Source organism: Lynx rufus, unplaced genomic scaffold (genome assembly GCF_022079265.1).
Source record: "Lynx rufus isolate CCGP_SWC_20201006 ecotype Redwood Valley unplaced genomic scaffold, mLynRuf1.p SCAF_11, whole genome shotgun sequence".
NCBI lineage: Eukaryota > Metazoa > Chordata > Mammalia > Carnivora > Felidae > Lynx > Lynx rufus.
Window position 1 is genome coordinate 61,325,629 of NW_025814825.1, and position 512,175 is coordinate 61,837,803.

The window sequence follows — 512,175 nt, forward strand, 5'->3', positions numbered from 1 at the left end:
AATAAAAAAAAAAAAAAAAAAAAAGAAGCCAGGACCAACCGTCCCTGTCCCCCTGGGCAGCCGTGTGGCATCCCAGAGTACAGACCCAGAAAGGAGAAAGTGGAGGAAAGGGTTGGTAGCGTGTCGGAAGGTTCCATCCGGGCTGAGCGTGGCTAGCTGCGACTCTAAGGGCTTGCCTTCTCTTGCCCGTGGAATGTGGGTAAAGGTAATTCACGCGGCTTATCCGCCTCACTAAGTACTTCGGGTGCAGTGAGATAGAAATGTGCCCTCACTCTGCAGACTCTGGCGTGCTGGGCAGGAGCTAGTGATCATTACCGGCCCTGCCTCTGATTCTGGGGGACCCCCCAGGCAGAGGAGGCTAAACTTCAGTCTGGGCTCCTGGGAGCAGTAACTCAGAGCAACTCTCTGAAAATGTGAAATTTCTGCAGTGTCTCTTGTTTGATCTTCAGGGTTCCTGCAGACTTGATGTTTAATTCATAATATCTTAGTTTGTTTTAATAAAATGCTGTTTTAAAATTAGTTACCAGCTGGTAGATTGATGCATCTGGTAAATCGGTGCTCCAGAAAGTTGACTGGAGAGTCAGCCCCTCGGTGCCACCAGCAAAGGCCACTCCTGGCCACAAGAGGTGAAAATCCCAACGTGCCTCCCAAGCAGCGGCTGCGTTTTGGCGAAACTCTCCAAATGGCTTCTCACCCGGATGAATGGGAAAACTGGCCTCTCAGCCTGGCCTGTGGAAAACGGCTTTGTTGAGAGTCATCTGGACACGGAGTCAGGGCACAATCTAGTCCAGCTGCCATTCTCCGAAAAAAAGAAACTGAGGTCAGCTAGAACTGTGTCATTTCTGCCCCCCCAGCCTGTGGGGTGTCTGTGTCCCAGCCTGGCTGGGAGCCCAAGGGGGGCTGGTCTTGTATGAGGTTCACAGGAGAGGGGGGCTGGCCTCAGCTTGTGAGGAGGGCTCCCCTGTCCTTATCCCAGGCCCAAAGGCACCATAAGGCAGATCTGGCCCACCATGATGGTGGCAAGAGCCCCCTTCTGGGCTTTCAGAAGAAATCCCAGAGGGCATGGGTTCCCAGAATATCCCCCTGCATGCACCCTGCCTCCTGTCTTTCAAGAGCTTAGATCCGGCGGCCAGATGAGCCTGGGTCCAGATCCAGCATGTGGTCATTGGCTTGGCCATCAAAGTCTCTGGAGGAGTTCTGGAAATGACAAGCCATCTAGACTGGAACTCATAGCCACCATCAGGTAAGCACCTCAGAGAGCCGCATGCAGCCCACTTGTTACCAAAGGGCGGGGGAGGAGGCGTCTTCTCTGGGACAACTTGTCCCTCTAAGAACTGCTACCAGATCTCCTTCCCCACTTGTGGAATCCTAACAAGACAGCCATATACATCCTCATGAGCTTCGGGGCCAGCCCACCTCCCACGGGGGTAAGGTCTTAGGCAGAGAGCCACGTATGGGGCCATGAGAAGGAGTAACCTTTGGCTTCCCAACGCAAGAGCTGATCCCAGTGGTGGCCTTGCCAAGAAGCCAGAGTTGGCAGCGACCTCAGGATCATTCAGCCCAATGCTACTATTTCCCTTGGATGTTAAGATGTCACATTTGTTAACTTGTCCTAAATCAACACAAACCTGTCTTGGAACCCTCACTCGACAGGACGGTCAAGCGATCCAATGCTATCGTGTTGGGTGGTCATACAAGAGCTCCCGGAAATTTACACAGGGGGTCTTGGGTCTTCAGGCCACAGCAGTCCTCTCTGGGGGGTGGGCATCCGGCCCCTAGGGCTGTGTGAGGGTGGTCAAGTCTGCTGTCTTTGTGCCAAGACTGAGCATGGTGACCCTGAACATCTGTGATCCAACTCTATGAAGACCCCAGACAGCCATGCCCTCCTGAGATCCTTCCTTCACCACTGCTGCCCTGGGAGATAGATGGGAAGGGGACTCAGCGTTCTGCTATTTATAAACCCTGATGCAGGCTGGGCCCAAGTCCGTGCCTTTCCTTCTCGCTGGTCCACATCTACCTTTTAGAAGCCCACCTCTGGGGGACAGCGAGCCCCACAGCTCCTGGCTTCCTGGCTTTCTAAACAAATGCCTGGATTCTGTGTTCTCTGCGTCCAGCATCTTCTATTCTGGGCCCTGAGCCCCAAAAGCTGTCAGCAAACCCCTGCTTGGCCACCTTATAGATCTGGAGGCAGGAACACACAGGACTGAGAAGAAAGTGCCATCTTGATCATTACCCTGGCACACACATGCAGAAAGAAAGTTCTAGAAAGATATACACTGAACAGGAGCCAAGGAGCGACTACTGGGAGGCTTTCTCTATCAGTACTTTGAAAACACTTTTGTACAGTTTGAACAGTTTATTCGTCATCGGGTATTACTATCATCCAGGTTTTATAGAGAAATAAAACGAATGGCCCCGTTTCTTTACCAAGAAGAGCCTGAGGTCATCAGACAGAGGCAAAAGGATCAGGTGTGCTTCATCCCCCCTGCCCCCCTCACCCCCCGGCAGGCAGGGGAACGGAGATGTTGGTGACCGATGTCTGACGGCCCAGGGTTTCTGGCTGTGCCACTTGCCAGCTAGGGTTTCAAAGGTTTCTTCCTCTGCAGAGTGTTAAGTAAGTGCACCCCCCAGATTGCCATGGACGTGAATGGGCCACTGCATCGTCGTGCCGGGCACAATAATGGGGGTTTATCACCACCATTTTCATCATCATCATGGTGGATCCTGCCCCCCAGACTCCATCAGAGACCGGCATCTGCTCCCGGCCCCCCCCCCCCCCGCCGAACACCTCTGGGACCTCAGTGGGCCTCCTCTCCTCTCTGTCTCCATCCCCCACACGACTGTCTTCACAACTGCAAGCCCCCTTGTTCACCGTGAAAATGCGGGGGGTTTGTGCGAAAACCAGGAAGAAAGTGCCACCAAAATTACTAAAATACCAAACTTGCTTTTTTCCTTCCATGATACGCTTCATCTCCACTTGTCACGCTGTTTTTATTTGCTATTTAATGCCATTCTGACTGCACCATCCATCATGATATTGCGCAATGACAGTTTTAAATGCAAATATAAGACCATTTAACTCGAATGTGGAATCATCGAAATCACACACTTTATATCTTGCAGTGTGCACGCAAAAGTATTTTCGTCCTTTCCAGAACGGTAGAACCCTGCAGAAACTCAACAGTTTTTATGTCACTCCTTGACTTTCCGCCCACACGCTGTGCCCTTGCCCTCCTGCTGAGTGAGGACAGAGGGAAGGAAAGGGAATTATAAGGGTCCCCGTCCCCCTTTCCTTCTGTGCCCACATTTTTGCTCTAAGCAGTTGGCTAATACCCACCTAAAGAAACAGGGAAGAAACCTGGGTAAGAACAAGACAGCGTTCCTTGATCACTCATGTTCCCTAAACGGTCACTGCCTTCTCCCTGCATTCAAAGCAAGTTCTGGTTTGACTGGCAAGTGCCCTTTCCGGGGGGGTCAGTGAGCTCACTCACCCCGTCTTGGCCATAACTCGCCCGGCTTGTACTCCCTTGGGTCTCGCAGAGCTCCCGTGCATGAAGTTCTGTGCTCACGGGGCTTCGAGACCGCTGTAGACCGGTGGGGGCGGCCGGGAGCAACTGACCCTTGCGCTGACTGGGCCTCCCCCGCCTGGCAGGCTCCCTGACCCCGTCACATTTCACTCGCAAAACACAAGTTCAAAGATGGGGTCCTTGAAATTTCAAGAAGGCAGCAGGAGAGCCTGAGGTCAAGCCGGGGCCCTTCTTTTTTCTTTTTTTTTAATTTTTTTTTCCTTAATGTTTTTATTTATTTTTGAGACAGAGACAGAGCATGAGCAGGGAAGGGGCAGAGAGAGAGGGAGACACAGAATCGGAAGCAGGCTCCAGGCTCTGAGCCATCAGCACAGAGCCCGATGCGGGGCTCGAACTCACAGACTGTGAGATCATGACCTGAGCCAAAGTCGGACGCTCAACTGACTGAGCCACCCAGGTGCCCCAAGCCGGGGCCCTTCTGAGCCCTGCCTCTGCTGTGAAATGGGCACGATGTGCTCCCGGCTTGCCTACCGAGGGGCCCGGGCAAGTGCTGGAAATGCTGGAGGAGCCGCGGCTCCCGGGGGAGAGAGCAGGGGGCGCCCTGGGTGCAGTGAGCGCAGGACAGAGCGGCAGGAGCAGGGCTGGGCCAGCGGGGCGCTGCTCTGACGCCAGACGAGTATGAGTAACACAAAATCCATTTCTTTTCGGGGTCGGAGCTACGCTCACTCGCGCCGGCCTGCTCGGTGCCGTGTGTTCCTCCGCGAAGCCGTCAGGCTGTCAAATGGACACCTCTGTCCGCGGTCCGGCTCAGAGGGCCGGGAGGTCAAAGCCAGCTGGGCTGCTCAGAGCTCCTGCCCGTGGATGGTGAGTTTTGCCAAGGGCGCCGGGACCACCAGCCGTCCCGTGTCTGCAGATCTTGGACCTGGCAGTGAACAATGGATGTCTCGGGTGACAGCTTTTTAACTGTCAATGTACTTAGACAGCAAAAAAAAGAAAAAAAAAGGTTTATTAGAGAATTGCAATCGGCGGCTTTTCTGCTCAGCTGTTCTTTCCTCGGTCACCCATCTGCACAAGCCTGTCCCCACCCATCAGAGCAGAGCCGAGCTGTGAGGACGCAGCAGAAAGCCTTTCCCTGTGTCCGCTGAAGGTGCTGGCTACCATCACGCTCCTGCCCCGGAAGGTGATTTCATGCTCTCTTCTCTTCTCACCAGGAAACAGGCGGGCCCTGTGGGCGCAGGAACAGGGAGGGACTCGGGTCACACAGCTCAGGGAGTCTGAGCTGCTTCATGGCTCTGTCCAGCTCACCCAGCAAGACCAAAGGAGCACCCGACGGAGGTCCAGGGGGTCCCAGTTTCTCCGCCCACAGCCGTGGGACCTGGCTCCATCAGCGACAGGGAGAGAAGCCACCTAATCCTTGGTGAACTTCCTCAACTGTAAACTGGGAGTGACAGGTGGCCACAGCTTGGTGAGAGGGGGTGTCTGATCCTATTTAATGTGGATGCACCTGAGGCTTTAGAAACGATAGGTAACAAAAATTGTTATTGTCCCAGCTTTATACATGACACAATTGAGGCTTGGAGAAGTTAAGCAACTTGCTTGAGGTCGCTCAGCAGAGCTGAGGTCACACCCACTTCTGGGCAATGCCTAAGTTCACGCTCCAACTCAGACACAAGTGCCAGGAAGAAATGAGCTCACACATGCGACAGGGCACCGCTACCTTAACCTCGGGACAAGGTGGGCGACTGTCGTTCTCTTTAAACACAGAGGGCGGGCTCCTGGGTGGCTCAGTGGTTAGGCGTCAGACTCTTGATCTCGGCTCAGGTCATGATACCCAAGTTCGTGAGATCAAAGCCCAGAATCAGGTTCTGCACTGACAGCATGGAGCCTGCTTGGGATTCTCTTTTCTCCCTCTCTCTTTCTCTCTCTCTCTCTCCGCCCCTCCCTGGCTTACATGGGCATTCTCTCTCTCTCATAAATAAATAAAAATAAACTTAAACACACACACACGCACACACACACACGGCACCTGGGTGGCTCAGCTGTTAAGCATCTGACTTCAGCTCAGGTCATGATCTCACAGTTGGTGAATTCGAGTCCCACATCTGGTGAGCTGGAGCACAGCTTCAGAGAGCATGAGCCCCATGTGAGCCCCACTTCTCTCTCTCTCTCTCTCTCTCTCTCTCTCCTTTCTCTCTCACTCCCTCTCTCTGGCCCTTGGGGGATTCTCTCTCTCTGCCCCTCATTCACTTGTGCCTTCTCTCTCTCTAAACACACACACACGGAGGGCATCTCGTGGACCACTGTTACAAAGAAAGGGGCAGCACTGAGTGAGAGTCCAGCCTCTCCACCTCCAGTGCCCCTCAGAGCCCGACCCAGACTGAGACATCAGACATTCAGTCAGCATGATGAATGAATGAATGAATGAATGAATGAATGAACAAGCAGAGACCCACACCCCTGTGCTCTCCCTCTTCCTTCCCAGCTCCTAAGGGGGCAGTGCTCAGACTCTGCTCCTCTCTCCCACCTTCTTTCTGGAAGCTGGTTGTGCCCTGTACCCCCGCGACGCCTCACCTCAACCTCCACGTGTGCCCAAGGCATCCCCCACACCCAGCCCAGCTCTCCCCAGCCCCAGCACACACATCTCAATTTCTGTGATGACCCTTCTGCCCACTGTATGCCTCCTTCTCTGTCCAGCTCATGAGTCTTGTCCTTCCTCCTGTCCTCACATTCCCAAGGGTCCTGATTCCAGCTCAGGCCTTATGCCCCAGCCCCTCGTCTGATGATGGTGTGCTCTCCTTACATCAGGGGGGCTGCAGGGTGTGTGTGTGAGTGCTTGGCATGTTGGGACCCTCTGGCCTGACCACCCCTAGCCTATTCACACTCATGTAAAAGCAACCAGTCAACATGCCAGGAGCTCTCAGGAACACTCCCACGCTGAGAAGGCTCTGGGGAAAATGCTAGCATTTGCTGGGACTTCTAGGAGGAGGAAAAAAAAATTATATATATATATATATACCTTTAGCACTTGGGAATGTTAAACTATTATTCATATAATTTCTTCATATATATATGGAAAATATGTAGATAGTATGTGAATAATAGATTAACATTCCCAAGTGCTAAAGGAATATATAAACATTCAGGTTGATGGACTCACCGTCTAAGCATACATTCCAGTGAAATGAACCTGCCCTTAGGAATCTCACTAGATACACATGTGCATCACCTTCACCTTCCTTCCAAAGCACAGACAACCAAATAAGACACCGGAGAATACCAACAGCACAAAAGGTAAGAACCAGGTTGAACAGACCAACAAGATTCAAAGAACAGAAAGGAATTCTCAAAAAATTAGTGCCTTAGTGGAATTCAAGAAGATATGTGTCCGGAAAACAGAATGGGCCATGTTGAAAATGGAGCAATTAGAGAACAAGAATGAGTTCTCAGACATGTAATTGCTAAAATAAAAATTCCATAGGAAAAAAAGTTTAAAGCTCAGGGAAGCTCTCCAAATGTATATCAAAAAGACAGAGGAAAATATAAGGGAAAATATGAGACATATATGATTAATCTAAGAAGCCCTGTATCCATTTGCTAAGAACTCTAGAAACAAGTAAAATATAGAAAGGAATGATAGAATAACATCCCCAAGTACTGAAGGAACATATAAATGTTCAGGTTGATAGGACCCATGATGTACAAAAAAGAATGAGTGAAAAAAAGACACAACCCTAGACACATTCTCCTGAAGACTGGAATTCTAAGTGTAAGGAGATGATTCTAAAAGCTTCCAGATAGGAAAAACAGATTTTCTGCAAAGGAATTATAATCACATTGACATGTGACTTCTCACCAGCAACACTGAACACTAGAAAACAATAGAGTAATGCTCCAAAGTTTTCATTAAAGACATACAATTCTGAACTTACAATTCTGTATTTTCTTTTGAAAAACGATTACATTGGTGTCGGGACAAAATAAGCAATTTCAGGTGTAAAAATACTTAGAAAATCTACATCTCAAATATTTGTCTAAAAAAACATTCTCTTGGGATATTTTCCAGTAAAATGAAAAAGAAATCCAGGCAAGGAAAAAGACATGGCAACTCTAAAATAAGAGTAAGTATCCCTGGAGTCTAAGGAAAAAGTCCAGGGTCCCATCTGGGCAGCAAAACTGAAAATAATCTGTCTAAATTATAAGTGGAGATTAGAGAACTCTGAGAAGAAAAAAATCTTCAAGAAGAAAACATGTTCTTTAACAAAGAGTAAGGTTGAGTGACAGATAGCCTTAAAGATATAATAGAGGTATATAGTTCTTTTGTTAAAAAGAAAAACCAAGGCAATTAGAAACTCCAGGAAAGAAAAAGTAACAAGTCATGGTCAGTTATAAAGAAACTAAAATGTAGCAAAGTTAGAGCAATCAGTGGAATAAAACAAAAGAAAACTCTTTTCAGTCAGGCTCTTAAAATATTCTCCTGACATTTATCCTTTTTCTTCTTTAATAACTAATCTATAGATAAAGCACCACTGAATTATATTTAAGAATGGAATATACATGTTATAAACATTAACAATGTGGACATTATGGTGTGGTTGGCAGAAACTTGAAAAGGGGTGGGATAAAGAGAGAAGATGTAAAGAAACTATAAGAACACTAATACTATCCTTTATATAGGTGACAGTTGAAAAATCTGCATAAAAACAGAAGAGACTCATAAATATGGAGAACAAACTGAGGGTTACGGGAGGGATTGTGGGAGGGGGGATGGGCTAAATGGGTAAGGGGCACTAAGGAATCTACTTCTGAAATCATTGTTGAACTATATGCTAACTAATTTGGATGTAAATTTTAAAAAATAAAAAAAAATAAATTTAAAAAAAAGAAAGAAAAATCTGTATAAAGGTGGTGGGAAAAAACAGAGATACATGGATAGTACTTAAAGTTAAAGGAGGGGGGGTGCCTTGGTGGCTCAGTTGGTTAAGCATCTGACTCTTGATTTCAGCTCAGGTCATGATCTCACATTCATGAGATCATCATGCCCCATCCTGAACCTACTTGGGATCCTCTCTCTCCCTCTCTCTCTCTGCCCCTCCCCTGCTTGCTCTCTCTCTCTTTCTCTCAAAATGAATAAACTTAAAAAAAATAAAGTTACAAAGGTAACCAATAGAACTGAAGTATTAATGTAATGAACAAAATTTTTTGAATGAACAGAGGTATAGGGAGGTAGGATAACATATTTTTGTCCTCTCAACCTCTCTCTCTAAAATAAATATAAACTCTGAACAGTGTGCTAGGTGATATGTAGACGCAAGGTGAACTAGGGAGTCACCTTGCCCTCAGAGAGCTTATATTTTAATAAAAGAGATTAGTCAACACAGAAATGTCCAGAAGACAAAGTAGAATAATGGTCAGTATCATAAGGAAAGTACAGATAAAGGTACGGAAAAAAAGAAAGGTTACTCCTTTCAGCGCAGGGTATTATGGGCTAAACAGTCCCCTCAAAATTCATATGCGGAAGTCCTAAACCTCAGTACCTCCCAATATGATGTATTTGGAGACAGGGCCTTGAACGGGGTAATTAAGTTAAAGTGAGATCATTAGAGTGGGCCCTAATCCAATATAACTGGTCTCCTGATAAGAAGAGGAAATTTGGACATAGACACATAAGAGGGAAGACCACGTGAAGACACAGGGAGAAGATGCCCTACACTCCTGGGAGACAGGCCTCAGAAGAAACCAATCAGTCAGTGTCTTGATCTTTAAACAGCCTCCAGAACTGTGAGAAAATAGATTTCTGTTGTTTAAGTCACCCAGCCATCATTGTCATTGTAGCCCTAGCATACTATTACACATTGGGAATCAGAAAGAGTTTCTGGAGGCTATGGGTCAAGGCCCATCAATAGGTGACCATATCTCCCAGTCACTAATGCCTTCTTTTCAACAATAGGGCCTTTGCTCATAAAACAAAGTCCACAGAAACATGAGCAGCTAGGAAGTGCCTGCCAATCTCAGGTGGCGGAAGAAGTTTGTAATTTGCTGCTCTTTCTGGCCATTCAGAATACCAACCAAGTGGGCTGTGACCTGTGCCACAGCCAGTGAGAGACACAAAGCTGCCAGGCAGGCCACCCAGTCAGTGCAGTTGGCAGATTACATGCAAGACGATAGATAAAGTATATATGAAATATGTGCACCAAATAACATAGCTCCTAAAACTCTGTTCTCTTTTGTTTATTCTTTTTACTCTCTGCACTTTAATTAGAATAATTTCTACTGACTGTCCTTGAGCACATTAATTCTTTATTCTGCTCTGTCCAGTCTATTAACTGAAACCAATTAATTCATTTCACACATTGGGTTGTTTTTTGTTTTTGTTTTGTTTTGTTTTTTTCAGTTCTAAAATCTCCATTTGATTTTATTTAGAGTTTCCATTTCCCTGCTAAAAGTCTCCGTCTTTCTGGGGCACCTGGGAGGCTCAGCTGGTTAAGTATCCGACTTCAGCTTCAGGTCATGATCTCATGGTTAGTGAGTTCTAGCCTCACACCTGGCTCCACACTGACAGTGCAGAGCCTGCTTGGGATTCTTCTTCTCTCTCCGTCTCTCTCTCTCTCTCTGCCCCTTCCCCACTTGTGCTCTCTCTCTCCTCTCTCTCAAAATAAATAAACTTTAAAAATAAATAAATAAATTGGAATGAAAACAGGTGTTCTTACTGCATAGAAGTTCGTTGGGAGATAGTTTTGAGTTTGGAGCTGGGCAGATATTCGTGTGCCTCCTTAAACCAGATTTTGTGACATTATTGTTTGTGAATTAATTAGAATAAAGTGACTTTCTCCCAGAAAAAATAAATAAATAAATAAAAATTAAAAATCAAATAAAATTCTCCGTATTTGCAACCGTATTGCCCATTTTTGTCTAATTTTTAAAACAAATTTATATTATATAATATATGATATGATATTTTTTTAGTTTATTTTTATTTATTTTGAGAGAGAGGAAGTGGGGAAAGGGGTAGAGAGGGAGAGGGAGAGAGAGAATCCCAAGCAGCCTCCCCGCTGCCAGAACAGAGTCCACCTGGGGCTCAATCCCAGGACCCCAAGATCATGACCTGGGCCGAAGTCTGATGCTTAACCGACTGAGCCACCCAGGCGCCCCAGGCCCTATCGTTTTTTAATGGAAATCTGGACATTGCATATTAAAGAAGAGATGAGAGTACATACCTCATGTACTTTCCTCTATCAACCAGCCAGGCTAAAGAGTTGATCACTTTGACCCAATTAGGAATTGAGACTGGTTGGAACTGGACTGCAACTTGGATTCATTTCAGTTTACCTCCGGCTTCAGAATGTTTGTGCCTGAAATCAGGCCTCCTCTTCCCGCACAGCTTGGGGACCAGGCATCATGATGCTGTGAGTCTCTCTGCTTTCTAGCCGCACCCTGAGCCACAGAGCTCGCTCAGCTTATTAGCAGACAAAAATTAGTTTTGCATTTGGGGGCTCTTCAAAATTCCAATCCCTCGTGCCAGCCCACACAGTAATTAAGAGTTTGGCTTATTTCGGGGCAGCTGGGTGGCTCAGCCGGTTGAGCGGCCGACTTCGGCTCGAGTCGTGATCTCGCAGTTAACGAGTTCGAGCCCCGTGTCGGGCTCTGTGCCAACAGCTCGGAGCCTGGAGCCTGCTTCGGATTCTGCGTCTCCCTCTCTCTCTGCCTCTCCCTCGCTCATGCTCTGCCTCTCTCTGTCTCAAAAATAAAGGTAAACATTTTTTTTTAATTTTTTTAAGTTTGGCTTATTTTATTCAAGCAAAATATCTTTGTCTGTGGCAAACTCACTCCTCTGCCCACCGGTACGCTGGCCAGCTGACATCTCCCGGGTGTAAAATCAGCCATCAATCAGTGCTTAGCTAGAAAAAACTGGTCTCTCTCCCTGGCATATAAACTTCTTTGCACCTGTAGCTCTTCAATAGCTTTTTAAAAAGATATAATTTTTTATCCGGTGTTTTATTTTTTTATATATCCGGTGTTTTCTTAGAGTTTTCTCAGAAGTGACAGTCTTTTACCATTTTCTACATCCTAATTAAAAGTGAAACTCTTGGGGCGCCTGGGTGGCGCAGTCGGTTGAGCGTCCGACTTCAGCCAGTTCACGATCTCGCGGTCCGTGAGTTCGAGCCCCGCGTCAGGCTCTGGGCTGACGGCTCAGAGCCTGGAGCCTGTTTCCGATTCTGTGTCTCCCTCTCTCTCTGCCCCTCCCCCGTTCATGCTCTGTCTCTCTCTGTCCCAAAAATAAATAAACGTTGAAAAAAAAAAATTAAAAAAAAAAAAAGTGAAACTCATTCACGTTCATGTACCAAAAGTGAAGTAATCACTATTTATATGTTGTGTCCATTAAAAATATATACATATATACATGTACATATGTATAATATAATATATATATTATATATTATATATATGTATGCAGGGGCACCTGGCTGGCTCCGTCAGAAGAGCATGCGAGTCTTGAACTTGTGGTCGTGTGTTCGAGCCCCATGTTGGGTGTAGAGATTACTCAAAAAATAAGTAAATAAGAACTTTAAAAAAAAAAAAAAAGGAAAACTGCACAAATAGTAAAACAATGCAGGTTTTATTTTGGTGTCATCAGATTCTTCAAACAGAAAATCAGTTAATTACAATAATGTTTCCTTTTTTTTTCACCGAAGTCACAGACTCAGAATAAAGCTTTTGGAAGTTTTCTTGATTAATTGTGCATCATCCGAGACTATTATGGACACTATTGTGATGTTGACATTGAAGCGAAATAGTGCTCGTCTTTACAATGATAATACAAATATTGTATTTTTTGGTGGAGCACAGTGTCATGGTGAAAACAACATCCTTACTAAATTAAGAAACCTATGAAGCAGAAATTTACTTGGAATTGGTAATGATGCGTACATAACTCATAATTGGAACCAAATAAGGTGTGATATTCTACCAATCTGACAAGACGCCGTAGTTGTCAACGATTTGTGACGAGGCTGATAAAAATGAAAAACAAAGAAGATGCTTCAGCCTGGCTTAATGTGCTTTCTCTCTTTGCTGCCTGCCACCTCTCAGATTTTAGAATACTTGGACCTTTGGAAGTCAATCGAAGTGCCCTACAATGATATTGACCTTTTTGTAAACGAGCCCTCTTAATTTTGGATGCATGTTGTTCAAAAATTGGAGCACCTTGATCAAATTATTCACCACATCGACTTTCAGTTGTTGAGGCTTTGAAAGAACCTCACTAATTGAAAACAAGGTTTGCGAGTGAAAACACACTGGAATTTATCCCCCCAAAATAAGGGAGAAATGGGACACATTAACTAATGAGAGCTCAGTATTGAAATTCTGTAAGGGCACTTCAGAATATCTCGACTTATAAAAAGAATCTTTTGATGGAGCCCCTACTTTTAATTAGAAAAAATTAAACCGTATCCTCGAAGAGCATGAAACTGAAAAGGCCCATAATTTTGTAGCATCTAAGTTAAGTGAAGCATTCAGGAGAATCATAAAGACAATTTATTCGATGACTTTAGTTTAATGTAAATATTTGTTGACTAAAGGTACCCGGAAAGGAGGTAAAAAGACAGTCCCTGGTAAAAGGTGGGAGCTGAACGATTTTCGCATTTTAATGCCCAAAAATTAGCATTGAGAGTATCCCTTATTTGTCCTGAAAACCTCAAAACACCTGCAAAACACCTTCAGACAGAATATTTTCCCAATTAAAAATAGCACAGTGTACAATGAAGAGTCAATTGAACGTGTCAATAATTTCAAATGTACTAACCAAAAAATGTCACTTTGAAGATTATAGGGACTTTTGTGAAAAAAATAATAAAAATTCTGAGACCATATTGAGGGAAAAAATGCCCTCGACATCATATTAAAGACAGATATGGCTTACAATAGCCAGATTTGGGAAGCAGCCCAAGTGTCCATCTACTGATGAATGGATAAAGAAAATGTGGTATATACGTATACAGTGGAATATTACCCATCCATAAAAAAGAATGAAATCTTGCCATTTGCAAAAACACGGGTGAGGCTAGAGAGTATAATGCTAAGTGAAAGAAGTCAGAGAAAAACAAATACGTTGCGATTTCACTCATGTGGAATTTAAGAAAGAAAACAAAGGAGCAAAGAGAAACAAAAGAGACAAACCAAAAAACAGACTCTTAACTATAGAGAACAAACAGGGGGTTACCAGAGGGGAGGTGGGTGGGGGGATGCGTGAAAAAGGTGAAGGAGATTAAGAGTACAGGTACCATGATGAGCACTGAGTAATGTATAGAATTGTTGAATCGCTATATTGTACACCTGATACTAATGTAATGCTGTATGTTAACCATACTGGAATTAAAATTAAAAACTTAATTAAAAAAAAAAAGACGGACATGGGGGTGCCTGGGCGGCTCAGTCAATTAAGCTGAATCTCGATTTCGGCTCAGGTCATGATCTCACAGTTCATACTTGAGCCCTGGGGCCAGTTCCACGCTGAAAGATCGGAGCCTGCTTGGGATTCTCTCTCTCCCTCTCCCTCTGCCCTTCCCCTGCTCACGCACACTCTCTTTCTCTCTCTCTCAAAATAAATAAACATAAACAAAAAAGACAGACATGGCTTAAGAAACTGATTCAAGTACACTATTCTGTTTTTGTTGTTATATTCAGATAATCAATAGAAGAGTGTTCTTAAATTTTACTTTATGGCACATGAATATGTTAATTGTTTTAGAAAGAATATTATTACAAATTGTTTTTAATAGAACCATTTATAGCACCGATATAATAAAACCAATCTGTCAGTCAATAAATAAATATTGTTTTGAAGTTTATTCATTTATTTTAAGAGAGAGAGAGAGAGAGCATGCATGGGAAGGGCAGAGAGAGAGAGAGAGGGAGAGAGAGAAAAAATGCTAAGCAGGCTGTCAGCATAGAACTTGGCACCAAAGCTCGAGATCATGACCTGAGCTGAAATCAAGAGTCAACCGCCTAACCAACCAACTGAGCCACCCAGGCACCCCAAGAAATAAATATTCTCAAAATATACAACATTTTAATTGTTTTAGAATCTTCTTTCACTCTCAAAAGCAACTTGGGGTCCTCAGTAAAATCTATGGTCGTTCTAGCCATGAAGGATAAGGAGGCATATTAATCTCTATTGCTGTATAACCCATTACCCCCAAACTTAACTTAAAACAGCCCACAGTTACCGTCTCGCAGTATAGATGAGACACCACGTAGCTCAAGAATCCAGATGTGGCTTAGCTGCATGCCTCTGGGTCAGGGTCTCCCCTGAGGCAGTTGTAAAGCTATCAGCCAAGGCTACGGTTTAATCTCAGGCTCAACTGGGGCTGAGAAATCCACTTCTAAGCCCACTCATGTGGCTGTCAGCAACCTTCAGAAAATGTGCCTCCAGGCTCACTGACATGGTTACAGGTCTGTATTAGTCAGCTCGGCCGCCATAACAAGTCCCACAGACTGAGGGCTTCAACGACGGGCATTTATTTCCTGATGATTCTGGAGGCAGGAAGTCTGAGACGGAGCTGTCCACAGGATTGTTTCTCCTCAGGCCTCTCTGCTTGACCTGTAAATGGCTGGTTTTCCCCCCGTGTCCTCACATGGTCCTCTGTGTATGTCTGTGTCCTAATGTCTTCTCTTTTTGTAATGTTTATTTATTTATTTTGAGAGAGAAAGAGAGCAAGTGAGCAGGGGAGGGGCAGAGAGAGAGAGAGAGAAAGAGAAAATTCCAAGGAGGCTCCATGTGCAGCACAGAGCTTGATGTGGGGCTCGATCCCATGAACCATGAGACCACCACCTGAGCCAAGATCAAGAGTCAGACACTTGACCGACTGAGCCACCCAGGCGCCCCCTAATCTCCTCTTATAAGGATACCAGCCATATTGGATTAGGGCCCATCCTAATGGCCTTATTTTAATTTAATTACCCCTTTAAAAACTCTATCTCCAAATACAGTCACATTCTGAGATCCTGAGGATTGGGACTTCAACATATGAATTTCAGGAAGATGCAGTTCAGCCTATAACATGGTCTCTCCATCTGAGCATCTTTACAATATGGCAGCTTGTAATTCAAGATTAGGGAGTGTGTGTGTGTGTGTGTGTGTGTGTGACAGAGAGAGAGAGAGAGAGAGAGAGAGAGAGAAGAGATCCAAAACACCAAGGCAGAAGCTACAGTCTTATATAATTTAATCTAGGAAGTCACATTTCATTTTTTCTGCTAGAAGAGAATCATTAAGTCCAGAAACAGAGAGAACTGCATGGAGCATGAACATCAGAAGGCGGCCATCTTGGATGCTGCCCTCCACACTCTATAACCATTTTGCTCCAAAACAGGAGGGAAGGACCCAGACTGAGAATGGAAATACTGGCTTTGGAAAGGCCGCTTCTCCTCCCTCATCTCTAAGGAGACAGCAGTGAGGCCAGAGAACACATTAGCCTGTGTGTCAAGCTGCCCAGCATGACTAAAAGATCAAGGACCCCACAAACAGTAGGTTTACCCATGCAGCTCTCTGGGTTCCTCAGAAGATGAGCAGATGGCTGGGTGTCTCCTTGCCAAATTCCGAAGTAGAAGCTGTCCAGTGGGCTGATTCATCTCACGGTGGCGAACTTGAGGCTTTCCTCCCCCAGGTGCATGCAGTCTCGTGTGTGAAGCCATAACCAGGAGCCTGACCAAGGTCACCAGCTATGCAAACCATCCCCAGGTGTGGGGTCCCGCCTCCCCGTAGGGTGTTCTCACCCATCTTCCATACTCTGGACCCCCACCCAGCAGATGATTTTTATCCGTTCTCTAGATTCATTTTTCCTTCACTACCTGATTTGCTTCTGATTTATGCATAACAATTTCAGAAAACATACCTCTCCATCATCTTAGACACTGGCATACGACAGGCTTCTCCTTAATAATGTCCACACAACGCACTCACAGCAACCTGGCTGCCTACCAGGTGCGATCATTTCAAAGTCGTTGTGAAGTGACAGGTGGTAGATAACACGGAGCCTGCAACGATTTCAGGACTGTTGCCTCCCACCCGCCCCATGATGGGCAGGGCTGAGATGTACGAACTGGATGAGAAGGTATTCTGGACAAAGGGCCCGGCAAAGCAAAAACATTGTGGATGGGGAGCTGGGAGCCCATGTGAGGAACCCAGCAATCCTGGGTGGCAGGAGTTGAAGGCAGTAGAGGAGGGGAGAGGGAGGGAGGGAGCTGAAGGGGGGGTTTGACAGCCAGGGAAAAGGATGCTGTATGCAGGGCTTGTAATCTCTCCCTGGCAAGGCCACGGGCTCGGGTGGCAGGACAGTGTCCTGTTCACTCTGTGTGCCCTCCTCTGCCTCCACATGCACATACACACACACACACACACACACTCCACGCAGCCCCCCCCCCCAGCACCCTCCCAGGGCCTGGCATGCAGCTCATGCTCTATCAAGGTTGACAGCGTTGACGAAACGTAAATCAGGGGAAACTGCATTTGGGGATGTTTTTTTCCATTTAATCTTTCCAGTTGTTCGACATCAGCTCCTGAGCATTTGCTGTGGGCACGCAGAGCCCTAAATTCATGCCGTTCAGAGTTAGAGAAAGATCGTTTCTCTTTCCCACAGTTGCGTCTGAACTGACCGTGCTTTAGGGGATTTTTCATGAAACATGACCTTTTCAATCAGGCCGTATCTAAGTCCTATACTTTACTCAAGCATTTAAGTAAGGTGGGGAGTATAAAAGATTCTCTCCAAGGAAACCACCTCCCTCATGTTTGGGGGGTCCTTTTAAGGAAGAGGGAAACTTTTGGGAAAATTGTCCATGCCCTACCACCCACCAGTCTAGGGACTGCAGATTCCAAAGCCCCCTGGATGGAGTAAAAACTCTTCCAGGAGTGAAAACATGGCGGAATTTGGTGAACTGTCTTTTCTAAAGTATATCCAAAAACCATGCATTATTTTGTAATAAGTTAAAGGTTATTTTTTAAAAGAAGAAAGAAACAGGGGGGCGCCTGGGGGGGCTCAGTTGGTTGAGCATCTGACTGTTGATTTCAGCTCAGGTCATGACCTTAGGGTTGTGGGATCAAGCCCCATGTCAGGCTCTGCACTAAACATGGAGCCTGCTTAGGATTCTCTCCTCCTCCTCCTCCTCCTCCTCCTCCTCCTCCTCCTCCTCCTCTTCCTCTCCTCTGCTCATGCTCTCTCTCTTAAAAAAAAATAAGAGGAAAGAAACAATCCTGTTGACACAATGAACATAAACAATTTAGCACGGTGCCTGGCAAAAAGAAAGGGCTCATAAATGTTATTTTTTGGCTGTTTAGTTGTAAAGAAATCGGCATCCTCGATCATCGGCTGCCCCTTCCTGGAAACCCTTAGATTCCTGCTTCGGAGACGAGGACTGTGGGCAGAAGGCCCCAGTCTCAAGATCGCCCCGTGATGCTCACTGAAGAAGGAGGCTTTCCGCGTACGCCATTCTGAAAGCACTGACTCAGGACATGAAAAATCCCAATGAAAACTCAGCAACATTGGACTGGAAACACTCCCACAGTCCTGACCTTAATATCCGCCTCCCGACAACTCCCGCGTGTGCTCTCTTTTATGACAGGGCCCCGCTGAGCCTGCTGTTTCTTATTAGAGTGTTATTCTTTATTTGATTTCAAAATTATTTTTCATGTGTCACCTTTTTCCTGGGGCCATTTTCTCCTTCCAATGAAAGCTTGGCACCCACAACAGCCCTCAGAACTAAATTAATTATAAGAGCATATTAATGTCATCGGTATAGCAATGAAATTAATTTATTCAATACATTCAAGAGGAAGTCATCAATTATGACCGGTGACTATAGCATTTTGGGTTACAGCATTTACAATTCTTACAAATTTTAATATTTCCTCTAGCAAGAATTGCCATAAATATCTGCTGTGCAGCCTTGATTTATGAATTAAGTGCACCTTTCAGATGCCACTAGTGTTCAAATACTCCGTATTTTCTTCTTCTCAAGTGTGTGTTCCGGAGGAGGGTTTTTCCCTCTGTGACAAATAATAATCCCCATTCTCTTAGGGATGGCCTCTCCCCTCAGGGGGTGGAAACAGGCACCAGAGTTCATGCCAAGGGCATATACGAATTTCTTGGAAGTGTTTCCAACCTTCCTAGATTAAATGTCCCAAGACACACTATCAGCTCAATACAATGGAAATCTTTCTTTGCCCTCATGTCAAGATCTGAATATTGCTCAGGGCCCCATGTGGCCCAGTCTCAGAATGAGTGAGGCGCTCAAAGAAACAGTCTGTTCTTCACCTGTGCCCTTGAAAGGCCATTGGAGAAGAGCCATTATCCACGGGAATTCTCGTTAAACTCCTCTTCCTTCTTGACTCTTCCAAGTCAACTGCACGACCCACAACAAGCCAGAAATCCTCTCTCACCCATTCCCCAAAACTCCCCAGGAGAAGATAGTTGACGTACTTCTGAAAAATAACTAGTATGCCAACCATATAAGAAACGCCTACAGAGCAATAGGGAAAAGGCAGACGTCTCAGCAGAACAAAGGGCAACATGCTAGAACAGGTGATTCATGAAGGAGGAAACCCACAGGGGCACGAGGCCTGCGAAAAAGTGCCCGGCTTCGTGATCCACAGGGATATGCAAATTAAAACCACAATGAGATCAAACCAGATCAAACCCACTAGAATGACTGCAAAGAAAAGGGCAGAAAATGCCAAGTATTGGCGAGGATATAGAGCCACTGGAACTTTCACACGCTGCTGGTTAGAGTGTAAAATGGTACCATTTGGAACGCCTCTTGACAGGATGCACTGCACCGAACATACACATTCCCTACGACCAGAAATTCCACTTCTAGGTAAACACCCAAAGGAAATGAGTCCATATGTTCACCAAAAGAAGCTATTGGGATATTCCCGGCAGCTCTGCTGCTCAGAGCCCCAAACAGAAGACCACAAAGTGTCCATTTAACAGAAGAACACAATGGGGTTGCCGCGTAAATTACAAGACACCCAGTTCAATGTGAATTTCAGAGAAACAACAAATAATTGTTCAGTGCAAGCGTGGCTCATACAGTAATTATTACCTCAAATGAACTGCTGCCATGCATGACACGGATAGATCTCTCAGACGTGATGATCCGGGAAAGAAACAAGACACAAGAGAATACAGACAGAGTCATTTATATGACATTCAAAATCAGCCAGAACTCATTTATGTTGTTAAAGGCCGGGATAGTCCTGTTTCCGATGCTGTGTCTCCCTCTCTCTCTGCCCCTCCCCCGTTCATGCTCTGTCTCTCTCTGTCCCAAAAATAAATAAACGTTGAAAAAAAAATTAAAAAAAAAAACAAACAAAAAAAAAGGGGCGCCTGGGTGGCGCAGTCGGTTAAGCGTCCGACTTCAGCCAGGTCACGATCTCGCGGTCCGGGAGTTCGAGCCCCGCGTCGGGCTCTGGGCTGATGGCTCAGAGCCTGGAGCCTGTTTCCGATGCTGTGTCTCCCTCTCTCTCTGCCCCTCCCCCGTTCATGCTCTGTCTCTCTCTGTCCCAAAAATAAATAAACGTTGAAAAAAAAAATTAAAAAAAAAAAAGGCCGGGATAGTGAGGAGATGGGTCGTTCCTGTGGGAACGCGAGGGACATTTTGGGAGCCTGGAAAGTTCTGTTTCTTGATATGGCTGCTGGTGACACAGGACGAGTTCCTCTGTGAAAATTCATCAAACTGTACATTGACCATATGTGCTCTTTTATAAGTGGGAGACCTGCTTCTAGCCACAGGGCTTATTGTTTTGCAGAAATTCAAGTTTCATAGAAAATCCTGCATTTGACCTGACAGCCCTATCCCATTCTCCCATTAATGGACATTTTGTCCATCCACACATATCCTAAATATATTTTATACATCAATAAATGTTATTAAAAAAAAGCCCACAGGGCATTGCTATCCATACGGGTCCTCCCATCTGCCCTTAAGAAGGGAGCAGAATGTCGGGATGCCTGGGTGGCTCCGTTGGTTGAGCATCCGACTTCAGCTCAGGTTGTGATCTCACAGTCCATGAGTTCGAGCCCCGTATTGGCTCGCTGCTGTCAACATGGAGCTGGCTTCAGACCCTCTGTCCCCCTCTCTCCCTGCCCCTCCCCCACTCACACTCTATCTTTCTCAAAAAAATAAACAAATATTAAAAAAAAAAAAAGAAGTAAGGAGGGGAATGTCAGTAGGCAAAGCTGGAGATTTGCGTGGGCTGGCGGGAGGGTCTGGGTAGGAAACAGGACCGCAAATACTCAGTAGTGGTAGTTTTTGTAACACAAAAAATGAATCTTCCAAAGTCCAGAGACGTAACCCCAGTTTCCATCCTCTTAGGGTTTAAATTCAAGTTGCCTCCTGGGGACCTCCAAACTGTATCTATTTTGAAGAAGGAGGGAGAGTGGTGATCGGTCAAGCATGTTTATTACAGTTCCTCCCTCCGCCCACCACAACCACGCCCCTGGCCTCTAGGGATGGGACTGGGGAGCCTGCGGGGACCCCCAACACGGTCAAGAGAGACACTGACAAATGCAGCTGCTTATTAGAAGGCATCCCACCCAAGACAGAGACAAAGCATGAAGCTCAAAGGGTAGAAGGAGAAGGGACACCAAGACACGGATCCAAGGACCAACAGGCAGCCCAGGAAAGGTGGCGAGGTTAGTCTCAGGTCCGACAGCTACTGACCCCGGGCCCTGAGCACGTGACCCTCCGTCTGAGCCTCTGCTTCTCATAAGAAGTGGGGAGAACAATGGTGCCTCCCTTTCTCTCTGGGTTATTGCAGGAACTGGGTGAGATAATGGGCGGCAGACTGTATTTTCCAAAAGTGACTGCAATATATTTCCCGCCCCGAATGCTCGTCTGGAACCTTGCTGCTCCCCAATCAAGGAGGAGCCGAATTCCCTTCCCCTGATTAGGAGGCAGTGGGGGTGCAGAGACCTGACGACTGGCCTGCGTCCAACGGGAGGCAGCAGAAGTGATGCCGTGTGACATCTTTTTTTTTGTTATTATTTAAAAAGTTATTTTTAAATTTTAATTTTAATTTTTTTTTTTTAGTGTGAAATTTATTGTCAAATTGGTTTCCATACAACACCCAGGGCTCATCCCAACAGGTGCCCTCCTCAATGCCCATCACCCACCCCCCCATCAACCCTCAGTTTATTCTCAGTTTTTTTTTTTTTTAATTTTTTTTTTCAACGTTTATTTATTTTTGGGACAGAGAGAGACAGAGCATGAACGGGGGAGGGGCAGAGAGAGAGGGAGACACAGAATCGGAAACAGGCTCCAGGCTCCGAGCCGTCAGCCCAGAGCCTGACGCGGGGCTCGAACTCCCGGACCGCGAGATCGTGACCTGGCCGAAGTCGGACGCTTAACCGACTGCGCCACCCAGGCGCCCCTATTCTCAGTTTTTAAGAGTCTCTTATGGTTTGGCTCCCTCCCTCTCTAACCTTTTTTTTTTTTCCTTCCCCTCCCCCATGGGTTTCTGTTAAGTTTCTCAGGATCCGCATAAGAGCGAAAACATATGGTATCTGTCTTTCTCTGTATAACTTATTTCACTTAGCATAACACTCTCCAGTTCCGTCCACGTTGCTACAAAAGGCCACATTTCATTCTTTCTCATTGCCCAGTAGTATTCCATGGCAAGGTCATGAATGGCGCTGAGCCTCCTCCTTATTAGCAGGTGGCCTTGCCTTTGGAGCTCTGGGCCTCCGTTAAAGTCCGGCTCCCTGGAAACCAGCCATGGCTTTCGGAAACTCAGGCCACATGGAGAAGCCACGTGTAGCTGCTCCCACAGACAGCTCCTACTGAGATGCCAGCTACCAATCTCAACTCCCAGGAGTGAGCAAAGACACCTCCAGATTATTCCAGCCCCCAGCCGTCAATACCCCAAGTCATCAGCCCTTGAGTCGTCCCAGCTGAGGCTCCCGACAGCACAGAGCCAAGACGTGATTCACACTGTACCCTTTCCAAATCTCTGACTCATATCATGAGCATGATACAATGGTCGTTTCAGGCAATTAAGTTTGGGGGTCTAAGTTAAGTTTGTTACACAACAATAATAACTAAAATACAATGTCTTACATCAGTTAGCTTTTGCTGCATAACAAACCACCCTAAGGTGTAGTGGTTAAAACAACACGTGTTTACTTAGCTCACGATTTGGTGGGTCAGCTGGGCAGTTCTCGTGTTTGAGCTGATTCCGCTGATCGTGCCTGGGCTCTGTCCTGTGTCCGTGGTCAGCTGGTGGGCGGCCGGTGGCTGGATGGTCCGGGATGCCTCATTTGTATGTCTGGCAGTTGGCAAGCTGTCAAATGAGGAACAGGTGTAATTGGGCCATGGGTCTCTCGTGTTCCAGAAGGCTGGCCCGGGCTTCTTCGCAAGGGAGCAGAGTTCCAAGAGCAGCAAGAGAGGACCAGTCCCACTGTGCATGCTTCTCAAGTCTCCACTTATGACACGTTTGCTAACATCCCATCCGCCAAAGCAAGTCATATGGCCACGCCCAGAGGTAGGATGAGAGGGCTCCCCAAGTGACAGGTCAAGGAGGTGTGAATGGGGGAGGGGAAGCATCCGTGGCCACTTTCGTCGTCTACCCCACTCGGGCACAGAGGAAGCCTCTAGCACGTGTTGGCTGCCCACATGGCATAAGGGCCTCCGAGGAGCAGCTGGGGAAAAGGCAGGAGAGACTGGCATCTGTGACTCCCCAGGGACACAAAGTGTAACAAAAGGGGACACAGTCTGAGAGTCAGATGCCCAAGTTTAGTTCCGGCCGCGAACCCCTGTGAGGCGCCTTGCTAACCCTCGGTGTCCCGATCTTTCACGGGGTGGAAGCATCCACGTCTCTGAGCTGCGGTGGCGCTGGCTCACGTGACTAGATGTCCTGCAGTGGGGCCCAGCCGGGGCACGGGCCCAGCTGGCGGTATTAGACAGGGTGCACTTGCCTCGGGCTGCAGCCCGGAGGAGGCTGGAAGGGCAGAGGCGCACACATCACGCACACGTACACACCCGCCAGGCCCCGCACCGAAGGGCGTGCCGCGGTGTCACTTCCGTGCAGATCTGCCCTCGACTCCGGGTTGGCGACCCCACCCATCGCCCGGCCTCGTTGACGAAGGGGGTTGGGGGGGAGACGGAGGCATTCCACCCGGAGGAGAGAGCGATTCGTGGAAATAGCCCGAGCTGCGCGTGGGCCCGGGGGACCACAGAGGGGCAAAGTTTTGTGAATAACGTGGGAACAGGAGGATCCAGACGCCCTCCCCCTGAACACGGAAATTCATCTTGTGCACATTAAGGGGTCAGTGAAGTTATCTAAGCACCAGTGAGACAGCCAGGCATGCAGACGGGTTTTCCGAGCATCCCCCTGGGGACAGCGTGGAGGAAGGAGAGAATGACCCGGCTGACCAGTTCAGGGGTTTGCACAGCCCGGCGGGGAGCTGCTGCGGGCGAGGGCGGACGGAACGGAGAACCTTCCAGGTTGGCATCAGCATCCTGATGGAGTGTGGGTGTGGGGACGATGGAGGGGCTGGGGCAACGCCGGGTTTCGGTGCACAGACGGGTTACCCCAGTCAGAGGGCACGGGTCTGGGGAAGGAGCCGGGCTCAGTTTGAGACAGTTCGTGCGGTCTGAGGGGTTGTTTAGCATCCAGGGGCTCATCATCGTTCCTTCCCTGTGTCGCAGCCACTTAGGACCTTTCTTCTCCCCACAAAGGACGGACAGCCTCCACTCCCTGTCCCCACAGCTAAGGCCCTGGGGAATGGTCAGTGAGAAAGGAGAAAAGAAGCCAAGGCCTGGGCGAGCGGGTCAGGTGACCACGTCGGAGCCCTGGCAGGGAGAGGGTCTGCCTCTGAGGGCTCACTCTGCCTGAGGGAGCCCTAAGTTCTCATGGAACCCCCGTGCACACGCCATTTCCTCCGTCCCCTGGCATTTGACCCTCCAGGCCTACGCCCCTGGTACCAGGGGCCGTGACACGCCATCTCTCACAGCGACCGGGAGGACCCTCCAAGTCCTGCCTCGTCCCTCCCCCGCTGACCTAAGCCTGTCCCGGGCTTGGACCCTCAGGCCGTGCGTACACATCCACACCCTAGCTCCGCAGATGGTGAGCGCAGTGCGGAGCTGTGAGAGAGGTTATTTTGGAAACTTATTTGCAAGGTAGATTTCTCGTAAATGCTGAAAAGCCAAGCAAATTCTGCAGATTTTTTTAAAGGCAATAAACAAACCATGGATGCTCTCTGAGGGCATGTTTGCAGCGTCAGTTTCTTGACCGCGTGGCCATACATGTTGAGGCTCTGCAGTCACTCCAGCCAGGAAGCTTCCACCGGGCGCCCGTGGGGCAGGAGGCGTGCGGGGCTCCAGGGGCCAACCCACGGGCGGTGACAGGCTCCTAGGCCTTGCCAAAGAGAAGCGCAGAGCCCGGGCGCTGATTCTCGGGACCCGGCCTCCGGTAATAGGAACGGACATTCGTCTACCTTGGGACCGCTCCAGCATCCCACTGCTCCCTCCCTGTGCCCCCCACCCCTCTTCTGTCTCTTGGGCTCCTCCCCTCCATCCCCTCCTCCACCCTTCCAGTCTCCCACATCTAACCTCTCCTGCTCCAGGCAGCCTCTCCACGGCAACTGGAGAAGCCTGCCTGAAGCACAGTGTATCTGGCATGCTCTCCCTCACTCACCTTCTGCGGCTCCCGTTGCCTACAAAATCAAGCTCACATTCTTCAGTCCTGCGGGAGCTGGCTGCACTGCCCCCCCCCCCCCCGCCCCGGGTCCTCAGACACATTGCCTGGACTTCAGCTCTCATGCTTTGCTCGATGGGGCTCCCTCCCCAAGAGACCTCTGGGGTCTTAGCAGCTCTGAAGTGTCCTCTCCCTGGCTACCTCCTCCATGAATCCTTCCCCGGTCCCCGATGAGACCTTCTCCTGCTTCCCCACGTCCTTCCCTGGGCTCTGAAGGTACTCACCCACTTTGGGTCACAGCCTCTCGTGTTCGCTGTCCCCTCGGACGCTTGTGAACTCCAGAGGGAAAGGGGTCTCCGGTCTTCATCTTGAAGCCCCCTTGACCCGTTGAGGAGACACGAGCTACCGTCACGGATCAAGCCAGAGTCTCAGTGGCCTGACACAGCAGCACCTGAGGCCTCTTATCGCTCAAGCCACATCCACAGTCGATGTCCCCGGCGGGGCACCATTCCACAGGCTCACGCGGGGCCCAAGGCTCCACCCAGAGCCTGCAGCCCTCCCCTCCCCTCGGCCCTGGGAGCCCTCGCGATAGAGATCGCACATCCAGCTTTGGGGTTTTGTTTTTATTATGGGAGAAAAAAAAATACACGGCATCAAAGTCACCATGGCAACCGCACTTAAGTGTGCGGGACAGTAGGATTAACCACACGCACAGTGTGGCATGAGAGATCTCAACGAACTTTCTCATCTTGCACGACTGACATTCTGGCCGCTGAGCGCTAGCTCCCTTTCCCCCCTCCCTGCGCCCCCATCTTTCACCACGTCAGCTACCCTGGGGGGCTGTGAAACGCAGCCACGGGGTAGAAGCCACTTCCCCGGGGCAGGGCCGCCCTGCACAGGAGACAGGTGAGGCCGCAGCGAAGGTGTTCACAGCTGCGTGCGCCCAGAGGGAGGAGGAAAGGGAGGCTTCAAGGAGGGCAGGGCGAAAGGTTTCTGCCAGCGTTTCCTGAGCACCCGCTGCGTGTGAGGCACTGAGCTGGGCACGGCCACCCACGTTAGAGCCGCGCAGGGCCACGGAGAGAGCCCCGGCTCGAAGCCAGGCAGACCTGGTCCAGATTCCCGGTTTCTGGGCTTGAGCAAGTTAACGAACGTCCCTGGCCTCATCTGAGCCCTCCCGGAAATGATCGGAACCCACCTCCAGGACGGGGCGATCACGTGAGGTGAGACGTGCGGAGGGCCTGGCACACAGCACGTCGCCAAGGGCAGGGGTTACCGCTGTCTTTACTTCCACGATCCCGCAACAGGGAAAGCCAATCTCAAGGTGGCGGGGGCCCCGTGTCCAGTTGGTAAGTGGCCGGACGGGATCTGCACGCGCGCCAAGACTGCAGACAGCTCCCCAGGGCATCCCTGAGACATCCTCTGACCTCCCGGCTCCGGCCTGATGAAGACAGGGCGGGGGCGGGCGGGGACCCCTCTCAGACCTCATGACCTCCCTCCACTGACCTCTTGCCCGCAAAGTAGCTGCCAGACGCCGCCAACGCTGTCCACACCCTTTGGAAGGGTTTCCCCTGACGGTTCTCAATAAAAATACTGCAGATCCCGGGCCAAGGTCTGCTGACGTCTCTTGGCCCAGCCCCCCCGCTTCCGCCCATCCCTGCCTCCTGCTGTTGACCTCGTCCAAGATTTATCAGCCGCTGGCCCCCACCCCCGGTGCGTGCTGCCTCCCAGAGCCCCCTCTGCAGATGCAGCCCTCCCCGCTCTGCTCTCAAAACACTTCATCTCCAGGCTCACGCTGCCAGCAGGCCGGTGGAGGGGAGCTCACGCACACCATTGCCGAGAGAAAGCAAATCAGAGCTCGTGTCGCTCCCTGAAGGCCAGCCACGCGCCTGGCGACGGTGATTCCCCGGGAAGAGGCTCGCGCTGCACGGTTGACGGGGAGCGGGACCCCCCAGAACCGACCCAGCGTCAGACGCGGCGGTGCGGATTCAGAAGCAAACCTCGAGCACCTGCTCTTCCTGCCGGCAGCCCCATAAATGCTCTGACGATGGAGTAGACGTTCACACCTCCTCCCCTCTGCACACAGCAGGCCTGGAGCGTCAGAGAGATGAGGAGGAGGGCGAACGCGTAGAAACCACTCCTTCCTGCTTGGAAAAAGACCCACGTTCCTTGGAACACTCCTACCTCGCTGGCGTGAGGCCGCTTAGCCCGGAGAGATACCGATCTGTGGTCCGTCTCTGGCCCTCCGGGGCTCGCGTTCATGTTCGAGGGGCCGCGTGCATGGAAAAGGCCCCCCGCCCACAGCTCGGCTTCCTGTGCTGCCTCCGTGTCGTTGGATCCTCAGCCGGGCGGGCTGCGAGGCTGGCGGGAGCCGCGGGCAGGGGGCCAGGCGGGCCGGGCGCCTACGGCCTTCACACCACCTTCCGGGCCCCGCAGCTTTTTCCTGTTGGACGCATCGCCGTCTTTCATCTGCGCCCTCGGGGCTCAGCAGAAGGGAGGCAAGTTAAATCGCGCGTGGGGAGGGAAGCACACCTCCTTGCTCCTCATCTGTATCCGAGGCCGGCGGGACGAGCCAACGGGGAGGAGGACCCCGCCCCAGCCGGCGCCCCCTTGCATGGCCAGTCCTGGAATCGGGCAGGACGTTTGTCATCTCTGGGTTCTCGGATGCAAATCCCAGCCGACTCTGTTGGGGTTCCCAGCTGCCTTCCTCCTTCTAGACGAGCCGTGGAGTTTCCAGGCTCCCCTGGGCCAGGCGCTGTCCGGGGCCTGCAGATGCTATGGCTACAGTGGCCTCCAGGACACTCCCAGGACTTCAGTCCCAGAGTCAATGACCCCTTGGTCCCCTGCCCCTGATACCACAGACCCCACAGCAAAGCTGCCCCTTGCCCCGCCACAGCCACAGACCCACCCCAGGCCCAAGGCCAGCGGCACCAGGAGAGGGATTGTCAGCAGCCATGACCGCGGGGAGGGGAAGCATCAAAATTCCGTGACCTGGGGCGGGGAGGAGGCCCAGGACCCCAAAGCGCAGCACGCTGCCGGGCTCCTCCATGCTCCCAGAGGTCCTTGCCTGTTCCCTGTACCTCAGTCAGCCCTCCCCACCCAGTTCACACCACTCATTCCCACTGCCCTTTCAGGTCTCAGCCTGGGTGTTGCTTCCTCCAGGCCGCCCTCCCTGACCACACCAGACACGCACAGATGTCCCTCCTCCCTCTCTCTCAGCTCCCTGCACTCCCCACCCCCCGTGCGGCCACTGCCACTCTTGGGACGGAAGATCCTATCGGTTTGTCTGTCTCCCCCTGCAGCTGTGGGCGCCTAGGGCCCCGGTCAGCTTTTCACAGTCCCTGACACAGCATCTCCGTGAGTTTCTGCTGCCTGGATGAAAAGACAAAAGAATTGAATGAATGAATGACGGACTTGTCCGTCCTTCCCAAGGACCTATGTTGCCCCCAAACCAGACGGGGGCGACCCACGTGGCAGGGACAAGTTTCTCTCCTGCCCCAGCTGCCCTGGCTGTGGGAGGCCCACCTCAGCCTGACTCCCGAGCTCCCAGACCTGCCAGGCCAGTGGCCGACAGCCTTCACCCCAGGCGACGAAGCCTTCCACAGCTGGCCGGCCCCTGCTCGAGCCAGGCCACCGCTGCATTGGGAGCTGGCCGTGTGCCCGGCACCCTGGAAGGCCTGCCGTGCTGCTGCTCATGGCAGGGGGGAGGGCCACCCCTCCCACACTCACTGTGCCGGCCACAGCTGGCCTCCCACCACGTGTTCCCCTCTCTCCACGAAGGGCCGCAGGCTCCACCTTAGGACCCTGGCTCCACGATATCGTGAGTGCTAGGGGACCCTGGGATCCCGTGCCGCACCCATTAGCTGCACCTCGGGCCTGCCCAAGTCCCAGCCGGGACCCCAAGAACCAGCTCACGCAAACCTAGGCTCCGCTTCTCAGACCTTGGAGCTCCCAAGTCCCATCCTCAGGGCCTGGGCTTCTCGCTGCTCTCTCCCTTTGCAGTTTTCACTTCCCATGTGTCCCCTTTGGGTGTAAAGACTTCCACGCTCTCCCCATCTGGTGTGAGCATTTCCACGCTCTGCCCATCTGGTGTGAGCATTTCCACGCTCTGCCCATCTGGTGTGAAGACTTCCACGCTCTCTCCATCTGGTGTGAGCATTTCCACGCTCTGCTCATCTGGTGTGAACATTTCCACGCTCTGCCCATCTGGTGTGAAGACTTCCACGCTCTCCCCATCTGGTGTGAGCATTTCCACGCTCTGCTCATCTGGTGTGAACATTTCCACGCTCCCCCCATCTGGTGTGAACATTTCCACGCTCTGCCCATCTGGTGTGAGCATTTCCACGCTCTGCCCATCTGGTGTGAAGACTTCCACGCTCTCTCCATCTGGTGTGAGCATTTCCACACTCTGCTCATCTGGTGTGAACATTTCCACGCTCCCCCCATCTGGTGTGAGCATTTCCACGCTCTCCCCATCTGGTGTGAGCATTTCCACGCTCTGCCCATCTGGTGTGAGCATTTCCACGCTCTCCCCATCTGGTGTGAACATTTCCACGCTCCGCCCATCTGGTGTGAGCATTTCCACGCTCTCCCCATCTGGTGTGAGCATTTCCACGCTCTCCCCATCTGGTGTGAGCATTTCCACGCTCTGCCCATCTGGTGTGAAGACTTCCACGCTCTCTCCATCTGGTGTGAGCATTTCCACGCTTTGCCCTTCTGGTGTGAACATTTCCACGCTCCCCCCATCTGGTGTGAGCATTTCCACGCTCTGCCCATCTGGTGTGAGCATTTCCACGCTCTCCCCATCTGGTGTGAACATTTCCACGCTCCCCCATCTGGTGTGAATATTTCCACGCTCTCCCCATCTGGTGTGAACATTTCCACGCTCTGCCCATCTGGTGTGAACATTTCCACGCTCCCCCCATCTGGTGTGAACATTTCCACGCTCTGCCCATCTGGTGTGAACATTTCCACGCTCCCCCCATCTGGTGTGAAGACCTCCATGCTCTCTCCAACTAGTGTGAACATTTCCACGCTCTCCCCATCTGGTGTGAGCATTTCCACGCTCTGCCCATCTGGTGTGAAGACTTCCACGCTCTCTCCATCTGGTGTGAGCATTTCCACGCTCCCCCCATCTGGTGTGAACATTTCCACGCTCCCCCCATCTGGTGTGAACATTTCCACGCTCCGCCCATCTGGTGTGAGCATTTCCACGCTCCGCCCATCTGGTGTGAACATTTCCACGCTCCCCCCATCTGGTGTGAACATTTCCACACTCTCCCCATCTGGTGTGAACATTTCCACGCTCTCTCCATCTCGTGTGAACATTTCCACGCTCTCCCCAACTGGTGTGAACATTTCCACGCTCTCCCCATCTGGTGTGAACATTTCCACCTTCTCCCCATCTGGTGTGAACATTTCCACGCTCTCCCCATCTGGTGTGAAGACTTCCACGCTCTCCCCATCTGGTGTGAACATTTCCACACTCTCCCAATCTGGTGTGAACATTTCCACGCTCTGCCCATCTGGTGTGAACATTTCCACGCTCTCCCCATCTGGTGTGAAGACTTCCACGCTCTCCCCATCTGGTGTGAACATTTCCACACTCTCCCAATCTGGTGTGAACATTTCCACGCTCTCCCCATCTGGCGTGAAGGCTTCCACCCCCTCCCATTCCAGAATGTAGTCCCAACACTCCACCTCATTCAAAGCCCTTACCACTTCTTTAACTGTCAAATGTCTGTAGATCCTTCAAGAACATGCTCCAATCTTCTCCCTCATTGAACCATTCTTGATCACTCTTGCCAGAATGAACTTTTCCTTGGCCTGGACTCCATTTACTTACCCAGCACTTCCTACGGGGGCATCTCTCTATTCTCTGCCCCCTACGGAATGAAGCAAAATCGTCAAAGGAGACCCCTCTTCTCTATCAACATCCCCCTCACCCTCATCTAGCCAGTGGTATCACATGACTCCAGGGCTTCTCTCAGCTGCTCTGTCCTCTGACCTGGACCTTTCTGCCCAGGCCTAGCATCCCTGGCTCATTTCCTACTCTTAGCACCAGGTTTTCCTCTGCTCAGCTCAAAAGATTGGTGACAGCCCATTGGGCTGCCTTCTCCTTTTTGGATTTTTGGGTTGGCCCCTGGATCCTGCCTCTCTCATCACATCCCCATTCTATGTTTTACAGATTCCACCCTCAATGCACATTTTGCCTTCAGACCTCCTGTCCTGTATGGGGCCCTCAATTCCTGCACATCAGGGGGACAGTGGGCCATCCACATGGGACAGGTGCCCACTGTTGCCTGGAAAATGTCATTTGCTCACGATTCCTTCTCCCACCCTTACCATGGTATCCCTGTGGATAGAGATACTTTGTTCCTCTTTGTGGCCAATTAATAGTCCATTGTATGAATGGACCACTTTTTGTTTACTCATCATCAGTTGGCGAGTATTGGGATTGTTTCTACTTTCAGCTTTGGGAATAATGCCACTACGTACATTTGGGGGCAAGTCTGTGTGTTGGACACATGCTCTGAGTTGTCTTCGACACATGCCTGGCTGTGGATAGTGGGTCTTACGGGGACTCTGTGTTCAGTTGTTTGAGGAGCTGTCACTCAGAGGCCTTCTCCCCTCTCTCTTATACTTGAACCTGAGAGGATATGCACCCAAGGCTGCTGGCAGCTACATGGTTTCTCACGCGGGAGCCTGAGAAACAAACCAACGTGGGAAGAAAACCGATGAGAGAGAGAAATCGAGTCCTGGCGATGTTGGATCGACCAATCCAAGGTCATTTCGGTTACGTAAGTCACTACCTGCCTTATTCATTTATTTCCTCATGGGCTCATTCACTCTGCTTAAACCAGTTTGAGCGGAGGTTTTCAGTACTCGAAATGAAAAGTCTTAACTGGTCCAGCCTCACTCTCTGTGCCGATTTCCAGGTGTGGACTCATTCTCACACTGGTCTGAATCCCAAACGGAACCCACAGCGAGCACCCAGTCTCTGCTGGCAGCCAAGGCTTCGATGACGTAGGGGTGACCACGGAGCCACTGTGCCGGCATGGGGCGGTGGGCAGCCAGATCGGGCACTGCCCTTCGGGGCACTCACGGCGGGACTGACCCCTCAGGGGACAGTGAGGCCCGTCCACCCCCACATCACACATTTTTCACTGCCAGCCTCTCCTCCGTCCACGCGGGGCTCACTCCCATTCATGGACATGGCCCACCGCCTGCCCACCCTCTCCACGCCCGAAGCCAGTGGCCCAGGCCTGCCCGCAAGGCCGTCTCTGTAGAGCCCCGTGCCCCTTGGTGGGCTCGATGACTCTGCCTGGATGGAATTCACGGGTTCCAAAGCTTCTAAATCAAGTCTACTAGAAGACTATTGGAAATAGTTCCATTCGAGATAGAACAGTCGCCAACATTCAGTCGCCGCCTTGGGCACTGTTTTCCTCTCTCCTTACACACACAGCCAGGCTGAGCGGCCAGGACAGACGCAGGCAGAGCCTTGCCTAGGAGGACCTTGTCCCTCGCTCGCAGTGACTCTTTGGACTCAGGAGGGCGAGACTGCGCCTGCCTGGGACCTAGGCTGGAAACGCTGGAGCAGGTCTGCGCTGGCATGGAGGGTAAGAGCAGAGGTGCGCAAACACTCCTAAGAAGGGCACCGTGACACCTCCGGGGGGGGGGGGCAGGGGAGGGGGCGGGGCGTCGTGTCCTCCACGGATCAGTGAGCCTGTGAGGAATGGGGGGCAGGTGTGCTCCACCAGCTGGAAAACCCCAGGGTACAGGCTGTACCATGTGGGGCACCCACAGCGAGCTGTTAGGGTCTCGCGTGGCCGAGAACTTGCCAGCACACTTCACTTCAGCGTTGGCAAGGGCTGCCTTGGGTTAATTAAACTTATTAATAAGATGTGACGGAAGGCGTGCCAGCTCCCTGCCAGGTTTTACGTAGTTCCTGGGGAGCCGAGGGAGGGGAACTCTGCCAGCCCACGGCGCCGGTCCATAAAGCTCAGCACCCCCAGGACTCCTAACATCAGGCTCTGATACAATGCTGGGTATCTGATGAGCTGGTTGAGGACAAAGGAGCAGGCCCCACTCATCCCTAGTTCCCAGCGCCTGGCTCAGCCAGGCTCCCGGTCCAGAACCCTTCCAGCACTCTCTGGGGAGTGAGCGTAGGCTCCCTTTGCCATGCCCCGGATGTGTGGAAGGAAGGGTCATACTCACAGAAGGCTTCCTGTTAGACTGCCCGGTGCACACAACAATGCAGAGGTGGAGGCCAAGTGATCCTTTAATCTCCCCCCAAAATATCCCATTGGACCAAGTGAGCTCACCTTGGATGGGCCAAAGGGACTTCCCTCTCTCCCTCCCCCCCCCATTGTCCTGTCCTTCTCCTGACCCCTCCTCCACCCCTTAGAATCCCACTTGGTCCTCACCCTGACCCAAGTCAGAATCTCAGTCCCACGGGGTCCGCCCCGCCCCATGGCAGGAAGAGCAGGGAGAAAGTTGGGGTCCCGACAAACGGAGGCCAAGGGTTCCATCCGGGTCCAGCGTCAGGAAGAAGTATCCACCTGGAGAACCCGCCTAGCCCTGCTCGCTCTGGAAAAGCGCCACGAGCCTAGTTTCTTTGCTCCCCCCTCCTGTTAGCCTCACCTGCAACAGGCCAGGGTTTCCCGCTCCTTGAAGTGACACACAGGTTTGCCGGGCATTCGTCAGTGCGTTTACTCATCTCTCCAGGGCACAGTTCTTGGCCACTTCCTCTGGGCGCCAGGGAAGGCTGCGGAAGTAGCGAGAGGAGAGCCGAACAGGCCCCTTCCTGCCTGCGGGACCCGGCAGTCCTGCGTCAGGTGCCATGGCACGCTACAGACACCGTGATGGCTTGGGGACGGCCTCCCAGTGGGATGATGGGTCCCCGGGTCCCCTCGCCACACACATCACCTCTGAATGCCAGGTGGAAGCAATCTCACTGTAAATGCCACTGTCATTGTAAACAATGACGGTGGCCACGCCATTCGCGGGCACTCAGCGCTGACACCGCACACGCTCCACGTGCTACTTGGCTTTTAGCCTTGGGCCGACTCTACCCAGTTAGGTGATCACACCCTCCAGAGCAGGAAACTGAGGCTCAGAGACGGAGGAAAGCTGGACCGAGATCCGACCTCCGGTCTGGACCCAGACCCTGAGGGGCTCCGCCCACCCCCCTCTCCCCCAGGCCTCTCTGGAGCTGTCCCGGTGCTGGGTCACGGGGACGGCACGAAGCACAGGGTCCACAAATGTCGTTGCCCATCTCCCATCGTGAATCTGGGTTCCTCCAGGACCGCACGCGAGATGATTTTCCTGGGGGCTCAGGGTCGAAGCTGGGTCTGCAGAGCCCTGTTGACATCTTGCCCTGTCCCTGAGCTCTTTCCAAACACAGACGCTTTTGTGCCGTGACCTGCCGTTTTCCCACGGCCCGACCAAGTATGCTTTCCGCCTCACATCGTTGACTTTCCCAACATCCGTGTCTCTCCAGGCACGCTCGTGCGAGTACCTTCCCGAGGCTGACGGGGCCACCAGGAGGCCCAAAACCCTCATGAAGGTGTCTGTGCAGGTCCCACAGCACCGTCCTGGGTGTGGTCTGAGGCCACCCCAGGATGACCCCCGCCGCCTCCCCCGGTCCAGCTCCCCGCTGAGGCCTCTGCGGCCACACGGACTGTCGTGGGTCCAGAGCAGCAGAAACGACACCCCCGCCTGCAGCCCCTACGGGCTCCAAGACTCGGGAAGGCTCCCCGCACAGCCTGGTCCAGGCGGGGTGGGTGGGGGAGTGGGGGGTCCCTGTCTCTGACCACCTCGCCCCGAGCCACAACCTCTCCCAAACAGGCGGCCGGGAGAAGCGGCAGGGAGCGTGTGCTGGGACATCTCAGCACCTCATGTGGTCTCTGACCCTCATGTCCTTCTCTGTGAAGTTAGGACAATGATAACATGCAGCACTGCCGTGAGGATTAAATATGACGGATTTAAACACTGCCTGGAGCCTGGCAGATGGTCGGTGCCCCTTAAACATGGTCACCATGAGATCAGAAATGCGAGGGCCGGGGAAGGCTCACCCACTTCCTTCACCAAATGTTGGAATTAATGCGGCCAAAAATGACTTGCCGCTCAGGGGCGCCCGGTGGCTCAGCCAGTTAAGCATCAGATTCCCGATTTCGGCCGGGTCGTGTTCTCAGCGTTTGTGAGATCGAGCCCGCGTCGGTCTCTGTGCCGACAGCACGGAGACTGTTTGGGATTCTCTCTCCCCCTCTCTCTCTCTCTGCTCCTCCCCAGCTCACACTTGTCCCTCTCTCTCAAAATAAATAATTTTTTTTTTAAAAAATGACCTGCTATGGGGCGCCTGGGTGGCTCAGTAGGTGAAGCGTCCGACTTCAGCTCAGGTCACGATCTCACGGTCCGTGAGTCCGAGCCCCGCGTCGGGCTCTGTGCTGACAGCTCAGAGCCTGGGCCTGTTTCGGATTCTGTGTCTCCCTCTCTCTCTGACCCTCCCCATTCATGTTCTGTCTCAAAAATAAATAAACATTAAAAAAAAAAATTAAAGGGGCACCTGGGTTGCTCAGTTGGTTGAGTGTCCAACTTCAGCCCAGGTCACGATCTCACGGTCTGTGAGTTCGAGCCCCGCGTCGGGCTCTGGGCTGATGGCTCAGAGCCTGGAGCCTGCTTCCGATTCTGTGTCTCCTTCTCTCTCTGACCCTCCCCCGTTCATGCTCTGTCTCTGTCTCAAAGGTAAAATAAACGTTAAAAAAAAAATTAAAAAAAAAAATTAAAAATGATCCACTGTTCATTAAGTGTCTGCAGGGGGCTGGGATCAAGCAAGAAAACCACAGCTCTGTGTGATAGATGTTCCCAGAGCAACACCCTCTAGGGGACACGCACCCTCTCCTGACCTGGGTCTCTGTGGCCTCAAGCTGACCTCAGATTCGTGATTCGGTGCATTCGGGTAAACTTGGGGTGAAGGCAAATGCCCTTCATCACACTAAACTCTGTCTCATTTCACCCCCCAAGGGCACTACTGTAAAGCCCAAGAAGTGGAAGGGGAAACTGAGGCAGCCTCTTTGGCATCTCAGGGTAACCAGAGGCCCAGGGTGAGGCCCAGAGAAGGTGGGGAATCTCACCCTGAACCAGAGACGATGAAGCAGCCCAGATGCCCTCCAGCTGCAATGGACTGAAAAGTCAGGAGGTTGCAGCAGGGCCCGGCCTGGAGGCCCCTCACCCGGGCCACTAGGGTCAGCACCAAGGGGCCACGCAGAATCCCCTGCTGCCCCGCACCCTCCTTCTGCCACCACATGTCCCCCACCCAGCCCCACTCATCCCAAAGGGACAGGGTCTCTGGTAAGTCAGAGGCCACAGGCGGGGGGGGGGGGGGGTACATGCGCACAACGCACTCAGGTGACGCCGGGGGAAGCGACTGACGTCAGCAGGTGACTGGTCTGCCCCCCCCAGCGGGCCACCTGGGAGAATCGGGAGCTCCTCCAGAGAAGCCAGGGGAAGACCAGGCCCGGCCCCCCACCAGGACCCGGAAGACAAGGAACGCCGGGTGCCGAGCTCTACCCGGGCAGGTGGGCCACCGACGGGGAACGAGACAAAAAGGAGGACTGGCCAGCAGTGAGGATTTCCTTCTGGGTCAAACCCACAGGCCCGCCAGACCCTGCAGGTCTGACTCAGGGGACTCATGCCTCATAGGTCACCATATCACAGCATCACGACATCACCGCGTCTTACCGTTACCACGTCACGACATTGGTGCCTCTTGAGTTTTCTGGGTCCAGGTGATGGCCACTGAGAAAATATTCTCCAGAAGGCTATACGTGCCCAGCTACCCCCCAGAATCCCCGCTGCCACAGAGACAAACATCCCTGGCCCCTTGAGGTGGGCACGTGCTTTGACTACCGGGCTACAGATCCCCCTGCAGGCTGTCAACGCGGAAGGTTCACGTGACTCCCTTCGCGGTTCAACTTTAAACAGCGCTAGAGATTTTTATAGATCTACTTTTAGCATCACCTCGGGAAGAAATCCCTCATCAGCAGATAAGAAAGCACAGCCAGGTCCGGAAGCATGATGACCGGCAGGGCCTCCCGTCTCTGCCTTCCTCAGAGCGTCCCGTTGGGCGCAGCAAACGTCTCCATACTCACAGACCTCTGATCCCAGGGATCGTTTCTTCCCAAACAAGACAACCAAAAAAGCCAATGGGCCCCTCAAACCCAAGCCGCGGCCCTGGCCACAAGAGAGGGCCACTGCTCAGTACACGAATGCTTCTGTAATGACCTTCCAGGGACCAGTCTCAGACAGGGAACTAGCTATTCTGACTTCCCGGCCACCCTCCTCCAGGACTCTTGTCCCACACACCACTCACCTGCAACTATCAGAACAGGCTCGTTTCATGAAGGAAAAAATGCCCCAATGAAAGTAGTTGGCCCGGGGCCATGACGGTCAACAGTTCGACAGAAACCAAAATGGCCGCTCCAACTGGAGGTTCAGCTTGGAGTGGCAAAAGGAATAGCTAAAACAACTCTCTTGGGGCGCCTGGGTGGCGCAGTCGGTTAAGCATCCGACTTCAGCCAGGTCACGATCTCGCGGTCCGTGAGTTCGAGCCCCGCGTCAGGCTCTGGGCTGATGGCTCGGAGCCTGGAGCCTGTTTCCGATTCTGTGTCTCCCTCTCTCTCTGCCCCTCCCCCGTTCATGCTCTGTCTCTTTCTGTCCCAAAAATAAAAATGTTGAAAAAAAAAATAAAAATAAAAAAATAAATAAAAAATAAAACAACTCTCTTTGGGGCGCCTGGGTGGCTCAGTTGGTGAAGCGTCCGACTTCGGCTCAGGTCATGATCTCGCAGGTTCGTGGGTTCGAGCCCCGCGTCGGGCTCTGTGCTGACAGCTCAGAGCCTGGAACCCTCTTCGGATTCTGTGTCTCCCCCTCTCTCTGCCCCTCCCCTGCTCCTGCTCTGTCTCTGTCTCTCTCAAAAAATAAATAAACCTTAAAAAATTACAAAAAAAAAAAAAAAAAAAGAACTTGCCATGGTCAATTATATCTCAATAAAACTGGGGGCTAAAAAAAGATCCAATGTAAAAAAAAAAAAAAAATTAAGACCTCTCCAAGAACTAGACACTCTTCTGAGGTCTCTAGTGCAGTATTTCACTTCCCGGATTAAGCAGAACAGAGTGACCGCCCCACGTGTGTCTTGAGATTGTAGGAGGGGGGACCTCACGCCTGGTCCCTCCCTGCTCTGCTTCCGGACCTCAGCAAATGCCGGGACACTTGGAGGACGAGCCGGGAGGGTGGGGGCGGGAAGCACATACTACCAGGAGCAGAGGGAGAGGTGTGGCCCCGGGCGATTGGCAGGACAGCGGGCCAGACACTGGACTTTTCCGGGAGATAAGGACAATCCTCACGGCAGCATTGCTCTAGTGTCCGGGGCAAGACCTCCCCAGAACCTTCTAGACCCACTCACTCCACAAAGGTTCATTCTGTCCAGAAGCTGAGGACTCTGCTGTGAAAGACACCAACAAGGTCCCTACCCTCTGGAGGGAGCCTTCCAGATAGACAAAAACCAGGTAAAGTGACCAACAAGTTACCAGCTGTGGTAAGCGCTCTACGGAAAACAAAGAGGGCGTGCCGGGAAGGAAATAACAGAGCAGGTTCTCAGGAAAAGGCCGCCCTGAAAACATGCCGTGCGAGAGTCCGCACAGGGAGGGGCCGGGACCACGGCCACGGCAACCACAGAACCAGGGGTGCCCCGGCTCAAGGTGAGATACCAGCTGAGACTGAGCGGGTTCGCACCTACTCCAGGCGCCGGTGCCAGCCCTTCACAGGTGACGGATTTCTCTCTCCAGCTCTACGACGGAGCTACTACAATGCTTTACAGTTGGGGAAACTGAGGCACAGAGCAGTTTAGTGACTTGCCCAGGATCATGCAAACCAGAAGTGGTGGGGCAAAGATTTGAACCCCAGTGATCTGGCTTCTCCGGTGGTGCCCAGGTGTGATCCCCACACAGGGACACTCGGCCCAGGAACGGCCCGGAGGGCCATTTATCTCCACACGCCGAAGCCAACCTGGGCCGCCCAGGGCAGAGAGAAAGCTCTGGAGTCCGCAGACGGCCACTCTCCTGCCCTCCTCCTGACCTTGAGCCACCCCTCAGAAAATGCCTCGGGGGCCTGGCCGAGGCTGAGCTCCCTACAGGTGATGCACGTGGGCCGGACAAATGTGTCTGTCCCCGTCCGTCCTGACTCCTCGGTGGGCTGCCGGGAGCTGTGCAGGACACAAGGAAGACCTCCGCACGGCAGCTCCTACCCGAGACAGTAACGGGTCCTTGTGCCCCTCGGGGCCGGGCAGAAGCTCAGGGGTTCTGGGCCACTGCAGAGCCCCTCGCTAGTTGGTCCCAAGCACCCCCGCAAAATGATCAGAATGACTTCCGTTCACCGTCTGCCATCACTCACTGCCCTGAGTTCTGGAAAGGACTCCTCCTAGGTTTCCAGGCCTTGGTACACGCGTCATCCCTTCCCCCACCAGCTGCTCCTTCCTCGTCTCTTTGGCCGCCTCCCCAGCGCTGCCCCTTAAATGTTGGGGCTCCCTCGTGCCCATCCTTGACCCGCTGCTGAGTCTGTCCTCTCCCTGGGCAGACTCCCCGCGTCGTCACGGCTTTGGGAGCCCTGCCGTCTCGAGCTCCGCCTCTGGGCCTCAGACCCCATGGGCCCCACAGCTGGCGGCCCCGCTCTGGGCCTGACGATGACGGGTCTCCCCAGGCGTCCTCAGGAGGAGGGGGGCTCAGACCCCCCACTGCCAACCCCCACAGAGATTTCTCCGTCTGCTTCCTCATCTCAATCCCCAAAAGCAGGCCAGAAAGGGAGGCAGTGCCTGGCCAAAGCCTCAGGTTCACCAGCCAAGGACGGCCTGAGAGCCTCCACCCCGGAGGACCTAGCCCTTGCCAGGCCACCTGCTGTGTGACCCAGGGTGGCCTCAGAACCCTCGGCCGGTCCTCACCGCGAGCTGCCATTATGCGGCAGTAAGCGCCCGGATGGACATACTCTTGTCCAAATACCCACACACACCTGCTCGCTGAGGCTCCCTGGTGCTCTGTTGTATCTACAGGGTTTTTTTTTCACAGAGAGATGTTTGTAGAGATCTAGGTAGCTGGCGGGATGGATGGATAGGTGGCTAGATGAGAGAGATAGAGAGAAAGAGAGATCTCACTCAACCCCACAGACGTGTTCTGGAAACGTCATCAGTCAAGTTTTTTTTTTTGTTTTTGTTTTTTCCTAAATCGAACCGCATTTCAAATGCATCTGGAAAGCGAGACTACAGCAAACACGCACGCTCTGCTTTAATGGCTATTTACATCGAGGTTTTCCAGCACTGGCTGGGTGTGGAGTGAGACACCCTTGCGACAGAGTCCAGTTCCCCCGTACCTGCCGTGAGCCTTCACACATCAGACAGCCCTTCTTTAACACTATCCTCTTTGCTGCCCAAACTGAGGTTGCGACAAAGTTTAAAGGCTATCTCTTTTTATTAATTTATTAATTTATGCATGTATGTATGTATTTATTTATTTGAGAGAGAGAGACAGCGCGAGCCGGGGGAGAGAGGCAGAAGGAGGGGGGGTTGGCGCCTGGACGGCTCGGCCAGTTAAGCGTCCGAGTCTTGATTTCGGCTCGGGTCGGGATCTCACAGTTCGTGAGTTCAAGCCGCACATCGGGATCTTGCTGATAGTGTAGAGTCTGCTTGGGATTTTCTCTTTCCCCCTCTCTGTCCCTCCCCTGCTTGTGTTCTCCCTCTCTCAAAATAAATAAATAAAAAGAAGAAGAAGAAGAAGCAGGGAGAGAGGGAGGGAGAGAATCCCAAGCAGGCTGTCAGCACAGAGCCCGACACACGACTCGATCCCACGACCCCGGGATCATGACCTGAGCCGAAATCCAGAGTCAGACGCTCAACCGACTGAGCCACCCGGGGGGCGTCGAAGTTAGTTTCCCACTGGCCGCTTCCTCACACACGCCACCATCAGCCGCTTTGATCTGTGGCTCTGCCCCCACCCCCACCTGTCAGGATCTCACGACATCCTCCACCCCGGGACCGGCACCTGTCTTCCCCTGGTGGGCAGAACCACCCCAGCGTTCCTATTTGCGGTGAGAAGTTCATAAGCTCTAACTTTCATCTTTGACGACACCTTCCCGTGCTACACAGCCACCCTCCAACCACACACATGGGTTGAGGGGCGCAGGACGGAGGCCTTCCCGACACCCGGCCCACTGGGACGGTTCCTCTGGGCTTCAAACTACGTGCCCACCCCGGAGACCAGCCGAGGCGGGGGCCGGGAGCAGAGGAGGCCCGCAGGCCTCACCCGGCAGGGACCGGCCATCACCGGTGCCCCCAGAGCAGCAGGGCCTCGTCTCCCCACCGCGTCCCCAGCTGTGGTCCAAGGCCCCGCAGGTGCCCTGCGGCCTGGAGAGAGCAGGCCGGCCGCCAGCCCACGCGTCTCCCACCCATTGCCTCCAGCCCCAGGAAGGAAGACGGGGTCCTTTTCCCTACACTCCGAGCTCTGCTGAGGCAGGCCAATTATCTAAGAGGAGCTGAAGACAGTGGAAGGAATCTAATCCGCCGGCTGAGGGAGAGAGGGAGGGAGCAGGCCTTGGATCCCACGGTGTCCTCCCACCTAGCTCCCCTGCTGTTGTTCCGGGCTCTCCCCAGCTGCGCTGCTAACCCAAACACAACTGGAGCCAGCCCCGAGCCGGTAAAGGGAATACCCAGACCCCCGCGCCCCCCAACACTGCGGCACAGGCCGCTGAAGGTGCCTGGGCTCACGGAACCCACTCCGCCGCGAGTGCCGTGAGCCCAGAGCACTCTGGGAATTGGGGGTCCCCGGGGGGCAGTGCGACACCGCTAATGGGTGGGCCTCAGCCACCTCGCTCCTCAGGTGAGGTTTCTCGGGCTCCCATCCCCCGGGGTTCCCCAGTGGGAAGCTCCCTCCCGATCCCCCAGTCCTGGCCTCTTCTGGAAGGCAAGGCAGGAAGGACGGGGGGCGGGGAGGTCAAACAAAGGGGGCAAAGGCTTAGAGGAACCTCTCGTAGGTGAGACAGAAGGGAGGTGGGAAGGAATTAGGATCTCAGGGCACCCATCAGGTCCATGAGGTTGACAAGCAGGGGGTCAGCGGGCAGGACGGTGTTGTGTCCCTCTGGGCCCTCCCCAAGACAGGCCCCTGTGCGCTTTAATGGCCCAGGAACACGGGACGGCCCACCCGTTCCCCACCCCGAACAGCCTTAAAAAGCCCAGCGCTCAGCTTTCCTTTTAAAAGCTCAGCTAATTAGAAGCATATTTTATTTTCTCAGGGGAGGCAGCTGTGGGATGAAAATCGGAGGTACCGACTCTGGTGGTGGTGGATGAGTCATCGTGTTGCTTTTTATTAATTTTTTTTACGGTGAAGTTTTTATGGTGTTCTAAAATCACATAGAGGAGGAAGGCGGCTCATCTCTCTCATTATTGCCCCCAACCGTTTACAGCCGAGTTCAAAAGGCCAAGGCTTTGCCGAAAACGCCTCCGGGGGTTAGGAGCCCATGCTGGTAACCAAGCTCCACGTGCACCTCGGGGCGCTGAGGGCACCCGTCCGAGGCGCGGGCACACGGGGGCCAGCGGTCAGCCCGGGGACGTCGGACCCTCCCCACGGCACGTTGTAGGCATTCGATGCGTGCACGCGGGATGAATGAGTGCCTTAACTAATTCTACCAGAATCTTCGGTTTGACTGAGGAAATTAAACTAATTGACCTATTGTGGCCCATTAATAAGATGGAATATGATGTAGCCATAAACTTAATGATTGGGATAATGGGAAAGTATTCCCCCTCTATTACTAAGTGAAAAAGCAAATGATAAAATAGTGCGTAGAGCAGGATGCCATTTTTACCTTCAAAATATAACCCATACATGTATAAATGTGTGGAAATGAAACGGAAGGCCATGTGCAAAAAGCTGGTGGCAGCTATCTCCGAATGGCGGGTCACGAACCGTTTGTCATTTCTTCTTTCGTTTAATATTTTTTTTAATGGTTATTTATCTTTGAGAGAGACAGAGTGCGCGCAGGGGAGGGGCAGAGAGAGACGGAGACACGGAATCGGAAGCAGGCTCCAGGCTCCGAGCGGTCAGCTCAGAGCCCGACCCAGGGCTCGAACCCACGAACTGCAAGATCATGACCTGAGCCGAACTCGGCCGCTCAACTGACTGAGCCACCCAGGCGCCCCAGTTTGTTATTTCTTCACTATCTTTCTCGGTATTTGCCGGTTGTCAGTAATGAGACTGTGTCACTTCGGAAATCAGGGAGAAAAATGTTCTGGTAACGACAGGACAAAATATCACAAAGTAATTGACAGCTTGACTTCCTCACGTGGAAGGCGGACGTGGCTTGTTGGCATCCTTCTCGGAGGTCCTCCTGGGAGTCGGCCCCGGAGGTGCCTCAGGGAACCCCTGGGAGGGAAGGGGAGAACACCTAACGTCACCCCCACATCCCGCTTCTACCAGGCAGCTCTGCTCTTCTCAGTGCAGCAAGGACTTTACCCCCCTGAAGGAGGCACCAAGAAATGATACTTTATATTTTTCAAAGGCGACTAAACTCTGACCCTGTGCGCCCATCCCTCTGGGCTAACGGCAAATTCACTCTGCCATTATCAGAGACCCCTCTCTGACCAGGGTTGCTAGACTTAACAAATAAAAATATCAGGGGCACCTGGGTGGCTCAGTCGGCTGAGCGTTGGACCTCGGCTCAGGCCATGATCTTGTGGTTCGTGAGTTTGAGCCCCGGATGGGGCTCTCTGCTGTCCACACAGAGTTCTTCTGATCCTCTGTCTCCCTCTCTCTCTCTGCCCCTCCCCCAGCTCGTGCTGTCTCTCTCTCAAAAATAAATATTTAAAAAACATATATTTAAAAATATCTGATGCCCAGATAAATAAATAATTGTTAGTATAAATATATCTCAAGAAATACTTGAGATATACTAAAATAATACTCATGGTTTATCTGAAATTCATATTTCATTGGGTGCCCTTCATTCTTTCTGACAACCCTATCTGTATCTACCGAAGCGTCCTGCAGAGGCCCCAGGAGGTTACTTAGAGGAGAACATGTGGGAGACAGGCCACCAGGACCCACGGTCCCCGCTGTGGGTTCCAAGTCTAGCACGGTTCCCTCAGGGGCAGGAAGTTCACGTGTCCCTGTGCTGAGTGGGGCGATGGGGGGCATCTTCGCCCGGCCTGGGCACCTGGTGACCAGGGGTACTAGTCAATCACCCCCCAAGACCCTGCCCCCTCTCAGGACACTGCGGGCATGTCAGGACCCCACGTGCCATCCCTGCATCAGTCAGGGGCCTGACAGGAGACCGTGGCCCCAGATGGGGTGACTTGGGCAAGGCTAATAAAGAGACCATTTACAAAGACGTGGGCCAAGTGTAGAGAAACCAGTATAGAACTCAGGCCTACCGGAGGGGCGAGGGGAGGGCGTGCTTTCCAGAACCTGCCACCGCGACTGGGAAGGGGGCTGCTGAACAGAAGCTGAGACACCGCCCACCCCCAGAGGCCCCAGAGAGAGCGAGCCTGGGAACAACCACACACCTCTCTCTCCTTCCTCCCATATCTTCCGCCGGGGCCTCCCAGAGGCCAAACCAACTGGAACCCAAGGACCAGGAGAGCCCTGAGGCCATCCCCCAGGGTCCCCTTCCAGGGGCCCAGAGCAGGTGCGAGGGGCAGAGAGGGCAAATGCAGGACACACAGCACAGTGCCCCTGGGTGGAGAGGTCTCTCCTTCCCAGCCCCTCAGGCCGGGCCTCTCTCTGGGAAGCCCCCCACAGTCGCTCAGTGAGCTGAACAAAAGGTCAGGAACAGGCACAGCCTTCAGGCAACAAGCGGCCCCGAGGCAAGAGAACACAGCTGCCTGAGACCATCTTAGAGCAGAGGAGGGAAGGAAATACAAGAAAGCAAACACCAGTTTATATCTCATCTATCTTCATCACATCTGGTTTGTGTTGCACTCCCACCTAAATCCTGGCTCAAAACGGTTTGGCAGCCTAAAGAATAAAGGAGCAAAAACAAGGGCTGTAAGCAAACCAAATAAACAGCCGCACCAACTCAAAACTACAACTCCTATGCTTGGAAATGTGAGTGTAAACCAAAGCACGCTGACAACGCGTTGTGTTCACGGACGTTCATTAGTCATTTACTAGCCCTGCTGGGGCGGAGGACACCTTCCTGGTCTTCTCCTGATCCAGGGGTGGGGCTTATTTTCACAAGCCAATCAGCAAATTCCATTTTTTCCTGAACTCGACAATTGGTTCAGGAATGGGTGCCCAAGCCAATCAAAATCAGTGAGGCCCCTTCTTCTTAAGAAAGCATATTCGAACAGAGGTGCCTGGGTGGCTCAGTCAGTTAAGCGTCCCACTTGGGCTCAGGTCATGATCTCACAGTTCGTGGGTTCGAGCCCCGTGTTGGGCGCTGTGCTGACAGCTCAGAGCCTGGAGCCTGCTTTGGATTCTGTGTCTCCTTCTCTCTCTGTTCCTCCCTTGCTCACACTCTGTCTCTCTCTCTCTCTCTCTCTCTCTCTCAAAAATAAAGATTTAAAAGAAAAAAAAAGAAAGCATATTAGAAGAGACTGGGGTTTTCCCACTGGACACAAATAAAGACGGATGGAATCGAGGCAGCCTTTCTGTGCCCATGAGGAGAGACTCTGCCTGAAATTATGTCAACACCAAGGAAGCAGAGCCAAGAAAGGGAGAGAGAGAAGTTAGGCCCTGGTTGTATCATTTGAGCCCTGGATCACACTGATCCCGACACAGCAGAGGGCCAATAAAATCTCTTTTGCCGGAGCCAGTGTGGGTTAGGCTTTCTGAGACGAGCAGGGTTCCCGACCAGCATGAGATGTGTCAAGGATCAGGAGTTCGTTCCCACTTCTTTCATCACCAAATAAGTAGAAAACATCCAGCTTCCTCGAGAGGAAACCACTCCGTCCAGCTAGGAATCCAAGTGTCAGCCTCTGCTAGGGGGACCGGGAAGGGACAACCAAAGACCTGGACTCGTCCTAGGAGCACCAGAGGGAGCCCCTACTCTGTGTTGAGGCTCCGCCCCTTTGCAAGGAGCAGAACAGCACAGCGGACCCAGGGCCCCTGGCTCGGACCCCTGGGTTTGATCCCAGCTCTATTCCCTGCTAGCTGATCATGTCGGGCAACTTTTGTAACCTCTCTGGGCCTCGGCCTCTGCACCTGAGGATAATAGCACCTACAGCGCGGACAGTCGTGAAGGCTACGTGTGGTAATACCTGTAAAGTGCTTACGACAGTGGCTGGCACAGAGCTAGCTTCAGCAAGAGACGTTTGCTGCTGTCGTTGTTGTTATTAACACTTATGTCCTCCTCAGATGACCTTCACCCTGGAGACCTATGGCCCTCCAGCCTCCCGGCCGCCGGTGGAGGTATCCACCCACCCTGACCCTGAACCTGACCTGACTGATGGCCCAGGCACGGACAGACTCAGTGATCTGCAGCCTTTCCCCGACCCCAGACGGTGACAATTTTCTGCTGCAAGTAACAGAGACCCTCCACAAACTGGATTAATGTGGGGAGGTGACTTTACTGTCGGGATTCAGGGGCTCCCGTGACACCATTACACCCTGCCTCCCGCCACCTCTCCTGGCCATGCTTACCTCTGGGTCGGTTATGCCTCTAGCAGGTTATTTTCAAGTCAAGGATAACTTTTTTTTAAAGTCTGAAAGTTTAGGGGCACCTGGGTGGCTCAGTCGGTTAACCATCCGACTTTGGTTCAGGTCATGATCTCGTGGTCCGTGAGTTTGAGCCTCACGTCGGGCTCTGTGCTGACAGCTCGGAGCCCGGAGCCTGCTTTGGCTTCTGTGTCTCCCTCTCTCTCTGCCCCTCCCCTGCTCACACTCTGTCTTTCTCTCAAAAATAAATAAACATAAATTTTTTAAAAAATTAAAATTAAAAAAATAATAAATAAGTAAGTAAATAAATAAATAAATAAATAAAATCTGAAAGTTTAAAAGACCATCAGCTTAGGGGCACCTGGGTTGCCCAGTCAGTAAGTGTCCGACTCTTGATTTCAGCTCAGGTCATGATCTCACGGTTCGTGAGTTCAAGCCCCGCATCGTGGAGCCTGCTTGGAATTCTCTCTCTCCCTCTCTCTCTGTCCCTCCCCTGCTCACACATGTGCTCTCACATGCATGCGTGCTCTCACTCTCTAAAAATAAATAAATAAGCTTTACAATAAAAATATAAAATAAAAAATAAAAGTTAGAGTTAAGAACATGGGAAATAATTGGGGCGCCTGGGTGGCTCCGTCGGTTAAGCATCCGACTTCAGCTCAGGTCACGATCTCGTAGTTCGTGAGTTCAAGCCCCGTGTCAGGCTCTGTGCTGACAGCTCAGAGCCTGGAGCCTGTTTCAGATTCTGTATCTCCCTCTCTCTCTCTGACCCTCCCCCGTTCATGCTCTGCCTCTCTCTGTCTCAAAAATAAATAAACATTAAAAAAATAACAATAATATGGGAAATAATCATTTAGAATGCGGAATCACCTAAAGTACCCCCAAAAAGCCACATAATGAACATACTACATGTAAAATGTCCTGGATCATGGCTAAAGTTGTTCTTAGAGGAAAATTCAAAGCCGTTAATATATTAATTAGAAAGCACTCCACACAAGAAAGACTCAAAACCCTCAAAAAACTCAAGGCAACAAGAAAGACCTAAGTAAAGAGATAGAGCAGAATTCAATAAAATCGAGACCAAAAGAGAGGTAATGAACGCAATCAAAATACAAATGTGTAAGACATAAATTGGAAACAAGGAACAACTCAGATATAACAAACAGCTATCAATTAACATTTAAAGGATATTATCACAACCATAAGCCAAGGCCTGAAAATGCATTAAATGGATGTTTCTGGAAATATATAAAGTGTCAAAATTGGCTCAAGAGGAAAGAGAAAAGCTGCATAGATCAATAGCCATAAAAAAAGTAAAACCCAAGAGAACCAACAGACAGGCTATTAGAACCACCAGGAGCCAGAGACATAATCAACACATCAAAAGCAGCAGGGTTGCCCTGTTCCAGCAAACACTGGTTGAAAAAAAAGTAGCCAGGGGCGCCTGGGTGGCGCAGTCGGTTAAGCGTCCGACTTCAGCCAGGTCACGATCTCGCAGTCCGTGAGTTCGAGCCCCGCGTCGGGCTCTGGGCTGATGGCTCGGAGCCTGGAGCCTGTTTCCGATTCTGTGTCTCCCTCTCTCTCTGCCCCTCCCCAGTTCATGCTCTGTCTCTCTCTGTCCCAAAAATAAATCAACGTTGAAAAAAAAAAATTTAAAAGAAAAAAAAGTAGCCAAAAATATAACAGCATTTATCATGACAACCAAAAATATAATGCAGCCAAGAATTAGCCTATTAGAGAATGCACAGGATCTCTAGGGAGAAAATGTCGTATCTAAGTAAAGGCACAAAACAACGTGTGAGAAAATGGGGAAGTGTGCCCTATTCACGGACAGCAGAGCTTAACATTGCCAAGGTCAACGTTCCTCAAGCTCACCTGTAAGTTTAAAACAATCCAATCAAAGTCACAGTGATGCGGGCGCGTGGGGCGAGCTGAGGGCAAAGAACAGGCTAACATCGCACACACACACACACACACTCACACACACACACTCACATACACACACACGCACACACGCCAGGCGGGATATGTGTGATACTCCTCGGACACTCCTGGCTGCCCCAGAACGGGGGAAAGGAAAGAATGCAGATGGCTGACATACAGATCACAGCCCTGCAGGACAGGAGTCTCCTTCCACTTACGGAGAACTCACTAGACTGCAAGAAAAAGGCAATCTTATTCACAGCCTAATCGCCAGAAACCTATAGACTCCGTTTCCTGGAGCCCTAATATCACCTTCATCAAGATGTAAGGGGGTTTAAGTGCTTGCCATGGTGATGTGGGAAACTAAGGCAAATGAAAAATGAAATTCCCTGACTGCCTACAGCCCAGTGACGAGTCCTTGAAACAGGCAGAGTGACTTCCCTCTAGGAGCTCAGCTGCCTTGATGGGGACACTTTGCTGGGGGCAAAAGGGAATCTTGGCTTAACATTACCCCCCAGGATCCTGTGAATCTACTTCAACATATAAAAATTCCTATGGAAACTTCCTTTATCTCAACTCCCCCAATCATCCTCCAAGCTTATGGGCCCTGATATACATCTGAAACATCTCATGACTGAGGTTTTACTAAATGTAATAAATGGTGTTTTCCTAACAGCTACCCCCTCAGCGTCCTGGAAACCTTGCTTCCGAAATACCTTAGAGACTTCTTCTATCCCTAACCCCCTCCCAACCGGAGGGCATACGATCAGTTCCCCGCCACAACCCCAGCGCAGCTCTTTCTGCCCACGGGTCCTATCCCCGTGCTTTAATAAAATCACCTTTTTGCACCAAAGATATCTTCAAGAATTCTCTCTTGGCCGTCAGCTCCGAACCCCACCATCACCCCAAAACCCCATCAAGATCAGCAATACATTTTCAGGAACTTTACGAGATGACATGAAAATTCATATGAAAAATAAAGATTCATGAATGCGGTTTGGGCAAGGGAACAGATCAGATGATCAAAGAAACAGAACAGAAATTCCCAAATCACACCACAGTGGTGTCAGTGGCATCACAACTTAGGCAGGAAAAATGAATTATTTAAGAAATCAGGCTGGGGGTATTATTAGCTAACTCTGTGAGACAGATGCAGGCTCCTTCGATGTTCAGACTGGACTCCAAATGAGGCCCAGCATTTCACCCACGCCGTGACTCAATGACCTCGTTTACAACCTACAAATTTTTTGACAGTCGTTAATCTGGGTACTGCAGTGTGTTTTAATAATTTCAACAGACGCTCACAATATTTTTCAATGTCGAACGCACATCAATGCTTATGCAATTCAGACTTTTCCTGCGTGGAAGAGGACTTGAAAGAAGCAAGTTCAAAATGAAAAGCAGACTCTTGAAATCCGTACCCTGAATTAGGCAAGCAAATACCCAGACTGCTTCAAAGGGCAGGTGAGCTGCCCTTCAAAGGGCAGGTGAGGCAAAGTACCCAGGATGAACAATCGCCATCCAACTCCAACAAATTAGCATCGGGAAAGCAAGAAACACAAGGAGGTGCAAAGAAAAGTATTTGCCCTGGATATTTACTTCCTTCGGAAACAGATCCTTCAGATTCTCGATGCAGGTTATAAAGAAGGAAAATTAACAAAAACACTAAAGCTCTTTAGATGCAACTGTCAGTGGTATTGGGAAAGTCTTTATATTGTACATAAAGAGAAGACTATGAGGGGTGCGTGGCTGGCTCGGTCAGTAGAGCATGTGACTCTTGATCTCAGGGCCATGAGTTCAAGCCCCACGTTGGGCATGGAGCTTATTAAGAAAAACCAAAAACCAAAAAACAAACAAATAAACAAAAAACCTTCCCTTAGAGACAAAAATATAAAATGAAAGCTATTCTATACCTCTATAATATCACATGATAGTATATTACAACCACACACATAGTTTGAGAACTAAATTATGTAAGTTAAATCATAAAGCCAATAGAAGAAAAGAGAAAAAGCTTTATGGTCTCAAAGCTGGGAAGAATATCTTGAACAGAAGAACAAACTAGGAGGAGAAAAACGACAGATTCAACTTCACCAAAGTTAAAGATTTCCATTGGATAAACAAGTCCCCAAACTGACGGGGTGGGGGTGGGGGGGAGAGCAGAGGAGTGACAGATGGGAAGAAGTTGTTCCTCCCGCCTAAACCGATGAGGAATTATCATGCAAATTGTACAAGTTAATCCTACAAATCAGCAAATGAAAGAGGGTCAGCCCCGCTGGCAAAGGGGCAAAGGTGTGAACGGAGATTGGCAGTGGGGAGAGCCGGGAGCCTAACCTCAGAGTGACAGCATCAGCCCTCCGGTCACCAGAGAGGGGAACCTGATGGAGACGCCACCTGCCAGCCATCTGATGACCCACAGGACCCAGCAGGTCAGACAGGAACAAGGGCAGCTGTGAGCTTGGGGCAACAGGGCTCCCCACCCGGCCGGGAGGGCAGACCGCCGCAGGATTGCACACAGCCACGCCGGAGTGCCCCTAAGCGTGTGCACACACACTCCCCCAGACACTGCGGTGTGTCTCCTGCAGGTGTGTCCCCACCAGGGGCACAGGGAAGGGAGCAGAGCACAGCACAGCATGATTGGAGGCACAAAGAGTAAGTGTAAGGTCCCATCACTCCGGAATGGGTGTGTGTGTGTGTGTGTGTGTGTGTGTGTGTGTGTGTGTGTGTGTTGTCTTTGTCCAGTGTGGCCAACTGTAACCGAAAACCAGAGACTGGAAGGCTCGTAAACAACAGACTTTTATTTTCACAGCTCTGGAGGCTGCAACTCCAAGATCAAGGTCCCTGCAGATTCAGTGTCCAATGAGGACTGCTTCCTGATTGGTAGATGGCCATCTTCTCACTGGGTCCTCAGAGGACAGAAGAAGAAGGGGGCTCTCGGGAGCTTCTTTTATAAGAGCACTAATCCCACGTGCGGGGGCTTCACCCTCACGACCTCGTGACCTCCAGAAGGCCCCACCTCCTAATACATTCCCCTCCAGGGTTAGTGCAACACCCGTGTTTTGTGGGGACATACACCTTCACTCTAAATTATACGTACACTCACAAAGTGAAAACTCCCGGGGCACCTGGGTGTCCCTGGGTGGCTCGGTCAGTTGAGCATCCGACTCTTGATCTCAGGTCAGGTCTTGATCTTGGGGTCCTGAGTTCAAGCCCCATATTGGGTTTGGCGCTGGGCATGAAGCCTATGAAAGAAAGTGGGAGGGGAGGCGGGGGGGGGGGAGGGAAGGAAGAAAGGGAGAAAGAAAGAAAAAGAAAGGAAGGGAGGGAGGGAGGGAAGAAAAAAGAAAATCCCATGCAGCCATCAGATATATTGAACCAGATTTACATATAACAAGGACCGAACTCAAAATGAGATTTATGGGCCAATAGTGTCTAAGTAGATTTTCAAGCACACACAAAATGGCACTATATCCTTTTCAGGGAGTCACTTATATCTTAATAAATGCGTAATGCATTGACAACGGGTTGGAAGGACTAAACTCTAGTAAATTAACTTCACTAAGGTGGGTGTTCCTGGGAGGAGGGAGCATGGGGATGGGCAGGGGTGGGTGATAAAGAGAATAAAATCTAAGTGCAGCGGGTGGCCGGCCTTGTTCCAGGACTTACCACGCGCGCGGCGACAGCGCCAGCGCCTCTGGGGTCCGGGCCCTGGGATCCAGGAAAGATGGCCCAGATAACGCCCTGTGACAGCCACAGTCTCGGCTGCTGTCGGAATAACTGCTGACTGTTAGTTCTCGTTAATTAGATCCTGGCCCTGATAACCGTAGAGGAGGAGAGCCGGTGACGGTCCACTACGTCAGGGATTCCCAAGGGTGCTTGGGCAGGGAGGGACAGACACGAAGGCCAGGCAGCAGCAGCAGGAAGATGCTCGTGAAAGGAGATGCTGTCGGGGGTGGCATTCGTTTGCCTTCCCTGCTGTTATTACCTTTTTGAGGGTGACAGTGTGAATGGTGAGGGTCTTAGGACAGGGTTGGCATCCCTCCCTCACAGCACAGGTGCTGAGGACCTTGTGAAATCTGTGGAGGAAGGGAGGGATGAATGGAAGGAAGGAAGGAAGGAAGGAAGGAAGGAAGGAAGGAAGGAAGGAAGAGGGGGAGGAAGGAAGGAAGGAAGGAAGGAAGGAAGGAAGGAAGGAAAGAAGGGAGGGAGGGAGGGAGGGAGGGAGAGAGGGAGGGAAGGATGGGAAGGGGGAGGGAGGAAGGAAGAGGAGGAGGAGGAAGGAAGGGAGGGAGGGAGGAAGGGGGGGAGGGAAGGCAGAGAGGGAAGGAAGGAAGGGAGGGAGGAAGGAAGGAAAGGAGGGAGGGAGAGGGGGAGGGATGGCAGAGAGGGAAGGAAGGAAGGGAGGGAGGAAGGAAGGAAAGGAGGGAGGGAGAGAGGGAGGGAAGGATGGGAAGGGGGAGGGGGAAGAAAGGAGGAGGAGGAAGGAAGGAAGGAAGGAAGGAAGGAAGGGAGAGAGGGAGGAAGGAAGAAAGGAAGGAAGGAAGGAAGGAAGGAAGGAAGGAAAGAAGGGAGGGAGGGAGGGAGAGAGGGAGGGAAGGATGGGAAGGGGGAGGGGGGAAGGAAGAGGAGGAGGGGGAGGGAGGAAGGGGGGAGGGAAGGCAGGGAGGGAAGGAAGGAAGGGAGGCAGGGAGGGAGGAAGGAAGGAAGGAAGGGAGGGAGGGAGGGAGGGAGAGAGGGAGGGAAGGATGGGAAGGGGGAGGGGGAAGAAAGGAGGAGGAGGAAGGGAGGAAGGAAGGAAAGGAGGGAGGGAGAGAGGGAGGGAAGGATGGGAAGGGGGAGGGGGAAGAAAGGAGGAGGAGGAAGGAAGGAAGGAAGGAAGGAAGGAAGGAAGGGAGAGAGGGAGGAAGGAAGGAAGGAAGGAAGGAAGGAAGGAAAGAAGGGAGGGAGGGAGGGAGAGAGGGAGGGAAGGATGGGAAGGGGGAGGGGGGAAGGAAGAGGAGGAGGGGGAGGGAGGAAGGGGGGAGGGAAGGCAGGGAGGGAAGGAAGGAAGGGAGGCAGGGAGGGAGGAAGGAAGGAAGGAAGGGAGGGAGGAAGGGAGGGAGGGAGAGAGGGAGGGAAGGATGGGAAGGGGGAGGGGGAAGAAAGGAGGAGGAGGAAGGGAGGAAGGAAGGAAGGAAGGAAGGAAGGAAGGAAGGAAGGAAAGAAGGGAGGGAGGGAGGGAGAGAGGGAGGGAAGGATGGGAAGGGGGAGGGGGGAAGGAAGAGGAGGAGGGGGAGGGAGGAAGGGGGGAGGGAAGGCAGGGAGGGAAGGAAGGAAGGGAGGCAGGGAGGGAGGAAGGAAGGAAGGAAGGAAGGAAGGTACGAAGGGAGGGCGGGAGGGGAAGGGGGAGGAGGGAAGGAAGAGGAGGGGGAGGAAGGAAGGGAGGAAGGGAGAGAGGGAGGTGGGAGAGAAGCAGGGAAGGGGCAGTGACCACACATAAGTAGCAACAAACCAATCTCACAGACACAGCAACTGAGCAAAAGGACACCAAAGCCTTTGACAGCAGTGGGCTCCGGGCAGGCATCTGGTGGCGGTGTAGGCCTGCTTCACCAACATACGGAGTGAGCTGAGCTGAGCACATCTTGGAATCTTCGGGCAAATAAAACTTATCCCTTTAAGCACTAGTCTATTTGCACCATTTAATGTTGCAAAAAGTACTAATGTTCCCTGTCTTTAATCACCCACAGGACACCAAGCGTGATGCGATGTTTTCTCAAAAGGGTCCTCGTCTGGGGCATTTGTGTAACGCCGCGAGGACCCCAGGGCTGATGAGGCCGGTGGCTCCCACCTGCCCGCCCCCCCTGCCCTCCAGCCTCACATCCACCAGCCCCGCCGCCAGCCCCTGCCTTCCTCCTCGTCCCCTTCTTCCCCTCTGACCTCGGGGCCTCTCCTAGAATGTTCCCTCTGCCCCAACCGCTCTCCCTCGACTGGCTACCCTTCGGTCTCCCATCTGCTTCCACGCACGCGAGGCCAAAACTCTGGGCTCCCTGCCCGTGCCCAGCTCTGTGCGCTCAGCCAGCCGCGGGAGGGTGTGTTCGGACAATGAGAGGTGGCTCCCGCCTGCTTTGGGGACCTGGCGGCCACGGCTGTCCCTGCGGGGCGGAGGGAGGTCCCGCGGTCCCAGAGGAGCACGCGGATGCAGAACTTTCCGCGAGCCCGGGGCTGAGACGGAGTGAGGAGGCATGAGGCCTGCTAGGACCCCGTCTCAGAGACGAGGGGAATGTGGGGGGCCCAGGACAGCGGGCACGCGCAGCTGAATGAGCTCGTGTTCTCATGGGACGGGCACAAGGGGACGTGGTGTCGGAAGGAATGGCACCAGCAGAGAGTGGGGGGAAGGTCTGGCCCGTGCTGGTGGGGGGCCTGACCCCCAGCACAGCCGCTATGCCCCCTCACCAGCCCCTCCTCCCCGTCCTGGCCACGTAAAGACCCCGGGGCCCCGAGGTTCGGTCCCTCGTCCTCTGCACACTCGACCGTGCTCATCCCATCCAGTCTCAGGACCAACGCCACCTGGGTCCGAGATGCCCAGATCAATGCCTCCAGACGGGATCTCTCTCCCGAGCCCCAGGCTCACGCATCCCGCTGCCCACACGACGTGTTTCTGCCTGGATGTCCGACAGAGATCTGTGCGCGGCGTCTCTTGCTGTGTGGCAAACAGCCCCAACACTTAGCGACCCCGAAGAGCGATCGTTATTTCTCATGACGCCGTGGGGTCAGGAGTCTGGGCCCATCTGGGCGGTTCTGCTGGGCCATGTGCTGCCGGCCGGAGCCGCCCGGTGGCCGCGTTCCTCAGGGAGCTCGGCCGGCACTAGAAGAGGGCCTCCCCCACGTGTCTGGTAGGTACGAGCCGCCTGTCACCCTCACCGCCCTCCACGGGGCTCCTCCGGTCGCCCCCCTCGGCTTCCCTACCACATGGCAGCTGGGTTGCCCCCGCTCCACTGGTCCACGCAGGTTACAAGACCAGCCGTGGTTCGAGGACGGGAGGGAGGGGGAGACAATGGGCGAGGGGCGTGGGGGTGCAGACGGGACAAATTGCCGGCAGCTCCCTTTGGAGATTTTCTGCCAGGACGATCACACCCAGCCTCCCGAAATCCAACCCGCGCCCCTGCCCCACGGCCTCTCCCAGCCCCGTGGACGACACCCCCGCCCTGTTGGTCTTTAGGCCAGAAGCCCTGGATGACATCTGACACGTCGCGAGTCCCAATGGCTCCCCCTTGAGAACATTCCAGAATCCCGCCCCTTCCCTCCAGCACCACTGCCCCCCAGGTGGGTCTGAGTCGCTACCATTTCTGCTGTTCCTCATCAGCCTTCAGCTCCTCTCCTCTTTCTACCCTTGGAGTCTCTTCCCAACACACCAGCCAAGTTGATCTCCCTTTCTTTTTTTTTTTTTTTATGTTTTATTTATTTAGAGAGAGAGAGAGCACAAACAGGGGAGGGGCAGAGAGAGAGAGAGAGAGAGAGAGAGAGAGAATATCCCAAGCAGGCTCCACGCTGTCAGTGCAGAGTCCGATGTAGGGCTCGAACTCATGTACCATGAGATCATGACCTGAGCCGAAACCAAGAGCCAGACAGTTAATGGGCTGAGCCGCCCAGGCGCCCCAAAGTTGATCTTTCTGTACTGCAGGTCAGATAATGCCGTTCTTCTGTTCAAACCTTCCGGTGCCTTCCTATTTCTCTGGGTGGAGCCAAAGCTCTAGCAATGACCCCCACGGCCCTATGTTGTCCACACCCCCCCATACCCACTATGACGTTACTGCTCAGACCTGGTTTCTGGCTAGTGCCCCCTGGCTCACTCTGCTCTTGCTACGGCTACCCCGGGCCTTCTGTCTGGAGAGCGCCGTGCAGGCCATAAACCCTTCTCTTAGCCGGGAGCTGCTACATAATTTGCAGGGCCCGGTGCAAGATGCCAATGCCGGCCCTTGTTCCAAATGACAAAGAATTTCAAGATGGCAACAGGAGAGCGTGAAACCGAATACCAGGTCCTCTGAGCTCGGGGCCCTGCACACCTGTACACAAGTCACAAGCCATAAAGCTAGACCGGCCCCTACCCCTTGTCCCATCTGGCCTTAGAATAGCCCCATGAGGCAAGCACAGAGATTTGTGTTATTTTCTCCAATTCCAGATAAGGAAGCAGGCTCAGAGAGGGTAGGCACATGGCCAGGGTCACACGGTAGAGGGCCAGCTCGGGACCCTACGCCTCAGCAACAGTCAGGACTCTTTCCTCTGCACCAGCCGCCCTCCCCTCCGTGTCTGGGTCCAACCCTGAGAGAAGAGAGACTCTGGATACCCCCTTCCCTGCTCCCCTGCGCACCTTCCATGGACACTCCCCTCCCACCCCGTGTCATGGTCAAAGTGCTTCCTCAAGGAATTATGAATTTGAGCTTCCAGCTGGGAATGAGCCCTAAGAAGGGAAAACAGAGAGAAGAGCAGAGCCCAGTAGGAGAATGTCACTTCCAGGCACTGGAATTAAGAAACTGGAGGAGAGGGGCGCCTGGGTGGCTCAGTCGGTTAAGTGTCCGACTCTTGATTTCGGCTCAGGTCGTGATCCCAGGGTCGTGGGACAGAGCCCCGAGTTAGGCTCCGCGATAAGCATGGAACATGCTTGGGATTCTCTTTCTCTCCCTCTCTCTGGCCCTCCCCTGCTTGCTCTCTCTCTCTCTCTCTCTCTCTCTCTCAAAAAACAAACAAACCAAAAACCCCAAACATTTAAAAAAAAGAAAAGAAAAGAAACAGAAGGAGAAAACGCACAGGGAAGGGGTAGAAGGCATCAAACAATATAAATCAGAGTCCGCTGGTTCCCAGAGCCCCTCAGAGCCAGGCCAAGGGGCCCGCAGCACCAGGGCCAGGCGCAAGGGGGCCCTAATTAGGGGATTACACAAAGCCTGTGAGCCAGGCCACCGCAGACCCCAACCCTGCGTCGGGACAGACTTAATGGCCTGGGCTGGAGTCACCAGCAACATAAAGTAGTCTTGTTCCTCGGTGATTTTTACAAGGCGTTTATGGACACGAGACAACTTCAGGACAGCACTCAGCTTATGGGGCCGGGGGCCCAGACAATGGGGGCAAAGAGGCAGGTCAACACAAGGACCCTGTGATGAAGGCACAAAGGCGGGCAGAATGAGGGGCATTCACCCCCTGTGCAGGGACCGGGGCCCTCCCCCACCTGCTTACGTGCCTGCCGCCGGCTGAGCCCTGAGAGGGACCTTCCCCTCCACAGACGGGGGCAGGGCCTCTGAGTTGCTGCCCCCCAACAGTGCCAAGGACCCTGTAAGTATCTTCAGCTCCCACTGACCACCCTGTTTTAAGCCGTTCCCCTGCTTCACAGTCATTAATTTGCCGTCCCATCCTCGCTATTCAAAGACGGCCGTAGCCAGGGTCGAGTGTGCGGGAGCTAAGCCCTTATGTGATGTGATTCCAGCCCAAAGCAGAGATGGCTGGCGCTTTGGTTCCACGGTCTCCAGTACCGGGGAGCTCTCCATGTTTTACTTGTGAACAGCCACCCGTTACTGAGGACTTAACACGTGTGAGACCCCCACGGCGGGGGCTTTGCAGGAATGATCTCATTCAGGCCTCACGGCACCTTGGGAAGCAAGCTTCCGACCTCTTGTCACAGGTAAGGCATCGGGTTCGCAACAGCCCAAGAACACCTACCGGTAGGTGATGGGCCCAGGACTCCAACGTGGGTCTGCAAAGGGTCAGGCCAGGCTCCTTCCACCCCCACGTTCACGGTCACCCCTCCTGAGAGGCAAGGGAGGTGCAAACATCGGGAAGGAGAAGCCAGTTCCACCTGGCACAGTCAGAGAGGGCTTCCTGGAGGTGGCGACATCTACGTCAGGCCTGGAAGGATGAGTAGGGTTGCCTAAGAGAGAGAAACAAAGAGAAAACGGAGCGTGTGTAGGAGCCTGAGCACCGCGGGCAGGAACCGAAGTATCCTGCGACCACAGTGCACAGACCTGGAGCCTCTGAGATTCGGGGTCCTGCCCCATTGTCATCAGTAACAGTAACAGCTACCGCGTAGGCAACACGATAAAGCATTGTTTTTATGGCATTATATTTTATCGTCACAAATACCCTTTGAGACAAGAGCTGTCCTTCTCCCCAGGAGACGGAGCTGTAGCGAGGCTGAGGAACCTGCCGGCTGCGCGGTCTCGGGCGGGGGCGGAGGCAGGTCTAGAACGTGGGTGGCACCACAGGCCGCGTCCACGCGCTCAGCCAACCCGCCGAGAGGCCGCCAACTGGGTCAGTTTGGGCGAGCGGGCAGAAACGGGTTGGATTTGGAAGCCCTGGTTCCACTCTCTACACTCTGACGCTCACTACTCAACCCCGGGCAAGTGAATTCGCCTCTGGGAGTCACCGTGAAAGCCCCCCCCCCCGGAGCCCCTCTCCTCCTGCCTCACAGGGCGGTGGGCAGGATCGGAGAAGCCAGGCAGGTGGTTGGCCGAATGATGGCCCCAAAGCTGCCCAATCCTAGTCCCCAGAAGTGCGACTATGCCACTTTGCACGGTAAAAGGGACTTTACAGATGCAATTAGTAAGGACGTAAAGACAGGAGTCTATCCTGGATCACCTGGCAGGCCCTGTGGAGTCACAAAAGCCCTTGGAAGACAGAGGCAGCAGGCCCGAGTCAGAGAAGGGATGACAGAAGCAGAGGTCACTGCCGGGCTTTGCCAAGAGAGGAAGGGTCCACAGTGCAAGGAATGGGGGTGGCCTTGAGATACTGGAACAGGCAAGGAATAGGCTTCTGCCCTGGAGCCCCCAGCAGGACCTGCACCTTGACCTTAGCCCTATGAGACTGATTTTGGACTTCCGACCTCCAGACCTGTAAGATAATAAATCCGTGTTGTGTTAAGCTACCGCTTAGTTACAGCAGCAAAAAGAAACTCACACTCTGTTGCTCACCGCCCTCTCTCATGGGAGCAGGGCCAGCTAGGACTCTGCACCCTGAGAATTTTACAGAAGTGTCTCTTTTGGTGGAGCAAAATTATTCTGAATTCTGCTCCTGGTGTGTAGGGGGAAAAAAAAAAAAAAACCAGGCTTCGGATAATCCCGTTCTACTTCCTGTTAAAAAAAAAAAGGAGATGAAAAATACATAATAAGCAACAGACTCTTAAACAGCAAGACTCTTCCCGTTTCCCCCTAAATAAGGCACACTTCCTTCTCCGAAAGTGATTTTAAGTTGCTTTCCGGCAAACTTGGCAGAGGCCGGGTGGAGGGTTTGAGGCTTTGGGCAGGGAGTTTTTCAAGAGCTATAAATATAGCGAGTCAACTTTCTGGGGCAGGGGGACTGGCCATATTTTATTAAGAAGCTGAATGAAAACTCCTAGGGGGCAGGGGGAGGAGATGCTGTCCACACTGACCACACGGCAAACAGTCCGGCGGATGTTCCTGGACCAGCACGGGGCGTCAGCGCTTGACCGTGAGGTCTGCCCTCCTCCACCCTGCTCTGAGCACAGAGGGGCTTGCACACAGAGCCCCAACACATTGACCTACATCCTGCTGGCCACCAGTCGGGTCACATCCCTTCCGGGAAAGCCTCTCACTGGGGGGATGAGGCCAAAACAGGGGGACCAGAGACCCAGAGATGGATATATATACATATCTGCACACACATATGTGTATATATATCTATGTATACACACACGTACGCACACACGCAGACACACATATATATAACCTCCTAGTGAATCTGCTTCTCTGGTGAATGTCATTCTTTTTGGCCATCCTTGTATACCCCTTCCCTACTTCGTGGAGCTTGGAGAAAGGTGGAGACCCCATCCCATTACAGAGGCTGGAAATGCCAGAAACCCCTGCCTTCCCGGCCTCCCTTGCATCCAGGGGAACGGACATTTGATAAGGTGCCAATTAGGTGCCCACGGGAGCCAGTGACACAGAGTCCGGACAGGTTGGGGGCAGCAGAGGTACCCACGTGGCAGTTCTAGAGGCTTCCAGGGTTGGGCTCAAGCCGCAGTGGCCAGCCATTCACTATCGGGGTCCCTAGCACACGTGGAGGTGTCCGTTCCCACCGTCCCAGGTGCCTGCCCCGGGACGGCTCTGCAGAGCGACGTCGAACATTGCACCCGGCCGCGCAGCCTCCAGACCGTCCTGTGAGCTGCTCCGTAGCATTTAATGCATTTCCGCTTGGCTTTAATGAGCAAAATTAACTTCAGCTGCTTCAGCTAAGCTCCCTGATTGACGCACAGTTTAGCGCACGCAGCTCTGCCGGCTTCTGCTTGCAGGCGCTCTGGTTCTAGGATTCTGGTGGGAGGGTTTGGGAGTGAGCCAGGGACAGAGCTCTGTGTGACCGCCTGCGTTCGACACTGGGCCGCTGGCTGGCTCCTCTTTCTAATGGGTGGTGCTGGGGACTGGACTGGGCCCCACCAAAATTCAGAGGTTGAGGCCCTAACCCCCGGCGTGGCTATATTTGGAGATGGGGCCTTTAGGAGGTAATTGGGGTTAGATGAGGCCATGTTGGAACGATCTAATCTGGTAGGACTGGTGGCTCTCATAAGGAGAGGGAGAGGGGCACCGGGGGGTCTCAGTCGGTTAAGCATTCAACTTCGGCTCGGGTCATGATCTTAAGGTGTGTGGGTTCGAGCCCCACGTCAGGCTCTGTGCTGACAGTGAGGAACCTCTCTCTCTACCCCTCCCCCACTCAAAATAAATACACTTAAAAAAAAAAAAAGAGAGGGAGAAAGAGATACCTCTCACTAACATGTGAGGACACAGAGCGAAGGTATTATCTGCAAGCCAGGAAGAGGGCTCTCCCTGCAAACCGCGGCGGGGCTTGATCTGGGACTTTCCAGCCTCCAGAACTATGAGAAAATTAATTTCTGTTGGCTAAGCACCACCGCCCCCCCCCCCTCCGCCCCAGCCTATGACATTTTGTTACGGAAGCCCAAACAGATTAAGAAGTGGCATAAAAGATCGCTCTGAGCGTGAGCTTGGGCAGCAGCCCGCCTGGGTTAGGATCCTGGTCCCTCAGTGGCTATGTGTTCTTGGGTAAGCTACTTAGCCTCTCTGAACCTTGGCTCTATCTGTAGAATGAAGGTAATAACACTGAAGATTCGCGATGGGCATCCAAGACTGTCTGCCCGGCAACTCTGTTCTGCCTCCTGGAGATGGAGTCCATCATTCTTGGGGTAAATTCATTCCTGACTTGTTGACGATGGGCATGGGTCTCCAGGCTCATTAAGATTTCCCAGGGGGCGCCTGGGTGGCTCGGTTGGTTAGGCGACCGACTTCGGCTCAGGTCACGATCTCACGGTTTTTGAGTTCCAGCCCCGCGTCGGGCTCTGTGCTGACAGTTCAGAGCCTGGAGCCTGCTACAGATTCTGTTCTCCCCCTCTCTCTACCCCTCCCCTGCTCACGCTCTGGGTCTCTCTGTCTCTCAATAATAATAAATAAACGTTAAAAAAAATTTTTTTTAAGATTTTTAAAAAATGGGAATGCAAGCTGGTGCAGCCACTCTGGAAAACAGTATGGAGGTTCCTCAAAAAACTGAAAACAGAACTACCCTACGACCCAGCAATTGCACTACTAGGCATTTATCCACGGGATACAGGTGTGCTGTTTCGAAGGGACACATGCACCCCCATGTTTATAGCAGCACTAGCAACAATAGCCAAAGGATGGAAAGAGCCCAGATGTCCATCGATGGATGAATGGATAGAGAAGATGTGGTCTATAAACACAATGGAGTATTACTCAGCAATCAAAAAGAATGAAATCTTGCCCTTTGCAACTACGTGGATGGAACTGGAGGGTATTCTGCTAAGTGAAATTAGTCAGAGAAAGACAAAAATCATATGACTTCACTCCTATGAGGACTTTAAGAGACAAAACAGATGAACGTAAGGGAAGGGGAACAAAAATAATATAACAACGGGGAGGGGGACAAAACAGAAGAGACTCATAAATATGGAGAACAAACAGAGGGTTGCTGGAGGGAGTGTGGGGGGGGGGATGGGCTAAATGGGTCAGGGGCACTAAGGAATCCACTCCTGAAATCATTGTTGCACGATATGCTAACTAATTTGGCTGTCAATTTTAAAAAATTAAAAATTGAATTAAAAAAAAAAGATTTCCCAGGATTTTTCTGGTTAAAAACAACCATCTGTCTTTGCTGAGAGTGCTGCGAAGGCTGAGGTACATGTTGGTTGCAGGCACCCATCTTGGCCGTAACGCAGAAGCGTGCCCTTTGGGGTGATGAAGAGGGAGACAGCAGACCTGGGATTCTGCTCTAAATAACATCCAGGGAGATGGGGCACAGTGACACCTTCCAGCCCATGCATCCCGCTGGGCCTGAAGCTAATTACACGACTGAAACTTCAGTTCCATGATCCAGTCGTTCCTTTTTAGCTCAAGCTGGTTTGAACTGGGTGTCTCTGAGGATTCAATGAGAAAATACAGGGAAAGTATGGACATGGAACCCCGGACAGAGTCGGCCAGGTTTCCTTTCCCAGGATACTCGGCAATGTGGCTAGACTCCAGGCTGACCCAGGTCCCAGCTCCCCCTCTCCCTGCCCTTCCCTCTCTCCATTACCCCAAGGACACTCTCTGATCGTGGCACCACGACCACCTGCAACCAAGATGCACTTCAGCCTGCCCTGCCCCCAACCCCAGTGTTAGACAACATTTAGGTTAATTCTGAAGTCCTAGCTGCCCGTAATCCTGTATCCCACCTGACGTTTTGTTGTGGATGTGGTTAACCTTAAAAAAATAGAACCTTGGTTATTTTACCAGCAAAAATGGTTTTGTTCAAGAATAGCAGAGTTTTACCAACCAGGACAAGCAAGCTATGACAAAACCACGGGAAAGTCCAGAGAACAAAGGAGACGAACTTTCTTGGGGGGGGGGGTGTTGGGAGGGCTGTTATAAACAAAAATCCATTGGAACAAACTGGGAGTTTGAAGTTTGGTGACTTTTCACTGGCTGCTTTGCGGCCGTCTCATTGGCTGGGCTGTCGCTGGGGCAGAAGAAAGTCTTCCTCCTGCTTGGATAATAAAGCAGCATCCACCCCACGACGTGCCTCTCTTCCTGTTGGATTCACAATTGACAAGGAGGGGGATGAGAGCCTCCTCCGCCAGCCTCTGGACTCCATTCCAAACCAGGTTTCCTTTTATCAATTGTCACATTTCCCCACATCATTAATATTCTTCTAATGTCTAACAACCCAAAATGAGAGTTTCCCTTCGTCTGTCTGACATATTGCCTCCCATTTTCTACTTTATAAGTTATGCTGTAAAAGCATATTTGTACACAGAATTTTGACTGCATCCTAGGTTACTTTCCTGGGATGGGTTTCTAGAAGAAGAATGGCTAGGTGGAGGACATTTTTAGAGGTCTCGATAGCTGCTGAGACGCTCAGTTATGAAGCAGCATCCGTACCCTTTTTTAACACGCCGTTGCACTCTTCTGCCAATCGTCAATGTTCAAGATCTCCTATTAATTTAGTGCTGTGGGCTAGATGCTAGCGTAAGCATTCTACGTGTTCTTATTTCTAAGAACTCTATTGCCTAAGATTATTGCCAGTTTTAGAGATGAGGAAATGGGGGTTCAAAGAAGGTTTGCAACTTTTCAAAGGCGACACGGCTAGAAAAGATAGAGACGCGGTGTGTTCTAGGTTTGTCTGACCCTAAATCCAATGCGGTTCTTCCACCATGAAATCCTCTTGGGAGGGAGGGGTCACTTCCTGTTGCGAGTCCCACCTGAAAATAATTCCCGCTGCTGGTGCCTGGATACCACTTGTGTGACAACATAAAACCTCCCACTGGAACCACATCCTAAGTTATTTTAGGTCCTCTATCGTGCAGATTGCACCTTAAGAACATCAAGGTTGTTGTATTGAGGACCCATTCTAAGCCAAGTACAGCTGCATGTACCCATGAAGAAAGGTCCTACGTGGGACAAGAAACCCCACGACTGGAGCATCTACTGTCCAGGGTCTTTGAGAAGCAAGTAACCCCCTTGGCCCACAGAGCAGCAGCCTGGGCACTGTTTACTGTTCCCTCTGATGCCACTGTTGGGTCCCTTCCTGGGCCAAGGTCAGGGTGACAAAGGGAAGACGGTGCTAAGTAGGCCAAGTTCACAGAACCCCCCCCTCAGGACTGACTTTGCAACAACCAGCCCTCTCTTTGCCAGTTTAACTTCCTTATTCCCGCTCCCTTCTGCCGCAAGTCTTTTCTTTTGTACAGCTCCTCAGAGCTCCTTTCTATTTGCTAAATTGAATGCTGCCTGATTCGAATTGATTTTTGCCCAAACCCTTAAAATGTTAAATATGCCTCAGTTTATCTTTCAACAGCTGTCAGGTGACTTCGGCAAGAAGGCGGGCAGGGCCGAGATGCATTCTAAGTCCCCGCGCCCCGAGCCCACCAAACCCTGCCCAGGGTGCCTGCCGGTGGACGGCAAGGCCCCAGCGAAGTTCCAGGGCTGGGGTTCCCCTTCTTCCTCCACACCGATGTCCCGTGTGACGTTACAGACTTGTGAATCTAGGTATAAAGGGACTCTTTTCATTCCACTTCAAAGAGCTGATGTGTGCTCCAGCCGTCTCTTCTGGGCACTCTTTCTTGAGGGTTGGGAGGTGGTATCTTTCCCAGCCCCCTCCCCAAGTCCGTGCGGGGGCTGTTCCCAGAAGGTATGCCCGAGTTTTCTCTCCAGCATGAAAAACCCTACAAAACAGCCTTGGGAGTCTGTGGCTCCGCCCCTCTGTCTGGGATGGTGCCCGGGGTCTCCAGGGGACAAGGGAGGGGACTCCCTACAATGCTGCTATATTTATTTTAGAGGGCCAGCTGTTGGTGCCAAGTGGCCCCCTGATGCTGTGCCCTCTTCTGGGGTGAAGACCCCATGGGGGGCCCTTTAGTCTTCAGGACCTCCCTCCCGGTGCCCCTTCCTTTCTGAGTTCTTTTATCTTTTCTCCTCCTTTTTCGCCCAGGCACCCAACCTCCTCCCTTCTCTGAATCAGCTGAGGGCCGATTGATGGGCAGAGGGCCCACCTCTTGCTCTGGGCACTGACAGTTTGGAGGAAATGGAAAAGGGGGAGCAGGGTAAGAAGACGGTGGTGGGGAGCGCCCTCCCTATCTTGCTTCTTTGCTGAAGTGTCTGGAGACTCTCAGCCACTGGAGGAGAATGTCCGCGGGGGACTGTGGGTCCCTTGGGGCCGGTGCTGAGCCGGCATCTGGAGCAGCCTGGCTGTGGGCCGGTAGTCTCCCAGCCTCCATTTCCGTATGTGTAAACTAGGTGCAATCGGGGCACCGGGGGGGCCCAGTCGGTTGAGCGACCGACTTCGGCTCAGGCCATGATCTCGCGGTCTGCGAGTTCGAGCCCCGCGTCGGGCTCTGTGCCGACAGCTCGGAGCCTGGAGCCCGCTTCGGATTCTGAGTCTCCCTCTCTCTCCGCCCCTCCCTGTCTTGTACTCTGTCTCTGTCTCTCAGAAATAAATAAACATTAACAGAAATTAAAATGGTGCCATAACAATAATTATGTAATAATGTATATAATGGACTCATCGTATAATAAATACGTATATGTGATGATAGGGACGTGGTGTTGCCCAGTTGTGGGGGCTGGTTACACCGTCTCTGTGAAGCTGGCCCTTCTCTGGCCGGTGACACAGCCCCAGGTCAGCAGCGGAGAAGGGAAGGTGGATGCGAGGTCGGGGAGGCAGGGAGAACAAGGAGGTGCCGAGCCCAGAGGACGCACCGGAGTCAATGTGCATGACGGGGGCGTCCTGGCTCCTACGCCCTTCGTCACGAAGCCAAACAGCCCCAGGCCAGGAGTGGCCGAGGCCGAAGGAGGCCCTGCCGCCAGGCCAGCCGGGGAAGCCCGCAGATGAGCCAGGCCGTGTGTGGGCTGCCTGTTCCCGGCGCTCACCTCCAAGCCCCCGAAGGTGAGGGAACACGGCTGCCACTTCCCTTCTCCCTCAAAATCTCAGGCCAAACACCTCTGGTGGCCCCAGCCAACCTGGAACTGTGGCGGGAAGGGGGTCCTGGGGAACGCGCCCCGTCACGCACAGATGTCCGCTGTCCTCGGTGACGCGGACCACCAGACACGGACGCTTTGCCCTCGTGGACGAGAGTGACCAGGGCGGGCCGTTCTGCCCCAGGGCGGAGCCCTGTGCTCCAATCTGAGTGGCCCCTTTCCTAGAGATGGATTTCTTGTAGAGACATCATGAGCCGACTCCAACCCTACAACCGGACGGGGACCACCCTGTGGTGGCCCCCACGGATCTCCCCAACTCGCAATCTTGGGCAGCTGGGAACGGGGACCTGGTGCCCAGCCTCCTCTCCAAGAGCCTCAAGATCCACCCCGGCCCCCCGGAGCTAGGCGCCTGCCTGCTCCACATCTGCATAACTCAGTGGGACCACAGACGGTGCTCTTCGGGTAAACACAGATGGGGAATTGCCTTCCGCCTTCTCCGGCAGTATGTTACCCATAGCGCTCCAGTTGGGGAAGGGATCGCTATGTGAGGGTAGACGGAAAGCCCAGGAGGAAAGACGCTAGCATATGACCAGGAGTTCTCTCTGAGAGATGGGATAACGGATGAGTTTTCTGCTCTCCTATTTTTTCTATACCATTGTTTTTCAATGAACATAGATGACTTTTAAAATCGAAAAGCATGGGGCGCCTGGGTGGCGCAGTCGGTTAAGCGTCCGACTTCAGCCAGGTCACGATCTCACGGTCCGTGAGTTCGAGCCCCACGTCAGGCTCTGGGCTGATGGCTCAGAGCCTGGAGCCTGTATCCGACTCTGTGTCTCCCGCTCTCTCTGCCCCTCCCCCGTTCATGCTCTGTCTCTCTCTGTCCCAAAAATAAATAAATGTTGAAAAAAAAAATTTAAAAAAAATCGAAAAGCATATTTATAATGCAGTCAGGCTTCCCCTCACCCCCCTAGTCCACTGGGAGCAGACCAAGGTACTTAATACTCGGAGCCCCGGCCAGGGAGAGCGCGGGGCAGGGCTGGGGCACACGCTGTGATGCCTGCCCGGCACTGTGGAAACACGTAGTAACCAAGCAACGAGGCCACGTCTTGGCCTTGCAGACATTGGGGGCATATCTGGGGCATGAAACTACCAGAAGGTTTAGCCATCCATCTCTGGTCTGACAGTTTGCCGATTGTCAGCAGAGATCTCGAGGTAGGGAGCTGGGCCCAGCATCCTAATGCAGGTGAGGTTAGCAGAGGTGAGGGAGAGCGGCTTGCCGTCTTCAAGTAGCAAAGATCCAAGGTGCCGGGTATACAGCCACCGCCAGGGCCGTTCGTAGGGTGACAGAGTTCCAGCCCAGCACAGAGCGTTTCAGAGGAGTGAAGGCTGGTGAGAAAGCCTTACAGAGAGACGCCTTAACCGAGGAGCAGGGTAACCAGCCAAGGGAGACAAGGGTCGGATCCAGCCTCTCCAAGGTCTTTCAGTCCCAAATCGCTTTGTCAGAGAGCAGCGCTCAACCCTCTCGCTGTATAGATGCCGACCGGACAGGTGGATGTGCGTCGGGACCTCCTGCCACCAAGCCTCTGGGCCTGACTCCCCTTCTTGGGTTTTAATTTTTTTTAATGTTTATTTATTTTTGAGACATACACACACACACACACACACACACACACACACACACACACAGAATGAGCTGAGGAGGGGCAGAGATTGGGAGACACAGAATCTGAAGCAGGTTCCAGGCTCTGAGATGTCGGCACAGAGCCCGATGCGGGGCTCGAACTCACAAACCCACGAGATCATGACCTGAGCCGAAGTCGGACGCTTAACCGACGGAGCCTCCCAGGAGCCCCCTGACTCCCCCTCTTCTTTGCCAGTCACATTCCTGGTAGGCTACAAGGACCCATTTCTTTTCTAATGTTTATTTATTTTGAGAGAGAGACAGCTAGAGAGAGCATGACGAGTGGGGAGGGGTCAGAGAGAGAGAGAGAAAGGGAGAGAGAGAGAAAGAGGGAGAGAGAGAAAATCCCAAGCAGGCTCTGCACTCTCATAAGAGGTTTCATAAGGTCGAGCCCCACGTCAGGCTCCGCACTGGAATTCTGTGTCTCCCTCTCTCTCTTTCCCACCCCCAACTCACACTGGCTCTCTCTCAAAATAAACTTTAAATAAATAAATAAATAACCTCTCCTATACACCTGTTCCGACACCCAGCTGTCCCTTGCTGGTACCCAGCTCTCCCAGCGTCTCCATGCACCTCCCCTAACTTGCCTGAGGTTTACTGTTTTGGTCTCCCCCTCCCTGCGACCTTGAGGGGCCTTCCGTCTTCTCTTACTCTCACCCTCTGGCCCCTGCCACTGTTCCTGGCCCTGTAAGCCCCCCGCAAACCCTGGTTGGAGTTGAAATTGCCAGTCAATCTCTGAAATTAATCCACCTCAGGATTTTCTTGGCAGTTTTCTGTAAATTGATCCACGATACCCAGGCCCGTGGAGGAAATGGGAAGCAGCCTCTCCCACCTCCTCGGAAAGCCTCCCAGACTCAGACTCTCCGGTCTTCCTTCATGCGTGTATTTAGGGGAGCAAATTGCTGTGCTGGAATAAATACGCAGTGCCTTGTGAACATCAGTGCTGTAAGCACAATAAATCACTGGAAACAAGAGGCCCCTCCCGCGGTGAAGGATGGGCACTGCGTTCCGAACCCTTGCGGCCAGGCGGGGACATCCCTGAGCCACCGTCAGAGCCGAGGGAGGCAGTCAAAGCCAGGACATCTTTGACTGATGCGCCGCATTCATGAGATCGGGCTGTGCCAGATGCAGACCGGACAGACGTGGGGGCCCTGCGCGTGGGAGGGTCATGTGGTCACATGGCCGGTGACGTCAGAGCCAGGACAGGCGTGCAAGGGGCACCCCCTGAGATCAAAACTGAAGCAGCAGCACGCATCCCACCCGCACAGGCCCCGAACCCGTGGCTTCGCTGGCCTCTGGGGGCTCTCTCTCTAGAAGCCGTGGTAGGGACTCGATGAAGTTTGCTGAATTATGAATTCTAAGCTCCGAACGCGGGCCGCAGGTCAGCATCGAACGCGCAGTCATAACGGCACGGTCTGACCTCACCCCAGGAAAACAAATCTATCCCCAGTTGTCCTTGATGAAGTGATTCAATGTTCACGGGGTGGACCGACCCTTCGTCTCATCACCGACCAAACTTTCTGGATTTGATCATCAAAATTTTGATCCCAGGGTTCTCGACCGAAGCACCTGGGAAGTCTGTTACAAAGACGCATGTGGGCCCCCCCCCCACCCAAGACTTGGTGCTGTTAAAGCTCCCAAGTGTCTTAAGAGTGTTCCAGAGGCTAAGGACCACTGGACCACAGAGGGACAGAGTGCCTCCCACATCCTGTGCGGTTGTCATCAGTCACTGGTCAGAATCTCAGCTTTCTCGTCTCTACAACAGATGTAATAAAATCCTGTGCCCCCTCCGACCACATGGGTCTGCCTGAGACACAGGAACCCACACTGCAGACCTTATAAAGCAGGTGCCAGCCACAAATATTTAATTTGTGTAACAAGCGTGACTTTGCTCCATGACACCCAGATTCAAGAAACATCTCCCTGGATAATTTTTCTAAATTATCTACTTCGTCATGTTGAGCGACTGTCATTAGCACATGAGGGTTTGGGTCTAAGAGAAAGCAGACAGAAGCCAGGCTTCTTCAGCTCTGATTTCTGACTCCAGAAAGAGCCCTGGGTTGGAAGTCCCATGAGCTGGGTTCAAGTTCAGCTCCTGCTAAGGGTGTCATTGAATAAGTCCCGGCCGCCTAGCGTTCTTTAGGGTCTTCTAGCTCTGAAATTCGAAGGCTATCGTTTCGATCTTACAGGGTCAAGGAAGTCACAGATTTATTTCCAGAATCTCTCATCTTGGACTCCATCTCTCCACTGATCCTTTATTCGAACCCGGAGTAGAGGTGGGGACCCGAGGCAGATGTCAGATCCCCCAAAGACTCAGACACCCCGGGAGGCCTTCCTGGGCTCCATCCAGCCCCACAGAGCCCCAGCCACACTCCCTCTCCTACCACAAGCCGGAATGAAAAGCCTACTAGGCTTTAAGGGACAGCCTAAGAAATAACAACCCACTTTTCAATCCAAATTGTGAATTGCTTTGGGAACAGTCTGCTAGCTAAGCAAACCTTTCCCATTTTTTTCACCTGTCCAAGCACATTCTTCCGAGTCCTTGAGAGAGAACGATGGGAATTCAGCTCTCCCCTCGCTTGGGCCACGGAGTAATTCACACAGGAATTCACGGTGGCTTCTACGCAGGGGTCTGCCCAAGACCACTGGGAGGCCTGTCGCAGAGAAGTCCCCAAGCCTCCCTGGCTGACCCCAATCACCAACAGGGCAGGGTGCAGCTGTGCAGATCAGAGAGCACTGGGACCCAAGAGCTGCCCCGGGCCTGAAGCTGTGGTCAGCCCGTCACGGCCGGGCACCTGTCACCAAGACTACTGAGTGTATTTGCGGGGAGTCACCTAGGACCGCCCCCCCACTCAGGACCCCTCAGCCCTGTTAGAGCCCACTCGCCCTCTCTCTGCCTCTGGTGGGACCGCCAAACCTTGCTCAGCCCCAGAGCCCACAAAACTCCACCTGCAGGCAGCTGGCTCTCCATTCAGTCCCCGCCTTGGGACCCATTTACTCCAACCAAACTAGCCTTGGGTAAGTGCCTACTTACTGGGTGCCGGCCTCCAAGCCAGGTATAGAAGGTGGGCCCCAAATCAGGCAACCTTCAATGAGCCCACCAGATGCCCACCAAAATGCATTCAGACCATTCTTTTTTTCTTTTTAAGTTTATTTATTTATTTTGAGAGAGAGAGTACAATCAGGGGAGAAACAGAGAGGGAGAGAGAGGGAATCCCAAGCAGGCTCTCCACTGTCAGCACAGAGCCCAACGTGGAGCTCAAACTCACAAACCAGGAGATCATGACCTGAGCCGACGTCAAGAGCCAGACATTTAACCGACTGAGCCACCCAGGCGCCCTGCGTTCAGAACACCGCTAAGCAAACAAGCCACCGCTGTTGCAAGAATAGCCGCATCTCCAAAAGGATCTAGAGATGAGTCTCAGCTGCCACCACTGAGCACGGGCGGGTGTCCCTGCACAGGAGTGGATCCCTTTCCCTGGAAGTCAGAGCCCTCCCCTGGCGCCTGTCTTCATGCTGCCCGTCAGCGCGTCTACGGGCATCTCCCTCACCTCGCCCACCTAGAGCTCTGGGTGCCCGAAGCTTCTGTGCAGTGAAGCCACGAGGCGCGGTAGCGAGAGGTCACATGGACCGCGGCTCCTGACAGGGCTGCACAGTCCAGGCACCGTGGAACTTTCCAACATCACGTGCCCAGGCCCCACCCACCCCTGGAAGGCAGACTCGAGGAGAAAGTTCCGGCCCCAGCACGGTGCGACTTTGCGCAGATCAGTTAACCTCGCGGAGCCTCAGTTTTCCCGCCTGTGCAGGGGGGACAGGAATAGGCCCGTCCTGCTACAAGACGAAAGAAGCTGCTTCACAACTTTCTCAGGACAGGGCACATGGAGAATATGAAATATCTGCACGGCGCACTGAGTGAAGGAACACACGGCTTGTGAGGGTTGTCCTACCCCGGAGTCCCACCCAAGCACCCCAGAGCTAGGGGGGTCCCCAGCTCAGCCCCTGTCCCCCAGGATGCTGAGGGGAGCGGTGGAAGGCCTGACGCTCAGAGAGCACCAGGCGGGGATCTGGCATATGTTAAGGCCCCCACCCAGGGCCAGGGTCCTCCCCACCCCATTAGTAGGCAAATCCCGTTCTGGGAGAACTGAATGGGTCCCTTCTGCTCCAAGGGCATTCCTCACAAGCGTCCCTTTGTAGCCAGCCGACATCCCAACCAGGCCAGACGGGGTCCTCAGCTGTTTACCCCTCCGTGCAATTTTGCCCTCACCTCCTGGCTCCCACCTTCAAGGCTGCAGTCAGGGCCGAGCTGGGGTTTCCTGGGAGGTTGCGTTTTCCTCTGGAAAAGCGGCTGGCCATGGGCAGGGCTGGGGCTGGCTGCCACAGAGGTGCCAGGGGCTGGCTATAACCCAAACAAACATACTCTGGGCAGGGGAGAAGCACAAACAGTCAAGGCCAGGCAGGAGGGGAGACCAAGTTCTGGCAAGTGGGGCCAGGCACTGTTCCTGCAGCCCAATGTGCCCCACACCCAAGGATGCAGAGCTCCCCCACCTTGAGGGAGAGCAGCCTAAAGAAGCCTCCAGCAAGGCAGACATTTCTCTAAATGGGAGGGGGGGGGGGGGACAAAACCCCTCCTTACCACAGGAGAGAGCCCTGGCTACACCCAAAGGCAAACTGCCAGAACCTCTCCAGAGAGGACCATGCTCCAGGTGGGGTGGGGTGGGGTCACCGGGGCTCAGCCCCACGCAGCAGGAACAGGTGAGGGGGAAGCCACCTCCCCCACCCCGGCCTCTAGAACGGGCTGGATCCAGCCCTACCCTGGGCCCTGCTCACCAAATCAGCCCTGACCACTCTTGGGTTGGAGAACACGGGTCACTGTTGTCGCGATCACAGGGTCTGGAGTTTCAGTAACCAGGCCATGTGGGTGCCAGGCCTCAACGCCTGAAGTCTGAAGACCCTTAGAGCCGTCTGAGCTGCCTGGGATGGGGTCTGGGAACCACCAACTTTTCAGGGCTGCTACAGGGATTAATGAATCTAAAGCATGAACTGGCCCTCAATCAGGAAGGAAGGATAGGATCATTATCACTATTCACTTATTAGGTTGAGAGCCACGGGGAGAGGGACAGGCAGTGGGCAAGTGAATCCAGGATTACGACCTCCAGGCCACCCAAGCCCAGGGTGTCCTCGCTTCCTGGGAGCAATGAGCCCTCCTAAGTGAAATGTTGATTCAGGTCCTGCCCAAAGTCCCCCCACCCCCGCACAAACCACCCAAATCCCTCACTCTTGACACAGCCTTGTAGGTTAATGGGTCTGGGGTGGGTACGTCCCCCACACTCCACTACCCTAGCACCTCCATGCCCAGTGGTAGGGCCCCTGGGGTCCACAACCAGACCCCAAGAGGGTTGCTCCCAGCAGGATTCCTGGGGCCACCCAGACCTGTGGAGCACCCAGTCCTGTGGCGCAGGACCCAGGACTGTTGATTAAGCCTCAAGCCATCCCAGTGCCCTCCAGAACTTGAGAATTCCCAGAGGAGGGGGTCGGGGCAGAGGGGAAGGCAGACAGGACCAAGAACCCAACACTCCTCCCCACCCAGTACCTTGCTCCCATTTTCTAAATGAGGAAACTGGACCAAGGCCAAGGAGCTGGTAACTAGCCTCAAAGGACTCAGAAGCAAGCTTGCCCCACCCCCTCCCTGCAGCACCTGGCTCCTCCCTGGAGGTCAAGGGATAGCAACCTCTTGGCTCCCCCCATCCCTCCCTCCCATGGAGGAACAGAGCAGTAAGCCCAGGTCTGGGCCCCAGGCACTGGCCTTGCCCTTGGCCACCCACACACCCAGGGCCTGCGAGACCTCGCTAGAACAGGACTGTCACTATCTCAGTGACCCACGACAAGATTAGCCAGTCACAGCCAGGACCGCACCAGGTCCCACAACTCCCTTCCTCCAACCCCCCGGGACAGACATTACTACCCGGGCTGCACGGTGACAAAAACTGAGCCAGAGCACCCCCCCCCCCCCACCACCACCACACACACACACTCCCCAGCGGGTCGCTCCACCCCGACCCTCCACCCCTCCGCCCCTGCACAATCCCTGCAGGACCTCAAGCGGCAAATCCCTCCCATCACGTCTGGTTCTAGGAGGTCGTGGCGAGTCCTGGGAAGCGGCCCTTCCCACAGTGTCAGAGCGCCCCCTGTCCCCTGCCCGGTGGAGGCACAGGCGGCCCTCGCTTGTCAAGTCGGCCACAGGGCTCCTTCTGTCACTGTCCCGGGCGGTGGGTGATTCTCCAGCTGCTCGGGAGCCCCACCTCTGCACAGTGAACAAAAGGGGTCCAGAGGGGTGCAGCGAACGGCGTCTGGGCTCTGAGAGGGTGAAAGCGATTCGCAGGCCCCCACAAGCCAGAAAGCCGAGCCCTCGAGCCACGTGTAGGGCACCGTGGACCACAGGGCCCGTCTCTGCGGGCAGCGGCCGTGGGAGCTTTGTTTCTACACTTTCGAACTTCCTACAAGAAACATATTTAAAAATAATAAAACAACTTTTACAAAAGTACACACTGCGGTCCACGCGCGGTCGCGAGGCCTGGACTGGTCGCCGCCACCCCTGAACCTCCTGCACCGCCCCGTCCTGCAGCGCAGCGACTCAGAGGTCGCCGGAGCAGGCCCCGCCCAGGCCTTCCGAGCCCCGCCCCTCCCGGCCGGCCCCCAGCGCACGCGCCCCCGCCGCTCTGGTGGGGAGGGGGACCGGGAGCAAAGCTTTGCGGACAGCGCCCCCTGCCGTCTGGAGGCGCTCTGGGCCCTGGGCCTGCGAGCGGCTCTGGCCAAACCCCTCTCCTGGTTTTGAGGGGTGCCGGATCTTGGGGACCAGAGGCAACTCGTCACAGCCCGATCCTCTACCCAAGCCCGAAGCCCCTTCTCCGCAGGAATGGGACTTCCCATTATGATAGGGAAACATAGGATTCGGTAGGCAGAGAGGGGAAGGACAGGACCTGAGGTCCCTGGGTCGAGAAAAACACACATTTTGGAACAATGTTTGGGAGCATCTGACCACAGCCAACTCCCTTACCGTGCAAGGTTCCTCTTAAGAATGTGGTACCTGGGTGGCTCCGTCGGTTAAGCGTCCAACTTGGGCTCAGGTCATGATCGTACCGTTTGTGAGTTAGAGCCCCGCAAAGGGCTCTGTGCTGACAGCTGGGACCCTGGGAGCCTGCTTTGGATTCTGTGTCTCCCTCTCTCTCTCTGCCCCTCCCCGACTTGTGCTCTGTCTCTCAAAAATAAATACATGTAAAAAAAGAAAATTAAAAAAAAAAAGGACGTAACACCACCTACTCCCCCTCAGGATTCCCTCAGGAATTTGATAAAACACGTAACTAAAAAGTAGTAAACCATAAAACATAGGACCCACAAGGAATGATATGACCATAGACCACCCCTCCTACAACGGAAACGAGCCACTCAGGAATGGACCCCTAGGTTATCAAGTCAGTGAGGCTAGGACCTTGCCTATAGTCCGGGGGCCGTCACCTTCGAATGCGCCCTCTCCGTAAAGAGAACTTTCCTACCGTTCTCCCTTTCCGATCTGATACTCTAATAAACTTTTGCCTGCTGCTCATTTTATGTCCACGTCTTCATTCTTCAAAGCGGTGAGACAACGAATCCCGGGTATTGAGGCAAAAAAATCCCACAACACCATGTCCAAGGAGCTGATTTAGAGGAATAACTAAGTCACAAGGGAGTCTAAAAATCCCAGACGGAATGAGAGCCTCACAAACTTCAGTGGCCGTTTTCTGGCCGTCCCTATTTGAAACCTTATGCGGGGGTGGGGTGGGTCTCAGCCCCTGGCTCCTCTGTGGGCTCACAAGGTGGGCTGAGAGCCCGGTGGTTGGGGGCTCAGGCTCACCCAAGTCACTCCTGGGCCTCCCTCTAGAGACCAACTCAGCCAGAGCCACGCTTTAAGAAATACTGGCTTGGGGCTCCTGGGTGGCTCAGTTGGTTAAGCACCCAACTCTCGATTTCGGCTCAGGTCATGATCTCACGTTTCGTGAGTTCAAGCCCCACGTTGGGCTCTGCGGTGACAGTGCAGAGCCTGCTTGGGATCCTCTCTCTCCCTCTCTCTCTCTCTGCCCCTTTCCCGCTAGTGCTCTCTCTCTCTCTCTCTCAAAAAATAAACTTAAAAAATTCTGGCTTCATTCGACCCCTCACTGCATAAAGGACAGACAGGCAGTGACTTCCCAAAGGCCACAGAGGGAAGAGCAAGGCAGACAGCGCATCCACAACCCCCTCCCACGTCCCACAGTTTGGGAAACCAGGAGACCATCGCCAGTCTCCGGTCCCAGGCCTGCCACACTGGCTGTGTGCCCTGGGCAGTCCTCTCTCCTCCCCTGGGTCTGTGTTCTAAGAGATCAGGAGGAGACCCTCCATGGCTCTACAGCTCCTGGGGCAGAAGCAGACCCTCAGCCAGGTTCCCGCAACCAGGTCACCCTGGCCAAGTCCTGCAGCTCTGTATGCTATTTGCATATTTCTTTTCCAGTCACTCCCAGGAGGGATTGACTTCCAGATCATTAATAATAATGGGGTTTGGCACTCAGGAGCCACTAAGTGAAAGCGCTTGGTCATAAAAGGGAAGGTAGGGGAGACTGGGGGCTGGTTAATTTTACTAGTTAGCATCTTTCACTTTCCATCTACCCCACCGGCCTGAGAGGCCACCAAGGTCAGAAGTCACCCAGGCCCTCCGGGGGCCCACTCCCGCAGCCGCCAGAGCCACACATAGTCCCGAGGAACAGGCTGTTTTGAGTCCAGTTCTGCCCTCCCCCCACTTATCTTTGGCCACCATCTGCTCTGCACTTGATATTGTGATGCAAATTAACAAGCCACATGAGCTCAGATATTTCATTAACGATTTGCGGACTGGACCGGTGGTGCGTAGGGGGAAAAGATCTCATTTGCAAGTTAATCAAAATGAAGGCTGAGCGCTAATAAAATTCCTCGGAGCCACTATACATGCACGAAACGGTAAAGTCCTGAAATAGATTTTAAAGAGTTTTTCCTAAGCGGACTAAGCTGCTTTTTTGTATATATTACTCATTTGAGTGTCTCCTGCTGGTACTTTTGAGAATCCATTTCGCAAGTTAGAAACAAATTGAAATGCTTTTACACACACTCGGGGCCATTCAACCACTCCTTAGACAGGTGGAGGCAGTCTGTCCCCCAACCCCCCAGTCCCTGGGGCACCTGGGACCACCCCCTCCCTCCCCACAGAAACCTAGCCCAGCCCACCCAGGGCTCCAGGCCTCCACCAATTAGTTTAAATACTACAAGGCAAGTTTCTTTGCCCTCGGACTTAGTTTTCTCATCTGTGAAAGGGGAATGATCGTACCAGGTGTAAAACACATTTGTGATAGCGCTTCACACATACCGTTTAATAAATGCTATCTCTGAACCACTGCCTCTCCTCTGGGGCTAGCCAAGTGGTACTAAGTATTTTTCAAATAAATGTACTGACTAAAAAGCCCATGAAGTCCTTCTCTTTCACCAATGACCCCGGTGCAATTCTGTGCCTGGCAGGGTACGTTGAGTGAATGACACCTGCATTCGTACTCAATACCCATCATACATCTACATCCGATACCCACTTTGCAAAGGCTGCACGTTAGAAACCTCCAGATGAGGGGAGGGGCAATTAACATACAGACACCCAGACCCTGTCCCCAGAGATTCCGATGCAATGGATTTGAGGTGGAGCCTGGATGTTGAAATTCATTTTTTTTTTTAACGTTTATTTATTTTTGAGACAGGGAGAGACAGCATGAATGGGGGAGGGTCAGAGAGAGAGAGGGAGACACAGAATTTGAGACAGGCTCCAGGCTCTGAGCTGTCAGCACAGAGCCCGACGCGGGGCTCAAACTCACGGACTGCGAGATCATGACCTGAGCCGAAGTCGGATGCTTAACCAACTGAGCCACCCAGGCGCCCCTGAAATTCATTTTTTTTTTTAATTTTTTTTTTCAACGTTTATTTATTTTTGGGACAGAGAGAGACAGAGCATGAACGGGGAAGGGGCAGAGAGAGAGGGAGACACAGAATCGAAAACAGGCTCCAGGCTCTGAGCCATCAGCCCAGAGCCTGATGCGGGGCTCGAACTCACGGACCGCGAGATCGTGACCTGGCTGAAGTCGGACGCTTAACCGACTGCGCCACCCAGGCGCCCCTGAAATTCATTTTTTAAGCACACCAAGTGTGACTCTATTATGCAGCCAGCATTGAAAAGCGCAGGTCTAGGCACGCCTGGGTGGCTCGGTCGGTTGAGCGTCCAACTTCGGCTCAAGTCATGATCTCACGGCCCGTGAGTTCGAGCCCCGCATCGGGCTCTGTGCTGACCGCTCAGAGCCTGCAGCCTGTTTCAGATCCTGTGTCTCCCTCTCTCTCTGCCCCTCCCCTGTTCACGCTCTGTCTCTCTCTGTCTCAAAAATAAATAAACGTTGGGGGCGCCTGGGTGGCGCAGTCGGTTAAGCGTCCGACTTCAGCCAGGTCACGATCTCGCGGTCCGTGAGTTCGAGCCCCGCATCGGGCTCTGGGCTGATGGCTCAGAGCCTGGAGCCTGTTTCCGATTCTGTGTCTCCCTCTCTCTCTGCCCCTCCCCCGTTCATGCTCTGTCTCTCTCTGTCCCAAAAATAAATAAACGTTGAAAAAAAAAATTAAAAAATAAATAAATAAATAAATAAATAAATAAACGTTGAAAAAAAAGATTAAAAAAAAGAAAAGCACAGGTCTAAACCTACAAGTGGCCCCCACATGGCATATCCTCGCTTGTAGGGAAAGGGCTGGGAACTTGAAATTCCTACTGCCTCAAATGCACTGTGATCTCAGTACTATCCTAGGGAAATCAGGTGTCTCATCCCAATGTCTATTTTCTTACATGCACGATGATAAATCTAGATCAGGTGCCCTCGGAAGTCAAAATCCAAAGAACAAATCATTGTTGGGGTTTCTTAGGGGTTGAGTTGTACCCCTCCCGCCAGATTAGTATGTGGAAGCCCTAACCCCCAGGACTTTGTAACGTGACTATTTGGAGATCAGGTCTTTAAAGTGGTAACTGAGTGAGCATGAGGTCATTAGAGTGGGCCCTGACCCAGAGTGACTGGTGTCTTTATAAGAAGACGATTTAGGACACACACAGAGGAGAGCGTTTAGGACACACACAGGAGTGAGAGAGGTGTGAGAGGGGCCCCAGAAGAAACCAACCCTGCAGACACCTTGACCTCAGACTTTAGGCTCCAGGATTGTAAAGTATACTTCTGCCATTGAAGACAGTCTGGGGTACTTTGTTACGACAGATCTGGCCAACGAGCACACGGTGTGTGACCACTGCAAGGGCAGAACACCTGGATTACCCTTCTTTGGGCGATTCCAGCTCAGGGCCTGTACCTGGGCACCCCGTACTCCCCGCGGCTTCTGCCTTAGGCCGGCTCCTCCCCTTCAGGGCACACAGCTCTATCAACTCTACCCCATCCTGCCAGCACCCTCATCTAGAGGTTTCCTGACTCTCAGGGAGACTCAGAGGAGTCCCAGAGGTACCCCTGTGATCACATGCCCTAGGCAACATCCGTACCTCGTAGGTTGGCAACTCACTTAGTGATGGAGTAGGTCAGGACTTCACCTGCCCTATTGCTTTTAATACTCAGACCTCTCCTGAAAGGTAGGGGCTGTCCCGCTTCCTCAGATGGGGACAGTGAGATTCGAAAGACAAGACAATAGCTCTTTCTAAAGCCTCTGCCTCCTTCCTGCCTCCCACTGCCTGGGCTCGCCCTTACCAGGCTCCCCGCTGCACAGATTATAAAGTGAAGTAAGCGACTGGGTCGTCCTGCCTTGTTCCCCACACTCCACACACCCACGGCCCCAGATGCGACTAGCGAACCAGTACGCGCGCACTGGGCGAACCGGTCTGCACCGTTCCACCTGGCAGGGTTTCCTAACATGCTTGGCATCATGCCACTTCTCGGCTGCCCTCCCTTCCTCCACGGACGCCACATAAAGCCCCAACCCCTTGCCGGGAATTGCATACTCTCCAACATTCCCACCTTCTTGCACCGGGGGTTCTAATTGCCCCGAGAGCACCCCGTGCTTTCCTACAGGGTCATTTCTCAAACTCTAAAAGCCTGCAAAGAATTTAGCAGGAAGTTTGTTGGTTTGTTAAATTCACCTAGCCTTCAGGGCTTCTCGGATGGGTGAGAACTGCTGAACGCAGATCAAATGGACCCTGGACAGGATCATCCACATGGGCACGGACTGGGAGCTCCCAGGTACCACTCACACCGAGTTAGGATCCACATGTTAGTAAGACGCCCGAGCCAGGTTTCTCAACCTTGACTGCACGCAGAATCCTCTCGGGGAGCTTTACACTTACTGATGCTTTGGTGCCATCCCAGAGATTCCGGCGGCCATGGGGATTCTAGTGCAGCCACAAGGACATCTGGAGGCTGCAATCAGGGGGCTCCGGGAGGCCGGGCGGGAAGACTGGGAAACTGGGACCGGCACCAGAAATAGTCGGTCCTGTGGTCCAAACCAGGGGTAAAGAACGGGCAGCCTCTGAACGTTTTAGGAGGAACCTCACACTCCAGTGCCATACAGACAGACCTGTCTAGTATGTAAATCAGAAACCCCTACCCAGACCAGTAAGCCCTGCCATTGTGGTAAGAACAGACTCTCCCTTAACCGCTCACACATTCAGTCATGAACTCCCATGGGGCTATGGGAACCTGGGGGTGGCAGGGAGCCACGTGGCACTATTGCATTTAAAAGTTTAGGGACACCTGGGTGGCTCAGTCGGTTAAGCATCTGACTTTGGCTCAGGTCACGATCTCACGGTTCATGGGTTCAAGCCCCACGTCGGGCTCTGTGCTAACAGCTCAGAGCCTGGAGCCTGCTTCGGATTCTGTGTCTCCCTCTCTCTCTCTGCCCCTTCCCCACTCGTGCTCTCTCTGTCTCTCAAAAAAAAACATAAATGTAATTTGGGTTTTTTTGTGTTTGTTTTTTTTTTTTAATAAAAGTTCATCCCCAGGGCGCCTGGCTGGCTCAGTTGGTAGCACGTGTGACTCTCAATCTCAGGGTTGTAGGTTCGACCTCACATTGGGTTAGAGATTACTTAAAAATTATAAAACTGTAAAAAAAAAAAAAAACAACAACATGAAAATAAAAGTTCATTCCCTTTGACCCAGCAATCCACCTCGAGAGACCTACTACAAAAACACCAACTGTATAAACATAAAGCAATCGCAACGAGCTTTGTTTAAAGAGTGAAAAATTGTGAACCATCCGAATGTTCCCCAATATGAGATTATAATATATCCACGAGTCGTCACAGAATGAAATGAACTTATAATTACAGACATAGAAAGTATCCAAAATACTATATTCAAGGGGGGAAAAAAAAAGAATAAAGGAAAAAAAAGTTCTGTAATACCATGCTTAATAAGGATCCTTTAATAAAAATAGTAAATACCAGCACATAAGCACAGGAAAAACAATCATTTTGAGAGAGGAAAAGGGAGTATAACAAAAGACTTTCTTTTAATAATTTCTGTTTCTAGATACCACCAAAGAAGCTGAAATGTTCTTAGAAAATACACAAAGCAAGGGAAGAACATTCTCAAGGAGCTTAAAAGCGTTGGGTAATCAGGAACAGCACACTGATCACGCTACAGACACTTTAAATATAAGCTTTACTTTAAAGCTGAAGAAAAACTGAAAATAATTTTTTTTTTTTTACAAATCGTATCACTTAAAACATAATTTGGGAATGTTAAACATGAATTCTTAGTTAAAAATGACATTCACAGGGTACATCTTGATGTTGGCCAATATGAAGTTTCCTTAAATCCAGTATTTTATATAAGCTTAACCACCAAGGCTTCCTAAAACTTAATGATTATAATTTAACTTTTTAAGGTTAAGCAAGTCTTCCACGTAACACCCCATATAACTTTTTCAAATACAAAACATTTGTGTCAGTAAAGAAATTATAAAAACATATAAATTATACCGAAGGGCTTGATTAAAAAGCTCTCTATATACAAGTAGATGTGTTTCATCTTAGAAAGCACACACACAAACTGAATCGAATATAGATGCCATTACATTCTCTTAGTCATCTTACATAGCAAACTGCGTGTTTATAAATGTCATTCTATTATGCATGAACTGAAAAAAACAAAGTGTATTTAAAAAAAAGTCCTTGGACACTGGGGAGTGGACTGTGCCCACGCGAAGCACAGGAAAGCTACGGGACTTACAGGAACCGCCGTCTCTAGCTGGCTCCGGGCAGCACTGGAAACAGTCACCACCCTCAGAAAGACAGGATGGTCTTGTTAATGATTTCCACGGACTCCTGAATTTCATCCTCCTTGATCACAAGCGGGGGTGCAAACCTGATGATGTCGCCGTGGGTTGGCTTGGCCAGAAGTCCATTATCTCGAAGTCGCAGACACACTTTCCAAGCATCACAATCTAAAGAAAAATGGCCCAACATGCATGCTGATCAAAGACAAACATGTAACACTCCCTTGCAGGACGGATGGATGGTTAACACTTCGCCTGGCAGGATACAACACCCAGGGCCTACTAAAGAAAGACGGTTGGTGGTGCAAACTTGCTTTGCCCTTATCCTTAAAAATGAAGTTATTTTTCAGCAAGTGCATAACTAGGTTTGAACAGTATGATTAGACATACAGTTTTTGTTGGTTTTTCAAAAATGAAAAAGACCAAGCAAAATTATGTGCTAAAGGCTGTTGTATTAATTATGAGGAACCGATGCAAAAAGAATTTGGGTAGGATGCAGAAGGAAACTGGCATAGAATGACCAATACCCCAATCCCAGTGAACACGACACATTCCTGAACCGGATCTGCTTCCTGAGCTCGTGGAAGGAGACTCTCACCCTGTTATGGCATGACGCTCAACCCCGGCTGCACATCAGAATCATGGAAAAAGGCATTGCCAACGCCTGGGCACCACCCCCAGACCCGTCAAATCAGAATCTCCAGGGTGAGGCAAGTTTGAATTAACTCTTTAAAAAGTTCCTCAGGTGATTCTAAAGTGTTGCCAGGGCTGGAATCGCTGCTTTAAAAGGAAGGGTGAGGGGCGCCTGGGTGGTGCAGTCGGTTAAGCGTCCGACTTCAGCCAGGTCACGATCTCGCGGTCCGTGAGTTCGAGCCCCGCGTCAGGCTCTGGGCTGATGGCTCAGAGCCTGGAGCCTGTTTCCGATTCTGTGTCTCCCTCTCTCTCCGCCCCTCCCCCGTTCATGCTCTGTCTCTCTCTGTCCCCAAAATAAATAAACGTTGAAAAAAAAAAATTTAAAAAAAAAGGAAGGGTGAGGACAGGAAAATCCGGCAAGGAGCTTTTGAGGGCTATTACAAATGAAACAGCAGCACACACTCAGTTAAGTGATCACCGTCATCATCAAGGTTATTACTGCTGCTCCTGCTACCTTTACTGAAGCCCAAAGGAGTGTGGGGAAGGGGGTGGATAGCAAAGAGGAAACCCTCCAGGAAAGTGCTGGGTACAGACTAACAAAAAGTAACTGGAAATCTACAAGTATTGCCGACCTAACCTAAGGCAGAATAACAAATGACATAACAGAACAAAAATAGGTCAAAGAAGTTAAATCCTTCCTGTAGGAAAGGGCTCCATTTCCAAAGACCACTAATATAAATCAGGTGATACTCTGTCTAACAGACCTAGTCAACAATTTCAAACAGGGGAACCCAACAACCAGACAAAATACGTGTTTTCTTTCTTCCCATGAAAATGACATCTTGAGTAAAACGTTTGTGTCCGTACCTTTGGTTTCTCGAATAACAATAGCATTTAATAATCCTTTTCCCCTGACAGCAGTTACAATATCAGACGGCAGCTTCATGAGCTCATTCCTCAAGATGATACCCATTTTTTCTGCATTTTCAGCAAGGTTTTCTTCTTCCAAAACCTGTGTTTAAAGAGGAATTACACAAATGCTAAGACTACCTTGTTTTAGTGTTGTTCTTTAGTAGAGAACATGGACTATAAGCAAAGGAAGAGCATGACCAGATAAAGACTAGAGTAACTTAACTTTCATTTCTGTTTTCCAAAGCCTATACTGGTTTAATACCTAATTAAACATTTACAAGCTCAGATAGAGCCTTGCTTTAGTCACGAATCCATCCATCTGATTTTATGGCAAAATAATAAGAATTAAAATTTGTTTGATGCAACTGACTGATATCTTTTCTTATTAGTTGAATAAGTCAATTGGCTAAGTTAACTTTAATTTTTAAACTACAATAGTTTCCTTTTGTTTTTTTCCCTTAAAAGTCCATCCTTAGAGATCACATAATTTTACACCTGTAGTAGGCACCTAAGGAAGAAGTGTAAAAGTGTTCAAATCTACAATCAATCAATCAATCAATCAATCAATGCCTTGCAGGCTAGGGCTGGTCATAGGGTGAGAGCTCTGTGAGCCACCCAGGGCCTATGGGCCCAAAGCCCCAGGTGACTGCAACTCAGAAACCCCCAGAGTATCCTCATCTACTAGACCAAGGTTAAATTACCGAGCGCCTTGCCCCTAAAGTCCTTCCTCTGCACCCCATGTTCTAGAATACTCGGCCATCTTGTGTATGTCTCATTACACCAACAGGCCACTTCAACACGACCTCCACAAATGGATACCACACGGCTGGATCAGCCCTCACCTCCAGGGCCGCGATGGCCACGCGGCAGCCTAGTGGATTGCCACCGTAGGTTGACCCGTGCTCCCCCGGTTTAATGGTCAGCATCACCTCGTCGTCACACAACACCGCCGACACCTGAGAGAGAGAGAATTCGGTACCAACCAAATCATTTCTCAGACTAACCATTCCCATTCGCAGCAGAGCAGGAACACAAGTGTTTATGAAGCGCATAAGAAATTGGACAGAAAGCTTCCCCAAACAAGAGTTACACTTCTTTCCTCGTAACTACCGGCGACAAACTGGCAATACCCGAAACACAGTGTAAGCACGTCAGGGCACTTCGGGGGCACAGAACCAGAGCATTTGGGAACCAAGAGGAAAACGGCTTCTGCAACAATGTATTTTAGAATTCTTTCCACTTTCAAGGTAAAAGGCTTGGTTTCACTGCTTAAAAAACAATGTGCTGCACTGTGTTCAGAGCCCTTTACCTTTAAACCAGGACCAGTTACCGGCTCTGAACGGCAAACCCAAGGACAAAACTACAACCAAACCTTCATTTTTTCCAACCTCTACATTAACCAGTCACGGTTTTACACAATTAGTCACGCTAGATTTCTGAACAATGGAAAAAAAACCTCGGGGGTCTCCAGGAGGACTTTTGGGGTAAAATGTTTCTACCCAAAAGAAAGACCGTAGCAAATTGCGAGGCACACTCAATTCTGCAGTGGAACTTAACTAAGTGGGTCAACCCTGTGGCCTCGGAAATGTTTCTATGCGTGTGCCAGGTGACCTAGAGCACCGGGAGTGTAACAAACCAAGGGAAAGGCATTATTGTCACCACCAGCTGAGGTAAAGATATCTTCAGGGCAGATTTCATGAGAGTAGGGAACAGAACAAGGGGCTGAGCATACAACTTACAGGGTATAAGCCGCCGGAAAGTGCCTTTCCAAGAAGGACGACATCAGGTCTGACATTGTCATGATCGACAGCCAGCCACCTACCAGTTCTGGCCAATCCTGTCTGTATCTCATCAGCAATAAACAGAACCTATTGGAAAACAACATGATACATTAATTATCAGTTTTGTTTCCATAGGGAAGATAGTGACCTCCTACCTTTCCCCACACAAATCTGTCATTCAGACATTCCCTCGGATACGTGAACATCTTTTTAATTACCGACATAATTTCAACACCATCCTGTGAACATCCTATAGACAAGCAATCATCTCCTGTGTCAGGCCACTCTCCCCAAGGGCCCATTCTGCTGTTCCGCACAGTAGGAAGTGAGCACTTTGGGGGAGAGGGGGACAGAACTACCCTCTGGGAAAAAATAAATTCACTTGCTTATTCCAAACACTTATTAATTAAATACTTCCTTCTTAAATCCGTACTAGCGTGGTGGGAAGAGGAGGAGAGGGACACAACCAAGGGTCCGGGGATGAGCACAGGCTGCTAGCGTGGAGGGAAGGAACCACCGTTGGGGCCAGGAAGTCTGCAGCTCTGCCTGGGCCCCGGGTTGGCCAGTGGCCAGAACCAGTAAAAAGTCAGCTTCTGGGCAGGCCGCTGACAGGGCGTACTAGAGGGCTTCAGAATGAGGTCTCCCCTTAGTGGAAAGGGGATGCCACCTTTACTTCACCCCTACCGGCCCAGCCCTGAGCCAGGCAGGCAGGTGCAGGATACACAACCTGGTGGCGGGTGCAGAGCTCTCGCACGCCCATCATGTAGCCGGGATCGGGAACCACGACGCCCGCCTCACCCTGAATTGGTTCTACCATGAACGCGGCAACGTTTGGATCCTGAAGAACACGCTACAAGAAAATATGAATACACTTTCGTAACTTCCTTTTTAGCCTATTTGGAAATCTGAAAACACGGGCTGCATATATTTTTACGTTAAGTATGCAAATTAAAGTTTGACACTAACTTATATTCTGACTTCAAAGCATTCACACTTCTGACGTTCAACTACCAAAAGCTCCAAATACTTCAGCTTTAAGCTACTCTACCTTATATTTTCTGTTATTAGTTTTAACTGCATAAAACTAAGACATTAGTTTTTATAGTAATTTCAGTGAATTAGTTTTACAGATTCAAGATATTAGTTTCAAATATTTCAGTGAATCTTTTTATTTTACAAGTCATCTACTCATAATTTTATTTATTTTTTTTCTTAACTTCAAGTAACCTATACACCCAACGTGGGGCTCAAACTCACAACCCCAAGGTCAAGAGTTGCATGCTCCGGCCACTAAGCCAGCCAGCCGTCCCTCCACTCATGATTTGAAGCAGCTAGCTGAAAACTGAGTAATCTTACCTAATGGAGTAATTAAACACATACTACCCAAGTTATTCATGCAGGATACAACCAGCGGTTAGCGGGTTCTCAGGATTAGACCATGGCACCCCACTTCCCCATGCTGGAAACTAACTGACCATTACAGAGGCAGGTCTGCAACCTGGGCTCAACTTAAGTCAGATGTTCACTGCAGTCAGATACCTATTTCGATTCGTACGTCCAACAACTGCAGTTTCCACTCAGTCTGTGCTAAAGCACTGTGATGCTGGGGAAGTACCTCAAGAGCAGGCAGATCATCATACGGAACGGTTTCAAAGCCTGGCATGAATGGTCCAAAACCTTCGTAACTGGTTGGGTCTGTGGAACTGGAGATAGCAGACAGCGTTCTGCCCCAAAAGTTTCCGGCTGAAAAGGAGAAATAAACAGAGATGATTTCAAGCGCCCAAGTTTAATAAGCACTTGCCCCCAAAATGCCTTAAGAAGTTTGATCTGTTAAAAAAATGAGGGTTCGGGGCGCCTGGGTGGCGCAGTCGGTTAAGCGTCCGACTTCAGCCAGGTCACGATCTCGCGGTCCGGGAGTTCGAGCCCCGCGTCGGGCTCTGGGCTGATGGCTCGGAGCCTGGAGCCTGTTTCCGATTCTGTGTCTCCCTCTCTCTCTGCCCCTCCCCCGTTCACGCTCTGTCTCTGTCTGTCCCAAAAATAAATAAACGTTGAAAAAAAAAAAAAAAAAAAAAAAAAATTTAAAAAAAATGAGGGTTTGCTTTAGAGAGCCTCCAGTGAGCTTTCCTTTGTTAAAATAAACCTGATATTAAACACCACGGTTCACAGGCACATGACCACCCAGGTCTGGCCTTGCAATTGCTACCTCAGGCACTCCTCTACTCATCTCCAGACTGCGGTGTATAGACTCCAAGGATAAACACTTGTCTTTTCTTCCAAGAATCCCAAACCCTAACAATTGAGGCATTCAATACGTGTTTTTCTAGACTCAGTGCATTTATGCTAGTGATAGGAGAAAAAAAAATATCCCCTATGGAGAATTAGTACATCCCTGTTAAACACCCACTACTCCAGAATGAATTTTAAATTTCATTTGCAGAAAACATCTTCAGACAATCTAAACACTTTCAATTTTGCCTTCCTTGGTATTAGAATCTTTTATGTGCTAAATGACTAACGTCAGCCTTTGTTCAGGAACATCTTTTTACCCATCAATTTATTTCATTAATAAAGTTGAGGCCCTACTATATAGGTCAGGCACTGTTCTAAGTGTCGGGGATAGAGTGGTCACCATGACTGGCAAGCTTCCTGCCCTCAAGGAGCTTACACAAATGCCAGGAGGGAAGAAACACCATAACCTGAACCAGAGTAAAGCAAATGCATGAGATAATTTAAACTGGGTTAAATTCAAGCTAGGAAAGAAACAATGTAGAATGACAGCGAGGTTTGGGGGTTCTTTTTTTTTAATGTTTTATTTATTTTTGAGAGAGAGTCTGCGTAAGCGGGGAAGGGGCAGAGACATGGCGGGGACAGAGGATCCAAAGCTGATTCGAACTCACGAACCGAGAGATCATGACCTGAGTCAAAGTCGGATGCTCAATTGACTGAACCACCCAGACACCCCCGTTTTTGTTTTGTTTTAATATCTTTCTGCCACCTGTGCCAGCACCAACTCAATTTAACCCAGTACTGAACTACTGTATTTTGGCTTCAAAGCATCTCTCAACATGACTCCTGCAAAGGCTCTCTCACCTACAAGTGATCCCCACTCTACTTGTCCACCACCAATGGCACACAGACTGACCAAGCTTGTTGAAGAGAAAAGGCACCAGGGGCACCTGGGTGGCTCAGTCGGTTGGGCGGCCGACTTTGGCTCAGGTCACGATCTCGCAGTTCACGAGCTCGAGCCCTGCGTCGGGCTCTGTGCTGACAGCTCAGAGCCTGGAGGCTGCTTCAGATTCTGTCTCCCTCTCTCTCTGCCCCTCCCCTGCTTGCACTTTGTCTCTCTCTCTCTCTCTCTCTCTCTCTCTCTCTCTCTCTCTCAAACAAATAAATAGTGTGGGGGGGGGGGAGGGAGAAAAGGCACCAGTCAGACCAGGAGCCTATCTGCTCTCCTCCACTCAACCTCAGGAGTCTCCTCTGTGACTTACTCTGCACGTGCAAGGGACTTCCAGTTAGGGACGGTCTTCTTTGTCTCTCTACCCCCACTGACTCACCAGTTGCTTTCAGTGCTCGGGTGAAAACACCTTCATACTTTTTGCTAATATGATAGAGACTGATACGGTCTGTTAAGAATGAAAATCACCAGGAATGCCATTGTTGTTTGCAAGAAACAGTTACGCTGCCCTACAACCAAGGCACAAGATTTCCAAATGGCAAGTCACAGAGCTGAGCAAAGAGTTTTTCTTCTTTGGAAATAGTAATGTCACCCCTAAATACCAACTACACCTGCCCATCAGAATATTTAACGATTTCAACTACCACAGAATGAACTTTGACCATGTGCCATGACAAATTTATCCACACTTTATGTTTTTAAAAATTAAAATCAAACCCTTAAAAACAATCCTACAGAGGACAAACCAGTGGTTACGAGAGAGCAGGTGGGTGGGGGGATAGGTGAAATAGATCAAGGGGATCAAGAGTACACTTATTGTGATGAGCACTGAATAACGTATAGAATTGTTGAATCATTATATTATACTAATGTAACTACTATAACACTGTATATTAATTATACTTCAATTAAAAAAATGAGCAAAAGGTAAAACTAGTAATAATAAAAAGTAGGCAGGGGCACCTGGGTGGCTCAGTCTGTTAAGCGTCTGACTTCAGTTCAGGTCATGATCTCTCGGTTCCTGAGTTCGAGCCCCATGACGTGCTCTGTGCTGACAGCTCAGAGGCTGGAACCTGCTTCGGATTCTGTGTCTCCCTCTCTCTCTGCCCCTCCCCCGCTCACGCTCTGTCTCTCTCAAAAATAAAATAAACATTAACAACAACAACAATAATACATAAGCAGGCAAAAGGAAACTTTTGGAGGTGATGGAAAGGTTAACGGCATAGATCATGGGTGACGGTCTCATGGGCATACACCTGTCTCCAAGCTCATCAAGTTGTATACATTAATTACATGTACCTTTTTGTATGTCCAAAAATAGAAGTAAAATCTAAATAAACAAATAAGATGCCAATACAAGGTGGGGGTTGGAGAAGAGGAGGGTCAGATTACATCATCTGAATTGGTATTCAGTATTCAAGCCATTCCTCTCAACCATTCCCAGAAATATAGCCAAGGCAACTCCAGTCCTCTCTTCCACCAGCTTCTGAGAACATGATACAATAATACATCAAATACTAAGATTCAGACTTCGTGCCACACCTAGGACATGGCTCCTCTCTAACGTAACCCAACCTCAACAACCCGACAAAAATGCCCTACCAGTAAGACCATCTAATTAATGAGAAAACTGCTATGAAAAGATCAGATAAGCATGGGGCACCGGGGAGGCTCAGTTGGTTAAGCATCTGACTTTGGCCCAGGTCACGATCTCACGGTTTGTGGGTCTGAGCCCTGTGTCGGGCTCTGTGCTCAGAGCCTAGAGCCTGCTTTGGATTCTATATTTCCCTCTCTCTGTGCTCCTCCCCAACACGCACTCTCTCTCTCAAAAAAAAAAAAAATTAAGAAAAGAAAAAGAAAATATTCAGATAAGCAGAGGAGAAATAAATCATATAGTCATTCATATTAGGGAGTGAGGAGTAGGAAGTTAATTAGCAGAGAAAAATCCCACTTATGTGGAAATACTTGGAAATAATCCCAAAAGAAAAAAAACTCTCAATTTTTATGATACATTCAGCAGATAGTATATCATGGATGAGGCAAACACATGACAAATATTCTATCAGTAAATTAAAACAGTAATAGCATCGTATGTTGGTTGACATCACAGAGGTTAATGCTGAATATCACATACCTGCAAAAACCACCTTTGCCTTGTATTTTGGAATACCCTTAACAGTATAGCCCCATCTACGAGCAAGTTTGCAAGCAGTCTCTCCAGCCTCCACTCCTATCAAGGAAGAAAAATTTTCAGTTTAAAAAAATGTATCTTAAATTATCAAAAAAGTAGTAAGATCATATCCTTGGATATTTAATGAAAAAAAAATATTTTACCTGTATTCATAGGAAGAACTTTGTGGTAGTTGAAAAGTTTCGTAACATACTCTTCGTATTCACCAAGTACGTTATTATAGAAAGCCCTAGATGTTAAGGTCAGTTTGTCTGCTTGGCTTTTCAGGGCATTCACAATCTTTGGATGGCAATGCCCTTGGTTGACAGCACTGTAAGCACTCAGGAAGTCAAAATATTTTCTGCCTTCTACATCCCATACGTAAATACCTAAATATATAAAAAGTTATTTTAGAAAACCACTAAGTTACAGGAAGTTCAAAGATTAAGATCGCTGGCAAGCCTTCTGAATACATGAACCTCTACTTAATTCAGAATGGTTGTTAAAGCAGGGTTTAGCTCATGCATAGTAAGGCTGGTTATAAATAATCTGGTTTACAAGGAATTACATTTTATCTGTCCAACTTGAAACTACACATTTAACAGGAACACCATTAACATGAAACGGTCTATAAACGGTAGAGCGAAATCTTTAATCCTAGAAAACTGGGGTTTGGAATTTAAAGGCAGAAGTTATACGTGACCTAAAAATCATGATTAGTTGACTGTAACCACCAAAAGAATGGGAATATAGATTTTCAAATCATACATCTAACTGAGAAGGATCTAGTATCTGACAACCCAATCCAAAAACGGGCAAAGAACGTGAATAGACATCTCTCGAAAAAAGATATACAAGGGGCGCCTAGGTGGCTCAGTCGGTTAAGCGTCCAACTCTTGATTTCGGCTCAGGTCATGATCTCGTGGTTTGTGGTTTCAAGCCCCACACCAGGCTCTGCACTGACAATGCAGAGCCTGCTTGAGATTCTCTTTCTGCCTCTCCCCCACTCATGCTCTCTCCCAAAACAGATAAACTTTAAAAAAAAAAAAAAAAAAACTAAAATATCTCAGAGGCACCTGGGTGGCTCAGTCAGTTAAGCATCCGACTTCAGTTCAGGTTGTGATGTCACGATTCTTGAGTTCAAGCCCCTCGTCGGGCTCTGTGCTGACAGCTCAGAGCCTGAAGCCTGCTTCAGATTCTGTGTCTCCCTCTCTCTCTCTCTGCCCCTCCCCGACTCATTCTCTCCCTCTCTCTCTCTCTAAAATAAACACTAAACAAACAAATAAATAAATGATAAATTTTAAGTTATGTACATTTTGTAAAAAATTTTTTTAGCTTGACTATAGATATTAAAACATATCAGGTGGCTTACCAGCTAACTTTTACCATGTATTCAATGTACTGTGTTAGTCGTCTTTGTACATTCTCATTAGAGAAAGAAAGAAAGAAAGAAAGAAAGACAGACAGACAGACAGAAAGAAAGAAAGAAAGAAAGAACCTATTTAAAAAAAAAAAAAACCACCCCATGAGAGTGTTACCACGCTACAGCACAAACATATGGAAAGAGACACTTCGATATGGAACTAGCCCAAGCTGCACATATGGAACCAGGACTTGACCCCAGGCACTCAGATTCCAGAATCCACAATCTGCTACTCCAAGAATATTTTTATACACCAAACTGTTTCCAAATTTGTAATCTAGATTTTGCTCAAAATCTAGATCACAGTGCTGGTCCCAAATAAAATACAGCAAATGATAAAAATGTTTAATATTCATACATCATCTTCTGGCCCAAACCTAAGTAATAAATTTTGGTTTTATTAGGTTAGGGCTGTTATTTCAAAATGTGGATTAAATCACCATTTGGCAACTATCAGTAATCATTTATTCAGGCAGAGAATAATTAGCGGATGCCAAAAGTGTGAGTGAAACTTTGCAGAGTCTCAAGTCATGTCCCCACAAGATATTTAAAAGGGAAAAATATTAACTTTGCAGTGAGGGAGGCTGGCAGACCCTACCTTACCAGCCAACTCCAAACTGAGGTTCGTTCTACAACACTATTGGCCTGTACTCTTCAAGAATACCAAGGTCAAGAGGACAAAGACTGAGACCGTTCTGGATTAAGGAAAACTAAACAGACCTGAAAACTAAATATAACCCATGACTGGAGATTTTCCTTTGCCTACCGGACAACAAATGAAATCTGAATCAGGTCTGTAGATGAGAAAATGGGGTTGTTTCAGTGTTAACTTCCCAGTCTTGATAGTTACACTATTGTTATGTAAGAGAAAGTTCTGTAGTTCAGGAGAGACACACAAAGTATTTACGTATCAAGAGGCATCGCGTGTCTGCAACTTCCTCTCAGTTCAGGAAAAAAACGCAGTTGTGTGTAAAGAGAAAGAGAAGATAAAGCAAAGGTGGTAAAAAGTTAGCACTCGAGAAATCTGGCTGAAGAGTAAAAGAAAATTCTTTGCACGGCTGCTGCAACTTTTAAGCCTAAAGTTATGCCAAATTAAAAGTTAAAGGACAAAAACAATAGCAACGGTCGAGTACTTTGCTTATGTATCTTACAGTCCCTCCTGGCAAGGTCCACCGTGACAAAGACTGAATAATGAAGTTCATCTTGTATTCCCCTCCATACCTAACACAGCAAGCACTCAATAAATGTTGAATTAACTAGACCTGTAATATAGAAATTAAATGCATCTGGGAAAACGTATGCTGAGAAAATTTAAAAGCAATTTTTACAAAAGGTTTCAAGCAAAAGGGACGGGGGGATTAATTCAAAATGTACCTTTTCCTCTCTCCAGGGCTACAGGTAAAGGATGGTAGTTGTGTGCACCATATTTAGATTCTCGCTCAAAAATGTAATCAGAAGATGGAGGGCCCTGGATTGTCTTTTTAGTCGCAACAGACGTAGCAGAAGCCACTGAGGAATGAACTCCGCGACGAAGCACAGAAATCGTCTGCAAATGAGCTAGTTTGGAAAACATCGTGCCTTTCAGGGAGGAATACCACCCACCTGTCCGAGGAGAAGAGAAGGCAGTAAGAGTAAGAATCTTCCCAGAGTCCACGTGTGTGGGCTCATCCCACACGGAGCATCTGCCACAGTCCACCAAAGCGTCAAGACAACGAGCGAGGGGCGCCTGGGTGGCTCAGGCGGTTGAGCGGCCCCTCCCGATTTCAGTTCGGGCCATGATCTCACGGTTCGTGGGTTCGAGCCCCCACATCGGGGTCTCTGCTGTCAGCACTGAGCCTGCCTCAGATCCTGTGTCCCCCTCCATCTCTGCCCCTCCCCTCCTCACACGCTTTCTCTCAAAAATAAACATTTTTTTTTTTTAAATCGCAATTTAAAAACCATTTAGAGTAAAACCTGACAAGCGCTACAGCAGGATGTGCACAAAGTACTACGCGCAAGGACTCCGGGAGAACACTAAGAAAATCGAAAAAACTATGAATGGGAGGTCAGAGGCTTTTACTGACACTCTACTGTGCCACTTGAGAGTTTTTTCATAAACACACACACTTTTTTTAAGTCCTCAGTGCTGAGGGTACGTCAAGGACAAGGAACTCACTCTGGGGGCCTCAGGCAAGGCTGCACAGCACAGGGGCTAAAGAGATGGGACCGGGTCTTGTGGACTTAGCCACGATTATAAAGGCACTGCTGCGGGGCGCCTGGGTGGCTCCATCGGTTAAATGTCAGACTTCGGCTCCGGTCATGATCTCAAGGTTTGGGAGTTCGAGCCCTGCTTCAGACTCTGTGCTGACAGCTGGGAGCCTGGAGCCTGGAGCCTGCTTCAGATTCTGTGTCTCCCTCTCTCTCTGCCCCTCCCCTGCTTGAGCTCTGTCCCTCTCTCTCAAAAATAAACATTAAAAACAATTTTTTTAATTGTTTTTAAAAAAGGCACTGCTGTGGGGACAGGATCCTTTCAGATGGACACAGACCCCCAGTAAGGAGACATCAGACAAGCAAGCAGCCTGCCCGGGAGTCATCCTGTCATGGGGAGGTGACGGAAGGACTGAGAAATACCTCGTGTACCGACTCCGTCCTTGTATGTAAGGAGTGAAGACACTGAGAAAGAATTTGGTTTCTACAAAGATAATAGGGACCATCCAAAAGGAAAAAAGGTGTAGAGAGGAAAAAGTGATTTATTGGGGGAAAGGAAGGGTGTTTTAAGTATAACACCAAAGACAGAAACTACAAAATGTAAAATCTGTTACTGAGCCACAAATATCTACAATTTCCAAAGGACAAAAGTATCATAAACAAAGGTTAAAGGCAAAAAGACCAGGAAAAAAAATCATTTGGTAATTTATAGTAACATTTGAATAGCTTTAACATTAAGATGAACTGATCAAAACATATATTACGTGTCACATATTACATACTTTATAAATTATATAAAATACATATCATATACATTTATTTACACACACACACACACAGACACACACACACACACAGATGAAAACTGGCAATTCCCAAAAGAAAGTCTACTCTGCCAGGATGGGTGTTTCTATAAAACTTATCCCCAAAAACCTGCCCTACAAAAGCAAATATTGAAAGGAGAAAAAGGTAATCAGGAACTAGAGAACAAACCACAAGGAGCTGAGAGTTTTAGTAACAAAGCAAATTGACATTTCCTCACAACCTATGCATAGATTTCAGAGTCGCGGCTGCCCCCTCATCTGTCCCCACCAGCCCTAAAGCCAGCCCCGCCACAGAGCTTCCCTTAGGGCTCTGTATCCACCTGGACCGTTAATAGTCATCATAAACCATGAAGCAAAGACTGAGGTATGGAAGAAGCTTGGAAGAAAAAGGAACGTGGAGAAAATGCATAGCAATTATGTCTGGGCAGGGGGTTAAAGATAATTTCAAGACTGGGGCACCTGGGTGGCTCAGTCAGTTAAGCGTCTCAGTCTTGATTTGGGCTCAGGTCATGATCTCATGGTTCGTGGGATCCAGCCCTGCAATGGACTCTGCAGGACAGTGTAGAGCCTGCTTGGGATTCCCCCTCTCCTGCTTGTACCCTCTTACTCCCTTTCTCAAAAATAATAAACATTAAAAAAAAAGAGAGAGAGAGAGAGAGATAATTTCAAGACTAGTAGAAAGTTGCCAAATACTAAGAGAGAGAGAGAGAGAGAGATAATTTCAAGACTAGTAGAAAGTTGCCAAATACTAAGCATACTTAGTATGTCTATATTTATTTTTTAAAAAGACTAGTTAACTCATGTTTAGACAGAGTTCCATGAATGACAAGTCAAATCACACAATCTCGCAGAACTCCACTTGAACTGCCAGATTGACAAAAATGTAATACTTGGAGCTTGGCTTCCCTTTCAGCTTGGCACGACCTGGTAAATCCTGTATGCTCAGGAATTTGCAATTACTAAACAAAATCCGGCACGCCAGGACTCACCAACTATCCTGTCTTCCCACAGTTCAAATTAGAATGCAGATTTGTGATCTGAGATCCAACGACGGTCTCAGAGGATCCGAGAACTCCTGAAATAAAATGCAGAATTGTATGCATAAGTGCATTTTCCTAAGGAGAAGCTCCCTAGCTTTCACCAGGTTTTATCTGAGAGAGGCACGTATCAATAACAAAGTTATATAGGAACTAGCGGACCAGAGATAGCAGTTCACAAAAATGCAAGGTCTAGCGATGCAAACGAGATAGAATTTCTTCAAAATACTACTGTGCAGTTTAAAACCTCCTCTTCCTCCCCCTCCACTTTATTTCTTGGCCTCTTTATGCTCTACTCAGTAAGAAATAATGTTCTATTTGACCACTAAAAAACACAATTTTTGACTTGATCAAATCAGCAATAAAACACAGCGTTCCATGGTCATACTTAAACGAAACACCATCTGAAAAGAATTATAGCCACAATCATAGCCTTGGAAGGGTCTGTCCTCTTAGACCAGTAATTTCACTCCTAAGATGCTACATTCATGGATAAAAGATGGTCAATAATTTGAGACGGGATCAACATAATCACATACATAACAACGTGCCGTCATTTAAAATAATTATAGTGAGGGGCACCTGGGTGGCTCAGTCAGTTAGGAGTCTGACTTCGACTCAGGTCATGATGTCACAGTTTGTGAGTTCGAGGCCCCCATCAGGCTCTCTGCTGTCAACGCAGAGCCCGCTTGGGACCCTCTGTCCCCCTCTCTCTCAAAAATAAACAAAATCAATAAATCAATAAAATAATTATAGTGTATGACATGGAGGAATGTTTCAGGATATGTTTAAGTGAAGAAAAACGGATATACAAAACATTCAAGATCATATATAAGGAAAAACTACCTGAAAAAGGCACAAAAAAGTTCACTGTGGTTATCTTTCTACTATTCTGTACTTTCCATATTTTCTAACGATCATGAACTACTACATTGATAATCAGAAAAAAAAGTTAGCGACACCTGGGTGGCTCAGTCAGGCGTCCGACTCGGCTTCAACTCAGGTCATGATCTCACAGTTCGTGAATTCGAGCCCTGCATTGGGCTCTGTACTGACAGCACGGAGCCTGCTTGGGATTCTCTGTCTCCCTCTCTCTGTCCCTCACCTGCTTGCTTTCTCTCAGAATAAATAAAAATAAACTTATAAAAAAAAAAAAAGAAAAAGAAAATTATTAAAAATCAAGCTGAGTTCCTGCCTAAGCTGTCACATTAGAAAGGTTAGGCAACGCACAAAACTAAGGGGAAAATAAAGGTTTGAGAAGCTCTGAAAAAAATGGATTGTGGTTAAAAGAAAGGTAGCGTTCATTTCCCCTAGGAAGTGCAGCCTGGATTACAAAAATTAGGTCTAAAAGTTCATTTGTATGTAGGGAAGAGGGTCAAATACTAAAATAAAAACTATTCTCTATGATTTTGCTATCAAGGTCTGCAGCTCTGTGACTAGAATCTGGCAAAGAGGCACTACTAAACTAAGTGAGGTATTTAAAAAAAATATTAAAAACTCTCTTAACTAGCATGATTTTTTTTTAAGTTAGCTCTACACCCAACACGGGGCTTGAACTCACAACTCTGATATCAACCGCATGTTCTACAAACTGAGCCAGCCAGGCTCCTGTTTTAACTTCATTTTAAGGCATGTTTTAAGTTCATTAAGGGTCGCCTGGGTGGCTCAGTTGGTTAAGGCTTAGGTCATGATCTCCCAGTTTATGAGCTCAAGCCCCATGTCAGGGGTGCTGATGGTGCAGAGCCTGCTTGGGATTCTCTCTCTCTCTCCCTCTCTGTCCCTCCTCTGCTCTCTCAAAATAATAAAACTTTTTAAAAAATTGCTTAAGTTCATTAAAAGGTTGATGCAGTATTGCAAGTGAAAGGAATCTTTGAAATTATCTAAATTCAATGGTCTCCTACTATTTACTCAGCTACTTTGCAAAAGAAATGGGACAAAATACCCATTTATCTGCAGAGTTCAAACAATCTTATTAAAAAAATAACTACAACTCACAGACAAATCAGTAACATTCAAAACATTGCTAATACTCATCCTTAAGGTTTTTAAAGATGAACTCTGGATATTCAACTGGAAAAAGTCTTGCAGTTGAAAGTGTGATGATGTAACCAGAATCCTGTAAACATATTTCTATTAAAGAACCTTCTGTGGTCGAGTTACTATGCTTGGCACTATACAAGAAACCTTAGAACAGACTTAAGATGGGCTCAAAAATAGACAGTATCAGTAATTTCCTCTTCCAAAAAGGATTAGAAAACCAGGAGAGGAGAGCAGAAAGTCCAGAGTCTAGAGACCAGGACTTAAATTCTAGCTGAGCCTCTTCAAAGGACCTTTGGATTATCTTGAGCTTCATTTCCCCATTTGTAAAATGAGGTTGAACCGCTCAAGGTCATTACTGAGGATTAAATGACATAATGTTAAACTGCCAAACCTGGCATAAATGGCCACTCAGTTCCCTTCCTCCCTTAAATCCAATAATGGAACTTGACAATTTCTACAATATAAAAATCAACATTGCCATGATTTCTTTTTTAAACTTCCCCAAAAAAGCCGGGGGGGGGGGGTGTCGCCTGGGTGGTTCAGTTGGTTAAGTGTCCGACTTCAGCTCAGGTCATGATCTCGTGGTCCATGAGTTCGAGCCCCACGTCAGGCTCTGTGCTGACAGCTCAGACCCTGGAGCCCTGCTCCTGATTCTGTGCCTCCTTCTCTCTCTGCCCCTCCTGCTTATGCTCTCTTACTCTCAAAAAATGAATAAATGTTAAAAAAATTTTTTTAAACTTCCAAGAAAATTTTTTTTCTATTGATAAAAAATTAGAAACACAGATGACAAGAAAAATTAGCTGCACTTTTATATTTTGCAGTATAAATCTGTAGTATGCATAAATACTATACCCATTAGCTTTTTTTCACACTCCCCCATAGAATTTACAACATAAGACCCCCCCTGAAGACTCCCAGGAATCTTGCATGTTTTTGTCCCAGGTCCTAACACTTCAGGACACTCGTCTTCATGCCTGGCCCCCTAGTACAATCCCAGTAGGCTCCTTAAAAGAACAGTAACCATGTCTTTTTTTTTAATTTTTTTTATTCACTTTTTAGAGACACGGAGCATGAGCGGGAGAGGGGTAGAGAGAGAGGGAGACACAGAACCCGAAGCAGGCTCCGAGCCCAGTGTAGGGCTCGAACCCACGAACTGTGAGATCATGACCTGAGCTGAAGTCGGACGCTCAACCAACTGAGCCACCCAGGTGCCCCGAACAGTAACCATGTCTTAAAACTCACTTTGCATCCCCAGAATCCAGCCCAGGTTTGGACATTCCGCTAGGATTCTTTGTCAAATGAATGAGGTCATTCCTAAATACAGGTAGGACTCCTGAAGAAGTCAAGGCAGCAGAGAGCAAGGCCATCCAGAGGGCAGATAAAATCGTCCATCCCTGAGTTGAGTCTAGCTCTAGGAGGAAGCCAGCATTCCCTAAGATACCACAAGGAGCAACTATAATCTTTCCATCAAGAGATCACTTCAACAACCACCACATGATTTCCCGCGTATGTGGAATTTAACAAACAAAACAAAGGACCATAGGGGGGGAAGAGGAAAACCAAGAAAGAGACTCTTAACCATAGACAATTAAACTGATGGTGAACAGAGTGGATGGGGAGATGGGTTAAATGGGTGATGGGGATTAAGGAGGGCACTTGTGAGGAGCACTGGGTAACTGTATGCCTGAAACTGATATTACACTGTATGTTAACTGGAATTTAAATTAAAACTTTAAATGAAAAAAAAAAAGTTCACTTCATGAGATTTAATGGCCTTCCAGAGTCAAAGCAACGTGTATAACTGTGACCAGTCCAGGCTGTTGCCATGCGTTTAACCAAGGCCCACAGTCAGCTGCTGGAGAAAACAACACATTGCGACTAACAGCAAAAATTTTAACACTGAGTGTTTTCAGTCATCTCCATAACTCCCAGTCTTTCTCCAAGCTATTATTACTCCTTTCCATCTAATCCATCCTGTCTACCTCAACACACACCTAAAACAGAATTTCCATAAAAGGCTGCATTTTGAAGAGTTAAGTCAGCAGTGCACTATGGGTTTTTAATCATGCTAAAAGAAAAACCAGTGGAAGTTCATCAAAAAGCCACTAAAGGGGAGGGTGGGTGATGGGCATTGAGGGGGGCACCTTTTGGGATGAGCACTGGGTGTTGTATGGAAACCAATTTGACAATAAATTTCATATATTGAAAACATTAAAAAAAAAAACCTACAAAAAAAATGCCACTAAAAACTTGCGGAGTAAATTTGGCTTTACTATGTTGGTCAAATATTTACTCTTCTTGAGGTAACCATTCACAAATGCAGTCCTTTTTTACAAGTTCTGCCAACAAAAGTTTGAGGGGTTTTTTTTGGGTTTTTTTTTTTTGTTTTTTGTACGTAATCTGGCTAAAATTCAACTCAAGTGCGTCACTGGCAAACACCTTGGGCATTACTACTGAAAAAGGACTGGTTCAGCCACACCACACCCTCCACACACCTCCCAAACCTGGTGCCTTCCTCTCAATATTAAAATATAGGAGTCAGTCCGCCCTCCAGAACTCAGTAAAGGGCATAAAATACGCACACAAGTGAATGTAACAAAGGCAGAATATAGGGGGAAATATAAATAAGACAGCGTGAGGGGAAAAAGTGCCTTTTCAAGAATTTTTATTACAAAGTTTTACTTTAAAGTTATGCTCCGTCTTGGGGGGGGGGGAAGGGATGTAAAACTGATCTTCAACCCCAAGAAAAACTGTAAACCCAAAACAGTACGTTTTATTTAAATCTTATTTTTATTAGAAGATTCTAACTTTCAGAACAGGATTCAGAGTACGTTTATCTCGATGAGCTCTGCATAATATACGCAGCTGCTGAATCACCACATTGTGCACCTGAAATTAACAGAACACTGTATCTTAACTACACTGGAATTAAAACTTTTAAAGATGCTTCCAAAAAAAAAAAAAAAGACTCTACTTTCATACTGGGATCTTTTTCACAGTCCGGAACTAGATTCTCTGAAGATTAAACCAGGATATTCTAATGAAAGAAGTGTATGGTTTCTTTCAAAATAGGTGAAGTAAAGAATTTGGATCACAGAAGGGACACTTCCCGGTTCAAACTGAGAGAACCAGTTTACCGACAGAAACTCTTACAAACCCGGAGAGATTTAGAATTGAGAAAATTAAAGATTAGTAATTCCTTAAAGCTAATTCATTTCAAACCCACTCCTTTTCTCCCTTAATTGATCACCTTATCAAAGAGACAAAACTGAAATCAAGAAGAGTTTACGGTGACAAAAAAAAAAAAAAAAAAGCGAGGATCAAAGGTTCTTGAGAACAAGTGCCCCCACTGAATTCAACCAGAATTTACTGATGCTCAGCTCTGCTGGCAAAGGAACTCCAGGAATAAAGTTTTCGTGCCGAAAGCCCGGTTGGCCCCAATCCCTTGACACCATCCAATGAATCTGCACGTTACTGCAGATAAGCCTCTACTTCTGCAATTTTTTATTCAGACAAAGGCTGGAAAGAAAACGACGCTGGGGGAGGGGAGAGATAAGCAGGTTGGCTGCAGGGCCCAGGCGCTGCCCGGAAGGATTCGAACCCTTTTCCAGAGTCTCCATCAGCCCCCCCCCCCCCCGCCCCATTACAAAAGCCACCGTTTACTGAGCAGTTTCCCCGCACCCACAAGGCACCCTTCTGGTCGACCTCGGGAACCCAGGATACCCGCGGTGTCCGGAGCCTGTTCCCCACGAGCCGGCGCCTCATCACCTCCTTCTCGCAAACCCGGAGGTGCGCAGCCAAGGCGCAGAGACCCTGGGGAGTGGCGGGTCCGCGGCGCGGAGTCGGGGGCCGCTGGCCTGGAGGACCGAGGGCCGGCTCGGCTCCGCCCGCTCTGGCAGGCGGAGGTGCCACATCCCCAGCCTCTCTCTGCCGCCTGCCTCCCTCCCTCCCTCGCCCGCCCGCCTGCCTGCCGCTCGAGGCCGGGATGCGCCACGTCCCTGCCCGCCGAGGCTGCGCTCCGGCCCACTGCTCCCCTGCCCCGCGGTGCCAGCCGCCGGCCACGTAAAACGGCCGCAGAGGCGGAGCCTGCCCGCCGGCCGAGGCCCAGCGCGTCCCCTGAGCCCGTTACCCCCCAGTCCCCAAGCCCCGGACCCCGGACCGAAGCCTCGCAGGCCGGCCGCCTCGCCGGCCGTCGTGTGGGGCGCCCCGGTCTCGACCCAAGTTCCGGCCCCGGAGCGCCAGCGCGGATACCTGGCAGCACCTCCAAACCCGGCACGGGACAGGCGGCGTCGACAGCGCGGCAGCGCAACGGCGGCGCGTCACAGAGCTTAAGACGCGGCTTCCGCCCCGCCCCCGGGACGCCCTCGCCGCCCATTGGCTGGCGGCAGAGGGCTGGGCACCAATCGCCGTGCGCCCGGCCTCCGCCCCGCCCCCCAGACTGCCGCGCTTCGGGGACCCCGCCTCCCACCACCGGTTCGAAAGGCTGCTCGAATCTCCTTGGCGCGACTGTTCTGGGCCGCCGCCGCGTCCCTGCGCTTCCCGTGCTGGCCTGGCCCGTGCCTTTCAGTCGGTCGCTCACCTCCCGCACTTTGCTGGCGGGAAGACGAGGCCCGAAAGGATGAAATGTCTGTTGGGCGCCCTTGGGGCTCGCGGAGTCTCCTGGGCCCCAGCCACGAGGCTATGGACCACAGGCTCGATCCCCAGCCCAGCGCTCCTTGGCCGAGCTCCCGTTCCTTGCCACGCAAAGCCTTTTGTGGGGCTCCCACCCAGCTACGCCTCAGATACGGCTGCGGGACCCCTCGAACCCTGTGAGCTTCTGAACTCACCCCCAGAAGTCATCACGGCAGCTGGTAAACACACGGCCCATCTCCTCGTGGCACTCCGTGTAAGTTTGTCTGCAGCGCCCTGCACAATCCGTGATAAAAACTCAGAACTCAAAATGGACAGTCCAGGATTATCTCGTAGTAGAATCGGAAGGGACTTGCACATCATCACTTAGCCTACACAATTTTTGTTATATATTGGAAAACAGAGACTGGGAGAGGAGAAGCCACTTACCCAGGGTTATCCCACGGGTGAGAGGCAGCCCAGCCCTGTGTACTACTGCCCTTCTCCGTGGGTGGTGGAAGACAATGGCAGGGACAAAGGACAGCACCATGATTCATGAAACCATAGTGGTCAGTCAGGCTCCCAGCTGGAAACAAATGGCACACTCCAAACTGGAAATCTGAGATGCATTTGTTAACGGAATTATTTAAGTGTGGAGTGGTAAACCACAAGGGTGGAAAGCAACCTGGGCTCAGTGCACCCTTGTGAATCCTGGCCTGCAGGGAGGGGTGCCCAAAACCCAAAGAGAGAAAAGAAAGGAGAGGCCACCTGCCTGAGCTGTGGTCATCAGTGACCCCACTGGGAGGGTGCTGGAGTGGTAAGCATCCAAACTCTCATCTCTTGCCAGAGTTCTCCGTGGGCTGAACATATTAGGAAACTAGAGACCTAGGGAGCCCTTTAAGGAAGTTTCTGCAGGTTACCCTCCTGGGACACCAGTTCTGTGGGAAAGGGTGGAGAGTGGATGGGGTAGGGAGGCACACGGGAGACATTCAGCACAAATAAGCAACTAAGGTTAGCCTTAGCTGAGTAGAAAGTAAAGTCCAAGCTAATGTGGTCAGGGCTGGAAAATGGTGTGGGACAGAGGCAGTGCTGTAAACAGCAGAGCCCGTGTCCCAGATGCCCAGAGCAAAGCACCAAAAGGGATTCAGTCCTCCTTGGCTCAACCTGCCCTAGACCAATGTCATTTACTCCAGTTGTTACAGCCACATGCTCTCTGGAGCTCACTGAGAGCAGGACTTTGCCTTTTAGTTCTTTGATGTCCCTCCACAAAACTGAACACTGTGATTTCTTGGAAGTTAGGTCATTCTGCCCTAGAGTTCAAAGAGGGATCCTTCCTCCAAGGTCCTGCTCCACAAACCTGGGCAGGTATATAGAGCCAAGCCTAGCTCTGGAAACTCTTACAGAGCCCAGGAATCCTCAGCTCTGCCTTGGCAAGTAGGGTCAGGCGTTTCTGAGTTCATGAAGGGAACGTGACACCCAAGATCTGAGTGTAACCTCAAAATATGTTGCATTGCCTTTGGACTCACAGATAAGATGCTCTTTACCCAAAAAAAAAAAAAAAAAAATTCATTTTCAAGAACACCTGAGAATGTCTGGCTTTTATCTCTTTTCTCTCTTATCAGAAAAAAAATGCAATAGTTACAAACAACATGATAATATTTTATGGTTTTTCCACTAGTAGTTATTTTTCAGCATAACATGACCTTGGAGCCCTGGACTGGAAAGCAGCTTGTTTTCAACCAAGAAACAGAGCTGCTCTATTTGTATGCTTTTTACTTGTACAGTCTAGAAACATGTAAAACAGACCATACTTGACAAAGGTTTTTAAGCCTCTAAAACTATTCATAGACTCAACCAATTATTCAGGAGCCATAAATCTGGGAGATATAGAGACAGACCCATCCAACACCTAAATTCATTTCATTAGTTCACTCAACAGAGTCCCTTGAGCGCCTACATGCCTGCTTCTGTAGAGGGTTTCACATCAAGCAAGAGCACAGGGGTCACTTCAGGAAGGAGAAATTCAGGAAGTGCTCTTTCAACAGGAGCGAACTGAAATCTCGCAACCTTGACCATCTAAAAGAGCTATAACTACACAAAAAGAGGAAAGAAGTCATTTTCTCCTATCGGCAACCCTCAATTATTTGGTACCCAGTAAAACAATTTATGTATGGATTCTGCAGGCCTCTGACTTATCATTGCTTCCTTCAATGTCTAACTCGTTATTACTTGTCATTAGTGTAGCCTACATATAACTTGGCCTTGAATTGAGTGAAAAGGAAAACTCCAAGCTGACAGCCAAGGAGAAAGACTGGTAAAGACACTCAGAAAATAAGTGTTTGGTGATTTTTACCCAGCAGGAGAAATTTTCCTTCCCTCCAGATTTCATTTACCCTAAAAAGATATCTTCCTACTAAAGACTTGGCAACTTTGCACGACGTGTCCTCCCAGCTGCTACAGCACTGGGCTGGGTGGGGCAGACATTTGAATCTGAAATAAACCTGCTTAAGTCCAGAAGGGATCTGGCAGGAGCAAGGTAAGCAAAATGGTAACAAGAGGTGGGGAGGAGTAGCTGGTAAAAGTTCTGAACTTAGGTCTGAACTGGGAACAATAGGCAGAGATTCAGAAATGTTGCAGTTAAAATGTTGGTGCTAGTAGGAGGATCTGCCCGCCAGGAGTATTTATTTTCTCTCCCCAGCAGCTGAACTCCACTTAAGAAGTCTAGATGCAACCAAAAAAAAAAAAAAAAAAAAATCTAGCTGCAGCTCCTGTCCTTCCACACCTGCCACATGACACCCTTCCTGGCTACAAAGGCCACAGTGGTCACCCAACTGCTGTCACTGTTTCACCTGCTAGCTCTATCTATGTCTTATCATCCCATGGAGGCTATAAGTTCTTGAAGGTTGAACCTGTCTTGCAGGATTTTTACAGCCTCCCAGAAACCATCTTCGTGGTGCCTTAGTAGGAATTATTATTCTACACTGTTTTCCGGTGGACAGGAATTAGTGACAGAGCAAGTGGCCATTACGGGAGTATGATCCTGAGATTCCAAAAGCCCCGGTGGCCCAAAGCCCTCCTCACTCTCAGACTAGGAACGGCAGTGCAGATGACAGCCCTGGAAGCTGGGGTTGAAGAAAAGAGGACACTTCAAACCATTATTGTCCATTATCTAAGTGCTGGAGGAATGTCATTGGGTGCAGTAAGTTTATACTGTTGAGTGCTGGAGAGGAGGAGGTAGACCAGCCCTTAGCATGGGCCATGACATCCCCAAATCTCATGGGGACAGAACTGGATCCAGGAAGGGAGCCTCCGAGGACTCTGGGATCTGGTGACTATAGCTGGAGTATACTGTGTGCCTGGAAGTCTGAGTAGAAAAAGAATGGAAAATACCAGAAGGGGGATAGAGGCCAAACAGCCACTTGGGCTTACCCAGCTAGAGGAGAAGGCTATTTAAATCAGCTCAATAGCAAGTGTTTAAAAAGAGACTCGTCTCGTGGAGGTGAAAAGTCAGCTAATCCTCAATGTTGAAGCATAATAAATGTAGTATTTTGAAATTATGAATTAGAGATATAAATGCATAGTAGATTTTAGAGCTGAAGAGCTTTAAACATGTGATCTAATACTTTTAAAGACAAATCCAAGACTCCAAGGTAAAGGCGCCAGCCAATGTTACAAGAAATAGGTAATGGACGAGCCAAGAAGCCAGGTTTCCCACCCTATCAAGTTCCACACTTGAGACAATCAGAAGATGGAATTTCAAGTAAGAAAGTTCAAGGTTAAAGTCAATTTTTTTTTTTTTTACAAAAAAATCCAAGTAGTGAGTTTGCAGCCACTTATGTTGGAAATTATTTGCATTGCTCATGACTTAAAAAAATAAGAGAAATCTCAAGTGCTAGTTAAATATTTACATCCTTATCTATCCAGATACCAATAAGCTCAGTGTATTTTGCAATGATTTTTTTATTGATTCCATGAAGGCTAACTCTGAGTGCCAAAACTTGGATAACTTTTATTTGAAGTCAGAGAATCTAGAAGTCAATCCTGACTCCACTCCTTGCCTGGGTAACCTGAGATCCCACTGCTCACTTATCCATCTTGTAAAATGGGTTATCCTGAAGACCTCTAATAAATGTGACACTAAAAGATCTACCTACTTCTAACCTACCCAGTGGCTCAAACCACGGGGGCATTAATATTTTTATTTACAATAATGAGTAAAGGTTCTTTCACAAAACTTCACCATCATCACCTGGCTTTGAATCTTCCCTCTTCTGCAGATTACTACTGAAATCTAAGTAAATCATGTCTTGTACTTAGAAAGCTAGAGAAGTGCCAATTAAAAAGGCAACTGTTTTGGGGTGCCTGGGTGGCTTCCGACTTCGGCCTCGGGTCATGATCTCCTGTCTCACGAGGTCAAGCCCCCCCCCCCCCCCCCCCCCCCCCCGTCAGGCTCTGTGCTGACAGCTCAGAGCCTGGAGCCTGCTTCGGATTCTGTGTGTGTCTCTCTCTCTGCCCCAACCCCACTCATACTCTGTTTCTCTCTTTCAGAAATAAATCAAACATTTTTTTTTCAACGTTTATTTATTTTTGGGACAGAGAGACAGAGCATGAACGGGGGAGGGGCAGAGAGAGAGGGAGACACAGAATCGGAAACAGGCTCCAGGCTCTGAACCATCAGCCCAGAGCCTGACGCGGGGCTCGAACTCACGGACCGTGAGATCGTGACCTGGCTGAAGTCGGACGCTTAACCGACTGCGCCACCCAGGCGCCCCAAACATTTTTTTTTTTTTAAGGCAACTGTTTTACTACTGGGATCTGCTGGAGTAAATTTTATTTAGAACAGGCAACTTTTTTTTTTTTAATTTTTTAACGTTTATTTATTATTGAGAGACAGAGAAAGACAGAGCATGGGCATGAGAGGGGCAGAGAGAGAGGGAGACACAGAATCTGAAACAGGCTCCAGGCTCCGAGCTGTCAGCACAGAACCGGATGCGAGGCCCAAACTCACAAACTGTGAGATCATGACCTGAGCCTAAGTTGGATGCTTAACCGACTGAGCCACCCAGGCGCCCCGAAAAGGCAACTTTTTAACAGCTGAAGTGGTGCTCAGATAGCTCAGAAATTGTTCCCACTCTGGCCCTACTCATGACCACCCTAGAGTTTTCTCATCTGCCCCTTGGAGGTCAGGAAGCAAAGCACAGTTGGGCTGGGTTATATGTTAGGAACTTCATTCTGAGCTGGACTTCTTCTGGTCCTTGAACAAGCTTTGGTAACACCTTCCCACGTATGTTAGTTTTCTAAAGGAAACTTGTCATAAATCCAGAGAGGTAGCCCAGTGCCCTACTGGGCAGATTGTGGAAAAAAACAGTTCCAATTTTCTTCCTAATTTCCAAAGAGTGAGATATTTGAAGGAACTTTGGAAGTCATCCAATTGTATAAAGCATGTAGCTCTTTATTTTTTTTTTCTTTTTCTTTCTTTTTTGACAACTCTATAGAACAACTTTCCTCTCCGATACTTTCACTCCCAAGCAACTTCTTTTTGTTTTGTAAATAGTTAATACTTTGCCTCATTTACAAGTCAAAGCAAATTTAAAAGTACACCCCAAGAACTCTTCCTCCTGCCCCAAAGCCATCCAGTCAGCATCCCCTACCAAGGGCAACCCTTTGTATTAGCTTCTGGTTTCTCGACTCTTCATACAAATAGAAGCAAACACAAATGCATGCCATTATTTTCTCCACTTTCTAACACCCCTGAGAGCAGGTTATATGTGCCCCAGAGCTCCCTCTGTGTCAATAGGGAGAGAGGGCCCTCATTCTTTTGTTTACAGCTGCTTAATAGCCCCATTGCAGGACACTTGGATTATTTCCAATCTTTTGCTATTGCAAAGTGTGTCACAACAGATAACCTCATCTGTGACATTTCATAAAAGTGTAGCTGTAGGATAAAGTCCTACAAGTAGGATTGCCAGGTCACAGGACTGACCTGCACTTCCAATTTCAAGGCTAAGACTCTAAATCCAGCTCTCCGAGGAGAGCAAAGCAGGCTGGCGTGGTCCACGGAATGGTGCCGTCTCTGAAAGGGGTAGCGAACAAATTGAAGGCAGTTGGAAAACTTAGAGCAATTTCCCACTGCGACATTCAACTGTGTGGCCATTTTTCTAAGTAGTTGATTTTTATTGAGCTGATACATCTGTAATGACCTGAAAGGGAAAAAAAAAATTGCTTCTATTGCTACACAAAAGTTATGAGCAACTTCTTTTTTAGTGTGGTGTTGCCTCAGACTCGTTATCCAAATTTCTGAAAAGGTTGTGGAAAAATAGAACCAACCCCAAACACCGGAGAATACGACAATATGAGACCCAACAAAAGGTGAAAAGGTAGTTCGATCATTTAATGGCAATTGATTGGGTGCAACATATTCCAGTGTGAGAGGTAAAAGATCCCCAAGATATGTGGATGAATTGGCAGAGAAAGAGAGCGAGAGACAGAGAGAAAGAAACGGGCAGGCTCTCCCAGACGGAAGAAGCAATGACTCCAGACAAAATGTAGCAGGTGCTAAGGGATTAAGGTGAGGCCTTGCCTGCTAGAGGATCTGGCCGCCCAGGCAGAGAAAAGCAATGTGTCAGGATTTAGTCTGGGAGGAAGTGTAAGATGTGATAAGGATGTGCAGGAAGCAAATGTTAGAAATTCTATTTATATTTAATTTTTAAATTTTTTAATGTTTATTTATTTTAAATTTCAAAAAATCTTCATTATTTATTTTTGAGAGAGAGTATGAGCAGGGGAGGGGCAGAGAGAGAGGGAGACACAGAATCTGAAGCAGGTTCCGGGCTCCGAGCTGTCAGCACAGAGCCCGACGCAGGGCTCGAACCCACGAACCGTGAGATCATGACCCGAGCCGAAGTCGGACGCTTAACTGACTGAGCCACCCAGGCGCCACATATGTATATATATTTTTTTAAAGCTTTTATTTATTTTGAGAGAGAGAGAGAGACAGCACAAGCAGTGGAGAGGCAGAGAGAGAGAGAGAGAGAGAACCCCAGGCAGGCTCTGCACTGTCAGCATGGAGCCCCAAGTAGAAGTTGAACTCACAAACCATGAGATCATGATCTGAGTCGAAATCAAGAGTCCGAAGCTTGACCGACTGAGCCACCCGGGGGTCCCCGGAACCCCAGCAGGCTCCGGGCCCTGAGCTGTCATCACAGAGCCCAACGCGGGGCTCGAACCCACGAACCGTGAGATCATGACCTGAGCCGAAGGCGGATGCTTAGCCAACTGAGCCATCCAGGCAACCCAAAGCTAGCAAGTTTGTAAGGGCAAAAAAAACCAATCACGATTCATCTCAGGAAAACAAGTAACTCTGATCCTTTGAACATACCTCGCAAATAACATTAGCTTCTATGTTAATAGTGTCTGCCACACCCTGGGAGTTATAAATGCCTGGCAAGACCTTTGTAAAACACAAACCAGATCTGTATAGAACAAGCATGGCAGAAGTGACATCAATAGCCTATTTATTTCCAGCCCGAATTCCAAATGACATCCGTGCTAAGGAGAGTGTTGCTTCATACAGAAACGGCTGACAAGAAAGCCATGGCATTTTCTACACTTTGTTGCACCAGGTGCGCACCTGTCTGGGACTTTCACTCACCCGAGCTCCTCTCCCAGGCCCAGCCAGGGTCTTCCTGTTGCATTTCCAGATGCTAGGATAGCACTTGGCACACAGCTGGTGCTCAGTAATTGCGCAAAGGAAGGGAGGGAGGAGTCTTTGGAGTATAATTATTTTAATGTACAAAAAAAGAGGGGGAGGAGTAGGGTATGTGTTTTGAATATACAAAGAATTCTTAAAATTCAACAACAAAAGTTGTTTGCTTAAAAAGTTGTTCGCTTAAGTTTTTCGCTTAAAAAGTGAGCGAAAGGTTTACATGCACATTTCTCCAAAGACCTACGAATGGCCAACAGGCACATGAAAAGATGTTTAATATCATTAGTGATTAGGGAAATACAAATCAAAACCACAATGAGATACATTTTACACCGAATAATTGGTTTTAATTTGAAAACAGTAATAACAGGGGCTCCTGGGTGGCTCAGTCAGTTAAGAGTTCGATTTCGGCTCAGGTCAGGATCTCACGGTTTGTGGGTTGGAGCCCAGCGTCGGGCGCTGTGCTGACAGTTCAGAGTTTAGAGCCTGCTTGGGATTCTGTGTCTCCCTCTCTCTCTGCCCCTCCCTCACTCATGCTCTGTCTCTCTCTGTCTCTGTCTCTCTCTCTCTCAAAAATAAATAAACATTAAAAATTTAAAAAAAACAGTAATAATAAAAATTGTTGGTAAGGATGTGGAAAAATCGGAGCCCTCATTGTTGCTGGTGGGAAAGGTACAAGGGTGCAGAATACTCTAGGATTCCTTAACAACTTAAACATGGAATTACCACGTGAGCCAGTAATCCCACCCCTACTTACATACTGAAGAGAACCGAAGACAGGCGTGCAAACAAAAACTCTTACGCGAATGTGTACGGCAGCATTATTCACAATCGCAAAAGTGTGGAAAGAACCCGGATGTCCATCGACTGAGGAATGGGTAACCAAAATGTGGGCTCTCCCTACGTGGGTATTAATCAGCCATGAGAAGCAGTGAAGTACTAACACCTGCTAAAACATGGATGAACACAATGAAAACGTTACATGAGAAAGAAGCTAAGCAAGAAAGGCCGTGTTTTATATGATCCCACTTATAGGAAATATCCAGGGAAGACAAATGTGCAGAGGAAGCCGACTAGTGGCTGTTAATGTACAGGCAGTGGGGATGGATGGTAACTACTTAATGGGTGCAGGGTCTCTGCGTGAGAGGATTGAAAACGTTCTGGAACCAGATAGAGGAGATGGTTCCTTAATATTGTGGCTATACCTCTTGCCACTAAATCAAATGCTTTAATGGTAAATTCGGCGTAATGTATATTTTCCCGATTAAAAAAAGGCTGAGGGGCATCTGGCTGGCTCAGTCGGTGGACAGTGCAACTCTTGATCTCAGGGTTGTGAGTTCAAGCCCCCACGTTGGGTGTAGAGATTACTTAAAAATAAAATCTTTTGGGGCGCCTGGATGGCTCAATTTGTTAAGCTTCCGACTTCGGCTCAGGTCAGGATCTCAGGGTTCATGGGTTGAGCCCTGCATCAGGCTCTGTGCTGACAGCTCAGAGCCTGGAGTCTGCTTTGGATTCTGTCTCCCTCTCTCTGCCCCTCCCCTGCTCACCCTCTGTCTTTCTCTGTCTCTAAAATAAATAAACATTAAATTAAAAAAAATAAAAAATAAAATCTTTTAATAAATAAATAAGCTTAAAGATTTAAAATGTTTTGAAAGATTTAGAAGTGTGACTCAAGAATAAGGTATTTTTTTTAATTTTTTTTTTTTTTTTACATTTTATTTATTTTTGAGAAACAGAGTGAGACAAAGCGTGAGCGGGGGAGGGGCAGAGAGAGAAGGAGACAGAATCTGAAGCAGGCTCCAGGCTCTGAGCAAGCAGTCAGAACAGAGCCTGATGCGGGGCCCAAACCCACAAACTGTGAGATCATGACCTGAGCCGAAGTCGGACGCTCAACCGACTGAGCCACCCAGGCGCCCCTAAGGTATTTTTATTAAGACACCTTGTGAATTTATCAGACAAGACGCGGTATTTTTGTGGTATCTCTTGAATAACTGCTATGGGCTGTATTCACCAATATTACTGAACTATATGGAAAGAAGCTCATTTTACACTAGAGATGTGCTTGAATTTTGTTTTGATGTCTTTAAAAAGATTCCATCAGAATATTGCTTAGATGTGAGTGGGGATTTTTAGGCTCCAAGAGGAGTTGGTTAGTTTCCTTCTATGGTACTTAGTACTGTACTCTTTTTTTTTTAATTTTTAAGTTTATTTATTTTGAAAGAGAGAGAGCACAAGCCGAGGAGGGGCAGAGGGAGAGAGAGAGGGAGAGAAAATTCTAAGCAGTCTCTGCATTGTCAGTGCGGAGCCTGATGCAGGGCTTGAACTCATGAACTGTAGGATCATGACCTGGGCTGAAGTCAGACAGACGCTTAACCAAGGCGCCCAAGTGCCCCATTCATAGGAACTAAGTATTCTGAATCCCTAAGAACTTAGAGTGACTTAGAGCCACAAATGATGATGTACCAAAAAGAGCCCCCTGTGCCACCCCAGAACCCCTTAGAAAAAAATGCATTTGTGAAAGAAAAGACCTTTTTTTTTTTTAAAAAAAAATTTTTTTTCAACGTTTATTTATTTTTGGGACAGAAAGAGACAGAGCATGAACGGGGGAGGGGCAGAGAGAGAGGGAGACACAGAATCGGAAACAGGCTCCAGGCTCCGAGCCATCAGCCCAGAGCCTGAGGCGGGGCTCGAACTCACGGACCGCGAGATCGTGACCTGGCTGAAGTCGGACGCTTAGCCGACTGCGCCACCCAGGCGCCCCTCTATTCACCAATATTACTGAACTATATGGAAAGAAGATCATTTTACACTAGAGATGTGCTTGAATTTTGTTTTGATGTCTTTAAAAAGATTCCATCAGAATATTGCTTAGATGTGAGTGGGGATTTTTAGGCTCCAAGAGGAGTTGGTTAGTTTCCTTCTATGGTACTTAGTACTGTACTCTTTTTTTTTTTTAATTTTTAAGTTTATTTATTTTGAAAGAGAGAGAGCACAAGCCGAGGAGGGGCAGAGGGAGAGAGAGAGGGAGAGAAAATTCTAAGCAGTCTCTGCATTGTCAGTGTGGAGCCTGATGCAGGGCTTGAACTCATGAACTGTAGGATCATGACCTGGGCTGAAGTCAGACAGACGCTTAACCAAGGCGCCCAAGTGCCCCATTCATAGGAACTAAGTATTCTGAATCCCTAAGAACTTAGAGTGACTTAGAGCCACAAATGATGATGTACCAAAAAGAGCCCCCTGTGCCACCCCAGAACCCCTTAGAAAAAAATGCATTTGTGAAAGAAAAGACCTTTTAAAAAGGGAAGAAACTAGCCTTTTAATGGTTACTTTAAAACCTTCCTGCACATTGGTGGTAATTTGGGACCTCATGACTGTGGTGCTCTCAAAGTGCAGCCTAACTGTCCCCCAGACCCGGCCCCTTTTGCCTTAGGATCTGCAGGTTATTTACAAGTAAAGACAGGGTGCCTGGGTGGCTCAGTCAGTTGAGCATCTGACTTCAGCTCACGTCATGATCTCGCAGTTCATGAGTTTGAGCCCCGCGTCCGGCTCTGTGCTGACAGCTCAGAGCCTGGAACCTGCTTTGGATGTTTTCTCTCCCTCTCTCTCTGCCCCTTCCCCAACCACACTCTGTCTGTCTGTCTCGCTCTCTCTCTGTCTCTGTCTCTCAAAAATGAATGAATGTTAAAAAAAAATTTTTTTTAAGAAAATAAAAGCAAAGAGAACAGCAGCTCCTTTTGTAAATGTATTAACTACACATGAAAGAAAATGACTCACAAGAAGGGAATCGATTTTGTAAAATAAATAATTTTACAAGATTGTCCACTCAGCTCTTTTGTGTGGACTGTCTACTGTCCTCTCCCGCCCCCTGTGTTCTTGGCCAGAGTAAATCTCGCAAAGGATGAGCACTGTGTAATCAGCAGCTGCCCGGGAGAGCATTTATTGGGGCGCCTGGCTGGCCCAGAGGAGCATGCTGACTCTTGATCTCAAGGTCATGAGTTCCAGCCCCACATGGGGTGTAGAAGTTACTTAAATAAATAAAACTTAAAAAAAAAAAAAAAAGAGCGCTTATTGAAAATGAAGTCCCCAGGGTGCCCGGCTGCCTCAGTTATTAGAGCCTGTGACTCCTGATCTCAGGGTTTTAAATTTGAGCCTCACATGGGGTGTAGAGATTACTTAAAAACAAAATCTTTAAGGGGCGCCTGGGTGGCTCAGTCAGTTAAGGGTCTGACTTCGGCTAAGGTCATGATCTCACAGTTCGTGAGTTCGAGCCCCGCATTGGGCTCTGTGCTGACAGCTTAGAGCCTGGAGCCTGCTTCAAATTCTATGTCTCCCCCTTTCTCAGCTCCTCCCCCGCTCATGTTCTGTCTCTCTCTCCTTCAAGAATAAACATAAACGTTAAAAAAAAATCCCAAGGTTGGGCCTTGGTCCAACCCCTCGGTTACCTACATAAGCCAATCTCTACACTGGCAAGAAGAACCTTAACAATTACTAAGAGCGTATATGTGCCTCTTGGAGACTTAGACATTTGAGGAAACTCGCCTCAGATTGCATAGCTGGTAAGTGGTAGAGGGAAAATAAAGGGTCCTCTTTATTTTTTTTTAATGTTTATTTTTGAGAGAGAAATAGAGAGAGAGAAACAGAGAGTGAGCAGAGGAGGGGCAGAGAGAGAGGGAGACACAGAATCGGAAGCAGTCTCTAGGCTCTGAGCTGTCAACACAAGAGCCAGAGGCAAGGCTCAAACTCACAAGCCATGAGATCGTGCCCTGAGCCAGTCTGTCGCTTAACAGACTGAGCCACCCAGGTGCCCCGTGGGTTGTCTTCTTTTTGTCTCCACAAACCACCATGATCACAGAAAAGATAGGAATACACAGACTGTAACCTACCCTGTGTCTGGGAATTCATTTGACCTAAATTTCCACCATCCAAAACAGTTGGCACAGAATGGGTGCTCAGTACAAGTCTGGCAGGAAGGAAGGAGGAGGGGGAGGGAGGACGGAGGAGCAATGGAATACCCTTTCTTTCCAACACTGATACTTAGCTATAACTACTGCTTCAGGGTCCTCTGTCCCTCTCTCTCTGCCCCTCCCCTGCACTCTCTTTCTCTCTCTCTCTCTCAAAAATAAACTTTTTTTCAATGCCCAAGCAGCGCTCAGATCATTAAAAAAAAATTACCAAATATTTTATATGACTGGTGGCCTCATGTACAATTTAAATCATCCTGGAGTCATCAGGCCCAGCTTTCAGGCTCTGCTCTTCTCTTACTGTGAGACCTTAGGCGAGTCTCATAACCTCGCCGAGTCTCAGTTTCTTCGGTAACACGGACAACCTGGGGCAAGTCCCCTCCTCTCTAAGACTCAGTTTGTCTTACCAGTGGGCAGATGTGACAGGGCATTCACCGAAACAGATCGCCAATGGCCAACAGGCATATGGAGAGGCAGTCAACATCATTACCCGTCAGGAAATGAAATTTATTTTTTTTTTAAATTTTTTTCAACGTTTATTTATTTTTGGGACAGAGAGAGACAGAGCATGAACGGGGGAGGGGCAGAGAGAGAGGGAGACACAGAATCAGAAACAGGCTCCAGGCTCTGAGCCATCAGCCCAGAGCCTGACGCGGGGCTCGAACTCACGGACCGCGAGATCGTGACCTGGCTGAAGTCGGACGCTTAACTGACCGCGCCACCCAGGCGCCCCAGGAAATGAAATTTAAAACCAGAGTGCGATGCCTACTACATAGCTTCCAGGACCATCAGATGGAAAAGGTGGTCAATACTATATGTTGGGAGGATGTGGAACACCTGGAACTCTCCTCCCTTGCAGGTGGGAATGGAAATCGCCCCCACACGCTGGAAGACTGGTTGACTGTATCTAAAGCTAGGCATCTGCGCACCCAGTGACCCCACTGCTGGATACATTATCAACGGAAATAGGAAGATATGTTTACCAAAAGATGTGTGTAAGACAGTCCAATCAAAATAATGAAGGAGTATTCGATCACCCACCACCAGTAGAATGGATAAACGAGTTGTGTCTACAGTGCTATGCTAACGGCAATAGGAATGGATAATCTACAACTATATGCCACACAACATGGGTGAAACTCATAAATAATGTTGAGCAAAGACAGCCAGGCGCAAAGAGTATATATACTGCCGGACTCCTTTTCCATAATTAAAAGAAAAAGAAAACGAGGCACAAGTAATCTGCGCTTTCGGATGTCCGTGGGGGAGGCAATCACTGCAAGGGGACACAGGGGGCTCTGAGATGCTCATCCTGTTCTGTTTCTTGATCTGGATGCTGGTTATAAAGGTATATTTTTTTTTCAAGATTTTATTTTTAAGCAATCTCTACACCTGAAGTGGGGCTTGAACCTGCAACCCCGAGGTGAACAGTCACACGCTCCACTGACTGAGCCAGCCACGTGCCCCTAGGAAGGTGTATTCTGTTTGTGAAAGGGCACCAAGCCGTACGCGTCGGGTATTTTCAGTTTTCTGTATGTTTATCATGCTGCAGTAAAAGTTTTGTAAATGAGGTGGTCGGGCTAGGTACAGTGTGCTTACTGTCCTTCCCGGCGTCAAGCTGGGAGTAACAACTACCTTCAGTGTGCCAGGAACTAAGTGTTTTCCATACAAATTGCTCATCTGAGCTAGGCACCACGGTGAGGAAACTGAGGCCCAAGACACAGGGAACTTGCCAAGTTCATATATGGACTCGGGGTGGAAGTGGCTTCGAACCCAGCCACTCAGAGGTCACGGGCCTCACCTGTGGTCCTTGATAACCACAGCCCCAGAGAACCAGGGAGGGTTAGGTATGGGGAAGCCTGGCTTTCTCCAGCTGGCATTCCCCTCCCACTTCCTGCAGGGACCGAGTCCTCCTGTCTCCAAGGCTCCCTCTCCCTTTGTCTCCACAACTGGGCTCCCGGGGGATTTTCTTCCAACTAGAAGCAAGAAGGGACAGTTCCTATTTCTCTTTCCCTGAATCTGGTCTTCCCACTTCATTCACGCTTACATGCTTCCCTTCAGTTGACCTTAAGGGGGGAATTATGTTGTTGTTTTTAAGTTTTTAATGTTTATTTTATTTTTGAGAGACAGAGTAGAGTGCGAGCAGGGGAGGGACAGAGAGAGGGAGACACAGAATCCGAAGCAGGCTCCAGGCTCTGAGCTGTCAGCATAGAGCCCGACGTGGGGCTCGAACCTGAGATCACAACCTGAGCCGAAATCAAGAGTTGGACGCGTAACCGACTGAGCCACCCAGGCACCCTGAGGGGGAATTATGTTTTTAAGTGTACTTATTAGCATTTATTGAAGAATATCTTGTTGGCCTATTGATAATTTTTAAAACTAGTTCAGGGACACCTAGGTGGCTCAGTCGATTAAGCGTTTGACTTCCACTCAGGTCATGATCCTGCGGTTTGTGAGTTCGAGCCCCGCGTTGGGCTCTGTGCTGACAGCTCGGAGCCTGGAGCCTGCTTTGGATTCTGTGTCTCCTTCTCTCTCTCTGCTCCTCCCCCACTTGTACTCTGTCTCTCTCTGTCTATCAAAAATAAATAAATGTAAAAAAAAATTTTTTAAACTAGTTCAATAGGTGCTTAGCAGTTATTTCTAAAAAGACAAATACACTAAATTGATCCGTGCCCATAAAACGGATGGGGATTTCTCAACATATAAGACGCTCTCCACTCACTCCCCTTCTTCTTGGCTGTGGGGTTTCAAGTGGGGATCTGAAATGGTCATTTTTTTTTAATTTTTTTTTCAACGTTTATTTATTTTGGGGGACAGAGAGAGACAGAGCATGAACGGGGGAGGGGCAGAGAGAGAGGGAGACACAGAATCGGAAACAGGCTCCAGGCTCTGAGCCATCAGCCCAGAGCCTGACGCGGGGCTCGAACTCACGGACCGCGAGATCGTGACCTGGCTGAAGTTGGACGTTTAAACCGACTGCGCCACCCAGGCGCCCCTGAAATGGTCATTTTTTAACATCAGAAATCTATGACCAATGGATGGCGCAACTCCAAAAAGTGACCTACCAGGCACTGTATAAGGTACTAAGAACTTGCAAAGTAAGTCTAGGAAGTTAATGTCCTAAAAATCTGGTACATAGGTGTTGATTTAATTTGTAGCCACTAACAAAATTCTGTAAGATGCTTCACTTTTGCTTTGAAAATGGCCCTGTTGGGGCGCCTGGGTGGCCCAGTCGGTTAAGCGGCCGACTTCGGCTCAGGTCATGATCTCGCGGTCTGTGAGTTCGAGCCCCGCGTCGGGCTCTGTGCTGACAGACAGCTCAGAGCCTGGAGCCTGTTTCGGATTCTGTGTCTCCCTCTCTCTGACCCTCCCCCGTTCATGCTCTGTCTCTCTCGTCTCAAAAATAAATAAACGTTAAAAAAAAAAATTAAAAAAAAAAAAAAAAGAAAGAAAATGGCCCTGTGTGTTTGTATATACTGCCTGCCAGGGTAGCCACTCCGTGTATGTTTGGCATGGGTTTGGCAAAGTACCTAACCTGGCATGAAAAAGTAGTGTCAGGGTGGAGATACCCTAAATTTGTGAATACTAGCTGGCGAGGGGAGGGGACACATACATACAAACTCTGATAATTACAAAATTAGTTGAAAACTTTGCTAAGAGAAAACAAGAAACAGTTAAATGAGAAAGCATTACAAAAAGGATTTATTAGACAAACACATCCATGGATTTGGTTGGAAAGCCACGGGGCCTTTCAAAGCAGCACAAATCCAAAGTCACACACTTGGAGCATTACTCTGCTACAAGGTGTCCTAACAGGAAAGGTCAAGAATGACAGCACTTCAAGCTAGTCCGCAGATAAGCTTCCCGCCTCCCTCCCTAGTCCCTCTCTTCCGACTGGAGTCTTCTGGGATTCTGGTACCTGAGAGATGAAATGTTTCCACATCTTATGGAAATTCAGCTTCTCGTTACAGATCTTGCCTCTGTGTACTTGAATTACCTGTTTGTGACACATGGGTGTTGCTTTTCAGAAACCAAGGAGCAGTTATTGAGGGAGTGTTTATCAACGCGTAAAGTGAATAAAATGTTCTCTACCATAGTAACTGCATGTTTAATCTCATCTGGCATCAATTGTCTTTTAGAAACAATGCACTGTTTGGGGACACTCTTCTTTAAAATAGAAGGAAAAGAGTAATTAGTAAATAATACGCAATTAAATGATACACATTCTCAAATCTTGTGAGAGTCCTGTGAATACGGAGTCTTCATTGAATTTGGCATAAGGGAGGGGGGATATTTTCTATCATTTCTGATAACCATAGAACTAGATATTTCAAAATTATGGTATCATGTGTTCATGATACCAAACTGCATGTACTTTAGAAGAAGCCCGTGATCATTAAATTTAATTTTTAATGGCACAGGCTATCAAAAAATGGCAAGCAGGATGCTATCCACGTAGATAGCAGCAGGCCTCAAATAATCAAATCCAGGTAAGGAAGAAATAAACGTGACCTAGTTAGGCAGAGCTGGGTTTCTGAGATATGAGCTTCAAACACATTACATAGAAAACTAAAAGCAGCATTCCAAACAAGTCTGGCATGAGAATTTTACAGAGTAATTTTTTAAGGGAGAAAAAAGTAGCAGTTGGAACTAAGGGCCATACATTAAGCTGTGGCAGTTGAATCCATTATGGGTACGATTTTGCTTCTGCTTTAGCCCAAGAAATACTTCCTTCACACCCTTGACAACCCTTCACATGTTCACCATGCCATGAGAGAGTCTGTTTGGAACAAGAATTGCTCTCGATGAAGCTCTAATAATGTTGAGTTTGTGCTTTTAAAAAATAGCCCAGCAGGCATTCGCTTTCGAATGTCCCCTCTCTGTAAAGACAGCTTTCATACCATTCTTTTCTAATCTGATACTCTAATAGGAACTTTTGCCTGCTGCTCAAAAAAAAAAAGTCCAATTCATGACAGTCACGTGTGCTGGAGGAGCTCAGCTCTCCCAGCTTTGGGTTCACTATTTGCGGGCCTAGGAATTGCCGGGACCGACGTAGGAGCCAGGACTGAAGTTTTAAGAATATCAAAGACTGGAAATCAAAACAGGCAGCCTGAGGCATAGGCTTCGAACCACGGGTCCCTTCCTTATCATTTTTACGCGTTTGAGGCCATTGCCTGGTTCGGGAAACTGCTCAGAAAATGCGCAGCGCGGCGGAACTGTGTCTGCGTTAGCAGGTAAGCCCGGCCACAAAGCCATTACGTTTCCTAGCAGAGACTTCTAGGGCTTCTCAGAAAAGTAAGAGACCTAGTCTCTCAGGAGAGTCCGTTTGGAACAAGAATTGTGCTCAAGTCCCAATCTGAAATGAAAATCTAAAAACGTAGAAATTTGTGCATCTGAAAAATAGTCCATTTCACCGCGGCAGTGTGTGCTCGTGGACCCAGCTCGTTCAATATTTGGGAGGAAGCCTTGGTTTGGGGCCAATAATCAAGTACAGAAAGGGAGACCATCCGCTCCGAAAAGGGCAAGCTGCTTACCACGTGTGTGAGCTAAAATGTTCGAAGATTCCATCCTAATTGTGAGCGACCCGTGGGCAGGAAGTCTCGGGTCCCCGGCATCTGCAACCCCGCAGCGCGGCAGTGTTAGCCCTGCTCGGGACACCCAGACCCTCAAAAGGAGCCCTTGAACCGAATGGAGCCTGACCCAAAGCGAAGAGCCAAGTTCAGAAACGCCAAGCTCTGAGGACAGCCTTCATCTCGGGGCACTTTTAAAGACGGCAGATCCTTGATCCCCTTTGCGGATCTCGTGGATTCAGGGGGTCGGCGCGGCGGCAAGGGGCGCTGCGGGAGTCGGCAGGCGGCCTCTCCCTGCCCTCCGGTGGCGCCTCCCCACAGCTGGAAAGGAAGCGGCGCGCAGACACCCGCTCACCACGAGGGGGCGGGCCGTGCACGTCGGCGCCCCTCGGTGGAACCGGGACCACACGACGACGCCAGTCATTTGTGAGTCCCGACGAAGTGGACCCCCGAGAAGCTCCAGGTTCATAGGTGCGGGGTGTAGAAAGGGGTCAGGTAGGAGGGTCCGAGGAAGGACGCAAAGGGGCCCCCGGCGGCGGCGGCGGCGGCGGCCGTCGGCGGGAAGGAGGTGGCGGCTGGGAAGAGGACGTTGGCCGCCGAGTAGGAGGGGAAAGTCTGGAAGGGCAGCGCGCCCGGCCCGGGGGCGCCGGGGCTGCCTCCCGAGCCGCCGCCGCCCGCCGCGGCTGCCGTTCCGGGCGCCCCGGGCTGGGGCGCGCCGCTCCCCGCCTGCGCCGCACCGTCGGCGCCCGGGTTCTGCTTCTTCCACTTGGTCCTGCGGTTCTGGAACCAGATTTTGACCTGCGTCTCGGTGAGGCTGAGCGACAGCGCGAGGTTCAGGCGCTCGCACACGGACAGGTAGCGCGTGGCCCGGAACTTGTTCTCCAAAGCCACCAGCTGCTCGTAGGTGAAGGCGGTGCGCGCGCGCCTGGGCTTGGCGCAGCGGGGCTCCGTGCGCCGGCGCCGGGGCCGCGGGGAGTCGGGCGAGCCCGGGGAGCCCGCCAGCCCGCCGGGGGCCCGCTCTCCCGCCGCCGACGCCGCCGCCGCCCGGGACTCGGGGGAACGCGCCGCGTCCGCTTCCAGGCGCGCGGCCCGCTCCCTCCGCCGCCGCCGCCCCGCGTCCTCGGCCTCCTCCTCCTCCTCCTCGGCCTCCTCGGCCTCCGAGCCCTCCAAGGGGGACGCCGCGCCCGCGCCGCGGTCCGCAGCATCTAGTGGAAAAGGGGCGGGTGACCAGAAGCCCCGCACGACCCAGCCCCTCCGGGTCCCCAGAACTCCTCCTCCTCCTGTTCTTTTTCAGAGCCCCCAGGTCGGCCCCTCTCCGGCATCGCGCTCCCCCCTCCCCCACCCCCGCGACCACACATCCTCGCAAGCCAGGATTTGGGGTTTAGGGGTGCGGTATCCTCTTGCCCTTTACTCAGCTGCCGCCTAGCTGACTTCCAAGAAGTGTGTTTTGAATGAATGAGTGACACCTTGCATTAAGAAAAAATAATGACCATATTGGACAATATTGGGAGGGTAGGATCACTGTACGTTGAGACATCGAAATGTCAAGTGCGTTTAGGGCTGTGTCTCTCTGGTCGCTAGAAGCCTATTTTGGTCTGGAACTCCTAGCAATTAAAAAAGAAGTTATTAAGCCCCCCCCCCCACCTTAAAGTGAAATTCCCTCTTTCCCATCTTCTCTCTCCTCCCGTGTTAATAGAGTTTCAGATTTGTGCGGGGCCGGATCGATAGATGTCATCTATTAAAGGTAAGTTTTAATCGAACAATATTAGGATCAGACAGGGAAAGGGGGTTTGAAGTCGGTACCTGCAAGCTGCGGGCAGGAGATATGCAGGCGCCAGTAATAGAATATCGATCATGGAGGTGGGGGGAGGGGAGAGCGGCCCTCCGAGGGGCGATCCGAACAATTACCAGGCAGACTACCCTGGCCCAAGCGCAGCCGCCAGAGGCGCCCGGAGGCCCAGACAATCACTGCCAAACTTGGGGAGGAGAAGCGGGGGGCTGTGCCACATCCAGCGTCTCTCGGACCTGCGCCCGGACTCAGCGTCTCTCCAGGGAGCGTCGTGCCCACGCTTCACCCAGCACGGATCCTGCTGTCTTTTGTCCTACCTTCCGGGCACAAACTCTCCCAGGCTTCTCATCAAGTGTCCACCAGAGTTAGGTCAAAATGTTTCGAGGAGAGAGGACCACGGCGGCCTCCCCTCGCCCCACTCCATCCCTGCTTCCACCCCAGTCAATGGTTGGGTCTGGGGAGAGAGAGCGCTTGGGGCAGCGGCATCTCTGCAGGTGTCTCTATAGTGGGAAGGGTGGTTGGAAGTGGGCACGCGGTGCTTAAACCTGACCTCGCACTCACGAAGACCCCTCCACATGATTTCACCTCTGTTTCCTCAATCATAAAATGGAGGCAGTATTCATGATGTTCTCTACCTCGTGGGTTCTGAAGTTTTCCATGACTTTTATCCCCGTCTCTAGGCTAGGCCCTGGCACGTAGCGGGCGCATTAAATGCCCGATAAATGAGTGAGCCTGGATAATAAGGTGGACGCCCCTGTTTAGTTTCCACTGCCGAGCAAAAAAATAGAACTGTGGCGCTTAGTGACTTGGCCGGTGAGTAGGGACCAGCTTTGGTAGGCAAATCCCTGACCCAGGATGTTGGGGGCCTCTTTTCTGCCTCAACTCAGTTCCGACACAGAGGCAAGGCAACACTTTGTACCTCGTCCCGGGTGGCCTTCTCCCTTTGGCGAACGCTCCGCTAAGGGCCGCTCACTCTGTCCCTGGTTGCCCTCCCCCTCTCCCCCCGCGCGCCTCCAACTCCCCCATGGCATCATCTGGGCTGAGGCTTCCCGGAACTGGGGACCGCTTCGCATCCTTACCAGGGGTCTCCCGCTGCCGAGCTGAGTCCCCCGGGCTGGCGTCCTTCCCCGCTTCGGCCTCTGCCAAACTTTTCTTGGCTTCCCGGGGAGCAGGACGCACGGCCGGGAGCGCAGCGCGGGTGAATTTCTGCGGGTCCAGGATGTCCAGGACAGAGAAGGAAATCTTGTGGTGGGCGGGAGCCGCCTTGGCCCCGCCGTCCTGCCATGCCAGCATGCCCGCCGCCCGCGGGCCCGAGGCCGGCGGCGCGGGGTCCGGGATGGCCGCGCTTGGGCTTGCCTTCGGCTGTGGCGGGGCCGCCGCTCTCCGGCCAGTAGGAGGGTCGCGGCGGCCAAGTGAAGCCGGGGAGGGGGGCGCGGGGGCGGGGCTGGGCGAGAGCCGCGGGGGCGCGGCGCCGGGATTGGCACTTGCTCGGCCCGGGCCCCCACCACGTGCAGGGCGCGCTCGCCGCAGCCCCACGACTGGCCTCGGCACGGGGGCGCCTGCGTGAGCCCGGCGCGCGCGCCCGCCCCTGCACCGCCGCCGGCTCCGCGCGCCTCCGCCCGACCCACGGGGACTGCTGGCGTGCGCGAGCGAGGGATCGTGCGACGATTCCCTCCTGGGGGACACCCCCGCTCCCCGTCCCCCCCCAACACACTGACTTGCGCTTGCGTTTGTGACTTTTCCCCCGTGACTTTGAATTGGGGATGTAATTGAGGCCAGCGCTGATTACTCGAAGGCAACGCTCAGCACATCTGCCGCCCCTGTGGATCACAGGGGTGACCTCAGACCTGGTCACCTCGGACTGAAAGGCGCTAACGTTCTCACGGTTTACGGTTCACAATGCCCCTGGGCTTGCGTTTGATTCTCTGAGCATCCCTGTGAGGTGGGAGTGGCCCGGCAAAACTATTATCCCCTTTTAAAGATGAGGACATTGAGGTTCAAAGATGAGGAGTTGCCCAGGGTTACTGTTGACTGGTGACAGCGTCCGGATTCGAACCTAGGTCTTCTTTTCCCGGACCTGTATCCTTTCCAGTATATCCTGCCATCTCAGAAATGGAGGGAGAAAGTTCTTCCCTTCTGCCCCCAGCCGGAGCCTAGCCCAGCAGGGTCAGGAGAGCTGGAGGGGTTTTGGAGAGAGGTCCAACCCCCCCCCCCGCCCCCCGCCAGGGTGCCCCGCCGCTGTGGAAACCGTGTCAGGTTGCGGGTTCAAAGCCAGGGGAGGGAGATGCCCTGGTGAGGCCCGGTGAGCCAGGCGAGGGTGGCTGCCCCCGGCTTGCTGAGACGTCAAGCATAACCCTGATGCCCTTCAGCCCTCCTTCACAGTTACAGATTCAATCATTTGCAACAGAAATTGGGTCTCTGGGACCCAGGTTGCATCTCTGACCCCCATCTCCTTCTAGCCCCAGGAGGAAAAAGGTTAAAAGATGCTTGTCTGGTTTGAATTTGAAGTCAGAGAACAGAGATAATTGAAAGGGCTCCCATCTGCCCCGCCAGGTCCCATGGAATGATGCACATCAGTCCTTGGGGGAAACTTCCCTCAGCCAGGTCCATCTTAACATTCCTTTTTCCTCTCATCGCTTGGGGAGCGGTCTATGAGCAGTAAGTATTTATCCCAGCGGCAAATTCTGAGGTTTCTCCCACCCCTCTTCCCAGAACCACTTCAAACTCTGCTGTCCCTTTCTTCCCTGCCCCATGGGGCTCCCAAACAATGACTTGGCAATTAATATGGTCCGAGAAGGTAGCAGTAGGAAGAGGTGGAGAAACTGGCCCATTAAAGTGCGGGCGTGGGTGGCGCGCTGTTAATCCCATCTGTTGTTGAAGAGAAGACCCTATCTGCCCGTTTCTTGTAGCTTTTCTCATTCAAACCTGTGGCCCCTCCCAGAGGCGGCCCCTGTATTCCCTGCCGACTTTAAAGCCCTGCCGAAATTCAAACCAGCTCTCGTTCTAAAGCCTGATGGATTGTGCTTTTACAGGAAAGCAGGAAAGGAAGTGCCCTGCCCGAGCCCCCTGGCCCACCTCCCACCAGAGGGAATGCACGCCCTGTGAACACCAAAGAGAAGGTGGCCCTGGAACTAAACAGTGGCACCCAGGACCCTGGATTGCACATCACAGAACCTTCCTGAACACATACCCACTAGGGTATTTTGCTCTCTGCTTTGACAGCTCTTTCTCAGCCAGATCACAGGCTTTTTTCTTTTTTAATTTCCTTTTCTTTCTCCCTCCCTCCCTATATTGATCCCAGCCCCCTTTTACTTTTTCCCACCCACATTCATATTTTTTCATATCTAGGTTCTTCAGGGTAGAAAGAGATCTGCTTAAGGTAGCTCCAGAATGGGCATCTGTGGCATCCCATAGTCCTTCTTCTGTTCTCCTGTTGGCAACCTTGAAGCCATTTTCATGGGAAGATGGGCTGTCATTCCAGAGGCACCTCATACCCAAACCAGAGGGACAGGGATGGCTGCAGACAGCTAAGAGCCATCCCAGCCTGGGTCATTTCCATTTTCGCTTTATAAATTGCCTCAAAAGAATTTTATTTCAATGATACGAATCCCCTTTCCTTTGAGGCCCGCAGGTGTCACATATAGAAAAGGAGCAAAAAAGGGAGAAGCAACAAATTGGAGACAAAGTCAAGGACGCATAAAGGCCACGTTCTTTAAGACTCAATCTTTAATAACTTCTTTTAGTTATTATCAATTTTTCCTGGCCCTTTATTATTATTTTTTTCATCTCTCTTTCTAATACGTGTGTTCAGTGCAGCTCAGGTTATGTGCTTGGCTTCTGGAAATAGATGATGCAAAAGAAACACTGTAGTGTGTACCAGCAGCATTGAAGGAATAGAAAATGCTCCCTTTTACCCATTTTAGAGAGAACCACCCCACCCAACAGACAGGCAAAATTCTGCAATTTGGTGAGGGGCGGGGGAGGCCTTAGGGAATTGTCTTTCTGGCCACCGGCTTTGTGAATGACCAGGAGGCAGTGAGACCTCCGATTGCTACAATTTGGCCTTGTGTTCACTCGCTAATGTCCTCACCCATGTATTTATACCCGAGGTGTTCCTGTATAATAAATATATCCATATCCAGCAAGCCACCTTCCCTTTGTGCGTGGAGTTGATTTGTTTTTTCAACGTGGGCATTAAAATTCTGCCTGAGTGCTGTCTTTAAATTGCTTTGATGCTAGGTGGGTTCCCACCCTGACCTGTCCTGATGGCAACTGATGGCTGTAACAAGCTCGGGATCAATATTCATAGCGGGTGTCCTGGGCTGATAACACTGTCCAAGACAATGTTCACTATCAGTGCAGACAGCTGAGATATTGCGCCATTAGGGATGTTGTGTTAAATAACCTGATCCATTTCTGGGGCTATTTAATGAATTTCACAGTTTAGATAGTATCTTTAAGGAGAAGGCAAAGGCTATTCCGGAGGCACTGATGCAAATCAATGGTGCCAAGCTTCCCAAGCTATTCCACAAACAAAGTGGCCTATAATTCCAGCACAGCCTTGAAGAGCTGTTGCCTGAGACATGAACAGTGTTAACACGGAAAGAATTTGCTATTTATGCAGAGGGAGAGCAATATTATGAGCCGTGTCAAAGCACCTTAGATAACATCTTATGTTCCTGCAATAAAATAAACAAATTCTCTAGGTAAAACCCTGCAGTTCTGGGCCAGCCCCCTGGGCAGGACATATACGCCAAAGAGACAGCTTCATAAGGCACGGCTTGGTGACAAAGGGAGAGAAGTCAACTGCAGGGATAGCCTTGTGGGCAACCCCATTACTCATGACCTCAGCCAGTTTTCCCCAAGATGTATTTCAATTCAGAAACGGTCTGCAAAATGGGAGCGGGGGGGGGGGGGGGATGGAAGGCGCTGGATTTTAAAAGGAAACTACTGATAACAGCAGAATCAGTTGTTAACGTTTACTTGACTCTATACCCCTTGTTGCCGGAGAGTTCATTTACAATTAAAGGCTAGCATTTACAGTTTCCCACCAGGGCTTTGAACTCTGACTGCCAAGCAGAGCAAGTTCTTTTAAAAACCCACCTTGGAGGTTTTCACTTGTGAAAACTCAAACAGTAGCCTTCCCACCGTCCCCCATTGCAACCAAAACAAAAATGTGTACTTAGCATAGTTTGCTCTAGGAAATCAGTATTTCTTCTTGGAAATCAACAGGTTACAAAAAAAAAAAAAAAAATCAACTTCTTTATCTCAGCAATGTTGAGGAAGCATCAAAGAAGGGGATAAAGCAGGGGTTACATTGATAAGTAGAATCCATGTTAATTTTTTTCCGATAATGACGATATTAATAATAGCTGCTCTTTTGGGGAACTTGCTCTGAACCAGGCACTCGGCCAAGCTCTTTGCTTATTCAGGGTTTTTTCATTTCATCCTCCCCACAACCCCACGAAGCAGGCACTGTTATTATCCCCGATTTGCCCATGACCCCAGAGCGAGGAAGTGGTGAAGCTAAGATCTGAACCTGGGCGGTGAGATTTCGGAACCTGCTTTGGTAAAATTCTGATTAAGGAAATCACATTGCTGCCCCAGGGTGAAATCTAATCTCAGACATTGATCGAATGGCTTTCCTTCAAAGTTACACACGGAGCTGGGATATGTGAGAGGCCCTGCCAGGAAATAACTAAGCCCAACACTACCTAGGAGGAGACTGTGGCACAGGTTTGGGGATCCAGCTTTGGCTCTTACATTCAGTGTTTTTTCCTACTGTTTTACGATATTCCTGGGAGGAGCCCAAGACACGGGGATTGCCAGGCAAACCAAATTGCTCTGGGCACCTGGAAAAATAGAGACATGTAATTGGAAGAAGGAGAATGGGGGAGAAATGCCAAGTGACAAGCTGAGGACATATTGGGTGAGAAGTGATGAGGGAGGGACAGGGCCAGAAGGAAGAGGGACGCGAATGAATGCAGTCTGGGCTGTTGCTCACTGTGAGCATCGAATGCCGTGTTAATGCCCTTCCGAAGGGAGACACCGCGTGCAGAATAAAGACAGGAGCCAAGGTGGCACTTTGCAAATATATGAAGCATCTGCTTCCCTGTTGAATGGAGATGAGTATGATCGTCATTCTTAGGCAAGTGTCCTGCAAGGTAAGCGTCAAAGCCCTCTGTTCCCCACATCTGTGCCTAAATTTCATGCTTCCTTCTTCTTCTTCTTCTCCCTCCCCCTCCCCCTCCCCCTCCTCCCCTCCCCCTCCCCCTCCTCCTCCCCTCCCCCCTCCTCCTCCCCTCCCCCTCCTCCCCCTCCTCCTCCTCCTCCCCCCTCCTCCCCCTCCCCCTCCCCCTCCTCCCCCTCCTCCCCCTCCCCCTCCTTCTTCTCTTCTTCTTCTTCTTCAATGTTTATTTGTTTTTGAGAGAGAGAGAGAGAGAGAGAGAGCATGAGCAGGGGAGGGGCAGAGGGAGAGGGAGACACAGAATCTGAAGCAGGCTCTAGGCTCTGAGCTGTCAGCACAGAGCCCAATGCAGGGCTCAAACGTTCCCACGAACTGTGACATCATGACCTGAGCCAAAGTTGGGCGCTTAACTGACTGAGCCACCCAGGCACGCCCCTAAATTTCATGCTCTTAACTTCTAGTCCCTGGTCCCCCTGCCCCTAGCTTTGCCTTCTCCCCAAGCTCTTCACCTCACGTGGGTGTGCAGACGGCAGCCCTGAGAGCACCTGGCCGTGGCCGTGGCCTAAACCAGTAAACCCAGCTGGAGTGCCAGTGTTCCCCGACTGGGGGCTGCTGTGACTCCACTGGGTGGGTGGCGGCCTTGTAAGAATGCCGATCAGCGCGGCCTGATCTCCATGCTGCCCCCAAGTAGCTGGGCAGCTGGATTCCTATGTGACAAGTCCAAAGTTTCCAATGCTGGCAAGCAATTCAAAATGTTGAAAAACAAACCATCAGAAGCACATCTGTGGGTCGCAAGTCGGCTCCCTCAGCTGGGCTCACGCCGAGGGACCTCACCTGATTCACCAGGGCTCGTGGCATTTCCGTGGCTACCGTGGTCCGCGGGGTGAAGACCAGATGCCTTAGCACCGAGCAGGGGGTGGGGGTTCTTCACAGTCCAACCCCACTCACTGCCTGGTCCCCGCACGGTGGTGTTCCACGTGAGATGTGTGTGGGTCTCCTGCCCACACGTGCTGCCTTCTCGGAGACTCTGCCCAGCCTCTGCATCCCGGCGACTGGTCAGTGGGCCAGGGGAGCGGAGGGGACACCCAGCCTTTGGGATGGCCCATTCCTGGGCTGCCTAACGCAGTCAGCTCAACCAGGTGACCTGGCTGAGTCAGACCCCAGGAGTCCGATCCCAGAGTCTGATCGAGACCCAATGGCACGTTTCCTGCCAGCGGTGGGAGCTTGAGCTCAGTGGGCAAGAAATATGGACACAGGGTGGCCATCGTGGGGCCACATGATCACGGACGGCATGAGGCAGTAGACACTCGGCCTGAGCTGCGAGAGCAGAACAGAACACATGTGCGGAGCGAAGCAGGGAATCTGTAAGAGACACTGGCAGATGGGCGAGCACCAGCCCCTGCCTGAGTTCCACGCCTCCAGAGGCCGGCTGTGCAGGGGCTTCTGGGTCCCCATGAGCCTCTGTGTATCCTTGTAAACCTTCCTCTTCTCTTTGATGGGAGCCACCCTTGTTAGTCAGGTTTCTCTAGGGAACCAGCATCAATAGGCTATATGGATAGAGAGAGAGAGAGAGACAGAGAGAGAGAGAGGTGGAGATTTTTTAAAGGAATTGGTTCATGCAGTTATGAAGGCTGGCAAGACCCGAGATCTACAGGATGAGCCGGCAAGCCGGAGGCCCAGGAGAACTGCTGGCATAGTCGTGGGGGGCAGGGGGGTGGTGGTCAGCCTTCTTGCTCTATTTAGGCCTTCAACTTATTGAATGAGGCCCACCCATATCGGGGCAGGCAATCTGCTTCACTCAGTCTGCCAATGGCGATGTTTATATCATCTAAAAATGGTCTCGCAGACACAGCAAGAGTAACGTTTGACCAAATAGCTGGGCGTCCCAGGGCCCAGTCAAGGTGCTATACAAAATTAACCATCGCACACCCTGAGAGGGCCTCCAGTCCTGGCAACGAGACAAGGCCCCGGGTAGGACTCGCTCTCACACCCGTGTGTGTCGCTCCAGCAGTGTTCTCTCCGTCCCACATCTGCCTGCGAACCTGCTTTCAGCTTCAAGTCTCCTCTGTCCAAGGGCTCTTTTCTCTGTGAGTCCTGCCCTGCCCAACCGGGGTTCCCCAGGGTGCTCCTTCCCACACGGTGCCCAGCCCTCCCTACGGCCCTGGGAGGCATCTTGCTTTTGCCTGATCAGCATCCTCACCCCTTTCCTGGTATCAGTAGTTTGACTTTGCTCAGATCACCCCCACCTCAACCCCCCTTCAGATGTGGGACTGCCAAGCAAGGGCCCCGGCGAGCCAGGGGGTGGGAGTGGGCTCTTGCGGGACCCTCCAGGCTCTCTCCCCTGGGAATCTGAAGCAGCACGACACTGAGCGGGGGCTGCATGAGCCCAGCAGTGATGCCTGAACGGAGTCATCTGCTGATTCCCACTCCCAGAGCTGATGGTTCTAGTACTTTCTGAGGGCTGGTTCCCCCCCATTTTCTTTGATCCTGTGAATTGTCTTACAGCCTTCCCAATGCTCATTTTGCCTCTCCCCCATTTTGGAAATCAATTAGCCAAGGTCCAGGACTGCTGATGGGCACAGCCCTTATCACACTGTATGGGGTACAGACTGATCCTCGGACTTTCCTAAAGTCAAGGCCCACGCATTTGTCTTTGCACCCATTGACATCCCGGCATTCAGCAGGTTGAAGATTTCAAAGGAATACATGGTGGCCCCATAGCATAAACCCATAGCTCTATAGTCCAATTAAAATGGATTGGAAATCCCACACCTTAAGAGGTGGTGCAGGCGAAGATGAAAGTAAAAATAGGATCCAGAGGGGCACCTGGGTGGCTCAGTCCATTAAGCGTCTGACTTTGGCTCAGGTCATGATCTCACGGATCGTGAGTTCGAGCCCCCGCGTCTGGCTCTGTGCTGACAGCTCGGAGCCTGGAGCCTGCTTCAGATTCTGCGTCTCCCTCTCTCTCTGCCCCACCCCTGCTCACTCTCTGTCTCTCCTTCAAAAATAAAAAGCATTTTTAAAAACTAAGGAAGGGGCGCCTGGGTGGCGCAGTCGGTTAAGCGTCCGACTTCAGCCAGGTCACGATCTCGCGGTCCGTGGGTTCGAGCCCCGCGTCGGGCTCTGGGCTGATGGCTCAGAGCCTGGAGCCTGTTTCCGATGCTGTGTCTCCCTCTCTCTCTGCCCCTCCCCCGTTCATGCTCTGTCTCTCTCTGTCCCAAAAATAAATAAACGTTGAAAAAAAATTAAAAAAATAAAAATAAAAATAAAAAACTAAGGAAAAAAAAAAAGGATCCAGAAATGTTTAGATATGGATATGGGTCTATAATAGATCCTCCTCCCTTAGGGAAAATCCCTTACCCCTGCCCACAGCTTTGGAAAGAGTCTCTTTGACAAAAAGTACCTCATGTGAGTGTACTGATGGGCTGATACCAATCCTAATGATTCCGCACACTTATTTAAAACTGCCAACTCCCCACTCTTTGCACAAACAGGGAACTGGTGTCTCCATGGCAAGAAGAGGCCAACGAAGGACGGAAGTCCCAGGAACGTATCACGCACTGTGTCCTCTCCCACACATCCTTGTCCAGGGTTGCTCGGAAGCATTGGAGCTGACAGCCTGAGCCTCACCTCACTGTCTGCTAGGTGACCTGCCAAGCAGCGACAGGAAGGAGGGAAGAAGCAAATGGTGAACGTAATTTACAACCTAGGTCATCAATACCTCTACTAACAATGTGCACGTAGGTGGGCCACGTCTCGAACATCTTCCTCTACAAAGTGATCTCGTTTTCGGAAAAGAAAACAACAGCAACAAAACACCACCACAGCATCATAGAATTTCAGAGCTGCCACAAGCATGAGAGCTCATGCTAGAGTCTGGAATCTAGACTCCTGTTACTTGAAGTATGATCCGTGCACAGCATCAGCAGCCTACCTGAGAGCTTGTTAGAAATGCAGAATCCCGGGGCGCCTGGCGGGCTCAGTCGGTAGAGCATGCAACTCTTGATCTCAGGGTTGTAAATTCAAGCCCCACATTGGGTGGAGAGATTACTTAAGAATAAAATCTCGGGGCGCCTGGGTGGCGCAGTCGGTTAAGCGTCCGACTTCAGCCAGGTCATGATCTCGCGGTCCGTGGGTTCGAGCCCCGCGTCGGGCTCTGGGCTGATGGCTCAGAGCCTGGAGCCTGTTTCTGATTCTGTGTCTCCCTCTCTCTCTGCCCCTCCCCTGTTCATGCTCTGTCTCTCTCTGTCCCAAAAATAAATAAAAAGTTGAAAAAAAAAAAATTAAAAAAAAAAAAAAAAAAGAATAAAATCTCAATTAAAGAAAAAAAAAAAAAGAAATGAAGAATCTCAAGTTTTACCCCAGACCGACTAAATCAGAATATGCATTTTATGGTAAGTTCCCCTAGGAAATTCACATCTACCTTAAAACTTGAGAAACACTGGGATGCCTGGGTGGCTCCGTCAGTTACGCGTCTGACTCCTGATTTCAGCTCAGGTCACGATCTCACGGTTCATGATATTGAGCTCCGTGTCAGGCTCTGCACTGGCAACGCGGAGCCTGCTTCGGATTCCTGTTTTCCCTTCTCTCCCTGCCCCTCGCCTGGGCTCACCCTCTCTCTCAAAAATACGTAAATAAACATGGGGTTTAAAAAACTGAGAAACATTCATCTAGAGCCGGAGACCAGAAGCATCAGCATTGCTTGGGAGCCTCTAAGTCATGCGAATTCTCAGGCCCATCCCAGATCACCTGGAACCAAACTTATGTTTTTTTTTTTTTTTAATTAAAAAAAATTTTTTTATGTTTATTTACTTATTTTGAGAGAGACAGAAAGAGAGCGCAAGTGGGGGAGAGCAGAGAGAGAGAGGGGCAGAGGATCCGAAGCAGGCTCTGTGCTGACAGCAGAGAGCCCACGAACCATGAGATCATGACCTGAGCTGAAGTCAGATGCTTAAGCGACTGAATCACCCAGGCGTCCCCAAACTTGTGTTTTTAAATAAGTCCTCCAGGTGATTTTAATGCAACAGGCACCGTGAAAGCATGAGGGTAAAAGCCTCACCTTAAGGGTAGCAGAACACGGGACGGATGTAGCCTATTTCCTGATGGTCCTGGAAGCGATTGTACCTGCCCAGGCCCGCCTTCCTCTTGACTTCCTGGTATCCGAGCAATAGTTCCTCTATTTGGTTGAGCAACTGTACTTGTGTTTCTATTACACGCAGCCAAATGCAAGCCTTATTTATATAATGCCCTTCACCCGTTATATTCAAAGAAAGGTCATGGGCTTTTGGACCGGGTCCAAGCCTATCAGTGGCCCAGGATACCATGTTGTCACTGTGGGCCAATGTCATTCTTCAGATGAGGGACCAAGGCCCTGTATTCATTTCCTATTGGTGCCGTAGCCAATTGCTGTAAGGGCAGTGGCTTAGAACACTACAAATTTATTATCTTCTAGCTCTAAAGGCAAGGAGCCCTAAACTCAAGGTGTCAGCAGAGCTGAATTCCTTCTGGAGGCTCTAGAGGAGAATCCATTTCTTTCCTTTTTCCAGATTCTAGAAGCTGCCTGAATTTCTTGGCTCATGGCCCCTTCACATTCCAGGCCAGTAATGCAGCATTTTCAAATCTCTCTGTCTCTTAGCTCTGCTTCTGTTGTCATGTCTCCCTCTCCACTGTCATGATTCTGACTCTCCTGTCTCCCTCTTTGCCTTATAAAGACTCTTGTGATTCACTGAGCCTATTTGGATCATCCAGGATAATCTCCCATTTCAAGATCCTTAGTTTAATTATGTCTGCGAAGTCACTTGTGCCAGGTAAGATAATACATTCACAGGTTCTGGAGACTAGGATGTGGACACCTTCAAGGGGGCGTTATTTTGTCTACCATAATTTTAGGTATAGAATATAATTTCAGGGCACCTGGGTGGCTCACTCGGTTGAGCATCCCACTCTTGATTTGGGCTCAGATCATGATCCCAGTGTCGTGGGGTAGATCCTGCATCAGGCTCCGTGCTGAGTGTGGAGTCTGTTTATGATTCTTTCTCTCGGGGTGCCTGGGTAGCTCAGTCGGTTAAGTGTCTGACTTCGGCTCAGGTTGTGATCTCATGGTTCTTGAGTTCGAGCCCCGCATCGGGCTCTGTGCTGACAGCTCGGAGCCTGGAGCCTGCTTCGGATTCTGTGTGTGTGTGTGTGTGTGTGTGTGTGTGTGTGTGTGTGTGTCTCAAAAAAAAAAAAGATTCTCTCTCTCTCTCTTTCTCTCTCCCTCTGCCCCTCTCCCCTGCTCACACTCTCTCTCTAAAAGAAAAAAAGAAAAAGAAGAAGAAAGGGATTTGCCCAAGGTCATACATGGCCAAAAGAATAGAGAGAACCATGGGCAGGCTCCCCACACTGGCAGAATGCCCTTGTTTCTCCCCCTCCTTGGCTACAGCCCAGCCATTCTTCAAGGTCCATTGTCCCTCTGTGGTAAACAAACCCATCTTCTTACCTGTGTTTACATCACTCATTGGCACCTGGCACACAACTGGTCAGCAATCTCAAAGGTGTACATCTTGTTCTCTACAGTCTTGACTCAAAGGCAAAGATCATATTTTAGGCCTTTTTGCATCCCTAGAGCCCACTGAGCCCAGAGAGTAGAAGTTCAATACATGTGTATAGAGCATGATGTGATTGGCAGATTACCCAGATCGACTCACTCAGCTCCCATATCACAGAATCTGGAAGGCTAAAAGCTGCACTTCCCAGACTCCCTTGCAGGTCGGACTAGGTGCCACAAAGCTAGACATGGTGGAAACGAGGTAGGTGGTAGCCACAGGTGGAGAGAATCCTTCAAGGGCATGGTGGTGGACAGATTTGGTCCTTTGGGGCCTTTACTATCAGGTCTCTGGCATGTTAGGAACCAAGTGACGGGGCAGTAAGACAATGGAACGATGTAACTGGCCATTTCACAGAGCTGCATGGCTCTTGGCTGTAGAGTACTTGAACTTGGTTCTTTAGTTCCCATGGAAATCCACAAGCTCCTTACTGCCTGATGTGAACATAACCCTTTAGCTGGAGTGGTTTCTATCATCTGCAACTGAGAACCATAGCTAATATAAGGTCTAATATTCTTTTCTCCCCGAACCAGATTGCAAATCACCAAGGGGCAGGAGCTATATTTTACATCTCTCCTGTAAAATCAACAGAGCACACCGTTCCCCAGGAAACTGAGAGATGTTGATATGCACAATTCATTGAACTGGGTGAAAGTTCTTTTTTTTTTTTTTTTAGGTTTATTTATTTATTTACTGAGAGAGAGAGAGAGAGAGCATGAGCAGGGAGGGGCAGAGAGAGAGAGGGAAAGAGAGGGAATTCCAATCCACACTGTCAGTGCAGAGCCTGACGGCAGGCTCCAAATCACGAACTGCAAGATTGTGACCTGAGCCGAAACCAAGAGCCTGACGCTTAACCAACTGAACCACTGAGGTGTCCTGAACTGGGTGCAAGTCCTAAAATTCCGACAATTTCTTCATCCTATCTGTGACTCAACAGGCTGAAATGAAGTGGTCATTCAAATATGGTCTTCTTTTTTTTTTTTTTTTAATGTTTATTTTTGAGACAGAGAGAGACAGAGCATGAACGGGGGAGGGGCAGAGAGAGAGGGAGACACAGAATCGGAAACAGGCTCCAGGCTCTGAGCCATCAGCCCAGAGCCTGACGCGGGGCTCGAACTCACGAACCGTGAGATCGTGACCTGGGCTGAAGTCGGACGCTCAACCGACTGAGCCACCCAGGCGCCCCTCAAATATGGTCTTCTTTTGATACCTCAAAGCTAAGTCATGCCCAGAGGAGTCTGATTTTTTTCAAATTTCAGTTTAAAACTTGGAAAAGTCAGAGGGACAGTTAAGGGAACCCTCCCTCTTTTCTACCAATTTTTATTTATTGTAAAAATGATGTAGCGTTAGGGGCGCCTGGGTGGCTCAGTGGGTCGAGCATCTGACTTCGGCTCAGGTCACGATCTCGTGGTTCGTGAGTTCGAGCCCTGTGTTGGGCTCTGTGCTGACAGCTCGGAGCCTGGAGCCTGCTTCAGATTCTGTTTCTCCTCTCTCTGCCCCTTCCCTCCTCTCACTCTGTCTCTCTCTCTCAAAAATAAATAAACAGTAAAAATTTTTTTTTTTCCAACGTTTATTTATTTATTTTTGGGACAGAGAGAGACAGAGCATGAACGGGGGAGGGGCAGAGAGAGAGGGAGACACAGAATCGGAAACAGGCTCCAGGCTCTGAGCTGTCAGCCCAGAGCCCGACGCGGGGCTCGAACTCACGGGCCGCGAGATCATGACCTGGCTGAAGTCGGACGCTTAACCGACTGCGCCACCCAGGCGCCCCAGTAAAAAATTTTTTTAAATAAAAAATGATGTAATATTAAAGGGACTGTAACAATTCATCCAAAATATGACTGGCCTAACACACTGCAATATTCCCATGTTCCTCCCAGCCCTATTCCTATGCACCCTTAATTTTGCATGGCGGTGGTCATTATAGTTCGTAGTCTGCTTTCTCATATGTTATAACACGAGCACTTTCCGTGTTGCTATCTAGTCTTCATTTTTGATGGCATATTTCTTTCTGTAGCCATGTTATACGTGCTTACACATTCACTTTTCTTCCAACTCGTTGTGGCATGATAGCTTCCATTGCACTCATGGTCTTGAGAATCATTTCCGGAGCATCACTTCCCAGGCATAGGATTGTCTGGCCAATGGATCCAACTATCTCCACTGCTGCTTTTTTTTTTTTTTTAACATTTATTTATTATTGAGAGACAGAGAGAAACAGAGCGTGAGCAGGGGAGGGGCAGAGAGGGAGAATCTGAAGCAGGCTCCAGGCTCTGAGCTGTCAGCATAGGGCTTGACGCGGGGCTCGAACTCACAAACCCGCGAGATTATGACCTGAGCCACCCAGGCGCCCCCAACTATCTCCGCTGCTTTTAAGGCTGGTTATACTCTTCAGCCAGAGGATGAGGACACCAGTGATCTCTTTAAGTTTTGCTACAGGTGTCTCCCTGTGGTCTACAAGTGCCTCGTTCTGGTTTTTAGGGAGGGGCTTGTTTTTTGCTTTTCCTGCATTTGGTCCACTCATCTGGGAAGACGGCTCCCATTTCGCGCGCGTGCGGGCGGGAGTTGGGAGGCGGCGACCGGCGGCCCCGGGTTTGCGCCCCGCGGTTCCGGGTTTGCGCCCGGCGGAACGGCCCCGCTGGCCCCGCCCCGTCGGACTACCCGGCCCAGGACTACACTTCCCAGGCGCCCCTGCGCCGTAAGCCCGGCCGCAGTTCCCAGCCCCGAGTTGGGACGCGGAGTCTGAGGAGTCAGAGGTGCACACCGGAGCGCGATGGCTGCGTGGAGCGAGCGGCTGGCAGGCGTGCGCGGGGTGCTGCTCGACATCTCGGGTGTCCTGCACGATAGCGGCGAGGGCGGCGGCGTGCCCATCCCTGGCTCCGTGGAGGCGCTGGCGAGGTGAGTGGGCCGCGCCGGCCGCGGTGGGCGCGAGGCTCCGCGCGCTGCCGGATCCCACCGGCGGCTTCTGGCTGCCGCCGGGGACGGGGCGGGGCTGTTGCACTGGCCCCGCCCCGGTCCCTGAGAGCCCACCCGGGCCGGTCCCCGTCACAGTCCCCCGCCGCCCCTCCACCCCCGCGAGCATAGGGCCTGTGCTGGTCAGAGCTGCCCGGTCCTCTGGGGCTGCCTTTTGCTTCCCGCCGCTGCTGAGCGTTAGGTAAAATAACATACATTACATTCCTTTTTTTTTTTTTTTTTTTTTTTACATTTTTGTTAATGTGGTTACAGGAAAACTTTAAATGACGTATGCGCTGGCATCGTTTGTTTAGAGGGGAGGAGGAGGAGGAGGAGGGCATCTTGCCCACCAAATCTGGTGCACAGAGGACCACACAGGGACCACAGTTGGTACTACTGGACCCTCCGCTTTGTAGCTGCCATTGATTGGCACGACAGGCCAGTGCTGCCGTGATGTTGATGGACAGCCAGGAAGGGCCAATGGCCCAGGACTTGACTTCCCAGAGGCACTAGCTGGGAAACCCTGGGTTAGTAGCCTGACCTCACTAGGACTCAGTTTACCTGCCTATGGATGGCAGTTAAGTGAGCCTCTTTGTCGTTCTCAGGGAGCCCACCCCACCTGTCTGGACAGGAGCCAAAGTGTCTTGTGTAGCAAAGCAGGAGAGGCCAGGAACTCAGAAAAGGGAGATGTGGCCTCCAAGAGAGCATGTGAAGGGCAGCCAGACCTGGGAGACTCTTGACACCCCCTCCCCCCCCCCCGGAGCTTCATTTCCTAAAGTCAGGTTTAAGTCCTGGCCTTTGCCAAGTCTTCATGGGGCTCGTGTCTGCAGGGGAAGTGAACAGTAAACTTAGACGCAGATGAGTAAACATAAGATTTGCTGAGAAAGTGTCAGAGGTGAGGCTGGACTTCTCTGAAGAGAAGGCATTGGACGGAACCGAAGGGTAAGAAGGGCTATCTGGGGGAAGGGGCGGAGGAAGTGCATTCCCGCTAGAGGGAACAGCAGTGGCTAAGGCGTGCAGCAGAAGAGAACTCGGCACATTCGTGTTCATGGAACTGAAGACGGGGAGCTTGGCTATCGCAGGGATTGTCACAGAGCGGTGCCTGGATTTTAACCTGAGTGTGGGGGAAGGCTTTGAAGATTTAGGCAGAAGGGTCATGGCATCTGGTTTATGTTTTTAAAACATAATTGAAACATAATTGAAATTGAAACGTTCAAAGTGCAACCGTGTAAGTACTAGATGGAAACAGGAGAGACTTCTTTTGAAATCTTAGAGTAGAGGACCTTTATAATTATGCCCCCAGATCTAGATATCAACGACAACAAATCAACAGCCTAGTAGAAAAATGCACAAAAGATAGAAACAATTCACAAGGAAGAAAAAGCAAATGACCTCTAGTCATATGAAAGATGCTCAGCCTTACTTAGATAAGAGAGATGCACAGGCATTTGAATGGCTCAGTTGGTTCAGCACCTGACTTCGGCTCAGGTTATGATCTCACAGGAGATCAAACTCTCACAGCTCGAGAGTTTGAGCCCGGCGCCGGGCTCTGTGCTGACAGCTCAGAGCCTGGAGCCTGCTTTAGAGTCTGTCTGTGTCTCTCTCTGTCCCCCCCTGGCTTACACACTGTCTCTCTCCCTCTCTCTACCTCTGTCTCTCTCTCAAATATGAATGATTATTAAAAAAAATAAGAGAAATGCACATTGAAACTATGCCAAGGTGCCATTTTTTCAAGAGTATGAGAAAACTGGCAATAATGCACAACTTTGGGCGCACATTCACTTGGTGAGAGTTTGCAGAAACGGACCCTGTCATACGTTGCTTGTGGAAGATGCATTTGGCATTAGCTATCAGCGGCCCCACTTCTGGAAATTTGCCCTACCTCCTACGTGAGAAAGGACATCAGCGCCAGGGCGTTCACGACAGTAACTTCGTAAATAAATAAAATAAATACATGTGTGTATGGAAATAGCTCAGGTATCTACCACGAGGGGAGCATCATGGTCCATCTGTGTAGGATGGGGGAGGTGGCGAGAAGGGAGTGAATGCAAGAGAGGTTTTGGAAGTAGGACTGGTAGGGGAGGGGAGGGGAAGTAGGACTGGGAGGGGAGGGGAGGGGAAGTAGGACAGTATTGCGGGGGCCAGGGAGAAGATGAAATAAAGAATGGCCTCCAGTGTCAGACTAGAGCACCCAAATGGATGGAGACGGGGGTGGGGAGGAGGTGAAGGGGTGCAGGGCAGGTGCCGTGATGGCTCATGATGTATGTCAAGTTCTTGGCCCAGTGCTAAACACATGATAGACCCCATGACAGCCCAACAAATATACATATATTGATTGATTGATTGATTGATTTAAGTTATGGAATTTTTTTAAGTTTTTTTTTTTTAATTTATTAATTTTTTAATTTACATCCAAGTTAGTTAGCATATAGTGCAACAATGATTTCAGGAGTAGATTCCTTAATGCCCCTGACCCATTTAGCCATCCCCCCTCCCACAACCCCTCCAGTAACCCTCTGTTTGTTCTCCATATTTAAGAGTCTCTTATGTTTTGTCCCCTTCCCTGGTTTTATATTATTTTTGTTCCGCTTCCCTTATGTTCATCTTTAAGGTTTTTTTTTTTTTTTTTTAATGTTTATTTTTACCTTTGAGAGAGAGAAAGAGCGCCAGCAGGGCAGGGACAGAGAGAGAGGGAGACACAGAAACAGAAGCAGGCTCCAGGCTCTGAGCTGTCCGCACAGAGCCCAATGCCGGGCTCGAACTCACAAACCGCAAGATCACGACCTGGGCCGAGGTCGGACGCTTAACCGATTGAGCCACCCAGGTACCCCTAAGTGATGGAATTTTTTAAACTTGAAGTTTAAATAATGACATACTATTGTACATTAGTTTCAGGCGCACAGCACAGTGATTTAGCCATTCTGTACAGTACTCAGTGCTCAACACGGTGCGTGTTGTCACCATCGGTCACCAAACATTATTACAATGTTATCGACTGTATTTCCTATTATTTCCCGGGGAGGTGAGGCCGCTTCTTCTGTGCTAGGCATTCATGCTCTCCCCTCTCTATCTGGGGAGGTCCCCTGACAGTCTGGGGCGTGGAGGGGCTGTGATTCCCCTTTATCAGCTGAAGCCACCACAGCTCAGGTCTTGTTGGGGTCCCAGCCTGGATGGTGCGAGGACCACGGAGACCCAAGTCTGCCTGACTCCCAGCCGCTGAGACCCCCGGAGCCACACTTAGAGACCTTTGCGGGAGGAGTGGGTATTGAGAAAGGTCAGGGGCTTCCAACAGCCCCTCCTGAGTAATGCTCCCACCCCGATCCAGGCCTGCCCAACAGATGGGTGCACAGATCCCGGGGTGTGGCAGTAAGCAGGGCTCCCCAGGCCGTTCACCTCTGTGGGTTCTGCACTGGCACCTTCCCACTCATCCCTAGGAGGGGACTGGTTTTGATTTTCTTTCACCCAGGCCGGTTTATGTAGCTGGGATGTCTCTGGTAGCAGCTATACCCGTATAAATCTAACAGCTATAGGAGAGTCTTCAAACATAGCAGAGCCAGTTTGGTGGGCCGAGAGGGCGATTTCCTTCCCCAGAGCATTTAGGATTATTTTCCACGAGGGGACATGGTGCTCCTTCTCCTGGGAGGTTTCATCGCCGTGCTGCCCAGGGGCCTGAAAGACTAATGGCCTCATCCCTCTGAAACCTCCTGGGCCTCCCATGCCACAGGACCAAGTGCCCACGCCCCCTCCTGCTCCACCAGGGCCTTCTCAAGTGAGCTTTGTGGCCCTTCTCTGCCCCCTCGCCCACCTCAACCCCTTGCTCTCAGCAGCATAAAGACTCCTGGGCAGGCTTTTCACTGATGAACCCCCCCTTGTGGCCCAGCACCCACTGAGCCCGGGCCCACGCAGTGCCCGCACCACGATGCCCCCTGGCGCCCTGGATATTCCTTTTCAGCTCCTCTGCCTACTCTTGTGCCCAGCCCCCAGCGGGCCCCCCGGTCACACTCGGGCTCAGGGAAGCCCCACACGCCTTCCTTGTGGGTGGCCCTGGGCACGCACCAAGTCCAGAGTCCAGACACTCGGTGGTAGTGAGTGTGGTGCTGGAAACTTCCCCCTGCTCCGGGAGTTTTCCATGGGGGTGCTTCACACATACGGGATGAGGATACCCCTCTTTTGTGGTGGCCGAGCCAAGCATGGGCTCTCCCAGGAACCGTTCGTGGAAGGAACAGGTGCCGTCTGCCCCGGTGCTGCATGCGTTTGGCTGCTTTCTGTAGTGTTTACAGCCCCCTGCACTCGATGGGGGGGGGCTCCTTGATATGCGTGGCTCACTTTGATGTCCTGGGGAGCTCAGTGGAAGCCCTTGGAGCGAGAGCAGCAGCTGGGGGACAGGCATGGTGGGGAGGGGACGAGGTCCTGGGGAACCTTCGTTCACCCGAATGGCGGCTCCCCAGCGCCTCAGATTTCCAGCAGCACCTTCCATTCTGGGAGCCCCGGAGGGGCCGGCTCCCCACTCTTCTTCCTAGACTTTCCCGAGTGACATGCGTCCTCCGATTTTCTGAAAGGTTCCCACTGTTTTGGAGACACAGAGCACATGGAGGGTACGAACTCTGCTTTTCCGGGGTGCCTGGGTGGCTCAGTCGGTTAAGCGTCCGACTTTGGTGCAGCCCTCTGTACTGTCAGAGTTCAGATCCTGTGTTTCCTTCCCTCCCCCCCCGCCCCCCCGTCTCAAAAATAAACACGAAAAATAAATAAAGAAATACAAATCATTAAGCTCTGCTTTTCAGAATGGTGTGGACCACAGTAACAGTGGTCACCAATCACTGAAGGAGGCCTGTGATGCCCCGGGTGGGTGCTCGACCCCATAGCTACCTTCACCACCAGTCGTGAGGTAGGGATTTGGGGCCCCTTTTTTTAAAATTTTCTTTTTTTTAACGTTTTATTTATTTTTGAGACAGAGAGAGACAGAGCATGAACGGGGGAGGGGCAGAGAGAGAGAGAGGGAGACACAGAATCGGAAGCAGGCTCCAGGCTCTGAGCTGTCAGCACAGAGCCCGACGCGGGGCTCGAACTCACGGACCGCGAGATCGTGACCTGAGCTGAAGTCGGACGCTTAACCGACTGAGCCACCCAGGCGAACCTGGGGCCCCTTTTTTTTTTTTTAATTTTTTTTTTTCAACGTTTATTTATTTTTGGGACAGAGAGAGACAGAGCATGAACGGGGGAGGGGCAGAGAGAGAGGGAGACACAGAATCGGAAACAGGCTCCAGGCTCCGAGCCATCAGCCCAGAGCCCGACGCGGGGCTCGAACTCATGGACCGCGAGATCGTGACCTGGCTGAAGTCGGACGCTTAACCGACTGCGCCACCCAGGCGCCCCTGGGGCCCCTTTTTAAAGTGACTGAGGTGCAGAGATTCAGGAACGGGCAGAAGCAAAAAAAGTGGCTGGGCCAGTTTAACCCCTGGGTCCGTGTGAGTCCAGGGCCTCAGTGTCCCTCACAGTGCCACACTGCCTCTCAGTATGTGCATTTGCTCCTTCATTCACTCCCACACCCGATAGGTATTTACTGAGCGTTTCTAAACTCTGCAACACCTGCTGTAGGCTCCGGGGACGCTCCGCAGCCAACGAGGTAGATAGAGGTCTCTGCCCTCGGGAAGCTGGGGGTCCGGATGGGAGATCAGTGTAGGCAGCACCCAGAAGGGCCCGCTTCAGACAGAGGCCAGGCGGGCGGGGAACTGGGAGCTGGGGTGGGGGAGCACGGTCTCGCAGAGCCGCCACTGTGTGCGCTGGGGTCTTGAAGATGCCAGCTGGGCCGGGAGCATCCCAGATGGAACCGAAGGCCGCACAGGCCACACCGACTCCTTCCTGGAGCTGTGGGGGCCGGCGAGCCCTCTTTCTGCTCTAGGATTTGTGGGCGGGCGTGGTAATGGGACATCTGTAACCGACCCGGGTCCCCCCAACAGGCCCTTTATTGGAGCCCATTCTTGGGCAGTTGGGCTCTCCGAGGGGAGCCATTCAGAGGCAGGGCCCGGCACAGCGGGGGCGACAGGGGCCGGCCCAGGCGCTGGCCAGCACAAAGGAGAGCCCCGGAGGCATCTGCATGTGAAAGGCAGGTGGGCATTTACTGCATCCTGTCTCAGGCCACTAAAGCACATCTGCCGGGCCCCGCTGGGTCCAGCCTTTTTGTGGCCGGCGGAAGAAAGTGGACCTCGGCGCAGGGCAGCTTCATAAAGCAATTCCCACCCAGGACCGCCGGGCCCACAACCCATCCTTCCAAGTGGGGCCTCTCAAGCCCCCCGGGTGCACCGGAAGCGACCCTGTTAAAACTCAGGCGCCTCCCAGCAGGTTCTGGAGCCGCGAGGGACTGGGCCAAGGGAGCCTTGTCCGAAGTCGCCACCCTGCAGACAATAGACTGACCCCTCCTCGATGCCGGGCCACCCCGGCAGCGTCCGGCCGTAGGAGTGGCAATAATAATCGCTAGGGACCAGGGGACAGCCGGGAGCCTCACCTTGCTGCCTCAAGGTGCTTGGGCCCAGTCGTGGCCCAGCACCTGCCAGGGGAGGCCCTTTCGGGATGTCAGAGGGGGCGGCCACTTGTTTGAGCTTGTTTAAGCCGACAGGAGCCACTCTGTCTTCAGAGATGGCGCCAGGAGAACACGACACCCTCTCCTGGGCTGTGTTCTGTCTGGTTTTGTAACTTTTACAGTGTTAGCTTCAAAAGTCGTAAGTAGCCCCCTCCTCGCGAACAGTCCCGCAGGTACGTGACTGTATGGAGTAAAAAGTCCAAACCCTCGTCACCGGCCCTGGCCCACGCGTTCCCCCACGGTGACACTGTGCTTCCTCCCACACTCCTTCCTCTGTGTTTCCCCACAAGCACAGAGGACTTGAAGACACAGTGCCCCCCTTTCCTGACATCACACCGTCCTTGCCCCCTGCCCCACACTCCTCCCTCATCCACCCAGTTCTCATGGCTCACTGGAGGCTGAGTCCCTGCAGGTCCCGAGCTGGGGCATTCCGACCCTTATGTAGCCTCAGGGCACTTATCCCCCAAATGAAACCCAGGGTGGAACCCCCCCCCAAATTAAAAAAAAAAAAAAGAACAGTGTTTGACAAGTGTATATTTTCTCCGTTCAAATCTACAAATGATTATGAAGCCAGTCAGTGATCACGGTCAAAGTGTTTTGATGAATAACAATATTGAAGTCTGGGCCAGCTGACGGCTCAATGGTTCATAGGTTTATAATTTCATATGTGTGGCTGGGAACAAGCTGCTTGTCCGTCAGGAGAGGAGGAGGGAAGAAATCAGTTTACCCAGACGGGAGTACTCTGTAGCTATTCAAAAAGATCGGGGTAGGGACGCCTGGGGGGCTCAGTCAGTTAAGCGTCTGCCTTCAGCTCGGGTCATGATCTCGTGGTTCCTGAGTTCAAGCCCCACATCGGGCTCTGCGCTGACAGCGTGGAGTCTGCTTGGGATTCTCTCTCTCCCCTGTGTCTCTGCCCCTACCCTGCTTGCGTGCTCTCTCTCAAAATAAATAAACAGACTTAAAAAAAATAAAAACAAAAAAGAATCGTGCACGCTGACCCACATGGAGGGAAACTGAGGGATGCTGGATGGGTGTGTGAGACCATACCGGACAAGAGCTGTTTCTCGGTTTCTGATCTCAGCATGGGTGCACAGGGCCACCACGTGGAAATCAAGCGTAGCCAGGCTGCTGGTTCTGGAACAGAGTTAATGGTGTATCCCACCCGTGCTGCCTCTGGTAGGAAGCCCCTGCAGATTAGGGGGTCACTGAGGCATGGGTTACTCAGGGGGCTCACAAAAGGAGTCCGTACGCCTCCCCCAGCACCCCGAGGACGTACGGGGAAGCCATATGGGCAAACCCTGCCTGATCCCTGCCCGCAGTGGGGTTCAGGGCGATTTCCCATGACCGTGGGGCTGGCGGGATGCTGCCCACGTATAGAGGAGGACCCAGAGACGCAACCTTGCTTAAAGATGCCTCATGAGGAAGAGTGCGGCCCGTGCTGTCCTCAGGGCAAGCTCTGCCTCTTACCTGTCACCTGAAAAAAGGCAGGGATACCTGGGTGGCTCAGCAGATTAAGCATCGATTTCGGCTCAGGTCGTGATCCCAGGGTCGTGAGTTTGAGCTCCACGTCAGGCTCAGCGCTGACGGTGCGGACCCTGCTTGGAATTCTTTCTCTCTCCCATTCTCTCTGTGCCCCTCCCTCGCTCGCTTTCTCTCACTGTGTCTCAAAATACATAAATAAATTTTAAAAGATTTCTTTTTTTATTATTTTATTTTTTATTGTTATTTTTAATAAATTTTTAACGTTTATTTATTATTGAGAGACAGAGCATGAGCAGGGGAGGGGCAGAGAGAGACAGAGAGGGAGACACAGAATCCAAAGCAGGCTCCAGGCTCCGAGCTGTCAGCACAGAGCCTGACATGTGGCTCGAACCCACAAACCGCGAGATCATGACCTGAGCTGAAGTTGGCCGTTCAGCCGACTGAGCCACCCGGGCGCTCCCAGATTTCTTTTTTTTAAAGGTAGGTGTCAGCTTTTGTGGGTGAGAGCCTGGGTTTTGAGTCCCGACTCTGTCCTGTGATTGTGATGTGGTCTTGGGCAGGTTTTATAGCCTTTTTGTGCCTCAGTTTCCCACCTGTGTCATGGGGGGGTGTAAGTTAAGTGAGGTGTTTTCTCTTAACCACCATTTTGCTTGTCCCACATCTAGAAGCTAAAGGAGTATGTTGTTGCTTGAAGGATCAGACGGTGGTCAGGAGGTGGTTACTTAGCAAATAAGTCCTTGAGTTGTTGAACTTGGTGCTGATTTCAACACGAAATCATTCAGCTCTGCCCAAGCTGCTGTATTTTTCACATTTGTATACATTCTCGTGAGGCCAGTTCATACTAAAGGGTTGTCGGCCCCTCCGAACCCCAGGTCCTCATCTGTGAATGGGGATATCGACCGATCTCTCAGACTGTCTTGAGAATTCAGTGTGAGCCTGTGGACGATGCACTGGGTGGCTGGGAGAGGTGCTGGAGGCCAGTCACCGGGAGCTTTGGCAGCTGCTGTCAGGGTTCCCTTTGTCCCAGGTGCCCCAGGATTGTTCATCAGGACGGTCAGCCCTGGATTTTTGCCCCAGCCTCCCTTTGCTGGGTTGAACTTTACACTCTTTCTTAATGGTGCTCTCTGGGCTCCCTCACCTCCTGGCCCTTTCTGGCCCTGGTTCACTGGGCATCAGGCTTCCCCCCAGACTGCCTGCTTCGAGGGCCCAGATGTCCCCAGCCTGGGCTTGCCAGGGATGTGGTTGGTGCTGTCACTACCCATGTCTTCACTGGTATTCATTTTTTGTAATATGCCACGTGCTTCTGATATGGTTGTTATTTTATTTTATTTTATTTTATTTCATTTCATTTTTTGGGGGGGTGGGGCAGGCAAGCCAGGGAGAAGGGGGGGGGAGAGAGAGAGAGAGAGAGAGAGAGAGAGAGAGAGATTGAGAATCCCAAGTAGGCTCTACACTGAGCCCGATGTGGGGCTCAGTCTCTCACAACCATGAGATCATGACCTGAGCCCAAATCAAGAGTCAGTGTTTAACCAACTGAGCTACCCAGACGCTCAGTTATGTGGCTTTTCAATATAGTCTTCATGATAGCCCCATCAGTAGCTACCGTTAGTGTCCCATTTTATAGATGTGGAAACTGAGGTTGGAGAGGGTCGGGTCACAAGCCTCAGCCACACATTCAGAGGTGTGGGCAGTAGGTGTGTTGCTTTCTGAGTCAGGCTGCCACCCCCTGCCACCTGATCTCGGGAGCCTCTGTCGGCTGCAGCTCCTGGCCCGGACCAGCCTCTGATGGTGCTCGGGGAGGACTGGCTGGCAACTGGCTCTCCAAGGTTGGGAACGGTCCAAAGATACCTTGTGTCCCTCTGCACCTCAGTCTCCCATTTGGTGAAATGAGCCGTTGGTCGAACGCTATGCAAGGTCTCCTCTGGCTTCTGGATTCCCTGGCCCTTGATTCTAAGTTGTGTTTATTAATAAATAGTAAATCGATGCCTGTGGGCTCAACACGTCCCTTTGGTCTGAGCTCCGAGGCTCGGGCGGGTCAGAGGGAACATGCTGGATGGCAGTCCCAGGCACGGGGAAGGCAAACCTCGCGTTTCACAAGGGCTCTGGCTTTGGAGCCTGCCCGGTGTCTGACCTCCTTGCTGTTCCCTGAGGTCACTGGCCGGCTGGTCCCGACTGAGAGGCCCAGCCATGGCCCGGCTGTGTGCGTCACCACGTCCCTTGTTCTCTCTCTTCTCTCCGTCCAGACTTTGGACTCTGTTTCTTGCCTGGACTCTGACGACACAGTGATGTGCATCGCTGCCCACAGAATGTCGGATGGAGACTAGGGAGGGACTTGAGGGCAGGGGAACAGCTGGCTGTCAGCCTAGCCAAAAGGTCTGCCCTGCTGGGTCGGTGGAAGGAAAGGGGAGGTACAGCGGGTCCAGCCTGAACTACTGGCAAAGGCTGTTACTGGTGCCCCTTGGTGTTTCTAGCCCGATGGTCACACCATCATGTGGGACGGCTCACGGCGTGCCCGGTGCTGGAGAGCAGAAGACCAGGCACCTGTTACCCCATTTCATGGCTGGGATTCAGGGACCCCAAGAGTCTGGCCTTTGGATGCCTCCTGGCCAAGGGCATTTGCAAGGCGCAAGTGCAGGACCCCAGCTGGGAAGCCAGACCCGATTCTCATGGGCCCAAAGCCCTTCCGCTGCTGCTCTGGCCACCGGGCGGCTCCCTGACCCCAGCTGATGCCCATCATTGGCGCCCTCAGGGAGCTGGGCTGGTCCCCTCCCTGAATCAACACGGGCACCTCTTGGTATGCACGAATGACTGGGTTTTTCTACAGCAAAACTGTTCCTCTTCCACTCCTGGGCTCCTGTTTGACCTTCTATTTTTAAGAATTGGGTTCTTAGGGGCGCCTGGGTGGCTCAGTCGGTTAAGCGTCCGACTCTTGGTCTCGGCTCAGGCCGTGACCTCTCGGTTTGTGCGTTTGAGCCCCGTGTCGGGCCCTGAGCTGACAGCGCAGAGCCTGCTTGGGATTCTCTCTATCCCTCTCTCTCTCTGTCCCTCCCCTGCTCTCTCTCTCTCTCTCTCAAAATAAATACATAAACTTAAAAAAAAATAAAAGATTGTGTTCTTAGAGCAAGTAAGTACTTCGTAGGATTCAGTTCTTCCAAATGTGTGTTCTCAAGCGCTGTGGCTTTCCAAGAGACAAGCAGCCAAAGGTGTCAGAGTCAGAGAGCGCTGGCACCACCACAGGGCCCTGCTGCCTATGCGTCTTGGTGCCCGTAGGGCAGCCGAGACCGATGTTCGCCGCCGGCGGCCTTGGCCGGGTGCTGACGCCCGAGTTTCGGTTCGTAACAGCCCCCTGAGGTGTCGTGAAGGTCCTTTTCCTCTCTGGGGGAGACCGAGGCATAGTTTTATCTCTCTGCCGCTGTCCCCCTTTAGTAGTAACAGGGACCTTCCACTCCACCAGAGAACGTCTTAGTTGTGGCCCCTGGGGCAAAGCAGGCCGCCGAAAGGGGGTGGGGGACGTCCCTCCCCGCCCCTCACCTTCCCCTCCCCTCCTGGTGTGTTTTTCTGGCATCCCTCGGAGAAGGTTCCAGGCTCCAGCCGGGAGGCCACAACTCCAGCCCAGCCCGCGGGCCTCCTGCAGCTCTTGGGGGACCAGCCCAGGGATGAAACAGGATCAAGGAAAAGCACACTCAGCTTTCTCTCCACGGGGAGAAGTCACCCACCCCCTCTGCGTGCTAATCTCATTTGTCGCTGGAAGTTTGACCTGCCAGCCGGGAACCACCCAGGAGCCCACTCGGGGCTCAGGGCCTCCTCCCCACACCGGCCCGGAGAGGTCTCTCCTCGGGGGGGCAGGGGCGCGCGGCGATTTGGAGTCTGGTCGGCCTCGCCTCCCAGACCCTCCGCACCCTCCGACTCAGAGGCCCCAGGTGGGTGCAGGTGGTGGGGGCAGGGGTGGGGTGGGGGCAGGGGTGGGGTGGGGGTGGGGGGGTCCCGGCTGCCGCTGCTTGCTGACAAGGTGGCCGGGGTGAGGGGGGCGAGTGCCCCTGTGTACTCTGAGACATTAGGGCGGGTAGAGGGGGAGTGAATAAGGCCGGGGCAGCCTGTCCACAGGTCACTGGCAGGTGTTTGCAGCTGGCACGTAGTGAGCACTTACTGTGTGCCAGGCCTCTGCAGGCACATTACAGGTTTCGCTGGAGCCTCATAATGGGAGGCAGGTGCTATTATCATCCCCGTTTTACAGAAGAGGAAACTGAGTCACAGAAGGAATGGCGCGCTGAAGGTCCCACAGCCACTGGGTGGCAGAGCTGGGACCCCGGCCACGGTCATCAGCCTCTGAGGTGCGTCCTTGTCACCACGTGGCCACCGGGCCCGCCGCCTGGCAGTAGAAGTACTTTCTGGCACGTGTGTGCCACAGCAACTCACTCCAGCCCCTTGCACGTAGGCCCAGCCTCCTGTTTACCTGTCTGGATGCATCCAGCTCCACTGTGCTTTCTCCTCTGGAATCCTCTAGAAACCTTGCACCAGAGACAGACGCTGGAGCAGCGGTTGAGCAGTGGGGAAGCAGTACTGCCCGTGGGTGGGCTTAGCTGTGAGCATGGGGTTTCTTCCTGAGGTTCCCTGGGTACTGGAGCAATGTGGTTCCATTCCCCGGTGGGCCCGTCGGATCTGGAATTTGGGTTATTTAGGTGCCCCCCACAGATAGGCATTGCCAGGCTCCGAGGGCTGTGAAAGCAGAGCCGAAGTGGGGCTCTGCCTGGGCGGGCATGGGATGGGGTCTGGGGGGCTTCCTGGAGGAAGGGAGACATGAACCAGGCCTTGAAGGCCGAGTGAGATTTGGCTGCAGAGGAGGATGCGGCAGACTCTGGGTGGCTTACGGTCTCCCTGGGTCACACGAAGGTGACAGCTTCCTGAGGGCCAGAGGGGAGGGGTGGAGGGAGGAGGGAGGACGGGCCCAGTTGGGAGAGTCTTGTCTGGGGCAGCAGCCTCCTTGCCCCCTGTGTGGTCTCCCCTCCCAGCCCCGCTGTGGCAAGCCGGAGAGGGCAGCGGGCTGGGGAGCTCTGCCAAGGTCGGTCGGGATGGCCAGGAATCGCCCCAGCGCTCTACTTGCTACCGAACGATAATGAGAGGGTTTCCATTATTTTCGGGTGAGCGCCCCTGGCAGATGCCGACAGCCAGCAGATGTGTGAGGTCCGAGGTGATTTGCAAGGGACCAGTTCATGTGATGCACAGTAATTGCACCAGGCGACGTTGTCACTCAGAGGCTTGTCCTGGCCTGCCGGGATGAGGTAAAGGTCAGTTCAAAGATCTGGTGTGGCTGCCGGAAGTGGGGCAAGTCCCACTCTTGTGCGACTCCCGGGGAGGGGGCAGCAGGGTGAGGTGGTGGCCGAGGTCTCAGAAAGGCGGTCTGGCTGGAGCCGCACCCTGGGATGCCAGGGTCCTGCAGTAGGACCCCCGTTCTAGGGGTTCTTGGGTTTTGGGGGTGGGGATAACTCCTGGAGCCGTGCCCAGCCTGCGGCTGAAATCCTGTGGCTTTGCTTTCCTGAGCTGAAGGCCTGAAGCCATGCCTGCCTGGGGCTTTCCCCACATTCGGAATTCTTGTGTTCCAGGCCTCGTGAGGCCAAATCTGTGACATCTGGCAAGGATGGCAAGGACCCTTCCCCACCAAGAGATGCTGAGGGTTTGGGTCGTGGGCTATCTTAGTCTGTTTGTACCGACACATCGAAAAACCAGACAGATGTTTGCTGGGAAGTCCGGGATCTCGTGCCTGCAGCATCGGTTTCTGGTGACACTTCTCGTCCTGGCTTCTTGGTGGCACAGAGAGAGAGGGCTCTGGTGTGTCTGCTAAGGACACGGGTCCTGTCCTGTCACAGGACAGGTGTGACACAGCGTCAGGACAAGTGTCCTGCCACACTTGTGGCCTCATTATGTCCTGAGGGCTTCAACATAGGAATTTGCAAGGTGGGGGACACAACTCAGCCCGTAGCATTGGCCGTCCAGGGCCTTTCCTTCCGCGCTGATCCATCATGCTGCACTTTCTGTCCCCCGTGCCCCACGCGTGCACCTGGGCTGCTGGGTCTCGCCTGGGCACGGCCCTTCCCTGACTGGAAAAGCACAGGCCTGCACACGCCACCCCTGTGTAGTCGGTTGATAGCTTGCGGGCTCTGCTACTTAGAAGCTGCATGACTTTATAGGTCTGCCTCTTGGAGCCTCTGTTTTTCTCATCTCTGGAATGGGGACGATGGTTTCGGTCTCTCGGCTCGTTACTTAGCTCGTTCCTGGCCCAGGGGGTGCGTGTAGGGAATACAGACTGCGTGGCTTTGGACGAAATCAGATCACAGGTATTGAGCCCCGAGGCAGGGCTCACTGTAGTAATTTGTATTCATACTTTACTGTTCTAAGGACACACATTTCTATTATCTGCAGTGATTACAAGAAATGGAGACGGGATCTGGGACTCTTCTCAAATGGTCAGAAAGGGGGACGAACAGACCCACAGGGAAGGGATTTCCCAAACCTTTTACAGTAGGTTTTTCGGGACTGATCTAATCCTAAGACGAGTACTTTGATTTTAAAGCATGTGGTTGTTTTTTTTTTTTTTTTAAGTTTATTTATTTATTTTGAGAGAGAGTGTCCAAGGGAGGGGCAGAGAGAGAGGGAGAGAGAGAATCCCAAGCAGGCACCTCGCATTGTCAGTGTGGAGCCTGACATGGGGCTCGAACCCACAAACCTCGAGATCGTGACCTGAGCCGACACCATGAGTCAGATGCTTCACCGACTGAGCCACCCAGGCGCCCCTAACGCACATTTTATGAACTCAGGTTGGGATTTCAAAGGGGACCTGTGGCCGTGGCCAAAGTGTCCCGAAGTCAGTTCTGTTATTTGCTCATTTGTCATCGGCGTCTGAAGTTGCACTCTGAATAGCAGATGTGAGGCTCAGTCATCTCACTGTCACGCCGATTGTTCACTGTTCTGAGAAGGTCACATCATCATTCATTAGCACTAATTAGTCCCCCGACACCCCTGCACCTCTTCCCTCAACTGCTCCATTAACTTGGGTGCGAATCACACGTTCCAGGCGCCAATCAACGAAGATCTGTCCATAATGCACAAGGTGATGCTATTAGTTACAATATATTAACTGCCTAATTTAAAAATACAAAAGCTATCTTTATGAAGGGCAATTAACCACTAACGTGATTGATAATTCATAACACTCTAATTAGGAAAGACAAATATTAAGAAAGGACTGAGCCACCTGGGCTGTTGATTGAGACACTGTTAGCCTCTCGGTGTGTGTTCACTCTGTTATTGGTAGATCTACGGATTTCTTGCCAAGTGGCACCTGTCAGCCCCAGTGCACGGAGGGTCAGGAGGCTGATCTTAATGTGGGAACACGTGTTCTCCCCGCTGAATCCTGCCTGTTGCCAGCGGGGCTTGTGAGGGAGCTGGAGGTTCAGGACACCCTTGGGGGGAGAACGGACCAGATGTCATTCCTGGTCTCATGGTGGCACGCAGGTCTGGGAGAGAGACAGTAAGCAAAGATATAAATCGGATGATTGGCGATGCTGGCTAGTGTTATAAAGAAAGAAAAATACAGAGAGGTAGTACGAGGGCAGCGTCGCACAGGGTGGAGAAGAGGACGCTGGACAGACATACCACCTTTCCCCCAGTTCTGTCATCGCTAAGGAGTGTTGGCATTTGGAGCTCCCTCCACCCCAGGATGGAGTAGATTGCCTGAGGCATCCCTACCCGCTCAGTGAGCCTCCTTCCCGGCTTCATTTTCTGCCTCAGCTTCCATCTACCCAAGGCTGCTAGAAGATTCTGACACCTGACCGGGTCCCGGGAGGGCAGGGCCTGCCCCGCACCTGCTCCTCCCTCCCTGTGCTCCGCCCACCCTTCCCTGGCCTTCTTGTCTGTGCTGCAAGAGATTCTCGTTGCACCTGGCTCTTCTGGGAAGTCTTCTCTGAGACCCCATCCTGGGATGAGACCTTTCTGTCCTCTGGAGCCCCTTTGGCTTTGTAGGCCACCGTGGATGTGCTTCCTGTTCCTGACTCCACATCAGTTGCAGGATCTGCTTTGGGGTCAAGTAGGAATGAGCCCGCGTCCCTAGAGTCTCAGATCCAGGAGGAGGAGCAGAAAGTCCTTGAACTTTCTGAGACTCAAATGTCCTTAGTCATCAAGCAGGATAAAAAGTGTCACTGCTAGGGTTGGGGCACAGTAGCACTTTTGGTTGGGTCTCACTTATTTGCCCGAATGGAGATTGAGTTCAAGTGCGTAGTTCTGAGTAACTGGGTCCAATCTGTGTGTTTACTTCTGCACACGGGGCCGTCCCTCTCGTACATGAATATCTATGTCTAAATAACAAATGTTACGTACTTAACACTGGATTAAATGTATTATTTATAGTACAAAAAACTGTAAAACTTGAAAGCGTGGCTGAAAAGTAAAGATGAGTTCCTGCATGTTTGGAGACCACTGACGTGCGTGTGTCCGGAGATCTGTCTGCGAACAGTGCTGGGTGACGATTAGCGTACCTGGTTAACTTTACTAGGGGTTTCCCGGGGCTCCCGACTTGTGGCCTGGTGTCTTTTCCACGATCCCACGGTGCCGAGTAGGACTGCTCCTTTGTCCCGGCCACGGCTTGTCCAGAGAGGGCTGTGTGTTCTGGGTCAGGGCCCGTGTGGACTTCCCCCCCTCCCACTGGACCCCTGGCTCGTGGGCTCAGCCATGCCAGCCTCCTTTCCTTCCCTGTGCCGGGCGCCCTGTGCCCTGTTCTCCCTTCAAGCCTCAGCTCCCGAGCAGTCTCCCCACCCACTCTGGTCCCCATCTGTCTCTTCATCCCGTCCAGTCCTTCAGAGCACCTCTCTGTTCGCAAATCACAAATTCGCCTTCCTTTGCAAAGTTTCCCTCCCGCCCACCGGATTGTGGCTCCAGGGGAGTGGGGAGCCTGTCTGCGGTCAAGGTTACGGTTCGGTGCCCTGGCCCAGCCAGGCCACTTAGTAGGTGCTCAGTAACCTGTGGGAGGTTGCGTGTTATTGCCTGTGGGGCCTCTTTACGCATCTACGCTGTGGCTTTGCGTTCTGAGAGCCTGCCCAAGTGCAGCCAAGATGTAGCAGGTGCCCTGTGAGAGAAGGAATGTGGGTGCTGCTGACCTTTCACAGCACCTCAGGGTCATGTCAGGTTAACGCTGGGCCTGCAGGGGATCCCCGTGTCCTGCCTGTCTACCCGGGATCGCCCTGGGTGACAGGGCACCTCAGTGATCGCCTCAGTGACACCACTGAGAAGACACAGCCGAGCTTGGTCCCTCAGCCTTCGCACTTTAGGGGAAATATGGATCCCGAGTGACTTAGGCACACGCAGCTCACATGACAAGTGGAATTGCTAACCATGGAATGGTATAGAGAAGTTGCTGCGGACATTCATAGGTGATCTCCAGCCGGGCCGAGTGGGACCGGACGGTGGCGGGGGATCTCCAGGGGGTCTTAGAAGGTGGGAGAATTGGCACGTGTAGAGAGGCAACGTGTCTCAGGCAGAAGGAGAGGAGGAAAGGTGTCCCAGGTGAAGGGTGTAGAGATGTGTCTCAGATGAAGAGGTGGGGACGTGGCCCAAGCAGAGGGAGTGGGACATGTCCCAGGTGGAGGGGGTAGGGACGTGTCCTGGGCACCAAGCTCAGTGAGGATGGAAAGGAGGGTTGTGGGGCCTGTCGGGGCTCCCTGGAAAGGGTCAGCCCTAGTTCGGCATCCCCGTCCTGACCCCAGGTCAGCCGAGGCCCATCTCTGGGAGCCACAGTGGCCTGGCCTGCGGGGAGGGTCCTGACTGCCCTTGGGAAGCGCCCATCTGGCTTCCTCCTCAGAGGCCGCAGGCTCTGAGGGCCGACAGCACCCTCTGCCTGTCCTGTTCCCACTTCCAGACTGAAGCGGTCCCAGCTGAAGGTGAGGTTCTGCACCAACGAGTCACAGAAGTCCCGGGGGGACCTGGTGGGACTCCTGCGGCACATGGGCTTCGACATCTCTGAGGGCGAGGTGACCGCCCCGGCCCCGGCCACCTGCCTGATCCTGAAGGAGCGAGGCCTGCGGCCACACCTGCTCATCCATGACGGTAGGCCTGCTGGGCCTGGGCCTGGGCCTGGGGCTGGTGGGGGTGGGGGAGGGTGTCCCTCTCCCCTGGGCCAAAGTCCTGGGAAGGACACGGAGAAATTTGGCTCCTGCTGGGGCCTGTGAGATGGAAGCTGAGTGGGCTTCCTGCTGGGGACCAGGCCCCTTCTATCCCCAGCCAAATAGCAGACGATGAGGCACGTTCCAGATGCCTCAGGAACATCCTGAGCCTGCTCTCTTTGATCTAGAAGGGACCGAGGGGGCAGGGAATTGTCACGGGGCAAAGTTCTAGCTTCTAGGGTTGGTGGGGGTGGGGAGAATGAGGGCTAGATTGAAGCCCACAGGTTTCTGTCTGCTACCACCCCCTCCTCCCTCCCTGCCTCCCCTGCTCCCCCTACCCACCCCCCACCCCCCACCCCAAGCTTAAGCTCTGTTGGTGAAAAACAGCCCTGCTCTCTGGCAAATGGCACAAGGTTTACATCCCGATCTTAGTCTAAAGACAAGGAAAGAGCCCCTTTGACCCTCAGTGCAGAGTTCTTCTGGAAAGAAGTGGAAGGAGCAGTATTATCTGGTACCTTCTGAATATTTAAAAAGTGGAAACGTAAGCAGTGCTTCGGAATTCAGGACACTTTCCTGTCGATGCACCGAGCCCTCTTTCTTCCCTCACGCTTGGTATTTTTATTTACAAACCACTGGCAGAAGGATACTTCTCTGCCTCCCGGCAGGAGCGGGAGGGGGGGGGGAGTTTGAGGGTGCTCCCTGAAAGGCCCGAGTGTCAAATCCATAGCTCTGGTGCCAGTCAAGGGCAGTATGCCCAGGCTTTAGAAATCCTGTTTCTCAAAAATCCTTCCTCTGTGATCTGGGATCACGGCCAGCGTCTTTAGAACAGGTCCTCAAAGAGAAGGAAAAACTTAAGAGAGAAAATCCCTGCCCCTGGGGCAAAGGGAGGGTTGGGGGTGGAGTGAGCAGGGAGGGAGGGGGGAGGGTCAGCATCTGCCTCTTAAGGGCGCAGAAACAAGTGCATATTAGAGCTCGCGCTGGCTGGAGGGGCAGCCGGAGTGGCCTCTTGGGCTGCAGTCCTGCCTCTGTTTTCAGACCTGGAATCTTTTTCCAAGTTTTATTGTTGATGAATTCTCCCCCCCCAGCCCCACCCCCCGCCCCACCGCCCGCATATTATTATGACATTTTGAAACATACAGCGAAGCCGAAGGAATTTTAGTTGGGATATTTGTATGCTCGTCACCTTGACTTTACCAGTGACGTTTTTACTGTATTTTGTTCTTCATGCGTCTGCCCGTCCCTCCGTCCATCTTTTCATCTTATCTTTTTGATGCGTTTCAAGGTAAACGGCAGACATTGGTACACATCCCCAAAACTTCAGCACATCATTAACTAGGGTTCAACATCTGTTTATATTTCTTCCTTCTGATAGGAAATTTATGCACGGTGAGATGCAGACCTCTCTAGTGTACTTCTGAGTTTTCGCAGATGCGAGACCCTGTCACGATCAGGATCTAGAACTTAACCATCACCTTGAAAGTTCCCTCACGTGCTGCCCAGTCAGTGCCCATCCCCTCCTGCCTCGGGGGTACCTAGTGTTCTGGTTTTTTCCCTTCTGAATAGGTCTGCCTTGTCTAGAGTTTTATATAAATAGAATCATACAGCATCTAGTTGTGTTAGGGGTTCTTCAGGCCACACTCAGGCTTGATGATTTGCTAGAAGGACTCACAGGGCTCAGAAAAGCTGTCAGACTCAGTCACAGCTTCCCACAGTGAAAGAACACAGCGTGAACTCAGTAAGGGGAAGAGAGGTGTGGGTGAACTCTGGGAGAATCCAGGTGACCTTCCAGTGGTCCCCTCCCGTGGAGTTGCCCTGAGATGCACCTGATTCTCCCAGCAGAGATGTGTGACAGCACCTGTGACATGTTGTCACCCAGAGAAGCTGACTGCAGCCTTGTGCCCAGGGTTTCTATTAAGGGTCCCTCACGTGGGTCTGTAGCACCTGGGTGACTAACCCTGGCTGCTCAGTCTCCAACCCCCCCAGGGCCCCAGGCTTACAAAACACTCTTTTCTGGTGGAATATTCCAGGGGCTCAGAGGTGATCTCCCAGGTGCTGGTGGAGGGCCTGTCCTGAGGACAGCCTTTCTTTGGAATTTGCAGGATCCAAGCAGCCCAGGCCTGCTGGGTTTTTGTTTGTTTGCTTGTTTGTTTTTATTAAAAAAATTTTTTTTTTAACATTTCATTTATTTTTGGGAGAGAGAGAGAGAGACAGAGAGCAAGTGGGGGAGGGGCAGAGAGGGAGAGACAGAATCTGAAGCAGGATCCAGGCTCTGAGCTGTCAGCACAGAGCCTGATGCGGGGCTTGAACCCAAGACCCGTGAGAGCATGACCTGAGCTGAAGTCGGACGCTTAACAGGCTGAGCCACCCGGGCACCTCTTTGTTTTGTTTTGTTTTTTAAGTTTATTTCTTTTGAGAGAGAGAGAGAGAGAGAGAGACCAAGTGTGTGAGCAGGGGAGTGGCAGAGAGAGACACAGAGAGCGAGAGCGAGAGTGAGAGAGAGAGAGAGAGAGAGAGAGAATCCTAAACAGGCTCATGCTCAGCGCGGAGTCTGACACAGGGCTTGATGTCATGACCCTGGGATCGTGACCTGAGTGGAAATCAAGAGGCAGACACTTAACCAACTGAGCCGCCCAGGTGCCCTGCAACTTTCCCTGTTTGATGGAAAATTGGGGAGGGCAGAGAAGGTGAAGGAGGAAGAAGCTTTCCTCAGGGGATTGGAGAGCCAGGCCAGCAGGGGTGAGGCCTTCCTAAGGACGGGTGAGCTGGGCCAGCAGGGGTGAGCTTCTGCTCCTTCTTGTCAGCCTGTGTGTGTGTCCCAGCTCTGCTGTGTTCAGTGGCGTGGGGCTGGAATGCTCGATGGTTCCTAGAGTCTGGGTGCAGCAACAGCCACCCTCTAAAGGTTACCAGAAGCCGGATTTGACCCTACATCCGGGGATCTGTGTCTTCCAGGCAAATCTCTTCTCAGTTGCAGGCTGTGGGTTTCCTACCTGTGGTATTGAACTGGGTAGTCCCTGGGGTGATGCCAGTGTTGGGGCAGGGACCCCAAGGGCGGGCCCATCTTTCTCCTAACAAGCCCTAACTGTGGAACATTCCTTCATCTGTACAACGGGAGTAACAGCCCTTCCTGGTTCACCTCCCGTACAGCTGTAAGCGTCAGGAGGGACATTCGAGAAAGGGGCAGAGCCCACGTGGCAGGCAGAAGGGGTCCCTGGGAGGAGATGGGAGGTGGGCCACGTCACCCCAGGGCTTTATCCTTTTTTCTCTTTTCAGGAATCCGCTCAGAATTTGCCCAGATCGACACGTCCAACCCGAACTGTGTCGTAATAGCAGATGCAGGAGAAAGCTTTTCTTACCAAAACATGAATAAGGCCTTTCAGGTGCTCATGGAGCTGGACAATCCTGTGCTCATATCTCTGGGAAAAGGGTAAGTCAGCTTCAGGAAGAGCGTTTCTGGCTGCTTTGCATGCCGTTCTGTGGGCCTGTGCCTTAGAGAATCAGTAAATGGTGCAGAAAAGTGGGTGTGGCGTGGGCACAGGCTGCCTTCCGTTTCCCTCCCTGCTTTGTTTCTTTCTTGATTTCTTCCTTCCTTTCTTTTAATGATGTATGAGGAAAGTAGAATCGTCTGACTTCAGGAGCAGGTTGGTCAGGCTTCCATGCGGGCTCAGGGCTGGGAGAGGCTGGGGGAGGGGAGGGGAGGCTCACCGCGGACGGAAGCTCCATGGAGTCTCAGGGCACCAGTGCTGGCTGTCCCAAGGTTAGGTGCATTCGCACAGGGTACAGCACAAGGCATTGAAGGATTGTCTCCAGGGGACACGTGAGTAGGAAAGAAAAGGCTTGACGGCCCAGAGGAAAGCTCTGGGCCGGGCTCCACGTCTCGGGCTGCAGAGCATGACCTCTGTAAAGTTGTGATCTTATTACCAACATTTTTGTTGGAGCCTTTTTTTTTTTCAACGTTTATTTCTTTTTGGGACAGAGAGAGACAGAGCATGAACAGGGGAGGGGCAGAGAGAGAGGGAGACACAGAATCGGAAACAGGCTCCAGGCTCCGAGCCATCAGCCCAGAGCTCGATGCGCGGCTCGAACTCACGGACCGTGAGATCGTGACCTGGCTGAAGTCGGACGCTCAACCTACTGCGCCACCCAGGCGCCCCTTTTGTCGGAGCCTTTAGCACAGTCCTCACTATCTGTTTCTTTCTTTCTCTTTTTCTTTCTTTCTTTCTTTCTTTCTTTCTTTCTTTCTTTCTTTCTTTCAAGCATTTATTTTTGAGAGAGAGAAAGCAAGCTGGGAAGGGGCAGAGAGAGAGGGAGAGGAGAATCCCAAGGCACAGAGCCCGATGTGGGGCTCGAACCCACAAACCTCAAGATCATGACCGGAGCTGAAGTTGGACGTTCAACCGACTGAGCTGCCCAGGTGCCTCACGTCTCTTTCTTTTAAAAAACCACATTGGTTATTTTTATTAACATTTTTTACCACCAAGACAGCACAAGTTCATGGGAGGAAAACTAGAGCCTATGGATGAGCAAAAAGAAGAAAAGAGAAAGTACTTTCATTCCCCTGCCCAAGAAAACAGCTGTCAACATTTTGGTTTGTGTTCTTCCACGTGGTTTCCAGTGCAAACAGATCATTACAAATGGATGTACTCAGAGCATCGGTATCAAACCCGACCCAGCTTTGTCGCCCGGGTTCTATTCTTTGCCAGATAGTACTTTATGAGCAACTCTAAACTCAGTTAATAAATATCTCTATGGGGCGCCTGGGTGGCTCAGTCGGTTGAGTGTCCGACTTCGGCTCAGGTCACGATCTCGCGGTCCGTGAGTTCGAGCCCCGCGTCGGGCCCTGTGCTGACAGCTCAGAGCCCGGAGCCTGTTTCGGATTCTGTGTCTCCCTCTCTCTCTGCCCCTCCCCTGTTCATGCTCTGTCTCTCTCTGTCTCAAAAATAAATAAACATTAAAAAAAAATTTTCGTGCCCTCTCTCTCAAAATTAATAAATAAACTTCACGAAATAAAAGAAAAATCAGAAGATCTGACAGTACAGGGCCCCACATTCCTGAGCACACAGAAACTTAGTGGAGGCCACTGCCTCCATTAACTCTAGTTTACCGCAACCCCACCACGTCCTATTGTCCCGTTCACCACACTCAGTCACTTGCCACTTATCTTGTGCTGCTCGTTGTTTTTCTCATAGTAGAGAAGTATTTCTTCATGGCTGTGCCTCTGTCAATAAGGCAAACAAAAGAGATTTCGGGAAAGAAAAGAGAAGCTATATTTCTTTTAGGAGGTAAAAATATTCTCGTGTGTTTATCACACAAAATAAAATAATCCAGTATTAGGATTCTTCACAGAAACGAAACCAAGTGGATTTGGATACACACACACATGCACACACACACACACACACACCCCCATCCATATATGTGTGTGTGAAGAGAAATTGGTTATTGAGGCTAGGTAAGTCCAAAATCTGCAGGGCAGACTGGCCGCCTGCAGACCCAGTGAAGAGTTGTGGTCTCAGTCCAGAGGATGTGCCCGTGGGCAGCATCCTTCTTGCTCAGGGAGGTCAGACCCTGCTGTTCCGGCCTTCAACCGATTGGGTGAGGCCCACCACACAATGGAGAGCATTCTGTTCACTCAGAGTCCACTGATTGAAGTGTTAATCTCACCCCAAAAAGACCTTTACAGAAACACGCAGAATAATGTTTGACCAAATATCTGGCACCTTGGCCCAGTCAAGTTGACGCATAAAATTCACCATCCTAGTCCCTTTCCAACCTCACAACCTTCTAAAGCGTAGGGCACTGCAAACCATAGAACCTGGCTTGCTTAATTCACTTAGGCTCCACGCTTGGTCCTTCAGGCACCCCTAAAATCAACCCCTCCCTAGAGAACAGCATAATTGAGAAGCTCTGTTATAACTCATTTACGTTAAAACATTTTTCTTGAAAATTGTCTCTAATTTTTACAAGTTTTCGTTCCAGATTTTAGGTAGCAATCAAAGTAGATATGTTGTTGAACAGGAAAAACAAATGGAATCAGCTGCTTTTTTAGCTTTGTCATTCAAGAGTAGGCAAGGGTTTGTTTTACGAAGCAGCGGTTAGGGTGCCTCTGACTTAGGGTGTTCTGATTCGGGCTATGGGTCGGGTGCTCAAAAACGAGAGAAAGGAACCGCCAGCTTTCGGGCTTAGGTCAGCAGCTTCTCGGGACAGCCCAAGGACAGCTGTCCCGTCCAAGTGGGGGTCGTCGATGGTGAGGGGCCGTCCTCCGCCAGAACAGGGCTGAGCGGCGCCCCCGAGGAGGCAGGACGGCGGAGGCACTGGGGCAGAATGTCCTCCTCCTGGAAATGGAGTGATTTACATTTGGCATCTGTTTGGACCGGGAGTGGGAATTGCCTTTGTAATTTCTTCTGTCATGCTGCCGTCAGAAAATTAAGCTGTTTACGCGACAGACTATGGAAGGTTAATGGCTCTTGTGGGAAAGGTCAAGTGGTCATTTTGAAGGGAGGCCGTGCTGAATAATCGGAAGGGCAGAAGAATAAAGCATAAAATCTATCTGACTGCTTCTCCCCAGCTTTTCCCGGTCTTTCCCAGCATCCCCAGTTTCTTCTTTGTGGCTGGAACCGAATGTTCCAGAACACTCTGGAACTGAGTGTTCCAGCCAGGCTTGCTGTTGCTCTCCTTATGCCAGTAACAAAAGATACTGCATGAAATCGCTTATGTTCCTGGAATAACCTGGGCTTTTCCATTTAAAAAAATTAACAGGTACTTCTAAATTTTTTTTTTTTTAACGTTTATTTATTTTTGAGACAGAGAGAGAGCATGAACAGGGGAGGGTCAGAGAGAGAGGGAGACACGGAATCTGAAACAGGCTCCAGGCTCTGAGCTGTCAGCACAGAGCCCGATGCGGGGCTTGAACCCACGAACCGTGAGATCATGGCCTGCGCCAAAGTCGGACGCTCAACCAACTGAGCCACCCGGGCACCCCAACAGGTACTTCTATTTATTGTGTCTCTAAAAATGTTTTCAGCCAACAGATGGCCTTCAAGGTGGCTCTTTTGTTTTCCTGAAGAAAGAAGAAATAAAGAAAAATTCTGGACACTATAAAAACAACTCAGATTCAGTTAAAAAAAAATTCTTAAGGGGGCACCTGGCTGGCTCAGTCAGTTGAGTGTCCAACTCTTGATTTCGGCTCCAGTCATGATCTCCTGGTTTGTGAATTCGAGCCCCATGTTGGGCTCTGTGCTGACAGTGCAGAGCCTGCTTGGGATTCTCTCCCTCCCTCTTTCTCTGTCCCTCTCAAATAAAGATAAAAATAAATACATGCATGCATACATACATACATACATACATACATAAATAAAAGGGGGAGCATTTTTAGGCCCCCAGTTCTGTAAGCAGGAGGTAGTTCTTTTTGACTACCAGGCATCTATCTTCCTGAAGGTGTGCGGTGTCCCGGCTGGTTATGGGGTGGCCCCTAGAGCACAGAGCCTCAGATCCCTGACCGGAAAACCTGGGGTTCGCTTGGAGACCAACGAGTCCTGTCGTGACAGGAGCCCCCCCCGCCCCCACCACCACCCCAGCTTCGTCACAGGGGCTCCAGGCTCCAAACCCCCGTGACGAGTGAGTGCCGGGGGACCAGCCCTGGCCAAAGCCAAGAGTTTGGCCAAAGCCTTGCGGCACTGCCCGCGGGCATTGTGTGCTGGCGGCCCCCGGCCAGGCTCCTGCAGCCCTCGGGGCCTCAGGTGGGGCAGAGCCGAACAGGCAGGGTTCCCGGGCCCTGCCGAGCTGGAGGGAAGGGCACGGCCCCGAGGCAGCTCCCGGGAAGCTCGGTTCTCACCGATAGGCACAGAACAGGTTGTAACCCCCACAAACTGGGAAGACTTGCGTTCCTCCTTTCTGGCCCAGCCGGTGTCTTACCGCCTGTAGCTCACGCCGAGTAAACGCAGTGATAATATTCTCTAATATTGTTTGAGTGGTTTTCTGCATGTGAGGCATCATGTTGAGAACTTCTCTTGGGTCTCTGCATCTGTGTTGTTCAATGTCTCCCAGACCCGGAGGACATGGGAAAGAGAGCCGGGCACCTGGTGGGATGGGTCTCACATTTTAATAGTCCCGGGCTTCCAGGAACCCTGTCTATAGAGAGGCACAGGTTAAGCTATCTCTGTTCCTCTTTATGGTCAAATGGCTTTGCTCAGAGAGAAGAAGGCTTCGTCTACCATGTGTCCTGAGGGGTCTGCCTATGGCCTGGGGTGGGCCGGACAGTGGAGGCCAGGGCCGGCACTGTGCTTCCGAGAATCACGAGATCATCTTCAGAAAGGCATGCTTCCAAGAGCCGAGCTGTGTGGGTCTCCAGTGAGACAGGGAGGAGATAGCTGTCTTCTCGTAAGAGCATCTGGGGCCCCTGAAACCTAGCACCTTGACCTCTGGCTAATAGGAGCTGCGGTGGGGTGCCGTGGAGTAATGGAGTTTTCTCTTTCAGGAAGCAATTAGGGGTTAGTTATTAGCAGTTAGGGGTTCACCACATGCCCTGTGGACCTGCTGTCCTTCCCTGGAACACAGGTCACTTGTCTTTCTCTGTGTTAGCGGCTGGATCCATCTGCCCCCGGGGGTCCCCAGAGGCCGGCAGCAGGGGACCATTGGGACTGAGATCTGCTGGCCCACTGGCTTTCCTGCCCGGGCGCGGTGACCTGGCCCTGGGCCCTGTCGTGCTGACCTCCATCGGTCATGCCCAGTGTGGCATCTGGACAGACCCTTACCCGTGGCTCTGCTCTCTTGAGCTGGCAGAACGAGGACAGGGCAGTCTCTCTTGGTACGGCTCCCGGGCTCAGCTCACCTTGTCCCCTTCTGCTTTTTTGTAGACGTTACTACAAGGAGACCTCTGGCCTGATGCTGGACGTCGGTGCCTACACAAAGGCACTCGAGGTACCTCCCTGAGTCTGTCCGAGCCTCCTTCAGATCTCGGGGCTGTTTGGGGTGTTTCTGGTCTTTGTGGAGAAGGGGGTGTACTCCCATGTCTGAATCGCCTCTTAGATTTCCACAGTGGGCCCTCCTATTCGGGCCTTCAAGCTGAGCGCCCTCTCTGCCCCAGAGCTTGGCCCCTCAGCCGCCTTGGTCGTCACTCTACTGTCCTGTCCTTCACGCTCCTCCCCACACTCCAGCCTGCCGGCTGTTGACCCGGCTGGCCCTCCAGCATGCCCACTGCCACTCTCCTCTCAGACTCTCATCGAACCACCTGCCTCGTTCCTAACACCTGCGACACCTGGAGCTTGATGTGTCCCGATGGGATTCCTTCCCGACTCCCTCCTCCAGCTTCCAGGGCCAGGCTCAGATGGGGCTCCCCAGGGTCCCCTCTGACCCATGCCTGATCACCTGCCCCAGGTCACTCACTGCTACCCTGGCTCCTTCCTGCCTGTGCTCAGGTGGGAGGGTTGAGCACATTGGCAGATAGAGCCATGGCCCTTTTCTCCTGGAGGGCAGGTGACAAATGAGAGCATCAGCCCAGGTGGCCCGCCCCCTGCCGTGCTCAGGTTTTTGAGCAGGGGGCCCACTAGGGGTGCCCCCCAGCATCCTGTGCACCCTGATGTGGGGTCGTGATGCTCTTGCCTATGAGATGTGTTTCGCAGCCCCTGTGTCCTGCCTCTTGGAGGCTCCCGGCCCCCGGGGGGCACATTTGGGGCACTCTTTCCTTGATTCCCCGGAGGGAGGCCTTTGGATCCGTATCCACCTGTTAATCCTAAACCCATGCCATGTGTCCTTTTCTATTTTCCCAGTATGCCTGTGGAATCAAGGCGGAAGTGGTGGGGAAACCCGCTCCCGGGTATTTCCAGTCGGCCCTGCAGGAGATGGGGGTAGAGTCTCACGAGGTAGGCCAGCCACTCACGGGCGTGTGTGGAAGCAGGTCTGTGTGTGGGGGGGGGCACTCAGGTGGGGCAGCCCTGGGGCCTGAGGTGGGCCTGAGGCCTTGGGCAGCCTGTGGGGTTTGGCTGGGCAGCCAGGTAGGTGGGCCCTTCCACCCATCAGAGCTGATTGTCCTGGGGAAAGACCTCAGAGGAGGCCCACAGAATGCTTTCAGCCTGTGGAATGCGTTTCAGCGTAAGAGTAAGAAATGCCTGTGGCTGTGTCCCAGTGACTTTTGCTTCTTCTCCGGACGGACGAGAACTGAAGTGTATTAATGTGTCAGTGTTTTAAACATAGTTCATTGAGGGGCGCCGGGGTGGCTCTCAGTCGGTTAAGCGTCCGACTCTCCATCTCTGCTCAGGTCACGATCTCACGAAGAGCCCCGAATCGGGCTCTGTGCTGTCAGCTTGGGGATCCGCTCTCCCTCTTTCCTTCTTCCCTTTCTGCCCCTCCCCTGCGCGTGCACATGCACGTGCTCTCTCTCAAAAAATAAATAAACTGAAAAAAATAGTTCATTGAAAGGCCAACATACAGCAAGAGTCAAACAACATGGAAGCACTAAATCGTGCGTCTTGCGACCTTTACATTGTGACTGTTTTTGACACAGATGGCCTTCCCAACATCTTAAAAAGAAAAAAGCACGATTTTTTAAAAGAATTTGATGCCTCCAGCGCCTCCCACTTCCCAGGTAGTGTGGAGTTGGTCCCCAACAGCAGGTGGTTTTCCGAGGGCATCGTTGAAAAGACCATGGGCACATGTCTGCAGCGGGCCCCGGGCTGTTTTGGACATTGGCACTGAGGACAGCATCAGCATCTGCAGTGAGGCTGTGCCCCCAGGACCACTGTGATGCTTGCTGATTGATTGTTGGACCCGAATTTCCCACATGTGTTCTGGTCTAGAGCACTGGTCTCTCAAGATGCATGGGGACAGTCCCAGAAGTCTGGACCCTCTGTCCTCCCCCCCCCCCCAGTCTCCCCAACACCTGTGAATGTCAGAAGGCAGGGTCTCTGAGCTTGCCAGGAAAAACCCAGAAAATGCCTTGTGAGGTTGGTAAGAGAGGAGAGAGAGAGGCTTGTGTTTTGAATGAACAAAGACCACAGGAGTAATGACCCTGGGTTTTCACGACTTTCTTTCGTAGGGCAGAATTTCTTTTTTTATTGTGGCAAATTTCAGACATACACGAAAGCAGAGGGAATGATACAGCGACTCCCCCCACACAGCCATCACTCAGATTTAACAAAAGATTTTTGCCGCATTCCTTTCTTGTATCTCTTTTGCCTTTTTTCAACTTGTTCTCTTATCTTTTTTTTTTTTTGCTGTTGTATTTTAAATCCCAGATTTGTTGTCATGTGTATCCTTTCATATTTTAGTAATGCCTTCCAAAAAAAAGATAGTTATTTTTCACATAACTACAACACGTTAAAACACCTAACAATGGCCAACAAACACACAAAGAGATGCTCTGTGCCATCAGTCACGGAAATGCAGGTCAAAACGACAGTGAGATCCCACCTCACACTCACTTGGATGGCCATCCATGATCATTTTAAAAACAAAACACAAGGGAAGATGGCCAGCGTTGGCGAGGATGTGGACAAATTGGAGCCCTCATGTGGGAATGCTGGCCGGAATGTGAAATGGGGCAGCCCCTCTGGAAAACAGCTCCTGGAGAAGGTAAACAGAAGCACCCTATAACCCAGCAATTCCACTCCTATGTACGCATCCAAAAGGATTGAAAACAGGTGTCCAAACAAAAAGTTATACATGAATATTCATAGTAGCACTATTCAACATCGCCAAAAGGCGGAAACAATGCAAATGTTCATCGACACATGAACGGATAAACAGAATGCGGTCTATTCACACCATGGAATATTTCAGCTATAAAAAGAATGAAATACTGATCAATGCCACAATGTGGATGAACCTGGAAAACATGAGAAGCGAAGGAAGCTAGGCACAAAAGGCCGTATTTTACATGTTACGTAGCGTTTGTATGACATGTCCCAAATAGGAAAATCTGTACAGACATAAAATAGATTAGTGATTGCCGGGGGAGTGGGGGGTGGGGAGGGGCTGTTGATGGGGACAGTCTCCTGTTGGGGTGATACAAATGTCTGGAAGTGGACAGGGGTGATGGTCATATAATGTGACTATGCTTTATGCTACTGATTTGTATACTTTAAATGGTTACATTAGTACATTTTATGTGTTTTTTTATCACAGTGGAAAAAACCCCTACCTACAAAATCAACAGGGATTCCTTAGTATTTCCCAGTAATCCATATTTAAGTCTCCCTGCCTGGCTCAGAAATGTTCTTTGACGTTGATATGTTTGAATCAAATCCAAACGGGGTCCACATCTCTCCACATCTCCTGTGTGGTTGTTTTGTCTCTGAAATCCCTCTTTTTAACTTTTTTTCCTTTTTTTTTTTTTAATTTTTTTTTTCAACGTTTATTTATTTTTGGGACAGAGAGAGACAGAGCATGAACGGGGGAGGGGCAGAGAGAGAGGGAGACACAGAATCGGAAGCAGGCTCCAGGCTCTGAGCCATCAGCCCAGAGCCCGACGCGGGGCTCGAACTCCCAGACCGCGAGATCGTGACCTGGCTGAAGTCGGACGCTTAACCGACTGCGCCACCCAGGTGCCCCCCTTATTTTTTTTTTTTAAAGTTTATTTATTTTGAGAGTGAGTGTGAGCAGGGGAGTGGCAGAAAGAGAGTGAGAATCTCAAGCAGGCTCCACACTGTTAGTGCAGAGCCCGGGGCTCAAACCCACAAAGCTGTGAGATCATGACCTGAGCTGAAATCAAGAGTCAGACGCCCAACTGAGCCCCCCAGGAGCCCCTCTTTTTAACTTTTTGTCGTGGAACATTCCAAGTATCTATGCAAGTAGGGAGAGTAGCATAATGAGCTCCTCGTTTCCCATCGCCAAGCCTCACTAATTATCAACTAATAACCACTTTAAAAACTTATGTGTAACTGTTCATTTTGAAGTAATTTCACACTTACAGAAATCGCAAAATTAGCACAGAGAATTTCCATCTGCCCTGAAGCCAGCTTCCCCAAATGCTAACATCTTGCATAACAATCGTGGGAGAATTATAAGATCAGATGTCATCATGGGCCAGCGCATCCGCATCTTTGTATGGGACACGTTGCATTTAGCGGTCCCTTCCCCTGTGTCCTGCCTCCTGGGCCAGTCCCTCAGCCTTTCTGGTCTCTAAGGACAGTGGCATTTCTGAATAGTACTGGCTGGTTATTTTGTAGAATATCCCTCAACATCAGGTTTTTTCCTGATGTTTCCTTGTGATTTCATTTAATTTTTGGCTATGCACTTTGGGCAGGAATCTCACAGAAACAGTGCTGTGCCCTCTCGGTGTGCTGCATGGGGACAGGTGCGTGATGGCACTTTGCCCCTTATTGGTGAAGTTCACTTTGATCAGTGTCGGAGGTGATAGGTGCCAGGGTTCTCTACTGTGAAGTTACTCCTTGTCCCATTAACTAGTAAGTATCCTGTGGGAAAGCATGTTGTCTGTGTAAGTATCCTTTCCCGTTATTCTTTTCCCGTCTCAACGTTTGCATCCATTGATCAATCATTCTTTTTAATTAATTAATTAATTGTTTGATTGATTTGAGAGAGAGAGAGTGAGCAGGGGAGAGGGCAGAGGGAGAGAGAGAATCTCGAGCAGGCTCCATACTCAGTGCAGAGACAGATGTGGGGCTCGATCCCATGGCCCCGGGGATCATGACCTGAGCCAAAGTCAAGAGTCAGATGCTCAAGCGACCAAGCCACCCCGGCACCCCTCCAGTGATAATTTTTACCTGAAGCAGTTCTTACCGTGGTGTTTGCCGAATGGTCATTTTGTATTTCTGTCATTCCTTCTGTATTTGTTAGTTGGAATTTACTGTAAGAAAGAGCTTTCCTTTTTTTGTCCCCATTTACTTGCTCATTCCAATATGGACTCAGGGCTATTTGTTTTATTCTCTAAGTTACAATTCATTCCTGTTGTTATTTATTTTGTTGTCAGATTGTCCCATATTTGGCCATTAGGACCCCTGTCAAGATTAATAGCCTCTTGTTTAATGTATACTCTACCCATTCTTCTCCCCTAGATTATTTTGATAAATTTTTTTTTAACATTTATTCATTTTTGAGAGACAGAACATGAGCTGAGGAGGGGCAGAGAGAGAGGGAGACAGAATCGGAAGCAGGCTCCAGGCTCTGAGCTGTCAGCACAGAGCCTGATGTGGGGCTCGAACCCACGAACCACGAGATCATGACCTGAGCCGAAGTCGGAGGCTTAACCAACTGAGCCACCCAGGTGCCCCTCTCCTAGATTATTTTGAAATGTTTATGAATTTATTTTGAGAAAGAGAGTGCGCGTGTGTGTGTGTGTGCAAGTAGGGGAGGGGCAGAGAGAGAGGGAGAGACAGAGGATCCCAAGCAGGCTCCCAGCTGTCAGTTCAGAGCCAACCACGGGGCTCGAGTTCACGAACCATGAGATCACGACCTGAGCCAAAATCGAGTCAAATGCTTAACTGACTGAGCCAACCGGGCACCCTCGCCCTAGATTATTTTGAATCATATCCCAGAAATCTTGTTACTTTATGTATGAATATTTCGGTGCCCCTAAAAGATAGGAATTTGTTTCAAAATCATAGATAATGCCATTATCACGTCTAAAGAATACCAACAATAATTCTTTAATATTATTAAATGTCCAATCATTGTTCACGTTCCCTTGTTGGTCTTGTAATTGTTTCATGTTGCTTGCAATTTGTTTGAGTCAGACTCAGATGAGGCTCTTGCATTGTGATCGGTCCGTGAGATTCTCAAGCGGTGTTTTTATCTACTGATTCTCAACTCCACCCCACCCCCATCTCCCTCTTGTTTTTTCCTTGCAACATTATGAAGCAGAAACTGGGCAGTTTGTCCTGTGGAATTTCCCACAGTCTGGATTTCGTTGATTACCCCTCAGAAGTATTCCTTCACATGCTCGTCTGTCCTCTGTTCTCTGGAGATTGATAGTTAGATCTAGAAGCCCGCTCAGAGTCTGGTTCAGTTTTTTCATGATTACTTTATAGGTGGTGATGTGTCCTCCATCAGTAGGCACAGAGTGTCCCCTTTTCTCCTTTTGTGTTGTTAGCTGCTATTCGTGATTGGTGTTGACTCTAATTCATCAAAGGCAGCAGAATGGTGATATTTGAATTCTGTCATTCCTTCTTCGTTTTTCCCTCTGGATTATTTCTATATAGGAAAGCTGCTCACCAACTGTTTGTTACCCTGGGGCACAGTTCATATAGGGAACTCCAGATAAATGCCTGTTTTTTTTTTTTTTTTCATTGTTTATTAGTTTTCAGAATAATGAGTTGATTCTCTAGCATCTTCCCAAGGTAACAAAGGATTTTTTTTTAGGGGCACCCGGGTGGCTCAGTTGGTTAAGCGTCTGACTTCAGCTCAGGTCATGATCTCATGATCCATGAGTTCGAGCCCCAGGGACAGGCACAGAGAGAGAGAGAGAGAGAGAGAGAGAGAGAGAGAGAGAGAGAGAATCCCAAGCAGACAACACACTCAGCACAGAGCTCAATGTGGGGCTTGATCTCACAACTGTGAGATCACAACTGAAGCAGTTATCTAGACTCTGATGCTTAACTAGCTGAGCCACCCAGGTGCCCCTTTAATTTTTTTTTCATGTTTATTTATTTTGATGGGGGGGGAGGAGCAGAGAGGGACGGAGAGAGAGAATCCCAAGCAGGCTCCTTGCTGAGTTGGACTTGGGCTCATACTCCTGAATTTAGATCATGACCTGAGCCGAAGCTGATGGAGCCACCCAGGCGCCCCTCAACATTTACATTTTTTTTGTAGTTATGTAAAATATTTGCTTGATTTCAAAATCAAATCCCTAAAATAAGATACAGTTAAGGGAGTGGAGCTTCTGTCCTTTTCTTTCTCTTCCTACTCCTCTCTCGTTGGTAGCCCTTTTTAGAAATATTATGGCTTACCTTTTTTTCTGTTTCCTTTTGTTAACATTTATTCATTTTTTGAGAGAGAGAGTTAGAGCACAAGTAGGGGAGGGGCAGAGAGAGAGGGAGACACAGAATCCTTAGCAGGCTCCAGGGTCTGAGCTGTCGGCACAGAGCCTGACATGGGGCTCGAACTCACAAACCACGAGATCATGACCTGAGCCGAGGTCGGACGCTTAACCGACTGAACCACCCAGGCGCCCCACCTTTCCATTTCTTAAATGTAAACAACTATGTATATATTTATATCCTACATATCCATTGGATACCTTTCCATTTCTTAAATGTAAACAACTATGTATATATTTATATCCTACGTATCCATTGGATACGTTTAAGAGGGAATAAATTCTGAAGATGATTTGTTACAGGGCGGAAGAAAGGCTCCCATAACGTGGATTTAAAAGCCGGTATTTAGAATTATATGAGCAGCGTGATCACAGTCGTCTCAGAACCTCCTCCAAATAGACAACACAACAAAAGCTGCCCCTGTCTAGAAAGTAAGGCCGGGGGCAGTGGACGTCACATTATCGCTGGATGTATTTGGAGAGTTCGACCTGGGATGATTTCCCCCCTCCTCTTTTTGCTTTTTGGCATTTTTCAGTTACTTTCCCCGCTGGCACCTTTTCCATTCTGAATGAGAAACTGTCCTCCCCAAACCCCAAAGAGCAGCCGAGGCCCGTATGGGCGTCCCGTTAATCTGGGCATCTCATGTGGCGGGTGCTGGGGCTGTGGGCGTTGTGTTTTAGATTCCTGGTGAGTCTTTGTGTGTGATGAGGTCAAGGTCCCTCGGCTGTGCAGTCGATGGCGAGCATCGGATACCCTGGGCAGCTAAGGAATTGTTTTCTCTGGTGGCTCCGAGCACATGTGGCAAAGCTGAATCTTATTTACTTCTCATATTATCATTCTCCCTTCCACCCTCAAATGTCATTTCTGTCTCTCCCCTTGACAGTTGAGTGGCAACTTCTGTGTGCTGTTAACACCCTCACCCCACCGTTCTTCTAAAACGTTCATTAACGTTACTCGAGCCTCAGGATGTGTAGACCTTTTAAGGCAGTATTTCAAAATAAGGCCGTTTCAAACGAACTGTGTCTTATGCACAAGGTAATAATTCTCTGATCCTGCCTCTTTATTTTTTATTTATTTATTTATTTATTTATTATTTTTTTTTTTATTTTTTTTTTTTTAAATTTTTTTTTTTCAACGTTTTTTTTTTATTTATTTTTGGGACAGAGAGAGACAGAGCATGAATTGGGGAGGGGCAGAGAGAGAGAGGGAGACACAGAATCAGAAACAGGCTCCAGGCTCTGAGCCATCTGCCCAGAGCCTGACGCGGGGCTCGAACTCACGGACCGCGAGATTGTGACCTGGCTGAAGTCGGACGCTCAACCGACTGCGCCACCCAGGCGCCCCCTGCCTCTTTATTTTTAATGAAAAATGCGTGCGAAGAGCAGTCTTGCTGTGGAAGTGCCGGGGCTGTGGCAAACCTTAAATTTTTCAAGCCGCTTTAATCAATAAAGTTATCAGCAGTCATTTCCCTTGATAACTGCTCCTTCCAGGCCAGGGCCTGCTTCTTCTGCTGAGTCCTCAGCCTGCGCTCAGAATGGACATAACCACCCAAATGCAATTTCCATTCTAACCTTTCCTCGATAGCCTAGAAATAACAGATTGCTGGTATTACTCTAATAGATTGGAAATTCAAACCTCTTAGAGGTAAGCAGGCCCTTTCCAGGATTCAGTCATAAGGCAAAGAATAACATACCTTAAAGGTTGCTTCTAGAAATACCTAATTTCTCATGGCTTAAGGCTTCGGAATCAGTGGGTGGTTTTATAGCTTCATACTACAGCCCGAATGACGTGAAGGTTTTGGCAGTTTTCCATACACGTAGAAATTCCGTCCTTTGCAAATCATGCAGGTTTCATGGAAATTGGGACTGTTGAAACCAGAGTGCTTAGTTAGCACGGGAGTCGGTACACAGCAGCCAAGAAGCTGGGGGTTGGGGGGCGCCCATCTCACTGATGGGGAGCCCAAGGCTTGGAGAGGAAGGACCTCGAATACGTGAACCGTCACAAACCTATTTATTTCTTTTAAAAAAAATTTTTTTAACGTTTATTTATTTTTGAGACAGAGACAGAGCATGAACGGGGGAGGGTCAGAGAGAGAGGGAGACACAGAATCTGAAACAGGCTCCAGGCTCTGAGCGGTCAGCACAGAGCCCAATGCGGAGCTTGAACTCACAGACCGCGAGATCATGACCTGAGCTGAAGTCGGACGCTTAACCGACTGAGCCACCCAGGCGCCCCACAAACCTATTTATTTCGTGGAGTCCTTGCTCCAGTCCTCGTCATAGGCATTTGCACCTCCATATTGAGGTCAAGGCAGGATTCCCCACCTCGGCACTCTTGACATTTGGGAGCCAGATCATTCTTTGTGGTGGGGAGCCACCCTGTGCATTACCGGATGCTTAGGACCCCCTTCCCCCAGTTGTGAAACCACAGCTGTCTTCAGATGTTGCCAAAATCCCCCCAGGGGCAAGGTTGCCCCCCAGGTGAGAACCATAGCATTAGGGAATAGTCACAGAAACCCTAGTGCCGAAACCAAGATTAATCTGCTGATGAGGCATGTGGCCAGGACCCCATCCCCTCCAGGCCTTTGCTGTGCCCCAGGCCTCCAGGGGGGCGTCAGCCACAGAGCAGGATTTTTCGGTTTGGTGATTGGACTTTTTAAAGGCACATGAAGTGGGACAGTATCACTTTCTAGTTTCAAAAATACTAAATATTGTTGACTGAATACCAACCATAGAAAATAAAGTTAGACAGGATCTTAGGGGGTGAGGGTAAATGCCCTAGGGATGGTCTGTCAAACATGCGGGCAAGGGTTGTAGGTTTCTCCCAAGAGGGCCGGGCATAAAACGCGGACTAGGCTCTGTCATTCTGCTGTCATTCTGCTCACTGGTTCTCAGATCGTTCATTCTAGCTACGTGGCTACGGGGACAGGCTGTGGGTGGGGAGACCTGTGGGTGGGGAGGGAGTGTCCAAGCGGGGCCACTCATTTCTCTCATGGCCTCGTCCCCCTCGGGAATTTCCACACAAGACCCATCCCCAGTCCCCTCCACCAGCTCAGGCCCGCCACCCGCGAGTCTTGGATGTCAGTTCAGGGAGACCTTGCAGGGACCATGTGAGCCCAGAGCACCGGGAGAGAGCGGACCAGCTCCTGCAACCCAGATTTGAACGTGAAGCTCTGTCTCCAGACAGGGACAGGCCTGACACCACAGCCCCAGGTTTGACACTGTCTGGAGTTTCGGGAAACTGTGGCTCTGAGGTTGTCGTAGGCATGTATCCCAGTCACGAGGGGTCTGTAAAACCTTTACTTACTTATTAACGATGTTTATTTGTTTTTGAGAGAAAGAGAGCAAGGGTGTATGTGAGCGTGAGTGTGGGAGGGGGAGGGGCAGCGAGAGGGGGTGCAGCGCATCCAGAGCCTTCTCTGGGCTGTCACCACAGAGCCCCCCACTCAGGGCTCAAACTCACGAACTACAAGATCACAACCTGAGCCGCAATCGGATGCTCAACCGACTGAGCCAACCAGGCGCCCCAAGAGCCTTTTTAAAAATAAGATTTTCTTCTCCTCAAAGCACAAGAATTTCATCGTGTGAAGTAAGTGATGTTTGTTAAAGGCAACTAGGAAAATTCAGAAAGTACAAGGAAAAACGCTGTTCCTCATCCCACGAACCAGAATAACACAAATCCCGCGTAACCCTTCCAATATTTTAGTTTCTACATATACATTTTTTTTAAAAGTTTATTTCTATTTTGAGAGAGAGAGAGAGAGAGAGCGCACGCAAGAGGGGGAGAGGGGCAGAGAGTGAGGACAGGGAATCCCAGACAGGCTTTGCTCTGTCAACACGGAACCCACCATCGTGGGGCTCGAGCTCACCAACCATGAGATCGTGACCTGAGCTGAAGTCAAGATTCAGACGCTTAACTGAGTGAGGCACCCAGGCGCCCCATCTGTGTATACATTTTTAACACACAGTTTGAATGATCTTCTTTTTTTCCAATATTAAGTATTAAATACAGTATTGTATTGGGAGCAGTTTCCTTTGTGCCTTTTTAGACACTTTCACAAAATAATGTCTGTGGCTCTGTGGTGTTCTTCCATATGGGCTAGCATAATGTTCTTTATATCCCCTGTCGTCGCATGTTAGATGACTCCCAATTTTCCTATCGTACCAAACCCTATGAATACCCTTGTATGTGTGCCCTTTTGTACAAATCTAATTATTTGTGGAGAAATCTTACCTAGAGGGTAGTTGTTGGGCCATGATGCACATTGCTTCTTTTTTTCTTTTTTTTTAATGTTTTATTTATTTTTGAGAGGAAGTGGGGGAGGGGCGGGGAGAGAGAGAGACAGAGAGAGACAGAGGATCCAGAATGGGCTCTGCACTGACAGCAGAGAGCCCGACGCGGGGCTCGAACTCACGAACTGGGAGATCGTGACCTGAGCCTAAGTCGGACGCTTAACCGACTGAGCCACCCAGGTGCCCCGAACATTGCTTATTTCTGTTTCAGAAAGGTGGTATCCGTTTACCTTCCTTACCAGTTGCATCCCCCCCCCCCCATCCTTACCACACTGTTTCTTACTTTTTTATGACATAGCGGTCTTTGAGTTGTGCTGTGCTTTGGAATTATGCCTCACGAATGTGTCGGACTGTGGGGGGATTCCTTAGCAGTGGGCCATCTCCGGGTCTCTGAGGGGGCCCGGGTGCCTCCAAACCCGCAGACTGAAGACCCGGGACGCGTCGAGTGCTAGATTTCCTCTTGAGGCATCTCCCTGGAGGGGTGTGTGCCCCTCGGGGCTGAGATCCGGACTGAGCCCCCGGCTCCTTCACTGCCAGCCCTGCTGTGCTGCCCTGGGAGAGGGAGGAGAGCTCCTGGGCAGAGTCCTGGGGCGACCAGAAAGTGTATGACAGGTGGGCTTGCTCCCAAACACGGTCACCTGTCAGCGCGGGTTCTTCCCCTGGCAGACGGTAAGGAGGTGCTGGCAGGCAAAGATTGAAGAAACGTGAACGAAGCTGCTCGAAAGCTCAGACCGGAAGACCTGCCTGCGGGGCTCAGTGCCCCCTCCGGCTCTCCGGGTCTCCGTGTTCCCTGGGAGTCCAGCCTCGCCGGGTGCCTCTGCCCTGCCTTCACCGTATTGCAGTCAGAAAGGAAGTGCATCCCGGGCCTGACAGGTAGGGGTTTTTTATTTCCCCCGACGGCGCACCTCTTGACCTCTATCTTCTTGCCAATGATTTTTTAAATCCTAAATGATTTGGCAATAATTGCCCCTCGTCGCGTGATCATTGCCCTTCACCGATAGTAAATCTGTGAAATCCCCCGAGGCCCCAGCACATTTTGGTTTGCGGAGCCCACAAGCTGGCCTGGACAGGCATCACTGCTCCGGGCAGCTGCACGCCCCGCAGCGTCCCCGGCACCCCTGCGCTCCCCCAGCCTCACACGCGGCTTCGGGGCGCCGCCCGGATCGGGCATCGGCTCGTCGTGACCGAGTACAGCGGCCTCTTCTCCAGAGTTCTTCCTCCAAGGGCCCAGATCTCTGCTTCCGCCTTTGTGGGTCACAGCAGCAAATGGCCTTGCCCAGGAAGCCCCGGGAGGCTGTGTTCCGAGGGCAAAGACTTTCTACTGCCTTGGGGGAACGTGTGCACAAAATCTTCTTTTCCCCAGAAGCGTGGAAGGCATCAGGCTTGACATGGATTCGTTGGAAGACCTGTTTCATTTCCAAGTTACTTCTAGCAAGATGGCCCCCGGAGCCTCTGGTAGCAATGGACAGGGCCCTAGGTTGGAAGGTTAGGAACGTTCAGAGGCCTCGAGAGGGCAGAAAGCAGAATCTCATCCTGGGGCTCATGGCTGGTCCGGCGCCCTCCTCCTGGATGAGTCGTGTGGTGGCCCGGGTGACCCTGGCTTGCAGGACCACCCATGTGTGAGCCCTGCTGCTCTTCCCTTGTCAGGAGGCACACGTAGCCCCTGGCTGTTTCTTCTATTTGGATTTGGGGGCCTGGGTGGCTCAGTCAGTTGTGTCCAGCTTCCACTCAGGTCATGATCTCGTGGTTCGTGGGTTCGAGCCCCGCGTCGGGCTCTCTGTGACAGCACAGAGCCCGGAGCCCGCTTTGGATCCTGTGTCTCCCTCTCTCTCTGCCTCTCCCCCCTCTCAAAAATAAGTAAACACTAAGAAAAAAAAACCCATTTGTATTTGGCAGTGCTCTCCCAAGCCAACAGTCATCCTAGAAGAAATTTCCAATTTTTACCGTACCTGGGTACTTGCCACTGGCACTATTACTCAATTTTTCTTTAAATCGATGGAATTAAAAAAAAATTTTTTTAATGTTTATTCATTTTTTGATAGAGACAGAACATGAGTGGGGGAGGGGCAGAGAGAGAGGGAGACACAGAATCCGAAGCAGGTTCCAGGCTCTGAGCTGACAGCACAGAGCCCGACGCGGGGCTCAAACTCATGGACTGTGAGATCAGGCGGCTGTGGCCACTAGCCGTTGGCACAGGTCTCAGTGCTGGTGGTCATTGTCCACGTCCGAGCTTCTACCTGGGGCCTCCCTGATGAAGGCCCCTTCAGCCTCTGCTTGAATATGATTGAGTGGTACCTCCGAGGCAGCCTGTGTTGGTTGTTAGAAGAGCCTCGTGTTTACCTGGAACTACCTCTCTGACCCCCAGAGTGGCACCAGCTCAGTCTTTGTCCTTTTCCACAAACTCTTCATGATTTCTCCAGTTATTTGAATGCCTGTTCAGATGTTTCCAAGGACAGTCCCTTCGGGCTTATTAGCCTGTGCCTTGTGGAATGCATTGTATGGCCTGCCCTGGGGAAGGGTGGCAGATGGGTTGTTGGCACACATATGGGGTCCCCTGCTGGGAGTGCCCCTACCTCCTAACCTGGCCGGCCCCTCTTGCCCTTCAGGTTGAAGCTCAAAACCTCACGTCTTCCAGGAAGCCTTCCCCGACCACTACCCCTCACAGCCTTCTGCACCTTGTCACAGGTCTTGGCTATGTATTTATGAAATTGTCTGATGAACGTCCGTCTTCTGTATTCAGCCAGGAGCTTCATGAAGGCAGGGACTGTGTGTCTCTTTGATCCCCTGTATCCCCACTGCCTGCCCCCCACAGGGGCTGAATACAAAAGTGCTGGGTCACTGGAGGCCAGAGTGCCATCATAGAGACTGGACTATCTCCAACAGGGCTAGATCAGGAATTTCCCCAACAAAACATTTCCTAGTATGTTTTTCCTTTTAAACATATGCAGATAACTTATGTGCAGGCACTGTCCTCGATGCTTAATTGATATGGTTTCATTTAAATGCCACACCGCTTAGACCCCTTTGACAGATTGAAGCGGAGCCTTGCCCAAGACCACAGAACTAGCAGATAACAGAGCTGGAGTTTGAGCCTGGTTGCTCTGGCCCCATCTGAAACCTGAGCTCAGTCTGTCCATTCTGCTGGTCACACAAGGCCTGCCTCTGCTTCCACTGCCCCATATCCCCCACTCTGAGATGGGAGACATGTTCCTTGCGGACTCCTGTCCTTACAGGCAGAGTCCAAATTCATTCCCCCAGTGTGAATGCCTCACAGTCATCGTTTGGATTGTCCTTGATTTTGGCTGGTGTATCTATTCACTGATTAGCCACCCACACCTGGCATCTGAATTCCAGAGGGGAGACTTGTGGAGTGACTGTCAGTTTCGAAGCTTCCACCCTGTCGGCATCAGGACACCCGTCTTGTCACGTGGAGTCCGGTTTCTCAGACCCATCTGGCCTCCAACCACGTAAAATCCCAACTGGACTTGAGAACAGATCTGAAGAATGTTTGATGTCTAAGACGTCCGATTTTTCTTCCACTAGCAGAATCTTGTCCTGAGAATATTTTGAAGCTTTTAATCAGAGTTTTGTGGTAGTTAAGTGAGGGAAGCTGTTCTTTATTTCTTTAAAAGTACATATGTGGGGCGCCTGGGTGGCTTGGTCGGTTAAGCGTCCGACTTCGGCTCAGGTCATGATCTCACGGTCCATGAGTTCGAGTCCCGTGTCGGGCTCTGTGCTGACAGCCCAGAGCCTGGAGCCTGTTTCAGATTCTGTGTCTCCATCTCTCTCTGCCCCTCCCCTGTTCATGCTCTGTCTCTCTCTGTCTCAAAAATAAACGTTAAAAAAAAAAGTACATATGTAAGAAAGTATGAATCAATGTAAACAATAATGTTAGTAATACATGTGGATATCGCAAAAGGAGACCCACTAATGACTAAAGTTCAGGCAGCACTGAAGTAGACTCTACTTTGGTGACCAGTGAGGAGACCTATTGGCTGTACCTCCTAAGTGTCTCCTGACGTCGGCAGCCATGCCTTAAATTAGGACACTGATCCACTCAAGTTTTTGGATATCAGCTAAGTGCCAGCATCAGCCCATAGCCCTGCCTGCAGGAGCTCACACGTTCCTAGAAAAGAACGATGAGTGAACCAGTACAATGCAGTAGGGGACGTGCCAGGGGGTAACCAGAGGGTTTTGGGGGGGCCTCAGATCCCAGCTGGGTTCAAAGGTGGTGGTCTTGAAAGCCTGTTAGGAGTTGGCTGGTAGAAGAAGGGATCAACATATGCCATGGATCACTCTTTCTCTGTCCCTTTGTGCAGATCCATATTTCCACTTAGTACCATTTTCCTTTTGCCTAAGAGACTTCCTATTACATTTCTTTTGTGTGGATATGTTGGTGATGATGCCTTTAAGCTTAAGATATCTGAAAATGCCTTTATTTTGCCTTTGTTTTTTGAAGGATACTTTCGCTGGGTATAGAATTCTAGGTTGGCATTTCCCTCTCTCAGTACTTTAAAGATGGCGCCCCACCATCTTCTCACCTGCATTGTTTCCAGTGGAAAATCTCATGTCTTATCTTTGTTTCTTACTGTGTAACAGTACTTTTTTCTTGCTTCAGCAGCTTTTAAGATTTTTGCTTTGTCCCTGACTTTGAGTAGTTTGATTATGTTGTGCCTTAATGTAATTTTCCTCATGTTTCTTGTGTTTGGTGTTGATTGGGGTCTTGGATCTGTGGATTTATCAGTTTTATTGTGTTTAGAAAATTTTTAGCCACTAGGAAGTCACATTTTATTTCTGTCACCTCCTCTCATCTTCCAGTTACACCTGTATCAGGCCCTTTGAAGTCATGTCCTGGCTTGATGATGTTCTGTTCATTTTTGTTAAGTTACTTTTTTCTCTTGGTTTCATTTTGGATGGTTTCTATTGCTATATCTTCAAGTTCGTTAATCTTTTCTTCTGTGTTGTGTAAGCCGTAATTTCATTCGGCAGATTTTCCATTCCAGACATAATGTATTTCAGGTGCTACCAGTATAAATAAAATGTAAGCATTATTTAGTACCGCACACTTGCGATTAGTTGTAAATGTCAGTAAATTGCGCTGTTATTAGTAATTAAAAATAAAAGCAGTTCCCTGTCGGAAAAACAATCTGATGTAGTTTCCATCTCTAGAGGTTCCATTTGGATCTTTTCTTTTATCTTCCATGTCCCTACTTGACATTTGGAACATATGTAAGATAGTTGCAGTAACTAATTTAATGTCTTTGTCTGCTAATTCCCACATCTGTGTGAGTTCTGGGTCAGTTTAGACGGATTGAGTTTTCTGTTCATTATGTGTGATGCTGGCCTTCGTTGCATGTCTGATCACTTTTTTAAATTAGTTGCCAGACGTTGCAAATTCTACTTTTCGGCAGGGGAGGGTTCTGGATATTTTCGTATGCACTTTGTTCTGGGATGCACTTAAATGACTTGGAAACAGTTTGATCCTTCCAGGTCTTGCTTTAGAGACTTGGGAGGCAGTGCCAGAGCAGGGTTTGGTCTAAGGCTAATTACTCCCCACTACGAAGGCAAGATGCTCCTGAGAACACTACCCAGTGCCCTGTGAATGATGAGATTTTCCAGTCTGGCTGGTGGGAACAGGCACTATTCCCAACCCTGTGTGAGGTCCGGGCACTGTTTTCTTTCATTTTGCAGTGTGATTCTTTCCCTGGCCTCGGGTGGTTTCCTCACTCACGTCTGCAGAATGCTGCCTCATTCAGAGGGACCCTCTGTGGATCTGTGCCCTTCTACTCTGGGTAGTCCCCTCCTCTCTGATACTGCATCCTGGGAACTTCAGCTGCCTTGGTCTCCCAGCCCTTAGCTCTTTCCCTCCATTCGGGGAGTCTGCCAGGCTCCGTGTGGTTCTCCCTCCCTGCACCCGCAGTCTGGAAACTGAATATACTCGTGGGGCTCACCTCCTATGTTTCCTGTGTCCCAGAAATCATTGCCCTTCATTGCTTGATGTCCAGTGACTTGAAAACTGTTGTTTCACATAATTTGTCTGGTTTTCATGTTGTGTCGGGTGGGAGAGTATATCCCAGAGGCTGCTTTTTGAAATGATCACCGGGCTGCAAGCGTTTCCTTTGTGTGTGTGTGTGTGTGTGTATTTTTGTTTGCATATTATTTTGGTTTTATAGGTAGTACCCTCATTATTGAAAGCAAAAAGTCCTAAACTGTGAGCTACAAAGATTTGCCAGAAATTTAGTTAATTTTCACAGGGCTAGTGGTTGGCACCTGGTTACGGAGTTTTTAGCTGCAGGTGAAGTTCAGCCCGTGTTCAGGTAGAGGCGAATCTGTGTCAGCCTCCCCACGTGGCCTTGTGACACCGTTATCACTTTGACACCTGAGGACTGATTTCAGTTTGCCCACGTATGCACTGTTCAGAGCCACTCGGCTCTTGGGGGGGGAGAGTGGGCAGTAGGAGATATATTCAAGGTGGGTTGACTTTTAATCGATACGATGACAATATTGCCTTGCCTAATTTGTATGGTAGTAGTTTTAAACATCAAATCAAGCAGTTGATTATGTCAAAACAGCTGAAGGAACACAGGAATAAACTCCCCTGACGTCACTTCTGAGCTCATTTCCCTGCCTGGCAGGCCATCATGATTGGAGACGATATCGTGGGTGACGTCGGTGGTGCCCAGCGGTGCGGGATGAGAGCCCTGCAGGTGCGGACGGGCAAGTTCAGGTGAGTGTCCCTGCACATGGTCAAGTTCATCTGCCTGCCTGCCTCCATGGATTCCTGGGGTGTCCCAGTTTTAGTTTCGTTTTCTTTCCAAAAAGAACAGGATGTGGTTATCTGCTGACCTTTATACAACTGCCCTCTAAGGAGGGGCCTAGCTGACCTTTTCCTAGGTCAGGTAAAGTATCAAAAGATACGGGGGCCAAGTTTCACAGCTGGGATTTGAATAGGGTTTAGTGTGGAGACAAGAGAACAAAGGCTCCAGCTGCCCCAGGCCACAGAGGGGCAGGCCCAATTTGGGCAAAGTAGTCAGTGGGGGGATGGGGGGGGCGGTTTACAGATTGTGGGCCCTCGGCCCTCCCTGATCACCCTCCCTCTCCTCTTGCTCTGTCTTCTCAGTTCGTGGGAGACAGAGAAGCTAGAGATGGCAGGGCCATCCCTTGGTCAGGGACACCTTGGAACCGAACCGCTGTGTCCAGAGAAGCCGTGTTTCTTTCCTGGGTCAGAAGTCAGCCTAGTCTTGGTCAGGTTGCCAATGGGCACCTCTCAGGGGTCAGGTGCTTGTGGGCATGTGGAGGTGCCCTGCAGTGTCCGGGTTTGGCTTGTGGGGCCGTTGAGGGTGTCTTAGACATGAGAGCATCGTCTTGACTTGTTCCAGATGGTTTTGATGGTGGCCATGAAGAGAAAGTACAGTTTTGTGGATGCTGTAGAGACTTGGTTAAAACACGGTTACCCAGGGGTACTTGGATTGGGGTGGGGGGTTGCATCTGTCCCGAGCGATCTGTTTTCACAGGGTCCAGGAAATGGATTAGAAGGACCTGTTCACTGTGAGGCCCCTCTCCCGTGTGCGAGAGCCAAGAGACCTGTGGGTTTGGGGCCCAAGGGGAGTGAGGAACGCTTGCCCCGCCAGCCACCTCCTGGACCCTCCCTGGGCACTAGAGACTCTCTTAAAGCCCCTTGGCACGCCTGAGATCTAGGCCCTCTTTCTTCCCCAGGCCCTCAAAGGAAGGCACCCCAAAATTTTGTATCTTTTTGTTTGTTGTAAGGATGTAAATCAGCTTTTGTCAGCACACAGGGCAGAGTGAGAAGACCACTGTCACAGGTAAGGCAGCAAATGAGCCATCTGAGAAGGAGGCCACAGGGCAGAACAGGAGGCTGGGCTCTGTGTGCGGGAGGGCAGGTGGGAGGCCTCTCGGCCCTGGCCGCTCTCCAGAGCCACGCTGTTGAGGACAGTGGTCACGTGTTGCCCGTGGCTACCGAGTACTTGAACTGTGGCTGGTCGAAATCGAGATGTGCTGGACGCACAAGACAGATTTCCAAGACTGAATGGTAGAGAAAGAATGTGAAAAAGCTCGTGAGTAATTTTTTGTACCAATTACACGCTCCAGTGCTAACATTTTATGTTAATTTCACCTGCCTGTTTTAATTTTTGCCAGTGTAGCTGCTAGAAAGTTCTTGCTTGCCTCCCCGGCTCACATCAGGGCTCAGCGCATTTCTGTTGGGCACGGGGGTCCCTGCACCTCCCCCTGTTCCCTGCAGATGGCACTCGTGACACACAGACCCCAGCGAAGAGCCAGAGAAAACCTTGTGCTCTGCGGCCCCCCGTGGGGCTGGAAAGCCAGAGGCCTCCATGGCACCCTGCCTGGGGACTGCTTCGCGGTGTTCTCTGTGGTTCTCCCGTGTGGTCGGCTTCCCCCAAGAATGCAGTTGGGTTTTCCTGGGCTGACCTTCATCTAACTGGTGTTACTGCCTGTTTCACCTGGCCATAGCTGGTTCATCCTCCCTGGTATGAACACACCTCTCTCTTCCCCTCCCCCGGAGGGCACACTTGGGTGGGTCCTGGTTTAAGCTTTCTTTGAAGTACTTCCAGGAACGTCTGATCCATGTTTCGTGGGCACGTGGGCATGAGTCCTTGTAGTGTCGATCCGCTAAAGCTGGAATTGCCGCGTCGTGGGGAATACGCAGGGTCAGCTTTACCAGACAATGCCAGACTTCCAAATCGGTTGTGCGGGTTTATGCTCCCCCCGCAGTGGGCAGGGCCCCACTTGCCTCCAGCCTCTTCACCACTTGGCTGTCTTGCATCGGGAGGGCCCGCGTTCTCCCCAGTTTATGCGCCTAGAGCCCTCAGGGGCAGCTTCGACACCCGGTACTCTGTCCACCCAGAGACTGGGGAGGGACCCAGAGGGGCCTCGGGAGAGAAGGCACAGGAGAGGCAGAGGTGGGCACGTGTGGTGGCATCGGTGGCTGCGAGGGTGGGACAGACAGGGGCAGACACGCCCATCCGGGCCCTGCCCTCTGGCTTTGCCTGGGTTTGGCTCCCTCCACACCTGCTTGGTGTACCTGCTCTTTGATTGGCTGGTGGTCGGGGGACAGCACTGGAAATAATAACCCTTTCTGGTACCTGACCGTCATTATCCTTCTTGGTCCCTGACCAAGCCTGCTTCATGTCCAGGGCAAGAGGGAAAGGTTTTCAAACCGTGGACAGCTTGGCTAGGCCCTGCGGGCACTGGAACGGGGGTCCCAGGTGAGGCCAGGAGGTGGCCACAGAGTGAGGCCCTGAGGCCTGGGGGCGGCCCAGAAGTTAGCCTCCCAGAAGCCCCTGGAGCTAGCTTCCTAGGAACCTGTGGTGCCTGGGACAGCCCCGAGAGGCTTGTCCTATCTCCCTACTGACAGGCACAGAGATTTAGTGGCCCTGCTTCCCATATGTAGAAGTGGAAACTGAGGCCCAGACAGGGCAGGGGTGTCGGTACACATATTTTGACCTGTGGAAGAATGGCCACCCAAGGATGGGAGCCCAGCCTCCCCGGCACAGAGAGGGTGCCCGGGCCATTTTCTCTGGCCTTTTGGACTGTAGACCCCGGAATGGGGTGGGGGGTTAGGGTGTGTCCCTGGCAGAGGGGCCTGAGCCAGCCCTGACTGGAGGAGGGGCATCGGAAGGCCTGGAGGCTCCCCTAGCTGAAGGGCCAAGCCAGCCCCATGGTGTCGTGTGAGGCCAGTGCCCCGGGTCACCCAAGAAGGTCAATGTCAGCCTTGAAGACACATTAGTCCCTGAGGAGAACCCCGGGAGAAGTGCAGCCTGGCCTTCTCTGCGTTCTCCTCCGGTTTTCTCCTCTGCTCTTTCCTCCTGTTCTCACCCCCTGCCCATCGCGTCTGCCCTGGGCCTCACCGCCTCCTTCCCGGTCTGCTAGGGCCCGGTTTCACTTTCCCTTCCTCGCACACTGCTTCCTGCTGCGGCCGCTAGAGGGCGCCGTGCTGCCGGTACCGGGAGGGGCTGTGTGCACACCCACTCACACGTGACGCGCCGTGTCCCCTACACTCACATCTGCAACACACTCACGGCTGGGTCCCGCACCCTCACATGTACATACCCAGGTCCCACACACACAAATACGCACCCAGCCCTCCCCCCCCCCCCCCGCCCCACTCACACCCAGGCCCCCTCGAGCAGCACACATGGATGGGCGTGCTGGCACACCCACACGCACTCGCACCCAACCCACATGCCGGCCACACATGCCTGCATGCCCCGTTTTCCTCTTGCAGCAGCCGGTGTCTGTGCTGCGACTGGGGCAGCAGGCCTGGGGGTCCTCGAGCTGCTCCAGCCCCTTCTGCCCCATCCCACCCCTAAGCCTTCGTTCGTGCTGTGCCCCACCACCTGTCCTACCATCCTTCCTCAGTTGCCTGAATCCTGCCTTCAAGGCCTTCCCTAGTGAAGGAACTCCCAGGTCCTCCCACACGGAAGGGCCCTTAGGGGACCCCTGGCTTCATATGAGGATGAGCTGAGAGTCACAGAGGGACTGTCTCCAGGGCAAGGGTCACCCCATGGCAAGCTGGAACCCCGGCTGGACCTCACCCCAGGGCCCTGTCTGTTGTGCCCCAGACACACCTCACCTCCAGGAGAATCATCTGCCACTGCCGGGGCTTCCCACGGCCTCCTTGTTTCCAAACCTTTTCTGAGATTTCCAGAATAGAAACAATTCCACGTACTGGTCTCCCAGGGCTGGACCTGGGAGGTTTCACCAGTAGATCCGTGATGTTCTTTGTAGAGAGGAGCGTCTGGTCCGGGGGCAGGCAGCTGTGTGGTCCTGTTTCTAGACTGCTTTGCTGGCCCTTGCCTCAGCTCTCAGGACGTTGACACCTTTGAGGATCACGGAGCGCCCACTTCATCTGATGTTTCCCCACGATACGACCTGCGTTGTGCCCTTTGGGCCAGAATATCACAGAAGTGGTGCTGTGTGCTTCTGGGCGCATCCTGTCGGGAGGCCTCCACCAGTATCGGTGGTGTTGATGTTGACCGATTAAGATGGGGACTGCTGTAAATTTATGCAAAGGTATGGGCTTTTCTCCCCCTTTGTGAGGTATGACAATTTGCGGGGTGATACTTGGAGGATGTACAATCCCAGTCCTCACCCTGCTCCTATCCGTTGTCTCTAAGGTCTATTACTGCTCCTTGAATTAACTATTTCTGTGACGGTTGCTAAGCAATTGCATTTTTCGTTCTTACGCTTGATGTCGGCATTCTACCGTAAAGAAGAATGTTTTCTCCTCCCCGTTTATTTATACCCGTGCGGACTTGCGGAATTCTGTTCAGTTCAGTGGGTTATCATCTGTTCCTACTGTCATTTATTCTGATGTTCACGTGGTCCCCGACATGGCTAGCGGCAGCTGAGTCCTTTGGACACATCCCACCATTCTCTGAGCCCTTCCTTACTTTTCTGGCACAAAAAGATGTTTCACGTTCATAATATTCTGTCTTTGCGTCAGCCCTGGAGCCGGCCATTTCTCAAGGAGCCCTAGTTCCTTTTAGTGGAGAGTGATATTTAGAATGGAACCCTAGGGCACGAGGTGTTCTTCCCATGCCTGGGGGGCGGGGGCGGGTCGCTGTTCTGAGACCCTCTGAGCGGACAGAAGTAGGACACAGGCACTTGCAACTCACACGTCCACCCATCAGCACCTGTGTATCTGTACTACCAAAAACAGCACACTCACACAAGTACCTCTGATTCTAGTCCGACACCACAGGGTTCATCCCAGCCTTACGCTTTTGCACATTTGTGCCTTCCTTCTACAGGGAGAAGCCTGCTTTACGTTATTCTCTCTCCATTTACGTATTTGCTCAGTCCCCCTGAATGTAGCCAACCTGACCTTGCCCGGCTGCTGAGTACCTGCTCCTCCCCCGCCCGCTGCCCCAGGGCCCCTCCCCTGGGTCCCTGGTCCCCTTCCCTTGCCCAGGCGCCATGGGCTACACTCCTACAAGGAAGGGGGGAAGACCCCAGACTTCCGCTGCCTCGTCCGCCTCCCTGCTGTCTCCCGCCCTGCTTTGCACGTGAAGGGATGAGTCTTTGCCAGTTTTGTTTTCCCCACGATGCCTTGCACGTGTTGGACGCTCTGCATTTGTGAAACTGAGCAGCAACTGTTTTCCATTGGCAGGGGCCTTGCGGCTTCCCAGCCATTTTCACGTTTGGGGCCCCCTTCCGAGCCTCAGGGTAGGCGGAGAAAGTCTGCCGTTTTCTGGGGAAGAAGCCGACTCATCTAAGGTCACCCCAGCCAGTAAGGCCATTCCAGGGCATTCGTCTGTCACAGTTGTCCCTATGCCCGGATGAAAGCCTAGCCCTGTCATGTACGTGTTCGTGTGGGAGAAGGGACCATTTGTCCTTGGCTTCCGGGCACTCACCTGGGCTGCTGCTTGGAAGGGTGAGTGTGGACAGAGGGGAGCCCCAGGCTCATGTCCTGGCTCTGCCACTTACCAGCTGGAAGAAACGCCGAGCCTCAGTTTTCTCATCTGTAAAATGAGGGTTTAGGGGGAAGTACTCCCTTTGGTACAAAGGAGGAGCCCAATAAATACCCAACTGTGGGGGGGATAGGTCAGTGATATGACAGGTGTGCACAGCACAGCCGGGCCCGACCCTCCAGAACTCTGGGGCCTTCCTGAGGGCAGGCCCAGCCAGGCCCCCCACCTCTGGGTGGAATCACAGTCGCGGCACCGCTTTGAAAATTCGCCCCTAGAGACCACGTCCTCCGATTTCCAAGACATTCTCGCAGACCAGCTCTTGGCCTCCCCGTGTGTGGGGGGATGGCAGTGCTCATGGACGGCGGGGCGGGAAGAGTCCGGGTACAGCCATGCTTATTTCTCTTCCTGCTTGTAGCCTTGTGGCAGCCCGCCAGCATGGCCCGGCACACCACAAGCCTCCCTCGGGGGAGAGACGCTCGATTGGAAAAGCTGGCTTTTCTTTAAAAAGCCCGAGTGCAGTAGGCTCTACCCCGGCTTACTGGGGCACCTGCTCTCCCCCGCCCTCACCCCCGTGCTAGGAGACGTGGCCCACGTCGGCCGCCTGCTGCTGCCACCGGGAGCACATCTGAGAGGCAGCTCAGCTTTGCAAGCACCTGCTGTGTGTTCAGCAGCGTCGAGGAGGAGGAGTTCCCAGCCCGGTGCTGGGCACAGAGTGTTTGTCCAGAGGGGCTGGGAGGAGGGGTGCTCAAAGAGGACTCTGTGAGATGCAGAACGCAGGGGGTGAGGGATGTAGGGTGAGGGTGGCCGCCCAGGGGATCACCCGGTCGGCAGGGACCGTGTTTGCCCTGCGTCATGTCCCGCCCCGAGCGGGCACAGGGCTGGCCGCACTGCAGGCTCTGAATGACGGAGTTTGCGGGTGGGGGCTGAGGACGCAAGGGGACCCGGGATGGGAGCCTGGAGATGGTGGGCTGGCCAGAGCAGAGCCCTTCTGCCGCTGCAAGAAACCCTTAAAGGCCCCAACGCGTGACTGAGAGGTGGGTGGGCTGCAGGAGAAAGGCCCGCGGTACGGCTGCCCGTGTTTCAGGAGCAGACGCCCCTCGCGGAGCCAGCTGGGTGGCCACTGCGGGGGACTTGTATCATTGTCCCCCCCGCCCCGGAGGCAGGTGGAAGCAGGTGCGGGATCTGCCTGGGTCTTTTGTAGCACAGCACCAGAGCCTTTTCTCCATTTTTTTTTTTTTTTTTTTTTTTTGCATGTCCTGTATGTGGGGTTGTAAAGAGAGCTGATGGCAGGGAGGGGACAGCAGTGGCTCATCAGAAGCTGCAGCGGCGAGGGCAGGAGGCCTAGGTGGGCGCCTTTCAGCCCGACCGGCCCTGGCCCAGGGGCAGGGGGGCCTGGGGGCCTGGGGAAGGGCCTGGGCTTCGCGGCCCGTGGGCAAGGGATGGAATGTCTGGCGATGTGACCCCGCGCGGGCTGCTCTCCGTGCTCCATCTGGGTTTTACGATGCCGTGAGGTTGCAGGTGAGCCTGCCGTGAGCCCCGTGCCCTCCCTCCCTGGTGCCTGAGTGGAGGTCTCTCCCGTCTTCTGGCTCTGGCTTACACAGGGCTGGGAAGAGCTCATTGCGCCTGGGTTGGGTCAGTCGGTTAAGCGTCTGACTTCGGCTCAGGTCCCGAAATCACACTCTGTGAGTTCGAGCCCCGCATCAGGCTCTGTGCTGACGGCTCAGAGCCTGGATGGAGCCTGCTCGGATTCCGTGTCTCCTTCTCTCTCTGCCCCTCTGCCTTTCATGTTCTCTCTCTCTCTCTCTCTCTCTCTCTGTCGAAAATAAATAAACGTTAAATAAATAAATAAATAAAGCAGTAGTTAGGCCTTGAAAATAGTTCCAAATTAAGACTTTGCCAGAATCTGAGTATTTTCTCATGTGCCCTGGTCTTTGGAGCCTCGTGGTTAAGCACACAGGTTCCGGGACCTGCCGGGCTGTGAATCCCGGCTCAGCTGTTTCGCCAGGGGCTGGTTACCTAACCTCTCTGTGCTTTAGCTTCCTCACTGTGGGTGGTGAAGTAAGGTGTTTTCTTCCTAAGGTGATTGGGAAAACACAAACTGGCCGCAGCAGAAAAGGGACCCCCTGCACCAGAAATTGGTTCATTTACTCTCAAAGCAGCTGTGTGGGATGGTTAACTGTTCTTTTCTTTGCTTGTGTAATATAATTTATTGTCAAGTTAGCTAACATACCTTGTATACAGTATGCTCTTGGCTTCCAGAGTAGATTCCCACAATTCTTTGCTTCCATGCAACACCCAGTGCTCGTCCCAAGTGCCCTCCTCGATGCCCACCCATTTTCCCCTCCCTTGCCCCGCACCCCTCCCATCAACCTTCAGTTTGTTCTCTGTATTTAAGAGTCTCTTATGGCTTGCCTCCCTCCCTCTCTGTTTGTAACTATCTTTTTCCCTTCCCCTCCCCGTAGTCTTCTGTTAAGTTTCTCAGATTCCACATGTGAGTGAAAGTATGATATCTGTCTTTCTCTGACTATCTTATTTCACTTAGCATAACACCCCCCAGGGGATGGCTAACTATTCTTATTTCCGAGAGGTTGAGTAACTTGCCTGGGGTCACAGAGCTGGTGAGAGCTGGCCTTTGAACCCATAGTCGACCACGTGCAGGGTTCCCTGTGATTACTGTCTCTCCATTTGTTTCTGTATGGTTTTAAGTTAGTCCGGTGGATTTTTATTTTTATTTTTTTAATGTGTATTAATTCATTTTGAGAGAGAGAGAGAGAGCCAGCAGGGGAGGAGCAGAGAGGGAGGGAGAGGGAGAATCCCAGGCAGGCTCCATGCTGTGAGCACAGAGCCTGACTCGGGGCTCGATCTCACGAACCATGAGATCATGACTCGAGCCTAAATCAAGAGCTGGACGCTTAACTGGCTGAGCCACCCAGGTGCTCCAGTCCAGTCAAGTCGGCCACCAGGGACGTGTGCCGTGAGGTCCTGCTGGGTGGGGGCTGGTACCAGGAGGAGCCACTCACAGTTGCCAAGGGAGCTCCGAGCCACAGGGCAGAGAATGTGGCTCAGGGTCCTCAGGTCGGGGCTCCAAGCCCCAGTTCTGCTCTGGCCCCTCAGGAGAATTAGGGGGATCCCTGTGGGGCTTCCAGGCCCTACCCCTGGTTCAGCCGGACCAGCTGTCTTGTCTGTATCGGGGTTCCTTGTGAATTCCACTGGGCAGAGGCAATGGGTTCTGCTTCTTCCGAGCATTCAAAAGCTTCAAGGAGCACTGTCTTCAGATCCCGTCCACACCCCACCCTCCCTTTTACAGGTGCAGAGACCGAGACAGGCTAGGAATCGAGCCGGGGGCTGAAGGGGCCCACCCCACCCCTGTGTGCAGCCCCACCTCCCAGCCGAACGGACCTGACCTTCCTGGGACTCCCTCCCCAGCGTCCCCCTGGAGGCCTCACGGGTCTTGTGGAGACTGTATCTAGGGGCTGGCAGGATCCAGGTGGCGTGTGGAAGTCATCCCCCGTCCTGTTCTGGCCAGTCAGCCAGGAGGGGAAGAGGTTAACCTGTTTGGAACCTACCAGTAGAGGGGAAGCACCAGTGTCCCCATAGGAAATAGTTTCAAATTCCTGTCCTGCCTCCCTGCCGCCCCAGGACGGAAGCTCAGTAGCGCCTCCTAGTGTCCCAGCTCCTCTCTGCAGGCCTGAGAACACTCTAGCCCTGCTCCCCGACCCGTGTGTGGTGGGCAGAATATGTGGGCAGGCCGAGGGACCCCAGAGCTCCAGGGAGACCAGCTGTCCTGCAGTGTCCTGCAGCCAAAGTCCAAGTATCCCGGGTCGGGGGGCGGGGTTCTGTAAGCCGAGGCCTGGGGGAGCTGAGGGCAGGCAGGGCTGGGGGAGGGGAGGGGAGCAGAGAGCTTCAGTGTCACTGTGGAAGGGACTCTCTGAAGGCAGGCAGGAAGCAGGACAGGCCCCCATTCGGCAGAAGACCATTGGGAATCTGATGTATTGAAAAACAGATCTTGTGTTGCCGCTCCGAGCTGGGAGAGTGGGGTCGGATTCGGCAAGGATCGGCTTGGACAGTGGCTCTTGACGGGTCAGGTTGGAAGCTGTCAGTAGTCCGTTAGCTCCTGGGGGATGGATGGACTGAGCTGTGAGGGGCTGGGCGCCTGGACTGTGCCTCCTGCCTCTGCTACGGACCGCCAGGTGATGGCTCAGGCCTCCTGATCGCTCAGGTAATGAAACTAATAGCCATCTTTATAAAGTTTATTTATTTATTTTGAGAGAGAGAGAGAGAGAGAGAGAGAGAGAGAGACCTAAGCAGGCTCCTCGATGTTAGCGCAGAGTCTGACGCAGGGCTCGAACTCACAAACTGTGAGATCATAACCTGAGCCAAAATCAAGAGTCGGATGCTTAACCAACGGAGCCACCCAGGCACCCCAGTAGCCATCTTTTTAGAATAATCCAGCACTTACCAAGTGTAAGCAGTGGGGCTTTTCCTCCTTTGTGCAACCAGCTTGCAGGGTAAACACAGTTTTCTGGGTTTTAAGTGAGAAACGTGAGCATCAGAAACAGTAATAGCCTGGGAGTCGAACCAGGTGTGTCTGACTCCAGAGCCTCTGCTTGGAATCCCAGGCGAGCTTGCCCAGACTCAGTTTCCCCACCTGCCGTCTCTGCCTCCTCCTTGCTGCTGGGAGAGGTGCTGGGAACACGGAGCTTGGGGATCTCCTGGGGGCCTAGGAACGTGTTGGGGGTGTTCGCGCTCTCTGTCCATGTGGCAGGGCTCCCCGTTGTTGCCGGAAGTGGGGACTCGGGCTGGAGGCGTGAATCGGGGCTGCAGAGAGTGGGCGGCGGGCATGCCCGCCCAGAGCAGGCTGTGTAGAGGCGAGGTGGGGAGGCTAGGCCTCCCAGGGCACCTTCTGCCTGGCTGCCCCGCTCCAGGCCGGAAGCAGCTGGCGTGAGCCCCACTCTTCCTTGCGCCCCAGCACGGCTGCCTCGAGGTGCTGTTTATAGGCTGCGCTCATTGTGGATAATGCCTGCGCCTTATCTCATCCATCACACTGCCCCCATTTCACAGATGGGTACTGAGGCCAGAGGGCCGGGTGGCCAGCGTGAGGGTTGGTCCTAAGAGCCGGGCTCCCCGTTTCCTGCCTTCTGTGCCTCCTGCCTCGGGGGTGGGACGGGGAGATCTCAGCCAGGGGTGAGTAATGTAGACTGCATCATAAACAGAAGCCTCTGGGCTTATTTTGCCCTGTTACAAGCGTGTGTGGGTTTCTACCCCCAAGCGTGAGCCGCCACAGAGCAGAGACATGGGGTGTGGGTTGGGCTCAGATTGGGGGTGTGGCCCAGGTGATGAAAACACCCTCTTAGGACCTGGCAGAGTCCTTGTCCTCTGCTGTGACTGAGCCCCCTTCTGGGCCATTCCAGTTCCCCCTTCCCAGGTGACCCCCCCTAAGCCTCCCACCCCGGCGCTGAGGGCTGGGCCCACCCTGCGGGGTCTGCTGAGCACCCTGCCATTTGCTGTCGCTTTTCCCGCGGTCTGCAGGTCTCGCCTCGGTGGGTCTCACGGCCCTGCCACTGCCCTTCTGCTTCCCAGAGTGCCGTCTCCCGGTTGCCCTCTCTTCTCCCTGTGGGATGTTTGATGTGAGGAAAAGAGAGGCCTGATGCTGCGAGGCCCTGGTCTGCACACGCCCGGCAGCTTCAGGAGAGCAGACTGCCGCTCCGAACCCCCATCAGCCCCCCTGGCCGAGGGGAACACGGTGGACAGGCCTCCCTCCCCTGAGACAGAGGGCCACGCACGTCTGCCCCGGACCATGTGGTTGCCCACGAAGGGCTGGCAGTGCAGATCTGGAAGACACCAGTGACGGTGAAGGTATGGGGACGGATACTCCATGGAGACTCACACATCTAGGAGAACCCTCGGGAACTCTCCGGGTCCTTTCCGCCCACCCCATCTCACAGAAAAGTAAGCCTCCGAGTGGCTTCTGACTTGCCCGGCTCCTTCAGCTGTTGGAAAGCTGACTGCTTCCTAGAGCCTGGGTGTGCTCACCAGTGCGTGCCCTGATTGCCTCTCAATTCCTGCAGCAGAGGCGTGGCGGAGGAAGGAAGCACTTCCTGAGAAGTTTGTGCTACCTCCCATGACATTTGAAGGCACTTTATTTCTCAAAATATTGTCGGGATGGAGTTATTTTTAGCTCGGCCTCATGGGATCGGAGAATACTGTTGCTGCCGCTTGGGCAGACAGACTTCTAGTGTAGACTGGTTCTGCGTGACCTCTTTCTGGGAGAGCCACGTGCTCTGAGGAATTGTGGGGTGCCCGTGAGGCAAAGCGGAGCGCCCCCAACTGTTCCCTGTGGCTCAGCGACCATCTTGAAACCAGAATGCCCCCCCATCCCCAGGGTGCGGGTTGGGGACGCTGGAGCAAAGCATCTCCAGTCAAAGCCACTTGTCCGTCTTTCCATCCTGCTCCGGTCACTTCAGGCCTCAATTTCCATATCTTTAAAATGGGAATACTAAGAGGATTGATGCTCAGGTTGGGGAGAACAGAACAGCGTATTCTGCGGAAAGCATTCAGCACGCTTCCTGGCATGGAGTGAGTGCCCAGCGAATACTGGTAGTGTTATTTTTATTGGAGGAAACTCGGGCCCCAGGATAACCGTGGAGGGAGGGACTTGACTTCCAGGCACTCGGGCCTGACCGACTCTGTGGCACTGCTGTACTGGTGTGGATGTGTGAGCCCTTTTCCGGGGAGATGCTCTGGGTGCACCTGTGCTGTCCGGCCTCCCGAGGCTGGGGTGTCTCCCACCCAAGCAGGGGCCTGCAGCCTGAGCACATGGCCCTACCCTGTCCCTCCTGGTCCCCGTGGCCCCGGGTCCCCACCGTGTGCTGGCGTTTTTCTGGTCTCTCCCGGGGCTGGGCTGGGCTGGGAGCAGGGGAACCGCACAAGGAGAGACCTTCCGCTACGGTCTAGAGCCCCGCTCTCATTCATCTCTGGATCTGCTCTCAGAATGTTCTGGGGGAAGTTGCTGACACAGGACACAGTGCCTCAGAGGGCTGGCCCCTTCCACCTGGCACCCCCCCCCACTGTTGATGTGACCCCGCCTCGTGTTCTTGGCCCCCCTTGCAGCCTGCTCTGTTTACTCTGTTCTGCTCTCCACAGTTTGAGTGGGGATTTTGCAGAGGACCCTGGGCTGGTGGGGGCCGACGTCTCGCACCCAGCTGCCCACTCTGGCTGCCTGGAAAACCGCCACGGTTCCTGGTGCTCCCGTGCAGCTCGGCGCCTGGGGCCTGCAGGGGCCTCGGCTGTGGGGAGCACACGCATCGTCTCCGGCAGGCCCTGATGCGGCCCCCAGCCCCAAGGGGCTGCATGGGTACAGGCCCCAAGACCGGTGGATCAGAGTGCTTGGCAGTTTATAGAAGACACTTGTCCTCTCTCCTGTCCCCTTGAGCCCAGTCCTAGGTTCTGGCCACAGGACTGGGCTCTTTTCTCTCCCAAGAGTTGGAGCCAGAGTGTCCTGGTGGCAGAGCAGGCTGCAGCCTGTGTCCACACTTGGTCCCCGTCCCGATGGATGGAAGGAGCGAGGGGGCTTTGAGGGGCTCTCCTGAGATACACCTGCGCCCACACTCCTGGAAGTGGAAGCCCGTGTGGGCTCGGAGGCTGAGTCACCAAAGGCCATCGTCATGCATTTGCCCTCCCAACCTCCTCTTGGTGCCTTATTAGACCCGACTGGACAACCGGAGGCAGTTGGGGCCCGGGTCTGCCGCTGGGGCCAGCCTGGAGGTACTGTGACTTTGAATGGGGCCATCGGTGGGGCTCTGACACAGGGTGACTTCCACTTACTTGCTGACTTATGTGTTTACACATAATGATCACAACAGCCTGAGGAGGCAAGTATTAATATATCCCCATTTACAGTTGGGGAAACTGAGGCACAGAAAAGTTGGGTTACCCACCGAGAGCACACAGCAGCTCGTGGGCACTGGCATTGTTTCCAGTCTGAGTGCTGGGGCTGTCCATGGCACGTGGTGTCGAGGGGCATCTAGGGGCTCCCCGGGGGGCTCCCACTCTCATGGAATCTCACAGATTGGAGCTGCCCTCCCACATCAGGCCCGCTCTGGCCTTGCCTGAACTTCTCTGGCCTCTGTATGCAGGGACTGGAGAGAGGGACTGAGACGCCCCACAGTGACCTGAGTTCATGAGCGGCCGGAGGGAGGTACCATCTGTCCTGGACGCCCTCTGCCGGCACAGGCCAGCCTGAGGCCGTGTCGCCCACACCTGGGGCTGCACACCCCATCTGGGAGCCATCGTGCCAGTGGGACGAAGCAGAGATGCCCCAGGGAGGCCGAGACTTAGGAGCCTGGGAACAGGGTGTCTTTCTGGGCTCAGGGCCTTTCCCTCAAGATGGAACATCTCAGGTTCCAGAGCTGCTCACAGCACGAATTCAGTTGTTGGTATTGAGCGCGTGCTGGGGTGTATCTTGCGTTTCTCATCTGCCGTGTGGTGGGTTTAGCGGGGCCTGTCTGGGCCGGAGCACCCGCAGCGGCACACGGAAAAGCCATTTTTACCTGGAAGAACTCCATTAATCCTCGGAGTGTGTGTGTGTGTGGGGGGTAACGTTTTTGATAAGGCCTCCAATGTGGTTTTTTTTTTTCTTTTTAAAAAAACTAATGGGATTTTTCTGATCGTGAAAGAAATCCATACCTTTTTAGGAAAATACAGAAAAGCACGAGGAGGAAAATCCACAATCCCACCTCCCACAGGGAATCACAGTTAGTGTTTTGTTTTGCCTGTTTCTTAAAAAAAAAAAAAGTTGTACTAAATGAAATCGTGAAGCCCTGGCTTTGGATTTAAGACCGCACTCAGAGTCGCTCGCATCCGAGCGTGCTCCTGTCCCTGGGACGTGGTCGTGCTCTCACAGAACTGCAGCCTCCTGGCCTCCCAGCCAAGCTCCCCGGGACCCAGCCAAGTTCCCCCGGGGTGGAGCCTGTTCCGGAAGCTGCCAGCCCAGCCAGAGCAGGACGGCAGGCTGGAGGCCCCCCCTGCCCTCTACCCCGGGCTGACCCGAGCGACGGAGAAGGTCAGAGTCAGGCATGTTCCTCTGGTCCCCTGGGTGCAGGGAAAGCCCTGTCATCCCATCCTGTCTCCCCTCTCTAGAACCCCTGGGTAGGAGGAATTGTGTCCCCCCCACCCCCACATGCCTGCCGGCCCGGAGCCCCTGGAGACCAGGAGCAGACTAGTTGCTGGCACGGAGGGAAGGACACATGGCAGAGAGTGACAGGCGGGCTTCAGCGGCCACGGCCACAAACCCGTCCCATGAGTGTGTACTGGCAGGTGGCCGTGGAGATCCTGGGGGAGGGTTTGTGAGTCCCTCTCCTCCCTGCCTCACCCCTGCCCAGGCTGGTGGGGCACAGCCAGCCCTGGATTTACCCTCCTCACGGGGTGGCCTTGTGTCCTCACCGGTGTGGGCAGCAGGGGCAAAGGGCAGGGAACTGGCACCCGTGAGTTGCAGCATTGGCCGCACTAATGGGGGTGGGGTGAGCGGCCTCCACGCACCCCTGGCTACTGTTAGCCTCTGTGCCAGGGTTCCGTTTACGGAGGTCAGGATTCTTTTTAGATTTTTAAAGCTTGTTATTGACATGTAACATACAGAATAGTGTACAGAACTTAGGTAAAAAGCTTAACAAATTTTTATTAAGCGAACACACCTGTGTAAGCAGAACGTGACCAGTCCCCCCAACCCCCCCACCCTGCCCCCCGAGTCTCTTCCAGTCACTTTGTTCCCTGAGATAATACCACCCTGATGACCTCTCAAAACAGAGATTAGATTGCCTGTTCTGGAACTTACCGTAAAGGGAATCATACCACATGTATTGTTCTTTCTCATGGTCAGACTTTTTTTTTTTTTTTTTAATGTTTGTTTATTTATTTTGAGAGAGACAGAGAAAGTGCATATGCGCGAGCTAGGGAGAGGCAGAGAGAGAGAGAGGGAGGGAGACACAGCATCTGAGGCAGGATCCAGGGCCCCAGGCTCCAAGCTGTCAGTGTGAGATCATGACCTGAGCTGAAGTCAGACCCTTAACCGGCTGAGCCACCCAGGCGCCCCTCTCATGGTCAGACTTTTAAGGGGGGGGTCTGCTGGGTGGGTGGCTGGAACCGTGAGGGGTCATCCTGGCATCCGTGGTGGGAAGCAATGCTTCTCTGAGCAGAGGTTGTTCAGTCACCCTGCAAACGCTCCCTGAGTGTTGCTCCTGCCGGAGGAACAGTACGACCTGGCTTTGCAGAAACCTTCGGTCCACGGGGCAGGGAGCCAGTGTAAAAACAGGCAGTTTCTCTCTCTGGGGCTGGATGGCATGGGGGCTGAGCCCACAGACGCAGAGTGAGCCCAGAGGGTGGATGGGGTCTCCCTGGAAAGGTGGAGCCTGAGCGCTGTTCCGAAGGGTGAAGGGGAGTTTGCCAGAGCGACAAGAGCTGGGGAAGGGCAAGTCAAGAAGAAGGGAGAAGAGTCTTTGTTTTCCCAGTGGGCCCAGCTCCTATAGAGGCAGCCACAGCCCCGGCCCTGGCCCTGTTGAGGCGGGAACCAGGGTGCCACCTACCAAGTCAGAGGCCGGAGTGGTGCTTTGCCCCCCCAGCCCTTGGAGGAGGCCCACCCAGCATCACACGTCCTGGCATTGGGCCCATGCCTCCCTCTCCGAGACTCTAAGCCCGCTGCGTAGACAAGACGTGCTGTGATTCCCAGAGGCACCAGAAGAACCTGCTGGTCAGAAACGTCTCCCTGTTTTCTTCCACCATGAGACTTAAGGGTTAAGGCAGATGCAGGACAGGGGGTGGTGCGGGACAGGGGGCCGCTGTGACTTGGCCGGGACCCGCCCCTTGCGGAGCCTCCAGAAGAGGTGGGAGTTGGATAGAGAGTCTCTTGAGGTCCCTTCCAGCTCTGCCCACCTCCCAGTTAGATGGGATGACTCACAGCGAGCGCTTGAGAATGGAGGTCAGTGCCCCACCATAAGGCCTCGGGTGCCCAAACGTGGGTGAGCACGCACGAAGGCAGGCCCGAGGGCCGAGCTGGAGACGGGGCACAGCCCTCACCCCCAGGGGCCAGGGCTGGGCTTCAGGGGGTTGTGTGCAGAGAAGGTGTGAGGGGGACATTGAGGGTAAGGGGATGTGTGAGGAGCTGTCCTCGGGTTCTCCGTGTGCCCTGGACGGGCCCTGACCTTGGCAGAGGCCGGGACACATCCAAGAAATGACCCTGAATCGAGTCAGATTCACACCCTGCAGGGGCCACTGATCTTTGTTTGCAAGGGGAGCCCCCTCCTCATTCCATCATCAGAGTCTGGGGAGCTGGGTGGGCCCAGCCACCTCCCAGAACCCCTTTGGGATGCTAACCACGGGCAGGCCGGTCTGCTCAAGCCGACACGGCTGCCTTGATTTCACGGGCCCTGATTTCACCTCTGGGCTGTCAGCCCCTGCCTGCAGGAGACCCGGCTTGTGTTTTTATATCTCACCACCTCGAGGTTGTGCGGGGTGAGGGGAAGGATGCGGTCAGGGCTGTGAGCACAAGCTTCAGCGCTGTGGCTGCCTGGGTCGGGCCTCAGTGTTGTCATCTCTGAAGTGGGGGGAGAAGGATGCCGTCCTCACAGGACCTCACAAGTAAACGCATCTGGTGCCCAGCAAGCCTTTGGTCAGGGTGTGGCCGTCTCGGCACAGACACCAGCACTTGGTGGCCGACTACATTTGACCCACCCATGGAGTTGGGTCCCCTGGGTTGCTGGCACCCATGGAGGTGCGATCCGTGTGCAGCATGTGCCACACATTGGGACCGGCTCCCCGGGGGACTGTGGCTCCCCGGCCTCATCCCGTCTTCCCCCGCCCCACGGATGTCGGTGCCTAGAGCCAAGTCAAAGACGGAGCTTCTCCAGAGGCGGCCCCTCCGTAGTCCCCCCGACACACAGGACAGGAAGAGGCCCACAGCCCCTGCCTGGCCCCCAGCCCTTTGGAGGAAGAGGGGCTTCTGTGCCCCAGGAAGTTCTGGGGGATGGGAGATGGCTCCCTTGGGGCAGGCGACCGAGCAGGCGTGTCTCCACATCCTCATCCGGACGAGGGGTATATGATCATGCGTGTCCCGTAGTTAGAATCGCGCCTGCCCCCCCACCCCCCCCGTCCCCAGCCCTGAAGCTCCACAGGTGATCACTGCTGCCTCCAAACAAGCCGTTATGCCGGTTCACCTGTTCGGGGCCATCTCGCAGCCCCACATCCGCCCCCGGCTGTGCTCCTCTGGAGGCCTTGTACTGGTTTTCAAGAACGTGAGAACATCGGAAAGCACAGGAGACGTGTTAAAAACGGGTTCCTGAACATTAATACAAATCCCCAGGTGGAACTGGGGTCTTACCTTGAAGGCTGACGGTCGTCATCTTGAGAAGTTCCGTCGGGGAGAAAATGCAGCCTCTTCTGCTGACGTCGGGGGCTCAGGAAGCCCAGCGATGGACAGTGGTCGTTACAGCTCTGATGGACGAGGAGGCAGGACGTGGGGCACTGAGGAGGCGTGTGTCAGGGGTGTGCTTGGAATCGGGGTGTCTCTGGCCGGCTGTCCTCCCTCCGCCCGCCAAGCTGGTGGGAAGGTCTAGGACGCTTAGGACTCCGCGCGGGCGCAGCGTCCGCAGGGGGCACCTCTCAGGAGCAGAGTGCGTTGGAAGGGACACGCCACGGGACTGCCAGCCTCTCCTGACCTCGGATGGCCACTAAGGGACAGGGTCACTTAGCGCCCGCTGCGCCTGGAGCCGGCCGGGTGCTGCACACAGTCCCGCCTTTCCATGGCGGTCCCAGCCACTCACGTTCATTTATCAGAGGTGCGTTCTGTGCGAGGCCCCTGCCAGGCACTGGGAGGCCCCTGCCAAGTATTTGCTCGTATTCTTAGCTCAAGTATCAGACGCTGAATCATTTGGTCGTACTTGGGCCTGAGAAGTTGCCCAGAGGAGTCCGGAGCCATCCAAAATTCCTCCTCGGTCGTGTCCTGCAGCTGCCGAGCCTTCCCGTTCTCCTGCCTGAATATTTCAGGTCAGTCACCACACGCACTCCTTGCTGCTGCTGGCCTGGGTCCCTGTCATAACCCTCTGCTCCCATCAGGACGCCTCTGGCTGCGGCTGACAGGACACCTGACCAGCAGTGGCCCCAACCCTCAGGGTAGTTATTTACCTAAGAACACAGTCGGGCTCAGGGTCGGCATCGCCGTTTACCGGGCCGTCTTTGTCTTTCTGGTCCACTAGCCTCCATATCAGAGTGAATCCAGGTTTTTTGAGGCTTGAAGTTGAGACAAGTTGGACAAAAGGGGCATTTTAAGAAAAAAAAATACATTAGGTTTACTGAATCCACAATGAGGTTTGAAAGAATCGGAAACATGTGTTTCACCAAAAACATGTACGCGAATATTCAGAGCAGCGTTATTCGTGGTATCAGAGCGGAAACAGCCCAGATGCCCATCAGCTGATGAATGGGAGACAAAACGTGGCGTACCCGTACGATGGAATGTTATTCAGCCATAAAAGAGGATGAGGCCCTGTCAGGCTGCACCGCGTTGGTCCTTGTGGACATGGTACAGGTGCATGAAGCCAGACGCAGAAAGCCACATATTGCGTGGTTCCATTTATAGAAACGTCCAAAATAGACAAAGCTGTGGAGATAGAAGGTGGATTAGTGATTGCCAGGGGCTGCAGGGGAGCCAGGATTGGCGAGTCACTGTTTAGCAGGTGTGCCCGGGTGGCTCAGTCAGTTAAGCGTCGGACTTCGGCTCAGGTCACGATCTCACGGTTCGTGGGCTCGAGCCTTGCGTCGGGCTCTGTGCTGACCGCTCGGGGCCTGGAGCCTGCTTCGGATTCTGTGTCTCCCCCTCTCTCTCTCTGCCCCTTCCCTGCTTGTGCTCGCTCACTCACTCACTCTCTCAAAAATAAATAAACAATAAAAAAATAGGTACAGGTTTTCCTTTGGGGTGATGGAATGTTCCGGAAGTAGATCGTGGTGGGGGGGGGGGGTGCCTGATGTTGTGAACACACCAAACGCTCCTGAAGTGACACTTGCAAATAGTGAATTGTATGTGATGTGAATTTCACCTCCATTTAGAAATGGCTTTTGATGTGGACACATTGTCACCTCATGGTCAGAAGATGGCCTGTTCTTCCACGGCTGTGGGCCTTTGCCATGGCGTGGATGTTGACAATGGTGACAGTGGCGATGCCAATGGAGATGGTGGTGACAGTGGCTGGCAGGGAGGGAACACTTCTGCAGGTGCTGCTTTCTGTGGACTTGTTCCTGAATTCCCTCGTTTAAGACTCATAACCAGGGGAGGCTTTCGCCCCCATCTTACAGACAAGGGATGGGGCACCGGGTGGGCGAGGTCCTGGTCCCCAGTTATGTAGCAGCCGCGGCAGCCGGGCGTGTGGTGGTGCTGGTGATGACGATGGGAGTCACTGCTCCGTTTCCTGAACCCTCAGCGGGCCAGGCACGTGGGCTACAGACATTGCCTCTGCTGTCCTCTGGTCATTAGAAAGAGCCCTCGCTTGAGCGTTCAGGAGACCGACCACGGCTCTGCGCGGGGAGGGGTGCTGCCCAGGGTCCCAGAGCGAAGTGGGCAGGGCAGGATTCAGAGCCACGCCCTCTGAGAGCCGAGCTGTGCGGTGCTGGGAATAAACCGGGTGCAGGAGTGTTGCAGCACACAAGGGCCCTTGCCCAGTTGGGGCCCTGCGGGCGCCCACGTTGGCAAGATGTCTGTGTCTCCTCCAGACCCCGAGGCCACCCCCGGGCTCCTGTGCCCCAGCCCGGGATTCCACCTCCCTGATCTTTCCACCCAGGGCTCCCCACACTAGACGTGCCTGTCCCTGAGCACACGGTCCCCTCTGCTCACCTGGACCGTGGCCTTCGGTCACCCTCCTCAGTCACTGAGTCACCCCCACCCGTGGCCGGAGCTCGGTCACACCACCATGGGCAGTGGCTGCTGGCTGGTCCTGTGTCTCCATCTGCCCACCTGCCACCGCCACCTCCACCTCCAGTCCGTCTTCCCTGGGAGGCAGAAGGACCTAGAACCCACGCTCGATCATCCCGCTCCCTACCTTGAACAAGAAAAAATGTGGTTTCATGTGGCCTGTGGCAAGTGCAGGTCTTATGTGTCCCTCTGCCCTCCAGCTTCCCCAGACACCCCTCCCTTTGTCACATCCCCTTCTCCTTCCTTGTCCCTCTGCGTATTTACGCCTTGTTTGTATCAGCGTGTAGATAATACTGTTGTTAGAGTTTTGTGTTCTACGTTTGTACTTACTGTACTTGACGTTATAGCACGCGTATTGTTGTATTTACTGTGGTCTTTAAATTTTCTACACCTGTTCCCTCTCATCTCTCCTACCCCTACCTCCATCCCAGAATAATCTCTGTTAACAACCTGCTTAGCCTCTCTCTGCTCCATCGTGTAAACCAACCCCCCCCCCCCCGGCCCACACACATCCTTTAAAGAATGGAATCATTTTGTTTTCTTGCTTTTCTCCCTTCCCATCCCAGACACCCCCCAAGGCCATGGTAGAGGGGCTAACTCATGCTCTTCAGGAGCCATGTGTGCCTCCGCGGCGGGGACGGTCTAGCTCACTCCTCCCATCCCCCGGTAACAGAGACTCAGGTTATTTCCTTTCTCTTCAACATTACAGATGAAAAAATATGCTTTCTTAAGCCTTTTTTTCTGTTTTAAAACTGTTTCTGGTGCACCTGGGTGGCTCAGTTGGTTAAGTGACTGACTCTTGATTTCAGCTCAGGTCACGATCTCAGGGTTCCTGAGATCAAGTCCCGCGTCGGGCTCTGTGCTGACAGTGCGGAACCTGCTTGGGATTCTCTCTCTCCCTCTCTCTCTCTGCCCCTCCCATGCTCTGTCTCCCTCTCTCTCTTAAAATAACTAAAATGAAGTTTAAAAAAAAAGTTAAAAAATAACTGTTACCAATTTCGCACTTCAATGGTTTGGACTTTAGATTCTCTTAGTGATTTTATCATTTCTATGGATGTAAGTCTTTGTGGAGGAAGGAGATGTTCAGGAAAGTCTGCAGCTCGCCCTTCCCGGTGGCTGCTGGGTGGAAGTTTGAGCGTGCCGAAGGGTGAGCCTCCGTCCCACCGTGTCTTGGGGGAGGTTTCCATTCTGGGTCTCCCCGGGGCCCGTCCTGAGTGCACGAAAAGCCGCCCTTGGCCCTGAGGCCCCTGCCCTGGCTCCGTGCGTGGTGACGCAGCATCGCCTCAGAGGGGGAGGTCTGGGCTGATAGTCTCCCTCCTGAAGAAACAGTTTCCCAGAGCAGGGCCACCCAGGCTGGTGAGGGTGCTTGCAGCGCTGTGAACACGGCCTTATTTGGAAAGAGTCTTTGCAAATTTGATTAGTTAAGTTGAGGCCATACTGGAGTCAGGGGGGTCCTTAATGCAAAACAAGAAGAGAAGAGACAGACATGGCGAGAAGTCCCCCGCGTGTCGACAGAGGCAGAGGCGGAGCGATGCGCCCACAAGCCAAGGAGCAAGGAGGGCCTGGGGCCGCCAGAAGCTGGAAGAGACAAGGAAGGACCCTCCCCAGGAGCTGTGGAGGGAGTGTGGGCTTGGAGCACCTTGGAGACTCCTGGCCTCCAGATCTGGGAGGGAATGAATTCCTTTTGTTTTAACACGCCCCCCCCCCCCCCCCCCCCCCGTTTGTGGTGCTTTGTCACAATTAGCATCAGCCTGTCTGTCTAGTACTGACCGAGACAAGTACTTACGGGCATCTCATCGTTGAGTCTGGAACCTGTCCAGAGCCAGAGACCGGCAGGCTGGGGAGGGCAGGGAAGGGGACTCGGGGAGACCGCAGGTCTGGGGCCCGAGCAGCTGGTGGAGTGTTGGGGGTGGGAGCCGGGCCGGGGGCCGTGGGTCGTCCTGCCTTGGTGCCCAAGTGGAGCGCCCCCAGCCACGGTTGGGCCTCCGAGCCTTGAGCTCCGAGCGACAGGCCGGGCTTCAGATCAGCCACACAGCTTGTCCCGCAGCCAGAGCCTCAGAGGGGCCGGCTCTTCCGCGGGGGCCTTCTCACGGGCCAAGCTGCCCAACCTGGAAAGAACAGGAGAAGGGGGACAGTTTAGAATAAATATATGCATTTTTAAGCGCATGGCCTCTTTTAACTTGTACATAGTATTGGTGGTTGTTGTATTTAGGCCTGAATGGAAACTAAGTCTAATATAAAAATCTAGGGGCGCCTGGGTGGCTCAGTCGGTTAAGCGTCCGAACTCGGCTCAGGTCGTGTCTCACGGTGTGTGAGTTCGAGCCCTGTGTCGGGCTCTGTGCTGACAGCTCGGAGCCTGGAGCCTGCTTCAGTGTCTCCCTCTCTCTGCCCTCCCCCGCTTATGCTCTGTCTCTCTCTCTCAAAAATAAGTAAACATAAAAAAAAAAATCTAGTCTAATTAGCTTTTTCCCACAAAACAATTTCCAGCAATGTATCATGGACAAGAAAGTGAATCTGAAGAGTGAATCTTATCTGCTCCGTTCAGAACCATCAGGGAAAGAAGGGGGACTCTTTCTGAGCCTTCCTTCTGAAAACCAGCTTTTCTTTTCTTTTCTTTTTTTTTCTTTTTTCTTTTTTCTTCTCTTCTCCTTTCTTTCCTTTCCTTCTCTTTTCTTCTCTTCTCTTCTCTTTTTTTTTTCAGTCTTAGGCTTATGTGTAAGACCTTGGAAACTCACAGAAGAAACCATTTGGTAGCCTTTGCCCTTAATTGGGGCATGGGATAAGGCTTCCTGCCGCACCCAGTGCTGTGAGTTGCAAGAATGGGCCTTTCCTTCACGGAATGGTCTCCCAAGCGGGGCCAGCCTCTGGCTGCATCACAGGGCCCGGTGTCCAGAGTCAGAGGCTCGGGTTTGAATCCCCGCCCGGTCACTGCCTGATGGGGCACTTTGGGGCAAGTGACAAACTCTCTGAGGCTTGCTTTTCTCGTGCGTGAGTGGGGATGGTAAGGCCTCTTTGCGGGCCATTATGAGGATTAAATCCAATCAGGTTGCGTGCATGTGAAGCGTCTGGCATGGTAATTGCTGGCCGCGAGGGAGTGGGTGGTACAGATGTCCTGACCTCGGCGTGCAAGGCAGATGACCCCGTCTCCCAGGCCCTCATGGGCCTGGGGGTTTGGATGGACTCCTCTCTTCTTCTTCATGCCTGCAAGTGGGGCTTAAACACCTCTGGTCCCGGGGAGCTCATTCCTGGTCAAGGGAGCCTGGTCCACAGTCACTGCCGTTGTCTCTTACCGTCTTTCCCGATCTGTGCCTTGTGGGCTCAGCCTCAGGCATCTGTGGGGCAGGGGACTCGTGGATGACCCTGGTCTCGTCTGTTTGAGCCCTGACCCCTGTCTCCCGCCCTTCGTGTGCTGAGAGGAGAGAGGACCCACCCCCACTCTGTCTCCTGGTAGTGCTCGCGTTCCAACGGTGCCTCTGCTTTTGTGTGTTCACAAGACTTCCGGCGTCGTGTGCAGGTGCAGGGAGAGCATGGTGCGGTCTGTTCATAGGGGTGGTTCGGCTGTAGTGCGCGGAGGCCGCCGCGTAAAGGCCCAGCCCCAGCATGTTGATGTGCCCAGGGCCCTTCCTTCCTGCACCGGGGGTGTGTGCGCGTGACTTCTCCCCACACTGACTGACTGTGGAGAAGACAGACCTGCTTCCCCCTCCAGACCGAGGCTCTGGAAAAGGGGCTCTGGAATGCCAGCTGCGGGAGAAAGGGCAGCCGGGGCGGCAAGGGGGGCCCAGCCAGCACAGGTCTGAGACAGCCGGGTCGTGTGCTCACAGCCCTACCATCACCTCTGTGCCCCGGGGTGACGTCCTTCCTCAGCAGCAAGGGACCAGCTCAGTGCCCCGCAGAGGAGCTTGGTCTATGTGGGATCTAGAGCCGAGCTCTGGAGCCCAATAGCCTCAGTGTAGATCCTCGTCCACCACTGCATAACCTTGTAATCTTCGGTTCTCTGTGTCCTCTTGCTTGTTGTGCCTCCACTGGTACTTAACCCATCTGTAAAATGGGCCCACAGGAACCACCGTCTCCCAGGGTGCTGGTTTTCATTATCACGCCCACCAGCATCGGCTCCCATCCACCCCCTGGGGCTCCTGAGGAAACAGCACACCCCCCTCCCCACCTCATTAACCACCTGCCTCAGAGACCAAGCAGGGGGGAAGGCAGGTCGCACCGAGGACCAGCTGGCCTGTCCCCAGAGGTGTGGAGCCCTGCTCACCTGCCTTCCCACTGCCCCAACTCCGCCCAGATTCCAAGCCTGCCTACCACCCCTTGGGCTCTGGACTCCTACCTTTCTGAGCCCTTTTTTTAGTCATACTCGGCCATTGACAGACATCCACATCCCAGTGCCCTCATGGAAGCCTGTCCCCGCCCCTGCCGCCCCATGGGCTGTTCTCTCATGTTGCATGTTCTGGAGGGGACTCTCCCCTCCACAATCTCAGGGAGGTGAGGGCCAGCTGATGGGATGCGGTCCTGAGTAGGAGATTCAGATCCGCAAGAGCCAAAGTGGGTGGGGGTGGCCACCTTTGCCAGGGTGGAGAAGTGACCCCCCAGCCTTCTGAGGTTCTGATGCTGGTGGTTCCTGCCTGGCTGGCCTGGCCTCTGCGGGAAGAAAGTCCACAGATGTGAGGGACCCAGTGGGGTCCCCTGGCGGGCCTCCTTAAGGAGCAGTGTGGCCCAGCCCCGGGCTCCCACCTCTGGCCGCCTGCCGAGCTGCCAATCTCCCCTTGGAGCCGGGGCTTGTGCTGGGACATCCAGAGGGCGCCGTGCCCCGGCCGCCTGCTCTGCGGTCTTGCAGGTTGTAGGAGGGACCCCGAAAGCAGGTCCAGCATCCTGAGGCCCCAGGACACTTCATACCTCACCCCCGTCCCCTACTGCAGGCACTTCCTGTTCTGTCTCCCTGCTCTGCCGGGTTGTCCTCTGGAACCTTTCCTTGCTGTCCGCCTTACCACCATCCATTTTCCAGGCTGTCGGGTGGGGGTTCCGGGCACTCATCGCCCTATCAGAAGAGGGGGCCCTGCCCTCTGTGCCCACCTGGCCCTGTGGCCTCCCTACTCCCCATCCCGGAAAGTAGGTTAATAATATTCATCAGCCCTCTCCAGAGATAAGGAGAGAAAACCATCTCTGCCTGGAGGGGGCTGAGCGTCATAATTAACGGGCTGATGAGTGTCTAGATCTTGAGGGAAGAAAGGGGGGCTCCAGTGGCCAGGCTGGGCACAGCTCTTAATCCTGGGGCCCTGCTGTCCCTGCCTCACTGCCGAGGCGATCGTTTCTAAATCAGGCCTACACGGACTGGACGTGTGGCCACCATCCTTTGGAAAACGCCAGAGATCATGCGAGCACCTCCTCTCCCCCTTGCTCCAAACCCCCAAATGCCCCTGAGCCTGTGAAGGACCAGCCCTAGCGTAAGGCCCTTAAAGCCCCAGCATTTTAACCGCCCATCCCTGAAGAATTAGGAGGACCCCCTTGCTGATTTATACACTATACACTTGGGGTTTAATTGGAACATAATTGTAATCCATATGCCTGTTAAGGTAATTACACTTATAAACCTAATATAATCCATAGATCAATGGGTTCTGGGCTAATTAAGGCAACCGTAATTAACATTTACAAAACCCTTGCAATTACCGGGCTATCCTTTAAGCTGGCCCTCCGAGCTGATAATGAGGGCTGGCTCAATGCTCCGTGGCCGCCTAAAGCTCTTGGATTCTGCACCTTGGGTCGCTGGACCGAGCGCTCGCCCCCTACCGCCCAGGGGGTGGGGTCGGCACCCGCACTTACCAGCCCGGGGCTCTGAGGCAGGCACCCGACTGATGACCGCCACACCAGGGGAGCCAGAATCTTGTGACTCGGCCGTCCCCGGTGCTCAGCTTGGGTTCTGACTCAGTGGACTCCACCTGGCAAAGCAGATCTTGGAGAAGGAGAAAGAGAAATCTGCTTGTTGAACTAAAAACCAAACTCGGGGGGATATGGAGTCTCCTACCCCAGCCTCGGAAGTTTTGGGGGCCTATCCTCCTGCCCCACCCCCTGCACCTGCAGCCAGCCTATCCCTGTGCCCTTCTCACTGCCCTCGGGGAGAAAGTGGTGTGGGACTGCCCGCTCTTTCCCCGTGGGCCCTCCCGGGTCCATCCAGCGTTGGGGAGTTGGGCCTCCTGGGTGTGGAGGACTGCAGGTGGCAGGAGAGACCAGAGGAGCACAGCCAGTGCCCAGAGGCCGTGTCCAGGGCTGATGCTGAGGGAAACCAGCCAGGACATCTAGATGCCCTTGGTTGTCTGTGGCTTTTATACCGTCTCCAAATCTGTGTGTCCAGGAAAAGGAACCCTGTGTGTCCAGGAAAAGGACTAATACAGAACGTTCCAGACCTCACCCCTGTCCTCTCTCTACCCCTTCCCAACCTCGGGAAAAGTCTGACAGCTGCATGCTCAGGTCAGGATTGCCCCTGTTCCTCTGTGTTGCCTGGTTCCTGGTAACACCAGCTTCGTGAGCTGCACGGAGGCCGGCCCGCCAGCCCCCCCACCCCATCCGGAGCCCGAGATAAGCGGCCGCCTCAGCAGGCAGTGTCCACGGGGGGATTGCCACCGGCTAATCTGTCTGGAATCTGTCCTCTTCCTGCCCAGGAAAGCAGCGGCACTCTGGGAGGGACAGGGACCTCCTTTTGTCCTTGTAGCCCTGTCCCCTGGGAAGCAGGTGCTCCTTCAGACAGCTACCACGGGGTGCCTTTGGGAGGGATTCGGGTGCAGACAGCAGGAGCCCTGGAGCCTGTGTCGGGAGGGCGTGTGGCAGGGCCCTTGCTGGCCTGAGCTGTCTCCACCACTTGAGCTGGTACGATTTCGGCAGGTAGAAGTTACCGAACCACTTGAAGACCGGCTTATGGAACGGGCATATGATGAGTAAAATCATGTGCTTGGAGGACTTGACATAGCACCCGGTCCACAGCACGTGCTCAGCTAATGCTGCTGCTGCTGTCACTGTCGCTGACAGGGGCTCTGGAGGACACCGGGTGGATGGCGCAGGGCGCGAGAGAGCAGGGCTAGGTGGAGGCAGGGCCAGGTGGGGGAGGGGCCGGATGAGCCGGGCCCAGTGGGGGCAGGGCCAGGTGGGGCCAGCATCTCAGCTGTCCCCACCACGCCGACTCTGGGTCTGGTGCATACGGGGGTCCCAGCGCTGGCTCTTCTCCCTTGTTCATTTCTGCGCACCTTCCCGTCTCGACCCCAGAGATTCTGCAACTCTGACAGAAATTCCCGGACAGGACCAGGTTCGTCAGTGGAGGAATGAGGCAAACAGGTACAGGGTATATCTCCGTGGGGACCACATGGCTGGTCAGGGCTGGCACGCACACGAGGGGAGAAGATGACACGTCATAAGAACAGCTGTCGCTTACTGAGTCCCCACTGCGTGCCAGACTCTGGGTGAGCACTGCACAAACTCATTCCCTGACTCCGGACCTCAGCTCGACACAGCCGGCATTCTAGTCGCCTTCCACGGATGAGGAAGCCGGACCCAGAGGGGTTGAGTCATTGGTTAGAATTCGTCCAGCAGGGGAGTGCTGGGCCAGGATTTGAATCCTGCCATTCTTGTTTGTTTGTTTGTTTTTAGTTTATTTATTTATTTTGAGAGGGAGAGAGAGAGTGAGAGCGAGAGCACATGAGCAGGGGAGGGGCAGAGAGAGGAGGAGAGACTGAGAATCTCAAGCAGGTGTGCGCAGTCCGTGTGAAGCCCGATGCAGGGCTCGAACTCATGCCCCGGGAGATCGTGACCTGAGCCGAAATCGAGTCGCACGCTTAACTGACTGAGCCACCCAGGCGCCCCAGAACCCCGCCACTCTTACCGCCACTGTGCTCTCTCCCTCCCAAGGGCCCACTCTCTCCTGTGCCAGCCAGTGGGGCTGAGCGAGGGATGGTCTATGCGGCCTCTTCTCCCTCTCCATAGTAGAGAAGAGGACAGATCTGGCTGGGCCGGGCTGCGGCCCCCACCCCACTCCCACAAGGCCAGCATCCCCCGGCAGGGCCAGAGAATGCTGGGGGAGGCCACCCTCTTCAGACAGAGTCTGCTGGGTGGGTGGTGGGTGGGGGTGTCAGACACCCCTCCTCCCCAGATGGGGGCCCCTGAGGTCACCTGACCCTCCCACAGCCCGGGAGGCGAGGTGTAGGGCTGCGGAGAGTGTGGGTGGGCCCCCTTTCCCCCGCATGGGGCCGCTGGGGGGCTGGCCTCGTCTGGGACCACAGTCCTGCCCTGCCCGTCGTCCAGAGCCCACATACTATCATTTCATATATTTTATCCCATTTTCTAGTTGCCTCAAGGCAGGCGAATCACTCTTTTGTGGCTGTTAGCCTCTTTATTTTCTCAAAATTTCAGTGTAGCGAGTTATGTTTTCTCTTGCTGATAGTAAAACCGTGGGCATTCCTGAGCCCCTGTTCTAGGCGCACATGGAATTGCTGGTCAAAAGATATGCAGAATTCTAAGGTTTTTGGTGCTTCTGGAGAATTCTCCCACCCAGTGGCTGTTGTAACCCCATCTGCAGCGTGGACCGCATGTGCTCCATACCTTTACGTCCTCACCAGCTCGTACTAGGGAGTGGTTATCATCGGTTTCCTTTTATTTTTTAAAGTTTGTTTATTTATTTATTTTATTTATTTTTTTTATTAAATTTTTTTTTCAACGTTTATTTATTTGTTTGGGGACAGAGAGAGACAGAGCATGAACGGAGGAGGGGCAAAGAGAGAGGGAGACACAGAACCGGAAACAGGCTCCAGGCTCCGAGCCATCAGCCCAGAGCCTGACGCGGGGCTCGAACTCACGGACCGCGAGATCGTGACCTGGCTGCAGTCGGACGCTTAACCGACTGCGCCACCCAGGCGCCCCTAAAGTTTGTTTATTTATTTTGAGAGAGAGAGAGAGAGAGCAAGGGAGGGACAGAAAGGCATAAAGAGAATCCCAAGCAGGCTCTGCACTGTCAGCCCAGAGCCCAATGTGGGGCTCAATCTCATGAACCATGAGATCATGACCTGAGTTGAAATTACAAGTCGGGTGCTTAACTGATTGAGCCATCCAGGCGCCCCAGTTTCTTAAAAATGTCTCCATTGATAAAAATAAAAACGTTACCGTCTCTGATTACTAATGAGACTAAAGGTTTTTTTCTCATCTTCCTTGGTCACTGATTTTCTTCCCCTTCTGTGCATTGCATATTCCTATCCTTTTTCATTTCTGTTGTATGTTTTTAAAACCAAGCCTTTTCTTTTCATGAGAAATCTGCATTTCATCAAAGATGGAGTGCAGAGTCTGTGGCTCATTTATTCCCTAGAGAAGATGCTTCTGTTTTGTTCCCTAATCTAATAAGATACCGAGACACGTTGGCAAATTACTCTACAGCCTGCGAGACGGGTGGTCGGTGTGCGGAAGGATCCCAGCCTCGTTCGTTCCTTGGCTAGGGCTCTCTTGACGGGTCCCTCTCTGCGCCAGGCCCGGGAGCAGCTGGGCTCCCAGACCCGGGCTTCTTCGTTTTTGCAGCCGTGGCGTCCAGGCCAGGGGGGCCTGGAATGCACCCCACACCTGGTTTTGAGCTGATGAAGGAAGGAAGCAGGCACCAGCAGCAGCTGCGGATCAGGGCCTGGTGCTCAGCAGATGCCTGTTGAACGAGCGGTAGCGCTCGGCCCCACAGGCGCACTGATGCGCCCTCAGAACGCGTGCGTACCACCCCCTTTGTGTTAGGGGCGCGAGTCGACGTGTAGCTTCTTGTGTCTACTTTGTGCGCAAACTCCCGTGTCCCCAGGAATTGGGGAAGCAAGGATACGTAAGAAAGTGATTTCTGTCCTCGAGTAAATCACTGTCCATTTGGAAAATCTATTTCCTGGCGGGGAGCTAGGGCTGCTGGTCTTGGGGGTGGGGCTGAAGCCGGTGGGCTCCCCCCTGGCAAGGCCATTGATGGGGCCAGGTGTCCTTCCCATCCTGCAGTGACATTAGGTGAGGCTGGCCACTGTGGGCAAGGGGCACAGGAGTGGACTGGCGGGGGGGGGGTCCCCACACAGCGGTCTCGGGCTGAGTGGGGAGCATGTGGACGGAACATGGAGGGGGCCGCAGGGGGTCTAGGGAGTTTAGGGTGCATGCAGGGGTGGGTGAGGGGAAACACGGAAGCGAGCAAGGGCTACAGCCCCGAGCCCTTCCTTTCTGTGTGTCCTGATTCTAAGAATGGTCAGGTGGAGACTGTCCTGTTTCGTCCCGTGTCCTTTCTGTGTGCCTGGTGCTTCAGGGTCACAGGGCGGTAGTCAGGGATGCACAAGGCTGTGAGAGAGAAGGAGCCACTTAGCCCTGCCTTCTGCTGCGACTGGACAGCTGCACCAGCCCCTTCGAGGGCCGCTCTGCAGCTGCCGGGCCACCTGGACCAGCGAATGGGCCCAGCGGCTCCCTGGCAGTGCACTTGGTGGCCTTTGCAGGGGGAGGAGGTCACGATGACACTTTTGGAATCTGAGCCCCGTGTCAGGGAGCAGCAGCTGGAAGGACTCCCCGTTCCTCCCTAGTGGATGTCCTCTCATGGCCGTTGGGCACCTTTGTCCCTAAGGAGCTTACCATCTACCCACACACATAACAAACTCGCATGTAGCCCGTGCTACGCGCCTCGATGCACGTACACGCATCGCTCGGCACAGGCCCCGATCGTAACCCCACTTTCCGGGAGAGGTGCAGAGGACGGGGAGGTGTCAGTCGCGTGCCCAGGACCCACGGTGGGAGGCGAACGTGGCTCAGCCCCCGGCGGTGTGACTCTGGAAGCCGTGCTCTGGGTCTTCCTCGTGGTTATAGGGAGTCCCGGCCTCTCCCGTGAGTGGATGCGCGTGGCTTGTGTGTGTTCAGTTCAGACACAGAACCTCCTGGAGAGGCTTGCAGGGAAAGCTCAGGCAGAGGGGCTGACCTGGTGTGCTGGCCCGCCCTGTCGGGGCCGGGAGCGGCAGCCGGGGCACTCACCGCCCACCAGGCGTGGAACAGAACGGCCCAAGACCCACTCTTATTTTGCCACAGCTCTTTGTCCCCATTTCCATGTTTTGTTTTTCCTTTATAGTCCCAAGTGTTGAGCCTAGCAGAACACAGCTGTCTCACCAAACAAAAATAGATCCCATCCAAGGAAGGCTCTGCGGCCGCAGACATTCTCATGCTCTCAGCAAAACCAAGTTCCCTTGCCAAGAGCTCTTTGAGAGGATGTTTGGAAAAAATGTCAAGGCATTCATTTTTCTCTCGACCTTTTTGGTCGGAGTTGCGGGGCCTTAACACTGGAAGTAAAAGAAATTATAAATAAAGACGCAGCCAGTGGCCTGGCCTGCTCCCCCAACTGGCCGTCAGTGGTTTCTCCACAGCTCTTACTGAGCACAGGGGTCCCCATGTGGCTCTGCCTCTGTGAGAGGAAGTTGAGGGCTTGAGAGGAAGTTTCCAGATAGCAGAGGGACAGGGAGCCAGGTTTCCACACGCTACCATAGCAGAGAGAAGGAGGCATCCGAAGAGGGAAGTGACGGTGGAGAACGCTGTCGGGGGATTTCTGGGGGTGGGCGTGGCTTCCTGCACGATGGTTCCATCTCAAGATGGTTTTCAACTCTTAGAAGGTTTGCTGCTTCTGCCTTGGATTCTGGGAGTGCCGGTTCCCTATTGCCCTTCGGCCCCCCGGCGGCACTGACGGTCTGCTGGGGGAGTCTGGGTGTGTCTGAGGGCACCTGCCCGTGATGTATACCAGCTGGCTCTTAGCTGTATTTGCTCTCCTGCCCTGGCCTGGCGGTGGGTCTCAGACTTCCAGCCGGGGGCCATCTGGCTTCCCCCAGGGCCCGCAGCCTTCCAGGGAGGCCACAACCCAAGTTGCCTGCTGAAACGGAGGCCACCCACCAAGGCCACAGAGGGGGTGTGGCGGCGGGGCCGAGGATGTGTCTAGCGGGGAAGATGTCCCGTGTGGGCCCTCGTCTGCCCGGGCTCCAGGCCATCTTGCTGTAGCGCTATCTCACGCAGGATGACGGGCCATTCTTTTGTCTCTGTCCTAGAGGGCTTCCTCTGGCGAGTCTGGGGCTGGGGGGTGGGGGGGGGCCGGACGGGGGGTACTGATTCTTGGAAGGACTGGGTTTTACTGCTCTTTTGATCCTTTGGTGGCACTAATCGCGGGCCTTAGTGCTCCTGCACAGGACTCGTGCCACTGACTCTGGAGCCCCGAGTACATTCCACGGGGAGAATCTTCAGTCACATCTGTAGAGTGACGCCCTGAGGCGGTGCCACCCGAGGTGTCGGCCTCGGGGCTGGGCAAGAGGGCAGCTTCAGGCGCCCAGGGGAGAGGCACGACGTCCACTCTCCAGGCCCTGGGGCCAGTTTGCGTTGCGTGTGACCCCATCCCGGTCCTGTCCTGAGCACAGCTCGTGGCGTCGAGGAATACACTCGGGTCCACAAGGAGACAAGCAGCCTGTGGTGGCTTCAGAGAGTTTCTGGTTTGTTTATCTTGGAGGGGGGAGGATTGTTTTTGGTTTAAAATTTTGAGTTTTAATTTTATACACATGAGAAGTTCATATGGAAACTTTGGAAATTGTAACCAGTCTGAAAGAAGCCGCTGAAAGAAATCCTTTTGTGATCCACCAATGACGTGAATTCACACTTTGGAATGTGTTCTTCCAGCGCCCCCCCTCCCTTTTTAGTATTTTTTAAACACAATTGAGATTGTGTTTTATGTACAGTTTTACAGAATGTAGTTGTCAGCTCTGAAACGGATTCATCTGCGTTTTCGATACGGGCCGCAGGGAAAAGACCAGATTGCTGAGGCTTAGCTGTGGGAGAGGGAAATCTAAAAATATCCCTTTCGTCGGCCTGGCACGAGGAACCCTATGGCTCCGCGTTTTCCTCCCAGGAGAGTAAAGGCAGAAGTAGCCAAGACTAAGAGTGGACCTTCTGGTGGGTGTTTGGTTTTTACGCTCACAGAGCACGTGTGGTGCTCTCACCGTCAAGCCCGGAGACAAGGAAGGGGCTGTCACCGGAGGGAGCCTGGCCTGGCTGGGGAGGGGACTGGAGCCCAGCTCCTTCCTGAGGAACCTCGGGAGCTGGAGGGGTCTTCTGTCAGATAACCCACCATGCCTTTACCCAAGATCCACCCTGGTTGCAAGAGGAAAAATCCCAACCGGGAAGAGCGTTTGTAGAGATTTGTGTTTCCAGCAAGGTGGGGTAAAAGCACCTTTCCTATTCTTCCAGTTAAGTACAACTAAAACCCCTGGACATTGGGCATCATACACACAGAAGAAGACTCTGGAAGGTGGAGAGAAGAAGGCACACAGGCTAGCAGCCTTGGGACCTGAGGAATGACAGCGGTGAGCTCCTTGGGTTGTCTTTTTGCATCATTGAACCCAGACTGGGGGTTGGAGAGGCCAGAAACTGGAAACACCAATGGGCACAGACAGAAAAGCCCCACAGAAATCTAAATCTAAAAGGTTTAAACCTAAAAACAAAAATCTAAAGAGGTTTAACCAAAGGACAGACAGGCAGCCTAGCAAGACAGAAAACCTGTAGACAGTTACCCCTCTACGCCAGCCAGATACCGCAGCAAAACTGTGGTCCATCTCCGCCCTTGCCAGCAAGGGCCAAATGGGGAGCCTGGACCCTCATGAGGCTATAATGAGCCCCCACCACTAGGGGGGGCAGTATCGGAGAAGGCCAAGTAGGGAGCCAGGAGCCAGGTGGTAATGAGGGCCCCTCAACTGGGGTAGCCGTGGAGGCCACATGGAGATCCTGTGCTCTGCCCTCATCCAGTGGTAATAAGGCCACTTCACCCCCCACTTCCTCCCACACACAGTGTCAGTGGAGGCCATATGGGAAGCAATCATGAGGCATTTCTGCTCCCACCCTTGACCAACCATCATTAGAGCCTCTCCCCCACCTCAGTGTCAACAGAGGACCAGTGGGGAGCCTGACCTCTTATCCTACCTGGCAGTAGTGAAGTAGCCCTAACCCCCTTCTCCTGCCAGAGATGTGTCCAAAAACCCACTAACAGAGAAGGTTTCAGTAAGACCCAGAGTCTCGTACCATAGTACCTCAAATGTTCAGGCTTCAATACAAAATAACTTGTCGTGCCAAGAATCAAGAAAATCTCAACTTGAACGAGACAGGACAATCAACAGACCCCAGCACTGAGGTGACACAGATTTAGGACCAGGATTTTAAAGCTGCTATTACAAGAATGCTTCAACAAGCAATTGCAAGAATGCTTGAAGCAGACGGTAAAGTAGAAAGTCTCAGCAAAGAAGTGGAAGATTTCAAGAAGAACCAAATGACAATTGTAGAACTGAAAAATACAATGGCCAAAATAAGGCAATCAGTGGATGGGCTTGGTAGCAGAACTGAGGACAGAGGAGACAATGTGGGAACATGATGATAGAAAAACAGAGGTTGTGCAATCAAAGGGGGAAAAAATGGACCGAAGAAAACGAACAGACGTTTCACCGAGATGATATGGAGATCAGCACGTAAAAAGATGTTCTGCATCGTTAGATGCAAATTCAGACCACAATGAGGTATCACTATCAGAATGCCTAAAATAAAAAATAGTCCCAACAACACATGCTGATGAGGATGCTGAGAATCTAGAAGACTGTGGCGTTGGTGGGAATGTGAAACGGTATGGCCCCTCGGAAAAGTTGGGCAGTTTCTTAAAAATCTAAACACGCAACTGTCTTAGGACTCAACAGTGGCACTCTTGGGCATTTATTACAGAGAAATGAACACTTATAATTCACGTCAAAACCTGTCCTAGCAGTTTTTCCCCAAGCCTCAAACTGGAAGCGACCCAGATGTTCTTTGGTGGGTGACTAGTTCAACTGTAGGTCCATTGCACAGAAAGGTGCTTGGCAAAGGGGAGAAACGGACAATTGATACGCTGGATAGATCTCCAGTGATAAAAGCCTATCCCCAGGTTACGTACCATCTGACCCTGAGTATATAACATTTCCAAAAAGATAAAATTATAATGATGGAAAACAGACTCTTGGTTGGCAGGGATTAGGGAGGGTGTGGGAGAGGGGAGGAGGGAGTGGGCGTGGCTACAAAGAGCAGCATGAGGGATCCTGATGGGATTGAAACCTTTTTTTTTCTTTTTCTTCTTTAAATTCTTTTTTAATGTTTGTTTATTTTTGAGAGAGAGAGAGAGAGAGAGAGAGAGAGAGCGCGCACAAGCAGGGGAGGGGCAGAGAGAGGGAGACACAGAATCTGAAGCAGGCTCCAGGCTCTGAGCTGTCAGCACGGAGCCCAACACAGGGCTCGAACTCATGAACCACGAGATCGTGACCTGAGCCGAAGTCAGATGCTCAACCCACTGAGCCACCCAGGCGCCCTATATGCTTAGTAGATTTCTTATAACTGTGTGTGAATCTACAATTATTCAATTCAGTTATTGATAATTATTGATTATATTTGACTGATAATTATTGATTGATAATTATTAGTAATTATTCAGTTATTAACTGTTTATTCAAAATAAACAGTTGACTCAAAATGCCCTGGAACAAGGAGGAGGGGTACCCTTTGTGTGTAGCAACTCAGAAAAATGCCTGTGATATAAATCAGAAGTGCCAGGGGCCGACGACGGACTGTTCAAGGGTGATAACAATTCCGGAATAAGCATGCTCGAGGGGAAGGACGCAGGAAGACAACATTCTCAGGTGCCCAGGTGGCTGACTCCGAGGGCTGGATCGACCTGTCGTTTATCTGTCTGTCTGTCTGTCTGAACACCCGTCTCCTGCTGTGCTTCCTGGTTCCTCAGTGGGAGACAGATGAGGAGAGGACAGTTGCTCTGTGGGATGGGGGGGCGGACCGTGTGTTGTGCTATGGAATTATGGGTTATGTTTCTTCTCCGTCTCTAAGTTCTAAGCGCGTGTGCTGATTATATTATTTTCTTATGATGGAAGAAGTCACATATTTAAAAAGGAAAGCAGACGAGCAAAGTTAAGCTCTTCTGCTGGCCATTGTCGGGGAGCTCGTGGGGCACACTGAGCTGCTAGGCAGTCATCTGACAACAGCCCTGGGTTCTAGGGACGGGAGAGGGGACATGTGCTGTGACTGCTTTGCTGCTGGGGCTTTGCCCCGCGCTTCCCTGATGTGGCAGGACCAGATGGTGGTGGGGAACAGCCACCCCTGCTCCACCCTGGTTTCCCACCGAGCAATAACCCAGGAGGCAGTCTCCAGGCGGGAGTGAGGGGGGTTGTCACAGGAGCCTGTGTCTCCACTCAGCAGTGACGTGCTCACCCCCACATGTCCCGTGTTCGGCTCTGGGATATCGTGATTTCCAGGAAGAAAAACATACTTGGTCCTCGTCTCTGGCACAGAGCTCCGAAAACCTTTGGAATTCCCTAAGTGGTAAGAGGATAAAGGTGTCTCATATGCATAACAAACCTCTTGCAACCGCATCTGAGGCCGCTGTAGGGAAGCTCTTAAGGATGCGGCTGGTTGCCAGGGAAGCCAGCCACGTGGTTAGAGAGTTGGTACTTGGTGCGTCACCCCCCAGCCCCCTGGGGGAGAGCAGAGGGGCTGGAGAAGGACGTCAGTCACCAAGGCCAGTGATTTCATCACCCGTGCCTTTGTCATGAAAAGTCCCTAGGAACCCAGAAGGATGGGCTTCTGGGAGCTTCCACGGTGGTGCACCGGTACGGGTGCCGGGGGAGAGTGCTGTGCTTGGAGAGGGCATGACAGCTCTTCGCCCCTTTCCTTGAACCTCGAGTTCTGTGAGCTGTTCCAGCAAGTTAATTGAACCCGAGGAGAGAGGGCGGTGGGACCCTGACCTGTAGCGGGTAGATCCGAGGCACAGTGACGCCCGGACTGTGATTGGCGTCTGCAGTGGGGGAGGGGCCGTCTCCTGAGACTGAGCCCTTGGCCTGGAGGATCTGATGCCGTCTCCAGGTAGACAGTGTCAGGGCCGAGGTGGGCTGTAGGCCCCACGCCTGGCGGGGTGGGGAAGACACCTCGGGGGCTCCACCCACCCTGACGCTCGCCCTGCCCCGGGTTTGCAGATGTGACACCTGCCGCAGGCCAGTCCCACCCGAGACCCTCAAAGGCCTCCGCTGGGCAGACCCCCCTTCGCACAGCAGCCACCGCGGGCTGAGAAGTGTTTTCCCTCCCTTGGAAACGTTGTCTGGTGCAGACGGAGGGGTTTTGTTTGTTCGCTTGCCTGTTCTTCAGGCCCCTCGCAGAAGCAAGGACTGGTCTCCCTCGCGTCCTTTGTTAGAAATGAATGAAGAGCACGGGGCCTGCTGGCTTGCTGTACAGGTCACTGTCCCCAAGAACTCGCTGGCCCTTCTCTGCTAAAGTGCATCTGTAGTTAGGGTTACGGTTTAGTCTGTGGGGAGCAGGACCCATCGAGCTGCATTTCCAAATTTTGCACCTACTCTTAGAAAGGGCGCTATTTTTATTATTTATTTATTTATTTTGAAATGTTTCTTTTATGCTTGAGAGAGAGACAGAGAGAGCGAGCGAGCGGGGGAGGGGCAGAGACAGAGGGAGACACAGGACCCGAAACAGGCTCCAGGCTCTGAGCTGTCAGCACAGAGCCTGACGCGGGGCTTGAACCCCCAAACCGCGAGATCGTGACCTGAGCTGAAGTCGGACGCCTAACCGACTGAGCCATCCAGGCGCCCCGAAAGGGCACTATTTTTAAATTGATCGCCGCCAGCCCGGAGGCTAAATCTGACCCCATGTCCCTCGGACCACGCCTGTTGGGAAAAGAGCCCAGTGCCCAGAAGGCTGATAAGGAAGCGAGGCAGCCCCAGGCCGTTTCCTGGGTGGCCACTTTCACCCAAGAATTTCAAGGTTTTTCCGGTATCCGTTCTTGGCACATGCGGTTCTGTCAGGTGGGGGTAGAAGCCTAGCTCCCACCGTCCGGCATGCAGCTGGAGGCCTAGGGGCGTTAGGCCTCGTTCAAGGTCGCCGGGAGGCAGCTGGAGACGCTGGCGTGCAGAGCCTGGGACGCGGCTGCCAGCTCCCTGCTCCAGGCGGGCATCGTGTTACAGCGGGGTCGGAACTGGGTCGGAAGGCCGCCGCTACCCTTCCGTGTTAAGGAGAAAACCGGACTTTATCCTTTTCGAAACACGACAGGACAAAGGCGCCTAAGCGGAGAGCGAGTGCCCCGGCGGTCCCCCGAGGGCCTCCAGGGAGGCGGCTCAGTGTCGGCGCCCGGCCGCGGGGTGGCCTGCAGAGCGGGGCTCCGCTGCCCGCAGTGCTGTGTTTGTTGTGGGGGTTGCCAGGCCACCCTCAGGAGCGTCAGCAGGCGAGGCCCCAGGACAGGTGCTCCAGCCCAGTGACTCCCCGGCCCAGCCGGGCCAGCGGGCGGCACCTTCTCCAGTTACCCCTCGGGGGCCTGGAGGCTGGACTTGTCATCCTATCCATGCCCAGGCACCCTCACGGTACCAGGAGGCTGGCTGGCATCGCTGGGTCCCCAGAGACACCCCCTCTCGGGAGTACCACGGTGTACTCAGTACTCAGTACTCAGGCGTGCTCAGTACTCAGGCGCGCTCCTTACTTGTCCCCCTGGGGCACTAAGCCAGGAGACCTTGTGTGCTGGCCACCATTGCAGGGCCTCTGCCCGCTTTCCTCTGGTTTTCCCAACATCGACCCTAAGCCTTTGGCTCAGGGGGCGCGTGTAACTGTGGGTCAGGTCTGTGGAGCGAGCTGGGACCAGCTTACACATCTCTTCGCCACTCTGTTCAGCCGTATCGCGTTGGCAGCTTGAACTTGGACACGGAAATATTCACACCTTGCCAGTCTGCAAACACTCACAGCCCAGGGTTTGCTCCCACCCCCTCAGGGAGCTAGATCCCTGGCACACCTCTAGCTTTTGGGACTTTGGTGCAGAGCGAGTGGCGTCCCCACAGAGACTTGGCCAGGTCACCCTGAGGCCCGTCAGGCTGAGAGGTGGGTGGGCCGCCGACCTGTTTCCCTAGACGACAGAGGCCGGGGGTCTGAGGGCAAACCGCCGTGCCTCGAGGCTGTTCGTCTCAGCCACCCGAACAGTTCCCATTGGGTTTTCCCAGGTGGCCCCGCTTTGCCCAGAAGCAGGGCCCTACCTCCCCAGGTCAGGCGCCCCATTTCTGTGCGTGCCCGTGTTCCAGGCCACACACCTGTATCCAGCCTGCTCAGCTGCCAATCTAGTGAGGGGGTCTCCACAGTGAGGAGTGCAGGGGAGGGGCGGGGAAGGGGCAATCGCTCGGGGCTCCAGAATCTCAGGGCTGGGGCTTTCGCCCAGTCTCAGAGTCCCAGAGGGTGTGGATCTCACACCTCCGTCCTCAGGACCCCCAGCCCTTTGATCTCAGATGTGATGAATGCCGGGAAGGGAAAGACCCAGGGAGCCTGATATTGGTGGGGAATGACTGTTACCAGCAAGTTTTATCTGTTCTTTCTTTTAAATGTTCATAGCGTGGGGGCACCTGGGTGGCTCAGTCGGTTAAGCATCTGACCTCAGCTCAGGCCGTGATCTTGGGACTCATGAGTTCAAACCCCCCACCCGGTGGCTCTGTGTAGACAGCTCAGAACCTGGAGGCTGCTTCAAATTCTGTGTCTCCCTCTCTCTTCCCCTCCCCTGCTCACACTCTGTCTGTCTCTCTCAAAAATAAATAAACATAGGGGCGCCTGGGTGGCTCAGTCGGTTGGGCAATCGACTTCGGCTCAGGTCATGATCTCACAGTTTGTGAGTTCAAGCCCCGCATCCGGCTCTGTGCTGACAGCTCAGAGCCTGGAGCCTGCTTCAGATTCTGTGTCTCTCCCCTCTGTCTAACCCTCCCCTGCTCATGCTCTGTGTCTGTCTCTCAATAATAAATAAACATTAAAAATTTTTTTTAAATAAATAAAAATAAATAAATAAACATAAAATAATCTTTTAAAATGTTTATAGCATAAAGTACATGATTCTGAAATGTACAACTTGGTGAATTTGTACATACGTGCACATGTGTGAGCTTCCACTCAGATCAGTATAGGGAACAGTCCAGCCTCCAGAAGGTTCTCTTGTGCCCCTCCCCAGGTAACTATCGTTCTGATTTCCCACCAATAGATTAGCCTTCCCACTTTTATGTGTCCCTCACAGCGGATGAGGAAGTCCTTTTACTTGGAGAAGATTTTGATTATTAACTTAGATTTAAAGGCTTCTTTGTAACAGGCAAACCTGGCCAAGTCCTCCCGGCTTAAAATATCTCTGGGGGCTCCCAGGACTACCGTGAAGATTGTGTCCATTCCAGACAGAGCTTCACCCTGAGCCAGTCGGAACCTGCCCTTCAGATCTCAGGTTGGCTGTCACTTCCTCCAGGAGGCACCCTCTGTCCCCACAACACCGTAGCCCCTCACAGCCCTTCTGGCTGTCCCTGCTGTCCTCAGACTTGCCATCTGCCTTGCTGGATGGAGGGCCACTCCCGGCCCCATCACACAGCCCCTGAATCGGGTTCCATCTGGGGCAGCACCGTGCGGCTAACCGTCATTAAGCACCTGTGAGTCAGGCACCGAGCTGGCCCTGGGGACTGTGGGGGGAGGGGGGAAGGGGACGGTCCAGCTGGGGTTGGTCCAAAATCAGAGCTTTTACCCTCTGAGCAGCCAGGTTTAAAAAATGTTTTAATTGAGATTATAATTCATGCGCCATGAAATTTGCTTTAAGGTGTGCGATGTCAGGGTTTCCGGTTTTTAGAATATTCACAAAGTTGTGCAGCTATCACCACTATCTGATTCCAGAATATCTCCATCACCCCACAAAGAAACCCTATACCCATGAGCACTTTCTCCCCATCCCCCAGGGCCCCAGCCCCTGGCAACCACTAGGCTACTTCAGCCTCTGTGGATTTTTGCCTGGTGCAGCCATTTCGTGTAAATGCAATCACACACCATTTGTCCTTTTGTGCCTGGCCTTTTTTTTTTTTTTTTAAGTTTTATTTTTATTTATTTATTTTTTAATTTTTTTTTCAACGTTTATTTATTTTTGAGACAGAGACAGAGCATGAACAGGGGAGGGGCAGAGAGAGAGGGAGACACAGAATCTGAAACAGGCTCCAGGCTCTGAGCCATCGGCACAGAGCCCGACGCGGGGCTCGAACTCACGGGCGGTGAGATCATGACCTGAGCCGAAGTCGGACGCTTAACCGACCAAGCCACCCAGGCGCCCCTATTTTTATTTATTTTTGAGAAAGATACAAAGAGCAAGCGGGGGGAGGGCAGAGGGAGAAGAAGACAGAATCCAGAGCAGGCTCCACGCGGTCAACGCGGAGCCCGACGCGGGGCTCGAACCCACGAACCATAGACCGTGACCTGAGCCGCAGTCAGGTGCTTTAACCCACTGAGCCACCCAGGTGCTCCTGACTTCGGGTTTCCTCTGGCTGCTCTGTTGGATCAGGTGACGGGAGGTGAGGGCAGAAGCAGGGAGAAAGACCACTTAGGAGGCTTCTGCAGGAATCCCATGGAGAGGTCATGGTCGCTCGCACGAGTTGGGATGAGCATGTTGTAGAGAAGCTTTTTTTTTTTTTTTTTTTTTAATTTTTTTTTAACGTTTATTTATTTTTGAGACAGAGAAAGACAGAGCATGAACGGGGGAGGGGCAGAGAGAGAGGGAGACACAGAATCGGAAACAGGCTCCAGGCTCCGAGCCATCAGCCCAGAGCCTGATGCGGGGCTCGAACTCACGGACCGTGAGATCGTGACCCGGGCCGAAGTCGGACGCTTAACCGACTGAGCCACCCAGGCGCCCCGAGAAGCTTTTTTAAATGTGTATTTATTTTTGACAGAGAGAGAGGGAGAGAGAGACAGAGCATGAGTGGGGGAGGGGCAGAGAGAGAGGGAGACATAGAATCCAAAGCAGGCTCTGAGCTGTCAGCACAGAGCCCGACGCGGGGCTCGAACTCACAAACCGTGAGATCGTGACCTGAGCCGCGGTCGGTCGCCCGACCCCCTGAGCCACCCAGGCGCCCCTGTCCTCCTGGCCTCTTACGTGTACATAAGCGCATCCTTTGTCACTTTGATGGGATCGTACCCTAAGCGTGAAGTTCAGCGGTCCCGTTGTTCCCCCAGTATACCCTGCTGTCTGTGTCTCGACTGTAAGGAGCCACCACCCCCGTTTTGCAGCCACACGCATGTGGCACATGCTTGCACTGTTGTATATTTAACGATCCCCAGACTGGTAGACATTGCTTTTTCTAGCGTTCCACTATTTTAAACAGTGTTGCAGTGAAAATGCCTATGCAAACATATGTGTATTTTTAAAAATAAACTTTATAGTTTGGAATAATTTCATAGTTACGGAAGAGTTACCAAGATGGCAGAGGGTTCCTGTCTGCCTTTCACCCAGCCTCTCCTCTGGTTAACATCTTCCGTTTCCATGGGCCACTTGTCACAATTAATGAACTGACATTGGTACGTTTATTGGTTCATTTTAAATAAACTCTAAACCCTATATGGATTTTTACCACAAGCATATTTTTGTACACTCATTTGATTGTTTATGTTTTTAATGTTTATTTTATTTATTCTGAGGGAGAAAACACGAGCTGGGGAGGGGCAGAGAGAGAGAGAATCCCAAGCTGTTTATTTGTTTTAAAAAAATTGTTTTTAATGTTTATTTCTGAGAGCGTGCGAGCAGGCGAGGGGCAGAGAGAGAGGGAGAGAGAGAATCCCAAGCCAGTTCTGCACCGTCAGCACAGAGCCTGACGTGGGGCTCGATCTCATGAACAGAGAGGTCATGCTCTGAGCCGAAATCAAGAGCCAGACGCTTAACCGACTGAGCCACCCAGGAGCCCTGATTGTTTCTTTAAAATAACTTCCCCAAAGTAGAATTGTCGGGTCAGAGGGAACGTCTAGAGGCTCAAAGTGAAAAGGTCCCAGCTCCTAGTTATGTAGCGATTAGTCAGAGATAGGAGGGAGACAGCTTCCCCGCACCCTGCCTAGAACACAGGAGATTCCCCGTTCTCGAAGGTGATTCCTGTCCCTGACACTGGGACAGGTCCGAGTTTATGTTCGAAGCCTGGGAGGTGAAAGGCCACCCTCGCAGCCTCCAGGCACGCGGGTCCTGCGCCTACGGCACAGCACGGCTGTGCCCCCGCGGACACCGTGCTGTGCCTGTCCGCGAACACGCCAGGCTCAGGCTGTGCCTCCCCGGTGCCCCGGGCCTTGAGAGCCGTGTCTGCAGCTGTGGCTGGCATAGAGCGGGTGCTCAAAACCTCCGTGCCGGCTCCTCCCCACGGCGCTGAGTTACATCCCCGTGCGTTCTCTGTGTGCGTGCATGTGTCAAACCTTCAAGGCAGGCAGATGAGCCCTGCCTGTCAAAATATTTGTTGTCACACAGGATAGTAAGTCATTTTTGACATATGGCTCTTGACTCACAGCTATAGCAAACAGAACAACAGCGCAGAGGGGCTGCAGGTTTGCTGGAAAGTGGGAGTCGGGAAGATGCACACGGGACTCATTTGCTCCCCTTGAGCAGGGCCCTTGAGGAGGGGACTGCGTCACAGGCACCTTGGTTTCCTAGAACTTCACACACAGAGAGCCTTGCTCTCTGATGGGGGCTTATGTTGGCTTAAAAAAATTTTTTTTTATGTCTATTCTTGAGAGAGAGAGAGAGAGAGAGTCAGTGGGGGAGGGGCAGAGAGAGAGGGAGACCCAGAACCCGAAGCAGGCTCCAGGCTCCGAGCTGTCAGCACAGAGCCCGACGCGGGGCTCGAACTCACGAACCGAGAGATCATGACCTGGGCCGAAGTCGGACACCTTACCGACTGAGCCGCCAGGCGCCCCTCGTTGGCTTTAAACTCAATGAGGTGTCCTGTGTGCAGAAGGGGTGGGTGCCTCAGGACTGTGGAAAATCAGAGGCAGGGGGCTGTTCCTAAGGCTACAAGTTCACAGGGACCGACCCCCGCATCTGTACTGCCCCAAAGACACAACCAAAATCCTGAGGAGTCTGGACCAAGGGAGGGGAGTGGTCAAGTTCCAGTGAGTCCTTGAATGGCCCCAGGGGACGCAGCCTGTAAGGTGGATGAGAGGGAGGTTGTGCGGAGAAAGGAGCAGGGAGGGAACAGAATGCAAGGCGAGGGAAGGGTGTGGGGGCAGAGGTGCAGAGCAGAGGAACAGGGATCTGTCATCTTTTTTTTTTTTTTATTTTTTTTTATTTTTGGGACAGAGAGAGACAGAGCATGAACAGGGGAGGGGCAGAGAGAGAGGGAGACACAGAATCGGAAACAGGCTCCAGGCTCCGAGCCATCAGCCCAGAGCCTGACGCGGGGCTCGAACTCACGGACGGCGAGATCGTGACCTGGCTGAAGTCGGACGCTTAACCGACTGCGCCACCCAGGCGCCCCATGGGATCTGTCATCTTGAAGAACTAAGGATAGATTCCAGTGTGTGACTTGCTGAGGCCACACGTCTCCTCATGGCCTCGCAGTGTGAGGTCGCTCACGGGGCTTCTGGTGTTCAGATGTCACAGGCTGCAGGGTGGCTTGGCCCAGGCCCACTGCTCTCCTTCTCCATGCTCCCCCCAGGAGACCCACACAGGCCTTAAGCCCCACCATGGGGTTCTTCCCCGGCCTCCGCGTCCTTGCCCATCATTAGACACCTCCAGCCCGGGGACTGGAGGTTCCCAACGGAGCCCTTTGGGAGTTTAAGCAGAAACAGAATACGCGCATGGCCTTAGCGTGCTGGATATTCAGCAGGGGAACTGGGGAGTGTGGCAGAGGATTCTGGTAGGTTCAACTTCAGCCTACCCATCAAGGTTAATGGCACTGCAGTAAAACCTTACGTGCTCCCTACGACGGACCGAGAAGGGTGCCTCAGCCCTGTGTGTCCTTCCCCGTGAACCACGGGAAAATGTCAGACATCGTCACGTTGAGGAAGGAGTTGAAGGCGGGGACCTGAACGGCCCCTCGTACACGTGTGTTCATCGCACCATTGCTCACGATAGCCGAAAAGTGGAAACAGCCCAAGTGTGCGTCCATCAGCGGGTGAGGGGATAAACAAAAGGTGGTCTGTCCGTATGGTGGAATATATTCCTCAGCTGTGAAAAGACGCAAAGTTCTGACGCAGGCCACACCACGGGTGAACCCAGAAGACGTGATGCCGGGTGAAATAAGCAGACGGAAAGGGACAACGATTGTATTATTCCACCCGTGTGAGATGTCCAGACTAGGCAAGTTCGTAGAGACAGAAAGTAGGATGGCGGCTGCCAGGGGCTGGGGGGGAGGGGAGGTGGGATGTTCTTGCTTAACGGGGACAGAGTTTGTGTTTGGGGCGATGAGAAAGCTTTTGAACTAGTTCGTGGTGATGGTGGCACAGCATTGGGAATGTAAGGAATCCCACCGTACGCTTCACAAGGATTAAGATGTCAGGGGCGCCCGGATGGCTCCGTCGGTGAAGCGTCCGACTTCGGCTCAGGCCATGATCTCACGGTCCGTGGGTTCGAGCCCCGCGGCGGGCTCTGTGCTGATGGCTCGGAGCCTGGAGCCTGTTTCAGATTCTGTGTCTCCCTCTCTCTCTGACCCTCCCCCATTCATGCTCTTTCTGTCTCAAAAATAAATAAACATTAAAAAAAATTTTTTTTTTAAATAATAAACAAAATAAATAAATAAATAAAAACACACACCTTGAGGGACAGCCGAGGAAAGGGTCCCTGTTCTCTCCAAGGAGTGCCACGTTTCCTCCCTCCCTTCCCTCTGCTCAGAGGCCACGTATTGGTCAACCCCAGCTGCCAGAACAAAACAGCACAGACTGGGGCCGAGACACTGGGCGTTTATTTTCTCCCAGTTCTGGAAAAGAAAACGTGGCTCTCAGCTGCACTGATCATTTCTCTGTGGCCCGGAACACTCAGGCCTGGTTCTTAATCACGTTGTTCTCTGAACACCCAGGGTTTTGATTATTAGCTGTCGAGGATGACTTCATGTGGAGATTTTACTGCCTCATGGCGTGCACGCATATTTAAAAAAGAAAAAAAAAAAAACCTGGCAGGACTAGAGTGAAAATACAGCTTTCCCAGAAATATATTTAAAGAGGAAGAAGAAAAAAAAAAAACCATTAAGAACCCAGAAAAACATAAAGCACTAGTATGAAGTGCGAGCAGCGAGGGAATTCGGGGGGCGGGCCTGGGCCACAGCGGTAGGGTCAGACCCCTCTCCCTATCCTGCCCCCCTCCACGTTCCCCCCCACAGCCCGTCCCCCGGCCTTAGAAGCACAGGGCACAAGGCTGCATAGACACACACAGCCTTCCTCCCTCCCCGAGCCGGAGGACCAGGAGGGCCCCAGGGCGGGGGCCCCAGATGGAACGCCCGCGGTCAGTGTCCACGCTGCCGAGGGTCACCCGTCATCCCTGCTCCTTCCTTCTACAGCCAGTGAGTCCCCGGGCTCTGCCTCCACCCCATCTGGCCTGCGCCCGTGTCAAGGTGGCGTGGCCGTTGGTCCCTCTGAGCCCTCCGGCGCGTTGCCCCATTCACACAGCAGCCTCTAAAGGAGACCAAGCAGGAGGCGAGGGAGGTTAACAATGGTGCCCGCTGAGCGCTCGCTCGTGTTAGGCCTGAGGCCGACTCATTTGGTCACTAATAGGAAGTAGGTGTCGTTATCCTCCCCACTTGAGAGCTGGGGGAACAGGGCCCAGAGAGGTGCCAGCCCGCCCAGGTCTGGGGTTGGCCACGCGATGAACCGGGTGTACCGGTGCTCCCGGCGCTCCCGGCCACCGGGTTCTGCCGCACGGCTCGCCCGAGCTCCAGCCAGCCAGAGACGGGCTGTCCCCTGGACCCACGCCAGCCTCCTGGGCACGGAGGGCGTGCCTCTCAGCCCCCCACCCCCGCCCCGTGCAGCCTCGTTCCCCCATCTGACCTCCTCTTTGTAGCAAGGCATCCCCCTGGAATGGGCCCACCCTGCGATTTTCTTGATCCAAAGAAATAACTTAATTAGGTTCATAAACTGTCACACTTGACGCTCTCCAGAGGGCCTGCCTCCGGTTTCCAGGGCCCCCGGGGAGGCTGAGGCCCGGAGGCAGGCGGCAGGCAGGCTTGCCTGTGTCTGCCCCTCACCCCTCCCCTTGCAGAGGAGGCCGGGTGGCCTTCGAGGCCTGGCCCGGCCCTGTCTTCCCCGCCTCGAAACGTGGCGATGGGGGTGCCTCCCTCCATCCCTCATGGCAAGGTGGCGACGGGCCCCCCTCCCCCCACACACGTGCACATGCGCGCGCACACCTTTGCTCCTTACTGGCTTCTCTACACACCGAGCGTCCTCTCTCAAAGCCCCTTTCGTGCTGTGATTAGCTGTTGTCACTCCTGTGCGATGATGCGTTCATGTGTGTGTCCCCACCCCTACCCTCTCCCGGGCTGCAAGCCCCCTGAGGGGAGGCCACACCATCACGGTCACCAAGGTCCCCAGCACCGGCCCAGACAGGGAAGCCGGCTGAGGGAACACTAATGCCTCCAGGATTCGGGGGATTAGGCCGTTTGTCTTCTGCCCCTGCCGCTCTTTCCGGAGGCTGCCCGAACCTTCCTCGGTGCCCGGCCTCCAGCGGGCACTCATTCTTGGCTTGCACGCTTTGGTTTTGGCCTTTGGAACAAGAGCCTTTTGTATCATTTATCTTTGGTCGCACCCTTGTCAGGCTGCTTGGAGGGCCCCTTTGAGGCCCAGAGAGGTTTCTAGTAAAGGGGATTCCGTTGAAAAGGGATCTCCCAGGCACATAATCTGGGAGAAGCTGGCTGCTTTAGCCTAACGGGCTGACCGCCGCGGTGCTGAAGCACGTGCTCCCCAGGGCCTCCCAGACGCTGTCGTTGGGTCTCTGCCTCTTCAAGACACGTCTTCCCAGCGCTTTTCCGAAGCACACACGTGTCCTAGCTGGCCGAGTGCGACCACAGGATCTTTCTTCCTGGGAGCATCTCCTGGCACCGGGGTTTGGTGTGCATTCGGCAGAAGGCGCTCCCACCCAGGGCAGTCCCCCCACCACCATGGGGCCGGCAAGTGTGAGTCACTCCCGCCTCTGGATGGAAATAGCTACTGGAAAAAGGTAGAAGAATCATAGCACTGAAGGCCTTCCAGTTTCCCTCAACTCTGTTCATGCGACATGGCACCAGCAGGGAAAATCGCACATAGGACCTATTGATTTAGAGGCCTGGCCAGCCTCGGGAAATGAGCCTTTCAGGCTGGGCCAGGAAGGCAGCCAGAGTTACATTACAGCATGTCAATGTATGGCTGTCCCCCGGTGTGCATTCCAGTCTCCCGTTGATGGACGCGTTAGATGGTTTCCAATTTTTGCGTGATTATAAATCATGCTGTGGTGAACCGTGCTGGCAGGCCTTCTTGTGCAAATGTGCTAGGTTTTCTTGAGAACAATTTTCCCCCCACTTGCCAGGTAATAAGCATCACCGTGGAGAGCTGGTTAAATACACATATTACCAGGTCTGTCCTGGCGGGTCTGACTTCGGAGCCAGGAATCTTTGATTTCCTTCAACAATACTTCAGTGAGTCCTGTTATCGGGGGAGGCTAGCACACCCTGATTCAAGGGCAGGAGGGCTGGCCCGGAGCGACGGCCTCTCACGGTTTACCAATTAGACGCTGCTGATCACTCCCAAGTGGATGTGCCCGTTTCTGTCCCCTCCAGCAGTGGAAGAGAAGCCTGTGTTCCCACATCCTCGCCAATTCTTGGTACTGTTAAGTTTCTAAAAAGCTTTTCCAAATCTGGAGGATGTGTAATAATATCTCATTTTAATATAAACTACATTCCCTGTACTTTGTGTGGGTTGAGCTCTTTTTCAGATGTTTAATGACCAGTCAAGTTTCCTTTTGTGGATTATCTATTCATATCCTTTGTATACTTTACTATGGAATGCTTGTCATCTTTAAAATTACAGTTGACCCTTGAAAAACCCAGGGTTGAACTGCATGGGTCCACTTATACATGGATGTTTTATAGCATAGTGCTATAAATGTAGTTTTTCTCTTCCTTATGATTTTCTTAGTATTTTCTGTTCTCCCACTTACTTTATTGTAAGAATACAGTATATATTATGTATGACATATTAAAAATGAGTCAATCAACTGTTTATGTTATTTGTAAGGCTTCCAGTCAACAGTAGGCTATTTTGGGGGAGTCACAAGTTATACATGGATTTTTGACTGCTGTGGGGTCCTAACCCCCACGTTCAAGAGTCAACTATAGTTTGTGACAGTTCTTAATAGAATCTACTCCTGCTTCTTTGTCGGGTGTTTGTGTTGCAAATATTTACTCCCAGTCTGTGGTTTGTGTCTCTAGTTAGTTTATGGAGTCTTACTGAATGAAAGTTTTAAGTTGAAATATATAAGATGTATTAATCATTTTGTTACAGTTTATGCATTTTGCGTCTTGTCCAAGACGTCTTTCCCTCCCCATAGTTAGAAAGATATTCTTCTACATTCTCCTCCAGCAGTTTTAAAGTTTTACTTTGCTCATTCAGGTTCTACATCTACTTGACGTTGAGTTGTGTGCATGGCATGAGGTAGGGATCAAATTTTATTTTCTATATAGTAACCAACAGTTGTTCAAACACTGATTTTCAGTAGCCCACCCTTTCCCCACTGACTTGGAATGCCACTTCTGTCCTGTGTGAGTTCTCCGTCCTTGCTCTTATCAGTAAATATGTTAAAAAAAAAAAACAGCTTGGTGTGCCGGGGTGGTTCAGTCGGTTAAGCCTCCAACTTTTGCTCAGGTCATGATCTTGTGGTTCTTGAGTTTGAGGCCTGCATCGGGCTCTGCGCTGACAGCTCGGAGCCTGGAGCCTGCTTCGGATTCTGTGTCTCCCTCTCTCTCAGCCCCTCCTCTGCTCACACTTTGCGCCTCTCTCTCTCTCTCTCAAAAATAAATACATAATTAAGTAAACATTAAAAAAAGCAAACCAGCTTTATTGAGATGGAATCCATAACCACATACTTTATCCATTTAAAGAATACAATTCAGTGATTTTTAGTATGTACACACACCATCACCATCAGTCAATTCTGGAACATTTGCATCACCTCTAAAAGAACCGTGTACCACTGTCCCCATCTAGCTACCCATCCCATCTCCCCAACCCAAAGCAACCACTCATCTACTTTCTGTCCCTGTAGGTTTCGCTATTCATACATTTCCCTATTTCATACATTTCGTATGAACGGAACAATGAGAAAAGTGGTCTTTTTTTTTTTTACTGGCTTCGTTCACTTGGGTATAAACCTAGGAGTGGAATTGGTGGGTCATATGGTAACTAATTTTAATCATTTGGGGAGCCGTCTGTCTGTGTTCCAAAGTAGCCACGCTGTTTTCCATCCCTGCCCGCAGTGCACGAGGCTTCTAACTTCTCTGCATCCTCTTCTGCGCTTGTTATGACCTGACTTTTTTGATTCCACTTGGTGGGTGGTAAAGTTATCATTGTGGTTTTGACTTGCGTTTCTCCTCCCTTTGACAAATCGGAGGCCGTGAGGATTTACCCCTGTGTTTTCTTCCAAGAATTTTCTATTTTTAGCTCTTCCACGTAGAGCCACCTTGAGTTTATTTTTGCCTATGGTGTGAGGTAAGGGTACAGCCTTACTCTTTTGCATGTGGCTATTCCGTTGTCTCCACACAGGCGGGAAAAAGGCTACAGACCTCTTGTGGACCTCCACCTTGCTAATACTAATTTTAATGACTCAAAACATTTTATAAATTAAAGGTTTGCTCATCTCAACAGACCTTTGCTGGATTAACAGTAATTAGGTTGTATTGTCATCATCTTGGAAATTGCCCCGCCATGCATCTGTGCACATGGGCTTATTTATACATGAGCATACACATCATCATGTCGTGGAGTCTCTTAGGTTTTGCCTAAGAGAAACTTGGAGGATTATGAAGTTCAAGTGGTATGCTTTAAATGTAACAACTAGCTCTTCGGGGGGCGGGATGGGGGGGGAGCCCTGATTGGTAGCCCTTGCCGCTTTCCGTGGCGTAAATACTGCCATCGGGGCTCATTTCAAGCCACCAGAGCGAGGTTGCCGAACGTGGTGTTGGGAAGATGTGCGATCAGTACAGGCTGGCTTAATTTTCGTTCTGAAAAAGAAACTGTGGTCCCACAACTCTTTCCGGGGCAAAACTGGTCTGTGTCAGGGATGTAGTCGTCAGCTGGTCTCACCCCCGACGCTTGTTTGTGGTTGTGCTGCCGTGGCCCTGGGAGAGGCGAGGAGGCTTGCGAGTCTGATCTTAGCAGAACACAAAAACCGTCAGTAGGCTGCAAAGAAGCAAAGTGGCTTCCGGGTGGGCTGTGGAGAAGGGACAGGAAGGAGGCTGGGAGAGCAAAGGAGTCCCACTGCCATAGGAAATGCCACTCTCTAGGCTCTGACCCCTGCACTGCCCACATCAGATACACTTAGGAACCCTCAGAGGGAGCACCTGCGGCCCTCGAGGGGAAGGCTGGGATCTGAACAGCCCAAGGGGTTCAGAAGATTCAGGGCCAGGGGATCTGCCCCAAGCCATACATATCTGCTCCTGACCTCCGAACCCCGGTCCCGGGGGAGGGGTCCCCACAGATGAGTGAGGCCGCCCCCAACTCAGCACGTCTGGGCAGGGGCTCAGCGAGCGACCTGCCTCGTCATTTGGACCAAGGCCATCTTCCTTCTCACACTGGCTGCTGTAACTTCCTCTTCTGCCCCTCGATTCAGTCTGAATGCTTCCCTCTCCCCGTTTGGCTCACTCTTCTTCTCCATCCCTTGCATCGACTCTGAGGCCAGGGGGCCCTTGACCGCGACGTGACAAGAAGTGCCCCTGGCCCTACTGTGCCCGGCCTCCCCCAGGTTACCACGGTCCCTCCGCTCGGTCGCCACGCCATTTGCCCTAGCAAATTCTCCAGTGTGGCTGGAATACATCCTGAGTTTAACACAAAGCAAAACAAAAAGGCCAAGCAACATTTGCTCAGATGTCGGGGCTGGCCCTGACCTCACGAGTGTCTGCAGAACCGGGAGGGCATGGAAGCCCCGGCTGAGTGCGGATGCAGGTAGGGCTGGCTGCCGGCCTTTGTCACGATGGGCATCCCAGACCCCCGGTCACACCGGCGATGCCACCCTCCCAGCCCCGAGAGGCGGTCCCACTGCCCACCGCCCCTTCCTGGCAAACCACGCTCACAGGTGCTCTGTGTTCAGAGAGGGCAAGGCTGAGAAGATACAGCCCGCGGAATGGGCATTTGTTGAGATGTAAGGGCTCCGTGGGTTCTCAGTCCAGTTGGAGCCGTGGGCACAGTGCATTGCAGCCTGGGCCCACCTCCAGGGTGACCGTGGGGTCTGGCCAACCAGAAGCTTTGCTCTCTAGAGAGCAAGCTATGCTTTTTTTTTTTTTTTTAATGTTTATTTTTCAGAGACAGAGAGACAGAGCGTGAGAGGGGGAGGGGCAGAGAGAGAGAGAGAGAGAGAGAGAGAGAGAGAGGGAGACACAGAATCCCAAGCAGGCTCCAGGCTCTGAGCTGTCAGTGCAGAGCCCGACGCAGGGCTCGAACTCACAAACCGTGAGATCATGACCTGAGCCGAAGGTGGACGCTTAACCAACTGAGCCACCCGGGTGTCCCGCCAGCTATGCTTTTTAAATTTAAAAAAAGAAAACAAAGTTTTTGCCAGTGTCTGCACAAAGACCTCCATATTGGTGAGTTCTCACTCCTCAGGACCTGCTGTGACAGCTTGCAGGGGACAAGTGTGCCTTCCAAGAAGGGGGACATACATGCCCAGTGGCCACCTTGTCCCCTGTGGGCACACGGGGGCCGGCCCGCGTGTTGCCTTGTGCTCTAGGAGCCGAGGAAGGAAGAGCAAAGGGTAGAGAAAACCACATGCTCGTTCTCTTGACCAGCTGTGTTGCCAGCAACGTGTGGTTATTTATAACCGTGGTGGAGCGTCCATAAATCGTGGTTTTCCCCCAGCAGTGCAGCTGATGGGGACTCTGAAATGATCGCATGGTGTCCCTCCGCTAAACCCTCTGGGAGAAAACGGCCCGCAGTCTGCAAGAACCGCAGCTTCTGCCCAGCCTGTGCAGACCCTGGCCAAACCCTGTCCCGGGGCCGCGGGGTTTACGAGCAGCCTCTGGGGCAGCGTGTGCAGGAGGAGCGTCGGTGGGTGTTAACAGGGGCTACTCAAAGCAGCCTGACGGGTCGAACGGAGTTTGGCTTGGGCGCAGCGGGCACCTTTTCCCGAATAAAGCGGCTCCGAGCTTCAAGGTGGTGCCTCCTTGGGGGCATGCCTGCTTACCGCGTGCACCACAGGCCCTAATCTTTTATCCGCCCCGTTCACCAGAGCTCCCACTGCTGGACTGAGCCGTGCCCACCATTCTGGCTTCAAAGCCGCCTCCCAAGACACGGAGGCCACTCAGCAAAGAGTCACACTTGGCTTCGAAGAGGTGACGCGGGCTCAGTTACGGAGCTGCTCCGGCACGATTCACGCTCCCCACCCCGCCGTGCCCATGGCAGGACCGCAGACCAGAGAGGGAGTGGGCAGTGGCCCTGAGGGCTCAGCCTGACCGCTCTGTCCGGGGCCTGATGAGCCGGGAGGAGCTAGCCGGCCAATTTATGGGAGAACCCCCCTCCCTGGAGGCCGCGGTGCCGCAGGGCTCACCCCCCAGCAAGTTCGATGCCAGTCGGGACTGGCCCCTCCATTCCCATTCGTGTCCATCCCGGGCAGACCGGTTGGCCGTCCTGCATCTCTGGCGACACCCGTGCTTCCCACCACCCCTCCGGGGCAGCCCAGGCCGCGCTCTGCAGAACCGAGGTCGGGCTCTCGGTGCACACGGGGCCCCTGGGGCTGCAGCCCCTTGACGTGCAGGCCCCCCGCATGCATGGACTCTCCAGCGCCCCCCACCCGCCCCGGCTTGGCTTTGAATGAGTTCATTATTCCCAGCCGTGCCTCGGCATGCCTGGCCGCCAGTTTCTTCAGGCTGGCGGTGCTCGGAAGCTGGCCGTTGCCAAATCCAGTTGTTTGGCTTAATGTTTCAAGGCCAAGTCCTTTCAGGAAAGCTCTCTCCACCCTCACCCACCCCCTTAGTGAAATAGATGTGCAATTGATTGGCTTTGCGGGGTTTTAGTCCATCGTTCTCTGCAAAGAATGGGGTGAAGGGCTCATTATTGGTTCACGTAACACTCTCCCTCTCCTTTCCAAGTGCACCCAGAATGGAAGTGGGAGACTAAGGAACACGAGCATTTCGAGGGTGGGGGGCCGCAGAATTAGCCCTGGCCGAGGTCTGTGCAAAGGAAAGTGCTGCGGGCTGCCAGGGAGTGACAGTGCCCATGGGTGGCCACAGGGACATGCTGGAACCTTCCGCACAGGGTTTGCTGCAGCTGGCCATCCCTGTTGGCGCTCCTCTCTGTGCCTGTGATGTTTCAAAAGGGCCGGCTTCATTAATAATCCATCTCTGTATTTAAACGCCCACCTCTTCCCCACGGCGGGAGGGGGCAGCGCCATGCCGGCTCCGGGCTTGGCCTTTCCTGGTTTTTCCTGGTGTGAGGGCGTGAAGGGCACACTGTCAAGGGCCTTTCTTGAGCTCCGGAGGCACCATCAGATCCAAGAGAACTTTTCCTGGCTCAGAACCCTGAGTCTGTCTGTTCCGTCTGTCTGGAGCTTCCCTACACCTGCTGGGGGGTGGTGGGGGGGGTGGCGGGGGGGAACCGTCCCAGCAGAGGTGCCCAGTGGTGTGCGGATGAGAGAAGGGGAGAGACCCTGGACCCGGAGACAGAGCGGGGTCACAGCCCAGCACGGCCACTTGCCTGCTCTGGGACCGAGGGGAGCTTGCGGCCCCCATTTCTGAGCCCGCTTCCTCATCCGTAAAACAAAGACTAGATCATCGCTGTGCAAATCAGGGACAGAATGGGTCCCTGGCGTGGGCTGTGCTTCATAACGTGAGGGAAGGGACTGTGGTTTTAGCACACACTGTTGCCCACCTCGTAGAGGGAAGCCGGATACCTGCCCCAGACGGAAAAGATCTCACCCGTCACCATTCTTTCATGAAATTTCTGCCAGAAGGCTTGAGGCTTTCGTGTCTCCACGGCTCTCTGCACAGGGAGCACAGAGCAGCCCTCCAGGGTAGGGGGGCAGGCGGTAGACTTTGCAGGACACGGCCAAGAGGAGGGCGAGGGGGGTGTTCAATGCTGTTTCGGGGGTCTGGGCTCGTTAATTCAAGAGATGGAGCTGGAGACACGCCTCCTCCCCCCCCCCCCCCCCGTGGCAGGAGGCACACCCCCCATGGCGGACCATCAATGAACATCCTGTTCACATCCCAGCATGCGAGCGTGTCCTGAGTGTCTGGTCGGGGTGGGGGCTTATAGGGAGAAAAGACAGAACCCTGCACCCTGAAGGGGGACTCTCTGACACCCCCAGGGAAGGGGTGGGGAGGCAGGACTTCTGCCCTGGGAGCCTGACTCATCCCTGGTGTCCCAGGTTCCTCTGGAAAGCCAGGGCTCCACACAGCACAGGTGGCCAATGTCAGCTCTAGGACAGAGTCTGGTGTAGAAGCTGAGGCCCGGAGAGGGAAAGGGACTTGCCCAACACACACACAGCCAGGCTTGGGCACTGGGCTGCCTCCCTTGTCCTGCAGGCATGGAAACTGAGGCAGCCCGAGGGACAGCCCAGCTGCCCATTGGAAGCACCTGGGGAGATCAGACCACCCAGCCCTCAGGCCAGACCCCAGACCAACCAAGTGAAAAACTCTCTGGGGTAGGGTTCAGGGGTCAGCATTTCCAGTCAATCTTTTCAAAGAACCAGCTGCTTGTTTCCCTGACGTCCTCCGTCATTTTCCTGTTTTCAGTTCCTCGCTTTCTGCTCTGATCTTTTATTATTTCCTTCCTCTGCCTTGGGTTTATTTTGTTCTTTTTCTAGTTTCTTTTTTTTTTTTTTTTTAATTTTTTTTTCAACGTTTTTTTTATTTATTTTTGGGACAGAGAGAGACAGAGCATGAACAGGGGAGGGGCAGAGAGAGAGGGAGACACAGAATCAGAAACAGGCTCCAGGCTCCGAGCCATCAGCCCAGAGCCCGACGCGGGGCTCGAACTCACGGACCGCGAGATCGTGACCTGGCTGAAGTCGGACGCTTAACCGACTGCGCCACCCAGGCGCCCCATTTTTCTAGTTTCTTAAGGCGGGAGCATAGATGACGGGTTCGAGACTTTGCTCTCTAATAATGAAAACGTCCAGGGCTACAAATTTCCCTCTGGGTCCTGCTTTAGCAGCACCCACAGCTTTGACGGCAGTGGGTGGTTCTAAGTTTCCCCTGAGCAGCCGGGTTTGAAAACCAGCCTCCGCTTTCCAGGGTCTGAGGAGGAAATTGGGCTTTGCCTGCTGAAGAGCTTTGTTTAGGGACCAGACATCATCAGGGCTGTGTGCTCTTCTCCTTCCCCCACCTCATAACACACTGGACAAGTTAATCCTCAAGTTTATATGGAAAACAAGTAAATAAGGAAGCCTCTGGGGTGGGGGTGGGGGTGAGGAGAGAACGAGACAGGCCTTAACCTGCTGTTAAGCGGAGCACAAAGCCTCAGTTGTGGGGACAGGATGGAACAGTGTGGTCCTGGCGTGTGCCCGGGCCGAGGGGCCAGTGAGGGACAGCGTTCCTGCATGTGCCGGCCCCTGTGCCTGGCCTCTGGTGCCCCGGACGGCATTGTAGATGGCATCCAGGGCCCCGCTTCCTGTTGGATCTCCAGCCCACCCAGCGCCCCGAGGCAGCCGGTCCTGGTACCCTCCTCCCACCCGTCACCAGACGAGTGCCTGCTGGTTCTCGAATCCTGGCCTGCCTGAGCCCTTAAAATACACTGCACTTCGGGGCCCCCGGGTGGCTTAGTCCGTTATGTGTCCGACTCTTGGTTTCAGCTCAGGTCACGTGCTCACAGTCTGTGAGTGTGAGCCCCCCGTTGGGCTCTGCGCTGGCAGCACGGAACCTGCTTGGGATTCTCTCTCTCCCTCTGTCTCTCCCTGCTCCTCCCTTGCTTGAGCTCTTTCTCAAAATACATAAACACTAAAAAGAAAAAAAAAAGGCATTCGTGTCCCCACGAATGGAGCTGGTGTGCCTCCGGCTTCGTCTCTTGAGTTAACAAGCCCAGACCCCCGAAACAGCACTGAACACCCCCCTCGCCCTCCTCTTGGCCGTGTCCTGCAAAGTCTACCACCTGCCCCCCTACCCTGGAGGGCTGCTGTGTGCTCCCTGCTCCTAGGGTGCGAGCCCCGAAGGTCGCCGGTGGAAAGCGCTGGGCGAAAGGCTGTATGGGAGAAGGTGTGTCATGGGGCCAGTCCCGGGACTTGGGGAAAACCCTGACCCCGAAGCCTGAGCTGCGAGGGCTGCCGGCTTCCCCCTCCAGGCCTGTTTCCCCATCTGCAGAGAGGACAGCGTCTCCCTGCGGATCACCGAGTAAATGCATCGGGAGGCCGTCACCCTCCTCACCCACGGCCCATGATGGCAGATGGGACCCTGCTGGAGCTGTTTCCAGGGCTTTCTGGAGGCCGCAGGGCGGACTCGTGTGGGGCTGGTTTATGGCTTTCCAGTAAATCGCGGGACAGGACTAAGGTCTGCAGAAAATCAGAGCAGTGCGATGTCCTAGAAGAGCTGCTCGTCTGCCTGCCTCCTGGAGACGGGCCTGACGAAAACAAGACCCCGTCTAGGACTCGCCCAGGGCACGGCGGCCCGCCAGGAGCCGGGGCGGCTTGCGTGGGGTCCCCGCACACACAGTCGGCCCACGGTGGGGCAAGCCGCCCCGGCAGGCTGGCGTCCCCGGGGGCCGGAACGAACAGCCCCCTCGCCGGGCGGGCGGCTTTGACCATTTACGAGGCGCCGTCTGGACTGTGACGAATGAGGTGGCATCCGTCAGCTTTTCGGGGAACCTGGCCGGGGTGGAAGGTGCTAAATAAATATGGGGGAGGGGCACTGGCCTCCCTGCTGGTTCACTCTAGGCTCTCCCTTTTTGTGCCTCAGTTTCCCCATCTGTATGGAGGCACGGATGAAGAGGGCCCCCTCCCCCTCCCCTGACCCCAGCCCCCATGTTTGTAAGTACAGGCAGGAGAGAGAGGGTCCTGGGAAGAACGGAGCCCAGGGACCCCCTTCTGCCCAGGCCTCTGCCGTGTGGGTGGCAGGCAGCCCGGGTGCCGAGATCTAGGCTAGCTCTCCAGGAGGACGTACTCTCCTCGTTTTGGGCCCTGGCAGGATTGCCTCGGGCCAGCCTCTGTCCCTTCCTGGGCCTCCGGTTCCTCACCTGAGAAATGAGGGGTTGTGCCCTAAAGCCCTTCCAGCTTTGGGGTTTGGGGCTCGTTTGCTTTTCCCTTGGTTGTGTTTCATCCAGCAGGTTCAGGGAAGGTGCTGCCATGGAGTCACAACCGGGATCCGAGTCCCAGCCCTACCCCGTGCTGGCCACGTGACCTGAAGCAAAGCCCTTGTTCCGTGTCTTTGTCTCTGGGAGATGAGATCCCCAGTCCTCCCTGGGTTGACAGGAATGCGGTGCCACCATGGACATGCTGGGCGGACCCCTTGGGACTCTCCATCCTGGAGGTGAGGCTTGTGGACCCGTCCAAGCCCCCGAGGGGCTGGCGGCCGGACAGAGGGGCCGGGGGGAGCCAGCCCCGGGTGGTCCTCGGTGACATGTGTCTGACGTTACAGGTAGGGCCCACCCCCAGGGTTACCTTGGTGCACCCGGGCAGGCCCCCCCTCTGTAATGACCTGGAATGCTCTGCAGAGCAGGTGGCACTTGTAAGCCCAGCCAGGTGTTTGGCCCCAGGGCCAGGGCTGGCCTGGACTGTCGTCCCCGTGGCTGGCGAGCCCCAGCCCAGGCGGGGCCGCTGCGCCTCTCGCGTCTGTCCGGGCTGGCGCATAATCTCGACCTTCCCGGCCTTTTCAATACCTCTGGAGAAGCGGTGGCAAGGCGAAACAAGGGAGTATTTTCATTATTATGTGTGCCATTAAGACAGCATTACTGCAGCCTTGGGGGGAAGTTAAAAAGAGAAAAGGCTCTACCCGCGGTCCCACCACACTTGGCGGTTTATCTCAGGTTTCCTGCCCGCTCCCTTCTGCGACCGTAGGCGTGGGCACATAGAACCCTCTCTTCTTCTGCTTTCCCCCTTCATCCTGCCTGTGGTTCACAGCTCTGCCGTGGTTCATGGAGCGGGTCAGCCGGACTAGGCTTCATTACTCCCCCGGGGTCGGACATCGGAGCCGGTTCCTTTCTTGTTATAAGTAGCACCGTCACAAGCATCTCTAAAAGTACTTTCTCCCCTCCTCGGTTCAGCAAACTTTTATTGAAAACCTACCACATGCCAGACTCTGTATGAGGTCTCTTTAGAATTTCGTCTTTAGGAAAGATTTCCAGGAATGGGGTTAAAGAACATCGTTCTTTTTATAGATTTCAACGTCGACACCAGATGACCTCCAACAGAAAGTGGCAGCTTGCGATCCGGGGAGGAGGGGGGCAAAGGGGACAGTGTCTGTGCCCCGCCCTCCCCCCCACTCCCCCCCGCCCCCTCGCATGGTGTGATTCCGTCCCTTTCTCTGCTGCCCAGCTTCCGGTCCGTGAGGGCACGGCTGCCTCGAGGCCTCCCGAGTGCTCACGCTAACTACTACCGGCCAGCCCACCCGGTGCTGGCCACCACTCACCTAGGGGCTTAACACACACCATTGTACTCGGTATTCAGTCCACATCCCTGCACCTCAGAAGGGGAAGTCCCAGGGGGGTGGGCCGTGGCCACACAAGTCCACAGCCTGCGTGCAAAATGCTGCAGCCAGGCCCCCCCCACCATAGCCGCCACCGGCCTCCATGAGGTCGCGGGGGTGTCATTCCCTCCCTTTGTGCACGGGGAGCTCACTCCGCACTCGGTGGCAGGTGGGAGCCAGGCCAGCAGCGCCCCGCTCCCTGCTTGGCACGGAATGCCCTTTCCCGGCTCCGGGATGGAAACTGGCATCGGGAGCCAGTTGTGAGTGAACTGGATAGTTTCTTCTTCTGTCCCTTGTGGTGCTGGAGGCTCCTGACCGTGGGTTAGTAAGTGACAGGCAGTTAACTGAGGACCTCACGACAGAGCGCATTTCAGTGCTCGGTGCCCAGCATTGCATGCGGTGTTTCATTTACTGTCTCGTTCCATGGGGCCAGGATGCCCCTTTACGATAGCACAAGTCCTCTCCACGTGAGGGTCTCGGGTCCTTTGCGATCCCATTGGCCTTCGGAGGGACTTTTGAGCACGCTGGGGTCCGGGCACTGGCGCTAGACCCACTCGGCCCGTTTCCTCTGTGCAGGCCCTGGGCCAGGCCTCACCGTGCCCTCCCACCGGACAGGGACAAGACCCTCCCGGTCTGTGCTGCTAGGAAGGTTGTCCTTCCTGAACAACCATCTGCTTCTGTGTAATCTGCAGGGTTTCCCTTTTTTGCTTTGGCTGCCAGGGAACTCCAAGCCACATTTTTGTTGTTGTTCGGATTCCCAGGCCTGTGGTACAGGTCTTTCCTCTCTTCTTTACTATGGTTTCTGAACCAGGTCGCTAACTTTCTCTGGCTGTCCTAGTGTACACATCACCGGGTGCCTTTCTGAGCTGCCCGAGACGCTGGAAACAGCTCTTTATTTCATCCACGTTGTTCTTTGCGGCAGAAGCCTGTTCTTTCTCACTGCCGTGTGTTTCGTCCAACAACTAGACCGCGGTTCATTCGTGCTGCCGTTGCAGGGCACCTGGGTCGTTTCTCGTTTGGGGTCATTCGGAACGGAGCTGGCAGAACGTTCCGGTCTACGCTCCCCGGTGAACACGGTCTCATTTCCCCCGGGGCACGTGCCCAGGATGGAATCGCCAGGTCACGCCGCACGCCTGTGCTCCCAGCAAGGGGGTATCCGCCGAGCCGCGTTTTCCCGAGTGCCACGCTGTCTGTGCTCCTGCCAGCCACGTGCGAGGGTTCCCGGTGCCCCGTCCTGCCAGCACTCAGCATCCTCCACCCCGGCCATTCTGGGGGTGCGTGCTGTGTGCTGCCTGTAACTCCCCCGGCCACGCGACGCCGGGCACCTTTCCACGCGTGCAGCGGCCACGTGGACCCCCTGGTTTGTGACGTGCCCGTTTTCACCCTTTGTGAGCGGAACAGGCACAAAGTAGGTGAAGGCTGGTGGATCCGAGGTGAGTCCCCAGAGTCTCCCCATGTGAGTCCCCAGAAGGCATCGGGGTTCGCGAAACCGCGTTTCTCGGGTCGGGTTGCACTGTCTCACGCTCTGGGCCCGAAACAGCCGCCGGGGAGGAGCGGCCCGGCTCGTCAGCCCGGGGCGCCCTGACTCAGGAGACTTTCCTCCCGAGCAGACAGGTCAGGACAGAGTTCGGGGGTGAGCCTCCTGATCCATCCTGAGCCTCTGTCTTCCTGTATCAAGGGGCACATTGGTGCCGCCTCCCAGAATAGCTTGAGGAAGTGCCAGCCCAGCGCCCACCTGTAGCACCCCCCCTCCCCCGCCTTCAGCAACAGGATCCCCCCCAGCCCAGCACCTAGGTCCGCACGTGGTGGTGGAGAGGACACCGGGCCTTCGATGAGCCGAGTTCTGGGAGGGGGTCACCACCTCCCTGCACCCTCCCTCTCTCCTGGGCCACCGCATGAGACTCGAGTGTGCAAAGCCAGGGTCGCTGGGCTAGCCCTGGGGTCTCCCTGGCCTCCCGTGGTCCAGCCTCCGGAGGAGAGGGGGGAATGTGGTCGCTTGCGGGGGGAGGGGGCCGGGAGCGAGCGCCCCCGCCCTGCGCTCCCGAGGACCCGGGTGGGAGCGCACACAGACTCCTCGGGGGAGTCGGCCGTTGGCGAGCATGTCGCCGGGGGCCGGGCCGGCTGGTGGAAAACTAAACACACACCAGGTGTTCGACATGTTTTTATCAAAATATTCTGAACAGCTGTCGGGGGTTCCTCTGCGCGAGGCCAGATGCCCAGCCCCCAGAGGGCCCGTCCCTCCGCCAGAGCGAGCCTGTTAGGTGAGCCCCTGCCTGCTGCTCGCTAGCCCAGCCCCGCGGGCTCCTGGGAAGGTCTAGGCCACGCTGCAGGCTGGGGAGGCAGACAGGGACCCCGCTCAGTGACCCCCGGGCAGGCCACCCACCCTCCCTGGGCCTCCGGGTTGCCAGCCGTAAGATGGGGCGGTGGCGCCCACCTCCTGGGCCGTTGTGGAAACCAAAGCCGCTAAAGCGTGCCGGGCCGGGGCCCTTGCCGAGCCCCTGGAGGCAGAGGGCTGTCGGTGACCGTCACTATTATGAATAATACTCTGAATAGAGCATCCCGAGGGCTTGGAGAAGTGGGCCCCGAGGGCAGGCTCATAGGGGGGGCATAGGCCGGGTCAGCAGCTCCCCAGTGGCCGCCCCTTGTCTGTCTCGAAGGAGTCCAGCGCGGCCCCTTGCCGCCTGTCCCCGGGCACGGCCACACGGGCATCTCTGCAGGTCTGGCACCGCGCTCAACGCCCGCCGAGCAGGGGCATGGCGCTCACGCCTGGTGGCCCGGCTGGGTTCTGTCCACAGCCCCGGGGGAAAAGCTCCCCGGAGATACTTGGCCCTCAGCACCTTCTCCCAAAGATGGCGCCCGCCCTCCAGACACGGAGCCGCTGTGGGCCTTGCCCCTCTCCTCGGCCGGAGCGGCCCCACGGGGGTTCTTACCCACCCCAGTCCAACGCGCGCCGTCCGTCCATCCACCCGGATGGCGCGTCTGCTGTGGGCCGCGCCCTGGGCCTGCTGCATCATCTCACGGACGGTCCACCCCAGCCCCCCGGGGGGCGGGGGTCTCCTCGGCCCCAGCCCCAGATGGGAGGCTCTGAGTGGTCTGGCCAAGGCCACACGGTGGGCACGGCCAGCCCGGTCCAAACCCGTGGCTCAGACACCCTCTCCCAGACCCACCGGGCCAGGACGGCGGGAGGGCCACACGCACTCGGTCTGGCGGCCCCCGGCCCTCCCCACGCCCCTGTCCAACCCCTGCCCGAGCGGGAAGCCTGAGGCCCGCACGTGGTTGTGAACAGGGGCCTTCAGGCGCAGGCCTGAAACGCTCTCTGGGAACAGATCGAGGGAAGAAAAGAGAAGCCGCCCGCTGTTTGGACGACCTGTGGGAGCCACGGGGTGTGTGATGGCCGACTGCTCGGCCCGACAGAGCTACCCGCCTCGGGATCCTCTCACATGACAATGCCAGGCCCCCATTCCGGAAGATCGCAGGTGGACTCACTGGACCTATGTCCCAGAGAACCTATAAGTGTTCATTCAGGGGTAGGATGGGTCCTAGAGCCCCCTTGAGTCGGGCTTTGCGAGGGAGCCGGGGCGCGAGGGCGTTCTAGGCGGTGGCACGGGCGGTTTGGGGGACAGGACAGGATGAACACCGAAGTCACGGCGGGGGGGCGGGGGTGGCCGGCAGGGCCAGGGCCAGCTCGTGGGTCACAGTAGGAGGGGTGGATCTGGTCTTGGCGGGGGTGGGGGACCGCAGGAGTTACGGCGCCCTGCCCGACTGCTTGGCCCTATCACCGCTTCCGTGCAGCCCTCCCTCCGCTTGCCTGTGCCTCTGTTCCCAGCGCCAGGACTTTGCTCAGGACCCGGCCCTCGGGCGCGGGCACGGGAGCCCGCTTTGCCTGCGGCACAGAGAGCTTGCTTCTCGGGGTTTCGTTGGACTGGCCACGTAGGTACAGGGCTGGCCCAGGCTGGGTGTTGATAAACACGATGTGGGCTCAACCCAGCATGTCCCGAGGCCACTGGTCTGTGACTGTGGCCTCACCGTGTATGTGAATCGAGCCAAGGCTGGCGTGGGGGCTCCAGCCAGCATCGGGGGTTCTGGGGCCCTCTCGTCAGGGTGCGGGAATCTCTCAAGATGACCACCACACCAGCCGGCGGTGATGTGGGGCCACCGCTTGCGTTGAGCGTGTCTCCAGTCTGTTGTCAGCACCATGGGCGGTGAGAGCCACACAGGAAGCAGCTGGCGCCGTGGGGTGGGTTCTGGTTGACGGGGCGCCACAGGCCGAAACCTACCATAAACAGGCCCGTTTCCTCCCTGTGGACCGAGTGGCCCGGGGGGGGGGGGGGTGCCAGGGTCCACGGTGACATCCCTCTGGGGCTGGGCTCGGGCCCCCACTACCCTCTGCCTGGCTGGACCGCGCCCCTAGTCTGGCCCAGCCCCAGGTGCCAGTGACCACAAGGCCCGGATGAGAGGGTGTCCCGGCGCTCCGTGGCTTTGCTGTGCCCAGCCGTGGGGGAGGCTGCATGTGGCTCCGGTGCGAACGTGCCTTTTCTTTCCTTCTCCACCGACACTGTGCTGTCCTCACTGCCGTTGTCGAAGGTGGCAGGCACTTCCCAGCACCCACCTCTGTCCCAGAGCCGAGCCAAAGGCCCCTCCGTCCGGCCGGAGGTCGACCAGCACGCTGGTGATTCCCAGCTGCAGAATCTGTCCTGTGTGCCAAGGGAAGAGTCACGACGATGAACCGGGGTTTAACTTTTCGAGAAAGCCAGACGCGTGAGGTTTAAGTCCCAGCTCTGCCATTTACCGCTTGGCGGCTTTGGGCACGCGCCTTCCCCTCATACATCTGTGCCGTCACCTCCAGAACGGCGAGTCACGGTGCCCAGCTCACGGGCCCTTGTGCAGGGTACGGGGGAGACTCTCCTCCAAGCCCACCCGCAACAGGTGGGGGCCGGCACACGTCCGTGCCCTCGTTCTCGGGGTGTGGCCTCTGGGCCGCTCGCCCATCCCCCAAGGCGGGCGTGCTTTGCTTGCATCCTGGAGCCTGCCTGCTGGCCGGGGTCGGGGGAGGTCTGGCCTGTGGCGAGTGCTTTCCCTGCCTCAGTTTACCCTCCAGGGCTCAGCGCCCCCGAGGTTGATCCCGCAGGTGCTTCCTTCCGCCGGGAGAGACTCTGGTCCTTCCCGGCTGGAGGACGGGTCAGCCAGGGTAGGGTTCCGGGCACTGGGGTGTCCGGTTAGCCCAGCCCCGCCCCTCACCCCCGCTCACCACCATATCCAGATGAGGGGTGGACGGACCACGGGCCATAGGTGCACATGCAGGCGGGCGTGTTTCCCAGCTGGTGGGCGTGGGACCCTACCTGTCTTGACGAGCAGAGGTGGAGGGATGGAGAGAGAGCCGGCCTGCGATGCCCGTGCCCCCCGTGCCCCCTCCTCCATCGATGTGAGGCTCCGGGCTCCACCCTCAGCTCCGTGAGGGGCCCGGTCACCCAAGGTTCAAGGGCGTTGGTGGGAGGAAGGCGGCATGAGGCGGCCCAGAGGCCGGGCGGTTCCCTTCTGCCCCTCCCCAGCCCCACTCATTACAGCTCAGCAGGCGGCCAGGTGAGGGGAGACCCACGCGCCCGCCAGGGAAGGGAGCCGTGACGTGCAGCCACGTCCACCCCGGCAGAGGTCCCGGCCAGCAGAAGTGTGTTCCGGTTTCCTCCCCCGGCCTGGGAGCTGTGGGCCTCACGGGGGTCCGGGGCAAGCACTCTCTCCGGCCTGGGGCTTTATGTCGGTGTTTTCTCCCCGTGTGATGTCCAAGCAGGCCAAGAAGCCCCCAGTCTGCGTGAGCTGGTGCGGCGAGGTCTAGGGGCCCGGGGCTGACCCGCGCACAAGCCGGGCCTAGGCAGAGGGGCACAGGCCCGAGGGCTGAGTGAGGACAGGGACGGAAGGCTGGGGCCCCTCGTGAAGGAGGGGCCCCACGGACCTCGGCCACACGCAGGCACCGGCTTCCGCTAGCAGAGGGCCCAGCGTTTTCCCGGAGGTGCCCGTCGGGGCCGGGCCCACCCACCCCACCTCTGGAGCCTTAGGTCCCGAGCCGGCCCAGGGGGCAGAGGGATAGAAGCAGCCCATCGGAGATCTGAGGCCAACTGCCCTCCCGCCACCCCACCGCAAGGTCACTGGCCCAGGTCGGGGGGTGGCCGGCTGCCCCAGTGGCTCCCGGCAGGCTGCCGTTCTCCTGGCGTCCCGGCCAGCAGGTGGCCGGGGGGAGGCGTTTGCAGGAGGCCATACTCTGGCCCCCGGGGTCTTGGACTCCGGTGGCTCAGATGGAGACACACCCTGGGCCCTCAGCCCAGCCGTGTCCCCGCTGGCCCCACGGCACCCTCTGTCCTTCCCTCCAGCCTCGTCAGCACAGCCCGAGTTGGCGTCACTCTGATGCCGGTGCCCTGTGCCCTGAATCCACTTGGCTGGCCTGCCCCCAGGGCCCAGCTCTTCCAAAACAATCTGGGACAAGGACGCGTGCCCCTCCCCCCGTGGGCAACGTGGTGGCCTCCGGCCTAGGGGGCCTGTGTCGCGCCCTCTGTCACGCCCTGCCCCGGAGCAGAGCAGGGCAGGGAGGCGGGCCTGCCACTGGGCGCCGGCCCTCAGCAAGTCCCCGAGGGGAAGCTGCACCCGGGTCCCCGCAGTGGCTCCCGCGCCGGCCCCTTGTGGGCCCCGGGGAAGCAGGCGGGCACGGAGGTGGGGGGTCTGGCCGCCATTTTTCTCCGGCCGGTACAAAGACCGTCCCTGTAAAGCTGCCCTGGCCAGGGCACAGACCGGCCTTGTTCTCTGCCCCTGTCGTTGCCTCCTTCCCTCTGCTCACAGGGCACGAGGGGGAGGAATAGCTAATGACAGGCGGCGCCCTGCCCGGGTGGGGGCCTTTGTTCATTCACTGGACGGCGGGCACTTCCTGGGTGCCTGCTGTGTGCCAGGCCCGCGTGGGCGACCACCGAGGGCAGGAAGCCGGGCTCCTCCCTCTGGGCGGCCCGGGTCAGCGGAGCACCTACCAGAACGGCATGGGGGTCGTCGCAAGTGCCGAGCGCTCAGAAAGGACAGCGCAGCTGGCCGGGTGGGGTAGAGCTGGAGGTGGGAACGGGGGAGCGGGGTCTTGAAGGGTGAGTAGGAGTTTGCAGCTGGAGCAGATGTGAAGAGCGTTCCTGGCCACAGCGTGGACAGAGGTGGTGGGAGAGCAGGGGATGCCCGAAGGGCAGCGGGCCCCAGACGCCGGGTGGCTGGCACCTGGCCGGGTGGCACCGGTGACGATGGGTTCGTCTGAGGAGCCGGGCTGTGGCCTGGGCGCCACCAGAGTTTACACGGGCAGAGATGGGAGCAGAGGAGCAGTTGAGGAAGCCGCCGTGATCGACCCACAGGCTCTGGGCTCAGCCAGAGACACGCGAACGCCACCCGAGGAGCCCGGGAGGGCAGGGAGGGACGCGCTGGCCCTCTGCAGGGCACCACCTGGGAATCTGCCTCTGCTGTTCTCTTCGGGCCGGGACCTGAGGGCCGCGTGCTCCCGCCTCGGGGTGACGTCCCCGAGGACCCATGTTTCCACGCCAGCCTCTGGAGGGCAGTGAGGACGAGGCATGGGGAGAATCCAGACTTCATGTCCCCTTTTCTGGAAGTTTCCCTGACCCCGCAGGTCCCTGTAAGTGCCCTCCGAGCTCTCGCCCTATGAGCCTGGGAGGGCCGAGGGCAGGATGGGAGGGGGCAGCCCAGGTGGTTCTGTCACAAGCCCACTTGATTCTCAGAGCCGCCTTGAGTCACGTGCCCACCATACAGAGGAGGAAGTTGGGGCGCAGAGAGGCAAGAGACAGCTCGTGGTGGGCAGAGCAGGGCACGTTGGGGAGGGGCGCGGGGGGTACAGGGAAAGGGGGCCCCCCTAAGTCACAGGGGCGAGGGGGGGGGGTGACCAGGGCATACGTGGCCCGCAGCAGGGCCACTGAGGCCGTCCGCTCTGCCCGGGAGACTGGGGTCCGACCCCCCGACCCTGCCCCGGCTTTGTGCATCCTCGCTGTCTCCTTTGTGTCTCTGCCCCTTCCCTCCACCCCTCTCTCCCCTCTCTCCGTCACCCTCCCCCATGTCTCTCTGTCCTCCTGCTCATGACTTTCCTGTTTCTCTTTCCTCCCTCTCTGCCTCAGTTTCTCCATCCTCCTCTTCCTTCCTCTATGTGTGTGCATCTGTCTGGTTCCTTCTGTCCGTCCCCCCACATCCTGTTCTGTCCTGGCAGGGCCTGCTGCAGGCCAGAGGGGTCTCTCGGCCCCTTTCTCCGTCGCCCTCTCTGCTCTCTTCCCACTGCCAAGGGGCACATCTTTGCTGGCTTTCCTGGTTCAGCCTTTGCAGTGTGGTGCCTCTGAGGCCCTGCAGGTCACAGGTCACTGGCCAGCACGGAGCAGGGCGTTCTCTTACGCCGTTGGACAGAGTGCAGTTGCCCGGTGGACTTGAGGGCGGGCGGCCCAGAACCGGCCCCCTCCTGGAACCCCGGCTCCCGGGGAGCCACAGCCCACGGCAACGTCACGCAATTAAGACATAAAAGTCCGTGATTTCCTCTGTGTGTTGGCAAACACCGGCCGGCTGCTAATGCAGTCCTTTCTTTTAACGGGTTCTTGAATTTAAATGATACGTAATTAAACCTAATTAGCCACGTATGCCATTCAGCTAGGTGCCGTACGCCGAGCGAGGCTGGTGAGAATCTCGTTATAAAGCATCTTCTTTCACGGGCAGATCTCTCGTTCCTTCTCAGGGTCGAGTTCATTTGACTGAACGGGCCCGGGGGCCCGGGGAAGGTGTCTGAGGAGGACAGCCGGGGCCAGCCACCCAGGGACTTGGACGATGAGCCGGGTGGGGGTTTGCTGGGAGAAGTCTGGTTCCTTTGAGCAGCCCACCCTGGCCTTGCCATCGGGGGGCAAAGCTGGGAGTGCCGTGGGGACTGGGATTGGGAACGTGGAGCAGGGCCCAAGGGTCACCACCTGGACAGGTGCAGTCTGAAGCCGGCCCGGCCTGGCTGTCCCCCCCCCCCGGCCCCGGTAACCCCCTCATGGGTGGAAGAGGGCCGTGGAGCGGCCCCCGGGCCCCAGGGGTGGCCGAAGGAGGCCCCAAAGGGCACGTCCAGGCCGGTGCAAGACTCGAACCTCGTGCACACAGGCCAAGCAAGAGGGGAGACCAGCGGCGGGGCCTGGCGGCGGGGGAGCAGTGATGCCCACCAGACGCCTGGCCTCCTGCCGGCCGCTTCCTGCAGGCACATCTGCGAGGCCCCCCGAGCTGCGCCCTCACTGGTGCGGGGGCTGCCGGGGCTCCAGGTGGCCGGGACATCCCCCTGCGGTCCTGGTCCCAGCCCGCCTGCCCCTCTCACTCCAATGCCTGTGGCTACCCGGCACCCCCTAGGTCTTCCCTGTGCCCCGTATACTGACGTCTGTCCCCCCACCAGCCCGTGTGCCTAGGATGGGGCCCAAGGCCGGGCTGCCACTCCACCTCCCTGCCAGCGCCCACACCGCATCCGGGTTCTCACGGGTAATGGCGCTGAACACCCGCACCCACTCCTGTCGGCTGCTGCGCCCCTCGCAGGGCCCGTGCCTGCACCTGTTACTACCTCTGTTTAGAGACAGGGGCACCAAGGCACAGAGGCGTAAGGTGCTTGCCCACGGTCACACGGCGGACGGAGGGTGGAGCCAGGCTCATCCTCGGGGCGCGGAGGAGGAAACTGAGGCAGGGAGACAGTCGCCAGGGTCGGGTTTATTGCCGCTCAGGTGCTCTGTCTTCCTCTCTCTCTGAGGGCCCTCCCCGCCCACCGTCCGCCCGCCTTGCTGAGCCCTGGGCTCAGAGCTGCCCGGAGAAGAATCCCCTCCCCTACCTGCTCGGGGACCTGAGTGTTGGGGGTGCCCCTGCCCGTCAGTCTGTACTAGGGAGGGGCACCGGCACGCCGTGGAGCCGAGCATGGCCAGTAGCACCCACCGGATGCTTCTGGACGGCGGGAAGGCCTGAGTGCTGGCTCTCCGAGGACGGAGAGCCTCCTGCAGGAAGGGCTGTCCACAGAAACCCTGGGCGGTTGGGAGGCGTGGGCGCCATCCTGGGTGGAGAAAAACGGAGAGGCCCCGGGATGGCAGGTGGCCAGAACCAGAGGTCTGCAGGCCTTCTTTGCAGGGGCCCAGGGAGTAGGGGCCGGTTGAGGCTCTGGGAGCCACATGCTGCATATTTTTTAAAAATTTATTTATTTTGAGAGAGAGCGAGCACGTGTGTCCTGGGAGGGGCAGAGGCGAGGGGGAGGGAATTCCAAGCAGGCTCTGCACCGGCTGCGCAGAGCCTGATGTGGGGCTCGAACTCACGAACCGTGAGCTCATGACCAGAGCCGAGATCAAGAGTCAGATGCTTAACCTACTGAGCCACCCAGGCACCCCTGGCATATTCTTTTCTGTTTACAGTAGCTGGAGGGCTGCACAAAAGCAGGCTGCAGGCAGGGTTTGGCCCAGGGGCCGCAGAGAACAGGTGCAGTGATGGGAAATAGGTGCCTTGTACTTGTCATATAATTTGCATTACACGTGACTTTTTGTTACGTACCCATATGTGTGTATACGAAGAACACTAAAAACGAGCAGGGTGATGGGTTTTCCCCTCCGCACCACCCCTGTAACCACCACCCAGGTAAAGATCTAGAACGTGGCCAGCACCCTCGATCATTCCCTCCCCAAGAAGTAACCATCTTCTGGCCTCTGCCCTGTAGAGACTGGTGGCACCCATTCCTGAACTTGGCAGAAGTGGGTCATCCACTTTTGGTTCCTTGAGCCTGTCCTGCTGCCCGTGGGGCCCAGCCACGCTGCAGCGTAGACAGCAGCGCCTTCTGAGTGGCGCCATCGCGGCATCGCGGTGTTCTGACGCGCGCACCTCCCGCCACCTGTCTCTCCGCGGCCCTGTTGCCGGACGTTTGTGCCGTTTCCCCCCTTTTTGCCATCATGACCGAAGCCGTTAGGAACATTCTGGTCCGTGTCCTTCGGGGAACATGTGTGCACACGTAGGAGTGAAACTGGTGGGTCGCAAGGAGGGGCCAATGCACGGTTCGCTAAGTGGCCAGGCCACATACAACCTTTTGACGGTGACCAGTACCTGTTTCGGCACTGACGCGGGGTGACACAAATCTTCAGTCCCCGCGTCCGTCGGGTTATGGCTGTGATGGCAAGAATGAAATAATCCCCTGGGATACCTGCCCTGACATGAGAGCTATTCTTGCTCGAGTCGTTGGCCCCAGTGGGGGGGGTGGGAGAGGGGGGTCCCACACACTCATCCTCTTGTGTTGTCTCCGAGGCTCTCGGTTTGGGGCCTCCGCAGCCCCGGGGGAGCCACTGGGCCGACCCTTTAAAGTAGGTTCCCTTGCTCTGAAAGGACAGCCGTTTCAGGGTAAAAGTGCTTTGCAAAAACCAAACCCTTCAAAAGGGACAGTTTGGCTTTTAGGATGTCGTCAGAACCCGTGTCAACCACTTCCTTCCAGACCAGGGTGGGAGCTTCCGAGGTGGTGACCTGGGGGGATCTGAGTAGCAGGTCCCACAGTGTGCGGTGGCAGAGGGGTGCCCCGCCCCCCCGCCGCCACCGGGCTCGAGCTAGAGCGCTGGGGAGGGGGCTTCTGGTGGCCGGGACCTGAGTCTCCGGCTCACAGCCCCAAGGACGAGGTCCCAGCCCCTCCCACGCCGTCCAGACCGTCGGGGTGTCCCTAGGAGCCCGCCCCGGGGCCCTCCCCGCGGCTAGGCCTCCAGTCCCATCACGGTTCCGCTCCCACGTGCCCACCTGCAGCCCTGCTCCACCTCAGGACTCAGGCCACGGCCCCCCCTCCAGGAGCCCCCCTATGTGGGATCCCCTTGGTGCCGTGTGGGCCCACAGGTGTCTGCGTTTCTGGCGTGGCCACACTTCCCTTGTGCTCAGTGTCCATCCAGACCTCGGGCGCTGTCTAGGGAGGGGACGAAGGCTTTGGAAGGTTCTAGGCCCCAAAATCCCAGGCAGAGAGCTGCTTTGCCAGAAGCCCCCCCCGTTTCGTGGGCGTGACCTCAGAGGACAGTGACCAGATGGCAGGGGGACCCCCCAGGGTGTGGGCAGGAAGGCGCTCCGAGTGGGTTGAGCTCATGGCCCTACTGTCAAGGGTGTGACGTTTCTGCCGGAAGCAGGGATGGAGGTCTGTGGTCACTCTGCTCCAACGGAAGGGGTTTGGAGAGGTAACCAGGTGGGGAAATAGGAGGGGAAACGTGTGCGCCGGGATGGGGATGGCTGGGATCGGGGGGGCGGGGGGGCACATCTGTTAACCGGGCGCAGAAGGTTCTGGAGGTTCCCCAGGGGCAGGCCAGGCCTGCGCTAGAAGCTGGGAGAAAGAGGGGTCACCGACGGTCTAACCTGTAGCCCTGCTCTGCAGGCCCAGTGACGAGCACCATCCGGAAGTGAAGGCTGATGGGTACGTGGACAACCTGGCAGAGGCCGTGGACCTGCTGTTGCAGTACGCGCACCAGTGATGAGCCTCGTAGGGTCGCCCCGGCCTCGTTCCTCCCCTCCCCCAGTGCCCGGACCACCCAAGGCCCTGCCCTCTGCCCTTGGCCCCGGGCGGGCAGGCGAGAAGGTCCCAGCCAGGCACCTCTGGCTGCCCGTTTCCGTCCTCTGTCTCCCTCTGCTTCCCCCCAACCCCCGCGGGGAGAGCTGTTCTTTCCGGGATGTTCTTTCCCCGTAGTGAGGTTGGAGGGTGGGACAGACCTGTCTGGGAGCCAGCTCAGAGGAACCCTCTGGGTATGGGCTGGAGGTGCTCCGGGGACACCCCGAATCCCAGGTCCACAACTCCCCAGCCGCACCTGGTCCTGTAAATGCTCCACCTACTGGGACTGGGACACCTCCCACTGCGTCTCTACCAAACGTTCTCACGAGTGAGGAGCCTGCAGAAGGCAGGGGCTTCCTGCACGGTCCACACGGCACAGAGCTGAGCCAGCCTCCCTGGGACCACCCAGCGACCCCTGCCCACCTCCCGGCCCCCACCCAGAGTCGGAGTGGCCACTTAGCACCCATCCCCCCCCCCCCCGCCCCCTGCCAACCGCGACAGCCCACTGCCTTCCCTACCCCACAAGTCACCTTGGAGCCAGAGGCTGGGGCAGCTCCCAGGGGCACCGAAGACGCCGTCCTACAGAGCAAGACTTGTAACCACTGGGATCAAGGCTGCAGGCACAGAGGGTGCTTCTAACTCGACAGACTTGAATGTGTCATGCCCGGTGTCTGCAGGGGCAACTGTGGGTTGAATAAACTGCCCTGACCTACAGCCGACTCCGGCTTTGACTCAGAATTCGACTCCGGGAGAGGCTGGGGATGGGGAGGGCTGTACAGGGCTGGGCACTGGCCTGGTCCTGCCGTGCACTTGAACCACTGAGCGCCAGAGCCCCAGGGCTCCCGAGACACCTCACGTGCCCCAACCCCGTCCGGGAAACGGGGGCCCTGCGGGGACAGTAGGCCGCCCTCGGCCCCACCGGGGGACCGGGTCGACCAGGGCAAATGTTGGCCCGCTGTCACGGGCAGCCCTGTGGACGGTGGTGGTGAGCCACAGGCTTCCAGAATTCGCTCACAGCCCAGGTTTCAGGTTTCGGAATCAGCCCAACAGATAACCTGATTGCTGTGTTTCTCCTCAGATCAATCCAGACCGATTGGAGAATCCAGGATTCCCCTCCGATCGATCCTATCAAGACGGATAGGTCTTGGGAGACGACTTCGCATAAAGGAAGCCGTGGGTCCTCCACAACAGGGTTTCCACTGAGCGCAGGCAGAGGCAGGATAAAAGGCCGGACCCCGAACCCTGAGCCCCCTGGCACGGAGGTCCAGGGCCGGCGGGGGCTGTGCTGTCGTCCCCAGGCAGGACGGCCACCATTAAATCAGGATTAAGAGGAACCAGTGGCCAGGCCTTTTCATCAAGATGAGAGGCCACCGGCGGGGCTGGTGTCACTGGCGGCCGAGGGAGGAGGGGCGTTTGGCCTATTAGCTGGAAAATATGCAAACTGCCTGCGCCTCGACAGAGTCCCCTAATTACAGCTTGCTAGATCAGCCGGCTCCCGGTGGGCTAAGCTCATCAGGGCTTGGGGGCCAACGTCCAGGAGACGGGCTTGCCACGTTCCGGTCAGTTTGCCTCGTGGGTCTTTGGTTTTCCTTTTCTCTTCCTTTTCTTTTTCACAGGCTGTCCTTGTCCACAGGGGTCTGTGGCGGATACGGGGGGCTGGTGTTCTCTGTGCCTGCCGCCCGGGAGTGGGGACGGGGAAGTGTCTGAGGGACAGCTCTGGGGGCCGCAGACGGCTGCTGGGTCTGGGTGAAAACCGTGGTGCCCCTGGGCTGTGGGTTCAGCGAACCCCACTTTACAGACAAGGAAACGGAGGTGTGGAGAGCAAGGACCCGCCCACAGGCTGACGGTAGTAAGGGCCGAGCTGAGACTCGAACCAAGGTCTGACCCACGTCCATGTCCTCCCTAGTTCCTCCCACAGGCCTTCCGTGGGGGTGGGCTGTGGTGGCCCGCTGGCTGTGACTTCCCAGGTGAGCCCGCACACTGGCGTCCTCCCTCTGGAGACGACACGTTCTCTGGGACTGAGGTGCATTCAGCCCTAATGCCAGGGGGACCATTTCGGAGCCTCGGCTGCCCGATCTGTAAAGGGGTGGCTTCCTTTCCTTAACGGGCACCCCGAGCCCTGCGGGGGACCAGGCCCCTCCAGGACGCCCTGTCACCCGGCTGGGGGTGATGGCCCCTGTCCTGCTGCCATTCAGGGCGATGGTCCCTCACCCCCGGGGCCTCCCGGCTGCCCACTGTAGCCCCTCCTTCCCAGCAGGGTTGGGGGACAGTTCTCAAGCCACAGACTGACAAAGCCATCGGCTATGGGGCGGGGCTGGGGTTCAGGGCCGGCAGTGGCCTAAAAACCCTTCGGTCAGGAGTCCACCCCAGAGCTGCCGAGAAATGGACCCCGCAAACCCAAGGAACGCGCCAGGCTGGCCCCCCGTGCCCTTCCGGCCGAGCCCCGGAGTGAGGCAGTGGTCTGGGCCCCACCACACTGCCCGGCAGGACGTTCCAGGTTCTGGGGGCGACCCGAACCCCTTCCGGGAGGGGGAGGGGCGGACGGGGCGGAGAGGAGGACAGTCTGTGCAGTATCACCTCTTCGGGCCAAAGGGCTTCACCCGCCCCCAGACCTTCCAACACGCGCGTCCACGTGGGACCGGCCCCGGCTGCACCCGGCGCCTGGGAAAACCGGATTCAGACGGGGTTCATCACCTAGCAGGAGGGTTTCTGTCTCACATCGTCTCCAAGTCCAGGGCCGGCTGGATCCGGACGCCCAGAAATTCCCAGGCGACGCTGAGGTGGGGCAAGGGTGCCCCCCCCCCGCCCCAAGCTCCCCCAGGAGAGAAAGGAGGGCGCGTGGCAGCGGGAGGGCCAAGGAGGATGTGACCTGAGCCTGGGAACTGGGCCAGGAGTCTGAGGCCTCAGCACGAGGCCTGGGCCTTCCTGTGGGGCCAGCGCTGCCCCTCTCGGGCAGACAGGGGCACAGAGGTGGGGACGCGGGGAGGAACACGCGTGCGCCTCCTGGGGACTCACGGTGCCAGCTCCCGCCTCAGCATGACTATCCGGTGGGCTTACCTTTTCTCTCCCTCAGGAGCATCCCGTTTAGACAACAAACATACTGGTCTAAAAAGAAACCCAGAGTCACTCAGGGTCTGACCACAGTGACCGTCGAGGGGTGCTTCCTTTCGGCCGTCCTTCCATGAGAAGAAGGTTTCTGATACGCCCTGGATCGTCCTGCACGTCTGCTTTGGTGCTGGGGAGCTTGGGGCTCTGATCCTCTCCGTTGCCTGACATCAGGGGCAGGGGTGAGCTGGCCCGGTGCGAGGGAGGGCACCGCAGAGGGCCCTCAGCCGGACCTGACGGCAGGGCGGAGGAGGGCAGAGTGCCACCCGGCGAGCCCAGCGCCCTGCCACCGGGGGCGGCACAGGGTGAGCGGCGGGGTGGCCATCGCCGGGCAAGCCGAGCTGGAGAGCGGGTGCCCCCGGAGCGAGGCCGGCGTGAGGCGGGGGCCCAGCCAGGGACACATAAGGGGACGCGAGGGGCTGGGGTCTGTCTAGGGCCGCTCTGTGCCCTCCTGCGGGGGTGGGGGGACGCACATGAGGCAGGGTCCCTGGGCCTTCCCCCTTCCCCCAGCTGCAGCCACAGCAGCCATGCGTCCCCTGACGCGGAGGGCGAGGCGCAGGGACTGTGTGCCCCGGAGCCCGCTCTGGCTCAAGCCGCGCGCGCGCTGGCCTCTCCCTGGCTGGCGGGGTGCTGCCCTCGGACCGGCCACGGAGGAGGCGCCCCTGCACCACCGCCTGGCCTAGCTGGCAGGCAGCTGAGCCGTGGGGCTGCGGGCCAGGCCTCCCACAGCAGCGTGCCCCGGAGCAAACCACTGGGCTGCTGAGGGCAAAGCCGACTCAACGACGCAGGCTCCGTGACGGGCAGGTCCCTCTACCAGCCCGGGCTTGGAGGTCGCACAGGGGGGCGTCTCCGCTCGGCCGTCCTAGGGCCCCTGGCTCCCGGCTGCAGTGAGGGGCCGGGCCCCTCTACCTCCAAACACGTGCGCATACACGTCACCCGGGCTGCCTGCACGTTGCCTCTAGGAGGGCTCCCTCGTGCCCGCAGCCGTGACCGTGGCCAGCCCTCCTGCTCCCAGGAGCTTACTCGACCCTTTGCATCGGAGCCTCCCGACAGCTCAGAGATGTCTGCTGTCTGCATCGTACAGACCCGGCCCCGAGACCCAGAGGAGACAGAAGGGTCCAGGCTCTGCCCCTGCCAACCTGGACCTAACGCTCCCGTGGACCGAGGGGGGACCCACCGAGTTCCCCAGAGCTGACAAACCACACAGCAGGCTCCCAGCGGCTGGGGACTGAACCAGGAAGCTTTATTTACACAGTAAGAGTAACAAGCAGATTCCTGAGAGACTAGAGCGGTGCTAGTGCAAGACGGTCGCGGCCTGCGTGGGAGGACGGGCGGCCGGGGCGGAGGGCGGCACACAGACGGCTCTGTCCCGGGCAGGGCCCGGCCCGGTGCCACCCGCTCCGGCCGCCACACTTCCTGAAGCTCTGCGGCCCCGACGACGGTCGGTTCGGGGAAGCACGGTACAGCCCCCGAGTCGGCCCGCGAGCCGTCACCGAGCCCCCGGGACATCCCCCCCACGCGCTGAACACACAATTTATTTGCCAAAGAGACTATGCTAGAAGATCAGACTATCCTACCTAGGCTACGAGATCTCTGCTGTGGTCTGGGTTCTTTTTCTCTTTAATCATTACCGTCTTTTTCTCTTCTTTTCTCTTTAACAATTAGGCAGTGTTTTCTCGGGCTGGAGCCAATGGGAGGGGTTTGACCAACTACGTGGACGTGGCAAGGTGCGGTGTCACGGCCCGTACGGGGAGCACAGCGCCCTGGACCGCCCCAGCCTCGGCCCTGGCCGAGCCCCGGGGCCTGGGGCACTGCTCAAGCCCAGGCCCGAAGCGGTCATTGGTCAGGGGACAGCCCTGAGGCCACAGAGTGCACGTGACTTGAGCCTCCTGGGCAGACACGGAGGCGCGGCCCACACCGTGGCAGAGCCTCCGGGGCTGTGATTTAAATCCCATGGAAGCTCGCTCAGACACGCAGCGCCCCCCCCACCGAATACCCCCCACCCCCCCACCCCTGCAGGGAAATCGCACACCGCCCCTGCACCAGGAGACCCATTTGAGCATTTGGGTTCGTTTTCTTTTTAATGCGGACTTTTCCTTTATTTAAATTTTCTTCCAGCGTACAAATTCACAAAACTTTCCTGCTACAAAAATTTTGATGAGAAGTAAGGCTTTCTGAGAATGAAGATCTACGTATGATCAGAACAAGCACCCCTGTGGCCTGGATGTTGTGTTTGCCCACGGGCCCGGGGCCAGGCCCCGGCCTCCGCCGCGAGTAAGGCAAGAGGGTCTGCGGTCATGTAAACGGTGAGGCTTCGGCCCTAACCCCGGCCCGGGCCTGCGAGCAGCCGGCAGCTCCTGTCGGTCGGGCGGCTGTAGAAGATGCTCCTTCTGGAACAGGTGGGGATGCCTCTCCTCTCCTCCCAGCCCTCCCGGAGCCACCACCCTGCTTTTGTCCTTTCGGGCCCCCGAGCGGGCAGGCGGCCAGGCACAGCCCTCCCTCCTGGCTCTGAACTTCCCCCATCTCCCTGCAGGGGCAGGAGGTCGCGGCACCCACCAGGAGGGGCAGGGCCTGGACAACAGCGGGGAGCCTGTCAGCACACCCGCTGCCCCATGGGGACGGCCACACGCAGAGGGAGCCTCCCGGGCGAGCCTCCCTCCAAGCGCCTCAAGACCGAAGTCCTGGGGTCGGCAGGGTGGGCATACACTTGGCTCCCTGCACGGTGGGGCGGCGCCTCCTGCAGGGGGCCAGCTCTCTCCCAACACGAAATAACTGACGGGCCTTTCTTTCTCTGGGCAGAGGGGACAGTGGCCATTGTCTCCCCCCCCCCCCGCCCCCCACTGCACCGCCGCTGTTGGAGGCTTGGGCTAGGAGCTTCGGTGGGAGTGGGACAGCAGAGAGGAGCCGGTGGAGGCCGGAGGGCCAGATCTTGCCTTGGGCTGCGGTACCTTCTGCCCAAAAGCGCCCTGGGACTGGATCTATGGGTCGACGGGACCAGCCTGGGAGGAGGCGGGAAGGATGGGGCCGTTTCGCAAGCTCACAGCTCCTTCCTCGCCACCAGGCCCGAGAAGGGAGGAGGGGGCCGGCAGGCTCTGAAGGCAGGTCACCCACCCCACGGCGCTGTGACACCCCCACTGCCATGTGCTCCCCGCCTGAGCCTGAGGAAAGGCGGCTGGGGGTCACCGCTCAGGCCTACCCGGCTCAGTTCTCGGTCCCTCACCGTGGTGTAGACCAGCGGTCGGGGCCCTGCCTCTCCTTCCACAGGAAGGACGGCTCCCACCGCGGCCACTCGGTGGGGGCAGGGTGCCAGTGCCACCCCCCCCCCAGGCTCTCCGAGGACACGAGACACCAGCGTGTGCTCTCTAAATTCACAGGCTGCCAGGCTCCTCCGGGTTTGCTCTAAGACGTGGCCTCCGGGACCCACTGGGTGGGCATCAGGGGAGACGGCGTGTGCACCCAGAGCCACCGGCTCCCGGCTCTGGCTCTCCAGGGTCCCCGGGGGACGGGGCTTTGGTGGGGACCACCGAAGCGTAGCCGGCTCTGGCCCCGGGGCCTGCCCGGAGCCCGCACAACCACCATGCCGTCCACCCTGAGGCCTTTCAACACAACCTCGGAGGGCCACTGAGGGGGGGTTTTCTCTACGAGCACCTTAGGGCCGGTTTTTAAGAAACGCCACCTAGAAACCAGAACCTGAGCGCCAAGCTTCTGATCTAGCGAAGGAGTCAAGCTGCCCAAAGAAGGCCTTTCGCGAGAACCGTGTGCACTCACGCCGTGGAAGCGAGGCGCTCGCTGTCCACAAGAGACTACGGACGTGCCTTTGTCACACGTCCGCAAACCCAAGAGAACGCGCCAGTTGTCTTCAGCCCTACGGGGAAAGGAGCCACTTGCCACTGGCTGCGGAAGATGCCAGGTTGGCTACGAGCCAGACTCCGAGAGAGCAGGGCCCACGTGGGGCGTCTGACGGCCAGGCTGCCCGAGAGCAAAACCTCAGGGGGTCGGGGTTCCCCGGGAGCGGGGAGTCCGCGGGGGTGCGGGGAGCTGGGGACAGCGCTCTGGGCCTGCGGCAGGGCGGGCGGCAGGGGACGCTCCGCGCACTGCTCCCCCCGCTGGCCAGCAGGGGCGCTCGCCGCGGAGGTGGCTGGCGTGCCTGACTGAAGCCGGCAGCAGTCCCCACCAGACAGCGACAGTGTGCTTAGAATTCCGCGGAGGGCCTTGCAGGCCCCCAGCCCAGGCCCCCCCCCACCCCCCCGAGCAGCCAACAGGCATCCTCCACCCCCGAAACGTGCACAGGGCCTGGTGTGTGCACCTGCTCCCGGCTCCTGCCTCCTGAGGACGTTTTCGAGAGGTTTCCCGTTACTGGTGACCTCTCTGCACTCACCTGAATCAGCTAAGCTAATCACGCAGTGGCCATTTCGCCACAGAGAATGGCTGCCGCGTGCCAGCCTGCCCAAGCGGCCCCCGGAGTGGCACAGAGCCACGGGGTCAGGCTCTCCGCGCCGCGGGAGAGGCAAGGAGGTCTATCTTCTCGGCCAACGTAGCCACCCATGTCCACCCGACGCAGACGCCTCGGACGAGCAGCCCGAGCCGTCCCCCAGGCCCCCAGGGTTCCGGCGTGGAGAGCCCCCTCCCGGCACCCCAGGGGCCTCCGTCTCCCACCCTTGGAATTAAGGCCAAACGGTTCCGGTGTTACTACAGAGGGAAGCGTCTCCCGAACCTTCCCAAGTCGGGAGCAGGGATACCTGGGGGAGAAGGCACGGAATAAAACGGAGTGAAAAGAAGCTGTGGGGCCGACCCCCCCAAAATGAACCTGAGCAGGAGGCTGGGAAGGGCCTGACGCCACCGTATGGCCCTGAGCACAAGCCCCGCAACCAGCCCCCCTGGGAGTCGCACGTGCAGAGCGTCCAGCCCTGCGGGAGATGCGCGAGGCGCCCGGTGGGGTGGCCGGCGAGGAACGGGGGTGGGGAGGGAAGGGGCCCAGGCCAAGAAGCTGCTCTCGGGCTCCGGTGGCCCGGTGGACGCGGCCGCCGTGCTGGGAGGAGCCGGGGCGGTCGGCCGCGCGGCGGGGCCGGGCCCACGGGCGGGACAGCCTCTCCGGAGCCAGAGCGCACGCTCCCCGGGACCCGACGCCCCTGGGGAGCTCCCCGGGTGGGGCTCCCCGCTTCAAGTGCCCGCCCGGTGCCCGCTGCCCCTCAGTTGTTCTCTATCTGTTCGATGTCCAACTCGCCGTCCAGGGAGCAGGGGCTGTTCCCGGCCACCCCGCGGTCCCGCCAGGCCGTGGCCGGCCCCCAGCCCCTGCCACAGCCCTCCCCCGGGGCACAGCCGCCTGACCCCTCGCAGCACTGCTCCTCCTTGCAGGCGAGCTGGTCGTCCAAGGCCGGGGGCAGAGGCTCAGGGACCGGGGTCCCGGCGGGGGTCCTGCCCCCCAGGCTGGAGGCCGAGGCCGAGAGCAAGGCGGTCCAGGACCTGGTGCTGCTGACGTGGAGGGCGAAGGGGCTGTGCGGGCCGCAGTCGTCCATCCCCGCACTCAGGCAGCTGAGGCTGCTGAAGGTCTGACAGTTCTGTGGGGAGACAGACACACAGGTCACTAAGGATCACGTGCCTGTCCCATAACCCAAGGACCGCACGCCCCAGACAGCCAGGCCGCAGCTCCCAGCGCTACCTGGCGATGGGTCCTCCGGGCGGGGGGGAGCCCACCAAAGCCTAGACGCCCCCATCACCTGGACAAGGAAGACGGGCCATCGGCAGGTCGGTACGAACACTTGTTAACAGAGACACCGAATCCAGTCATTCTCCCACAAATTAGGAAAGAGTCTGAGCTTGGACCACCCAGTCCTAGGGCAGGCCGAGACCCCTGCGAGGACCACCTTTCTGAAAGGTGGTCTGATAAAAGGGTACCCCATTCCTCAGCAGGCAATTTCGCTTCTGGGATTTCTATCTTCAGAAAACAATTTAGGACGCATGCAAAAATTTACCAAAATGATTTTCCTTGTCATACTGTTGGGTTGAAAAGAAGAGAGTACCTCAAATACCCCACGATAAAACGTTCCGTAAAGCATGTCTCTGCAGACAAGGGGAGGCTAAGGCTCTTCGGCCTTAGAAGGAACGCCTCCAGAGTGAATTTCCAGACCGAGTAAGAACCTCGTCAGGCTGCAGGACCACACAGAGGGCTCTACTGCTCACCCCCCGACTCAACCATGATCGGGAGTGGGAGACGGGGCCAGGAGGGTAGAGCCGAGGTCCCAGCCCGGTGCACATCCCAGCCATCCGGGGACCTGGTTTCCACGGGAGCCTGAGCCCTGTCTGGAGATGTAGATTCTCCAGCGGGGGTTGGGCCCCCGTGCCCTTGACAAGCACTCGATGGCAGATGCCACAGCTCTTCTGGAGGGGAGGCTGGGGGGCCTCAAGCAGACCCTTCAGCCTCCCTGGCCTCACCTGTTAAGAGGCACTGGTCCATACCTGTCCTACAGGGCTCTTGGAAGGGCCCAGAAAGCGTGGCTGCCAAGAGCTCCCTCTGTGTGGGGCCAGCCTGGCGCCTCCCCGAGTGGCAGGTGCAGCTTAAACAGGATCCAAGGTGCTTGGGGACACTTGTTCTCCAGACGGGGCAGGCCCAGCCCTGTGCACAAGTGGGTTAGGCTAACTGCCTGCTTTCACGACAGAGCAAAAATCAGGGCAGAGGGCTGTGATGGATAGAGGTGCCGACAGTCTAGCCCTGGGGACCCCCCCCCCCCACAGGACCAGCAGCAATGCGGTCTCTTTTCAGAGGGGACTCGAGAGAAGAGATGTGCTGGAGGGCGGGAGAGAGGGCCTGCATGCTGCGGGGCACAGGGGAATGAGGGCAGGGTTCTGGAACACCAAGATCACAGGCTGCAGTGTTCGTAGGTCACTCTGAAATAAAGATGACCACCGGCTGTCACGGTGAACAAGCTACTGAAACAGGCTCAGCAAAAGGAAAAGAAAAGCTCTCTCTGGAGGAAGGTGGCTGTGCCTGTCGCGTGCACACTCATTGTTCCCGAACGCTCCAGAGCAAACCATTCTGATGGGTTTGCTTTTCTTGGAATCTTTTGATTAACTGAGAAAGGTGAAGGCTGGGGTGCTGGGGGTAGGGGAGGCCTCCGGGTAAGAGGGCTAGGATTGAGGAGAGAGGGGCCGGGCCACCGATCAGACCCGTGATGCTGGCCCAGGCCGTGGTGGAAACACCCTTCACCCCATCCGCCCCAGTCACGACCCCGCCCCAGACTGGCCCCGGGCCTGGGCCGCCGTGGGGTTCAACGAGGCCTCAGTCTGCACAGTGCACATTCCCTATCCCGTCACAGTGCAGGGCTGGAGACACACGCTCCCGGATCACAACATAGCCTGGCTCTTGGCGGGTGGGGGCCCCAAATGCCTACAACGGGAGGGTCTCTGGGGCCCGTGCTGCCTCCCAGCCACTCTCCTGTCCTGTCTGGACCTGAGCCAGGACAAGAGAACTGGGTAGGGGGCATGAGACAGAAGGCAGATGGCCTTGCCCGGACAGGGGTGTCCACCTTCCCCCTCAGCCTGTGTCCCCAGCTGCCCTGGGCAAAGGAGGCACAGGAACACAGTGAGGACAGGTCAGGGAGCCCTGGCACCTGGGGAGCCAGACCCAGCGCCCCCACCCCACTGAGCAGTCTGTTTCTTTTTTTTTTTTTAATTTTTTTTTTCAACGTTTATTTATTTTTGGGACAGAGAGAGACAGAGCATGAACGGGGGAGGGGCAGAGAGAGAGGGAGACACAGAATCGGAAGCAGGCTCCAGGCTCTGAGCCATCAGCCCAGAGCCTGACGCGGGGCTCGAACTCCCGGACCGCGAGATCGTGACCTGGCTGAAGTCGGACGCTTAACCGACTGCGCCACCCAGGTGCCCCGAGCAGTCTGTTTCTTTATCCTACAGGAGGTGCAGCACATAAGAATCGGGACACCCGGGTGGCTCAGTCGGTTGAGCATCCGACTTCGGCTCAGGTCGTGATCTCACGGTTTGTGGGTTCAAGCCCCACGTCGGGCTCTGTGCTGACAGCTCAGAGCCTGGAGCCTGCTTCAGATTCTGTGTCTCCTCTCTCTGCCCCCCACCCACCCCCACTCATGCTCTGTCTCTCTCTCTCAAAAATAAGTAAATGTTAAAAAAAAAAAATTAAAAAAAAAAGTACCCCGTGCACAGCGATGGGACTCCTGTTACAAAATAACAATGTCTGCTCACCCCAGTGTGCGGAACACCTGAACAGGTGGTGCTGTCTCCTGGGAGCTGTAACCTGGAAACGGTGGGAAGCGCTGGCATAAACCTGGACAGGAAACGTTCACCTTCCCAAGCTGCTCGGGCCACCCCGCCTGACCCGGTGGATTAAAGGTGCAGGCGGGGAAGGGTGCAGGGCTCTGCGCCTGACTTTACGGCAAATGTCTCGGGGTGTGTCTGGGCACTAATGATGTTAAACATTAGCCACATCGCCAGCAGGGTGCTGGGGACCCCGGTTTGCTGGGACCTTTCAGCTTTTGCCTCAAGTATTCCCTAGAGAGAGCTGAGGTCAGACAGACTGCGAGAGTCCTGGGCTCTGCCCCGAATCCCAAGACTTCAGACAAGACGCTCCAACCCATGGACCTCGGCGCGCCTGCTCTGTCAAGGGCGGCCAAGGGCACCTGGGTCTACCCTGCTCCAGTGTCTGGAATAACTGGGCCCCTTCTGCTTTGAAACAGGGCAAGAAGGCGCCAGGTTTGATTGGTGAATATCATCCTAAGCAAAGCCCAGGTTGTCACTGAACCCCACCCAATAGTCCCCAAAGGCACCTGCCCCTTGGTTGCAAAGCCAGTGTCACCTTGAAAGCTTTGTTGACTCAAACTCAGCCATCTGAGCCACAGTAAAAGCCAAGACCAGCCCGCTGAATGCCACAGCTGGTGGCACGCCCCACCCGCCAAGGAAGAATGTGACCGACACAACGAGGCAGTGTGTGTCCTGCCCAGACTCCCTCCCTGGGTGAGCCGACCCAATGCCTGCAGACACCCAGGGCGTACGGCTCCCTTGTGCCCACCATGCCCTGGGGGCGGAGTCCCGCCCAGCCTCTCTCCTGGCAGCTCACGCGACAGGACGCTGCACGGGCCTGTTGGAGGCCTGGAGGCCTGTGTGCCCTCAAAAATGTCTGCCCCAAACTCTGTTCTCTTCAGGCCCAGCCCTGGCCCAGGAACTGGCCACCGACTTGGGCACAAGCCTGCTCAGGTCGCAAAGATCAGAAAGAGTGATCAGTGTGGCCTCAGGCCAGTGGCCGGGAACAGTGCTCAGCACCCCAGTGCTAGAGTCTGGGGTGACTTCAGAAAGGAGCCCCTAAATGTCACGATGTTCCCATCAGACCTGCCAGACCTCAGCTCTAGCCAGCCACATTCCAGCCTGCCCCCGCCCGTCTTCCCAGGGCTTCCCAGCCAGGAACAGTGCCCCCCACCCCCACCCCCATGCCCTTTCTGTGCAGATACTCACTCCTACACCCTCCTGTGTGGGAGCCCCCCGGCCCAGCTCTGGGGACAGAGACAAAGGTCCTCGCCCTCTGCGGTGCACCCCTGGCACAACTCTGCGTGATCCTCACAGACGGAGACCCATCAGACCCCGGGCGGCGGCAGCCTCTCCACGCCCAGGCCCCTACCCCCAACCCACGCTGTGACGAGTCCGGCGAAGGCACAGCCCCTCCAGCTGACAGCATCTCAGGCTGGAGCTCCAAGCTGAAGCCCACATCCCCACACTTTATTAAGAACAGCCCAGGGCATAAGGCTGGTGGCGGGACAACAGACTTCTCCCGAGAACGGGAGGAGGCTGGAGGTTGCGGGGGGCCCCGTGGATGAGGACGGGGCCCAGGTAGGCTGTCGGAGTGCCGTGTCCCCATTCTCCTGTCTCACCCCGAGGGGGCCAGGTGGGCTTTCTCATTCCCGCCTCCCTGGGCCCCTGAACGTAGAAGGCCTGACGGAGGAGCTCGGACAGAGCTGCCGGACCTGGAAGAACCGGGCCCAAGTCTAGGTCCCCCACTGCTGACCCTCCAGGACAGGAACCCGGGTCCCGCTCAGAGGCTGACCCCGGAGTCCCGACAGTGGAGCTGGCCTCCCGGGCGTTTGCTGGGGAGGAGCAGTTGCCGGGGCCCCTCTCCTCGGACGTTCGGTGTCCTGAGCACAGCGCCCACGGGAAGCCGCCCTGAGCAGCGAGCCGGGGCAGACCCGCCTCCCGGAGGCGCACCCCTGTCCAGAGGGGAGGAGGCAGAGCCCCTCCGCTCCTACCGCTGCCCGTGTCCTTCCAGATGGACTTCTGCTTCTCCTCCCGCTAATTCTGCCTTCCTCTTTTGAATCCAATTTTACAGACCTCTTTGTGTGACACATTTTTAGGGCGCCACCTCAAATCCCTCCAGAAAGCCAACCAACGAGTCAGGATGATCAGACCCGGTCCCCGTCCTGGCCCGAGTTTCCAGGAGCCCGGCGGCCGTTCTGAAGTTCTGGGCTCAAGGCTCTGCCTAAGCAGAGGCATTTCCTCCCCCAGAGAGACATTTTCATGGGAACAGAACTCTCTGAGTATCAAGAAAACACCAGGCCACGAGAATGGCGAGCGGCCTAGAAATTTTCTAAGTCTCATTTATGCTGGAAGTTGGCACAGAAACAACCAAGAAGGCAAGACGTGAGGTTTCCTGGGGTGTTTGGGTTTTCGGTCGTCGTCGTTTTTAACTATCTCACAGAAGAGAAAAAGGTACCGGCATCCGTCGGGCCCAACTTGAAGCCACGTTTGACAAATCTGAATCTTGCACGTACACGTACAAGAAGCCCCGGGGCCCGAGGAAGCAGGTTGGGTCTGGTGACAGGGACTGGAGATGGCTGAGCACGGGGGGCGCGAGCCGGCCCGCGCTGAAGGCGGCCGCACGGGGCCCCGGGAAGTCCAGCCGTTCGCTCCGGACACCTCATCGTCATGCCCCCGCCACGGCCCAGCCCCGCTTCCTGCGGAGGGCGGGCCAGCTGCTCGCCCAGGCCTGTGTCAAGGCCCAGCCCAATTCTGTGAAATGCTTCCCTTTGGACTCCACAAGAGGCAGCCTTTTTGAGCCTGGACTGCTTCTCTACCCACAGGAATCAGGGAAACCCAGATAAGCCTGGGTTGCTGAAGCCTGAAAATAGGAAATAGAGTTGCCCCCAAGGGGAGCCTCTGGGGCCCCGGAGCGCTGCTGACTTGGCTGGCACTGGCTCCTCGGGGCTCTTCCCAGATCACAGGTTCTAGAACCAAACAGCCCAGCGGGCCAGGGAGTATCTGTGGGACAGAAGGATGGCCCTGGGCACTTACTAGGAAGTCCCTGCCTTCCTGTGCCTCGGTTTCCCCAACTCACTTCTGTAGAGGCCGCGAATGTTGACTGAACACCTCTTCGCCGGCCAGGCTCCCATTTACCCACCGAAACTCAGCCTTGCGTTGTCCCTTCTGGAAGCCAGCCGCGAGCCTGTGTGCGCTCCGCCTGGTCCCACACAGCCTGGACCCTACACCCCACTGCCTGGCTGAGCGGCTGCCTCACGGTAGGTGCTCAGTGCAGCCTGGGGGGACGAGAAGGAGGGACCCAGCTGGTTAGCCCCACCTGGCTTGGCTTGTAGGTATCTGCACAGCCCTGAGGTCCCCAGGGTGCTGTGGGCAAGGACAGGACTTGGTGGCCCAGAGCCCTGCGAGCCCGCTGAATGGCGCCCCTCCTCCCCCAGGCCACACTGGCAGACATTGTTTCTGCACCAGGCCCCCAGGGGGCAGATGGCCTGCCCGGACACAGAAGGTGTAGAAGCCCATGCCAAAGAGCCTTCCAGCACTCTGGCAATCGGAAAATAAACATTTTGTTTCTGCGGCACGCAGCCCAGCCAGCCACTCAGGACGGGACTTGCGAAGCCACCTCGATCTCGGCTTTTGGCGTGAGAATTCCTTGCCTAACAAAAGTCGAGGGACCTTTCCAAAGCACACAGGGCTCTGGCGGGTGGCCAAGGCTAACGTGCTGCCAGGATGCACATAGTATGTGTGTGTGTGTGTGTGTAGGGGGGGGCCATACAGCTTCTACAGCAGCAAGACTGGGGGCACAGAAGGCGGGTCCTCAGAGGGCATGGTGGGCACTGGTTTCTGCACAGCTACCTGGAGCTGGGTGCTCTGAGGGCCATGTCAGGGCACAGGGAGCCAGGACTACAGAGTAGGGGGCCCTCGCAGCTCTAGGTCTCAGTTCCAGAAAAAGAGGATCCTTTCTGCAAAAGTGAGCAACTATCAACCAGTCTACCACGTGCACTTTGCAGACCGGCAGACTGAGGTCCAGACCCAGGATGAGACCCACCCCAAGCGGCACAGCTAGCTGATGTGCAACCAGACCTCTGACTTCCGGGCTGTGCTCAGGAGAACGTCTGATCCTCAGGTAGGACGGGCAGCCCAGAAAAGACTGGACAAGCCCGGGCTGGAATCCCAGCTCCCACGTGCCCTCTGTGGGACCTTGGCCAATCATTACACTTCTGAGCCTCAGTTTCTCATTTGGACCATGGGGCTAATTAAGAGCCCCCCAAAAAAGTCACAGCATTGTTTGGAGAATTAACTGCAGTGACAGCACCAAAGAGGCCAACGAAGGTGGCTTGGCAAGCTTGAGCTCCTCCCGCCCACACTCTGCCCCCCTCTGCACTGTGCTCAGGGGCACAGGGTGTGCCCCGGGGCACTCTGGAGACACAGCACTGCCCGGCGAAGGGGTCATGGGGCTCGGCTTTTGGAACAAAATCTATAGACTACTGGTGGTCAAATCCAACTGCCCTTTTTACCCAAACCTGCTCGCAAGAGCAGACACCGTAGCAACACAGAAGGTAGAATCTCTAGGAATAAAAACATAAGAACTGGGAAAAATGATCTGAAGAAAACTGTAAAGAACACAAATGCAGGCCTGCACAGACAGAGAATAACATGGTATGTTGCAGACTTAACCTCAGAAAAAGTATAAATTCTCCCCAAGTTAATTCCTAGAATATCAATAGCACCTCCCCCGCCATCTGAAAACAAAAATGATTCTCAAGTGTTTACTGGAAAGATAAACAGGAGAGAGCAATCAGGAAAACTGTACAGAACACTGAGGAGAGACTCTCCCTATCAGATGCTAAAACATCTAACAAAGCCTGAACAACTAGGAGTATACGGGCCGTGTGAGGACACACAGAGACTAAGGGGATGTTACGAAACAGACCCAGTGCTAAAGGGGGAATCTCAAAGTAGAGAGGAAAAAGATGGAATTTTCAATGGAAAATTCAGCGAATTTTCAATTTCAATTTTTATGACAATACTTTGTCACCAACGGAGAGCCATTAACAACAACAACAACATAGAGGGCTCCACCTTTATGCCACATACACACACTCCACCCACACTGACCAAAGATTGTGATATAAATCATAGAAACACAGAATTCCTCTAGAATCTTGGGATAAAGGGACCTTTCTAAAACTCAAAATCTAAAGCCATAAAATAATGAATAAATGTGATTAAGAACTTATATGTGTCAAAAAAATGCCGAAAGCACTGGTGGGAATGTAATATCGTACAGTCGCTTTGGAAAACAATCTGGCAGTTTCTCAAAGGGTTACCATGTGACCCAGCAACTCCACCCCTAGGTACACACCCAGCAGAGATGAAGACACGTCTACACAAAAATGTGCACACGAGATCTCACAGCAGTATCCTTCCTCCTGCCCCCAAAGCGGGAACCACTCCACTGTCCATCAACCAGCGAATGGATAAGTGAAATGTGGTCTGGGAACGACGGAATATTATCTGGCCACGAAAAGGAGAATCACGGACACCTGTTACAACAGAGGTGAACTTGGGAAACATGATGCTGAGTGGAAGCAGCCACGTGACAGACCACGTGCTGCAGGATCCCACCTACGTGGAAAGTCCAGAACAGACAAATCCATACGCAAAGTCATTATAGGTTACCTGGGGCCGGGGGCGGCTGAGGGCACTGGGAAGTGACTGCCAGGGGCCCGGGGCTTCTTTCTGGGGCAATGAAAGGTTTTCAAATGGACTGTGGTGATCCACAGGCACACCAATAGGAACATACAGACCGGGGAATGTAAGAAAACCACTAAACTAAACCTTTTATTTTGTTTTAAAGATTTTAATTTTTTTAATGCATTAAGATTTTATTTTTAAGTAATCTCTGCACCCGACGTGTGACTGTAACTATCAAAAAAGAAAATATATATACGTGCACGCGTGCGTGCGTGCGTGCGTGTGTGTAAGAGGAGGATATATACCAAGTTAGAAATGAAGTAAAAGGATGACCCTCGGGCAAAACCTTATTCAAATGGTCACTGACATTTTCAAAAAAAGAAGACCCCCGTTTCCATATTAAGTCATGTTGATATTTGGGGGCGCCTGAGTGGCTTGGTTGGTTGAGTGCCCGACTCTTGATTTCAGCTCAGGTCGTGATCTCAGGGTTTGAGGGATTGAGCCCCACATCGGGCTCTGTGCCGACAGCGTGGAGTCTGTCTGGGATTCTCTCTCTGCCCCTCCCCCTGACCCTCTTCATCTATCTATAAATAATACTTGTAACTAATTATTTATAAATAATATCTATAATATTTGTATGACTTATGAAAAAATAAACTTAAAAACTTTTTAAAATCATTTTGTTGTTTCTTCATCAAAGTTCTCTTTGATTTTCTTTCTTCCCTTATTGGCAGGAGCGAGGCTTATGCATTTTTTAAAACGGCACTTTGCAAAACCGTGTAGCCCTCCCAGCCCTGAGTTCCTGCACTTAATAATCACCAAATTAAATGTGAGGTTCTTACAAGCACAGGATGTGAAAACATCAGGAAGTGCCAACCCCGAACCGGCAAATGGGCCACACATGCGCCAGACGTGTGTGTGTGGGCGGCCAGCGTGCGGGCCTGCCCACGCGGCCGGTGGGCGCTTTCACAGAACACGGTTGGGGGGAAATCCCTGGGAAACATCTCGCCGCGGCAGAGGTTCGCGTGGCTCCCCGCCCACCCACCCGGCAGAAGCTGGTGAGGGGCTTCGGGCTCCGTGACAGAATACTGCCAGGCTCTGCGGGCGCCCAAGGTGGGGCCGGGGGCCGCTCTGTGCCCAAACCCCGGCTCTCCCAGAACGAGGCCCCTCGCTCGGATGGTGCGCCAGCCTTGTCCACACGGGCCCGTGTCAGCCATTCGGAGCAGCTGTCCAGCCCTGCCTGACGGTGGCACCATCACGAGGGGCCTTTAGGACACACGCCAAAGACGGACCTCGGGGCCAGTCTTCCACGACCACGGTGGGTGGGTCGGAGCCCCCTGTCTACCTGCCATCGTATTTCTACATCTGGCAAAGAGATGAGAAGCAGAGATTAAGTTCCAAGTGTCAGACTCGGCTGTACTTCCTTTCAGTTTGGCACGTGGGGGGTAGGACCTCTTCTCTCTTCCCCAACACCAAAATCTAAATCAGGAAGAAAGGTAGGTAAATGCTGCAGGAACACACCTGCCTGATTTATCTGCTCGAACAGGCCTCGGCACGGAGAAGGGCAGAAGTCCAGAAGCCCCTCACAGGCCGCCCCTTTCAGATGACAACGTGCCCCCCACCTTAGGATGAGCCTGGCTCCCCGGTGGGTACACACACCCGTCGTCACTCCTGGGGGCCAGCGTCCTGCGTGGTTACAGACAGTGCTGGCTCTCCTCAGTGCTCGGCACCTGTCGACGTGGTCAGAGTGGGAGGGCAGGCTCGGGGAGCAGGGATGTGCCAGGCCCCCACCACACACGGGGTACCCTGTTCTGTCAAGGTCCTCTGAGAAGAGGCCCCAGAGGACCAGTACAAAACGTCCAGCTGCCCTCACCCCTGCAGCGTCAAGGTAGGCTCCCTCCCCACACCCGGAGAGGCTCCTCATTGGCTAGGAAGCTGGCCACGGCAGGTGACATCGGCCCCTGCCCTGCTCTGTGACTTGGTCAAGGACAGGAGTCCGAGGGTGACGGCTCCCCTGGGAAGGTGCTGCAGGTAGGAGAATGGTCCCTGGCGGGGGCATCAGAAGGAAGGTCTCGGCGCCATTTAGGAGGGCCTCGGGCAAACCCTGCTCCCCTCTGGGCCTCCATCTGTCCTCTGTTCTGAGAAGAGGTGGTTCCCAAGGGTCACCCTTGCTGGCTCTGGGCCTCACGGCAGGCTGTAGGAGGTAAGAGATGACGAATACGCTCCAAGGGCAGTGTTATCCAGGATGTGCCTGATGGGGATGTGGGCACCTGGCTTCTGGCCCCAGCCTGCCACACAACGGGCGTGTCCTGGGAAAGTCCTGCCGGCTCCGGGCCCATCTGCACAATGAGAGAGTCGTCCTGCATGAGCCCAGGGTGTCCCCACCCTGCCCTGAGAGGCTGCTGTGCTTCACCAGCTTTGACTCGACTTGAGGCCTGGCACCAAATCCAAATCAGAACTGTTCCTCTGCCCCGTGGTCCCAAACGGCCCCCTTGAGGCCAGACCCTGTTCCAACCTCCAGACGTAGCAGGCCCCATGAATGTCTCGAGGGTCTCTCAGCTCAACGTGGCTCAAACCTGACCCAGCGTTTTCCTCCTTGAGGCTTCACGAAGAGCAAACGTCTCACTCCAGGGCCACAGGCCTGGCTGGCCGCTCATAGCGGCCCCAGCAGCTCTGCTCATTCCGGCCTCGCCCGCGGCCTCCCTGCCCACTCAGCTCCTCCAGGGGGTGCCCTCCCCCAGCCAGGATCACCCCTTTCCCAAACCTCTTTCTCCGTAGCCCAACTACAACGCCATCCCCTGCCCCCACATCCATGGGTGGGCTGGCGGGCTCCGGAGGGCCCAGCCAGGGAACGGGTCTGCTCACCGCACCCCTGAGGTCTAGAGGAATGGGGTCGGGTACTGAGTAACAGGTTGAAATGGGGCCCGTCTGGGGCAGAACCCCCCCACCCCACCTCCACTACCAGGACGGTGCCTCCTCGAGCCCCTTAGGCAACTTCAGTTTCTTTCCCCCTCTGTAAAATGGGGAAATAAAACCACTCTCGTGGGGGCTCTGGCGGCGACGAGATGAGACCACACGCAGGGCCCGACTCAGCGGGACTTCAACACCGCTTTATGGCGCCCAGCTGCGCCAAGATGGAGGCAGAGAGGCCTGAGCGGCAGCAGGAGAGCCGTTCGCCCATCCGTGTCTCGCTGCGAGGGCAGAATTCCAGGCATGCTGGGGAAAGGTGCGGGCCCGCACTGGCCACCAGAGCCCCGTGGGGGCGAGGAGTGGCAGCGGCCCGGCCGGGCCATGCCCCAGCTTGCCCGAGCAGGGCAGGTGGCCATGGACAGGCTTGCCGGCACCGGGCGTGGCAGGACATTCCTGGGCACATTCCGCTTCTCTGGGCAGGGCCAAGGTGAGTGGCAGTGACAGGGTGCATGGGGTCCCGGTGCCCCTAAGCCCCGGGGGCCCCAGCAGAGGACCGCCTCACCTGAGGGCTTCGGTTCCCCTGGAGGCAGGCGAGACACTTGCCTAGCCATGGGGTGGGGCTGGGGGACTCGCCCTGGGCTCTTGCCCACCAGGCACCCTTCCTGGGATGACCCACCTTCTCGTCCATCTCCCCAACCAGATCCAGTGCTGTGGCAGGGCGCGGACCTCAGGGCGTCTGGATCAGCAGACGTGGCTCAGAGTCCCAGCTCTGCCCAGCGCAGCCACAGGGAGGAACGATGGGGGGCAACCGGACAACCATGGACAAGGAGTGCCGCGATCTGGGAGGCTGGGCTGTGCTCACTCGACTTCCAGACACTCGTGGCCCCCAGCCCAAGGCACTCCTCAGTCCCTGCTACCCAGGAGCACCCGGGCAGGGAACCCCTAGTGCAGGGGCTCCTGGGCTCCACGGACGGGGCAGCATGGCAGGGGGTTCAGTGCTCTCCACCAGGACCGGCAGGAAACCCAGGTTCTGGGCCAGGAGCAGGCAGCCAGGAGACGTTTCTAGAAGGGGCCCTGGAGGTGCCAGGAGGTCCACAAGGGGCTGTGAAAGAGCCTTATCTTCAGTAGAATAGGTGTGGCCCTGAACACGCGACCGAACAGATAGGGGTGTCTGTGCTCTCTAGCCTGGCAACCCTGGACGGGTCCTTTCCACCCCCATGATGGGAATCTCCACACTGACCTCGGGTGCAAGGGAGCGTGTGGCTGGATGGCCCGGCTCGAGGCATCAGCCTGCTGACAGAGTGTGGCTCCCACTTGGAGGCCTGACCGCGGGCTCCGGAAGGGTTGGCCAGGGCGGGTCTCTGTTTCTTTGACTTTCCCAGGGACACACCTCAACATAACTGTTAATTTCCTGATAGGCTTATTTTTTCCCTTTCTATTTTTTCTCCTTTGTTCGCTGCTGTTTAAATTGTTTGGCAGGATATGCGAACACAGCACCCGCCACTCGAGAGGCACCTAGAAGGCCCCAGAAGCCCTCACAGTCCGAGTTAATACACCTGAGACGGATGCGCAGGACCAGCACCGGGGGAACCTCCAGGCTCCACCACATGAGCCTCCGATGCCAAGAGACAGGCTCTGTCAGCACCCCACGCACATGCAGACAGCTGAAGGTTGACTCGGCCAACTCCCAGAGGGCAGCGGTGGGGCCAGGCTCGACCCCGGCTCTGTCTGTTCAAAGCCTGTGCCCTTACCCATCAACACTGCCGAAATTCAGAACGGAAACCCAACCTAATTTCCACCACCAAGCCACCAGCGCAATCCTCACCTGCTACTTGGTAAAAATCCCAAGAGCCAAAGGTTCTGGGGACAACGAAGGCTCCGAGACGGCCCCCGAGACGGCCCCCGAGACGGCCCCCGAGGAATGTGCAAGGCTTGTAGCAGCCCTAAATCACGCTTAAATCCAGACATTTCTTCACGTGTAGAAAACTGACTCACAGGGTCGAGCTACTGTAAATTCCACCCGTCATCCCCTGGAATCTTGTCTCGTTTGGGAACAAAGTCGGCATTTCTGGGGGTTCGTTCTCGTGTCCTAGCAGCTGTGGGGCCTCTGACGACAGCAGAGCTAACGTTTACTGGGCACTCACAGCGAGCTTCACGGGGACCATCCCGCTGAACGCTCACGACAAGCCCAGGAAGGGGTAGTACGGCACCATCAGCAGACGGTCAGGAACGTGCCAAGGCCACATGGGGGGAAAGCGGGGACGATCTGAACCCCAGCAGTCTGTCTGCGGGACCAAGTGTCACAGTGTAGGAAGGAGAGAAAGAGGGAAAGGACGGGGCCCCCCTGATCTGGGACACCAGCAAGGCAACGGCCAGGCAAGAGGCCGGGCGGGAGGGTGTGCTCAGGCTGACCCCACGCAGGGCCAGGCCCCTGGCCAGATAGAAGGAAGGGGCAAAGGCCGTGAGTATATGACTTTCCCCTGGAGCCCACCCCCAGGTGATGAATGATGTGTCAGGGGGAAAAGGCTAAAAGCACCGAGGAGGAGGCAAACCAACAAGACAAAACAAAGGAACCCAGCAGGGTGGCATTTACAACACCCTCGATGTGCAGAGAATCCCAGGCATCTTCCTGAGGGTCCCAGGTTGGCCCCTGCTCCTTCTTCCTGTTGGACGTAAATGTATGCATATGCACGTGCACATGCACATTTCTCTCGCCCTCTCGCGCGCTCTCTCTCTCTCTCACACACACACACACACACACACACACACACACACACAGCTCTGCCATATTGTAATTGCTTCAAGATGCTGTAATCCCTACAGTGACTGATGACACGGTCAATTTGACTCTGACCCCCTCAGTGGTTCTCCTGGTCCAGAAGGGTAAGGCGAGCTGTAGTGGGGCCAAAGGAGGTGCCCGCCACCAGGAGACCAGCTTCCAGGCCTGCAGCCTCAGCCTCTGGCCTCAGACCATCACTGGCTGGGCCCGAGTCAGGAAATGAGCCCACTTCTCTCTTGCAAAAATAAAAATGTATGACAGTTTGGAAAAAGCACAGAACCCATGGGGAAGTCCCTCATTTCCCATCTGCAAGCGGCTACCACAAAAAGGAGCCGCCAGGCACCGTGTGTCATTGGCAGAGGCCTGGGTTCCCTTGGAATGGGGAGCCAGAGCCACAGCGGCCTCGAGGGATAAGGCTCTCAAACCCCTGTGGGAGCTGCCGCCATAGCCTTAGAAAACAAGCAGACCGAGAGGCCGGCCCACCCCCAAGAGAGGTCCCTGCCCCTCGGCCCCTCCTCTACCCTCTCTTCCAAGCAGAGAGGCGGGCCTTAAGACACTGAGAGCTTCGGACACTCGTGCTCCCTTGAAACGGGTGTCTACTAAGTGCAGGCAAGAATCTCGGTGCCCGTGGCCTCGCCCATCCCTCCGGGACCCCTAGGAGGCAAATGTCAGTCTCCTACTTCACAGATGAGGCAGCTGAGGCCTACAGCGGCTGAGGAGCCTGTGAGGTCACCCAGCGAGAACAGCCCGTCTCCCTCTGAGCAAAATGGCATATGCACATATCACCCTGCAGACCTCGAGGGAGAATGAGTCACGGGGCCCCTAACCGGCAGGTCACTGCAGCCGCATGCAGCCAGTCGTGGGGCTGCAGCACTTGGGACACACAGCCCTTGGCTAGTTTGTCCCTCTCCAGGACGCTGGCTGTGTCGAGGCTTATCAGCAATCTGCCCAGCAAGCAGGTCAGGGATCTTAACGAGGCTGGGGCCCCAGGCAAGAGGGGGTGAAAGCCAGAGCCACGCACATGGACAGACCCGTAGCGACAGGCCTCTCTCTCACACCACAAGCTCTCCTGGAGCAAAGCAGGAGAGGCCGGCTTCAAGGTCGAGGCAGAGGGGGCCAGAGTGATTCTGCTGTGACAGACGGGCCTGGCAGAGCCCAGACAGCCCCAGATGCCACTTCTCAAGCCTGGCACCTCCCCTGCCTAGGAGGACTGGCCTGGGGCGGGCTGGGGGGAAGGGTGAGCCCTGCCCTGGCGGCCCTGACAGACAGACGGCGCTCAGGCTGGCTTGCAGGCATCCCGCTCGGCCACAACAGCAGCCACGCTGACGTCCTGGCAGCAATGTCCCCGAGTGAACAAGGAACCTGAGACCCCGTGGGTCAGTACCCGACACAGACACACATACACATACGCGCACAGTTTATGTTCGCAGAAACGCCATGACTGACTCCTGAGACAAAGGGGGGCCTTCTCTCTCTTCTGCGCTTAAAACTGGTTCTCATTGCAAAATTAGGTATAAACCAAGAGGTTTCAGCCAATCCTTCCGGCAGGGCGGGGGCGAGTCCAGGATAAACCCCTTTAAATGGCAGCATAAAGCTCCCGGGCGGTCGGGTTGAACTGCCTTCCTACTTCCCGCTTTCTCTCGTGCTCCCTCCCTCTTTAATCTCGCCATTGTCCCCGGCAAGAGAGACCTCATAGTGTTTCCATGAAAGCAAGAAAAATGGACGTTCCTGAAGGTATTGTGGGACCTGCCCAGGCGGAATGGCTCACATGCCTTTTTTCTCACTATTAGCTTGAGATGATCTTAAGAGAAAGAAAAAGAGAAAGGCAGAGAGACCCACACACAAAACACAAACAAAAAAGTCCCGTCCTCGGTGGCTGGTGAGAACTAAAGCCGCGCTCCGTCTCTCGAGAGGAACATCAATTGCCGGAGCGCCCAGGTTAGCGGAGACGCACAGAATCAAGCGTCCCACTCACCCGGCTGAAAACAAGAAAGCAACCTCCCGATTGATTGGGGGAAAAAAATTAATTGCGGCTTTAGAAAGATCTTTTCTCTCCGGCAGGGCCCGGGGCCCATTGAAGGCCAGGCTGCTCGGCGGGGCTCTCAGCGGTTATCACCATTCACCACGCGCAGGTGGCTGATAAATTTCCCAGGGTTCAACGGCACGGAGACCGCGCCGGGCCTTTCAGCGGGGGCTGCCGGGATCTATACAGGGCCACTTAAATCAGTCTGAGGCCGTGAAAGGCTCCGCCGCTCGCAGCCTGGGCCCGGCCGCCCCAAACAGAGCCCCGGGAGGGCCGGCAGGCGGGCGCAGGGCCGGGAGGACAGTGCCAATTAAAAACCCCAGCCTGGGGGTCTTTCTCTTCCTCATTTTCATTCCTACAGCTACATTGTGTCCACTGGCAGCCGATTCCAAAAGCGAGGCGGCCGCATTCACCTCCAGGGGCTTTGGAGCCCGCCGTCCCCAAACCAGGCTAATTAAAAGTGTGATCCCTCCCAGGGCGCTCCTGGGGAGGGGCCCAGACCGAAGGTTCAGGCGCAGCTGTGAATGTTGGGCTCTTCCGGGGGCGACCGGCAGGCGAGGAGCAGGGGCCTCTGGAAGGAGTAGGGCCCGCCTGGGCATCGGCCGCTGGGGTCTGCGGAACATTTTCGAGCCTGGGTGGGAGTGGGCCCTGCTCCAGGGCTGACACGCCTCGGGGGCGAATCCACCACCCCCCGCCGGCCCCCGAGACGCCCGGAGGACAGCAGGCCAGCAAGCTGCAAGCCAGCAAGCGACTGTTGAGACAGTCATGGTTGGCAAGAAGGAAGGACCCAGGCCTGGCCACATTCTAGCTGTTTCCCCAATGCCCAGCCACTCTGGCCCTCTGGGCCTGTTTCAACTGGAAAGCGGCAGTGAGGACGCTACCTTGCGGAATGGCCGGGCCAGCACGTGTGGGGCACACACGGCCTCGCCCGGTGACGGCCAACGCCATGACCGCTGAGCACCGCACGGCCCAGCGGCCACCACGCTCAGAAGCTCTGCTAGCAAACCAAAGAGCTTGGGCTCCACCAGGGCCAATCACACCCCCCAGAAACGGACGAGGGGCTCTTGCTGCCCTGCCGCCTCCCTTCCTGGCGCCCTTTAGAATTCCGGGACAGCGCCTAGCCCGGCAATGGACGAAGATGTGGGGGGCGACTCTGTTTTTCAGCAAAATGCACGTTAATTCCGGCTGACCTGCGCGGCATCGGCAGCTCTGCTCCAAATTACCAGGGTATCTGAGCAGCATGAGGTCCTCCCCCAGGCACGTCTCAGAAGCGCACTGCTCAAAACTTTCTGCCACAGGAGGAAGCCAGAGGACACTTCCCTGGGTTGCTCGCAAAGGCTGGGGATGTCTGTTTCCGAGATGGCGCCTGGAGGGGGCCTCTAGAGAGAGGAGCAAAGCCCGAAAGCTTGACCAGGGAAGGCGGGCGGGTCCTGGGGGTGGCGGTGACAATGCAAATGGGGGAAGGACGCAGAGGCGGATAGCAGAGCCTCCTCTGGTCAGGAGACTGGGAGACAGAAGGGATGGGGTCTCGGGTCTCTTGACTATGGGCCCAGCACTGCTGGAGCACCTGCCCCCGAGCGGGAATCTGAGGGGGCCTGCGTTCTCCCCCGAATAAGATGAAATGCAGGGGAGAAACCAGACCCTCAAGGCGAAGACCCCAGCAGTGGTCACCTCTCTCGGGGGTGGCAGCAGCAGAGCCGTGACTAAGCTCAGGCTCGATGAGGGAGTCCGAGGGTGCCCTGGTGGCCCCGCAAAGAGCTGGATGGGCCCTCAGCACAGGAAGGGGCAGCCAGGGCCCGCCCAGAGGCTTTGCCATCACGGTGCTCTCTGAGCAGAGCCGGCCCCTGCCCCCTCCTCCTCGTCCTCAAAAGAAGGCCTGGGACCATGGGTCCGGCTTCGCTTTTCTAAGCTTTTACGCTGAAAACAGAGAGCCCTAACAAAAACAACACTGGTCCTAACGGAGCGCTTTCTGGGGCCCCGCTGAGAGGCGCAGTCTCGGCCCCTGAAACAGGCTCTGGGGACGGGCCCGGTTGGTGGCGGCACCCTCCCTCCTCCGGTCTCCCAGGAGAGGCCCGCTCTCACGGCAGACAGGTGACGGCAAATCGAGTAGGGCTGGTGCCAAGCAGTTGCTAAGATGGCCCCAAGAATCCTGAAGTCCTGATTAATGAGCAAGATGGCTCTCTGCCGTGGCAGTGGGACTCCGGCGCCTTTTCTCATGAGAAGCCGTGGTGCACACCGCCGGCAGCGGTCTGGCAAACGCCTGCTGGCCTGCTCCCCCTGGAGAGGGTCGGGGCCACCCCAGCATCGCCTGGGAAGCCATCAGACAGCGTCCCCATCCTTCCCAGCTCTGGGGACAGGAACTCAGAGATGGAGAGAACAGAAAACGTGGGGCTGGCAAAGCCAACACACCCATCGGAGGGGCAGCAGGCCCTGTACTGCCCGTGTCCGCAGGTAACGGGACGCCCCACCGCCCAGCTCCACCCACCCTGCATGGCACTCGAGCCGAGCGGGCACGGAGAAGGCACCTGTCCTTTGCCACTGCCCGGTTCAGAAGGATCAGGTTTCTTGTCTGAGGCCAAACACGTAACAGAGCCCCAGAGTCAGTGGCCACCAGGGAGGCCAAGGTCTTTCACTCCACCTGTGGTTCTCCATCGCACAATGTCACTGCAGGGACTGTCGTGACGTGGGGAGGCGCAGGGACCGTGGGCATCTGGTGGGGAGAGGCAGGGATCCCACGACATGGGACAGTGGGACAGCCCCTCCCCCTCCAACGAAGAGTCATCGAGCCGGAGACGCCAACAGTGCCGAGGCTAAGAAACTCTGGTCTTAAGATGGCAGCATTCCGTCTCCCCCCCTCCCCCCACCCAGGTCCCCGATCTGCACCTGCAGCTTGCTTGCTCGCAGGCATTTGCTGGGTGCAGTAAAATGTTCCCCCTGCAGCTTTGATGCAGACTATGTTTGCTCCGGACCCTGGGTGGGCTCAAACACCTTCCCTGAGCCTGTTTTTTTGTTTTTTTTTTAATGTTTATTTATTTATTTTGAGAGAGTGAGCGAGAACAAGTGGGGGAGGGGCAGAGAGAGGTGAGAGAGAATCCCAAGCAGGCTGCAGTGCCGGCTGGGAGAGGGAGGGGAAACGCGCCCACTGTCATGGTTCCACCTGCCATTTCCTCCCTCGGTCCTTTCGCTCTCAGCTCTGGGCCTTTGGGATGTTAAGCCATGGGCTGAAGACACAAGGTCAGACTCTCAGTGGACGTGACTCAGTGTCCCTGCCCTCCCGGCGCAAGCGGCAAAGGTCGCTCTCTGTGGCTCTTCCCCCACCCCCCCCTTACGTGAGCCCTGCCTTCCCTTGTTAGACTGCAAAACTGGGATTGTTACTTTAGGGGAGGCTAGAAGCAGGCATGACACATGCCCAGGAGTTCTGGGAGAGCTGCTGACACCCCTCTCCCCCTGCAGAAGTGCCTATGGCAAGCCGAGGCAGTCTGAACGCACGGCCACTGTTCCCTCCAGGTCTAAAGTGAGGTTCCATCCATCCGAGGTGTCCAGGGATCGCCACGGCGGGGTGACGTAGTCAACCTCCCGGCAGGGCCATCGCTTGGCACGAAGCCCTAGCCGGGAACCCCGAGCAGGGGATGCATGGCCACCTCTGAGGAGTTCACAGTCTGAGAAGGGATGAGGTCAGCAAGGGGTGCTCAGAGTGAGGTTGTCAGGGCCAGTGTTTTCTGACCACTTGGACTGTACTGAAATATCATCTCATTTAATTTCCACCACTCTCCTGAGAGCCTCTACTTTATTATCAGTCCCATCTCATAGACGGGGGATTTGAGCCTCGGGAACTTGAGTGAATGGCTGGCAGAAAGCCCTGGAAGCCTCCCCACATCCATGGAGATGCCCAAGCCCCCCGCCCTCAGCTCACTCCCCTGCTCCTAAGCCCCGCACGGTGACAATCAGATGCTTCGGGGCCTCAGACTGGATAATGATTTGTGTATTGCGAGGCCCCAAATGAACTGTAGGCATCGTTCAGACGGTCAGGCAAGAGCAGGAAGGGAAGGCAGCCTGCTGAGGACCCACTAGGGGCTGGATCCTTCAGAGCAGCGTGATTAAGTCTGCACAACGGCCGTCGGGGGAGAGGAGAGATGAATGTCACCAACACACTGATGTGGAAGCCGAGAGTTCATGCCCAATGTCACAGCTAGGGCGCAGCAGAGCGTGAGGAAGTCCTGTGCTCTTTCCGCCTCACCTGTGGTGGGACCCAGATCTCCTCTGGGGTCGCCCCCGCTAGCACCTGGCTGGAGGTGTTGAGGGCGGACCCAAGACGAGCCAAGGAAACCTCTCTGGCTCCGAGGCCCACAGAGGAGGACCTTCGGGACTCACGTGACGGCACGGGACTGGGGTCGTGCTTCCCGGCCGCGCCCAGGACAGCAGGAGGGGCACGGGGTGCACGCTGGCGGCTGCGTGGAGCTAAGGTGGCAGGGCCACCAGGGTGGGGCGAGGGATGGGAAAGGAAGTGGGTGTGGGTGAGGAGGGAGTCAACAGGAAATGCGCGCGGAACGTGCCCGTGAAGCAGGTCGAGGCCGAGCTGCCCCCACCCCCAGACTTCTGCTTTCTCAGTTCTCCCTCGGATGTTGCAAGTCGGCTTGTTTCTGCAGGGCAAAATGGCACGCTCTTCCCCCTTGAGAAAGCCCTCTTTCAGGGAGCGCTGGGGATGCCCAAGCTTCTGGGAGGAAACGGAGATCCTAAGGTGCCCCAGCTCTGAGAACATCTGTGAGAAACCCCAAGTGTGCAACCACAGGCCAGGGCACAGCAAAGGGCCAAGCCTGGGGCGGGAAGCCTCCAAAAAGGAGAGAAAGGGTGCACGGGCAGTGGCTGCCTCCACACCAGTGAGCCCAGCACCCACGAGCCCCGTGTCCGTGCAGGGAAAAGCCCGGCGAGGCGCAGGGGTACAGGGATGAGCTCCTGCCTGCCGCGTCCCCGCCTGCCTCGACACCACCTCTCCTTCCGCCTCGGGGCCTCCACCTCCCCTCTGGCCAGCTCAGCTCAGAGGACTGCCGGGAGACCTCAAGAACAGTGTCGTGAGGCTTCAGAAGGGAGAACCCCCTACCACAGTAGCATCAGAGCCCTGGAGACTGTGCTCCCACCAACCGCCCCCGAGAGGCGCTCTTATCTTCACCGTGCAGAAGAGCACATGGGCTGGCGGAGACTGAGTAACTTGCCCGAGGCCCTGTAGCTGAAGGTCGCACCACGGGAACCTGGGGGAACCTGGACGCAGCCCCCTGCCCCTCCTGCTCGGGGCTCCTCCTCCCACGGAGAGGCCAGGCTGGGATTAGCCATGGCGCAAAGCTGCCCGGGGAAGACGAAGCACCAGCCCAGCCCAGGGCAGTGCCACTGGAGAGACCGGCGGAAAGTGCTCGCCACACCAAGAGAGGCGCTTGGAGGCTCAGGGCAAGGGCCCAGAGGACAGCCGCATCCCACCAGCTCGCAGGAACAGCTGCGGGCCCGCGGGGCAGGGTGTCCAGGTGGGAAGGGCAGGCCACAACGGCGACGGAAGACCGGAGACAGGTCGCCGTCCCGTCATCAGCTGCATCACTACGTGACCCTGGGCAGAGGGCCTCTCTTCACTTTCCCCAGATGCACACTGACAGGACAGGATTAAGGTCCCTTAGAGCTCTGAGACTTCCAGCTTCCAGCTAGAACCTTCTGTACCTCACTCACCCTCAAAACTGGGAGCATGGAAACCATCCTCGATTACTGAAGTTTTCACCTGGTCTTCCCAGGGGACGATACCGTTGTCTCAGGAGACACCAGCACACCGATGTTGGTGGAGGCCCCCGTGTTGTTCTGGGACTAACGTGTCAACCTCCGACCAGCCTCCTGGCCGACGGGGATTGCAGGGGGAGGGTGGAGAGGGTGCCGCCTGGCATGCTGGCCCAGGCGTCAGAGGCTGTCCACGCGAGCCAGCCGCTGCTTCTCCCAACATATTTCTCCTCCACCGCGTACCACAGGGTATTGCAACCTCCCAACTACTGCACAGGTTCGAACAATGCCGGTTCTGACAAACCTCCAGATGAGCCCGAGTCCGCATTCGCTTCACCGTATGAAGGATCCGTGCCACGAACGGTATCCAATCGGAAGACGGCAAAATTCACGACCCGACAGCTGCCCTCCCCGCAACTCGGTCTGATGGCACCAGGGTCCCCCTGGCATGCACTGGGAAGGGTCACTTCATTCTCTCTCTTCCCCCACCGGCTCCCAAAGCACTAATATCCACCGGACGCACGTTTGTCCTGGGAACCACGCCACCCCATCCGCCAGTGCTCACAGCGCCTCTACAAGGCAAGTACTGTCAACCCTGTTTTTCAGAACAAAACAGGCTGAGGCCCAGAGAAGTCGCTTGCCCAGGATCCTTTAGCAAGTGAACAGAGGCGGGAGCCACCCCCAGGGGCCTGCTCGCCCCCAGGCGAGCTCCTGTTCCACGGTGCACTCAGACCTCTAGTTACCTACCGAGACATTTACAGCAATAAGAGCTAAAGTCATAAAGAGATGACTGCGTGACATATACAGACAACATAATTATCTACTAGACAACTTTTCTCCCTAATGGAAGCCAGAATATTTTATTCTTAGTATTCATAATTGAGTAGAGGGTAATTTTAAGATCCTGTAGGCTCTGCTTCTACTCTGAGCACTAAGGAGACAGCGGCTAACGCTGGGACCTCTTCCGAGAAGGAAAACTCGCTACCAGTCGGAAGAGGCCAACGGAAAAGCCCTCTTACGGGGGCAGAAGCCCGGGTCACTGAGTACCTGTGAGGTGACCGCTATCTTCCACTGTGATTCAGAGAGTCGGGCACGAGGCCAAGTCTTCAAGGGGTTCTGGTTGCACGCTCTACAGTAGAGGATGGCGAATGGTGATCACGGTAGCGGTAATGGCGATGGCGAGGAGGAAGGTGGTGACGATGGCGAAGGTGACGGTGGTCGGGACTGTGACGACAGCAGCTACCCTCTGCTGAGCACCCGCGGTGTGGCCAGGGGTGACTGGTGCTTTACGCCCTTTGGCTTATGTGATCATCAGACCAACTCTCTGAGGTAAGTTATTATTGTCCCCATTTTCCAAACGAGAAAACTGAGGCTCGGAGTGGTTACCTGGTTAGAGAGTGAGGAGGCTGAGGCTCAAACCCTGGCTGACTGGACTCTGAGGCGCTGCTCCTCCTCTACCTCATGCTCCCCATGACCCACCACAGATGGCAGACAACTCCCGCTGAGGGTCGATCTCCCGTCTCTGCTTCCCCAGTACAAATGTATCAAGCCAACCTCCCGCGGCCATTGGCCTTTGTTTTAAGAGGTGCAGACTCATCTGAAAGGAAAGGGTTCGTCCTACAGCAGACCTTGCGTCTTCCAGCCTCTGACTTCTCTCCTGCCTTCATCAGCGACAGTAAAAGCCAACTTCTTCACACAAGGAACGAGGAACGGTAGGGGCTGACGGGCGCTGGGAGGACGAGGGGCGCAGCTGGGTTCCACGCACCTCCCTTTACCGACAGCTCCCCAGTCTCCCTTCAGGGGCTGCTTCCTGCCCAAACCACTCCAAAACCAAAGGCACAGCAGCAAGGGTGCCAGTGAGGCAGGGCGGCAGAGAGGGCCAGAGCAAACCTTCCGTCCCTGTATTCCTTGGTTTCTGCCTCGGCACTGTGGGGAAGGGGGACATGGTCACCCCTCCCCCCCCCACCCGGAGCCCGTGATGGCCCCGCCGCCAGGCTCCTACCGGCAGTCGAGGCCTCAAGGACCCTAATTCAGCTCCCCACGTTCCATTTCCACCTGGTGCAGAAGGGCAGAAGGCGGGGAGGGACACAGCGGGGTCCCTCAGCACAGAAGGTGCTGCCTGCTGTCTGCCCGGGCCTGCTCTGGCCCCTAAGCTGCACAGAACAGGCAAAGACAGAGCTGAGGAGGGCCACGAAGGAGGGAAGTACAAGGGCGTGGCCGTGGCCAGTCTCACTCCTGACCCACAGGCACCACAACCGGAAGCGGAGCTTCTGGACACAAATTCAAGCCAACAGATGCCAGGAGCCCAGGCTGAGCACCCCACTCTCCCGCCTCCTCCTCTGCCCTGCCTCCCCAGCGATGGCTAATCCCAATCCAGTGGCCTCCCTGCTTCCTCCAGTGCCGTGCAGACAGTCACCTGACGTCCTGCCCTGGGGCCTGACCACTCTGGGAGGACAGGACACAAAGAAGGCTGGTGAACCCTCCCCGCAGACACCTGGCCCCCGCCCCGGGTTGGCAGACCTGAGCACCGACGCACGATACGGACTGCCATGTCCCTCAGGCAGCCCCTGCTGACAGAGCCCAGAATGTTCAAGAAGACCTGAGGCTGAGGGCCCAGAGGGCCTGCACTCTCAGGTTCCTTTACTCAACCCCACCTGCAAAGCCCCCACTGTGCAGCAGGTGCTGCCCTGAACTCCAAGGAATCAGGGGTGGGGAAGACAGGCCCCTGCCTTCTATCAGCCCCCTCCCAAAGGACGTGCCCGGAGAATGTCGAATCCAGCCCGATTCCAACTCATCCAAGTGCGGTAAGAGTTCTTCTGAGGTTCAAGTGATCTCCCAAGGTTCTTCATTTCCAGCCCTCTTTTCCACTTGGGCCCCAAGACTTGCCCAAGTGTGTCCCTCTGGTGTGGGCTCTGGGGAATTCTGAGAAGGAGCCTGGCCTGAAGCCGCCCTAGAATCTGGTCCCAGCCTGCGATCCCTGGTGACAAGCTCCGGAGTGACTGCAGCACAGCCACCTTCCCTCCTCCGGGCCTCAGAGGCTTCACCTACAGAGTCAAGGAGTTGAAGGAGGCGAGTGACGTTAGGTATTTCTGGGTCACCAGGAACACCGTGCCAGGACAAGGGTGGCGTGCAGTCACACGGTTACAGCGAAGCATCGTGGCCAAGAGCCTGACACCGCAGTGTCCCCTGCCCCACCTGGCTCCCAGCTCGGGGCCCCAGTCCCTTCAGTCTGGGGAACAGCAGGAGCCCCGCTGCAAGGAGACACGCGCTCTCCAGCAGAAACCCTCAGGTGCATCCCCAGGACACAGGGGATACACCCGGGCTCCAAGCCCTCTCTGCAGCCCCTTCCGCGCTACGGACCTTGGGCGGGTCCCTCCACCTGAGCCTTGCTTTCCCCGTCTACGAGCTGGATAAGCACAACCCGTGTCAGAGGGGCCCCACAAGGACAGAAGGAAAGAAGGCACACAAACGTACTTCGTGAATCTAACGCACTGGATGGACGGGAGGGGGGGGATGGGGGGGGTGGTCCATGCCACACCAAGCCTAAAACACCCGTCATCCGGATCAGGGCTGGATTCTCTACTTTCTGTTTGCTTGTTTTTAATGTTTATTTATTTATTTTGAGAGAGAAAGAGAGAGCAGGCGCAGGGAAGGGGCAGAGGGGGAGAGAGGGGAATCCCAAGCAGGCTCTGTGCTGTCAGCGCAGAGCCCGACGTGGAGCTCAATCCCAAGAACCGTGAGATCATGGCCTGAGGCGAAATCAAGGGACTCCTAACCGACTGAGCCCCCCAGGCGCCCCTCCAGCTTATGTTTCTGACACTGACCGGCACTGGTCCACCACAGGTGCCCGGTGGCACTTGGCCGACTTCTGGTGGCTCCAGTTAGCTTCTTCCCAGGTCAGCCTGGACACGGGAAAACTGGACACTCAGAGCCATTAAGGAACCCACAGCAGCCATGAGCTAAGCTGCCACCATCTACCCTCGTTTGGAAAGAGTATGGTTCTCCAGACGTTTGGGTATATTCTTTAAAAAAGGCTCATACAGGGGCGCCTGGGTGGCGCAGTCGGTTAAGCGTCCGACTTCAGCCAGGTCACGATCTCACGGTCCGTGAGTTCGAGCCCCGCGTCGGGCTCTGGGCTGATGGCTCAGAGCCTGGAGCCCGTTTCCGATTCTGTGTCTCCCTCTCTCTCTGCCCCTCCCCCGTTCATGCTCTGTCTCTCTCTGTCCCAAAAATAAATAAACGTTGAAAAAAAAATTAAAAAAAAAAAAGGCTCATACATAACATTACCAAAGGAAATAATGACAGCATTAAATGAGAAAAACACGTCATGCTGTGGTTGACACATGCTAAGTATGACTGTCATCTTCATCCAGCATTAAGGTGCTCAGAGAAAGCCCTTAGGACAAAGGACCCAAAGCCCTGAACCTGGCTGGCCCTCCCCACCCCTGGGTGTGAGTGGTGATGTCCTCTCCACACGGGGACTCAAAGGGGACCGTGCTGGAACACGACCTCTCAGAAAGGGGCACTTCCGGTCGGTTGTCATGCAGGGGCCCATGGGAAAGAAGGGGGGCTCCCAGGGACGGGACTCGTGGTCCCGAGGTCTGCAGGCGTGAGGATGGCAGTGGGGGTGGCGGGACAGGGGGGCTTAGCTTCCACTCGTAGCAGAACAAGCAGAAGGGAGGGACTGGAGGACAGAACGTGCCTCTGACTCCACCACGGCCCTCCCTTCCGGGACCGGCCGTGGGCACACAGTGGGTGGCCGGGGGTGGCAAGCCCGAGTTCCGCGATGCAGGGAAGCCATTTCCTTCCCAGCCCCGCACAGGGGCAGCGGCAGGAACGCGCTCCCTTCCACGACCAGAACGGCCAGGGCCGTTTTGGTTCGGGCCGCAGGTAGCCCAGCCTTCCTGAGGCCGCTGACTTGACCCTCTGTGGCTCGAGTCTGCAAGCCAGTCGCTTTTGAGAAGGAGCCCTCCCGTGACAGTTCAAGGAGCCCCGAGGGCAGGTTCACGCCAGGCCATCGTGGCTTCCTCGAAAAGCAACAGACGCAGGAAGGGCATGGAGGTCACCTGCCAACACTGTGAAGACTCAAATGAGCCACAGGTCCCCAAACGGGGCCCAGGTTATGTGAGCCCAGGCGCACATGTCACAGGCTTCTGGGAAGTCCCATTTTCACTGACGGTGACACAGAATACGAGTTCTGGCAGCCGACACCCTCCCCACCCCCCCGCCCCGAGGCCCGCAGGCTCTCAGCTCACTCATAACTTCACGGCCATACCGGACGCCCTCAGCCAGAGAGAGCGGACCATCCACGATGACGTGCCATGTTCAGGTGACAAGGCTGTTAAGGATCTCCAGGGCAGGCATCCCCCGTGTCATGCTCACAGCCCAGGAACGCCCCTTTGCCGACGCGACGCCCCCTCTTGTGGGGCAGGCAGCCCATTCTGAGGCTTACAGTTTCCACGTAGGTTAGGAGTTTGTGCCAGGACCCACTGGGCTGGTAAGGGGCCCAAAAGCCACAGCCCTCGTGGGCGTCGGTAGGAAAACAAGGGGCTCCGTGAACTTGACACCTCCTCGCCTTTCCCCACAGACTTGTTTGGGCTAATACGAGACACCTCCGATGCTAAGGAGAGGGGAATGGGAAGACCCACCCAGCACTGGGACTCTGGACGACGGTCCCTCCGTGAAGAGGGCTTTACCCTCCGGGTGATGCACCGTCACCATTCGGGGCACTGCTCAGTGGGAACGCCGGGGCTGGGCCGGGTGCAGTCCCAGCCTCTGGGGCCGCTCAGGCCAACCCTCCCCGTGGAAGGTCACTCTGCTTCTCTACCCGCCATCTTTCCTCGTCGCCCATACTCCAGGTCTTCATAGCACTGACTCTGTCCGACGCGATCCTCTTTGCTCCCGCTTATCGTCTACGGACCCACCCAAGGGGGAGGCTTCTGGAGACCAGTGCCTGTGGCCATCCTACTCCACACTGTCTCCTCGGCGGTGACAGCAGCGTTTGCAACACAGCAGGGACACCCCCGACAGCACCAGCCCCAGAATGCACAGAATCCGTCCAGAGGGAGGGAACGGGATCTTGCTTCTAGTTTTCCCGCCTTGCAGTGCTCAGCACACTGTAGGAACCCAGAGAGAGGTTCTGGACAGAAGGTAAGAGAGACAGACCGGACACGGGTCCTACACGGGTATGGAAAGAACTAGACGGTAGCCCAGATTCTGCCCCTGGCGTGGAACAAGGCCTGAGAGTCTGGGAAGCAGACACTACGTAGGCGCATTCTGGGTTTCCGCACGCAAAACGCACGCCCTGGCCACGCACGGGCACTGTGGACACGCAGCAGGCCCCATGACTAAGCGTGTCTTGAATGAGCACGGGGGCTTCGGGCTCCGGGAGCATGTGGTGGCAGGCAGGCAGGCCCTCTGGGCACCGCTGCCCTGAAACAGAATGGTCTGCTTAGAGAAAACTACAGTCAAGCGAGCTCCTCAAACTCACAGGCAAACTCCTCAGAAAGAACAAAACCAAGGCACAGGCAGGGCCGTGCCCAGTCGCCGCCCCTGCTCCAATCTGTGGGACGGGGCTGACGCTGGGAACGGCGCCTGTGCTCACACCGTCTGGAAACATCCGGTCAAGCCGTGTTGGGTGCGGCCGCCGGGCCAGCGAGCCTCTGGATGGGAAGCGGGTTGAAAGAGTCACGTGAGGCCTGTCGTCGGGCCAGCAGAGCGTGTTCTGTGACGCCGAGGGGAACCGCATTAGTACAGACTCAGGGTACGAGAGAATCGACACGTCTCTACAGAGCTTGCACCGAACAGCCTAAAAGAATTCAATTCTATTTTGCGCTGGGCCAAGAATTTTGTGGTGACTTTTTTTTTTTCTTTGAAACTATGTGTCTGCTTTTTTTTTTTTTTTTTTATTGGATACAGTAAGAAATTGGTGCTAAGCTCATGTATTTTGTTTTAATAAGGACTGGTTTTTGTTTTTTTTTTTTCATTTCTGTTAAAGGAATAAATTCTAGGCGCACCTGGGTGGCTCAGTTGGTTGAGTGTCCAACAACTTTTTTTTTTTTTTAATGTTTATTTATTTTTGAGAGAGAGACAAGGCGCAAACAGGGGAGGGGCAGAGAGAGAGGGAGACACACAATCCGAAGCAGGCTCCAGGTTCCGAGCTGTCAGCACAGAGCCCGACGCGGGGCTCGAGCTCACCAACTGTGAGATCGTGACCTGAGGCGAAGTCGGGATGCCCAACAGACTGAGCCATCCAGGCGTCCCTGTCCAACTCTTGATTTTGGCTCAGGTCATGATCCCAGGGTTGTGGGATCGAGCCCCTCTTGGGGCTCCGCACTGAGCGTGGGGCCTGCTTGACGTTCTCTCTCTCTCTTCCTCTGCCCTTCTCCCCGACTCATGCGTGCTCGCTTTCTCTCTCTCATAAAAAGAAATAAAAGACAAGGGAAGACGTTCTTATTTCTTGTCATAGCACTCCATTCACAGTATATTTGAACCTGCAGAATCAGCAGGCTCAGGGGGCTGAGTCTCCAGAGGGTCATAGCTATTTAGAGAAAGGACTGAGGACCACACCATTTAGTGATGGCTACTTCTGGGCTGGATTCCAGAAGGATTTCACTTTCTGTGTTTTTACGTTTCTGAACCGTAATGTCCTTTACCTTCTAAACTCTGAATTTTTTACATGTACGCACGGACGCTGTAAGCAGAAGAAACGACACGTAAATGGATTGAGAAATCATTTAAGTTCTTACATAAGTGTTTGCCCCTATTCGACAAGAACATTGTTATGTGCCAAGAACTAAGCCTTCTGTGCCATTACGCTCTCCGTGGGAGAGACACATCGCCTCTTTTTAACTCCCTATTACCATACCCATTTTACAGATGCAGCAACGGAGGCTTGGGCTCCCACGGCTAGATCTGCTCCCAGCTCTGTCTGCTTCCAAAGGCCTTTTGCTCACAGCCACCTGGCTCCAAGCCTCCCAGCAGACTTGAGGGCTCCTTCCTATCTGTCGCTTTCCCTACCCGGCCACTGAAAGTAGCTGTCGTACTAACCACAAACAGCACAGAGGCCGTGAATTTGGGGGTGTCTGGGTCGTGACCGGTGACTTGTCTCCCACAGAGACCCAGGTCAGGTCCTGGCCTCCCCCGGCGGGCTGTCCAGTGCGGGGGAAGGGGCAGGCCAGCAGGAGCCTGGGGACAGGGCTCGGCGAGCGGTTAAACTGAAGAAGTCCCTGGAGTGTCTGGGACCGGGGGCCCTACCAGGCAAACGTGGGGGCCTGGCCGTCTCCGGCCCTGCTCTATGCGGTGCCACCCGGGAGGTTTCAGGACCAGAAGTTCCCGGCCACCTCTGAGGGGGCCCCAGCCCACGGACCCCAGCACAGCCGTCAAGCAGGTCTCCCCCTCCCCCCCGACTTGCTGCCACATGCCCGGTCCCGGTAGCATGTTAACAGTGTGTCTCAGGCTGCTGGGCGAGCGGGATCGGCCCCCATACGTGCACGCGAGACGCCATGCTCCCCACTCCTCTCAGAGACACAGCATGTTCCGGCTCAGAGAAGCGTCGCCTGACTGAGACCCGTTCCGTTGGGTCAGACCTTCGAGAACCTTCTGTACGAGCCCAGCAGGGTGAGAGCCCACAAAGCTCACGTCAGGAGAGGGGCACACGGGTGCACACGAGTTCCTGGCAACGGGCAGGCACTCTGCCCAACTTACCTTCACCTCGCCCAGCACCCGGGGGTGGAGCTGCGGCACGGGTGGGGAGGGGAGGGCACGGGCCGCCGGTGGCAGGGCCCCCGGGCCGCGCTCCTCCCCTACACCTACGCTTCCAGTCTCCGCCTGTGAGATCTCCTCCAGCCTTCCTTCCTGGGACCCGGCCTCCCGGGCCTCCTGAGCCTGTGCCGGGCACCGGCTTGGCTTCAAGTCCCGCACCTGCCGGGGACTGGTTTTGTGGCTGCGGGCAACTTACTCAGCAAGTCTCTGCTGCCGGGTCCTCAGTGGTCACCAGCGTGACGCAGACAGGATCTGTCTCCCGGGGCTGAGGGAGCATTAAGAGAGCTCACGCCGACGGGCGGCAGTGAGGGTTGGAGAAGTGCCCACAGGCTCACGACGGGGCTTTCTCGGGGTCCCGGGATGCTGCTGGGAGGAGCTCAGTGTCGTGCGGGCCTCACTCGTCCTCATTCCGGCTAACCGCTCACACGACTCGCTCTCTCAGGCAGAGACTAGGGCTGGTGCACACTCGCCCCGGCATCAAGTACACAGTAGGCGCTTAGCTCGGCTGATTGCACTTGCCAGAACTTGGATAGCCTGGTGAATATGAAGCTAAAGGCCCCCTGGGAGGACCGTGACCCTAACCCGGTCTTCCTGCTGCTCTGCTTACAGATACCCTTGAAGTCTGTGCGGATTTGCCCACCGCGTGGCCGCCCCGCAGCCCGAGGCGGGGAGGAGAGGGCGCACAGGGGGCAGCCTCGTCTGGCAGGGAGATGGCACCCACGTCCCTGCAGCCTCTCCTCCCCACCCGTCTTTCCTCATCATCCACCCTGCAGCGGGGCCTGAGCCAGCAGCGATGCCGGAAGTGGTTCTTGGTCGCTCTGAGAACTTTCCAGCCACATTCCTGGGTCCCCAAAGAGGCTCCGGCCCAGGCCACAGCCTCCTGGCTCTGTGCTGGCCGCTGCGGGTTTCCCAGGCGCAGGGCGGCGGCGGCCCTGGAACAGGCCAGCCTCTGTTGACTGAGTCTGAGGTGGAGCACAGGATAAAACCTCGGCCAACTGACGCCTTTGAATGTCAGAGCGGCCATCCCTCCCTTATTTCACAATGCTGCTCCAAAACCAGCTCGCTGGGCCAAGTTCTGTTACCGCAAAGCTAATATCCTCTAGCAACTTCCGAGCTGGTTGTCTGCCTCTGGGGCCAGAACACATCTGGCCGGCAGAGAGACTTCTGGATTCCCCAGCCAGGGTGAACTTTCTAGGGGTTTGCCTTGAATGACGAGAACCCCAGGGCCACCCCCGCTATTTGCGTCTGAGTTTTGTTCCACCGGACGGAGAGGAACGGCCTCACCAAAATTCTTCGAGGCACGGGAGAAAATCGAGGCAGTGAGTGAAAGCAGAAGGAAATGAATAATCCTCACTTTGGCCCACGCGTCGCAAGCGTGGCAGCAAGAACAGCCTGCAAGAGACGTTAGCGTCGGGACCGGACAGGCAACCCAGCAAGCGGTTCCAGAGCAACGCCGCTGTGGGAACGCGGTTTTCATTAAAAAAAAAAAAAAAAAAAAAAAAAAAAAAAAAAAAAATCACACTTTTGTGCACTGAGATACGCCGAACCACTCGTCCTGACGCCAGGGCCCCCTTCGCCAAAACTCACAGGCTCCGGCCGCTCCTTTTCCGCTGCCCCCTCTCCAGCGCCGTGTTCTCATTTGCCACTTGAGGAGCACAGGAAAAGGCCGCGCAGGGGCCAAGTTTCGGCTCGGCACAGCTTTAGACAATCGGGTGGGCCGCGTTACATCACCCCCACATTCCTGACCGCCAGGGTAACGGTCCTGAGGCCCTTTCTACGATGAGCTTCCACGGAGAAATTAACAAACAAATTCCAGTGGTTTTCCAAACGGGGAAACTAAGGCACGGGGCCATCCAGATCAGGAGCTGGTGTGATTCTCTTAAAGGGCCGGACAGTAAATATTTTAGGCTTTGTGGCCCATCTGGTTTCTGTTTTAACAGGAGAGCAACCATGGGCAGTTTAATACACAGGCAGGCATGGCTACGTGCCAATAAAACTTTATTTGCAAAAACAGGCAACAGCTTCTGGGCTGCGGTGTGCCAATCCCTGATCTAGATGGTCTGAGGTGACAACTGTCACACCTTTCCTGGAAGACGCTGGCCGTAAGCATAGGGTACCACTGAACCCTCCCCCCGACACACTTGGGAGGCCCCAGGGGTCCAGCTGGCAGAGCTCTAACGAGAACAGCGGATCTATCATAAAATATTAAGTCACGCCCCATATAGAACTCAGCAGACACTGGACCTTGGTCCTCCGAGGTCCTGCTCTGTGACGAGGGCTGTCCCCAGGCCTCTCCCAGCACAGGCTCGAGGGCTGAGGGGCTCGTGGTCCCCCTCTGCTCCACCTAAAACCCCACAGGGAGAAGAGAAGGCACCGGCGACTGAAACAAAGGCAAGGCCAGCTTCCTGGGCGCCCGGCCTCCGGAGAGCCCCACCGGGGTCCCAGAACGTGGGATGAGGACCGTCCTCTGCCCTGCCTTCTTCCTTCTCCGGGCTGCCAGACTCTGCAGCCAGCCTCACGGCCACCACCCTTGCACTGCGGTTCCCCCTGGGGCCTGGGGCTGAGGCCGCAGGGAAGGTCCACGGAGGGGAGAGGCCCTACGTCTCCACATCCCATCTCGTGCGGAAGCCTCAGGCATCGCCTCGGAAGCGCGGGACTCCTCACGCAGCTTCCTGAGCGCCATGGAGGCCACCGCTCGTGCCCCTATTTGGGCAATGCTCATTGTCACTGCTTCGAAACGGTCTCCGATTTCAGTAATAATCCAGGTTTAGCCTGCTTCATCCCCAACGGTGACAACTGTCACCTCAGATTGTCTAGACAGTTCCAGCAGCTGGTGGAGCAGGGGCCAGATCAGGCTCCCCTGGCGACGTCATGTGACATCCCAGCGGCGCGCCAGAACAGGGCGCTGCCCTCTGGGCCGAGCCACTTTACGGTCTGCAAACCAGAGAGCCCTACACGTCCAGGGCCGACCTGTCCCATCAAGGGCCCGCCACAGCGGAGGAGGGAAGGCCTGCTCTGCTCCCAGCCGATCCTCAGCCTCCCTGTGTGCAGACACACGAGATGGGAAGGCCTAGGGCCCCGAATGGGGATGGCAACCGGAACAAGCATGGACTCTGCGGGCACGCCAGGCCGGGTGAGCTCGAGTGCCACTCCGAACCCCTGTACGATGAGGTCAGCACTCACCACTTCCCGGGGCCGTCACGAAGACCACGTGGCCCAACACAAATGTGAATCTTGTCCCGGGCCCACGAGCACAGCGGGGACGGGGACACGCAGGCACCACGGGCACGCTTCCTCACGTGCGAGCACCGCCAGTGCAGCGTCTGTGTGTTCGCCAGACTTTCGTGGGCTGGGGCCCCGGCCACCGGGGGTGCGGGTCTCCGGCTAAAAGTTCCCGACACGAACTACGCTGTCCTCATTCCCAGGGACAAGGGACAGTGTGGGCAGCAGGCGGACCAGGCAGGTGGCCCAAACCAATGCAGAAGGCCCAGGGTCTCATTGCTCTGGCTTTCTTGGTTCCCGAGAGGAAAAGGAAGCCATTTCGGACTTAGCTCGTCTCCCCAGGGACAAACTTGGTCATCCTCTTTGCCCTGACGAACTTCCCTGTCTGGTGAGGAAGAGGAAGAGGAAGAGCGGACCCGAGCAGCCTCGCAGAAGTCAACTCAGCCAGCAGGCACCCCATCCGGTCTGCACCCTCGGGCCTGTAGGAACCGGGCGAGGGACCCCCGAAGGCTCTGGGCCCATGCAAGGTGAACTGCCAGAGCTCCCACTGCCCCCTTCTCCACTGACAGGCCCCAAATTCACGGGCACAGCCTTCTCTCTCTCTGCCCTGGGATGCTCAAACCTGCCCACAGCCGGAACGAAGCCCGGTCTCCCTGCTCAAAGTTGTCCCTGGCTTCCCGCTACACTCAGAATCAGCCTCCAGCTCATTCTCCCGGCCCTCCGTTCTCCATCCCAAGCACAGGGGCAGCCAGGTGGGTTAGTTCCTGGACTTGGGGACATCCCTGTGCCCTGTCTCTCCTCTCCACCCCGGCTGAGACGCAGTCTGGACTGCGGCTGGGGAGCTCTGCCTGGGCCACCAGAGAGCCGCTGTGCTCCCCTGCACGGGAAATGAGCCCTGCGTATGACAGCAAGAACCCAGCAAGTGCCCCTGTCCCTACTGCCGGATTCCTGGAACGCTCTGGCAAGTGTGCTAAGTGCCAAATGAGTGCCCGGCATTCGTCATCTTCTTTAATCCTACCGATGGCCACTACAGACCCTGCTGAACAGGGGAGGAGACCGAGGCTCAGAGGGCAGAGCTGTGAGCGGTGCTCACCCTCTCCGAGTTCCCCAGGGATGACGTGTCAGAGCCGTGGCCTCCAGGAGGTGGCGGCTGACCATCCTGTCTACTGGAGCCCACGGAGGGACCTGACACAGCGGGAGCTTGGGGAACGGTGGCTGAGCAAAGAGAGGAGTCCAGAATTGGAGTCGAGATCGCTGGAGGACGCAACTACCTCTTCTGGCTCCACCCCAGCCTGCGGCTGCCACACAGACACGGCTGCCCCCGCCCACCCTCGGCGGCCTGCACGCTCCCTAAAGGTAAGGACAGCATGTCATGTGTGCTGATCTCCCCTCAGCCCCTGCGCGGGCACTGGCACACAGCCAGTCTCAGGGAACGCGTGCCGATGGGAACCTGCTCACAGGGTCGCCGCTGCCTGGGGTCTAGGGGCCCAGAAGGTCCCCGTGGCGGGCAGGGCTGTGTTTGAAGCTACAGGCTGCACATTCCTACAAGGCTGTCCTGACAGGGGGCACAAATGGAGTTTTCCCGGAAAACCGGTCAGGAGGCTGCTAAGCCCCGAGGACAGGCCTGCTCTGGGACCTTCTGCTCGGTCCCGAGCTTCCCCGGCCACATTCCACACCAGCCCCTGCGCCCCTCCATGCTCACACTTTCCAGAGTGCTGGTGGGTGTGGGGCCCAGAGCCCAGAACAGCTGTGTGGAGTCTGGCTCAGACCGCCTGCTCAGGGGTGGGTGGAGACAAATGCACAACCTCGTCGTTAGAGACCAAGACCACAGCCTAGAGAAGTGGCCCAGCGCTCGTGAGGCCGCAAAGCGCATCTCGGCATCCCCACCTGGCGGGCCCCGTGAGGTGCGCGAGCCTCCCTGTCTTCCGTGGCTCTCCTCTCCTCTCCTCTCCCCTGCCCTGGCCGCACACCAGGGACATCACACTGAGCGGGGCCGCACAGCCCCAGTCGCTTCACCCGAAATGAGCCCAGATGTGAAGGCAGGGTCTCAGAACGATGGCACCGCCCAACCACCCCCGCCCCCACCTCGGCCTCCCACGGCGGGAGGGGACCCGGGACACGATGGAGCAGTCCCGCCAGCTGCTCAGGCTCCCAGGGCTCACTCTCCCCTGACGTTGGTCCCCCTGGTAGACACAGTGCAGCCCAGAGAACCCAGCACGTCTGCACAGGCGCCTCTGGCCAGCCCCTCCCTCGGTGGCCGGCACGGGGGCCACCGAAGGAAAGGGTCCGAGTGCGGGGCCAAGTCGCTTAACCCAAGGCTGATTCCCAGCACCCTCTCTCAGGGCCACACCCCAAGGCCTCCTCCCCACCTGCTTGTGCCGTGAGCTCCAGGGTCTGACGGTGGCTCGGCCCCTTAGAGCAGTGTGACCTTGGCTAAATGATCTGACCCCGCATCGTCCGCTGCGGGAGCCACCAGCCACGTGTGGCCATCAAGCACTGGAAATGTGTGGCCAGTCCAACTGCGATGGGCAATCAGTGTCATACACACCCCGGATCTTGGTACCAAATCCCACCATCCGAGACTATTCCAGACTAAAGTGACATAGGATTTCTCTAGGTGGGTTATGCCCATTTAAAGCTGGTCCCGACTGCCAAGGGGCTAGTGGTCACTGGGCCATGGCACAGAGTCCCAGGCAGGCTCTGTCCTTCCACAGGGGCCAGGATGGCATGACAAGATAAAAAGGCCAGGGCCACCCGGCCTCACTATCTCCTCAGGGTTCCCACATGAGAAAGAGGAAGACCAGAAGTGGGGCCACAGGGTGAGAAGAGAAACCCTCGGGGAGGCAGGGCTGTGAGGGCTATGCCTGCTGTGAGTGTCAGCACAGCCCAGGGCAAAGCCTCAAGGCCACCGTTCACTGTGTCAAGTCAGCTCAGCTTGCTAGAAATTTCCTTCTGGGACACAAAGCCCATTGCTCCCACCTCTTGTCCCCACACCCCCCAGTGCCAGTCACTTCACAGGCACCCCTTGGGGAGAAAGAGCAGGGCCCGGGAGGGAAGGGAGAGCAGTGCCCAGGTGCTAGGTCAGAACAGCCTGGCTGGGGGTCAGAGGGGAGGCCAGCCAGGCCCAGGGCTTGGGCAAGTGCAGGACTGGCTGGGACCCCTTCCTCCATCTGTCAGGACGAGCCACTCCGGGGACGAGGGGGGATGGCAGTGATCAAGGGCTCAGAGATCTCCCAGAAAGGCACAAAGATGGGTGGCCAAGGTTCTGCTTTGGGCACTACGAGGGTTACTCCAGATTGTGGCTATTCCATCAGAGGACATCACCAGCATTTTCTGGGGTCCTCTCCTCAGCAGAGCACAGTCAGACTGCCAGCCATTCTCCCTCGGGCCCTGGCCTGGTACAGTGAAAGGACCTGGAACAGAGCAGCCGAACTGCATTGCCTGGGCGGAGCTGAAGGGCCCCCCAGAGGGGCCCGGAGGGGCCATACCACTGGGGCCTCTCTAAGCCCCCAGCACCCCGACTTTACCAACTCGAAGGCTCACAGATCAAGAGTTGCAAAGTCCACCCAAGGGCTGGGAGGATGGGAATGGGTGACGGGGTCCGGCCAGTCTGATCCCAGAATGCTGAGAACACTTACGGCCTGGCAGAGACACTTCCTGAATGTCCTACAACAGCAGGCCTCAAGCCACAGGCTGCGAGCGGCTCCGTGGTGAGGATGTGACACCATCTCCACCCCACCATCAGGGACCCCGGAGCATAGAGTAGGTACCAGACTCGCCTGAGCCTGTGGTTCTCGAGTGGTGGCAGCACTCTACTCAGGAAGGGGCCCTTCGGTAAGGTGAGAGCGCACGGGCCACGGGGGCCAAAGAGTGAGGGGGGCTCCAGTCACCACTCTGCCCCTTGGCACATGAGCAGACAGCGAATATTCAATCTTCTTCCCTAATCAGGGAGGAGAGGTGCCCTTCCCAGGGTCAGGAGAAGACCACAACCCCAGGGCAACAAGAGGGCCCCCAGGGCCACAGGGCAACCCAGCTGCCCGCAAATGCAGGCCAGCGTTGTTAGAAGTTAGGACCCTGCTTCCCGGAGCCAGACTGGTGTGTGCAGATACGGACAGGGGATGAGCCAAGGGCCACTCACTGCCACTGACCAGCAGCAGGGCTGGGAGGTGGTACCGTGAGAGGTACATGGCAGGAAGCACCAGACTTAACCCTCTGCAGCCCCCCACCAGCCTCCCAAAGCTAGAGCACCTGCCTGAGAGCTTCTGTCAGGTGGTTTCCCCCTTACCCGCCTTCTCGCCCTGACCTGTCTGCACTATGGTCTCCCGGGTGCACTCTGAGACCAAATCCCCAAGGCAGCTGATTCAGAGGGTCCCAGACCCAGCAAACCACATCGGATCCCTTGTGGGAAACCTGATGGCGTTCCCCGGGGCCCAGCACAAAGACCCACTCCTTACCACAGCCCACAAGGCCCACCCGAGCCAGCCCTGCTGCTGCCTTGCAGCCCCTCCTGCCCAGCCCCCTCGCACAGGACCCCCATCACACCAGCTTGCTCTGCCCTGAACTTGCTGAGCCCTCCCACCTCCCAACGTTTGTGCTTCCTCTTCCCTCCACTCAAGACGCTCTCCCTCCCCACCCGTGCGTGGCTGAGGGCGTCTCGGCATCTCGTCACCTCCCGACGGCTGCCCTGCCACTCTAACCTGAAGCTAACCTAACATCCGTCTCCCCTCTACCCACCTGACATCCGAATCGCACCAGCCTTTGTTTTCTTTATAGCACCCATCACCGCCCGAAATCATCCTGCCTGGGGTTTGCTTATTATCTACCCCTCTTCCTAGGAAGTAGCTTCTATGAAAATGGTAATCGTGTGTGGCTTACAGAGGTATCCTCAGGGCCCAGCTGAGTGCCAAACACTCAACGACACCAGGTAAGACACGGAGGGAAGGAGCGGAAAAGAGGGAAAACAACCCCCCGCCCCGCAGCGTGGGATGCTAGATGGCACTGAGAGGACACGCTTGCCCAGAGCCGCGTGGTGGGCAGAGGGCAGACGTTCCCACAGCAGCAGCGTCAGATCCCAGAGCCCGGGGCTCAGCTCCAGGCCCCGCTGCCCCCCTGAGCCCGGCGCCCAGTGGCCCTGCCATCCGCCCCCTGGAGGCTCTGCGCACAGGAGCGCCGGAGGAGGGAGGAGGGCCGTGCATCTTCCTGCCTGTTTCCCGCGGCTGTCACTGTCACCCGGTCTGATTCCTGACCCGGCAGCACACTGTGTCCTGTTCACGGCGGCTGCTGCGCAGGACCGGCTCCTTCGCGTTTCCTGTCCTCAGCTCGGGCGGGCCCCGGGGCTGTGGCCGCCCAGCTCCGAAGCCCGCAGAACCGCAGCCTCCTCCCTCTGACGCCCTCGCCGGGGCGGGAGCGGCTTCCTGCAGTCGCTTCCTCCATGAGACCTGCTGCTCATGTCTTGGCTTCTCAGGCCTCCAGAAACCCAATTAACAAGTGCTCCCAGTGACCTCTCGGTGGACATACGGGTGGTTTCTGTCCCCCGATTGGGCCCTGGCTGCTGCAGGCAAGGCTTCCGCACGCTCTCTGTGCTCCGAGCTCTGGGAGGAAACAGCTGCAGCCCCCACCACCGCTGCTGCCCGCCCCGCGAAGATTAACTGCATTATAGGACCCTGCACTATCTCAGGGAAAGGGCTGGCGCCTGGTGGCCTTCAGTGACATATTACTGATGTGAGCTCAGTGCTACTGCTCACAAATGGAACTTTTGGCGGTTGCGTTATTATTTTGGAACCAAGCGTTTCTTTTGTTTTCCAAGACAGAAAAAAAAAAAAAGCAAGCCCAAGCTCCCCCCCCTCCCCCCGCCAAAAGGAATTATCCGAGAGTCCTACTGTGTCCAACTTTCAAAGGAGGCCTTGCTAATCACTTGGCCGCGAACAGGCGATCGCCACCCATTCCAAACGAGTCCGCTCAGACCAAGTTCCCACCGACGTGGGGGCTGCAGCAAAGGGTCTGCCCTCCGATGCGGCGTTTGCTTTCCTTACTTCTCAAACTGTGGCCTGAAGCTGGGAGAAGGAGCAGTCGTTCAGGGCACCGATACTGCAGAAGTTCATAAATAAACAAACGGCCCGCGTCCACAGGGGAGGGTCTACGTCGCTGGAGTGCTTGGGACAACGGAGGGGTGTGTTGCAAAAGACAAAAGGGGAGAACGTAAGCTTCCGTCCTGGGCCAACCCCACAAAGCCAGTGGCGTGCACCAGGCAAAATCACAGGCAGGTGTCAGATGTGTTAGCTGTGGGCCTGGCTCCTCATGAAACACACGTCCATCTCAGTGACACCTCGTCGCGCCTCGGTCACCAGCCCTCCCCGAGGCTCTCTCAGCCGCCCAGGCTCGCTGAGGGCTTGGAGCCCCTTCCCAGGAGGTGTTACCGCAACGTCCCCAATAAGGAAGCAGGAATAGGGCAGGGAATGTCAAAATCCCTCCAGGTCCGTCAAGCGCCCCCTTCCGCCGCATCCTTCTGGGCTGGGCTGGGACTACAGGCTCTGTTGATAGATTCTCAGAGGCCATGGCAGGCCCCACATTTTCCAAAGCTGCTGCCCCAGCCGCTGTAAACAGTGCAGATGTGGCCCAGTTGAGCGAGATCCAGCGTGACAGGCACTCGAGACTGTACGAGAACCCTCCCGTGGCCCCGAGCTGCCCCCGGCCTTCTCCAGCCCAAGTCCAGACGGCACCCGCTGTCAAGTGGACAAGGACTGAGAAACTTTGGCACAGGAGTCAGGGGTCTGGGGACAGGGGTAGCTGGAAAGGGGTGGGACTGAATTTCCATAGCAGGGAAGGACGGTCTGGGCTGGCAAAGCACTGATACTTAGGATTTGGGGGTGGGATGGTTCCAAGGATGCTTGTGAAAACCAAATGAATCACGGTGATCGACCAGACTTCACTTTTACTGAGAACAGGTGATGCCGGCTAAGTGAGGGCTGAAGGTTAGATAATAGGAAGGACTTAGAACCAGCACCCACTGAACACAGTAGTTTAAAGGAAGCAGTCTTTGAGCGTTGAGGCAATGGATTCTCTACCTGGTGAGGTCTTGGACTTGGGACTTGGACGCTAATGACAAGATTAACCCATTGGCCAGTCCTGTTGTACCATCTCCAAAACATCTTGAGCCTCTGACATAAATCAGTACGTCCACTGCCCCCGCCCACGGCCTCTTATCTCCCCATAGCTCTCAGTTTTTGCTGCCCACCCCAGCCAGAAGGAGCTTTCCCCGGGGTACTGTCTCCCCTGCTTAAAACTCTCTGATGCTCCCCCCTGCACTCAGAATAAAAGCCAGATGACTTCAGAGTTGGGGCCCCCTATGCTGGGCCTCCTCCCTGTCCCTTCCTAACTCCGACCTTTGCACCCGTGCTTCTCCCGGGGGGCCTCCCAACCCCATGTCACTCCTGAGCTCTTCCAGGGCTGCCTTGTGGCTTATTTCCGCCAGGAGGCTGATTCTGATGGGCTGTGAGAACACTCTGGAAGCCCAGCCTCTTTCAAGGGCTACCACGGTCCAGAGACACCAGACACATGCGGCATCTGGACAAGGCATAAACAGTCACACTTGGTTCCTGGTCATTCACTCTGGAATGGTGAGCAGGGACTCAGAACCCACCTTTAAGAATCCACACGTAAGGATCTGCTTACAAATGTCCAGTGCTAGGGGCACCCGGGTGGCTTGGTCGGTTGAGCTTCCGACTTCGGCTCAGGTCATGATCTCACACAGGGTTCGTGGGTTTGAACCCCGTGGCGGGCTCTGTGCTGACAGCTCAGAGCCTGGAGCCTGCTTCAGATTCTGGGTCTCCCTCTCTCTCTGACCCTCCCCCGTCCATGCTCTGTCTGTCTGTCTCAAAAATAAACATTAAAAAACAATTTTTTTAAACACAAAAACAAAACAAAACAAAAAACAAATGTCCGATGCTACACGTTAGATGTTTTTCCCATCAGTTCCAAGGCAGCTATTGTCCCCAGCTTCGCATAAGTCAACCCCAAGCCCTCTTTGGTGCTCAGGAAGGTCGACTGTCAGGTAGGGATGCCACTCTTCTGCTGGCACAGGGACTTAGCAGGGGCCCAGCCGATGACTTGGAAGTCAGAAAACCAGGCTCTCGAATCCCTTCTCCAGGTCACCCCTTTCCCAACCCAGGCCAACCCAGTATCTCCTGACTGAGGGGCCTTGACTCCCAGTGCTGTCTCCACCTGAGATGAGCCCACTCCTGGCCTCTGCAGAGACTGCAGAGACTGTACCAGGCTGGACCTGAGCCCACCTCCACTGCTCCCAAACCCCACTTACTTGGGGAGCTTCTGAAACACTCTGGCACCGGGGCCCTGGCCCGGACCCACCATTCAGACTCTGGGGAGAGGCCCAGGAAGCTGCAGTCCATGCAGACCATGCTTGGGCAGAGGTGAACGTGGTCTGAAACCCGGGGCTCAGAGAAGCAGGACAGCTGGCTCCCGGCCACAACATAGCCAGGTGCAGGACTGGGTCTCAACTCACGTCTTCTGACCCCAAACGCAGCTACGTTCCAATGACAGGGCACACTCGGTCGCCCCTGTGATATGGGAAGCATCTACCATGTGGCAGCAGGGCGAAACCCTGGCACTGGAGTCACAGAACCCTAGGTCCAAACCCCAACGAGGCAACTCAACAACTCAACTCAGGCCCTCAGACAAGCCACATGAGCCTCCGGGCTCCAGGCCCTCTTCTGGGGAGCAGAGATACGGCTGAGGACCTCAGAACTGCAGAAACAAAGAATCTCCCCAGAGACGACAGCTCACGTTCAATGAACGGGGCAGTTCCTTCCTTCTGACCAATCTCTCTCTCTCCTCCTAAAATGTGACCACCAATAGCAGCGATGACGACCGACTCTTACTAAGGGCTGACCCCGGGCACACAGGAGCATTTCATGCTAACGAACTCATTCACTGCTGCCAGTGCACAATGACCGAAGGGGCTGCTACCCCAACCTTGACGATGGGGACCAGGTGCCAAGGGGTCAAGTAAATTTAAGTTGCCAGGATGAGGCTTGAGCCCACCTCACGGGAAAGGCCAAGGCTCTGCTCTCCACCAGCCCTCTGTCTCCCCATGTCTCGGCCCACGGTCTGCGTCTTCTTCAGCAGGCTGGGGCAACACGGGGTTTCTCTAAACCCTCCTCTGTGGGCCCTTGGAGTTGAACCAGAGAGGCAAGGGTCACCCAGCCCGCAGACCCTTCCCACTCTGGCTTCCACGAAGCGGGACTCAGGCATGCTGGCCTCCGGCGGGCCGGGCCCCCAGCTCACAGGTCCCTGAGCCCGGGACCAGCGCAGGGCCTGGCACCTGAGGGTGCTCTGAGCACATCGGGGGGGCTCGAAGGGCTCAGAGGCCCAACTGGCTTCCAAAGCAGAGGCCTTCCAGAACACCCTGGGCACCCCAGAACTGTGTTGCCTCACATCTTCTAAGACACCTCCCGGCTCAGAGAGGTTCACAATGAAAGCATGGAAAATCACCAAGTGCCACTAAAAGCTGCCTCCCTGGCATGTCCCCAGCTGAACTCCTTCTATTTTTCTTTTCCCGGGAGATCAAAGCTATTGTGTCAACACTCGGCCCCGATCCGAGTGACCTTAAGCGGGTTGCTTATGCAACCTGGTGGTGGCAGCCGGGGACGGCAAGGAGCGATCTGAGAGTCTGAACGGGGGTTTCCTTGAAGCATGAGAACCCCCGTCAGGGGTGCTGCGCTATTGCTGACGTGCCCGTTTTTGACAGGGAAGAAACCCCAGAGAGAGCTCCAACTAGCCTCTGGCTCGGCCCTCCCTGCTCTCCCGCTGGCAGGACCCTGGCCTCCCGTTGACGCCCTCCCCCGGGAGCGGCTGACTGCCCAGAACCAGAGCGGCAGGAGATGGGCCGCAGGGTGCGGCTCTGACGTTCCTCCGAGGGCCAGCCGCTGGCGGGACCCACGCCACGCCGCCCCACCCCGGGGAGAAACAGGAAGTGCTGTTCCCATTTTACAGACAAGGAAATGGAGGCTACGGAGGGGTGACCTGCCCAAGGGCGCACAGCTCAAAAGTGGCAGCGAGGGAAACTGAGCCCCTTTCTGACTCTGTCCGCGCCCTCTAGGTCTCACCAGGGTCGGCTACCTGGAAAGGCCAGCCGGGCTGTCCGTGTGTCGGATGAATCTCAGCAGCAGGAAGAGCACAGAACACAGAGTCAGGAGGCCCCGGTTCCAGCCTTCCCAGTGTCCTAAGGAACCACGCGGCTCTGGGCAAGTGGCTGACTCTCCCCGGACTCTGGAGGCCTCGCCCTCAGGTGAGGGGATGGACAGAGGGCAGTCAATTAGCAGCGGCTGCCAGGATCCCGGAGGGGAGGAGTCTAAGACCTCCTCAAAGTTCAAACAGAAAAAATGCTACTGCTTAGCAGTGTCCATCAAGAGCACAGAATCGACATGCTGGATCCGTGCCCCCTGCCGCCACCCCGTGCCATCCACCCCTCTGATGGTCCAAGTCTTAAAGACTCTCTTCCTTTGTTCGAGCCCGTCCTGACTGGTTCCTCATCACAGGCAAGTACTCCCATGCACCCACAGTGCGTTTTGCCTTTACTTTTATTTAGCATTTATTTCGTGCCAATTAGAAATCCCGGGCTTTCTGTTGACTGCCCTTCACCAGATCCTCATGCCTGTCTGCGTTCTGTGTTGTAAAGGGCGATGCATCTCTGAATTCCCCTATTTGCCATCCGCACGGTTCCCCACGCCAGCAGGAGAGGTCTAAGGGTGCAAGACTGCAGGCAACTAAACCCGGCAGAGTGGCCAGCCGGGGGCAGTGCAGGCAGGAGGCGGCCACAAAGGCTCGGACGAGCCAGGCCTGAGCCCAGGGACTTTGCCAAGGAAAAGCACGGCTGGCTGTGGCTGCCGGGGCTGCCTGAGCGGGAAGGTCACGCAGCCAGTAGTGCGAAGGGCCACCCCACACAGGGGCTGAGGAGGGCCGCTCTCCTGCTAAAGGCAACCCCTGCTGGTAAGCGGGGTGGACCGTGGAAGGCTGACCCAGGGACACCGTGCCAACAAAGAGCCAAGAGTTACTGATGAGCATCTGTGATACCCCTCCGGCGGCTTCGGGCCACAGCCCCCTGCCCTTCGGAGCCCCCAGGGCCCCAGCCAACCCCGCTCTCCTGGACTCGACTCCCAGACTCGTCCTGGATCAGTGCTCGGCACAGTTGCTACCTCGTGCTTCTCCCCTGCCCCACGCTGCCCCCCGGCCAGCTTTCTGGGCCCCTCAAACATCTGCTGACACAACAGTTGCTGCCTGTTCTGGGGCTTGCTCCAGGAGGTTTGAGGACTCAGTGTGTGGGCAGCTGCGATCAATCAAACCTCTGTTTCAGCATCCCGACCCCTCCTCACAAATGCCTCGCTTCTGTTTGAAGCACTGTTGAGAAATACAATTTGTTGCTCCTGCAGGCTGACCAGCTTGGAGTCAAAAATACAGCAAGGACTGGGACACCCAGGGGCACGGCATTCGGCGGGTACCTCTTTTTAATTGTTGCTTTTTTTTTTTTCCCCCCGAAACCTTGGCTCCCACGCATGCGATCTGGGCCTAAATGGCCACGCACGGCGCAGGTCTCGCTGGGAGTCAACCGACGCTTGCTAGTCACGCCAAGTCTCCAAGAAGCAATAACTAATAAACACATCAGCAAAAGTCCCGCTGATAAACAACTCCGATGCTCAGGCCGGGCCCTGCTCTCAATGGCACACATTCACACAAAACACCGGGCAGAAGGGGTCACGTGGGGAAAGCCGAGCGGGAGGTCAGCACCATGTGACCCGGGCAGGGGCGGGCGCGACTGACCCTCCGGGCCGCCTTCGGGCAGCTGCTCTGGGAGCCGCGTGGCTACGATGCCAATTCCGGGGCGGGGCCTCCCTGGGCTGGGTCCTCAAGCCAGTTCTCCCAGCGGGGACCCTCCTCGCTGCAGCCTCCCCCCTCCCGCTGCAGGAGCCGCCTGCAGCCTCGCTCGGCATCCCCGTCCGTGCGCTCGGCGCTGAGGTTTTAACAAGACGTGAGCAAAGGCGGACAGGTCTGAAGGAAATTGCTGACCCCCGACCCACCGCGGTCCGGCCTCACTGCCCAAGAGGCATCGGCCACTGCTGGCCAGCTGTGCCCAGGGGTGCTGGCCAGGGGCAGGGCGGGGCATCCGGTGAGCTCCCAAGACCACGTCTACCTAGTCCCACGGGCTGCGGACGTGACACAAAACGCTCACACGTGGCCAACCTCCTCTGGCGGAGGTGGTTCCGAATCCGACACCGCTTCACGACCCTCGGCTCCGAGCACGGAGCTCACCGCAGGCCAAGCTGAGCGGCAGGGCAGGCCTTCTCCCCGTTCTCAAAAGGAAAGGACGAGGCAGGAAGAGGAACAAAGAAGGAGAAGTAAATGGCAAGGGCAGAAATGGGAAGGGAAACACAGAAGGAAAGAGATGGGCAAATAGAGAAAAAAGGGAGTCCTCACAAGGGACTGAGTGTGCCTCCTGGGACCATCACCCCCCTCCCAGTTCTGCCTCTGGAGTCGCCCAGAACGAGCCCACGCCTTCCCTCTCAACATGTGCAACAGCAACGCCAGGGGCACCCGTCTGCACTCCCTGTGCGCCAGCCAGGGCGCTAGGTGGTGTGTGTACACACAGGCAAGGATACAGACACACATGTACGTTCACACGTACATATGTCTGCATGTCACAGACACACACGTACAGGTTGACACATTATACGCAAGCGCACACGTGCATTATTTCCCTTATTCTTCCGGCAGAAGCCACAGCAGCTGTGGGGACGATGTGCTTTGCTGCACAGAGATGTCAAGTAATTTGCCCAAGGCTGCTAGCCTTCTGCCCCTCATCTGGACGCCTTCTGATTTGTCGCTGTGCCCCCAGGCCCCAACTGCAGATCCAAAAGTGGACACCATGTTCTAGAAGGACAGCAGCGTCCGCGGGAGGGGCTGGATGGACAAGGCTTCAGGGGCTCTGGGTACCCCCCACCCTTGCTCCGGGCACCCTGACTGATGGCCAGAGAAAAGCTCCTGCATGCTCACCCACACCCCGGGAGGTGTGCCCTGGGCCCCGAAGGCTCCAGCCCCAGTCAGCGCCTCAGGAAGCCGGGGTTTCTCACAACTCCCCGTACTCCGAGGGTCTAACCGGAAAGGCACTCTGCACCTTTGATGTGACAATCTCATACACCTGGTCCCAGATCTACGCACACAAAGGGGCTCCTTCACAAAAATGCTCAGTTAGAACCCCCTGCCCCCAGAAAAGTGAGTATTTACAAACCAAGATCACAAGACCTACAAAAAAGGTCCAACATCTAGGTTGGAGAAACAGAGCAGTGCCGACCCTGGCTACAGGCCTGTCTTTCCATAGATGCGCAGCCCCTGCTCCTGCCCCAGCAGTTACAAATGCTGAGAAGGCCACAGCCCACGGGGGCTGGTATCTGGGCGGTCCTGTGTCAGCTGTCACCTGGCCATGGGCAGGTGTCTGTATACCAGTGACATGCTCAGCTCCTGGGGTTCCTAGGCAGAGGACCCTACACGTTCCAGGCTGGATCCAGGGCTCTCTGCAAAGGCACTGGAGTTGCCCTAGGCCTGGCTTTTAAAAAGGCTCCTGGAAAAGCAAGGCCCACCTGGCGAGGCCATAAATTATACAATGGGGGAGCCAAAGCAGGCAGAGCTCCGTGGAGACAGGACTGGCCGGGGCTCTAGAGGCTTGGTCGGGGTGGCTCAGGGTCCAACCCCAGGGCTCCAGTCGCCCCCTTCTGGCACATACACTTCCCAGGGGCCCCTTCTGCACTTGCCCCGGACTCTGCCCTACCCAGGCCTTGGCTAGAGAAAGGCGAGAGGAATCAGGGCGGCCTCCCCGGGATCTTGGAGGCCTGCCTGGAGCCAATGAAGCAATCTACACATCTGGGCACAGTCCCACTGAGCAATAGATTTTCAAACAGTTTCTACCCGAGTGAGGACGGGAAACGTCTCCAGTGACGCCAGTGGTGTTACTCCGACTTGTGGCTAGTAAAATATAATAACACGTGTAAGTTGTTTTTATTACCTATCTAGCTTATTAGGTAATAAAATAAGCTCAACATTAAAAATTTAACTGAAGCCATTTATCGCACCCAGAACTCAGGGCTCCGGGTTTCCTTCAGAAGTCACCCAAATCTGTCACCTTTCCAGCCTCTTTACCTATTTAAATTTCTCCAGAGAAGGAAAATTCCACTCGTGTGTCCAACACAAATGAATGTGTTCGGCCGTTGTCTAGCTAGTAAAGCAAAACATGTCCACAACTTAGGAAAAAGAAAGGGACACACCTGGGGAGAGCGATGGAAGAAATGGAAACTGGAAAATGAGGGCAGAGGATGGAGGTTTCTTTCCCAACATGGGGGAGGCAGAGTCTGTCACGAGCCCGTCCTCCAGCTGCCCCGGGCCATGGCCCGGCTCTGGAGCAAACAGCCAGACAGTTTGGACTCTGGGGCAAGGTGCCTGCTCAAGACTTGAGACACCTGCCCCTCTTCTTTCTGTGGGCCGGGGGAGGGGAGGGCAGGTACCTCTAGGCTGGGAGGGGGTCTAGAGAAGAGAAGGAAATGCCACCGACAGAAGCGGCATTTTCACTCTAAAGCAAAAGGAGGTCCGGCTGAAAAAGCAGCCCTGGGCACTGAAGGAAGGCCGTCAGGTCCAAGAGGAGTCGACACGAGGCTGCCTGCCCAGAAGTGGCCACGGGCTGCATGAGCGAGGCCAGCCGGTCTTGGTCCCCTCACACCCAGCGGTGACCGATGCTTCCACAACAACACAAGAGGAAGGGGAAACCATGGCACGGAGCGCAGGACCTCCCGGACACAGGACACAGACTGCATCCCACCCCCCACCCATCCTTCCCTGGGCCTCACTGTCAAACTCACAACCTCAGGCCTCCTCGGGAAGAACCAAACGCAGGGGGCACTCAGGCTCAGAGACTGCCCTAAAGACAGAATATTAACTCCCAAGTTCATCTCGTTCAAATCAACACCCGCGATCAGTGTTAGCACGAGGCAGGGCTCCAAGACACAGAGGATAAAGTGCGCGGGAGGGCGCGTGTGGCCGGAGGCCTCGCCTACGGTGAACGGCGAGGCGGACGGAGGTGGCACAGAGGACAGCAATCACAGCGTCTTGATGGTCTCACGTTGTTGACAGTTTAATCCAATGGCTAAGTGCTGCTCCGATCCCTCACCCTCTAAAACCATTACCCACAGTCCTGATCTCAGGACCAGCCTAATCCGAAGGACAAGGAGTCCTGGCCTGTGCCACAGGGACGGGGTTTCAGGCACAGAGGCTCCAGCGAGGTGCCGGAAGGGGATCACCAGTGCTGGGTGACAACGGCCTGCCCCCGTAACGCCTCGCCTCCCGCCATCTGCCTGCCCCTGTACCGCCAGCACTGTGTTCACAGGGAAAGAGCATTTCTGACTTTTCTGATTTTAAAGACACTAAAATTAAAAAACGAACTTGGTACCATCTTTCTTCGAAGAGGATTTTAAAAAACGGGGGAAGAACCCACTGCTGGGCCCCACGCATCTGCCTGGGATGGGCCAGGACCAGCAGAGGCTCCCACGAGCACCCAGGTGCTCCCGCGGGGCCTCCCGTGTGGCCGGGGCTCTTACCTGTGCCATCTTAGCAAGGTCTAGGGAAGGCCTCTGCTCCTGCACCTCTTCTGGGCGCCGCCGCTTAATGCCGACCTTCTTGTCGTTAAGGACACACGGCTGGGAGCGGCTTCGGGACAGCCCGCTGGAGCGCCTGGCCAGCTCTGGTGTTGAGGCAGGTGTGCTGTTGGCTGAGGGTGGACAGTACTCCGCAAAGGAAAACTGCTCGTGCGAGCAGGAGAAGGACCGCTGCATGTCGAGCCGGCCGCCTCCCACGGGGGTCGGGTCAGGGCTCCAGATGTCGCCTGCCTGTCCACAGGTGGCCGAGCCCGGCGCCCCTTGGCAGGGCTGACCTCCAAAGCGGTGGTGGAACCCTGCCTGGTCATAGGGCGAGGAGAGCGCATTGGCCCGGGAGGGGAGGCTGAAACTAGAGCTTCTCTGCATGGTGCTGAAGCCGTTGGAATAGCGCTGGACGCTGCCCCCGCTGTAACAGCGTCTCTTCTCCACCGGAGTCCAGACTTTGGAGCCCAAGGGCCTCCACGATGTCCGGCAGCTGGACATTTCATCGGAGAAGGACAGTGACCGGCACTGGCGTTTGCTGGGGGGTGCTGAGGGGTTCCCGTTGTGGTCGCTGAGGCTGAGGTCTTTGATCAGGTTGGTCACCGCGCAGGCGGTCGCTGCCTCCCGGTGCCACAGAGCGCCGTCCTGACACTTCTCGGGCAAGCACTCCCAGATGCTGGCGCTCGGCTGCTCGATCTGAAGAGGGCATTTCCTGTCCAGGTCTCGCCATCTGTCATTTTCTGGTTCAGAAATGACAAAGAGAAAACAGGATTTGAGAAGGCCTCCATGCCAGTCCTCTGCCTCCTCACCAAGAGTTCACCTTAAACAGGATTCTAGAGCCAGGAAGGCTCTAACTGTGTAGACGAGAAACTGAGGCTCAGAGAGGGGACGGGAATCCCAGAGTTTTGCATCAGGAGCAGAGCAAGCCTGAGATGCATGTACCACACTCCCCACCGCCCGCCGGCCTCCTGGTATAGCTTCCTTCCCAAAAGTCCGTACTGCCTCCCAGGAAAGTCCAAAACAACAGTTTTCACCCAAACGCTTTCCCATTTTATAGATGGGAAATCGACCTGCCCCACCCCTCCCCTGGCCTGCAGCGTCGGGGCAGTATGTTTGTTACGGTCTCTCTCAGTGCTTGGCTGCTCTGGGGCTGGGACTCAATGCCCTGGCAGAAGACCAAAGAGGAGTCTTTTGGTATGCGGGAGGGTCAAGGTCGAATTGGAGGGCGGGGAGGGGGGGGGTACTGCCAGGTTAGTTCATCTGAATTCCATCTCGAGAATACTTGCTGACGACAGAAACTGGAAATTGATTTATGCCTCCACCACCACACTCTTCAACATCAATGTCATCACCAATAGCCGCCAACCACAGAGCACTCTTCTTGTGTTCACCTGATTTCTCACGGCATCGAGGACACTTAAATCCGTTAAAATCTGGGGGCACCTGGGTGGCTCAGTTGGTTAAGCACTGACTTCAGCTCGGGTCATGATCTCACGGTTCATGAGTTCCAGCCCCGCGTCAGGCTCTGTGGTGACAGCTCAGAGCCTGGAACCTGCTTCGGATTCTGTCTCTCTCTGTCTCTCAGCCCCTCCCCCACTCATGCTCTGTCTCTCAAAAATAAATAAGCGTTAAAAAAATTTTTTTTTTAAACCGTCAAAATCTGTAGCAGCATGTCTTGGGCTGCACAGACTTAAGGGTATAATTGAAACTTACATATTCAGGCCTCTGCTTGAACACATGAATAAAGAAGCTACCTCCCTGCGCCCCCCCCCCCACTAGGAAATGCTGACTTTGCACTTGAACCTTTATTTTAGTGAAATATTCAGGACCTATTTGTTGTTTTTCTACTATAGAATCAGGCACTGTGCTGAGAATTTTAGGAGGGCAGGCACAAATACACCTGATACAGTTCTGGTGTTCAAGTTTATGACACAAAAGCAGAGTTAAGAAATACGTTGTGCTTCCAGGGATCAACATATTGGCAAGGTTCTGGCTTTCTTAAGTGACACACATTTATAAACTGTACACACAGGAATATACAGAAAACTACGGCTTGAGTCATTCAGCCTGTAGAAGGACGGACGTAAAGCCTGAAATGACATTCAGCTAGGGGTTCGATGCACACCGATTCTCACAGCACTGCAGTCAGTTACTCCCACGGGGGAGCAGATATCCCCCTGGCCGCTATAACCCACAAGGCTCCCTGTGCACCATCACTGCCCAAGTGGGGAGACAGAGGCTGGAGGAAGTTGAGTGAGTGGCCCGGGCCACACAAATGACCGCAGCCTGGCCCAACCCAGAGCCCTGTTCTTTTCACTACACTGCAGCGCTGAGGGGAAGGAACCACAGGGAGCCCGACATCGGCCCTGCCCTCCACGAGTTTAGGAGTCGTACAGGGTGGACCATCCACTCAGAAAACCATGGTGAAACCCACAAGAGTGCACCAGTCTGCAAGGACCACACAGGGTCCAACTCCTAGGCCCAGATCCCCACCACTTAGGCCACTTCTCAAAGGACACAGAGAGACATCAAAGGACAGACCCTGGGCTGAGTGTCAGCAGCTACTGGACAGGCTCAAAGGGAATTGACCAGTGAGGCCCAAAAGGAGGCTCATGAGCCAAAGATAAGCCAAATTAGGGCTAAATGTGACACTGTCATCTAGGGTGCCCTGCCACAGTTATGAGACACGTCTAAGGGGTTGGGACCCTGTGCAGGGGACGTGGGAGGAACCGGCCAGAGGCTATTCCCACAAGGGGGCCTCAGAAGCTGGAGATGCGGGGGAGAGATTTTCCAGAAGCCCAGACCAGTTGGGACCAAACCAGGCCAGTCACCAAATGTTCAATTCCCGTCCCTCTCCGAATCCTCCTGGGCCCCGGTGCACGACAAGTCTCCATACATGGCCCGTTCACTAAATTTGACAAATTATCACCATGAATCAATCGCCTTTGTGCAAGTAGCATTTATGTTGTTTGAAATAAGTCCTCACTGCCCATTGTCCCTGGAGCAGCCACTATTCTTTTAAACCAGTTTCGATTTGACATTTGTTAGCAGTTGAAAGATCAGTAAAATAATAAAGTAAAATTATCTGTTATCTGCTTTGCAAAAAGAAGAGTTATCCTCAGAACCAAGTGAAGATTTGCGTGTCATGATGTTCTGCAAAGTGACACGAGTGACAGCGGAATGGGAGCCACAACTGAAATGCCCTCCAGGCGGGGCTGGTGACATAAACGACCAGGGAGGAAGACAGAGCATGAAAACAGGACCGTTCCAGAGAACGTTAATGATGTAATTCCAAACCTGAAACAACAGGGCAGAAAAACCGTATGGATATAGCAGGATTCCTATTTTGTCAAATACGTATGTTATCTGTGAAGATTAAGAGAAAATAAACCAAAATGTTCACAGTCGAATGAGAGATAGCTGGCTGATTTATATGTTTTCCTTTTTGTTCTCCTGTGGTTTCTACATTCTCTATAAGGACAAATCTATTTCCAAACGTGTGGGGGATGTGGCCACCAAGCCCACTGGTGCAGGCCCGGGGTCACGGCCAGGGCCGATGATCCCAGCCTCCTCTGGGTTTGCTCCTTCGGTCTTTTAGGGAGTTCTCTTACGATAACACTGGCCACCAACTTCTCTTTGGAGACAGGGCCCTGAGGCATCAGGTGGGTCAGGAATGCGACCAACTGAGGAAGGACCCAGGGAGCCCAGCCACAGAGCAGCAGGGGCCCCAACATGGAGCCACAGTAGCCCTGCTTAAGGAACCCAAGGCTCAACACAGACTGCCTCTGTTCGAGGCCTTGGGAAACCCGTGAAATTAAAAAGAATTGATCCCATTCTCAGAGGAAACTGCTTTCTATTCCATTTTAATTTCACTGCGCTGGAACTTTCCCATCTCCAGGGAAGTCATGAGAAGTAAGGGGACTTGGGAGTCAATTAAGCAGAACATTCGGTCCCTCTCATCTGACAGCACCATCCCTCCCCCATGGCCACCTCGTGATCTTGGTGCATCCTGACAGGATGCGCAGGCCTCCCCATTCCAGGCTCACCTCCTCGCTGCCTCCAGAGAACTTCTCGGGGCCCATGCCTAGCATGGTCTGACCCCAGGCAGTTGCCCATGGCCTTGCAGAAAGGAGGCAAACGTTTTAGCCTGGCATCCCGACCCCATCTCCCCAGTTCACCCTGCTCTAGACACCCTGAACTTCCTGTGACATCAGACAAGAAGCAGGCAGAGTCGAAACCATCTTCAAGGACCCCTGAAAGAGCCCGTAAAGCACCCTCCCCCTGGTTTGTGGACACAGCCCAGAGAGTAGTTCTTACGTACCAGCTACCCTTAATAAAGCGGGAGTTTAGTGAAGCAGCCTCAGGAATGGGCACAGGGAACTTCTGTGAGAGGAGGTAGGTGCCCCAACTGCGTTCAGGGTCCCTCTCGAATCCCCGGCGGGGACCGGGTTGGATGGCTAGCGCTGGCGTGCTCCTGTTTGCCTGGGGGAACCACTCCGCTCCGTTTCAAGAGTAACCCTCTGTGACCCTAACGGTAAGATTTCCTCGTTGAAATGATTAAGACTCGGTTCTTAACTGGGTCCACCGGTCAAACGTGAGCACGATGTGTCTGCAGTGAATCTACCGTTTCCCCCCCAAACATCAGCTCTTTCACGCCCTTGCGCCTTGGCAAAGGCCTGGACTCTTCTTCTAGTCCAGAAGAGCCAACTCCACATCACCTTCTCTGTAGATATGCCTTCTCCGTATTAGCCACTAGGCGCCCACAGCTCTCTGTCTGACTTTCAATCTTCCGGCCCAGACGCTGACTGAACCCTAATTATCTGTTTACGTGTCTGCTTCCACTGAGCCACAAGCTGTCAAGCACAGACCCAGCATGGCCACCCAGTGCCCGGCACGGAGCCCGGCACACCGCAGACCTCAGCCGGTGGCGGCGGGCGGAGGAAGGAACGGACAGTGTGCCGGAAAGCGGCAGAGCCCGCTGTGGGGGCTCGCTTGGCCTCAGTGGTCTTTTATCCTTGGTCAGGGAGGTACAGGCTGGGCTCCGCGTTCAACTTCCCACTTTACCGAGGCCTCGGATAGCTGCATGGGAAGCGGCCGGGAGTCTGGTTAGCGCTACGATGTCTGGGATTCTCTGGAAACACCACGCACTGCCCAACGTGGAGCACTGCTTCTGTGTCTCAACAGCAGCCAGGGGGCCACCTGGCCGGTCTGAGGGACAGACAGTATTTTAACGGTTGCTATCTTTATCGCTTGAAGAAGTACAACATAAGAAAAGTAAAGACAATGGAGGCTATGTTTAGCCTTGGTGTTTTCCCCCTTCACTCAAGGAACATAAAGCGATTTGCTGGGTCAGGTCATCAGACAAAAGAAACAGGAATAGAAGCCACTTTTTAATGGCAAACCGCCCTGAGCTTCTGGCCCTGACGTCACACTGTACAAAAAGGACCTCAGGAGGGCTCTGAGGAGAGGACACCGGATGCCCCCGCCCCTCCATTCAATATCACTCTGCACAAACAATTGTAACTCTTTCAAAAGTGACCAGGGCCACGGACCTGGGGAGTCCACTGAGCAGGGGTCACTTGGGAGGGTGGGAAGGGTACGGACACGGGTTTGAGTCTCAGCGCTGCAGAGTACTTAATCTCTCAGGGCCTCAGTTTCCTCATGTGTAAAATGAGAGTGACAGACAGTGATGCCCTCGCAGAGCTATTTTGAGAACCAAACAGTTGCTTGGAACAAGGCCCGCGAGGGCACTGCGGGCTCTGCTCCTACCGCTGAGGCTCAGCTCTCCGGCAACTGGGCACCAAGCACTGCTGGGAGTGCTGGAGTGGCAACCCGTAGGCTCTATGGCAGGATTTCCTCCGTGTGGCTTGGGACCCCCTGCAGGAGCATCCCTTGGGGTGTTACAATGCAATTCCTAGGCCCAGTCCCTTTCTCAGGAAACAATCTCTAGAGGGGAGGAGTCTGCATTTAAGCAAGCTCCTCTACGTCCGGCTTCGGCTCAGGTCATGATCTCACGGTTGGTGGGTTCGAGTCCCGCGTCGGGCTCTGTGCTGACAGCTCAGAGCCTGGAGCCGCTTCGGATTCTGTGTCTCCCTCTCTCTCGGCCCATCCCCTGCTCGCTCTGTCTGTCTCTGTCTCTCTCTCTCTCTCAAAAATAAATAAACATTAAAAAATTTTTAAATAAGTTCCTCAGGTTATTTTGTGGCAAAATTGCTGAGAACTGCTCCTACAGACTACTCGGGGACCTGGGTTCTCAAACACCTTTGTCAGAGCGGCAGCCACACCCAGGAAGCTTCTAGAGGGTTGACCAGTCCAGCCTCTACAAATCTGAATTCAGAACACCATTAAAAGTTGGTGTTCTGCTGTTTGTTTTCAGACAGGAAGTCGAACTACAGACAAGGAAAACTTTTACCCTTCAAGTACTTAGAGGGCCCTTTCCCGCAGGAGGGGGTGGGGGCCCCAAGTTGCACAGCAGGTCCTGGATGGAGATGGAGAGCCGCTGGAAGAGGCCTGGGAAACCAGGGGAAGAGTCTGAGGCCTCTCACCTTCTCCCTGGGACACGCTGACGCCAGGCCTCTGGTGGATGTGGGCACAGCACAAAGGCACCAGCCACATACGCTCTATGCAGTCCTCATTACGTCAACCTTCAGCAGCATCTAAAGCTCCTCTGTGCCCTGGTGAGCCATCTTCACAAGTTGGGGATGACTCACAGGGGAGTGTGTGTGTGTAAGGTAAACGCACACCAGGCTCTACCTCGAGACGGGAGGACAAACCACACAAACTTACACAAAAGCATACAAACCATCCGGTTCTCTCACTGCGACCTCCACGGGGTCTTTCAGAGCCGAGGCTTGATGCCCGAGCCTGAGGTTTCTGGAAGACTACCACCACCTCAGCCGATGCTCACACACATGGGAACAAAACCCCAGGTCCCCCAGCCCCACTCACAAGGCCCCAGTCCAACCACGCCCGGACTAAGGAGGGCAGAAGGCTGCTGGGTACGCAGATCTAGAGCTCAAAGAAAGAAAACACTTGGAGGAACACAAATAGCATTTGACCTCAAATGTTCTTGTTTCCATTTCTACCCTTGAACTTGAAGGGAAATTCCCAAGGGCCCAGATTCTTAGGGGCCTATGGCCTTCTTAGGTTCAAGAGATAGAGGAGATTTACGGCCCTGGGTATCTGTGTGCTGTGTTTTATAGGCTGCCTTATGGTGACATAACCACAGCAGAATGTGGTTTCTAGAAAAGGTTAAGCACCTGAAGCAGAGACCCAAGATATAAGATTCTTGTAGCCTCCCAGGCCTGGGTAACAGGCCTCCAGCCAGATCAAGACTGGCTGACTCATTCTTGGATTTCACACCTATCTGCTTGTGCTGACGATGTGCTGATGTGCTGTCTCCCCAGCCCTGTGGGTTGGGTTGTGCTAACTTAGCCTCGGGGCTGCAAGGACTCTACCCTTGATTTCGGGGTAGAAGCTCTCACCGACCCTTTCAATGGGAAACTGGAGAGGTGTCCTTCCGAAGGCAGCGTTACTAAGTCCGTCCCACAAAAAGAACACAGGGGGAAGACATGCCCCAATGAGACGTGCACGGTCCCACAATGGGATCGCTGATTTTCAAACGAACTTCTAGAGCCCCCTGCCAACTGGAGTGCCTCTTTCTCCGTGTCATCAGGATGGAGACAGATTTAATTCAAGGCTGTGTCAGGAAGAAAACGTTCTTGGGCTTTGCCTGACTGGGCCCCATCTTCTGGATGTGCCCTCTTGAGTGCGATGAATCATAAAATGTCAGCTGTATCTTGGGTTCAGGCACACTGACACAGGACACCAAGCTCCTCGGCCAAGGCATGAGGACAGGGATTAGGACAGCTGGAGAGAACACTCCAGCAGCTCCATCAAGGGAAGCAAGAAGGCTGGCCTGAGGGGCTCTAGGAGAAGCGAGGCAGCTGGTAACCTTCAGAGTGGCGACCAGGGCCCTGCCCTCCCCAGCTGGGTAGGACGGCCCATGGCGGCCACCGCAGCTTCTGGGAAGCCTCTGCTCTTACAAAAAGAGGCTTGGTGGGATCCCCAAACAAGACAGTGTAGAGAGGTAAAAACCATACCAGACTGAGCACCCATCTGTATGGGGCAGGGAGCACTGAGGCCCTGTGATGGCCCGTTCAGCTCTGACCCAGACCTCCAGCCCCCACCCCTGGCCTCCAGGGGCATTCAGAAATGTGCACGGAGCCAGGATTCCCAATGGCAACAAAAACTGTGAAGGGACAGAAAGGTCACTTTTAACCATCATCTCCTTTAGATCCCCATCCTGGTTGTGGGTACATAAACAGCCTGGAACATGGGCACCTGCTTGCGATTCATCTCTAAATTGATGCGCCGGCAAAGCTGAGAGCCACTACACAGGGGAGAACTATTCGGAGAACTCAACAAATTGCATATTAATTGTTAACTAACATCCCCCTGGGACCTTTGCTGAGGCAGAGAGAGCGCGTAAGCATACATCCCAAGCACACAGCTCAACCATGAGGCACCACGGCATTCCCAGGCTTGCGGGTGGAGAAACGGAGCTTCAGAAGAGCGTCACGCCTCAACCACGGACGCACAGCGAGCCAACGGCAGGGTCTGCAATCCCAAGGCCATGCTCTTGCAGTTGGGCCAGGCTGCCCCAAACTTGACCACCTTCCTACCTGGCAATGCACCGTGGTGGGTGGTGCCCAGTGAGCCTGGCAGTTGTCTTCCCCTGTCCTCTGGCACCACTGTGGGCCCCCTCCCCGCCCCAAGGCAGGCCAGCCTGGGCGAGAAGGCAGCCCGGGAGGCTCCCTTCTCAATGGTCACTGTGAACAGCTGTCATGTGCCAACCACACTTTGCACCCACTTCCAGTCTGTACTTTATTCCGGAAACACCGTCTGAAACCAATAAATGGTGCGAGGAAACATTCAAAGCACTCTGCACGGACAAACCTGAAGCTATTTGAGGGAGTGAAAACTCACACATGTACCGATGATAAATAAAAACCAATAACAAAGAAAAAGCAAACTTCAGAAAAACCATACGTCTGCATAGTCATATATGGATGTGCTTTTAAAAATGAAAACGAAGCTCTCTCTAGCCGATTTTGGTTGATCATCTGTTTCTTATGGGAGGCTCTGGTCCAATGATCGGATTCCAAATGGCTACCTCTGAGAGAGACAGAAGCAGCGGCAGAGACCAGAAATGGGCCTGAGCCACTCAGGTGCCATTACCGTTGTCCATTTCGTCTCAGTCCTCTGCCGGTTCTAGGAAATCTAAAATGCCCCACCTCCGAGTGCCGGCTTTTGCACCCGAGGTGCAATCCCACTCCACTTCCAGCAATGAACAGTGGTGGAGTGAAAAGACCAAAAGCTATCAAATCTCAACGTGGAATCTTCCAGTCCCACGCGGCTCAGCACAGCCAACTGGTTTACCCCGTAGAAATTAACACGGAGAGTGCCCCCGGGAACAACCCTTTCATGTACAGAGTAGACTTTAACAGCCAAGTAATTAAACACAGAAAGTAAGGGCTTATAATTAAAATGCTGACAAACCTGAACCAGAGTGGCACAAGTGAGGGCTGCTATCATATTTTTACAATTCCCTTTTATACATAATGCATGATCCTTCTGCTCGTTTCTCTATGTTCTCTGCCTGTGAAATAATTTACATTAATAAATAATTTATTACCATAACTCCTAAAGTAATTATGGGTTTCCTTGCAATTTTTTTTTTTTTTAAGCATACGAATTGTTTTGTTCTCTGTTCGTTGACTTGTATTTACACGACTTTTCCTAGTGGCCTTTTTGCAATAATTGGTATTGCGTTCGCTTTCTCACCTATTATTTGATTTCCAGGCCTCTCCTCGCCTGAGTGGTGAGGAAAAGGGAATATGCAGTGTCCATTGTCCCTGCAATACAGGATTCAGTTAATGGGTGCAATTAGCCAAGGGTGGTGAATGGAGGCTGCTCTCACCCCACTTGCCCTGTTTCACCAAAAGATTAAACTGATACACGCGTGCCCCTGGGTCAGCGTGAAGAAGCATCTCCCACGGCGAACGACAGAGGACCTGGGGGGGAGCCGTGTTGGAAGGATTCGCGTAGAGCCCCTGCCTCTCCAAGCACACGGCGATCCTCTCAGGGGCGGCCGAGCCCCTTTCTCCACCCGCTGGAAGTCATGGCCGGCAGCAAGGGCTGGCCCGCCTGCCAGGCCAGCTGACCAGCAGGCGGCCCACACCCACGAAGCTGCCACCTGACCAAGGTTTCCTGTGTTGAGAACACAATAACTGGGCACGTACACAGCTCTTCCCCACAGAAGCCGCCTGCAGAGGAAATTCCAGTTCAGCAAAGAAAGTGTCCTCGGGACGGTACGGGAGGTGAGAAGGGAAGCCACGGGGCAAAACACAGTCTCTGCTAGGAGGAGCCCTTCCGGGACCAGGCGGGGCTCACAACCTAGTAAGGAGCACGGGGCCCTGGTGCAGAGCAGGCCGGGCGGTGGCCTGGCTCCACTCTGCCCTGCTCTTCTCTCTCCCCCGCTTTGGACAAGCACAAAACCACTTCTTTGTACCAAGGTCCCAAACTTGGTGTGGGGGGGTGGGGGTGGGGGGAGCGAAAGCTGGGGAGGGGCCCATAAGCCAGCTCACAACAACATAAAGTACTTAAAAAAGAACACATACTGTTGCGAGCACTTGATCATATTAGTGAGGCATTTTATCTAAGTGGGTGCAGAGGAGGCTGAGCAACTTGAAAGGGTGGTTTTTTAAGAGGAAGCAAAAAGGCCACTGCACTCCCCACCCTAATGCCCTTGCCTGGGTTTTCTTAAGAATGCTTAGGAAACTCAAACTCGCACTGGCTTCCAGCTAGGACCCTTGCATGGGGGCTCAGGAGGAGGGAAATGCCCTGAGTCACAGGGCCAAGCTGTCCCCAGCAATCACAGGAGAAGTCCACCGATCAGGGCCAGACAGGGGGTTCGGTGATTAGAGTAACAGGACATTTTGTCTTGGCTGAGTATTGTCCAGCCCTGGAAAGGCTCAAAACCCTCTTGAGAAGTCCGGCTGGACCCAGAGTGCTATTAAAAAGCAGGCAGGCCTAAAGTGAAATCTCACTCCCTGGGATGCTCCCCTGCCACCAAGTTCACGTCGCAGGGTGAGGCCACGCCTCGATTCGCCGGTTAAAGCGGGCAGGAGCGGTCACCTGAGCTTGCAGCTGCACGCAGGCATGGGAGGCCTCAGACTGCTGACACTCCACCTGCACGAGTGCCCGGAAATGGGATGAGGGCGGGAGGGACTGAGCCGGCACCTCCTGTGTGCCGCTGTCCCTTTAAATCTCACCAAGAACTGCAGTCTGCAAGATGAGGGGACCAAGGCTCAGGAAGATGGGCTGAATTCCCTGTTCCTCCAGACTCCACTGGACAGAACCCCCCTTCCCCCGCCCAGGGCAGGGGCAGACTTACTGTATCTCTGTGCCAAGTGCCTGACACTTAGCAGGTACTCAACAAACATCTAACAGAACACGTCCCTGAGATGTACCGTGAATGCACGCTTAAGATGGGTCAGGGTCTCCCCAAATCGAGGAGGGGTGGTCAACAGAAAGACGGGCACGCGGGAGAGAGAGGAGCCGAGGAGAAGGCCAGGAGGACTCTGGAGACCCCCGCGCCTGGCTGCTCCTCTGCTGCCCGGCAGTGCCCTGGAACCAGCCTAGGTCAGGTACGAGTGGCCTCGAAATAAAGACCCACGTCTGCACAGCCCCATGTACTAGCCTGGCCCAGTTGACAGCTGAAATCCAGGCGGGGCTGAGCGCCCAGGTGCCTCTCTCTCCTTCCTGGCAGGACAAAGGCAGACAGTTCAACCACAGCACAACTGAGTCCAGCCCACGAAGCAGGCGGTGAGGCAAGCTTCCGAGCCACGTGGCTAAGTGACTGAGGGTTTGTTGAAAGCCGTTAACCACCAACGAGGTGCTCAATCAAGCCCCATGCGGGGGACAGGTTTCAGAAGTGTGTCACATGGGTACACCGAGGCCAGGTGATCTCCCTGTTTCCATTTCCTCCGGGTGGCAGCATGAAGAGGGCCACCTGGGCTCTCCCACAGGGCTGTGGCTTATGACTGAGGGAAAAAAAAAAAACAAAAACAATCTTCCTTCTCCCCCAGCCTGGGTCCAGCTCTGCCAAGGGAGCTTGGTCACCTCACTAGGCCTTGGTTTCCCCAGGTGTGAACTGAGCATCCCCACCCACCCCACACCGAGGCTGCTGCCGAATCCCGGAGACCCTGCAAAGTCAGGAGCCTGGGGCTCCCTGTGACTCTCCAGCCTCGTCACCCCACCTACGGGACGGAGCCTAAAGAAGAAAAAGAAAACCCTGTGCACAGAGTCAAAGGCTGAAGGCCTGAAGTGGTCGCCTATCTCGGAGGCTTGGTTTCTGCCTCAGTGCAAACCTCACAGAAACTCATGTGGCAAGGTGTCTCCACGGGGGGCAGGAGTCACGGAGACACGGTGAAAGGAGGGATCGTGCTCGGTCATTGGGAGCACAGAAAAAAATCAATATGATCAATGCAGTCATCCCTTCTGCCCCCTTGTAAAAAAAAACAGTAATTCACACTCGCACGGGCACAGGGGACTGAGACAACCTTTCTGGAAAGCAAGCCAACAATATGAAGCAAGACCCTTAAAAACGTTCCTGCCTTCTGGCCTCTCTATTCCACTCCTGGGAACTCCTAAGGAATAATCCTGAAGGCAGACAGAAGACAATGACTTCGACGCTTAGTCACTGTTAATTAATCACACCGGCAAATAAAACAGCCACGCCACCCAACAGCCAAGAAATAGTCACAACGTTAAATACATATTGATACACAATTCAGTACTTCAGCCTCCTTAAACCAGCGTGTAAACCAACAAATGTAATGCGATGCGGGAATGATGGTAACTGTGACTCAGTGAAACAAAGAAAAGCAAAACTTCTTCGTATCTAATTCTATGTAATCCGGTGTTCATCGTGGCTACGTAAAAAAACTCACAGGACATAAAAACACACCAAAATATTAATAGGAGTTATCACTGGGTTTTGGGGGGCTAGGAGAGATTTTCATCTTATACTTTACACCGGGGTACGTTTTCCAAATTAAAAAAAAAAAAAATGAACGTGGTTACCTTAAAAACCAGACAGAAACACTCAACGTTACGGTTGGAGACGACATTTGCAAAGCACGCACCAGCGCCCGTCCGCTCACTCGGCCCCGCAGCCCGGGCGCCACTCCGGCACCACTGGGGTCGGAACGGGGTGGCAGAGTCCCCACTCTGCTCTCTGTGCCCGTGTCCGTGTCCGGAAAGGGCTTCCAACGTCTCACCTGGAGGACTCAGGCCCTGGCGGAAGGACTAGAGAAGCACTCTTCACGGCCACCTTGGTTACTCACCCATAATTCCACAAGAGAAAAGTGTCGGTCCTTGACTCATCTTCTTTGGCGTGTGCTGAAAACAACCAGAAAAGCTATTCACTCTTCGCGTCATAAGAAGCACGTTTGCACATGACCCTGCACTGATCCCTTGCTAAAGTCACAGTTAAAGGGGTAACTGCCTCTTGCCAACGTCAGATTAGGGGACGGAGACAAAAGTGTTACGAGAGGCAACATCGGCCCGTAATCAGACCCGGACTCCGCGTCCAAAGTCTCCAGTGAGTTACGGAGGCCGTCAAGTTAATGGCTTCAAAAACACACAAGAAAGCCCCGTGGCTTCTGACGCTCGGGGACTGGGCCGTGTGAGTGACACGGACGAGGTGTGATATACATGGTTCCCCAAGCCGGGCTGCAGAGAGACCTCCCCACAGCCCAGGCTGGGAGAAGAGGGGGCCTCTCGATGACAGGAAGAGCCCCCAGTGAGGAGCACAGGCCCATCTGTCACCCTCGGCTCCTTCCCTCCACCCCCCCCCCTCCCCACCCCGAGACACCAGAAGAACAGCTCTTCCTCCTCTACACAGAAGCATCAGGTAAACCTCAGGAGGGTGGCCCTTCGCCGTGCAAGCTGCTTTGCCGCAACAAGGAGGCCACCCCCGGGCACCCTCTCTGAACTGAAACAGAAACTCGAAGGTGTTATTTGGTCACAGCAAAGAGCTATGCCTTTCAGACTCCTTGGCACGGTATTCCAACGGCTTCCCTTTCCACTGGGAGCATCGTGCGTCTCCCCTCACACCGCACACCCACCCTCAACAAAATGCTACGGCCGCTGGGAGAGAAACGGGCCACTGGGGCCTCCACGAGAACCCCAAGACGGGACACTGCTCCGCGGCTACACGGTAACCTGAGCACGGAACGTTCCGGGCTCCCCTGTGCCGGCTGTGGCGGGGGTCAGGCGGCCTATTCTGACCTCTGGTGAGGAGGAGACCGTGCCCACCGGGGCCCCAGAAAGAAGGCCCCGCCTCAAGCGTTCCTACGACTCCTTCCCTCCTCCTTCCGCCAGTCACCCACTCGTAAGTACTGGAAATTATTCACACGCAGGCTGCACGAGGGGACTGACCACGTGATGGGGAAAGAAGCTCTCGGCCCCAGAGGAGTCGGCCCGTCCAAGAGAACTCCATCTTCTGGGAGGAGCCCCAAGCAACAGGGACACGCGGGCTTCCAGGCTGAGAAGAGGGCGGGAACCCAGGCCCTGGTGCCTTAAGGGCCACAAGGCTGAGGGGGAGCTGACTAGGAAAGACCTGGCCCCACCCAGATAAGGGGCGCCAAGTGCCTGCCCCCAGATCCCCAGTTCAGAGCCCTCTGCGCTCAGTCAGCTACGTGTTCATCCATTCAGGTCACTAAGGGGCCATCCCGGCCAGCCTGGGACACAGAGGTGAAGGACGCCCGCCCTGGTCCTCAGGAAGCTCACGTTTTGTGGAGGACGGAGTCACACAGACGAAACATCGCACGACAGGGAGCGTGGGAGCGGAGGGGAGAGGACCCAGGCCAAGGGTGCCGGGGTGCGCGAGGTCGGGGCCAGCGTCCTGCGGGGAACACCGGAGCCGGTGCTCCAGGACCAGAAGGCAAAGGGGGCGGGGCAGGGCTTCTCCGGTGCCCACTCCTCGGTTGAGAGCAAGAATCCTATTTTCAGGACGGGTTGCCCTCCTGGATCCCACAGTGACTTTAACCATCCAGTCTACGGCCAACCAGGAAACAGCTGGAAAAAGTCAGATGGCCGTGTCTGCCTGTCTTCCAAATGACTTGGCTCCCACAGCAGGACGCACGCTGAAAACCCACACCGAAGTCACCAAAGGGGAGTGGGTGACAAAGACCCAAGAGCCCGGCCTCTGGGCAGTGCCGCCCCCGACACCCAAGCGTGCAGCCCATGGACACCAGGCAGGCTCCGCTCCCGGGGGGGAGGGTTCACAGAGGGAAGTCGGGTTTGGCTGTGCCAGGGGCCTCGCCTGCCGAGGGAGAAAACTCCAACACTACAGGGGCACCCTGGCACAAAGCAAACACCTGCTGGGGAACCACAGCCCCCGCCCCGTGGCCGGGTTGGGGAGGCAGGTGGCAAAGCGAGCCGGGCAGGCGGCGCACAGAAAACCAAACTGGGATGGGGCCGGGGAAAGCAGAAGAGAGCAAGGACCCTCGAGCAGCCCGCCTGCTGCATTGCCGCACAGACGCCACTGAGGACGGCTTGGGGTTTCCAGACGACAGGAAGCGAGCCGGTGAGCCAGCCCGCTGACCTGTCAGCGGAGCACGGCTCACGGGGCTTTTCCTCCCACTCGGCCGGCGTGGCCAGCCCACAGACGCAGAGGGAAACCACTGCGCCAGCACACGGGGGCTCCCGGGCCCTTGCTCACCCGTTCATTCGCTCAGCAAGGATTCATCCCCATTGGCTACGGCCGCTCATTGGCCAGGCCGGGGAGCACACACGTGGAACGGGAGCGTGGAACCGCCACCGCTGCCCTCCGCTGTTAGACCGAACCAGCCTCCTAACCCGTCCCCAGCCTGTGCCGTGGGCCCATCGTCCGCTCTCCACCCAGAACCCACAGAGGCCAGGCGATGCTGCTCCTCTGCTTACAAACCTCCAATGACTTCTCACGGCAACCGGAATGAAACCCGCCACCCCTCTCCCTGCAGCCACCAGGCCCACACGAGCCAAGCCCGTGGGACACTGGCCCTCCCAATGCCACCTCGAGTCTTTCCACGACAGGCTCCCCGCCTCTTGCCACACGGCCTCCTCGGCCACCCTCCCTGACCGCCCCAGGCAAAGGGCACCCTCCCCACCCGTGCTTTTCTCCACAAGGCCTTGCAGGCAGTACGGACACTCGGCAAAGGCTCCTCGTGGGGCACAGGGCACAGGTGGGCAGCGATCGGTCGCACCCAGATCTCACACCACTTGAAGGAACATCGCCACGTCCCCTGTTCTTAGCGAGCCCCACTCCTGCTCGCTCACCGAGCACGTGAAAATGCACGACCTGGTAACGCAGCCCCCCCTTCTTCTGCTTCCAGCACCCCACTTTTGCACTGGGACCCCTCCCTCCACACAGCAGTGTCTCGGTGGGACTGTGTCTCCATCTCCCCTGACACGGGACGGGCACAGGACGTGGGTGCGGCCCTCTCTGCTCTGCGGCCCGGCTCCTGGACTGAGCAAGCGCTGGGAGTCGGCAGGGAGGCCCTGAGCCTGCCATGAGCACCTGCTTCCAAAAGCCTCCGAGCCGCCCTGTCCCTGCCCTCTCTGGGACCTCATTCACCGCTCTCCCGACAGCCTCCCGGGACGTCAGGCCCAGGCATACCCTGACCAGGATCAGGTTTCCCTGAGCCCAACACCAAGCTCCCGTCTGGGCTCCAGGTGGCCAGAGCCGATTTATCCCAAGTACACCTGGTACATGATGAAATTCCTGCTGGTATATGCCACTCTGCAGCCAGCCTTCCCACTCCGTCAAACCCTCTGCACCACTGCAGGAAGGATGGGCCAGCCAGTCACCATGCGGCGAGGCCTGCCAGGCCCTGGGGACTCCTAGCCTCAAGGTCCATACAACACTCAGTGTGCACACTGAAGCCAAGGCCTTGGCTGGTGTTTGCAGAAAATACTCTATTTCTCCGTGACGCCTCTACTCCTAAGCCTACCCCAGGGCAGGGCCTGGTCTCTGTGATATTCCTTGGGTCACAAGACAAGGTTTTGGCACCAGATCCTCCGTAGAGAAGGCAAAAGCTGGAAATCAAACTGGGGCTTCAGGGGCCCATCTGAATAAAAAGACAATTCAGGTCTTTACTTAATGAGGAACTTGCTCAGACAGAAAATGGCAGAGCTCATCTCTGGCCATAATCCTGCTTCCTCAGAACGTTCTTCTGCAGAGTAGTGACTAAAGCAATCACATCACTCCTTCTCCATGACAGTGTGATGGGGAACCACAACGTGACACAGTCGGGCTCACACCCACGCACTTGAGCAGGACAAGCAGGGCACCCCAGCCTGCTGAAAGGAACACAGTGAGACTATGGCTGTGGGAAGAAGACGGAGCCACGCCTGACAAGGAAAACAGAAGCCAAAGAGGGACGAGTGCCCCTGTGTGGACGCTCTCAAAGATGCCCACACAGACGGAGTGGTGACCCTGCCCCCCACCCAGGCGTCAGGGTTGGCCAAGGCGTGGGTAGTGGCTAAGGGTAGGTGGGAGAAAGGCACCGGACTGCCGCGGACCGCACGTGCGCCCCTGGGTTCTAACTCGGGCCAGCCTGGGGCCTGCCAGCGATCCCGGCTGGGGCTGCTGCGCCCAATGCCAACTCAGGGTGGCTGTGGGTATGAAGGCTCTCCGTGCCCAGGCAGCTGCGTGCAAGGCCTGGACGGCCAGGCTCTTCCCAAGAGGCAAATCACAGCCTCGGCATCCTGATCCGACAAGAACAAAGGCAAGTACTTGCTCCCAAAACCAGTGTCGGCTGTTGTGGGAAACACCTCGAGGCTGGGGAAACAGAGGCAGCCACTCTCCACCCTCTACCCTGGGACAGTCTCCAGACTCGAGAGAGAGGGCTGTCGCTGGCCGGGGGGGGTGGTGGTGGGGGGGGTGGGGGGGTGGAGGCAGGCTGAGCCAGGGAAGATGGTCACTCGGGCCAGGGAGAGCGGGCCATGGCCTGAGTGTGGGCGTGCAGGGAGGGGCCGGAGAACGCCGCTCCCGAGGTCAACCGTCCGGGCTGCCTTCCAGCAGCAGTAGCTAATGTTAGAACACGAGGAGGAAGAGCCCACTCTGCAGAGGAAAGCGACCAGCAGAGTGGGGGAAAGGGGAACCGAGCATAGTCCTCACCGCTGTGCAGTGTGCAAGCCGGACCGGGGCCGGGGCCGGGTGGGGCCCTCAGCCCTCTCTCCCCAGGGCCAGGCAGCTGAGCACTCCTCGGCCCTTTTTTCTATTTCCTACATCTCTCTCGGGAACAAGGCCGGTCACTTGTCCCCCGCATTTCTTTTTTAGAAAAAGAACAAGAGACCTCAGAGGGCAGGGAGGGAGGGTCTACAGGCCAACTTGCCCCGTGTCCCCAAGGCCGCTGGGTGGCCCCCAGGTGACTTTCACCCACAGTTTCAGACTTTCTCACTGCTGTGTGTCCGGGGCCTGCTCCCCTAATTCCAAAGCGGCCTGTGACTCATGTTTTCTTTTTTAATCTGAAGCCCCCCCCACCGCCACCCCCCCGCCCCCTGCTTTCTGTTATCTTCTTAGCCTGCTTAGAAAACAAAGGAGAAACACTTTTCCATGTTCCCGTTGTTATCTTGATGGTATTTACAGGAGGCTGGTGTTGCCAGTTTAGGAAGCCGAAGCAAAGCCCCCGTCTGCTTCCTCCCAGCACCGCCGGCCGGGGGAGGGAGCACACTCGACCATCACCGAACTCTCTCTTCCGTCTCACGGACGTCAACACCAGGCCGAGGCGATGCGGGGTCCTCCTTCGGTTGCTGGCTGTGCAGGCCTGGACGTCAAGTCCGCTTCCCTCAACCTTCCTTTGCTTTCCTGAGAAGATGAGTCTCCCTTCCCAGGCTAGGGCTGGGAGGCCACGCTCTTGCTGGCAGGCACTCAGGCCCTGCCTCCTCGAAGAGCAGCTCAGCTGACCTGGGGCCCACGTGCCCCGGGACCTGCTCCACAGCCAGCCCCGGCCAGGCCGGCCCTGAGACGGGACCAAGTTCAGCAGCGGCTGCTGAGGCCAGCAGCACAGCTGGAACCGGGCAGGGACCCTCCCTGGGGACCTCCAGATGGCCCTCACCCCGGAGGTCGTTCCTTTTTGGTCAGAGCTACTCCAGATGTGTTCTTCAGATTTCGGCAGGAAAACACCCCACCCCCACCCCCCACCAGCAGAAAGCAGAGCGGCTCGTACCCGCACCTCGGCTGTGAACCTGAGCAGCAGCCAGAGAGGAACCAGAGCAAACCCGAGCTGAGCAGCAGCTGGGGTGCAGGAACCCACATTCACTCACTCTACAAATGTCCCTGAGCACCGCCCAGGCCCTGGTCTCAGGCACTGGGTACTCAGCAACAAGCAAAAGAAACCAAATTCCTTGCCTTCATGAAGCTCACATTTCAGCGAAGTCTTTCAACAAACGAGATCAGAATGCGGGATAGGCACTCCGAGGGAAGACAGACAGGGAGAGGGGCAGCAAGCATGGGAGAGGGGGTGAAGGTGGCAGAGTTCAATGTTAGGTTAAGTGAGCAAAAAAGAAAGGGAGGGAGGGAAGGAGCCCTGCTAAGCGGCAGTGTTCTGGGCCACACAGGAAGTGCAAAGGCCCCGAGGCAGGCTCCTGCTTGACATGTTGAGCGAGGAGGCCAGTGTGGCTTGAGCGGAGTGGAGGGAGCAGAGGGAGAGCAGAGAAAAAGCAGCATGGTCACAGAAAGCCGGAGGACATGGGCCTCATGCCTCCCGGCCAGGTCTTTGGCATTTGCTCAACCTGAGGTGGGAAGCCCGTGGAAGGCTGGAGCAGGGGAGGGATGCCTTGTAGTCCCTGTGGCTGCTGGGTGCGTAACGGGCTAACGAGCCAGAAGCAAGTCTGTTACGACAAACTTCCAGACGAGACAGGACGGCAGGTGGGACCAGAGTGGCCGCAGTGGGGATGGCGAGAGAGAATCCAGTTAGAGATACTCAATGCAAAGTGGAAAGGAAGCCGTGATGGGCGGAGAGACCCGGCCCACCTTCGCTTGCGGAATGCTTCCAGTCCGGTGCCCGGCACACCCACGGCGGGCCGTAAAGGCCTCGGGTCTCGGCAGCCTTCCCACACTCCTTCAAGGGCTGGAGACCCGGCCTGTCCTGTCTGCTCTAGGCCTGGCTGTCGGTGCGAGCCCGGGGAGGGAGCCCACGAGGGTGCCAGGGTGGGCTCACCCGAGGGGCTGTGAAGGGCACCGGGATGGGTGCCTGCTGACCACAGAAGCGGCAGAGTGCTGGGGATGTAGCTATCTGCAAAACTCCCCCCCGAGTGTATTCAAGCCGGAGCGGGACCTCTTCTCGGCCCCTCTGCGGGGAAGCGGCCCCGCTCACTTCCGAGGAGCTGGGGCTGGAAGGGGGTTAGGAGGCTACTCTGTTCTCAGTCGGAGAAGGCCGGGCCGTCTGCCTCTCTGGCCCAGCCCATCAGGCAGCTTGGTCAGAGGACAACTTGGGCAGAAGGCGGCGGAGAGCGGCTGTCCCCACAGCCCACCATCTTGGCCGCCAGACCGCGCCTTCTTTCCCCCTCCTCTCCCACCCCTGACATTCCCCAGGCGGCCGCCACCTCCCTTCCGGAAACCCCCTCCCCTCCCCGGGTGGAGACCAGAAGGAGCTGCAGGGACGGCAGAACCACGCTTGGTCCTATTTAGCAGGGCGCTGGCCGGACCTCGCCAGCTACTTCCTGAAAGTACTTGGCCAGGCTCTGGGTGACTGTGCCCACTGCCCTGGCCTGCAGCATCTCCCAGAGTTCTGCTCCCGGGCACTCTGGATTCGGTCTGCTAAGCCTGCATGTTCGGTCCACAGCCCCAGCTGGACACCAGGCCTCAAGAAAGGTCATCTGAGATACGAGGCCCACTGAGTCCTTACCAGCTCAGGGTTGAAGGTCCTGCATGCTATGGAGTCAGCTCCCTGGTTGTCGAGGCTTTTACTCAGGATCATCACCATGGTAGGGACCTCAGGCACTGGGCTCCATCCCAGGGTGGGCACGAGCCATCTTCGGTTGGGCAGACTTGGGCAGAGGGTGACCTCCTGGGCACGTCCCAGGTGACTGGCATCAGCAGTAACAGCTCCCCATCGGCCGCTTGCCCTCAGGCTGGGGCTCTTCCAGGAAACGGCCAAGTGCAGTCAACTCCCTGGAAAGACAACAGAAAGGCAAAGGGATTCAGGTCTTGGGAAGACCAGGGCCCTGAGAGAGCTGCCCACGCCCCCGCCAACCCCATGCCGGGACCCTGCTTGGAATGGAACTGCCTCCCTGCCGAAGGAGAGGCAGTCTGGCCACAAAGTCCAGAATCACCTTCTCAGAGTCCCCACCCCACCTCATGCCAGCCTTGAGGCGTCCCTAAAGCCAACGCACTGGTGGGTCCAGCGACGTGTCTCAGTTTAGCCACATGGCACCTTTAAGACCTATCTCAGGGTCTGGGTCGGTCACAATCTGCTGTCCCCCAGACTCTGCTCAAGTCACGCGACACCTTCCACCCAGCTGGCTTTACAGACAGCTTCGGTATATGCCCAAGGCTGAGGGTCAGATACAGACCAGCCCCACAGTCAAAACTGAAGGGGTCAGCCCTCAGGCAGCCTCAGTCAGCAAGGAGGCTACTACCCTCCTCCCGGTTATGAACAGAAGCTACTGGAAGAATCTGGAGGGTTTGTTTATTTGGAGAACTTACTTTACTTACTTACTTACTTATTTATTTTGAGAGAGAGAGAGAGAGGCAGAGAGAGAGGAAGAGAAAGAGAATCCCAAGCAGGCTGCAAGCAGTCGTGGCAGGCCCTAACGCGGGGCTCTGACTCACGAACGGGGAGATCATGACCTGAGCCAAAATCAAAGAGTCAGGCACCCTGGCCACTGAAAGGCACATATCTAGGGGCACCTGGGTGGCTCAGTCTGTTAAGCGTCCGACTCTTTGATTTTGGCCCAGGTCATGATCTCACGGTTTGTGAGCTGGAGCCCCATGTGGGGCTCTGCACTAACAGGACAGAGCCTGCTTGAGATTTTCTCTCTCTCTCTCTCTCTCTCTCTCTCTCTCTCTCTCTCTGCCCCCCCCATTCATGCTCTTTCTCTGTCTCTCAAAATAAATACACTTAAAAAAAAAATTTTAGGGGCGCCTGGGTGGCGCAGTCAGTTAAGCGTCCGACTTCAGCCAGGTCACGATCTCGCGGTCCGTGAGTTCGAGCCCCGCGTCAGGCTCTGGGCTGATGGCTCGGAGCCTGGAGCCTGTTTCCGATTCTGTGTCTCCCTCTCTCTCTGCCCCTCCCCAATTCATGCTCTGTCTCTCTCTGTCCCAAAAATAAATAAAAATGTTGAAAAAAGGAAGAAAAAAAAAATTTTAAAGGCGCACTATTTCTCATCCCTAGAAGGACATCTCAACAACGACACATTTGCAATACTGGGGACTTTGTAGCCTGAGACCTCTCAGGCCGCCATGCCACACGGCCCACCAGGACCTCCTCCCGCGTCATCCCCCAAACAAATGCTGAAAGAACACAGCCCTTGGCTCAGGTTTGAAAACACACTCCTTACAAATCAGTTTCTCTGATCCTGTTTCGCCATCCCACCCTTCTGTGGTTACACCGACAAAGGAAGTCACATCAGATGCAAGGAACCCGAAGACCACCATCACAAAGTAAAAAAAAATCACGACGATAATAGTAGAAAAGGCCAGCTCCTAATCTGTAATTAAAAACAAACTGCTCGGTGCAGGAAAATGTTTTAGAATCTGTTGCTCTGTGTAAAAATTAATTGCACCCTGGTATTTACTTGCTATCCAGATTGTAAATCATATTTTCCTGTTTACTTCGATTAGACTTTACAGTGGGTGTTATTGAAATTGCTCAATTACGGGCCAGCTGGCAAGCACAGGAAAATTACCTTCTACTGTTCTTCGAAAACAAGGTTCATCCAAAGTGCAAAAGCAAGGAAGGGAGGGGGGGAAATCAATACATTTTCAAAGGACTGGCTGTTCAGGAAGAGGCCTGGTGAAGGGTAGGCTCCCAGGTCGCACCGGGTGACCTGATGCGCACTTCAACACCACATCGGCCTAGAAGCAACACATTCTGACCAAGAGTGAGCTGCTCAAGGAAAGAATTTCAGACCACTCCTCCAAGCTCCGGCCAGAAAGCTGAGCCAGAAATGCCCGCCAGCCCCCTGGATGCTTGGCTGGGGAGCGGGGCTGGGAGGCGGGGTGCCACGGACTCTCCCTTCAAAGGGACCCTTTGTGCCGCCTCAATGGCGGAGTCGAGGCCCGCCGGCGGCCATCTTCTCTCTGGGTACGACCTCATGCAGTTCTGGGGCAGCCAGCCATTGGCCCAAGGCCCAGAGGTAACCTGCCCTGGCACCACCCCGCCCCGCCTCTCACTTCCGTCTTCCCTAAAAGGCAGGAGGGCTCGGAAGGTACCAGCTCACGTCCTCCTCGGTCAAGGACACCTGGGGCGGAATCCCAGCTCTTGAAACGCACCGTCTGAGTGACCTTTACCAAGTTCAGTCTCTTTCTCTCTCCATAAAATACGGACGACAGTGCCTGCCTCAGAAGACGGCTGTACCATCTGACAACAGAGTTCAAACCCTTTGCTCAGTGAGAAGTCCTAGCTCATGTGCTCCTGTGAGGAAGCGCTCGATGAACGGCAGCTACCGTCACAACTTTCGTCGGGGAGGCTGAGGGTCCCGATCCTTTCTCGGCAACGGACGCCCGAGCAGCGAGCTGTCCTCTCGGACTTTTTTAAAGAGAAAGTCCGTTAAATTGTTTTAAGGCCAAATTCGAGCAGGATGGCACTGGTCATATGATGGGCCATCTCTCTGGTGAAACAGTAGGTGGTCATTGAGAATGATGCTGTGGGACTCCGTTGCCATGGAAACACATTAGGCCACCAGGATGCCGCCGATAGGCACCAAACATGAAGCCGGACCGAGGCAGCGGTGCGGGCGTCCCTGCTCTTGCGGCTCTGCCCCCGCTGGAGCCCCGACGAGACGCGGGACTCATGGCGGCAGCACGAGGGGCGAATACCAGAGCCCCACATGCTTCTGGAAACGGATGGTCGGCAAACACGGCAGGCGCCCAGTGGAGAAGGGAAGTCGAGCGCGATGCCTGTCCTCGAGGGTCACGGAGAGTTCCGCGAACGCAGGCGCTAATCTAACTAAGGCAGGCAGGGGTAGGGGGCACCGGAGCGCAGTGATAAACCGCCCCCCACCCCCGGACGTGTGCCGACAACATGCAGCATGACCCAGAAGAGCCCAGGAGTGGGGACAGCCAAGAAGCCACCACCCGGGGACTGGTCACACACATCGCGGTGAAGCCACGTGAAGGAACGCCGTGCCGCTTTAGCCACGGATGGAACGAGGCAACTCTGATGGTACAGATGTGAAACCCTCCCCAAGACACCCCGTGAAACGAGCGGAGAGAGGAGAATGGCGCAGTCCCAAAAGCACGGCCGCCTTATGGAAGGGCCCGCAGTTCCAGAGTACGAGGCGCTTTGGTCGTGCGGCCTTGCGTGCTCCTTAAATCCTTCATCCAGGGCATAGGATACTTTTTTGGTTAAAAAGAAAATAGGCAAGATTTCACCAGGAAGGGAAGGCACACTAGCGGAAGTAAGACCGTAGGCAAAGCACAGTGGCCTGCCCTGTGCACGGGACGCGGTGAGCACCCTGGTGGCAGGAGCACAGGGTGTGTGGCAAGGAGAGGCGGCCGCCAGAACAAGGAGCTGGGACGGCCAGTTCAAGCCAGAAGAGCTCTGCATGCCCACTGAACACAGACTTTTTTTCTTTTTTTTTTAATGTTTTTTTCAGAGAGAGAGAGTGTGCACGCAAGGAGGGGAGGAGTAGAGAGAGAGGGAGACACAGAATCAGAAGCAGGCTCCAGGCGCTGAGCTGTCAGCACAGAGCCCGACGCGGGGCTCGAACTCACGGACCTCGAGATCATGACCTGAGCTGAAGTCTGTCACTTAACCAAATGAGCCACCCAGCCGCCCCGTGAACACAGACTTTATCATGTGGCCACAGGGGGCTCCCCAAGGGGCTCGTCTGCTTTGATCTGTTGAAAAAGAGTGATTTTTTTTTTTTCTGGGCCCTTTGCAACACCTAGCACAGTGCCCCGAATACAGTAAGAGCTCAAACACATTTTGAAAGAGACTAAATTGTAGCAACATCTGAAAGGATCCAGGCACATTCTTAGACTTTGTGAGGCAAATCCAGACCAGCAGAGCCTGGCACAATCTGGAATTCCCTGGGATTCCTTTGATCCCTGGCATGGGCCTGGCCAAGTTCACTGGGGAATGCCAGTGCCCGTCCAGAAACTCACAGCCCAGTCTGAGAACGGGGCCAGGGGCTTCTCAGGGAAAAGCTGGGGGCGGGAGAGAGGGGGGCGGTTGAGGCTCAGCCTTTGAAGGGACAACTGGTAAACTGGTAATGTGGCTCTGCCCAAGGCAGAAGGGGGTGCCTCAGAGTCACAAGTGGCAAGGTAAAGGCCTCCTGGTCTGGGGCACAGACCCTGCTCTGGCCTGGCGGGTTTTCTTTTAACCCATATTAAGAACAGCTTCGAGGGGCACCTGGCTCAGTCGGTTAAGGGTCCGATTCTTGATTTCAGCTCAGGTCATGATTCCAGGGTCATGAGCACGGAGCCTGCTTAAGATTCTCGACACCCCCCCCCCCCAGTCTGTCCCTCTCCCACGCTCACGTTCTCTCAAAAGCAAAGAACAAAAAAACAGCTTCTATCTATTGAGAACCTACTGCATCCCAAGTACTTTATACACATCAGCTATACAACAGGCTCACTTTACCCCCATTTTACAGATGGATAAAGCTCACCAAGGCGGAGAGGCTGATCTTGCATCTGAACCCAAGTGGCCCAGCTCCCAGGCATATGCTTCCCACCGATGTCCACCTGCAACATGGCCCCACTCCTCAGCTGCCCCCCCATCCCAAGTGCATCCTTCAAAAGCCCACTCAAGCAACTACCATAGACCCCAGCAAGTGGTCTCCTTGGCATTTATCCCAGAGGAACGCAAACTTACGTTCACACAAAAACCTGCACATGACTGTTCACAGCAGCTATATTCCTGACAGCCCAGACCAAGAAACAACCCAGATGTCCTTCAAGGGGCGAATGGAGAAACACACTGTGATACAGGCACACCGGGGAATACTACTCAGCGTTAAAAAGGAATGGACTGTTGAAACCTACTGGAATGACTCTCCAGAGAATTATGTGCGGTGAAAACACCCAATCCCCACACGTTAATTATGGCATGATTCCATTCACGTAGCATTCCTGAAATGACAAAGTGCCAGAAATGAGGCATAGATTAGTGCGGACCTGGGGTCTGAGATGAGGGTTTGGGCTGGGGGTGTGGGAGGGCGAGGCAGGTGGGGGATGAAAAGGCCACAGAAGGCATCCTTCTGGTGATGAGAATGTCCCATGCCTTGACTGCCTCTGTGTCGATTTCCTGCTTGTGATACTGAATGACAGTTGTGCAAGATGTCACTACTGGGGGGAACCAAGTAAACGACACATAGGATTTCTACGACTTAACAATACGTGTAAATTTACGACGATCTCAAAATTTTAGAAACCTACTCAATCTATGCATTTATCAAAACCAATAGAACTATCTGGGGTGCCTGGGTGGCCCAGTCGGTTCAGCGTCCGACTCGATTTCAGTTCAGGGCATGATCTCATGGCTCATGGGTCCAAACCCCACATCGGGCTTTGCACTGTCAGCGCAGAGCCTGCTCGGGATTCCCTTCCCCCCACCCCCTCTGCTCTACCCTCCCTCACTCGCGTGCACACGCTCTCTCTCAATAATAAACTTAAAAAAAAAAAAACGCATAGAAATATCAAAAACATGAATTGCACTGTAAGTAAATACAAAGCTTAAAAGTAAAAAGCAGAAGTCCACATGGCTGCCACTGCCTGTACCAAGGAAACCACGTGCAAGGTAGGGCAAGGACCCATGCTGTGGGCTCTAACAGCCCCCGCCTTCGCTTTGAGCATATCACCTGACTTCAGTGTCCTCCTCTTTAAAACGAAAGCAGTGACACCTTTGCTCTGGGGGCTGCGGGGAGATCGGATAAGAAAATATGTATGGAAGAGTGGGGCACAGAGAAGGCCCCGGACATCAGTGCCTGGCCCCCTCGGCACAAGTAGCCACTGTCGGTCTCTCAACATCTTCCCGGTACATCTCCTACTGATTCCCTGCCTTTGTTTACATCTTGTACTGTCACTTCCCTGTGCCCTTATTTAGGTAGTAAATCAGACTCCCTGCACAGTGCTCATGGCAGACAGAGGGGCCTCGCACCCTGCCTCCACATCCATCTGAGGTGCCACTGTGCACGGGAAGGAGGGGTCGCCCCCACCCCCGCAGGTGCCTGCTATTCAGGGGCATGTACACTCTCAGGCTCTGACCCCAGGAGGCCCCACTCAGTGATTCACCTTCTCCAGCATTTCCATCGAAAGAGCAGAAAGCAAAGTCAGACTTTCTACTGATCTGTGATCCCACTTCCCTGACCACCCTCCTGTTCCCTGGGCATAGATGGGGTGGCAGAGGGCTCTGCCCACCCCCCCAAGTCCTGCCCCAAGGGTGCATCTACCTAAAGACAGCCCGGACTCCCCGACACTGTGCCCAGAACCAGGCTTGCAGGTTGGGAAGGGTACCAGGCGACACCGCCCACCCTCAGAGAGAGGCCCTGGATCCCGCACCACGGCACCTCAGTCCCAGAAACAACCCCCATCTCCCTTCACAGCCCCTCCCCCCATACGGCCATACCCCTGGCCTCCACCTCCCTGAGCACCAACCATGGGCCAGGCTCTTCTCATTTAACCTCTCACATTCCTGTGAATAGGCATCTGTTAGCAGAACTCCCATTTTCCAGATGAGAAGGTTGAGGCTCCAGGAAAATAACTCCAGCATTTGCCCAAGATCCTACAGCTAGCAGGGGGTGAGGTCAAGATGTGAATCCAGGCCTGCCTTTTCGGCCACTCTCTCCCTGATGCCACAGGGAACAGGGGACGGCCTCGATCCCTCACACAAGTCCTTCCTAACATGAGACGTCCTTGCTTTTGTTCGGGATCTTCAATCCAGAACATCCATTTGCAACCCTTGAATCCAGCTCTCTGATACCACTGTGGTCAGGGACTCTCAGCTTCTGGCAAACGGGAACCCTGCCGGGTGCATGCGAAATGAATTTATAGAATGCTAAAAAGTTTTGTAAACTCTAAACCTCTATAGAACTCTCAAGTAGATTAAAGGAGTTTACCAAATGCTTCTGTAATGCACTTTGAAGGGTTATCCCTTAATAAGAAACTGACCACACTGGAGATCGTCAAGACAAACTCTGCCTTCTTTTAAAGAGTATCTATATCCTGTGTTTACTACTTGCACAAGTTAGTTTTACAGCAGGAGAATATCTCGCCGCCCTAAACACAGCGCTCAGAGCAAAAGCTAAACAGGACCTTGGCCACAGACAGTGACTCTCCTGATGGCTCAAGCAAGCCATTTCTCGGTGTGTCCACCTCCCCTTCCATTAAGCAAAGGAAATGGGAGGAAAACAGCCATCCTACAAGGTCTTCGGGAAGGCCGCATGCATTTTTAGACCTTTGAAACTTCAGCCGTTGGCAGGGCAAAAGCAGTCTGGGGACAGGACCTAGAAGCAAATTCGTGAACACGTGGAGAAGTGCGTCTTTCGGTGGGTCGTGCCTTCTGCCAGACCCTGCGACAAGCCGATGGAGGGGCGGAGGGGGGAGCTGCAAGCCCGTGGTGGCATCGAGGCTCCCCTCTGCCGAAGGAAGGAAGGGAACGTGCCCAGGGTCACCTCTGGCTTGCTGCCTCTGCACCTCAGTCCCCCCAGAGCTCACAGGGTGAAAGTTAAAAGCTGCAGGAGCGTCCCCACAGCCCATCCTCTCGCGGACCCCGTCAGTGCCAGGAAGAGGGCCCGGAGGCTCAGTAAGAGGACGTGGGTCTGGACAGGGCACGCTTCCCAGGCCTTCGAGTCCTCCCGAAAGAGAACTGATGAGAGACAGCTATGCCTCCGGCACCTTCAACACACAGACAGAAAACCGGAGACGAGCAGGGCCCCTCTAGTCGATATGGTGACACCTCGGACGTGCTCGACACCCAACACTGCTAATTTAAGCGAATTTCAGAGTCCAGAAAAAAAAAAAAGTTTGTTTTTTTTACCATTTTCCCAGCATCTTCTGGGTCTGTATCTCAGGAAGTCAGAGGTGACACAGAGCCTACCTTTCATCAGAGCACGAATACAATAAGAGTAGCCATGGCAACCATACCACATTCTATGCTTACTGCTTCCTCAAGGTGTCCCTACAAACGGGCACTGTGGCTGTTCCATTTTACGGAGCGACAAACTGAGGCATGGGCCCAAGGTCACCCAGGCATGAAGGATAAAACAAGGACTCAAGCCACATCGGCCAAACTCCAAAGACTTTGTCTTAATCACGGAGCCTTCTAGCAGAAATGTGTAAATTTCCCGGATCTGTACATTTCCCCGTAGTGATCCTTTAAGCATTTGATTTCTCAGTTAAACTGACCGGATGCTGAAGCAAATGCCGGGTTTGCAGTACACCCTTGTCCACACAGCTCACCCTGAGGTATCCCAGGCTGAACACCCACCTTCTGGAACCTAGTGCTGAAACACAGCACTAGGGGTTCCAAGGCAGGCAGGGACCGGGGGCGCGAGAGGGCAGCTCAGAGAAGGTGAAAAGAACATGAAGTCATCACTTTCTATCCTTAACTGCATGGATGGGCAGCTGAACCGGGTGCCATGCAGAAGGTGAAGTGCTCCCCAGGAAAGCCGGGGTGCTCCCAGCCCCGGGGGGAGTCCTGCTACGCCAGCCAGAATCTAGTCCATCTGTCCCCATCTCGCTGGGCCTCTGCCTCCGACCACCCCTCCGCCACAGCCCACCTTTCTCCCCGAGTCCACTCCCAGGGTGCTCCTGGTGGGGAGCGGGGGTGGGGGGGCGCCCCTCCACCTGCACAGTCCGGCTGTGGACCTGCCTCAGTCACCCTCCGGTCTCAGCACAGAGCCTGCCCCAGCAGGAACCTGATACCAACGTCTTCAGTGGCGTCCACAAAGCTGGGGAAGGGTGCCGGATTCCCGTCCAGAAGCCACCCTTCCACCCAGCTCGGTCCCGGAGGAGCTGTGGAGCCCTGGGCGAGCTACGCAATTTTGCTAAGCTCACTCTCATCCTCTGTAATCTGTAAGAAGGGATCCTGGTCCTGCCCACCTCAGGTGGAAGGTTAAGGAGGGAAGACTCTGGAAGGTGGGGGCCCTTAGAGAATGTCCCTACAGGCACGCAAGGCCACAGGTGAGCACAATTCTGAGCAGAGTGTAGGCCCTTCCTAGATGCTTATAAACTATCTAACAAAGATCGCGTCCTCAACGGCCATGGCACGAGCTGCTGGGAGCAGGAAATAGGAATCCCCCCAGCCCCTCGCTCCTGGGATGGGGCTGCTGGACCTCCAAGTCCGCTACTGATTTTTATGCTCACTCAGGGTTCCATTTGCATGTGACAGGTGAGGAAAGTAGGCCCCCAGAGGCAAAATGGCCTGAAGCCTCACAGGTGGCACAGGCCTGCATCACACTCTCAGGGGAGAAGAGATACTTTGTTGCCGCAAAACTCAAGCACCTGCTCCTCACAGAGGGCGTGCTCACCCCACCCCAGCCCTCACCCCAAAGCAAGGCGTGTCCCTGGAGGTTATTTTTCTTCGCAACTGAGATGAACACACCTTCCCTGGCCTAGTCCTTCAGGTAATCAGAGGCCACCAAGGGTCCACGTTTGGAGAAGGACTGGCAGTCACATTACCTGGCTAGAAAGGAACCCACCCTGTGCCCTTGGCAGAAGAGACCCACCCGAGCTCCCTTAAGAGACCATCTTACTCAAGGGGAGAAAACCAAACCGCACAATGAGCCCCTGAACCAAATCGGGACTCTGTTCTCTGGGACTTTACACAGTCATTCTCAGTGTCGTAGGGATTTTCTGGGGTTTTAAGCAAATAACATTTCGAGGTGGGGGCGGGGGGGAGAGTGACATTATTCGGGGACGTGAAAGCGTCGAGACCCAGAGCCAAAACAAAGCTGAACATGGGAACGACACAGCCGGTGTTGCTTCTTGAAACCAAAGCCAACTGCATGCATAACTTGTCAGGAGCTCGTTTATCAATGAGAACCGACAGACACGTTTCCTACGAGCTCTCGGGCAACGCTCACTACCGTTCCTGACACGTTAACCCACCAGACGCCGCGAGAGAAGAGCGTGCTTCGGGCTAGAACTTGCTGAGCAAACTCAAAAGGAAGGGAACGAAGGCCGGGGAGAGGACCGGTACTTACTGAGCACGGAAGCAGACACCAGCTTCGCCTGCAAGCCAGGGTGAAGGAGAGGAAGGCAGAGAGCAGGGGACAGGGAGACACAGCAAGGGCCCCAAAGATAATCTACTGAAATGTTAAGCCACTTAGCCTAAGACGACCATGACCTGTTCTTCAGTCAGACCTGTTTACGAGTACAGCGAATTTAATCAAACCATGATTAAAAACCAAAAGACGTGAAGAGTTTAAAAAAAAAAAAAATCAAAAGTCTATATAGAGAAGCCCATATAAGAGGCAGTGTGCTCTGGGCGGAGCCAGCAGGGCTCAGAGGAAACATGGATTCTGGCGTCGGCTCCGCCCCTGAGCCGCTCTGCCTGCTGGCCAAGCCACATTCCCTCTCTGGGCCTCAGTTCCCTCCCCTGTCAAACGGGAGTCATTATTTCTGACTAGCGAGCGTGTGCGTGCAAGCCACCTGCCAGGTCATTCTACCTCTCTGAGCCTCAGTTTCCTCGCCTGTGACATGCAAATGGGAACTGAGTGTGTCTGAGTCTCAACCACGGATCTGAGGGGGTGTGAGCTGTGAGAAAGGATGGTAAGAGCGGAAGGAGCAACCGCTGTGGGGGGCTGTGTGCAGGCCGCCTTCCTGGTCCCGCTCGGAGCTAACCTGTCCTGTTCAAGGTCCCGGGACACTGGACAGCAGCAAAGGCCAAACCCTCACTCGCTGCGCAGCCTCAACTATCACCTCCCACACGGCAAAGCAGGAAGCAGGAAGCCACCCTGACGTTCTGATGCGTTAGCAATCCCAGGGGCAGGTAATGCCAGGTAACTGGAGGCTGGGGGAGGTGGGGTTGCAGAGCCCGCCCCTCTCTCTTACATCCTGAAGGAGCAGAGACAGGACTGTCGTACAAGTGCATGTTCCAAGCTCAGTCCCGAAGCACACAGGGGCGGCCTGGTGTCTTTCAGTGACACTGACAACATTCTGAATTAGGAGTTTCTTGATGGCCCAGGAAGTCAGTCGGTCACCAGCTTCCACACCTTCATCCCCCACCTCCGCTACGAGAACACCCTCTTCCTTTCTAAAACATTTATGGAGACTTTCGGGGTCCAAAGACGGCTACGTTCTCCTGCTCCCGCAAGATGAGCCGCCCCCCAGCCTGGGCTACAAGCATGGTCTTCATGCTCCAGAAGGTCCACGGGCAGGAACAAGGACTCCAGCCCCAACCCCGGCCGCACCCCAGTGCTGCTCCCACAGGACTGCCACGCCCCCGCGCAGAGGGATCATGGGACACAGCTGGGAGGGCAGCGACCTCTTTATCTCGGGGGCCCGGGGCCCCCTAACAGTATCACAAGTATCATCACAGTGAAACACTGGAGAAGACGCAGGAGGCTCGAGGAGGACTGGTAGGGACACGAGAACCACCAGGGTCCCCACCTGCCACCCACTCAGAGGTCACACCCTGACCTCATCTTACAGGCAGGACTTCACCCGCCCGATCCCACCGAGTCATATCACCAACCTACTTTACAGGGTCTGGTGGAGAAATTAATGGACAGGCTGACAATCCACGCCAAGCCTTCCGCCTCCTCCCCTCTACCCGCTTCCTCCTGCAGAGTCCCACCACACGTTCTACAACGGCGTCATCTGCCAAAACCAAACTCTTCCAGAGACTCAGCTGCCTGATGGGTCTGTTAGAACGACACGTACGCCTGAACTCCAAGGCATCTCGGGTCAAATCCCCGAAGCCATCTCTCTGGTACCTCCCTGGGGGCTTCCAAAGGGTGAAACGGTGGGACAAACTCTACTAAGCTCACCCTGGCCGTGGGCTACAGCCCCGATGGGGGCGGAGGGCACTATCTGTGTAGCAACAGCCATCCGTCTACACAAGGGCCAAACCCGCACCGGACCGTCGACTGTCTGGACAGAGAAAGAGACTCCTGTCACAAGGGCTTCCCGGAGGTCTGGATGCAAGGCAAAACCCAGGCATTCTGCCCCAAGCCACTTGGAACTGGCCGCAGGATGGGTCTAAGGAGCTTGGGGAGCAGCTGCTTCCTGGGTCTGGAGCCCCATTTTTATCTTCTGGCGGGGCGTGGGTGCAGGAGAAGGGAGGGGCACCTCATCTGTAACTGGCCTCCACTTCCTTCCAAACACCCTGGATGGGACACCGGGGCCTCCTTGCACTCAGGGCAAAGGCCTTGGGGCGCTGAAAAGGAAATGATGTAGCCAACCAGGTTCACCTGGCTTACAGGGAAGGTGCTTTAGAAGCCCCGCTGAGCTGTTCCAGAATGCTCCACCCAGATCTTGATGGCTCTAAGTGAGGCTCAAAGGGCCTTGAGACAGTTAACCCCATTTCCAGAGCTGAGCAGATCATGCTCCCCATCAGAAACGGCTCCAGAAGAAACTGATTCACTCCCCCGCTTGTCCCCAAAGTGCCTGAGAACCTGCCAAATGCACCCAGCTCCGGCTCTGGTTGTGTTATCGTCATTTTCCCCCTCCTGGAACCACCGGGACCTGTTATTGTCATTGTCCCTGTCCTGGAACCACCGGAACCGGGCTTTGAGCTGACTTGCCTTGCTCTCAGGAAGCCCATTTCATCAAGTCAGCAGCAAAACTCCACAGCCAGGCCTGGCCTTGGAGCACCTCCCAAAACCTGGCCCCAGGGGCCTTCGGATCATATGGAAGGGCCTGGCCCTGGTCAGGAGCCTCGTCTGGAGGAGATACCAGACGTGCAGGGCTCCCAGCCAGGGGCGACACGAGGGGAGGTGGGTAGAGATTAGCAACGTCCTCAGAGTCGGAACTAATAAGAAAGAAAACGAAGCTGTCAGATTACATTAGGGGATGGGATCAGAATGGGTGAAACCTAACAGGTACCGGTCAGAGGCCAGCATCCGGGCACCAAAACAAGTTTCAGGCACTCTCAGGGAAGACTTAACAGCAGGTTATCATCTCTGAAAAACTGTATTTCATCGTTCAACAAGCCCGCGCTGAGCGAGTGGTGCTGCATGCGTGATGGGAGGGGCTTTGAAGGCGCAGCAAAGCCACAGGCCCTCCTCCCAAGGAGGTGAAAACTATTAGCAACTGATGCATGAGTGAAGTAAAAAGCAAAATAAAATACACTAGGAAGCAGAGCACATTCTAAAAAACAAGTCACAGGATAACATAATCGGGCCTTCTGAAGTTCAGAAACTGGCATCACAACTTTCCGGGCTAAGAACAAAGCAATGCTGGGGTCCCTCCCTCCTGCACCTAGGCGGGTTCTCTGCCTGGGCAGACTTTTGCTCACTTCTCTTACTAATGAACCAACAAAACATTGGCTATGGCCGTGATATGCACAAAGCCTAGAAAGCGCCCAGAAGCGGCCTCCACGTCCACGAGACCCCAGCAGACGAGGCTGGCAAAGCTGCTCGGCGGCCTGCTGCCCGGCCTGGCCACTGTGGGTGGCAGGAGGGTCTAAGCCTGGCACAGGTGCCCAAGAGGCAGTCTCTCTGAATGCTGCTGACGTCAGCCTTGTGCCAGCCTCACTTCACGAGCCCAGGTGAAGCCTCTACCACAGAGGGGTCATTGATAGATAGCAGGCAGCAAAGGGATAAAAGTTTCTCTCCCAAACTCTCAGTAGAACCCAACTTAAAAGTGACTTGCCTTCCGCAAAGAGGAAGGAGACAACCTCGAGGGAGATGAACCCGACACATGTCACGGGCAAAGTCCCCGTGCCATCCCATCACCCTTGAGCTGCGGGAGCGTGTAGTACCAAACTCACCTCCCCTACAGCTGGTCCTGCTTGTGCGCCGAAATTCACGCACCCGCTGCCGCAGCCAAGGTGGGCAGCAACCGAACAGCCCAACAGTAGGGGCAGGTAAACAAATGCCACAGCACCCATGCAAAGGACAAAATGCAGCTTTTCAAAGGCCGAGAGCCCTCAATACATACTGGAAAGAAACCATCATCCAGTCGACCTAACGGGAAAAAACAAAGACCAGCGGTGCCCGGGGGTGCTCAGTCAGTTGAGCGTCCAACCTCAGCTCAAGTCATGATCTCACAGTTCGTGAGTTCAAGCCCTGCATCTGGCTCTGCGCGGACAGCGTAGAGCCCTGCTTGGGATTCTCTCTCCTTCTCTCTGCCCCTCCCCTGCTTTCATATGCGCTCTCGCTCGCTCTGTCTCTCAAAATAAAAAAAAAAAAAACTTAAAAAAAAGACCAGAACGGTGAGCATCGTCAGCTCCCATTTAGGTAAAACTAAACAAATAATTCTAATGATATGGAAGTCTCTGGAAGAATACCAAAGACAGCGGTGGCTGCCTGGTTCAGTCGGTTAAGCGCCTGACTTTGGCTCAGGTCATGATCTTGGGGTTCACAAGTTCAAGCCCCATGTCGGGCTCTGTGCTGACAGCTCAGAGCCTGGAGCCTGCTTCACATTGTGTCTCCCTCTCTTTCTCCGCCCCTCCCCCACTTGCACTCTCTCTCTCAAAAATAATAAACATAAAAAAAAAAAAAGAATACCAAAGACACTTAACATCAGTGATCTTTGAGGAGGGAAAGCAGGTAGCTGGGAACAGAAGCGAGAGGAGACTCTTCAAGGAAAGCCACTCTATTTGTTTTAAATCTTGAGCCACACGTAGGATAACCTATGCAAAAATATGTAATTTTTTTTAACCTAAACTACATATACACATTATCTGTATACACTTGCACATGGAGGGAAGATCTCTAGGAAGATACACAAGAAAAGGACGACAGGAGTTCCTCCAGCGAGGGAAGGAGACGTGTGGCTGGGCGACAGGGACAGGGGACAGTTACTGTCACTGCTTTAAAAATTAAACACACAGGGGCGCCTGGGGCACACAGGGGCTCAGTCGGTTGGGCATCCGACTCCAGCTCAGGTCATGATCTCACAGTCCATGAGTTCGAGACTCGCATCGGGCTCTGGGCTGACAGCTCAGGGCCTGGGGCCTGCTTCAGATTCTGTGTCTCCCTCTCTCTCTGCTCTTCCCCCACTCACGCTCTGTCTCTGTCTCTCAAAGATGAATAAATTAAAAACAATTTTTTTTAATTGAACGCATACAAAATGCTTACAAGTCCCCAGACACACCAGGCTATTCCGTGCGTCCGGACCCTTGTTCACGCAGGTCTCTCTGGCTAAAATTTGCTCCCTGCCCCCTTCAGGTTCCACAGCCTGCAGCCGGGCTAACCACTCTCATCTCTTAGACTCAGCACCTCCTCCAGGAAGTGTTCACCTTGAATCGTAGAAGCAAGAAGCAAACAACACCGTGTGCCTCCCCCAGGGGCTGTGAGCTTCTGGAGGGCACATGCCCAGCCTTAGTCCCCCGAGTCCCCAGTACCAGGCACGAAGAGCAACTCAGGAAATGTTTGCTGCACCAGAAAACACATTTGCCACGTTAAGTCAAGTCGCAACTTTCCCGGCGCCAAGAGCTATCAAGACCTCTCTTGCTTGCAGGGTTTCCCACAGCTATCAAAATTGTGTTGTTAACACTAATTCGAAGCATGACACCTCCCGGTCCGCAGAGGGGCCGCGCTCAAAGCGGTGTGGGTTCCACAGCAGCAGAGTGTGGGCAGAATCCGGCCGGCGCAAAATCCCTGTAGCTGACAACGCTCACGCCTCCTCGGGGCCCCACGGACACTCATCAGAGCCTCCGCCAGAGCCTCTGTACGGGCAGCGGCCCTTCTCATGGAGGATTCTCAGAAACGTGGGCCCAAGATCCTTCCCGAGGCTCTGTCCTCCGCGTTCTGCTTGTAGGAGAGAGAGCTGGCCACCCTCAGGGCCTGCTGGGAGGCAGCATTTCCAGGGCACCCCTGTGGGCCAGCGTCTTCTGGGCACAAGGAGGCCCGAGGTCTTGGGAGCCTGCATGGTGAGCAAAGGAGGGTCAAGGGGCAGGATCGCCTAAGAGAAGCTGAATGTTTGTGCGAGGCTATGCTCCGAAACACAAGGTGTTTTCTAGGGGACTTTAGTTTAACAGGCAAATCCCACACACACCCTGCGCTGTCCCTCTCTTTTGTCACTATTCCCTCACGGTGTCAGTCTCGGCCCAAGTCCAACGCTCCCCGGACCAGCTGTGCCAGGGACCGAAGGAGGAAGATGGATGTACCCAGCCGGGTTCACACAACCCACCAAAAGTTCACACAGGTGTACCACGAGGCATAATACATGCCGGAATATGACAAACGCCACAGAACAGAGGAGGGGGCTGTAATCCCAAGTGGGGAGGGATAGCCCGGGCAGGTGTCCTAGAGGAGGTGGCCTGAGCGCCAGGCCTCAATGGACGCAGAGGAGTTCAACAGCCAAAAAGACAGGGCGAGGCCATCCCAAGAGGAAGCCAGTAAGCACATGTCTAACACCCCCAGCAAGCTGGGGTGCTGGGAGTTGAGAGGCCCTTCCCAGCTTCTGGAGGAAGGAGCCCCATGCGGCCCAAATGGGCACACGTCCAGCTGATGCCGGTGCCCCTCTTACATAAGGCCCAGGAGGCTCTGCCACGGAGGGTGGCCTCGGGCCAACGCCCCCCACCCCCACCCCCGTCTGGCCCGCACCTCGCTCTCAGGGGTCTGCCCTACCATTCCGGTCCCTCTTCTCTCCCTTTTGCCGGCGAGAACACCAGGCCGAGACGCGCAGACCCACACGGGACACCGGCTGGTGGTCTGCTTAGCTGAACAAAGTCAGGGGACCCCGGGGGATATTGACAAGGTATCCCAAACCTCCCGCTTTGGTAAAAAAAACGGCAGCGTAAAGATACAAAGCGGCAAAACAGTTTTTTCCATCTGCCAGGACACCAGCGGCCCCTGCACTGACCCACGCAGCTAACCCAGAACGCCGCCACACAATGCGAGAATTGTGCTCTCCCTTGGGAAGGGGGAGTGGCCACACACAACCCCACATGAGAATGTCACGATCGGCTCGGACTCCAGAGTTACAAATATGTGCTCAAGGCATGTGCTGAGCACGCGCTCACCACGTGTTTGCGCGGCTATGAAAGCACAAAAGCACAAGGGCCCGTGGGCCTCAGCGGCTGGGGACTGGCCTGGGGACGGCGGCGGACCTGGGGCCGCGGGAAAGGCCTCAGAGAAACCCCACAGAAAACACTGCATTCAAAACCATGACTGCTTTATTGTCCCTGAGGTTTTAAACTCAGGGGCAGAAGCAGGGACAACTCCTTTGCACAACAGAACTGCCAGGAAAACCGCAAAGCTCAGCCGAACCGGTGACCAACGCAACACCCCCTCCCCAGGTGGTCCAACGTGAGCTAAAAACAGGCCACGAGCAGCGATCTCAGGCTCACTCTGGAACCAAAAATGAGATAAAATCAGTCCTTGCGGGCAGCCAACAACCAGACAACCCAGAGTCTGGCTGGCTCTGCACAGACACAGGCGTGCTCCCTCCTAGCTCTGGGCCTCGGTTTCCCCACCTGCAACAACCTTTCTGCACCTCGGGCGGCCCAGGCGGCCCCTCCGTTGTCAGGGAAGAAGGGGGAGGGAAAAGAGCGGCTGCTCCCGGGGAATGTCAGTGGACCGGCCGCGCCAGTCCCTGGGGACACTGATTTCAGGGCACCTGAGACAAAGGCACCTCTGCCTGAGCGCGGACCCCTGGGAAGTCTGCAGAAGCATCCAGAGAGCATGAGCATCATAAGGGACGCAAGCTTCCCAACAGGATGAGCGCCACTGAGGCAGGGTTAGCTCAACCCAATGGGGGGGGGGGTCCTTCTCCGGTGAGAACGGGTAAAACAAACCTGAGAAACCAAAGCTCAGAACTCAAAACCACCAATGTTGCCTCCTTTGGTATCAGGGGTCCGGATAAGGAAGGGAGGGACGGCCGGGGTGGACGGCGGGTGGTGTTCAAGGAGAGAAAGAATCAACTACACGTAGGGAGTAAGTGTCCCTCCAACTGTTACCATGCAAGTCTGGAGATGAACAGCCTCCATGAAAATGGTCCTTGTCCTCGTCTGCTCAGTGAAGCTGTCACACAGCGCCATGAACCGGGTGGCTTGTAAACAACAGACCCTGCTTTCTCACAGTTCTGGAAACTGGGAGGTCCAAGATCATGCTGCCAGCTGATTCAGTGTCTGGTGAGAACCGCCTTCTCGCTGTGTCCTCACGCGGCGGAAGGGACGAGGGCACTTTGCGGACTCCTTCATCAAGGCACTAATCCCATTCACGAGGACTCCACCATCGTGACCCAGTCAAACCCCCCAAAGGCCCCACCTCCTAACACCACCACCTCGGGCACTAGGTTTCGACATACAGATTTTTGAGGGGGGACACAAACATTCGGTCCACAGCAGCTGGAAATGAAACCTTTTTGGGCGCCGAGGGTCAAGTCTCCCAGAAAATAAGATGCAAAGTTTTGTTAAATGTGCACCTCTGCACAGGGCAAAGATGAAAAGGAAGATCAGACCCACAAGTTGCCCAGAGCAGGCATTCAAGTCGCTAGCTGGGACCTGCACAGGCTGACCCACCCCCTTGCTGAGGTAAACACTAAAGCTTTTGACACCCGCTTCAACCATGTGGTTTTCGTGCAGTGGTTCTCAAAAGTGCGGTCCCGGGACCGCCAGCGGCACCCTCACCTGGGACCTTGTTAGAAATGAAGTTTCAGTCCCCTCCCCCACCCCCCCCAAATGACTGGATCAGACGCTCTGTGAATGGGGTCCAACAATCAGGTTGTAACAAGCCCTCCGGAAGCTTCCGGTCCTCCCAAAAGTTTGAAAACCAGTGCGTTGGTGCATTTGGTACCTAGAACTCTAGGAACGGGGAGGACAGCACTGTAGATGAAAAACCCGGGACCCATGGAGGAGGCTGAGTCTCTTGCAAAAGGCCGTGAGGTCAAGAAAGAGTGGGAGGCCTGGGCCCTGCCACAGTCACTTCTTCTGAGCCAGGACCTAGGGATCCAGATACAGTTGACCTAGTGCTTGTCCGTAAGGGGCAAGATATCTGGAATGATACTACGAAACCCAAAGGTTGACCGTCTAGGGAAATGCGTCAGAAACAAATGGAGAAAAAAAATTGCTTGCACGATACTTGCCACAAGAGGAGAGAAAAATGGGGTTGAGCAAAAAAAAGGTAAATGAAAGAGGTAACTGATATTAAATATTTGGGGGAACAGGAGAAGAAAAACTCAATTTCTGGGGGAATACAAATTGCCACCTGGGGAATCTTCCCCTCACTTGCACTCGCTTCACGGGGTCTCTGTCAAAGACACTAAGCTAGAAGAATCTGAGGAGCGTGTTTTCATTTATTCGAAGAAATCTTTCCTCTCTACCACGAGCAGAAGCTATCTACTTCGTATGTGGCAGCTCGACTGCCTGTCAAGATAATTTAAAGATTAAATCTTTGTTTTTAAAAAAAAAAAAAAAATCCTGCAGCCGCTGTTAAAATCATGGAAGCATTTTAGACTAGAAAGATTACTCAGTACCTGAGTGACTGTACAGGGCTGGGGGGTGGGGAGAGACATAGAAAAAGGATCCCCGAGGGCGCCTGGGTGGCTCAGTCGGTTAAGCGTCCAACTTCGGCTCAGGTCACAATCTCGCGGTCTGTGGGTTCGAGCCCCGCGTCGGGCTCTGTGCTGACCGCTCAGAGCCTGGAGCCTGTTTCAGATTCTGTGTCTCCCTCTCTCTCTGACCCTCCCCTGTTCATGCTCTGTCTCTCTCTGTCTCAAAAATAAATAAACGTTAAAAAAAATTAAAAAGAAAAGAAAAAGGATCCCCGGGTCGCTGGGCATCACAGGGCACCCTGGAGTGAACGCTGGGTGGGAGAGCCCTGTTTGTGGGGCCGTCCTCCCAGCGGGGTGAGTGCTCCACCGAGGGGAAGGCAGCAGGTCCCCTGGGCTCCGTGCTGGCTCATCTGTCGGTTCACCTGAGGGCGGAACACCTAGCGGGATCATGGCGAGGACCCCGAGCACTGCACAGGGCCATTCACCGCTGCTCACCCTGCACCAAGTGACCCGGAGAGCCGGAAAACCTCAACCTGTCCTCAGAGTGTCTGGTCTACTCCAGGGGTCTCACGCTCAAGTGCCTTCCAGAGCCAAGCAGGGAACATACATGGGTAAAGAGTGCCAGGTGGGAACTGGCCGGTGCACAGGGGGCGTCTCCCGGGGAGCGGACAGCCACTCTGACGGCCACGGCCGTGGCTGCGGCTAGCACTGTGCAGGTGTGCGGGAAAGAGGGCCCAGGGTGACGTCACTAATCTCCTGACTTGTCAGGAAGGGCTGAAAAGCAGACTTCTTTGTACAGTCCCAGCTTTGAAATGCTGTCAAGAAATGCAAAAATTCATAAAGCATCGTGGGGGCCTGGGGCACCTGGGTGGCTCAGTCAGTTGGGCATCTGACTCTTGGTTTCAACTCAGGTCGTGATCTCCCGGTTTCGTGAGTCTGAGCCCCGCATGAGGCTCTGTGCTGACGACAGGGAGCCTGCTTGGGAGTCTCTCTCCCTCTCTGTCTGCCCCTCCCCCACTGTCTCTGTCTCTCTCAAAATAAATAAACTTTAAAAAAAAAAAAAAAAGGCATCATGGGGACCAAACAAATCATGCCTGAGGACCACATCAGGCCCCCAGACCACAAGGGTGCAGACTGTGGCCTAGCAGATGCTGACTGCTCAGACAGAAACTACCTGTATGGTCATCTCATCTCGGTCCACAGAGCCGAGCGGCCTGGCCGGCCCTCAGTGCCCCACCGTCGTGCACGCCCGTCTACATCACTCCTGGCTCACTCTGAGTTAGCTGAAGGCCCAAAAAATGACCAGAAAGCACAGACTGTCTGAACTCCTGAGCACATCAGAGTAGTGCCACGAAACTCCCAATCCCCAACAGTGCCCTCCCACTTGGGGAGGTGCCCGACCTGGGTTGTGTCCCTGCCTGGCATCCATTCTACAGGGCGAGCTGCGGCTTCACTGGGAGCAGAGAAGGGCCTGGAGCCTGCCCCTGCCCTCAGTAGAAGGGCTCCCTTCTGGGCTCTCTCACAACGTGGGGAACGAAAGAGATTCCATGCCAAATACTTTAAACAAATGCAAGTACGCCCAGCAGATGGAACAGACAATTCTGGATCCCTGACGCCTACAGATGGCTGGCTTCGGCCGGGTCACCGTGAACAGAACAGCTGCTTCCGCAATCACAAGTCCTGCACAGAACACAGGATTCTGTTTTGATGACTTCTGCGCAAGATATAGAAATGAGAGGGGGGTTTCCTGCCTTTTATTTCAAAATAGCCCGGGACAAATGAAGACTTCTTGTACCATAACAACACGTTAAAAGGGAAAGCTCGATGAAGTGGGTTTGCTTAAATGTCAACCCACAGAGCAACCTATTTGTCCGCCTACAGGCCCTGATAAAAATGTTGACTGCGGAGCCTTAGCCAGAGGAGCAAGAGATTTCTTTCAAATGGCGGCACAGTCCATGACTGAGGATAACACCGGCTGTTGAGGACACAGGCTCTGGAAAAGACGAACCAGGGTCAGGACCCACGCTCTCAAGGATATGGCTGGAGCTCAGCTCCTTTCCTGTAGAGAGGGGCTAATTACCAACAGCTGATGTGGGACAATCAGAGGAGAACGTACACACAGTGCTTGGCACATAGTAGGTGCTCAACAAAAACTAACCCTCTAAGTAGAAAAACCACTGTAAACTGACTTGCAACAGCATTTTTTTTTTTTTTTTTTTTTGCACACATGTAAGATCTCCCCCCACCCCCACTTGTGGGTGTTGGGAGGGCAGTGAGCAATTCTGGGCCCAGCCCAACCCGCGGTGCTCTCAGCCCTCCGCTGGCTACGGAAGGAAGGCGCAGGAGACCATTTGGGGAGTGGCTGGCTACAGGCAAGCAGTGTCAGAGGCGGGCATGCAGTCAAGCCTGGCCTTCCGGGGCTATTCTTTTCCTTTTTAAAGCAAGAGACAAAACCTCTCTGTGTGCATTCTCTTAACCCCAACTTCCTCCTTACCGAGTGCTTTGGTCGTGCACCTACTCCACAGCTAAATCCACCAGGCTGGTCTGTTTTTCCCCTTTCTTCACACTTGCCCAAGCTTCAGAAAGCTCTTCCCTGTATCTTATTCTTGCATTTTATCAGTTTCCATTCTGGCTACGAAGGGAGCGGGCACCGTCCAAGCTGGGGAGACTCGTGCAGACTCATACACTGACACCCCCAGCTGCTCCCAGGAGAGGACCAGACTCCCGACAACACACAGCATTAGAAACCCCAGAGCAGTCATCCTTGGACCCGGGGCAGCCCAGCAGGAAACCAGCACACAGCTCTCCTCTACACCCAAGAGTCCGGTGGCGTGCACGAAGGCGAGGGAGGGGGCCCTGGCACGGATACGTTATGACTGAGTCCAATGAACTGGAAACCCAGGTTCCCCATATTTGCTTTCCCGTCTCAAAAGGCCTCTGGCCCCGAATTAGCTTCTGAAGAGATTCTTACTCAGAGACTGTCGGCACCAAGCAGGACAAGGGCTACGGTTCAGCCTCGCTCCACATCAGTCAACGAACTGCCTCGGTGTGGCCGCTAACTGCATTTTAAGGAGAAAGCCGCATGCCACCAGCTAGCTGAGGGAGCCGGGACGCCTCTTCCTTCCTCGAGCTGCACGGTACGCCATTCTGAGTGCGCAAAGTGGTTCCTTATCTGTGTCCGTGGAAAACATGGCCATTCCGTCTCAGTGTGATGGGGGCAGGGGTGGGTGGGTGACGGAGACAGGGACGGGCCAGGCACCCAAGAGCTGATGAGGCCACCAGCCCAGGTGAGCCTGGGAGTGGAGAAAGGAGCTGGGGTCACAGGCTAGAGAGGGGCAGGGCTGAGGGGGATCCTCAGACAGCAGCTGGTCACTGACGCCCAGGCTCTGTGGCCTGGGCAGTCTGGGCGGCTTGCCCGTGGTCAGACAGCAGTCTGGGGGGTGGGGGGACAGCTTCTTCTGAACCCAGGTTCCCTCCGTCCATATCACACACTTCTCTGCCACCTCTGAGTCTGCGAACTCACTTTCAATTCTGTGTTTTGGGGGCCAGGAAAGGCCAGTGGTTCTCTCTCTCCCTGGGACGCCTCCTCTACACCTTTGATTCTCTCAGGTTTGGCTTTTCCACACACCAGGGAACGGTGCGGCGCACGTCCATCCGATGGAATTTTCTGTGATGGTGGCAGGGGTCCACACCTGCCCTGTCCAATAGGACACTAAACAGGTGCACGCAGCCTCTGAGCACTTGACGTGTGGCCAGTGTGGCTGAAGTTCTGAATTTTTCGTTCCACTGAGGCTCAATTAATCTCAATAACCGTATAAATCTGTCAATCATACCGCAACGAAGCTGAAAAACATTGAAATAGCTGTATGTGGCTACTGGCTACTACAGAGGACAGCGTATACGGCATCCATACAGAGAAGAGCCAGCCCGCTATTCCTGTAAAAGGCAGGTAGTAAATACTTAAGCCTTTGTAGGCTGTATGGTCTCTGTCGCCACCACCCAACTCTGCTGTCGGAGCGTGAAGGCAGCCATCGACACTACAAACACAAACGGGCATGACTGTGTGCCAGTAAAATTTTACTTACAAAAGCAGGCAGCGGGCCAGATGTGGCCCGTGGGCTTAGTTTGCCAACCTCTAATAAAGATTAGAGAGCCGGGCGTTCAAACCCCAGGGCTACTGCCCACCAGCAGAATGAACGTGGGCATCTGTACCGGGTGAAACCTCGATTTCTTCGTCTATAAAGAGGGAACCATCATGGCGCCCACTTCTGAAGATGGACGTGAGGACCAAGTGAGGTGCCCGTGACGCGCTTAGCACGATGCCTGCAAGGAGGGGGCGTTCGAAAAGGACTTGCGAGGGGCGCCTGGGTGGCTCCGTCGGCTGGGCGTCCGACTTCGGCTCAGGTCGTGATCTCGCAGCTCACGAGTTCGAGCCCCACGTCGGGCTCTGTGCTGCCAGCTCGGAGCCTGGAGCCTGCTTCCGATTCTGCGTTTCCCTCTCTCTCACTGCCCCTCCCCCGCTCATGCTCTGTCTCTCTGTCTCTCTCTGAGAAATAAACATTTAAAATAAAAGTAAAAAAAAAAAAAAAAGTACTCGCGAGGTGAAGAGAAGCTGGATACGAACCGGGGGCTCTGACTTCAGCCTCCTATGTATCCCTCCCCACCCTGTGAAACAGACACAGCTAGTCCCAGTCCACAGGGAAGTTAAGTGGCTGGTTCCAAGTCAAGTGCAATAAAACAGCAGGACTGGAATCCAGGGCTCCCATATCCTTGTTCCGTGTCCTCGTCTCTCCTCCACGGAGGCTTTTCTAGCATCAGCCTGCCTGGGCTCCTGGGTACCGGCCTGCCCGGTAAGAGGCTCACTCCTCTCTGAAGGAAATCCTCAAGAAAAAACAAAGTAGACAATTGCTTAAGGGCTTTCAGATGCTGTTCTCACCTGGTTCCTGTCCTGTCCACCACTCTGGAGCCCTGGTCACCTCTAGTGACCAGGGACCCCTCACCTAAGGCTGTCGATCACTGGCACCCCACAAGACACGCTCCCAGGGTGGCCCCTCTTTACTGTGCGTTGGGGCGGAGTGGGGCTGCGGGTGCCGCACGCGACAATCCCTGTCACCCTTCACAGCGCTGCCTCCCTACGAGTTCTCCAAAACGGCAAGACACTCCCCCAGCTCTGCTGGGCCACAAAGAGACGCCCTTCTGCGCTCCCTTGCGGGGCTGCAGGAGCTCCACGTGAGCAGGGCGCAGGGCACAGGTGAACGCAGCGACATACCCTTCCTCCTGCCTTCGGGATGAAGCCCCGCCCCTGACGTCTTCTCCCCCATCTCCTTAGTGGGGTGCGCCAGGGTCATTCCTAAGTAGAGGGCACTCGGGATCACGGTCTTCTCCTCCAGGGCCCTAAGACACCACCGGCCGCGACCCCCACACTGGTGGTTGGGACGAAACCTGAGCAGAGGCCAAATGAGCAATGGGCCCAACCTGATGGGGGTTCAAGCCCCTGGGCCCCCAGCTCTCTCCTTCTGCCACAGCTAGGAGCTGGAAATTAGGCCCTGGTGCCCCCCCCCAGGAGCACCCAAAGCCCAGCCGTGCCACTCACTGCCACTCACTGAGGGGCGTCACCGGGTCTCCCTGAGGCCCCACAGATCACCCAGAAACAGACAGAAGCAGCTTGCTAGGTCATTCTCTCACAAGCGCAGGGGAAGGGCTGGCCCAAGCATCTTCACGTGGGTTCAAAGCCCAGGAGGACACCTGCAAGCCTCAGTCACCGCTCAGGCACCCGTGGAGCAGCCACGAGGCCGACCGTGCTCTGACGTGGCACCGTGGTCGCTGGGGACTTGGGCTGCATCTCAGAGCACCAATGCCCTGGGAGTCTTTTCTGTAATGCTCAGGGACGTGCCTGAACCTCACACAAGTTTAGAAAACAGACTGGCTTTTAAGGCAAGTCAGAAACGGTTCACCAGCAGACCATCGCCCCCTCGGCAGCCGGGGAGTTGGACCCACCAGGCGGGACCCCTATTCCCAGCACGTGGCTCTTCTGCTCCAGGTCACAGGTCACCCTGCGGCCTACTTGGCCTCGGCCGGGCCCGACCTCTTGTCTACTTTTCTTTCTAATAGGTGCGGGTGTCTGCTAACCTCCCCGGGCACGAGAAGAAGAACAGGGAGGTTTGCTGCCAAAATTAAGGTTTATTTAAAGCTAACTTCTCTTCTCAGGACTGAACGCTGATGAGCAAAAACCCTACGGGGCTTAGAAGAGACACCCCAAAAGCCGAGATGGGCTGCTGGCCTGCCTGCCCTCGCCGGCTCATTATTTTCCTTAATTCTCCTCCTCTGGGTCTGAGTCACGTGCCGCACAGTCAACGGGGCCTGGAATCCGGGCTGGCATCTGAGGGTGTGGAGGCCACAGGAGCACCGGGCGCCAGAAGTCAGGTGACCCAGGCAGAACATTCTCGCGTGTTTGTGTCAGCAACTCCCCCACCCTGGACAACGCCGGAGAGCACATGCCATGACAGAGCCCAAAGGGCACTGAAGCTCCTTTTTCAAATCGCACCGACATGGTTACTTGTTTCCATCAAGGTGGGGGGTGGGGGGGGCGGACAAAGATAGTTTTACACTGAATCGGATGTTTTCAACTCCGCCAACGCCAAAGGCTTTTGTCCGTTTTGATTTCTTTAGTTCCAGTGCAGGCACAGGCAAGAAACGTTGAAAGTTCTTGGGAATCTCAAGGGTCCCCGCTGAAAGCGAGAGCTCACACTAAAACTAAACAAAGCCCACATCCCTCTGGCCATCAAGAAGGCACTCGATGAAAGTTCCACGTATCGGGGGCTCATCTTGTGCCCTCCAAGGAGGTCACTCCAAGTCAAAAGGACTAGGCCCCAGGGTAGTCTCCCTGGAAGGCTGTTCGCCCCCAAGTGAGGACTGTTGAAGGCTGCTCTCCCCTTTCCAGGTGGTGACCGACCAACAGCTATGCCCTCTGGCCTTCGCCCCGCCCTGGTTCAACATCCCTCTCGCAGCTCAGTCAGCTGGCTCCCAGTTGTCTGCTCCAACCCAACCTGCGCCCCCAAACGCTGAGCCTCCAGAAGTATAGCATCGATATATGGCTCCCTGCTCCCAGCCCTCGAGATAAAGGCGGGACTCCTTTGCTTTGCACCTGCTGCCATCCCGACCTTGACCAGTTTAAGCCAACAAGTTCTTCTCACCCAGGCACCCAGGTCCGGGTGACTGTCCACCACCTGCCGTTCCCCCCAAGTGCCCCACAGTCGGCATCATGCTTCCATGCCTCCACACTCACCTCTCCCTGCTCTGGAACATCTCCTGTCCCCCATCCTTCACCTGTCTCAACTCCTGCTCATTCTTCAAGACTCAGGGAGCCCTTCTACCCTCCTCCCCTTGGCTTGGTTTAAATGACCTTCCTGTGACTCCCACGGAACTGTGGTTCCCCGGTACCCTCCATCACACTCAGTACCCTCTGCCCGGCACGTAGTAGGAACTCAGTCAAGACAACTGCTGTCTGTGGGGGTGCCCGGCTGTCCGAGTCAGAAGAGTTTGTGACTCTTGATCTCAGGGTCATGAGTTCAAGCCCCACGTTGAGGGTAGAGATTACTAAAAATAAAATAATTAGAAAACAACAACTGCCGTCTCACTGTCCGTTACACAAGCCCGTGAGCTCTGCTAAAACAGGAACACGCTTTACTCATCTCTGAATTCTTCAGGGCCTGACACACACAGTGGGCGTTTACTAAATACTGACTGACTGTGTTGTGCCTGGGGGACCACCAGGATGGCAGAGAGTTCTGTGGTCACGGCAGGAACGATGACACATCTGAAGGGGCAAAGAGGGTAAGGAAATGAGTTCTGTCACATCCACCAAGACCAGAGGCCTTAGTTATTGCCTCCCTCACACAGAGCCCCACAGTCACAAAGCTCCACGATGCCAAGAAGAGGGTCTGTGTCAAGGCCAGCTGAGCCCAGTCACTTTGGCGGGTCCTCTGCAGGGGGCTCTCCAAGGCCACCCCCAACTACCCATGCCGGCCTCTGAGGGGAAGGGGCTGCTGCAGCTTGGAGTCAGGGCCCCTGCCCAGAACCCCGTAAATAATACCAAGCCTTCCCACTCCAGCACCAACGGGGTCTCCCTCAAAGCTGCCCAAAGTCCAGTAGGCAATCTCACATGCCAAGACGGTCCCCCCTGTTCACCCTGCAGGATGCCAGGCTGGGGCTGACGAGGCGTAATGCTCAGAAGACACGTGGGCGGAGACCGTCAGGAATCACCGGCTTGCGCCAAGAGAAGCCCAGTGACCACTGAAGAGGGTAAAGGCTGTTCTCTCTGTCAGCTGGGTCAAGGGCTTGGTTCAAACACTTGGGACGAGCTTAGATGAGCTCTCGCTCCTGGAGGGATGGCCGGTCGTGTTCGGGCGGCGCAGGGGTCCAGAGTCAAATGGAATCACACGCCAGGGGTCGGCAAGAGGCGGCCCGGCTGGGGGGCGAACACCCCCAGCAGTGACACTATGCATGCAGCTGTGAAGGCAGCTTGTGGACGCGAAAGAGGGGACAAGACCAAATAACGACATCAGCTGCAAAGAATCCAGAGCGGATCTAAGAAGGGGGTAAAGGCGCCTCCCACTCAGTCCAGAGGTGGGCAACCCTGGAGGCCCGCAAGGGGCACCCTCACGCTCAGAGGCTGGCGAGAACACAGCCCCGGTCCTGAGGCCGCACCGCAACGCTCACGCCAATTTACTTTTCCAGGTTTAGGACCCAAGTCGGTCACTTTTGGTAAACAGAGATTTTGTCTCCTAAAGAGAAAGCTTAAGAGATTTCACCAGTCTTAACTCTTGTTCAGAAACACACTGCAGACTAAATTATAACACATGCCTTCAACCCTTCCTCCTGAAAAACTCCCAAGACACCTCAAGAATGGAGAATGCTGGGTGACGAAAGCCTCTACCCACCCCCATCTGGCCCCTCCAGCCGAGCTCAGCTCTGTGCTTCGTCCTGTCACCCACTGAGACCATGAGGACAACTGTCCTTGTCTTCCCCTTGCCCTCCCAGCCCTCCACCTGCCCTCCCAACAGCACGCGCCTGCCACAGGCCGCACAGGACGCTCACTAACACGTGCTGGGCTCTACGGGTCTCCACCCATGGTCTCACTCAGTGTCCCCCACCCGCAGGTCGGGTGCTGTCGGCGTGGCCATCGTCCAGATGAGGGAACCCAGGCTGGGAGACACAGTCACGGGCCCAAGGGCAGATGGTCAACAAAGGGCAGACGTGGGATCTGAACCCCGGCACCGATTCCAGAGTGCAGCGCTGCCCTTGCCCCAAGTGACACAGACCTGGGTGCCACCCTCGCTCTGCCCGAAGCTCCTCTGCGGTTCGTCCCCGGCTGCAAGGCGGCCTGCGCCGGACTCTGCCTGGAAGAACTTGTGCCCTGTGGGCCGATGTGCATCTGCTACCTTGTGTCCCTCCACGCGGCACCACGCCCTTCGAGGGGGCTTCTCAGACAGGCTCTTAACGGCTCCTTAAAAGGCTGGGAGGCAGGGCCAGCAAGACGAGAAATCCGGGCCCAGAGGGTCACATCGCAAACCAGTCCAGCGAGCAAAGAGCCTTCGCAGGAGGTTGCCCCCCCCCCCGGACTATACCACGGGGGCCCCCACATCCCACACCCTCTCTGGAGCCTCAGAACCACAGACACGCCCCCCCCGCCCCCCACCCCCGGACACGACCCCTTCTCCTCACCCAGAGCGTGGAGGTGGCCGGCTATGGAGGACTCGGTCCTTCCACCTCCAACCATGCAGACAGGCTGCTCCCAGCCGGCAGATGGCACCTCCCTCCGCTCCCAGGCCCCCGGCCAACGTGAATGCCAGAGCGAGGGGAATTCCAGGCGCGGCCGAGGCCTCTCCCAGCTGGGCCTTGTCCGTCAGGGCACTTCAGCCAGAGGGCCGCTGGGGAGGAGGGTGGCCTCCCCAAGCAGGAGCACTGGACCCACACGAAGCCACCTCCTCTATCCAGGGCACTGCCGGAACCACCGGGATGCAGAGAGGCCCCGGCCGGGCCCTGCTGTCCAGAAAGGAGCCCCTGGGCCACCCGAGCCCCTCCTGGAAGTAGCAGCACAGTGCCCAGGCAGTAACGGCCCGGGAACAGCCCCCAGGACGACACGCCGGGCTTACGGCAGGGACCGCACCGCCTTTCCACCGAGGCAGGCGCTGGACGAAGAGCGAACGCGGCATGGTGGCGAGAACGCGGGACTGGAGCCAGCCAGGATGAGCTGAGATCCCACTGCCCCTCTGGCTCCGGGGGGGGACAGGGTCTCCAGCAAGGGACAGAGCAAGCACCTCGGCCGCAGGCTGCCCGGAGGATCAAATGAACTCACGAAGTGGAGTGCCCAGCGCCCCGTCGGGACGCTCAGCACGTGCCCGGTCAGCACCGGCTACGTGAACGCAGGCGTCACGGGCTCCCTCTTCCCACCTCATTAGGCCCAAACCCAACTGCTAGCACGGGAGAAAGGGCCCTTATTTACCACCATTACCAGGGCCCAGAAGAGAAGGTGGACAAACCTCGGCCAAAGCAACCAAAACCCTTTTCATCAAGTTCAAGGTTTTAGGACTTTTCCGTCGGGACTCAGTTTCCCCCACTAGGGGTTTATATACTGAGCCTACCCTTTGAGCAACCTAAGGGATCCCTGCTGAGTAGGCACCAGGGAAGGAAATTACAAATGGGACGGACTGTTGAAGTGGGCCATGGGCCACGGATGGCCTGTTTCACTGGCCTGAACTCTGAACCAGGACTCCTCTGTCTGCCGGTCTGTGCTACATACAGCACGCCATCCCGCAAGCAAGGCTGTGCTTCAAAGTCTCTCAGCAGAGAACACAGCCCTGGAGCAGGGGACCCAGAAGCCAAAGGTTCCCGTTCCTCTGTGCGCCAGCTGCATGACCTGGGGAAAGTCACCGCACCTGTTGGGGGGGGGGGGGTGCTGGATTTCTCCTCCGTAAGGTAACAAGCAGGTGAGAGAAGTCCGTGCTCTCTTCAGCCCCTGGTCACTCTAGACATAATTCTACGACACCTAATTCCAAGTATGCCTGCAAGAGGACAGGTTCTGAGCAGTCAGGTACAACCAGGCGGCCGGAGAGCGTGACAGTCGCGGCCAACGCAGGTGGAAAGGACCAGCTCCTCATCGAGAATCAACCACGAGGCGCACGGGACCCAAACTGCGTCTTCCCTCCCCTGTACCCCGGCGGGACACCATGTGTCAAACCTGCAGAAGGGGCAAGAAGCTGAAAAGACCAGCAAAGATGGCGGGGAGGCAGGGCCCGCCTGAGAACTGCTCCGAGGCAGCCAGCTGAACACAACCTGCCCTCTTCCTTCCACAAAGAAGGCAGGTCAGAGGGGTTGTGGCTGAATCCCGCTCGCGGGGAGGCGTGCCCAAGGCTTGGCCCAACAGAAATGGGAACTAACCCGATGATGTCTACAGCAGGCGCTTCGCCCAGACATGGGTACCTTTCAGATCCTCCTTCACTGAGATATGGCAGCAACAGAAAATTCCAGTAGGTTTATTCCACTCCCGAAGAGGAAGGTCCCTGAGGGAAGCGTGGGGTCTATCCCACCCCACATCCCTCCTTCGGGTTGCACAACAGGATCAACTCACAAGTTTCAAAAACACCAATGTGGAGGGCACCTGGGTGGCTCAGTTGGCTAAACGTCCAACGTCAGCGCAGGTCATGATCGCACAGTTTGTGGGTTCAAGCCCCGCATCGGGCTCTGTGCTAAGGGCTCAGAGCCTGGAGCCTGCTTCAGATTGTGTCTCCCTCCCTCTCTCTCTGCTCCTCCCCCACTCGTGCTCTGTCTCCCACTCTCTCTCTCTCAAAAATAAATAAACACTAAAAAAAAATTTTTTTTAACACCAATGCTGAGCCTTCTCTCCAAGATTCTGATGTGACTGGTCCTGGATAGAGCGTGGGCACTGGGATTTTTTTTTTCTTTTGTAAATCGCTCTCCAGGTGATTCTACTGTGCAGCTAAGGTGGAGACTGACGGCTCTAGAGTCTAGAAACTCTGCACAGAGGCCCCAGCCATTTCCCACAAACTTTTTAGGGCAGGAGATCCAGCCAGGCAGGTCTTGCTGGAGACAGGATGCTCACACCATCCCCCAGCCCCCAACCCAGGATCAACCTGTGAAGAGCCATGTGTCTGAGACAGAACACAGGGCCTCTGCCCAGCCCCGGCTGGGATGTACCAAGTTCCCACACGCTGAAGGCCGCACAATTGGGTTCAGTTATTTGATTACTTTAGGCATGTAAACAAAACGTGATATTATACAAATCTGGGGTGGCAAGCACCACAAAATGGTTTACTTTGAGAGATCTGAATTACAAACGCAGAGGAAAAAAAAAATGCCGAAATCCCTTTTAAACAATCTCTTTGAATAGAAAACAGAATCCGAATAAATGGTGATACCTCTTCTGGGCTGACAGATTTATTTCCCATTTCCCCTAGAAGGTCACTGGGAATAATTACATTTTCTTGTGAATCTGTCTTTTGTAAGGATGAAGCAAAATATTTCAATCTTCCCAATTAAGGCACTGCCATTGGTCCTGTGGTAGAACTAGAATCCAAGCCCCCCCCCCTTTAAAATTTTTTTAAAAGCTGTAGGAAAAGGAGGGGCACGGCAAAGAGGGGGTCAGAATTGCTAAGTTTCCCTGTGGTGTTAACAACACTAAGCAAAATTTATGCTTTGAGATAAAACAGAACTGATGCCTCTATCTTAGGAAGGCACCAACCAACAGCACGCGTGTGGAAAACAACCAGGCTCTCAGAGACAGACCCCGACAGAACTACGACCCTCTCTGGCCTAGAAGCTGTGCGGCCTTCGGCCAGTTACTTGGCCTCTCTGAGCCTCAATTCCTTCAGCTGTAACTGCAGGAATGCTTTGAAAACTGGAGAGCGCACGCAACGCCTCTGGCCCAGGGTAGGCCTTCAATACCCAGTGGGCACTGCTATTATTCTTGGAACAATCCACACCCATTTCGGCTGAAGCCTGCTGCGCCCAACTTTTCATGGTCCGGAATCCTGGGAACTAGGGAACCATATTACACCAGTGCAGGAGGAGAATCTGTTTCTTTGTTCCACGAGCCTTAAGGAAAAGAGCGAGAGCAGTCAGGAGTTGGCCTGCCCCCCCTGCCCCCATTCTGGGGTCAAATGGGCTCTTTAGCGACAGAATTTGCTTTCACCTCCTGAGAGTGGCCCCGTGGAAAAAGTGCCCCCAGGAACTACAGATGCCTAAGGGGCACCGTTGTTTCTTTCCGAGATATCCCCGGCACGGTCTGGCCAAACTGCCCCCACCGCACCCCCACCCCCTGCAAAAGACAGCTTCCCGTGCAGCCCCCCGCAGCAGGAGAGGAGGAGAACTGTTAAAGAAGCTGGGGGTGCCTGTCACACTTCTCCATAACCCCTGACGTGATGTGAAATTCTACAAGGTGGACCCTTTGAAATGCAAAATCTTCCAGAGTCCTTCAAATGTGTTTTTATTTTCTCGGGTTCCTAAGGCTGCTTTCAGACCCACCCATCAGTATTCCCCCCTCCCCTCCATCACCCACATTTAACAAAAAAAGAAGAAGAAGAAGAAAAGGAGAAGGTGGTGGTGGCTGCGGCAAAGACGTCTCTGTTTTGTTGTTGTTGTTTTTTTTTTTTTTTAAAGCTCAAGTATCTCCAGTCGATGCAAGGAAGAAAAAAAAAAAAAAAAAAAAGAAAGAAAGAAATCTTGTCCTCAGCTCCAGCCTCCTCACTTCCCTTCTCCAAGACACCCTGAAGCCAAGTTTCCCCCTGGAAGATTTCCTCCCGTCCGTCCGAACCAGCTCCGCACGAACTCTGCTGCTGCTTCGGATCCCAGAGAGCTTTCTTAGATCAAGAATCCCGGTGCCCTCCGACCCGAGTTCGGGAAGGTTAAGGCAGGCACCACCAGACCACAACCCACAATTTTTGGAGCCCTAGCCTTGATCCAAAACCGTGTGCACAGGAGGTTTGGATTAAACATCAAAGAAGAAATTACCTTAAAACAAAGTTGTTTGGCAAAGAAAATTGCTTCGCCATAAGAAGAACCCTAGGGAATGGTAAATTGCTTTTGAATATAGACTTTTCAGTGGCGCGGTCATTAATCATGTTAATGTAAACTGCGCTAAAACAAAAATTTTCTAAGCAAGTCTCCGGGCACATCAGTGTATCTAAGCCTCGGGGGTTTGTTTCCAAAGCTCACATCCCAGCACGCAATGAAACTGCTGTTAATGGGGTCAGCTATTACAGTGCAGTCCCCGACCCTGGGCCATAATAAAGGTGACTCAGCCATGTAGAAAGAACCCTCATAAAGTTAGGCAGGAAACAAACACAGAAATTAATCAGAGGAGGAGAGGCAATGATTTTGGAAAGTGTATTCACGGGGCAAGTTTAAACAGCGACTCTCCCTGGATGATCAGACATTTCAGAGAGGAGTTGAGGGAGGCCAGTCAACATTCCTTGCAGCGCTCAAGTCCCCCGGCCAGGCCCTGTTTTGTAGGGTGCAGGGCAGGGCAGCAGCTGGACAAGACAAGGAGGAGTGTGGAGCCCAGCAGAGTTAAGCTGCGCGGAGCCCAGCCAGAACGGGCCATGTGCTTCGTGTTGGCAACAAACTGGTTCTTTCAAGAGAGGAAGGGTCTGACAAAAACGACAGCTGCAGCAAAGCAAGCAGCTCAGAGGCAAAAGCCTCGAAAAAAGCCCCAGGTTTAGGAGTCTCCCCTCAAGACAAAAAACAAACAAACAAACAAAAAAATCATCTTTGGGGTTTTGCAAGGGCTAGTTAATCTCTTAACGTGTCCCCCTTCCTGGATCAATTAAAGAGAGCCCCTCCACATCTGGTTTCCATCTAAAACCGAAACTTGTATTATCAGCATATTACATAACAAATTATGCCTGCAGGTTTCTTTTATTACACATCAGAGAGGTGTGTGTGGTACGGCTAATGATGGCAGTGGTGCTGACCTGCGTGTTTGCTTGTATCAGGTTTGGTTTTGTTTTTGTCTTTTTTTTTTTAAGGGCAAGGACGAAAAGTTTCCGTGCAGTATGCAATTCAAAAAAAGTCGCACGGCCGGGACACAACATCGGCTGAACAGTCCGCCAGTGGATCCGGCTCTCGGTCTCCGGGACCCACCACCGCACCAAGCAGTGGGTGAGAAGGGCGTACTGTTTAAAGAGCACGGCAAAGACATACCAGCCTGCTCCGAGGCGTCCCCTGCTGCCAGCTCCCAGAGTGTACCGGGGTGCCTGGTCTCCAGTCTCCAGCAGGGGAAGAGAGCTGGCTAGCCCTTCCCAACCCTTCCACCATTGGTCAGGCGCCTGCCTGCTGAACCCGCTTAAAGGACACGCAGCCCATCAGGCTTCCACAGAATTGGGGGGGGGGGGAGGGAATGGAGGCCAGGTGACAGTGAAGTCATCAACATGGGGCCAGAGAGAGGTGACAGGTGTGGAGAGAAAGAGCCTAAGAAATAACAACGGGGCTTCCCGTAGGATGTCAACGAAGGAGAGCCACCACGACCCCTCTAAGGTATCTTAACATAAAGGTCTTCCTACAAGAACTTTAAGAACTTCCAAAACACTACTACGTGTGCGACATATCCTAAATTGAAAACAGAAGGGAGAAACTGACTGAAAACATTATCAATCACAATCGTGGAGCACTCGTGCTGCCAGCCTTAGGAATTCAAGTCCACTTCTGCAGCAGACAATACTAACTTTTATTTAAAACTGGTCTTCAACGTTAAAAGGGTCACGTTATCAACATCACATTCTCGGGGGAAAATAAGAAGTCCTTGGGCAAAATGATCTGAACCGGTCTTAAAACCACCTTCTTCTCTAGAGGGGCATTTGGGGAAAAAACAGACCTGCCCCAAGCCTCTCCTTAGTTTCCTGGACTGGAACAGCGCCCTGGGAGCTGGATCGCCGCACGCTCCTGGGTCTGCAGGACCGCTGGCAGCATGCAGACCCTAGCCAAGTGCAGACCCTGGGTCGAGGGCCGCAAGTCCTGCACTTAGAACACAAACCTCCTCCCACTAACAGGGGCCTGTCAACGGGAGGTAGCTGTTTCTGGTTTTTTATCTAGCGGTCGCCAGTTAAGGGATGGGGTTGGGGGCGGGGAAACAAAACCCCACAGATCTGCAATTCAGTATCAAAACTGTAACTGAGACAAGTCACTGCTAAGTGGATAAATTAAAATGAAACCAAAACCTGGCCAAGTCCGGAACAGTGAGTTTCACCAGGTCTATTAACTCCATTCCCTCCCAAGTCCTCAGACCAGGTGACATCTTTCAACGGAGTCTAGGATCTGGAGCAAGGAGGGATCCCCTTCCAGCCTGTGGGAAGTGCTGGGAACACATATGCTAGTATGTCATTTGGAAGTCTGCTAATGCGTTGTAGGCAGCACAAGACGCTTGCCTGGCTTCCCAGGCCAATAAACAATGCCATTCCAACTCCTGCAGCAGTCAATAGAAAACACTCCCTTGTCTCCGCCATCCAACAATTCAACAAACATTTGTTCCTGTGGAACAACCGTCAGCCTGGCTCCATCTGCACCCGCTCCGGCAAGACAAGCGCGGCGGCGGAGGCGGCGGCGGCGGCGGCACCAATGCCCTGCCCCAGGGTCCCGGCCCGTGAAGCAGCCCTCCGCAGGGGCCACTCACCCAACACCACCGAGTCCGGAGACTGTAACGTATGGAAGACTCGGAGTGTGGCCTATAGGAGGCAGAATCCCATTCATCAAATGCTGCAAAGAGCCGTTCTTTGTTCACCATCGTACGAAGTACAGTACGTGTTAATGAACCCGGGCGGTCAGATGGAGGGAGCCCGGCTTCGGGGGGCTTCCGGGGGCGAAGGACCCGTGCAAGCTAGCTCGCACGACTCGCCCGTGCTCCGCCGCTCTGTCCCGCGCCTCGAGCATTGTTCCCCAAGTCTGCAGGCGGGGGTGGGGAGCTGGGGGTGCCCGAGAAGCCCCTTGGGGCAATGCACACCGAGGGCCCTCCCCGGATTCTAGGTGTCCTCGCCTCCTTCGTCCCTGCCCCACCAGGAGAAACTCCCAGCGGGAAAGCTGACTCCCACAGGCTTGCAAATCAAGGACTGGCAAAAATGTGACTCGACCAGTGTGCCCGTGCCGGACGGCCCTTCTCGCCATGTGCAAAGCCACGCCGGCGCCCCCCGCTCCGCAAACCCCCGCCGCGGCCACCCCGCGGGCTTCCCCAGCCGGGAGCAGAACGCCCCCTCACCCCCCACTGCGACCGCCCCGGCCGGTCCAGCAGCCACGGAGCCCGCCGCGGGGCGTCCGCATCCCGGGGGTGGCGGACGCAAACTTCCGCGAACAAAAGAGTTGTCTGCAAACGGTGCGGGAACTTCGGGGTTAGCAGGGGCGCTCGGGTCCCGGGTCCCGGCGCCTTCGCCGCTGGCGCCAGCCAGGGCTCAACTTGAGACGCGGAGAGGAGCACACCCCCGGGCGCAGCCGGCCCCGCACCCGCCCCGGGGAAGCGCAGACTTTTCCGCAGGGGCCGGGCTGGCTCGTTCCCCTGGCGGCGCTCTGACAAGTCTCACGCCTGCACCAGAGGCGACACTCAGCACCCCGAGAAACCGCCCGAACCAACCCGAAGACAAGGCGGAAAAAAGGAAACCAGCAACATTAAAAAAAAAAAAAAAAAAAAGAGTAACAATTTAAAAATCTTAAAAGGGCAAGCCCAGCACACGCGAGAGCAGGGTCCCTCCAGCCGCCGGCTGCGGCGCACACGGCAGGGACCTCCGCTCGGGACCGGCCCCTCAGCCGCCACCGCCGCCGCGCGGCCCGGGGTCGCTTACTGTGCGCGGCGGGGCGCTCCGAGCGCGGGCCCCGCGCCGTCGCCGCCGGCGCTCGCCAAGTCGTCCCGGCTGCCCGCCGCGCGTCCGCCGCGCGCACGCTCTCCTGCCGGCGCCGAGCGCTTTGTACCGAGCGGCTCCCAGGGAGGAGGAAATCGACTTGTCACTTCCTGAACTGTTTGCAACTCGTCCCTTTAACCGGCCCCGGCCAGGCCGCCCGCGCCCGCCGCGCCCGCCGCGCCCGCCGCCGCCGAGGGGCCGCCCGACCTCGGCTGCGTGTCGCTGGGTCGGGCGCTCTGGCGGCGGCGTCGCGGGCCCGGGCGCTCGGCGCGGCGGCGGCGGCGGCGTGCAGGAGCCGGGCGGCGTGCGGCGGCAGCGGCGGCGGCGGCGGCGGGCGAGTGTGCAGTGCGCGCAGCCGCCGGTGGGCGGGGAGTGGGGGGGTCGCGGCGCGCCGCCGGCGGGGCTAGAGGGCGTCCTGCGAGCCGAGCCGCGCGCCGAGCTCGCGCTTGCGAGGCCCCGGGACGCGGGAAGTGGCCCCGGGCCCGGGCCGCGCCGCCACCACCACCCCCCTCCTCCGCGGCTGCCCGGGGCCAGAGGTCCCGCGGGCGTCTCTCCCGCCACCCCACCGCCCCCCCCCCGCCCCAGCCCGAACCGGGGCAAAAAAATCCTGGGCCGCGTGGACTTCAGACGTCCAGCTTCCGGGTTGTTGGGTTTTGAGGTTTCAAAGAAACGATCATTACGGTGGCGTGCTGGGCGGCGGGGGGCGGGGGGCGGGGGGGGGGCGTGTTAGTGTTGTTACACTTTGGGAAAATAAAGCGCTAGTTTCCTAACTCGGGGCGCTGATCGAAATAAAGGAATGTGTACTTCAGAAGCCACATGCAAAATATATGCAACTGGTGAAGGAAGGATTTGTGGTTGCTAAGCAGAGGCAGAGCATGTTTCGTTCTGTAACTTAGGATGTTGACTTAAGTTCAGGAATGTAACCCTGATAGAATAAGCAGAGCATTTTCATTGTACTGCTCACCTGGGGGAGGGGGATTGTTTTCCTTGTGAAGTGAACCCCTAGATTTCCCATTACTCCGTCCTACTAGTGTATGTTATTTTATTGACCTTGTATCCAAAGAGATTTTTAAGGAGGAGGTTTTTTTTTTTTTTAAAAGAACTCCCCTATGCCTGTTTTGTGTTCTCCTTTGCCAAAAAAACAAAACACCTCATTACTTTACATGGATTGTGTCTGCGCCATTTGAATGGTTCTATTCATAAATCAGGAAACTTTTTCTGTTGCTTCTAGGAACATTTAATTGGTTTTAATCCAATGTTTCAATCCCAGTATCAAACATAAATGAACAATTAACTTCTTGAGCACTTGGGAAACTCTTATATTTCATGGCTATTGCTGAAATATTTCAGTTTCTCTCACACTGGACCCATTCTTTTTCAGAAAATCATGAGCTAACATCTTTCACACGAGCTACAGCTCACTCCAGTGGTTTCTTCTGCAAGATTAGGATGACCTACAGTCAGAAGGACGTGAGTCTACTCATTCAAGTAGATGATGTGGGATATGACCCATTCATCCCACAAAAGCCAAAATGAGCTAACAGGGAGAATGCTAAGATTCTGATATCCTTATCCATAAACATTGCTTTAAAAGAATTTATCAAGGGCCAATTTTGAAAGGAGCAAGAACTAAGTCTTCCTAAGTGAAACAAAGAAAGGTACAAGGGATAATTTGAGAATACTGCTACACTTCCCTAATGCCATTTTATCACAGTGTCACCTCGGCCTTTGAGAGCTTTAAGAATATAGTTTAATTTACTTTTTATTAGGAAGCCTAGAGTGACTCCTGCTGGCAAACATTCAGCTTATTCCTACAATTACTAGTTCATCAGGTCAACACAGAAAATAAAATGCAGGGGTCCAGAGCCTGGAGACAATTATTGCAACCATGATTCTTGTTTCTTTCGGGATGATTTTAGTCTCAGAAAATTCCAAGGATTGTGGTCATGGCAAGCCCGTTTACTGCAACGCCTCCTTTCCAACCTAAAGCAGCCTGTTTTTCTGGTTCTGAGGCTTTCTTGCAAATGCACAAACTAAAATACCTGCTCAAGGACTTGTGCTACTAACCAATGAATGGCTATTTCTCATGTACTTAATTTGAATCTCCAAAAGCTAACCGGTATATACATTAAGGCCTGGATCGCTTTACCTTCCAGATACTATGTGGCTCTTTCCACATTATGCAGTTAAGTCCTATACATCTAAAACACCTCCACTCTTTAAGGCTGTATACTACATAGTTGTTTATTACTTAAAAAGTCCTACCCAAAGGTTGTATATTAGAGTTTTGCTCAATTCAGAAGCGCAAATATAAATGCAGCTGAACTCTGGATGTAAAACAATGTAAGCTGTATTGGGGGGGGGTGTCTACCTTTGTTCGATCCTTAAAGGTCAAAACCAAATCAAAACCAGATTTAGAGCACTACCAGGCAACTAAACACAAATTCGTAAGTCAATTTAGGAATAAATCCATAAATAATCCGAAATGATCACTTGTAACTTTTCCATTATCATTGACCAACACTAACCGGGGTAAGCCACGAACACCTGGGAACTATAAAATGCAGGGATCCCATATGGTCTCCCTCCAAGACCGATCAATGAAACAGGGATAACGCACAGCAATATTGCCTCTCCTGGCCCCTCTCAAAGCAGAACTACCAAAGGGAGGAACGCCTGTGCGTACAGCACGCATCCATCATGTCTCCTCAAAACTGTCTGGAAGAATTTAAACTGAATTAAATTCTACACTACAGAGTTGCCCTATTCCAAGTGTAAAGCTCTTAAGCAATAGGAGACAGTAAGGGTGTATTTTATTAAGAAAGGGTGTAACCAACTATAACTTGTATCAACAAGCTAATAAAGTATTCACCTAAGCACATTTGTGCAGAGGAGGGTAAAGGTTGGATTCTGATAGGCACTAAGGAGTGTCCTAGGTAGTTAGTGGGTGTTTTATTTTTGTGCCTTCAGAAGCAGATGAATGTGATATTCAAGCAACAAGGAGCTAAGCTTTGAAGTCTGATCAAGTACGAGTCAATGTTGTTCAGTTTAACCCATCAAATCTGTGTGTGCCTATAGCTGTAAAAAGAGCTCACCACTAAAAAGTCATAAACTAGTTTGTCTCTGAGAACAACACAGTATATTCTTTTTTAGAATAAAGTGAATGAAACAAACATCAAACTTGTTATACATTGGACCCAACAGCACAGTACGCAGATGTGTGTGTATTAACCCCTTTATTCGGCTTCCAAAAGCCACTGACTCTTTGTCACAACTGTTGTATTAAAAGCCAGTCATTCACATTTCACACTGTCCTTTCTAAATCTGAAAAGATCTTTTCTAAAGCAGAACCTTTTAAAGTTGCTTATAATAGATGATGGGAAGACAAACACCACCAAGTCCACCTGAAGCATTTTCAAAAAGACTGGCTACGGAAAACAAGTTAGCAAAATACATTTCTTTGGAAAATATGGCAAGTTTTTGGTTACAGATAAAAGCCAAAAATCTGAATCTACTATGGGGACAATTTTCTAATGTAGATTTTATTCATCTATGAGCCAGCTACAACTAACAGCCCTACCTACACATGCATGTTAGGACACACTAATCCTTCCATTCTTCCCTTTCTGATCTTTTATATTGTGTTCTGAAACTTTTCCACTGAGGAAAAGGAATTATAGCTCTGGCTGGAATCTCTCTCATATCCATAGACAGACAGACAGGTAGGAAAGTAGGTAAGTAGAAATATCTACACATAGAGAGAGAGGTATCTCCCCTATCTATATACACACCTTTTTTAAGAGGCACTTCGATTCTTGAAGACAAAGTTACTTTTTGATTCAAGAACTAAATAAAACAAATGTATTTTCATTGAAAAATAACCATGGCAGTGAATTTAATGATACCAATCTAACTCCTTTGATACAAAATGAGAGTTGAAAGCAGCTTGAAGCGGAATGCCTATTGAAATCAGCGCATGTGAATCCGCACAGCTTTGTAACCAAACGTCTAGCACCATTGAGGTACGAAGCATGCCAGCTGGGACAGCATTGTGCACCACAAAGTGTGGGTTGTAAGCCTAAGTCCTGAGCACAAACCCTGGTTTCCAAGTTGGCAGGTGCTGAAAACACAGCAAATGTCACGCTTGCAACTCACTGGATGAAGAGCTCTGGGTAATGCAAGCTAAAAAGAACAGAGCAACAGTTAAAACTTATTTAACTTTGAGATATATATATACATATATATATATATATATATATATATATATATTTTTTTTTTTTTTTTTTTTTTTTTTTTGGCAATAGTAGCTATTGGTGTTATGTGCTACCAGAAAACACCAGCATGAAAAAGGAAGACAGTGAAAAGTTTCTGCATGGTAAATAAACAAAAGGAATACAATGAAGGCTCTTCACAATTTACATTCAAAGTTACTGGTGTATGTAAAACTTATCAAACCTGTGTTACTATTTTAATAGTAACAATGAAAAGCATAATTCATTCCTGACCTTTCCCTGATCTATTTATGATCTGAGCTGAAGGAGACTCTAATTGATATCACTGTTAACATGGTTACTCACCCATAACCTAGCTTGGCCTCAGACCCTCCACCAAAAACACAGCTAAAAACAAGTGACAGTATCTTCATATTGTTATACACTGAGTTTTATCTAGAAAATATTTCAACAGCACAGCCAGACTAAATGTTTCTGCTATCATCTTCAAATGAAAATCTTTTCCATTTTTTTCTTATACAGACTTTAGTGGAATTCAGATTTGGTATTGATGATACAAGCCCAAAATCTGCCTTAATTTTTCTCTCCTGTCAACTGTCTACCATATGATGTCACTGCCTCAAGAAAAATCTATTTTTAACTCATCCCTAGTGATATGCTCAAAGCCACTGCTATCCTGCCTATCCCCATAAAAATGAAACCGAGTGAATTTCATTTTCATTATGTAGAAAGGAAACTGTGAAACGACATACAGTTTGTGATTTCACAGAGTTTAAATACCCAATCTAAAGACCGAATCCTTTGGGTTTAAAATATCAAGGAAAATAATCAGTCTCCGGCTCCAAAGGGTAGAACATCCTTGGGAGCAGTATGAAAAGAACATGTGCCCCACATAGTATATTAGCCTGTGAATTTCTTAACTCTCCTCAGCAGTTTGTCAACCTTCTGTTTTAACCAAAAGCAAAGATGTTTTGTTTTATTGTATCCATTATAAGAGGGACTGGCCTTGCCTATTTTGTATGCACATACCCTGCCCCTGACCTGAAACGAAGAAGAAGTGATGTGAGAAGTTAGCTTGCTTTTTAACTACTACTTTACAGCTTCTCTTAACTTTCACAAAAAAACCCTCCCCAAAAAACAAAAGTCGTGATCAAATCCAGGTTACTTAACCACCATAGCACTAAACTCCCTAAGTCAGGGAAGCTTTTATTACGTCCATCCTAGGGACATACCTCCTTATCGTATTGATCTCGTCTCTATAGAGTTTTTAAAAAATAGTTCAGGGGCGCCTGGGTGGCGCAGTCGGTTGAGCGTCCGACTTCAGCCAGGTCACGATCTCGCGGTCCGTGAGTTCGAGCCCCGCGTTGGGCTCTGGGCTGATGGCTCAGAGCCTGGAGCCTGTTTCCGATTCTGTGTCTCCCTCTCTCTCTGCCCCTCCCCCGTTCATGCTCTGTCTCTCTCTGTCCCAAAAAATAAAAAAATAAAAAAAATAAAAAAAAAATAGTTCAAAGACTTCAGCTCTTTGAGGATGACTAGAGAAAGTGACACTATTCTGGCCAGTATTTCTCTAGTCACACTAAGCCGGGTCCAGGCACTGGGATATTCACTTACCCACCAATAAAAAAGGTTAAGTATACAAATCTGAAAACCAAATGTTTTCTAGACTAGGTAGGATAAACAACTGATTCGATGTACACAACATACTACACTGTCAGTTCCACTATAAACTAAGGTCAAATCAGATAAACTATTTATTTTTTTTTATTTTAAAAAAAAATTTTTTTTCAACGTTTATTTATTTTTGGGACAGAGAGAGACAGAGCATGAACGGGGGAGGGGCAGAGAGAGAGGGAGACACAGAATCCGAAGCAGGCTCCAGGCTCTGAGCCATCAGCCCAGAGCCTGACGCGGGGCTCGAACTCACGAACCGCGAGATCATGACCTGGTTGAAGTCGGACGCTTAACCGACTGTGCCACCCAGGCACCCCCAGATAAACTATTTAAAGTATTAACCAACCTCAAACTTTGAAATGTCACTGTGAATGGCACCGTTAACTCAACATAAAACGAGGAAACAAAATACAACTCACTGATCAAAGAAATTCAATCTAGATGATGCAAGGTGGAAATCAATGATAAAACCCTGCCCCACTGCTTCCTCAATGCCAGGTAAGACCCAAATCCAACCCAACCTTCACTGAACCTGATGCATGGTTAGTCGAAGGACCTGCTCTCGGTTCCCTTGTTGGAAATAACACCTTAGCATTCAGACCTAATGATGGAAGGTGCATCATGTCCTTGGCCATTTGTTTTTCAATTCAAATGCACCCAAATGAACATTTTCCCCATCATACCTACATTTATTACTAAATAATTACCACTTAAACAGATAACGACCTTAAATGTGAGTATCCTTAGAGTTTGCTAAAACACATCATAAAGATCATTTGTTGAAAATGACTAAAGAAGCAGCAGCTACACAGAACGGTTTTTTAAGAAATTCTGGAAGGCCCACCTGTTCCAAATTTTCACTCTTACTCACCTATCCACCACTTGGCCTCTCCCGGCCATCAAAACACTCTTGGAATACAGTGGACCTGAAGACATAACTCAGTGGCACTGAGGGGTAAAATCTCAAACAAGTCAATCTATCAGCCCCGATGGGAAGACGGATTCTTGGAGGAGAGAATATTTACCTGGCACTGGCGTTTGCTAGGAATCATGCTAAGTGGCTTCACGTTGATTTTTCTTACTCAATACTCATTCACACCCCTATTACGTGAAGTCTACACAACTGTTTCTGTCTCCGTTTCTCAAACCTGCTCCAAAGAAATGTTCTGAAGGGAAACCAAGTTTAAGTAAGTGTATGCTATCCACTAGGCACTTTCCCAGCACCGTTAACATACTTCGGTGTCACTGAGGGGAGAAGCAGGTACAGGACAGGAAGGCAGTAGCCCAGAGAGGTACAAGGCCTAAGAAGGGCACACTCACACACTGCACCCGAGCGAGGGTCTCTGTGCGGCATGAGAAGGTAGAAGCCTCAGCGCCCTGGGGCTGCAGGGTGCTAAATTAGGTCACCTGTCAGTGTGAGTCCTGTGTGCCTACTCAGGCCCAATCTTGATCTCGATCTTTCTATACATACAATCCAAGCAGACTAAACAATCAGATGTAAACTTCTAAGTTTCTTGGATAAAATATACTATGGTCAAACGAATACAAACTAAATTATCAAATATATCACCAGGGACAAACAATACTCAAATCTGAAGTTTACCAATGAATGTACAAAGATGTTTTATAGATGGAAAAATACATGATTTTATGCTCCAAATGTTTTATTATACGTACATATATTTTTTCACATACATAGATACCGTTGTTTAAAAGAACTGTAAAATGACCTAATAACTGATTCTTAGCTAATGGGAGTATTTAAACTTCCCATATATAGCAGAAACCTGGGGCACCTGGGTGGCTCAGTTGGTTAAGCATCTGACTCTTCAGCTCAGGTCATGATGTCACGGTTCATGAGACTGAGCCCCTCATTGGGCTCTGTGCCGACAGCACGGAGAGGCTGCTTCGGATTCTCTCTCAAAATAAATATTAAACATTTATTGTGGAGACCTATTTTGCAGACCCATCTCTAAACCTTAGATCAACTTCAGCAGGTATTATGGACTGAATGTTTGTGTCAACCCCCTCCCAAATTCACAAGTTGAAGCCCTGACCCTCAATGTGATAGTGTTTGGAAATGGGGCCTCTGGGAGGTAATCAGGGTTAGGTGAAGTCAGGCAGGCGGGGCTCTCATGACGGAATCGGCACCCTTATGAGACACACAAGAGAACCTGCTCTCGTGCTCTCTCTCTCTCTCCCTTGTAGGCATGCACAAGGGGCTCGTGTGAACATACAGGGGGATGGCAGCTGCCTACATGCCAAGAGCAGAGGCTTCAAAATGAAGCCTGCCTTGCTGGCACCTTGATCTTGGACTTCCCGGTCTCCAGACTGTGAAAAGTAAATTCCTGTTGTTTAAGCTACCCAGCCAACGGCAGCCCAAGCTGACCAGCACCGGGGTGGAGAACTTTAAATATCACCTACTGACCACCCTCATTTTACAGAGACGAAACCTGAACCCCAGAAAAGGAAAGCGACCTGCCTATATTGCAATCGTTTTTTCCTCCCAAATTGAGTATTTCAAAATAATCATTTCTCTTTCATATTTATTCTACTACTTACCAGATTTTAAACACTCTGTTACTTTAGAATGAAAGGAACCAAAACAAATCAAATTTCAAGGCCAGAAAATAATCTGACACTGCATTTGTCATAAATTAAATCATTAATCAAAGGACTTAGTAATAATAAGATGATCCCTCTGACTTCTGGTTACGTTAGCACCTTCACCATACAGAGATTACAGGAGGAAACCTCAGAGCACTAAATGAACAAACTTCTCCAAGAGACGGGCTTATTTCACAGTGAGGTCCAGTATGTGGAATCCCCCTCATAGTTTAATCCAGTTAATTACTTTTTAATTAAACAATAACCACACTAGTTGGCACTTCCAACCTACGAGGCTATATGGAATTCAATCCTCTCTCTTGAGCAAACTATAGTATCAATTTTTTTTTTTTTTTTTTGACCCAACTGGTTCTCTTCACAAAATCAGAGCTTTCCTGCTAGACATGTTAGGGCTCCCACACGGAATAAACAGCTCTGACTCGTGCGCCTCGTTTAGGATTGCTTCTCAAAAGTCAGCAAGTATTATTCCCATTCAAAACAACAGCAGAGAAGCCCTTTCGCTGAGTCACAACTGGGCCTCAAAGGTTACATTTTATAAATAAGACAACTGCGCTGTGTTTTTCATTCACAACTTCAGGCCTGTCTTCCAAAACTTGCATACAGCTCTTTAATTCAGCCCAGTATGTTTTATTAAATGCCATATTATGATTTTCCCCATTCACACTCCAGCTAGGCTTCTTGTTGAGGACATGGAAGGAAAACTTAATTATTGCTGCTTCAGTGCATCTAAATTTATTTCATTACCAAAATCAACAGAGTAAGGGCGAGATGCTGTAGCAGAAAGGCAGCCGGACATGGAATGTAAACTGCTCCTTCCTCTACCCTTCCCCCGCCCACCCCACCCGCAAAGTTCCATGGTTGGAAAGCATCCTAACGTGGGCTTTTTTTTTTTTTTTTTTTTAAGCCAGGATGTACTAAAATTAGATGGGAACAAAGGACTGACATTTTCATACACGAGGAGGGGTTAGGAGAAAAACGTGCACTGGCAGCACCCACTCTCTTCTACATTTAGCTTCTCCCCCTGCCCCCCCACAACTGCGTCCATCCTTGACAAGAGGCAGGGAGGGCATGGCAGGAGCGCTGCCGGGAGCACTGCGCCCAGTGCCGCGGAGAATCCCAGAGAATGCTAACCTGCCTGTCTGTAAGTATGTTAATGAAGAATGAGAAATACAGTTCACGGTGCCCTTATTCAACTGGAGTATTTTCACACTTCTTTCAAGGCTCCTCATACGATGTCCATGATATGCTCATCGCTGGTTCATGTATAAATTTGTAGGTATTTGGGAAAACAAATACGGTACATTTGCTTTCCTTACAAAGCTTCCGGGTAGCATGCACACAAAAAAGATGACTCACTAAAGTACTTATTTTCTGATGCGGTAATAACAATACATATTTTAAAACATAAAAGAATTTATCATTTCTTCCAAATGGGCCACTTAAAAATGAAAAAAAGTAGATTTGGGGTTTTTTTATTATCTTCCTCTTAGAAACTGGACAAGTAATTTGCAAATACTCTAAGGCACAATTGATCTCTTAGTTGTAAGTCTTTCTTACAATGGTATCAGCATGACAAAAGTACATTCTGCCAGCCTCTACATCCAGTTTTTGAAGTTCTACTTCATAAAAGCAGGATATTGATACATTCATGTCTTGTGAATTATTCCTATCTTTTTAATTTGGTTTCCCTGGGCCTAAACCACAGGTCTACACAGTGACCGCTCAAAATTCAGTTCGAGAAGCCCTTTAATGATTAGTCTAATGCACTGAGTTGTAAAGATTTTTAAAACTCAGTAAGTACCGACTCAAGCTCTCTTTTTTTCCTGGTTACTGGAGCCCATCTTGACATCTAAGCTGGAAATGAATGATCTTTCAACAACACGCCAGGGATTTTGCTAAGGTCATATTCAATCATTCATTAGGCTTCTTCCCCCTCGCTTTTCAGAGTTCTATTGTGAAGCTGGTTTTATTCAGCATTTATGTAGCCTGTGGGCTTGGGTGTTTGTCTGCTTAATGTTGAGTTTCATTTCTATGCCCCTAACATAGGAATCCATCAATTGACCAAAGAATTTCAAACTATTCTTTTGCTTTTCTAACAAATTGCATGGTGTGTATGACGAATAAATTAGCATTAATTTTCTTCCATTAACTGTTAATAAAACATGCTCCTGTGCTCCCCCTTCTTCTAAGGACATCTCTGTTTCCTGCCTAACAGAGAAATGACAAGGGTTTCCTAATTTTTTCCCACTAAGCAATTGTCCTTCAACCTAGCATGCTTCTCGTCTCCCACAATCAAGCTCTAGGTCATGGGCAGCCTCCTTCCAGTGAAGTGTACTAGACAAGACTCCTTTCAGAGCCCATCAACACCCCCCCCCCGCACACACACACACACACACACACACACACACACAAATAGCTAAAGAGGTTTTACTACTGTGGAACACAAGACACTCGGTCCCTTGCTTTCAAAGCAGAAAGCTGTCTCTGGAGCACGCACACTCTAGTTCACAGTGCCAAAAACAGGAAATCAAACCCAGGTCTCCCCACAGCAGAATGCCGGCCTGGAGAGCAACGGATTTTTCACATTTGTAGAGATTTTCATCAGGGGCTACCAGACACATACACACGTGTGTAAATATATAAAATAAAATTATTTAAGAAAACATACATCAAAGTCTATTGACACAGGCAGGGATACTCTCTTTGCATATCAATTTAAGGAAAATTATTTCAAAGGCTATAGGCTAATATAGGTTTCTTAAAAATTAAAGCTTCTATTATACTCGGGATGAATGTAAATTAACATATACATATATATATGTATATATACACTACATTACTACATCACAGTATCACAGAAAATTTAAAATAATAGTAGTGAACTGAAAACATATCATTCATTGCAAACACTAAACGCTTTTTGTATAGGTTTACCTCCCTTCTTTCCCCCAAATAACAGAAAATCGCATCCATACCGCAGACGAAGAAGAAAGGAAAATTTGCTGCTAGTACAATGAGGAGGGGGGAGGGGGATCATTCGGGGACAGTTGTACTATTTTAAAATGGCTTCAGTCGAGCTGCCAAGAGTAGTGTCAGGTTTGATTCTCATCTGCATAAACGCCAGTCCCAAAAAGCAACTCTAACTCGTGCACCTGGCTTAAAGCAAAACGTTCTGAAAACTTGCGACTTGTTCATCGGTGTAACCGGCCCATTCGGCCTCAAACCCCTTCGGACCGGCCTGCGCGCCTCCCGAGCACAGAAGCGCCGGCTACTGAGGCTGTGACGTCCTAATGAGAAGCAACGAAGCTGTGCAGGCTCCAGAGAGAAGCTTCGTTTGCATTTCAAACAAGTTTCCTCAAAATAAGAGCGTCTTTTGATGAAATAAAGTGGCAATTCCAACTTCTCATCCAGAGAAACCAGCGCTCACCACAGAACTGACCGCTCCCTTTCGAAACCGCTTTTCTTCCGGGTCCCCACACGGTCACGTGACATAACAGACCGAAGTGCAAGAGTTACATATTTGCGGCCGGTTTTGGTAACTTGGGGGCACCTGCGGGTCTGGTTTTTGAAGTGTGGTGTTATTTGGAAACACGAATTGACTGTTAGCATTCTGGTACCTTCCATTTGTTCTCACTGCAATCTCTGGGGGGCTGGCTTCCGGCATGATTCGCTGACAGGGAGAGACGACAAATCCCTTCTCCTAACCTTAGCAACAGCTCCAAGGTCCCCCCCAAATGCTTCATCTTTGCAAATGGGAGCAAATGGGTGGTACCACCACCACCGCCGCCGCCCCCAACCGAGGGTGACTCGAGGAGCTTTTCAACGGAGACCCGCTCGGTGGGTTTGATCAGTGAATCAAACCCCATGTCTCCGTCTGGCGGCACGGAGAGCCCAGTCTGTCGGAGCAGTGCTTTAAAACAGCACACGTAGCCACGCAAAATTCTGAAAAAGTGCTTCCGTCCTACCGTCACATCTGACATCAAGAAAGAGTAATACGAAAACACAACAAAGACCAAACCTCCTTGGTAAATGATAAACCACGTTTCCGTGGGTTAAGATCCCATGCCTAGTTTGTAAAATCAAGACGAGTTTTTCACAAGTTTAAATCACATACATTTTGAAGGAACTTCTCAGCCACTCTGGCTAAAAATGAGAGCTTTTCAAACAATCGGATTTGTGTTGAAGGCTTATGTAAATGTCTGCGGTTATCTCGTGCCAGGCAGGTAGCAACCTTAATGGCTGGTGAACGTGGATCTAAACCAAACCCCTCTGCCCTCCACCCCGCCCCCGCCCCCGCCCCACTCAGGGACAAAATAGAGAGAGACAGGGTTGTGATGCCAGACTCGCTCGTTACCGGATGAACATGCGCCAAACAAACAAAAACCCCACAGACCCAAGTAGCTGAAAATCATCAAAAACTGCGTCGCTTTCAAATTTGCGTAGCGGCTCCCGTATTAAAGTATTAGCCCAAATGCAACGATGGCGTCACGTGGTCACGTTATCTTCTCAAAAAACGTTAATAAATACACTGTTTCTCTTGCTAACCGGCCCTAACTGGAACATCTTTGTCCCCGCGTCCCCGGGGGCTTCTAGGTACACATCCAGCTCACACCCCCCTTCCCTTCGCAGAAGAGTCTGTCACGACAAAAGGGAGGTGGGGGAAAGTGACGAAGGACGGACGGCTCGCCGGCTCCGGCCCACAGACCAACACGGGCACCAGAAAGGAGGGGCAGAGCTCCTGAAAATCCTACTTAACTTCCCTGGCAGCGTCTTCTCCAGACCAGTCCTGGTTCCCTCACTGAACCGCAACTGCCATTAAGGCAGAGCCTTACTTAGCACCTGGGAAGCAGAATATGCCGGGGGAACGGCCAGGGGAACAGTCAGACCCAAAGAATCCCGGCTCCACCCTGTACTCGTCCTTCCAGCGGAGACAGGCGTAGGTTACACACACCTTCAGAAGGTATCGGGAGGATTCGCTGATTTAATATGATAACGTAACTTAACGTAACGTAACTTAACACGGAGCCAGCAGATAACAGTATCTGTTAGTTGTCTTTTCTACTTCCTGTTTTTCCCTCAAAGCGGGTAAAAAAATAAATAAATAAATAAAAGCAAAGCCCATTGGCGGCAACAAACAAGCTCAATAAATATTTCCTGATCAACTCACACATTTATCTGACTTTAATTGTATACACGAAAACTAGGGGACTTTCCCGGGTATTAAATAATTTTTGTTTTAAATAACCACCATTCAACCCCAAACAGTAAGTATACCTATGATGTTTCACAAACAGTCTAATAAAACACGAAGAAGGCTGGTGTTTATGACCCGGGCCCTGGAGTCGTTTCACCCAATCTGAACAAGCAGTTCCATTCGATTCGACTTCACCAAGGCACAAAAACCAAGAGCACGTGCTTTCTGGAAATTCATTTACTGCTTTAAAGTTTTTAACTGTTCAGCAGTTACAGAAAAGTTTTAATCGAAGAGAAAAAGATTTACATTCCAAGTACAAAAGAAAACCTGACATGATTCTCGGTTGGTCTCTAAAACTCAACCACCCCCGTGAGCGCGTATCTTTACCGACCCTTCGCATCCATTCAACACGTGCACATCCTGCGGTACTTACTAAGCACGTATTTGCACGTGCATTTTCTGTGTCAGGGCTACTTTGACGTGGAGCTTCTTAACAAAGCTAACTGAATTTGTCCAGTGAAAAGTCTCGCGTTTTTTGGAAAACCAAAGCTGTTACACTGTTTCCAGATCTGCCTCCAAAGCTGAACGTGGGTGTTGGCAGCTCTTCAAAAAGTTCAAACCCTGTCAGACAAGATTAAAATATTTTTAATAGGGGCTGAGTCCTACAGCGAAGGGAAGTCTGTATTAACGAGGTACCTGCGAACCTTTCGCGAAACTCTGATTCCAGACTCCAAGTCGTGACTGAATTTCACGTGGTAAATTTTCAATTCCCTTGCGTGCGTCCCCACTGACGCTTTAAACTGAGCAAGCAGCAGACAAGACCGAAGTCAACCGGCAGGAAAGAGGCTTTCCCTCCTCCCTCCCTTCCCCCACTTCTGGTCTCTTCTCTCTCAGACTCTGTATCTCCCTCGGTCTACCGCGGCACCTCGCAGGAAGGAGCCACCGTGTGCGGAGACGATCCCAGGTAGCGGGGAACGTTTCTGGGAGCTTCCTCTGTAGCGACTTAGCCCACACCACACACGCCGAAGTATTTAACACCGAAGGGTCAAACAACATGGAAGTGAAAAGGCGTTTGTAGACGATGAAAAAGTTCTGGAGGTGGAGGGCGGTGATGGCTGAACACAATGGCAACGGACTCACTCAATGTCACAGAGCAGTACACTTCAAAAGGGTTAAATGGCGAATCTTACCTTCTACGCGTTTTACCACAACAAAAAGAGTGTGTAACCAAAGATCAAGACCCAAACTGAACTAAGAATCTGGGAAGAAAAGGAAGTAGGAATTTTCAAGGAAGCACCGTGTGGTTTTTAAATTAACATGGATTCAAAAGTCAGGGGTTCAAGTCCCAGCTCGACCACTTTACGAGGTGAAAGATAGGCTACCAGGATCCTCCTTTTCAAAGCAAGGAGGTTACACATGCCAGTGCCCCTACCTACCTCATAGTGGTTTCGTAAAGATCAAAATGAGGTAACGTGGCATTTTCCTGAACTACAAAATAAAATGGAAATTTAACATTTGGGGGCGCCTGGGTGGCTCAGTTGGTTAAGGCCTGACTTCGGCTCAGGTCTCATGGTCTGTGAGTTCGAGCCCCGTTCGGGCTCTGTGCTGACAGCTCAGAGCCCGTAGCCTGCTTTGGATTCTGTGTCTCCCTCGCTCTCTGCCCCTCCCCTGCTCATGCTCTCTCTCTCTCTCTCTCTCAAAAATAAACATTTTTGGGGCGCCTGGGTGGCGCAGTCGGTTGAGCGTCCGACTTCAGCCAGGTCACGATCTCGCGGTCCGTGAGTTCGAGCCCCGCATCAGGCTCTGGGCTGATGGCTCGGAGCCTGGAGCCTGTTTCCGATTCTGTGTCTCCCTCTCTCTCTCTGCCCCTCCCCGTTCATGCTCTGTCTCTCTCTGTCCCAAAAAATAAATAAAAACGTTGAAAAAAATTTAAAAAAAAAAAAAATAAATAAATAAACATTTTTAAAAAATGGAAATTTAACATTTTATTATTTTAAACCAGGACAAACAAGGCTGGGAAGTTAAACCAGGGGTTTCCTTCAGTGATAGGTCTATTAGTTTGGAGGGTCGATTTTTTTTTTCCCTAGGAAAGGGTGGTGTCCGCATTTTCAAACTGCAGCTGAAATAGCTCTGATAAACAGAAAAAATATAACAGGATATATATTATTGCATCAACTGGCCTCTTGTACTTGGTTTCATTGTGCATTCTAACTCACATTCTTAATCAAACTGCACCAAATTTTAACAAATGACCATATATTAAAATGCTCATTAAAACTGATCATAAGAGGGGCGCCTGGGTGGCGCAGTCGGTTAAGCGTCCGACTTCAGCCAGGTCACGATCTCGCGGTCCGTGAGTTCGAGCCCCGCGTCAGGCTCTGGGCTGATGGCTCAGAGCCTGGAGCCTGTTTCCGATTCTGTGTCTCCCTCTCTCTCTCTGCCCCTCCCCCGTTCATGCTCTGTCTCTCTCTGTCCCAAAAATAAATAAAACGTTGAAAAAAAAAAAAATTAAAAAAACTGATCATAAGAAAGCTTTTCCAAAGAAGGACAGGCCTCTAAATGGAGCCACTGTGCTGGATATACAGGCACAAAATCTGTTTTCTGAAATTTTACACAGGCTTAAAATACTTCATAATAAAAATTTGGAGAAAATGGAGAGGTCTGTGTGAATTTTCCAGGACTAATCTTTTAACTCCTTAAACTAACTATACAGAATTGAAGTGATTACATTTTAATAGATACTACACCAAAATCTTTAAAAGTGGTTGTATTCCAGTGATAGGTAACAAATGCTTTTAGTTTTGTTGTTGTTGTTTTGTTTTTGTTTTTAATTTAGGAGAGAGAGCACGCGTGAGTGCACGTGGCGGGGAGGGGGGGAGGCAGAGGGAAAGAATCTTAAGCAGGCTTCGCTCTCAATGTGGAGCCCGACGTGGGGCTCGGGATCGTGACCCGAGCCAAAATCAAGAGTCAGAAGCTCAACCGACTGAGCCACCCAGGCACCCCACTTTTAGTTATTTTAATCTATATGCTTATGTGTTGGGGTTATTGACATTTTTCAATCTTTCTCATGACGAATTTAGATTACTTTCATGGTAAAATAGGTTTTCGGGAATGTTTTTAATTCAGTAGTTTTAAGAAAGTCCAGTTCCTTGGACATCAAATTAGAACACCCCAATATCTGGCAAATGATTCCGGTAATCCTCACCAAAACAAATGACAACATAAAATGTTTATATAGATATGGCTGTAAAGGAAAAGTACAAGATTTCAACAGTTTTATGAACATTTATGTTTCAGATAAGGAAAGAAGCAAAAAGTCTTTGAAGACCGGTAAAGCAAGCTTCATTCTACGCAAAAGGGACCATGGGAGCCAATCTTGAGAAGCTACTGCCAAGACCCTCAGCAGTGATACACGTATTCTGTGAGTGTTCGGTGCCCAACTCCAAACACCATATTCTCAGAGACACATGGCTAAAAACGTCTTCAATTGTACATATTTAACATTTCCTGTTGTAACATTTTGCTTATTTAAATTCTGTATTAAGCTCTAAAACTGAACATAAGTTAAAGTGGTTCTCAGACACAGACACGATTTTAAGGACCCTTTACCAGGCTCAAGTCTGTTCCTCATTATCAAAGACAGACAAATATGTTTTTGTCTGGTGGTTCCAGGGGTAAAAGAGAACACCTGTATTTAAGAACCGGGAAAGAAACTTGCCCTACACAGTGTTAACTTCGAGCATTTATTAAAACTGTCAAGCTTCTGGAACTGGGAAAGACTATGGATACGGGGCCTCAACAGTTCTAAAGGAAACAAATTTAACATGGAAGATAGTAAAATTAATGGCACGAAGTACAGGACAATAAATCACATATAATTCTTGTTTTCCAGAGGCAGTAGTCATGAAACCACAAGCTCACATTTCAAGCCTCAAACACTTCAGGTTTTACATTATATAACGTGCCAAAGTCACTGAATGCGCACAAAAAGACATGTGTTAACCGTGCTCCCTCCCACCGCCTATTCCCTTACTACCAAAAAAGAAAACAAACTCTAAGATAAAGTGCATGCAAAACAGTTATAAATTCATTTCCCATTAGCTTGGGACAACCGAGGTTCAAATTTAAGAAAAATTTAGTAGCGTAGCATTTATTATTAATATTCCATCCTAAAAGTTCCTCTCATTTCTTTAAAAAACTCCATACTAATCTGAAAAAGGGACTGTGAAAAAAAAAAAACAGGCAAACACTAATTCTGGATTCTCAAGGTACTTTCCCAGAAGCACCTGTGCGCTGCATGAATAAATTGGCAGGTAATATATTCCTTAAGATATGCAAGGAACAGTCTGCCAAAGCTCTCAAAATATTTGTGCATAGGTTATAGATTCTCGATTCTCACAAGATCCCCACTTGGTAGACACGGTACTAATTATACTTCCCTAATGGGGCGAAAAAGGTTCCTGTCTGGGAACCAAAACCATGAGAAAGGAAGGGATTTCCCCAAGAGTTAACAGGTCATATTTCTACTACAAAGTCCCTACCTTTCGTTTCTGTGCCACGTTGAAAATAATTGTTCTACGTAAGCTGAAAAGAAGATAAATCCTAAATACCTGAATGACCATTAGCAAGACAAAGAAAGTATCGACAGAGTGAAAACTCTCACCACGTAAGATGTTTACAAAATACTACTTGCATTTGTGCACCACCGGGCTCCCAGAACACGAGCACAATGGAGCCGGGCACGGTACGCTGCTCTCTGTCCGAGTCTCTAAGTAAGAGAGTACGCAGCTTAATCAAGGAACTGAGGATTCACAGGCTCATGTTAGCACAGCACCCAACTGCCAGGATTGCTTGGAAAATTTTGGAAAGGACTCTGGGTCTCTGGGTATTATTTCTTTGTCCTTTGCGTACACAGTTAAAAGAGAAGAGAAGCAGGCAATTCCCACAAATGGAAAAGTAAAGCCCTCAAACGCCAAGCGAAAGAAAACCTATTTAAGTACGTTAAACCTGAGGTAAGCACGCGTTTAAACAACAGGTGACCATTTACCTTCACTGAATTCGTTTAGCAACTCTTCCTTGGTCCAATTACATGAGGTTATTAGGAAAAAGCCTTTGACGTTCAACACCCTGGAGAGGGATTTCACATATTGCTTCCTCTTCTCAATTGCACTGTCAGGATTAAGGCTTATGGCATCAAAAGTCCCCTTGTCAACACAAACATGAAATCCAGACAGCTCTGTGCAAAGATGCAAAAAGTCTTCTACCTATATTAAAAATCAACGTCTTTGTGAGAACGATTAACATACAGTTTTTACTGAATCTAAGTGACAATCTGTAAAAGGTCACAGCTAAAAGGACCAATTAATTATGATGGCGTTTTACATACAATAAGCATACTTCCGACTTTATAGCTAACTTTTATGCGCGTCATTCCAAGACCATTAAAGCGAAGATTGGTAAGAGAGACTGACAAGTGTTTCCTGGACATTCCAAATCTCTACAAATTTGGAAACAAATCAAAGCCAGGTGTACTGCCTAATAACACCAGCACATAACGAAGCTCGCGAGCCTGGCTGATGAAAAAGTTATTTCTGTCAAAAAGCAGAATACTGGGGGGCACCTGGGTGGCTCCGTCGGTGAAGCATCCGACTGTTGATTTCGGCTCAGGTCATGATCTCACAGTTCGTGAGTTCGAGCCCTGCGCTGTCAGTGCAGAGCCCGCTTGGGATTCTCTCTCTCTCCCTCTCCCTCTCTCTCTCTCTCTCTGCCCTTTCCCCCTTCCCCTCACGTGCAGGCACATGAGTGCGCTCTCGCGTGCTCTCTCTCTCTCTCAAAATAAATAAACGTAAAAAAAAAAAATATTTGACACATTCTTAAAGATGACTGAAAGTATGTGGCACTCAAACGGGTCATTAGAAGGAAGATGCCTTTTGGCTGATATTACTAGCTGTGTGATGTAAACTTGGTAAATCAGAAGTTCTGTGGCTCTGACTCAGCAGCTCACAAAGGAACGAACGGACGTAAGGAACGGCTTGAAGCTTAAGGAACGAAGTGACTCTTTACACTGCAGTGACTTCACTTGATAAGCGTGCGTTTTGGGTTGTGAAAGTCCTACACGAGCACAGCACACTCATTCGCCATCGCCTCTGAACACGTGAGGAGCGTCTGACGTGGTGACCTGCCTCGGCTTCACTGAATAGTCACAATAATTGGCCAGCGGACTTAATTCTGAAAAGCTGCTTTGAAAAAGTAATCACCTCATGATTATTCACACAAACTTAATGCAGGAACCATAAATAGCATGTTACCGAAAACACTCCGATTTAAAAAGGTGGATTTTGTTTCCTTGCGTCTGAACATGGGTTTTTTTCCCCTCCTCCCTCACACCAAAGTATTCGGGATCCCTGAAGCAAAAAATGACTACCATTCCTACGAGCTAAGTTTAGAGAAGCTCCTATCCGAAATGTCTGTATAAAAGTACTCATTTATTCAGTAAGTATTTTGTGAACACCTGTCCTCTTCGGGGACTTTCCAGTCACTGGGAACACAACAGTAAACGAAAAAGAAAAGGGACCCTGGATGAGAACACACCTTACGTTCTCTACATCCGATCTTAGCCAAAAGGCCGAGAAGCGATATCTTATGTTCTCTAAAGAAACAGACAAGTAAATGAACTGAACAAATAATTCTAGATAAAGTGGCATGAAGACAATAAAAACAGAATGATGAAGACAGTGAGCGACTAGGAAGAGAAATGGTTTGGAAAACGCAGTAAAGAAAGACCCAAGAAGGTGATATTGGAGCACAGATCTGACTGATGAGAATGAGCCACGTAAGCTAAGATCTGAGACAAGAATATTCTAGGCAGAGAGCAGAAGGTGTAAAGACCGGAAAAGAACAGACTAGACATGTTTCAGGAGCAGAGAGCAAGCCAGCATGACTGGAACACAGGTGATGAAAAGGAAAAGAGGTAAGAAACGAGGGGCTTCGTGAGGCGCGGTGGGGGGTTCAGATTCCACTCTCAATGCGATGGGGAAGCCCTTAGAGACTTGTGAGCAAAGCAGCGACACGAGCTGGTATTTTAAAAGATCACTCCGCTTGACCTGTGGTCGTGGACGGTGGCGTGGCAAGAGCGGCAACGGAGAGGCCAAGTAAGAGGCCGCTGTAGCCACACAGGCAAGAAACGATGGAGCCTGGACTCAGGAGAGAACGGTGGAGATAGCAAGGAATGGTCACCTGCCTGATAGACTCTGAAGATAAAACCAAGAGAATTAGAAGCCACACTTAAAGGAGAGAGAAGAATCAAGGATAACTCCTCGGGTTTGGGGTTAGTACAAGAGGTGAATGGTAGTAGCAGTAATAGAAATGGAAACTCAGAGTTTCGTTTCAGACTAAATGAAGGACTATTAGCTATCCAGGCAAAAGCATAAAATAGGCAAAATGAAATTTTTTGATCTAGGTAATCCAAAGTTAGCTATGATTTGCGTTTGCAGACATGAAAGAACACACTTGCACACAAGAAAGAAGAGAAAATCACTTCCCCAAGCTGACTAGACTCAAAATTTTAATAGTTACTTAAAAATGTTTCAATTTGGATTTATAACGAACCCTCAATTTATGAGTTCAAAAGATATTGTCAACAAATATATTTTAGAAATGTTTAAACTTTGTAACTTTTATTACAAATAAGTTATAGTAATATAATAGTTACCTTCAACTTAATGTTAGATAAACCTTCTTTCTCTATAATACTTCCAGAAAGCTGTATTGCAGAAGGAGAGTAATCAATTCCAGTAATATTAGAAAATCCAAATTTTGCCTAGAGACAGAGAAACAATTTTATACTTTAGTTTAAAATGAAGTTTTAACATACTGCTTTGCTTATGAATTATAATATTCCTTTAGGACCGGGACTGTTTTAATAGATCAAGTGACATATACTATCCAATAATCTACACTGTTTAAATTTTATTGTAGATCTAAATAGAAACTAAGAGTCTGAATTTACATCAAATGACAATTCATCTGTTTTTACAGTATTTGATTTCAATTTCAAAAGAAAATTCATTCTCTCAAACATCATGAGAATGTACATATGATATTTTTACCATCAAGCAGAAAAATGTAACATTAACTTCTGATGTGGATATGCTCTAATTCACACATAAATCTGTCATTAATTTTACTGAACACAATTAAGTTATACAAATAAATAAAATGCACATGTAGTAAATTCTTGAAAAATTTTCCTTCGAGTGTGATTATAAATTATGCAATTCTACATCCAGCCATGTGATTATTCAACACCTTACACATGTACTTTTTTGTTTTTGAAATGTTTACAAAACACATGTGAGGGCAGGTATTAATATTCTCAAAGAATGAAGGCTCACTGGATCTGAGAGTTTTGAGCCTAAAGCTGTAGTCCCACTGCTTCCTAGCCATATGAATCCACCTAGGGTGTGTGAGCTTGTGGGAAAAGTATGATGGCGTCTGTTCCTCACCCCCACCCCTAACACTATGCTGAACATTTTTAGAACAATCAGACTCAAGGTCATTTCAAAGGAAACTTGGAGAAAAGCAGCTGAAAAGTACAGTGTAGTCTAAAATTCTCTTCCTGCTCTTCAATATTTACACAATTTCTTTCCTTCAAAACTTAACATATGCCAACACCATCAAGATTCCCTAGACTTTTCAACACTAAGTGACTGATTCCTAAACTCTAGTAACATGTTGATTGTTTTGCACAGAATTTTGCAACCTTTGACTATTTTTCTTTTTAATCTAAAGGTCTTTGATGCCAACCTCCTACTCTTTTTGTTTGTTTTGTTTTTGTTTTGGGGTTTTTTTTTTTCAGTCTTTATTTAGTTTTTTAATTTACATCCAAGTTAGTTAGCATATAGTGCAACAATGATTTCAGGAGTAGATTCCTTAATGCCCCTTACCCACCCAGTTAGCCCATCCCCCCTCCCAAATCCTCTCCAGTAACCCTCTGTTTGTTCTCCATATTTAAGTCTCTTATGTTTTGCCCCCTCCCTGTTTTTATATTATTTTTGCTCCCCTTTTCTTATGTTCACCTGTTTTGTATCTTAAAGTCCTCATATGAGTGAAGTCATTTGACATTTGTCTTTCTCTGACTAATAGCATAATACCCTCTAGTTCCATCTACGTTGTTGCAAATGACACCAATCTTCTACTCTTAAAGCTGTCTCACTCCATACTCTTCGAGATCTTCATTTTCTCCCAGTTTCCCTCAATTCCTTCCCCATCAGGAACCCAGGATAATTCTATTAATAATTGACTCCTACCAGTTCCCTCTTCTCCCATATCTGTTTGTTCTTATAACAGCACTTATAAAAATATCATATATAGACGTTTTAGGTTTTCAGAACAGTCATCCAAAACCTCAAACTATCTCCAACATTTTTCACATTTGGTTTCTGGTACTCAGAAGAAAATAGGCAGACATTCAAGGAAATAACAAATGACCAGAAACCAAGGGGGAAAAACTGATACTAGGAAAAGACTCACAGGAGGGGCGCCTGGGTGGCTTAGTCGGTTAAACGTTAAACGTCCGACTTCCGCTCAGGTCATGATCTCGCGGTTTGTGAATTTGAGCCCTGCGTCGGGCTCTGTGCTGACAGCTCAGAGCCTGGAGCCTGTTTCAGATTCTGTGTCTCCCTCTCTCTGCCCCTCTTCAGCTCATACTCTCTCTCTCTCTCTCTCTCTCTCTCGGTCTCTCTCAAAAATAAATAAACATTTTTAAAAAATGAACAATCCCCAAAATTATTTCAATAAAAATGTCAAAAAAATAAAGACACCGTCTCCCCCAAATCAATCAATTCAACATTAACAGAATCAAGAAGAAAAATCCTCTAATAATCACAGTGGATATCAAAGAAAGCAGCTGATCAAATTCAACCTCCATTCATGATTAAAAACCAGGAATATAAAGGAACACCCTCAATCTGATAAAGACCATCTATAAAAACCTATAGCTGACATCATATTTAATAGTGAAAAATAGAAGCTTTTCTCTTATACTAGGCAGTGTTAACAAGGCTACCTGCCTTCATTCTATTCATTTCTATTCAACAATGTATTCAAGAGCACACAGCATTTCAGGGTGCCTCAGTGGCTCAGTCGGTTAAGTGTCCGACCCTTGATTTCAGCTCAGGTCATGATCTCATGGTTCACGTGATCGAGCCCCCCCATCAGGCTCTCCACTGGCAGTGCAGAGCCTGCTTGGGATTCTCTCTCCCTCTCTCTCTCTGCCACTCCCCCACTTGAGTGCGCGCCCTCTCAAATAAAGAAATAAACAGACTACATAGCATTTCAATAAACAAGACATCAAAGTTGGAATTAAAGAAATAAAACTATATTACATTACTATATTTGAGAAAATCAAAAAGAATCTATAAATAAACTATCAGAATTAATTTCTGAATTACTGGATACAAAATTAATAGAAAAACCTGTCGTTTTGTTTCTATTTCCTAGCAATGAACTATTAGAAAATACATTTTACAAGCATAACAATAACAACTGCAACAACAAACATCTAAGGATCAACCCAAGAAAAGATATGGAAGACCCCTACAGAGAAAACTACAAAATATTACTGGTAGAATATAAACAGCTAAATAAATGGAGGAACATATCATGCTTGTGGATTCAGAGATTCAATACTGTTAAGGTCTAAATCCTCCCCAAATTCAATGCAATCCTAATCAAAATCCTAGGATTTTTTTTTCCCCCAAAAGGTAATGAGTTTAAACTTTAAATAAATATGCATCCTCCCTGAATTAATCTGTAAATTCAGTGCAACCCTAATCAAAATGCCAGGTGTTCTTTTTTTTTTTCCTGAAAAGTGACAAGATTATTCTAAAATTTAAATGAATATGGAAAAAGCTAACTAACAACAGCCAAGACAACAATGGAAAAGAGATCAGTGTTGGAGAATTGACATCAACCAAACATGAAATCAGGACAGCAAGGCACTAGCATATAAGCAAACAGTCTCAAAGGAATAAAACAGAGGCTCCAGCAACAGACCCAAGCACACACCACTATATGGCTTATAACAGAACTGCCGGGGGGAAAGAATGGACATTTCAATACATGGTGCTGGGTTACCTGGATAATCACTAGCAAAAAAATAAACCTCAACCTTTACCTCACAACATATACAACAATTGATCAGAACCTAAATGTGAAGAAAACAATAAAGCTTTTAGAAGAACACACAGGAAAATATCTTTATGACGCTGGGTAGGCAAGGTTTAACACACAATATTCAAAAACACTAACAATTTATTAAATTATATATTAAACTAGAGGCACTAGATGAAGATATTGGCAATACAACGATCACATGCCCAAAATATATAAAGAACTCCTACAAATCAATAAGAAAATCACAGGCACCTCAATTTTAACATAAGCCAAAAACTTCAACAGGCATGTCACCAGAATAGCCAAATGGCCAAAACGCGTATGAAAAGATGCTCAACATCTCTAGTCACCAGGAAATAATAAAACAATGAGATACCACTACACAGCCCGAGAATCACTGAAATCGTATAATTTCATAATCACTGTTATGTCATAATCATAATTGTATAATCACTGACAAGACCAGGTGCTCGCAAGAATGGACTTCTCACACACTCCAGTAGGAGCATAAACTAGTACAACCATTTTGGAAAACTGTTTAGCAGTATTGGTAATAATCCAGTACGAGAAACAGCCCAAATGTTTCTCCATCTACGGGAGAACGAATGTATAAATGAATGAATGACTAAATAATTAAATTGTGGTATTTTCATAGAGTACAATGAAATGAACAGTGAAATACTGAAAGCCATGTCTGAAAAGAGGAACCTCACAAATCCAAGTTCAGCAGAAGCCAGATCAAAAAAAATAAAGCGCATAACCGTATTACCATTTACACCACGCCAAAAACAGGTAAAACTCAATGTAATGGACAAAGGACAATTTTTTCAAAAACTGATGGATGAAACAATCCAACAATCATATGCCAGAGAAAAAGAACCTCAACCAGTATCTCAAGCCTTACAGAAAAATTAACTCCAAAAGAATCACAGATCTAAACATAAGAGGTAAAACTTTAAACTTTCAGAAGACAACATAGGAGAATATCTGTGTGACCCTGGGTTAGGCAAAAAGTTCTTTATTATGACAACAAAAGCAATCCATGAGAAAAAAGTTAATAAACTTTTTTTTTAAGCTTCATCAAAATCAAGAACTCCTACCCTTCAGAAGATACTATTAAGAGAATAAAAAAAAAAGGGGGGCGCCTGGGTGACTCAGTCAGCTGAGCATCCGTCTTCGGCTCAGGTCATGATCTCGCATTCATGGGTTCGAGTCCTACATCGGGCTCTGAGCTGACAGCCCAGAACCTGGAGCCTGCTTCAGATTCTGTGTCTCCCTCTCTCTCTCTGCCTCTATCCGTCTCTCTCTCTCTCTCTCTCTCTCTCAAAAAAAAATCAAAACGTTAAAAAAAGAATAAAGAAAGAAGCCAAAGAATGGGAGAAAACACTTAGAAACCACCTACCTGGCAAAGAACGTATATCCAGATTACATAAAGAATCCTCAAATCTTAACAGTAAGTAAACAAACAACCCAATTTAAAAATAGGCCAAAAATGTGGCACCCATTTCACCAAAGATACGCGAATGGCAAGTAGGTATGTGAAAAGGTGTTCAATATCCTTAGTTATTAGGGAAATGCTAATTCAAACCACAGTGAGAAACCAGTACAGCTAATCTCAAAAGCAGCCTAACATATGATGATAGACATCAAAATAGTGGTTAACTTTAGAAGGGAATGGGGGTAAGGGGGGGGGGCAGTGCACAAAGGGGCTACTTCTATGGAGCTAACAATGTTTTATTTCTTGATCAGGTTGGTGAGTTACACAACGGGTTCATCTTGTAAAACCTATATACTTAATGAGCACTTTTCTATATAAATACATTTAATAAGTTCACATTAAAAAAGAAAGTAACTTCCCTTAAAAGACTACCTATCTAGGTGGCTTCACCAGTGAATTCTACCGTTTTTTTAATTCTTTTTTTAAAGTTTTAACTTATTTATTTTGAGAGAGACAGAGAGAGAGAAAGAGAGAGAGAATGAATCAGGAAGGGGCTGAGAGAGATGGTAAGAGAGAAAATCCCAAGCAGGCTCTGTGCTGTCATTGCAGAGCCCGACACAGGGCTCGAACCAATGAACCGTGAGATCATGACTCAAGCCAAAGTCAGACACTTAACCAACTGAGCCACCCAGGCACCACTCTACCAAACATTTAAGGGGAAAAAGAGCACTAATCATTAATAAACTCCTTCAATAAATACATTTTTATTCAGTGACGCTGGCATAACTGATACTAAAACTTAACAAGAACACTACAAAAAAGGAAAATTACCAAGACAATCTTTCTCATGGACAGAGTTGCAAAAATCCTAAACAAAATATTAACAAACTGAATCCAATAATATATATAAGTTGGGTTTCTTCCAGAGATGCACTTAACATTTGAAAATGATCAGTGTAATTCACCAACACGAATAGCCTAAAGAAGAAAACTCATATGATTATCTCAAAGAGATAAAGGAAAAACATTTGACAAATTACAAGATTCATGAGAAACACACACACACACACTCTCTCTCACACTCACTCTCTTTTAGCAAAGGAGGAATAGGAGGAAACTTCTTTAATCTGGTACTAACTGATCTACAAAACAAATAACAAATTTACAAGCTAACATCATACCTAACGGTGAAATATTCAAAGTAATCTCTGAAAGGGGGAAAAAAAGACAAGGAAGTCTTCTATTATCACATCTTTTCAACATTCTACTAGAGGTCATAGACAGTGTAATAAGAGGAAAAAAGTTATAAAGGCTTGGAAAGGAAGAAATAAAACTGCCATTATTCACAGTCTGCATAATTATATAGTTAACCACTGAACAACACAGGGGTTAGGAGTGCTGACACCCCTCACAGTCAAAAATTCGCATTTAACTTTTGACTCCCACAAAACTTTACTAACAGCCTACTGTTGACCGGAAGCCTTACAGATAACATAACAGTCAACACATATTTTGTACGTGTATCACGCACTGTATTCTTACAATAAAGTAGGCTAAAGAAAAGAAAACGTTATTAAGAAAATCATAAGGAGGGGCATCTGGGTGGCTCAGTCAGTTAAGCATCCAGCTCTTGATTTCAGCTCAGGTCATGATCTCATGGTTCATGAGTTCGAGCCCCTCATCGGGCTCCACGATGACAGCACGGAGCCTGCTCTCTCCCCCTCTCTCTCTGCCCCTCCCATGTTTGCACTCACTCGCTCTCTCAAAATAAATAAATAAACTTCAAAAAAAAAGAAAATTATAAGGAAAATACATTTACAGTACCGTATATATACTTATTAAAAAAAAACACACAAATGAGTGGGCCTACATAGTTCAAACCCATGTCGTTCAAGAGTCAACTGTATATGTGAAAAAATCTAAAAGAATCTACTTAAACTACTAGTTTCAAAGGATAAATCATTAGCCTTTACAAATAAACCATTAAAATCCAAAAGAATCTACAGGTAAACAAGAGAATGAATAAATAAAACTGCAATATAATTAAATATACAGCCCTTTCTTTCCGCCATCTTGGAACCTGTGGAGGCCTGCTGGGAGCAGGACTCCTAAAATGACAAATATGTCTGGAAGGCTGTGGTCCAAGGGTATGTTTGCTGGCTATAGGCAGGGTGTCCAGAACCACAGGGAGAACACAGCTCTTCTTAAAATTGAAGGTGTTTATGCTCGAAATGAAACTGAATTCTATCTAGGCAAGAGATGTGCTTATGTGTACAAAGCGAAGAACAACACAGTGACTCCTGGTGGCAAACCAAACAAAAGCAGAGCAACCTGGGGGAAAGTAACATGCTCATGGAAACAGTGGCATGATTCGTGCCAAATTCCGAAGGAACCTTCCTGCTAAAGCCACTGGCCACAGACTCCGAGCGATGCTGTACCCCTCCAGGATCTAAACTAACTGAAAAGTAAATAAACAAAGGTGTAGGTTTGTAACATCTTGTAAAAACAAACAAAAAAACTTTACACAGCAGTGAAAATGAATGTGCTACTCCTACACACAACTTGAGTGACTCTCACAGAACGTGTAGAAGACACTAGAAAGAATATATACCCGAGTCTTCCATTCATACATTCAGAAACAGGCAAACTGATCTTCTGATGTTAAAATTCTTTGTGATTAATGGCTACTTCTAGAAAGGAAGGAGGGAGTAATTTAGAAAGGACTGCCGGGGAGTTCAGGGGAGTTTCTAGAGTCTGTAACACATTACCTCTTGACCAGGGTGATAGTTCATAGTTGACCATAGGTGTGTTCACTTTGTGATAATTCACTGAGCCACACACTTTTGATTTGTGCACTTTAACACATATATGCTACACCCTGATGTTTCAAAAACATTTACTATAAATTTTTCTAATCATAGTCCACTGCTTAAAACATTTTAATGGTGGGGGAAAACAAAAAACAAACAAAAAACCATTTTAATGGTGGGGCGCCTGAGTAGCTCAGTTAAGCGTTCAATTCCTGATTTCGGCACAGGTCACAATCTCACAGTTTGTGGGATCCAGCCCCATGTCAGACTCTACACTGACAGTGTAGAGCCTGCTTGGGACTCTCTCCCTCCCTCTCTGCCCCTTCCCCACTAGCACTCCTTCTCCCAAAGTACATAAATATTTAAAAATTAAAATGTTGGGGTGCCTGGGAGGCTCAGTTGGTTAAGCATCCGGCTTCAGCTCAGGTCATGATCTCACGGTTTGTGAGTTCAAGCCCCGTGTCAGGCTCTGTGCTGACAGCTTGCTCAGAGCCAGGAGCCTGCTCCAGATTCTGTCTCCCTTTCTCTCTGCCCTTCCCCTGCTCGCTCTCTCTCTCTCTCTCTCTCTCTCTCAAAAATAAACATTAAAAAAACTGCTAATAAAAAAAAAAAAGTAAAATGTTAGTGGCTCCCCATAGCCTAAAAGTAAAATCTAACCTATGAAGCATGACATGTATGGCTCCTACCTTTAACTTAATCCTCAACTCTGTCCATCTTGAACATACACTTTATATTCTAATGTACCAATTTATTTACAGTCCCAGTACATGCTATGCTGCTTCAAACATTCACGTCTTCTTTTTTTGAGATTTTTTTATTTTTTTTTTTTAAGCAATCTCCATACCCAACATGGGGCTCAAACTCCCAACCCCAAGATCAAGAGTTCTCATGCTCCACCAACTGAGCCACCCACGCACCCTCAAACCTTCATGCCTTTAAACATTGTTTCCATTGCTTGAAATTTTCTCTTACACCCCACCCACACTCACTACACTCTACCTGTGCAATTTCCATCCAGCTTGGGTTTTAGCTCCTCCAAGACCCTTCCTACCCCTTTTCCCCAAAGCTAATCACTCTTTTCTACACACAGTTATCTAATATCGCACACATCAAGCTACAGTGTTAAGGGTTTCTGTGTCCACCCATCCTCTACTAAACTAGAACAACTCAAGCACAAGGTCTACATTTTCAGGCTGCCAGTGCCCAGCACAAGCCTTGGCCCATGGAAGTCATTCAACAAATTTCACCATTGTGTGTACACCCATACAAATTAAGACAGTAGAGCCATCTAAGAGGGAGTGTATTATCATTTCCACCACAGTACATGCCACAGCACTGAGCACACTACAGGCACACAACGATCGTTCAGTTAGTAGTAGAACCTGTGCCCAAACTCAGTTCCACGGACAGAAGACACTTTTCAAACCATACGCTCACCTAAGATAAAGTATTTATGTCCTACCAGAAATGTAAAAAGGCTTCTTTCTTTCATACACACAGATCTCCAGAGTTTTGAGCTAGAAGAAACCAATTAAGATCACCTAGTCAAAAGTTTTCGGAAAGAACCTACACCCAGAGAAATTAAGTGGCTTGCTGAAGCTCAAGGTTAAGGCCAGAAGGGTCAAGACGAGCGCTCAGATGCCCTGCTTTCTCACAATCCACGCAGCCTCCTTCCGTACCATGTGACTCCTCAAAGAAGGTGCTACGACTGCTCTGCTACTTTAGACTCACATGGTTAATATCCTCATTCGCAAGATTTGTTTTTAATTTCATTTTAAAATTTGGCTTTAACACATGAATACTAAAAGTACCAACAAGTTCAACCAAGAAAACACCATTTCCAGTTCCAATATCAAGCACTGAAGCGTCCAATGGAATCTCGCGTTTTTGCATCCACCTTATTAGCCGATTCATACTCTCTTCTCCAAACCTATTAGAAACAGAGAATCCGTTACTCAGATACCAGAGGAATACAGAGCAAAGTTTACAACTAGATTCCATTTAAGCAGCTTATTCAATACGCTCAAGTAAGTCTTTGTTGAAAGTAAGAAGTAGCATCTGTGACTACTTAAACTTCACCTCTACTAGTACTTAGGAGAAAACACCCCCAATGGAATAGAATAGAATAGATAAAGTCAATATGCTACTTATTAATGTTTCTCTACATCAGCACTAACACTCGTGTATGGCTCAAAATTTCATCGCTTATTGAACAAGGACAATCACAGGATGACAGTAACTTCCTAATGCAGGTTTCCCCCCTCTAACCGCAAGTAGAACATTGCTATGAAATCTTTCCTGTGGCAAAATGGCACAAAGCAAAGAAGCAATTACCAGTAATTTATACGGTAAAATTTTGTGAGCATTCCCAGACTCCAAAAATAACCTCTCTTAGGCCTAATACCTTAAGACACATCTTGCTAACAGATGCACAAAATAAATCAAGAAAAAGCACAGACGCTCACAGACACTGTTCAAAGCTATGGCGGCTTGATGCTGGGATGCTGAGTATAGTTCCCGGGGAAGGAGCTTGGCAGCACAACTCTTGCTGCTAGGGGTGTGCACTGCCTCTCTAAGGGCTCACTGCAAGACAAACGGTGAATGCTAGTTTTGTTCTTCACCTTTTTGTGCAAAAGTAAAAAGCTTCAGGCACCTGGGTGGCTCAGTCGGTTAAGTGGCCAACTTCAGTTCAGGTCATGATCACATGGTTCGTGAGTTCAACCCGACATCGGGCTCCGTGCTGACAGCTCAGAGCCCGGAGCCTGCTTCAGCTTCTGTGTCTCCCTCTCTCTCTGCCCCTCTCCCACTCATGTTGTCTCTTTCTCAAAAATAAATAAACATTTAAAAAAAAATTTTTTTTTTTTAAGTAAAAATCTTCAGATTTCTTTCACGTACTTACAGGTACTAATGTAAGTCTTTCATAAAAGCCGAGGGGCATAATGTGCATTTTCAAAAAGCTGGGGGATACCTGCATAGTCATCCAATTTAAGTCTGGACCATTAAAAGTGGGAGAAGAGATTCTTTAAATCTATCCACTAAAGCTAGAATCAGTCCAAAGTTCCCAAGAACTTTAGGCTGTTTTCCTTTGGGATAAACACTTAAAAGACACACACACACACACACACACACACACACACACACTCACTCTTCTGAATCATAATTCCACTATTTTTTCTAACTCACCAGATTTCTCCTGTATCTCCATATTCTTGGAAAGTTTGCAGTTCTCTCTCATAGACAGCATCCCAACTATATAATCAAATGCAAAGCAAGATTCTTGAATTAAACTGCATTACGAATTAAATATGTTTCTAATACATCCTAAGTATTTATGACAGAAGGTTAAAACATTATTGTGTTATCAGGAAGTGCACATAGATCAACCCCTTAACATCCTCGTGTTAAAAGAACGAAAGAAACAGACAAGCAGTGTAAGTTTACACTACAATACCTGACGTATTAAAAAACTACTCATAGGTTTTACCTTTAAAAAGTATAAGCAAGTATTTGTTCCAGGATCCCTAAGTCCCAAACACAAGTCCAAAACTTGACTGTACAAAGTGTCATTACAGCACAGTCTAAAACATGCAGACACAAAGGTCTTCCATCAATACGCTGGTTACTCAAGAAGGAAATCACCAAACACAAGCTCTGCCTAAAAGTTACTTGTAAGTTTAAGATGTACTCCTTTTAAGTACAATTCCCCGTCCTCATCACTTGCCTTCTCTTGCTACTTCATCTCCCTACAATCGCCGCTCCCTCTTACCCCTTCAACTCAGCCCATCCTTACCTTCCTCTGTCATTCGTTCATCCATCTATTAATTCGTTCAGAGTTACTGAACATCGATTTGGTCAGACCACTTTCTTCTACCCCAAGATGCCCCACCATCTCCTCGCTCTCTCCTCCGGTCACCCTTCACTCCCACCCTTTCCAGCTCCGACATCCCTACCCCATCCCCTAAGCCTTAACCGTGCCCCCCTTACCCTTCCCTATCCCCACTACCGTCGACCCCGCCTCCTCGCTCTTTTCCCAAGCCTGCCCCTCGGGTTCGAGACCCTTACGAGGCCTCCCCGAAAGCTTCGGAGAGCATTCCGCACCCACGATCCCTTTACACAATGACCCCTTGAAATGCCCCTTAACCACCTACAGGGTGGCCCCTCGGGATTCCAGCCCATCAATCCCCCCGCCTTACCTTCCACGCGCCACGCCCCCAAGGTCCTCCCCATCTTCCGGGGCCCCATATCCCTCCCGGTCCCTTTCCCGGGGCCCAGCCCTGGGGGTGCCGCTCACGCTCCCCCGCGGTACGCCACACTCACTGCTCTCGAGTCCCCAGCGCCGACGGGGCAAAGCCATCCCCTCCGGGACTGCCCCCTCGGGACCGCGCCGCGGCCCCAGCGCAGCCGCCGCCGCTGCCGCCGCCCGCGCCAGAGTTCATCCCGCTCCGCGACCCAGAGGGCCGTGGGGGCCGCCATAGAGACGAAGCACGGACAGAGCGGACTTGTGGACGGCGCCTCTAGGCGGCGGGAGGCCGCCCACTCTACTGCTCCCGGCTCGGCTTCTTCAGCTCGGTTCTGGTCTTGGGTGCGGGTTCCCACGACCAGGCGTGGAGAGACTGGGCCTCGCCTCCCTCTCTGCCCCCTCCAGCCAGAGTCAGATGCACCCCCTTTCTGAAGTGCCCGCCTAAGCGCCACCACATTTGGGGACTGCTGTTTGTAAGGGACTGTGAAAAAGAAACATCCAAAGTGGAGTCGGTTTTGCTAACCTTCACCGACGCTTAACTAACCCAACTTAACTGCAGCTTCAGCCTCTCCTAGAGTGGAATTTTTTTTTTTTTTTTAAGATTTTATTTTTGAGTAACCTCTAGACCCAAAGTGGGGCTCAAACAACCCAGAGATCAAGAGTGGCCTGCTCTTCCGACTGAGCCAGCCAGGCACCCCTCCCAGGAGGGGAATTTTAAACCAATCAGTCTGGAATTTTCGGGTGGGCACTAGTGAGGTAATCCACCTGATAAGACCCCCTGCCTTCCCTTGAGGGAAGGTGACCTTGCCTGAAATAATGCACTTTTTAAATTATTATTATTTTATTGAAGTATAGTTGACAGTCAATGTTACATTAGTTTGAGAGGTTGAAATAATCCATTCTTAATTTACTAGTCCCACCTTCGGCCTGTAAAAACGTTCCATTTTGTACAACTCCGAGCTCCCTTCTACTTGCTACATGGGATGTTGCCTGATTCATGAATCATTGAATAAAGGCAATTAGATATTTAAAGTTACTCAGCTGTTTTTGGTTTTTTTTGTTTGTTTGTTTTTTTAAAACAGGACTATTCAAGGTATTGCATTTTGGAAAAAGGCTGCCAGTGGGAAAACCCCACTAAATAGGTGAGGCCAACGTTGCTCACTGCAAAGGCACAAATCACCTCATGCATCCACATCGTGGTCAGATGTGGAAAGTGGGTGGACAGTCCACTGCATTATTTGGCTTCCTGGTCAGAAAGCTAATTTAATTTTAGCTGGGATTCTGCCTTAAAAATAGCATTCTGCCCTCTTGGGACTTGATATCACTGGTGGACACGGGAATTTATGCCCAGAGAAATGAATGCCTTATGACACCCCCCCCCGAACAAAAATATTCCAAAAACGAGGGTCGGATTGGAGTGTTGTGGAAGAAGGTGCAAGGGAGTCAAGATGCATGGATGCCTGTCTTCGCTGTGCCCCGAGCCAGGCACCTGATCTTGTCTGAGACTCCTAACCTTTGTGTGTCTCAACCTCCTCACCTGCACCACGCCGGAAATAGGGACTCGTTACACCAGGTTGCTCCCAACCAATGAACCTGAGATCCATCCGCCTCTTGGTCTGACTACCATTGGGATTTCTGCAGTATAATGTGAGAAATCTTGTGGGCCAAAGGTCTGGGGGTGTTTTCTGTAGCAGCCATGAACTACTGACAGTCGAATGTCCTAGGTAGGCCAGGCTCTCGAAGGCTTCTAATAAGGCTGCCTTCCAACCAGATGGAATGTTTCCTAGGCTACGTTTCTGTTGACTCAGCAGACAGAAGTCCAATAAGTCCCTAGAGGTAAACAGCATCAACAGTTGCCTCTCCAGTTCACAGAAACCCCAATTAGGACCAAAGTGCATCTCCTCCGATACAAGATGTTCCAAGATCTTCAAGCAACTGCTGGCGATAGACCACAGTAAAAGACAGATGGGGATCCATGTGTGTAGTGATTAAAGAGCTCTAGGAAGGGGGGCGCCTGGGTGGCGCAGTCGGTTAAGCGTCCGACTTCAGCCAGGTCACGATCTCGCGGTCCGTGAGTTCGAGCCCCGCGTCGGGCTCTGGGCTGACGGCTCAGAGCCTGGAGCCTGTTTCCGATTCTGTGTCTCCCTCTCTCTGCCCCTCCCCCGTTCATGCTCTGTCTCTCTCTGTCCCAAAAATAAATAAACGTTGAAAAAAAAAATTTAAAAAAAAAAGAACTCTAGGAAGAACGTAAGTAACCTTATTACAGTGCAATAAAACCACCAAATGCCACGGCCATTTAGTGCTGCCCTGGGCAAATGGTTGTTTTGATCTTTTGTAGACGCTAGATGCTGGAGAAAGCAAGCTTGAATATGACTAAGTCTCAAAAAGTTTTAGGTTCTAATTACGAGGGATCCACGAAAGATAAGGCCGTCTTCAATCTGGTGTCTTGCCAACACTTAAGATGTTTTTGCTGTGTGTGATGAATGCTATAAACAGTTGTTGGTATGGAGCCCTGGAAAAACCCTCTGTTTACACAGAGTTCCTTCTGTGGCTCCAGGATTATTCTGGCTGTTTAGTCCTGACGGCTGTGTGGGGCACCACCTCTGATCACCCAGGGCAACGGGATTCTCAGTGGAGGGTAGAGAAGCCCAATCCGAGTGGAGCTGCCCATCACCAGGGAGAAGGTGGAATGTGCCAAGGAACACAGTCTCTCTCACCAGGTGCCCGTTACATAGGCAGGGGGAGGCTCTTTGAGTACTCTGGGTTGCCTTGTCTCCCTCTAATGCTGCCGATCACTGCAGCCTGGAACTCTGCTTACCTCCAACTTCTCTGAAACTGTGCTTTTAAGAGTTCTCAAACACTTCCTAATTGGCAAACCAAGGGTCAAGTTCCAAGCTTTACCTTCTTCGCTCCTCTGTAGTGGTCAACACCGCTTAGGACACCCTTCTTGAAAACCCCTCCTTGTTTTCCCAGCACCACCTGCTCTTAAGTGAGCCTTTTAAACATTTTTATTTAATGTTTATTTAATTTTGAAGGAGAGAGAGGCACAGCGTGGGCAGGGGAGGGGCAGAGAGAGAGGGAGACACAGAATTCGAAGCGGGCTCCAGGCTCTGAGGTGTCAGCACAGAGCCCGACGCCGGGCTGGAACTCACGAACCGCAAGATCATGACCTGAGCCAAAGTCAGACATTAACCGACTGAGTCACCCGGGGACCCCTTGAGTGAGCCTTTTAAAAAGGGAGGTAGGCAAGCAGCTCTGGAGTTGGACTCAGGTTTTGAGCCCTGACCCTATCATGTGTGACTGTAGGCAAGTTCTTTAACTTCTCGGGGCCTCAGTTTGCCCATCCTCATATAATAATAATAATAATAATAATAATAATAATAGGGCCCGTGGCATTAAATGAGGTAATTCCTGGGGTGCCTGGGTGGCTCAGTCAGTTAAGCGTCTGACTCTTGATTTCAGCTCAGGTCATGATTTCATGGCTTGTGAGTTCGAGCCCCACATTTGGCTCTGCACTGACAGTGTGGAGCCTGCTTGGGATTCTCTCTCTCTCTCTCTCTCTCTCTCTCTCTCTCTCTCTCTCAAAATAAATAAATAAAGCTTAAATCTCAAAATAAATAAATAAAGCTTAAAAAAGTAGATAGAGGCGCCTGGGTGGCCTCAGTTGGTCAAGTGTCCAACTTCAGGTTAGATCATGATCTGCCGTTTATGAGTTTGAGCCCCACATCGGGCTCTCTGCTGTCAGCAAAGATCCTCTGTCTCCCCTCTCTCTTCCCCTTCCCCACTAGTTGTCTCTCTCTCTCTCTCTCTCTCTCTCTCTCTCTCTCTCTCTCTCTCAAAAGAAATAAACTTTAATTTTTTTTAATGTTTATTTATTTTTGACAGAGAGAGAGAGACGGACCATGAGCAGAGGAGGGGCAGGGAGAGAGGGAGACACAGAATCCGAAGCAGGCTCCAGGCTCCGAGCTGTCAGCCCAGAGCCTGACACGGGGCTCGAACTCACAAACCGCGAGACCATGACCAGAGTCAAAGTCGGACGCTCAGCCGACGGAGCCACCCAGGCGCCCCAAAAGGAAAGAAACTTTAAAATAAGTAAATAAGGTAATTCCTGTGACATCCTACATGCCTGACACACGGCAAATTCTCATTAAATGCTAGCTCAAGTTCTTCGGTTATAAATGGAGTTCAAAATGGACCTATTTCAGAACATTGTTAGGAAGATTACATAATAGACCGTGCAAGTGACGCGCTCAGAACAGAGCCTGACAGACAGTGAGCGTTCAGTAAATGTTAGCTATTGTTCTTACTGTTAGTGACTTCCAAGTTCATCCTCTACCCCCAGCTCCGGGCTTTTCCTGCAGCTGCCTAGACGTCCCTTGTTATGTTCAACTCAACCTGTCAACCTGTCGAAAACCCAAACTTCCTTGCACTGCTTCCTCCCCCAACCCCAGTACCTCCAAACCCTCTCTTCCCTGTGTTCTCCATTCGCGTGGCCCCTGACCAGCCAAAGCAGAGCGTCATCCTTGTTTTGTTCTTCCCTCACCCTCCGCACACGGCTCCTCCTGGCCTCCCCTGGCCTGGGCTCAGGGCCATTTTTTCCAGCCTGTCGCCACTGCTCTGCCTTCCTTTGGGCCACTCGGGCTCACAGCTCACTGGGGCCACTGCAACCCCTTTCGAGTAGACCTCCCTCGAGCCGCTCAGCTCCAGGCCCCTTCCCTGGTCCCAGCTATCCTCTGCTCCCCTCTGTTCCCCTCTCTTCCTCCACAGAGGCCTCCAGGACTCATCCAGGTTTTCTCTCCTTCCATGCCTGATACCACTCATCCCTTTCCTTTGCATTTTCTTGCCTGATCATGGACTACGGAGTCAAGCCATCCTGAACTTCAGTCTCGACTTAGTCTATACCAGGTGTGACCTTGGGCAAGTCACTTGATTTAAACCTTTTAAGTCTCAGTTTCTTCGACTACCTAGAGGGCATAGTGAAATGGACTTTCTTGTTTCCTCTTTCAGATCCATCATAGCAGAGTGTGGCGTTTGCCTGCATACAGGCACCTGCTGAAATGCATGGGTTTTGTTTTTTTGATAAATATATAGAAATGGAATCTTACCATTTGCATTGTTTGCCAGTTGCATTTTCACTTAAGAGTATTGTGGTGAGGGGCACCTGGGTGGCTCAGTCGGTTAAGCATCGACTTCGGCTCAGGTCACGATCTCACCGTTAAGAGTTCGAGCCCCGTGTCAGGCTCTGTGCCCACTGCTCAGAGCCTGGAGCCTGTTTCAGATTCTGTGTGTGTGTCTCTCTCTCTGCTCCTCCCCCACTCATTCTCTTTCTCTCAAAAATAAATAAATATTAAAAAAAAAAACAATATTGTAGTGATAGGGGTGCCTGGGTGGCTCAGTCAGTCAAGCATCTGATTTTGATCTTGACTCAGGTCATGATCTCACGATTCGTGGGATCAAGCCCTGCATCGGGCTCTGCGCTAACAGCATGGAGCCTGCTTGGGAATCTCTCTCTCTTTCTCTCTCTCTCTCTGCCCCTTTCCAGCTGGTTCTGCTTCTCTGTCTCTCTCTCAAAATGAATCAAACTTGAAAAAAAAAAAGAATATTGTGGTGATATACTGGGAGGTCTTTTCTTATCAGAGCCTATAGATTTCTTTTATCTTCTAAACTACTTCATGACAATGGAAGTGATGGCTAACGGTCAGCAGGCTGTCATTGTGTGCCAAGGACTGGGTGAAACATCCAATATGCTATCTCATTCACTCCTTAAGATTGCCACAGCAGGCAGGTACCTCATTTTACACAGGAGCAAACCAAGGTGCAGAGAAGTTGCTCCGGATCACACAGTGAGTGCTCACCTGACACCGGAACCCAAGCGGTCCACTCTAAAACCTGCCTCGCAATCGCTACATGGGTGTGTTCGATCACTGTAGAAGTTTTGCTGAAGGTTTTCCTAAGAAGGCAGTCAAGAGGAATTCCGTCATACGATACGCAACACTACATCCTAAAAATTCCTTATTCTCATCTTTCCCCAGGTTTCAGAATCTCACTGCAGCTACTCATCTCCTTTTCTCTTTCTCTTTCTCCTTCTCCCCAAAAATGCTGTTGATCCATCTGGCTCTTTCCTCTCTCATCTTCTCCTGCGTCTCAAATCTTTTCCTCAGGGGCACCACCCAGGGCACCTTGTTAGTAATGAACTTATTCCTTTTACTAGCTTCTTTGGTCTCCGTTCCCCTCTAGCACCTGCTGATAAAATACAACCATTTTCTGTGGGACCCTCCCACTTTTTATGCAACTTTCACTCAACAGTCATGGGGGGGGGGCATGCAGTCACGTGCTGGGTAATATCTACATGCCAGACATTATCCAAATGCTGGACGACAGCAGTAAGCAAATCAAAGATGAATCCCTGTCCGCATGCAGTTCAGAATGTGCCAGCGGAGAGACAAAGACAATATGCTGAGAAATGAATAAAATAGGGAAGATGTTAGATGGTGATGAGTAGGAAAGGGGAAGGGAAAGCAGGGAAGGAATATTGAGAAGGTCAGGCTGGGGCTGCAGTCTCGTTACGTTGATAAGAGAAGGATTCTCTGACCAGGTGGCCCTAAGTGAAAATCTGCAACAGGTTGTCATACGTTATATCCCCAGGGAAGCAGAGGCTAAGACTGAGATGAACACGAAAGACGATTACTAGGGAGTGCTCTCAGGATCACCACCTACTGGGGAAGGGAAAGAAACAGAGCTGGATGGAGGAAGTTGGCGGACTGGGGTACCATTACAACAGCACCTCAGCTAACACCTCTTTCCCCTACAGGGCACTCTGGAGCTGGGATGACCCTTTGGGATTACCCCAGGTTGGAAGGAAGGAGGTGAGCCTTTATCCATCTATATTGATGAGGCATTGAATGTGGGTCACCCAGAAAATGAGGAATGATCTCAGGCAATGACACTATACTGAAGGCAAGTCCATGAGAAAGCCGACAATTTCCCCAGCTGGGGAAGAAGCTGGGTATGGTAGAATAGTAAGTCCTGCAAGGGTGGATATGGGTCACACATCAGAGCATCTAGAGCAGAGATAAAGGAGTAAACCTTGCAACTATCTGTGGGAAGAGCACTCTAGGCAAAGGGAACAGCAAGTGCAAAGGCCCTGAGGTAGGATGAGATAGAGATACCCAGGAAGGAAGCAGAAAGACTAGTGTGGCCGAAGCCGAGTGAACAAAGGGGGCAGGAGCAAGAAAGGAAGTCAGATGAGTGATAGGAACCAAGTCATTACAAGGTTTAGGTTTAGACCAAGAAGCAACATGCTTTAAATTAAAAAAAAATTTTTTTATGTTTATTTAAACATAAAGAGAGAGACACACACAGAGTGTGAGCAGGGGAGGGCAGAGAGAGAGGGAGGGAGACACAGAATCTGAAGCTGGCTCCAGGCTCTGAGCTGTCAGCGCAGAGCCCAACGTAGGACTCGAACCGATGAACCGTGAGATCATGACCTGAGCTGAGGTCGGACGCTTCACCGACTGAGCCACTCAGGCGCCCCTAAATTTTAAGTTTTAGCATGACCAATTTAGTTGCTGTGTTGAGATTAGATTTGGCAGGGAAGGGGTTGAGGACAAGATGGAACCCAGGGTTTCTCAACCTCATCCCGTGGGGGAGGTGGGGGTCCTATGCATTGTAGGATATTTGGCTGCCCTCTAACCACTATTACCAGCGGCACCCTCCGCCAAGTTGTGACATCCAAAAATGCCTCCAGACACTGCCAAATGTCCCCTGAGGGGTAAAATTGCCCCCAGTTCAGGGCTCTTGAGTCAGAGACTGTTATAAAGACCCAGGAAAGAATTGATGATTTAGACCACCATGATAGGTGATAGGTGTGCTGGTGGTGAGTTGTAGGATTCTCGATATATTTTTAAGACTGTGCTGACTGATCAAAGGTGGGGAGGTCAACCATGATTCCAAGGTTTTGGGCCTGTGCAACAGTCAGAAAACAGTCCTTCTGCTGAACTTTTGGAGAACGTGGTACAAGGAGACTTGTGGGAGATCAGAAGTCCAGTTTCGAACCTGAAAGATCGGACAAAGAGAAGAATGGTGATTCCTGAGCTTCTTTACCTAACTTTGCGAGATTTAATTTTTGCTGTTTTTTTTTTAATTTGTTGTTCCAATCTTCTTTCCATGATTTTTCGTTAAATTCGTGTCCTTTTGTTACAGAATCCAATCCCTTACCACCTTCACTGCTACCACCATTTCACTTCCAACCACCCCCAAAGTCACCTCCCTCCTGCGGATTACAGTACCACCCTTCCCCCTCTGCCACATTATAGCCTCCACGCCGCAGCCAGAGTGGTCCTACGAAAATGGAAATAACAGCATTTTCTTTCTATGTCAAACGCAAACCGCGCACTTGCTTGAATCATCTCCCTCCTTTCATTCTTGAGTTGGATTTTATTAGTTTCATTTGCAAAGAGAAAAAATGATTTGGGGAACTCTCGAGGGCTATGCAGAAGAGGCGGTATCTGAGATGTGCAGGGCACGAGACGGAGGACACTTCGCGGGGGTTGGGTTCCAATAGGGCAAAGCTGCGTCTCTGCGAGCGCTCCGGCCCCTTGGCCTCACCCGCCAAAAACTTCATTTCCCAGGATGCCAAGGGGCGGGGCCGGCCGGAAGGCTGCGTGCCCTCCGCGGGGCATGATGGGGGAGTTGGAGATTTCCATCATGGCGGCTTCCATTTCGGGCTACACCTTCAGCGCTGTGTGTTTCCACAGCGCCAACAGCAACGCTGACCACGTAGGTGCCGGGCCCCCCGCCGCGGCCGCTGGAGCCTCCAGCCTCCGTCCCGGGCCGGCGCCTGCGGCCAAGCTGGAACCGCTCGCGGCTCACCCCCTGGGCTCCCGGGCTGGCCCGAGGGGCAGGTGACCCGGGCGGCTCCCGCCCCCGGCGAGCTCCTGCTACCCTGGGCTCCTTCGCCCCTGGGATGGGTCCCCTCATTCGGTGCCTGCCACCTCCTGGCCCTCTCAGGACAGCCGTCTTGTTTTTAGCAAAGCTGTCTCGGTTGGCAGCCAGCAGTGTCTGGAGTCGCTTAGTGGAAACCGAGCTCCTGCCCCTCCCTGAGAGGCTTCTAGACTTGCGAGGGGCTCCCGGGGTCGGCAGAGAGCGGAGAGACCGAGCTTTAGTCTGGGAACCGAGGCACCCTGCCCCGCCCGCCGGTCTCACAGGTTGTTGTGGGGTGCGACGAGGGAAAGAAACCATGGCTGTCACTATTCATACTCGTTAGATACGTTCGTGTGTTTTCTTCGCCTCGATGGAAAATGGAGAATGTAAACAGGAGTGTTTAGGTGTAGGGTCTGTTTGCCTTGAAGTTGCATATTTAGTTCCTTGGCGAATGTTCTAAAACCACGGCGCTCGTCGCAGCGAAATAGGGAAATGACAGGCCTACGTATGAGTGATCGGAAATGCATAGGCTTCGGAGCTCCCAGAGAGCAAAGCTTGTCTGCTTCAATGTCTTTATTTCGCGAATTGTCTTTTTAATGTCATTCGCCTGGATGGAAGTTTCTTTGTGAAACTAGGTAACTTTTATCTTTACATATGTAATCTGTCCACCAAATTGAGGGGTTATTTGAAAAGATGTCAATAGTGAATTATTCAAATTTATTTAATAAGTGTGGGGGGGTTGTGGTTGTCATTACAAAGCAAAATGATACACTGCAGAATAAGGAACTGGGTTTGGTTTCATGTCTGCAATCTTAGCCTCCATTAGTAAAAACTGATCACACAGAGAGGTGATTCTGTTAGTAAGTTGGGTATCATGAAATTATTGTACTTTTCATCTCTTTGATGTTGATAGTGGAGATAGGAATACACATGGGTGTTTCCAGAGTTAGCTCACGTCTCTGGACACTAAGGCCTGTGATACTATAGGCAGCTATTTGATAATGTAATGAAGTTCCATATATAGGTGGTTTGTGATACTCCTGATGTCCTTAGAAGTATAAAATATGGTTTCAACAATGCTTCTTAACATCTGTAGTTCTTGGACTACCTAGTAATATCACAGTTTTTGCAGAAGGCAAGACTATTGTTGAGAATAAGTTACCTCTTGGATAGATGTTCTACAAACAGCAGTGACATGGCCATGTTACTTAGATTGTTATTAATTTAATTCGAGAAATATTCCCTTATATCTGTGCTTTGCCAGACATGGTGCTAGACTTTGTGGAAGTCTTTGCCATGATATGGAAGTATGTCTCCAAATAGTTTGCAACTTTATTTCACATGGCCATAGCTGTTTATGTTAACCTTGCCACGATTATATATGCAGACTACTTTAATTTCGATTTTATACATTTTAAAGTTAAGGAATCAAAAACTTGCTTTTGTAGTGCATTCTTGTTTTGTCCAGGAAATAAATTAGTTTAAAATCACTCATTCTGTAGAGCTGAGGTGAGCAAGCATTTTCCGTAAAGGGCCAAATAGTAAATGTTTTAGGTTTTGTGAGCCAGTCTCTGTAGCAACTACTCAATTCTGCTGTTGGATGAAGACAGCAGCCAAAGACAATAAATAAATTAGGGTGAATGTTTCCAATAAAACTTTAGTTATGGACTCTGAAATTTGAATTTCATACAATTTTCACATCATGAACTATTCCTATTTTTTATTTTTTTCAACCATTTAAAAGTAGAACCTATTCTTTTTTTTTTTTAATTTTTTTTTTCAACGTTTATTTATTTTTGGGACAGAGAGAGACAGAGCATGAACGGGGGAGGGGCAGAGAGAGAGGGAGACACAGAATCGGAAACAGGCTCCAGGCTCTGAGCCATCAGCCTAGAGCCTGACGCGGGGCTCGAACCCACGGACCGCGAGATCGTGACCCGGCTGAAGTCGGACGCTTAACCGACTGCGCCACCCAGGCGCCCCAAAAGTAGAACCTATTCTTAACTTGTCAGCTGTACGCTAACAGGCATGAAGCTAGATTGAACCCACATACCACAGTTTGCCTCCTTCCGCTATAAAGTAACAGTGGCTCAGATAATCCTGACCAGTAGATAATAAACATTCATTTTATACTTGGCTTTGGAATGTCTTGATGTCACTGTTGACTTTTTCAATCTGAGGACTATGATAGAGTTTCCAGGTAAAATACAGGGTACTCAATTACATGTGAATTTCAGATAAATGGGAAGTAATTTTTTAGTGTCAGTATATCCTAAATATTACATAAAAAATTGTTCATTGTTTATCTGAAATTCACACTTAACTGAGTAGCCTGTATTTTTATTTTCTAAATCTGGCAGTCCTAGACTGTGGAACACTAAGGATCTGTAGATACATTCTTAAGTGTGAAGTTCTATAGAAATTTAAACTTTTCTTCATTTTAATTTTTATTAATTTGTTACAAAGAGCTTCTCTTTTGTAGCGAGAGCTCATAACTGAAAGACTTACATGGAATAAAAGTCACTGTTTCTCAAACTAGTAGTCATGAACACTCCTTTAGGTTTGAGAGAAAAAATTTTTTTAATGTTTTAATTTATTTTGAGTGAGAGCACATGTGCATGCATCCATTGTGGGAGGGGGGCAGAGAGAGAGAGGGAGAGAGAGAATCCCAAGCAGGCTCCTCACTGTCAGTGCAGAGCGCCATGCGGTGCTCTGTCCCACGAACTATGAGATCATGACCTGAGCCGAAATCAAGAATCGGATGCTCAACCCACTGAGCCACCCAGGTGCTTGAGAGAAAATTTTTTTAGAGGGGATCTGTATATTACTTAAGTTTGAGAAATACCCTGTACATGATGATTTGGGATTTTAGGACACTCCCCTAATTCAACACAAAAACTATGCTGTTAAGCATCTATCTCTCCCTCCTCACCTCCACAGATTCCAACTGGAAATATATATTTTTTAATGTTTATTTTTGAGAGGGAGAGAGAGAGAGTGAGTGGTGGGGAAGGGCAGAGAGGGGAGATAGAATCCCAAGCAGGTTCCGTGCTGTCAGCCCACAGCCCAACGCAGGGTTCGAACCCACAAATCATGAGATCATGCATGATCTGAGCTGAAATCCAGAATCAGATGCTCAACTGGTTGAGCCATCCAGGCTCCCCTCAACTGGGAATATTTTTAAACTAGGAAATTCCTTTAATTGACTTGAAGGGTTAGCCTAGAATAGAAAGGTATGTAGTACAAGGGCATTGTTTTGGAGCACCTGGGTGGCTCAGTCGGTTAAGCGTCTGACTTCAGCTCAGGTCATTATCTCATGGTTCGTGGGTTCGAACCCCACATCGGGCTCTTTGCTATCAGCTCGGAGCCCGTGTCAGATCCTCTGTCTCTCTCTCTCTACCCCGTGCTCTCTTTCTCTTTCTGCCCCTCCCCTGCTCTCTCTCTAAATAAATACATAAAACATTTGAAAAGGGGGGGGCATTGTTTCAACAAATATCCTCAACCAGTATTTATTGAGCACCTCCAATGTGTTAGGCTGGGCACTGTGCTGGGTGCTGAGATATAGCAGTGAGCAAACACAGAGTCCCTGCTCTCATGGAGCTTACATTTTAGTAGGTGTAGGCATTTCTTTGTTAATACAAGGATGTACTATGGCGGATAGTGAGAAGACTGAGAAGAAAAAGAATGCAGGGGACAGGAGACAGAGTGTGTGACAGTCCCTGTTTCCATTACATTGGCCATCTAATAAGGTGCCATCTGAGTAAAGAGCCAAACGGACCGGGGCGCCTGGGTGGCTCAGTCGGTTAAGTGTCCAACTCTCGATTTCGGCTCAGGTCGTGATCTCATGTTTGGTGAGTTCAAGCCCCATGTCGGCTCCACGCTAACAGTGCGGAGCCTGTTAGGGATTCTCTCTCTCTCCCCGCACCCTTTCTGCCCCTCCCATACATCCTCCCTCTCTCTCTCTCTCACAAAATAAATATACTTAAAAAAAAAAAAAAAGCAAAATGGAGGAAGGAGTAAGCACGTGGCTCTCCCGGAAGGGCGATTGCAGAACAGCCTATTAGTTCACCCTCTTAGGAAAGTTATTGTGACAGCCAGTGAATGTTCTCCAACTGTGCCTGTGCTGAGCATGGCAGCAAGCACACAGTAGGTTATGTGCCGAGTGACCCAGGATTTACCGTTCTCCCAAGGTGTAAAGAAACAAACCTTGGGGCGCCTGGGTGGCGCAGTCGGTTAAGCGTCTGACTTCGGTTAAGCGTCCGACTTCAGCCAGGTCACGATCTCGCGGTCCGTGAGTTCGAGCCCCGCGTCGGGCTCTGGGCTGATGGCTCAGAGCCTGGAGCCTGTTTCCGATTCTGTGTCTCCCTCTCTCTCTGCCCCTCCCCCGTTCATGCTCTGTCTCTCTCTGTCCCAAAAATAAATAAATGTTGAAAAAAAAAATTAAAAAAAAAAAAGAAACAAACCTCCGTGTTTATTAAGGAAAAATATTCGTGCGAATGATAAATTTATTTGCTGAAATCCTCATTTCCCACAGCCCGTACAAGAGCAATTCGTTGTGCTTCATGTTAAACTTCTTTATCCTTTTATCATTAACAGTGCTTTTAAAACAGTGAAATAAATTGTATGCTGTTTCCAGAAAACAACCTTGGAATATTTCTGCTTCCTGAGCTTTTTTGATATTGGTTATTACACTCAGTAGGATTTAAGAAATGAATTCACTCTACTTATTTTTGCTTCAAAAAAAAAAGCAGTTTTTTTTTTCTTAAGGGATTAAAGTATTTCATCGTGTATGGAATCCTTTTTTCAAACAATCCAGTTAATCGATATATCTCAGATTGCTTTAGTCTTCCTTGTGGGTTTATAGAAGAGTAGTTTCTTTGGCAAGCTTTTTGGATTATTGTTAAAAATTGTTATAAAATTATAATGCCCTCCGTTCCTTTTAATTCCAGTAAAAAATCGTCTTTATTTTTAGTCTGCGACTATTTTCTCTTATTACTTTTAGGAAGGATTTCTGCTGGGAGAGGTAAGACAAGAGGAAACCTTTAGCATCAGTGACTCACAAATCAGCAACACAGAATTTCTGCAAGTAATCGGTAAGTGAGTTTATCACTGAGCTTAGAGATACTTTTTCTGTATCAGTGCTGTTTGTTTCGTTCTTTGGCCCTTTCCCGATTTTAATCTGAAAGATTAAAGGCACATAGAAGACCATTAAAATCACAACACAAATCACTTGCACCGATAACTGGTAGGGAATGTTTTATAAGTCAGTGTGGACTTGCAGCGTGTGACTCTATGTGTAGGAAGCCTTGCAAAGCTGTCTCTTACTAACTGGTCTTTTACTGAAGTGCTGTGTGCTATTTCGCTTGATTGTCTCTTTGAAACCACAGCGAATCCCAAGTTTGCGGCTTGGGCTATTCCCCATTGTCAGCCTCCCCGAGTACTGGAACCAATGGATCTGTTGGGCTGGTGCTTCCTGGAAGGATCTGGCAACAATGTTCACACTTGTTTACACGAGCAGTTTGCTGAATGGAAGCAGCTTTCTTTCTTTTCTTTTTTTTTAAAACTTTTAAAATGTTTATTTTTGAGAGACGAGCAGGCAGAGGCAGAGAGAGAGGGAAACAGAGAATCCGAAACAGGCTCCAGGTCCGAGCTGTCAGCACAGAGCCCAACGCGGGGCTTGAACTCATGAACAGTGAGATTGTGACCTGAGCCAAAGTTGGACGCTTATCCGACTGAACCACCCAGGTGCCCCTCGAAACAGCTTTCTGAAGAACAACCCAGTCGATTTGGGGGCGATTGCTGAGGAAGTTGAAGAACATTTATAGATGCGCCCACCCTCCTTGCATCAGCCCCCCTTTTTAAAAAAATTTTTTTAATGTTTATTTATTTCTGAGACAGAGACAGAGCATGAGTGGGGGAGGGGCAGAGAGAGAGAGAGGGGGACACAGAATCAGAAGCGGGCTCCAGGCTCCGAGCTGTCAGCACAGAGCCCGACGTGGGGCTCAAGCTCACAAACCATTAGATCATGACCCGAGCCAAAGTCGGTCACTCAACCGACTGAGCCACCCAGGCGCCCCAAGCCCCTTTTTGATAACTAGGGATCAAACTGCACCTCAAGCATGTCACCAAACAGCATGTCCTGATGCTCAGAACCCAGCAGGGGACATTTCACTTCTGCGGCCAACATCTGTTGACTATTGCGTGTGAGGCATGTGCCACACAGCGAGGGGGATATCCAGATGCATCTCTTGCTGCCAGGAGTGTGGGGAGGAGAAGACAAGTAAGCAGAGATACCAGACAAAGCACAAGATGGGTACTGTAAGAAAGGAACAGAGACGAGCCCCTAAGTGGAAAAGGAAAACCTGCTAGTGGGGAAAATCAGTAATGGTGACATGAAGGAGGTGAACTCAGGGCTAGTGGGCAGTGCATTCAGGGGAACCCAGAGCAAGGAGTGCATAAAATATACAGGGAATCTGGCCTGTTTCTACACAATTAAAATACAGAATGTGTGAAGGGGACCGGTTGCTGGTTTGAAATCTTGCTGGAAGGTTAGGTTATGTTGGGACCACATCAGCAATTTCAAGCCTGTTCTGAAAGCCTTCTAGTACATGGGTTGGGAGGCCGGGATGAGGACTGGAGGAGGGGGGTGGGGGGTGGGGGCGGTTAGGATTGTGGGGGCGGGGACAAGAAATAGTTAATTTCCTAAAGGACCAAACCTATAAAACCTACTCCCCACAACAATGACTTACTAGAAATTTTTTTTTTTTTTTTTTAACGCTTATTCATTTTTGAGAGACAGAGACAGAATGCAAGCGGGAGGGGCAGAGAGAGAGGGAGACACAGAATCCCAAGCAGGCTCCAGGCTCCAGGCTCCAAGCTGTCAGCACAGAGCCTGACGCAGGGCTCAAACCCACAAACTGTGAGATAATGAGCTGAGCCAAAGCCGGACGCTTAACTGACGGAGCCACCCAGGTGCCCCAATAATGACTTATTATAAAGACTTGATATACGGGATGTAGCCCTTCTTTCACTGAGATTTTGTTTTTGTTTTGCTTAACTCTTTAAAATTCTGCGATAGAGGGGCGCCTGGGTGGCGCAGTCGGTTAAGCGTCCGACTTCAGCCAGGTCACGATCTCGCAGTCTGTGAGTTCGAGCCCCGCGTCGGGCTCTGGGCTGATGGCTCAGAGCCTGGAGCCTGTTTCCGATTCTGTGTCTCCCTCTCTCTCTGCCCCTCCCCCGTTCATGCTCTGTCTCTCTCTGTCCCAAAAATAAATAAACGTTGAAAAAAAAAAAAAATTTAAAATTCTGCGATAGAGACTTTGGTTTCATTGGACATGTGTGCAGTTTTATTGTTTGCACTTGGATTTTCAAAAACGAATTTGGTATTTGAAGGTTAAAATGCCAGAGTTAACTGACAGCAAACCATGCAAGAAAGAGCTCTCTTACCTGGTGTGCCCACCAAAGCAGCATTTCTGATGAATATTCTGGCTATTTATTTATTTTTAAAGAAATAGAATGGGAAAATAATTCCAATTCTACAGTTTAATGTGGTGTATCTGCTTTATAAGCCTTCGGGTTCTCGCAGTAAGTACGTTTCCATGGTATTGTAAATACGGAGAAGTACCGATTGATAGAGTGTCCCAGTTAATACAGCACCATGACAACCATCTTTTGCTGTACAACGTTTAGCTTATTAGCTGTATTCATTTCATTGTTTGAAACAGATTATGGATCTTATGGGCAAAGCGTTTGCTGGTATTATCTTAAAAGTATTGTTATCATTGGAATAGTTTTCTTTTAAAAATGAATACATGTTAGAAATATAAACCGGGGACTCTGGAAAATCTGGGTGGGAAGGGCAAACGTTAGCTGAAGTGCCATGAGTAGTGTTTCAGACCAGTGGTGTAAAGAAACTTCCTGGCACAGCTTAACCTCCAGAACGAGATGTTCTAAATAAAATGAAGTGACCAAAGTTGGTATTTGCTGCACATGTCTGAATCCATGTACAGATCCCTTTATCTTTCCCTCTATAATAAGGACTTCATAAAGAATGCTACGTTCAGAACACGAAGTGTCGTGTTTTGTGTTGATTACATATTAATTTTAAAGGCTGTGCTAATTCGCTTTAAAATCTTTATTTTTGGGAGAGAGAGAGACACACACACACACACACACACACACACACACACACACACAGAGCATGAGTGGGGGAGGGGCAGAGAGAGAGGGAGACACAGAATCCGAAGCAGGCTCCAGGCGTTCAGCTGTCAGCACAGAGCCTGACATGGGGCTCGAACTCACCGACTGCGAGATCATGACCTGAACCGAACTCGGACACCCAACCGGCCAAGCCACCCAGGCACCCCTGTGGTAACTCACTTTAAATAGAGCTGTCCACCCTTTGTTCTAGGAAGGGGAGGGAGCAGACCACCACCCAAGGGCTTCCTTGGTTAATGAAGTGATGCCACTGCAGTTACTGGAAAGGTTGGGAGTAGTGGAACTGAGTCACCCCCAGAAGGAGAAGCAGAGAGTAGGACGATCGATTGGCAGGAACAGCCGAAGGTCCGGGGGTAGCGAACTTCTAAGGAAATGAGTGAAGAGACGCCCTGCACGTGTAAAGAGGAGTCTTGACCACACGGATGAGCTTAGAGGCACGGCAGACTCTGGGACCGCAAGCGAGGCTGCCCTGCTTCTGCCTGTTTTCAGAGGCCTACCTATCAGCCAGCGTGCCAGCCAGCTTCCGGGTCATCTGCGGCTTTATCACGTTTCAGGCTTTCACCCAGTCTTCTCCATGGAGCGCTTAGGCCTTGCAAAAAATCTTCTAAGAGAAAGATTCAGCTTCCTTTAGCAAATGCCACACGATATCTAGGACATAATCTTTAGTGTGCTTCTAATCCCAGTTGTAAACCATGACAAGTCTGCTGGGCAGTTGATGACAACAATGTGTATTTGGGGTTCAGAACTGACTCGAGGGGGTTTCTGAAAATACCCTTTAAAGTAGAAGGTGAGTTTTTTCTCTTTCTCCTGAACTCTTTTTAAAGTTTTTGCTACAAATGTTCCACGTTCTAATTGCTTTACCAATAGTATCTGAAATAACGTAAGATGGTGTAATGTATTATGCTCGGTGATGAAAGAGAACAATTTCTAGATGAAGGTTTCTTATTTGCACCACTTCGTCAACAGCTACGCGAGGCGACGAACTCATCTTCCCAGTGGGGGAACTGCATTCGTGCGCATGTTCTGGCAGCGTTAACATTAGGACAGAAGCTAATGGACACAGTCCCATGTCCTCCAGGGTCATGGTTTCATTTTAATTGCATTAAAATTGTAGCCTGGAACTCTGTGCCTGTGGCTTTTTAAACAACAGGTGATTAGCCTCTGTCCAGAAGAATGTTATTAATAGAATTGAATGGTTAATTAGTCTCACGGTCTTGTAAAGCAACCCAGACCCCAAGCCCCCTGATGAGCTTGAAGAAATTGTTCACTCTGGTTAATCCCAGCAATAGTTCCAGAAGCCATTAGGATCTGCCTTCTAAATGACTGTTTCCCTTGGTGCTGACCGTCTTTGAAAGGGTTAACAGGCCTCCAGAGTCTCCTCCTCCCTTCCCCCTCAAAACACCTGGCCCAAGTTGTCCTGAGCCCATTAGTGGGTTATTGATGGTGGGGTGGTTAGGCCCTCCTCTCCCCAAGCTGTCCTCACTGTGCTCATACACTTTGATTAAATGCTTCCAGTCAGTTGTTACTTTTTCCTCTTATGCTTTGTTTAACTAGGTGAGATTGAATGAGGGCACACAATAGCTGCGTGTTCTGAATAAAAGCTTTCAGATGTGTGCTTCTCGTATGTGGACAGATGGAAACAGAACTTGTTCTCCAGTTGACTTTGTACTGAGAATGTGTCCCTGAGTTGAAGTGTTAAGAAGGCACACTGCCTTCACTAGTACCTACTAGGGAGAGGAAAGCTGTCTTTTTATTCAAGATTTTAGTTAAGAAAACAAAGAAAAATCCTGGGCTATTTGATACTTGCCTGTATCTTACCAGATTAACTGAGATGTGTTTTTTCTTTCTAATTACAGAAATCCATAATCATCAGCCTTGTTCAAAACTTTTTAGGTAAGCCACATTCTTTGTCACTTTTAGTCCTCATTAAAATATTAATTGATAAAAACTAGTGAATTTCGGGGCGCCCGGGTAGCTCAGTTGGTGAAGCACCCAACTCTTGATTTCGGCTCAGGTCATGATCTCACAGTTTGTGAGACTGAGCTCCTCATCAGGCTCTGCGATGACAGCATGGAGCCTGCTTGGGATTCTCTCTCTCCCTCTCTCTGCATATGTGTCTCTCTCTCAAAAATAAATTAAAAAAAAAAAGAACTGGAATTAAAAAAAAAAAACTAATGAATTTATGTCTGTAGCTGATTGTGGCTATAAAGTCACACGTAAAACTGAGGGCATCCAAATTCACTTGTTTGTGAACAAACACCTATGTGTTTGGGGCACTGTGTTAGGTTAGGGAAAGGGGAGGGATGGTATAAATCTTGGCCTCAGTGGTTTACAATGAAAGCCTGCTCCAGCACCCTCCCAAGGACTGTTCGGCCCCAGAGCAGGAAGTTAAGGATCACATATGGATAAAATAATTTAAGGGGTGTTTTTAAGAAGAATAAAAAATGTTCAGTGTTCAACTTTATGAGGAAAGGAAAGGAAACATGGAACCTTCATTTTGTGTGTATATAAGTTAATATACACCGGTTGCATACTAAGACCAACTAAAGGACAGAAAGGAAGAAATGGGAGGGCACCGTTCAGAAGGGAGGGAGCAAATGACAGGGGTGGAGGGCAAGAGAGAAAAGTACCAGTGTCCTCTATGCACCACGCTTCTCCCCAGACTCCCATCGGGCCTCTGCCTGCTCTCTCAGCCCCAGACCCCTCCACCCGATGGTTGCCGTGATGGCTCCAACTCAGTGTTTCTTAACCCCCACCCCTGAGGGTGTGTTCTACCTTCCCAGAAGCCAGTACCTCCCTTCTGTATAAAGAGTAAATTGCCCACGCTAGTGCAATTCAGCGTTCTCGATCAGCGCTCCCTTCTCTAACACCTGCCCACCCCTCGTGCCTAGCCGTTCTTGCTGTAGGTCCCCCGCTCTCACCCTGACCCCTGTCTCGTTCTCAGCTGGCCCAAACACCCAGCCCCTTGCACCCAAGAACTCCTGGGGACCCCTCCCTCTGCCCCCCACCACACACACACACCTACCCATTGAGTATTTCAGAGGCATGCCCTCATGCAAGATGGCTACCTGTGGACAAAGCCTGAAAGCAGCCAAAAACCTCATCACTTTTAGATTTACACGTAATTGGAAGAGGAGTGGGAAGCAAGACAAGCAATTCATCTGAGGAGAATCTCAGAGCACACGACGTGATTCAGGCCCTAGCCCTCACATTCCTTGTGTTTGGTCCATGAAAGTATCCGATTTGGCCCTGATTCTGCAAAGCTCTGCTAGCCTTTCTGAGGAGTTCCTTAAAATGCTGTCAGTAAGATTGTACCAGAACAAGGATTTAACTTAAGTTTGCTTTAAAATGTTATTTATTTATTTATTTTATGTAGTCTACACCCGACGTGGGTGAGAACAACAGACTCACACTCCTCCAACTGAGCCAGCCAGGCACCCCAGGATTTAAGTTTAAACCATAGACCTATAATTCTTGGAGCTGAAAGAAACCTTAGAAATCTATGTCTACTCCCTGTTTCCGGAAAGGGAAATGGAGACCACATGGGTTAAGTGACTCACCCGAGATCATAAAGTGAGAAGCAGCATGGCAGGAGCTGGTTTCTCCTGACTTCCAGTTCCGTGGCTTTGTTTTTGTTTTTACTCTTTTTTTTTGTTTTTAATTTTTAAAATGTTTTATTTGTTTTTGAGAGACAGAGAGACAGAGAGACAGAAAGACAGAGTACGAGTGGGGGAGGGGCAGAGAGAGAGGGAGACAGAATCCATGAAGCAGGCTCCGGGCTCTGAGCTGTCCCCACAGACCGCTCAGGTGGGGCTCGAACCTGTGAACCACAAGATCGTGACCTGAGCGGGCCAGCCACTTAACCGACTGACCCACCCAAGCGCCCCTGTTTTTACTCTTTCTTGAACTTCTCACTGCTTTATAAGGCCTGGGCTTGTGGTGGTGGGAGGAAGGCGGAGGGACGGCATTCCTGAAAGCAAAGCCAGTGGTGGAAAGGCCCACGCATCATCGTGCCTGGCCTGCTCACCAAAGGATCCGGGTCAGGTAGGTCTACTTGAGGGTCGGACCTGGCTTCAAATCTCAGTTCTTCCATCTGCCAGCTGTACGGTTGGAGGCAAATCGCTTACCCTGAGTCTCTCCATCTACAAAAATGGGAATAGAACTCGGAACACGTTGGGCTGTGCTAATACCTACCTACTCACCAGTATTGAGGCAAGAATGAAATGAAATAACACGAGAAATCAGCCAAACATTTAACAGATGTCCGTCTCCCTTCTGCACTTCTCAGAAAAGGAGCTCTTTTGTCCCCCTCCCCCCCAAGTAATTGATACTTAGAAACAAGGAAACCACACGTTTCATAATTACTTGCTATCAGTACCTCCCACGTGTGGAAGTAATACAATTTCATCAGTCTCTTGAGTATTCTTTGATGCAAAAGATACCTTCTATCATCAGTAAAGCATTGAGATAGATTTCTCTGTATATCTGTTGAAGACAAGCAGTTCTATCTCTGTTACCAACTTTTGGGATTCAGTGACCCATAGTCGCACGAGGCTAAGCGTATTCATGTCAAAATACTACACAGTTTTAATAAAATATATTTTCTCTTTAAAAAAAAACAGTTTTTATGACTATGCAAGCAAAGTTAACGAAGAGAGTTTGGACAGGATTCTTAAAGATCGGAGAAAGGTATGTTCTATTTCTTGCTTAGTCTGATTCGGAAATCCCTCTTTATCTTATCATCTAAACTTAAAACCAGAAAGGAATGTAAAATGAGACAATGTGATTTGTTATTAATGTATGAGAGTTCTGTTGACTTAAGTAGATTTTAAAGGTAAATCGCAGATGTGAGATAATGTTTATAACCTATCAATAGAAAAAAATTGAGATATTTATAGTATGATTCTATTATGTAAAACTCCAAAGGGGGGGAAAAATTATACTTCAGAGAGTTAAAAATAGTTGAGTTGATTCTGGATGGTTCTAATTTTCCATTTTGTAATTTTTGAAATAATTTTGCAAATATCTTCTATACATGCATTAATTTTATAATCAGGAAAAATGTTTCTAAAAAATGTAAGTCATAATTAAACATCTTTGGGTATATTATTCTTTCAAGTTCAGTTAACATTGAACATAGATGTTTTTCCAAAAGGTCATGTGTTTATTATTTCTGTCAACATATGCATATCGTGTTCTGATTATATGGTAAGCAAGCCTGAATAGAATTAAAACTGGGGGGCACTTGGGTGGCTCGGTCGGTTGAGCTTCTGACTCTTGATTTTGGCTCAGATCGTGTTCCCAGGGTCGTGGGATCGAGCCCCATGTAAGACTCCACACTCAGCTGCTTAAGATTCTCTCTCTCTTCCTCCCTCCCTCTGCTGCTCTCCCCTGCTTGTGCACTCTCTCTCTAAAAAAAAAAAAAAAAAAAAAAAAAAAGATGGGGTATGTGGGTGGCTCAGTGGGTTAAGTGTCTGACTTCAGCTCAGGTCATGATCTCACGGTTCATGAGTTTGAGCCCCGCATCGGTATCTCTCCTGTCAGCACAGACCCCGCTTTGGATCCTCTGTCCCCCTCTCTTTCTGCCCCTCCCCCACTTGCTCTCTGTCTCTCTCCAAATAAACTTGAAAAAAAAAAATTGAAAATGAGCCAGTTTTATTGCCGCAGCGTTGTCTGATAATCTCATATCTAATTTACTCTGTTGTACCATGTGTAGGTTTTACTTTTTTCCCTTGACATTTTTTATTCCAGGAAAATAGATTTTTTTTATTAAACTATCACTTGAGGGAAAAAAGTTAATAAAAGTTCCAATTTGTCAAACAGAAAACAAAATGCCTTTGTCTAGAAGCATGTATCACAAAAAAGCTTTCAAAAGACCACTCCTGGTTACAAAGAGCCAGCACTGTGGGGACTTGGCCCCTGAGGTGTCTAACGAAGGGCATCGGGGGTAAGAGTGCAGGCAGAGTAGGTCAGCAGCCTTCCCATCTACTGCCCGCCTCAGTAGCACTGCCAGTTGGAAAGGCAGAAAGAAAAGCAGGTAAGATAAAATGAAGAATGGGAAGGCTGGAAGAAAGGACGGACAGCTTCGTGGACGATGGCGAGCTCAGGAGGTGCTCAGTCTTGGTGGAGTCTGACCCCATCGTCCGTCCACCTGGGGAAGGGAGTTAGAGCAGCCGTAGACATCACGGTCCTGCTCTCTTGTCTTCAGTGACCTGCCCAAGAGCACGTATGCCGGAATCTGTCGGCAGCCCATCCTTTCCTCTCCTGACTACCAACCTACCTCCTCATTCCATTTATTTTCGTATTTTAGACACCGAACTTTTATTTTTTTTTATTTATTTTTTTTTTTTGTTTTTATTTATTTTTGAGACAGAGAAAGACAGAGCATGAGCAGGGGAGGGGCAGAGAGGGAGACACAGAATCCGAAGCAGGCTCCAGGCTCCGAGCTGTCAGCACAGAGCCCGACGTGGGGCTCAACCCCATGAACCGTGAGATCATGACCTGAGGCCAAGTCAGATGCTTAACTGACTGAGCCACCCAGGTGCCCCTCCTGCTTATTTTTTAAGTAATCTCTACACCCAGTGTGGGGCTCAAACTCATGACCCTGAGATCAAGAGTTGCACGCTCCACCAACGGAGCCAGCTGGGCGCCCCAGTGACAGACTTTTAAATATGCAGTTTCACCTGTATGAATCTGGCCCAAGTAAACATTTGCATCCAGGCACAAAGATACGAAAAGCTGGCATTATTGAACATTTAACTCTGTGTCAGGCCGTGTTGTAAGTGCTTTGCCTGTACTGGAACAGTCTCAGGAGGTACATTGCTATTGTTCTCATCCCCACTGTACAATTGAGGCAACTAAGGGTAACTTGCTGAAGGTTGCCAGCAAGTAATGCCAGAGCCAAGGCTTGAACTGAGCAGTCTGGCCTCTGAATCCACATACGAGGATGTTTGTTGCACCTTTACTTAATAGTGAGGGCTTTGAAAGCAATCCAACCAGTGGGAACTGGTTAAGTATATTGTGCCAGCACCTCTGTACTGTGGGATATGAAGCAGCCATTAGAAAGAATGAGGGAAGTTCTCATGTCATGACCTAGAAAGATCTTCAAGTTGTGTTGTGTGAAAAAAGTAGCGTTCTAATTTGAGCCTATTTAATATAGAGACAAAAATCTGAACAAGTAGTTGGATGTACAGAAAACAATCTGGAAGAAAGGCACCAAACTTAAAAGTATTTACTTCGGGAAGGGAGAGTGGGGTGATGCTGCTGCTGGGGGGCACTTTGTAAGATACATGTGTATGTATATATATGCCTATTTTTAAATTTATTTTGAGAAAGAGAGAGCATGTGGGTGCACATGTATGCTGGTGCATGAGCAGGGGGAGGGGCAGAGAGAGAGGGAGACACAGAATCCGAAGCAGGCTCCAGGCTCCGAGCTGTCAGCACAGAGACCGACGCGGGGCTCGAACCCACCGACCCCGAGGTCGTGACCTGAGCCGAAGTCGGACGCTCAACCGACTGAGCCACCCAGGTGCCCCTAAAAAAAAAGTTTTTGTTTTTTTAGAGAGAGAGAATGTGCAAGTGGGGAGAGGGGCAGAGGGAGAGAGAGAATCTTAAGCAGGCTCCACACTCAGCATGGACCCTGACATAAGGCTCAATCCCACGACCCTGGGATCATTACCTGAGCCAAAATCCAGAGTCAGGCTCAACCAGCTGAGCCACCCAGGCACCTCATACTATAAACCCTTTAAGAATTCTTTTAAAAAATGGGGCCCCTGGGTGGCTCAGTCGGTTGAGCATCCGACTTCGGCTCAGGTCATGATCTCGTAGTTTGTGGGTTCAAGCCCCACATCCAGCTCTGTGCTGACAGCTGAGACCCTGGAGCCTGCTTCAGATTCTGTCACTGTCTTTCTCTGCCCCTCCCCTGCTCACTCACTGTCTCTCTCTCTCTCTCCTTCTCTCTCTCTCTCAAATATAAATAAACATTAAAAAATAAAAAAGAATTCCTTTCAAAAATCCAAATTTCTAGTGCGAAAGCAAAGATGACATACAATATTTGATGACTGAAAACTTTATAGTTGATTCTAGTTTGAGCCTCACCCCCCCGGAAAGGTACAAAATTGCGTTGCCACCTCGAAACAGTTATTGTACTACCTACAAAGGTACATCTAAAACATTAGGCTTGGGGTGCCTGGGTGGCTCAGTTGGTTAAGCGTCCGACTTCGGCTCAGGTCACGATCTCGCGGTCCGTGAGTTCGAGCCCCGCGTCGGGCTCTGGGCTGATGGCTCGGAGCCTGGAGCCTGTTTCCGATTCTGTGTCTCCCTCTCTCTCTGACCCTCCCCCGTTCATGCTCTGTCTCTTTCTGTCTCAAAAATAAATAAATAAATAAATAAATAAATAAATAAATAAATAAATAAATAAAGAGTAACTTGAAGGTAGGGGACCCTGGGTGGCTCAGTCACTTGAGCATCCAACTTCGGCTCAGGTCATGATCTCGCAGTTCACGGTGCATGAGTTCGAGCCCCGCGTCAGGCTCTGTGCTGACAGTTCAGAGCCTGGAGCCTGCTTCAGATTCTGTGTCTCCACCTCTCTCTGCCCCTCCCTCTCTCGTGCTCTGTCTTTCTCTGTCTCTCAAAAATAAATACATGTTTAAAAAAATTTTTTAAAGAACCATTAGGCTTAAAAATACATGTGTACTTTAAACAGTGTCTAACGTAGAAAATATTTTTCTATGTAATAATAACTCTTTAAGAAAGTGCTGATAGAATCTCTTCAAAAATTGCCTCTTTGGTAGACAGGCTTCAGGTCTAATATTTAATTGAAAAATTCTAAGAATTGAACAAAAGTTTAGTAAGTTGAACTCACATAAAATAAACATACAGTAATTTTAAAAGTTCTCTGGTTCCTAGAATTTTCCATTAAAAAATACAAGCCAATAGGGGCGCCTGGGTGGCTCAGTCGGTTGAGCGTCTAACTTCGGCTCAGGTCATGATCTCACGGTCTGTGAGTTCGAGCCCCGCGTCAGGCTCTGTGCTGACGGCTCAGAGCCTGGAGCCTGCTTCAGATTCTGTGTCTCCCTCTCTCTCTGACCCTCCCCCGTTCATGCTCTGTCTCTCTCTGTCTCAAAAATAAATAAACGTTAAAAAAAATTTTTTTTAAAATACAAGCCAATAAAGATTTTTGTCACAACAGAAACTAATACATGAAATATATTAGGAATATGTTTACAAAAGAGTATGCGGCTCTCAAGTATAGAAGTCCACAACATTGCTGAAACGTGTTTTGGTGGTAGGCTTGAGATAGAGGCTGAGGTTTGTGCTGTGAGAATCCCCCAGCGGGTGCAGTGTGGACATCCGTGGCAGCGTGCGGAATCACTGTCCTGGCAGAATCCATCTCATGTTTACAAAGTTCGCACGAGCCTCAGGGTTTTGGCTAAGGTCAAAACAGCAAGCGAGAGGAGGGTTTCTCCCTTCTGGACTATCTGCCCTGCAGTAGATAACGATAAACATAACTGCCACCTTAGTATCATCGTAAGGCCAAAAGGCGCATGGCGTGAAAGTGACAAGTGTGCCCGGGACTGGGGATGATAGCTTTGGCTCCAAAAAATGTAAGTGAATGTCTAGTTGAGAGCAGAGCGGGAAGTCTTTGTGAAAAGTTGTCTATAAAACTTCAGAAATAAGGTTGTAGGGAAAGATGTCCACACTTTTTCCTCACGGCCCAAACATAATTGTCAAAAAATGGGCTTTAGTATCAGTGAAGTAGTTTCTCAGTAGTCTTGCAGCTAGCTTGTTAAGCTCTAAAAGGTAGAATCCTAAATGTCACCAGTGTGGATTAATTGGGCATCTCATCTTTCATTGACCAGAATGACGGGTCATCTTTTTAGCAAATATCAAATGAATAAGCATATTACTATCAGTTGAAATCCAAAATAAATGTGTAAAGCTCCCCGCTTCTCAGAAAATACAAATGGAGGGGCGCCTGGGTGGCTCGGTCAGTTGAGCATCCGACTTTGGCTCAGGTCACGATCTCGAGTTCATGAGTTTGAGCCCCGCGTCAGGCTCTGTGCTGACAGCTCAGAACCTGGGGCTTGCTTCAGCTTCTGTGTCTCCCTCTCTCTGACCCTCCCCCGTTCATGCTCTTTCTCTATCTCGAAAATAAATAAAAATTTAAAAAAAATTTGAAAACAAAACCCAAATGGAATAAAACAATTGGAATCATTAGTGAAAAGCATTAGTGCTCACCCAGTAGCCCTTTGCAAGATTCTGTTCGTCAGTGAGTGTTTCTTGGGAGCCACCAATGTGCTGGCACCGCTCAGGTCTTTGCAGGGGTGCGGGGGGAGTAGAGACCCCCAGAGGCGCTAACTCTAGTATTACTCGTCATACTCCTGAAGCTCGCGGTGCAATATGGCGTGTTCTCAGGCACCAGTAGCTCCAGAAAGGTGATGATTTTTCTTACCCACTTTTTTTTTAACTGCTTTTTACTTTGTAATGACCACTGTCATGTGACCAGTTTGGAACTGTACAGTTACCATTATACAGTGGAGAAGACAGGCAGACAGGCTCCCCATCTTAGGTGTCACTCCTTAGCTCCGCGACTTTGGACAAAACGTATTTTATAAGATGTAACGTTGTCAGAAAATGTTTGGGTTTTATTTTCGTTTAAAGAACATCAGAATTGGGGCGCCTGGGTGACTCAGTTAAGCGTCCAACTCTTGATTTTAACTTGGGTCATCATCTCGCAGTTTGTGAGATTGAGCCCCACGTTGGGCTCTGTGCTGACATTGTGGAGCCTGCTTGGGATTCTCTCTCTGTCTCTGTCTCTGCCCCTCTCCCACTTGTGTGCACTCTCTCTTTCTCTCAAAATAAATAAGCATTTTTTAAAAAAAGAGTATCAGGGGACACCTGGGTCGTTCAGTCGGTTAAGCGTCCGACTTTGGCTCAGGCCATGACGTCACAGTTCGTGGGTTCGAGCCCTGTGTCGGTCTCTGTGCTGATAGCTCAGAGCCTGGGGCCTGCTTTGGTTTCTGTGTGTCTCTCTCTGTCCCTCCTCCACTCAAGCTCTCTGTCTCTCTCTCAAAATAAATAATCATTAAAAAAAAAAAAAGAAAATATTTCTTAAAAAAAAAAAGCAGAATGAATTGCTTTTATTGGAAGTTATGCTTTATATAGTCAGTAATAACTCCATGAGGGCAGGAACTATTTCTTTGTTCCCTGTAGTTCCTTGCATGTGATATAAACCCAGTGGAGAAAACATTACTCACCTGCCAGAGTTGTGATAATTAGTGAAAATATTTATAATACAGCTATCTGGGGGCTGGGCACGGGGGTTCGGCAAAGATTGGTTCATTTCCTTCCTACATGAAAGTTCCAAAACGTAATCGAAATTTACTATTAATTTTAAAATGACACTAACAAGGGCATCTGGGTGGCTCAGCTGGTTGAACCTCTGACTTCAGCTCAGGTCGTGATCTCATGGTTTGTGGGTTCAAACCCCGCACTGGGCTTACTACTGTCAGCAGGGAGCCTGCTTTGGATCCTCTGTCTGCCTCTCTCTCTGCCCCTCCCACACTCGTGCTTTCTCTGCCTCAAAAATAAACAAACATTAGAAAAAAAGTGATGCGACAATAAATTTCATATTAAAAATAAATAAATAAATAATAAACATTAAAAAAGAAAATGTTAAAAAAAGAAAAAAAGTGATGCTAACAATTTTTAATTACCTTTACTTCTTAAATCAGGAATTTCACTTAAATTGTATGTTTCAAAGAAAGAGGCTATATGAAGGTTATTTTTCTGATAGAGTTAAGTATTTCCACAACAGAGATTTTCAAACTTTAGTGTGTATAAGAAAAAACTCAAGGAATTGTTTTAAATTTATATTCCTGGTTCTACCCTTGGATGTTCTGATTCTGCAGGTTTGGTAGGGCCCAGGAGCAGTTGATTAAGCTCCCGGGTGTCTAGGAGATCATATTACAAGAAATATTCTTCCAGAGAGCATAACAGTCTAATTTGCTTAGACAGTTGAGTTATCCCATAGTTAGAGCTGACGAAGCTAAACTCGTTAAATCATTGTATTGAGGTATAATTGACATACAGTGAGCTGCACATATTTAGAGTACACACTTAAATAAGTTTTGAAATATTCATACACCCATGAAACCTTCAGCATAACATAATGAACATATCCCTGCAAAATCTCCTTCTGTCCCTTTTTTAAAAGTTTATATATATGTATATTTATAATCTTTAATTCAAGTATAATTAATATATAGTATTGTATTTGTTTCAGGTTTACAAATGATTCAACAATTCTGTACGTTACTCAGTGCTCCTCATGATAAACATACTCTTAATCCTTCGTCTGTTTCACTCATTTCCCCACCTACCTCCCTCTGGCAACCACCAGTTCTCTGTAGTTAAGAGTCTGTTTTTCGCTTTTGTTGATCGCTTTTTGCTTTGTTCATTTGTTTCCTAAATTCCACGTATGAGGAAAACGTACAATATTTGTCTTTCTCTGACTGACCTATTTCACGTAGCATTAAACCCTCTAGATCCATCCATGTTGGTGCAAATGGTAAGATTTCATTCTTTCTTATACCTAATACTCCATCGTGTGTATTACCATATCTTCTTTGTCCATTCTTCTATGGATGGACACTTGAGCTGCTTCCATATCTTGGTTATTGTAATTAATGCTGCAATAAACACAGGGGTGTGTACATCTTTTCAAATTAGTGTTTTTGTTTTCTTTGAGTAAATGCCCAGTAGCAGAATTACTGGATCATATGGTAATTTTATTTTTAATTCTTTGAGGAACCTCCGTACTGTTTCCCACCACGGCTGTACCAGTTTGCATTCCCACCAGCAGTGCACGAGAGTTCCTTTCTATGCACATCCTCACCAACATTTGTTGTTTCTTGTGGGTTTTTTGTTTTTTGTTTTTTTAGCTGTTCTGACAGGTGTGAGTCGATATCTCCTTGTGGTTTTGATTTGCATTTCCCTGATGATTAGTGATGTTGAGCATCTTTTCATGTGTCTGTTAGCCATCTGTATGCCTTCTTTACAAAAAAATGTCTGTTCATGTCCTCTGCCCATTTTTAAATTGGATTATTTGGTTTTTTGGTGTTGAGTTGTAGGAGTTCTTTATATATTTTGGATATTAACCCCATATTGGATACATCATTTGCAAATATCTTCTCCCATTCAGTAGGTTGTCTTTTAGTTTTGTTGATTATTTCCCTTGCTGCACAGAAGCTTTTTATTTTCATGTAGTCCCAATAGTTTATCGTTGCTTTCGTTTCCCTTGCCAGAGGAGGCATATCTAGAAAAATGTTTCTGACGTCAAAAGATTGCTGCCTGTGTTTTCTTCTAGGAATCTTGTTTGTTTATTCATTCACCTATTGATGAACAATTGGGTTATTTCTGGTTTTGAGCTATTGCACATAAAGCTGCTATGGACGTGTTTACAGGTGTTTGTATCGATACGTTCAGAATTAAATTCATAAGATTTCATGCAAGTTTTAATACCTTTCTTCCTTCTGTTTTCATTGCAGAAAGTTATTGGATGGTACAGATTCCGGCGAAACACACAGCAGCAGATGTCATACAGAGAGCAGGTGATCCATAAGCAGCTCACCCGCATCCTTGGGGTGCCCGACCTCGTCTTCCTTCTCTTCAGCTTCATCTCTACCGCCAACAATTCCACTCATGCTTTAGAATATGTTCTCTTTAGGCCAAATCGAAGGTAAAGAAAGAATTCCCACCAGCCTCATGTAAACAGTAAAGATGTTGTGCAGATGACTGAGATTTATGACTTTGAAAATGTGCATATTATTGCATCTTTAAAGAAAAGCTTTTGGGGCGCCTGGGGGGCTCAGTCAGTTAAGCCTCCGACTTCGGCTCAGGTCAGGATCTCACAGTTCATGGGTTCGAGCCCCACGTCGGGCTCTGCATTGACAGCTCAGAGCCTGGAGCCTGCTTCAGACTCTGTGTCTCCCTCTCTGTCTCTCTGCCCCTCCTATGCTCATGCTCTGCCTCTGTCTCTTACAAAAAAATAAATAAATAAACATTAAAAAAAAAAAAGCTTTTATAATTCTCTTTCAGCTAGCTTTCTTTGTAATGAGAGAAGGTATTTTCCTGTCAGTTGTATAAATTAAAATTGCTTTTGAATCAAGAAGCATTAGCAAGATATGTTAATTATGCATAAATTCTTATAGGAATAAATAGCTGGAAATCATCATTTGCTTCTCCATAATCCATTATGTAGAAATACAGTTTTACTGCTCTGGTAGCCTGTAATTTTAAAACCAATTTCAAAGAGAAAATTGTAAAATTGATCCACCTACTGGTTAATGAGGGTTTTGCATTGTGAACTTATGAAAGCAAAAAAAAAAAAAAAAAAAAAAAAATCATGATTATGATCTCTATCTGTAAATAACAGAAAGGTTTCTTTCTGGAAATTCACTTGTAAACTATATTACATCAACATTAGTGAAAATAATTGTTATTAATAAAAAAATTTTTTTTTACTGTTTTTATTTATATTTGAGAGAGAGAGACCGAGCTTGAGCGGGGGAGGGGCAGAGAGACGGAGACAGAATCTGAAGCAGGCTCCAGGCTCTGAGCTGTCAGCACAGAGCCGGACGTGGGGCTCGAACCCACAAGCAGTGGGATCATGACCTGAGCCGAAGTCGGATACTTAACCAACTGAGCCACCCAGGCGCCCCTAAATGTTTATTTATTTTTGAGAGAGAGAGCACATGCAGGGAAGGGCAGAAAGAGGGAGACAGAGGATCCGAAGCCGACTCCTTACTGACAGCAGGGAGCCCAGTGTAGGGCTCGAACTCACGATCGTGAGCTCATGACTTGAGCCAAAGTCGGATGCTTGACCGACTGAGCTACTTACCCAGGTGCCCTTTGTGGAAACAATTATTAATTGTTAAATAGCCGTTTGCAAGATTTCATTAAGTAATCAGTGGGTATTTCCTGAGCTCTTAACAGCAACCTCAGCGCTCTGCCAGTTGCTGTGGGGATGCAAAGGAGGTATGAGACGGGACCTCTGCTCTCAAGGAGTTTACAGTCGAGTTTCTACCAGTTCATATGTCCTTGGGTTGTAAAAATAGGTGCTCCATAAGACCTTCTGGTAGTTCATCGGTGCCGAGACTCCCAACTCCTACTGCCAGGACCCATGGTTCAAGCAGAGCAGCGCCTTTGACATGGTCTTTCTCCATGCTTCCGCAGGTATAATCAAAGGATATCCCTTGCTATCCCCAATCTAGGCAATACTAGCCAGCAAGAGTACAAAGTTTCTTCAGTGCCAAATACTTCTCAGAGTTACGCCAAAGTTATCAAAGAGCATGGGTAAGTTGAAAGTAAAATGGAAGTGTTTTCCTTTCTTCCGTGAACAGTGTTTAACAGATTCATGGAGACAAGCGAGATCAAGCTTGATGTGATTGAAGTGGAAAAATGCAGCTAGGTCATCCTCTAGCTCACCACCGCCACATGTCAGAATTTCATGCTTATCGAAAAGATAGTTTACCTTCACCAGTACTTTTGTTTTTAAACATTTGCCCCAGTTTTTTGTTGTTGTTTTTTTTTGCAATCGATATAAAAGTTTTGAAAGAGTATGCATATTTCTGAGGTTCCAAAGCTAAATGTGGTCACTGCTAAGTGGGTAGCGTTTTATTACTTTTCAAGTTGTCTTGGTAACGTGGGTTCTTTTTTTGTTCTCTTCCGTGATTCTAGTGGCATGGGCATTGCTGCTGAGACAGTCACTTGGAAGTGTAGCATTTACGTAATGAATTGAGGCGGAAGTGATAGGAGAATGCCTTTCTGGTCATGATAATTTTGTGACGTCTTTTTCCTGTCTTCTAGTACTGACTTTTTTGACAAGGATGGAGTCATGAAAGACATCAGGGCGATTTATCAGGTGTATAATGCACTTCAGGAGAAAGTGCAGGTAACTCTCTATTTACTAGTTTTTTATCTTATTCATAATGCCCAAGTGCTTTTAATTCTACTTTAATTTTTAATCATCTCCCAACTGACAAATGAATCATGGTCCAAAAGTCAGAATGTGCTTTCCCCAAATAGTATCAGATGTGTGGGGTAGTTACTCACGTCAGCCTACAAAAGGCTGTCTCATTATGCGCCTGAAAGTAGAGAGTCTGAAGTACAGTATTAGTATTACTAGTTTAAATACTTCTGACCCCGTTTATAACAGTGTTTTCTTTGGGGAAATACATTCCACGTTTAAAGGATCGCTGAGAACACAGCTGTCTTCATCAGGACACTCGGAGTTGGGACCGCATCAAAGGGCGCCCGTGACCGGTACAGCCCTGCTCCTTCGCTCCGGTTCACTCGCTTTGCCCCCAGCTGCCTCCATCGAGTGGGAGGATCTCCCTGGAGCCTGTTCATTCCTAGTCATTCATGCAACAAGTATTTATGGAAACATCTCCTACAAGCCAGTGATTGAGCTAGGTGCTAACAGTACTTTCCCACGATCTTTTCATCATCCCCAGTGTGTTCCTAGGAGTAATTTGCTCTGAACCCTAAGGACAAAAGAGGCTCTGAGAACAAGAGGGGAAGTGGTGTGGCTGAAGAAGCTCTCCCAGACCTGGAGAAAGCCTAGCTTTGAGGAAGAAGCCCCAAGGAATAGCGAGGGGAGTGCAGGCAGCTACCGAAAAAGAGGGAAGCACACTGATCGGCTTGGGGCCAAAGCAGAAAGCACGCACGACGCAGTTTCCAGCGTTAGTGTTCCAGAGTAGGGTCCCGGCCCACCTAGCAGCACAGGGAGCTTTATACAGGCTCGCTGGTGACCGGCCTACTTTCTGGCAGTTTCTGGTATTTCTGCTATGGAAGGAACGTGCAGTGAAAAACAGCTTTTTGTCCTAAATTCATGACCGTGCTCTTTGCAGGCTGTCAGCACTGTCTAGCCGACCTCAGAGTGGCTGTTCTCATTTCACTGCCGACTGCATAAGGCCTGCTGTGCAGCCGCCAGTAACGCATCGAGTGCCTTGATGGGAGTAGCCGGGTGGCATAGGTGTAGACTCCCTGGCTGTCTTTATTAAGTCTCGACTTGAAACTTTGCCTCCCCACTCTCCCCAATGATAAATCTTTTCTGTGAAATAAGTTTATTTGTGACATCTGATTTTTGATTGTTGGTTATAAATTAAAGTTGAAAGCCTCTCATTCCTGTCCTATCTGTTGTTCATCCTTTGGATGCTAGACTGGTATGCAAGGGAAAGAATCAAATCTTTCCCATCTTACCCTTATTTTTCAAGAGTCCAGAGACTCAATAGCATCATCATCTTCACAGAATTAAGGAAGCAAGTCAGTGGATAACAGGACCTGTCCCTTGGGCCCTCCTGATCCTGCTCTGCCTCCCACATCTGCTTTGTGACTCGAGGCAGCGTCTGAGCTCTTCCTAGGGCTCCAGTCAGTGCTGTCTCCGTGGAACACCTCGTGCTTGAATTTGAAACGGACTGTTCCTGTTGTCATTTTTTCCCTCAGGCAGTGTGTGCAGATGTGGAAAAGAGCGAGCGAGTTGTTGCGTCTTGTCAGGCAGAAGTGAACAAATTGAGAAGACAAATCACTCAGAGGAAACATGAAAAGGAGCAAGAAAGAAGTGAGTTTCCCATTACTTTCACCATTTGGTATCAGGGAAACGTCTCGTTTCAAACGTCGGACCACACGATAAATCACAGGAACCCTTCTACACTCGTCCAGCCCCGCGTGAGGCTGATGGCGAGAGAGCGTTTGCTTGTCTCTAAGCTTTCCAGAAGAGAAGTACTGTTTCCCATGGTGTCCTTCCCAAGTCTCTGAAACCAAAAGAGGAGATTAAAAGGAGAAAGGGTGAAGCAAGTGAGAATAAATCCCAGGAAAGGGTTGCCGCAGACTTGTGTGCCTTGACCGCTACGGTCTGTTCATAGCAGACGTGAAGTTCCTGACTGATTTAATAACCCCGCACGCCTCCCGGGTGGGGATCATGTCCCGTGTTCATCATACCGCATAAAGGAGCGACCCAATATTCTTTTTTTTTTTTTAATTTTATTTTTTAAATTTACGTCCAAATTAGCGTATAGTGCAACAATGATTTCGGGAGTAGTAGATTCCTTACTGCCCCTTACCCCTGTAGCCCATCCCCCCTCCCACAACCCCTCCAGCAATCCTCAGTTTGTTCTCCATATTTATGAGTCTCTTTTGTTTTGTCCCTCCCTGTTTTTATATTATTTTTGTTTCGCTTCCCTTACGTTCATCTGTTTTGTCTCTTAAAGTCCTCATAGGAGTGAAGTCCTATGATTTTTGTCTTTCTCTGAGTGACTAATTTCACTTAGCGTAATACCTTCCACGTGGTTCCATCCATGTAGTTGCCAATGGCAACATTTCATTCTTTTTGATTGCCGAGTGATACTCCATTGTAGATATATACCACATCTTCTTTATCCATTCGTCCCTCGATGGACATTTGGGCCATTTCCATCCTTTGGCTATTGTCGATAGTACCACTCTAAACATGGGGGTACATGTGCCCCTTCGAAACAGCACACCTGTATCCCTTGGATAAATGCCTAGTAGTGCAATTGCTGGGTCATAGGGTAGTTCTGTTTTCAGTTTTTTGAGGAACCTCCATACTGTTTTCCAGAGTGGCTGCACCAGCTTGCCTTCCCAGATCCAATATTCTTTTAACTTCACGTTTGATTCATAGGATCACAGCAAAGGCTGTAATGTCTGTTTTTTGGTAGCTGTGGATGAATGGATACAATTAGGCTAAGGGAACCAGCTGGTTGAATGAGAATTAGGCCCAAGAATCTATTGATTCCAGCATGGGAAGAGACATGTTTGCTATAGCATCACCACATTTAACATGTGTACATTAAATGTATAATCTTTTCTGATTTAAGAAGAATACTTGCAAACCGGGACATCTGGGTGGCTCAGTCGGTTAAGCGTCCGACTCTTGATTTCGGTTTAAGAGATCGAATCCCACATCAGGCTCTGCACTGACAGAGCAGAGCCTGCTTGGGATTCTCTCTCTCTCTCTCTCTCTCTCTCTCTCTGTCCCTCCCCCGCTTGGATGCACATTCTCCCAAAATAAGCAAATAAACTTTAAAAAAGTAACTTAAAAAAAATATTTGTAAACCAATTAAAAGGTAATTTATATTTCCAGGTAAGTGATACCTGATTCACATTTAGTGTTAACATTTTTTGAGAGATAATCAGAAATGCAGACAAGGATTTCTACACAAGAATAATAATCACAACTTTGTAACTCTAAAATCTTAGAAACAACCTATTGGAGTAGTCAAATAAATAGCAGTAGAATAATTGAATAAATTATGGCATATCTATATGGTGGAATATTGTACAGCCATTAAGGTGAATTTTTAATGACCTGGGATAATGCCCACTATATTACCAGCATATTACCAGATAATACCCAGTAATGACCTGAGATAGTACCCAGAAAGCATTAGGATGTAAAATGACATAAACACACAATGTCAGCTATGTTTAAAATACACACACACACACCAGGCTGGATAATGAGACTGGAATTCAGAAACGGGGGGAAGGGTTGACATATAAAATCTTTATCTTTTTTTTTTTTTACTTTTAATATTTATTTATTTATTTATTTATTTATTTATTTATTTAACATTTATTCAGTTTTGAGAGACAGAGCATGAGCAGGGGAGGGGCAGAGAGAGAGGGAGACACAGAATCTGAAGCAGGCTCCAGGCTCTGATCTGTCAGCACAGAGCATGACTGGGGTTTGAACTCACAAACCGTGAGATCATGACCTGAGCCGAAGTTGGACCCTCAACCAACTGAGCCATTCAGATGCCCCTAAAATGTTTATGTTTTAACTCCAACAAATCCTGTACTCTTTTCTCCAAAAGTCTAATAGTATTATCTAGGCGATAGAATTATGGGTGATTTTATTTTCTCTGTTCTATTCTAAATTTTGTATGAGTGTTTTTCAAGGCTGTGGACTCCTAGTAGTGGTATTATTCCAGAGCATACACAAAAATGCACTATATTGGGGTGCCCGGCTGGCTCAATCGATGGAGAGTGCAGCTCTTGATCTCAGGGTGGTGAGTTTGAGCCCAACGTTGGGTGTAGAGCTTACCTTAAAGAAAAAAAAAGAAAAAAAAATGTGCTGTATTTATGGCCTAGAACCTGGAAAATTGGCCACCTAATATAGGGCTTTTAAACTTGGAAGGAGAAAATGGTATACGAGTGTATTGTGATGAGTAGTTGTAAAGAGAAATGCTTTTTGATGTCTATCAAAGAAGAAAGTCACATTCAAATGACTGCCACGGGTGGTAAGGACTGTTTATTCCCGTCCCCACAGTCTGTAAGCACAGTAAGCAACAGGGGAGGGAAACAGCACAGGATTTGGAATGAGAAGATCTGCCTTTTGAGTATCAGGGCCTCACTTCTAGTTGCTCCCTTAGTGAAGTCACTTAGCCTTTCTGAACTCTGGTCCCTTGGTTAATCATTTGGCGAACAGTGATATTAATAATGACGACTTCAGAAGGTTTTTATTAAAACCTTCTGAATAATAATAATAATAATAATAATAATAATAAAACCTTCTGAAAACCTTATTATTTTGTTAAATGATTATTTATTTTTGAGAGAGAGAGAGCACACGAGCCGGGGAGGGACAGAGAGAGGGCGACAGGATCCGAAGTGGGCTCTACACTGATAGCAGAGAGTTCGAGCTCACAAACTGCAAGATCATGCCCTGAGCTATAAAGCCGGACGCTCAACCAACTGAGCCACCCACGCGCCCCCCGCAGAAGTTTTTTTTGAGGCTTAAATAAGTTATAGGAACATGTTTTGTAAATTATGAAGTACTGTGCACATGTAAGATAATTAAGAGTAGTAATCAGTTTCACTGCTTTGTTGCCATTCTCTGGAACATTCAGGCTGACTGCTTAGTGCGTTGAGATGCAAAGCTGCCAAAATAGAGAAAGTGTTACAGTTTTCTTTGTTTTGGTCCAGGACTGCAGCAGGCGATGATCAGCAGGCAGGTGCCATCCGAAAGTTCGGGACCGGCCTTCAGCCCCCGGATGCCCTACGCTGGGCTTGCAGCCGAAGGTAGAAGTACGCTTGGAGACGCAGAGGCCTCCGATCCTCCTCCCCCTTATTCTGATTTTCACCCAAACAATCAAGAAAGTACTTTGAGCCATTCTCGCATGGAAACTAGTGTCTTTATGCCTCGGCCGCAGGCCGTGGGTTCTTCCAGTTACGCTTCCAGCAGTGCCGGACTGCAGTGTCCCGGGAGCGACACAGACCTTCCTCCTTCCCAAAGAGCAGCTGGAGACAGTGTCGAGGAGTCCGATGACAGCGATTACGAAAATTTGATTGACCCCACAGAACCCTCTAACAGCGAATACTCCCATTCGAGGGATTCTCGGGCCCTGACACATCCCGACGGGGGCTCCAGGAACACTCAGACCTCCCAGATTTAGCTGAACAAGAAACTCTCCACTTAGCATGGTTTTTCTTCATTGCTTACTGAGAGAGGTTTTTGAGGACTTAATCTGGGGGAGGGGGGAGAACTGCTTTCTCAGAGTCCCGGACACCCAACAGGAGGGTCCCCGGGCACAGAACTAACTGGTAGGAGCCTCACGTCCGCCGGTTCCCACCTGCAGTCGCAGTGCGCAGGTTTCGCGACCGAATCATTAAGATAATCAAATTGTCCTAATTCTGGTGCGATTCATGGATGTACTGGTAAATTTAGGCAGAGTGAAACTTATCAACATAGTTTCTGTTCTTTCAAATAAATTGGAAAAATTAGAGACTAAGCACAATTAGTCTATAAATGTTCTATAAATCAAAAACTTACCTCTTGCACTATCATGCCTTGAAATTTACTTTTTCAAAGGGAAACGAGTTTAGCAGCAGCCTTCAAAGAACCTTCTTTCTATGATGAGCCAAATTCATCTTTGCCAGAAAGAAATTTTGATAATTCCAAGAAGCCTGATTGGAACAAATCGGATGGACCTTCTCTTGTCTGCATGACTTTGTGAGATCAAAAGAGAGGGCTTTGTTTCAACTCTTTTCTACTAGCCTGATATCTGTTGTCACTTAAAATGGTTGCCTTTCAAAAAAAAAAAAAAAATGTAGAGATACTAATTACCAGTAAGTAATCATCCAAATAAGTATGTCATAAAATAAATTACTTATTTTTCTTTCGGGGTATGACAGTGACTGCTTTGTTGCACTAGCCACATTTATGGTCTCTGTTCTGGAGTCTTCCAACCGAAGGACACACAGCAGCAGATAACAGAAAGGAGTTCTGCTCCAGACCTGCGCTTCATGCGGAACAGACTCCAGACGCAGTGGAGTTAGCCGAGTTCGTACATAAGGGATGGAACGCATTTAGCAATTCTGACCAATCCTAGTGTTAGTTTTATTTGTGGAGGAAAGATGTTTGATAAACCATTTGGGAATCTTGGTGACTAGAGATTCATTTTAAACCTGAATAACCATACTTATTATCTTTTAAATTGCTACTTGGAGGATAGTTGCGGAATGTGTAGAGACTTTCTGTTGGGATGCACTTATATTTTTATTTAATTACCGCTTGTTTTCTAGTTTTGCCCAGAATGTGTGAAACCACTAAAGACATTCATGAGCGCGCTAGGTTCCTGGTTTGGAAATGACAAGACCCAGCGTTTGTGATGAGGTCAGCCCGCGAAGTTAACGCTTTGGGATGTGACTGCCTTTCCCGTGAACTAGTTAAAACCTGTGAGGATAAGAAAGGTTTTAAAAGAGGCTTAAAATCCGGGTTCTGGAAAAGTAGTTTTATTTTGTTGGAGAGAAGTCGACTCCCTGAGCTTCGGTTCCAATACTAAATGACACCGTGTAGACCGAAAAATGAAATGCTAAAAGTGCCGTTCTTCCGAGATCCACTCTGGGGTCTGTACTTTCCTGCTGTCACTGTTTTGTTGGCCTTACACCACTGCCATTCGATTTGAGATGTTGCAGACCTCTTCATCTGCACATGTGTTCTGGTTATCGGCTCCTTTCTAGCAGCTTCAGCACCAGTGTGAATTTCATTTTTTTAAGTGCCATAGCCATCTCCTCTGTTCAGATTCTGACATTCAGGAAAATACCTTTATTTTTATGCCATACTGAAACCTACAATGTGTATCTGACAAAGCAGTTAAATGTGACAATAAAAACTTATTTAATCATGGTACCACCGTTGTGACGTCTGTCTCAGCACCCACCAAGGTCTTGCCTCAGTTCACTCAGGCCATTCTTAGGAGACTTAATACAGTGTTCTATCTTTTAAATGTTCGTTTGTTTGTTTGTTTTTTTGAGATAGAGCGCACGTTCAAGCGGGGGAAGGGCAGAAAGAGAGGGACAGAGAGAACCCTAAGCAGGCTCCATACTGTCAGTGCAGAGCCCCACACAGGGCTCAAGCTCACGAACCATAAGATCATGGCCTGAGTCGAAATCAAGAGTCGGACGCTTAACCAACTGAGCCATCCAGGGGCCTTTTAATACGGTTTCCTAAAGGTCACGAAAACTTACCGGCGTTCAGAATTTGGGTAAGGCTGGTTTCGGGAAAATCCGAGAACGCTATTTACTAATATGTTCCTGTTGATTTCAAGGAGCATGTGTTGAGTACCAAGAGAACGGAGTATCCATTGAGTGCAACACTGAATCTTAGAAAGTCCCCCAAAGGCACCTTTCCCATAAGAACTGGTCTTGTTTGAAGAGATTCCTGCCTGAATCAAGCTAACCATGTTTAGATGTTTAGACGTTATAGAACCTGGTGCTCCTAGAGTCATAGGGATTACAGAACTGCCTTCTGATGAGGATCTGCTGGCTAGCGAGCACTTTCTGGATTCTGTGTGAGCCGTTCCCGGTGAGCAATGCATCTCTTCCAAAATCCAAGGCGAGAGGCTGTTTCAGTGAGATTTTAAATTTTTTTTTTTTTTAACGTTTATTTATTTTTGGGACAGAGAGAGACAGAGCATGAACGGGGGAGGGGCAGAGAGAGAGGGAGACACAGAATCGGAAGCAGGCTCCAGGCTCTGAGCCATCAGCCCAGAGCCTGACACGGGGCTCGAACTCACGGACCGCGAGATCATGACCTGAGCTGAAGTCGGCCGCTTAACCGACTGAGCCACCCAGGCGCCCCTCAGTGAGATTTTAAAATGGGGGCTCTAGCCCTTCAAGATTCTACTCTGTGTCTCCTCCAACTATTTAGAAAAAAGAAGACAGGATTCTTTTTAACTTACTTAGAAGTCTGGCTATGCTTAGTTACATGTTGGAATTGGCTTTTCTGGGGAAGGACCAAAACATAAAAACAGAAATTTCATCCCCAAAATTCAGACTCTAAGGATTTATGTTTTAAAATTCCAAAGTGGAGCAGTGACAATAACTGCTTTAATAAAAAGATTTTTTTGAAGTTTATTTATAATCTCTACACCCAGCGTGGGGCTTGAACTCTTGACCCTGAGATCCAGAGTTGCACGTTCCACTGACTGAGCCAGCCAGGTGCTCCCAAAAAAGATTTAAATGTACCATCTTGTGAATCCATATCTTTTTTTTTTTTTTTTTTTTTTTTTGGAGTGAGAGAGGGCGTGAGTGAGTGAGGGGCAGAGAGAGAAGGAGAATCCCATGCAGGCTCCACACTGTTAGTATGGAGCCCAAAGTGGGGCTCGAGCTCACCCGATGCAGGGCTCGAACTCACGAACCGTGAGATCATGACCTGAGCCGAAGTCATATACGTAAACCAACTGAGCCACCCAGGCGCCCCCATATCTTTTTTTTTTTTTTTAAGTGTTTATTTTTGAGAGAGCATGAGCGGGGGAGAGGGGCAGAGAGACAGAATCCCAAGCAGCCTCCATGCTGTCAGCACAGAGCCCCATGCGGAACTCAATGACAAGATCTGTGAGATCGTGACCTGGGCTGAAATCAAGAGTCCAACACTTAACCGACTGAGCCACCCAGGCATCCTGTGAATCCATATCTTACGCAGCTAAAAAAAGGAGTCTGGGGAATGCAAAATAAAAATACAATAGAAAAAACAGTTATTACCTCGTTCTGGGTCAGTACAGGTTTCATTTCAGTTGCTAGAAGATCATTCTACAAGGCTCTGCTTCCTTCTGTCTCACAGCAAACCTTAACTCTGTCAGACAGGAAGACTGAAAGGAAACTGGTTCTGCAAAGGTGGTGCTAATAAATAGTGGAAAATGTTTACTTTTCGACCTCATGGCAAACAGATTCAGGCAAAGTTCTGGCATTTCACTTACACTGTCTTCCCTTCTACAGTGATTTTCATGATGTCCTAAATAAAGCAGGAGAGTCAGGACATCGGGTACATCCAAACTGGGTTGCTCTGGGGTTTCTCTGACCCCTGGAGATTGGGGAGGGGTGGCCTCTCTCTAGCAGTGAGGCCTTAGAACCTCAACAGGGAGAGGTCCTCTTGAATGCCAGGTGCCACGCATGATCCAGAATGTAGTACTGAGAAGTGGCTTTCTATGTGCACAAAGATTTAGCAAAAAGGTCTTTCACTGTAGCTTTTTTCTAACAGTAAAAAACTGGAAGTCAATGCTAATGATAGCAGAATGGTTCAGTTTGGTACACCCATAGAAGAAGCAGTCTGTAGCCATTAAAAATACTGAGATAAAGTAAAAAAGATGTCTTGATGTGGGAAGATAGGTTCTAGGTACATGAAGAAAGCAGGTTTCCAAGTAGTATGTAAGTTATGGTCTGATTTAAAAAAAAATTTTTTTTTAATGCTTATTTTTGAGAGAGACAGAGAGTGCAAGCAGGGGACGAGCAGAGAGAAAGGGAGACAGAATCCGAAGCAGGCTCCAGGCTCCGAGCTGTCAGCACAGAGCCCAATGTGGGGCTCGAACTCACAAACCGTGAGATCATGACATGAGCTGAAGTTAGCCACTTAACCGACTGAGCCACCCAGGTGCCCCAGTTATGGTCTGATTTTTAAGGGGAAAAATATATAATACTGCTGTTGATAGAAAACAATCTGGAAGGATCTTTGCCACAGTATTAACAGTGTTGTCCCTAGGTCATGGCAATACAGGTGGTTTTTTTTTTTCCATCCTTATTTGTATTTTTTTTAATGTCTATTTTTGAGAGAGAGAGAGAGAGGTGGGGTGAGGGAGGGGCAGAGAGAGAGGGAGACTAGAGGATCCAAAGCAGGTTCTGGGACAGCAGAGAGCCCGATGCGGGGTTTGAACCCACGAACTACAAGATCATAACCTGAGTCGAAGTCGGATGCTCAATCGACTGAGCCACCCAGGTGTCACCGTCCTTATCTGTGTTGTCTAATATCTCTGCAGTAAGTATTTGTATAATAAAAGACCTCGGAAATGGTGGGTCATTGGTTACATGAATTATTTCACGCACACCACCCTAGAAATGATTCTGTAAACATTCTTGATTCCCTGGGTCTCTTCACCACCTCACTGCAGTTTTTTAGACTTGTGGCCGATGTAGATCAGCCTTCTGAATGCTGCTAACTTCTCTGCATTCAACTTTTACCTGATTTCCAGATGAAATCACGTACAGTAAAACCTTGGTTTACGAGCTAATTCGTTTCAGAAACATGCTTGTAATCCAAAGCATTCGTATATCAAAGCAAATTTCAAGAACCGTTGGCTCAGTTGTGGTCATGTGACATTCGGCATCAGGTACCACTCGTATGGCAAGGCATCACTCGTCTGTCAAGTTAAAGTTTATTAGAAATGTTTGCTCAGGGGCACCTGGGTGGCTCAGTCAGTTAGCATTGGACTCTTAGTTTCGGCTCAGGTCATGATCTCACGGTTCATGGGTTCAAGCCCCACATTGGGCTCCACGCTGTGGAGCCTACTTGGGATCTCTCTCCCTCTCTCTCTCTCTGCCCTTCCTCTCTCTCTCTCTCTCTCTCTCCAAAATAATAATATATAAACTTAAAAAAAAGTTTGCTCGTCTTGCAAAACACTCACAGAACAGTTACTCACAATCCAAGGTTTTACTGTACTTACATTTTGTTTGACATTGGCCCTGATTTTTTTTCTAATAAATCTGGGGCCAGTTCTACTTTTCTTCGTTTAGAATCCACTTCCTAAATTTCCAAAAGGCACATAAGAAATGCCTTCTGAGGTTGAAAGTGATGAAAAACTGAAGCAGTTATTTTGATATTTTTCTAAGGTAAACGTGCTTGCGTTTACGAATGGACTTTGGAGGGTTAAGCTGTAAGAATGATTTCCTTGATCTTGTAGAGAACTAAATTCTTGTGTCCTGCTTGCTATTCGTCTGGAGCATGGTACCTTTCCTGCTCGGGGGGAACCCTGCATTGTGTTAAGTATTAGCAGTCATATAGACCCTTGATTCATCGCACATGCAAACAGGTCTGGGAGGTGTTTGATTCCAAAGCAAATATATGCTTGCTTGGGACGTTTGCTGTGACCAATCAGCTGTGGGCACTGCTTGATAGAGCTTGGGGCCACTAGTCATTAGTCTTTTTTAATTTTTTTAAAATGTTTTTATTTATTTTTGAGAGACAGCGTACGAGCGGGGGAGGGACAGAGGAAGAGGGAGACACAGAATCCGAAACAGGCTCCGCGCTCTGAGCCGTCAGCACAGAGCCCGACTCGGGGCTCGAACCTGTGAACCGCGAGACCGTGACCTGAGCCAAAGTCAGAGGCTTAACCGACTGAGCCACCCAGGTGCCCCCAGTCATTAGTCTTGATTGATTAGAAACAGACGTGGTTTAGCTGCACTGAAATGTGGACCCTCCAAAAGAACTTCCAGACGGTTTCAGGGTGTGGAGCACGGGAGGACTTTGGAGGCCGTAACTAAGCTCTCTCTAGAAACAGTAAGTCCGAGGTAGATGCCTGGCCCACAGGTGAGGTGGGAGGTTAAGGGAGATTTTATGCCACTTGAATCCTTCAAGAGTTCGTCATCTTCTCAATGTGTCACAATCTCACTGTTTAAGGTCCAGATCAAATGTCGCCTCCTTCGGGAAACCTTTCTGACTCCCCCCGGGAGGCTGGTGCTGAGTACTCGTTCAGACGTCTGTTGGGCGCCGGGCATGCGTGTTGTTGGAGCATCGGCACTATGTTCTCTGGAGTTACAGCGAGTATGTCTAACTGCCCTGTAGGACACGAAGCCCTCGAGAGCAGGAAATTCTGAGGCATCTCTGACTTGAATCCTTGGCACGAAACCAAGCTTGGCAGAGAGAGGGTGTCCACAAGTATCTGTCGCCTGACCGTTGAAGGAAGATTGGGGACCCAAATAAAACTGCCACTGCTCCTGAAGAATTAAGCAATATACTTGCTCCTGAAGAATTAAGCAGTAAGTAAAGGGTCATCTGAGGAGGTTACTAGTGTAAATGTTGACTTCTTTAAACTGCATGCATGCTGAAAACACTCTTTTTTTTTTTTTTTTTTTTTAATGTTTACTTATTTATTTTGAGAGAGAGGATTCCAGGCAGGCTCCACACCATCAGCCCAGAGCCCAGCACGGGGCTCAATCTCATGAACCTCGGCCGAGATCGTGAGCTGAGTTGAAATCAAAAATCGGATGCTTTAACCGACTGAGCCACCCAAGCACCCCTGAAAATACTCTTGATAAAGTTTCCTACCTAAGCCTGTTGGGGCCCATTATGCAGTGCACAAGGCAGGCACAGACTGACCTAGGGTCAAGGCTAGGCAGAGGATGAAGAGATTTCCATCCAGGGGCCCAGCTGCCGCCTGTATCAGCTATGTGGTCTCCAGAAGTCTTCTAGCCACTCGGGACCTCTATTATCTTATCTGGAAAATGGGCTTGAGGATAGTTGAGGGAATTGCTGAAAACATAAACATGCCTTGGCAAACCGTGAGGCACCACAGAAGCAATTACCTTAGAGCTGGCCCGGTTTTCCTAGGTAAGGTGCCCTAGGAAGCCAGGGCCCATCTCTGAAGATGGTTACATGAATTATTTCACGCATTCTGAAAATGTCCACCCTTTGGCCAGAGAACATAGTGCCTATGCTCCAACAACACGCATGCCCGGCGCCCAACAGACGTCCCTGGAGAAACCTGGAAGGGCCAGGAAAGCAATCTTGTGAGTCTCATTTCTTTCATGGGTTGGGTTTTCCTCCAGGGTCAGAATGGGTTTCTGCCTGAGTGGATCAGTCATTTAGGCGTCCGGCTCTTGATCTTGGCTCAGGTCATGATCTCTCAGTTCATGGGTTCGAGTCAGGCTCTGCACTGCTTGGGATTCTGTGTCCCCCCCCCCACCCCTTTTTTTTCCTCCCCTCCACCATCTGCGTACTTTCTCTCTTTCTCAAAAATAAATACATTCAACTTTTTTTTTTTTTTTAAAGGGAAGAATGGGTTTCTGTCACCCGCGCTCAAACACAAGTCCTGGGTTGGCTCCCAGATCAGCCTCCTTAGTAGAACCAGAAATGTGCTCAAGGGATCTGTACCATTCCTCCGAGAACAAAACGTGCCCTTTAGGAAGGGCTATCGTTTTCAATTTCACCCTTTGGCCATTTTGGAAACTAACTGTGACCTTTTGTTAAGCAAACAAGTGCGAGTGGATCTTACAAAGTTAAGGCTGACAAAAGGTATTTTGCCCTTTGGAACAGTCCTGACAAGTTCCACCGAGCTTTACAGAGCCGGCCGTGCTGGCACTCGCTCAGGACGCTGCCCGAGCAAGGAAATGTCCTGATGACCAGGGCGCAATCGGGAAGCTGGGGGATCTGGGTTTGACTCTGTTGCGCTTCACCATCGCGAAATCACTCGCTCTTTTTCTCTCTAATATGAACATTTTCAAAGGTAGGTATGTAGAGAGGGTAGTACGAAGAACCGTGACTCTTCCGTTTCAAGGATTGTCAACCAGGGGACACCCTTGCTTAATCTTCCTCTTTTCCTTTAAAAAATTCTTGCTCTTGTCCATCGACGGATGGATGGATAAAGAAGACGTGGTATGTACATGTAGACAAAGGAGTATTACTCGGCGATCAAAAAGAACGAAATCTTGCCATTTGCAACAACGTGGATGGAACTGGAGGGGATTATGCTAAGCAAAATTAGAGAAAGACAAATATCATATGATTTCACTCATATGTGGAATTTAAGAGACAAAACGGATGAACATAAGGGAAGGGAAGCAAAAAGAACATAAAAACAGGGAGGGGGACAAAACAGAAGAGACTCTTAAATTTAGAGAACAAACTGAGGGTCGCTGGAGGGGTTGTGGGTGGGGGGATGGGCTACATGGGGGAAGGGGCTTTAGGGAGGACGCTTGCTGGCATGAGCACTGGGTGTTGTATATAGGGGATGAATCACTGGAATCTACTCCTGAAATCATTGCACTTTAGGCTGACTAACTTGGATGTAAATAAATATATATATATATATATTGCTCTGTTCTTTCTTTCTGTCTTTCTGTTTTTTTCTCCCAGCCCCCACTTTTGCTCTGTTCCTTCAAAGCATGTCCACAACATCTTATCCTTCTACAAACTCTTAAACACGTCCGTGTATCTGTCTAAGAAATAAGGACATTTCCTTACACAACCACACCATCATCACCCCAATGAAATGAATAATTCCTTACTGTTATCTAGTGCTTTGTGCATGCTCCGGGGGCCTCGGTGGTCTCAAAATTGTCTGTTTCCAGTGGAGAGATCTCACTCAGCAAGCGATCAGTGTTACTCACGGGAACTCCATGACATCCCGGGCCTCCTGACATGATGGGACTACCACCTGTGACGTGATGTACTTCACCTGTGGAGTATTCCGACTTCCCAACCTGGATCAGCCATGTCTTTGGGTCTAACGTCCCGTTAACAAGAAACACACAGGGACAAAGTCAACAGTGTCTCAAGGAAACCATCGAAGCCAGAACATGGGACACTGTGACATGAATGGCCTAAGTTCTTCAAAAAGTCAGTGTCATGGGGGGAAGAAAAGGTGGGACGACTAAAAGCGATTCTAAAAACACAACAATCTGGATTGGCTTCGACTTTGAAAAAACTACACACTCGGGGAAATTTGAATGAAGACTGGGTTAGATGATATTAGGAAATTGTGAGTTTTCTCGGCTGCCATAATGATGCTATGATTATGTGCGAAAAATCTCCTGATTTTTAGGAAATACAGGCTGAATGTTTAGGGGTGAAAAGTCATGATGTCTGCAGCGCACATCCAAATGATTTGAAAACCACATATACCGAGAAAGAAAATAAGGCAAAGGTCAGCAACCTTTGCTGAATCTAGGTGATAGGTATATATATGAGTGCTTGTTGTACAATTCCTTCTACTGTTTTGTATGTTTGAAAATGTCCATAATAAAGAATCGGGGACAAATAAAAATAAAATGTGGCTGATGACAATTCCTACTCCACTATTCCACAGGCAGTATGATATTAAAAATATTCAATGGCTGATATGGAGTTTAAATTAATACAGAAATAATAAAAGTAATGTATTTTCTTTCATTCTTGAAAGAACCTAAGATAGATAAAGATATTTCATAGAGAGAGAGAGAAAATGAAGGGGTATATATTGTAATAGATCACATTATTCTAATAATTTCCGGGTCATTGTTTGAAGTTTAGAAGTTGTTAGTGTGTTGGGGCGCCTGGGTGGCTCAGTCGGTTAAGCGGCGAACTTCGGCTCAGGTCATGATCTCGCAGTCTGTGAGTTCGAGCCCCGCGTCGGGCTCTGTGCTGACAGCTCAGAGCCTGGAGCCTGTTTCAGATTCTGTGTCTCCCTCTCTCTGACCCTCCCCCGTTCATGCTCTGTCTCTGTCTCAAAAATAAATAAACGTTAAAAAAAAAAATTTTTTTTTTAAAAAAGAAGTTGTTAGTATGAGTTTTTGTCCTGTGCATCCGTCACTGGCTAAATGGCACCCCTGTCTGGGCCACGATCTGACTTAGGGATGCCATCAAATCTTTCCAATGACTTTGTCGTTAAAGCAATAGCATCGAGTGACACATAGTTTCAAGAAGTAGAGAACCACTTATATCCTCAACAATCTTTGGACACTGGACTCTCTTCTCTGAACACTGGACTCTCTTGGTTTCTACTAAACCCATGAATGCATCTGCACTTGTAATTTTTCAAGCCTTTATCATAGTTTTTTATACAGCCAACTTACAAATACGTTGTTAGGATGCCAGATGAGTTGGCTAAATTTTATTAATTTTTGTTTACTTAAAATCCACAAAGCTTTGCCAACACCGATTGGCCACGTTTCAGGATGAAATCAATTAAAACACATCAGAGTTTACTATGCTTATTTATTTTTATGGTAAAGTATGGTTTCGTGTAATTTATTGGACAATTTAATAGTTTCTTTGTCCCCCTAGGAACTGCCACTTTATTGTTGTTGGGTTTTTTTATGTTTATTTATTTATTTTTGAGAGAGAAGGAGAGAGCACGAGCAGGGAAGGAGCAGGTTGAATCTCAAGCAGACTCCTTGCTGTCGGCGCAGAGCCCGATGCGGGTCTCGAACTCACGGACCTCGAGATCATGACCTGAGCCGAAGTCAGACGCTCAACCAATGGAGCCACCCAGGTGTCCCCACTTTCTGCTTATTTAGATGAATGCCATGCTAGCTTACGTCTCTTCCGGTCAAAACCCCAGCAGGTTCCCTTCTAGACAGGAGAGAAGGAACATCCTCCACTCACCAGGGGAGACTGGGAACACCTTCTTCTGCCTGAGGGTTTCATCCTTGTTCTTGTTCCAGCTGAGGCCTGTGTATTTCCTGAAGCCTCTCAGCACAGGTGCTCAGCGAGGGTTCCATCTCAGGACACATGGCCCACCATCCGCATGCCAGCCCCTCAGGCTCAGCGGTGGCCAACCCACTCTGTTTCTCCTGTTTCAGCAACTGTGCTGGGAGGTTTCCGGCACTCAGGCGTGTGCGCATTTCGTGTGTGTGTTCACCGCATGGGTTTTTCTGGCATGAACGGCCCATATGCCAAGCCAAGGCTCCCATCATCACCCTCTGCTTGAAAGTTCTCAAAGCGCCTTCAGGTGGCGAAGCCTCATGGGACCAGCAGCCTTCCGAAAACACAGGTGAGTTTCCTAGAGAGAAGGCACTTATGAGGGTTACCAACTCATCCTGGTTTGCCAGGGACCTCCTGGTTTTAGTGCTGAAATTCCCACATCCTGGAAACTCTTTGATGTGGCCGATCACCCTACCCCTAGTCTCAACTCAAGGATTCGAAGGGCGTTTGTGGGATCCTACAGGATCACCACCCCTACAAATTGCACTGGTTTCCGCAGCCTGTTTTGACAGCCTGTTCTTCCCTGGGAGAAACTGGCAAAGCCTGGTAGCATCCTGGACCAATCAGGGTAGTGAAAGTCTTCTCTCTCTCTTTTTTTTTTAAGTTTATTTTGAGAGAGAGAGAGAGAGAGAGAGCATGGGCATGTGAGCAGGGGAGGGCAGAGATATAGAGGAAGCGAGAGACTCCCAAGCAGGCTCTGCTTTGTCAGCACAGAGCCTGACGAGGGGCTAGACCTCATGAACCATGAGATCATGACCTAAGTGATAAGGGTCATAGGCTTAATGGACTAAGCCACCCAGATGCCCCAAAATTCTTCTCTTTTGAATGTATTCACTTGTAGGCTGTATAAGCAAGAAGAAATGAGCATGCCCGGATGAACAGTGACCTTGGGTTAAAGAAAAGCCACAGGTAAGAAATTCACTAGGGGGCAGGAGGAAGGAGAGGAAATAGACAAGTCCTGGCCTACATGGGGTGCCTTAATTGGAGTCCTCCGGTCGGGTCTGCGGGCATGCTGTTCTGTGTGAATGACCTTTGCACTGTCAATACTTTTTGAGCGAGGCACCGTCTCTCCCCACCCCACCCCACCCCACCCCACCCTGCCCGTCCAGGCCATCCACTCTGGTCCGGCAGCAAGGCCATCGGCCCTGTCCATCCAGCCCTGGCTTCTCTCCTGAACCCCTCCCCAAGCCCACCCTCCCTTCCAGCTGTCCCAGGGAACCAATAAGGCTTTCGGCACAAACTCACTCCCTGTCCAGTAGTGATAGAGCCCCACACTGTGGAGCTGGGAAATCTGGGGTCTCCTGCCACCTCTTCCAGACCTGGGGAGTAGGTTAAAACAGCACTGTAAAGCGGCCTTCGGAATCAGAATCAGCTCGGACTTGAAATCCTTAACCTGTGTGCTGTGGGGCAAGATTCTCAACCTCTCTGATCCCCCTCTGTGGGCAGAGATGGGCGGTATTACCTTCCTCCTGAGGCTACTGTAAGGATTGACTGAGACAGAACGTGTGAAGTCCCGAAAACAAAGCCTAGAAGAAACAAGCGCTGATACTTTGGGCTGCTGTTGTCTCAGACCAGGTCTTCATCCCGGACACACAGTTGTACAGGTCATAGATCAGCAAGCACGGAATCTGGAAGCTTTTCCACGCACGGGGTCTTGTGGGAGAGCCTGAGGGCCACTGTGGGATATAAAGAACCACCAGAACCCCAGTCACCACCCACCCGCCTCATTTTATGTCTTGACTACAATGGGCTTTGGGTGATAGAAACGGTCTTGAAACCACAGATTGGTCTAGACCAGCCCCGATGAAAATGTTCTACGTCTGCGTCGTCCACGACAGAAGCCGCCAGCCATGTGCAGCTATGGAGCACTTAAAATACGGGCTAGCACAATGGAAGAACCAAGGTTTTATTTTTATTCATTTTTTTAAATTTTTATTTTTAATTTATTCTTAAATGTCTGTTTCTTATTTTCGAGAAAGAGAGAGAGAGAGTGGGCAAGCGGGGGAGGGGCAGAGAGAGAGGGAGACAGAGGATCTGAAGCGGGCTCCGTGCTGACAACAGTGACCCCCACACGGGGCTCCAACTCACAAACCGTTGAGATCGATCGTGACCTGAGCTGAAGTCGGATGCTTAACCCGACTGAGCCACCCAGGCGCCCCTATTTTCATTCATTTTTAACTAATCGGAACCTAGATTTAAATGGCCACACACCATGTGACCCGTGGCGACCACACTGCACAGCACAGGACGCTAACCTCTTGTGGCACAAAGAGGGCAGCATGGTGATGTGCCCCAGGTCACCAAGCCAGTGAAAGATCCGGAGCCCAGGCCGCCTGCCTTTTTCAGCTGCGTCTGCTCCGGACCATCACAGACTCAGAATGTTAGCCCAGCAGAGACCATCTCGGCCGCATTTGTCCCAGATTGAGGTAAACAAAAAACAGGCTGCAGAGTTCTCTGTGGAGCCCCCACGGGGTTGGCCACCCTGCTCAGGAAGCTTGGCTGTCCTCAGCTCAGCCTGCGATGCCCTTTTCGGTGTCCTGGCCCGCAGAGGCAGGCAGGCCAGAGCCGGGCAGGGGTCAGGGGACCTCGCCTGAACAGCTGCAGTCCCGGCGACCCCTTCCTGAGCAGCACGCTCCTTTCCCCTGACCCAGCTCGGACAAGAAGAGCTGGATCGAGGTGGAGGTCAGCCACATCTCTGCAAGCTCACGCACACAGTCCACCTGCTCATTCCCCAGGCCTGCCCGCTCAGAGGTACCCAGGTGCAGGATCAAATTAATCCCCATTCTCTATCCGGAGGCTGGCACGAAAATGTTCACCCACCCGGGGAGAGCGGGCACGGAGTTGGGAGCGAGGCTGAGTGACATCCAAGCCCTCAGGAGAAGGGGGATGGCGGTAGAGAGCGCTGGTGCCTTCCTCCAGCCATCTGTCCCAACCAAACCCTGCCTGCATGCACTCTGCTGAGGCCGATGCTGGGAAATCGTGCTCCGGGCACCTGGAGACCTGGTGGGACCAATTGTCAGCCCCGTTTCCATAGCTGGAAGATGTGGCACCTTCTCTCCCTTCCTTCCTCTCTCTTTTTCTATTCCCCACCCCCTCCCACTTTCCCCGTCTCTTCTCTTTCGTTGGAGCAAATTTTTGTGAGAAGTGTAACATACACAGAGAAAAGGACACAAATGATAAATTCACGGCTTGTTGAACGTTTACAAAGCGCACATCCCTGTGAAACGAGCACAAAGATCAAGAACTACACTTCCCGTGGCAATCATTTTACAACGTATATAGTGAATCATTATGTACAGCTGAAACTAATGTTACATGTCAATTACACCTCAATTGGAAAAATAGGACACACCTGTGCCTTAGAACGCCCCTTTATGTCCCCCTGTCAACCATCCCTCCTGCTTCCTGACTTCTCTCCCTGTTGTGGACAATGTTCATGTCCTTCCCAAATGCATGCATTGACTCTCTGTCCCCCAGTGGGATGGCATTTGGAGGTGGAGCCTTCAGGAGGTGATAGGGTTAGATTGAGGTCCTGAGGGTGCGGCTCTCAGGTTGGGATCAGGGCCTTTACAAGAGAAAGAGTTTCCAAGCCAGGAAGAGGACCTTCCTTCACTGGAGCCCACCTGCTCCAGCACCTTCAGACCTCCCGAACTGTGAGTGATTCCTTTCTGTTTGTAGCCCCCCCGGTCTATGGTTACCGCAGCCCAAGCGAAGCCATTTACCATCCGTTAGTTTTGTCTGTTTATAAGCTTGCCTACTTCGTGCGCTCAACGTTATGTTTGTTGGATTCATCCGTGTGGCTGAATACGGCAATTGGTCAACCCTGGGTGGACTTGGAGACTTTTCGGGGACGGGGGCACAAAGAATGCAGGGTGGAACATTCTCGTCCTGTGTTTTGGTAAACCTGCGTCCTCGTTTCTTTTGGGTAGAGATCTCAGCGTCGATTGCTGGCCATGGGCACTTAACTGGTTAGCTTTAGCAGACACGGCCAGCGGGTTTGCCGTGTGGTCACCCCAATTTTTGCCCCCAATAGCCGAGTATGAGGGTTCCAGGAGCTCCAGTCTCACTCGCACTTGGTATTGTCAGCTTAAAACACGTTCGCCGTTGCTGTCGGTGTGAGTGGCCACCAGTGTAATCTGCAGTGTGCTTGATGGGATCTAAGGAGGTGGAACACCTTCCTGTGTGTTTTCTGGCCGTTCGATAACTTCTTTTGCGACAGCTCCTCTTTGGGCTCATTTTTCTGTTACGTGGTCTGCCTTTTTCTCACCGATTTGTAAGAGTTCTTGATTGATTTGTAAGAGACCTGTTTTTCAATTCCAGGTATGTTTTTCAAATATGTGTATGTGCACATATTGTACGTGTGGGTGTTACCTATATACATACATGCACACATATGTAACTAAATATCTTCTTTCTCCCACTCAGTGACTTACCTTTTTACTCTCTCCAAGGTGTTTTTGCTGAACAGAAATTTTAAATTTTAATGTAACCCAATTTACCAACTGTTTTCCTTTATAGTTAAGAGTTTTTGCGTCTTATTTAAGAAATCTCGGTGTTGGGGGCACCTGGGTGGCTCAGTCGGTTAAGCGTCCGACTTCAGCTCAGGTCATGATCTCATGGTTCATGGGTTTGAGCCCCACCTCGGGCTCTGTGCTGACAGCTCAGAACCTGCTTCAGCTTCAGATACTGTGTCTCTCTGTCTATCTTGCTATCTCCTCCCCCGCTTGCTCACACTCGCGCACGTTCTCTCTCTCAAAAATGAATAACATTTAAAAAAAAATAAAAAAAAAAGAAATCTCGGGGTGCATGACTGGCTCAGTCAGAGCACGTGACTCTTAATCTTGGGTTCGAGCCCCACGTTGGGTATAGAGATTACTTAAAGATGAAATCTTAAAAAAAAAAAAAAGGAAGAAATCCTTAGCTATTCCAAGGCCATGAAAATTTCTTGCTGAGTGTTTTTCTTTATTGTTTTGCTTTTCACATTTTGATTTTTGCATATTGTATAACATCAGGGTCAAAATTTTTATATGGTACGTGATCTGAGGGTTAAAACTTATTCCTCCCCCCCCCCCCCCCCCCCCCCCCCGCCGTGAATACCCAGGGGGCTCAGCACCAGTTAGTAAAAATAATCCTTTCCCTATAGCACCCTGCTGTCACAATTGTCGAATCAAATGCAGGTTTATTTCTAAACTCTCTGTTGTCCTAGTGGCCTGTTCATCACAGTGTTGGTTTATGGTAACTGTTGATGTCTGGTAGGAGAAATCCTGGAGTTTTATTCGTCTTTGCTTTTCTCAGCTCTTTGCATTTCCACGTAAACTTTAGGATCAGCCCGTCAGCTGCTACAAGCCCCAAATAGGCTTGCTGTGATTTCAATGGCAATAGATCAATTGGGAGTAATTGGCCTGTTTAGAATAGTGAGGCCTCTAATCCACAAAACACTATATCTACCCATTTTTTTAGGTCTTTATGAAGTTCTTGCAATACTGACTGTGTTCTGCGTAGGCATCTTGCCTCTCTGTCATTAGTTTTATTCCAATAATAAAAGTTTCATTCAAATAAGCATTTGTGCGTATGTGTGTGTGTGTGTGTGTGTGTGTGTGTGTGTGCGCGCGCGTGTGGGTACGAGGCACACATATAACACTATAAATAGTAATATTGAAAAATTCCATTTCCTACCTGTTTGTTACTAATATGTTGAAATACAATTGATACTTGTTCATATTGACCTTGTATTCAGCAAACTCTAAATTATTCAAAGGGTTTATCGACCGATTTCTTGATTTTCCTATACGTGCAATCATGTTTTCAAGAATGACAGTCTTACAGGGGCGCCTGGGTGGCTCGGCCGGGTAGGCGTCTGACTTCAGCTCAGGTCATGATATCACAGTTCATGAGCTCGAGCCCCACATCAGGCTCTGTGCTGACAGCTCAGAGCCTGGAGCCCGCTTCAGATTCTGTGTCTCCCTCTCTCTCTGCCCCTCCCCTGCTCACACTCTGTCTCTCCCTCTCTCTCAAAAACAAATAAACATTAAAAACTTAAAAAAAAAAGAATGACAGTCTTATTTCTTCCATTCTTTATACCTTTTACTTCCCTTTTTACCTTTTTGCTCTTGCTCGGACATCCATATAATGTTTTTTTGTTAAAAAATATTTTTTGACATTTATTCATTTTTATGACAGAGATACAGCATGAGCAGGGGAGGGGCAGAGAGAGAGAGAGAAAGACAAAGAATCTGAGGAGGCTTCAGGCTCTGAACTGTCAGCACAGAGCCTGGCACGGGGCTCAAACCCACAAACCCTGAGATCATGACCTGAAGGGAAATCAAGAGTCAGATGCTTAACTGACTCAGCCACCCAGGTGCCCTCTATGATCTTCTATTTCTAGTTTTCCGAAAGTTTTATTACTATGAATGATGATTGGATTTTATCAAAAGCATGTGATTCTTCCCTTGATTTGGTTAAATAGACTACATTGATTTTTAAATGTTAAAACAATCTTTGATTTGTAAATTTTTACGGGACACGGGACATTATCCTTTCCATATGCTAATATTTTGCTAAGGGATTTTGCGTTATTGTTCATGAAAGACATTCACTTGTAATTTTCTTTTCTTGTAATGTCTTTATCAAGTTTTGAAGTCAAGGTTATGTTGGCTTTACAAAATCAGTTACAAAATCTGCTCCACTGTTTTGATTCTCTGGAAGAGTTTGTGTAACATTGGAGTAATTTCTTCCTAAATTGTTCAGAAAGAATTCTCGGGTGAAGCATTATGTACCCGGAATGTTTGTGTGTATATTGTGTTGAAAGTTTTTATTTATTTAATTTACTTAAAGTGTGTTTATTTTGAGAGAGCGTGTGCAAGTGGGGGAGAAGCAGAGAGAAGTAGAGAGAGAATCCCAAGCAGTCTCCACACCACCAGCACAGAGCCCGACGCGGGGCTCGAGCTCACGAACCGCAAGATCATGACCTGAGCCAAAGTCTGATGCTTATCCGACCGAGCCACCCAGGCGCCCTGTGTTGAAAGTTTTTAACTCAAAATTCAATTTACTCAGTAGATACAGGACTGTTCACATTTTCTCTTTCTTGTGTCAGTTTTGGTAAATTACTTTTTCAAGCAATTTGTCCATTTCATCTCACTTTTATTTTATTTTATGTATTTAATTTTTAACGCTTATTCATTTTTGAGAGAGAGACAGAGAGAGAGAGAGAGAGAGAGAGAGACAGAACATGAGCAGGGGAGAGGCAGAAAGAGAGGGAGACACAGAATCTGAAGCAGGTTCCAGGCTCTGAGCTGGTAGCACAGAGCCCGACACGGGGCTCGAACTCACGAACTGTGAGAACTGTGAGATCAGGCTCACGAACCTGAGCCACCCAGGTGCCCATCATCTAAATTTTAAATTACTGACATAAAGTTTGTGATATTATCATTACACTATGGCTTTTTGTATAATTTCGTACTAACAGAGTTGTATGTTTAGTACAGATAACTCCTGCCTACTCTTTACCCAGAGTTCACCGGTGTTTACGTTTTGTCCCATTTGCTGCTTTGTATGTTTTTTTCTGAATCGTTGAGAGGAAGTTGGAGACATAATGCTAATTTGTCCTTAAATACTTCAGTGGGTATTTATTTCCTTAGGACAAGGCTCTTTTTACCTTTTTAATATCTGTTGCATGAGTAGTTATATCTTCTTTGTCGACATTGGTAGCAGGTGCTATTTGTATTTTTTGATCATTCTTCGTGTAAGTCTGCTTTGAAAAACAACTTTTTGACTGGGGATTCTAAAAAATGATACATTCATTTATTTCATTTTTTGCTCTCATCGGTTATTTGCTTTCTTCCACCTGCTTATATTTCACATATTCCTGACCTTTTTTTGATTGCCGTGAAGGACACAGAGTGGTATTTGTTTTCTAAGACACACACTTAAGACTACTAGTTTCCCTTTAAATACAGCTGTATCTGAGTTCCACAAATTTTGCTATTCACTGTATCTGGCACTCTTCATTCCTTTTGTGGAGATCCAGCTTTCCATCTGGTATCATTTTCTTTCTGCCTGAAAAACTGCCTTTAACATTCCTCCTAGATCTGCTAGCAATAAATTCTCTTGGCTTTTTTTCCCCTCTGTCTGAAAAAAGTCTTTATGTTGCTTTCATTTTTTAAATGATCTTTCCACTATGTATACAAATCTATGTTGATGGCTTTTTTCTTTTCTTCCTTGAGAGCAATTTTTCTATTATCTTCTGACCTAAATAGTTTCTGGTAGCAATCTACAGTTGTTGTTGTCTTTGTTCTTCTTTTCCTAATGTGCCTTTTTTTTTTTCCTTTTTAAACTCTATCGCTGTTTTTAAGATCTCCTTTTTTTATCACTGGTTTTCATCGAGTTGATTATAATGTGCTTTTGGTGTCACTGTCTTTGTGTTTATCTTGCTGAGGAGTTGAAATTTCTGGGTTTATGGTTTTTCATCAAATTTGAGAAATGTTCAGTTATGTCTTCAGACAGTTGTTCCGGCCTCTCCCTTCCCCTTCTGGAACTCCAGTGACACAAACCTCCAATTTCTGGCTACTGTCCCATAGGTCACTTGATTCAGTTTTCCTTTTACAGTCTTTTTTTTTTTCTTTGTGTCTTTCATTTTAGATAGTTTCTGAGCTGTGGCTAGTTCCTGATCTTTTCTCATGCAGTATTCTATTTGCTCTCTATTTTATCCAGTTAAAATTTTATCTCGGATACTGTAATTTTCATCTCTAGAAGTACCATCTTGGGTCTTTTTAAAATATCTTCAGTTTCTCTCCCATTGGGTTCCTCTTGCCTTTAAATCTTCGAGCATATTGAGCACATTTATGATAGCTGTTTAAATATCCTTGCCTGGTTTCATCATCCCTCTCACTGTTAGGGACCGAATATTTGTGTCCTCCTAAAAATGTGTATGTTGAAACCCTAGCCCTTAATGTGATGGTATTAGCAGGTGGGGTCTTTGGGAGACAATTAAGACAAGATGGGGTCATAAATGTGGAGCCCTCGTGAATGAGATTAATGCCCTTATTTTTTTTTTTTAATTTTCGAAGTTTATTTATCCCGAGAGAGACAGAGACAATGCGAGTGGAGGAGGGGCAGAGAGAGAGGGAGACAGAGAATCCCAAGCAGGTTCTGCACTGCCAGCACACAGCCCAATGTGGGGCTCGAACTCATGAACCGTGAGATCACGTCCCGAGCCAAAACCAAAAGAGTAGGACGCTTAAACGACTGAGCCACCCAGGCGCCCTGAGTGGACTCTCATAAGAATCACAGGAGAGGAATACCTGGGTGGCTCAGTCGGTTCAGTGTCTGACTCCGTTTCGGCTCAGGACATGATCTCATGGTTCATGAGTTCAACCCCAAGTCAGGCTCTACGCTGATAGCAAGGAGCCTGCTTGGGATTCTCTCTCTCTGTCTCTCTCTCTCTCTCTTTGCCCCTACCCCCCACCCTCAAAATAAATACACATTAAAGAGTCAGGGGAGAGCTTGCTAACCCTCTCTGCTCTCTATCAAGTGAAGACACAGCAAGAAAATGTCAATCGGCCAGGAAGAGGGTCCTCCCTAGAACTCAGCCATGATGGCACCCTGATCTCAGACTTCCAGCCTCCAGAACCGTGAGAGATCCATCTGTGTTGTGTATAAGCCACGCAGTGTTCTGTTACAACGGCCCGAGCTCACTACTAAGACAGTCGCTTTTGGGTCTGCCTCCAACAATTTCTCTCCCATTTGTAGGTCACGCGTTCATACTTTCCCACATGTCTCGTAATTTTTTATTAGATACTAGACATTGTAAACTTTAGGTTTTTGACTGCTAGATTTTGTGGTATTTCCTTAAAGAGTGTTATTCTTTGATCTGGTAGGCAGGGAAGTTACTGGTGGGTCACTTTTGATCTTTTGAGAGTTGTTCTTAAGCTTGTTAAGGGCGTCGTGTTTAGCATTTAAACAGAGAGAAATTAAGCTTGAGGAACATTTTTAAAAATCTGAGTGCATACTCTTCAAAGCTGCCCGCAAAAGTAGGAAAAAATATGAAAGTCTGTTCATTTGGTGAAAGACTAAGGAAATTTTATGCTCCGCTGTGAGGAAACTTCATAGTTGCTGGTAGGATGAACCTGTTTGAGTGTTTATTTTTATTGCTCTCAAATAGCAGCTCTGAAACTTTTTGGTCCTAAGACCCCTTAGACTCTTAAAATTAATGAGGACCCTAAAGAGCTTTGTTATGTGGATGATATTTATTAATAAGATCCCAGGGTGCCCGGGTGGCTTAGTCAGTTCAGCATCCGGCTTCCGCTCAGGTCATGATCTCGTGGTTTGTGGGTTCGAGCCCCACGTCGGGCTCTGCGCGGACAGCTCGGAGCCTGGACCCTGCTTCGGACTCTGTGTCTTCCTCGCTCTCTGCCCCTCCCCTGCTCATGCTCTGTCTCTGTGTCTCAAAAATAAACATTAAAAAATTTTAAGATCCCTATAAAAATAAAAACTGAGAAAATCTGAAAATATTCACCAATTCATGGGGTGTCTGGCTGGCTCAGCTGGTGGGGCATGCAACTCTCGATCTCAGGGTTGTGAGTGCAAGCCCCACGTTAGGTATAGAGCTTATTTTAAGAAATAAAAAATAAAAATAAATTCACCAATTCATCTTAAAATTACACTAAACCCATGAATATGGACACAGCATATCTTTTACAAAAAAATACCTTGTCTAAAACAAAAAGTTCAGTGAGAGTAACACTATTGTACATTTTTGTAAATCTTCCTTAATGTATAGCTTTATAGAAGACAGAAGAATCCTCTTGCCGGGTTCTACATTCAGTCTGTTGCAATATCACACATCACGTTGTCTCTAGAAAATCCCCACGGTTCCCCATAGAAGGAACTGGAGTGCAAGAGGCAAATATCATGAAAATAATTTGGACAAAAAAATAGTTTGGACACGTGGGGCCCCGGAAGAGTCTCCAAACTGCACTTGAGAATCACTGTGCTAGGAAAGCGATGTCCTTTATAACAGCCCCCAGATTATCATGAAAACTCATTTCTGGAAGGAAGCTCCCATGGAAGGCCAGGCAGAGTAGCTGGCGGTACAGCTGAGACCTGGAAGGAGAGGTTTCCTGGAGCAGCTCAGGGGCCCGCCTAGGAGTGCTTCGCTGACGACTCCTGACAGCACCTGATTCTTTGTGCTGAGATCACACTCTTCCCCCAAACGTACATCCTTCAGGAGTTTCTTCAGTCAGGCTTTGGTGGTAGTTGGTATGCCTGATGCCTTTTTTTTTTTTTTCGTTTTCATCTTTGAAAAATACTTTCGGTGGGTTTACAATTCTGGGTGTACAGTTTCCCCTCCCCTCCTCCCCACCCTTCAGGAAGGTATTAGCCTGCCGCCTTCTGTCTCCATCAGTCTGCTGTCAGTCTGATTATTTGGGGAGCGCGATCTGCCCATTGTCTCTGGCTGCTTCCGTGATTTTCTCCTTGCCTCTGGTGCGTCTCTGCTGTCTGAGCTTGAGACGGCTTTCAACCTCAAACGTCTGCCATCTCTACACGTCCTTTTTTGGACTTATTTCATTATTTTTTTTTTAAATTTTTTTTTTCAACGTTTATTTATTTTTGGGACAGAGAGAGACAGAGCATGAACGGGGGAGGGGCAGAGAGAGAGGGAGACACAGAATCGGAAACAGGCTCCAGGCTCCGAGCCGTCAGCCCAGAGCCCGACGCGGGGCTCGAACTCACGGACCGCGAGATCGTGACCTGGCTGAAGTCGGACGCTTAACCGACTGCGCCACCCAGGCGCCCCATTATTTTTTTTTAACGTTGACTTTTGAGAGAGCAAGAGACAGAGCACGAGCGGGGAAGGGGCAGAGATACAGAATCCGAAGCAGGCTCCAGGCTCTGAGCCGTCGGCACAGAGCCCGACGTGGGGCTCAAACTCAAGAACTGTAAGATCATGACCTGAGCCGAAGTCAGACGCTTAACTGACTGAGCCACCCAGGCACCCCTGGACCTATTTCATTACTGTCCGGAATAGTTAATATCTTTCAAAGTCTCTTACTCTTCATTAATAACAAAACAAAACAGTGCATTCTTAGATGGGAGAGCATTACGGACATCAGTCCTAAGAATGCCCCATTCTACCTCAAACCTCTAAAAATAGAGGTTCTAGGGGCGCCTGGGTGGCTCAGTCGGTTAAGCGTCCGACTTCAGCTCAGGTCACGATCTCACGGTCCATGAGTTCGAGCCCCGCATGGGACTCGGCTGATGGCTCAGAGCCTGGAGCCTGCTTCCGATTCTGTGTCTCCCTCTCTCTCTGCCCCTCCCCTGTTCATGCTCTGTCTCTCTCTGTCTCAAAAATAAATAAACGTTAAAAAAAATTTAAAAAAAATAATAAAATAAAAAAATAAAAATAGAGGTTCTGGGGGCACCTGGGTGGTTCAGTCGGTTAAGCGTCTGACTTCGGCTCAGATCATGAACTCACAGTTCCTGAGTTCAAGCCCCATGCCAGGTTCTCTGCTATCAGCACGGAGCCCGCTTCGGATCCTCTGTCCCCGTCTCTCTCTCTGTCCCTCCCCTGCTTGCACTCTCTCTACCTCTCTCTCAAAATAAATAAAAACATAAAACAAATTTATTAAAAATAAAGATTCTTTTCAAAGTTTGAAAAAAAAAAACCCTGTTATTTATTTTTGAGAAAGAGAGAGTGTGAGCAAGGGAGGGACAGAGAGAGAGGGAGAATCTCAAGCAGGCTCTGTGCTGTCAGCAGACCCTGACGGGGCTTGAACTCACAAACCGTGAGACCATGACATAAGCCCAAATCAAGAATTGGATGCTTACTCGACTGAGCCACCCAGGCGTCCCAAAATAAAGGTTCTTTTAATGGAGCCTTTAGTCTATTCGCATTTATATAATGATATATTAGGTTTTAAATCTGCCATTTAATATTTATTTTCCATTTATCCTACCGATTTTGTTTTTCTCTCCCTTTTTTCTTTCTTTGGATTAATTATTAACATTCTTTTAAGTCATGGCTGTCTCAGGAGCTCTCAGATGCCCTCAGAGAGAGAGAGAGAGAGAGAGAGAGAGAGAGAGCGAGCATGCATGAGTTGCTCAGTTTTTCTAGTTTTCACTGGGAAACTTGATCTTCTAGAAGCTGTAGCATCCTAGCTGGAGGCAGAATTCCCTTGTAGTCTCAAGCTGAGCTTTGTTGCAGTGGGTCACAGCTGAAATAACTGTCCGTAAAGAGCTGTACCCAGCTTCCCATGCACCGACAGACGCAAGTCTGGACAGTGGGCTCCCGTAACTGGCAGCCTCAGGCCCACCTGGGGAGCCAGGGGGCAGGGTGGTTTGGCAGAAAGATCTGGGCCAACTGGACCCCTTCCACGAGGGAGTGAATTCTGGCTTAGCAACTTTACTCTTGATGAGAACGTGAGCTCGTTACCGAGCTTATTTCTTTATCTATAAAGTTGGGACCATACCCGCTGCCTCGTTTGAGGCAGTTAGAGTTGCTATGGGAGTTAGAATTTGTTATTTTTTTATTTAAAAAAATTTTTTGGAGGGGGGGGCCTCTGGGTGCCTCTGTTGGTTAAGCACCCAACTTCAGCTCAGGTCATGATCTCGCGGTTCATGAGTTCGAGCCCCGCATCAATCAGGCTCTATGCTGATAGCTCGGAAACGGGAATCTGCCTGGGATTCTGTGTTTCCCTCTCTCTCTGCCCCCTCCCCCCATGCTTGTACTCTGTTTCTCTCTCAAAAATAAATAAACACACATATATATTTTTATTTATTTTTGAGCACAAGCAAGGGAGCAGGGAGGGGCAGAGAGAGGAAGAGAGAGAGAATCCCAAGCAGGCTCTGTGCCGTCAGCACAGAGCCCGACACGGAGCTCTAACTCACAAACCGTGAGATCATGACCTGAGCCGAAACCAAGAATCGGAGGCTTAACCGGCTGAGCTTAACCGACCGGGCACCCTTTATGGGAATCAGAATTTGGCTAATGCATGTGAAGGAGGCAGTACTCAGCAGATACGGAGCCAGCCGTCAACAAATGGCTGGTTACGAAGTGGCTGTTAAAATCTTTGGACCCGTCCTTAGCACTTTGCCGACCATCGAAGATCTGAAGGGGTGGGAGCCCGCGGCTGGCTGACCCGGCAGGCTGACCCAGCTGTCAGAGAGAGGCTGGACCCATCCTACAGCAGGCTGCCCTCCCCAGCCCACGGGTGGGTGTACTATTGAACCAGGACCCTGTTAGGCAAAGCCCGTGGGCGTGTGCAGAACTGCCCCACCAGGCTCACAGCCCAGGTTAGCCTTGACCCCTGACCCCAAAGACTCTCGGACAAATCTGCGGCTTCCGGACTAGGGCAGTAGAGCAGGCCCCGCCGGCTGAGCTTTGAAACCCTGCCTTTGTATGGCAGCCTGGAACTCGGCCAGGACGGGGCAGTTAACCCAGCTGTCCCAAGTTCATACCTGAACACCAGTGGCCTTGGATCTGTGAGGCTAGACTATCAATTCCACGCGAGGACATCTCTCTCGTCAGTGCTTGTCCGCCCTGACTGTACTCTAGAAACCCCCCCCCCCACCTCAGTAAGATACCAGCACCCAGGCCCCACCACTGGGCTCCCATTTAACTGGCCCAGAGCACGGCTAGGGCCCCTGGAATGGTGAAAGAGGGTGATGGGCCCTCTCAACGCTGCCTGCCCGTTACAATCTGAGTCTGCACGGTCACTTGAGGGCACGGCCTGTTGAGGCGGGAGGGGCCCCAGGGCACCTCGGTCTATAGCCCTTTCCACGTGAGGGGAGACCGAGGCCTGGGAGGAGCTCTTGGGCCAGTAATGACAGGGTGGCAGGCAGGCTCCGTTTCCTGCCACTCTGCGGCTGTGGCCCGACACGTTCCCTTTTTAGAGCCCAGCATGGCAGCGAGCCAGCATCTCCGCCCAAAACCAGGTCAGGCCGGCGGGCGGAGTCCAGGCCCGGGTGGCCATAGCTGCTGTCCCTCACGGCACACCCACTGCCTGTCAGGCTCTGGGCACGTTACGTGTATCCTACAGGTGACATCATCTACACTCCGTGGTGATGCCAGTGAGTGTCTTGGCCAAGGCCACGTGGGAGGAATCATCTGGACTCAGAGGCCCATGCGTCTCTTTACCCTCTCTCCCAGGGGAGGCCCGTGAGCTAGAAGTTGGCCCAAAGGGCTCCTCCCTGGGGCTGCCCACCTCCCCCCACCGCCCCCCTGCCGCCCCGAGGGCGGGGAGGGAGAAGCAGAGACCTGTTCCTCCAAGCTTCAGTCTCTGGCAACCCAAACGCCATCTGGTGCAGAGAGTATTTCAAAGAAATCCTGCCCAGCAACAGCCGAGCTTCGCCAGACTCACCTCTGGACATTTACATATTCATTAACACATGTCTGCCATTAAAAGAGAGTGATGGTCATCTGATGCCCATATGTTCCCTTTCAAAACGACAGACTGATATTTGTCCTCCTGAAAAGCATGAATTCTAGAACGGAGCTGAGCACACACCCTCCTGCGTTGCAGGGAAATGATCCTCTAAATTAAAAAGGTCTCAACAAAGCCCACCAACCAGTGGATTCTCTGCCCGTGCGGCGCGTTAAGCTCCTGTTTGGTTCCACTCACATCTAAAACCATGAGGTTTGCTTTCTTTTAAAGGAAAGTAAGTATGTTGGCAGAAAATGCACCCTTCTATCTTTGGGGTTTTAAAAAAAGTACTTCAAAGGACATGAGGAATCTGCCTTGATTTTTCTCAAGTGGCCCACTGGCTGCGGGGGGGCCCCCTGGGGGGAGCGGAAAGACCAAGGGGCCCCGAGGACCAGAAAGTGGGGGCCAGCCCGGCTCGGCCACCCACTGCCCGCAGGCCCTTGGACAGGCCCCTCTCGCCCCCCCCCCCCCGCCTCTGTTCCCTGACCTGTCCAGGGAGCGATTTCCACCAGCTCGGTCATCCGTGAGCCTGGCCACCTGTCGGGATCACCTGGGGATCTTGGTCTGTGGGGTTTGGAAGCTCTTTAGTCTCTCCTGAGGTGCAGCCAGCCAGAGTCAGGGACTCGGCCCGGCTCGGACCTTCTGCGTCTCGAGAAAACGTAGCCAAGCCCCTGGCTGTATGGCACGTCCGACCTGAGACGTCTGCCTGCTTCGGTCGCTGGTGTGTTGTAATTATAGCAGGTCTGGCTACTCCCCGGGTGGTGTGCTTGGGGATAATAACCGTAGCTAACATCCGTCAAGTCCGCAGGGAGGCCGGGCACGTGCGTCCCGCGGTTCTTCTAACCCTCGGAACGACTAGGACCCGCTGCCATGGGCTCTAGCGTGCCGTGAAGGACAGCAAAAGATAAAGCAACCAGCATGAATTTAGGCCGTAGGACTCGGACGGGCCGGAGCCAGGACCAGAACTCGGCAGCTTGGCCACGGCCCTAGCCGCTCCGTCGTTCAGTCGTGGGGCCGCTTCGAGAGGCAAGGTGAACCCAGCTAGAAAATGGCCTCTCCCTTCACCGAGTCCGGGCACCCCCTGACCCGGATGGTTCACGGCCTTCCGGAAAGGTGGCAGGGGTGGGGGTGCTGCACGGTCTTGGGTGTTGTGGCCAGAGGTGACAAATTCCCTGAACATCCGGTTCCTTCTGGAATGGGCCGGCCACCCACGTGTTATCCTTCCCCTCTGTGACTCTGGAAGGGATTGCTCTGGAAGACGCCCACTGCGTGGATGGGAAATCCGAGAGGTAGGAGTCTGGCTACGCTGTGCACGTGGACGCGTGCGGATGCGTGGCTGGCATCTACTCACCGAGCTCCATCCCTACGCTTGGCCCTGCCCATGGGCTTAGCAGGGCACCTGTCTCATGCTGGCCACATAGGGGACCTTGTCTGATAGGCCAACACCTCTTCAGCTTTTCTACCAGTTCCAGAAAGTTCAAGGAGTCTTTGATGTGCATGTTATTCCTTTTTTTCTCTTTCTTTCTTTCTTTCTTTCTTTCTTTCTTTCTTTCTTTCTTTCTTTCCGTCTTTCTTTCTTTCTTTCCTTCTTTCTTTCAAGTTTATTCATTTTGAGAGAGAGAGAGACAGAGTGCGAGCAGGGGAGGGGCAGAGAGAGAGAGGGAGACACAGAATCCAAAGCAGGCTCCAGGCTCTGAGCAGTCAGCACAGAGCCCCACGCGGGGCTCGAACCCACGAACCGTGAGATCGTGACCTGAGCCGAAGTCGGACGCTTAACCGACCGAGCCACCCAAGCGCCCCTATTCCTTTTTCTTATTTGATCTTTCCAAACTCTAATCAATGCAGTCTGGGTAGAGGAGTGGCCCCAAATTCAAACGTGGGTGGATACATGTGCCTTTAAGGAAGAGAAGGAGAACTATTTAGCTCAGGAAACAGACTTCAGATTGCTGCTTCTGGGGGTGGTAGAGAATCAGCCTGAACAACAAAGAAGACAAAGGACAGACAACATCACATGCCAGTGATTTGCCCTTTTGAACAAGAGGAGGCCGCATTCCAAAAAAGATTGTTACTCATGTGCTGGAGGCTTGAACAATTTTAGGCACACCCAGGCCCAGCTGGATTTTTCTTCCCATCCAATTTGTCATGAACTTGCAAAATACAAGTGTACGTTGGGACTGACCGAGGTGCTGCTCCCCGGGCTTGCTGCAAGGGCCTTGGCCGCGTGGGAAGGCAGGACATTGAGAAAGAAAAAACCTTTGACATACATAGGTGATCTTTTTCTTTCTTGCCAACTTATTTCCGAAATGTCGCGCTAAATTGGGAGCCGATCTCAAGGTCCTGCAAAAGATGGCATGTCACTGAAATATACAAGGCTGGGCTTGACGAAGTCAAGGGGTGCTGAGGTAGACAGGGAACGGGTCTTGTTCAGGTGGGTTTAAAAACAAAAGCCTCGATGGCGTATTTCGGAGCGGTTACCCTTCGGCATGTGGTGTGGGATTGCACAGAGTGACAATAGAGCATCTATTTCAGCAGAATGTCCTTCAGCCAGCAGAGGTTAAATCAGTTATGGTATCTCCAAGGTACGGAATGTGATCCGGCCTTTCTACGGAACCAGACGTATCTGCATATTTACATATATATACTGACATGTAACAAGATATATTATTAAGGAAGATGCCCTTTCTTCTGTGTGGCCTTTTGCACCTTTCGAAGCTTGACTTTTAAATCTTGTAACTATATATTTGAACATGCCTATAACCAATTGAAACAGTAACCAACAAATAGAATCAACTGAAAACCGAGTTTGTGCAAACCAGAAGTAATCCCCAAAATGATCACTGAGGTTCTCTGTGGGTGTGGAATTTTGGATCATTGCCACGTTCTTCTTGGTATGTTTATTTATGATAGACATGTCATTTTGATAAATGAAGCTTTTAAAGATGACTAAATCAAGGCTAAGGACTTGGAGAACATTTCCTTAAGAATGTTAGCAAATGAAACAAGTGTGCTTTGACTTACTGGGTAATAAGTACACCAACTTAACGGTGGTGGAATAGAGAAATATTAGGAGACGGGTTGAAAAGTCATATTTCTAATGTCCTACAGATAATAGGATTGCTTTTTCTTCATTGTCCTTTTTTTTTTTTTTCAATGCGTACATATTAGGAAAATTTTCAAAGACAGAAAAAAAATCCCTTCTGGATCCCGCCCCAACACAACCGTTGTTAATATGCTCACACATTTCCATGTAGTCTTGTGTCATAGCCCTGGGGATCGTTGCTGTCAGATGGTCGCATAACCCCACGACCACGATTAGTCAGCTACCAAAACAGCAAAAGGATTCCCTTCTTCATTCGTCGTGAGCCCCCAGTTAACGCGGTTGAAGTCAGCGTTTAGTGATCCACCATGAAGCTCACAACACGGGGACACCACCTCCAAGGGTGGTGAGGACGCCGGCCGGCTAGGGACCGCACCCTCACGTGGAACGTTTCTGCTCCGTGATCACAGACCACCAAGCCTGAGCGGGGATTCTAGCTGGAAAAGTTGTGGCTCCCTTGTCCCCTTGTCCTTCCCGGGAGGGTTGGCACCTGCTTTAGGCCTAAGACCTCTGGTGCCAACTTCCAACACACACGATGGGCGGGTTGGGGCTCAGGGACTCAGAGCTAGAGGAAACTGGACGTGAGGGTCCTTCAGCAATGTCTATTAATCCCCTCCCACTCACCCCAGAGGCTGAGGCAGCAAGCTCTCTGTGGGAGAGGGGATGAGGAGGGGAGGAGAATGGCAACAAGGCTTCAGAAAAGTAAGTCTCGGGAATGTCGAACGGCACAGCCGTTACGGAGAATATTAGGGTACTTCTGCAAAAAGCTGAACACGAAATACGATGCGGTTGCGTAGTAACTCCACTTCTGGGTGCGTACCCCAAAGAACTGAAATCAGAGTCTCAGAGGGGCGCCTGGGGGGCTCAGTCGGTTGAGCGCCCGACTTCGGCTCCGGTCACGATCTCACAGTTCGTGGGTTCGAGCCCCGCGTCGGGCTCTGGGCTGACGGCTCGGAGCCCGGAGCCTGCTTCGGATTCTGTGTCTCCCTCTCTCTCTCGGCCCCTCCTCTGCTCATGCCATCTCTCTCTCTCTCAAAAAATGAATAAACATTTTTTTAAAAAGTTAAAAAAAAAAAGCAGGGTCTCAGATTTGCACATCTGTGTTCATAGCAGCATTATTCACAATAGCTAAAAGGGACAAGCACCCTAAGTGTCTATCGACAGATGAAGGAGTAAACAAAATATGGTAAGGCCAAACACTGGGATATGCTTCAGCCTTGGAAAGAAAGAAATTCTTTTTAAAAAATGTTTTTAATGCTTATTTATTTGAGAGAGAGAGAGACAGAGACAGAGAGAGAGAGAGAGACAGCACAAACGGGGAAGGGGCAGAGAAGGAGACACAGAACCCGAAGCAGGCTCCAGGCTCCGACCGGTCAGCACGGAGCCCGACGCGGGCCTCGAACCCCCGAGCCGAGAGATCATGACCTGAGCCGAAGTCGGACGCTTCACCGACCGCGCCACCCAGGCGCCCTGGAAAACGAAAGAAATTCTGACGCGTGCTACAACACAGGTGAACCTCGAAAGCGTTACGCTAAGGGAAATAAAACAGTCACAAAAGGACAAATACCAGATGATTCCATTTTTACGAGCTTCTTGGAGTGGTCGGATCTGGAGGTAGAAAGAAGAAAAGGCGGCTGCCAGGGTGTAGGAAGTGGGGGGTGTGCAGCTAGTGTTTCCTGGGGACAGAATTCCAGCTCTGAAAACGTTCTGGAGACCGGTGGTGCTGCAGATTGTACGACTGTGTGGGCACTGAGTGCCAGAGAACCGTGGGCGCGCTTAAAAATGGGTAAAATGATACCTTTTATCGTCTGTTACAAGAAGAAAAGAAAGCCAATCTATTGAATAGAAAGCCCTTCTTGCACCCCCCACCCTGCTGCCCCTCTGAGTAGACAGGGCGGCTGGGTGGGTGTAGGGCTGGCTGCATATTCATGGGGCTTGGGTTCCTAGGCCCTGGACACCAGGGTCACCCACGGGGGGCTGGAAGACGAGAGGAAACCCTGCTCTCTCTTGAAAGCTCCTCAGTGGTGGCCATTGCGTTTCAGGGGCATTCGGGCCGGCCCAGGACGTGAGAATGTTGGTCATCTATTTATGCATTTATGTATTTATTTATTCACTTATAATGTTCATTTATTTTTGAGAGAGAGAGAGACAGAGCATAAACGGGAAAGGGGCGGAAAGAGGGAGACACAGAATCCGAAGCAGGCTCCGGGCTCCGAGCCGTCAGCACAGAGCCCGACGCGGGGCTCGAACTCACGAACGGTGAGATCACGACATGGCCGAAGTCGGACGCTTAATTGAATGAGCCACCCAAGTGCCCCGGGACGTGAGAAGTCTGGAGCAAAGCCAACAGACGTGCATGGCGAGGACCAGGGGCTCCCGACAAGCCCACCACGGTGAGCCAAGGCAGCTTGGTGGGGGCGGCGGTGGTGACGGAGGCCGGGCTAGAAACCGGACAGGCCTGAGTGGTAGCCGGTGGTCTGACAGGTTGCTGAACCTCCTCCTCTCAGAGCCTCCGTCTTCTCACCTGTTAAATGGGAATAACTACCTGCCTTCTTCATGGGGTGCTTATGAGATCAAAAAGCTAATGTGTGGGAAAGTGTTTTATAACCCACAGAGAGCACGATGGCCTGTCGGTGTTTAACTCCCTCCCTCCCTCCCTCCTTTCTCTCTCCCACTGAAGCCTTCAGACCTCGCCCCTCCGGCCACCGACCACATCCTTGTGCTCTCTTACTCTGACCCCGTAAGCCCCTCCTTCTTCACCTTTCTCTGGGTGGTGGTGGCAGCGGCTCAGAAAAGCCCTGGACGGGCCTCACAGCGTCTGCAAACCATCATCCACGCCGTCCCCTTCCTGCGTGGGGACCAGCCGCCCACGCCCTTGCAGCCACGGCAAACAGGTGGGCTGGGATCTAGAGGGGCAGTGGCAGCGCGGCTGGGGGCCAGAGTCCTCCCTCCCTGCTACAGGCAACCATGACTCAGTCCCTGTAATCCACGAGCTCCGAGTCTACTAAACAAATTGGCAGAATTACAAGCAGCTTTATCATTGTTTTGAGGTTTTTTTTTTTAAATGTTTATTTGTTTTCGAGAGAGAGATTTTTGAGAGAGAACACACGCAGAGCAGGGGCAGAGGTAGAGGGAGGCACAGAATCCGAAGCAGGCTCCAGGCTCCGAGCTGTCAGCACAGAGCCCCACGTGAGGCTCGAACCCACAGACTGAGATCCTGATCTGAGCTGAAGTCAAAGGCTTAACCGAGTGAGACACCAGGCGCCCCACAGGATTACCAGCAGCTTTAAAACGCGCTTTCATACCTGGTTGGGTTAGTTCTGCCCTCATCTTACTTCCTTCTCTGAATCTCCCTGGTTTTTTTTTTTTAATATTTACTTACGGAAACCTCAGAAGCAGTTTAATTTAAAAAAAAGAAAATCATTATAGGGGCTCCTGGTTGGCTCAGTTGGTAGAACATGTGACTCTTGATCTTGGGGTCGTGAGTTTGAGCCCCCTGTTGGGCACAGAGATTACTTAATTTTAAAAGTTTTTTTCTTATTAAAAATGAAAGATCGGTAAATAATATAGGTGGGCTTTAAGACCACTGGGAGAAAGATGGATACTTCAGTGGACAAATTGAACAAAACCTAGGTAGTGTTTTTGAAAAAATACCGCACGACAAATTCCAGGAGGAAGAAAGGTTTACGTGTGGGGAAGGAAAGCATAAAAATACTAGAAGAAAAGTTTCCAGGTGGGGAATAAACTTTCTGGATATGACACAGAAAGGGAAAGCTAATCAACTTGCCCGAGTAAAAATGAAAGCAGCTTTTGTCTTAAAAGTTGTCAGAAACAGAATTCGAGACACATAACAGGAAGAATGTTTGCCGCGTGTGTGACAAAGCCCGTTGTCCCTAACGCAAGAAAGAATTCCTGGAAATCCTTATGTAAAAGACAGAAAACAAAATTTAAAAATGAGTGTATGTGAAAAACAATACATAAAAATGAGTGTATGTGAGCAGAAAAGGGAAAACAAATACCTTAAAAAAGAAACTTATTTTGAGGGGCAGGCACCTGGGTGGCCCAGTCAGTTAAGCTCCTGAGTTCGGGTCAGGTCATGATCTCACAGTTCGCGGGTTCGAGCCTTGCATCGGGCGCTGTGCTGACAGCTCAGAGCCTGGAGGCTGCTTCAGATTCTGTGTCTCCCTCTCTCTGCCCTCCCTCCACCCCCTCGCAAAAATAAAGATTAAAAAAATTTTTTTTTAATTTATTAAAAAACCCAAATCAAACCTTATTTTGAGATCACTGTCCACCTACAGAAAAGTTGCAAAGATAATGCCGTTTCCGTGTACCGTTCTTCCAGCTTCCCTTCATATCAACATCTTGCTTGCATAACCAGAGCCCAATTATCAAAACTAAGAGATTAAATTGGATACAATGCTATTAACTACAGCACAGAATTCATTTGCATTTTATCAGTTTTTCCACTAATGTCCTTTTTCTGGTCCAGGATCCAATTCGGAACCGCTCGCTGCATTTCATTGTCTTTTGAGTTTCGTCTCTTCCCATCTGTGGTGGGTCTTCTGTCTTTCCTTGTCTTTCATGCCTTGGCACTTTTGAAATACTGATCAGATGTTCTGGAGCATGTCCCTCCGTGTGGATTTGCCTGGGGCGTTCTCGTGATGAGACTGAGGTTGTGCTTTGTTGAGAAGGACGCATGGGGTAAGGCACCCTTCTCAGTGCATCATCAAGAATACATGATGTTGGCATGTCAACCCTGATCACTTGGTTGAAGTGGCATTGGCTGGGTTTCTCTGCTGGAAAGTTATGATTTTTTCCTTTGAAATGCTGAGATTTTTTAGCGCGATATTTTAGAGACTATGCAAATATCCTGTTTGTTTCTAAACGTTTACCCCATTAATTTTAGCATTCATCAGTGATTTTGCCTGTAGCGGTCATTATTGTGATGTTTTAATGGTGATCTGATTTTGGCTCAGGACATGATCTCACGGTTTGTGAGGCTGAGCCCCGCGTCATGCTCTGTGCTGACAGCACGGAGCCTGCTTGGGATCCTCTCTCTCCCCCTCTCTCCACCCTTCTCTCTCTCTCAAAATAAATAAGCATTAACAAAACAAAACAAAAAAGGAGAATAAGGGATGGGGCACCAGGGTGGCTCAGTTGGTTGAGTGTCTGACTTCGGGTCAAGTCATGATCTTGAGGTTCCTGCGTCTGAGCCCCACCTCGGGCTCTCTGCTGTCAGCCTGTCAGCACAGAGCCCGCTTCAGATCCACTGTCCCCAGCTCTCTCTGCCCCTCCCCCACTTGCACTCTCCCAAAAATAAATATTTAAAAAAAAATTTTTTTTAACGTTTATTTATTTTTGAGACAGAGAGAGACAGAGCATGAACGGGGAGGGTCAGAGAGAGGGAGACACAGAATCCGAAGCAGGCTCCAGGCTCCGAGCTGTCAGCACAGAGCCCGACGCGGGGCTCGAACTCACAGACCATGAGATCATGACCTGAGCCGAAGTCGGCCGCTTAACCGACTGAGCCACCCAGGCGCCCCATCCCAAAAATAATTATTAAAAAAAAAAAAGAATAAGAGAAATGGAACTCATGTCAGGACGGGATGATAACGGTTCCAGCTCTACAGAGGGGAGTCTGGCAAAATTAAATTAAAACTCAAATGCCCATTTCCTTGGACTGAGCCATTTAACCTCTAGGAATTTTTCCTAGAGATATACTCTCACATGGAAAATGATGACTATGCAAGTGTGATATTGGCCATATTACTTAAAATGTCAAAAAATCAGAAGCTGCATAAATGTCAGCCATTAGGGGACCGGTTAAGTAATTATGAGCTACCCCATAAGGGAATATCTTGTGGTTACAGTGAGGCAGCCTTTACCCACTGACATCAGGAATGATCCCCAAACAGTGGAATTTAAGTGAAAAGTCAAGATTTACAATGTGTGCATAGAATGCTTTCTGGGGAATTTTCTAAGATTATTTGATGATCCCACCTCCTTTATCATTCTGGTTCTCCTTTAATTGGGGGGGGATTCATGTTACTTATATGTAGGGCCCCCTCTGGATGGGATTTTTTAATCCTTTTTTCGACTATTTTTAAATTTGTCTTTCTACTTTCTGGAAAATTTCTTCAATTTTATCTTCTAAATTTTCTGTTAAGCTTCTTTAATGTATATGGAAGTTTAATTTACATAAAAGAAAATGCATAGATTAAAAATATACAGCTTCAGCAAGGGAAACAATGGCAAAAATAAACTACTGGGACTACATCAAAACAAAAATCTTCTGCACAGTGAAAGAAATAATCAACTAAACTAAAAGGCAACCTACAGAATGGGAGGTGATATTTGTGAATGACATATCCGATAAAGGGCTAGCATCCAAAGTCTATAAAGAACTTACAAAACTCAACACCCATAAAGCAAATAACCCAATTAAAAAATGGGCAGAAGAGGGGTGCCTGGGTGGCTCAGTAGGTTAAGCCCCCAGCTTCAATTCAGGTCATGATCTCCTGGTTCGTGGGTTCGAGCCCCGCGTCAGGCTCTGTGCTGACAGTTCAGAGCCTGGAGCCTGCTTCAGATTCTGTCTCTCTCTCTCTCTCTCTCTCTCCCTCTCTCTCTTTCCGCCCCTCCCCTGCTTGTGCTCTGTCTCTCAAAAATAACAAACGTTAAAAAAATTTAATAAGAAAAAAGGGCAGAAGACTTGAACAGACACTTTTCCAAAGATGATGAACGGGTGGCCAACAGACACATGAAAAGTGGGTCATCATCACATTGCACTACCAGGTACTTACCCAACGAATACAAAAATATTAATTAATTCAAAGGGATACATGCATCCTTATATTTATAGCAGCAATGTAGCCAAGATATGGAAGCAGCCCAAGTGTCCATGGACTGATGAATGGATTAAAGAAGATGTGGGGTATACATACACGATGGGATATTACTCAGCCACAAACATAGCATGAAATCTTGCCATTTGCAATGGCCTACATGGAGCTAGAGAATCTAATGCTAAGCGAAATAAGTCACGCAGAGAAAGACAAATACCATATGATTTCACTTTTATGTGGAACTTAAGAAACAAAACAAACAAGCAGAAGCAAGAAATAAGAGAGAGAGAGAGAGAGTCAAAGCAAGAAACACTTTTCATTATAGAGAACAATCTGATGGTTACCAGAGGGGAGGCGGGTGGGGGGATGGGGACTAAGGAGGGCACTTGTGATGAGCCCTGGGTGACGTATGTTAACTCTTTTGTTTTTTTAATTTTTTTAATGTTTATTCGTTTTTGAGAGACAGACACAGAGCATGAGCGGGGAAGGGGCAGAGAGAGGGAGACACAGAATCCTAAGCAGGCTCCAGGCTCCGAGCCAATAGCACAGAGCCCGACGCGGGGCTCGAACTCACGAACTGTGAGATCATGACCTGAGCCGAAGTCGGACGCTCGACCGACTGAGCCACCCAGGCTCCCCATGTATGTTAACTCTCGAATCACTATATTGTACACCTGAAACTAATATAACATTGTATGTTAACTAACTGGAATTAAAATAAAAAATAAAAACTTAAACACAGGAGTGCATATGTCTTTTAAAAAATGTATGGCTTGATAAACTTCAGCAAAGGTGTATATCCATGTTACCACCACCCAATAAGATGGCTTTATTCTGTCATCCCAGTAAATTCCCTCCTGCCCTTTTCTAGCCCATCTCCTGCCCCCTCCCCTCTCCCCTAACAGAATCACTGTTCTGATTTCTATTAACCCAAATAAATTCCTGAAGGATAAAGATGTGAAAATCGAAACCATAAAAACGTTAGAAGAGAACATTCTAAGTGGGAAAAGGATTCCCTAAACAGAACACATGTTTTTTTGTTTTGTTTTGTTTAGACTATTTTTTAGAACAGCCTTAGGTTCGCAGAAAAATTGAGCACAAAGCACAGAGAGATTCCTGTACACCTACTTCCCATCCCCTCCTCCCCACCCCTCCCAGCCTTTCTCACCATCACCATCGCCATCCCTGCATCGGTGTGGTACATTTGTTGCAATCAATGAACCCACATCGACACACTATCAACCAAGTTCATGTTTTATGTTAGGGTTCACTCTTGGGGTTGTGCATTCTATGGGTTGGTACAAATGTAGAATTACATATATCCACCATCATAGTATCATCAGAGTCGTTTCACTGTTGCCAAAATCCCCTGTGTGCCCCCTATTCAATTTTACCCACCCCCCAACCCTTGGCAAGCACTGATCTTTCTGTCTCCATAGCTTACCTTTTCCAGGATGTGCCATAGTTGGAATCGTACGCTATGTGGCCTTGTCCGATTGGCTTCCTTCACTGAGTAATGTGCATTTAAGGTTCCTCTGTGTCTTTTCGTGGCTTGATAGCCCCTTTCTTTTTAGCACTGATTAATATTCATTGTCTGATGGGCCACTGTTTATTCGTTTACCTACTGAAGGATATCTTGGTTGCTTGCAAGTTTGGGCAATTATGAAGAAAGATGCTATAGCTCTGTGTGCAAGTTTTTTGGGGGACACACATTTTCAACTCCTCTGGGTAAATATCAAGGAACATGAGTGCAGGACCACGTGGTAAAAGCATGTTCAGTTTGGTCAGAAATTGCCAAACTGTTTTCCCAAGTGACTGTACCATTTTGCTTTCCCACCAACAATGAAGGAGAGTCCCTCTTGCTCCGTGTGCTCACCAGAATTTGGTGGTGTTCACCTTCTGGATTTCGGCCATTCTAGCAGACGTGTCGTGGTAACCCATCATTTGAATTTGCAATTCCCGAATGAGGTACAAGGTTGAGCCTCTTTTCACTTGCTTATGTGCCATCTGTGTATCATCCTTGGTGAAGCGTCTATGGGGATATTTTGCCCTTTTCTTTGTATCAAAATATCTAAAACCTTATTTGTTACTAGTGTAAAGAAATACAATTATTTCTGGGAATGCAGGCTGGTGCAGTCACTCTGGAAAACAGTATGGAGGTTCCTCAAAAAACTAAAAATAGAACTACCCTACAACGCGGCGATTGCACTACTAGGCATTGATCCAAGGGATACAGGTGTGCTGTTTCGAAGGGACACATGCAGCCCCATGTTGAGAGCAGCACTATCAACAATAGCCAAAGGATGGAAAGAGCCCAAGTGGGTCCATCGATGGATGAATGGATAGAGAAGATGTGGTCTATAAACACAATGGAGTATTACTCAGCAATCAAAAAGAATGAAATCTTGCCCTTTGCAACTACGTGGATGGAACTGGAGGGTATTATGCTAAGTGAAATTAGTCAGAGAAAGACAAAAATCATATATAACTTCACTCCTATGAGGACTTGAAGAGACAAAACACATGAACATAAGGGAAGGGAAACAAAAAATATATAAAACCAGGGAGGGGGACAAAACAGAAGAGACTCGTAAATATGGAGAACAAATTGAGGGTTACTGGAGGGGGTGTGGGAGGGAGGATGGGCTACATGGGTCAGGGGCACTAAGGAATCTACTCCTGAAATCATTGTTGCACGATATGCTAACTAATTTGGATGTCAATTTTAAAAAATAAAAAAGAAAATTAAAAAAAAAGAAAAACAAAAAAAGGAAAACAAAAAAAACAACAAAAAAAGAAATACAATTATTTCTGTATGCTGACCCTGGATTCTTTTCTTAAGGTCATAATAAATAACCTTAAATTCATTTGTTATAATATATTTATAGATTCCTTGTGATTTTCCATATAAATAACCATTTTGTCTACAAATATAGTTTTACTTCCTCCTTTTTGATCTTTATGCCTTTCTATTTTTCTTGGCTTAATGCAGTGCTAGAACTCTGTTGAGTTTGTTTGTTTTTTTTTTTTTAATTGCTGCACTCCCGTTTTCCAGAGATGTTGTCTCTGGATATAACTTTTTCATGGTGCCTTATTCTTGTTTCACGATGTTATGGCTTCTGTTATCTCTCACTGATGGTTTTTTTCTTTTAATTTAACTTTCTTTCTCTCTACACACTTTTTGTTTCCCCCTAATTCTTTTTTTCTGTTTCTTTTGGTTTCCTTCGATCAAAGGTTTTCTCAGACGTTTTATATCCTTGATATGAAACAGGAACTCAAAAACGGATTGGACACTCTGTATACATAAGCAGGATTTGTCTTCATGCTCCTCTATAGGGTGATCAGGTGGACGACTTCCTGGGGGCGACTCCTGTCGCCTATAACCTGAGACACTTTCTCATAGCTAGCCAGATTCCCCAGGACACAGTCTTTCCGTAGAGAGGAACAGCTTGGCTACCAGCCATCTAAGAGTTCAGGAGGAGGCAAGGGCTCTTAGTGTCCAACGTTCATAGGCGTTTGGTATGGCGCCCACACCCTCCACCGTGCCTGCCATCCCCTGCTTTAGATCCTATTTTACCAAGATGGCTCTGGGGGTGGGACTGTCACGCGGCCACATAGATTAGGGCCTCTAGGAATCCGGGCGACTACCAAATAGCTTCCACCCGCTCTCGTTTTAGCACATTCCCTTCCACTTCCATTTCTGGAAGTCCCTGGTATTATCCACTCCGGCACCTTTTCAAGGTTCTGCAGTATAAACCAAGGGCTCTCTAAAAACATAAAATAAAATTTAAAAAAACTGAAAGAAAAAAAAAGCCGAATGGCTCTCAGCTGCCCTCACAGTTGGGTAGGAACTGGGTTTCTTGGGTCTCCTAAGTCAGTGACAGCTTGACGTACAGCTTCCAAAATGTGGTCGCTGTTTCCCTCTCCTGTTCCCTCTGTCCTTATTGGTTTCTATTTTTATGTTTGTTTCCTTGTTTGTTTAATCCCTTTACTGGAGATTTCAGGGGGAAGTGAAGTTAGATGCATGTGTTTAATCCACCATTTCAACCCAGAATTCCTCCTAAATAATGAACTAAATAAAATTACATCCTGACTGTTCTCCTGTTCTTATACGGCGAATCTAGCAGAGTTTTGAAATATAAAGTTGGCCCTCTGAGCCGAAAAATATTATTCCCAACGTTGCTGGCTTTCTCATGTGCTTACTTCAAAATTCATTTTAAGAGTGTTGGAAAAACGTCCTGTTTTGCCTTCGTCGTGATTGTATGAAATTTCTTGGAAGCAACATATGGTACCGAAATTTCTCTTGTGTGAATGTTAACATCAATGCGGGACTCAAAACATCCTTGAGCACATGCTGTGCCCCGGGCCTGAGCCGTGACTGCTCGGTGAGGCTTCCGTGCAGACGCAGCACCTCCACCTGCCTTCTCAGTCCTGCCTCCAGAAAGTCCTGGCACAAAGCTCCTTGGTCACTTGCAGCCAGCCGTCCTCGTCCAGCTGGACCTGTGGTTTGGGTCTCCTGCTCTGCTCGGCCCACTTGGCTGCTTCTACTGCCCGGCTGCTGAGAACAGAGTTCTGGGGCTGGTGACCACCTAGTTGCAGAAACTTACGTGAAATCTCCACTGTGGGTCACTTTCCTCTGGGTTTGATTTATACGGCCATGAAAACAAAAGCCTCTTTCTGCAATGAGGGCACGGAAGTGATTCCCAACAGCTGATTGAAATGTGGTCTCATTTGCTTATGTAACTTTTCCTCTTTTTTTTTTTTTAAGTTGATTTTTATTTATTTTGAGAGAGAGAGATAGAGAGCAAGTGGGGGAGGGGCAGAGAGAGAGAGAGAGAGAGAGAGAGAGAGACAGAAGCCCAAGCAGGTTCCACACTGACAGTGCTGAGCCCCACTCGGGGCTCCAAAATGAACCGTGAGATCATGAGCGGAAGTCAAGAGTCCGACGCTTAACTGACTGAGGCACCCGGGTGCCCCTGTAACGTTTTCTGCCTAGGAAGAGAGGTCAGTGAGTGATAAGGGTCCTCGTTGCAGAGAAAGGAACGGGACCCATCACAGCAGCAGCAGCAAAGGGGGAGAGAAGGCCAGACTGGTTCTGCAGAATGTGGGCAGTGGGTGCTGTGGTCTCCCCACCCCCTTCCCTTTCCAAACGAGGGGAGGAGGCACTGACAGGACCACACCAGGCAGTGGGATGCTCGCCATAAGGGAGACTGCCCCCTCGGCCGTCAGTCTGATGCCTGCAGAATTGCACAGACGCCCCAGTGGCGTCCTGGTGATGAACTCAGGAAAGCTCTTGGGAGGGGCAGGACGCGCCAGCTTCACCCCCGAAGGAGGGGGCAGTGGATGGGGGCAGGGGCATTGGAAGAGGCCAGCCTGACCGTGCCTCACCTGCATCCAGCAGCTGTGCCATATCGAGGATAGTGTCGGGGGTGTGGGTGGGTCTCTAACCCCTCCCCCCTTGCCCCCCTCTCCCAGTGCATCGCCGGGAACAAGGAGTCCACGTGTGGACATCTGCTGGGAGGGAGGGCATCGACCTGCTGAATGAGAATAACACATAAGTAACAATACATTCTCGCTCCTTTACTGTCCTTCCCTTCTCCCTGCCCCGAGGCTGGGGGACCCACAGGCAGCGGTTAGCGAAGCTGGGGACAGGATGGAATGGGAAGGGGATGGAATAGATGACAGATCCCTCTTCAGGCTCACGTTGGGAGAAGAGGGGAGGCCTGGCAGGTCCGGGTACAGGCTCCTCTAAAGATAAGTTCTGCTAAAACAGCAAATGGCTGTTGTCTCTGCCTTTTGTCTGAGGGAAACACTTCCAGCTGAATTTGGAAAGTAATTCTTTGTTGAATAAGACTTGCGATTGCAAACTTAGAGTCATTTCTAAAGCACTTGTGTGTGTGTGTGTGTGTGTGTGTGTGTGTGTGTGTGTTGCAAAGCCATCAAAGTAGCTTTGCTGGAAGAAGGAAAGACCCCTCCAGCCCCCAAGGCCATTTGGCTACAAGAGTAAGAGTCTTTCTCTAAGTTTTCATTTGTAAAATGCATGGGATATACATTGCTAAATAGCCTGTTATTAATTGTAGGTCAAAGTCAGGACACAGGAGGCAAAGTGATGTATCAGGAAATGGGGACTTGAGCAAGAATGGCCAAGGTCAGAGAAGCGAATGAGAAGTTTAGGAAGACGAAGGGCTTTCCAAATCCGTCCCTAAATTGCTGATTAAGTATCTTCGTATGTAAATAAGCAGTCCCAAATATCCCGTGGGTTAAAGGATAGCCCATGGAAGAATTCTCCATCTCGGCTTCTTGGACCTCTTTTCTGTGTGTTGACTCATCTTACACCTTTCCAAGAGACCAAAGTTCTGAGCAGCAAGAGAGAAAAACGTGTGCGATGCTGTTTCCAAGCATAGCAACGCCTCCCCAGCCTCCCACGTCTGCGATCGCGTGAGGTGTGGGAGGCTTGCAGATGTTGTCACTACTTTAACTTAAATCTTCCAGATGAGGACACTGAAGCTCAGAGAGGGTGAGTGGTTGGCCCCCCGTCACCGGAAGTAGGCGGCGATGCGGCCAAACCATTTAAGCAATCCTCCCAGATTTTGTGTTGATTTCCACCACTCCCTGCTGTCAGTCGGGATGTCCAGAGGGCAGGAGGCGGGAAGATCGGCAGAGCGGATCGGTCAATGCAATGTTTGTATGTTCATAAAGTATGTTTAGAATAGAGACCTAGAGAAAGATTTTGGCACAAAGATGTTCACTGTAGCGTTGTCGATGACGGTGGTAAGCACGTGTGTTTATATATATTGCCTATTTTATTCATATCATTTCCCTATAAAATTACACGTAGACGTGTGTGTACGTGCAGGTGTATAAGTTCTTTGAAAACATTTTGTTAGACCACTCTAGGCAATCCGCTTACAGCCCCAGAGCAGAGCCTCCTGTTGATGGCTGGCCCGGAGACCTCTCCAGGACCTGGGGCTGAAGGAGGTCTCTTCCCTCTCATGCCTAATCTGGATTCGGGCTCTGCACGGTCAAGTGCACTATGACACAGGACACGGTAGAACGGACTTCGTCTCCGCTCCTCCCAACAACTGCACGAATGACAGTCCCAGGTGTCTTTACGCTGGGGGACGGGGTGGAGTAGTACGTAGTGATGACTGCCATGAACGAGAAATGACATGGCGCCCGCTTCTGAGGCCCAGGAGCCCTGATCACTGGTAAAATGTTGATCCCAATTAGGGTCCACCTCTGGGCAAGGGGATTAGCTACTCCCTCTCTCTCGCAGAGGAACTGGGAACAGAGACTGTGCTATGGAAGCACCTTTTCGTGTATGTTGAAGCAAGAGCGTTGGAGACCTGACGTGTTCTTTCCTCCTACGAAGAGTAAAATTCGGAAGCAACCTAAATGTCCAGAGGTAGGGGAGTGGCTAGCTTCTGGTATACTCGTAAAACAGAACCTCGCGTAGTTGTTTAGTTAAACGTTTTCAAAGAATTTGTGGTGCCTGGCTGACTCAGTCAGTAGAGGATGCAACTCTTGATCTTGGGGCTGTGAGTTCAAGCCCCACATTGGGCATAGAGCTTACTTTAAAAAAAAGATTTACACACACACACACACACACACACACACACACACATGTAAATGTGAGTTAAAAACCCCAGAATATATACATAAATATACACACACCAAGTCTAATAATGGTATATTCAAGTAATACATCTCTGGAAATGCCTTACAATGTCATCTGTGATTATCTCTCTTGGTTTGAGGTGTATTTATTTGAGGTAATTTTTATTCTGTTTTTTTTGTTTTGTTTTGTTTTGTTTTTGTTTTTGTTTTTTGGAGAGAGAGAGAGAAAAAGCATGAGCAGGGGAAGGGACAGAGAGAGAGGGAGACACAGAATCCAAATCAGGCTCCAGGCTCTGGCCTGTCAGCACAGAGCCCGATACAGGGGCTCGAACTCACCAACCGTGAGATCATGACCTGAGCTGAAGACAGACACCTGACCGACTGAGCCACCCACGTGCCCTGGTAATTTTTATTCTTCATCTTCTCCTAGATTTCCCAGATCTTCTGTAAGAAATAAGTACTGCTTCTGTTTCTTTTTCTCCTCGAGAAGCCAGGATTGGGTGGGCTATGGGAGAATGTCACAGCAGAAAGCCAGAAAAACTGTCCAATGTGTCGTCAGCTGCAAGGGGCTCACGAGAGAGATAATCCAGGAGCAAACTCAAGAACCAGATGAAGTCCAAAGGTCAGTGGTGGAGGGTGTAACACTGAGCAGACAAGAGAGAAGTGTCAGGGCGGTTTCACCAGACAGGAGAGGAGTCATTCGTTAGTGTGCCAATCGCAAGGGGACGACCTTTATGATCACAGAAATACTGGAAAGCATAATCATGGGGTAGTAAACCTTCTGTAACCTTTGGGACCCTCAACAGTGATAACAGCAGGACTTGGAGCCTCAAGAGCCACAGCCCAGAGGGTTCAGGAGACACAGGCTCAAGGTGTAGTGGAGACCACGAAGGTGACAGCAGCAGCGGCAGCTTCCGGGGAAAGACAGGAGCCACCCAGGGCCAAGGAAGGGAGACGGTCTGGGGAGTGTGGCATCTTCCAGCTGGGAGCTCGGTGTCAGATCGCTGTAGTTTGGTCCCCAGGCTGCTGCGGCCTGGCACACGGAGCTTTGGCATAGCCCCTCTGACCTCCCGTGTCCCCTTCCTGCGGGCAGCCTCTGTCCCCACCAAGTCCTTGTGTGGCCTCGCTGCTTTCAGACCCCACCATTCTTCACGAGAATGATGGGGGAGCTGAGCCAGGGTTCACCCAGGCCCTTGAGACACACGCAGCTCTTCTCTGCATTTTTTTGCGAGCTGCTTTCTTAAAAGTCCGGGATAAACGTCTGGCACAGGCATCGTGTCTTCGGTCACTCCGCGGCGACCCTCTCTTGCAGTGGCCCTGCTTCTTCTCTGCCACTGACCAGTCACTCCTGTTGGTCGGGATGAGACCAGGGACACAGCTTTGCTTCCTCTCCTATTACGTGACGAAAAATTGTCATCAAGTCAAGAACGTATCGAGCCTTCGTGTCTTAAATTCTTCATCTTCATTCCTTCCGTGAACGAGCTCGTTGCCTAAACGCTGCAGCTCTTTTCTTCTGTTTCTTTGGGCCCCAGGCTTACGGTTTTGAATCTCCAGATGCTGTTATGCGTTCTGTATGGGTTGCCATGGTGCTGGAAATGGCCTGTAAACGCGGACCTGCTGTGATTTCCCGGTGCCTCTCGGAGAGGACGGTGTGTTAAGTGTGGGCTTGGGGTAGGTGCAGATTAAGCCGCTCAGTGACATCTGAGGTGTGATTTCGGGGTTCTCATCAACTTCAGAGCCCAATCTGATCGGCCTCTTGACTCCGACAGTCGACTGAGTTACAATCCGCTGTGAAAACAGCCACATGACCCATTCGATAAAAGGATGCTGAACTCAAAGCTCCCGGAGGACGCGGCACTCACTACAGTCTCGGCGGCCGTTGGGAAGTCCCTCTGGATTTGGGGCTGGTGACTCTAAATCTCTGAAGAGCCGTTGCCACCTGCTTTGCTCATTGTCTCCCATTCCTTGCCTCCCCTGGGCAGCGGCCTCTCGACCCCACTGTCAGCCACGCTCAGAGCTTTTCCCCTCTGTCGGGGGAGAGAACCTACCCCTAGTCTGGGGAGAGGTATGTAGCCTCAGGAAAGGAGCCTTGGAGTTCCCGGTTTTCCACCCTGATCCTTCACCCCTAAGCCTCTGGGCAACCATCTGTCACCGACACATCGGGTGTAGACACATATGTCAGGGACACGCCGGGGAACCCTCATGCTCTGGACATGAAGGGGTAGGAGCTAGGCCGCCATGTTTGCATCAGGCCATCTCACCCCTGGCCCAAGGTGATTGGACGCGCCCCCTGACCTGTGCTGAGCGGAGCCGATTCTCTAGGATTCCATCCGGAGCTGCGGTGCCAGAGTCAGGTGGCCCCGGTACCGTGTCAGATGTTGCCCTGGAGCCTCTGCACTTAGATCCGCTCTTAGACCCACACACCCCCACCGGCCACCCCCAGTACAGCCCTACTCACCTTCCGAGGGCTTGGAGGGAACAGCAGGTCCTCCTAGCGTCTGCTTTGGGCAGCTCCACAAACACGCTCACGTGGACTCACCCCATTTTAGCTCCCCCGGTATTGGACCGCCCGCCCCCACTCCAGGAGCTCATCCTAGCTCTGGCCAGCCGCCCATTGGCCACCTCCCGGTCCTACCCTTTCTTTCTTTCCTTCTTTGAAAAATTTTTTAAGTGTTTATTCATTTCCGAAGGAGAAGAGAGAGACAGAGCATGAGCGGGGGAGGGGCAGAGAGAGAGGGAGACACAGAATCCAAAGCAGGCTCCAGGCTCCGAGCCATCAGCACAGAGCCCGATGCGGGGCTCGAACCCACAAACCGCGAGATCATGACCTGAGCCGAAGTCGGACGCCCAACCGACTGAGCCACCCAGGCGCCTGTGGTCCTACCCTTCTTAAGGCTCAGAGCCCATCACTGGGGTCTTGGGGTGACTTGTACAAAGACCCAGAAGGAGGAGAAGGATGAACTGAAGAAATGCATCGTCTACGGAGTGGTTTCCACCCACCATGCCCCCTAGGTGCGCTTTCCTCCTAGCTCTCTGACCAAAGGGGCGCCTCCCCTGGAGATGCATCAGAGATCTTGTGACGTAAATCCGAACTGTCAGGACGCCTGGGTGTCCCAGTCGGTTGAGCGTCTGACTCTTGATTTCAGCTCAGGTCGTGATCTCACGGTTGTGGGATCAAGCCCCGCATTGGGCTCCGTGCTGAGCAGGAAGCCTGCTTGGGATTTTCTCTCCCCCTCTCTCTTTGGGCCCCTTCCCCCGGTGCTCTCTCTCTCTCTCTTTCAAAATAAATTAAAAAAAAAAATTGAAAAAAATAGAATAAAATGGAACTATCCACCATTCATGCATACGTGTGCCGAAAGTGGAGGCCCAGCATACAGGCCTTCCCCTGCATTGGCAGGGCCCCCGGGGGAGGTGGGAGGGGAGGCCCACTGTGTCCAAATGTTTAAAAGTCATTAACGATACCCTACCTGATACATAAAAATATGTTCTGCCCTCCTGCCTCAACAAATATATCTTCATACCGAGAAAACAACACAATATTTGTATTTATAAAGACACAGCTTTTACTTTCAGAAAGTCAGCCAAAATATCAAAGAAACTGACTTTAACTATTATTGTAAACGTCTAGGTGGTGGTGATGTTTGTGTGGGTGATAAAGACGAAATTCATAAATTATTCTGTGTGTGTGCTGCGATATTTATTTTTTTCTCTCCCGTATTGATTGCAGCAAAATCATCATTTACTTGGTCATAGGCAAAATTTTCAGATAAGTTGTAGTCTATCGGCAGTAGTACTAAATGTAGACCAGCTTTTATTGAGCCATTGTAGTTCTGGGACGGGTTGTTTTGTTTGTTTTGAATTTCAATTTGGAGAAACCTCACTACGTTAAAGCAATAGCAACTGAAATTGTCAATAAAGTTATGAAAGAAATATTTAGATTCAGGAATGAGCTGTGGAGGGGCCCCTGGGTGGCTCCGTCGGTGGAGCGTCCGACTTCGGCTCAGGTCATGATCTCGCGGTCCGTGGGTTCAAGCCCCGCGTCGGGCTCTGTGCTGACAGCTCAGAGCCTGGAGCCTGCTTCACATTCCGTGTCTCCCTCTCTCTCTGCCCCTTCCCTGCTCATGTTGTGTCTCCCTCTGTCTCAAAAATAAATAAACATTAAAAAAATTAAAAAAAAAAAAGAATACTGTGAATCGTATAATATTGCCCGGTATGCCTTCGCCACGGTGAGGACTGTATTACTTTACGAATACCTTCCAATCCTGAATTAGGACATGAAGGAAAGGGGGGGAAAAAAGCGGGCACACAGGACGACTGGGGAATGACGCCTTCTCTTTGCACGAATCTGTTGTGGTTAGGCCATTTGAAGATTTGACAAATCGACCGATCTGTCTTTCTCTTGTCTTTCTCCATCTTTTCCCCTGGCCACATCCCTTCTGCTCTTGGAAGTCGTGTCTGTCTCCAACACTGGTAACGGCGCAACCACAAATCTCCAAGGTGATCAGAGTCAGCCACCTTCTGTTCAAGCACGGAAGCCAGGAATTGTGGAGAAAGCTTTCCCCGAGGGCTGACAAGGATGTCCTGGGTGTGCGTGTTCCCAGTGATGATCTGCGCTGTGCCAGTGTTGGGTGTAGGATCCCGAGTGGCCCGAACACCGTGCGCTCTTTAAGGTATGAGCTTTGCGTGTGTGTTTGTCACGTATGAGGCCACGGAAGGGGCCTGTTGTGTCTGGTGTGAAGACTTGGGAAAGACCCCTCTGTAGTGACAACAAAGCTGCTCTGTTTCCTGCAGAGTAGAGTGACAGAACCTGCTAGGTCCTGTGCCGAGCCCTCCCTTCCTCTCTTTCTTCCTTCTGGCTGTCCTGTCTTCCTTTCTCCTTTGAAATGGAGCCACACGCAAAGAGCAACACATTCCACCTGCTGTGTCCTAAGAGCACCAGGAGCGCACTGGAGAGCGGTACCCTGACTGAGTGGAGGAAGGTCAGGTTCAGGAGGACGTGGGGCTCCAGGGACTTGTCAGGAAGAAGGACCTGGGGGCGTTGGCCTCTTGAGATTCTCCCAGAATCCCACTCGAAGCTCAGCTCTGACGATGGTTTATTCTCATTGTTATTGGCTCCCTAGACTCCATCTGGGGCAGATGGAGAAGGCAAAGGTTTATTCTTTAAAGGTGAGTTCAGAACACTCAACAGATTGAGCTTAAGAAAACTTTCTGTGACACTATTTCTTCCGTACTGAGCAGAGGACTCACATTGTGGCTACCTTGTATGCTCCTTTCATTCAAAAAATACACGACTTGACTTTCTCCTTGCCAGGATCTAATGGTCGAGCCCAGCTTAGCCCCCCTGCGGTCAGATCCTCATCTGGAAATGGGTACCGATGGCCTCTACGAGGCCAGTCAGCACAGCGTGAGCCCGGCAGCTCAAGAGATGGTGATTCTCTTCATCCTTCCCCTGTGAGTGAGGAAGAAGAAATGAAAACCAACCCAACCCAAGTGCATGTTGTATATATATATGCATACACACATAACTGTACCCACTTTGCCGGGTATGTTAATTTCCTAAGGCTTTTGTAACAAATTACCACAAACTGACGGGCTTAAGACAACAGAAATGTATTCTCTCACCGTTCTGGAGGCCAAGAGTGAAAACGCAAGCATGGCAGGGCCACGCTTCCTCCAAAGAATCTAGGGGAGGATCCTTCCTCTCTTCCGAACTTTTGTTGGTCGCTGGCAAGTTTTGGCGTTCGTTGGCTTGTAGACACATCACTTCCATCTCTGACTCCACTGTCTTCTGGACTTTGTCCGTGTCTCCTCTGTATCTTTGTGTGTCCTCTCCTCTCCTCTAAGGACACCACTCATGTTGGTGTTAGGGCCCCCCAACACAGTATGACCTCATCATAACTGACTGCATCTCCAAAGACCTGGTTTCCAAATCAGATCACATCCCAAGGTTCTAGGGGGACATGAATTTCCGGAGGACACTGCTGAGCCCAGTACACAGGGTTAAGACAGAAAGCTAAGAGTCCATTATGAGATGCATCCTGAATTCAAAGACGTTAAATGTGAAAAAACACACATCTTAAACTCCATGAGATATGGTATCTTATATGCACATTCAAATGATTTAACAATGGCAGCACCTGGGTGGCTCAGTTGGTTGAGCTCCCGACTCTTGATATCAGCTCAGGTCGTGATCTGTAGGTTGCAGGATTGAGCCCTGCGTCAGGCTCTGTGCTGAGCATGGGACCTGCTTAGGATTCTCTCTCTCTCTCTCTCTCTCTCTCTCTCTCTCTCTCCCTCTCTGCCCTTCCACATGCGTGCACACACTCTCTCTCTTAAAATAAATAAACATTAAAAAAAAAAGATTCAACAACGTACGTGGGAAAAATACATTCTCAAAAATTGCCATGATAATCTTTTGGTGGTAGCCCCAGCTGAGGTGCCCCAGTTTTGATGGATTGGAGACACCCGCATTCTCCAGAACAGTTAGTTTCTGGAAAAAGATTTAGACTTAGGATGAATTGGCTCCGGTGGGAGATAAGGGTTGTGCGAATGCTTGCATACGACCAAATATGGTACGAATAAATGTTAATGGATACACGAGTTAGCCCACTTTATGCCCTCAGGGAGGGATGTCCATCTACACACAAACGCAAGGACACGGACTTTGCAGGGCTCTTTAAGTGCGTTCCCCATGCAGAGGTTTAAATCACAGAAGCGGGGGCTCTGTCGTCTGATCACGACTTCCCATAATCTAGGATTTGCATAGTGTGTTGTAAAAACAAAGGACAGTGGGTCGCTCATTTCTGAAGGAGTTAATAGAATTTTATGCCTGGCCCGGGACCAATGACCTCCTCTAACCCACTTTTTTTTTTCCCAAAGAGGCCAAGAGAGAAGGGGCTGGTTGGCCCTGAGTGGAGAGAGAGTTGGAACTGGAGTGTCGGCTTGAGGAAGAGCTGTAGAAGCTTCTGGGACGCTCGGTCCCGTGTTTGGCCCTCTCTGTCAGGCTCCTAAGGTCAGGGTGACACATTGAGTCTTCAGTAACAGCGCTGCTAGGTAGGTATATTACTGTTCCCATTTTACAGATGGGTAAAGACAGGCTACTTGATGCAAGGTCTGGCTCAGTATCACAAATTGGTGCTAAGTGGGTGACCCCAGAGCCCAGGTCTGGACCATCCCACGATTCTGGGCTGCTGGACAAAAACCATGAAGGGAGACTCGGCGTGTTAGGAGTTTTGCCAGCCTCCCCGTACCCTCCACCCCCAAGAGCTGAGCCAGGGTGAATGACAGGCGTTTATTTCCACAAAATACATGATTTCACCCTGGCTGTAGATGCCACGATAAAAATTTCAAGTCAAACAACTGTCCTTTTAAGTAAACTAAGTCAATAAAGAGAATGTTTAGGGGATTATAAAAGCGGGGCGGGCATTGCGGATTATAGAGACGAAAGGCACAAAGCTGCGTAAGGCCTGGGATGGGGGGGAAGCTCCGTCCAGGAGGAGGACGGCCCTTGCCCTGTAGACGGGGACGCAGCAGCCGCTTTTGCTCTCAGAGTAGGTGACATTCGGCCTCTAACGATGTCCCATCATTTCATTGCTTGTTTCCGTAGTGCTCCAGATGGAGGTTCAATCTGATGCCACCACAGCCGTGGGGCGAGCTGTGGATGTCCGATTACTGAAAGGCTAACCAGATCCTTGTGCGTTCAGGGCGGCCACGGGTGTTTTGTTCTTGCTTTCTCCTTTCCTCCCCGCCGGCTCCTTGCTGCTGAAAATCCAATGAGTCAGTAACGATTCGTCCCGACAGTGAGAACGAGACAGTTTGGGGGATTACGTGGAGTGTGTAGGAATTACAAAACCATGTTCCACGTGGAGATCATGTTCTCGGTTGTATTCTGGAAGTTTTCGAGCACTTCATCAGAATCTAAATATAGAGCAGTCTACTCAGGCTTTGATGCAGCATCTCTTAAAATGTGAAAGTGTCTCATTTTTCCTTTTCCACTTTTTTTTTTTCCAGTTTATTTACTTGTTTTGAGGGAGAAAGAGAGCATGAGCAGGAGAGGGGCAGAAAGAGAGGGAGACAGAGAATATCAAGCAGGCTCCACATTGTCAGCACAGAGCCCCACGTGGGGCTTGAACCCATGAAAACCGTGAGATCATGACCTGAGCTGAAATCAAGAGGCAAGGGCTTAACCAACCGAGTTGCCCAGGCCCCCCTCCTTTCCTGCTTTTCAACCTCTGGCCTATTCATTTTCAAATAAAACAAAATTCTAAAGCTCCTTCCACAAATCACAGAGCAAAGCAGCAATTTGGAAAGGGGGGGGGTTCTTTTGATTAATGTCGATGATCTGGAAAGTCACTGCTATTAGCAATACTTTTTTCAGTACGAAATATTACACGGAGAGAACATTTTTAGAGGTGGCAGTGCATTTAGCAATCAAAGGTCACTGCTATTTTAAAGACCTCTCGTGGTTATTTATACATTTGGTATTTATATTGACTGAGTGTAACTAATCAGGTGCATATTTTCAAGTAATGATGCTAAAGTGTAATATTCAAGGGAGACATCATGAAAACATGAGGCAACCCTTACACTGGAAGTTTCTAAGGACCATGCAAATATCAGTTCTGAGTGTATTATCCACTAAGCTGATTACCTAGCACAGATTCTATTTGACCTCCAAATCTGCCAGGCACCAGAAGGCTGTCCCTTCAGCCTGCTGTGTCTGGTAGGGAACAGGGACAATTTCCTCAGGGAGTGCACTTGAAACATTACTCTTGAATCAACCAGACTCCAGAGCACTCATAAAAGTACCTTTGCCTTTTTATCCACCCTTCCCTGATTACTGTCCCGGAATTTCTCTTCTGCAAGCAGAAATATTTCTGGATGAGGGGCGCCTGGGTGGCTCAGCCAGTTAAGCATCAGACTTCGGCTCAGTCATGATCTCGCAGTTCGTGGGTTAGAGCCCCACATCCGGCTCTGCTGACGGCTCAGAGCCTGGAGCCTGCTTTGGGTTCTGTGTCTTCCCTCTCTCTCTGCCCCTCCCTCGCTCATGCTGTCTCTCTCTCTCTCTCTCTCTCTCTCTCTCTCTCTCTCTCAAGAATAAATAAGACATTAAATTAAAAACAGAAAGCTTTGGGGGGAAGGTGGGGCTGCTAGAAGACGGTGAGTTACAATTTTAGATGTTGGGGCTTGGGAAAGTGACATCTGAGCAAGACGCTGAGGTGAAGGAGGGGCACACCAGGCACCGCACCTGTCCTTCGTGTCACCTTCGCTGTCATCCCAGCCAGGCTCCATCCGGATCACAGGAGTTGTGAGTGGTATGCACTACCACAACCTTTTTAGTTACAATCTGCCCGCATAAGAATTCAATTTTAGTTAGAAAGTTATTTTAAGCTTTGGAAATGTCATATAACAAATATTCTGGTTAGAATCTCCCCCTTTTTTTCCCCTGAAACTGTGATGTTTATGAATTCACTTCTCTTTGGAGCAGATACTTCATTTATTGTCATATTTTTAGAGACTTGGGAAAGTTATCTTTGGCGTCTTCTGAGGATTAAACACTTTTTGCTAGGATCTTTTTCCCCCTCATTCTTTCAGTGGCTCACTAGGGTTTCTTCCCAAAAAAGAAAAATCGGGCGTTAAATAATAAAAACGTAAAGCCGCAGGAAGAGGAAAAAGAACAATCCTTCCACATCAGGAAGTGGACTATTATTCCATCAGGCTATTTGCAAGAGAAAATCCCAAAATAACAGTGGCTGCAAAAAGACAGCTAGATCTTTCCCACATACAAGATGTCTGGGGAAGCCAGACGGTACATGGGCTGTATGTCTGCTCTGCCATCCTCAAAACCACCTCATGGTTCGGGATGGCCACAGGCGCTCCGGCCATCATGTCCGTGCTCCAGGAAGGAAGATAGGGTGAACAGAATGGCCTGTTTCCTTCCTTTTGGGGGAAATTTCCATCAAACCCCTCATAACACTCCCCCCGCAACACACACATACACACACTGATTATGGGCCAGAGCTTAAAAACACAGCCACACCGGGGCGTCTGAGTGGCTCAGTCGGTTAAGCGTCCGACTTCGGCTCAGGTCATGATCTCGCGGTTTGTGAGTTCGAGCCCCGCGCCGGGCTCTGTGCTGACAGCTCAGCGCCTGGAGCTGCTTTGGATTCTGCGTCTCCCTCTCTCTCTGCCCCTCCCCTGCTCATGTTCTGCATCTCTCAATAACAAATAAACGTTAAAGAAAAATACAGCCACACCTACCCCTGATGGAGATTTGGAAATACAGGGGAGGCATTTAACTGAGTGATAATTTTGTTAGAAACTGATGTTCTATTGCTTGAGAGAGAAAGGATAATGGATGTTGGAAAGAGTCTCCAACGATGTCTGCCACAACCTCCAGCCTCCTTTTCTTTTTAAGTTATAAGGGCGATAAATCTCAGGAAAAGAAATCAATATCTAACTCCTAGGGCCATGAGACACTACATTGCAAAATGTTCTCGTTCTAGCTTTTTAAAAATTCAGATGAGAAATTCCAACAGGGAATTTAGATTCTGTCATCTTTGTTCTGTTTTGTGTACATTAACTTAAGTAGTGTACCATTTCTCCTGCTTTGGGATTTTAAGTCAAATGAAAGAGGATTTCACTGCAGTTGGACAGAACTTTGTATTTTATAGGACAAAATATATATTAAAAATTTTTTTCTTTTACATGTATTTATTTTTGAGAAACAGAGAGAGACAGAACTCAAGCGGGGGAGGGGCAGAGAGGGAGGGAGACACAGAACCCCAAGCAGGCTCCAGGCTCTGAGCTGTCAGCACAGAGCCCAATGCGGGGCTCGAACCCACAAACCGTGAGCTCTCATGACCTGCGCCGAAGTCGGACACTTAACCGCCTGAGCCACCCAGGCGCCCCAAAATACATTTTTAAAAAATGCATCTGAGAAAGGAAATGATAATGGGCTGGTTACAATGTATTAGTTTGAGTTCTGGGCCCTAATGTTGTCAGCTATCAGCTGTGCATGGCAACCTGGTGATTAAACTTCTTGGTTGGGGGTGGGGGGGTGGTTTCCTGTCTGATTAGCGAAGTTTTCAGGAATATTATATTAACACAAAGCTCCATGTCCTTTCTGAGTCTCTCTGCTGTATTAACACATAGTTATCTCTGAGTTAGAGCAGGCTTCTTAACATCATTCTTTCCTACCTCATAACAGAGAAGATTCTTCATCTCTAATCCCTATTTCAGTGATGGAAATCCTGCAGACACACTCAAAGCTATACCATAAGACAAAATCATAAAGGGACAGTCTATTTTATCCACTAGCTGTGGAAATCCAGTTTAATTATTTAACATATGAGGATGGTGGCATTCAACTCAGTCCAGGCTCCAACAAATCTTACCTTTTGTGATACATCATTTGATTCTGAAGAGACGTTGGTGGAGAGATGACCTATCAGTTGATGGACTTAAACTCTTTCCTTTCGCCTTAGGAAGCCTTTTCTTTTTTTTTTTTTTTTTAATTGTTTTTTTTTAACGTTTTATTTATTTTTGAGACAGAGAGAGACAGAGCATGAACGGGGGAGGGGCAGAGAGAGAGGGAGACACAGAATCGGAAGCAGCCTCAGGCTCTGAGCCATCAGCCCAGAGCCCGACGCGGGGCTCGAACTCACGGACCGCGAGATCGTGACCTGAGCCGAAGTCGGACGCTTAACCAACTGAGCCACCCAGGCGCCCCAGGAAGCCTTTTCTTGATGACTCTCCATTATTTCACTGCAATGTGTCTGTACCACCTCTGACATTCATCTTTCCTGTGTTTCAGCTCGAGGAAGGATTAGTGCAATTCTTTTTTACGGCATAAAACCATGCTGAAGTGGTAAAAGGAAAACTCAGACGTTCTCAAAATACACTGTCTTCGGGTGAAGTCTTTGCTTCGGCAAACGGATTCAAAATAGCTGTAATGGTTGCCTCCAGGTCAAGTTCTGGAAATATCCATTCTTTTGCATTTGTTCTGCTGTGGCGTCTGTTGGCTGGAGAGTTTTCGTTTGTGCCTCCAGACCCACTTGCTCTGTGTCCCCGGGGCAGACTGGCCTGCAAGGGCTGTGTCGATGGCTCCCTGGCCTTATGGTTGCCACTTTGGTTTGGCCAGTAGGAGGCCCTCGGCAGAGACTGGAGGGAGGAGAGACAGGTCAGAATGTTTAGTCTGGCTCGTTCCTGTGTGCCTCAGGTTGACAGTGGCTGTGTTACTCTAGGAAGGCTCCTGCCAGGTGGCCCTCCCTACAACCCCTCCCTCCCCAGGGTCTGGTAGTGGCTCCCTAGTACTGCCCTCTCAGGGCTGTTTCGCTTCCTTGTTGGTTTTCTTCGGCCTTGCCCACACTTTTTTTTTCCTTTATCCTTAAAAAAAATTTTAAGGATAAAAAAATTTTTTTTTTTTAAATTTTAAGTAGGCTCCACACCTAACGTGGGGCTTGAACTCACAACCCTGAGATCGAGAGGCACATGCTCTACCAACCGAGCCAGCTGGGTGCCCCTTGCCCACACATTTGTGAAGAATTTCAATTTTCCTACTGGAGTGTGCTATCTGTTTGTGCTTGGGACATTGATATGCAAGTCTTCTAATGACAACCTCTAGAGAATAGGGACAATAGTTATTTTGCTTCTGACTTGTTTTGGGAAGATGTTTTCAGTGAGAGTAGGATTTAGACAAGCTCTGCGCCCTTGGGCAATTTAAGTTTTTCCCGATGTTTGTTTTTTACTACCGGAATTGTGAATTGTTTACATTTTCACAAGAATGTAAAGAGGAAGGATGTAGTTCTGCAAGGCATTTGTACAGTTCAGTGAGTTCTCAAGGCCGGTTGCCGACATCTTGCTGGAGCTTCCAGATGCTTGTACGTGGTGGTCTTACCATTCATTTGTGGTCAGGGGCAGATGACTGTAGTACTGAGTGGGCCCTAATCTAGTCAGCACCTTCTTTCCCAGGCCCGTCTACCCTGCAGGGCACATGGAGCTAACTCCCTTATCTGCTCGCTTCCTTAGCCCATTACTATCCTGCTTGCGGACCCTAACATTTCAAGGGAATGGCTTGGCAGGCAGGGCTCCTGAAACAAAGCGCTCTGACAATGATGCTAATCACCTTCCTGAAAGGTGGGGTGATACGGGGCACCTGGGGGGCTCGGCCTGACTTTGGCGCGGTTTGTGAGTTCGAGCCCCGCGTCGGGCTCTGTGCTGACAGCTTGGGAGCCTGGAGCCCGCTTCCGATTCTGTGTCTCCCTCTGTCTGCCCCTCCACTGCTTGCACTCTGTCTCTTGCATTGTCTCGAAAATAAATATACGTTAAAAAAAAAAAAAGGTTGGGTGACAAGTTCACTTAGTTTGAGCACGTTCTTTTCTCAAGTTCATCACTGAATGAGATGGCCTTTAGGCTGGGTGCTTGTGCTGTTTCTCATTTTCCCCACAGCTGGGAAGCCTCTTATTTTATAAGTGCAATGGGGCCAGTCATCTGTGATCTTCTGGCAAATTCTATCTGCAAGGACTGCTTCTTTTTGTTGCTGTTGTTTGTTTTGCGTTTTTGTTTGCAAAGACTGCTTCTTGAAAAAAACTAATCTTAACATTAGAGAAGGCATTGATATTTAGTTTGTGGTTTTTAAGTTTATTTATTTATTTTTGAGAGAGAGAGAGAGAGAGAGAGAGAGAGAGAGAGAGAGAGAGAGAGAGAGAATCCCAAGCAGGCTCTTTGTTGTCAAGCATACAGCCCAATGCAGAACTCAAGATCATGACGTGAGCCGAAGTCACTCAACTGACTGAGCCACCCAGGCACCCCATCGTTTAGCAATCTTTAAAAAGAAAACAAGATAGAGGTGGTTCGTGAGTTCGAGCTCTGCATCAAGCTCTCTACTATCAGCGTGGAGCCTGCTTCAGATCCTTTGTCCCCCTCTCTCTCTGCCCCTCCCCTGCTCTCTCTCTCTCTCTCTCTCAAAAAGAAATAAAAACATTAAAAAAAAAAAGATTGCTAAATGAGGGGCACTTGGGTGGCTCAGTCAATTAAGCATTCAACTCATAATTTCAGCTCAGGTCATTGATCCTAGGGTCATGGGATTTAGCCCTGAGTCGGGCTCCAAGCTGGGCATGGAGCCTGCTTGGGATTCTCTCTCTCTCTGTCTGTTTCTCTCTGTCTCTCTCTTTCTCAGGGCACATGGGTGGTTCAGTAGGTTGAGCATCCAACCCTTGGTTTCAGCTCAGGTCATGCTCTCACGGTTCCTGGGATAGGGTCTTGCGTTGGGCTCTGTGCTGACAGCACAGAGCCTCCTTGGGACTCTCTTTCTCCCTCTCTTTCCGCCTCTCCCCTGCTCACGTTCTCTCTCTCAAAATAAATAAATAAAAGGAAAAAAATTCTCTCTCTTCCTCTGCCCCTCCCCTGCATACACTCGCTTGCTCTTGCTCTCAAATAAAAAGGTTGCTAAATGCAAAAGTGTATGTGTTAGATATAATTTTCATATGCGTTCATTTATGAGACTTGACATTTAAAATTCTGCACAAGATACTGCATAAGATATATAAATTACAAACCAAAAAAAAAAAAAAAAGAATCAAAAGGAAATACCAAACTATTCTGAGTTCTTGAACAAAATTTCAATGCATTAGGTTTGGGAACTAGAATCATGGTGGTTGAAAATGGCCTGAAGTGTAAAAGCAAGAAAGCAAATTTAATTCATTCAGTAGATATTCCTTGAGCACCTGTATGTGCCGAAGATCATGCTAAGTGCTCAGGATTTAAGAGCAAATCAGTCAAAATATCTACATATATTTGTTAGGTAAACTCTTCACCCAACGTAGGGCTCAAACTCACGACCCCGAGGTTAAGAGTTGCACGAACCACCTGCTGAGCCAGCCAGGCACCCCAAACAGTCAAAATCTCTAAGATACAGAGATGATGTTTTCTATTCGTCGTGAAAGCTGTAGACTCCAGGTCACGTATGGATACCAGCCAGTGGTTCCCTTGGTTATAGAATTCATGTTTGACTTGCTATGTGGAACATTTGAATAATTTTGTATTGGTCACAAAAGTACATTTCTGTCTGACCGGCCCCCTTTTAATTTTTAGCTGGTGTAAATTTCCAGCTTCTACAAATCTTCTACATTGAAGATGACTGAATATTGCATACTTTGTGGTTTCCTCCTAGCTATGAAGCTACAACACATTCTTCTCTGTGGTCCACAGTGTGAATTTACATATTGTTCTTGAAGCCAGTGAAATCATTTGCTTGAATCATTCCCACTAATTTAAGAAATACTTGAATGACATCATGAATGCTTTCAAATATTTTGAAATATTTTTAGACTGTGGTCTCTGAGATGATTGGAAGGAGAGGAATGCAAAATATTGTGGCATTCCTAACTTTTTAGATAATTTGTCACTTTAGCGTTTGGCAAAGCAGCGAACTATTTTCAATTCCATGAACGTTACATAATAAGACATGAAAGAAAGTATTAGATTCTAGATCAGAATGGTTTTTTCCTGTGTGTGTGTGCGTGCGTGCGTGCGTCTCTGCGTGTGCGTGTGCACGTGTGTATTAGGGGTGGTGGTGAAGGTGTCATCTTGTCAGTGCCGAAATGGGAAGAGGTTTATAAAAACTGTAAACTGGATAAAATACCTCAAAAGGGGGTTAGATTTAAAGCACATTTGAGATTGATCAATCATCAGTCCTGCTTTTCACTTTTTCAAAATTTCCTCCTTGGGACCCATCTTGCCCCTCATCTACCTCACTATGTCTTGCCTCCTCTCCTTTCCTTGCTCAGCTAATCATATTTACCTGTAAAACACAGCCTTTTCTTTGCATGTGTACTTTTGGAGGCAATTGCCTGGCTTGCCTATTGTGTGTCCTCTATTAGAACATTAGTAATCAGATTATTTTGTACAGACTTTGCCTTTCTGTCTTGAGAAATGAAGAAAATTCAAACTTCATTAACTAGATTTGGGTCTCAACCTTTTATTTTTAATTTTATTTTTTATTTTTTAAAATTGACATCCAAATTAGTTAGCATATCGTGCAACAATGATTTCGGGAGTAGATTCCTTAATGCCCCTGACCCATGTAGCCCATCCCCCCTCCCACAACGCCTCCAGCAACCCTCAGTTTGTTCTCCATATTTATGAGTCTCTTCTGTTTTGTCCCCCTCCCTGGTTTTATATTATTTTTGTTTCCCTTCCCTTATGTTCATGTGTTTTGTCTCTTCAAGTCCTCATAGGAGTGAAGTCATGTGATTTTTTACTTTCTCTGACTAATTTCACTTAGCAGAATACCCTCCAGTTCCATCCAGTTGCAAATGGCAAGATTTCATTCTTTTTGATTGCTGAGTAATACTCCATCGTATGTATGCATATATATACATGTAGATATAGACCACATCTTCTTTATGCTTTCATCCATCGATGGACATTTGGGCTCTTTCCATCCTTTGGCTATTGTTGATAGTGCTGCTCTCAACATGGGGGTGCATGTGTCCCTTCAAAACAGCACACCTGTATCCCATGGATAAATGCCTAGTAGTGCAATTGCTGGGTTGTAGGGTAACAACCTTTTTTTTTTTTTTTTTTTTTTTATGTCGTGGGCATTTCAGAATGATTTCTTAAATGCATAAAATAAATGAGATAACTTTCTTTCGATTTAATTGGTTTCCTTGTTACCAAATGTTATAATATCTGTAACATTAAGCGCTTTTAAAATAACATATTATGGGTGTCTAGGTGGCTCAGTCAGTTAAGCAGCTGCCTTCGGCTCAGGTCATGATCACGGTTGGTGGATTCGAGCCCCACATCAGGCTCTCTGCTGTCTGCATGGAGTTCGCTTAGGATCTTCTGTCCCCCTTTCTCTCTGACCCTCCCCCACTTCTTTCTCTCTCTCAAAAATAAATAAAAATTTATAAAATAACACATTAAATAATAAGGCTAGTGGCAGGTCTAATGGCCACCATGATTTTACGGTTGTGATGGGAATAAACTGTACTTTGAGATATCTGCAATTGTAATGTGTTCTAAGAAATCTGTGATTTCTGTTGGTGCCAAAGCCACAGGTTACTGTGGTTTGTTGACTTATGTTGACAACTAATGTAAATGCTACATTTCAGTTACACATTAGTGGAAAGAAAGCTGTATTTTCTTCCCATCTGCAGTCACAGACCCCTCCAGGGAATGGGGAACCCCCCCCCCCGCACCACCCCTGACTGTTAGCCCCTTGGCCCAGCACACAACACAGTGCCTTACATGGAGTGATTCCTCATTAAATGTTATCTGAATTGAGTGATAGCAAGGAAATTGACGTTTATCCAATACTTACGATTATTGCTAGGACTTCTTGCCTCTAATCTCACTGAATCTCCAATTTCTTGCCAGAGCAACCCTAGATTTGTCAGATGAGGAAATGGGGACCCAGAGAGGATAGCTGTGTGGCAGACAAGAATTTAAACTCTGGTCTGTTTGACTCCAAAGTTCACATCTTTCCACCTCACATTGTTGCCTGTTACGTAAAAACTTTTCTAGGTCCAGAGAGTAACACAAGGGAAGTTGTTTCAGATTATTTGATGTCTCCAGACGTCTTTAAAAGACTCAAAAAACCTTCAATTGTCTTGTGACTCAGTGAGTATAAGTTACAAGCATACCTAGTTGAAGGTTTATGAAAATTTCTTTATCTAGACGTAGGGTGATCTCGTTTCCATGAGCATAAATTCTTACCCATGGAGACGAGACTAGTTCCAGCATGGCCGGGAGTTGGTTAAATAAATGAGCCGTATTCTGTTTGATGCCTAATACACATACCCTTTCATGAGAGATTTTATCCCAGGCAGGTTTATGGTTGGCGTCCAGAAGGGTCACAGGATATATTCCACAAAACAGCGTCATTTATTATATGAAAATGGATCGGGCAATATGGCCGAGAATTTGTTCTTGGAATTCGTTCTCGCATTTCTTTTGAGGGGAGCTCACCAATTTTATAAAACGTGCTTCAGAGAAGCACAGACCCCCACCCCCCACCCCAACAGACCCTAAGCTAGGTGGACGTGTTGGCATTTCCTTCAGCAGGGCGCCTTCGATTTTCCTCATTTGGAAATGTCGCCCCCCTGGGTGGCTTCTGAGGTCTGGCCTCTCAGTTCCGGGCCTGACTCTGGGCTTCCCGGCCTCGTTGGAGAAAGTGGTTCCTTGTTGCTCTTCTCCTCCATCCTGCTTGGTTTGCTTCCTCACAGCCTTTGGCCCGACATCCTTGGTCCTCCTTCGGCTCCAGGCCCAGCCCTGAGCAGGTGACCCGCTCCTGCTACGGGCGGGAGGACAAAGGGTATGCAGTCCGCTTCATCACCTCCCTCCGGTCAGAATCGCCCTACGGCTCTTTCACAACTTCCTCTCCTCTCCTTGCAGAGAAAGAAAGGGCCCTCCCGCCTGCCGAGACAAAGCACTGCGCTCCGGTTGACCTCCCTATTGGATCCGAATCACTTTCTCCTTCTTCACCTTCTCTCCTCTGTGTACAAAAGTACACGGATACGCTTATTCTTTTAAAAATATGTAAAAGAGGGGCGCCTGGGTGGCTCAGTCGGTTAGGCCTTCGAGTCATGATCTCACGGCTCTGGAGTTCAAAGCCCGCGACGGGCTCTGTGCTGACAGCTGGGAGCCTGGAGCCTGCTTGGGATTCTGTGTCTCCCTCTCTCTCTGCCCCCTCCCCTGTTCACGCTCTCTGTCTCAAAAATAAATAAACATTAAAAAATTATTTAAAAATATGTAAAAGAGGGGGCACCCGAGTGGCTCAGTCTGTTGAGCATCTGACTTGAGCTCAGGTCATGATCTCAGGGTTCATGGGTTCGAGACCCACGTGGGTGGCTGTGCTGACAGCTCAGAGCCTGGAGCCTGCTTCGGATTCCGTGTCTCCCTCTCTCTCTGCCCCTCCCCTTCTCGTACTCTGTCTCTCTCTCTCAAAAATAAAATAAACATTAAAAAAATTTTTTTTTTAAATATGTAAAAGAAAAAACCTTTCCCTTATTCTTGTTACCCCTGTGTCTATTATTAGAGTTCTTGCCTTTTTTTCACTGCCAAACGTCTGGGCCTGATAGTATATAGTCACTACTTCAATGCCCACATATACCTTCGGCTTTTGAAATCTGGCTTCTTTCTCCACCATCCCACTGAGAATGCTTCTCTAGAAGGTCACTAAGCCTCTTGTTTGTCAAACCCAGTGACCTTTTCTCTGTTCTAATTCCTAAGTCTCTAGAATCTGCCATTATTTATTACCACGTTCCCGAGGCTCACTGGCTGCTTTGACTTTCGGGACACTTTTTTTTTTTTAATAGTATTTATTGATTTTGAGAGAGAGAGAGAGAGAGAGAGGAGGGGGGAGAGGCAGCGAGAGGGAGATAGAGTCCTAAGCAGGCTTCTCGCTTCGAGGAGCCCGAGTTGGGTCTCAATCCCACAAACCACAAGATCACGACCCCAGCTGAAAATCAAGTCAGGTGCTGAACCAGCTAGCCACCCAGCCGCCCCCAGAACACCTTTTTAAATGTTCTTTCTGACCAGTTGTTTTCTCCTCCTTGGTAGTTCTGGTTTCCTACCCCTGTGACTTTAGTAGTAACTTCTACATAGATAATTCCCTGGTGTTGATCTCTAGCTCCAGCCTATCCAATTTCAGACCAGCTTTTCTGCTGCTTGCTGCACATTTCCTCCCGAGCCCAGGATCTGGACACACCCGATCTCCTCTTATCTAATTCCTTTCCTGTGTTTCCCACTGTTAATCATCCCACTTAGCAGTCAGAGTTCTCCGAGTTTTGATTCTTCCGCCCCAGATTCAGACACTGGCAAACCCTGACCCTTCTCCTGCTACCCTTTTTCATGTCTGTCCCTCCTTCGCATTCCCATAACTACTTTGGAGTTGGGTTCCTGTCTATTCATTGATTTCCCTGTCTCTAGTTCTACCCAAGTTTGTCTCACGGACGTGCCAGGTTATACAGTTCCAGTACTGGCATTTCCTGCTTCAAACCTTCCCGTGGTTTTGAATTAGTAAAGGAATTAAGTACAGATGCACAATTAGGCATTCAAGACCTTCACAGTAAGTACAATGGAAACTTCGCTGTTTCTCAAATAAAAGCCAAAACAAATTGTCAGCCAAACAGTACTGTTCCTGCACTTTTACAAGAGTTGTAAGCAAAAGAACTTTTTAAAAATTGTGCATACTTTTTTCCAGCTTTAACATTGGGATTGGCTCTTCCTCTTAATTACGAGGTAATTTTCATTTGAATATACTTAGCGCATTCCATCTCATATTCTAATTATGGCTATTTTTGTCTTGCTCTCTTCCCTACCTATGCTTTAGTCCTTCAAACACAGAACGTATCTTACTCACCTTTGTGTACTTCTTGTTCCTTGGCACATGGTGCTTACTTGCTAACTTTCCTTCGCCCTACCCCAACAATATCCCGTTCTCTTAACAAAATCAGCCACAACTCTAACTAAATAAAAACACCTAGGGGCACCTGGGTGGCTCAGCCAGTTGAGCGTCTGACTTCATTCAGCTCAGGTCATGATCTCGCAGTTTGCGGGTTCGAGCCCCACACTGGGCTCGCTGCTGTCAGCGCAGAGCCCGCTTTGGATCCTCTGTCCCCCTCTTTCTGCCCTTGCCCCACTTGCACCCTCTCTCTCTCTCTCTCAAAAAACAAGCATAAAAAAACCCCACCAAACTCCACCTAATTCTGCAGTTCTTGTGGACTCTTAGGTGAGGTGGTTTGCAGCTGAGGTTCAGGAAGGGGAAGCTGGAGGTACTCAGAAGCTCTTAAAATATTTTCAAAGTGAAATGTTGGTTGAACCATTTGTTCTAACATAGTCATATGGTGTTTAATTGACAGTTGTGTTAATTATATGTTTGAGGATACGTGTTAAGTTTTGCAGGCAAGTGACTGTTGCGGTTTAAACTCAACTTATTGACAAGTCTTTGACCAAATAATGTTGTTTTGGGAAGATGGGGATTATTGAAAATCTCTACCACAGGAATGGCCGTGGGGATAAAATATAGTAACAGTATGAAAGAGGTTGTTGGTGATGGGTAGCTATACAAGGTATTATTCTTAAGTGGCCATAGTAAAGCTATACACATATCCTCAACTTTCTATTTATGCAAAGAGAGACTGAGGGTAATACCATGAATCGTTTTACTAAATGAAATCTGCCAGTTTTAAAAATCCAGTTAAACTCTTAATCTTCCCATTGAAGCTGAGGTGTCCCATAAACTGCTAATGCCCTTTGACAGTGCTATAGTTCCTCAACAGATAACTTTTAAAGAGGTCTATAATAAAGAGTTGCTGTACTTTACAGTTTTTCAAATTCTTGAAATACAGTTTTGTATATGTGCTGCCGAAGCGAGCACAAAATACAGTTTTGAAGTATGAAAAATTCAAGGCAAAGTCCCACTAAGAAAAACAAACTTCTCCAGCTGGAAAATTTTGACACATGGGCTTTTAGCAAAAGGCTCAATGACTTAACTATTTGACTATATTTAAAGTAAATACACACACGCGAGCACACACACACACACACACACACACACACACACACTACATCA

At 51.7% G+C, this 512,175-nt stretch overlaps 6 protein-coding genes and 1 pseudogene across 11 annotated transcripts; 3 read left to right on the forward strand and 4 right to left on the reverse strand.

Moving 5' to 3' along the window:
- Positions 1-81,906: 81,906 nt before the first annotated feature.
- On the reverse strand, positions 81,907-103,280 carry OAT (ornithine aminotransferase). The gene is made up of 11 exons (XM_047073572.1): positions 103,218-103,280; positions 96,879-96,964; positions 94,253-94,480; positions 91,620-91,844; positions 91,420-91,515; positions 87,726-87,853; positions 86,838-86,960; positions 86,069-86,197; positions 85,172-85,285; positions 84,285-84,429; positions 81,907-82,952 (listed from the first exon to the last, which is right to left on the reverse strand). The coding sequence occupies exons 3-11, from the start codon at positions 94,449-94,451 to the stop codon at positions 82,792-82,794; spliced, it is 1,320 nt and encodes a 439-aa protein (XP_046929528.1). The 5' UTR covers positions 94,452-94,480; positions 96,879-96,964; positions 103,218-103,280; the 3' UTR covers positions 81,907-82,791.
- Positions 103,281-122,275: 18,995 nt separating this feature from the next.
- NKX1-2 (NK1 homeobox 2) lies at positions 122,276-124,892 on the reverse strand. Its single transcript, XM_047072780.1, has 2 exons — positions 124,679-124,892; positions 122,276-123,015 (listed from the first exon to the last, which is right to left on the reverse strand). The coding sequence occupies exons 1-2, from the start codon at positions 124,890-124,892 to the stop codon at positions 122,276-122,278; spliced, it is 954 nt and encodes a 317-aa protein (XP_046928736.1).
- A 14,190-nt stretch (positions 124,893-139,082) lies between these two features.
- LHPP (phospholysine phosphohistidine inorganic pyrophosphate phosphatase) lies at positions 139,083-258,123 on the forward strand. 4 transcript variants are annotated; one of them, XM_047073574.1, is made up of 7 exons: positions 139,083-139,268; positions 157,286-157,473; positions 160,800-160,953; positions 166,382-166,445; positions 167,294-167,386; positions 184,443-184,534; positions 257,239-258,123. In XM_047073574.1, the coding sequence occupies exons 1-7, from the start codon at positions 139,144-139,146 to the stop codon at positions 257,333-257,335; spliced, it is 813 nt and encodes a 270-aa protein (XP_046929530.1). In that variant the 5' UTR covers positions 139,083-139,143; the 3' UTR covers positions 257,336-258,123. The 4 variants fall into 4 exon arrangements, with proteins under 4 accessions (XP_046929530.1, XP_046929531.1, XP_046929533.1 ...); XM_047073575.1 differs by lacking the exon at positions 257,239-258,123 and adding an exon at positions 218,449-220,226; XM_047073577.1 differs by lacking the exon at positions 257,239-258,123 and adding an exon at positions 193,567-193,729.
- A 4,463-nt stretch (positions 258,124-262,586) lies between these two features.
- Positions 262,587-336,663, reverse strand: FAM53B (family with sequence similarity 53 member B). The gene is made up of 4 exons (XM_047073573.1): positions 336,574-336,663; positions 329,023-329,077; positions 315,572-316,350; positions 262,587-266,072 (listed from the first exon to the last, which is right to left on the reverse strand). The coding sequence occupies exons 1-4, from the start codon at positions 336,649-336,651 to the stop codon at positions 265,704-265,706; spliced, it is 1,281 nt and encodes a 426-aa protein (XP_046929529.1). The 5' UTR covers positions 336,652-336,663; the 3' UTR covers positions 262,587-265,703.
- Positions 336,574-407,943, reverse strand: EEF1AKMT2 (EEF1A lysine methyltransferase 2). Of its 3 annotated transcripts, XR_006960960.1 has the most exons (7): positions 407,804-407,943; positions 406,670-406,735; positions 405,302-405,416; positions 395,775-395,882; positions 393,111-393,327; positions 388,497-388,684; positions 336,574-336,839 (listed from the first exon to the last, which is right to left on the reverse strand). XR_006960960.1 is itself a non-coding variant. In XM_047073579.1 (6 exons), exons 1-6 carry the CDS (start codon positions 407,920-407,922, stop codon positions 336,832-336,834), a joined length of 633 nt encoding a protein of 210 aa, XP_046929535.1. In that variant the 5' UTR covers positions 407,923-407,943; the 3' UTR covers positions 336,574-336,831. The 3 variants fall into 3 exon arrangements, 2 of the variants coding, with proteins under 2 accessions (XP_046929535.1, XP_046929534.1); XM_047073579.1 differs by lacking the exon at positions 388,497-388,684; XM_047073578.1 differs by lacking the exon at positions 336,574-336,839 and having other exon boundaries at positions 388,286-388,684.
- LOC124507213 (60S ribosomal protein L35a-like) lies at positions 402,799-403,154 on the forward strand (annotated as a pseudogene).
- An 8,462-nt stretch (positions 407,944-416,405) lies between the features above and the next one.
- On the forward strand, positions 416,406-448,081 carry ABRAXAS2 (abraxas 2, BRISC complex subunit). The gene is made up of 9 exons (XM_047073581.1): positions 416,406-416,504; positions 421,651-421,741; positions 426,722-426,758; positions 429,488-429,554; positions 438,416-438,606; positions 440,103-440,222; positions 440,736-440,820; positions 442,374-442,488; positions 445,875-448,081. Exons 1-9 carry the CDS (start codon positions 416,406-416,408, stop codon positions 446,342-446,344), a joined length of 1,275 nt encoding a protein of 424 aa, XP_046929537.1. The 3' UTR covers positions 446,345-448,081.
- Positions 448,082-512,175: the final 64,094 nt, after the last annotated feature.

Coding starts and splice junctions, on each gene's coding strand:
- FAM53B (XM_047073573.1), bottom strand. CDS start 336,651: ATGGTGATGATCCTGAGTAAAAGCCTCGACAACCAGGGAGCTGACTCC. Junction 329,078..336,573: donor GGACCTTCAACCCTGAGCTG/GTAAGGACTCAG, acceptor GGTTGTTTTCAG/CACACGCCAAAGAAGATGAG. Junction 316,351..329,022: donor TTTCTCTTGTGGAATTATGG/GTGAGTAACCAA, acceptor TTTCTGAACCAG/AAAATGACAGATGGCGAGAC.
- EEF1AKMT2 (XM_047073578.1), bottom strand. CDS start 407,922: ATGAACTCTGGCGCGGGCGGCGGCAGCGGCGGCGGCTGCGCTGGGGCC. Junction 405,417..406,669: donor GGAGATACAGGAGAAATCTG/GTGAGTTAGAAA, acceptor TGTTTCTAATAG/GTTTGGAGAAGAGAGTATGA. Junction 388,685..393,110: donor GCTAAACGAATTCAGTGAAG/GTAAATGGTCAC, acceptor CTTGTCTGACAG/GGTTTGAACTTTTTGAAGAG.
- OAT (XM_047073572.1), bottom strand. CDS start 94,451: ATGTTTTCCAAACTAGCTCATTTGCAGACGATTTCTGTGCTTCGTCGC. Junction 87,854..91,419: donor GGCAAAGGTGGTTTTTGCAG/GTATGTGATATT, acceptor TCTCCTTTTCAG/CCGGAAACTTTTGGGGCAGA. Junction 85,286..86,068: donor TTTCCGGCGGCTTATACCCT/GTAAGTTGTATG, acceptor TCTCTCTCTCAG/GTGTCGGCGGTGTTGTGTGA.
- LHPP (XM_047073577.1), top strand. CDS start 139,144: ATGGCTGCGTGGAGCGAGCGGCTGGCAGGCGTGCGCGGGGTGCTGCTC. Junction 157,474..160,799: donor ACACCTGCTCATCCATGACG/GTAGGCCTGCTG, acceptor TTCTCTTTTCAG/GAATCCGCTCAGAATTTGCC. Junction 184,535..193,566: donor GTGCGGACGGGCAAGTTCAG/GTGAGTGTCCCT, acceptor TCCCTTTTACAG/GTGCAGAGACCGAGACAGGC.
- NKX1-2 (XM_047072780.1), bottom strand. CDS start 124,892: ATGCTGGCATGGCAGGACGGCGGGGCCAAGGCGGCTCCCGCCCACCAC. Junction 123,016..124,678: donor TCGGCAGCGGGAGACCCCTG/GTAAGGATGCGA, acceptor CTTTTCCACTAG/ATGCTGCGGACCGCGGCGCG.
- ABRAXAS2 (XM_047073581.1), top strand. CDS start 416,406: ATGATGGGGGAGTTGGAGATTTCCATCATGGCGGCTTCCATTTCGGGC. Junction 440,223..440,735: donor AAAGTTATCAAAGAGCATGG/GTAAGTTGAAAG, acceptor CCTGTCTTCTAG/TACTGACTTTTTTGACAAGG. Junction 440,821..442,373: donor CACTTCAGGAGAAAGTGCAG/GTAACTCTCTAT, acceptor TTTTTCCCTCAG/GCAGTGTGTGCAGATGTGGA.